We start from the raw sequence: 576,716 nt of genomic DNA, 5'->3' as shown, positions 1-576,716 counted from the left end.
AATTCCATAGACAGAAGGTGTATCATACTCCCTGTGTAGTATTCTGAGCTAAAGGCTTATGCTCAATACTAACCCAGTTTTCCTATATACCTTGCATGAAGTTGCTTCCACTGGAGCCCGTTAGTGCTGCTGAGGTTAGCATAGCTTAGCATTTTTTCTCAGCTGGAAGCAGAATTAAAATAGAGGTTCCAAACAATAGCATGCTATATTATCTAGCAATGCCCTTCTCAGTGGCTGAGATCCTTTTATAATGTTTACTCATATGTAAGCTCCATTCAGCAAAAGTCCTTTTCTAATTCTAATTGAAAGCTTTCTATTTGAAGGTTCAACCCGTGTCATTATATCCCTAGTCAGTACAGCTGGGGAATTAGTGCTAAATTGCACCTTATTTAGCCAGCTTTTGACACCTGCAAATTTTAAACCTGCAAAAGTAAACAGTAGCAATTACTGTTCCAATGAATAATGGAATTCCAATAAAAAGTGGAATTAGCAAAGTGCTACTTGTCAAGACTCTCCAAATATTACCAGTTAATGTTCATTTTATTCATAATGTAGGCAAAGGTTCCCAACCATGGGCACCAAAATGATGTTCGACTACAACTCCAACATCCAACATGATGGAAGCAGTAGTCCAACACCATCTTGGACTTTGTTCTCTTGTTTGGATCTTTGGCTCCAAGCTGGATAAACTAATCAATGGCTTATCCAAATATCCACAGCTACTGAGGATTGGGGGGCAGCTTCACTTTTGGTCTCTGTACAGCTTTTAATGTACCTTATTAACTTGCTTGTTATATTTTGTGTACCTGTGTTTTTCCAGCTACATAGTACAACTTAGATTTGCATAGACACTGGGAAGGATACATTATGAATAAAATGAAAATTAATTGGAAACTAATAATATTAGTTATTACTGACTAATAACACTTTGCCATTTCCACTTTACTAGTGTTTACTTTTGCAGGTATCGTTATATTGCAATTTTGGTACTTCCCCATAGCTTGAACTGTGGAGTTTTTAAAAAGATGATGATCATTCCCTGCTTATTGCTGATGGGCAGTAGCTGTAAGGGGGGAAGAAGAAGAAGAGCATAGGGAAGGTAGTGGCAGAAATCAGTTTAGTATTTAACAGCAACAGACATTGCTAGACATCATTCTTGCTATCTTTGATCGCATGATGTACAATGAGGATTGTAATGGGGTAGTAAAAGGTATAGAATATTGATCTGCAGTTCCTCGGGGTACAGATGGGAAATTTGTAGAGCAACTCCTCATTTATTTTTGCGGTGGGGGGGAGGATATGGATTGCTACGTCTGATGGGGGAGTTTGGTAAGGGGGGAATTCCTAAGATGCTTAGTAGAGGATCTGCACCCGTCCCTTATACTCATCGCAAAATAAATAAATAAATAAATAAATTCAGCTATAACAGTATGTTCCAGAAGCCTTGTATGCAGAACATGTATACATTTCATGGGTGATACAGATAATATGATTAGACTTCCTATTGAAGGCCTTTTAATTACAGACCTATTCAAGAAGAAAGGTGGTCTCTGTATAGTTTGTTCCTTCATCAACAATCAACTTGACCTTAATTTTGATACAATTAAAATGCAGCACATTTTGTGCTCACTTTGAAAAATGTTGGAAAATGGCTCTTTAGCTTTAGCGTGTGTTTTTTAAAAAAGTGATGCATTATTTGGCTTTGTTTACCAGCTTGTTATGCGTCTTCTTTGTTAGTACTGATGCCATTCTTCCCTCCAAGCAAAAAGAGCCTTCTCTTCTCTTTGTCTGTTTCAAATGCAGCCTTCCCTCCCATGCACAGACCCACTGATCCATTCTCTGATGTGCTTATGTTGCTGTTTTTCCTCCCTAGTTCACCATGATTTGTTCCATTCAGAAAGCAAACTTGCTTGCCATTCCGTCTGAGTTCCTTCCGTCTCACCAATTAGTTACCAAAAAGACAGGTAGACAAATTACAGGCAGACAATGAATCTTTTAAAAATATACATTCATTTTGAAAGGGATAGGTATGATGAGGAAGCACACTTTCCAAATAATGCCTCAAACACATAATAATTGGTAACTGGCATTTCAAGGGAAAAAACTGGATAGAAAGCGACTTTAGAACAGATTCATGGCAGAGGATAACAAAGCCAATGCAGTAAATAACACTGTAAAGATCCCCCCAACAGAGTTCATGCCATCAAAAATAGAGAATTTGCCCAATTTATGTTTGCCAGTTTTTCTCTCTTCTCTTTAGGTATGCAACAGAGCAGTTTCTCTTGAAGGTGACAGTTTATGAAGACAGTGCACACTGGTTACAGTTAAAGTGAATTTTAAATACAAGCAACATGCCAAATAGGGTATCATTCTGTTCCAGAGGGAATAATTGTTTGTCTTTTTTTTTTAAGAGCAATTGGAAAATAGTAGGGCTGAAGTGTTCAGTCAATTTGTTAATCGAGTTGAAGCCATGCCCACAATTAATCAAGCCACAGATTTTTAGAAAAATGTTAATTATTTTTAATACCAGTATTTACAAATCAGAGGTGGCAGGCACAGTTTTAGAAGAGGCATTATTTCACACATAAAAGAGAAAGGCTTCTTTGGAAATTAGTAGAGTTGTTCCCAGAACCAGCCCTATCTAGTAGTATAGGGCAAGCCCAGGTAGGACTGGTCAGTTGCACCCCTAGGATTGTTCCTGATCCCACTGATCCACTACCTAGGCTTCAAGTGAGGAAGGAGGACAGGCACACCTCCTACTTCACTCAGTAATCACATGGAGCTCTTCATTGCAGCTCCTGGTCTGCCGGAGCTCTTGGTGTGGAGCTCCTGGTCTGCCGGCAGCCATCTTGGTCATAGAACTGGGGGAAGGAGCACTCAGGCAGTGCGGAGCTTTCCCAGTGCACAGTGCGAGGAGCATGGTGCATTGTGAGATACCTGTCGGCCCTGACATCCTTCCTGCCTCAATTGCTGTGGGACTTGCCACCACGCCACTTGTATGGGTGGCAGAGCTCTGATTGGGCTCTGATCATGTGGGAGTGGGAAGGTAGATTCCTGCTTTTCCTCCAGCTCCCCACAGCTTGGTCATGAGAACAACCTCAGTGTCTGCTGCAAAATGTGTGTTCATAACCTAAAATCAGAGAATGGTTTTCTTCAGAACTTTTGATATATATGCAAATTTGAATAGATGTAATAAATTATAACTAAGATTTTTTTAAAATCTGGTGACACTGACAACCCTATTTTGGCAATTATAATTATAATTTCTTAAGAGCAAGAGATCAGGCTATCAGAAAGTGCATATTAGTTCTTTATAGAAACTTCAGTCTGTATTGCTTTCTCCTAAGTAAAAATTAAACATAATCTAAAGTAAATTATTATACTGTTCAAAGCCATTGGTGGGTTTTCCATAAGAAGAGAGGTGGGTTTTCCATAAGAAGTGATTCCTATCCCCAACCAGGAGCTTTTCCAAATGGCGATTTACTCCAGCTTCCCTATGCTTAGGTTTGGGGCACATTCATACCAAGGAGCAATTTATAGCAACTTCAGTATGGCAACAGCAAGGTGTTGTTTTTTAAAAAATTATTTTTATTTTATACATTTCTATACCGCCCCAAACCAAAGTCTCGGGGCGGTTTGTTCATACAGCCAGCAGCATTGTTCAGTGGTTGTTCATACAGCCAGCAGCATTGTTCAACTTTTTTCTTGACAATTTGCCCTTGATGCGTAATTAGTGCATCCTTTAAAAATTACACTTTTAAAACCGCTTTCTTGGATACTTGGTCATAAGAACAGAAGAAAGGCCCTTCTGGATCAGGCCTGAGGCCTATCTAGTCCAGCGTCCTATTTCACACAGTGGCCCACCAGATGCCTCTGGGGAGCCTACAGGCAAGAGGTATGTGTATGCCTTCTCTCCTGCTGTTGCTCCCTTGCATCTGGTATTGACAGGCATTGTGCCTCTGAGGCTGGAGGTGGCCCACAGCCACAATACTAGTGGTCATTGATAGACCTATCCTCCATGAATTTGTCTAAGCCCCCTTTAAAGCCATCCAAGATGGTGGCCATCACCACATCCCATGGCAAAGAATTAAAGAATTCCATAGATTATACACTGTGCGAAAAAGTACTTCCTCTTGTCGGTCCATTTTCCAACCTTGTAAAGCCATCCAAGATGGTGGCCATCACCACATCCCATGGCAAAGAATTAAAGAATTCAATAGATAATACACTGTGCAAAAAAGTACTTCCTCTTGTCGGTCCATTTTCCAACCTTCCGTTTCAGGGGGTGATTCCTGGTTCTAGTGTTGTGAGAGAGGGAGAAAAATGTCTCGGTCTACCCTCTCCACTCAATGCATAATTTTATATACCTTGATCATTTTTTCAATCCCCTTCCTAATGATTCCTAGCATGGAATTAGCCTTTTTCACAGCTGTTGCTCACTGAGACGACACTTTCAATGAGTTGTCCACAATGACTCAAAGATCTTTTTCCTGGTCAGTATATGCTGAATTGGATCACACTATGGTCACTGCTGCCCAATGGTTCTGCAACTCTTAACACCTTACACCAGGTCCTGGGCACCACTCAGGATTAAGTCCAAGGTAACCATCTCTCTGGTTGGTTCCACAACTAACTGTTCTAAGGCACAATCTTTTAGCATGTCTAGAAATTTGGCCTCTCTTTCATTACCTGAATGTGAATTTACCCAGTCTATGTGTTGGTAGTTGAAGTCACCCATTATTACTGCCTTGTCTCTCTTTGATGCCTCTCTGATATGCTTCTCCAACTTCAGGTCACTTTCAGCACTTTAATCCAGAGGGCGATAGCACGTCCCTAGTAAAACATTTCCTTTCAGTCCTCGTAATGTTACCCATAATTATTCTGTGGGAGACTCCGGTCCACCTAGGTTTTCTAGCATATTGGAATCTATCCCTTTTTTGATATACAGTACTACTCCTTCCCCAATCTTTCCTTCCCTGTTCCTTCTGTAGAGTTTATATCAAGGAATAATCATGTCCCACTGCTTCTCATCGTTCCACCAGGTTTCCATTACACCCACTATATCTATATTTTCATTAGTAACCAAGTACTCCAGCTCACCCATCTTGGCTCGGAGGCTTCTGGAATTGGTACCTATATGCCAGGTCCCTCACCTGGTGCTGGCGTGCTCTATCCCCCTTACCATCATTTGAGCTCTTTGGTAAGCTGTCTTGTGTTTCCTTCTGCTCAACTCCTGGCTGTACTGTGTCCCCTTCTGGTTTATTCGAAACGTGTTCACCCTCACACCTTAGGGGGTTTTGCTGGCTGAAGCAGATACCACCCATTTCCAGCCAGCAATCCCCCAGACGTCATTTTAAAGGCTGCTCTACGACCTTCTTGATTTTAAGCGCCAGCAGTCTGGTTCCATCTTGGTTCTAGTGGAGGCTGTCCATTTTGTACAGGCTTCACTTCCCCCAAAATGTATCCAATGTCTAACATATCTAAAGCCCTCCTTCCGGCACCACTGTCTCACCCATGCATTGAGACCCCTCAGCTCCACCTGTCTCGCTGTCCTTACGTGTGGAACAGGTAGCACTTCAGAGAACGATACCATGGAGGTCCTGGACTTCAATATGCTACTTAGCAGTCTAAATTTGGCTTCCAGGACTTCCTGACTGCATTTCCCAATATTGTTGCTGCCAACATGCACCACAACAGCTGACTACTCCCCAGCACTGCCTAACAGCCTACCTAGATGTAGTGTGATGTCTGCAACCTTCACACCAGGCAGGCAAGTCACCATGCAGTCTACACAAGGGATAAAGACCCACTTCTCTATGCCCCTAATGATTGAATCACCCACTACTTGGAGGTCCCCACCCCCTGGAGGAGCGAGATGATATGGGTGCATCACCCAAGGAAAGGGTCCCTGCTAAGGGAGTATTTCCCTTTTCCTCAGACCGAAGTCCTCCTTCCCCGAGACCTTCACTTTCCATGACAGCAGAAGCGCTGTCAGCCTGGGAGTGGGATGCTTCTATCACATCCCTGAGGGTCTCATCCACACCTCTTTGCCTCCCTAAGGTTCTCCAGGTCAGCCAGGTTGGCTCTGAGGGAACGAACCTGTACCCTGAGAGCCAGGAGCTCTTTGCACTGAGTGCACACCCAGGACCTCTGCCTCTCATGCAGATCGTCATACATGTGACAATCTGTGCAATACACTATGAAACACAGAACCTAGAAATGAGCTCCAGAGAGCTCCCGGTGGCAGTGGCCCCCACCAGCCCAAAATTGTTTTTTGGGGTGTGTGTGTGATTTTTTTTTAGTGATGCCTCATGGACCAGTACCCAATGCCTCGCAGACTGGTGTTGGGAAATAATGATTTAGAGTATATAGGACTTGTTCACTTGAAGCTCTGTACTGAGTGCAGTTGTCAGCTAATTAAAGGTTATTAACTATGTCCTCCAAGAAGATTACAAATGTCGGCTAGTACTCACCTTATTCTTGTGCTCAGTGTCTCCTCTGTAATGCAGGGAGACCACTCATTTGCCTCCCCACAGAGTTCCCTGCCAATCTCCCCCTAAACCCGTGCAAAACACCTTTGATATCTGTTTGCGAACTCCTCCTTGCCAATCTTCTGGGAGCAAACCTCCTATGGTCTGAGCCTTGTATTCAAGACCAGCAGGTAAGCTGATTCTCCTCTTGAATGTGATCCCTCCCACAACCTGAGGCACTCACCTGGAATGAATCCCCCACTCAGGCTACTCCTGCCAAACCCACAAACACTTCCAGCCAGCCAGAAAGCAAACCCTAGAAAATTACCAGCCCTAACAAACTTAGCTTTCTCTCTCCCTTTGGTTTTCTTGGTTTGTTTGTTTGTTTATTATCCTTGCTGTGTCCCCTTGCTTGATATCTTCTTTAGGAGAGAAATATAAGCTTGTTGCTTTTTCTTTCTTCAAGACTTTCTGTGGAGCTCTATGGAGAGACCCACAGATAGTGATGAACGCTGAGATGAAGATGTGGCTTTGGGGAATGTTTGCTGACACTACTCTGGGCAGACTAGTTTCCTGTGTCCTGAAGTCAACTTCAGTTCATTCATTTTTATTTTTCGTGTTTTTCTTTATTAAATTCTTTCTTCCCCCCATTTATCTTTTTTAAAAGTTAATTTGCCATGAATCTTGTGCAAGTCTGCCAATTGCTACTGGGTTTTTTCTTTCATAGAAGTCAATGGAAAATTAGAAAAAAAAATTGTAAGTTGGGAACGGCTGCCCATCAAACTCTGAAATTGGACACAAGTATAGCAAAAGATGGCAGGTGTTTTGAATTTGAAGTGAATAGATCAATGCATTGATTTTTGATGAATTTCTTAGATGGGGAGTGTTACTTTTTTTAAAAAAAATCCCCATTGATCTTGCACAAGGCTGCCATCTGAAGGTTTTTTAAAGGTTTTTTTAAATGCAGGCCATCCATCACACTTGTGCACACATGTGCTCCTTTTCTACCTGTGCAAATGAATAGGCCTCCTCTACAATCCTATTGTCCAGAAATGGCAAGAAAGAAGGGTAGAGCATGCAGTATAAAGAAACCTAGGTTTGAAAAACCATAAGGATCTTTAACCAGTCATAATAAAATGTAGCAATGTGAACAGCCCCAGCTTTAGACCAATTTATGCTTGTTTATGCTTAAACATGCTTTGTGTGTCGTCCCCCCCCCCCAACTTAAGACACTTCCTCTCACAGTAAAGCTCACAGTCTGGAAAAAATTCAGGTGAATGTCAACTTGTGCAGTTCAGGGTGCAGTTCAGGGAGCACAGAGGGAGAGAGAGGCAGCCTGGGCAGTGTGGAAAAACTGAATGAGCAATGCACCCGAGACTTGTTTTCTGCCCCGCCCCCAGCTCATCTGCAGCAGTTGCCCCTGCCCTGGTTATAGATTTGGGGATGGGGCTTACTCATAATGTGCAGGTGTTGCATGCAGATTGTCCCAAGCTCAATTCTTGGCATCACCAGGAAGAGCTAGGAAAGACCCTTGTCTGAAATCCTGCAGAGACCTGCCAGTTAGTGTAGTCCAGGCCTGCTCATCTTAGACCCCACCCCAGCTGTTTTTGGATTAGTGTATCTTTGAGTTGGTGTTGACTCTTGGCAACCACAGAGCCCTGTGGTTGTCTTTGGTAGAATACAGGAGGGGTTTACTATTGCCATCTCCTATGCAGTATGAGATGATGCCTTTCAGTATCTTCCTATATTGTTGCTGCCTGATATAGGTGTTTCACATAGTCTGGGAAACATACCAGTGGAGATTTGAACTAGCAGCCTCTGGCCTGCTACTCAAGACTACAACTTCCATAGTGCCCAGCCACAGTGACTGATAGCCAGGTATTATGGGAGTTGTAAGCTAGCATCTGCTGGAGGGCCAAAGTTGAGCAGCCCTGGTGTAGACAGTCCAGTTTTAGATGGGCCAGTGGTCTGGCTTGGTATAAGACAGCTTCATATATTCATAAGCTGCCCCATTCTGCTTCAATAATATATATAAAGAGTTAAATTGATTTCAGTAGTTAAGGAAGTGAATCGTATTGTGTAAGGTAGTCCTTTTCAACCAGTGGTATGAGTACCACTGGTACTATATAGTATGGCAGATAATACTTGTCCCTGCTGCCAGTGGGAATCACATGACTGTTCCACCTGGCCCAATCCTGCCAAAAGGTGGGGATTCCACCTGGCCCAATCCTGCCAATCAGCTGGGGCTGCAATGTACCAGCAGCAAGGTGTGGCTGTGCAGTGGCCTGGCCCTTCAAAAGAAACATGGGTCAGGGAAGGATGATCTAGACCAGGCATCCCCAAACTGCGGCCCTCCAGATGTTGCTGAACTACAACTTCCAGCATACCCAGCCACAAAAAATTATGTCTAGGGATGCTGGTAGTTGTAGTTCAGCAGCATCTGGAGGGCCGCAGTTTGGGGATGTCTGATCTAGACAGAGCATAGGGGAAATCACTTCTCCTATCCTGTTCCTTGCTACAAGGAACTCGGCCGCAAAGGTGGTACTTGGGGTGTGTGTGTGTGTAAAAACCCCTAAAAGGTGAGCAAAGTGATAAGATGACTTTTTGTACTGACAAAAAAAATTAAATATGCACAGCCTGGATTTACATAATAAATATAATACCACCTAAATATTTGGGACTTTAAGGAATAAGTTCAGATTATAGCCATGAGGCCTTCTCTGTTTTTGTTTTTGTTTTTGTTTTCTTTTGTTGAAATGTACAACTTTCATATAGTCCTATTTTCCTGAAAATTTTAATCATAATACAGAAGAATTGCATTACTTTTGATAATATATTGAGAATTCTAGGCTACTATGAACCATATAGTGCTTGTTATAAGCACGTTCTAGCCCTTTTAAAGCTGAAATGCTGACTGTTTCCTCCTCTGTAGACTTGTTTTGTTACAGATCTTGAAATGGCAATAATAAATAAAATATAGAACTCTAACAAACTATATTTTTGAAAATGGAAACATATATCCATAACCAACAAGCTATGGTCCATTGTTTAGGTTTTATACTCAAATAGCTTAATAACATTTAAGGATGGTATCCCACCCCCTACCCCCACACACATAATTGAGTTAAGAGGGCTACTCTACAATGAACATGAGAAATAAGTAAAATATTTTGAATAGAATGTATCTATTGATAAAGTGGGCAAGAAGGGATTGAGGGTTAGTTTGCAATCATCATAATGAAACATATGCTCCTGTCAACTGTAGAATAATTGTAGAATCTGGGCAGAGAATGCAGATACATTCTTGTCAATGGCACAGTTAGAGATTTAATGTAACTGTAGGAAACATTTATTCACACAGTTGGAACCAGATGGCATTCTTTTGCAATCTGTTCCAAACCTAGGAAGTCTTGCAAAAAGGGGTGTCTTGTTGTGAACTGATTATAATTGCAATCCTAGATCTAAAAGAAGATGGATCTGAAGGTGTTTTGTAAACTACAGGAAGGCAGGCTTGGCATTTCAGATTTTGTAGGAAAGCCATGCACTTTCTGATTGCTAGAGATACACCATCTCAGAAGATTCTTTGTATTTGATGCTGAGTGGCAAATCCAAAACACATGTGATATTGATCTCCAAACCATTTTTTCATAACACAGTAACCACAGCAGATAGGGGTGTGTGTGTGTGTGTGTGTGTGTGTGTGTGTGTGTGTGTGTGTAAGAGTAGCTTGATCAGTGGGTACTGTTTATTTTATTAGATACTGCAATTTTTAAAAGTGGGGGGGGGAGCATTGATTAGTTAATTTCTGTATTAGAAGAATCATCAAAATGATCAGAGATGAAACCAAATATGATAACAATCCTAATCCCTAGGTTGTTCTGAATCCCTATACAGCAGCATATAAAAAAGGGTATTCACATGCACATCCTAACCCACTAGAGCAGCCCAGCCTGGGTTAGGCTGCCAGTGTGAAGTGCCAGGAGCAAGGTCGCTCCTGGCGGTGCTCCTGCACTAAGCCCCAGTTTTTAACCCAGTGTTAAAATCTGGGTGATCGCCACTGGGTTAAACAGCTTCCCCCCGATCCACCGCCATTTCCAGTAGTGAGCCAGGAGAAGGAGCAGCTATGCTGAGTGTGGCGGCTGCTCTAACAAGAACAGCAGCTGCTTGTCTACTTTCTTCAACCAAAGTTTCCAAAGCAGTTTACATTTTGTTTGTTTTAATTGTAAACCGCCCTGAGCCATTTTTGGAAGGGCGGTATATAAATCAAATAAATAAATAAATAAATAATACATTAAAAACAAAAAATATATAAGATGGTCCCCTATCCCCAGAGGGCTCACAATCTAAAAAGAAACATAAGGCCCATACCAGAAACACCCACTGGAGGGATGCTGTACTGAGGTTGGATAGGGTCAGTTGCTCTCCCTCTGCTAAATATAAGAGAATCACCACTTTAAAAGGTGTCTCTTGACTCAGTTAGCAGTGGCCCCTGTCCCCCACAAGCGAGGTTGTGTGCAAGACCTCATAGGAACATAGGAAACTGCCATATACTGAGTCAGATCATTGGTCTATCTAGCTCAGTATTGTCTTCACAGACTGGCAGCGGCTTCTCCAAGGTTGCAGGCAGGAATCTCTCTCATCAGCCCTATCTTGGAGAAGCCAGGGAGGGAACTTGAAACCTTCTGCTTTTCCCAGAGTGGCTTCATCCCCTGAGGGGAATATCTTGCAGTACTCACACATCAAGTCTCCCTTTCATATGCAACCAGGGCAGACCCTGCTTAGCTATGGGAACAAGTCATGCCTGCTACCACAAGTATTTACACTAGAGATGGTGAATATGAATTAAGGGACAATTTCTTGGGAGGGGGGAAAGTAAGCTATTTCAGACTGACCCAGACCTATGTCTAGATCAGGCCTAGAAATGGGTCACAAATGCCCTCCCAAAAAACAAAACAACCCCCCACCCAAACACAAACCTCTTCTTTTGTGATAGTAGGGAAATTGGTAGAAGGAGGTCCAGCTTCTTGACTGGATGGCAGGCTGACCACCTCCAGATCATAAAATAATGGTTCCTCGAATGCTCAGAATTGTCATTACCTGCTGGAATGATAAGACTTGTTGTTTTCTCAGGGCAGAGAAGGCTACAAGCCTCTTTATTTCTGTAGGAAACTATTTTGAGCTCAGAAATGTCATTCTAGCTTCTGGGATTGGCCACAGTGTTTTGGAGAGCCAAGGCTCCCTCCCACTGTTGGTTCCCCCATCTTTTTAAATATAAAGGGAAGGCCTTTACTTTTTCTTTGCTTGCCGCCATCTGATATCCATGAGAATTCCCTACACGTATACGTAACTCCTCTGGAGGTTCTGCAGAAATTTGCAAGGAATGATCACAATATTCAAATGTTTTTGAGATAAACAGGCGGATGGTTACTCACTCCTAATTATTATAACACTCTTCTTTAGTGTTCAAAGACTGTTATATGCATGCTCCCAATAATCCTTGGGGTTAGTCTCACAATCAGCAAAAATTGGGCTAGGAGAGCCGAGCCCGATTTTTGCTGATCGTCAGAACCACTGGGCTCGGCTGCGAGCCTGGTGGTTCTAGAGTGGGTAACCCACTCAAGTACCCCTCCCCTTAGCCCGGGTTTGCGGAGTGAGTGCTCCACAAACCCTGGCTATCTGATCATGAGTAGCCCCCTGGAGGGGAGGCAAAAAGCCGCCTCCCGGCTCCGGGGGTCTCCCTGCACTTGCGCAGGGCATACTGGAGCTTCCGGAGGCTGCACGGCCCCTGAGCTCCCCAGCCCCCACCGGCTCCATCATGGAGCCCGCAATCGTGTAGGCGGCCGATCCAGGTGCCCAGGGTTCCATCCCCGATCATGAGCGGGGAGAGCAGGCTTAGCTCGCTCCGCTCTCCCTGCTCACCATACTAAACCGGGTCTCACTGATCGTGAGACCCGGCTCCTAGTGTTTATTTTCCAATAACTAGTTATAAATACGCTAGCTAGCTAGATAGATAGATAGATAGATAGATAGATAGATAGACAGATATCTCCACAAAATATCTATCCATATAAATAATCAGTTATTCTAATATAACAGAGACAATGATACATTACATCATAAAACATTAGTATAAAGATTAATAATCTTGCTCATTAGTATTTATAAAGATATTGCAGGCTTGTCATCATAAATAGGGCATGTGTGATGGAGGGGGCCCCCTAGAAAGATTTTGTCCCTGGGCCCCCGGGGTCTTGCTGCGCCCCTGGTTTATGGCACGCATCTCCTTATCCTGAAACTCCCCAGATTCTAAAAGGTGTTAGGTGCACAGTCAGACCAATCCCCTCACTTTTCCTCTGCCCCCAATGCTCAACTGCCCTAAAGGTTCTAAGATCAGTGGAGGTCACTGAGTATGATCAATCTTTATCATGCCACTTTGTGAATTAAAATGTAAATGCCAGGCAGCGCTTGTTGCATGGGCTGTTAACCTCTTCCCTGTTATGCCTCAGAGTGTAGGGGAGGAGGTATGCCACCACTTGCATTCTCCTTCTACTGCTAAACTTTACCCCTCCCCCTACTCCTCCCTGGGAGCACAGGCCTTCAGTCTCCCTCTGTCCACTCTTCCTCCTTGGCAATTCACCCCCACTAAATACCCTTGCCTGCCTGCTCAGCCCCTCTACAGCTGTTCTTCCATACTTGGCTGTTGAGTGCCGGAGATGCCAACCCTCCTGTTTTAGTCAGCTCTGATGCGACAGGCAGTCTCAGTCTCTTAGCTGACCATGGATGAGTTTAGCTGCATCACTGGCCTGGGGAATGGACAACAAACTAATATTTTTCTGCATATCTTGCCGGGCGGGGGCAAGTTTGTATATATCACTACCTTGCCTATGGGTCGTCCCATTTTGTTGCCTAGTTGATAAGCAAAGATACAAAGAGTGATGAGCACAACTGGTACAAAGTAGTGTCAAAGTCATTTTTAATGAAACACTGATGGATAATGGGACAATGGAAAACAGTCCAGCAACAGTGGGTAAAATATAAGACAAAATTTAATAAGGAATAGGTTTTGCGAGGAATCAGCGCTCTCACTCTCTTGCCTATCTGTCAGTATTTTCTTATCAACCTAAGCTTTCAAGGATGAATTGTATGAAATCACTTTACCTTTACATGAGATCCTGTAAAATGTAACTCCGCAGGATGAAGTCACCTTTTTACTGTGTCATTTCATAAGATATTTGAGAGCAGTGTCAAACAGATTTTAAATCAAAGATGCTGTACTCCTGAATCACTCTCAGAACAAAATATATTATCATTTGATCACTGGAAAATGTTAATGTGTGGCTGCAGTTCCACCTATTTCTCAGTTTAGCACTAAGAGTATTTTGACTAAAGCCTCAGATCTTGGGTCAGAAGTTAGACATCCTATCTAATTGGGTGACCTTCACTTTGTGTTAACATAGGTTACACAGGAAGCTGTCTTGTATCTAGTCAGACTATTCTTCCATCTAGCTCAGTATTGTCTACAGTGACCAGCCGTGGTTCTCCAGGGTTTCAGATGAATCTTTTTTTGACTTAGGTGAAGATACCACGGACTGAATCTGAGCACTTCTGCAGACAAAGTAGATGCTCTTCTGTTGAGCTATAATCCTTCTCTAAAGGGTTATGCCTTATACAGAATCAGACCATTGGTTTATCTAGCCCACTATTGTCTACTCTGACTTGCTGTGCCTTGGCAGGGTCTCAGTGGAAGAATTTTCACATTATCTCCTCCTAGAGATCTGAAGGATTGAACTCTGGACCATCTGCATGCAAAGCATGTGCTATACCACTGAGCTATGGTCCTTTCCCTCAGGTATTAACACTTGAATGTCATTCATCTCTTATTGATGAAAGATCTGTTCCAGCATGTGTCATGTCAGGTGAAATCCTTGGCCTAGTTCATACAGCTACTTGAATCGAGGTTTAATGTGAGTTACCTGCTTAACAAACAGGGAATAAATCTGATCCAAATGAAACTAGAGAACTATACAAGATAGGAATAGCTCTTATATTGACAATATTGTTCTTAGTATCCAATATTTATGTGTGTATGTATTTATCTCTATCTCTCTATATGAAAATGTAATTAAATATTGAGATTCTAATAAGAAATAATTCACAAAGCTTTATCCACATAAATACTTGTTTCCACAAAAAGCTTTTTAATACATAAAAGTTTTCATAAAGGCTGGTTAATACATAAAATAATAAAAATGCTAAAGGTTTTGATGGTGTAAAGGTTTTCAAATGCTAGTAAACAACGAATGCTCTCATAATTGCCCTCAGTATTAAAAGTGCTCAAATGTGACTTGACTATATAGCAACATCCTTGGTTCTTTCAATTCCTGTTACGTCAGATGCATTTCAACCAGTGATTTTCCTCAGTAACTTTTTCCATATATTGTTGATAGAGGACAATGTAGCTCCAGTTTCTGTCCAACTCTGAAAGTTTTCATAACTTCTCTATAGTATATATCTGTGGTCCATTTTCACATGTTTCTTCTATCAAGAGTTTGGAGTTTAACCTCATTACAAATGGGTTGCATTTGTCTAGCCCATGAAAGCTTTTATACCATCAAGACCTTTAGTATTTTTATTATTTTTTAATGCATCAAGACTTTATGAAAACCTTTATGTATTAAAAAGCTTTTAATTGAAATTTTTACATATTTATGTGGATAAAGCTTTGTGAATAATTTCTTATTAAAATCTCAGTGTACACATATTTCTTTACATCATCAAATGTTTATTAATGCTGGATACTGACCAAGAACTATATTGTCAATATAGGAGCTATTCCTGAACTTTTACAGTTCTTTAATGTGGGTTACTGACACTAGCATGATTGTGTGAACCCACACCAATGTGGGAATCTCAGATTCATCTTAGACTATAAACTACTTTGGCACAGGTTCACAAAATCACATTAATATTGGTAACCCACATTAAGCCTAGATTTGAACAACTGTGTGAACCAGGCCCTTGTGTGGCCAGAAGACATTACGGTGTAGAAGCTAAATCTGCCTCTGAATATAATTTCAGATTTAGTTTCCACCTAATTTTAGGCTGATGAATATAACCCCTCTTGCTATAACAGTCACAAATTCATTGGACATGTAGAAGCAAGGAGCATATTATTGCCATGTTTGTACATTTTGGTGTACCCCCAGACCAGAAGCTTGGTCATTTTAGCTTACAAGGAAGTGAAGTTTTAGCCTGTTGCATTTCCGAGATTCCAGACACTGATTAGGGGTTTCCAGGTGCCCTTAGGTCAGTAGCATGGCTGCAATGGAACTGAGATAAGCCACTCTGATTGCATCTAGGCATGCACAGAAAGTGAGGGCAAACCAGCCCAAGAATGTTAAAAGGAGATAAAGAGCAATGAAATTCATTCATTCATTCATTCATTCAATTTCTATACCACCCTTCCAAGAATGGCTCAGGGCGGTTTACACAGAGAAATAACAAAAAAATAAGATGGAACCCTGTCCCCAAATGGCTCACAATCTAAAAAGAAACATAAGATAGATACCAGCAACAGTCACTGGAGGTACTGTGCTGGGGGTGGATAGGGCCACTTACTCTTACTCTGCTAAATAAAGAGAATCACCACGTTAAAAAGTGCCCCTTTGCCAAGTTAGCAGGGGAATGCAAGCTTCCTTCCCCTTTAATGAGCCTTTGCAGATAAGGCAAGCATCCAAGGACACTTTCCCTCCCTTTTTCATGTGAGTCGTGCTGGACAGAAGTGAAGATAAGCTCATCTTTATTTTTTGTCTGCCTCTTTGGCAGGATACCTGTTGAAAAACTCTTTTGTTTAAGAGGAACACCTAAACCATCACCCACAGGACTGACCCAGAATCACAGCATATGAGGAACAAGTACTTAAAATACTTTTGTCGGTGCCCTCATATTCAGGCCCTCAGATCATGTCTTGGACTATAAGATCCTTCCCCCATGAAATTGATGGATTTGGGCTGGTGCTTTGGCTCGAGACAGACACCCATGCTATCTCCCTTGCTTGCAAGCACACCTGTGGAGAGACACTCAAGTGGATAGATGATCCCCAGCTAGACAACAAATAGATAATGGATGTGTCTTTGTTCTATCCATTTCTCTAAATGTTCACCCCCAACCTTTATCCCTCTTCCTTAGTGCTAAAACATGTTTGTGCCTTGAACACGATCAACTTTCCTGGTTGTTAACTTATGTTCATAGCTTTATTATTACCAATTTTTTATTACCAACTGAGCTAATTTTCCTCACTTTAGTCAAAATATAGTAATGAAGGGTGGTTACCTTTGTGACTATAGTTACAGTGGTTACCCTTATAGTGGCTACTCTTAAAAACAAAAATTGTAATTTTAATTGTGGTTTTAGCCTGATCTTACTTGGTTTAAGCTGTTTAATTGGTTTAGCCTGTTCAACTTAATTGGTTTAACTTTATTAGTCTTATTTTACATTGTGACTATTTTATTAATGTTGTGAGCCGCCTAGAGCATTAGTGTACTGGAGAGGCGGGGTATAAATATTTTAAATAAACAAATTACTACCACGCTTCAAAGCAAACTTGGTAAAATAGTCACACCCTCTGTCTGCCTCTGGATGGCTCTGATATCTCAGCTCCAGAAAGTCCTGGATAAATCTGTTTACTTAGATCCTTTCCAGTCTGGCTTCTGAACAGGATATCGGACGGAAACTGCCTTGGTTGCCCTGGTGGATGTCCTGGTCTGGGAGATAGACAGAGGGAGTGTGACTCTGTTGATCCTCCTGAATCTCTCAGTGGCTTTCGATACCATCGACCATGGTATCCTTCTGAATTGCCTGGGGGAAACTGGGATAGGAGGCACCCAGCTCTACCTATCTTTTAAGTCAGCAGAAACCAGGGAGGCAGTGGATGCTCTGAACTTTCTGGACTGGATGGGGGCAAACAAGCAGAAACTTAATCCAGATAAGACGGAAGTGCTCTGGGCTGGTAGAACTGATCATCTGAGTAATGAAGTGAATTTGGTCTTGGACAGAGTCACACTCCCTGAAAGACAAAGTCTGCAGTTTGGAGGTGCTTCTGGACCCAACCAGTGGTCCCTCTAATTCTTTTCATCTCTGTATGGAATGAGTTTTGTTCTGGGTGGCAGTATCAAGGCAGTGTGCATGCACGTGAATTCAGAATGGGACCTTCCTGATTCAACCTGAGAAGGATCTAAATTGAACTGAGCGGACATCCGAAAACTTGTGAGCGTGGACACGTGTGCGCACCTTAGAGGGAACAATGCTGTCCTTGGAGGCACAGGTGGGCAGCAGGGTGGCCAGAACCTCAGGGGTATACTCGTGAGTCAAATAGGCCATAACCCAAAATTTGGCTTAAAAAAAAGCCAAATCTGGCAACAGAGGTGGGCAGTGGTGTGCAGAAGTGCCTTTTATTAGCTACGGTTGATACACCAGCTGCAACCCTACTTGGAGAAGTCAGACCTGACCTCAGTCACTCATGCTTTGGTAACATCCAGATTAGACTGAAGCAACTTGCACTCATGAAGTTGTTTCATGGGTGCAACTTCTACGTGGGGCTGCTGTTGGAGACGGTTCGGAAGCTTCAGGTGGTCCAGAATGGTGCTGCAAGGATGCTCATGGGTGCAAGTTGCTTCATGAGTGTCATTCCCATCCTGTGGCAGCTTCATTGGTTACTGGTCTGCTTCCGGGTTAGATTCAAGATGCTGGTTTTGATCTTTAAAGCTCTACAAGGTTTGGGGCCGGGGTACCTGTCAGATCACATTTGCCCATATGAACCTACCAGGGCCATTCACTCATCATCTCAGGCCGTGACACTAACAGAGATTAGTTGGTGGGAACTAGAGAGATGGCCTTTTCGGTTGTGGCTCCTTGGCTTTGGGACACCCTTCCTGAAGAGCTTCACCATGCTCCCACCCTCAGTGTTTTTAAAAAAACTACTAAAAGACACACATTTTTAAAGAGGCTTTTTAATGTTCCATCTTTGGTTATATTTGATAGTTTCTTTAGTTTTTAGTTTATAACAATTCTTAATTTTTATCTTTTAAAATAACTTTTTAATTTGTTTAATTCTGATTGAGGTTTTAGCCTGACTTTTAACTTGTTTACTTAATTTGGTTAATTCTATTAGTTTTATTTTACATTGTATCTTTTTATTGTTTTCAGCCGCCCTGAGCAGTAGTGTACTGGAGGGGTGGGGTATACATATTTTAAATAAATAATAAATAAAATTTCTGTGTGTGCAGCCGAAGTCCTGAATAGGCCCCATGTGTGGACTTTGCATGTGTCATCAGGGATCCTCCCAGGTTTTGCTGAGTGTTTGTGATGCAAAAGAGCTTTAGCATATGCATCTTATATAAGCTATACCTACATCTTTGGATAAAAATATGGAGGACAGGAGTGGGGAAAGCAGTGTAATCCCATCCCCCCTCCTCATGCTCAGTGAACATGTGAAAAGTGCTACATATAGTGATCATAATTGGTCATGGTGTGACTCTCCTCTCCCCTCCACTCAGTTAACGTCATAATTGGATTTGGAAAACTGAATGATTTCCCTCCAAAGTTTGGTCTCTTTCTGAATTTGAGCACTATTAACCAAATCCAAGCCTGTCGCATCCTGATGGCATCATCGGGCATATGGTAGGGTTCAATCCATCCCCCATCTATCTGCTCACCACCAAATTGACTTCCTTTGTCCCACCTATCTTTTTACTTTGCTTGCTGCTGCTATTCTAGAAGAGGTGGAAGGAAAGGAGAGCTTTTTCCCTTCTCCTTGCTCTGGTTGCATGCTGCTCTGGCTTTGAGGCAGGCATCAGAGTGGGGAGGAGGTAAACGTTCTCTCCCTCTGAATTAGTGGTGTGCACGGAACCACCGCGGTGCGGTCCAGCACTGAGGGGGGTCTACCATTAAGGGCACGGGGGGGTAGAACTTACCCCTCCCACCGTTCTTCCCCCTCCGGCGCTGCATTTTAGATTGAAGTTTTTGGGGCGGCAGCGTTCCTCCCTGCCGCCCCTGCCCCCGTTGTTGCCCGGAAGTCACAGTAATATCAGCACGCATGCGTCCGTTGCGGCGCGCATGCGCCTGTCACCGCCGTGCGCGCGCGCCACATACGTCACACGCAGCGTGCGTGTGACGTATGCGGCGCGCGCGTGCACGGCGGCGACAGGTGCGCGCACGCCGCGACGGGCGCATGCGTGCTCGTATTACTGTGACTTCCGGGCAACAACGGGGGCAGGGGCGGCAGGGAGGAACGCTGCCGCCCCAAAAACTTCAATCTAAAATGCAGCGCCGGAGGGGGAAGAGCGGTGGGAGGGGTAAGTCCACCCCCCGCCCTTAAAGGTAGACCCCTCCCTCAGTGCCGGACTGGTCCGGTTCGGAACCGGTTCGGGGGCCTCCAACATGGCCTCCAAACCGGTTCGTGCACATCCCTACTCTGAAGCAGCCAGAAGGAAGGAAAACAAGTATGTGTTTGGCAGTGTGGGTGTGGCAGGGATGGAGGAAGTCACTGACTTCTCCAGCTCTGTTTAAAATCCAAACCAGAGAAGAATTCTCAGGGCTGTAATAGGTGCCTCATATTTTAAGCAAGCACAACAAGTTGCTAATAGCTTTTTAACTAGAATTGTGGTTTTAAATTGCTTTAAGTGCACCCTCTCCCACCCTTAAAGTCAACCCCCCTGCCTTTGAACTTCTCCTGCCCAGTTCTGTGCACATCCCTAGCTGGGGATGATGGGAGTTGTAGTCCAACAACATCTGGGGACCCAAGGTTAAGAAACCCTGCCCTAGAAGTTTTTTGCCTTCCGCTTTTTTAGCATGCTGTTTTGAATCTTTTGTGTCATCTAGAGTTATTTTCTCTGCAGGAGCTTTTCTGCAGTGCACCAGCTCTCTGCTTGTGGTGCATTCTGGTCAGAATAGTGTGATTAATCTGTGGGGTGTGTGGATAGTCCTGCCCATTGGGCAGGGCTCGGACTAGACCCCTCACTCTCCTCAAGTTCTGTAATTATTTGAAGAATGAATAAAACTTAAGTATTGTATCTCTTTCTCCTTCTCCAGATATTGTGTTAAAACTGAATGTGTCTTGAAGTCTCCTGCTGCTGCTCTCTAGCACACAACAGCTCTTCCACGCAGAATCAGTTCAGTCACACCTCGATTAACACAAGATGGATCGAGCTTATGAGATGGAAGATAGGGCTTCATTAGTGAGAGGGGCTCACGACATTGCCAAGGAGGTGAAGAAGCAGGCAGTGAAGAAGGTGAATAAAACTGCAGACAAAGCTCAAGATGGATATACGCAAAGATCTTATGACAGATTTCAAGCTGAAGAAGAAAATAATGGTGAGTATTATACCCAAGGAGGAGATTATGATGGTGAAGCAAATGAAGATGAAGGATCAAGTGAAGCAACTGAAGGACATGATGACGATGATGAGATTTATGAGGGAGAATATCAGGGAATCCCAAATGCAGCACAGAACAAGGATGGGATAGCAGCTTTAGGACACCCAACACAAGATAACTTCAAGGATCGTCATGAACTGGAGACAGAGAGAAAAGCTGATGAAGAAGAACTAGCACAGCAATATGAGCTAATCATTCAAGAATGTGGACATGGGCGTTTTCAGTGGGCCCTCTTCTTTGTCCTTGGAATGGCACTAATGGCTGATGGGGTAGAGGTTTTTGTGGTTGGATTTGTGTTGCCCAGTGCTGAGACAGACATGTGCATCCCTAACTCTGGATCAGGATGGCTTGGTAAGTGTAATCCGAAGTCTGTATTGACTTCATCGTATAGGAGACATTTTATCTAGTTAAATAAAACATAAATCTAGGTGATTGTTTGAATTTCTCTCCCCCCCACCCCCATTAGGGATTAAGATATACTATTGTTCAGATCTTTTGCATACTCTATTTAATTTGATAGTATAAAATTTTTTGATAAATGATATTTACTGTTTTAAAGCCAAATCAGTATGTGTATTTTACAATAAATATTTGCATGTTGATAATAGCAGACCAATCTTGTGAATATTTAAATAGTTAGAGGTAAAATGATAAATGTTGATACTCAGTCTTCACTGGTAGTCATCTAAGAACTGCTGAAATCTAAAAGTATTTTTGGATGCTCACTAAATTCATATAGAACTGTCAGCATTCACTAAATCTCGGATATTCACAGTGATGTATATATTGAAACAACCCTTACTCTTGCTTGAATATAAATTTATTTCTTCGTGGTCTCTGTGCATTCACACTTAGGTTATGCGCTTGTGCAGAGACCAGGTTCCAAACATTCCAAAGCTTCACCATAAAAGGAAAAAAGAGCCGGAAAACATAGGTTCTATATGATCACACCCAACCCTTCCTCAGTCTTTCATTGACCGCTGCCAGAGCAGGATCATTGGAATGCTCCTCTGTCTTCACCTAGCAAATACAGGCCATATTATTGAGACTATAAATGTTACACAATAAAAACATTAAATTGGAATACAAAAATACAAATATAATTAAAAATTTAAAAAACATACACAATATCAAATATGTAAAGCAGTCTAAGGTTGCAGTCCTGTGCACATTTACCAAGGATTAAGCTCCATTAAGCACTTACTTCCAAATAATGGATTGCTTCTGAGTAAACACGCATGAGAGTGATGTCACTTTGTTTTATTAATGCAACTTCTCTATATATTTTTCATATGTATTGACTCTTCCTCCAAATATATAACCAACTGTCTGTTAGGAAGTTGACAAACTATGTTCTTGTCTATTATAAGAAATGTTTTACTGGTTCTCTATGTGATAGCAGTGATTGTTTTAAAGCAAAATTAGTCTTCAACTTCAGTAATGTTTCCCCAATTTTAATCTATCATAAAATTAGGATGGGTCAGGGGAGAAGACTACAAATTTTTGTTATGGAATTATGGTTGCCTTGTTGGTGCAGACCTGGTATCACATATGTTCTGTAAAATTAGATGGGATGAAATAAACCCCAGACAAAAACTGTAGGACTAGCCCAAGATATTTTGTTACCCAAAGTGCCTGCCCTTGTGCACTCTAAGAGGTACACACCAGAATCCTTTGTCACAAAGGATGAGTGAGCACAGGTATTGCCTTGCTCAGAGTAGTTGCCCAGATGGGCAGGGCCTGAGACTGGATTTGGTTCACACACTGAGGGAGCCCCTGGATGGGAGCTGTCGTCTGGCTGTGTGGAATTCTAGGAGCGGGTGTTCCATTTCACCAGCATTCGGAACAGTCAGTGAGGCAGAAGAGGCTTTGAGAACCCCCTACCCTAGTTCAGTAACTGGATATGCTCTTTATTTTTTATTACATATTTACATAGTTAAAAACAAGGTCAGAGGCGGTGAGCTTGTTCATCAGTCAAGGCCCAGCTGGGTAGGGAGGGCTTTTTTGCCTACCTCATTCAGAATCTGGGGATGGCATCTGGGTAGCAGATGCTTTTCCTCTGTGTGTGTGATTTGCCAGGGATAGCAAACTCCAGTGTTTTTGTTTGTCCCTGCCTGGAGGGGATGGAGTCAGCTAGGGCTGTGGGAGGCCCCGCATTCCTTTGAGACACATCCTGTGTCTCAGTTTGAAGCCTACTTTGGGAAGAGTAGGAGCAGCTTCAGAAGGTGAGCAAGTTTTTCTAATCAACAACAACATCTAGCCTTTCCCACCTTCAAACTAACTAACAGGAGGAGGGGAGATTTTGAGTGGCTGGTTTCTCTGTAAGGAATAAGTCCTAGTCTGTGTGTGTGTTATTTGCCCAGGCTAGCATTTGCCAGGGCTAGCAAACTCCAGTGTTTTTGTTTGTCCCTGCCTGGAGTGTTTTTGTTTGTCTCAGCTCAGGCTGTGGGAAACCCCACATTCTTTCCCTGCTTCAAACTAACTTACAGGAGGAGGGGAGATTTTGAGTGGCTGGTTTCTCTGTAAGGAATAAGTCCTAGTCTCTGTGTGTGTTATTTGCCAGGGCTAGTAAACTCCAGTGTTTTTGTTTGTCTCTACCTGGAGGGGGTGGAGTCAGCTAGGGCTGTGGGAGGACCCACATTCCGTTGAGACACATCCTGTGTCTCAGTTTGAAGCCTATCCTCTACATAAGAGGTGAGGGCCCGAGAGCATAGCAAACAGGGATAGCAAACAGGACGTTGGAGTTTTGCAGGAGTTTAGCGGGAAGTGTGCAGGGGAGCCTGGAACAAGACCCAGTGATCACAAGGAGCCCGGTGGAGAAGAGAAGGTAAGTACAAATCCCTTCCTCATATTCTTGAGAAAGGCTGTTTGGACAGTTAAATAGCTGACCATTACAGCTGAGACCAATCCTTCTAATAAACTATCTCTAAATACTGTAAACAGCCAACAAAACCAGTATGAAGATAGAAAGTCAGCAGGAGAGGGGGCACTTCCCAGTGTATGGCACAAAGTGTCGCATGTATGACTATTTGCTCCATGGGCAGAAGTCATGGGTGTGTGCTCTGTGCAAAGAGCTCCTGGCTCTTAGGGAACAAGTTTGTTCCCTCAAGGCCAAGGTGGCAGATCTGGAGAGGCATGTGGATGAGACCTTCAGGGACATGGTAGAGGCATCTCACTCCAGGGCTGATAGCTCCTCTGCTGTCAGGGAGAGTGAAAGTCTTGAGGAAGGAGGACATTGATCTGAGGAAAAGGGAAATGCTCCTTTAGTTAGGATCCCTTCCATGGATGTTGAGCCCATTTCCTCTTGAGGATGGAAAGCATCCTCAAGGATAAAATTGTAAAGCACCTAGAAGAACAGGCCCTGCTGGGAGTGAACCAGCATGGGTTCCGCAAAGGTAAATCTTGCCTGACCAACCTTTTCGAGTTCTTTGAGAGTGTCAACAAGTGTGTGGATCAAGGTGATCCAGTTGACATAGTATACCTGGACTTCCAAAAAGCTTTTGACAAAGAATTCCTCATCAATGACTCATGAGGAAACATAGTGGTCATGGGATAAGGGGACAAGTACATGTGTGGATTACTAAATGGTTGAAAGACAGGAAACAAAGGGTTGGTATAAATGGAGAGTTTTCGCAATGGAGGGAAGTAAGAAGTGGGGTCTCCCAGGATTCTGTACTGGGACTGGTGCTTTTTAATTTATTCATAAATGATCTAGAAGCCGGGGTAAGCAGTGAGGTGGCCAAATTTGCAGATGATACCAAACTCTTTCGGGTAGTGAAATCCAAAATAGATTGTGAAGAGCTCCAAAAGGATCTCTCCAAACTGGGTGAGTGGGTGACAAAGTGGCAAATGCGGTTCAATGTTGGCAAGTGTAAAGTGATGCACATTGGGACAAAGAACCCCAACTTCAGGTATACGCTGATGGGATCTGAGCTGTCGGTGACTGATCGGGAGAGGGATCTTGGGTTCGTGGTGGACAGCTCGTTGAAAGTGTCAACTCAATGTGTGGCAGTTGTAAAAAAGGCCAGTTTCATGCTAGGGATCATTAGGAAGGGGATTGAAAATAAAACAGCTAATATTATAATGCCCTTATACAAAACTATGGTGCAGCCACACCTGGAGTACTGCGTACAATTCTGGTCACCGCATCTAAAAAAGGACATTGTAGAACTGGAAAAGGTGCAGAAGAGGACAACCAAGATGATCAGGGGCCTAGAGCACCTTTCTTATGAGGCAAGGCTATAACGTCTGGGGCTATTTAGTTTAGAAAATAGATGACTGTGGGGAGACATGATAGATGTCTATAAAATCATGCCTGGTGTGAAGAAAGTGGATAGAGAGAAATTCTTCTCCCTCTCCCATAACACTAGAACCAGGGTTCATCCCATGGAATTGGAATGCCAGGAAATTTAGAACCAGCAAATGGAAGTATTTTTTTTCACACAACACATAATCAACTTGTGGAATTCTCTGCAATAAGATGTGATGACAGCCAACAACCTGGATGGCTTTAAGAGGGGTTTGGATAACTTCATGGAGGAGAGGTCTATCAACAGCTACTAGTTGGACGGCTATAGGCCACCTCCAGCCTCAAAGGTAGGATGCCTCTGAGTACCAGTTGCTGGGGAGTAACAGCAGGAGAGAGGGCTTGCCCTCAACTCCTGCCTGTAGGCTTCCAGAGACATCTGGTGGGTCACTGTGTGAAACAGGATGCTGGACTAGATGGGCCTTGGGCCCGATCCAGCGGGGCTGTTCTTATGTTCTTATGTCCTACTGATGATCAAGATCCCCACCTATAACCTTGTTTTTATCTAATATGCAATCAAAAATCAGGAGTGTGCCCAGCTCCTGAATTAGGGTAGGCTTAGTTGTATATTTGGAGGAAGAGCCATGGAGTTCATTTTGCATTCATTCCTAAATCGTGTGATGTGCAATGAATGGGTACAAATGAGGTTCATATTCTCAACTGTTTGTTACCAATTTATGGATGTCAGACAGGCAGCTGGTGTCCTCTGCATGGCTGCCACAACATGATTACTCCGAGCGGCAGCTGCCATCCTCCCCCCCCCACCGCCCCTGCCAAGTCCTAGATTGATTCTGTGTCTGGGGTACTGTGGGAAAGTAAAATGGTGGCCACCAGAAAGCAGCTGCATAGAAGACCTTCATTGCCTTCTGCAGCAACTAGGCAAGAAGAAAAGGAACATAAAGGAATGTAAGAAACAAACATTCCTCTGTATGAATGGAGAAGTGCTGCTAGTCTGTTAAGACAATACTGAGCTAGATAGACCAATGGTCTGACTCATTATATGGCAGCTTCCTATGTTTGTATGTTCCTATGTAATGACTAACAAAACGAAAGAAAAAAATAACGAATGAGTTCTGAAATGAATTAAAGCTTTAATAATGAAAACGAATGGAAAGCAAATGTATTTATTATTTTTGGACACTCTTAGGATGCACACCATTGGCAGAAATCTCTCCTTAAAGCAACTTTCCACTCTCTCAAAAAACTATAATCTCTTTCTAGCCTTGCTTTTCATTTTTACAGTTCTGTTCTTATTTATCTGTTCTTATGATATCCAATTTTTTGTTCTGATATTTGGTGGTACAGGTTTTATATTATGTCATCTGTATTCTGTGTGCTGTCTTGAGATTCTTCTTGGAAGAAAAAGTGGATTATAAAGCAATTTAATATTAAAAAAAATCCCTGAAGTCTTATTTAAAAAAACCTTATTCCATAAGATTTCTCTTGCAGCTGTCCCATTCCAGTTGTATAGTTAACATACTTAAAATTGCATTTGCTTGTGTGCCAGCATCACACTCTCCCAATTAACCAGTTGTCTTGTTTCATAGAAATGCAAATGTGTTCAAAATGGGCAGAAAGTATATATTTAGTAGGAAAGGGCTATTAACCTTGTTGACTTCTCATCCTTAATTTGGTTGTTGTCTTCACTTTTTATGTGTGTGCCTCAGCAGTCTGGGTTTGTTTGGTTGAAGATGCATCACAGTTTCAATCATTAGGTGTCAAATCCACTTTTAAAACTAAGCTGAGGATGCTTAACACTATATTGAACTCTCCACAGGCTTCATATTTTGTTAATCTGGCAACATAAATAAATCATGTTTACAACTCATCTATCAAAATGTTGAACTTTATTGCTTGATCTTTTCAGCCCCTGAGAGTTCAAAATGTTAAGATGAAAAGCACAGAGGGGATGCACATCGCTTAGCGGAAAATGTGTTGCAAATGTTAAAATGTTAAAAAATGCTCATGTTGAGCAAAAGACCATTGTTAACAGTATCATTTTTGTGGACAAAATCTTGTCACTCCGCCAAGTGCTTCCACTTACCTCTGATGCAATTGAGGAATTGGAGGCTCCATGGTCGTCTACCGGGCCAATTTTGGAGAATTTTAATCAACTTTTGGAGGCCGATGTTGAAATTTTTTTGATGGCTACGAGGTCTACCACATGTTCCCTAGATCCGTGCCCCTCCTGGCTGGTGAAGGCTGCCCAGGAGGGGTTGCAGACCTCCCTTGGGAATATTATCAATCTTTCCCTGGAGACGGGGATTTTCCCAGGAGAGCTGAAGGAAGCATTGGTTAGGCCACTTTTGAAGAAGCCATCGTTGGATGCCTCAGAACCAGCTAACTACCGCCCGGTATCGAATTTGCCTTTTTTATGTAAAGTGATAGAGTGAGCTGTAGCAGTACAGCTTCAGACGTTTTTGGAGGATGCAGCGGTTCTCGATCCCTTTCAGTTTGGGTTTCAGCCTGGGCATGGGGTTGAAACTGTCCTTGTCGCCCTGGCTGATGATCTCCGTTGTCAGATTGATAAGGGAGGGTCGGTGCTGCTGTTGTTGTTAGATCTCACAGCAGTGTTTGGCACTGTGGACCATGATATTCTGATCCACAGCATAGCTGATGCTGGGATTCGAGGCATGGCCTTGTTGTGGCTGTGTTCCTTCCTACAAGGCCAGTGTTATAGAGTAGCTATGGGTGATGAGAGGTCTTCACATCATGTATTAACATGTGGTGTCCCTCAGGGGGCTATTCTCTTGCCCTTGCTGTTCAATATTTATATGCGGCCTTTAGCAAAGCTGGTGAGGAGTTTTTTGCTAGGGTGCCATCAATATGCGGATGACACCCTGCTTTTTCTGCTGATGGATGGCAGGGCTGAGGACACCATAGCTCAGCTGACCAGGTGCTTGGAGGCGGTCGTAGATTGGCTGAAGCAAAGTTGTCTATGGCTTAATCCAGATAAGACTGAAGTTCTGTGAGTGGGCCCAAAGAGGTCAGGGGAGAGTTTCCAATTACCGACCCTCGATGTTTAATACTTCAGCCTACAGTGAAGAGTCTGGGTGTGATTCTTGATGCCTCTTTGAATATGGAGGCTCAGATCATGGAGGTCGCTCGAAAGGCCTTTTTTCAGTTATGCCAAATACGGCGACTAGCCCCTTATCTGTCTCCTCCAGATTTGGCCACTGTGATCCATGCGAAGGTCACTTCTAGGTTAGATTATTGCAGCTCTCTTTATGTGAGGTTGCCATTACGCCTAACTCGGAGATTGCAACTGGTGCAGAATGCAGTGGCCAAGGTCCTTACTAAGGTGCCTTGGTGAGCACATGTGACACCTTTCCTCGTTCAACTGCACTGATTGCGGGCTGAGTCCCAGGTTAGGTTTAAGATATTAACTTTAATATTTAAAGCCCTACATGATATGGGCCCTCCATACCTCCAGGACCGCCTTGTTCGATATGTCCCTCGCCAGGTCATGAGATCGGCCACAAGTAATACCTTGGTGATCCCGGGCCCTAGGGATACTAAACTGCAATCAACGAGAGCCAGGGCCTTCTCAGTGGTGGCCCCAGCTCTATGGAACGGTCTCCCGGATAATATCAGAACTCTCCATGATTTGTTGGCTTTCCGTAAGGCATGCAAGACGGAAATGTTCCGTCGGGTGTTCGGTCACTGAGATAGCTGGTCATAGAGTGATCCGGTAATCCATAGTTATTATGTCCTGTAATGAGTACTGTATGGGGTTGTGGTTATGATGTTATGTATGTTGTATTTTATAAAACTGTGTTGCTTTGTATGTTATTGTTTGTAAGCCGCCCTGAGTCCTATGGGAGTAGGGCGACCTATAAATAAATAAAAATAAATAAATAAATAAATAAGTTATGTATATTGCTAAATTAATTCTCATTCACAAAGTAATTACATGTTTCATTAGGAACAAAATGAGGCTATGCACACAAACAGCTGTATCCAGGTTAGGGAAGCCATACCCGGGTAGGGCTGCTCGTGTGAAGTACTGGGATCAAGCCTGATACTGGCTCTGCCTCCCCCACAAGCCTGAGTTTTGTACCCGGGCTTTTACCTGGGTTAAAGGGTGCAAGCATGTCCTTTTACAGGCTTGTATGTATGCTCAGGTTGCATGCAGCCCAAGCATTCACAGAGATGGATGCCTAGAATGCCTGACTCATGGGGTCATCCCTCAATACTTGTTGTGCAGTGCATTTTGAGATCCAGAGGCCAGGATGCATTGTCCTGGCCTCTAGAAATCCACGCTGGTTGTAGCAGCGTGTATCATTTGGGATCATGAATCGCACTCCCAGCAGCATATTCACAATTGTCTGGGGGTGGGGAGGTAGGTTCTCCCTGCCTCCCCCTCCCCCTGCCTGCTTGCATGTGCGATCGTGAATATAGCTTTATTATAGTTGTAAATTCATTCAGGACAAAGATATATATTAAATGAGCCAAGTAGCTAAGAAATGATCCCTTTAAGAACAAAAACAAACAAATATATCTTTCTTGTCATCTCTTATATGGGGCTCTCAATGTAGGCCTGATTAGACCATTCAAAGGATTAATCAGGTCTATACTCAGTTTCAAAATGCTGCAGTTTTTAAGTTCTGCTCAACCATTCACTGGGGCAAGAATTCTGTCCATGTTAGTTTAATCTGAGCCAGGAATGGCAATTGATGGCCCACTAGCTAAATCTAGTAATACATTCAGCTGGCAGCAGTCCTAAACTGAAGGTGTTTGTGTTGCACTTCAAGCTTCAGTCTCAAACTGGAGTTGATTTCTGCTGTAAATTAGCTCTGACATACTTCCTGCAGTTTTTCATCTTGGGCATAGCCTGTTTTTTTGTATTCTTGTTTAGTGCAAATAATAAGGTTACCAAAAGTAAACCTGGGCTGCCTGACCCTTGCAGGTATTATGTGTTTTCCATAATCCTCCTTGACTCTTCTTCCTCCTGCTATTCTAATTTTTTCAGGAGAATTGAACTTTCACACATTGGGAAACATGCTCTGAAGTTCTGCTGCACGTGGGAGTTCTGCTAGTTGGAAGTGGCCTCCAAACAGTGGAATTTGATTGGCTACTATATTATCAAAAAGAGCTGAAACACACATTACACTTGCCATGTGGATGCTACTAAAAATGCCCTCCTCATGGTAAATGATCACCATAACATTTAATGATACTTACCCCTCTAGATTGCCACTATACTGGAATGAGAATAGCAATGTAAAAACTCATGTAATAGCTGCCATTGACTTGGGAAATTGTGAAGGATCACACACCTTGGGAAGACTAGCTGACACCCAGAAATAAAGTTACTTATGAATAGCTTCATTGAAATTAATGGGACAAATTAATTTTATTTCAGTGGGGCTACTTATGATAAACGTGGTCTTGCTGTCTAACTTCTTACAAAAATTTTTATCTCTGACAAGTGTTAATGTGTGTGCTCAGCACCCTTTAAGAATACTAATAGGGCTGAGAAATTCAATTAATAAATTGTACAGATTGATAAAAAAAAATTTAAGGAAAAAGTTGAGCAAAAAGGTCTTGCATTAATCTGGTGGCAGACTTAAAATATACAGTGGCCCCCGTATTCCACAACAGTATGACAGTGGAAGAAGGGCTGCATGCTCTCCGACAGGCTGGAGAGTAGCTGTGGCAAAGGTGTCTTCTGCAGTTGAGTGCACAGAGATCGAGAGGGAGAAGTGATTTTCACTTCTTTCCCCTCCATCAAAAACCCCTTTCTGCTTTCAGAAATATGTCCCTGAGGGTCATACATTCCTCAGGGACATACTGCTGGAAGCAAAAAGGACTTTTAGAGGGCGGGGCGAGAAGTGAAAATCGCTTCCCACTCCCCCTCTGTGTGCACTCAACTGCAGAAGAAGCCTTCGCCACAGCTACCCTTCAGCCTCTCTGAGAGTACACAGCCCTTCTTCTGTCCTCATACTGCTGTGAAACATGTGGTCCATTAATAGAAGCAATACAAGGCATTTCCCCTTTTCTCTTATATTGGAAAGAATGTCTGTTGAGAGGATGCTCCTACAACACACATGTGCCTAATCAAAAAAACAAAGTATACTTCAGAATTATTTGTTACTAGTGTTTTCAGGCCCGTTGTGATAACGGGCGCTAGTAGGGGAGAGTTTCCCCCCCGCCCCACTTCCTCTGGCCTCCCCCTCCCCCCCCACGCGCTCCCAGCTGGCCGAGACTTCCTTACCCAAAGCAGCCCGCGACAGTCGGGCGATCTAAAATCCATTTTTTGTGAAGAAGAGAGGAGCTCCCGAACAGAGCTCCTCTCTGTGCTAAGCCAATGCCCAAACTGCTGCTATGGACGCAAAGGACGCAATAGGCGTCCTTTGCGTCCATAGCAGCAGTTTCGGCATTGGCTTAGCACAGAGAGGAGCTCTGTTCGGGAGCTCCTCTCTTCTTCGCAAAAAATGGATTTTAGATCGCCCGACTGTCGCGGGCTGCTTTGGGTAAGGAAGTCTCGGCCAGCTGGGAGGGCGGTTGGCGGCCATGGCAGCGGCCGCGGAGGCATTCTTCTGGGCCGTTTTGGCCCTTAATCATTTGCGGGGGGGAGCGGGGAAGGAGTATTTGGGCAGCTGGGAGGGCGGGAGAGTGGGCGGTGGCGGCGGCTGGGCAGACTCTGGGGGCGCCGCTGCCGGTCCGGTCCGCCCCCGCCTCACATTCCTGGCCGGTCTCCCCGGCCGGGCAAGGGCCCCAAGGACTCGCAGCCGCCTGGCTGCGGCGGCGGCGCCAGGCCTCGGCGGCGGCTCTGCCACCGCCTCGGCCGGCTTACCCCGTCGCCTCCTCCCCCCGCCCGGCTTCGGCGGCGCGGCTCCACCGCCGCCTTGGCCGCGCTGCGCCGCCTCGGCCAGTCTCCTCCTTCCCCGCATTCCCGGCTTCTTCGGGGCGGCCGCTTCTGGCCGCCCAAGATGGCCACCGGGTGCCCGCCGTCATGTCTCCCTTGCCCTGTTCTGCGCCTGCGCTTCGCACAGGCGCAGAACAGGGCAGGGAGGCACGGACACACGCTTGGTGTCCGTCCACGGACGGACACCAAGCGTTTTATTAGAGAGGATATGTGGATGTGTAACCAATTTAATTAACTAAGATTTCTTCAGTTAGGTGACCCCCCCCCCACACACACACATTAAATAACAGTTACACTTAGAGGCTGAAACCCCATCATTCTCTTGGACTGGAATAATCACCGAGTACTGGCTGCTAGACTAGTAGACTTCATTGCCCCAGGGGAGACATGCAGTGCTCTACAAGTTAAGTCTTAAAATCTTATGGTGGGATTCCAGTCCCAATAGAAACACCTCACCACCACCTGCACAACTGCAATATATCCTGGGTGGAAAAGGTTACATAGGAAGCTGCCTTATACCGAGTCAGACCATTGTTCCATCTAGCTCAGTATTGTCTACACAGACTGGCAGCAGCTTCTCCAAGGTTGCAGGCAGGAGTCTCTCTTAGCCCTATCTTGGAGATGCCAGGGAGGGAACTTGGAACCTTCTGCATATAAGGACGCAGATGCTCTTCCTAGAGTGGCCCCATCTCCTAAGGTAAATATCTTACAGTACTCACACGCTTAGTCTCCCATTCAAATACAAACCAGGGTGGACCCTGCTTAGCAAATAGGGACAATTCATTCTTGCTACCACAAGACCGGCTTTCCTCCATTTGTGCCAATGGTAGCATCCCTCCAAAGCAAATAATAGGGATGTGCAAAAAATTTCGGGCACAGATCGATCTGTGCCCGAAACAAGCAATTTCGGGTGATTCGGGGCCGAACCGAATCACCCCCGATGCCCCCTGATATTTTTCGGGGCTGAGCCGAATCACCCGAATCTCGGGGCCAAAAAATTTGGGTGATTTGGCTCATGACCGGTTTTTGGGGAATTTTTGAAGTTTTAGTGACTTTGGGGCAGTTTGGGGGCATAGCATGGGATTTGGGCAAAAAGAGTGGGGTGGGGTGGTAGTGCCTAATGGGTGCAGGCTACCACCCCAATTTCAGGGGGATTGGGCAAAGGGCTGATTTTTGCAGAATTTCTGAAGTTTTTGTGTCTTTGGGGCAGAAAGTGGGGCCTGGGGCAGAAGAGTGGGGTGGGGTGGTAGTGCCCAATGGGTGGAGGCTACCACCTCAATTTCAGGGGGATTGGGCAGAGGGCTGATTTTTTGGGAATTTTTGAAGTTTTGGTGTCTTTGGGGCAGATTGGGGGCAGAAAGTGGATCTGCCCCAAAAGAGTGGGCTGGGCTGGTAGATAGTGCCTAATGGGTGGAGGCTACCACCCATCCCCAATTTCAGAGTGATTGGGCAGAGGGCTGAATTTTGGTGAGTTTCTGAGGTTTTTCTTCATAAGGTGCAGTGTGCTAGATTGATCCATTCATCATATTCTTAGTAAATGAGAGTGTGAAAAAGTGAAAGTGGGGTCATTAGAGTTGTTTAATTGAAAAAAATCTCATTTGCTGTCATAGAATGAGAATTCACAGCTCAGAAAATAAGGGAATAACATCCCTTCAGAAAAACTTCTGAGGGGATGGGTGAAACTGGGGTCGGATGGTAGCCTCCACCCATTAGGCACTATCTACCAGCCCACCCCAATCTTTTGGGGCAGATCCACTTTCTGCCCCCAATCTGCCCCAAAGACACCAAAACTTCAAAAATTCCCCAAAAATCAGCCCTCTGCCCAATCCCCCTGAAATTGGGGTGGTAGCCTCCACCCAATAGGCACTACCACCCCACCCCACTCTTTTGGGGCAGATCCACTTTCTGCCCCCAAACTGCCCCAAAGACACAAAAACTTCAAAAATTCCCAAAAAATCAGCCCTTTGTCCAATCCCCCTTAAATTGGGGTGGTAGCCTCCACCCATTAGGCACTACCACCCCACCCCACTATTCTGCCCCAGGCCCCACTTTCTGCCCCAATCTGCCCCAAAGACACGAAAACTTCAGAAATTCCCCAAAAGTCAGCCCTTTGCCTAATCCCCCTGAAATTGGGGTGGTAGCCTGCACCCATTAGGCACTACCACCCCACCCTACTCTTTTTGCCCCAGGGCCCCTCCCCCCTGAATCGATTCGGATTCGGATTCGGATTAAATCCGAATCTGAACCGAATCAAGGGTGATTCAGGTGGCCCATATTCGGGCACAAAACAGAACAGGGGTGATTCAGTTCAGGTCCCGAACCAAATCACCGAAAATCCAAATTGCACACCCCTAGCAAATAATAGCTGTGAAGTAGAGATTTTTGTCCGGCTTGTAGTGCATGGTAAATGGTTAAAAAGAGATGATATCACTAGCAACAGCCTCTCCCCTCCCCAGTGGCTGCTCTTTCAATTAAAAAAACAAGCACGTATGGAGGAATGACGTGATTAATGTTGCATCCAGTTTGGACATAAGAAAAATAAAGTACTAAACGTTCTTTCCTGTTGCAGTGTGATGAACCTCAGTGGGTGTTGTGCTGGCAGAACATTTTGGAAATGGCATCTATACTGCCTGTGTCTAGTCGGGCCAGAGATTATGACCTTTGTTCCAGAGAATATTTTTTACTTTCCCAAGAGGAATATATTTGGATAGCTAAGGAAATCCCACACTTGCTTGTGCTGGCAGAGTGTCTATCTGATTGAAATAAATACTGTCAACAGCACCAGCTTTTATGGGACCAATGTCTGTTGCAGCAGTAGAATACAAAGTGTTTTCCCATCAGTTGGTATAGAAATATAGCGTATTTTTGGTAGCACAAAGTGAGCTACCTGTGCTGAGATTTTTATTTACATAGTACAGGTAATGGCGCTTCTGTTGAGGTGCTATTGCATGAACTATAATACTTTATAATCTAAAGTATTATAGTATGTAATACAGCATGAACTTTAATACTTTATACCTGGGGGAATGTGATTCTTTCCCCAGACATCACTGAAGTCTCTATAATGATTAGATAGGTAGAGGTAGAGTACCAGTAGGTAGGTACCTATTGGATATCACTGCTGATGGAGGCACAATGGAGATACAATCCTTTCCCCCTCCTTGAGCCAGGTAAAAATTATCTGGAGGTTCTTACTTCTCTGTAGTAGAGATGTGCACAAATTGATTTTTTCAATTCAATTTGTACCCAAATTGAATCACCCCTGATTTGTTTTTGGTCCGAATCTGCCCCCTCGAATCACCCCAGATTATATTTTTACCCAAACTTTCTGAATCGATTCAGATCGCGGGGCCAAAAGAGTGGGGTGGGGGGGTGGTAGTGCCCAGTGGGTGGAAGCTACCACCTGAATTTCAAAGGAATTGGGCAAAAGGGAGATTTTAAAAGAATTTTTGAAGTTCATGTGTCTTTAAGCTTTTCCCCAAAGGGAATAATGGGGATTTCAGCAGCCTTAGTTATAACTCGGGGGGGGGGGCACCATTGTGGCCCAGAGCATGTTTTGGTGGGTGGTAGTGCCCAATGGGTGCAAGGAAGCTACCACCATATTTCAAAGAACTTGGGCAAAGGGGTGTTAAATTTTTTTTTTTAAGTTGGCATGTCTTTGTGGCAGATTTGGGGCAGAAAAGGGGTTTCCAGGGCAGAAGAGTGGGTCAGGTGGTAGTGCCTCAATGGGTACCTGCTACCACCCAGATTTCAAATAAATTGGTGAAGGGGGTGATTTTTAATTTTTTTTTTCTGAAGTAAGCACATCTTTAAGCTTTCCCCCCATAGGGAATAATGGGGATTTCATCAGCCCCATAACTCCATGTGGGGGGCACCACAGTGGTGGTGTAATGCACATAGGATGCCAACAAACCCACAAGCCTATGGGGAACTGGGTTTTGTTGTTTTCAATGTCTGAGGTGTTCTGAGAGTAGATTCTCTGGTAGATCACCTCTTTGCCCAGTTTCTTTGAAATATGAGTGGTAGCTTCCTTGCACCCATTGGGCATTACCACCCACCACAACCTGCTCTGGGCCACCCTGCCCCCCCCCCCGTGGAGCTATAAAGCTGTTGAAACCCCCTTTATTCTCTATGGGAAAAAGCTTAAAGATGCTCCAACTCCAAAAATTATTTAAAAATCACCCTCTTGCCCAATTTGAAATTTGGGTGGTACCTTCCAACTGTTGGGCACTGCCACCCAACCCACTTTGGCCACAAAATGGAGGTCCAAATCTCTGAATATTTTGGGTCTGAATCTGGGGTTATTTGTTTTCTACCCGAATCTGGGCAATTGAACACAGGGGTGATTTGTTTTGTCTACAGATCACCCAAATCAGCCAGTTCAGATACAAACCATTTTGTACCCAAATCGTTTTGCACATCCCTACTCTGCTGGCCACCAATGGACTCTTCCTAAATTACAGCAGAATTTGCCTAGCCTGGAACTGTGTTTGTATTGAATTATACTTTTAAAAACATGATGATTCACATGTTCTGATGTTCTTTTGAGGAATAAAGGGCCTTTATTTATTTTATTTCTATGCCACCTTTTAGAATTAAAAATAATCAAAATCCCATTAATTAAAAAAAAAAATCAAAATCCTATTAAGACATGACTGTTATAGCCTCCCTTAGGTGTGTGTTCAATAGTGTGTGTGTGTGTGTGTGTGTGTGTGTGTGTGTGTGTGTGTGTGTGTGTGTGTTGAGCCATATATAAATAATATTGTGCCATGAACCTGGCTCTGAAAACCTCTTTGTTGCAGAAGAACACAAACAGTTCGGGGGAGGAATCAGAGTAGAAAACTCTAGCCCATTGGATTCATCTACTCCATCATGACCAAAGGAGATACCCTTGCATTGCTTCTTGACTCAGAAGTCCCATTCCAGGACCATTCTGCTTGGATAGAGTGTCATAGGAGCCAGTGCTCGGGAACAGAGCATTGTCTCTTTAAGCTCTGGTAACTCCTGTAAGGGGAGGCAAAGCTAGAGACAGGCGCTGGAGAACAAAGCTATTTGAAGGCTCAGTTGGGACTAGATCTCTGCTGAAGCAATGTTCTCCTAACCCCTGGTGGATGCCTTGCACACTGTTTGTGGAACTCTCCAAGTCCTCAGCCGCCTCTGGGAGCTAGCCATGGTCCTGTTCCATTGTCAGTTTCCTGCCCTGAACCAGTCCCCTCCAAATGCTGATCTTGGTTCCTGGAACCCAGCAAACTGTTGCCTAGAACAGGATAAATGGTTAGTACATCATCAGCAAGGTTAGGGATTTAATTGGGCATGGCCTGAGTGAGCTCCTTGACCATTTTCAAATGTATTTCTAAGGATTAGACAGTGTGTGTTGATCTCAGGGCTGTATTAATCTTAGCTATTTAATATTTTGGGCTTCCAGGCTAGGAGGAGAGGCCATGGCTCAATAGTGGAATTGATGCTTTGCTTATGGAAGGTTCCAGGCTCAATCCATAGTATCTCCAGCTAGAACGACCTAGAAGACTTTGGTGAACAATAGTGGGCTAAATGGACTAATGGTGTTTATGTATGCCAACAAAGAAACATTTTACTTCTATCAATCAGTCTTTATTATGGTCATAATCCAGCATAAAAATATAAGAGTGATTACATGTTAAAAATGAGAGTGGATAAAAAGAGATTACATATGGAACAGTACTTAAGGTACGTAATAATACTAAAAATACTAAAAATAGTAGAAAGTACACCAGAAGCATGAGGGCATAAAAGCCTGAAAAGTAATAAAAATCATAAAAGGCATAAAAAGAGGAGCATAAAAATGGATGTTAAAAGACATGAGAAGACAGAAATACATAAAAGCCTAAGTAATAAAACTGGATCACGGCCAGACTGTAAGGCTATAAGGAGCAGTTAAAAAAAAGGGGGGGGGAGCGTAAGTCTTTCTATTGAATCAGTATTGAGTGAGCAATTGTAGAGCCCACCCTGAGTCACCAAGGGTCAGATTAAGGCTGATAGGACTCACTGCCTGCCATCTGCTGACGAATGCTGATCACAGCTGCACAGTACCTGGCAATGCTATAGAGTCAGAGAACAGCCAGGAGCTGCAGAATTGGCTTGAATGTCCCAGATAGCAATGGAAGGTAGGGGTGTGCACGGAACCGCCAACTGCGGTCCGGCACTGAGGTGGGGGGGTACCTTTAAGAGCGGCTGGAGGGTTTACTTACCCCTCCCGCGGCTTTCCCGCTCTTTCGCTGTAATTGCCAGAGTAATTGGGGCGGCAGGATACCTCCCTGCCGCCCCTTCCCCGACGTTGCTGGGGAAACTCCCAGCAGTCCTTTGCGCGGCATGCGCGCATGTCACAGAGACGTGCGTGCCTCTGTGATGAGCGCGCATGCCGCGCAAAGGACTGCTGGGAGTTTTCCCAGCAACGTCGGGGAAGCGGCGGCAGGGAGGTATCCTGCCGCCCCAATTACTCTGGCAATTACGGCGAAAGAGCGGGAAAGCCGCGGGAGGGGTAAGTAAACCCTCCCGCCGCTCTTAAAGGTACCCCCCCCACCCGAACCTGACCGGTCCGGAGGCTATTTCAATGGCCTCCGGACCGCTCCGGGCCCATCCCTAATGGAAGGATAAGGGAGGCATGAATGTCTCTATAGAACAAACAGTAGATGAGAACATGTTCAGTAATTTCGAACTGCCCTGAGCCACAAGGGCATAGTCGCTCTGCAAATGGAGTCCTTCTATAATGGCCTTCTAGCACTGCTGAAGGGAGGACATGACAGCGAGCCAGAGTGAATGCCCTTCTGTGCTTTGGAACCTCCAGTTGGGTGAGGTATGCTGCTGGAGAGGTAGAATATCTAAGCCCATCACTGATATGAAAGTTCAGGGCCATGCTGAGATCGGTTTGGGGTTCAATGTCTATAAGGTGCTGCTTGATGGTGGCTTTCACCTGGTCATAATCCATACTAAACAAACTCAAGGGGGAAAGACCCAGGGTAGCTATTTTTGTCTTGATTGTCCAAATCCAGCTAGATCGGTAATCATTGCATAGGATTAGGGGAGCAAGACCAACTGGGCAAAAGGATAGTCTGAACCAGTAGCAGAAGATGGCCATCCACACCTTAGCCTCCAGCTTGATCAAGCCTGTCTCCAGGCACAGAGTGGCACTGGAGACTCATCTTAGTACTTGGAGCACTGTCCGCAGGAATTTAGATTGTACAAGTTCCAGAGTCGCAAAGTTGGGGAAGGGGCTCAGTTGGGCACCATAGAGGAACTGAGCTTGGCTGTGAACAGTTCAAGAGCTGTGGGTACATAATGGCCTCTTCTTGTCCTCAGGGATTTGAGAATGGCAGAGGAGCTTCTCTGAGCATTTAGAGCCACATGTTCCCCATGAGCTTTCCTAGAGTCGCCAGAATGAAAAACTACTCCCAAGTATTTGAAGCATGAAACTTGCTTGATCTTACACCCCTCAATTTGCCAAGAGTGGATCTTGGGCGTCCTGGCGAAGGCCATGATTCTAGTTTTGTGATAGTTGATTTTCAGGCAGTCCACCCTGCAGTGCAGCATCAGGGCTCTCAGTGCTCTTCTGAGGCCAATGGGAGTTCTTGAGATGATAGCTGCATCATCCACATATAACAGGATGGCAATGTGTCTCCCAGCGAGCTTTGGAGGGTAGAAATCTGAATTGCTGAGCTGGCCCACCATAGAGTTAATGCAAAAGCTGAAGAGGAGTGGGGCCAAAATGCATGCTTACTTGACACCCTTCTGAGTTGTAACAGCTCTTTTGAGGTGGCCTTGGGGGCTACATCTCACCTTAAGTGATGCATCTACATTCAGGGTGCAAAGAAGATATAGCAGGCGCCGGTCAATGGAGAAGGCTTCCAACTTCTTCCATAGTTTGCACGTGAGATGAAATCAAATGCTGCCTTAAGATCAATTAAGGTGGCATAAAGAGAAGTCATACTGCAGGAGGAGTATTTCCCGATGAGGTGCTGAAGAACTAGACACTGATTGATAGCCCTTCCCTGAAGCCCTCTTGTTACTCAGCAAGAAGATGTTCCTGTTCCAGCCAGTTCCTAAGTTTCCCGTATAGGTGTCTTGCATAAAGATAACTAATAGTATTGAGCAAACTAATGGGTCTGTAATTGACGGGGTCATCCTTCCTGCCCTTTTAAAATATGGGAACAATGATCGCTGCCCCCTAGTCCTTGGGAATTTGGCCATTCATATCAATATAGATGAAGAGCAAAGCTAGAATAGGGGCCCACCAATGCAGATTATTTTTAACAACCTCATGCGGAATAAGTTTCCCCCCTGAAGCCTTCCCCGGTCTTAATTGAGCGACTAGACTGTGGATCTCCGTTGACACCGGAGCACATGTTGGAGTATCCTCAATGGCACAAGCAGGGCTTCTGCAATCAGCAGCAGGGTCTTTGTATAAGTCATGAAAATATTTATTCCATATCCCTAGATGAATGTGACAATCCAAGTGGTTCGGACTGTAGCTGAGGGACTGCTTTGTAAGATGCCAAAACATGGCAGAATCTTTGGATCTAACAGCCTGAATGAGACCCATCCAGGCATCTTTCATGGCATCTTTTTTCTTATGAGCCAGCAGGAGTTTGTACTCTCTTTTCTGCTGAAGGAGATTCTTTGTGGCCAACAGTCCAGAACTAGATTTATAGACTTGATAGGTGGAGGCAGGGGCGTAACTACCATTAGGCAAGGGGAGGCGGCTGCCTGGGGGCCCCCACACCTCGAGGGGCCCCCCAGAGGCAAGTCACATGTGAAGTGAGTGTGTGTGTATCAGCGAGGGGCCCTTTTTAAAATTTTGTCTCTGGGCCCACTCCAGCCTCGTTACGCCCCTGGGTGGAGGCAAGGGCTTTTTTTGGCATTAACACAGTCCTTGTCAAATCACTGCTTAGAGGCCTGCTGGCACTGTACATGTAGTTCACAGTTCTTATGAGAGAGGAGCTGCTGTAATTCCTGGACTAGGGCATTGTAGGACTCCAAGGGTGCACCAGCAGGGTTGCTAGTTAGTAGGGGTGATTGAATACAGTGCAGGTGATCAGAGGCAAGTAGCTCATTTAGCGCTTGATCCAGCTGTGGGGACCATTTAGCACAGCCATATGCTCCTCTCACCAAGGGGATATGGGGATGGGGATATACAACATTTTATTTAAAAATATAAACATTTCATGTGTGTGTGTGTGTGTGTGTGTGTGTGTGTGTGTGTATGTGTGTATATTTATTTATTTATTTATTTATTTATTTTCATTCATTCATTCATTCATTCATTCATTCATTCACATTGTTTCCACTCTGCCAGACACCTTTGATATTATCTAGGACTATGACCCAAGTATGATCCTAAGATAAATTAAAAGCTTTAGGATTTCTCTTTGTGAGGAGGAATTAATCCCAGACATTGCACGAGGAATTCTTTGGCTGTTCAGCTACATGTACCATTCATAATCGCTTTGAGTCAGGAGTATTGCCATAAAAGTGAATTTCAAATTGCAGAGTCACACCAATTTTCTTCCATGAGCTACTTGAATGCTGGTGCTGCATTTAGCATCAAAAGTCTGAAAGAAAATAAATATCAGAGGCACCTCAGTGGCAGAGAAAAGTGAAACCAGGCATTAGAGGTATTACAAAGACTTAACAAAGTATGCTTTATCTCAGGCTTGTCAGTTAGGATTTTCTCTTTAATGCCAGAGGGAACTAACTATTGGATAAGAGAAGTTATCTTCAAAATAATATGTTCAGTGCTAGTACTACAGGAATCCGCCAGTAGCTTCAAATCATTACCTGGGATTAACTGGTGTTTGTTTGTTTTTTAAATAACCCTGCTCTGTATATGCTGTATCTTAGTCTTACGTCTTTATAAAGATGAAAGTGGGAAGGGGTATTTGTGTTGGTGTTTGTTTTCCACAGTGTAGGAGATCATCCATAAACATAGGTTGTGGACCGAACATATTCCCTGTAGTCAGAAAGAGAAAGAGGCTAGTTCCTTCATAGGAAACTGCCATATATTGAGTCCTACCATTGGTCTATCTAGCTCAGTATTGTCTTCACAGACTGGCAGCGGCTTCTCTAAGGTTGCAGGCAGGAATCTCTCTCGGCCCTATCTTGGAGAAGCCAGAGAGGGAACTTGAAACCTTCTGCTCTTCCCAGAGCGGCTTCATCCCCTGAGGGGAATATCTTGCAGTGTTCACACATCAAGTCTCCCATTCAGATGCAACCAGGGCAGACTCTGCTTAGCTATGGGGACAAGTCATGCTTGCTACTACAAGACCAGGTCTCCTCTCTACAGGCAGGCAGGTGGTGACAAAACCCCAGATCTGGTCCTGTCTTGCTCCCAAGTAGCAGGGCTGCAAAAGAGCTCTGTGTTTCTGGCTTTCTTCAGGCTAGTTTTCTCTGATTCTTTCCCCCCCACCCCTAGATTGTACCAGGGTAGGAAGGGAGTTTTATTTCATTTCTCAAACATGTCAAAAAAAATTTCAATTCTATTTGACTAATTGTGTCCTTTACAATTTGGTTGGTTTGTTCTGTTCCCTCCTCCTCTCCCCTCCCCTCAAAAAACATGTCTATCTCCCATACGAGGACTTGCTTGGAGGTTCCTTATCTGAGGGACCCCAATTGGAAGGGAGGGGTAGGACTTTCTGAGAATTACCAGCAGCCTCACTCTGCCTCCCCACAGAAGGTCTTTCCACTCCTCCTTCCCTTTCCCTCACAACTTGGGCCACAGAAAGAGTGCACTATTCTTAGCCCGGCAGCTCCCCAACATAAGAGACAGGCTGCCCCATCATCATCATCATCATCATCATCATCATCATCATCATCATCATTGTCAGAGGAGGAGGATGTCCAAAAGTACCAATTCCACAGCCTATACCTCCTCTTCCTCCCATCGAGGCAGCTCCTGCACCACCCTCTGTACCCCCGGCTCCTCCAGCCGCAGCATTACCAATGCCCCATCCACCGGCAAACCCAGTGATTCCAGTGTCTGACTCTGAATCCAGTCATTCACCAGGCACACACTACTTCCTAGACTCAGACAAAGAGGAACAACAACTGGCTGGAACTTTGTGATCTTCATTTAGCGCTCCAACTGTTCCTCCTCTTTGTCAGCAGTGGCCATGTCCACATTCATGCAGACAATGTGACAGTGAAATCTCACATCAGTCGACAAGAAGGCTCCAAGTCTCCCTCTCTGATGGTGGAATCGTTCCTTCTGTTTCACTGGGTGGAGACCCATCTGCAGTCCACAACATCTGAACATCTCAGCGGAGTAGACAATCATTAGGCCAACTGATCAGTAGCCAATAATCAGTTGCCACATAGTTGATCCAGCGGAGTGGTACTTGTACCCCAGTGTTTTCCTGCACATGACCCGGGTACTGAGGCTATCCTGAGAGGACCTGTTTGCAACCACAAAAAACCACCATCTTCCCCGATTTTTCACCAGGTTCCATTCTCCACTGGTGGAACCCACAGACACTCTCATAGCTCTTTGGCTGCCTGGACTTCTCTATGCATTTCCACCAATAGCAGTCATAGGGAAACTCCTAAGCAAACTTCAATTGGAAAGAGCGGAAATCATCCTGATTGCTCCTCATTGGCCCCAGAGGCCCTGGTTCTATGACCTGATCACTCTCTGCTTCTCTGCAATCTCCTTATCCTTTTTAATAATCCCTTTCATGCCCACATTGTCTGTTGAACCACCTCCCTGGCAGGTTTTCTGCTTCTGATAGCAGATAGCTATGTGCTCCTCAAACTTTTTTTTTTTTTTTGCATCCCTTATTATCTTCTTGCATTTCCTTTGCCAGAGTTTACTCCTTTCTGTTCTCTTCATTTGGGCAGGATTTCTATTTTCTGAAGGAAGTCTTCTTCCCTTTTATAGCTCCCCTGACTCTACATATTAGTCATGCTGGAATCCTCCTGAACTTGGTGGTATCTTTCCGCCTTCCTGGTATACATTCCAACTGACCTTCTATTATTGTGGTTTTGAATAAGTTCCATGCTTTCTAGAGTGATTTGACCCTCTTGATTCTCCCTTTCAACTTCCTTTTTACCATTCCCTTCATTTTTTAGAAGCTTCTTCTTCAGAAGTCCAACACATCTCTGATGGACCTGTGATCGACTTCTTTGGCTGTGCTCCTCTCACCTATATTCCTCACCTGAATTGGATCACACTATGGTTGCAGTTTCCCAGTGGTTCTACAACTCTGTCATCTTGCACCATGTCCTGGGCACTACTCAAAATTAAATCCAAGGTTGCCTTCTCTCTGGTTGGTTCCGCGACCAACTGTTCTAAGGCACAGTCATTTAGCATGTCTAGAAATTTGGCCTTTCTGCCAGTACCTGAATGTGAATTTGCCCAGTCTATGTGGGTAATTGAAGTCACCCATTATTACAGCTCTGTCTCTTGACATCTCTCTGATTTGCTTCTTCAACTCCAGGTCACTTTCAGCATTTTGATCCGGAGGGCAATAGCATTTCCTTTCCTTTCAGTCCTCATATTGTCACCCCTAATGATTCTGTGGAAGACTCTGGTCCTCCTAGTTTTTCTAGCTTGTTGAATTCTATCGCTTCTTTAATACACAGTGCTACTTCACCCCCAATCTTCCCCTCCCTGTACTTTTCTGCAGAGTTTATATACAGGAATAACAGTGGCCCACTGGTTCTCACCGTTCCAATATGCCAGGTTTCCATTATGCCCAGTATATCTGTTTTCATTAGCAACCTAGCACTCCAGCTTGCCCATCTTGGCTCAGAGGCTTCTGGCATTGGTATATAAACACCTATACACCCACTCTTTTGCTTGATGTTGGCATCTGCTATCTGCCTTACTGTCACCTGACCTTTTTAACCAGCTGTCATGTGTTTCCAACTGCTCTGCTCCTGGTTCTACTCTATCCCCGTTTGTACCTTCGCACATTAGAGGATTTTGCTTGCTGAACCAGATACCACCCAGTTCCTGTCAGCAACCCCCCAAGCCTCATTTTAAAAGCTGTTCTGTGACCTTTTTTATTTTAAGCCCCAGCAGTCTGGTTCCATCTTGGTTCAAGTGGAGCCTGTCCTTTTTGTACATACTTTGCTTACCCCAAAATGTATCCTAGTGCCTAACAAATTTAATTCCTCCTCCTCCTGGCACCACATCTGATCCATGCATTGAGACCCCTCTGCTCTGCCTGCAAGTGGAACAGGTAGCACTTCAGAGAACACTACCCTGGGGGTCCTGGACTTCAATATGCTACCTAGCAGCCTAAATTTGGCTTCTGGGACCTCCTGTCTGCATTTCCCAACATTGTCGGTGCCAACTTGCACCACAATAGTTGACTCCTCCCCAGCACTGCCTAACAGCCTATCTGCATGTTACGTGATGTTCGCAACCTTCACACCACTCAGGCAAGTCACTGTGTGGTCTACACATGGGTCAGAAACCCATCTCTCTATGCTCCTTACAATCAAATCATCCGCTACTAGGAGGCCCCCGACCCTGGGAGGAGTATCTCCTACATGTGCATTACCCAAGGAGGGGTTCCTTTTTAAGGAAGCATTCCCCTCTTCCTCAGATTGATGTCCTCCTTCCCTGAGACCTTCATTCTCCATGACAGCAGAGGAGCAGTCAGCTTGGTAGTGGGATCCCTCTATTGTGTCCCTGAGGGTCTCACCCACATGGCTCTCTGCCTCCCTGAAATTCTCCACCTTGGCTTCGAGGGAAGAAAACTTGTTCCCTGACAGCTAGGAGCTCTTTGCACTGAGCGCACACCCATGACTTCTGCCCCCAGGCTGATAGTCATACATGCAACACTCCATGCAATAAACTGGGAAGCACCTCCTCCCCTATTGAGATCATCTGGACAGGTTCGTCTGCAGTTTCCACGAGCTCGTCTGGTGGCTACTCGGGGATGGGCGTTCTCCATTGCTGCCCCAAGGCTTTGGAACACACTTCTTGCTGAAATAAGAGCCTCCCCATCTCTTACAACTTTCAAAAGGGCAGTCAAGATGCATTTGTTCATCCAGGCTTTTAATTAGATACTGTTTTAATTGTGTTTTAATAATGTTAACTTTTTAATTTTAATTTTTGAAATGTTTTGATTTTTATTGTTCTGTAAACCGCCCAGAGAACTTACATTTTGGGCGGTATATAAATGTATTAAATAAATAACAAATAATATTGGTGTTCTACCTTCATAACTGGTTTTAATGGCTATTTAGAATATATAGAACCTGTCTACTTGAAAACTAGGTCTTAGCTGCAGTTGTCAGCTAAGTAAAGGTTTTAAGCTTTGTCTTCCAGAAAAAAATTACAAAAGTGTGGTGGTACTCATCTTCTCTTTGTGCTGAGTGTCCCCTTTGTGATAAATGGGGACCATTTGTGTGCCTCCCCGCAAACCTTCCCACTAAATTCCATGGAAAAATTATTTATATCTGTTTGCAAACTCCTTTTAACAAAGCTCCATGGAGTAATGCTCCTCTCGTCTCAGCCTTGTCTTCTCAAGAGCTGTTTCCAAACTGAGTCACCTCAGGAATGTGTCTCCTCCCACAAGCTATGTGACTCACCTTAAGCAAATCTCCCACCCAAAGAATCTGCCTTGTCAAAAATACGAACCTCTAGCCAGCCAGAAATCAAACCCTAGAAAAGACAAGCCCTCACAAATTTAGCTTTCCTTTCCCCCCTTGTTTTCTTGTTGATTTATTTATTTGCTTGCTTGCTGTCATCTTTAGGATTGAAATCAAAATTTTGCTGCCTCCCCTGGTCTAAGCCTTGCCTTCTCAAGTCTCAGGCCAGGGGAGCAAGTAGTATAAACACATCCTTCCCTCCACTTCTTCACCGCTTGGGTATTTTACCATGTTAATGGATGGAAAAGATTCCTAGACTGTGGAAAAAGAAACACTGGTCTTACCGTGAAGGGTTCTTTTTCACTGTGTATGGAGGTCATCTGACCCACCCATGGATGTGTTTTTGGGCAGTCTTCCTCAGGCTCGGGTCTCACTTTTAGGAAAATGGTGACTGCCAGGAAGTAGTTTTGGGGACAGCCCCCCTTTGTCCTTGGGACTTTGTTCCTGTTTTCTTGCCTTCCTATTTTTCTACCTTTCTTCTCCTGTTCTAGTCTATTTACCAGTCCCAGAACTGGGGTTTTGGCACCACCTGCCTGCAGAAACTAGCCTGTTTCTCTTTTGCATTGTATTTTAGTTCTGTCTACAGGGAGCATGTTCGGTCCACAACCCATGTTAATGTATGATCTCCATACACTGTGAAAAAGAAACCTTCATGATAGAGACCACACAACACTTGTGCTTTTTAACTGTCCATTAATTTGGCTATTCAAGCAGGAGGGCTAAAGGAGCGTGACACTGTTGGTATCTATCTATCTATCTCAACAAAAAGAACCTTCTTTAACCCTTTTCAGATGTGGTTCTATCTCTGCAGTACCTGTTTGTGCAGGATCAGGATAGTTCCCACCCATTTCATTTGAAGGCCTGCTTGACCTTTGTGCATTGAATGTAACTTGGAAATTCAAGTTTTGTAGGGGAAATTGTATATTTACCCATTTGGAGAGTTAAGTATTGTATAGAGATTAAGTATTGTATAGGTCAGTCAAGTCCACTCCTCCTTTAGTGTTCCCTGCAATAGGGATTCCCAGCTGTTGTTGACTACAACTCCCATAATTTCCAGCCAAAAGCCATTGCTGCTGAGGATGCTGGGAGCTGTATTATTTTATTTAAAAACAATGCAGTAGTCAAACACATCTGGGAATCCCTATTACAGGGAACACTCCTTCTATGTGGCAGCCCTTCAGATCTTTGGCCACATATTTCCCCGTAGTCTTTGTCTTCTCTTAGGCTAAATACAGGTGAAACTCGGAAAATTAGAATATCGTGCAAAAGTCCATTAATTTCAGTAATGCAAATTAAAAGGTGAAACTGATATATGAGACAGACGCATTACATGCAAAGCAAGATAAGTCAAGCCTTAATTTGTTATAATTGTGATGATCATGGCATACAGCTCATGAAAACCCCAAATCCACAATCCCAGAAAATTAGAATATTATATGGAACCAAGACGACAAGGATTGTAGAATAGAACAATATCGGACCTCTGAAAAGTATAAGCATGCATATGTATTCAGTACTTGGTTTGGGCCCCTTTTGCAGCAATTACTGCCTCAATGCAGCGTGGCATGGATGCTATCAGCCTGTGGCACTGATGAGGTGTTATGGAAGACCAGGATGCTTCATTAGCGGCCTTCAGCAATTCTGCATTGTTTGGTCTCATGTCTCTCATCCTTCTCTTGGCAATGCCCCATAGATTCTCTATGGGGTCAGGTCAGGCGAGTTTGCTGGCCAGTCAAGCACAGTACACTGTATACTTTTCGGAGGTCCGATATTGTTCTGTTCTACAATCCTTGTTTTCTTGGTTCCATGTAATATTCTAATTTTCTGGGATTGTGGATTTGGGGTTTTCATGAGCTGTACGCCATGATCATCACAATTATAACAAATTAAGGCTTGACTTATCTCGCTTTGCATGTAATGCGTCCGTCTCATATATCAGTTTCACCTTTTAATTTGCATTACTGAAATTAATGGACTTTTGCACGATATTCTAATTTTCCGAGTTTCACCTGTATACTTAGCTACTTTAACCAGTTTTGGTGTTTCTGGGGCTGTGACAGAATTGGGACCCCAGGGGGAGAATTCAACATCAAAGGGGCCTGGGATAGATTTTCAAGGAGCACACACAGCCAGGTTGTCCAGAAAACACCTTTTTTATTGGCATACAGACAGGTTTGCATAGTAGTCTGGTCCTGCCGCCTCACTTTCAAGCAAGGCTCTGAATACTGAGGGGCACTGTTCTCTCTAAGGTTTGTGCACATTCACACGCCGACAAGTTTTTTGATGTCCGCTCATTCCATTTTAGATCCCCCTCAGTTTGAATCGGGAAGGCACCATTCTGAATGCACATGTGCACACACTGCCTTAATACTGCTGCCCAGAAAAAAATTCATTCTGCACAGAGATGAAAAAAATTAGAGGGACCACTGCTGAGGGGCCTGGGGGACTCATTCTTTCATGGCTGCCCTTGTCTCACTCCTCTTCATACTTAGAGGGGGAATGCCTGACGGCCAGCGTTCCAGGCATAATACCTCCTAGTTATCCCTCTGAGGCAGTGGGCAATTTCCTTCTGGATCTCCTTCATGGATCCCTGTGGTGTGGTACTTTGTGAAGCTATGTTCTGTACAGGATGGCAGGACCCTGCCTTGCTTGCCCAGCTCCAGCCTGCTAGCCTTCAAGTCAACTGCCTGAGCACTTGTAGGTCCCAGACTCTTTCTGGGTTCCCTTGTCTATTCTGTGCTGGCTAGGGGTGTGCATGTTCCGGAGCCCCCCCGGACCGGCACGGGGGGGGCTGTAACTTTAAGCGGGGGGGGTTGTACTTACCCCCCCGCGCCGCTCTTCCCCCTCCGGCGCTGGTCCGTCCAAATGTCTTCTGGGGGCGGCAGGGTTCCTCCCTGCCGTCCCTGCCCCCGTCGTTGTTAGTTTAGGAGCCAGAGTCTTGGACTGAGCAGAAAACTGGAAGAGAGACGAGCGCTGCAAAGCCTTTTAAAAAGAGACTTGAGGAGGTTAAACGTTTGTAAAAGAGACGAGCGGCTTGCCGAGCGCTAGCGGCGCGCATGCGCCCTGCACGGCGCGCGCGCTTGTCTCTGACGCTGCCGCACCGCATACGTATGTGTAGTGCGCGCGGCAGCGTCAGAGACGAGCGCGCGCGCCGTGCAGGGCGCATGCGCGCCGCTAGCGCTCGGCAAGCCGCTCGTCTCTTTTACAAACGTTTAACCTCCTCAAGTCTCTTTTTAAAAGGCTTTGCAGCGCTCGTCTCTCTTCCAGTTTTCTGCTCAGTCCAAGACTCTGGCTCCTAAACTAACGACGACGGGGGCAGGGACAGCAGGGAGGAACCCTGCCGCCCCCAGAAGACATTTGAACGGACCAGCGCCGGAGGGGGAAGAGCGGCGCGGGGGGGTAAGTACAACCCCCCCCCCCGCTTAAAGTTACAGCCCCCCGACCCCCCGAACCTCCGGACCGCCGGACTTCTGAACCGGTCCGGCGGTCATACCAATGGCCCCGAACCAAAACCATGCACACTACTAGTGCTGGCACCTCCTCCAGACTTGACAGAATATTTGAGGGTTGCTGCACTCTGACCCTTAGAGGACCTACAGGGCTATCCTGGTGTGAGAGCCTCAATATGGAAGAGGGGAGGAGCTGGCTCTACTACTACGAATATTTATATTCCACTTTTCAGCAAAAGTGCTCAAAGCAATTTACATAGAAAAATAAAATAAATAAAATTATTGGTCCCTGTCCCAAAAGGGCTCACAATCTAAAAGGAAATATAAAGTGGACACCAGCAACAATCACTGGAGGGATGTTGTACTGTGGTTGGATAGGTACATTTGCTCTCCCCCTGTGAGACAGAAAAGAATTGCTCCTATAAAGGGTGCCTCTTTGCTCAGTTAGCAGAGATATAGAGGTAGTCTTCCAGTCTGACTATTCCCCCTCCTCAAGATCAGACTCTGGGCAACTGTTCAAGGTGGGGATCATGACAGAAAGCACAAAGAAAAAAAATAGAGATGCTACCTCTAGCAACTGTTCTTCAAGTTGGTTTAATCTGTACTTGTATATTCCAACTTTTGTCCTCGCAGTAGAGAATGCCCAAGCAGTCATGACCTTGGTGTACAATCTCCCACCCACCCATACTCTTTGCAACAGTCACTGGATAAACCTAAGTGAGGAGATGTGAGCTGCATCCATTCACCTCATGTAAAGCATGCTACTACCATACAGACAGGGAAAGAAGCAGCAGTCCTAGAAGGTCCTTCATCTCACCTACTCAGTTTCGTTTCCATACTTGGGACTATGCTGAAAAGCCATCTGTGGGAGAGGAGCTGTAGTAGTTTACTGGCAGAACACATGCTTTGCATGCAGAAGGCCTCAGGTTCTGTGCCCATGGTAGCTCTCCAGGTTCAGCTGGAAAAGACCCCACCTGTGAGTCCCGGGAGAACTGCTGCCAGATATGGTAGTTGGTGGGGCCAAAACGACCAATAATCTGTTTTCATATAAGGCAACTTTATATCTTAACCTGAAGAACTCTAGTTACAAACAAACAACCCTGTTGCTAACTTGCAAACCAGGAAGGAAATCAACAGAGCAGACTTTGTACTACATAACTGAGTTAGTGATCAAACAAATTTACTTGGGGAAAAACCCTGACTGAAATAAATTAGACTTCTTTTGTAAGTAAATGCGCTTAGAGTTATGTGGGGTTTTTTAAAAAAGTACTTTCCTCACATTTGGAGACTTTTCCTTCTATATATTTTTAAAAATATATTTATTTATTAAAATAATAAAAGAACAAAGCTTGATTACATCTCTTGAAACATAGAATAAGGTAAGACCTTTAAAGTGGATTGGAGATCAGGAGCAAGAAAAGGTCTGAAACATGGGGGAGAAAGGACTAAAAGAGAAGGGAAAATATAAGATTACTTCCACCTGCTGGTCTTAATGCAAACATAATTACCATAGATATACAAAATAGATTAAGATCAAACCAAGATCTCGGGAACAAATGATGACCTTGTTGAACGTTAAAGTTTATAAAAGGTTCCCAAACAAGCATAAATGACTCTGTTGAAGCACTGTTCATATAAGCAGTAATCTTGGAGGAAGAAGCATAGTCCCATAATTTTAAGAACCAATAGTTTAAAGATGGAATCACCGAAGAGCGCCAATTAGTAGCAGATAAAATCCTAGCTGCCGCAACCATGTATAAAGATAACTCAGTACACTTAATGGGAATGTGAGGTTTTGTCATATTAGAAGAAAGAATTCTGGCAAAAAAGGGAATTTGATATCCAAAATTTGCTCCATTTTAGAGTGAATTTGCTTCCAAAATGATTGGGCTTTGTTACAAGTCCACCACATATGATAAAGTGTCCCCACTTGTTGGTTACATTTCTGACATTCCTTTGGGAAGCAATTATTGATCTTATTAATGATCAGTGGAGACATATACCACCTGAGAAAATCTTATACCAGTTTTCCCTTAAATTATTACTTAAAGTAAATTTGATATTCTTCTTCCATTGATATTCCCAATTGGAGATATCTAGCGTTTTGTTGATATTCTGCATCCATTTTATCATACATTCTTTGATCTGCTCCATTTCTGTCTCACATTTCAATAACAATTTATATATCACACCCAACATGTGCTCAAAACCAGTTAATTCTCAAAGTTTCCCCCCTTTGTAACTCTTTCTGCACAATCGAGCTGATCTGAAGATATTGGAACCATGGAGGTTTTTGAGCAGACTCCTTTGTAAGCATTTGAATAGATTTCACCTTCGTCTTATCCAAAGTTAAACTCTGTAACGTATATGAGTTTTCTCTCCAAAATTTATATTTGCAAGACATTTCTTCTTCATGAAAGTCGCCATTTAGAATCGACATCAAAGGGGATAGTCTTGGGCTAATCCTTTTTTTGATATTTGTCCCAAACATGTAAAAGACTGTTTCTAATGGTATGTTGTTGTATCTCCGAATCCTTTCTCTTTCCGGTTACCCATAAAAAAATTATGTAAACCTATGGGTTCCTTCTTTTTTAATATGCTAATAGCATTTTGAAAAACATCCAGGCTCAAATATTTTTGTTTCTGTTTGCATTATTCTAGAAAACAGAATATAGCTTTGACTTCAGCCTTCTGTATTATATGGTAGAACTTCTTTGGAAGTACTGTATTTATTTGAATCCAAGATTAGGTTTCCCCCAAGTTCTTTGATGTTAGAAATCAGGGGGTCATCTTAAATTCAGAGTCTTCTTCCTTTCAAATAAATACAGTATAACTTGTATTTAATCTGTATTTTTTAAGGGGGTCATCTTAAATTCAAATTCGTCTTCTGTTCAGATATATTCTGTAACTATGAATAGAGACTAGAGTAAACCTACTTTTAGTTTTATTTATTTTAACCCAATCTCAACTTGCTGTTTCCAGGAATATGACAATCCTAATTTCAAATATAATGTAGATCAGCTACTTGTTGCTGGAAAATCCTCTGGAACCTTGCCCTCCGGTTTAATTCAGTCCCTTGCTTTCATCCTTCCATCAGATTTGATAGAGAATGGGGTGTCTTATTGAACTAAAGAGGAATTGACATGGTTGCCACAATAGAACTCGTTGCCTGACATAATTGAGTCAAATTCAACGAGCTGTGTGTGCTCAGATTAGCTTTTTAAATTCATGATCATGAAGGCACAGTACAAGTCAAAAATAGTCTGACAAGCACTGTGTGCCCAACATACACAGTTGCCAGTTTATATAAATTTTTAAAAGCAAGCAAATCAGTAAATCCTACAATACATGTCTTTGTAACTAAACAGATGTTTTCATGTGGTGCCAATTAGCCTTGGACATGAGCTACTGTTTGGCCTATCTGCCCTCCCTACTCATTTTCGGTATCTTCTGGTGCCAGCTATGTTTCTTTTTCTGCTGAGTGGGTAATTTGTCTCAGGACCTTGGCTACATACATTATCTTCTGTTAGGCTCTGGTATTTTTATCTCTTGGGCGAGGGGCCTCACATCCTTGACTCGAACAATTCATTCTGGCCCACTGGCCTTTCATTATGTTTAGAAGCCTGAACCAAACTTTTATACACTTATTTGTAGGCCTGGATTAAACATTTCATTATCATACTGACTTGTAAATACTTAAATAGAACTATGAAAAAATAATGTATCTATAGCACTGCATTTTTGAATCCTGTATTTTAAGACATATTTTATTGGAGCTAAAATATTCCCAAAGTAAAGTGATAAAGCTGCCAAGTCATCACTTTGCTATGTTCTCTGTTATGTACTGTTATCAGAGAGTGCAGCTGTGAGCAAGCAGGTTCATTTCAAAGCATACATTATGTGAGTTGATTTTGTGCAGTGCACATCTGCATCTGTGTTTCTGTATCAAAGAGCAGCATATACTGCTAACCTTTGCATGAGGCTATTTCTTGGTCAAGTCCAATATGAAGATGTTCCCTGGCTTGTTGGGAGAAGCACAGAATTCTCAGATGAGGTGATCCACATAGATGCAAGACCATCTTCATGAATTTTCACCAGCATTCAAACAGATGCAAGTTTTCCTGAAGTTTTCCTGTTTATACAAATAGTAGTAGTAGTAGTAGTAGTAATCAAACAGGGTCATGAACTGAAAACCTATTTGTTATGCTTCTTGAGTGGGGAAAGGGGGAAGTTGACATTTTGATGAATCATTCTGATGTGAGATGTATTAATTCTAGTTTACTGTAACTTGTGTGTTCAGTGTACTGCTGTGGGAATGTTCTCTTTACACATTTGCTTGCCTTTATTTTAGTTCCAGAAATTGCCTTTAATTAAATTAATAATAAAACTTCAGTGAATCAAATACTATGTATGTATGTATGTATGTATGTATGTATAAGGAGTGCATATACAAATTATCTACTGGCAGTGTTTCCTACGGTTATTTCACAAGTACACTGATTCGTGTGAAAGTGACTGGGGAATAATTGATTCAGATTTGATACTGAGAGTTGTCTAGTCCTTCCTAATGTAACATATTCTTTTGTGTCTGTTGCAGGTAGCATAGTATACCTTGGGATGATGGTGGGCGCATTCTTCTGGGGAGGCTTGGCAGACAAGGTGGGAAGAAGACAGTCTCTTCTGATATGTATGTCTGTCAATGGATTCTTTGCCTTCCTTTCATCATTTGTCCAGGGTTATGGCTTCTTTCTCTTCTGTCGGTTACTTTCTGGATTTGGGTAAGCTTTTGCTTCTCTCTCTCTCTCTCTCTCTCTCTCTCTCTCCTGTTTAAACAACTTGATATTTACTTCCTAGTTTGTGGGAGAAAATGTGATAATGGTTGCTTCCATTCCATCCTTTATTTAGCAGATAAGATTTGGGGCGGGGGGTGTTTAATATGGCTGGGCAACAGTTTCTCAGAAGAGTGTTTCAACTCAGCCTTTCCATTCTCTCATTGTGCATTATTGGCTGGGCTCTGTCCTATTGCTCTGCATGGGTGGACTCTAGCCAAGGAAAAGGGAAGCAGACCAAAGGGAAAACCATGTTTTCTTCTGGCTTCCCCCAGGGTACTTAAGAGGAAGGTAGCTGGGAAATGACACCTCCACATATGTCATTGTAACCCAAAAGAAACACCTGGTAAATGATCATTTTAGAAATCTACATACTACCCATCATAGAATCTAATGTAAGTATATTGTACAAAATGTAGTGATCTCCTTTTATAATTTTTTTCTGTTAAAGATTAAATGGCCAATGTAAATAATGGGTATAGAGATCCATTTTTTAAAATGTATTTCATTACACACATAAACAAATGCAGTATAAAAATAATGCATTACAATTCTAATAGGGAAAAAACCCAATCTTTATGAATTATATTCTCTAACAATATATTACCAATATGGTATGATTTCTCCAAATAATATCCTATTCCAAAATATTAAAATAACTTAATTTTGTCCATAAATTCCTCTTTTCTTAACTTTCCCTAAATCAAATTAGTTAGATGTACGGGTTTTATTGTATTCCAACCTCTTAACCAATATTCAGTGAAGAGTACATCTGTTTTCCATTTTATTTATTTGTTTGTTTATTTATTTAACATATTTTTATACCGCCCAAAACACTAGTTCTCTGGGCAGTGTACAAAACAATAAAACCAACAAAAAGACACATTTCAGCAATTACAATTTTAAAAGTTAAAACTATTCGAACACAATTAAAACACAATTAAAACAATATCTCATTAAAAGCATTTGAATTGTCCTTCGGTCTTGGCTGAATAAATCAATAACCAATTTTCTATGTTTTTCTATTGTTCAATCTTTAACACATCCTAAAACATATAAGTGCTGATGTAGTATAGTAGCTTAAAGACTGAGCTACAAACCTGGAGGTCCCTGGTTTGAATTTCACCTCTGCCATGAACTCACAAGCTGGCCTTAGACAAGCTTCAGGCCCCCAGCTGGAATATGGAGATAACTGTAAGATCGTGCATGGGGCCTTTGGCTGCCTCTTCAAAGGGCTGTGGGTCAGGCAGGAGCCTTCCTGCCTTCTCTGGCAGATGAGCAGCGGTCATGCTGCCCTTGACAGTGCTGCGCGCCTGCACGAATAGCAAGAGTGGGGAGTGGGAGGAATTCCCTATCCCGCATCCCAGGATGCCCCGAGCGCGGCAGCTCTTATATACTCTGGGGGAATTCTCCCTGTCAACATTATCTGTCATTTGGATTCAATAATGAAATTTTGAATTCAGAATTTTTCATCGAAGTTAAGTTGTGCCCAGGGAAGTTCTTGCATGTTTTACATGTGAGTGTGCGTACATGTGTTTGTTTGTGTCTGTTTGTATGCATGCAATTATGATTTGATCTCTGTGTTGGCTATAATTGTGACTAAAGAGCCAATGGATAGAAAGCCCATATAAATTTATCATTTTAAGAGCAAGGATATGAAGCCGCTGGGTTTTTTTGGTTTTTTTTTTTGCCAGGGGTGGCTTATTTGTGAAGCTCAGTAATGCTGAGTGGCTAATATACATGGCATTCTTCTATCAAATAATTACTGCATTTATTCATCTAAGATGATGTCTTGATTGTTCACCTGTGTTTAAGATGTCAGAGAAAAGCTAATAACATTGGCCAACATCCTGACTAACAAAGCGCTGGTGCTTCATGAGATGTACTGGTGCTGCAGGCATGATTGTCTATCGTTTTGGCTTGTGGCTGTAACAGTAAAGATTCATGATTGTCTATCTCAGGAATGGCATTCACATGGCGGTGGGGAGGGGGCAAATTTTGACAACCCCTCCTTTCCCTAAAAGTGCTCTGTGTTGCCTGAAAATATGTTCCTGAGGATGACACAGCTGTCCAAGACATATTTTGGGGGGATGGAGAGGACTTCACAGAGAAGGGGAGATCATTGAAATCTTCCCCCACCCCATAAGCACTGGTACTGCATTAGTCTGCACCTCGTCCACAGGACCAGCACATCTCAAGATGCATCGCTGCTTGGTTATTCAGGATGTCAGCCACTATATCTGAGCCCCTGGTGGCGCAGTGGTAAAACTGCCGCCCTGTAACCAGAAGGTTACAAGTTCGATCCTGACAAGGGGCTCAAGGTTGACTCAGCCTTCCATCCTTCCGAGGTCTGTAAAATGAGTACCCAGAATGTTGGGGGCAATATGTTAAATCATTGTAAACCGCTTAGAGAGCTCCGGCTATAGAGCGGTATATAAATGTAAGTGCTATGTAAGTGCTATAAGTCAGCTACAGTGAGGGAAATAAGTATTTGATCCCCTGCTGATTTTGTCCGTTTGCCCTCTGACACAGAAATGACCAGGCTATAATTGGAATGGTAGGTTTATTGTAGCTGTGAGAGACAGAATAACAACAAACAAACCCTCAAAAGCCCAGTGCCCAAAAGTCAGCGATGGATTTGCATTGTAGTGAGGGAAATAAGTATTCGATCCCCTATCAACCAGCAAGATTTCAGGCTCCCAGGTGTCTTTTCACTATATGCAGGTAACGAGCTGAGATGAGGAACACCCTCTGTAAGGAGTGCTCCTAATCCCAGCTTGTTACAGTAGACACCTGTCCATAGAAGCAAGCAATCACTCAGCTTCCAAACTCACCACCATGCCCAAGACCAAAGAGCTGTCGAAGGATGTCAGGGACAAGGTTGTAGACCTGCACAAGGCTGGACTGGGCTACAAGACTATCACCAAGCAGCTTGGTGAGAAGGTGACTACAGTTGGCACGATAACTCGCAAATGGAAGAAACACAAAATAACTGTCAATCTCCCTCGGTCTGGGGCTCCATGCAAGATCTCACCTCGTGGAGTTGCAATGATCATGAGAACGGTGACAAAGCAGCCCAGAACGACATGGGGGGAACTTGTCAATGATCTCAGGGCAGCTGGAACCATAGTCACCAAGAAAACAATTGGTAACACACTACGCCGTGAAGGACTGAAATCTTGCAGTGCCCGCAAGGTCCCCCTGCTCAAGGCAGCACATGTACAGGCCCATCTGCAGTTTGCCAATGCACATCTGAATGATCCAGAGGAGAACTGGGCGAAAGTGTTGTGGTCAGATGAGACCAAAATCGAGCTCTTTGGCATCAACTCAACTCGCCGTGTGTGGAGGAGGAAGAATGCTGCCTATGAGCCCAAGAACACCATCCCCACCGTCAAACATGGAGGTGGACACATTATGCTTTGGGGGTGTTTTTCTGCTAAGGGGACAGGACACCTTCACCGCATTGGAAGGACGATGGACGGGACCATGTACCGTCAGATCTTGGGTGAGCACCTCCTTCCTTCAGCCAGGGCATTGAGAATGGGTCGTGGATGGGTATTCCAGCATGACAATGACCCAAAACACACAGCCAAGGCAACAAAGGAGTGGCTCAAGAAGAAGCACATGAAGGTCCTGGAGTGGCCCAGCCAGTCTCCAGACCTTAATCCCATAGAAAATCTGTGGAGGGAGCTGAAGGTTCGGGTTGCCAAACATCAGCCTCGAAACCTTTCTGACTTGGAGAGGATCTGCAAAGAGGAGTGGAACAACATCCCTCCTGGGCTGTGTGCAAACCTGGTGGCCAGCTACAAGAAACGTCTGACCTCTGTAATTGCCAACAAGGTTTTTGCCACCAAGTACTAAGACATCTTTTGTGAAGGGATCGAATACTTATTTCCCTCACTACAATGGAAATCCATCGCTGACTTTTGGGCACTGGGCTTTTGAGGGTTTGTTTGTTGTTATTCTGTCTCTCACAGCTACAATAAACCTACCATTCCAATTATAGCCTGGTCATTTCTGTGTCAGAGGGCAAACGGACAAAATCAGCAGGGGATCAAATACTTATTTCCCTCACTGTATATCCCCTATTCCGCTGCCGCTTTCTCCCACCACCACTGCTTTTTTGCCTGCCCACCCCCGGCACATTCTTTCCCCCATCTTCTTCCCTGCCCGCCCCCTGCCCTCTGTCTTCTTCCTTCCCCACCCGCTGGCAGTCTGTTTCCCCACCTGCTGCCGTCCGGCACAACACCATTTTATTGCCTGCCAGTTGGCCAGCTACCACCACTGTTTTCTCCCCCCCACCGCCCCCACCTTTCCATGGCTATCCAGCAGCTTTCCGGACCATGCTCCTACATGATTGTTGCCTCTTTGGGGCACCACTGCTTGCGCACCCGCACGACCAGCGCAGCAGTGGTCACCTGACATGGGATTGGGAGGAGGAAGTCCTCCCACATCCCATAATGCACTGTGCAGGCATTGGAGAAGCAGCCTGCTGCAATGGTTTTGCTGCAGTTGGGGCTTTATGGCTGCTATTCCCCCACGGCCATTTTCAGAGCCCTGGCTCTGCACACGACCAAAAAGTGAGGTAGGACAGACTCTTTCCTCATTCTATCTCACTTTTTGCCCCGGTGGTGGGTATGGGTTGGGAGACCTTCTGGTCTCCCAGATGACACAGGCTGCTTGGGAGTAGTAGGGGTTTTACCCAAGCAGCCCATGTCATGTGAATGACCTTTTTGTCTTGTGCAGTATACAAATATTATTGGCAACTTTGTTAGCACAACACTTGGCTGGAACAGAAGCTCCAGACTTAGTATAAATAGTTAGTGCAACAGCCTTGCACTAGTGCAATGTCTTTGCAGAAGCGCAGCATTAATCAGGATGTCAGCTGGTGTTTGGAGAGAATGGAGTGGTTTCTGAATGGGGGGGGGGATATTCACCAATTGGGCCACTAAGCGTGTGTCTTTTAAAAGAAAAGCCACAGTATCTATATATGTACAGTATATCCTTTTTAACTGATGTTCTGTATAACTGATATATATATATATATATATATATATATATATATATATATATATATATATATATATATATATACTTTTGTGCTTATGAATCTGTTTGCAACGCTAAGGATCAGGCATGCTACTCAAAATTATGGACTCCTACCATTTCATGGAATGTTACTGGCTTCATAGCAACCATATGGATGGCAGAAAAATGCATGACTAGGTTCTGTAGATCAGGAACAGGCAGAAGGTAGATAATCTTGAGATTATTTGCAAGATATCAGCAAAAACTGGCTGTTTAATGATAGCAACACTAAAAAGGCATTTTATTTTCCTAAATTAAGCTGCTGAAATGAAAAAAGCTTGGGGGAGTCCAGGAGTGGGTTTTTGTGTGCAAGGACTACAAACTGGGTGGGATCTAAAAATGCCTTCTAGATTTTGGGAATACACCTCCACGATTCTTTGCAAATACTTGCAAAATGTCTTGAGCACTTAAGACTACTCTCAGAGAATGTTCTCAGAACTCCAGATGGTTGTGAGCTGAACAGGGGGTGGGGGTGGGAAAGAGGGCTTGTTTATCCATTCCCCAAATGGAGCAATTATTTGACCAAATATTTATATTTCCTACACTAAAAGACTCCTTAGTGGCAAGTTTTTTAAAATAGATCCATATGGTAATCAAAAGCTTAATTTCAGGTGTGGCAAACGGTTTATGTGGAATGGAAGCTGCTTCTCTGTTCCTATTCATTGATGACAAGAAATGGCTAACTTGCGATAGTTAATAATAGGGCTGTGCATTATGATATAGGAATATCAGACCAATATGACCACGATCGAACATTCTTGGAAGGATTTCCGATAAGACAGCAAGGAGCCCCAGCAATCAGAATTCCAACTAAAATCCCTGCTCTCCTATTGGAAATCCTTCCATTTCCAATAATAAATGGAAATCCTTCCATTTCCAATAATAATATCAGGGAAAACTGGGCCAGTGGGTGCTTTCTGAGAGGTTATACTATTGCACCCAACCCAATTTCAGGGGTACAGCCCTTAAAAACCAGGTTGGGATCTGGCTTGTAGACAAAGTCAGCTTCAGTCCTGGTTTTTAAGCACTGCACCCATGAAATTAGGCTGGGAATGGGCCAAGGTAACCCCCACAAGGTGTCTTCAAGCCCTCTCCTGACATGGTTTTTAACTGCTGCACCCCCAAAATCCAGGTATTGGGGCAAAGTAAAACCCCAGCAAGTATCCAGTGGGCCAGTGGTTTACTTGTGTGTGTGGGGGGGGGGTAACCTTGTTGAATTTGTGGGCGAAGTCCTTAAAAATCAGGTTTGGAGCTGGCTGAGAGACACTGAGGCTGTTCACCTAGTTAGGGTTGCTCGTGTAGAGTCCAGGCACTGCCCCTCTGGGTAGCCCGAGGTTTCTCCCTGGGCCATTACCATGCCCTTCTACCTTGGTACCCAATCGTGTCTCTTCTCAGGCTGCCTGCAGCCTGAACAGACACAGAGCTAGGAGCCTAGAGCACCCGGCAGCGGGAAATCCCTGAGTGCACCATGTTCCTCATGTGATCCACTGAGGGATTTCTGGAGGTCAGGCTGCGTTTCCCCAGCCTCCAGATGGCCACACAGTTCATGTGGCTGCATGAGCCATGCAGCCCAAACAACAGAGGAGATAATCTTGGTAGAAGGTAAGAGTGCTCCTTCCGTCACCACCAACCCTACCTGCCCCACCATCCTGGGTCGTGGGAATGACCTTACTATGTCCCAACCAGCTCCTGACTTGGTTTTTAAGCATTGTACCTCCGAAATTGGTGTTGACCGAGGAACACACACACCCCAGCAAGAATAGTTGTTGGGTGCTTGCTGGGGGCATTACCTTGACCCCTCTACTCTCTCTCTTTCTCTCTCTCTCTCTCTCTCTCTCTCTCACACACACACACACACAAACACACACACCAATTTTTGGGGTGCAGTGCATTAAATCTAAATCTCGAGTTGGCTTGGACAGACTTTCTCTCCAAACCGGCTTCCAGTAAGGATTATTTGGTCAATGCTGACCAGATACCGATAACAATAGTGTTGAGGAGGCTGTATCAGCTTCCCCAACATTTTTATTTCATATCATTATCAGATTGGCATTGATCTGATATTTCTGCTGGTGCACAGGCCTAGTGAATAAAGTACTCAAACGTTATCTGTATTGCATTCAATAAGATTCTGAACAGTACTGTTTAAATTAAGAGAAATGTTGAAATATGTATCATTATCTTCCAAAACTACTATACAAGAGAACTTCAGTATTTACAGGGGGTTCATTCTCTGGTCTTCTACTACTACGGATATGGAAACAACGAATACTTGGGTTATTGGGGCTATGGGATCTACGGGGGTTAGGTTCCCAGGTAAAGAAAATCAGTTGAAAATCACTGGATTTTTACCAGTTTTGGGGGTGAAAAACAGGGTAAAATGCCCTAGAAATGCAGGGGGTGGCTTACCATGCTCCAGGGGGCCCCAGCCGCCCAGAAATACTCCCCAAGAGTTGAAAATTGGCCAAAAATTGCCATTTTAGCTCCTTTTATTTGTGAGAGTGAGCCATAACATGGCTCCTGATGTAAAAATGGAGGCCAGAAATGACCATTGATGTCATTTCTGGCCACCCCTGACCCGCAGATACACGGATTTAACCCTTTTAAACCTCCCCCCCCCCGGTATATATGCGAAACTGCAGGTGGCGAGTTCAGCTACGTTCCCATCTCTCATCACAGAGGTATACAGGAAGGCATCCATATTTATGATTGTGTTGCAAATTGCAAGGTTAAGACAGAAAGGCTGGGAACCAACTGACCAAATGGTTCCTACATGAAGATAAACAAGTCACAGAATGAAGGAGAGGGGCTTGCTCTGTGTTTCACAGAGAAGAAACTAGAAATGGCATCACTGATGTCAACTATAGCTAGGATATTATGACTAATTTCTATATTTCAGATAACAATATCTTCCCACAAACATAAAAACAAACAAATATTTTCTAATTGAAATTCTAGAACAAGAGAGACCCCCATTTAGTCACAGCTTCCTCTGCCCTTCTTCCCTTGGCACAACCATTTCCCCTGCTCCTCTCTAGGTTCTTAGCAACTCAGATGATATCAGCTAGTAGCTCTTCTGCCCAACTCTTCCCTCTCTGACATTAGTCAGTCATTGGCAGAAGTTATATTATCAAAATTCCTTAGCACAGTACAATGTAGATTCTTAACCAAAGTTTAGTTAAGAGATTCTTAGGACCAAACTTCACATTGTATTAAATCAACCACTAAGAGACTGTCTTAAGAACTGAATCAGAAGCAACCCCTTACTTGTCAAAAAATAATGTGGGTTGGGGGTCGGGGTTGCAGTGCATAGAGACCGCTTAGGGTTGCAATGCATGGAGACCGCACTTACTACTACTGCTTGTGTTGGTTTCCCATCAACATTCCCTCCTGTATATTCAGCTGTTTCAAGTGGGCCAATTTTTGGCAGGAAAATGTTGCAGGGAGAAAGTATTAACCCTGCCCCCTTCCAGTATCAAGATCTTAAAGCTGGTTCACCCTCTCCCATATGACTGCTTTTTTGATGAAAATTGACACTTCCAGTCCACTTCCAGTGTTAAGCCTATCTCTTTACAAGATGTTTAAGATAATTAATATATAGTTTGGCTCCTAGATAGTATTTAAGAGCATAGCCTTATGCCACTTTACTGAAAAGTAGGTTCCAATCTGTCCAATGAGGCTGGCTTGATTGATTGATTGAGTGCCGTCAAGTCGGTGTCGACACTTGGAGACTACATAGATAGATTCTCTCCAGGATGCTCTGTCTTCAGCTTGGCCTTTAAGGTCTCTCAGTGGTGCATTCATTGCTGTTGTAATCAAGTCCATCCACCTTGCTGCTGGTCTTCCTCTTCTCCTCTTTCCTTCAACTTTTCCCAGTATTATGGACATCTCAAGGGAGCTGAGTTTTTAATTTATTTAGTTGATTTAGTTGATTTATTTGATTTATATACTGCCCTTCCAAAATGGCTCAGGGCGGTTTACAGTTAAAAAAACCCCCACTAAAACAGTAAAGAGCTAAAACAAATTAAAAACAATATAACAACTAACAATTTAAAAACATTTTAAAACAACAATTAAACCATTACAGTAATTAAAACCCCCAAAATCCGGTTTTAAATTTTAAAATAAACCAGATTTTTAAACCCCTAAAATTTAGAATGCTGAGTAAGCTTGGGTGAAGAGATGGGTTTTCAGGTGTTTTTTGAAAATTGCCAGAGATGGGGAGGATCGTATCTCAGCAGGGAGCGCATTCCACAATCTCAGGGCAGCGACCGAGAAGGCCCGTCTCAGTGTAGCCACCAATCGAGTTGGCGGTAAATGGAGACGGATCTCCTCAGATGACCTCAATGGGTGGTGGGGCTTGTAATGAAGAAGACGCTCTCTTAGATACCCAGGGCCTAAGCCGTTTAGGGCTTTGTATAACTAGCACTTTGTATTTTGTCCGGAAACCTATTGGCAGCCAGTGTAACTCCATCAGTAAAGGAGTAACATGGTCTCTCCGAGATGACCCAGAGACCAACCTGGCTGCCGCATTCTGAACCAACTGAAGTTTCCGGACTACATACAAAGGCAGCCGCATGTAGAGTGCATTACAAAAGTCCAGTCTGGAGGTTACCAACAGATGTACCACAGTTTTGAGGTCATTGATCTCGAGAAACGGGTGCAGCTGGTGTATCAGCCGAAGCTGATAGAAAGCACCCCTGGCCACCGCCTCAACCTGAGAAACCAGGGAGAGTTATGAATCCAGAAGTACTCACAGACTGCGAACCTGTTGCTTTCGGGGAAGTGTGACTCCATCTAGAACAGGTAGATTGACATAGTCTCTGGAGTTCTGACCCCGCACAATAAGTACCTCCGTCTTATCTGGATTCAGCTTCAGTTTATTCTCCCTCATCCATATTGCACAATATGTCCTAAGTATGATAGTTTGAGCCTGGTCATTTGTGCCTCGAATGAAAATTCTGGGTTGATTTGCTCTATGATCCATTTGTTTGTTTTCCTGGCTGTCCATGGTATCCTCAAAAGTCTTCTCCAGAACCAAAATTCAAAAGTGTCAATGCTTTTTCTATCTTGCTTCTTCAAAGTCCAGCTTTCGCATCCTTAGAGTGCCATGGGGAAAACCATTGTCTGAACTATTCTAATCTTTGTGGGTGAAGAACATCATGGCATCTAAATATCCTTTCCAAGGCCTTCCTTGCAACCCTACCAAGTGCTAGTCTGCGGCATATTTCTTGACTGCTGGATTCTTTAATGTTGATGGTCGATCTCAAAAGGCAGAAGCTATCCACCACTTCAATGTCTTCATTATTAATTCTGAGTCTGGTTGCTGTACCTGTTGTCATTAGTTTAATCTTCTTGACATTTAGTCATAGTCCCATTTTTTCACTGTGCTCCTTGACTTTCATTACTAGAGCTTGCAGATCATCCACATTCTCAGCTATCAGAGTGGTGTCATCAGTGTAATGCAGATTATTGATGTTTTTTCCTCCAACTTTAAAACCACACTCATCTTCTTCCAATCCAGCTTCTCTCAGTATATCTTCAGCATATAAATTGAATAAGTAAGGAAAAAGTATGCATCCTTGTCTTACTCCTTTGCCGATCTGGAACCAGTCTGTTTCACCATGTTCTGTCTGGACTGTGACTTCCTGTCCTGTGTAGAGGTTTCTCATGAGAACAATGAGATGTTCTGGGATGCCCATTTTCCTAAGGATACTTCACAACTCGTAGTCAATAAAGCACATATTGACTTTTGGTATTCTTTTGGTATTCTCTGGCTTTCTCGATTATCCAGTGTGCATCAGCAATGATGTCTCTTGTTCCTCGGCCTTTTCTGAAACCAACTTAAACATCCAGCATTTCCCTTTCCATGTAGGGCTCTAATCTGTGTTGGATGACCCTGAGCATTATTTTGCTAGTGAAATTAAGGATATTGTGCAATGGTTTGCACAATCTGTTAAGTCTCCCAATCTGTTAAATCTCCTTTCTTAAATCCATGTTCTAGAGAGTATCTTGGATGTTGACATCCCTGCTGTACTTTTCAGTATTCTCCTTCCATCTCTGTTTGATCTTCTCAGAATCGGTTACTATCTGTCCTTTATCATACCAATTCAAGGTTGGAACCTCCTTCTGAGGCTTACCTCCCAATTAATTCCAATGAGGCTTACCTCCCAATTAAATGTGTTTTAAGATTTCAGCTTAATAAAATGGGCTTTTAGAATGCTTTTGAGATGAATCTGACCAAACACAGTTGAGTACCCCGTTTTAGGGCCTACTCTATTATAGCGATGATGGCAAAGAAATCTTTCTTTCCTAACATCATTAGAACATCATTGTTTCCACTCTGAGTTGTCCAGTGGACTGTTTTGAGGGCTCCAATCTGGCAATTGGAGTGGAATGAAAGATCCTCCGGCAGCACTCCGTGATCAGTTTGCAAAACACTTTCCAGATAAAGCTGCGAGTATAAAGCCATATGAAATACTTTTGGCAACTGCCTACCCAGTTGTCAAAGATATCTGACAAAGGTCTCTGATTTGATGCCACAGTTAACCTGTAGATGTGCTATTCAGTTTATGAGGCCTGAGGATGTAGGCAGAATTCTTGATGGTGTGAGATGGACCACCTGTATTAACCCACCCTTTATCTTCCTGGCAGGTTAAAATAGCCAGAGGAAGCTTGGCCTAGTGGAATAAAATGTTATAATTGTTTTCTTCAGGTGTGTAGTACTAATACATTTAAAAGAAGTGGCTGTGAAATCTCTTTTGAAGAAGCCTTTGTGAAACCTACAATGCTGGATGAATACCAACCAGTCTTGAATCTACTATTCTTGGGCATTCTTGAGTGTATAGTGGCAACCCAACTACAGAGTTTTTTTTGAATGAAATTAATTCTTATTATGGTGATGAACCCCCTGGGTTGCTTCTAGATGCAGAGTACTAGCACGTCAGGGCATGGAATATTGAGGCAAGTTGGAGGGAGAGGATTCGAGGAGGGTGGAATGTTGAGGGAAAGGGCAGTTGAGACTGATCAGTAAAGTCAGTTGGCTTGGGACAGTGAGGGAGAAGGGTGGGCAGCAGGGTTGATTTGATTTAAATCAAATCGATTTAAATCATGATTTAAAGCGCTTCACAGAAAGAATCACTACGCTAAGCCAGCATAGTGTTGTGGTTAGAGTGTTGGACTAGGACCAGGAAGACCCGGGTTTGAATCCCCATTCAACCATGAAACTCACTGGATGACTCTGGGCCAGTCATGTATCTCTCAGCCTAACCTACTTCACAGGGTTGTTGTGAGGATAAAAATAAGCATGTACAACGCTCTGAGCTCCTCAGAGGAAAAGCGGGTTATAAATATAAAAAATAAATAATAGAAATAAATAAATAAATAAAATCAATTTAAATGACTAGTCAGGAAGATTCTATTTAATCATCATTTTCTATAAAAGTATTCTTCTTGTCTAATATAATCTTAATACATATTTAGAGAGAGATGTAGGTTTTGTTTTTAGGAAGTAGGTACACATTTCTCATAATGTTTTCATTCAGGCAACCAGGCTTTGCATTTCATTGTTGCACTGTTTGTATTTTGCACACATGCCTTTCTTACCCACAGGTACAAGAACTTCATTAAAATATTGCTAAATGGGGTCTCTTGCAGCTTGCTGCCATGATAGGCATTTCCCTTTTATAATGGAGGATACACTTGGAAAAAGTTTCCTCAGGACTGCATGAATATGTCTTGTTCACTTTTGGTTTCATTTTCTGTTCCCCTCCCCATCCCATGCATTTATATCTGGACTTTTTAAAAAAATCTATTTTTATCAACCCTGGTGAGTAGGATTATTAGGGTAGGAATAGTTTAGGATCTTAGTGGTATATTTGAAGCTGAGACTGCAAAGGAAGAATCAATCATATATACAAACACCTTTTAACAAGTATAAGTCTAGTTTACAGTGTTTATGCTAATAAACCAGAATTAAGTGTGACCTATTTTTCTTGAGACACACACTTCGAAGGTTTGAATGCCTACCCCGAAGTGAAGTAACTAGCACTATGACAGTATCCTTTCAAACTGTTTTCTGACCCAGTTTTGGGAATGAAATAGCCTTCATTTCTCTTCTAGACGAGCAACACCAGGAACTAGATGAGGGGCTGCATCCCTGCTGGACCTCTCAGTGGCTTTCAGGTCAAGATTTCCTCCTGGATTGCCTCACTGGGAGCAGCTTCTGGGGCACTGTTTTGAGATAATTCTGTTCCTTCCTGGAGAGCAGATTTCTGAAAGTGGTGCTAGGGGACTTATGTTTGATGCCATAGCCATTAGCTTATGGTGTCCCATAAGGTTCCACCTTGTCTCCTATGCTGTTTAACATCTATTTGAAACCACCTGGGGGTGATTGTCCAGAGATCTGTCATCAATGTGCTGATGACACTTGATTCTGTCTGTTCCATGCCATGCCAGGAGGGCTTTATTTGTTCTGAACTGGTGTCTGAAATAAGTGTAGAATTGAATGTGAACTAACAAATGAGCTTAATTCAGACAAGACAGAAGTGGATATTCAATAGAACTGCTGATCAGGGAGTAGAAATTCCATCTGTTTTGGACTGGGTTACTTTTGAAGAATTGGGTTTGCAGTTTTGGAGTGCCCCTTGTCCCTGCTTTGTTCCTGGATTCTCAGGTGGTAGGTATGGCCAGGAGTGCTTTTGCCCAGCTTAAGCTAGTGCTCCAACTCCACTCATTACTAAAGGTGAATCTGGTCATGGTTACACACACTTATTTGTTACCTAAATATTTGACTATTGTCACACATTCTCTGTGAGGCTGCCTTTCAAAAGTATTCAGCTGGGCCAAAATACTGAAATAAAAGTTCTGATTAAAACCATACATGTGGTTCCATTATTGTTCTAACTTCACCATCTACCAGTCCATTTCCAGGCTTAATGCAAAGCACTCATTACCTGTAAAGCCTAAATGGCTTGAGACCAGCATATTTAAAAGGACTGTCTCCTTCCATATGATCCTGTCCATCCACTGACATCAACTGGGAAGGCAGTTTGCGTGTCCCACCTCCATCTGATGTTCAATTGGGAGGAATTTGTGAAAAGGCATTATCCATCATGGTGCCCAGGCTCTCTCCCAGCATTTGAGAGAAAGCCAGAGAGATTTCCCTGCCCCTGGAGATCCATCTAGCTCACCCTCTAATGCTATTCTTCCATCTTTTGAAGAAATTTCTTTTATAGAAGCACAGATTTTGAACTTGATTGGAGGTTTGTTATCCTATCCTTGGCTATCCCATGAGGGCAAGTTTAATTTTGCCTGCCACTCTTTTCTATTTTTAAAGTTTAAACTGCTTTGGTTTTAGTTCTTTAATTTTGTTGTTTTAACTTTGGATATTATGGCATTTTTGTTGTAAAACATTTTGATAAATAAGATCATGTTATAATTGCACCAAAGGGTTCAGAGCAGAACTCCCACAACAATTCTCAGATAGGTCTAAACAGTCCTTTGGCATGAGGATACCATTAGTTGAGGGAAAATAGCTACTGTAAGAGATACAGAGCTTGTATATAATGTCATGACTGTCTTCTTTAATATATTCTTTTTGTCTTCAATTAGGATTGGAGGAGCTGTTCCAATTGTATTCTCATATTTTTCTGAAGTACTTGCTCGAGAGAAACGTGGAGAGCACTTGAGTTGGCTTTGCATGTTTTGGATGATTGGGGGCATCTATGCATCTGCCATGGCCTGGGCAATTATTCCTCACTATGGTAAGAAGCACGTCTTTGCTGCATATGAGTTTGTTACCAATGTGCTGTTTAAAGAGAAAAAGTAGTAAGCAGGAGGAGGATGCCCACTGCTTTTCTCTGCAGCTCTCCTCCCCTTCCATCTAACTGAGATTCCAAACTCAAACTTTGCTGAAGACATGGATCTTAAAAGCAGCTGGAAGGAGGAGTTTGGGGGGGGGGGGGAATGGCGGAAGGATCCCCTACCCAACTTCTCCCCTGTTTATAACCAGCACCCAGTGCTGCTTTGCAGTGGAAAATCCACAGCTAGGCTGCTGAAAACAATTTGGCCAATAATGTATTTCTCACCCCAAGAAGTAAGCATTCTTACTAAATAAGGGAACCATCAGGAATGCTTCCTCATGTGCTGCAAGTTGCTACCACTGTGTGATGACTTAGGCTGCACTCCTAAACATTATAAATAGGAACTAAGTCCCATTGAACTCAGTGGGACATTTTGGAGTAAACATGCATAGGATTGTGCTGCACATGTGCCTGTCATACATGCACCAGTCTACACATGTGGAAAGCGTTGTCACAAGTTTTTGGCACATGCCATGAACCAGCCAACCTTTTGATTCACAGGCAACCTTTTGCATTTATAGCATGCAACATATAGTGCCCCCTTGCCAATTAAAGTTAGGGGTTTTTCATCATTCTCTGTAATGTGGAGATGATATTGACCTAATTTATGGATTGTTATGAAGAATCTAAAATAATCCATATAAAGCTCTTTGATCACTTGGGGAAAACACTGTGGACAATATTATGCCACCAAAAGTCAGAAGGCGGAGGCGTGTACTCCCATAAAAGTTGGTAAAGTGATCATGTATCAGTCCCAGTGTCAGCTGGGCAAGTGCCCCACCGGACAGTCAGCCATGATTGATATTGTAAATTGGATCTTAGATTGCTGATCATGGTTGTATGTCAGGCATCCAGCCAACTTTAAAGCCAGGACATGATCACTTCACTGGCTTTTACAGGAGCATGCACATCTCCACCTCCTCACTTTTGGCAGCATAATTAACATTGTCTTATCATGGGAAATGTATGTATGTATCAATCTTTATTGTGGTCTTGGACCAGCATAAAATAGAGTATAGCATTAAAATGGCATTAAAACAGGCTATGCATGGAACTGTGCCTATAGAGGCTAAAAGCTTTACACTGTTATTCAGCTGCTGTGGTAAGCTATTTTAAAACTGAGGTTAGAATGGGTAAAATTAGTGTTAAAAAGGTAAAATGGGTGAGACTATATAAAAGCTTTAAGTGGTTATAATCTTAATATCTTGACATCTTTAAGCTTAAAATCAATCTGTAAAGCTGTAATACTATAACATGCTATATACTATAAAATGCTAAAGCTGAACTGTGAGACCATGTGCTGTGTCAGGCCTGCTTAGGTCTTACTACCTGTCAGGACCTAACAAATTTTACATGCTGCCATGCAGAGCTTGGCAACATTATGTGTGATAAGAGGATTGGAGTCAGAAAGCAGGAGAGAGACATAGAATTGTCTTGAGCGACCTGGTGACCTAGTAGTGGAAGGATGGGGGCGATATGAATGTCTCTGTCGTATGGGCAATGGAGGAGGATGCGCTCCATTGTTTCAACTTGCCCAGAATCGCAAGGGCACAAGCATTCTGAGAAGGGGTCTTCCTGTATCTGCCTTCTAGCATAGCTGAAGGGAGGATACCACAGCGGGCCAGGGTGAAGGCCCTTCTGTGTTTCGGGACTTCCAGCTGCATGAGGCATACAGCGGGAGATGCACTGTATCTTAATCTTTCATTGATGAGGAAGTTCAGGACCCTACCTAGATTGGTTTAGCACTCTATTTCTGTTTTGCATTGTTTGATGAGTGTTTTTGCCTGTTTGTAGCCCATGGAAAGTAAGAGGGGAGGCAGTGTCCCAGAGATGACATTTTAAGTGTCAGTTTCCAGGCATGCGTGTAGACTTCTCAGTTTCCTAGGAGGTGGGCCCATGGGGCCCATGGGAGGAGAGGTCTTGGGGTAGCAAGCATGAATTCTCCCCTGTGCTAAGTAGGTTCCACCGTAGTTTGCATTTGAATGGGAGACTACATGTGAGCACTGTCAGATATTCCCCTTAGGGAATGGGACCGTTCTGGGCAGAGCACCTGCATGCTTGCATGCAGAAGGTCCCAAGTTCCCTCCCTGGCATCTCCAAGATAGGGCTGAGAAGACACTTCTTCCTACAACCTTGGAGAAGCCGCTGCCAGTCTGTGTAGACAATACTGAGCTAGCTGGACCAATGGTCTGGCAATGGTCTGGCATAAGGCAGCTTCCTATGTTCCTATTTCTAAATCTGGAACAGGCACAGGTGTGTTCATTATTCATTATGTATTCATTATTTATTTTTCTAGAAATCACTCTTCATCAATAATTGATCACATGGTTTTAAAAATGGAATATATTTTTTCACTTTGTAAATTGAAGCCCACAATCTAAAATAAAAATCAAGAAACGTTTTACATTTATTATAGCCAAAGCATTGAAGAGTAGCTAACAACAGAGAGCACCAATCAAAAGCTAGTTTATTTAAGTAGATATAAAAAGCAGGACAGTTCACAGGCAAACAAAGCAAAATGATTAAAATGTACAAGTGATATACCTTCCTTCCTGTCTGGTGTTAGACAGGAGGCTTCGGTCTTACATTGTAGTTTAGAAAACAAAAACTTGCATCGTGGTGAAGTCTACACACTCCGAGGAGCCACGCAGCCTGGTCTCAGCTAACAAAGTTAAACTAACACCAAAGTAACATGTTGGAAACAGCAACTTCGAGTGACCCTCCCCTCACCTAACTTGAGGTTAACTATCCCCCCTTGGAGATAGGCAAAACAATCAGAAGCGAAATGTTTTTCCCTCAAGGTAGCAAGTTTTGAAACAATCAGAGCAAGGTTCCTGACAGAGAAGTGAGAGACAAGTGATCCACAAATGAACAGCAAGAGGCCGAGGCCAAAATTGGCTTTTGGAATTGAGGGAAGTTCTGATATGACTCTGGAATGCATTTTTAAGCCAAAGGCCCATTCTATCACATCACCCACCCACCCACCCCTGGGAAAAGTGTTCTGCTGACACTTCCGAAAATGGGACAACATCCAAAAGGTCAAGGTGGCTTAAACATGACCAGTGAGTTTGGGGGTGCATACTAGGAATAGCACAACAAAGTACAAAACGTACACAGGATCAGAACAAACATGGTCCCCAAATACTTCTCATAAAATGAATATGCAAATAGTATAGCAAAGCATTTTCAGCAATCTATCATGACAAATATAAGCATTTCCCTTATTCCTACTTTGTGTGCAGCCCGTTCCCGACACGGGATGCTGCACTGGATAGGCACTGAACCCTACACATAGGAAACATAGGACCTTTCCCCAGCCACACAAACAAAAGGATTCTCAGTTTCTCTCACCTCTTTGCAATTAGGAAGTAGATGAAAATCTTCCACTCTCTCCCCCCACCACAACCCTTCAAAAGAATACAGTGCCCAGGATGGAACAGCCCACCACCACCAAATACCTAACAAACAGGGTAGCTGCTGGCTGGGAATCAGACTTTAATTTCCAAGGCCATCAGGCCAGCCGAGAGCCCAAAGTGTTGTTGGTATTTTTAGAAGATAAAATAATTATTTAGCTCATGCTCTCTTGTACATTAGCTGCACTGGGGAAGGACAATGTGTAGACCAATCTCAATTAATCCACATGTCTGCAACCCCTTCCACCTTCCATGGGGGTGGGGGAATTTGCATCCCAATGTAGGTGTTCACTGATCATTGAAAGACATTTGCCTAGTCAAGCCAGTTACCACTAGCTTTTCTCCTTGTTATACTACTTCTAATAGGAGAATCATAGAGTGAAAGGGCCCTGAGAGGCAGCCATGCCTCCTAAGAAGTTGCTGAGTTGCTACAAAGACAACACAGGACTGACTGTGTTGTTCAACTGACTGATGAACTTGAGCATGAGAGCTTGCTGATGCTACCTGGCAGCCGGGGGCAGCATTGCCTCCCCCAGGAAATCTGGAGGGAGGTTTGAGCATCGCCGCCCCCCCACCTGGCAGCCCTGTGCGGGCATTGCCTCCTCTGGGAAATCCTGGAGCTCCACTGCCCCCAAGAAGTTTACACCCCTGTTTCCAGGTGGATTGGTAGTTGTCCTGTAGTGTTAGTGGGGGCTAGACTCTGTAGGATGAATGATAATCTTAACCAGTAGTTGAGTATGGCCATCCAAACTCTGGCTTCCACTTACACCAGACCTGCCTCTAGATGTAGGCTAGTGTTGGAGACACACCATGGTACTTGGGGAACTGTTCTTAGGAATTTGGACTGGACAAGCTCCAATGGGGTGAAGTTGGAGAAGGGGCCCAGCTGGGCACCATAGAGAAGTTGTGCCAATGGTTTGGCGTCATACTGTAGTGCCTCCTCTTGATTGGAAGAATTTTAGGATGGCAGCAGCACTCCTCTGTGCATTTTGGGCAGGGTGAGAGCTGTGAGCTTTTCTGGTGCTAGAGGCATGGAAGACCACCCCCAGGTACTTAATGCACGAGACTTGCTCAATTTTGTGCCATTTTATATGTCAGGAATGTGTCTTGGGTCTCTTAGCGAAGGCCATGATTTTGGTTTTATGACAGTTGATTTCCAGCTGGTCTTCATTACAGGATTGGACAAGGGCCCTCAGAGCTCTTCTGAGACCTGTGCGGGTGCTGGAGAGAATTCCTGCATGATTTGCACAGAGCAGAGTAGAAGTTAAACAGAAACGGGGCAAGAATGCAGCCTTGTTTGATGCCCTTGTGGGTTGGAATAGTACTTGATATATGATCTTGGGGGTTGCACTGTATGTGTGTTTATGTATGTATCATATTTGAACACCACCCAAAAGTTACATGTCTGGGTGGTTTACAATAACATAAAACAAGTTAGAAATAAAAATTGTAACAAATTTAAAATTTAAGTCTAGTTAAAAAGCTTGGGTGGAAAAAAATGTGTCTTTAAATACTTTTTAAAAGTTGTCAGAGATGGGGAGGCGCATTCCAGGGAGCGCATTCCGGAGTCTCAGGGCAACAACAGAGAAGCACCCCCCCATACACACATACAGTGTAGCCACCAGAATAGCTGGTGGCAACTGCAGACAAACCACTCCAGATGATCTCAATGGGTAATGGGGCTCCTAGTGAAGAAGGTGTTATCTTAAATACCCAGGGCCTAAGTTGCTTAGGGCTTTATAGCAGAAGCAGCTGGTATGGGCACCACGGGGCGGTGGGGAGGGTGGAATGAGAAGCACCTTTAAGGGTGAATTAATAGGTTCTTACCTCTGCTTTCACCCCACCTGAACACTGGTCCACCACTCACTTGGCCGTTGGAGGGGGGATTGGCTCTGTGGAGGCCAGGTGAGCGGCAGAGGCGATCTGCCACCGCAGTGAGTGCTGGGCAGTGCACTGCTGCTCTGAGCAGTATTCAGGTGTGGTGAGAGTGGAGGTAAACACCTATTAATTTACCCATAAAAGTGCCTCTCACCGCCCCCCAGTGGCGCCTGCACCAGCTACTATTGCTTTATAGGTTATAACCAGTACCTTGTATTGTGCCCGGAAACCTATTGGTAGCCAGTGTAGTTCTTTTAATATAGGAGTAATATGGTCTCTCTGAGATGACCCGGAGACCAACCTGACTGCCACATTCTGTACCAACTGCAGTTTCCAGACTGCGTGCAAAGGCAGCCCCACATAGAGCTTATTTCAGTAGTCAAGTCTGGAGATTACCAGCATATGTACTGTTCTGAGGTTATCTCAAGAAACAGACGCAGCTGGCATATCAGCCAAAATTGATAGAAAGCACATCTGGCCACTGCCTCAACCTGGGACACCAGGGAGATGCTTGGTTCCAGAAGCATCCACAGACTGCATACATGTTCCTTCTGGGGAAGTGTGGCCCCATCCAGAACCAGCAGATCAAAACTGTCTCCTGAGTTCCAACCCACACAATAAGTATCTCCATCCTATCTGCATTCATCACTGCCTCCAGGCAGGCATTTAAGGAGGTTATGCTTTCTCCTAATGATGCTGACGTGGAGAAGTAGAGTTTGGTGTCATCAGCATATTGATAACATCCTGCACCATCTCTCCTTATGATCTCTCCCAGAGGTTTCATGTAGATGTTAAAAAGCATTGGAGACAGTATGGAGCTCTGGGAGAGGCCATATAAAAGTTCACATTTTGAAGAACAGCCTCCAAGTGACACCATCTGGCATTTCCCCCAAGAGATAAGAATGGAACAACTGCAAAGCAGTGCCTCCCTTCCTCAGCCACCTTAGACGCTCCAGAACGATACTGTGGTCAATAGTATTGAAAGCCACCAAGATAGCCAAAAGGAGCAACAGAGTGATACTCCCTCTGTCAATTCCCCATTGGTGATTATCCATCAGGCTGACCAAGTCAGTCTCCAACTCATAGCCCACCCAAAAACCAGTTTGAAATGGGTTTAGATAATCAGTTGTCTCCAAGACTGGAGCTGGGAGCTCTCAATTATCTTGCCCAGCCATGGAAGGTTTGAGATAGCGCTATAGTTGCTTAACTCTGAGGGATCCAGTGCAAGCTTCTTCAGAAAAGGTCTAATGATTGTCTCCTTAAAACAGGAAGGCATCTTGCCCTCCCTCAGAGAAGCATTCATAATATCTACCAAGCCTTCTACAACAACCCCCCTACCAGATAGTATAAGCTGTGTTGGACAAGGTTCAATAGAACAGGTGGTAGCAGCTTGTCCTCATCTTCAGGAGTCACAAACTGAAACTGATCCAGCATAACTACATAAAAGAAGTTGTTGGACCCTTCCTCTGAACTTCCTTGGCTGAAGAGAAGAGGCACTGTGGTAATTTCCTTCTAGCTGGAAGGTCACAAGTTCCCCTAATACAAAATTACCAAAAGTATTCTTCTCAGGCCAACAACCAACACAGTCCAAAGGAAAAAGATAAGACATGTGCAGACAGATTTGCAAGCTTGGAAGTTTTTCACATGGGGTTTTTAAAGCTCTTTAACTCGCATCTTCTCCAGAATGGAGGGGGTGCGTTCACATATCGGCCAGATTTACTCCGAAGTCCCTGTGATATATCACGGAACTGTTCACATACAATTCAGGTTCAAAACAAGTTCTTTGCATCTCTCTTCACGGCAGAGGATACTGAGTATATGCCTGTTCCTGAAGCAGGCTTTTTGGGAATGGAGGCTAAAGAACTGAGTCAGATAGTAGTGACAAGAGATGATGTTCTAAACTGTCTGTAAAAACTGAAAACTAACAAATTGCCAGGGCCAGATGGCATCCATCCAAGAGTCCTCAAAGAACTCAAATGTGAAATTGCCGACCTCCTTGCAAAAATATATAACTTATCCCTGCAATCAGGCTCTGTACCGGAGGACTGGAGAGTAGCCAATGTAACACTGATTTTCAAAAAGGGAACCAGAGGCGATCTGGGAAATTACAGGACGGTTAGCTTAGTGTCCGTTCCAGGAAAATTGATGGAAAGCATCCTCAAGGATAAAATTGTAAAGCACATAGAACAACAGGCCCTGCTGGGAGAGAACAGCATGGCTTCTGCAAAGATAAATCTTGCCTCACAAACCCTTTGGAGTTCTTTGAGCGTGTCAGCAAGTGTATGGATCAAGGTGGACATAGTATACCTAGACTTCCAAAAAACTTTCAACAAAGTTCCTCATTAAAGACTCCTGAGAAAACTTAGCAGTCATGAGATAAGGGTACAAGTACATGTGTGGATTGCTAACTGGTTGAAGGAAAGGAAACAGGGTAGGGATAAATGGAGAGTTTTCACAATGGAGGGAAGTAAGAAGTGGGGTCCCCCAGGAATCTGTACTGGGACTGGCACTTTTAAATTTATTTATCAATGATCTAGAAGTTGGGGAAAGCAGTGAGGTGGCCAAATTTTCAAATGATACCAAACTCTTTTGGATAGTGAAATCCAAAATGGATTGTGAGGAGCTCCAAAAGGATCTCTCAAAATTGGGTGAGTGGGCGACAAAATGGCAAATACAGTTCAATGTTGGTAAGTGTAAAGTGATGCACATTGGGACAAAAAACCCAAACCAAGTATACATTGATGGGATCTGAGCTGTCGGTGACTGACCAGGAGAAGGATCTTGGGGTCGTTGTGGACAGCTCGTTGAAAGTGTTGACTCAATGTGCGGCAGCTGTGAAAAAGACCAATTCCATGCTAGGGATCATTAGGAAGGGGATTGAAAATAAAACTGCTAATATTATAATGCCCTTATACAAAACTATGGTGCAGCCACACCTGGAGTACTACGTACAATTCTGGTCACCACATCTAAAAAAGGACATTGTAGAACTGGAAAAGGTGCAGAAGAGGGCAACCAAGATGATCAGGGGCCTAGAGCACCTTTCTTATGAGGCAAGGCTACAACATCTGGAACTTTTCAGTTTAGAAAATAGATGACTGTGGGGAGACATGATAGATGTCTATAAAATCATGCATGGTGTGGAGAAAGTGGATAGAGAGAATTTTTTCTCCCTCTCACATAACACTAGAACCAGGGATCATCCCATGAAATTGATTGCCAGGAAATTTAGAACCAGCAAACGGAAGTATTTTTCACACAATGCATAATCAACTTGTGGCATAATCTGCCACAAGATGTGGTGACAGCCAACAACCTGGATGGCTTTAAGAGGGGTTTATATAACTTCACAGAGGAGTGGTCTATCAACGGCTACTAGTCGGAGGGCTATAGGCCACCTCCAGCCTCAAAGGCAGGATGCCTCTGTGTACCAGTTGTGGGGGAGTAACAGCAGGAGAGAAGGCATTCCCTCAACTCCTGCCTGTAGGCTCCCAGTGGCATCTGGTGGGCCACTGTGTGAAACAGGATGTTGGACTAGATAGGCCTTGGGCCTGATCCAGCAGGGCTGTTCTTATGTTCTTAAAACATGTCTTCAAAACCTGTTAGCCTGCAGACATACATAAATTAGCCATTGATGATACATCTAAAAGGGGGGGAAAGGATCCAATTCACTTTTTATTTCTAAAAGATACCTTGCCTAATTGCCTGGTGGACATTTTTACTTTCTAAGTTTGTCCACTTAGGAAAAACACTAAGTGGATATTTACAAGCCTGGTCTGTATTAGTGCCTTTTGTCATAGAATAGCACTGATAAATGTATTAAAATACATAAATAAAGTGGGAGCTAATTATTAAGAATTAATAACTATACAATATTTATATATTGTTTTTCAGCACAAATGTTCTCAAAGTGACTTACATAGAAAAAATATGGTTCCCTATCCCAAGTGGGCTCATAGTCTAAACCAGAAACACAAGACAGAACAGCAACAGCTACTGGAAAGATGCTGTGCTGGAGCATAGTTGTTCTTCCCCTGATGAATATAAAGGATCCATCAATTTAAAAAATAGCTCTTTGCCCAGTTAGCAGTCTATTTTATAGCGTAGCATTTTTTATAATGGGCATAGGAAAATATTAACGTGAGTGTGATGATTGTTTTAATATTTTTCTCTAGTAAAACTTAATATAAAAAGGAAATTAAAAATTACTTTGAATTATTGAAAATGCTTGGATGTTGGGTGACTTTTAGGAACATAATTTTTTACTTTACCTTAAGGCAAGGCATTTATATACATGATTATAAGAAATTGCTTTCAAAGGTTATTTCGCTTTACTTTAATGTAAATACTTGAATGTTTTTACGGCAGTAGTGGTGTTTTGTTATTTTAACAAAAATGTCAGTGTATCCAAAAACATTTAAAATGTTCTTATGTGCATGCATTGAACTAATTTATCTCTCTCCATGGAAGAATCTGAAGAACATCAAGCAAAGCTAAGTAAGGTTATTTCCCTTTCCAGTGTTGATATTACTATCACATCCAGAAGTCAATTAATTTTTGTTGTGTCTGGTAGCAGCTTCTTTAGCTATCCCAGATCATTCACTGAAGATTCAGCTTCCTTCTAAGCAGAGACGCTCTTACTCCTGGAACTTGGGGCTCTACCCATGGCCTCCAAGGTCTGGGGCCTCCTGCCGCCACGAACCCTCTCCCCCGCTGCGAGCCCTTGTCCCCGTCACTGCAAGGCCGAACCGCCGATCTTTCAAAGTATGCTAGCCACCATGTGTGGACGTCCTTTGCGTCCATAGCGGCAGTTTGGGCAACAGCATAGCACAGAGAGGAGCTCTGTTCCTGAGCTCCTCACTTCCACTGTGCGAATAATTTTTTCTTCTTCGCCCGACTATCGCGGGCTGGAGCGGGTAAGGTGGGCTCGGGCAGCTGGGTGGGTGGGTGGGCGATAGGCGGGGGCGACGGCCTTCTCATGGGCCCTTTTGTCCCGTAATCAATTGGGGGGAGGAGCGGGGAAGGGGATTTTGGAAAGCTGGGAGGGCAGGTGAGCGGGCGGCGGGAGGACAGTCTTCCCCTGCCACCTCTTCCCCCCTCAATCACTGGCCGGGCGGTCTCTGGAGGCGCCGCTGCCATCCTCCGCGGCCGGCCCGGGCCCTTCACGGTCGGCTCTGTCCCGCCGGCCTCCGTTGGCCTCCGTCCCGTCCCCCGTCTCCCCAGCTTGGTCGCTGTCTCTTCTGGGCGAGGCGGCGGCTCTGCCGCCGCCTCGGCCAGTTTCCCCCGCCGGCGCTTCTCCGGCTTCTTCAGGGCGGCCGCTTGTGGCCATCCAAGATGTCCGCCGGGTGCTGGCGGTCGTGGCTCCCTGGCCTGTTCTGGGCATGCGCTTCGCGCATGCCCAGAACCGCCAAGGGAGGCACGAACACACGCTTGGTGTCCGTCCACGGACGGACACCAAGCGTTTTATTAGAGAGGATAAAACATTACAACATAAATAATATAATGAAAAATAACAAAAAAGAAAATTCTTAATACACACACAAACACATACTTCTTCCAAGGAATACTTCTTCACAATACAAACAATTAGACCAAATATCTAAAAATTCCTCTTCTTTACTATTCCACTGAAAAAGAACCAGTCCAAATTAGCTGAAAATGTGTTCTTCCATTGCAGTATAATAATCCTTTTGATAAGTCCCCATACTCTAAAATCCTTACTTCTTGATGTGGAAATGGAAGATAAACTCCATTCACTGGGGGTATAGCCCAAAAGAACATAGATGTCTTTAACAGACAATGATAGCTATTAAATCATATTAAAAATCTTATGAATTTCAGACCAAATTGGAACAATAATAGGACAAAACCAAACCATATGCTTAAGTGTCCCTGCATCCAAATTATACCTCCAACAGCTAGAAGTCTGCAGCCAACCTTTATTAAACATTCTCTGAGGTTCCCAATAAATGCAAAACAAAAATATCTGCCTTTACTAATCATCCTTAACAGGAGATGTAATAGAGACTTAGACTGAAGAGTGCAATATGTCCCACTTGTCTATTTAGAAATGCTGTAATAGTGCAGTCAGTGTTGGGCTGTGTCCAGATAGGAGATTTCTGCAATGCTGCATTTGCAGTTTAGTTGTAGGTAGGAAGTAGTTTGTGCCAAAAGAAAATTGGGCAGGAGGGTTGCAGAGTCCATGCCACATTCTGTTCACATTGAATTATGTTGGACTATATCACCCATGCTGACCCTTCTAATCCTCTGGTGCACTGCCTAACAGGGATTGCCACTGGAATCAGCACAGCCCCCCTGTGGCTTATGGGCATCAGGTGTGATGAATTATTGTGCATGTCTCTTGAGGTATACTCCATCTGGAAGAGCCCATGGGAAAAATTTGTGAAGGGCCTTCATTATTTTCAACATTAGCCTTGTCAGCTAATTTAAAAATTGCTGGTTCAAGAAGTAGCTAAACCCAAGGAAAAGAAATACATCTCTCATATTCTTGGCATGAATTAAAATGCGTATTGAGGCAGGACTTGTTCATATTGGACTTGCTTTAGAATATGTTTAAAACAATAGAAGGTTTGAGTTGATACATCTCCTTGAGTTATATACTAATGATAGCATTCCAAATACAATTCATATGCTTACCTTGGCCTTATAAAACCTCAGAACCAATGCATATGTTCAGAAGAAATATCTGGTATGCTACTCTGAGACACTTTATATCTGACATCCTAAGTAAATTACTCAATATTACTACTCAGGATTAATGCTAAAGGACCAATAAATTTCAACAGGACATCCTCTAGTAAATGTAGTCAGAATCTCAGCCCCTGAAAGCTTCGCATATTAGGGGAAAGAGTTCTAACTCATTTTTTTCTTTAAAATGATAATTTCAGGAGCCCACAAACTTTGGCTGGCCTTAGTGGTCAGCCGTTATATATAAGGCTACAACACTGTCCCGGCCAGTCCTGTCCCATCCTGTGAGATCTCAGGTTGCCCTTCTTTTGGTCCCTGGTCTCAGAGATGTCCATAGTACTAGGGCCCGTGGAAGGGCTTTCTCTGTTGCTGCCCCTTCACTTTGGAATTCTCCCCCCACTCCCAGATTCAGTCTGCCTCCTCCCTTTCAGCCTTTAAAACCTTATTGAAGACATTTCTTTTCTGCCAGGTGTCTGCCCTTTAATTTTTTCTTTTCTTTTTCTTCCCCCACCCTAAATCTCAGATGATGTTCTTGTTTTGTAGACTGCCCTGAATCTGTGGATTGGGCGGTATATTGAATCTTTTAATGAAATTTAAAAAAAAAAAAACCATTGTTAGAAGCAGTGAAAGAAACTCTCACCATTTCTAAGTTCCTCCTCTTGTTATCAACTGACCACATTACTAATTACATTTGTATACCATGTTGGTATAGTGAGAGAGAGTGTGTAAGGAATCGTTGTTTGGAGCTCCATAGCAGTGACACACACACACCCCTGGAAGGAAATGTGACATATTGACACTATGACGTTTTTGAAATGAACTATTGGATTTAATCCTCCTCGTTGGATACACAAAGACCATTTCAAGGAGATCTTATTGATAATATTTTACAAATTTTATTGTGATATATGGATATATTTTATTAATTTAGATTCATTATATTCATTGTGGTCCGGATAGTTTATTCAACCATACAGTTTCATTACTCTTATTATATTAAAATATTGGCATATAATTGGATTCTTTCTTGATGTCTAGGAATCTTTAGCAGTGATGAAAAACTTCCGTAGTTGTCCTCCATGTAAAAGCCAAGAAAAAGAATGTGTTGACAATAGTTTATTATATATACTGTATCTATTTGTCAAATGGATGGATGGGTGGGTGGATCTAGGAATGAAGCAAGCTGTGAATTTGTCTGAGATGAGAGTTCTAAGGCACTCACTGTGTTAAAAACAACAAACCAACTTGTGATAGTTTCACCATTTCAGCTACAATTTCAAATGGTTATACTCTATAGTGTCTCCTCCAATAACTGTGTTAATAGGACATAGGAAGCTGCCTTATATAGTCAGACTATCCAAGTCAGTGTTGTCTACATGGACTGGCAGTGGCAGTTTCAGGTTTCAGGCAGGAGTTTCTCCCAGCACAGCTTGGACATGCTAGGGACTGAGCCTGGGACAGTCTGCATGCAAAGCAGATGCTCCGCCACTGAGCTATGGCATCTCCCAGAAGTGCTTTTTGTTATCATCACAGAATGATCTAAGACAAGCTTTTACTTAAAGAGGAACAATGGCAAAGATCCAAATAACTATGGAACTATTTTTGTTAGCTCAAGGACACTTGACACTTGTTTTTCTCAAATGTCAGCATCACATGACAAACAGCTTTTGAAACAGTGGGAATTTCAAAAGCATTTTGTGATGTGGCATAAGGGTCAACTGTTCTGGGATAAAATACCCAAAATTTCACTGCTCAAGAGCACTCCATACACCTAAACTGCATGGGGAATGTTAATGTGTTGTGGTAGATTACACCACTAACTTCACCCGTACCACTGAACAACCATCTAAGCTATTGGTTTCAGTCGTTTGCAGTGGATCTGATTTGTATCCAGACATGCACATGAGCTACACATTTCCACTGTTGTGCAGAAACAGCCTAAGGAAAGAACTTAAGAAGAGCCTTGTCAATCAAGACTGGTGATCAGCTAGATCAATCCAAACTGGTGATCAACTAGATCAATCTAACACAGAATTCTAAAGCCAAATACATGTTTATATAACTTTCTAATTAAAAAAAAACATGACTGTGCTGGCTTCCCTAGCTATGCTAGCTGCATCATTTCCTTCCAGTGGGCTAGAAATGTATTATAAATCATGGGTTCCTTTTAGGGAACTCTTAATTGGTTTTTCTCTTTTTCTATCCTTCTGCTGCAGTCCCTATGGAGAGATTAGAATCTCTCTGATGTGGTGCATCCAACCAGTCATAAGGCAGGGATGTGCTTACATGGTCCATAATAAAAGAAGAATAAATTATTTTACACCCTGCTGTTACGGCAGTGACTGTGCCCAAGAGAGAGGGAAGCAAACATTCACACCTTGTGCCAGAATTATTTACTGCAACTGTTGCTACACTGACACCAGATTGGATAACTTCAAAATGAAGAATTAAGGAAAGCTAGCTATGTTGTGGCTTCTTGTTCAATACTGAAATCTGCTGCTGCTGCTTCTCCTTCTCCTTCCGTCCTTCCTTTAAAGTGTGGTACTCCTGCCTATGCATACAATTGCAGCCCCATCGGGAAAAGTCGTTATCAAACATTCTTACAATATGCCATGGAAAAGCAATTCCATGGAGCTGTATAGGTCTGACAAATTAAAAATCAATGTATATGGGAAGCAGATATCCCTTTCTGAGAAGATGTTAAGGAAATAATAATACAATTTGTCAACATATTTTTAAAAATGAAGAACCAGCCAGTCTTTCTTTATCTCATAGTGTATGACAGAATGTTCTTATTATTTGTTTGTTATTTCTCCGTGTAAACCGCCCTGAGCCATTTTTGGAAGGGCGGTATTGAAATCGAATGAATGAATGTTCTATCACATACTAGAATGTCTAAGAAATAATCCTGATAGGATAGGAACAGCTTGTTTCTTAATGACTGGAGTCACCTGGGGCAGGGAGCAGGTTTGGCCCCCACTCCAGTGGTATCCTTGAGCGTATTCCTTTATTCTCCTGTATAGGTGAATGGCTGTTACTCATTTCAATGGGGGAAAGTAAGGCTCTCCATTTGGAGACAGTATGTGATGGGGAGGGAAACCCTCTGACACTGGATGACCTGGCCTCCATCATAGGGATATTATGGGTGGAAGGGGAGTACTGTCCTCCCTTTCCCAATTGAAGGCAGAGTTGTCATGGAGGAGACAAGATACTTCTGCTGATGAGTGATGCCTATGAATTGGTTTAGGGATGGGGGAAGGAACACAACTGCTGCTTAGAAGTGGGGGTCTTCTTGTCTGTTTCTGGGGCCAAAGCCCCCTTCCCTTTTATTTTACCTTAGCTTGGAGGGGAGTGGGTTGTCACCAGGGTGATTTACAGATAGCAAGCCTTACAACGCAAAAAGTAGTGTAAACTGCAACGTTTTGTGTGCCAAATTCAAACCTCGGTTGAAATCCATTGTAAGCTACAACGGGGAAATAGAGCTATTTTTCTGTGACGCATATGCGATGTTATAGGGCTACAACGCAGCAACAAAATCTGAAAGAAGGTATCAGAAATGTGAACAGCGTCTTGCTTATAGTGCAGGGACAGCACAGGCAGCGCGGAAGCTCACTTAAGGGATACGTTGTCACACTGTGGTAACATGCAATCTGGAAAGCGCCCTGGATCTTCCACCTTCTGGACATTATGCTACAAGTCTTACTCTCACCGGGAACCAAGGTTTACCCTTCACTATATCATTCCCCTGCTCATCATTAGCACTTTCTCCTGCCTCCCTAAACAAACCCGTGCATCCCATACAATCTTTCTGGGGACTTCCTGCTATCCTCAAATATTCAGAGCACTTCATATGTGTTTTCTTCTAATCTTTGTGACTCTCTAAGGTAAGTAGGTAATCTCTGTAGTCTCTTTTCAGAACAGACTGATGACACACTCCAGAAAGTTCAGAAGTTGAGGAGCACAGCAAGTTCTATGTTGTATGCTTCACCGACTACCAAACCGCAGAAAACTGCCAGGAGGTCGCCTTACCAGATATAGAGGGCCTCTTCCCAGCAACAGTTGCCTTTGGAATGGTCCTTTTGTGACCACAAATTCCAACCAAGATACAAGTTGGGTTGCCAGCTCAGTAAACCAGCCTTTCAGAAACCGTGCCCGAATATCTCCTAGAAGAAGCAATGACTCGGAGGGCTTCAGGACTTGCCTGGCCCCATTCTTGGTGAGCTGTGACAAAGTGACGACGAACCAGTGGGTCCTCACAATTATATGTTTGGGCTATGCCCTGGAGTTTTGTGGGACATGACCAGTGTCCAGGACTGTGGTGAATCTTTGCACCCTGGAGTTGAATCAAGAGGTCACTCCTCTCCTGAAAAAGGATATGATTGAGCCAGTTACCAACCCCGACAGCCCCGGGTTATATTCTTGGTACTTTCTTGTGCCAAAGCCAGACGGCGGTTAGCACCCTATTCTAGACCTCATGGCCCTGAACAAACATTTGATCTACGAAAGGTTCCGAATGCTGTCAGTACCAACCATTAATGACCATCCTGGAAAAGAACACGTGGATGATTTCCCTGGATCTAAAAGATGCGTACTATCATGTTTTGATACACCCTCAGCATCTACACTTCCTGCGGTTTCAGATCAGGGGGATGCCCTATCAATTCAAGGCCTTGCCGTTCGGCCTCACAACCGCACCGAGGGTCTTTACGAAATGTCTGGCCCTGGTGGTGGCGTTTCTGCAGGAGCAAGGTTTGCAGGTGCTGCTGTATCTCGACAATTGGCTCATCTTGGCAAGCACCAGGCGTGCGGTCCTGGACGCCCTCGAGACCGTGATAGATCCCCTGCAGGAGCTGGGTTTATTTGGAAGCCCAGCTCCTGCAGGGTATCTATCACGGTATCTCTCACAGTTATCAAGTTAAAAAAAATCTCGGTTGGAACCCACCCGTTGAATACAGTTCATTGGACTGATATTTGGCATGACCTTGAAAAAAGTCTTCCTTCTGATGGGCCACATAATTACTCTCCAGAGACTGGCAGCTGCTTTCCTAGCCAGTGGCCCATAGACTATGCATTCCATACAGCGCCTGCTGGGTCATATGGCAGCGAGTACATACGTGCTACCTCAAGTGTGTCTTCAAATGTGCATCATTCAGAGGCGGTTTTTCAGAGGCATCATTCAGAGGCGGTTCAATCCCCTTTGGGATCTGGGCCATCTAGAACACACACACCCTCTATGGGTACGGGAGATGGCAGAGTGGTGGACGGAGTTTTGGCACTTGAGTGTCGGTACTCCCTTTCAGGCCCCTTGAGCCCAATGGGTGGTCACAACAGACACATCGGAGCTCGGTTGGCGGTCACACCTGGAAGGGCTTCTTCTTAAGTGGACATTAGTCTCCCAAAGAGAAGACTCGACATATCAATTATCTGGAGCTGTTGGCCATTTTCAACGCTCCCAAAGGCTTCCTGCCCCTGATTGGGGGTCATTCAGTGATAATACAAACAGACAATACCACGGCAAAAGCCTATGTCAATCCACAGGGCGGCACGTCCTCGGGGAGCCTTCTGTTTCTGGCTCTGGACCTTTGGCATTGGTTCATGGCACATGCAGTATCACCTCAGGCAGTTCATATACAGGATGCGCTGAATGTCCAAGTGGACACTCTGAGCAGATTGACAGTGGTCTCCCACAAGTGGGCTTTACACCAAGGTGTTCTCAGGGACATATTTGTAAACTAGGGAGTCCCATCGTTGAACCTATTTGCTTCCCGGGACAATGTGCAATGTGCCCTCTATTGCTCCAGGGGAGGGGAGGGCGAGGGCTCTCTGGGAGATGCCTTCGTCCTATCCTGGAAGGGCTCCATTCTGTATGTATTTCCCCCTCATTTTGATGGTCCTGCACAAACTGAGGGTGGATTGGGCCAGGGCAATCCTGATAACCCTGTGGTGGCCCAGGAGGCCTTGGTCCTGAGGCGCTTGGTGGTAAATTGGAAATTCCTGACTGCCCTGCTGGACCTGCTGTCGCAGGAGAAGGTGAAACATATTCACCCATATGTTTGGTCCCTCCAGCTGACAGCATGGAAGGTCCTGCCGACTTCGCATTGAGACTTGGGGAAGTTCTGGTTGCTGTCAGAAAGCAGTCCACACAGAAATCCTATGATCACAAATGGACTCGTTTCTGTTCCTTCGCTATACTGCATAACTTTGATGCATTTAATCAATCCATTCAAAATATATGTAATTCTCTGTTGTCTCTTAAGGAATTTGATTTATAGCTTTCATCCCTTAAGGTGTATTTGGCTGCCATTGTGGCATGTTCCCCCACTGACCAGACTTCATGGTTTAAAGATCTAGTGGTAAAAGGTTTTCTGAAAGGTTTGACTCATATGTTCCCAGACAATCCTGTCATGTCACTGACCTGGGACCTGTCAGTGGTATTGGCTGGCCTACTACAGCCGCCATTTGAGCCCTTGGCTTCAATTGATCCTCGTCTTCTGACTTGGGAGGTCGCCTTTTTGGTGGCCATGACCTCTGCCAGAAGGATCAGTGAGTTGAGGACCCTGAGGGTTGCTGATGATTGCAGACTAGAATGCCAAAGTTGGAAATGGTAAGGAGGAAAACTCAGTCGGCCTATATGGCCTAGGGAACAGAAACGAAGCAGGAGAATGACTTAGTAGTTTCTGCCAAGCCAATGATCTCTTCATTGCTAACACATTATTCAACCAAAGCGGTGCATATACACATGGACATCACCAGTTGGAGTACACAGAAATCAAATTGATTACATTATTGATGCAAGGAGGTGGAAGAGCTCAGTTATAACAGCAAAGCCATGGCCGGGGGCCAATGGTGGAACAGATCACGAACTGCTCGTGTGCAAGTTCGTCATTATGAGTTTGTCATTATGCAATTGATACCAGGGCAAGGAATGATGCTGTGTTTAGCAGGAGTGTCCTGCAATCCATTTTCAGTTGATGTACTTGTTTCTGAAATAAAAATTTCTGGCAGATTATATTTGCTTCTGTTCTTCCTCCTCCTTGGGTGCTAGCTTGTTATGCGCCCATTTGTGTAGAAGACAGAGACCATGTTGAAGAACTACAGGTTACTCACATGTAACTTTGGTTATTCTAGTGGTCATCTGTACTTCTAGACGCCCTCCCCGCGGGTTTCTCTGAAGCTGGACTCTGTGACTGAGGGGATGAGGAGTGGTGCAGCCGCATATAGCAGCTGGGGGCGGGGTTCCTGTCCAAAGCAGGAGAATTGAGCTTGTTAGGTTTTGACAAGGTCTCTGCATAGCCCATTTGTGTAGAAGTACAGATGACCACTAGAAGAACCCAAGTTACAGATGAGTAACCTGTTGCTCCTTGTAGTGGACTGTGTTCTCCAATCCAAGTCCTCTTGCAAGCATTCTCCCCCAGTTGACAAGGAGGGGTGTAAGTTTGACTCAGTCGCTAGGAGGTTTTACTCTGCCTCTTGCCTGTCCCTGAAAATTGCCAATTAAATGGCATGTATATCAAAATAGCAGCAATCTCTATGGGAATCTCTGAAGGATGATACATCAGACTCGTCTGAAGCCTTTTGGGCCAAGTTCCTAGCCACGTTGTCAAAGTCAGTGGACTTGACTCGTCAACACCTCTTCACAGCCAAACATCTGACTGAAACTGAATCTAAAGTTTTGGCTGGCTGTATTGCACTGAGTTGCCATGTGTGGTTGCGCTCAACAATAGAGCTTACAGTGAAGGACAAAATTGAAAATTTGGCTTTTGACAGGGAAGGGCTCTTCTCCAAAGATACAGACGACACTATCAAGCAATTGAAAAAGTCACACTATGCAACAAAGACTTTTGCACCGCCTACCCAGCAATATTCATCTTTTGGCAGGTATCGCTTCAACTATAAGCAATTTTACCAAGCAAGACCTGCCCCAAACAAGGATAATTAATAACAACAACAACAGAGTTTGGACTAGACAAGTGTGCTGCATTAATAATGAACAGAGGAAGAATAACAAAAACAGAAGGAATAGAACTGCCCAATAGAAGCAACATCAAGAACCTGGACGAGAAAGAACATTACAAATACTTGGGCATTCTCCAGGTTGATAACATCGCACACACTGAAGTTAAAAGAAAAATTGGAAGTGAATACATCAGAAGAATTAGAAAAATCCTCAAGTCCAAACAATGGCGGGAACACCATACAAGCCATAAACACCTGGGCTATACCTGTTATCAGATACACTGCAGGAAAAATAAACTGGACCCAGGCAGAGCTAGAGAGGCTAGATCGTAAGACCAGGAAAATAATGACCATCAATCATGCTCTACACCCTCGCAGTGATATAGATAGGCTATACCTCCCTCGCAGCTCAGGTGGAAGAGGAATGCTGCAAGTCCATCAAACAGAAGAGGAGGAGAAAAGAGGCCTTGAAGAATATATCAAGGACAGTGAAGAAGATGCACTTAAAATGGTCAATAACGAGAAACTATTCAACACCAATGAAACAAAGCTGGCCTACAAGAAAGAACAAGTCAAGAACCGAGCAGAAAAATGGAAAAATAAGCCACTGCATGGTCAATATTTGCACAATATAAGTGCAAATCACCAAGTGTGACATCACCAAGACCTGGCAATGGCTTAAGAATGGCAACTTGAAGAAAGAAACAGAGGGTTTAATACTGGCTGCACAAGAACAGGCACTAAAAACAAATGCAATAAGAGCAAAAGTAGAAAAGTCAACAACAAACAGCAAGTGCCATCTTTGTAAAGAAGCAGATGAAACAGTGGACCACCTAATCAGCTGTTGTAAAAAGATTGCACAGACTGACTACAAACAAAGGCATGACAAGGTAGCAGGGATGATACACTGGAACATCTGCAAAAAATACAAGCTACCTGTAGCCAAACATTGGTGGGATCATAAAATTGAAAAAGTGGTAGAAAATGAAGATGAAAAAATATTATGGGACTTCCGACTACAAACAGACAAACAATAATCGACATAGCAATAACAGGGGATAGCAGAATAGAAGAAAAAGAAATAGAAAAAATAACAAAATACAAAGATCTACCAATTGAAATTGAAAGGCTGTGGCAGAAGAAGACCAAAATAATCCCAGTGGTAATTGGCGCCCTAGGTGCAATTCCAAAACAACTTGAAGAGCACCTCAGCACCATAGGGGCCACAGAAACAAGCCAAATACAAAAAGCAGCTTTACTGGGAACAGCCTGTATTCTGCGACGATATCTATAATAACAGCAACAACATTGATAATAAAATTCAGCCATCCCAGGTGCTTGGGAAGGACTCGATGACCAGTCAATAACAAATAATAATAATTTCAGACAGGGTAACAGGCAGTACTCATGATGCCCCTTCCAACACCACCAACAAAAACCTAAACCTCAGGACCAGCCCAAACAGGCTTTTTGATTCTGAGGTGCCCTACAAGTACCTATCTCCCCTACCTCTTGCTCTTGTCTGCCTTGCTCCCTTCCTCCCCTCCTGGTGCAGCATAACATCGGACACCTGGATGTTGAGTATAGTCACCTCTGGCTATGCTTTTGAATTTGAGACCATGTATGCTGGAATAAAATACACCCACACAACTCCTACCCTAGAAGAAGAAGTTTTAACTCTCCTTCAAAAGGGAGCCATTGAACCTATCCCCCTGATTCTATGCATTCAGGTTTCTACTCAAGGTACTTCCAGGTTCCTAAGCATGATGCAGGCCTCCATCCTATTATGAACCTGAGGAAATTAAACAAGTATGTGTGTACCAGCAAATTTTGAATGATTTCCCTACAGTCTATTCTTCCACTTTTGTCTGAAGAGGAATGGTTTGTGTCTCTGGATCTCAAAGATGCCTATTTCAACATCACTATACGTCCCTGCCATCACGTGTTTTTGCACTTCTGCCTGGGCCCTAATGCCTATCAGTATAAGGTGATTCCATTGGACCTGTGTACAACCCCACATGTCATCACCAAATGTATGGGTGCAGTAATCGCACACTTGCATACATAAGGTGTGTCAATTTTCCCATTTTTACAAGTCTGGCTTATCACTGGCAAGCATGAGTCCACTCTCTCATACCATCTCCAGCTTACTCACTCTCTCCTAGCATATCTGGGTCTCACTGTCAACTACAAAAAGTCTGTCCTGACCCCTCAGCGCACACTCCAGTACAATGGTGCTGTTCTGGATGCGGCCTTGAAGCGCGCTTTACTGCTCTTTCCATCTCCACCTTGATTGCAACCTTTCAAGCCTTCCCCAGACCAAGGGCTTGTTCAGTTCAGCGTCTGCAAGGGCTGATGGCCTCCTGCACCACCACGGTCTCCAGTGCCCACCTGAAGATGAGGTGGCTACAATTATGGTTTCTCTTCATCTTCCATGCAAACCTGGACAAACAGATGAAATGGTTAGTCATTCCATCACACATTCTCCAGTCCCTATGTTGGTGGACTGTGCCTGATTCCCTGTCTCAAGGGATGCCTTTCCACATGCATACACCCTCTGCAACCTTGACAACTGATGCCTCCCTCCAGGGTTGGGGTCCCCATTGTGGTTCCCTGCAGTCTCATGGGCTATGGAATAGTGAGCAACAGGAGCTACATATAAACTTCCTGGAGCCCCTGGCTTTAAAAGTATTTCTTCCTGTTCTCCGTGGGCAGGTAGTTCAGGTCCATCTAGATAATACTATAGCCATTGCCTACCTGAACCACCAAAGGGGCATGGGCTCATGAGTATGGATATCTCCTTTTCTATTTTCCATGAGAGGGATCTAAATGACTCGGTCCTCCAGAACCTTTTCAATCTTTGAAGTACTCCTGACGTTGACCTTTTTGCTATTGAGTCCAATTCAAAGTGTCATTTATTCTGTTCTAGAGTGGGCATTGGCGAGAATTGAATGGAAGATGCCTTCCAAATCCAATGGATAGACAGACTCTATTACCTGTTTCCCCCTTTTCTGCTACTGTGCAAGATGCTGGGAAAGATCCATCAAGAAAAGACCCGATGGCCCAGGAAGCCCTGGTTCCCGGCACTCCTCAGCCTCTCAAAAAACAACCTCTGCCATCTCCCCCAAAGGACAGACCTATTCATGAGAGAAAATGGACAGGTGCTGCACATGCACTTTGGACCCTCACACTAACAGTGTGGAGACTGAATTTCTAGATGAGATTCTGCTAAATGAAAGGAAGGCCTCCACCAGATGGGGCTATATGTACAAGTGAAGGCGCTTTGTGGCCAATGAGCCTTCAAGGGGCTTTGACCCTTCCCAAGCATCTCTAAAACAGGTCTTACTCTACTTGACCTCTCTCAAGAGGATTGGACTCTCCAATACATCCATCAAGGTCCACCTTGCAGCTATCTAGACTCACCACCCAGGGTGGGATGGCAAAACAGTCTTCGTCCATCCGGATGCCAAGCCCTTCCTAAAGGGTATTATTAACAACCTTTACCCACTGGTAAGGGAACCAGTTGAGCCATGGAGCCTGTCTCTCACACTTCCAACCCTTACAGAAGCACCATTTGAATCGCCTTTCTCCACTATATTGAAGCTGTTGTAAGTTAAAACCACCTTCCTAATTGCAATTACATCTCCTAGGTGGGTTGCTGAGCTTATCAGGGTAGACTCTCCCTATACCAAGTTTTACCCAGACAAGGTAGTACTTCGTCTTTATCTTGGCTTCCTACCTAAGATAGTTATGGATTTTCACGTCAACCAGAACATTATCCTCCCTACTTTCTTCATTGATCCATCCACACCTTTAGAGCGTTCCACTCATGCCCTGGATGTCCACAGGTGTCTCCTGTACTTCCTGGGCCACACTAAGATATTCTGACATTTCAACAAGTTGTTCATCTCCTATTCTGGTCTCTACAAAGGGCCTGCTATCTCTAGGCAAAGACTTTCGAACTGGCTGGTACAACTTACCTTCTTCTGCTAGAAGAAACAAGGTGTCCATCCCCCAGCCAGAGTCAGAGCCCACTCTACTAGAGCCGTGGCTACTTCAGCGGCCCATATGTTGGGCATCAGCATGACTGACATCTGCAGGATCTTCAGACTTACCTTTTGTAAAGCATTATGCCATGGACTTGCATTCTGCTGCTGAAGCTAACTTTGACATGCGGTACTGAAAAAGTGCTTTAACACGCTAGCACCCACCTCCAATTTCAGAGCAAGTCACTCACAGTTGTGAGGGACCATGGATCCCTAAAGAGATAAACAGGTTGCTCATCTGGAACAGATGATCTCTGTGTGGATGCATGGTCACACAACACTCGCCTGGCCATCCCCTCTGGTAGTGTGTATCCACATTGTCTTACTCACCTACGTTGTCCCGTAGTTCTCTCTGTGTCATCATTCGCTTTGCAGCAGCCGATTCAGAAACTGAAAAGGGAGGCACTAATGCTGGAGAGTGCCTGTTGGAGCTATAGATTCCTCTGCAGGACTACTGTGCAGAATCAGACGACTCAGTTGTAAGTGACTATGGATTCCCACAGATATAATCTGTTACAGGTAGTCTTTCGCACATTCTTAGAAGCCATTTGCAGCCAGACCGGCAAAGGGGAAGGGCATGGCAGGGGAGTTCTCCTGCCGCCCCTTTGCAATGGGAGGGATTTTGCATTGCAAGAAGGGGTCGTCACGGCAGGGCAGGGGTCTTCACTTCACGGATCTTGGCACGCCACGGATCTTCACTTCACGGAGCGGCACGGGTGGGTCTTCTTGGAACGGCGCGGGTCTTCTTGGGGGCTGCCGCCAGTCGAGCGGGACTTGGAAGGGGGCGGCAGGGAGCTATCCTGCCACCCGATTACTCAAAGAAATACGCCGCGGTTGTTGCGAGGGTTAACTAAAGCCCCCCTGCCCTTAATGGAAACCCCCCCTACCCTTCCGAACCAAAACCACACCGTGTCCGGACCAGTCTGGAGGCCTTTAGAATGGCCTCCGAACCAGTCCGTGCACATGCCTATTGAAGAGCAGTATATAAATATTCATAGTAGCTCTAGTTGTAAGGCCTATGAATACCAATTGCAAAGGAGTAACAGCAAGAGAGAAGGCATGCCCTCCACTCCTGCCAGTGGGCTTCCCAGCAGCATCCGGTGGGCCACTGTGTGAAATAGGAAGCTGGACTAGATGGGCCTTGGGCCTGATCCAGCAGGGCTGTTCTTATGTTCTCACTTACTGAGTTTGACAGAGGTGATATTTGGAAACTTCCTGATATAAGCTCAGACTCTCAGGCACTAAGCTACACCAACTCTCTTGTTGGTCCTTTTGCTAGTGGATTATAAAGAAGAGTTAATGCCATGTACTTCCTTGTAATGCCATGTAGTTTCCTTCTTTGACAGTATTGTTTTGACTTTAAAATTGTTGTTTATATTTTAATGTATGCTTATATTTTTGTAGTACAGAATAAATAGGATCCACGAGGCAAAACAGGGTCTGGTTTATAATAATGAAACATCTGTTCATCTGTTTTCTGTACTTCTAAAAGGCATAGTGATTCCAAAATGTTGGCTTCCTTCTTGCTGTTTTTCTTGACAATAGGTGCCTGTTCATTGATATTGTCTTGATGAGCTAATACTTTGCTTCTGAATCTGAGATAATTGAGATAGGCATAAGACAATTGTGGCAATGACTTGAATTGTCAATTGCCTGTCATAAATTGCTTTTTATTCTGGAAAATCCTATGAAATTAGATTATAATTTAATGTGTAAACTTAAGATATTGAAAGCATCAAGAATGACAGAACCCAGAAAATTTAGAACAGATGCATATGCAAATTAGGATAAGCAAACAATTAAATCCTTTTGTTTATCTAGTTGCATTGTTTTCTGTGCCCTATGGAAAGGTTTTTCCCCTCCTACGGTCATTTAAATGTTCATCTCCACTGTGGTTAGTAGCTCAAGTAGCATTTAGCACATCTGCTTAATGAGTACTGAGAACACTTCATTTGTGTGTTCAGTAATTACATTTGCTATGCATCTATAGGTTGAATACAAATTTTCAGTTCAAATGAGGGCTGAAAACCCATTAAAAATAAATACTGAGGTATGTAAGGCACTGTAAGAGCCAAACTAGATTCTATGAGACTCAACCCCTAATCCTGTGACATGTTCAGAGAACTCAGGGCAAGGGAGGGTTTTTCTTCTGCCCTGTGTGCTGGCCTTTTGCAGAAGGTGCCAGCCGTGCTTTCCACCACTGCTTCACACAAAAGCCCCACAGAAAGGAAGAGAGGGCATTGCCCAAGTTTTCTATGAAGGAGGAAGAGAAGGGTATTTCCTCTCCATACTGAACTTGCAGCTGTCATAAGTCCAGTAGAAAGGGAGAGAAACTTCCTCTTCACTCATCCAACATATCTGTGAATGGCAAAGAATGTTGGGGGAGAACGTGAGCTGTTTTCTCTGTTACGAAGGAACATAGGAAGCTGCCTTATATTGATACAGACCATTGGTCCATCTAGCTCAGTATTGACTACACCCAGACAGTTTTCAGATTAGACCCTGTAACAGGGTCATGATGTATCTGTGAAGCGTGCTTCTGCACCTCTTGTGTTGTGACACCATAGTCCCTATGCTGTTAGCAGGGTACCGTTCGCACTTCTGAAATCTTGTTTTGGATTTAATCGCTGCAATTTATTGCTATAATGTTGCATGTCCAGAATAAAAAGGTTGCTGTATTTTCCCGTTGCTAGTTTTCACGAGACTGCTCCCCCTGCTGGTAGCTTTGCTATTTAGGTTTTGAGTGCGATTTGCCTGAACTAAAGCATTTTGCCACTGTTGAATGGGTAACTGGAAAGCGCCCAGCTGGCAGCGGCTTTCCGAGGTTTTAGGCAGTATCTCCCAGCCTTAACTGGAGGTGCCAGGGAGTGAACCTGGGACCTTCTACATGCAAGCTGATGTTCTACTATTGAGCCACGGCCCCATCCCCTAAGGGGAATATTTTACAGAGGACAGCATTCACATGTAGACACTATCCAAATGCAAACCATTTTGTTGTATAATCCTATTTAGCAAAGGGCAGTAGTTGATCCCCCCTCCCCCGTTGGTGGCCAGGTGAGTGGTAGAAGTAGTCCCCCACCGCAGGGGGTGCTTGGCGGCATGCTGCTGCTCGGAGCATTATTCAGGTGCAGCAGTAGCAGAGGTAAGCACCTATTAATTTGCACCTCTCGCTGCCCCCCAGTTGCACCCGCACCGGCCACTACGGGCAAAGGGAACAATTCATGTTCATTGTGGCAAGACCAGCTCTCCAACCTATGTTGCTGTGTTTCCTTTGAGCAGAAGTAGGAAAGGAAGATAATCTTGGAATGTATAACAGGGCCCCCTATCTCTGAGAGTGGACAACTAGACTGATGAAAATAGTATGTCTGTTATATCTCTGCCACTTGCCACTAAGATGGCTAGGTGATACAGATGTGTCTAAACATGATTTGGCTGCATGCGCAGAGGCCTTGTGTGTGGCAGTGCTGCATAGGGGCAGCTGGGAAATGCCCTACCAGCACATGGGCATAACTGGGGTGGGGTGGGGGAGTGCCAGAATGGTGGCAATGGCAGTGAATAATTTTAAAGAGCCTGTGTAAGACCTCAATTTTAAAGGGAGGTCCTCGCGATTCGGCCAGACGAATCACATTTTGGCTTACTAATAGGTGAGTTAAAAACCTGTTTGCCTATTGAATTTCAAAATTTCCATTCCTAATTTAAAAATCTAGCAGGGGGATTGTTGTAGGAGGCCTGGTAGAGATCATAAATGCTTCTCTGGGGGAGGGAATGATTCCTCCTTGTCTTAAGGAGGCAATTATTAGACCACTTCTGAAGAAGTCTGCCTTGGATCCCTCAGAGTTGAGTAACTACAGACCTGTCTCCAACTTTCCGTGGCTGGGCAAGGTAATTGAGAGGGTCATGGCCTCCCAGCTCCAGACAGAGGAACTGATTATCTAGACCCATTTCAGACTGGCTTTCAGGCGGGCTATGGGGTGGAGACTGCCTTGATTGGGCTGATGGATGATCTCCAATTGGAAATTGTCAGAGGAAGTGTGACTCTGTTGGTCCTTTTGGACCTCTCGGCAGCTTTCGATACTACCGACCATAATATCCTTCTGGAGCATCTGAGGGGGTTGGGAGTGGGGGGACACTTTTTTGCAGTGCTTCCACTCCTACCTTTTGAGCAGGTTCCAGATGGTGTCCCTTGGAAACGACTGTTCTTCAAAATCTGAACTTTTGTATGGTGTCCCTCAGGGCCCCATGATGTCTCCGATGTTGTTTAACATCTACATGAAACCGCTGGGAGAGATCATCAGGAGATTTGGTGCAGAGTGTTATCAATATGCTGATGACACCCAAATCAATTTCTTCATGTCAATCTTATCAGGAGAAGGCATAACCTTATTGAATGCCTGCCTGGAGTCAGTGATGGACTGGATGAGGGATAACAAACTGAGACTGAATCCAGATAAGACAGACTTGTGTGAGGTTGAAACTTGGGAGATGAGTTTGATCTGCCTGTTCTGGATGGGGTCACACTTCCCTGGAAAGAACAGGTGCGCAGTCTGGGGGTGCTTCTGGACACAAATCTCTCCCTGGCCAGAGGTGCCTTCTATCAGCTTTGGCTGATACGCCAGCTGCGTCCATTTCTTGAGATAAACAACCTCAGAACAGTGGTACATATGCTTATAACCTCCAGACTGGATTACTGTGATGCTCTCTATGTGGGGCTGCCTTTGTATGTATTCCAGAAATTACAGCTGGTTCAGAATGAGGTAGCCAGGTTGGTCTCCGGGTCTTCTTAGAGAGACCATAATACTCCTGTGTTGAAAGATCTACACTGGTTGCTGATAAGTTTCTGGGCAAAATACAAGGTCTTAGTTATAACCTATAAAGCCCCAAACGGCTAGGACCCTGGCTATTTAAGAGAATATCATCTTCGTCATGAACCCCACCACCTATTGAGATCATCAGGAAAGGTCCGTCTGCAGTTGCCACTGGCTCGTCTGGTGGCTACTTGGGGGTGGGCCTTCTCAGTTGCTGCCCCAATGCTTTGGAACATGCTCCCTGCTGAAATAAGAGCCTCCCCATCTCTGACAATTTTTAAAAAATCTTTAAATACACATTTGTTCACCCAGGCTTTTAATTAAATACCATTTTAATAGTTTTAACATTGTTTTAAGATATTGTTTTAAGTTTTTGAATTGTTGTGTAATGTTTTAACTTTTTGTTGTCATTTATTTTAACCAGTGTTTTAATTTCTCTCTTGTCATTTATCTGTTTTAATTAATGTTTTAACTTTTCTGTTTTTTGTTGTAAACTGCCCAGAGATGTAAGTTTTGGGCGATATAAAAATATGTTAAATAAATAAATAATTTGAAAGCTAGTAATTTATGGGAATCAGATCTCAACATGCTCTAAAGGATAGATGTGTTGAAATCAAGAAAAGAGAAGTGATTAATCAAAGGTGGCAACGACTAAATGATGTGTTAAGGGCACGCAAGCTTCTCAGAGCTGCTTCTACTTGGTTTACTGTTGTCAGAAACCTAGATGCAAAGTGAAATACTTTCTGTGTCAGTTGTACTGGTCCAGATTTTTAGGCTCTTCCTTTGTCTTGCAGGACTATTAAAAGCTGGGGCTAATGCTGATAACATAGTGTAGTGGAAGAGTGGTGTGAGCCCCTCCTCTCCACCATGCAGATATCCTCCAGCATGAATTGTGTCCTCCATGTGTTTGCTGGAGGCCAGTTCATTCTGTTCTTCCCTCCTGATTAATGTTAAGGAGTATTTGCTAAGGTGATACTGCAAACATCAGTACAATCGACTGATGATGCAAGGGCCTATTTTGTAGCGGAAGTGATCTGTGTGACAGTGCTTGCACTGCTCCTCTCCCACATGATATTAGTTCTCACCTCAGGGAATAATTCAACACACCCTGAAAGCACTTTCTGAGATTTGTAGCTTGTTCCTGTTCCTTAGCTTTACTACTGCAGCACCCAGATAGTCTTGTGCCAACAACAACAGAAGGGGCATCCTGTAAACAGTGTGTCAGGAAACACCCCCAGATGAGGCATTCTCAAAAGAGGAGGAAGAGTAAATCCCTTCCCTGGAGGGTCCCCCTGTGAACCACAGCCTCAAACAACTGGATCTTGCCTCTCCCGCTGCAGCTGGCCCACTATTCTATCCCCAGAACCCCCACAGTTGCCCTAAGCAGCAGAGGCAAAGTCAAGTGAGGACCAGTGTTCCCTATAAGGCATGCACACCTGCATCCACACACACTTTTTTTTATGTCCACTAAGTTAATTTTAGATCCCCTCAGATAGAACCAGGATGGTCGCACTCTGAATATACATGCACAGACATTGCCTTGATACTGCCGCCCCAAACAAAATTCATTCTGTACAAAAAAATTAGAGAGAACACTGATGAGGACTGAGCCCCAATATCAATAGAGAAGTGCCCACCTGGCTCCTCAGAAGCCTCCTTAGGTCATGGATCTGGACAGTTCTTGGCCCCGGGAAGAGGTGGGGGTTGAAGTCCCTATATAAACATAGCATTTGCAGCCAGACCTTCAGTGGTACAATAACTTCACATTGGGAACTCCTTCTAGAACCGGCTCCCAAATTCCTGCTCCAGCCTTTGCTCCAGCCATCAGCCCAAGCCTTTAGCCTAGTTCTAAAACTTCTGAGGTGTGAATTCTCATTCTATCATAGCAAATGAGATTTTTTCAATTAAACAACTCTCATGACCCCACTTTCACTTTTTCACACTTTCCTTTACTATGAATAATATGAGGAAGTAATCAATTTAGCACACTTCACCTTATGAAGACAAACCTCATAAAAATAAATTCACCAAAATTCACCCCCTGCCCAATCACTCTTAAATTGGGGATGGGTGGTAGCCTCCACCCATTAGACACTATCTAGCAGCCCACCCCACTCCTTTGGGGCAGATCCACTTTCTGCCCCCAATCTGCCCCAAAGACACCCAAACTTCAAAAATTCTCAAAAAATCGGCCCTCTGCCCAATCCCCCTGAAATTGGTGTGGTAGCCTCCACCCATGAGGCACTACCACCCCACCCCACTATTTTGGGGCAGATCCACTTTCTGCCCCCAATCTGCCCCAAAGTCACCAAAACTTCAAAAATTCTCAAAAAATCACCCCTTTGTCCAAACCCCCTGAAATTGGGGTGGTAGCCTGCACCCATTAGGCACTACCAACCCACACCACTATTCTGCCCCAGGCCCCACTTTCTGCCCCAATATGCCCCAATCTGCCCCAAAGACATGAAATTTTCAGAAATTTACCAAAAATCAGCCCTTTGCCCAATCCGCCTGAAATTGGGGTGGTAGCCTGCACCCATTAGGCACTACCACCCCACCCCACTCCTTTTGCCCAGATCCCATGATATGCCCCCGAACTGCCCCAAAGTCACTAAAACTTTAAAAAATCGCCAAAAATCAACCATGAACTGAATCACCCGAATTTTTTGTGCCCGAAATTCGGGTGATTCGGCTCGTGTCCGAAAAAAATTCGGGGGACATCGGGGGTGATTCGGTTCGGCCCCGAATCACCCGAAATTGTTCGTTTCGGGCACAGATCGTTCTGTGCCCGAAATTTTTTGCACATCCCTAGTCCCTTCCTCTTAGGCTTCTAGGCATGACTCTGGCCCCGGCCTTGGCTCAGCATCAGTGCCTACTGCAGATCCTCCTCACCTTGCCAGGCACAGGCACAGTGATGCATAGCTATGTAACTCTTCTGTGTCTGAAACTTTTTTATTGCACTAATTTACTGGCACAAAGCTGCTTTGTTCCTAGAGGAGGAAGGGACTGCTCTAGCAGTTCTAAGGATGTGGCACAAGATTCTGTTGCCTCATCATCATTTGGAAGAGGATGCAAATAAAAATGTTGACTACTATGATAGTAGATATTGAGACTGTGCGCATGAGGCTGTGCATGCGCCCACCATGCACATGTGCATGAGCTACTTCCGCCTATTTCCGGACTGAAGAGTGGATGAGGCAGCAGAGAGGTATGCTGCTGCCCCACCAGACTAGTTTTCAAGTGAGTGCCAGCGGAGGTAAAGTGGATGGAGGGGTAAGTGCACCCTCCCCCTCGCTTAAAGTTGTCCTACCCCCACCTTCGAACCAGCCCCCGGCCAGTTCTGTGCACATCCCTAGAGTCAGGTGCCTAGAGCGCCCAACTTCCAGGAGGAATCCCCCAATGTACTGTCATGTGGTGCATTGGATTCCTGGAGGCCAGAAAAACAGGCCCTGGCCTCCAGGGACCGGGGCTGCATGGAGCAGTGTGGACTGTGTGAGCGTGCACTGGCGCACCAAAGAGGTGTTCAGAAATCGCCTGGTGGGGGAGGTAGGTTCATCCCTGCCTTCCCTCCCCACCCATCTCATGGCCATGTGCACGACTTCATAATGTGTGAACAAAGAGTCACTACACTAAATGAAAACTGTGATTTGGTAGCTGAAAATATTACTATTTGTTGCTCTTGAAATTGAATTGGTTTTCCTTTTGATTGTAGCTGGAATGCTGTTCTAACTGTTTTCTCTTAAACTATATAAATCAATTTACTGGAGCTTTTAAAAACGAACACAACATTGCTGAAGGAAAAAATAGGTACTGTATATTTTATAATTATTTAATTATAAGAGAGTTGGCTTAGAGTGAAAATCGGAATGGTGGGAAACAGCAGATTGGAAAGGTGTGTTTAATGAACATGTAAATAAAAATAAATTACATTAACAGCAACAAAAGGTTAGCCAAGCACCTTCTTTGGAAGAAAAAAGCAACCTTTTTGAAACAGAGGGAGAGTTTTTGATGGCAGTCTTAGTTTTCTTGTTACAGATTTTCCTTCTATACAACAAACAGTATCAATATCAATATTAATGTTGAGCCTTTTGGGGACAGGAAACCATCTTATTTACTTATTCACTCACTCCTTCTCTCACTCACTATGTAAACCACTCTGGAAACTTTTGTTGAAAAGCAGTATATAAATATTTGCAGTAGTGTAAGAGTAGGGTCCAGGATATTTAAGAGAGTGCATCCTTTGTCATGAACCCTCCCACCTATTAAGTTCATCTGCGGAGGTCCGGTTATGGCTACCACCACCTTGTTTGATGGCTGCTCAGGACTGGGACTTCTCTCTGTAGCTGTCTTGGGGCTCTGGAATGCACTCCCTGTTAAAATCGGTGTTTCTCTACCTCTTGCTGTTTTTAAAAATACCTTTAAGATGCACCTGTTTTCTTAATTGTAATTGGTTTCATGTCATAATTGTTTTAATTATTTTATCCTGTTTTTATATTTGTTATATTTGAACTTATGTACACCGCCTAGGGATGCACATGTCAGGCGGTATAGAATTATGATACAATAAAATAAATAAATAAAATTGCCTATGTTTTGTTTTGGGAGGTTGGGAGAGCCCTTGTGCAGGTTTGCTGCTGATTCATACACCTCTGTTTTTATGCATTTTAAAGTGTTCTAACTGAAGAACAGCACTGAACCAGACAGAGTCAAGGACTCTGCAGAGATGTTGTGGGTATATAAATCTCAGGAGCCGCTGACTCACTCAGCCATATAGTCAGCTCAATTATGTGCTGCAATCCTTGTAATGAGATTTTCAATGGCATCAGCTTAGCATTAACCCACAGTAGCCTGTTCAGCCCTTTTGTTGTATTACTAGAGCATTACGTTTCCGAGTTCATGTTGACTATGATCAGTCTTGAACTGTTGGTGGTGGAAAGGTCAATGTAAATGTTTAATAACTGGGGTCCAGTTGTCTTCTGCAGTCTTACCCTGTGTGGTGCTGTGGCTCATGTTTTGGGTCTGGATGTAGGAAACCCAAGTCCAGCTCACGAGAAAGTTCACCAGGTTAAGTGTGGTGAATCTAAAACAAATTGGCTTTCAGATGCTGTGCTCTGTGGTATTAATGTATTCTGCTGCTGTGTTGTTAAGTGTTGTGTTGTGCTCTATTGTAGTTTTGTATGGTTTTATTGTTTACCACCTTGGGAGAAGGATATGCTTAAAAGGCAGTTTATAAATACATTCATTTAATTAAATAATTAAATACCACTCTGAGCTCTATAATGGAAGGGTGGGATGGAAAAGTGACTCATCCTATCTTAGGTTTGTGTAAATATTTGGCTTTGTGTAGCCAAAGCTAAATAGTCAACACAGGCCTGCTGGTACCACATGGAGGTGAGCAGTCTCTTGTAAACTCCCCACTAGTTCCGAGGGCACCTTAAAGGGAACAGTTCCCTGCTGCATTCCAGGGCCATATTGGAAAGTGTGCAAGGTACACTAGAAAGTGGAGCACTTTGCAGAGCTTTCCCCATTTTGATGCCCCATGTCTGGTTTATCTATTAATTACTGTTATCATCTCCATGGGTTACCAAGATAACAATTTAATTCAAACTAGCTTAACCCGCGCAGAGCATCTGCGTTCCACTACTTGATAGCTACCCTCACCCCCGCCACTGCCCCCCTCACTTCAGAGATCTCTCTACCCTCACCTGAGCTACACTCCTGCTGCTCCTCCACCTCCATCCGGTTGTTTCCATTCCACTCACCCCTCTTGGTCACACCTCCATTCCTTTACTCCATCCCCCTCACCCCTCTTGTTCACGGCTGCAGCATTGCTGGTGCCTATTGGCCAAGCTGTAGCCCCCTATTCCCAAAGAACTCCCCACCCTCACCCTGCCCCACTGCTGCTCCTCCCCACAGGAGCAGCAGCAACAGTGGTTGACTGGGCCCTTCCTCGCTGCCACCATCGCCATGGCTGCTCATTCCCCTCAGGCCGCTGACAGGCCCAGGCCCGTCCCTTGCCTGCCTCCCTCCACCAATGGCCTCGGTAGCCCCAAACAGCAGCAGTGGTTGACTGGGCCCTTTCTTGCTGCCAATAGGCACCACCATGGCCTCTTGTTCCCCTCAGGCCACTGACAGGCTGAGGTCCACCCCTCGCCCTTCCTTCTTGCTCCGTTTTCCTCTCTTTCTCTCTCCTCCACTCACTCTTCCCTTCTGTCTTTCTTTCCCTCCCTCCCTTCCTGAGTTAACAGATCTTGTTCATCTTGTTTTCTCATCTAATTCACACAACGGCAGCCTCCTTCTCCTGAAGGGGCTCTTTCCTCCCTAATGACCCCTCTCTTCGCAGACCCCTGCCCACTATCCTTTTTTAAAAATATATGGATTCCTCTCTTCTACAATCAAGAACATCTTCCAACCAGTAACAGTTGCATTCCAACTGTTCTTAACCATCACAGGCTCCTCCTCCCTATCTGCATATGAAATCCCCACTGCCCAATCACCATGGTGCTTCTGCTCTCACTGGCTCCTTCCCCCTACCTGCATATGGAATCTCCACTGCCCAATCACCACGGTGCTTCTGCTCATGAACTCACGCAAGAGCTGCCACGCATGGGATTAGCCATGGGTACACCTTAGAGAATGAGAATGAGAGAGAGAGAGAGAGAGAGAGAGAGAGATGAGAATACATGATACCTTTGCTATCTGAGGTTTCATAAATCACAGTTCTCTGTATTCACAGATGGATCTAAGAGACCCAGTTGCTTTATCCGTGACGTGAAATATTAGGCAGTTTTACCTATCTGCAGTTCCTGAGTTGCTGGAAATGACATCTGATGTCCTTCTCAGCTGCTATTTTTAAGCACAGAGCCATTTTGTGGCTCTTTTTTTTAAAAAAAAAAACAATTTTAAAGTGAAAATTTGGAGGATTGTGGGGGGCATTCCTGGAGAGCAAGGGTGCTGTGCTTTACTGCTCCTATTTCTGCCCTCCCTGTTTTTTTGTGGGGGGTTTAGGCTTTTTTTCAAAGTAAGGAACCTAACTCCTAGATTCCCATATGGGTAAGGTCTTTTTGTTTGCGGTTTCCATATCCATGCTAATTGGTGGGAATGGAATCCCTACAAATAAAGAAGGCCTCCTGTATCTTTACTTCTACAAAATAACTTGGCACAGACTTACTGTCCATTTATGACCCTCCATTCATTTGTATCCAGAACTGCACAAAGGCTTTTGGCATGCCATCACAAATGCTAGTTTTGAGCATTGGCTGATGTGTTGTGCTGCAGCTTTGATGGTGCACATGGTAGCGTACACACATGACTGACTAACCATGGTATGTTGGTATGAACACTGCTGTGTTCAGGATTTTCATGCACTATGGTGGCATTTTATTTCAACTATTTATAGTGCAATCCTAAGCATGTTTGCTCATGAGTACAGTAAGTCCCACTGAGTTCAGTGGGACTTGTTCCCTGGTAAATTTGCTTGGGATTGCAGTTTCATTCCATCTTCATGTTTCTGTGTTGTGAAGTGGTAATTTGATTGCAGCCATAAGCCTTTGTTTGGATACAGCATATGAATGTGGCTGTTTTCGATATAGATTTGAGATGAATTAATACAAAACTACCATTCTACTCTGAGATTTATTTTTACAGCATATGTGATTTAGAAAATTAGACAGAAAATTAGGAAGAACATTTAGGTCTGTTAGTTGTGTTCATTTAATGGGAAGAAACCAGTTTTGTTGTTACACATTTTCCACTGAAGATGGCTGTCTCTTTGTGACTAAATGTCAAGCACTTGGTCAGTCCTTATGACAAAAATAGACATCACCATCACATAATAAACATAACCACCCCTGCAGAGAGGCACCTTTTAAATCTGTGGCTCTTTTTTGTTCCGTTCCAGGCTCAGAACGCAAAATGCACTGGTCACTGAGTCAGAACAACCGGGCGAGCCACTTGTTCCAACAGATTCAGTATTTGAATCCAAAATGGCACTTGGAACAGAGTTGGAACATTTCACCGTGGAACGGGTCATTCCATTCCAAACTCGGAACAGGCCCCTTCTTAGAAGTGTTCTGTAACGATATTGGAACACTCAAAATGGCATGTTTCGAGGTGGAATGTTCCAACCTTGTGACATTCTGCACACCGCTAATAAGTAGTAGCAATAATAATAGTTCTCATCCGTTATATTTTACCCTATGTTCAGCTGTCAGATAACAGTTTTGTTCATAACAGCAACAGCCGCTTAATTTTGAACAAAAATTTTGAACAAAAATTTCCAAAGTGGTTTATATAAAGAAATAATAAATAAGGTGGCTCCTTGTCCCCAAAGGGCTCACAAGCTAAAAAGAAACATTAGATAGACACCAGCAACAGTCACTGTAGGTACTGTGCTGGGGTTGGATAGGGCCAGTTCATAAGACTGCAGCTCACAATTCTAACTCTTAAGAATAAGAAACAGCCCATTATTCTCTAAAGAACCTCATTTACAGTGTTGTTTTATTCAGTTTTGAAAACTTGGAGGTAGAAAGGTTACTTGGAATTCTTCCTACAAATGTGTAGAATCTGAAAATACTTTATAAATAGGTGGTGATCTTATGTCCATGAGCAGATAGCTTGTATATCTTGGTTGTTAAACTCTTAGTACAGCTTAGCAGCTTATTCATGATTATCAACAGAAAAGCTATCATCTTGCCTTCTTTGTGCCTTATCATCTGGCTGAGACCAACTGGGCAAATAACATAATAGTTAGTGCCTATTATTAACATATGTCTCAGATTTCAGTTGGCTTAAGCTGCTAAATTATCTGTTGGATTGTGGCTATTGCACAGTGGAAACTTCAAATTATAATTGTCTATATGGGTGTCATTTTATTTTATTTTTAACTTTGTGGAGAAGTCATGACAGAGTATTGTGCTGCCATGTAGTGAAGAGAAAAAGAAATGAAAACGTTACATTCTGTAAGGCTGATCTCAAAGTCTTAGACTTTCCCCTTAGATATGCCCAGAACACTCCTGCATGGGTGAAGATGGTTTGTCCCTAGAGATGGTCCACCAGCAGAATTTTTCTGAGTGATTCAGGACCCTTTATAGAAGAGGTCTAACAGCTTCTCGAACATTTGTAGCCTGCTACGACCAATTTGCATTTCTACTTGCAGATAAAATCACTCACAACTACACCAGCTTGGATACCGTTGTTATGACAGAACCAGAAATGGATGGTTCATTGCTTTGTCTGGTCCATTCAGAGGCGTAGCTAGGGAAAATAGCACCTAGGGCAAGCACTGAAATTGCAAACATCCAACACCCATCTTTCAGATAACTTTACCATAATATCAGCTGAAAAATATGTCAAGCTCGTTAATCTTTTAATATTTCAAAAACTATTTAGTAGCGGACGTAGCCAGACCAAAAATGCTGGAAAGCTACAAATTTCAGTATGCTGGGGGTCATGAAATACCCAAATACTATGTAGAGGTGTACTTGGAAAACTAAACAGAAGTGCCTGTCTAATTCTCTACTGTGCATTGTAGCATCACTATTACATAAGTTTTAAAAATAAATGGAGAATTTGGCTTTTCCCAGATACTCTGAAAATAATTAAAGGATATGCAGAGTAAACTGTGTCACTGCTTGGAATATATTCTAGTATTTCAGAAAGACAGTTAAAATGAGAGAAAGAGAGCAAGAAACTCCCAGTGGCCTTAATACTAAGGATTTCACACTGATTCAAAGACAAACTCACCATTAATAGCTATATTATTAAGGCATCACATTTAACTCACACATTTAATAAGTATCACAAGAAGCAAAGTAAGAGCAAATTAATGCAATCCTAGCTCATAAGCTTCAGCTCAATATTCACAAGTCCTGATTCTCTGTACATAGTGCCAAACTGAATATGTGTACAGTGACTTATATTAATTGTTTTTTTAAAAAAATACTTGTAGCCCCTTTGGGGGGCTTCCTAAAAGCTGTGGGGGAGGGTCTGAAAAGGTTTCCCCTCCCCCTGCTGGCCTCTTAATTCACCACTGCAGCCCGTCCCAGGCTGATTTTCGGGCCTGTTTGAGCCTGCAAAGATTGGCATGGTGGCCATTTTGGAGGCTGCCACGCATGCTCAAATGGCCTCTGTGAGGCCTGGCAATGCCTAGGGCCTCGCAGGGACCATTTGAGCATGTGCGGTGGCCATTTTTAAAAATATATTTTTTTAATGGCCACTGAAAACAAAATGGCTGCCACGCATGCTCAAATGGCATGGCTTAGGGCCTCACAGAGGCCATTTTAGCATACGTGGTGACCATTTTGTTTTCGGTGGCCTTTAAAATTTTTTTTTGATTTTAAAAAATGGTGCGCGCCCCCCTTCAAGTGGCGCCCAGGGCATGTGCCCTGCCTGCCCAACCCTAGATATGCCCCTGGGTCTATTTCTTACAGATGCATTTCTGCCTGAGGAAATGACCAGGCTTATTGAAGATTTGAGACCAAGTATGTGTGTGTATTTGATCTTTGCCTTGCTGGATTTATTAAGGCAGCCAAATGTAAACCGATTACCTGGATCTTGGAGACTGTGCATTCACCTCTGAGGCAGAGTGGTATCCCCCTTTTTAAAGGAGGCAGTGGTGAAGCTGCTCCTGAAGAAATACTGTATGCTCTGGACCTGGCCACCTTGAATAACTGTCAGGCAGTTTCAAATTTGTGCTTTTGGACAAGGTCTTGGGAGTGTATACTTGCGTCTCAACTCCAGGAGGTTCTGAATCATACTGATTATTTGGATCTCCGGCTTCTGGCTTGGGTTCAGAACTGCAACTGCCTTCATTGCTGTGATGGATTGCCTTCTCCAGGAGGTACACAGTGGGAGTGTGACCCTTTTGATACTCCTGGATATTCAGCAGCTTTCAAAAACATCTGATAAGACATGGTACCCTTCTGAATTGATTCTCTAGGTTTCTAGGTTCCAGAAGTCCAAGGTTAGTAGTGCAAGGGAACAGATCAGCACGGGAGGCCAGCAGGGTAATAGGACCAATGCTAGCTACCAGGGCAGGATCAAGACTTGGAGAAATCAGAGTGTAGAAGTTGCAGGGCATCCACCAGCAGATAGGAGGATGTTGATTTTGTGAAGATCAATTTCCAACTGAGCCTTGAAATAGCCCTGCTCTTGTTTCTAGCTCCACCCCTTTTCCTGCCAAAGTTGTCAGAACTTAAAAGGAAAATATTCTGTTCAGCAGCTGGTGAGGTTGGGAAGCCTCCATCCTAGTGGACTGGATGTCAGAGTCATCCTCCAAGACAGAGGATGCTGGCAAGGGCACCTCCTCTGGTCATAGTGGAGAGGGCAGATCTGATGAGACTTCAGTTTCTCACTCCAACTCATCCCCACACTGTTCATGTCTTCCCCCATCTGAGGGGCTTCTGGATCCAGGGCCATGACACTATAGTTCTGGGGGTGGGGGATCATTTGTTGGCTTAAGTCGTGTGTTACATATGTTATGAATGAATAGATATTTACTGAGCAATGTCTGATAAGGTACATAGCAAAACAAATGTGCTAGGAGGAGGAGCTATTTCTTACAGAATAGAAGGGAGACGTGAATAAATTCAATAGTGCATTCTAGCTGAGGTCATGACTGCATTAGAACTTAGTGTTCTCATTTGACTTTGACTTTGTCAAACATTTGACTTTGTTTTTACTTTATCCATTTGTTCCTTTCATGTTCATTGAGTGTTGTCAATACACTTATCAAAGAGCAGTAGAGAAGCAATGAGAGACAGCTCGAAAGGATGCATTTGTAATTAGATCTGACAACCTACACATCTGTTATTGGTTACCAAGTTCGAGAGTCGTCTTCTTCATCTGAGTTTTAAGAGCATAGACATGGAGGATGTATCTTAAACAGTGCTGCTTTGTTGGAGATGTCCTAGACATAAATACATTATCAGTGGCAGAAAAGCAGACAGTGTGGTCATGGCCCATTTCATTATGGAGGACAATACACTCTCTCAAGCATGATGCATCCTTTTGCAGGCGTTGTAATGAATTTTTGATGTTTTCTAGGCTCAATCCACATACCCTCTGGTCTGCCATGTGGAATGGGAAATTTCTTCATTTTCTTTATTGCATTTGCAATGTGAAAAATTTTTATTATGTTGAGTTGAATTGGAGAAGGATGTAATTTAACAAAAAATTACATTACTGAGATGCTGAACTGAGCCTTTTCAGACTGAAGATATTAAAATATACCTTTGAGGGTATGAAGCGGTATGTTATAATGTATTTTGCATGTTGAAAGTCCTAAAAAAGAATATTAATAACTATATCAAAGATAAGTAATTTCACAGTGGTCAGTAAAATCTTGTGACCATGTTACATGGGAGCACTTTACTGAAACCATCATGTGGCTACACTTTTTACATGTGCCTGCATTCCCATGTGTGACTCAGGGCAGGGCACCTAAGAGAAAGTGTATTGTAGTGTTGGACTTAGATCAAGGAGCTGTGGGTTCAAATACCTGCTCATTCAAGACTCCTCAGGTCTTTTTATCACTTGGCCTCAGTTTTCACTGAATGAAGAAAGTGGAATATTAATGGCATATCTCACACTCTTACAGTAAAGAAGAATTTCAGTAAATAATCCTTTTGGGGTGATGAATAATAATGTAGCTGTGAAAATATTGTCTCATCCTTCTAAACTTTGTATTGAGACAACTTGATTTCCACCGGAGTCTTCTTGGATTTATTGAAGAGCTCTGCTCCCATAGTCCTGAATACACAGTGCTAGATGAATACTTGATTTAAGTCTTAAGTGGCTTCAGCCTCTCCTTTCTACATCACCAATAGCTTTGGTACTCAGTTTTGAATAATAGCTGAGACATCCAATTAGATTGCTGGAGAAATGTTTCAAAAAATCATAATTGCTTTTAAATGTCAGCAAATTGATGCTGAGCTAGAAATTCAGTACATTTAATAAATGATCCCAGATGAGGACATCCGCTTAAAAAGCATTACTGTCTTATTCTGTTAAATTGTCACTGAGGCTTTTCTCATGACCCCTAGAAAGTGAGCTAATCATAGGTGAATCTAAGGTAGGGCAGCCAGGGCCTAGGCACCACTTCCCGGGGGTGTGTGCGTGTGTGCCAGTGCCATGCTGCTCCCCACCCCCTCCCCAATTCACAATTTAAAAAAAAAAAAAATTTTAAACCTGTAGCCCTTTCAGGGGGGCTTCCTAAAGGCTGTGGGGGGTCTGCAAAGGTTCCCCCTCCCCCTGCCTGCCTCTTAGATCACCGCTGCAGCCTGTCCTGGTCTGATTTTCAGGCCTGTTGAGGCCTACAAAGATCAGTTCAGTGGCCATTTTGGAGGTCGCCGCACATGCTCAGAAGGCCTCTGCGAGGCATTGGAAGGCCTAGGACCTCGCAGGGACCATTTGAGCATGTGCATGGCCCCCACACATACTCAAATGGCCTCTACAAGGCCCTAGTCTAGTTTTTTCCCTGATCTAGGGAGTCAGAAGAATTCAAGTGGTAATGGACCCAAGCACTTAAAGAACAGATATAAGTGGCACAGAAGTAAGTAGATATATCATCCCTTTAAAAAACAATGTTGGTTTAATTTCTTGTAAGCTGGCAAAACTGAAGTGGGGCGGGGGAGAGGCAAGGAATAAAATGGAAATATTCACTCACATGCTGTTTAATTCTCTATACAGAGCTCTATCTTTATCTGCATATTTGTCAAGCAATCTGATTATAAGGTTTGTGGGATTACAAACTTGGAAAGTGCCTGCCTTTAATTTGTGTGGTGCTTTAAAAATAAAAACCTGTTGTAAGAACTCACACTCGGAAATGTTGCATTTGCAATGTATTGCTATCCCTTTGTTGTGCAGTCTTACCATACTGAGAAATGGCTTGTCTTTTGAAATAAGTGGTTAACGTGCTGCAAATTATTCCCTTCAATTTAGCTGAGTTGTACTCGGGTTTTTATTGCCTGTGCATCCCAAGCATATTTGCTCAAGTTTCCTTGCCTTCTAAAAAAGTTATATTTTAGAATGTCTTCTTAAAAAAATCAGTGCAACTCCCTTTTTACTTTGAACACAATTGTTTTTAAAAGACACATTGAATAGTCATACTCTGATTGACTAGTGCATTTGATAAACTAGACATAAAGTTTACTGTCCAGTCTGCCTGTTGCCTGCCTCCGTATTGAACAATTTGTCTCTTTTAAATTCATTTCATTGGCCCTTGGTGCACCTTCCCCCTTTTTTAGCCTGTAGCTACTTTGCAGGGAAGCCAGCTTGCTCTAGTTGGTAATATTTTTTCCCTCTGCATGCCAGGCAGGTCTTGAGGGGATGGGGCAGGGGCAACCTTTTACCAAACCTTTGCAGTGTGGCAGAGACAGAAAATTGGTGATGGTAGTGCAGGGTAGATTATTGTTATAAATTCTTTCTCTCACACACACATACACCATTTTTCTGATTCAGATATCACACTGTTTTGCTGTTCTGTGGCTAGCTGCAACTTCCACCTTCTTCCTGATCAGGCTGCTGGATCCAAGCCTATTGTAAGCTACTGGATAATTTCAGGTTGTTTGGGGCCCCTAGGATTTCCCATTGCAACTATCTCCCTTTAAGGCAAAAGCTGTTTGGACAGAAAAAAACCATTCCTGAACTTCTTGGAGGCAGCAACCTGTAGTGAGGTGTGCTGAGGTAGCAGAGCATTTGCTAAAGAGAGTTTTCACTTCTTAGCTCTAAGGAGGCATGCCCAGCACATGGATGTGCTGCGTTTCCTTGGGAAGGAAATTTTCCTGATTGTGAGTTGCCGTGGCTCCGCACCGCGGCGTCGGGCGTCTCTCCAGAATGCCCCACATACACATGTGGGGCACTGTGGGACTTCCAAGGACCAGGCAGACCCCCCATCCCCACCGCCTCTACCAGCTCTGTGACAGAGCCGGTAGTCATGTGAGTGGCCAATTCAGCCCCCATGGGAGGACAGAATGCTTGTGTGTAGGGAGAGCAGGCCAAACCCCAGTGTCCCCTCCAAACCCTCCTCGGCTCTCCAGACTGTTCGTGTGGAGAGCTTCACTGCCTATTATTGTTAGAAAACAATAGTGATTCCCCAAAAGCTAGATGTATTCCTAGTACTCGCAAAGCACAGATGAAAAGTTAAATGGTTCCCTGGCTCTTGCTTGACTGAATGCTTCCCCCCCACACCCCAAATATTTGCCTACATACAAAACTAGTTATCAAGGAATGAATTCTAGCCTAGTCTTCTGCCTGCAATGCTAATTTTCTGTGTTGAAGGAATTTTTTTGTATTGAGCAGCAGCCAAGCAAATGCGCTCCCACCTGCTGGCTGAAGTGGTACATTGTTTGGGTCTAGTGGGGTGAGGAAAGCCTATGTTAGGATGCAAGGTTGGATCAGGTATCAGCGTTAGAGCCCAAGCTGGGATGAAAGGCTGGAAAGCAGGTGAAATGAGGAATTAAGAGAAATGGGAAGGACTGGATAATGGCTGGTGCTGGAGCTGGTTGTAAAAAGAACTCTATATGGAGCTGTTGCACCAGCAAAGGCCATGCTCGTACTGAAGGGTTTTATATAAGAGCCAGGATCCCTGCCTCTTCCTGGAGCTCAGGTTGGTGCTTTCCCCAACCACCCTTCTATCAAGTTTCTATCAAAGAGTTTTCAAAACTGTTAATTACAAAATGCATACATTAGCACACCATAAATCTGTATTTTTAAACAGTCAGTACAGATCTAATTTGTAAGCTCTAGAAATTCTGACAAATTGGTATATATTAATATGATCCTGTAGTACCAAAACAAAAACTTGGTATTCTACCACATTGACACCACTACTGGTATTCTCCCACCTTGAACAGAGGAATCCACACATTTTGGCTGGTCTTCGTCATTGAAAAAAAAAGTGTGTTCACCCAGGACCTTGACTCTCTCCCAAGGAGTAGGGTCTTGACCCTTACTTCAGCTGCACCTCTGAAATTCAGCATGACGGCGGGGATAATCAGTCCCACGCTCCCCTTTAAGCATCAGTTTACTGCCCTTGCAAGGCTCTCTAAACACCTTGGAAGTGTAGTGCAAAAGCAACAAGCTCCAGCCCTCCTCTCCAGCTTGAATCTGGGGTTGTCCCCACAGTTGCACTGCACTTTAGAAGTGACTGAACGGCCTCGGAAGCCCATAGCAACTGCAGCGATGATCCTCATCAGGAGAGAGAATGCAATGCACAGGGAGCTGAGTACAAAGAGATAAATTTTATTCATGATGGATGATTATTAGTACCATATATTGGGATGTTTGCTTACTCAGGATTGTTTTAGCAGAGGTTCTTTGTTTATTCAGCTGATATTCCTCTTATTTTAATGTGGTACCATTGGAGAAACTAAACAAAACCTAGAATGCCAACAAGATATGTCTCAGCTCCTGTCCACTTCAAAATATTCCAGTCTCGTATTTTAAAGTTTATTTAGTATACCAAATAGGCTGAAGTAGTCAAAAGTAAATCTGTACTCTAACCTACACCATAATATACTGAAGAGTTAGACTCTATTCTGATGATTACATCTGAATGCTGTAAGGGTGCCATCCAGTGGTGCCATCCAGTGGCACCCTTACAGCTGTTCTGTTAAACATCCCAGACTATAAATAAAAACATCTTATAATACCCTTTTCTGATGTGTTTTGCTCTTTTCAGTTCCTGATCATTGTAAGAATGTATGAGATAATGTTTTTTTAAAGCCTACATTATTCGAGGACAAAATATTTAAAACAGTAAACAAAAAATACTGTAATATTGATTGGTTTGATATATAATATTTTTATCCTGTTTTTCTACTGTAATAGCCTTCAAGGTGTCTTATAAATTCTTGTTAATAAATCGTGTATACTAATAGTGAGCTCAGGAGATTAAGTGCCTATTGGTTTAGAAGTGAAATGGGGCCTCCCAAAAATAATATAGTGGTTTCTACATACTCGGAGGACTCCTCAGGGGTGCAGAAGTTTGCGCATATGTAAAGTTTTCAAGGGGAAAAAATGTTTTGAACCTCCAGAAATGGCCCTGTGACTGTCCAGGGCCTGTGTGAGTTTCTGTTATCTTATTGATACTTTGAGGGCACAGGGGTCAGAAAATACTAATCTCATTAACTGGAAAAGTCAAAACCTTGTCTCTGTTGCTGTCTTTTGTTCATGAGAAGAAGGGGGCATGCTTTGGGAGCTGTGAACATTCCCAGTTTTTGGTCATGAGTGAGTTAAAACCTAAATCATAGGAGGGGAACATGATCATGTGGCAGGCGGGCGCATGCTCTAATAGTGATGCCCTACCCAGCACTTTTGCCTAGCATATTATTGAGATAGGAGGAGACACCATCAGAGCCTGTGCCCACTTCCCACATTCCCCTTCTCCAACCTAGTTTTTAACTCGCACACAGACAGAAATCAGGAGCGTTCACAATTCCTAAAGCTGAGTAGGATGTTTGTCCTACCCAGTTAGTGATTGTGAGAACAGCCCTAGTATATTCCATGCACAGATACTCAGAAAGACCCAGCCCATTCTTAATTGAGATTGAATTGGAGAGGAGAGGTGGTCTAGGAGAGAAGAGCTGGTCTTGTGGTAGCAAGGATGACTTGTCCCCTTAGCTAAGCAGGGTCTACCCTGGTTGCATATGAATGGGAGATTAGAAGCGTGAGCACTATAAGATATTCCCTTCAGGGGATGGTGCCACTCTGGGAAGAACAAGTTGTGGCAGACCTTGAGCCAAAATGGGGTTCAGGACTATGATTCACTCCTCACTCAGCAGGATAATTTGACATTAAAAGAGCTCACTAAGGCCCTTCTAGTGAATCACCTGGAGTCTGGGAGGATGCTGCAAAAGCTTTATTCAGTAGTCAGAAGGTTCCTTCAACCCCAACCACCTTCTCTCTCAGTCCTCTGCCCTATAGTCTCTAGGAGTACATTGCCTCAAACCTTGTCATGAGTGAGCTCCTCATCCATATACCGAGTCAGACCATTGGTCCATCTAGCTCAGTATTGTCTACGCAGACTGGCTGCAGCTTCTCCAAGGCTGCAAGCAGGAATCTCTCTCAGCCCTATCTTGAAGATGCTGCCTGGGAGGGAACTTGGAACCTTTTGCTCTTCCCAGAGCAGCACCATCCCCTGAGGGGAATATTTTACAGTGCTCATACATATAGTTTCCCATTCATATACAACCAGGGTGGACCCTACTTAGCAAAGAGGACAAGTCATGCTTGCTACCACAAGACCAGCTCTCCTCCCACTCACACATTCTGTCCCCTCTTATCCTCAGAACAAGTCACCGACTGTGTGTGACCACCCCACAGGTGCTGAGCTATCTCCTGCTGTAGAAGGAACCCAGCATCCTCCCCTCTACTTGACTTTCAGTGTCATTGAGGTCATTGCAGAGAAAACATGTCAGAGGCAGAGCTTCTGGCTGCAAGTGCAGTCATTGAGCCAGCTCTCTGCAGTCTCGCCGTAGTTGACCACTGGGTTCCACTGGGTCACATTTGCAGGCATTTCCTTCCCCTTTGTAGTTTGCCTCTCTTTGTGGTAAACTTGTAGGGGACCTTTTTGTGATATATATTTTTTTTTTAGCTGGGTGGTATTGCAGAGAGAATGCATCTCTTCCAACATAGGTCGCCTACACCCATATTCCATAGTGGGCATCCAGGCAATATAGCTTTCTTGCTATCCTGGTCAGCTGTAGCTTTGGCACTGTTTTTATGTGTTTTCAGAATAGCAATGCATCCTAGTAAACATGTCATAGCCCAGTCCGATTTGACTATGTGATGATGTAACTATTACTAGTAGGAAGGACCATTTTCAATCAGAAAATGGTGCCAAAGCTGCAACTAATCATGGATAGTGAAGAGGTGCAAAAAAAGAATGGGAGGGGGAGATAAGCCTTTTGGAATGTTTCAGATTTCAAGAAATGCTTTGGGGGTACCCAGAGATCCATTCTTGTGCAGCAAATGTTCAGCTCTGATAGAAGATACATTCTGTCATAACACCTTCAGTATGTGTATCTGTAGGAATCCTTCTAATGGCCATTCCTTTGATAGCAAATATTAGTTAGAAGCTGACCTTTTTGTACAAATGTTTCCTTTATTCTATTTTTGAAGAAAAATAAATGAAAAATGAAAAATAACCCCCCCAAAAAGTCTGGTAAAAAGCAGCTTGCCTAGACTAGAATTTACTATTTAAATAAGTGATTCTGGGTAAATTAGAATCTTTGTACATTTTGCCATTGATCTGTCCTACACTAATCCCATTCTGTAATCTGTCACTGCAGGTTGGGTGATTCATTTGGTCATTTCTTGTAATCAGTAGAGTGAGAAGGTGATATTCAATGTGAAGCTGCTGCAGAGGCTGAAAAATGCAGTTAGAGTAGCTTTTCTTTTACTCCACAGCCCAAGAAAGCTGTTCCCAAGATGCATTTGGGCCTATTGTTTTAACAGCCCGTCACCCCTTGGAACTTGCTGCTGTTTTCAAGATTAATGACTTTGGAATTCAGCATTTGCGGAGAGCAAGGGTGAAGTTTAACTCTGCAAAGCTGCATTGCCTTCTGAATGAATCAGACAAAGAACACATATATCTTCCTTGTTGTGGCATTAAGAAGGGATGGCAGGTCCAAATTGGTTAGAAGCCAAGAGTATTGCCTATGTTTGGCAACAGACTTTAGCTTCAGATAATCTGTTCAAAATATATTAGAATCTTTTTTAAAAAAATGTCCATAGGATCTGAAGTCCTTAGAGACAAATCTATATGTATGTGCTTCTTCCATGCACTACAAATAACCAAAGAACCAGTGCATAAAAAACAAAAATTCATTGGCTTGCTAATCTGCCATGATATAGAAATGTGTGCTGGAGCAGTGTCAAGACTAAATAAAGCCATTGACAGAATTTTATTCCCTACTGGATTAGTTGTAATTATGCTGTTGAAAATATGAGACTCAGTGATGTAAAAGTTAAATTACCGTACAGTTGGAAAAAGGAAAGTAGCAACAAAATCATTACGGACTCTCTCACTCAAGCCCTTTACACCTCTATAGGTGTAAAATTGTTAAATTTTTACATATTTGGAACTGTGAAGACATGCAGAATGTCAAAGGGCATTATCCATGCAATCACTGTATATATCAGTATAACCTGATTGCTACAAGAGAATCTACTTATAGAGCAGAGTTGCTTTCAAGAACCAAGTTTATCCCAGGCGCCTTGTGCTGTGCATCCTCATCCACAAATCTACATATTCCCAACCATACTGTCTTCTCCTATCATACTTTCTAATGGCATATGAACCTTCCTAGAATAGCAAGTGATAATGAAGATGTGGAAAACCTAGCAAAATACATAACTGCCCACCCACCCCCGCCATGATGCAGGGGAAATATGTAGTACATTCTGTGATGACTCTCCAAAACAGTTGTGTTCGCTTTAGAAAGCACTGCAGTGTTAGCACAGGAATGCCTGACGAGCCACACTGGACTAGCAGAGCGTGCTTTTCTTAGTCATCTTTAGAATGGGAGCAGATGTTACACCTAGCAGAAGGAAGGTGCAGATGTGATGAATTCTGCTCCTGCTGCTGTAATATTTAGGTATACTTGCATGTGATGTGGTGTCATGACATTGTAAGTTTCTCTGCCAGTGGCAAGCCACAGATGTGCAGTGGGGGGTGGAAATATGATGATATTGTATCACATGGCAAGTGTACTCCACTGTTTCAGGGTGGGGTAAAAGGGGAGAACTTCCCACAGGAATGCCAATTAGAAGTAACTGAATATGATCAATGATGGCAAAATGTTACTGTAAATGGTGGTGAGTATGGCAATTACTTTAATATAATCATAATTTTGATACGTTACTGTGTCTGATTCCTGTGACAGTGCTAAAATCTGTGGATTCTGTGAAATCCTGTGAAATTTTCAATTCTTTGAAAACCGTAGATCCAAGATAGACATTTTATATAGATCTTCATTTTACTGACTATATATAGCTTCATTCTGTAATAAAGATAAGTGCATTAAATATGGCTGTTACAATTTTAGAAAATGTTCATACAAATTTGTTAATACAGATCATATGTTAGAAGAGCAAGCAAACATGTGCAGCTTGTGGAGGATTACAAACCGGGTTTATGATAGAGAAATAAAATACATTTGCTCTGTTAAATCCAAGGTATTGACTGGTTTTAAATCTGATATTTAATACAGTAATTACAGAGATTTAAGAAATGCAGAGAAAGGATATATTGCAGATTATATATGAGTTTATTCTATATGTGAATACTTTGATTTTATTGGCAATTAAAAGGCCAATTTCTTTGTATATGAACCAGCATGATCCCTCTGTTTATATGCTGTTTGACATAAAAATGATAGCTTCATAGGCTTAGATCTAAAGGGGTTGTCCTGCTGATTCAAAACCTTTTCTGCTTACAGAAGAGCCGTTCCTGACCCAGCAGAAGAGACTTGGGTGAAAAAAAATGACTCTGAATCCAAGTTGTTCTGTCTGGGTGAGCTCTTGCATAAGAGATTGCATAAGCTCTTTTCAGGACCTTTTAAGGCCCACTAAAGTTTATATACTACAGCCTGTATGGCAAAACTACATGTTATGTAAAGCTCATCATTAACAGATGGGCTTAACATAAGAAGTGTCCCCTTTTCAACAAATAGCTACAGTTTGGGGGATCTGGCTTAGGACCATGACCCATAGTTGGGAGAAGTTAACTCTTCCCCATTACTGTTTTCTAGCCAAAAATCCCCTTAATGAATGTTTGTTGCAAAATAGCCACTTCATGGGGCAATTGGTGGTGGGAAAACAATGCAGGTGGAAATAGTTAAGTCTATTGTGCACCGCAGTTGTGAGCTGCAACACTCTCTCCCCACAACTGGCTATTAGTAAAGAGAGGGTGACCCTTCTGGTCCACTTGTGAGCCACAACACCTTCTCCCTAAAACTGACTATTAATAAAGAGAGGGTGACTTTTCCAGTCCACTTGTGGTGTTAAGCTCAGCTGTTAATGTAACGTGTAGTTTGGCCCGTATTCCCTGTTTTTTGTCACTTACAACTCAAGGCCTTTCACACTGGGAGTGCTCTCATAGCACTAGAACCCAGGGGTCATCCCATGAAACTGAAGGCCGGGAAATTTAGAACCAAAAAGGAAGTCCTTTTTCACACAGAGTATAATTAATCTGTGGAATTCACTGCCACCGGATGTGGTGATGGTCACTAGCTTGGATGGCTTTAAAGGGGGCTTAGACAAATATGCGGAGGTCAGGTCTATCAATGGCTACTAGTCTGGTGGCTATAGGCCACCAGCCTCAGAGGCAAGATGCCTCTAAAAACCAGTTGCAGGGAAGCAACAGCAAGGGACAGGGCATGCCCTCACCTCTTGCCTCTGGGCTTCTCAGAGGCATCTGGTGGGTCACTGTGTGAAAAAGGATGTTGGACTGGTTGGGTCTTGAGCCTGATTCAGCAGGGCTGTTCTTATGTGTTCTTAGCTTCTTTCTGCTGCTCATGCATAAGACCTTAGTGTCTCTGAAGGCAACCCCTGAAACCTTGTGACACTGCACTGCAGTGTCTTCCACTTGCGCTTGAATAGCATTCTCCTGTTGGCCATGGTTCTTTGGATCCAAACCATAAACATTTTGTGTGTGTCTGAGTAATATCTGAATTAATTATTAGTTTTGAAAGTAGTTTATTAGATCTTTGTTTCTGTGTGGATGTGTACATGACAAATGCAAAGGAACAAAATTTATTTGCTTTTCAAACTAAATAGCAAGTCTTCATCAATGTATTCTGTGCTTCGTCTGATGTTTTTTAAAGGACAATGGTAAAATAATAGAACATGCATCTGTACTCCTCGTCTGCTTTTGATCTTAATTTGCAGCAAGTGATTTTTGAGGAGACCAAAACAATCAAATCAATCTTTTTTACAAGAACATACCATTTGCAATATGAAATGTGATGCTTTTAGTTGAGTGATGACAAATTTGATGTCAAGAACAGAACAAAATGGAAGCAGACTGGGAAATAAGATGAACAGAATACATACCACCAAATCTAGATGAATGAAATAATAAATGTTTGACATAAAGGCAGAAATACACCTCTAAAAGGAAATCCTTTGAGAGTAGCCTACCTCTGCAGATACACATACAGAAGATAAGTGGTGAAAACATGTGTGGTATAAGAAACAAAGAAAATGAGACAATCTAAAAACACATCACATTTTTCATATACACAAGCTTCTAGATTTTTACTGTCTTCTCTTTTTAGTCTTCTGTTTTTAAATTAGTTCTTGTTAGTGTCCCCTTGTTAGTTTTCAGTACCCATGCAGCCATTTCCAAGTGGCCATTTACACACACACACACACACGCTTCAGAAAATCATTAAAAGGCGCTATGGCAGCAATCATGTAACTATGTATTTGATGAAAAAATATCATACATGTTGCCAGTGACTTGGAATTATTCTAATAGTTTTGTACCAGCTGGGCCGGGCACAGAGCATCTGCGCCTCTGGCCGGCCGACCCACTGCCACTGTTCCCCACCACCACCACGCCGGTATGCCCAGCCTTCTGGCTGGCCCCTCCCCCTCCCCCACCGTCCGCTTCTCGGACCCCCCCCCCCAGTGTTTTCTGGTAGGCCGGCCTGCTTCCTCTCCCCCGCTCCACACTTTCTGGCTTGTGGGCCAGCCGGAAAACCAGCCTGCCACCTCTTCCCACCGCCTCCTCCTCCCGGCGGCCGAGCCAGGCCAGCCCGCCACTGCGTCCTACGGCCGACCAGCAGCTGGGCCAGGCTGGCACATCGCCACCTCCTCTGCCCGACTGGCGGCCAGGCCGGCATGCTGCCACCATTGTCTCCCGTCCCCGTTGCTATCCCCAGGCAGCTGCTTTCGCAAGTGCTGCCACAATGGGTACATTTAGGAGAATTAAATATATTGATTATGTGTTCTCATGACCAACACAATCTTAGTGAAAGGGTTAAGTACAATTTATGAGCCGTGACGTGAGAACCTTCACTTAAGCTCCATAGTCCCACTGCCGTCAAATACGATTAAACTAGGATTGGTCACCAATTGTAATTCAATCCTAGTTAACCATGGCAGTGGGACTACAATCTGTGTAAAAGCATGGGTTCTCACATCACTCTGTGCGGGAGTGTGCCTGCCTCACCAATCATAGCTAATCTTCTAACTAAGATTGTCCAGGTCAAGAGAACATGGCTAGAACACAATATCCAAATATTATCCACAATATTCATCCTCATGTGACTATGAGGCTATTCACACAATGGGACGAAATCGGGCTAGCCTCCCCTAGTGGGAACCACTGGGCTCGGCTGCCAGCCCGGTGGTTCCTGAGCAGGTAAACCGCTCAAGTAGCCCGCCCCTTAAATGAGTATGTGGAGCAAGCACTCCGCAAACCCGGCTTTTGAGATCATGAGTAGCCACGCCGCAGCTACTCACGAGTAGACCCCTCCCGGCTTGGGGTTCTCTCCAGTAGGCCTGCGTGCTCACGCAGGGCATACTGGAGCTTCCAGGGTCTGCGCAGCCCACAAACTCCCCAGTCCCTGCTGGCTCCGTCACCGGCAGTCGTCTGCCCAATTGTCTGCGGGGAGAGCGGGCTTAGCCCACTCTCCCCGCAAACCCAACAAAAGCGGGTCTCACTGATCATGAGACCCTCCTCTGTGTGGGGCGAGGGAGTAGCATTGTGCCTCTGTTCGTGATGATGGGCTGTATCATCTGAACCAGCTCAATTTTGTTTGATTTCAAGCTGAACCAGCTCAATTTTTGTGTGATAATATACATTATCATTTGAAGATTCCAAAATGTGGCCTTATTAGAATAATCAAATTAAGCAGATTCTTCCCCCAACTTTTCCTTTTCTCAAAATAAGCATTTGTTAGGCCAGACCATTATGAAAATATGTTTCCCAAAGCTTATGAGCAACAGACTCAGCCGTGCAAAGTATTCCACGCATTGTTATATGTGTATGTTTTCTCTTTATCCAGGATGGAGTTTCAGCATGGGATCTGCCTATCAGTTTCACAGCTGGCGAGTATTTGTTGTTATGTGTGCTCTACCTTGTGTTTCTGCTGTGGTGGCACTCACTTTCATGCCAGAAAGTCCAAGATTCTTACTTGAGGTAAAATGTCTATATCATCCCACAAATTACGGAAAATCTAAGAAGTTCAATATGTAGGGTTACTGCATTTTATCCTCTTAATGCCCTTTTGAGATAGGTTAAGTTGAGATGTGGTGACTTGCTCATGGTGCCCTGAAGCTACAAACACAACAAGTGTGTGTAAGTGAGCTATGGTGCCATTTTTGAAAACAAAAAGCTACTTTGGAAACAGGGCATTTAGAACAGAGAAATTGGGCTGAACTGTTTCCTCCCGCATAATTTTTCCACTTCAAATTGCCTGTGCCCCACCCCCCTCAAGCAGCCTTTTCCCATCAAGATTTCAGAATGATGTTTGCTGATGTGCAGCATGTAGCTTAGCCCCCAACTGCCCATGAATTTCATGGCTGAGTGAACTTGGATGTTCCTGGTCTAAGTCCAGCACTAATTCACTACAACACACTGGTGAGACTAGAATGTGGAGGAGGAACAGCTGGTGAGTTCTGAGATCATAGGAGATTTAGATAACTATTCTTCAGTGACAGAATAGTTTAGGGAAAGGGTAAATAAGTCAGAGTTATTTATATTGCAGTATTCCTAACCATTTCTGTTCCCACAAGATTTGTTACTCTGAATTGATGTTTAAATATATGTGTTGTCCCACATTTGGTCTTATCTGTAGGTTGGGAAACATGATGAAGCATGGATGATTCTCAAACAAATTCATGATACAAACATGAGAGCTCGTGGTCAGCCTGAAAAAGTGTTCACAGTGAGTATCTTTACAAAAGTATGCCTTATTAAACTAACTTCAGTCACAATTTAGTGATATAAAATTAAGAGATGTGTTGAAAACTTTCCTTTTTCTTAAGGGAAACAATGACTTGCATGTTGCACAGCATAACACGGGGGGTTTAGAACCGTCTGCACTGCTGTAGGTGTCTAAAGCACTGCCTGTGCTGCCACTGTTGCAGAACAGTACTGCACAAGCACAGTTGTGTTACGCTGCATCCATTGGAAATAATAGATGTCACATCACACAACTGTGATTGCTTTAGACACCAGCAGCGGCACAGGTGATTTTGAACCATTTGCACTCTACTGCAAAATATATCAGTCAATATTTTCAGAAAAATTGAAATCTGAAGTAGTTTCATTGTTTAAGAATGTTACACCGGCTATAATTCAGCATGCACACACTCATGCACACCCTGCCAAATTGTTTCAGCCGATTCCTTCTTAAAATATCTTCATCAATCATTGGCTGACTTAAACCAACCTGGGAGCTGGGCTAAAACTCTGTTTCTCGATCAGCTACATCTCTTTAGCATATCATACCTCTCCATAGGCCCAAAACATTGCCTCTTCCAACCTTGTCTTTGTCTTGCTCAGATCTTCCCCACTGTGGTTGGTCATTGCCCATTTTTCTACCAGTATCACTTCCACTTCCTACTAGCAGACTTTGGTCTCCTTTGGTTGCCATGTGAGAAGGCACTGACCAAGAACTGTAGCTAATATCCAGACAATTGCCGTGCCAGCAGAAGGGGTGTTTTCCATTGCATGCATGAGGGGCAGTTTTTAGCAAACATCCCTTCCCTCTGCAGGGAAGACACTGCTTTATTATATAGAGCCCCTTCACACCAGCTGCAGAGGGAAGGGATGTTTGCTAAAAATTGCCCTTCACTCATGCAATGGAAAACACTGCTTCTGCAGTGACTAGGCAGTTGTCAAGGGCACCAAGTGGCAGTTGTCAAGGGATGGGGCGCTGACAGCCTAAGTCCAGCGCCAGCCCACCCAAATGGGTGCTCACCACTGCGCTCTCTGCCAGCCCACATCATCACTTCCTCTTCTGCCTGCTAGCTGCTTCTGCTGCCAGTGAGGCCTCTTAACTGCCATTACGCATTGTAATTACATGAGTACAACGAGCTGCAGCAATTAGAGGCTTCCGCAACTGCAGCAAAAGCTACCAGCAGGCAGAAGAGGAGGCAGCTATGGGGACAGAGACGGGATGGGGGCAAGCACAGGGACGGGGATAGGTCAACAGGCACAGCAGGAACAAGGATGAGGCAGCATTCACGGTGGCAGGGACAGGGGTAGGGTGGTGGATGCAGTGGCAGCAATAGGGATGGGGTGGCAGGCGCAGCAGGGATGGGTTGGCGGCCATGGCAGCGGGCATGGGGATGGGACTATGGGTGCAGCAGGGCCAGGCTATGGGGACAGGGGGCAGCTGTGGGTAGGCTTCACCTGGGACTCCAAAACCCCTTGGGCCGGCCCTATCCCTGCACATTCCTGCTTGGCCTCCTGGCCCTGAAGGCGTTTTTCAGTCAGATCAGTGTTTTTCAGTCAGGGTTCCATGGGACCCTTGGGTTCTGCACTGGGGTTCTGCAAAATGTTACTACTCCCCTCCTCGGGCACTTCATTTTCTTCTCTTGCACCAGCCAGTCATGACCACTTCAGGAGTGGGCATATCCACAAGAAACGTTTGACCGCATCTAGTTTGGGAACATATTTTGTGACCTTCAGACACACTGACTTGGGGAAAAAATATCATTCTCCTGCGTTATTTAGAATAGGAGAGAATATTTCAGAGAATTGTTCTACCCATTCTATTAAATGTTTTAAATTAAATATTAAATGTTGGCATTTCAAGTAATATAACTTGCTCTATGGATTCCTCACCCCAAAAAAGGTGGTGTTTGGTTTTTTGTATTTATTTTTTTTTAAGAACACAGCCCTGAGTCCTCAGCCCCAATAATTCTGCTACTTGTTCCTTTAACCACACCCTCCTTAACTGCCTAGACTGGCTACAGGAACACCAGTGTAGTCTCTGTTTGGATTGATTTAGCTTTCATTTGCAGATGCATATGCCCAATCAGATGCCTATGCCCAAATCTGCAAGGATATAGATCTTCCCTCTCCTACCACAAAAGATTTTGACCTTGCAGATTTACTCATGAATGTAAATCATGAGTGATCCATACTCCAAGAGTCGGACACGACTGAACGGATAGAGAGAGAGAGTAAATCATGAGTGCTTGTCTTTATGCCAAACACTTGATGTTTTCTAGTGCCTACATTCTGGTATTTATGCTATACTACTGTTTCGGTACTATGCTGAAGTACTGCTGCTACATCTAGATTGCCACAGCCAGTTTGATTAAAGTAGAAGTCAGTGAAATTATAAACAAAGAATAAAAACTTTTAAAAGAATATTGTATTGTTTAAGCAATGTACAGTATTTTTGTCTTTTAAAGTGATTATATTTCCATTTGCCTTTTCTGTGGCTACCATGATAAGGAAAATTACATCAGAGGATTGGGATTTTTCTTTTCTAAAAAAGTTTTCTACTCAGAAAACTTGACTCCTTAGCATTAAAAGATTAAAGCATTTCCACACTAAGAGTATCCCTTGATGAGTTCCCTAATGAATGCTTCTGTTGTCCTAACACAATGCTAAAAATAATTAGGGTATTTTAGCTTATTTCAGGTTTTGTGTTAGACAATACCAGTACCATATAATTCTGGGCAAAACGTTCAGTTAAATCTGCCTCTTGAATCTAGTGATCTCTTGAGGGTGCAGTGGGCCTGGTGTACACTAGAATTCAACTGCTTTCAAATTTCCCACTAATTTCAATTGGATTTGGGCACAGAAAACCCTCTTTCTTGAAGCAAATGTTGCAGACTGCAAATGTGCAAGCCCAGGGTTTGCATCAGAACACACACAAGGTTCCAGATTTGGACAGGTGGGACAGGGCAGCTACTTAATGATTATGTAGTCAAAATTTCCTATAATTGCTGACTGGTTTGTTATTGCACTCCCTTCTGTGAACTTGCCTTTCTTTCATCTGGAAAAAGCTCTAGTGAAAAGTCTGCCTTTTCATCCAGGGAAAGTGCAGCAAGAACCTGCTTGCCCCTCTTCCAGAGAAAGTAGAAAGCTTATATGCCTTAACAGTGAAATGTTAATGGTTCTCCAATAGGAAAAATAATATAAAACCCAGTGTGTTGTGTTTTGTTTGTTTTGTGTTTTGTTCCATTATAGGTTAACAGGATCAAAACTCCCAAGCAAATAGATGAGCTTATAGAAATTGAAAGTGATACAGGGACCTGGTACAGGAGGTGCTATGTCAGAGTGCGTACAGAGCTGGATGGTGTAAGTAGCTTAAGATGGTATAAGAAGATTGTGCGACTTATACTGAGGATATAAACGTTAGTAGAAAGATGTCACTGTTTAAAATTATCCACAGCTTCAGAAAATGTAATTTGAGGAGAAAGAACTTGTTTTCAAGATAATGGTGCTTCCTCTAAACCTATACCAGAGGGGTTGCTGTTTTAGTCTATAGTAGCAAAAACAACAAAGAGTCTTGTGGGACCTTAAAAGCTCACCAATTACAGTAGTATATGCTTTCGTGGACTAGAATCGACTTCATCAGATGCATGAAGTGTAGGCAGGTATTGATGGGTAGGCAGTTATCAATGGGTAGGGTCAAATGCTAGGAAATGTAAGGGGCCTGATCCTGTGACAAGCTAAAAAGTATACTGAGTATACGCGGCAATATTGCTTATACTGACTGGCAGTGACTCTCCAAGATTTCAGAAAGAGGTCTTTCCCAGTCCTGCCTAGACATGCCAGGGATTGAACCTGGAACCTTCTGCATACAAAGCATGCACCCGCCCTGCCACCAAGTTACAGTCCCTCCCCAATTCTAGGTCTTTTTTCATGGAGACCTAAACAGGGTTTTAGAAATAATTGCTCATGTTCTTAATGTCTTACAGATTTGGTCAACATTTATGAGATGTTTCACCTATCCAGTCAAGGACAATACAACCAAACTTGCAGTAGTATGGTTTACTCTTTCTTTTGGGTAAGGTTGGCAAGACAGACATGATGTGGTTTGTTCATTTATTTTTTAAAAACAGATAATACCAATGCATCCCGTCAACCTTTGGTCCTCCAGCTGATGGCAAAGGCCAGAGTGTGGTTTTCTTCAGTTTTGCAGTCCTAGGACAACTGGCAGTTGTAGCAAGGGAAAAGGAAGGGAGTTCCATGTAGTTGCTCCTTCTCTGGCCAATGGTTAAGGTGGGCTGGTCTTCCCCTTGCCATGTGGTATTCCTGGGAAAGGAGAGTTACAGCCTCACCCACCAGCCCTTGTTGGTCTGACTGGTGATGGAGGCCAGACAGAGTGACTTCTCTTCACTTCTGCAGTCCTAGATGCTGATGTGTTTGGATTGCATCAGCCATGTTGCATACTAATCTTCACTTAAGTGTATTTTTTTTAAAATCACCTTTTAATCAATAAAATGCTGCATATTCAATAAGGCACTGGCTTCAATTGAGCCTATAGTTACATATACTCAGTTTTCATATGAATTATAAGATGATGTAATTCTGCCATATTCCTTTGCATTAAATTTGATAAATTTTGTCTATTGCTTTTCACAGCTACTATGGTTTGTCAGTATGGTTTCCAGATGTGATTAAACATCTACAAGCCGATGAATATGCATCTAGAAGAAAGATTTTTAATGATGAGGAAGTTAAAGGCATTGACTTCAACTTTACTTTGGAAAATCAGATCCACTACAATGGAACATTCATCGATGACAGGTTGAGAGCAATCATTAGAATTCAGCATGCTATCCTTTGAACCACACTGCTATGCCCCTAGTGTGTGTGTGTGTGTGTGTGTGTGTGTGTGTAGTTATTTATCACTCTTGGCCAAGAATAGAGATGTGCAAATAGATTCAAGTCGAATATATTTGAGTTTGAATCGGGGTGATTCAAGTGATTCAAACGTAAATCAGATCACCCCTAGAATAAATATCCTGATTTGGGTTTGAATCTAATCAGCCCTGATTCGAGTTTGAATCAATTTGAGTGATTCAAGTGGCGAGCACCATTTTGGAGGGCTGGTTGGTTTTTTCCCTTGCTGGTTGGTTTTCTAGCACTGGCTTCCAATTGGTTTCTCCTTTTTTTCTTGGTTAGCTTGTTATCATTCAAATCAAGTGTTGCTACAGGCAAGCTGGTCTTGTGATAGCAAGCATGACTTGTCCCCTTAGCTAAGCAGGATCCACCCTGGTTGCATATGAATGGGAGACCACATGTGTCAGCACTGTAAGATATTCCCCTCACAGGGGATGGAGCTGCTCTGGGAAGAGCAGAAGATTTCAAGTTCCCTCCCTGGCTTCTCCAAGATAGTGCTGAGAGAGATTCCTGCCTGCAACCTTGGAGAAGCTGCTGCCAGTCTGTGAAGACAATACTGAGCTAGATAGACCAATGGTCTGACTCAGTGTATGGCAGCTATGTAACTGTGCCCCCATTGGCTATGGGCAGGGAGTGGGGAGAGAGGCCAAAGGATGGGTTTTCAAAATATATATAAGGGGCTGCTTAGAGGCAGAAAGATAGAGAGCCATTTGTGCCTCAAGAGAGAAGGATCAGAGAGACTACAGCAGCAGCAGCACTGAGACCAGAGACTGGTGGTGGTGGTGGTGGTGGTGGTCTGGGCCTGCCTGCCTGGCCCACTGAGTGGAGAGAGAGATGGAGAGTGCCTTCTAGGCTTATCTGTCTCTCTATTCCCCTCCCCTTTTAATTTGCAATGCAAATAAATGTTTTTTTCCCCTTTTCTAGTTTTTTTTTTATTGTACCAGCCCCAGTGGCTTTAACTGGGTGCTGCTTGGATTTTTAAAGTCCATAACGCTGTGTGTGGCCAAATTCTGTGCAGTCGCATGTAAGATTAGGTCTGAGCTGGTTTGAGTTATTGGTATTATGAAGACCCTGACATTATATTTTGTATTACTTGTATTATCTTTACTGTGATTTGTACTGCTTTTCTCTTGTGTTGTTGGGTCAATGACCATAATAAAGTATATCTATCTATCTGCTTCCACTTCCTGGACCTTCTCAGCCCCGGACAGAGGGTCGTGGTGGTGACCCCCAGAATGAACCAGCAGTCCCAGTACCACCACCACCTAAACAGCGGACCGAGAGCTCCGCCATGGTGACCCACACCATGCTGCCTGCATTCACTGTGGGACACAGGTTAGCAGGGCTAAAGACCCCAAGCATCTTATTAAAAGGGGGATGCTGCAGTACCTGAGATGGTATCACCTGGGGGTCCATGCTCCTGCTGGCAACAATAGTCATGATGTGTCCTAGAGTAGTGGCAAAGCACCTGCTCCTGCTCCCAAGCAGGGGAAGTTGCCTGTGCAGTGGATGCAGTCAGTGGGCAAATGGTCTGGTTGCTCAGAGCTTAATCTCATCACCCAAGCTATTGGGGAGATGATCACTTTGGATGGTGGGTGCTGCAGGTGCGTGGTGCCATCCTTATACCGTCATGCAGGGAAGACATGTTGGGGCTGCTGCATGCAGCAGAACCTGACACCAGCATGCACTTCACTGCAGTGGACCAGTCCCAGTGGGATCCATGCTGCTTTCCTGTCCCTCACAGCACAGTGATGGGGGCAGAAGAGCAAGGGGACATCTACTGCTGGTGGCGTGGCTATCACCTCACTTACCGCAAAGCACAGGTGGGCTGTGCTGTATGTGGAGGTGCTGGACACTGACCACACGGCAGATTAGTTGTCAGCGGCCATGGATCTCCAGGTAAGGTAATGGCTGTCCAGGCAGCTGAACCTTCACCAAGGGTTCATGGTCACCGATATTGCCGCCAACGTAACTAAGGCAGCAGAGCAGGGTCAGTTTGTGTCCATACATTGTGTGGCTCACACTCTGCACCTGATTGTGTTGGATGCTTCCAGCTGCGGCCAGGTGAGAGCAGGCATTGGGCACCATCCTGCTGCTGCCATGGCTACTCTTGTGGAGAGGTGCTGCAAGACAGCAGTTTTCTTCCACTGGAGTGAAAAGCGTAGGCATATGTTCAAGGAGAGACAGTTTGAGCTGGGCTCAGCTGAACAGCAGATCCTTCAGGATGTTCCCACCCGTTGGAACTCCACCTTTGTCTTGCACTGGTGCCTGCAGGAGCAAGAGGTGGCCATCCACAGCCTGGCAAGGAGTGCATCAGCCAATGGACCCAAGGATGAAGGGCAAAGTGATCACCCCAGGTGAGCTGCCCAGATGGAGGGACTTCCTGGTTGCAGAGGTTAGGTAGGGAGAGGAGAGGAAACTGTGGCGCAACCGGAAAAAGTGTTCTGGACCACCTACTGCTAGTGCACAGTCCACCCCAGCAGCAGCATCACCACTGCTTCCCGGGCCAGCAGCGTGGTGTCCCTGGCAGGGCCAAGTGAGCCAGTGGTTCCACCTCTGTGTTCCACCCATTGGTTCACTGAGAGCTTCCTTGGTGCCTTGCCGGGGGTACAGGAGGAGCCCACTGAGCCCTGCAGCAGGGCTGAGCAGTGTGTGCTGCAGTACCTGCAGGAGCCAGTGGCAGGCTTGGAGATGGAACCAATCCAGTTTTGAGCAACTTGTCACCAAGTCTGGCCATACTTGGTGGCAGTTGCCAGACTGTTCTTCTCGTGGCTTCCAACCAGAGCGAGAGGGTGTTCTCCATGCCTGGGGATGTGGTGAGACCCCATTGCACATTCATGGATGCTGACTTGGTAGAGCGACTGGTCTTACTGAAAGCCAACCTCCCCATGCTGGGCTGGCCATGGAGGGTGAGTGATTCATGGTGAGTGATTCATTCACCCACTGCAACACCACTGGCAGCTCACCCCACCCTTGCCAACCCCAAACCCAGATGTGTCACAATCTGCCCATTAGTGCTGCTGATACATGCATGCATGCCACTGCCATGGCCAATGAGATATGGACTGGTGCCCTAACCCATCTGTCAGGTTGTCAGCTGGGGCCCAGCTCCAATTTGAGGCCATGGTGTTATCCTGACCTAGGCAGGCAGGGATGTATGCTGGAGAAGAAGAGAAGAAATAAGACTGCTTCTCGTGTCGTTCTCTCTTTCTCTCTCTCTCTCTCTCTCTCTCTCTCTCTCTCTCTCTGTAATATTTCTTGGTGATTGCTTTGATGAGGTCCACGTTTGGCCTTGAGACTAACTTGTGCTTCAATCACTGCTCTGGTCTGCTCTGCAAACTGCATTCTGGATTGCAAGGTGTACTCAGTCAAAATGTGGCCAAAGACGTTCTAGTTGAGCTTATGGCTACTGTGCTTGCTGGCTGCTAAGGCTGCTGCTCTGGCAGCTATTGCGATGCTGAAGTAAGGAGTCCTAATTGTGTGTGAGACAGCAACTTGTGCCAGTGATGTTACTGCAGGACAGGCACTGTGGCTGGCAGTGGATTCTGGGTCAGTGATTCTTTTTTGGCCATTTTTGGACTGTGCATTTTGCAATATGTGCGGTTCTGTGTTGGGAGGACTGATTGGAGTTGATTCGTCGAAACAGCTGGCAATGGTGGCTGTTTTGACAAATCGATTTGAGTACTTTGCTATTTGATTCAAGCGTGACTTGAATCACAAAACCAATTCGTGCACATCTCTACTACACAGAGGCCTCTGTAGGCCAAAATGGGTCAGTTGATACTTCCTGAGCCTCCCAAAGTGTCAGCTTCAAGTTCACTTGTCCTAGGAATTAGGAGACCTGTTCTTGTCTACAGAGTATCTTCACTTTCCACAGGAATGGGGGCAAAGTGAGAGGGAACCAAACATGTCCAGCCTGCATAGATTTGCCACATTGTCATTCCACTGTTCAACTGAGGCCTGGTACACACAGTCATTCAAATCTAGGTTTAAAGTTGGTAACTGACATTAATGTGATTGTGTGAACCCATGCCGAGATTACTGACGTTGGTTTATGTCTCAAGATGAATCTGAGATTTCTGTCTTGGCTTGGGTTCACATAATCACATTAATGTCAATTACTGACCTTAAACGTAGGTAAGAATAATTGTGTGAATCTGGCCTGATACAATGTACTATCTCAGTGGATCTTTTAAATATATGCCATGAATCTGAGTCCTAGCTGCATAATGGGGCTTTTGATAGGGTACATGCTTTACATGCAGAAAAAAATAAGACCTCAGGCACAGACCTGGGGGCATGGTGACACTCCATCATGTATGTATGGATGCTGACATGGAGCGGCTAGTCTTCCTGAAGGCCAGCCTTCCCCTGCTGGGCTATCCAGAGCTGGCCATGGAGGGTGAGTGGCTCATGGTTACCCCCACCCACTGCAACACTACTGGCAGCTCACCGCACCCTGGCCAACCCCAGGATGTGTCACAGTCTGCCCATTAGTGCTGGTGACACATGCAAACACACACACCATCGCCATGTGTCAGGCTATCAGCTGGGCCACAGCACCAATCAGAGGCCATGGTATTGCAGGCAGGCAGGGATGTACGCTTACACTGGAGAAGAAGAGAAGAAAGAAGAGTTCTTCTCATAGTAAGAGTCTAGAAGCTTTGTTTCTTGTCAGACCATTGGTCCAACAGGCCATGACTACTTTGACCTCCTGTCTCTCTGTGACAGGCAGGATATAAGACAGGAAGGTTTGATATTATGGTTCAGGACCTCTGTTGAGCCCCGATGTGCAGTGTTGGTTGGATAATGTCCATCAGGCCATTGACAATAAGACTGCACAGTTAGACTACTGGCTGTTCATGATGCTTTAAGCTAACTGTATGAATTCTTTGTATTGCTCAGGTTTACAATGATGAAATTCAAAGTGGTTACTTTTGAAGATACCCTTTTTAAGAACTGTGTCTTTGAAGACGTTACTACATTGAACACATATTTTAGGAACTGTACTTTTATGGAGACCACATTCTTCAACACAGGTATGCTGGATGGAAAGTCATCATTGCTATCCAACTCCAAAGAGTCCCACTTTCTTAAAAGGGATAGAGAGGGGTACAATGTTGGAAAATGAAATGGTTGAAATGTTGAAAACCAGTTTAAAAGGGACACATTTTCTCTGTGCTCCTTCTACGTAACTGCAGAGATGTTTCCTACTGAATGATAGACTAGACTCGTAATTTCCCCCGCTTTCTCTGGTGTGGCCAATTTGCCAGCTGGGAGAAGAAAAAGCACGGAGCATCCTCTGCACTCTAGGGAGAGCATTTAACCGACCATCCTTTCTTTCCCCCAGCGAGCAGCTAAATCTGTAATGGCAAAGGCTATTTGTTTATTAAAGTGCTGGGAAAGGCAAACCCAAGCCTCATGAGCCATTCTGGTCTTTAACGACAGCCAGTGAGAGGGAACCTTCAGGATTCCAAACAGGCAGAAGCCTCATGTTTGAGAAGCCTCAAACCTGTTGGGAATTCTCTCTGATAGGAGAAACTCTTTTTCATTATAGCACAGTGCACAGAGGCACAACACAGCAGAATTTAGTTAGGCATGCGTGTATGCTGAGAGCATACACTTGGAGCCAGTTCATAGTTTCAAATCAATATAAGTGGTATTTATTAGAGAACTCCATTCTAGATAGGAAAGTGAGGAGATGGGATCTCTAATCTAGCTAGCTAGCTGGATGCAGATGGATTCTGTATCTCTGCACACATGGTGCAGGGGAGAGGAGCTTGGATGTTGCAAGGTAGAAGGAACAACAGGAAGAAGGGAGAGGAAGGAAGCGTGAGAGGAAGGAAGTTCTCAGTTTGTGAGAACACAGGGGCATGCTAACAAGCCCTGTGCCAATGTGCTCTTAAACCACCCCACCCCACTCGGCATGGATGCAATGTTTGTCTAAATAAACAAATGCCATACTAGCAGATGGTTACTGAGAAGGCTGGGCATTCTCAGTCACATTAGGCAGACATCCTAATGCTGTGCTTGTGCAAGGACATTTTGCTAGCGCAAGGCTGTTGCACTACCTAGCACCACTAAGTCCAGAGCTTGCATTCCAGACAAGCCTTACACTAGTAGCACAAACAACAAGGCTCATACATTCTGCAGGAGCATTTCCAGACAGCAGGCTTTACTGCGAGTTTGAATTTGCAAAAAAAAAAGGTAGGTGTGTGTGTGTGTGTGTGTGTGTGTGTGTGTGTGTGTGTGTGTGCAAAAAGTGGATTTTTAAAAATTGATTGATTGATTGATTAAGTGCTGTCAAGTCAGTGTTGGTGGTAACAAGTTGGTATCAACCACATAGATAGATTCTCTCCAGGGTGATCTATCTTCAATTTGGCCTTTAAGGTCTCTCAGTGGTGCATTCATTGCTTCGGGCTACACTTTAATGCGCAATGCAAAACCTGAATCTTGTGTTAAGTGCTCCCCAATAGCTCGCAGGAACTTTGGGGTAAATCTTGCCGATATGTGTATGCACACACCCCATTCCAGAGGAGAAGCAAGCTAAAAGCCCCATTTGGAAATGCTCCAGGGAACTTTGCACAATAGTGCAATATCGCAAGAGTGCAACTCCAAAAATTCCCATGATGCATCATAGTTATACAGTCTTTTTGCATTTGTGCAACTTTGTTCATTGTGCAAGTGCAGCATTAGTCAGGATCAGGGGCGTAACTACTATTAGGCAAGGGGAGGCGGCTGCCTGGGGGCCCCCATGCCTCAAGGGGCCCCCCGGAGGCAAGTCACATGACTATATATTGTGAAGTGTGTGTCTGTGTATCAGTGAGGGGCCCATTTAAAATTTTTGTCTCTGGGCCCACTCCAGCCTTGTTACGCCCCTGGTCAGGATGTTGGTCAGGTTTCTCCCCCCCCCCCCGCAAACGTATCTTGGAAAGCTTGGGAGGGCAGGCTTTGGGAGCATGTCAGTGAGTGAGTTACAGACATGCTGCCGTGGGCGCTGAACCTGGGCAGAGCATCTATGGACTGAGAATGCCTGAACCAGGGCTAATGTGGGGCTGGCTTCCATGTGGTCAGTCATTGAGGTTGTTCACACGAGCAGCCCTACCCAGGCTTGTGAGGTCCTACCTGGGTAGGCTGCTTGTGTGAAGTGTTGGGATCGGGGCCAATCCCAGCGCTGCCTCCCTGGGTATCCTGAGTATTTTATTCAGGCTTTTACCTGGGTAAAAGGGCACGAGTGTACAAGGTCCTGGGTAAAAGGTTCCGGGGTCGTGTGTCTCCTCGCACTGTGCCTTAAGGAATATCTGGAGGCCGGGCTTCGTTTTCCTGGCCTTCAGAGATCTGCGCTGCTCAGAGCAGCATGGATTGGGTGGGGGCACGAGCCGCGTGCCACATATCAGATCTGTGATCATCTGCGGGGCGGGGGGGGGGAGGTAGGCTTGACCCTGCCTTCCCCTCTCCACCACATAAACGGTTGTGTGAAAAACCTCATTAAGTTTGTAATGTGTGGGCTGTGTTACACACATTGACATTGTCACTGACTTCTATGTCTTGGGTAGTGTCAATAATGGTGACACTACTTATTGTTCCCTTTCAGGACGCATGCTACAGGTAATGAGGTCTTGGGGGATTCTCTGTAACGGCACCCTGCCTCAGAACTCTACTTTAATTTTTGAGTATTTTAAAATCATTTGATCATTAGTAACGTCCCTTTTGCTCTAGAAATGAAGTAGGGATATGAGCTTTTCAAAATAAACATATCACAAATTGTTTTTCTGTCAAGCTTTGGGGTTGTAGCATCAATTCTTCCCCAATAATGCTGCAAGCTGTGATTTTTTTTATCTAGCGTTTGTTTTGTCATTTTGTTTTGATTTCATTATTTTTATTGTTTCTGTTATATATTATTGTTGTCAGCTGCCTTAAGGACCTTTTGGGTAGAAAGACAGGGTAAAATGCATTTTCAAAACCCTAATATTTTGTCACTGAGTTAATGGATTTCATTCAGATCATGTATCAAATGCAATTGTCAATACTGTGTGGAATGTAGCTGCAATAAATTTAACGTACAAAACATTATGGATAGAGTCTGTGACAGTCACAAATACACACCTTATGCCTTTACTGATATTTTTCTGATGTTTTGAATTTATTAATACAAATACAAATACGATGAACATTTATATACCACTTTTCAACAAAAAATTCCCAAAGCGGTTTACATAGATATAATAAATAAATAAATAAAATGGCTCCCTGGCCCCAAAGGGCTCACAGTCTAAAAAAACAAAAAACACTAGCAACAGCAATTGGAAGGATGCTGTGCTGGGCATGGATAGGGCCAATTGCTCTCCCCCTGCTAGTAAGGAGAATCACCACATTTAAAAGGTGCCTCGGTTGTTCAGTTTGCAGGGGACTAATAGATCATAAAATCATCACATTTTAGAGTTGAAGGAATTTAAGAAATTATAGAGCATTCACCTACTCAGATCAGGAAATTAAAATTATATAATAAATAATACGTTGTTATTGTTAAATTCTTGAGATGAGATCTCCCCACTCAATGCAGGAAGGTTCTTGTGATCAGATGAAAAAAGTGCCAAAGATAGTAAGCCTTCCTGTTTACTAAGTAATAATTACCCTTGCCCTTTTGTGAACTGTGTACTCCTTACTTTTATTTTATATTTTTTAAATTATTATTATTTTGCAAGCTGTATATCCCCTGTCCAGTGTAGGATTGCCCATTGCCCCAATTTTTTTAAAAAATAATGTGGCAAACCCAGCCCCCTGTAGGATAGCTATTTCCCTGCCCCCTCGTTAACTTTGCAGTAGGGATGAGATACAAAGCTGCCTCTTGTATGCAGACTTTTTACTCGCTGATGCGATGTGTAAAATGTGACAGACACTCACTTTTTTTGATTGCACACAGAAAACCTTGACTGACATGTTCACAATGTAACACAGGCCATTCTGAGCTGCCTATGTTGCTGCAGTCTCCTAAGGAACCCCCAACCGTCATGCGCAAGAGCACAAATCCTTAAAGTAGCATGCCCACACTTTGGGAGCACTCTCCCAAAGTGTGAGCCTGCTACTTTTAAGTATTTTCACCCTTGTGCAAGACCATCAGTGGTTCCTTAGGAACCCGAAGCAACACGGGCCGCTTAGAACTGCCCGTGTTACACTGTGGAACATGTGGGTCCTTATTTCCCCGCCCCCATCCCATTCACTCTTTTCATGTAACTCTGTCATTGTTGCTGCACCCCAAAATGTCCTGTTAAATTTCAGATGACATAAATGCATTAATTACTTCACCTATTAAAGTATGTTTGCTCTGAGCACAGCATTCATACTTGTTCAGTGGCTAATACATATAGGACTGGTTGGTTTGTTTGTTTGTTTGTTTGTTTGTTTGTTTATTATATTTGTACACTGCTCCAACTTCCACATTTGGGCAATTTACAGGAACATAAAGCAAATTAAAACCTTAAAATAATTTAAAACCACAAATCTAGTTTAAAAGCTTGGATGCATAAATGTGTCTTTTTAGAGACTTGCTAAAAGTTGTCAGAGATGGGGAGGCTCTTATTTCCGCAGAGAGTACATTCCAAAGTCTCAGGGCAGCAACAAAGAAGGCCCATCCCTGTGTAGCCACCAGAGGAGCTTGTGGCAACTGCAGATGAACCTCTCTGGATGATCTAAATGAGCAATGGGACTCATAGTGAAGAAGATGTTCTCTTAAATACCCTGGGCCTAAGGTATAGGCAAACATCTTAACCATAGTTTAGATCAGTGGCTGGGATTCTGACTAAAGTACTCCTGAGTAATTCTACTGAAATTAATTAGTCCTTTAAAGTAACTCTCGAGTAGTACCACTAAATAACTTAGTATAGATGTTGTTTTCATGAGTGAGCCTGCCTTCCCTGTGGACTCATGTGCTCCCGCTCTACTCTCCTCCTTTGATCTACAGGAGAAGAATGAAAGTTTTGCCTTTCATCTTTGAACTAACATAGCTGTCCATTATATCCAAATTCTGGGAACCCTGGTTTGTTCAAACTGTGGCTACTTAAAATAAACCAGGATCAAACCATGCATGTTTTAATATTTTGGTTTACTGTATTCACAAACCACAGTTTGAACTTAGGGAAATGTAGTTTGTTTTAAGGTAATTGGGAACTTTCATTAGATCAAAAGTGGAAACTCTTGATCTCCATTTCTTTCTGGTGTGCAAAAGAGAGAAGTGAATGGATGCATGAACAGGAGAGAGCAGGCTCGTTTATGATAATCTAAATCATAGTTTAGATTATCATAGGAACCAGCTCAGTGTCTTGCTCTTAATTATTTGGTTTGGTCTTTATCCCTTCCTCTTCAGAGAAAGTTAGAACATGTTGAAAAATCAGTTTATCGTTGAAGCTGTCAGTATTTGAAATGTTTTAACACTGAAAGCTTTCATAAGTTCATGATATTATCATAGCTGTCATTTTCTTTGTTTCATAGATCTTGAACCATATAAATATCCTGGCAGTAGATTTATGAACTGCACATTCTATCACAACAAGACAGGATGTCAGATTTCCTTTGATGATGATTATAGTGCCTATTGGATTTACTTTGTTAATTTCCTGGGTACTTTAGCAGTATTACCAGGGAATATCGTCTCGGCTCTTCTGATGGACAGAATTGGGCGTTTGACAATGCTAGGTATGAACTTTGCATGAACATGAATTTCAAAAATACTTTGAGCAGTCTTTTTTTCTTGCTCTTAGGGATTACAGGTGAAGGGGAGCGGAAAAGATATATTGCTTTACCCATAAATCTTTGTTGGCATATTGAAACACTTTTTCTTTTACAAACCTACTTGAAAGGAGACCCAGCAGGTGAAGAGAAAGTCTTGCTACTACTTTTCATACCAAGCTAAGGACCAAACTAGACATTACATGGTGCACGTGTGTAATTGTCTCCCACCTCTTTCTTTCTTTCTTTTTTAATGAAAAGCAGCCCCAGGAGGCAGTGTGCAAGGAGAGGGATTACCTAGCCTTTCCCTTCCAGCTGTGTTTCTGTTCTAGATGACACACATCCCAACTGTTTTTCCACCCCTGGAGGAAAGATTTGGGTACTCACATTTCGTGTGAGAGAGAGAATCTTAGAGGATGATTCAGAGTGGGGAAATGGTCAAAGGAAAGGGTTAAGCAGCCCTGCTGCTGTTCCTGTGCTCAAACTCAGAGCCTCCTGCTGCTGTTTTTCATTTTTTAAAAGTCTGAAGATATTTACAGGTTTCTGCAATGTAAAGTCCAGTTTGGCAGCTTGTCCCACTTTGTCTTGTGAAATAACCCACTGGAGGCAATTGACAAGTACTGGCAAGACTGACCTCATGGAGGAAAATCCAACCAGGTTTATGGCAGAAGCAATCAATAAGCAGACAGGGCTGCATCCAGCCCAGTATCAGAAACCAATATCAGAAGAAAAGAAGAGTGGTCAGAGTGAGACAAGGCCTTTAGCACCAGACAAATCCCAGGGATCAGATCATTTGTTCCTATGAGTTTCTAGGTCTAACTAAACCCTTAGCTTTCCTGAGCCTGAGTATCTCTCCTGAGGAATTAAGAAATTGGGGATAGTCCTCTGGCCTGAAGTCTTGCATTGATCACCTCTCTGGGTGCATTAGCATACAGTCATTGGGCATATGAGAGACTTGGCATCAAGGGTGCCAGTCCTTAGGAAAAATTTGACTCATGGTTTGCTGTCTTCAGGGCCTCTGGATCCAGGGTCTCTTGGCTATTGGATTTAGGCTCATTGGCAGGTGCAGGTCTGGCACATCTGCAGTTTGCACCACTGACCCTCTTACCTTTTATTCTATGTTGGTGTCCCAGTCTCTGCTCATGGCTGGGATCACGACAGCAATATGGCATTGCTTTGCAAAGGCCATGACAAAAAATAGTAAAAATTCTTACCAGTAATCAATAGTGATTCTCACAGAGAGAGACCAGGAGGCTATTCACACAATCGGCTCTGCCTCAGCCCCAAGCCCAGAAATTTATCCCAGGCTTTAATCTGAGTTTAAGGGCAGAAGCTCACCTTTAACCCCAGGTTTTAAGGGTGTGAGCACACCCTTAATCCCCTGCCTGCAGCCTGCATGCACACACAGCTGGTTGGCAAGAGCACCCAGCGGAGAGAGGATCCCTCAATGCACTGTGCTCCTGGCTTCCTTCTCCAGCTTCCTGTTCTGTCGCTCACTATGCCTCCGATCGTGTGCCACAGCAAGCGGCAGAGTCTAATGGGGAGGGTCGGTCATGTGTGGGGAGACAGGCAGGAGCCTGCCTCCCCACCAGCCCTCCTCCCACTGGCATTTTGCAGTCATGTGCACCAACCTCTATATCTCAGTGTTGGAGCACATGATGCTTTGCGTGCTGAAGGTCCCAGGTTCCATCCCTGGCATCTCAAGGTAGAACTGGGAAAGACCCCTGTCAGAAACTCTGGAGAACTGCTGCTTATTAGAGTAGAGGATACTGAGCTAGGTAGATCAATGATCTGACTTGGTATAAGGCAGTTTCATTATGTTATTATTTGCCTTACATACAGGTGGTTCTATGATACTTTCTGGCATTAGCTGTTTTTTCCTGTGGTTTGGTACAAGTGAATCCATGATGATAGGCATGTTGTGTCTATACAATGGCCTCACCATCTCAGCATGGAACTCCCTTGATGTTATCACTGTGGAACTGTATCCTACAGACAGAAGGTATATTCTTATATTCTTGCTTTGCTTTATCTATGCTTTCCAAAGCATATTTAATTATAATTAATTAAACATATTGTCATGATCTTGGTAGTCTCCTCCATCTTTTTCTGTCTGTTCGACTTTCCCTCTCCAGAATCTCCTCTTTGGAATTTCCTGGGTCAACAAGGGTTATGCTCCAAGCACCTACAGAGGGCTATATGTCATAGGCAGGGATGTGCATGAAATGGATTTTGTGTTTTGTTTTGAGCTCAAAACAAAACACAGACAGCTGAAATATTTTGTCAGACCTGTTGTCTTGACTAAACAAACCCTAAACGTTACAAGGGTTTTGGCCATAGGGAACAATGGGGAAACTCGAAACACCCCTATGTTCCCCATGGGTAGCTCCTAGGGACACCAAAATAGGACATGGTGGGCACTACCTACCACCCAACCCACAAAATAAATGCACAAGCAGGCAATTTTAAACAAATTTTTAACCTTTCTCCAAAGCCCCATAGGATCCTATGGGACTCCAAAACTAGGAAGCAGAGTGGTAGCTGAGATTCAGGACCAAATTACATATTATGTCAAATATATCATTTGCTCTGGTGAGCTAGAGCAAACCAGATCCAGATGGAACTGTGGCATGGGAGTATAGGAGTTTTAGCTCCTTGCACCCATTGCTATCCAGTTCTTATCTGACTTCTTTTTTGCAGCGGGGGCAGGGGGAGCACTCCAGGGCTAATGATATGCTTCATATTATGGATAATTTGGTCCACATTATTATTGCTATTAATATTAATAGTCTTCTAAGGCAAAGTGATGATTCTTGGGACAAAAACGTTCTAACTTCATGTATATACTGATGTGCATATTGTTGTAGTGAAAAGACACATTCACTATTAGAAACATTGGAATGGAACTGAAACTAAAATGGAAAGTATTGTAACTCAAATATGTATATCTGTGGTACAATCTCATTTAGAATAAAGCTTAGGGTGGGTTCAGATGAATCCTGATACAGCAGTAAGCAGGTGACCTCTTGGTAAAATGTCCGAATGCAAGAGTGTGCATTCCCAGCAGGCATAACATCTGAACCCGCCCAAGTCCACTTCCCGAGATTCTCCACTGACATTCTCCTGACTACTGTCCCCAAGATTCTGGAAGCTGGGCAGAGAAACTCAGGAGAATGTCGGGTGGAGAATCTTGGGAATATACTTGGATGAATTCGGACATCACAACTGCTGGGAATGTGTGTTCTCGCATCCCAACATTTTACCATTAAGTTACCTATTTATTACTGTGCCGGCAATCACCTGAACCCACCCTTTACCATTCTTATAGCATAATTTTTAAAGAAAGATGTGGTAGACCTGAAGAATATGTAGAAAAGGGCGCTTAAATTATGTTTTAAACATTTCTGAAGCTGGGAGTGGGCAAAAACTGTGCTCCATTTTCTGTCATGTATATTTCCTATAAGTCAGGCCAATCCACTGACATTGGCCACTGTTGGAGACAACATAATGAGCTAGATAGGTTATAAGGAATGACCCCAGTACAGCTATTGTTAGTCAGGAATATTACAAACACTGTATTTTTTACTCTGGCTTCCGGATTAGGAGTGTCTTCTCTTGCCATAGTTATTTATAAACCCAAAGCACTCGTTTTTATGGCACTGCTTTTATTATGCTTCATAAAAGTGTCCTCCTAGTAACAATTATTCTACTATCAATCTTTCATGAATAATTAAAATAATCCTCTTTAGAAACAGCTTTGTCTTTTTTAGAATTCATGAACATAATCATGAATCAAAGAAACGTTTAAGTGTGCATAAACAGATTTCTTCTCTACAAACTCTTTGCTGTCCTCTTTAAAGAGAGATTTGCTGGAGAATTTAGTGTATAGTTCTCCTAACTCCCTAAACACAGTGCAAAATCATTACTAGACAGTCTGGTGGCTTCTGGTCACATACCATATAATACTTTATTGACATATCAGTCAACAATTTTTAAGGACATTATTTTTTTCATATTCAAGGTTTAAAAGTCTATTTTTTGGCCCACCATTACAGATGTTAACACCTATACGTCTTGTAGTAATTTTACATCCAGAATTTACTTTCATAATAAAACTTAAATAAATCTTTCATAACTTTACTTTCATAAAACTTAAACCTCCCGTGTAATTGTAAACCACCTAGAGATGCATGTTTTGGGTGGTACAGAAATATGTTAAATAAATAAATAAATAAATAAATAAATAAATAAATAAATAGAAAAATTCTATTTGAGACACCCTACAACTGTAAGCTATCAGTCATATTTTGTATGATAAAAACAAATCACCCAGGCTGATTTGAAATCACTTTGTTGGGAACATATCTCCTTCTGGCTTGAGAACAATTTGATGGGCACTTGGAACTTATTTTTTTCATTTAACTTGTTTTTTGCTACAATTATTTAATATACAAAACAGACTTAAATGTATTTGACTATTTTGTATTTAGGTTTTTCCCATTTCATATTGTTTTTGTTTCTCACATTTTGTTCCACCCTATTATTTCTGCTTGTTCATGAATTAAAGAAAGAAATCTACATCTTGCTCAGCTGATCCTTTCTTCAATACCTGCTTCAGTACCTTCACAGAATCCCCTTCCTATGTCATAAATACGATTTGTGGGCTATTTTAAGCCCTGTGCTTAATTCTGTCATAAAAGGATAAAAGGAATCATGTCATTTTGCAAACCTGGGCACAGTGATCTTCTGCTGCCTCCCTGTGGAAAAAGTATGTCTGTGTTCATTTTGGTTTCCAGTCTTGTTTTCCTATTGTGGTAAGTAACATGATTGACTCAGAGGCAGTGCTGGTGTCTCTTGTTTTCTTCAGCTTCCTTTTATGGGTCAGGCCCTCTCCAAACCCCCTGTGGCATGAGCTCTAATAATGCATTCCAGAATCTCTGTTGGGCCATGACTTTCCGTCAGATTCATATAAAACCGTGTCAATCTTTGTCAGAGAGCTAGCAATGCTATCTTCTCCATTTACCACATCTCATCTTCCATTGTCTTGGGAGCTTTACAGAATTATAGCTTGAAACTAGACCAGATGTTCCTTCTTTCTACATATGAGGTTGGAGACTAGCGGTAGTAAGTAACCTTATCATACCTCACTGTAACTTTTTTCTTTCCTTCCGTTTTTATTATATTCTCTTTCTGCCTAGATAGGCCAGGAGTGGAATTCCACCCTGCTTATCTGGCCACTGCCCTCCCTAATCTTTCTTGGCTGTCTATATTTGTAGGCTACTGCAGTATATTTTGTTTCATCTCAGGGAAGACTCATATAGAATATAATCTTGATTATTTCAGTGTGCTGCCTCAAACCTGCACTCTGCAGTAGCTGATTTTAGATAAAATCAGCAGGTGCAGCTTTTCTAGGCTTCAGAATACAAGGAACATCAGTTTTATTGATATGTTCATTTTTCAGACTCTAGAACCAAAACTTCTGTATAACAGGCACAAAGGTCAGATACTTGTTTGCTGCAACAGAGCACCAACCCAACCCAAATTCTGGGATCTAATAAGCACTCGAGTGCTTAACAAGGCAGTTCCCCCCACTTACTATACGAGTACACCTGAGTGCAGAATAGATGATGATGATGATGATGATGATGATGATGATGATGATGATAACATCTCACAGCAGTTCATATCAAGCAACTCCAGAAAGATTAGGTGTCCCAAAATATCAAATTTCTGATTATTTGATTGTAGGCATCTCTCTTTTTATATCCATTGATACTTCAGCCTTGACTCATGCTGGCCTAAAATATCTGGAGATCTATATATGCAATAGTTTGAAAATATGTGTGATTCCAAATAACCATCGTGCATGTCTATTTTGAAAGGGAGTGTTTTTGGGGAGAGCAGCAACTGGATGTGGGTGCATGTTTATGTTCACATTGGTTTGATGCTACCGGGAGCCCCGAGCGAGCACTTGTCAATCCTTTTCAGGCAGCGTTTGCTGCCTGAAAGCGTCTGTTCCCCTTTTTCTCCCTCCTGAAATGACATGGAAGTGCTCGCTCGGGCTCTTTGGAGCTCGAGGCCACACCCCCTTTGTGCATGCATCTGGCAGGGCTGGACCCAGGCCGTCGCTCGGCTGTCTCTGCGCCTGTTGACATATTTTGCTTTATCTACATGGAGTGTTCCAGGAAGGAGATCCTGATATTTAGCAATTATAAGCAAACCCTCAGTAGCATAAGCACGACTTATTTAGCTGGGAAATCTTGAAGCACAGATTTTGTTGACAACCAGTTGACATATTTTGCTGGCCTGGACCAGAGAGAGAGAAAGAGCCAGCCTAATGTGGTACTTTCAAACAGACTAACAATCAACCAGACTGCCATGAGTGCAGGTCCTGCAGGTGCACCCTGAGGTTCTCCAGTTGTACCCTGTGGGAGAATTGAATAGCAACAGCTCTTCAGTAGTCACAACAGATTTGACAGAGTGCAAGGACACTAAAGTACACTCCCAATGCAAAAATAACGACAACTGACATCCAGAAACGCATGTGCAGCAGTACATGTTACACACCTGTAATTGCAGACTGCACAGAACTTTTCCAGGGGAAGGGGAGATCCGCAAAAATCACCCCAGTGCATAAGCATCCATGCTTCAGAAGTAGGCATGTAGCCACTGCACACATACTTCTTTGGTTTGTGCACATGCAGTATTCGCCTGTATATTGGCCAAAGTGTGTCCCAATACACTCCCAATGCAAAATCCCTAATAAAGCCAATGGAAGAGAGCTCAGTAAAATAAGGTCTAGTAAATTAATAAACATATAATCTGGATCGTGATCCGTTGAGCCCATAAGTCAATGGGTTCTGCGCCTGCGCAGGGACCTCTCGGGCCGACTAGGTAGCTCCTCGCGACGCCCAACCGCCTTTCTGCACGTGCTCCTGCATTCCATCTATATAGTGCGGTTGGGCGTCTTCCGTTAGTTTCTGTTTGACCGCCACAGCGTTCAGACCTCGTTTGGGCTCCTCGGTAGACAGAAATTGTGAACTTTACTTGAACGGCTTGGAATGCAGAAGCACGTGCAGAAAGGCGGTTGGGCGTCGCGAGGAGCTACCTAGTCGGCCCGAGAGGTGCCTGCGCAGGCGCAGAACCCATTCATTTATGGACTCAACGGATCACTACCAGATCACCTGTTACAGGTAAGCAACCTGGTTTTTTTATAAAAAATCTTGCAGCAAATGTTTAGAAACCAAATGTTTCAGATGTTTTCCTTCACTGCTTAAAATAAGCTGGCAGCCACAAGAAAAAAGCAACATTTTCTTCAGAATTATGTGTTGGTGTTGCATATTCAAGCAGGGAGAGACTTTTTTTAAAGGCATGCAAATGATTAAAGCAAACAAGTTCTACAGAAGTTTCTCATGGGTCCCTTATCTGCATATCTTTAGGGTTCTTATCCACCAGTTTTCCCCTTTAAAGCTGCATTTCTCAGACTTCTTGAATTGAGCCCTTTTCCTTTCTAAGTTTACTCTGCTTTCTTGGAGTTTCCAACTATCCATTCAGCAGGCGAGCACAGAGATCCTTTGGACCTCTTGAAAACTGTGCCTTTTAAATTGGTTTTTGCTGCCAAACACATATTTGTTTCTATTTTCTAAGAATCTGTTGGACACCCCACCCATCACCTCAGTACTGGTTTTTCAAGCCTTTGATGCAGTTCTGTCTGATCCTACAAATCTTATTTCATATATGAGTGTGATCTCATCAGTATCTCCAAAATGTACCTCTCTCAGTTAGGTCAATCACCTGAAAACACCTGAATAGTTTCTGTTCCTCACATGATTGCCATCTCCTTGTTTTGTAAACATTATCTATTTACTTTCTGATGGCCACCCAACTACCAGAGGCTGTTTTTATCTTGTTGTCTCAATACCAAAGTTTTCAGATGTAAAAAAACATTGGGCCACATCCAAAGTAAGCTAGTCATGATTAAGTCCCATTGAAGTTAAGTCCCATTGAAGTGATTAAGTCCAATTGAAGTTGCTAAGCCTAAACGGCTTAGGCCCTGAGTATCTAGGAAAGCGTCTTCTTCACTACAAGTCCCACCACCCATTGAGGTCATCTGAGGAGGTCCGTCTCCAGTTACCGCCAACTCGTTTGGTAGCTACACAGAGACGGGCCTTCTCAGTCACTGCCCCAAGATTGTGGAATGCGCTCCCTGCTGAGATATGATCCTCCCCATCTCTGACAATTTTCAAAAAACACCTTAAAACCCATCTTTTCGCCCAATTTTCTCAGCTTCCTAAAAAAAAATGTTGGGGTTTTAATCTCTGGTTTACTTTTAAATTGTTTTTAAGTTTTTTGTATATGTTTTTAACTGGTTTTATGTTATTGTTAACCGCTCAGAGATGAAAGTTTGGGGTGGTGTACAAATTTGATAAATAAAAAATAAATAAAAATAAATAAGTTCATGGGACAGTTAGATATAACTAACTCATCCCATTTATTTCAGTTCTGCTTAGCCATGTCTAACTAGTCTGGGATGCCATCCATTGCAAAGAAGTTAATAGAACTTCAGCATGCGAAAATGTTGATACAGTATATGCTGAGGTTGTTTTTTAATCCAGAATTTTAGATATCCAGAGAAGGAAATGAATCCCTCAGTTTCTCCCAAAAATAATAGAAAGAACTCTGGATTCAGTCAGATTCATTACTCTCATTTAATAGTCTCCCCTATCACATCTGCCCCAGCAACTGAGATCTTATAACTACTGTGATGAGTTTATCACTTTGGAGATAAAATTGTCTTGGTGACTGCCAGTCTGGATGCCTAGTTAGGCTCAAGTAATACATTATCAGGGTGCAGTAAAGTCCCACATCAGCTCATAATATAATCCCATGCTGCTCTTTCCAAGCCAATGCACCCCAATCAAGACACTGATTCTGGCATGAAAATGAATTCTGTTGGCCAGGGCAGCTTCATCCATTAATAAGGCAATGTAGAAAAGAACCTACATTGAGGTGGGTTTTCAGCAGCTCCCTTTGTACTGTATGAATTAGGAATTTGAGTTTGCTGTGTTGGAGTGCATGGGTGAACACCACCCAGGAAAGCTGGATTCTTCCTGACCAGGATTGATACCATATCCTTCTGGAAATCATGGTGACTGCCAGATGGCCTCAAATTTGGAGTTTTTTGGCATGTGCTCCAAAGTTCTCCAGCCATTTGCTATGTCTTCAGACTAGCTTTATGGGAAAATTGGCCTTTTGCTTCAGACCATTCATAGTGTGTGGTTAAAAAAAGTTTTGGTTGTGTGTTCAAGTAAAGAGTGTAATTTTACAAAGCTCAAATAAGACCTTCAGGAGGCTTTACTCCCCTACTTATTTTTGTACGAAGGTCTTTGACCTGTTTAGGTATTTGGCCATTTTCAGAAATGCCACTTTTGAAAATGGTATATACCATTTCTGAAAATGATATATTTTTCTCTCCTCTCTGCTGTTCCCTTCTGAGATGTTGCTTTTTTAATATGAAGTTTGTAACATTACCCTTTTCTGTCTTTCTCTGTTTCAGGGCAACTGGTTTCGGCTTTTTAAATGCACTATGCAAAGCAGCCGCTGTTCTTGGAAATTTAATATTTGGTTCCTTTGTTGTCATCGCCAAATCAATTCCTATCCTCTTGGCTTCTACAGTTCTAGTATGTGGAGGTTTGGTAGGACTTCGACTCCCCGACACCAGAAACCAAGTGCTGATGTAACTTGGGAAGGATTGTGGATAAAAAGCCATTTACCATTTATTTTCCTCTCTTATCAAATATCAGATCTCCCGACTGGATGGCCAAAGGCTTCAGATTCTCAGTGCATGGAAGGTGTATAGCGGAACTCCTACTCTCACAATGAAATAGTTGTTACACATGGATAGAAAATGTGTTCAGTTAAGCCTTTCTTAAAATGTATATATATGCCCCCTTCTATTTTAGGCTAAAAGGGCACACTAATGAATAAAAATGATGTTTAATTCATTGACTTCACCTATATTATGTTAGGGTAGGAATTCTGTGAATTGCCCCCCTAAACGTTGCTTGTTTCAGAGAAGTGATTTAAGCAAACAAATTGCTGAAACAAAGTAATGGCTGTTTCAAGTGTGACCATTTTCCTACATGGAAATCGTCTGTGTAGGTGTGACAGTATTTTCCATGCCACTTCTAACATGTGGCATAAGTGTTTATTTGATTATGAGTACAAGGGTGTAAGGAAAATATCACATTGAAAACATCTTTTACCCATACACGGACTACAGTGTGAAAACTCTTCTAGTCGTTTGACCCTGCCCAGTTTGCTCTTGAGAGGCACCTAATGATTACCACTAGTTTTAATTAAACTGAGTATACAGAGTCATCCCAGCCTTTCATAGCAGGATATGTTAATCTAACATGCCTCATGAGAGACAGCATTGAATGCAATAACCTGTATGATTATAGTTAGACATAGATTTCCTGATTTTTCATTTTTGATTTAGAAAGGCTAAACTACAATGGCATTGCTTCTTTCTTAGGAAACAATTTTTATGTGGATTAAGTCTGGGATGCAGACTGCCTGTTGTCGGCAAGAACTTCCATCTCAACCACCAACTCTGTTTGCAGTTGCTACCAGGGGTTGTCCTTAGGGCATGGCAAGCAGGGCGACTGCCCCGGGCCCTGCTCTTTTAACCCCCATTAGAATTAACCGGAAGGCAGCCCCGCACCGGCTGATTTGCCCCAGGGTGGGCCCCACACCCCACCAGGGCTTTCTAAGGACAGCCCTGGTTACTACAGTTCGTCTGTTTTGCTTTAAGATGAAAATAGCCATTGCACTCTCACAGCCAATATTTAATGGGGAGAACAAAGTACAGGCTTAATGATAAAAATGTTTTCAGGACATGCCCTGTTCCCCAGAATTCATTATATTTTCTGTAAAATTACATTAATTTGCATCAAAATTATTTTGTAACAAAATTATTTCTTTTAAAATGATTACAATATTTAGGATTTAAATTGGACCATTACCTCTCTTTTCACTATAAGGTAGGCAGGAGACTTTACACATTGCTTGGGAAGGGAAGAAGCATCATTCCCAGCTGTCCCGTCAGGTCTGGCAGTGCTTTCACTGTGGTGCAGCTTCTGCCCTGCTTGGACAATACAGGACTGCATTCTATTCTACCTGAACTAGGCAGAAGCAGTCCTTACGTGATTTATCTGACTGGGAGAGTTTCCTTCATCAGCAATCATACCCCATCCTGATAAAGGTATGGTTATTCTGGAAAATATAGATTAAACCAGTGAAGGAGAGGCAGAAATGAACAAATGTCCCACTTATTCTGAAAAGTGAACACATGTATCCAGAATAAGTGGGAACTTATTCTGTACCCACACACATACTGCAGAACACTCTTTGCCTGACTGCTTACCCTCTCTAAAGGTAAAGGTAAATTGTGCAGTCAAGTCGATTTCGACTCCTGGCGACCACAGAGCCCTGTGGGTTTTTTTGGTAGAATACAGGAGGAGTTTACCATTGCCTCCTGCCACATAGTATGAGACTATGCCTTTCAGCATCTTCTTATATCACTGCTGTAAACTCATACTGAAATGTGTCCAAGGTGCAAAGCTTGAGAAAGGTAGTCGTATCTTGCTGTGTGCTTCATTCAAACTGATTTCAATCAGAGTTAGGATGGCTAACTTTCTCTGATTTGGGTCCATAATGCTGACACCCCCAAGATATTTTTCCTGTTTAAATATTAATAATCCAATATGAATGAAAGCTCAAGATTATGATTTAAGCAGTGTTCCAGACTCAGTGTTGCAGACATTCACCTTATTCATACATTATGGTGTACAAGTTTTTGTGTTAATAACTGTACCTGTGTTCATTGTAAAAGTGAACCTGGGTGCAGACCCCTCAAATGCATGGTACGGTAAGGAAGTGTAATGCTGTACCTGTGTTCACCATAATGTGTGAATCACTGTATCTGTGTACATTGTACACTCATATTAATATTCTACATAATGTCTGAACAAGGCTATTCAATTTTGTGGATTTTGCCAGTTTGTCATGGCGCTTTATGCTGGTTTTTAAAAAGTAGTCTTTTCTAGTATTCAAATATGGCCTTTTGCAGCTTTTCTTTCATTTGGAGGGGAGGAACTTATTAACCACTGTTAGTTATAAGAAACCCTTCTTAACATTTCTAACAATGAAATCTGAAGCCTCTGTACAGACTGGGAGTGATGATCGACCACCAGCTGTAAACCATGCTTTTGACATGCATGTCCGTTTAGATTGATGTGGTGCTTTGTCTGCTTCCTTCATGAATTTAATCACTGAAAAATCCAGAGCCATATGTAAGCTTTAGAAGGAAAAGCAAGCACCAGCTCCTCAACACAGAGACACCATGATAAAATTTCATTGTTATCATAGTGTTGCTTTCTCAGAATCTAATATTTTGTATCTAGGCTGCATTCTTATTCAGGATATAGCCTTGCCTGAATGTAGGCAAGAAGACAGTTTTAATACACAAAAGGGGAAATGGATGAAAATGACCAAAGACATGCATATTTGTCTTGTCTGAACTGTGTGACACATGATACTGGCAGATCAGCCTTGTCTTCATGGCCAAGTTTCCCCACTTCCCTACATGAATGGCAAATCACAGTGACTAAACATGAAAGAGATTACAAAATGAGAGTCAAAGCTGCAATGAGAGTTGGCAGAGGAAGGGCTGGAAAATTCAAGAGAGGGGAGAGAGAATATACCACTATAACACATTTGAAGCACAACTGGAGAACACAAATCTTTTAACCGGATGACAGTCTGTGGTTTAGATGCAGATGTTTAATTGCTAATATTAGCCCTTTAACGGTCCAGATCCCTTATGTGGCAGAAGTAAAACCAAATTTTGCCTAAGCTGTGCTGTCCGCTTTCACATAGTCTCAACCCAAGATTTATGTAAAGATTGAGCAAATGGGAACTGCTTGTATCCCTATGTCAGTTAATAGCATCACTGCACCTCCATTAAAGAAGCTCAATTCCTCACATGGTCTTGAAGTTGATTCATACACTGCAAAAAAGCAGAAGGGTGTATATGCAATTAGCTTGCTCTTCTTTCTGTGCTTCCTTTGTTTATTTATTGATTTGATATTTGATGAGGAATAATGAATCTTCCCATGCAAGAGCAGTATGCATTCTTGATTACATGAAATTCATGCATCCCCACTGCAGAAGAGTTATGTAGCTTGCCATTTTGCATGTTAAGATGGGAAGTGAGAAAAGAGGAACCACATGTCACCCTTGCTTCCAGTCCCTCAGATTTTTTGTCGCAGGAAAACATACTCTCAGAAATAATGTTTCTGTAAATACCCTCTAAAAGAGCATTGTCCTTTTATGCCTTACATTCCATTTCAAAGTCACGTCCAGTTTTTCCATACACAACTTCTAAATTTCCCTTGGCAATACTGCTACCTAGTCAGTTATCCCTCTACGTATACTTATGCCTAGATATACATAGAACACTCGGCATACACCAGGTATAATCACGACTGTGTTTTCTGTTACAAATCATTGCTGTGTGTAATTCAAGGCAAAAGTACTAGGACTGATCCCACACAATTCTTTGTGTGTTTACTAGAAAGTGGGTCCCACTGTGTTCAGTTAGACTTACTTCTAGGAAAATCTGAATAGAATTGCAGTCTTGACCTATTCAAGTAGTCTTTCTGCCCCATGAAGAAATGAAGGAAGATCACAAAGAATCAATATGATTATTTCACTTGGCGCAGTGTTCCATAAGAGCATAGGAGCCACTTCACTGGGTTCAGCTAATACCTTGTTCTGGTACCAGAAGGTACAAAGCAAGTGTAATATAACACTAAAAGGCATTTACTTAGACTGAAATCAGATGTGCATTTTAAAACTCTGTAATTATCACTTGCGAACCTTCTTGTGCTTAATGTTTATTACCACTATTCACAAGTAATGCTTTTCTGACATTAAATGACATGATCTAGCCTCCTCCCCAGCTGCTAGTCCAGAAGAATGTCTCCTATCCGTCTACCCTAGATGCTGGCTTATACTGTCTTATGACTAGTCAAATGCAGTTCCACAGGAATCCTCCTTGGCTGCCTTATTGAGCCCTCACTCTTTGTGCACTAGTGGAACCGACAAGTTTGGGAGTAAGTTTCAGCAATGCTTTGTCAGTTTCTGCAGACCAGCCTCAGTGCTTATACACTCCTTTAGAAGGAAAAACATTGGTGAAATTGATAAGGAGGTCGTTCACACAACCAGTTCACAGGGCTTCCCCAGGTAGGGCTGGTCATGTGCAGCACATGTACCTCCTACCTCACACCTGGGTCATGTTGGCACTCAGGCTACCAGCAGCCATGCTTACCATAGAGTCAGGGAGAAGGAGCTGCCTGCAAGATATCCCAATGCACTGTGCTGTTTGTGCCATGCATTATGGGATATCTGGGGACGGCTTCCTTCCTCCTGCCTCTCGTTTGGTGCACCACTCACCACTCCACTGCTTGTGTGGGTCAGTGGCAGAACCCTGATTGGGCCCCAGATTGTGTGGGGGGAGGAAGGTAGAATCCTGCTTCCTCTCTAGCCCCAACCTTAAGTTGTGTCAGTTTTCCTGGATTGCAGAGAAAGAGGATAGTGAAGTAGGTCTGCATCAATAAAACTGGTAGGGTTTCCCCCTCACACAGAAGTTTGGGGGAAGTTCCAGTTCTGTGAGAAAATATTGGATAGAGGACTAAAAATGCACACACAAAATACACAGGAACATTGAAATGTGTTTGTAAGCCCATTTCTGCATGGACACAAATTGATTTGCAAGAACATAGAAGAGTGCATTTCTGTCTTTTGCACATGCATACCAATAGCAGGAGAGGGCCTCAAAAGCATTTTAATGCCATATATGAAATCCGTCATGGCCTGTCAGTCATTTAGTTTTGGTATAGCCTTATGTTTCCTTATGTTGCTGTGATTCTGAATGATCATTTGTGTGCTGTCTGGAGAGAAACCCTTATGTTGGTTTTAACTATGCTCCTTGTTATTCATGTGCCCCCACCCCCATCCACCACTACTCTCTTAGCTAAAAGCAATATTTCAAAAGGTACCTCCTATCTCCTTGCTCTGGTTCATTTATCATTAATGCCTTGCATTGCATCACTTGTGTGCAAATGAAAAACCCCATGCTTTTGCACAATTTAGTGAGCACAAGCCCAATCTTTGCACAAATAGACAACATCCCGATCTAGTGAGGATGTTTAAAGAGCTCTGCACACTGAAAATGAAGGAGTCAGACACACAGGAGGTACAAAGAAATCTGTTTTTCTGTTTCTCAAAGACTGGGAGGAAAATGCAGCATTTAAATCCAAAGCGCAAACAAGCCCCTTATACTCCTTTTCCTCTGAATTTCCTGTCTTCCTGTTCACCAACCCCAATACCAAAACCCAGGCCCCTGCTTCATATTAATAACGTCTGCTGCTATCAGTCAGGAAACACAGCAGGAAACACCGTTACAAGCAGCTCTCCTTGAACATTTCTCCCTGTTCTGTCATTTCTGTGTTGTTGAATACAGTTTATGAATATACAAATTGAGGTGATGGCTCCAAGTGCATCATTTGGACTCCAAGCAGCAACTAGGGCTATGATTCAGGGGTTCAGAAGGAAGATAGATGAAACTGATCTCTGTCTATATATCCCCACCCATTTGATAGCTTTACCTGAGTTCTGTAGCAACTAGTAGCCAGCACTCTGTTCACCATGGCTCAGATCCAAACAACCACACGATGCAGTCATTCACAAAATCAAAAAGTGTGTCCTATCCAGGCTTGGGAGCTGTGTGTGCTCCCAATTTTTGGTTGTGTGGAAGCAAGGTAACAGGAAAACCTGGGTAGAAGTCATTGAGGTGATTCACACGATTGTCCTAGGTGGATGGGAAGGCTGCGGAGGGAAGGCTGCCTTCACCCTACCTTCCCCCCAGATGACCAAGCAGATCCTTTTTGGCGTGCTTCCTACGCACCCACATGGACAGCCCTGCTCCGTGCAGCTCCATGAAGCATGGAGCATGGCATAGCAATCTGGGGCTAGAACTTGTTCTGGCCTCCAGGCATCCCTCAATGCAATGTGTGGCACGCATGTTGCATTGGGAATTCCCCCCGCAGATGGGTGCTCTGTGCACCCATCTCTGTGACTCCTCGACCTGCAAAACACACAATAGCTAGGTTAAGGCTGTGAGAGCACTCTTAAACTTGGCTAACAGCCAGGTTGATTAATGGGTTAGGTGGGCGGGGAACGGAGGGATCAGCGAGGACCCTGCCCCTTCTCACGTACAGCCTCATTGTGTGGAAGCAAGGTAGGAGGAAAAGCTATCCAGGTTTTCCTCCTGCCTTGCTTCCACACAACCAGAAATTAGGAGCACACACAGCTCACACAGTAATATGTGAATGACCTCAATGTTTTGCCTCTTAATTTGTTTCCTTCCTTCCTTCCTTCCTTCCTTGCCTTATTAGTAGTTGTTGGGACGTTTAATGTTTTGTTTAATGTTTTGGAAACTTCTGTCTCCAATAATCACCCAATCCCAAACAAGATCCATCAGCAGATTCACTTGGACATGGCTTCCTCTGTATTATACCATTCATTCATTCATTCATTCATTCATTCATTTATGCATATTTAGGAACATTTATGTTCTCTATTCTCATAAATTCTGTTCAGGATGAAACAGTTTAATCAATATTTTGAGAGAGAGAGAGAGAGAGAGAGAGAGAGAGAGAGAGAGAGAGAGAGTATAAAAACCCAATGGAGAGAGGACTAACAAATTAAGCTGAATCAAATGTTTTATCAAATGTTTTCCAAAAGAGGCTTTTACTGCTGGAGCGGCAGAAGGTTCTCAGTGAAGAGGACGTTTGTGTCAGTGCAGAGGCTAGACAGACTAGGGCTGGACAATAATGGCGCAGCAATGTTTGCAGGCTGTGTTGCTTCTTAAAATAATCTCTGAGGGAAGGAAAAAAGATTTTTCTTTCTCTCCAGCTTCAGTGCAACTGGTATGGTTCCTGCCTCTTCTTTGTGTAAAAACAACATAGCTTTCCCAGCCCACACCCACTGTGCTCATATTAGTGCCCACAACTGACATTTCTAGGAAACACAGACTTCTATAGGATGGACTTTCTGTTCTGAGGGAAAACAAATATGACCATTTGGTAACAAGAGATAGATTGCAAAGCAGACTCATGTGAAGCAAATAATCAAACAACCAAGGGTCACCAGAGTTTATTTTGTTATACATTTCCACCCCTCAGCTTCTCTCTTTTTGCTCTCTGTGAGGCTGTTCTCATGCACAGCCTAACCCAGGCTGGATTAAACTGCACATGAGAGCTGTCCGGATTGGGCCCAATCCCAGTGGGGCAGTGCTACCTAGCCCAGCTTTTAACCGGGGTTAAAACCATGAGCATGCCCTTAACCCCGGCTCTGGGATCATGTGTTCACTTGGGCTGTGTTCAGCCCAAGCAGATACAGAGATGGGCGCCTAGAGCACCTGCCTCCTGGGGGAATCCTCCAGTGCACCACACATATGATGCGGAGCATTGTGGGATATCCAGAAGCCAGGACACATGGTCCCGGCCTCCAGAGCTCCTTGCTGTGTGGTGCAACATGGATTTTATGGGAGCGCAATCTGCAGTGCGCTCCCAGCAAGATTTGGTCGCTTGGAAGGGGAGGTGATTTGGCCCAGCCTCCCCCCCCCAGCCCGCCCTGGCCTGGTCATGTGACTAGCCCCTGTATATTATAAAGGACATGTTGTATAGGTCTACATGTGTGATTATATTTATGTACATATCTGCATTCATATAAAACCTGCCTTGGAAATGTATCTTCAAAGGGTACAATCCAGCCAAATTTAAGTACTTGTAAGTCCCATTGATTTCAGTTGGAGAGTTCAACTCATGCTTAAATCTTTCCCATGAGACAAACAAGGACTTAACTTTGTCTGATTCCAGTACTGTTTGATCCATATTACCATGTAAATTTTTTGCAGCGTTGAACCAGAAAAATCTCATAGCAAAATATATTTTTGATTAATCATATATAACATTCCAGTGGTGAAAAGAACTTCGTGGTTTGCCATTACTGTTTTACCTATGCCAAAGTGATATTGTGATGGATGAGAAATATGTTCACAGCCATTATCGCCTTGTTTTCATATTTCTGCTCCGTGTATTTTGGCAAACAATGAAGCAACAGGTCATGAAAACGCATTTGTTGTGTTCCAGCAAAATATAATGTCTAGTTTTGGAATGTTATCCTCCCCACATTTGATGCTATGTATGTTTAATGTTCTATATAGGTAAAAATAGCTTCTGTATAGTCTGTGGTAAAATGTCTGATTTTTGTTTCTGTCTGTTATTTTTGTTTCTATGTTTTTGCCCAGGTATGTGACATTGTTCCAGTGATGTTCTTGCACTATAAATTGTTTATTCGTGCTTTTCTCCGTGGTCTTTTACCAGACAGGAACAGAGCCATTGCCTAGGTGCCTTTCAATTAACTGTTATCTTTCACAAAATCCAGTCCGGTCTATCAGTGTCACAGGCTACCAAACCTACTGTTCTTTAACAGCATCACACCCAGAAGGAACAGGGGTTAAAGAGAGTTTATTCCAAAGCTCTGGCATTCACTTCATATCTCCTTTCCTTTTATGCAAGTGACTTTAATCTTTCTGTGTACCCAGGAGCAAGTGGGTGGGTGTTAACCACTGAACTAAGGAGTCAGCAGAAGCTATTTTTCCTCCCACATGAACAAACAAGGCCTATGGACTAAAGGGCAACTGAAGAGCCTGAATCTGGCATGCTCCTAGTAGAAGATTATTCTGATTGGAAGTCAAAAGGGATTCCCGTGTTACCTATGTAACACAAAAGTTAGAAGGTGGATGGACAGGCACTGAGCAAGGCTGTGTCTGCTGTGGTTGCTTACAGCCAGGAGCTAGCAAAATGTGAGCCCTTTCTCACAACTAGTGAGAAAGGGCTTCCCTGTCTCTGAGAAGGAAGTCCAGAAAAGATTACCTCCCCGCAGGCTTTCCTGGACAAGCAGATCACCCACCTAGACGAGCACCAGTTGCTCCCAGGGTGCATTGCCCCAGCCCCTGGAAATACCATAATGCACTGTGCAAGTGTGCTGTGCATTAGGGGATTCCCCCCTCCCTTCCCCAGGTTCCCTGCAGTCTGGCAGCTGCAGGCCAATAAATAATTTTAAAAAACAGGGTTAGGGCAGTGTTTTAGAGGGAGGCTTCACAGGTGGGTTTACCGCCGTGGTGCCACCAGGATCGGGTTGATCTCTGTGGTTCACATGTACGTGCATACTCGTGTGAATAGCCTCTGTGTTTTTCTTGCTGCATCTTGCTATGTCCTGGGCAACTGCAGGAGTAATGCCACACCAAGACTCTTCAGATGTAACTCTTTAGAGTCTTGAGATTTTTTTAAGCACACAGTTTTATTTATAAGTTTTCAGATTCTGAGGCCTTGAAGTATTTTATTTCATTTACATGTCTTTTCTGCAATGATAGCAGCTAGAGCAGGGATTCCCAAATTATTATCCGAGTCCTTCCCACACCGGAGAGGGCTAATACACAAACCTTATTTTCATTGGGCAGGCTGCTCAGTTATGCTTTTAACAATGAAGTCGTGAGCAGAAAATCTTCAGAGAGCCTACTGCTTAACCAGCTGAGGGTTGTGCAAAAATTATTGTTATTTTTTAACTTACTGAATTTATATACCACCTAATATAGAAATCTCTAGGCAGTATACAGAATTAAAACATAATATAAAATATAAAACATTTAAAACTCATAAAAAGATTTTTTTAAAATTGGCTCAGAGACAGAAAATAGGATGTTACTTACTAGCTGAAAATGACATTCATATGGCATAAAAAGTTGTGGGAAGCTCCCTGACTTATTTAAGTTGTTTTCATTCATAAAGGTTAAGTTTCTCACATTAGAAGCACATAGTTTCTATATTATAAGAAACCTTTACCATAATAGCTGATCTATCATAACACTTCGGACCTCTGTTTTGTCTGTCATTTTGTCTGTATGGTGTTTCTTGTTTTGTTTTGATTTGAATTAGAATCCTTCTTTCAAGCCAGAGGTGCTTGAACGGATTTGCAATAAACCATAGAACCAAGTTAAAACAAACTACTGAAGCTATAAATCACAGGCATACAAGGTAACCTCCCCAAAAAGGAATTCAGAGTCAGGCCTCACCTGCAGATCTTAATAACTGGGTGGGGAGAAAAATTGTAAGCAAGTGGCAGTTCTAGTGAACGAAAGCATGTCAGCCTGCTGGCTCCATCTCAGCAGTGGGAGATATCTCAAACTCCAGTCTCGGGGGCTACCATTATAAAGAGTTTGGGGGTCATGTGGCAATTCCGTAACTCAGCACTCTGGTCTCACTTGGGCTTCTTTGCTCAGCAGGATCTCAGACAGTTTTTGAAACTGCTTTCTCAAGCAGCCAAGGAGGCCAAGATTAAGCAGACAAGCCTGGGCTTGGCTGCCCATGAGAACCTCCGGGATCCACACAGATCCTGGCAATGCACCCTTAACCTTGGCTCTAGGCTCCTGTGTCAGCACACGCTGCTCACAGCTCACGCTGATACAGAGATGGGTGCCTAGAGCCCCCATCCCCTGGGGGAATCTCCCAATGCACTGCACTCGGTGCACTGTGGGAGTCTCGGGGGCTGGGACAATGAGTCCCGGCCTCAGAGCAATCCACTCTGCTCTGTACTGCATGAAGCAAGGCTGGTTGTGTGGGAGCACAGAGTGTGCTCCCACCAAGCAACAAAGGATTGTGTGGGGCGGGGCAGGCAAGGTTTGGGAAGCCTTCCGTCCACCTACCTGGACGGTCTTGTGAATGGCCCTCTTGTATGCGAGGCTTAAATTAATTTTCTTTTGAATTGGGCACTAACTAATGCTCCTCTGTTTATTTTGCAATTGGGGTTTTCAAAATGAGCTGTTTTTCATTTTTTAAAAATCCCCACCCACCCCCCAGAAAATAGGTTGGTCTTTTCTTAGCCCAGTTCTGAATTCAAAAACTCAGTTACATGTGATGGGATCCAGATACCTCCTTTCTCTGACCCTTCTGCTTGAAATCCCCCGTGAGCCCTGCTCCTGCTTTTCTTCCACCAACCATATTTGGCAGAGTGTCAGAAGCCAGACAGTGGCAAGAAGATTTCCCTGGAGGCTTCTGTGCAAGGCCTCTTTTCCTCCCTGGTGCCTGGCATGCGGTTGCTTCAGTGCTCTTGGTACCAGAGAGAGAGGCATTCCTCCCTGGGTACTGGTAGTGGGTGTGAGCTCCAATACAAGCCAGGCCTGAATTAGGAAGGGTCTGGGCTCAGATCATTTTGAGCTGTGGCTTTTTGAACAGGAGAAGCTCATTTTCAAAACTCACCCACTTCCAAGTTCATTTCTGTAACTAACCATAATGCCAATTTAAAGCCTGCATTGGCTGAGAGATGCATTTTGATTTTTCTTCCAACTTGTCTCCCATATTCATACATAACACAAAAAGAGGAAGAGGCTCACATGTACTCCTTGGGGTCAATTAGACATTACAAAAAGTGCATGATCAGTAGGCCCTTCCTTGCTTCCTTTTTTCCTTGTAAATTGCAGTCAGACCAGGCTCCCCTGCTGGGCTTAGGACTGGGAGACAGTTTTAAGCAGACTCTTTGCTATAGTTCCAATCCAGATCGCCCCTATGGCTGCTGTGTACCATGGTGGGAAGCACTGTTCCCTCTAACAGGGATTCCCAGATGTCGTTGCCTATGGGATGGGATGGAATCTTTATTTCGGTCATTGAACAGACAAAAATGCAAAACAATAAATAAGTAGTAATCTCCAGCAATCATGATTCTGCAAGTACTTTCTTACAAAACACCATTTACAATATAACGATATATAGTACAATCAACACTCGTGGTTTTACCAGTTGCTTCCTTACACAGCTTGCGTGTAGCAAAATTTTACCACCTTGGTGGAAACATTAATATCACTATCGGACAAAAGGAGAGACACATAAAAGGCCAATGGCCTACCTGGGAATCTAGACAAAATCGGTGACAGAAGTGCTAGCCGAATATCTCTATAAACAGTGAAGCAACGTATGGTCAATTGTCTCAACCACTCCTGACTGATAGCGACTCTCTAAGAGAGCTGAGGGCAGTGCATTCAAGCATGCCAAGGCAAATGCCCTTCTCAATTTGGCAAGAACAAGCTCATGTAAATATTTAGCTGGTCTATGTGGGTGAGTTGCGTTACCTAAAAAAGGTAAATGTCTGACTTGGGCCCTGTCATGTTGACTGCAGCTCCCATAATCCCCAAGCAAAAGCCACTGACTGCAGCTGGCGATTCTGGGAGTTGTAGTCAACAACATCTGGGAATCCCTGTTAGAGGGCCCAGTGGTGGGGAGGACTCTCATTGGTGCCAATGGGAGCTTTTTCCCAGGGCAAACAGCAGTTGAAGAGAAGGCCTGATCCTGATTGCGGCTGCAGTGCAGAGTTAAAGCCACCCACACCATAGTCCACTGATCTGTTTACAAAGCTGCTGTTTGCAAAGAAAAGGGCAACCTTGGAGGCACCCATCACACGCTTCTCATATAATTTGACCCCACATATCACATGATGATGAAAACATCCTGAATTCTGGATTAGGAACACCAGAAAGACCAGCTATTGGGCACTACAATCTGGATTTGCCCACTTGTAAGTAATGCCAAGAAGAAGTTCTTGCTAACAATTATCACGGCTCCCCACAGGGCAAAGTTGTGTGAAAGGTTTTAGCCCCATTCTCTTGAGCCAGAGCAATTGAGAAGGGAGTTCTAGGGTGGAGAGCTTCCTATCTCTGGGAAGCCTTTACGCATTGTATCAGAATCAGTTTGGAAGCATCTGTGTGGACCTACGAGTCTCTCCATGACTCTTGGAGGCAGTGATTATGTCATAACAATGACTGATTATGTCATCACCATGACTCATATTGACTAATGCAAGTTTTGAGGGTATCTATTAATGCATAGGAGTCCAAGTTTTCATTCAGTTGTTACCATGTTACATGATATACCTGTGCTACATAATTATATATACTTCATTTTCACAGAGCCAGAGCTTTCCTTTATTTCCTTTAACAAAAGGCCAGTGGCACTCTTAACTGCAGTAACATAAGTAGGCATTAAATACCATGCCTATGCAGTGTCACTGGTTATGATGTGCACCAAGAAATTCATTCCCCAGAGGGAAAACAACAACAACAATAATATGCACATAGTATATATAGCTTCTTAACTGCTGAAGACTTCCTACATCAGCAAGTAAATGGCTACATATTGTATGTGTGTGCACGCATACTTATTGACCCAGCACATCCCACATCACAATATGTACCCATTTCAGGGCAATGATTATGGTAGGGCAGTCAAACACTGGCACAATGGTTTTGCTTAAGGTAGAAGATAATTGTTCAGTATCCATTTCCACATGCTTTCTTAGTAGTAAAGTCAAGGCTAATGTTCCCTACCCATGTCTTTAAATTGTGTGCAGGAAGAAGTGGAGGATATGGCTGAAGAGGTAAGTCTTGGGGATATCAGGAATAGTATGCCATACAACTAGCAAATCCCCTTGAGGCAGTCTACCAGTTTGGAAGCTCTTCAGCCTTTGATCCTCTGTGCATATCTGAAAGAAAGTAGGAACAAGACCTCCTAAAAGTACTCAATGTGTTTGCAATGAAAGCTTGGCAATGGTTCTGGCCACCTTTAGAATTTTACTGCTTTGCAAGATCATCTCCCTGTAATTCTGGTTTTAGCACTCAGTGTGTGTGTGTGTGTTTGTGCGCTTACATGTCCGCACATTAATCAATCCTCACTTTCAGATTTTTGGATTTTTCATTCCAAGTACAGCTGGTACACTTTGTGAACTCATCTTTCTGGTATTCTCCTCTGTGTCAGGTTGCCAACTGCCAAAAATGTCAGGCCAAGTGTGTTTTTATAAAAATTCCCTGGGAAAAGCTGTTTGTTTACTTGTGACAGGGCATGTTTTGTGGAGGATGATGATGTACAGTGTAAATCTATAAAATGTGGATGTGTGTATACATTTACTATCTGCCAAGTATTTATTATTCATGTAATAGAAGCAAAGATATTTAATGTACATCAGATTGAAAAAGGAGCTCCATTATATTCAAATAAAGTGGTTTTCTCTGCTATAAGGATCTACTGGACTTACTGGCAACTAATTGAATTCTTATTTTTAAAAATAAATTAAAGTCATTCACATGGCCAACCCTACTTGGGTAGAAAGAGCAACCCCAGGCAGGGCTGGCTATGTGCAGTGCCGGGATCGCTCACAATTCTGGCGTTCCACACCCGGGAGCCCTGGTTTGAAATCCAGGCTAAAAGTGAGGTCGGAGGACACACATGCACCTACTACTACCTCCCACCTGGGTCATGTGGGTGCTCGGGCTGCCAGCAGCACCTTTTGGGCTGCTGACAGTCATGCTTACCATAGAGCTGGCAGGGAGGAGCAGACCAGCAACTGGGAAATATCCTGATGCACCATGCTGCTCCTGGGGTGCGTTGTAGAATAACTGCGGCTGGGCTTCCTCCCCTCGCCTCTTGTTCAGCTTGCCACCCTGCCGCTCATGTGGGTGCACAAGTGACACAGCTCTGTTTGGGCCCCGGATCATGGGGCGGGGTGAGGTAGGCAAGATCCTGCCTCCCTCCCAGCCTGCCCAAGCCCCAAAGGTCATGTGAACAACTATATTGGTTTCCCCGCTAATGTCTCCTGTAAAACTTGCAGTGCCACTGCTGTAGTCTCAGAAGCAGCAGTGTTGCTGTAGAGTGTTGGAAGTGAAGGACTCTGCGCTGGCTCATGCCTCAGTGACAGAGGGGGACAAATTAGTGAGTCAGAGGGCTAGAGGGACCAAGACATTGGTCAACCCTTCTCTACTGCTCTGACACTATCCCTTTGATATATAGATTGCTACTCTCAGGGACTTCCTGCCTGACTGACTTCCTTTTCCCTTTTTCTTCTCCCTTGCAACACACATGCTCCTCTCTCCCTGCACCATGTGTGCAGAGATGCTCCAGCTAGATAGATAGATTAGAGATCCTGTCTCTCCATTTTACTATCTAGAATGGAGTTCACCAATAAAGACTCCTTATATTGATTTGAAACTATGAACTGTTTCTTTTACTCTCAAAGTACACGCATGCCTAGGCAGACTCCGCTGTGTTGTACCTCAGTGCACTCTGCTATAACAGAAGGGTATCTCTTACCAGAGGGAATTCCCAACATAGAGAACCAACGGTAGCAGTGTTATTACCACACTTTCCCGCATTTGCTACATATAATTGGAATAAATACATTAATGCTGGTAGCACTGCCACCAATTCTCTGTAGCAACACTGCTGCTTCTGGGTCTTCAGTAGCAGCACCGCAAAGTGTACAGGAGATATTAGAACTGCACATCCTGTTGGTGATGAAAACATATAGATGTGTGTGCATGTATGTATATATAAAAAACTTAAAATTGGAAATCCATTCCTCTTAAGTGAATTTGGTGGATCCAGCACACACAGGTCCTTTGGACACACTTCGGAGCTCTTCTCACAATCAATGGGAAGAGCTCGCAGGCGGGCTGCAGGGAAGGTATGACCTACCTCCCCCGCAGATGATCTGATCATCCCTGGGCAGGCAGGTCGCCCTCCCAGACAACCGGCTGCACTCCTGGCAGCTCCAGAGGTCGAGGTGCCTGGATGCACCACCATGTACTGCCCCGCCCCCTGGGCTCCCTTAGCCCGGTTTTGGACACTCGTGTGAATAGCCTCATTGTGTACTACACATGCACCATAGTTCTGGGGGATATAATCCTGCTCCTATTGACATGAATGGCCAACCTCTCACAAATAGGAAAAATTGCATGAAATGCAATGTTCAAGAATAATGTACAAGAATACGTGAATAATGTTCAAGAGAGAGATCCTATTTATTCAATGATCTAAACATTGTGCCATTTCCTCCATAGTGTAATCCACAGTGCTGAGTACAACTGTGCAACTATAGCAACCTCCTTCCTATGGCAACCCCTGCTAATTGGGCAAAGAGGCACCTTTTAATGTGGTCATTCTCATTATTGAGCAAGAGAAGAGTAACTGGCCCTATCCACCTCCCAGCACAGTATCTCCAGTGACTGCTGCTGGTGTCTATCTGATGTTTCTTTTCAGACTGTGAGCCCTTTGGGGACAGGGATCCATCTTATTTATTTGTTATTTCTCTGTGTAAACCACCCTGAGACATTTTTGGAAGGGCGGTATAGAAATTGAATGAATGAATGAATAAAATTGAGTAAGTCCTTCCCACTGTAGTTTCTTCTTGTTTAACCCACTAAATCGTAATCATTGTTACTGAAAAAGATGGCTCTGTGGCAAGTAAAATAACTTGATGGCTCTTAAGAGAGTCCTCTCCATTTTGTCCCTCCTCTGCCCAGATTGCCAGTTCTGAATTCGGTGTAACAGCTTTGAATGCTATCACAGCACATATGTGTTGATGGCTGTAGCTTCCTATGTTGATTTACTCTGCTGCCTCAGCACAGCTTCTTGGATCTGTTCATGCAGAGGCTCCGGCTTCATGGTTTCAGTGGCGGGGGGGGGGGTTGCTCTTGTTCTCAGAGGATGATACAACTGCTTAAGGGGATTACAGGTTTATGCATCAAGTTCCTAGTACGGGTTTGACAGGAGCTTTATATTATGATGCATGGTGTGGAGACAGTGAATAGAGAACCTTTTCTCCCTCATAATACTAGAAATTGAGGCCATCCACTAAAACATGGGTAGTACTGTATTTACCTGAATCCAAGGTTAGTCCCCCCCCCACAATCATTTGGAAAACTCTTGTTAGAATTGGTGGGGGGGGGTCATCTTAAATTCAGGGTCTTCTCTTTTTGGGTAAATAGTATAACCTATATTTAACACATATTTTTAAGAGGGTCATCTTAAACTCAGGGTCATCTTCTATTCGGGTAAATACGGTAGGTTTAAGACAGACATAAGAAAGTACTTCATGCAGAGCATAATTAATGTATGGAATTCAGTATCATGTGATGCAGCACTGGTCTCAAGTGAGCTAGATTCTAAAAGGAGATTAGATAAATTCATGGAGAATAGGTCTATATAAATGGCTATTTATCATGATGGCTGAATAGGACCTCCATGTACAGAAGTAGTAAGCTTCTTAACTTCGTTGGGAAGCAACCCTGGGAGTGGACGATTGCCCTTGCTTGTGGATTTCCTGGAGGCATCTTGCGGAAAGCAGGATCTGGACTAAATCAACCTGTAGTGAGATCCAACAAAGCTTGCCCTGTGTCAAAAGCTGATGAGCTTCCTGGAAGAATGCCAGTATTGCATATAGTAAGCGATTACCTCCGCAGCATCCCAGCTTGCATCTATTCTACATTTCTCTGTATCTCCTCAAAATATCCCACAAGGGGCAGAGATAGAAAAAGTAGAAGGTTTATAGTATGCGGCTTATTTACACCTTGAGGAATGAATGCCCAAATGTAAACAATTTCAAGCCAAGGATGGAATATATGGAGCACACACATGACTCTTCAGATGTGTCTGTTCTCTGTGTGTATTTATATATCAGCTCAATCACTTTCTGTACATTGGAGAAGGCAAAGGCCCTCTATGGATTTGTGAAATTCCTCTTAGCAAACCTTGTTTATTTTGCTTGTGGCAGCCACATCATTATTGAGCTACAAAATAATCTAATCAAAATTTCCATTTAATTAGCTGTTGGCCTCACTACAAGTGTAGCTGTGTGAGCAGCTCCATGTCTGCAAATCACCAGGCTCCTCAGCAGTCTGTTCAATAGGGCTTTGCATCACGTTTTCATTATCTTCTGAAGAGGACAGTGACAAATTTGGGAACTAAGTTATTTTGACTGTTATGAATGTACAAACAGTGAGTCCATTCACACAATCAAAAACTGGTTCTCCCTGGGTTTGGGAGCCCTCTGTGCTCCCAATTTTCGGTTGTGTGGAAGCAAGGTAGGAGGAAAACCTGGGTAGAAGTGATTGTGTGGAAGCAAGGTAGGAGGAAAAGCTAACCAGGTTTTCCGCTTATCTTGCTTCCACACGACCAAAAATTGGGAGCACACACCTGTGAACACAGTTTTTGATTGTGTGAATGACCTCATTGTGTTTTAAAATAGATTTTAAGCACTCTTAGGTATGGAATTGAGGGGGTATGCAGGAGCATATCCTTGGGAGCCAAGCCTCCCTAATATCACATCTATGCAGGTAACCACACCTCTACAGGTTAAGCTATGATGTGTCTACACCTTTTCTTCCTCATGCAAAGTTTCCCCTTCCGCGATTAAATTAGGAAAAATATAATAATAAAAATATATTGGTGTTTCACAAATGGGCATGCAGATCATGCAAGGAAATTATGTTATGTACAAGAGGTCACCTGAACTACTTTCAAAATTACCCATAAGAACCAGCAGTCATATTGTCATAAACCACATGGAAAGATCTATAGTTATTTAAAAGAAACAGCTCAAAGGTGCAATGTGCAATCTGATCACCAGGTGGAGCTGGCAAGAAAACATTCCTGAATCCTTGCGGAACCAATCCACCAACACTAAGAAGAGGAGACAAGCAATAAAAAACAAAGTTCCCTTATGACCACCAATAACCAGCATCACAGCACTATAATGGCACAGGTATCAGCTATTGCCCCAAACTGTTATTTCAGAAAACAACACGGAATTCTGAAGCTTTCTGACAACAAAACTTTTCTATACGTTAAATATTTCTATACAAATCTCAGCCGCTAAGGACATCTGCAGCCAGACAAAGCCTTCTTCAGACGTTTTTCTTCTATCGGAGTTAATGCTTACAGCTCCAAAAGTGGGTAGGAAGTCCCGCCCACTCACTGCCTCCTGCTGGGCTCTCACCGTTAAGGTTCTGTATGTCTGAAGAGGGAAGCGGGTGCTTACGAGGATGGCTGCTGCTTACGTTAGCTGCAACCTGGATGCCTGAGGTTGCAGCTCATGGAAGCTCTGGCCGTCATTGCTTACCCGGCTTTCCTCTTCAGACAAACAAGCCCTTAACTCTGAGCACCCAGCAGGAGGTGGTGAGTGACAGCTCCGGGGCGGGACTTTAGTTCCTACCCACTTTTGGAGCTGCAAGCATTAACTCTGATAGAAGAAATAACACCTGAAAAGGGCTTAAATCATTCTATATTGTAAATGATTACAATATGTACAAGGGATATATATACATGCAATCTGTACAATATATACAAGCCTGACTCTTCCTTGTACAAAGGCATCTTTATATTACACAGTTAAAACTGTAGCAGGTCACAGGGAAGGCAGTAGTTTTCAAGAGACGCAAAGGTGGCATAATAAAATCATTGTATGCTGTGGTGCACAAATGAATTCATGTTATGCTGCTATCAACTCTGGTTAACCAGAGGCTGAAGACAAACAATATTTTTCAAGAGAGTTAGTGATGGCATATTAGTGATAGTGTTGCCCTTGGTATAAACATCTGTTTTGACCCACTATACTACTAAACTCTGGAAACCTACTTGACCAAGTATCTGAACCACCTCAAAAAAACAAAACAAAAAGACACCCCTGGAAAACATGTTTAAGTAAGGACATCAGACATATGCATTAGATTCCCCAGGAATATTGTGATATCACATTTTGCTCAGAATAGAATTGACGCTGTACCTGGAAGTGAAATCTGCAAAATATTGTTCTGAATTAGTAACTACATGCTGGGCAACTGGAGCAGGCCTACAAAGCATGAGGAGGGCCACTGCGATGCTTAGGGCCGGTTCAGATGAAGTAAGTAGGAGAGATGAGATGAAATCCAAACAGCACAAAATAGCCAGAAAACCGAAGAAAGGATGTTTAAAACAAGTGCCAGGACTTTTAAATAAATAAATAAATAAATAAAAACAACAACTTAAAAAAGGAGACATTGGAGGAGCAGAAAGAATGACGTCTTGCTACCAGCAGGAATAGGACTCCTTCCCCCAGCTCTCTGAAGTAAGTAGGAAGAAAGTGGCAACTCCCCATGAGCATGTGTTCAGGGGCTGAACAACCTCTTTGCCACCCATAGGCAAACAGGCTTTTGCTGCTGCGGGGAAGGGTGTGTGAGAGGGGAGAGCCCCCTTTTGCCTCTAAATATCTCCACTGCCAGTGGCAGGATGGGGTGCGGTATCGGCAGCTGGCTGCAGGAAGGTGAGGAGGGAAGAGTGCCCCCCCTTTTAACCTTTTACAGCACCAGGAGTGGCGGTGGCCTGTCTCTGGCTCTGCCACTGGCCCCTCCAGTAACATCCCACACACGGGGGCATAGCTCACCTCTCGGACTCCTAAGCCAAGCAAGCTTTCCCCATCTTTTCAGGCACCGTTTGGTGTCTGACAGCATTTATTTCCCTTTCTCTCCTTCAAACCTACCGCCTCCCCCAGAGAGGCATGGCAAAATTTGAGGAGCAGCAAAAGTTGCCACTCTTCAGATTTTACCACTCTAGGCAGATGCCTCCTCTGCCTTAATCCGCCACTGCATGTGCCACTGTTGCTCGCCAGTACTTCCGCCCATTTCATTGTTGTCTGAAGTTGGAAATGTCAGGTGGAGAATGTCAGGATCCCTCTGCCACCTGACACTGACAAGCCAATTTCAAGCATTGTTTATGAATGTCAGGCTGATGGAGGAGTCCTAACATTCTCCACCCAACATTCCCATTTTCAGAAAACATGAAAATTGGCGGAAGTACTGGCAAATGGCAGGAGCACACACTTGCTGGGAACTGCGGCTTTCTTCCTAGTTATTTTTGGAAGATTGTCTAAACTTGCCCTTATTGGCTTTGACAGGAGAAAAAAGGCATAGGAAGATAGGAAGCTGCCTTAAAGCAAGTCAGACCATTGGTCCATCTAGCTCAGTATTGTCTACACAGACTGGCAGCGGCTTCTCCAAGGTTGCAGGCAGGAGTCTCTCTCAGCCCTCTTTTGGAGATGCCAGGGAGGGAAGTTGGGACCTTCTGCATGCAAACATGCAGGTGCTCTTCCCAGAGCAGCCCCATCCTCTACGAGGAATACCTTATAGTGCTCACATGTAGTCTCCCATTCAGATGTATCCAGGGCAGACCCTGCTTAACAAAGGGGACAAAATCAAATCATACTTACTACCACAAGACCAGCAAAAAGGTGAAATCTGCAACCTGCAAAAAGAACAATAGAATAACACTATGTATTATTATGTTCTTGGATTCTTGTGGAAAGAACATAAGATCAGCCCTGCTGGATCAGGCCCAAAGCCCATCTTGTTCAGGATCCTGTTTCACACAGTGGCCCACCAGATGCCACTGGAAGCCCACAGGCAGGAGCTGAGGGCATGCCCTCTCTCCTGCTGTTACTCCCCTGCAACTGGTATTCAGAGGCATCCTGCCTCTGAGGCTGGAGAAAGGTGCTCTAGGCCCCTGATCATCGTGGTTGCCCTCTTCTGGACCTTTTCCAGTTCTACAATGTCCTTTTTTAGGTGTGGTGACCAGAATTGTATGCAGTACTCCAAGTGTGGCTGCACCATAGTTGTATAAGGGCATTATAATATAAGCAGTTTTGTTTTCAGTCCCCTTCCTAATGAGCCCTCACATGGAATTGGCCTTTTTCACAGCTGCCACACATTGAGTCGACACTTTCAATGAGTTGTCCACCACGACACCAAGATCCCTCTCCTGGTCAGTCACCAACAGCTCAGATCCCATCAGTGTATATGTGAAGTTGAGGGTTTTTTCCTTCAATATGCATCACTTTATACTTACCAACATTGAACTGCATTTGCCATTTTGTCGCCTGCTCCCCCAGTTTGGAGAGATCCTTTTGGAGCTCCTCGCAATCTGTTTTGTATTTCACTATCTTAAATAGTTTGGTGTCATCTGCAAATTTGGCCGCCTCGCTGCTTTCCCCAACTTCTAGATCATTGATTAATAAATTAAAAAGCACCGGTCCCAGTACAGATCCCTGGGGGACCCCACCTCTTAATTCCCTCCATTGTGAAAACTCTCCATTTATCCCTACCCTCTGTTTCCTGTCCTTCAACCAGTTAGCAATCCACACATGTATTTGTCCCCTTATTCCATGACTGCCAAGCAAATGCAATACAAAAATATGAGAGACAGTTTGACTAGCTGGCCTTCCAACTCAATTATTCTGTCTCAGCTGCTGATGGGGACATAAGCCCTCTTCTTGTATTGCCCTTTCATAATAGTTAGCACTGGACTAGTTCCAGTTAAAAATGGAAAGTCTCCAAAGGGGGGGGGGAAACCCACCACTTTATTGTTTGGAGATTTGGGGGTCCCACTGCACACCTCCAATTCTCTATGCTGTTTGTTGAACTAGATTATATGATGGTTCATTCTAATCCCCACCCCCCACCCACAGCTTTTGATATAACTAAAGCTGTGACTGGTGACCTTTAAAAAACCATAGCATCTTTACTGTGTGGGGAACAGCTCAAAATGCTTCTTCCCTGAGCAGGAAAGACACCAGGAGGGAGAGACTGCCCTGTTCCAGAAAGGGATCAGCACAAGTGTCCAGTGGCTAGTGGCCAGATCAAGCCAGATCAGGCCAGGCCAGGTCCAGCAGGATCAATACAGTAAGGAGGTCAGAGGTTGGAGCATTCCCAGACTGAGCTTTGGCCATCCACTCAAGATAATTAGATGTTCAGCAAAAGTTGACTCAGTCTCAGACTGAGGCCTTGAATCATTCGGACCCAGGACTCCTGCTTCAGGCTTCTCCCCCATCCTCCAGTGACTGCAAAGGCTTAAAGGGGCAGGAACCTATTCCACAGGTGCAGGTCCCTGTGGTGGGTGGGTGTGTTTCTACTGCAGAGGGTTGAGGTTCAAGTGAGTTCTCAGACTTGGAAGACGAGGGCAATGGCATTTCCTCGAGACGCGGCTGAAGCCACAGGGTTTGGTGGCCCCTCTGCTGTCTCGTCCTCAGAACTCCCAGCATCCTCCTCCAACAAAGGTGTCTGTGGGGCTGGGATTGTGACAGGGACAGTGGCACGCTATAATGTAGCCATGAATAAGGAAGATGCTGGGAGCGTCCCCACTCTGGTGGCAGCTTGGATCAAAGGCTTCAGAGCAGGAAGGAATCCCTGCCCGAAGCCCCTCATGAAGATTGCTGATAAAAGGTAGGACTCCAAGCCATTCTGACTTGCACCATGGTGATGACAGCAAATCTTGGAAGCATGTGCAGAAGAGTTTCCTACTTTGGGACTTGTGAGGAGGAGTATGTGTTGGCCCGTTGTAATGGCATGAATACAGCTGTTCTGCAGGGGAGATTCCAAAACATTCCTTAGCATTGTCATGTTTGCCCGTGTGGATTGGGAGAAGTTGAGACGACGGCTCATGTCCTTTTGTATTGCCAATTTTATAGTGACATTAGGAAGACATATATTTCTCCTCAATTTATCCTGTTTCCAGGATTAACTGAAATGGACTATTTAAATTTAATTTTAAAGGATTGTAAAGAGGAGAATTTATTCAATGTTGCTAAATTTTGTTATATTTGTGGTGTTATTCGGAATGAAGTTATTAATTCTAAATGATTTTATTCTTGTACTTCTGGCCATTGGCTGTACTAATAAAGACTGAGTATGTGGTAGATCAGATGAGATGATGGTCTTTGGATGGGGATAAGAAAGCCTCTCTCCCTCCAATGCCAGCCCCACTTTCTGCACTGCCTGCTTAGAACAGTGGTCTGAACAAGCTCCAGGTAAGTCATAACTACAGGAAATGGTTCCCTGGAATTGTCTCTTCCAATGCGGAACCAGGAGCCATAGAAGGTGGAATGTTATTCCTTTATGCCCCACCCGGCACACCCTGGAAGTTTAAAGTGGCCAAGATAAGGAAAAAGCAAAGTGCCTTTTATATATGTTTCCTCCATCTCATTACTACCGCCGCTCCCTTTAATCTTGATTATAGCTCAACATTGAAGAAACAGGTTATCACATGTTATGACCAACAAGGTTATTTAACATAATGTGCATTCCTCATTAGTTCTCTCCACAAACTTTATAAAAACAGTGTTCTGGACAAATACTCAAAATCTCAAATGTTAAGAGGAACCAGATGGTATATTTGTGCTGAATTGCTGCATTTTGTTGCTCTTTTTGAAAACAATTCTCAGTATTTTTATCTTTTCCTTGAGCATGCACTGACTTACATGCTTAACATTGCGACAAACAGTGGAAGAATCTCTACTTAGCTCAAAGTTAAAGCATAATGACATGAAGCTAAGAATAGGTAGTTGAAAGGCCACATCCACAAAAATGCAAAAATGATTCATTCCTGTCCACAGTGGCACATTGTAATGTGAGGTAGTAAAGGCACAAGTCTCTCTAGTCAAACTGATTTCGCCTCACCAACAGGTGGATTCGTGAATTCCTTACTCTGAGCTGAATTGCCTTCCCTAACATTTGATCTCTACTATCCTGCCCTTGAGGCTTTTTGAAAAATAGCAAAAGGTTGTTACAAATTCCCCCCAAGTCATTCTGTCAGTATTTCATGCCCAGTCACCTCAGGCACATTATTGCCTATAGACACTTAAGGATGTGTAAGAAATGGCCAGTCTCTTGGATAACCCCAGCACAGAAATAATGTGGTTTTTTGATCCGGCTCACTCAGATCAAGCCTTTGGGTGAGTGTTAACTCTTAAGCAATGCAATTCATGGGGAATCCTAGCTCACAGGGCATGGTCTAAGGGTTCATGATGCACACTTTACCTTACAACCTTAAAGAGCTAGATTTCGCAATGACACTTCAGGATAACTACTATCTGTTTACTATATATTTAATTGCAAGTAGGTAAAAACATCTGGTTAACTTCATCACCAGGAATACCTGATACACACAAGGGCCCAATTTACTTAGATATTGGCCCAAATGTTGTGCAGCCTTAGGAGAGCAGAAGAAGGGCTGTACCCTCACAGAGAGGCTGCAGTGTACCTGCTTTAAGCTTCTCTTCTCTCCCTCCAGAAGTTCTTGTCACTTCCAGAAATATGTCCCTGAGCGGTTGCACAGCCTCTCTCTGAGGGTGCAGCCCTTCTTCCACTCCCCTACAATGTACAACATTTGGGCAAAATGTATATTTATCTTATTAAATAAAGGGGGCTTTCTATCCTCCATCCTTTTAAAATACCCAATTTAAATGTATTTAAAAATAAATCCGCAGACCTATATAACACAGGATAAAAGGAATATTCATATATATATATATATATATATATATATATATATATATATATATATTTGGGGGACACACATTAGGTTTGTTTACACAACCTTTTGCTGGGACGGGGAGAGCGGGGGTGAAGGCAGGATAGCACCTACCTCCCCTCCAGATGATCCAGGGATGATCTGAGCCATGTGGCTCACACACTCATATGATGGGTTCTGCCGCGGGCCGCTCAGCATTCTGGAGGCCAGGAAAATGCATCCCAGCCTCCAGATATCCCACAATGCACTGCATGATGAGTGTGGTGCATTGAGGGATTTTCCCTCCAGCTGGACACTCTAGGCACCTGGCTCTGTGTCTGTTTGGGGCTGCTTGCAGCCTGAGTTCACACACAACACCAGACCTGGGTAAAAGGGTACACTCAGGTGAAAGGCTGGGTAGAAATCCTGGGCTACCCAGGGAGGCAGCACCAGAATCAGCCTCAATCCCAGCCAATGGCGGATTACTGCATAGGCAGTATAGGCAGCTGCCTATGGTGGCAAATCTTGGGAAGTGGCATCTTGGAGGGAAACTTAATTCTTCCCCCCTGCCCCAACCTTTAAAAATGCCGCTGTGTAGAGGCAGAGGCTCCGAGTGCCTCCACTTGCTGGAGAGAACAAATGTATAAAGTCTGAGTGGGACAGACTGGATGGAACTGGGAGCTGATGCAATCTGTTGTTGACTTATAGGAGTGCATATGCTCCTGTCCACCTGATGCTCAGCCTACATATTTGTAAATGAACCAAATATTACAAAGGCAAAGTATTACAATAGACAAATATTACAAGGATTATCCAGTGATCTCTCCTCCAAGGAAGCCAGAATCTGTTACTGTATGCCCCAGAAACTACCCACTGCTCATAGAAGTAGAGAGCATATGTAACAATATCAAGCAGATTTCTGTATCTGATAATTAACACAGCAGATTTTTATGTCTGAAACCTGTACCCAAGTTAAGTGCTGTGAATTATATTTGTGTAAAATGTAAGACGAATCATAAGGGGGAGGGGACACATTACTTTTTAACAGGCATGCCCATTTTATTGTATCATTTTTAGCTTCTCTGTTGAAGGTATACAAAAGAATTCAATCATCACCCTACAGAGGGTACCATCAAACATCTGCACCTTGATCTCTTCCACTGGAAAAAGAGAGGGACCTGTTTTGAAAAGCTTTTCAGTTATAATAGATTTGCCTGTGGTGTTTAAATGAGGGGTTCAGCTCCTTCCTGAGGGTTCATTTATTTAATGAATGAGAAGAAATTCCCGTATTATAGCATAAGGCTGCCAGGGATCAGTTCCAAAGCCAAGGGCCAGAAATAACCACAGGCAGAAAAGATAAAAACACAGTAAGAAAGCAAAGTCTGGTTAATAGTCTTTGCAGGGTTTTGACAAAACATGAGGGGAGTCACCAAAGCAAACTGACAGAGGGAGGGGACTTCCTCTAACTGCCTTATTAGTGTATTGTTGTGAATTTGCTGAACAAATTTTGGAAGAAACTCCTTCATCAGGGACTCAAAATTGATTGCAGTACGAGTGCTCAGTTCCATGAATATTGCCAGCAAACATGGGCAACTTGACAGGAATACATTAATAAAAGTCTCCTGTCTTGGGTTACATGGAGGATGTCCCCCTTCCCTGCCCCAACGCCACTCCCCCACCACACCCCGGCTGACAATATTTTAACTATTCCCACAGGATAGGGAACTGTTGCTCAGGAAAAGCAAGCAGATGGAATCATGGCCCATTCTGGAGCCTCAAGGCAAGTGACAGGCAACCGGTCAGCACCAGAACGAACCACCTTAAAGGAGGTATCAGCCAGGCAAAACTAGGACTAGGAGTTCTGGAATCAGAAGCCCAGGCATAAGGACAGAGGCGCTCTTACTCCTGGACTTCCAGGCTGAGGTCCAGGGCCTCCACACCCCCTGGAGGCCCCCCAATCTTCTTTAGTCTATCCCGGGTGGTGTGGTTGCTGTTCCACACCGCTGGCCAGGTAGGCAGCCGTGACCTCTGCTTTAGAGACGGGGGGGGGGAAATATGCGGGATGGGAATATGTTAAGTTGCATGTTGAAATGTTTCTGCTAATGCATATTTACCCAAATATACCTGTTTTATATTATATTATATTCTTGTAAGTTCAGTTGCTGTTTGTGTCCTAAAGAACTCACATGTTAAAAAATACTGTGTGTATCACAGTGTGTGTGGCAGTGGGGGATGATGCTTACCATGCAGTAGGGCGGGGGGAGTGTATGTGCTCCAAAGGCCATTAGGTCCAGGCTCCAAAATTACCTAGGTGCACCTCTGCATAAGGATTAGACCCATCAGACAGAAGATGCAATCTGACTACCTGTTTCAAGGCAGCACATGGGAGGAAAGTGGAACTCAGGTGTTCTGCACTATCTCCGTCACTGTGGTCAGCTTCAACCATCTCAGCTGACAAGAGGATCCATTAATTTCAGTGTGATTAACTGACTAGATGCTCCTGCTAGGTCAGGGCTATCCCTAGCAGTTGGCACTTTCTGCTTTGACTGATGACACCCAGCTCTACTTTCCATTTCCCACGGAAGCCAAGGAAGCTGAGGGTGCCTTCTCTTCAGCCAATAACTGGGGGTGGTGATAAACTGGATGTAGGCAAACAAGCTGGAAGCAAATCTGGATAAGACAGAAGTGTTCCTGATTATGATGAGAACAGATCCAGGTCTAAATAGATGAGCTGTTCTGGGTGGGGTTGTACTCCCTCTGGAGGAGTTCTTCTGGACCTGGCTTTGCACCTGGATAATCAGGTGGTGGGTGGTGGCCAGGAGCACCTATGCTCAGCTTTGTGTTGTGTGCTGGCTGCATCATTTCCTGGAGACAGCAGATCTGGCCATGATCACCTAAACTTTAGTCGCACAGAAGCTTGATTCAATTTAATTAATGGATTCATTCATTCATTCATTCATTTCTATACTGCACCATCCAACAGCTCTGGGTGGTTTACAAAACCAAAACAAAATACAATCATTTAAAAATCAGACTTAAAACCATAAAATCTCAACAATCCAAACACAGTTTAAAACAGTTAAAACAATTTAAAAACCCTAGAAGGCCAGTACAACAACAAAAGTTTTAAGGGCTCTCTTAAAGGCCAGTAATGATTCTAAACCACAAATTTCTGCGGGGAGTGCATTCCACAACCCAGGTGCAGCTACAGAGAAATTCTGGTCCCAATTATTTTTAACGGGGCTGCCCCGGGAAAATGTTCAGAAATGGCACCTAGTCCAGAACATGGCAGCTAGATTTCTGTTGGGAGCATATGATCCCTATCCTTTTTCATCTACATTGGCTCCCAATTCATTTCTAGGCACAATTTAAGGTGATGTTTCTTACCTTTAAAGCCTTAAACAGGTTGGGGAAAGGGTACATTAGGGATAAGGGTGTGTATGGACTGTTTGTAGAGGTTTTATCCAAATTTGGACAAATCCGCCGCTCTGTGGACCAGTTCGGTCGAAATGACTGGCTTGGCTAGGCAAACTAATGAACCAGCATGAAGTGGTTCAATCCAGCCTCTCAAACCGGCCCAGTTCATGGTGGATCGGTTCACTCATGAACTGTTTCTGCATACCCTTACTTATGGATCACCTTCTCCCATATGTGCCTGCCCAGTCATTGAGATCTATTGGGGAGTCCTTGCTCTGGGTAGCACTCCTTTCTGGGGCATGACTTGGTGTGACCAGTGACAGGGCCTTCTAAGTGATGGCTACATACTCTGGAATTCCCTGCCCCGGGAGGTTTGCCAGGCCCCCATTTGTTGTTCTTTCACCAACAAGTTAAGATTCTGCTGTTCGTCTAGCCTTTTAAATTTGAAATATATCTGGTCTTGGACTTTTGGTCTACCATGTATATTTTCTGTTGTGATTGCTTACATATTGTAGGTTTTTAAAAATTTTTGTTTGGTTACTGTATTTTATTGTAAAATGTAATTTTTAATTGTACACTGCCTTGAGTTCCAACTTGAAAGGCAGTATATAAATCAAATTAAAAACAGTTCCATTTTTTTCTAGAGGCAGTCCCTTTTTTGGAAAATATGCCTGGTAAATTCTGTCCTTATTGTAAATAAGGACAGGATAGGGATTACGAAAATTTGTAAATAAGCACTCAGGGAGGCTATTCTCACGCGCACTGGAAACCGGGCTAAGGGAGCCCAGCCTGGTTTCCAGTACATGTGTGAACCATGTACAGCCGTGGGGCTCCTGGCGGCAAGCCCAGTTAATCCCTCCCTCTTAATTGAGGCACCACGCCACGGTGACTCATGAAGAGACCCCCGACGGGAAGGCTACAACAAGCCTCCTGGCCTTGGGGGGGCTCCCCAGAATGCCCCATATACTTGCATGGGGCATTCTGGGACTGCCAGGGGCCAGGAGGCCCCTGATCCCCGATGCCCCACCTGGCTCCATGCCGGAGCTGGTAACTGTGTGGGCGGCCAATTCGGCTGCCCAGGGTGAGCTGACTACTCATGTGTGGGTCAAGCCCACTCTCCCCACAAGCCCCCTGCAGGCTCTCCACATTGCTCGTATGGAGAGCCTGGCAGGGATGCTTTGTTCATTTTTTAAAATGTGAGTTGTGCAGCCCTCAGGGACCTACTTCTATATTGCAGGGAAATTGCTATATTGGCAAACATTGCTTGACACACACCCCACCCCCACAGCACAGCTCTCCATTACTAAACGCTTACTAAATGCTGCAGAGACTCTTTACATGTTATGCCTCTGCACCATTCGTGAAGGTGTCAGTCACTGAGTGCAGTAACATTGCCATCTGCACATTCAGCCATGCTCTCTTTCTCTCCGATTTTGTACTTTCTACTTGTTACATCTATCTATTTTGTTTAAAGTGCAGTCCGATTCTATGCTTTGTTTACTCAGAAGTAAGTCCTACTTCAGTGGGCTTATTCCTTACCAAGAGTACATAGGACGGTAGTTTTAAAAGACTTATGTGAGTAAAGTCTAAGCAAGATTATAAAGCCAGAGTCATATATGAACTGGTGCTGAATACTTCTAACTTGGACAAAATGAACAGGAAGCTGACAGAGAAGTCATAGCAGAATTACTTTTGCTTCCTGTGAGTAATAAGCAAATCTAGTAAAGCTCACTTGAATGCACTTGAGTAAGGATTGCAGGATCAGGCCTGGAAACCCACAGCTTCTGAGGATTTTTGCTGACCTTGCTTCTTCTTGTTTTATCATAGCCTGCAGTATGATCCTAAGCATGTATATTCAGAAGTAAGTTTTATTGAGCACACAACTTACTCTTTACTAAGTATGCCTAAGATTGCACTCTTAGTAATAAAGATTTTCTGTTTAAACACACAATAATTAGTCTGCATAAACATTTGTGTAGCAAAAACAAAGCAGACTCATCCCCTCTGACTCTCCGATTTAATTATCTGTTTGCTGAAAACAATCTGAAAGTTCTCTCTGATTTCTGAAGGCCTTCATTAACTTAATCTCTGTCTCATAGTAACACAGTGTAAAAGAGCCACACCCAAGTAGGAGTTCAGTTACAAATCACCATTTCTATCTGCTTCGCTCAGAAACGACAGCCAAAAAACTGCCTATCAGTCTGAAGCCAACAATTTAAAAAAATATATAGAAGTAGAATTTTCCCTTCCTTTGGTCAAATGCACCTAGTTAAAGCACATGATTTACCAATAAAATAAGTGTATTATTGTAACAGCAAGAGTGACATTAACACAGCCATTTCAACAACAAGCCCAGCCTTTCTACTCAACTACATGTATTTGCGTCATTCTCAGTTAAGCTACTCAAGAATTTCAAAAAGCAATAGCCTTTTACATGCAAAATCCCTTTGTATTCCAGGGAAGAAACATGAGTTGGTAAAACAGTACTTAGACTGTAGCACTATCTGTAAATTATGTTATCTTTTTTTTCCTTCTAAAGTAGCTTCTCTTTCTCTGTTTTGCAATTTCTCAAAAAATGAGAGGAAGTATGATAGTTCTAATTTTGAAACATGCATTCAGCAATAGCAGCACCAAAACACATTTTTAAGGGTTTTAATTGCTTAAAGATGGGAGAATGGGTAGCCATTGCTCAAATGCATACATGTAAATTAATTAACATGTTTATGTATTGGAAATCTGTTGGGAATCCCTCCTGTGAATGTGAACTACCTGATCAGTTCATTTGTAATGGAAAGAAAGCTAGCTGCATTTCACATGATACAGAGTCTGTATATAGTAATTGATGTCTGCATAGGAAAATGTAACATTTAAAGTAGCCTTTGTGCTTGATGGCTGAACAAAACACAATCAGTTCTAGATATTCTAAAGCTGGTTTATGTGATTTAAAAAATAACAACTAATGCCTGAGGATCAGCTTGCAGGTTGAACAATTTACTAGACTGGAACCCACCACAAGGTATTTTGAAAAACTAATCTATGGAGGAAGTAGAATCACTCTCTGTCAGCCCTTAGCTGTGTTCTATAGTTGTCCTATGTGACTTTCATCATGGGCTCAGCTAGTCATGTGAATGCCAACACCAACTGCTGAAGTCATCACAGACTGTGATCTGTTGTGATTGGATGCCACAGCTGATCAGTGCTGAGTTGAACATGTAGAATTGCCATGGACCCACCTTTCTTAGCTCTGGCAGCACAGATGGAAGTCAACCATAGCCAAGTAAACATCTAGAAGTCATTCACACCATCAAAAACTGTGTTCTACCCAGGTTTGAGAGCTGAGTGTGCTCTCAGTTTTCAGTTGTGTGGAAGCAAGAAAGGGGGAAAATCTGGGTAGTAGGGATGTACACGAACCAGTTTGGTACTCCTTTTCTGGAGCGCCAAACTGATTCGGAATGCTAGCATTTGAGCTGGTTCAGAGGCAGGGGGGTTACCTTTAAGGGGCAGGGAGGGTGCCCCTGCCTACCCCCCGACTTCCCCCCCAGCGGCACTCTTCCCAAAAGCATTGGCGCAGGGCTGCAGCATACCTCCCTGCAACTCTGGTCAGTGTCATACTGGAAATGGCCGCCGTGTGTGCACACAGCGAGGGGAAAGTGGTGGGGCAGGGACAGGCACCCTCCCTGCTCTTTAAAGGTACCCCCCCCACACACACACACATCCTGGGAGTGCATGAACAAATTCATGCACTTCCCTACTGGATAGAAATGATTGTGTGGAAAAATAATAGGAGGAAAATCGGGAAAATCTTTCCTCCTACCTTGCTTCCACACAATCACTTCTGCCCAGGTTTTCCTCGTACCTGGTTTCCACGCAACTGAAAATTGGTTTAACACAGTTTTTGATTGTGTGAATGACCTCCGACTCTGCAAAAGGCTCACAGAATAATAAGAGCTGACTTTACAAGGAACCACATTGTGCTTTAGGCTGTATTATAACAAAGGACCTAGTTTAACCAGCTACTGAAATCTGTCTTTTGTTAGGTGCTTAAAGCTGTGTAGTATAATACACCGTATTATGCTCTAAAATGTGTACTATGTTTGAAGACAATTGTGTTTGTGCTGGAAGATTTTGGAAGGATCTATTAAGAATGAGGAGCTGGTGGGGTAGCAGTGGCATCTTATCAAGAAAAATGCACCACATTGTATACTCTTAGCCACCCCACCCCCCTTTTCTGTTCTGATTTGTCTTGTTTTTCTTGTTTCCTAACTTATTGTTGCTGTCATTCTGTTCTTGGATTGATGATTCAGCCCAACTGAGCTCTTCCTGAGAATTATTTCTCAGAAGTTCGCTTTAAGGCTTGTCTTAAGGAAATGTTTCTTGTCTATGACTTGTTGAAATTAAGACAAAATATTCTATGGGTTGCCTCTTTTTATTTCTTGTTGCATCTCCTCTCCCCTACATTACTCATATCCGATCTAATCCAACTTCTGGTTCTTCACAAGATGCTTTGACATGTATAGCAGAAACTTCTCTGATGCAAACTGGAGCCTGATTAAATGTAGGGATAGGACACTTTTATATTGAGGCTGCTGCTGTTGACTCATTAATGCATGTAGCATGGTTTTGGGGAGAAAAACCCGTATCATTTCCCTCAATTGAGGACAACTTCAGACCCCTCCTTGCCAAAATATGTAATTTATCCCTACAATCAGGCATTGTAACAGAGGGCTGGAAAGTAGACAATATAACACCGATTTTCAAAAAGTGATCTAGGAAATTATAGGCCGGTTCATCTCATACTGCAGGGGAGATGGCAATGGTAAATCCCTCCTTCTATTCTACCAAAGACAACCACAGGGCTCTGTGGTCACCAGGAGTCGACACTGACTGGACGGCACACTTCACTTTATTTTAGCTTAACATCTGTGCTGGGCAAATTGATGGTAAACATTCTCGAAGATAACTTTGTTAAGCATATATAAGAAGAGGCCCTGCTGGAGGAGAACCAGCATGGCTTCTGCAAAGGTAAATCTTGCTTCATCAACCTTTTGGAGTTCTTTGAGAGTGTCAATGGGCATGTGGATAAAGGTGATTCAGTTGACATAGTCTACTTGAACTTTCAAAAAGCTTTCAACTAAGTTCCTTATCAAGTTCCTTATCAAAGACTCTTGAGAAAACTTAGCAGTCATGGGATAAAGAGACAGGGAGGCAAGTCTCACGATCGGTAGGTATCAATGGACAGTTCTATAAATGGAGGGAAGTAAGGAAGTGGGGTCCCCCAGGGATCTGTACTGCAACCAGTGCCTTTTCCTTTATTCATAAATGATCTAGAAATTGGTAAGCAGCGAGATGGCCAAATTTGCAGATGACACCAAACTATTTAGGGTAGTAAAATCCAAAACAGATTGCGAGGAGCTCCAAAGGATCTCTCCAAACTGGGGGAGTGGGCAACAAAATGGCAGATGTGGTTCAATGTTAGCAAGTGTTAAGTGATGCATCTTGGGGCAAAAACCTCCAGCTTCACATATACACTGATGGTTTCTGAGCTGTTGGTGACTGACCAGGAGAGAGATCTTGGGGTTGTGGTGGACAGCTTGTTGGAAGTGTTGACACAATGTGCAGCAGCTGTGAAAAAGGCCAGTTCCATGATTGAAATAATTAGGAAGGTAGTTGAAAAATAAAACTGTTAATATCATAGTGTCTTTATACAAACCTATCGTGTGGCCACAATTGGAGTACTGTGTACAGTTCTGGTCACCATACCTCCTAAAGGACACTATAGGTACTGGAGAAGGTACAGAAGAGGGCAACCAAGATGATCAAAGGCCTAGAGCACCTTCCGTACAAAGTAAGGCTGCAACACCTGTGGCTTTTTAGTTTATTAAAAAGATGACTGAGGGGAGACATGGTAGAGGTATATTAAAGTATGCATGGAGAGTGGACAGAGAAAAATGTTTCTTCCTTTCTCATAACACTAGAACCAGGAGTCATCCCTTTAAACTGCCAAGAAATTTAGGACCGACAAAAGGAATCCATTTTTCACACAACACATAATTAACCTATGGAATTATCTGCCACAAGATGTGGTGACAGCCACCAGTCTGGATGGCTTCAAGAAGGTCTTAGATAAATACATGGAGGTCAAGTCTATCCATGGCTACTAGTCTGAGGATTATAGGACACCTCCAGCCTAAGAGGCAAGATACCTCTAAATACCAGTTGCTGAGGAGCAACAGCAGGAGAGTGGGCATGCCCCAAAGGCATCTGGTGGGCCACTGTATGAAACAAGATGGTGAACTAGATAGACCTTGGGCCTGATCCACCAGAGCTGCTGTTATGTTCTTATATACTTAGTGTTTTGAAATCCACAGGTTTTGGTATGTGTAATACTTCCCACCACAATGGTTGCCAACCTTTTACTAGCCCCTGCTCCTATGCCTTTAACATCTGCTTGGTCTGCAGACACTAGCTGGTGATGATGCCCATCTCTGTGCCATGAAAAGTTTCACTTCCATATTTCTGCAGAGCAAGTGAATGTTAAAATGCATAAGAGGAGGCCAAGCTAGTTTTCTTCTGGCTGCCCCTAGTAAATGGAGAAAGCAAGTGTTCAAAGTACCTGCTGTTGAGAACACAGATTATATGATTCTGGGCATGTTTAATCAAAAGCAAGTCTTACCAAATTCAATGGAATTTACTGCCAAGAAGGTATGCATATGATTGTAGCCTTAAAGTAAGGTGCTATTGACAAGAAGTGACTTTTCAGTGGCATGTTATTTTAAGTACCCAGACTCGTGGAATTTTGCCATGGTTGGTGTGTTTTCTAAGTCGCTCACAAAAGCAAATGTTCATAATTAATAGATTTTTATTTTGCACAGTCCCCAGGACCTTCCACCAAACTTGGCCACAAGGTCTCTTTGATTTGTTGATGAATCTGTCCTTTGTATTCCTAAACCACAACAAAGGAGGAAAACACTGACTTCAGCCTCCCTTGTAATTAAAGCTAGTGTAAATTACTTAGGGAAAGGATTTTTGTTTGTTTGTTTTGTTTAATTAGGCTCAGTTCACTAGTCACTTAATTTGGGGCAGTCCCTCTGAAGTTAGTGGTGTTTTATATTTTTGCCTCTGGCAGAATTGAGCTTTTTATAGTTGTGTAGAAGAACCAAAATATGGCAATCAATGTAGTCTTGATTTCCCCTCCCTTTATCTTTGAAACACTGACACTGTACAATCATTCACACAATCAAAAACTGTGTTCTATCCAGGCTTGGGAGCTGTGTGTGCTCCCAATTTTCGGTTGTATGGAAGCAAGGTAGGAGGAAAATAAGGGTAGAAGTGATTGTGCAGAAGCAAGGAAGGAGGAAACGCTAACCAGGTTTTTCTCCTACCTTGCTTCCACAGAACTAAAAATTGGGAGCACACACAGCTCCCAAACCTGGGTAGAACACAGTTTTTGATTGTGTGAATGACATCAGGGAGTCATAGCATCCAGTTTCAAACAAGACACCGATAGCAGGGACACTTCTGTCTTTACAAATCCTTAGACTTGGGTTCACTAATGTTGAAAAATACAGTAACCACTGCTATTAACATCCAGGTAATTACCACAGGCAGTATACAGTTGACATATGAAGTTGTTTTATACTGAATCAGACTATTGGTCCACCTAGCTCAATACTGTATATATTGAATTGCAGAGGCTGCCTAGGGGTCTTTTCCCCGCCCTACCTGACGATACCAGGGAGAGAGTGAGCCTGGGACCTTCTGCATGCAAAGCATGTGCTCTGCCACTGACTTACGCCCCCTGCCAGAGGTAGCCTAAGGACTGTGGTGCCTGAGGTGCGATGCCAAATGCTGCCTCATAAGCTTTGAAAGTGGCAAGAGGAACAGGGAGGGAAGAAGGAAGGTTGCCAGCAGCCCCCTTTTCGCTCCTCATGCTTCTTACAAGCTTTGCCGTGAGGGTGAGAAGAGGCGCTCCTTGCCAGACTTGTACATGTCCAATTGGTCCCAAAGAGCCCCTCTGCTAGTGGCTCAATAATCAACTGCCCTGCTCTCCCTCGTGAAAAGATGACCCCAGCCACTAAAGGGCAGCTGTTCTAAATACAGGACTGTGTGTACATTCTGGTGGCTATAGGCCACCTCCAGCCTCAGAGGCAAGATGCCGGCAAATACCAGTTGCAGGGGAGCAACAGCAGGAGAAAGGGCATGCCTTCACCTCTTGCCTGTGGGCATCTCGGGGGCATCTGGTGGGCTACTGTGTGACACAGGATGCTGGACTAGATAGGCCTTGAGTTGAGCCTGATCCAGCAGGGCTGTTCTTATGTACATATTTTCTAAAAGGTCTGATCCTTTGTTATTAAGTATTTAACTCCCCCTCCTTTTCCTTTCTTTTTGTTAAAGCAGTACCAGGGAATCAAGATGCTTTGGAAACCACACCTTCTGGTTTCTGGCCTGGTGCGTGCATGGCAGACGGGTGCATGCATGCAAGCGATGGGCACACGTGTGCCTGGTACTTCTGGCCAAGAACACTGGAAGGGGCGGCAGGGAGGTACGCTGCCACCCCATGGACTTTGCAAAAAATGGAGTGCTGGTGGGGGGGAAGCGGTGGGAGGGGTACCCTCCCCCACCCTTAAAGAGGCATCCCCGCTGGCTTCGAACCACATCTCCGCAGTTCCATGCACATCCCTAAATTCTATAGGTTAATTATGCATTGTGTGAAATAGTACTTCCTTTTGTCGGTCCTAAATTTATTGGCAATCAGTTTCAAGAGATGACTCCTGGTTCTAGTGTTATGATAAGAGGGAGAAACATTGCTCTCAGTCCACTCTCTCTGTTCCATGTATACTTTCATATACCTCTGTCACATCTCTCCTCAATTGTCTTTTTTCTTAACCCCAAAAGCCCCAGGTATTGTAGCGTAGCTACAATGGAAGATGCTCTATTTATTTATTTATTGCATTTCTAGACACTCCATTCAAAAGCTCTGGGCAGCATAGGCGTAACGATAGGGGGGGCAGGGGGGGCACGTGCCCCGGGCGCCACCCTGGATGATCACGTGGGGGGCGCCAAAGTGCCCCTGCGCCGTTCCCCTGGCTTTCCTTTTTTTAATTTAAGTTTTTTTTTAAGTGTCCGCGGTGGTGTTTTTTTTTTTTTTTTTTTAAAGTGTTGGCGTGGTGGCTCCCCCCTCCCCCGGTCCCGGAGCCTCCCCCCCCACTGCTCTGCTCTGGCGCGCCGCGGGCGGGCGCTGAATCAACTAAAATCTTCGTCGTCACACACTCACAGACCACTCCAAAGTCTTTGTTTCTACTGACTGAGTCACTGTCTCCAAAATTAATCCGCAGGCCGGCCGGCCGCTGCACTCCTCCCAGTCCCCGCCCCGCACAGTCGCGCAGGCGTGCTGGTGTCTGTGTCTGACTCCTCCTCCCAGCTCGCCGTGTGCTGCACATGCGTCGGCGTCTGCGAAGAGGCAGGGAGTCGGACTTGCTGCTGCTGCCCAAGGCAAGAAGAAGCAGAAGGGAAAGGGGGAGTAATTCACCTTTGGCCGGCTGGCGGCACAACAAGACAGAGAGCAAAACTGAGCGCAAGGAGGGATAAGGTGTGTTTTTTTGTGATTTTTGTGACTTGGTTGGTCCGGGTGCCGGCGAGGCGGGGGCAGCCTTTATTTAACTTTAACAGTCACAGTCAGTAACCGCCCCGTGCCTATGAGGAGCATGTGCAGAGCGCGCCGGCAGGGCGTCTGTGCAAAGCAGCAACCGAGAGCGGGCAGGTCGGGGCCCTCCTCGCCCACCCGCAGCCCAGCTGATTCAGGCCCGACTCAATTCTGACCTTGCCCAGTGCCCACTGCCCACGGAGGTCCCCGTCCCACCATTGGTCTGGCTGCTGCTGCGACGGCCAGCCGGCCACCGCGCAGCAGCCAACGCAGCTGCTGGGCGCTGCACTCCTCTTCTCAGCAGGAGGGAGCCCGCCCGGCATCCAGAAGCGGCGGGCAGGCAGGACTGAGCACGCGCCCCTTCGGGCCGCTCCGCCCACCAGTGCGAGAGTCATGGCTGGCAGCCGCAGGTGGCTGGGCCAGCCCAGCGGGCTTGCTCTGCCCTCGCCCCACCAGCCAGCCAGCCAGCGAGCAGCAGAGGAGAGACTCAGGAGGCTTGGCAGCATTCAAAGTAAATAATTGATTAGCCGGGGAGAACAAAGCTTGAAAATGATTCAAGAGTCTCTTCCTGCTTGAAAGCAAACTGCACTTTGATGTGCTGTGTGATTTCGTACGGGCTGGGCAGGTCCAGCTCAAGGCGTGGGTTTGCCTTGCTCTGCGGCTTCCTCTCCGCTGGCTGGTGTGGGGGCGCGCTCTGTCCCCCTCCCCACTTGCAGTGTTCCTCGTCCCGTGTCCCTACAGGGGGCTGAAGTGGTCAAAATAGCCATTCCTTCAAGAACACATGAATGTGGGTATCGTGTGTGTGTGTGTGTGTGTGTGTGTGATCTATAAATCTGGATGTGTGTGTGTGTGTGTGTGTGTGTGTGTGAGAGAGAGAGAGAGAGAGAGAGATTACTTTAGATGACATGATCCTTCTAATGCCAGAAATACTATTGAGCCATTTGAAGATAAATCTGTTGGGAGCTTGTATATTTCATCTCTTTGTACTCAGACCTTTTAAACAAAAAAAACAAAAAACAAAAAATTTCTCTTGCAATACAGTGGACTTGAAGTGAACAGAAGTTAAACTCTTTATCATGATTCAGATACCTCTCTCTGTAATTATTTTTTCCAGTTGGTTCACATTTGTCATGTTTAAGAAGTTTTGCAGTCTTTTCAAACCAGAACATGTATTGTGTTGATGAAATTGCATTGACAGTTTGTGTGACTAGTGGTTTGCTAATTAAAATGGCTTATGCTGACTCTTTAAGTCTGAATTAACTGAAACAAGGGCATATTTTTTTATTAATATGGACAAAACCTCTTACAGCTTCAGAGCTCACAAAAAGCCTTAGCTACTTCTTAAGTATAATGTGCGCATTCTTCAGTGGTGATACTACCTCTAACTTGTATGTCTGTAAGTATCCCTAATCACTACGTGTTAGGGATAAATTCAAATTTACCACATAATAGAACATTTGCACTGGTTCTTTTTTGTCATCATGTATTGATATTCCAACTCAGGAATGCATCTCTTGATGAAGGAGAAACATTGGAGAAATTTGCCCATCAGTTTTAGAGAGGAGAATTTCCCCTGTTATCTCAATCCTGGTTGTTGTGGTGGTGGTGGTATTTTTATTGAAGTCTCTTTTTCATGAGAGATGCACCTTGTTTCTTCAGTGCATTTCAGACCTGATTTTGTGTAATAAAAATGGAATTAGTATTCAATTTCATGTAACAAAAGTAGACATTTTTCTGACACATTTGTTTTATAGTAACTCCTTTGCCACTCACTCTATGTCTTATCATATCATCAGATGATATGATAACTAAGTGATGTTGTTTTAATCTTTTAGTGCAGTGCAGATATTATTGTAGGGAAGTGAAGAAGTCTTGAGTGCTTGGGAGAGAGAGAGGACAAACCACAGAACGCTACCAAAAATCTTCTGAATCCTTTACGGATATAATTTTTGGTAGTGTTCTGTGGTTTGTCCTCTCTCTCTCCCAAGCACTCAAGACTTCTTCACTTCCCTACAATAATGTCTGCACAGCACTAAAATTAAAACAACATCAATTAGTTCTGAAAACTCCCCCTTCATTCTTTATACAGTTTGGCTTTCCTCCTCTACATCCCCCATGGCTATCTGAATGGGCTTATATTTTAAAATGACACTGATCATAATGGGGAAGTGAGGCCAAAAAACAACACCCAGCTTCATTAATTTGCTATCACTAACCATCACACAATATGAATGAAGAGTGAAAGCTACACAGTTCCTTATCCAGCCTTTCTGAAATACAGAATGAAATCAAGCCCACTGCATTATATCTAGAATTCTATGATTAATAGACATTTACATAGAGGCATGTTACATGCTGCTGCCTGCTCTGCGCCTGCCGAGACAGAAGGTGCTGCTGCTGCTTTCGAAAGACTCAAAATTCACAGGGTTGTTGTGAGGAAAAACCTAAGTATGTAGTGCACCACTCTGGGCTACTTGGAGGGAGAGCAGGATATAAACTGTAAAAATAAATTAATCGAAATACAAAAAACAAATACTACTTTCTCTCAAAAAACAATAATAGCACCTCTGCTGACTGCCACATACTGAGTCAGACCCTGGGTCCATCTAGCTCAGTACTGTCTACCCAGACTGGCAGCGGCTTCTCCAAGGTTGCAGGCAGGAGTCTCTCCCAGCCCTACCAGGAGACTCTGCCAGGGATCTTCCACAGCAGCTGCTTGGTAGTATATTTGTGCTAGTTGGAACATGATGTATCTTTATGATTTCAAGTGATTTGCCATCATTGTTAAAACCATGTATATTCTGTGAATGCAAGCTGAATATGGCAATGGCTACTTTTTTCTTTGTCATGGTGTTGTTTATTTTGTGGTGCTGTTTTTTGAGTTTTGATTAGATGATAGACATTTCATTTTATAGGAAGTAGACCTTAATGAAAGTTAGTAAAAATGAATTGTTTTTTTCAAATAATAGTGGGTCATCTGTCTGAAAACAGGAATTTTTTACAGCTATTTCTCCTTCTGCACTGATAGCAAACATCTGTTCCCAGAGCTCTCAGTATATCTTGAGAGAGGAGACTTTGCTCACTGTTCCTTACAAATTGAATATAATAAATATAGCCAAATTAATCTTTATAAACACTAGGTAAATGTTGATGTGTCAACATAAAAACTTATTCCTCTCCCCCTTTAAAACTATCAATATATAGAGAATGTTAGGTGTAAACATAGAACATGTGTGTCATACAACTTATCAGAAAGAGGCTGAAACCTTTTCTGTTGTTTGAGATACAGGCCAACTTCACAGGGTTGCTGCTTGTGAGGAAGAACCAAAGTATGTAGTGCAGCACTCTGGGCTACTTGGAGGGAGAGTGGGATATAGAATGTAGAAATAAATAAATTGAAATGCAAAAAATAAATACTATTTTCTCTCAAAAAACAATAATAGCACCTCTGCTGACTGGAACTGCAGGCACACAACCAACTACAAACCAGCGCTCTGAACCAGCCAACTGTAAGTGAAGCAAACCTTTCTAAGTAAAATGCTATTTGATGTTAAGCAGTGGGATTTATTGTAAATGAATTAATTTGATATTAATGAAGTCAATATTGCTTGACTTCATGTGCTGAGCTGCATTGATGGGGGGGGGGGAGGAATTCAAAATCTTGTCTCTGGGCCCACTACAAACTTGCTACGCCCAGACTTCAATACAGAGACAGTTGTGGGGTGTGCTGGCTCTCAAGAGTTCAAGAATACTGGATGATGTCCTGTTTAATATTGCATGACTTCATGTGCTGAGCTGCATTGATGGGGGGGGGGGAGGAGGAATTCAAAATCTTGTCTCTCTGGGCCCACTACAAACTTGCTACGCCCAGACTTCAATACAGAGACAGTTGTGGGGTGTGCTGGCTCTCAAGAATTCCAGTATACTGGAAAGCATTATTGTGTAACCAGGGGTGTCAAATGCAGACATAGGTGTGCATAGGGCATAGGGCTCCTTGGAGGAAGAGTGGGATGTTGACATGATGAACGAATTCCCTTAGAGATTTGAACATCATCATGCCACCGAAGAAGGCAAGTGGAGCTGCAGGACGGAAGAGGCGGAGGCTGGAGGCAGAGGAAGCCCAGAAGTCGAGCAGGATCCTTGAGTCATTCTTTGCAAGGCCCGGGACAAGTAGCCCCACACCACCTCCCACAGAGTCGACAGCACAAGTGGAGGAGGAAGTCCAGCCAGATGAAGGTGGATCAAGTGCACATCTGCCACAAGTGGAGGAGGGAGTCCAGCCAGATGAGGAGGCCGAGGCTGCCACAGAGAGTGTGGACGTGACAGGAGGGGAAGCCAGTGGTGATGTCGGGTCTACTGATGAGAGTGAGACTGAACCCAAGGAGGAGGAGGACACAATGTGCAGTGAACTGGATGCTGACCAAGAGACTCTAACTGTTAGGCCGGAAGTGATTGAGCGGCATGACATCGGACTTCTGCAGTTTGACAAGGCAACTGGAAGACCGGTTATCCCTGACATGCTTAGAGAAAAAATGATAAGGCTGGGTGCTAAGTATTTCCAGAACTCTGAGGGGCCTTTCCTACCAACTAAAAACCGTGCGATGAACAAGACTTGGTTCAGGAAGAGATTGGGAGGTGGCTGTGGTGCGGAGGTGGATCGCCCATGGATGCTCTATTCCCCTTCTAAGAGGTCGGCATTTTGCTTCTGCTGTCTTCTCTTTTCCCGATCAGAGCATCAGTCCACATTGGAGCAGGAAAGTGGATTCAAAAACTGGAAAAAACCTGAAAGGATTCCTGTTCATAAGAATGCTAAAAATCATCTGGAGTGCTTCGCACAGTGGATAGAAATGGAGAGAAATATAGCTGGAAACAGAGGACTCATTGATGCGGAACTTCGGTCACAGATTGAGAAGGAGAAGCAGAGGTGGCGCGAAATCTTGACAAGAATCCTTAACTGCATCAAATACCTTGCAACTCAGAACCTGCCTTTGCGAGGACATAGGGAGTCACTTCAGCTATATGACACCAATGTAGGAAATTTCCTTGGCTTAGTAAAACTAATGGCTACTTGTGACCCAGTCATGAAAGAGCACCTGACCCATGTGGAAAGTCATCCTGGATCCACCTCTTATCTCTCACCGGCAGTCCAGAATGAATTCATCCATCTGATGGCATCCACTGTTCGCAAGAGTATACTGGGAGGCATTCGCAAAGCAAAATACTATGGCCTCATGTTCGACTCGACTCCTGACCTGGCACACCGTGAGCAGATGTCACAAGTAGTTCGATATGTAGAAATTGATTATGAGAGTCATACAGTCCGTGTGAGAGAGTCCTTCCTTGGTTTTATCGAGCTAAGCCGGAAGGATGCTGAGAGCTTGACTAAAGACATTTTGGAAAAGTTAGAGAAGGACGGAATGGAGCTGCAAGATTGTCGGTCACAGTGCTATGACAATGCTGCTGTGATGGCTGGACACAGAAGTGGTGTTGCTCAACGGATACGTGAGAAAAACAAGCTGGCAGTGTTTGTGAATTGCGACAATCATTCACTCAACTTGGTGGGTGTACATGCAGCCAAAGAGGATGTGGAGATGGAGTCATTTTTTGGAACCATTGATTCCCTCTATGCTTTTTTTTCTCGCTCAACACAGCGCTGGCAAAGACTTAGAGACGCCGTGCCTGTGTCTCTTAAGTCGGAGTCTGAAACCAGGTGGAGTTCAAGGACGGAAGCAGTGAAGCCAGTCAACAACCACCTGGAGAGGATACTTGAAGTTCTTCTGGACATGAGAGACGATGCAGATGAGACCGTTGAAAGCAGAAGTGATGCAAAGCACCTGCGCAGCCACTTGTTGAGTTATGAATTTCTGACTCTACTGGGTTTTTGGAATAAGATCCTCGCTCGAATTGACAGTGTTCAAAAGAGGCTGCAGGATCCTAAAATGAACTTCCACAATGCTGCGCTGCATTTGAAAGCCCTCCAGGATTGTTTCCATGGTGAGAGAGAAGTGCTGGTCAGTGAGGCACTCGACGTAGGACATCGTCTCTGTGAAGAATGGGATGTCGACTTTGAAAGACGTCCGAGACGGAAAAAACGAATGCCTGGTGAGAAATCAAGAGACGCTGGGCTAACAGCTAGGGAGGAGATGGAAAGAGTCATGAAGGGAGCACTCGACCGTCTTAACACAGAACTGGGCGAGAGGTTCACTCGCCTGCATGACACTGATGCCAAGTTTGGGTTCCTTCTCGATATCGAGGGACTGTGCTACGGTGCTGACACAGAGAACCTAAAGAACAACTGTGAAAATTTCTGCACAATGTACAGCACTGATGTTGATGTGGCGCTATATGACGAGATTTTGGTCTGCAGAATGTTGCTAGCAGCACGGACTGACATGAGAGTAGCAAGACCGGAACAGCTTCTCGAATTTATAGTTCAGTATGGATATGACGCCACCTTCCCCAATTTGCGCATTGCTGTACAGATCATGCTGACCATTGCAATTTCCGTTGCCAGCTGTGAAAGATCATTCAGCAAGTTAAAGCTGATATTTTCCTGTCTCAGAACTTCCATGGGTCAAGACAGACTCTGTGATCTTGCTCTGCTGAGCATAGAGAGAGAGGAAACAGAAAAAAACTAACTTTGATGGCATCATAGACGAATTCGCAACTATGAAAGCAAGGAGGGCCAAGTTATGATTTTTGGACATTTGCTGGATTGTTGGACATTTGCTGGATTTTTGGACATTTATCGCATTTTTTGGTTATTTATCGCATTTTTTTGTTATTTATCACATTTTTTGGTTATTTATCGCATTTTTGGTTATTTATCGCATTTTGAAATTTTTGGTAATTTTTGTAATTTTTTTAATTTTTAAAATAAAAGTTTTCTTATACATGTGTGTCAGTCAGATGTATGCTGTGGGGGCGGGGGGGGGGCGGCGGGGGGGGGCGCAATTTCAGTGCTTGCCCCGGGCGCCGTTTTCCCTAGTTACGCCTCTGCTGGGCAGTGACCCTCTAGGCCCCTGGTCATCTTGGTTGTCCTCTTCTGCACCTTCTCCAGTTCTATAATGTCCTTTTGGAGGTATGGTGACCAGAACGGTACACAGTGCTCAAAATATGGCTGCAGTTTGGTAATCTCCCTACCAAATCTATTCCAGAATGAAGCCCTGACATAAATCAACCCCGAACGGTAACCATTGAGTGCAGATCGTGTGAAGTCAGTTCCCAGAATGCTTGCTGCTAATGATGATGCCTGTTTCTGGAAGGATGTGCTCATTCGTGAAGTGTCTTTGGAGGGAACGAGTCTCTCACTGTAACCGAGCAACTGTCTGGGACAAAAATAGGACGAAACAGCAGTCTCCTTCTTGTGTTTCCTTACGTGTGTGGCTTCCCCCGCTTTTCTTTCTTTGTTTAAAAAACACAACTTCTGCACTGCAAACCGCACAAGCCACACACCGGCGCTAAGGCGAGGGAGGCCACTTAGGCGAAAACTGAGAAGCCCGAGAGCTGCTAGCATCTCCTGTGGGGCCTCTTTCAGGACTCGCATATGCAGATTGCAAGCCAAGCAGAGAGAGGAGGGGGATCAGCCCACCCGCCATCCCCGCCCTCGTCGCAGGCGGCAGGGGTCGCTGTGGAGCGGACTCCGATCCCTCCACTCCCGATGAATAACGGGGCTGGGAGAGAGAGCAGAGTGAGAGGAAACGCGGTTGATGAGGGTGGAGAAAGGAGTTCACGTTGGCGGCTTCCCCCAGGGTAGAGCCAAGTAAGCGCGAGCGGAGCAACAAGCTGCTCCCGCCGTCGCAACTGCCTAGCTGGGGAAGGCGCCGCGTGAGAGGCGGCAGGTAAACAGGACGAGACCTGGTCCGGCAGAGGGAGCGAATCAGAGACGGGGAGGCGGCGGGGGGAAAGGATAAGACAGACGCGAGCCGCCCTGGTGCAGCCCCTCCAGTCTCCTCAACAACTTTTGCACCCAACAACAGCGAGGCGCGCGCGCGCGCTTGGCGTCCTCTTTTTTTTCTGCGCCTTAAGTCGGGTCTGGAGACAGCGAGCGAGCCCATCCATCCCAGGCGGGAGGTTCCTAAAGCGCCAGCCAGCGGCACCACCAAGGTTGCTTGCCCGCCTGCAGGAGGACGACTGTGGAAGAGGCGAGGGTGTGCGCGCGGCAGGAGCAGGCAACTCCCCCTCCCCCTGTGCGTGCGTCCGCGCACTGGGACGGCCAGCCAGCCAGAGCTCTCCGGTGCCGCGAGGAGCAGGGATTGCAGGCTGGCGGCGCTTTCGCAAAGTTTGTCAGCGCAGAGGCGGCTCCCGGCTCCCCCCAGCAGAATGCATCATGAGGACCCCTCCTCGCCGTCCCTGCAGAGACCCCGCTATGGCTGTAAGTGCAACGGCGTCGACTTCAGCCCCTTGCCGCCAACTTGAGGGTTGGAGGGGGGGGGTGGAGCCCAAGGGGAGCGCGGTCCTGGCCCGGACAGGGCTCTTCTACTTTCCCTCCCCGCTCTTTCTCCTCTGCCTGCAGGAGTTTCAGGGCACTCGTTTTAGAAGCTTTCAGGTGGGCGAGAGGCCGCCGAGGCCGCCCTTGCCTGCGGAGAGACACGTGTGCGGGGAAGGGAGGTGTCCTTGGGGGCGCTGTTTGTGGTGGAGGTGACGGGAAGCACCTGTCGCTTGGAGAAGGGCAGCTTGTTACCTGAGTGGCTTTCTCCTTTCTCCATGGCTGCAGCGTAGCAGGAAGGATTTCATAGGTCAGGGTGGCGCGAGCGGATTGCACAGGTGTCCAGATGGCTTCTTGGGCCTTGTAATCTCCCAGCGGGCAGGCAGGCAGGCTTTCTCTCGGACTGCCTGCCTGCCTGCCTGCCTGCTGAGGATGGAGTTTCTACACGGAAGTCAACTGGGAAGAGAAAGCCCTCTTCAGTTGAGAGTGGGGGCCTGCTTCAGATAAATGACTGCTATAAAGTATACTGTGTGTGACAGCAGGTCGGGACCCAAGTCTATGCATTTTTGCTTGGAAGGAAGCCCCATTGAGTTCCATAGGACTTGCTCCCAAGTAGTGTGCATGGGATTGCTATCTAAAGACTTTTTTGCACAAAGTGCACCCCCCCCCCCCCGCAAGTACACAGTGTGCTGAGCAGCTAATCAAGCATTCCCTCTTGCAGGTACTGATGTCCCACTTGTTGTGGAACACAAATGTGTCTTAATGTGTATACTATGGCTATGTGCTAAAAGCATAATGTACAACGCAGTTCTAATTTATTTAGGTCTTTGACTTTGATGGGTGCTTTGCTACACTTAGAACCCTTTCCCTTCAGACTTCAGGCCTTATGTGAAGGAATTCTACCCATGAGAGATGGGAACCTGTCAGTGTTCCCTCTAAGGTGTGCACAAAAGTTTTTGGATGTCCACTCAGTTCATTTTAGATCTTGCCCAGGTTGAATCAGGAAGGCCCTATTCTGAATGCAGATGCACACACACTGCCTTGATACTGCCACCTGTAATTAAACTCATTCTGCACAGTGATGAAAAAAAATTAGAGGGACCACTGGAACCCGTGCCTTGTATCAAAGGTTTTGCTGTTCCATGTGTTAAATTTGCAACCTAAACCAGAGTAAAAATTGTGCTAGAGTAATAGTTATTCTCCTGAGGAACTTTCATGCACGGTAATATCGGGAGTGTGTGCTACTGAGAATTCTGTGTTAAAGTGCCTCGACACTGCCTCACAGCTATCATTTCCAGGTCTCTTTGGCGGGGAGGAGTCATGATTGTTAACTGTTCTATGTAGTATAGACATGCCCATTATTGCAACTGTTTACCAGACCAAGAATGTGTCTGCTGCTAGACTTGTGATACTGTGACAATTGGACACTTATACTTATCTCTGACCACTCCCAGCATTGTTCCACACCCCTCATTTCCTGGCTGAGTTTGAAAGGACATTTAAATATCAAGAAGCCAGCATCAAAACTTTAGTTGCCAATTCTGTGTGTCAGCCTCATAGGGGCCCGGATGATAAAGCATGTAGAATGCAAATATCTTTGTCTCCAGGATATTCTCCACAGGATTGCCTATATATCGGGACAGTACAGTAGAGCGTCTTAGAGTGTAATCGAGACTCCCTATTTTTACAACAAATTTGCTCACTAATATTGTTTTGAATGACCCACAGTCCAAGGGTGACATCTTTCTTTAAAGCTTGAACTGGCATACTACTAATAATATTTATACAAAAGTTCTCAAAGTGGGCCAGTTGCTCTCCCCCTACAAAATACGAAAATTGTCCCTTTGAAAGGTGCCTCTTTGCTTAGTTAGCAGGGTATGCCCTACCCTTCTGCTTTGGTGAGGATTTTGTCTGGCTTTAAGGCTTTTGTGATTCTTTTTAAGGTTGACACTAACTTGCTTAGATAATATGAGGAAAAGAGCCAATCACAGGGTGATTGCTCCCTTCCTTCCTTCCTTCCTTCCCTCTAAACCTAAAACATACCATTTTGTCCTCCTGCTAATGTTTCCAAGAAGCCTAGCATTTTTTCCTGAAGTATTCACTCTTTTCTCTGGCAATAATTGTCTACAAAGTACACCATGGCAGAGGTTCAGAGTTCTCCTTTAGAGTGAGGTAGGAAGTGGTTAGGGGAAAAAAAAAAAAGATGTACCTTCCTGAGAATGATAGTAACGTAAAGCTGAAAACAGAGGAAACAGTTGTTCTTCTTTGGCAGCAGTGAGCAGTTTCAAGACCAGATTCTAGTTGAGCTTTATTAGTTTCAGGTGTATTAAAAGCTGTTCACTAATGGTATAAAAAAAGAGAGCATGAAAATGCAGAATTGCATGGTCATGAAGGTAACCAATAATCCACTTAAGGAGGAACATGGTTTTATATTAGATGTAATCATGAAAGAAAGTAAGCTCAAAGTACTATCTCAGTCTTGCCAATCCTTCTGGACTTGCACCTCATTTTCCTGGAACTTTGTCACTCTTGTGATGGTTTAGGAAATATGTGCTGACACATAAAGCAAGCCTACTAGCCCTGACAGTTTATGATGGCTGAGTGTTATAACGATGGAAAACTTTAAAGAAGCCACTGCTTTCCACATGCTTCTTGAGCCATTCCATTGTCTTGCATGGCTGTTTACACCCCAAGTATTTGTTAGAAGTTTATTAAACAAGGAGGCCTTGCAGCACCTTGAAGACTAACATGGCTATTGTAGCCTAACCTTTTTGTGGACTTGAGCTCACTTCATCTAGTCCATGAAAGCCTGTGCTACAACAAATGAATCAATCTTTAAAGTGCCGCAAGATTTCTTGTGTTCTTACTGCATCAGACAGCATGGCCCCTCTGGAAGTTGTTACTACAGAAGAGTAGTGGCCCAACTTTTTGAAGTGTGATCATCTTGATTGCAGTCAAGATTCAGGAGTCTCTTATCTTGACTTAACAATTTAATGGATTTTGTGTTTGCAATCAAGATGATCACACTTTAAAAAGTTGGGCTGCTGCTCTTCTGTAGTAACAATTTCCAGAGGGACCTGCTGTCTGATGCAGTAAAAACTCAGGATGTACATGGAACTGGTGGAGGGAGATTCGAACCGCCAAATCGCCGGTCACTCAAACTGGTCCAGAGGCCCATAAAGGGTTCCATGCACATCCCTAGTAAAAACACAAAAAGTCTTGTGGCACTTTAAAGATTAACTCATTTGTTATAGGAACTAGATGAAGTGAGCTCAAGTCCACAAAAAGGTTAGGCTGCAATAGTCATGTTAGTCTTCAAGGTGCTGCAAGACCTCCTTGTTTCTTCTAAAGTAGTTACTTAGCCATGTGAATTCAAGCAATTTACTTCTCATATACAAGGTACCTCTACAGTAATAGCTTTATCCTAAAAAAAAGAAAGAAAAAAAAGTAGATGGGTATCATCAATCAGATAAGGAAACTATGGCAGAGGGCAGCTTCTGACTTTACACAGCAGTAAACACAGGGGGGAGCAGGGTCCAATCTAGATTTCCTGGCAAACATACCTGAATGATTGTAACTTTCCCATGTAACGTGAAGCAGTCTTCTGACTGCCTTGCTCAAAGCCACCTACTAATTTCATAGATACTCTGACACTTAATCCCAAATATCTGTCCCTGGAGTAGCAATAATATCATTATTTCTGACAGTTAGCTATTTTTGCTGCATGCTTTACATTATTTACTTAATAGCAGTTTTTGCTGTCAGCTGCCAAACTCGAGTCAGTCTAATTCTATATTTTAGGAAATTGGTGATGTTAATGGGAAGAAATGAAGGAGAGCTACAGTATTCAGGAGAAGGAGAACCAGCATGGCTTCTGCAAGGGCAAGTCTTGCCTCACTAACCTTTTGGAGGTCTTTGAGCGTGTCAGCAGGCCTGTGGATGAAAGTGATCCTGTTGACATAGAGGTCATTTTCACATGCAGCTAAAATTGGGCTAGGGAAGCCCAGCCTGATTTTAGCCACGTGTGCGAACCAAAGGGGGCTGTGCAGCTTCACGGCAGTAAACCCTCCTGGGTAGCCCGCCTCTTAACCTGGGTTTGGGGTGTGAGGTTGTCTGAAAAGCAGGTTAAGTGATCATGTGTTGTGACTCGTGAGTATCCCCCAACGGGGAGGCTACAACAAGCCTCCTAGCATCGGGGGGCTCCCCAGAAGGTACTGCACACTTGTGCGGTGCTTTCAGGGACTTGCGGGGGACAGGAGGCCCCCAAACCCCACTGCTCACACTGGCTCCATGACGGAGCTGGTAATCGTTTGGGCGGCCGATCTGGCCACCCAGGGATGACTGAACGATCAGCTGCAGGGAGTGCAGGTCAAACCCCCCTCTCCCTGCAAACCCCCTTTAGCTTCTTCACACTGCTCGTGTGAAGAACCTCATAGTCTACTTGGACTTCCAAAAAGCTTTTCACAAGGTTCCCTACCAAAGCCTCTTGAGTAAACTTAGCATCCATGGGATAAGGGGACAGGTTCATGTGTGGATTGGTAGCTTGTTTGAATGACAGGAAACAGAGGGTAGGAATAAATGGACAGTTTTTACAATGGAGGGATAAAAGAGGTGGGGTCCCCCAAAGATCTATACTGGGACCAGTGCTCTTTAACTTGTTCATAAATGATCTAAAGTTTGGGATAAGCAGCAAAGTGGCCAAACTTGCAGATGACAATAAACTGTTTAGGGTAGTGAAATCCAAAGCCGATTGTAAGGAGCTCCAAAAGGATCTCTCCAAACTGGATGAGTGGGTGACAAAATGGCAACTGCAGTTCAATGTAAGGAAGTGTAAAATGATGCATACTGGGGCAACCCCCCCCCAACTTCCCATATGCACTGATAAGGTCTGAGTTGTCAGTGACTGACCAGGAAAGAGATCTTGGGGTTGTGGTGGACAGCTGTCGACTCCGTGTGTGGCATCTGTGAAATAAGCAAAATCCATGCTAGGGATCATTAGGAAGGGGATTGAAATAAAAATGCTGATATTATAATGCCCTTGTACAAATCTATGGTGCAGACACATTTGAAGTTCGCATGCAGTTCTGGTCACTGTATTTTAAGGAGGACATTGTAGAGCTGGAAAAGGTGTATAAGAGGGCAACCAAGATGATCAGGGGCCTGGGGCACCTTCCTTATGAGGCAAGGCTGCAGCATCTGGGGCTTTTTAGTTTGGAAAAGAGGCGACTAAGGGGAGACATGGTAGAGTTGTATCAAATTATGCATGGATTAGAGAGTGTGGACAGAGAAATTTTTCGCCCTCGCTCACATCACCAGAGGTCATCCCATGAAACTGAAGGCCAGGAAATTTAGGACCAATAAAAGGAAGTACTTTTTCGCATAGAGCACAGTTAATTTATGGAATTCTCTGCACGGGATGGAGTGATAACCACTAGCTTGGATGGTTTTAAAAGGGGACAAATTCATGGAGGACAGGTCTATCAATGGCTACTAGTCTGGTGGCTATAGGGCACCTCCAGTCTCAGTGGCAAGATGCTTCTAAATACCAGTTGCAGGGGAGCAACAGCAAGAGAGAGGGCATGCCCTTACTGCCTGAGGGCTTCTCAAAGGCATCTGGTGGGCCACTGTATAAATCATGATGCTGAACTAGATAGGCCTTCATCCTGACCCAGCTGGACTGTTCTTATGTTCTATTCCTAACTCTCTTTAAAATTTGTCTTTGCTTGAGCTGAATTGCAGTTGTGTGTTATAAAAATTGCAGCTGCTGTGACTATAATTTAGCGGAATTACAAATCTGCATGGACCTGTGCTTTGCAAATTACAATGTTTTGAATATAATTCTGAGAGTGCACCAGAGACGGATTTATTTTGTGTGCTTCATCAAATGTATGTTGCTTTTGATGTGGACTCTTTTCTGTGACAACTAATGTTGTAACTAAGTCTCGGAGGTGCTATGGTATTGTTAATAGTGTTAAATGGCCATTTTGTGGTACTTGATTGCTGCTTAAATAGTTGAGTGAATGAAAATTTTTTCCAAACTAAATGGCTAGTACAAAAGCAATTGATGATTCCTCAGTGGCTGTTAATGTCTGGATGTTTCTCCAACGGCCTAGCAATGTCAGTAGAAGTGCAGTTGAGACTAGGATTCTGCAAAGGAAGTGTGCAGCAGAGAGAAAATGGCTTTGAAGACGTAGTGTGATCAGAGGAACAGGTCAATTTTTGTTTAAACAATCTGCAAATAATAGTTGGGGGAGGCTCAAGCCACTGTTTTGGGAGGAGCTGATGCTGCACAAGCTAGAATGATTTGGATGCTGTTTGTTTTCCCATGCTTCATATTTATTATTTATTTATTACATTTATAAACCATCCCATCCAAAGGATCTGGGCGGTTTATAAATTTATATTTGCAAATAAACAGAGGCCCACAGATTTTTGCTGGCTTTGGTAGCCAAGCCAACATGTGTAGTTGTTGGAACTCTGTCCCTCTCCTTCAGCACAATTCTCTACGTGTTTATTCTGAAGTAAACTCCACTGTTCAATGGGGCTTACTTCCAGGTAAATATAGTCCTTGACTGATCAAGATGCTGTTTTCCTGGGATGAGCAAGAACAATCCATCCAGCTGAGCGAAATCTTCTGCAACTTCAGAAGCAATCCTTGCCATATTCCCTTTATCCAGCTCCAAATCTGGAGCAGGAGGAAGAACAAGAGTTTGTTTTGGCAGTGAGTGGCAAGGTGCTCAGGGTATCACACCCATTCAGTCCTAGGATGGCCAGCCTCCACCTTGTGTTTCAGCTTGGACCTTCCCTGTGGTTGTGCTGTACCCTCTGAAACTTAGTGTAACACAGGCATGACCCTGTGTCTCCCCAACACCAGTTTGGAGAGCAAGGCTGGGGCTCCTCTTAGCACACTGACCATATGGCTGTGAGCAGAATTTTTTTGCTGGTTCCAGCCCTCCTTCCTGAGCTTGAAGCTGAGATTGTGGTGGGGAATGGAAGGCTGCTCCCTCCCCATAGTTGTGCTGTGGGACACTCAGAGCATGGCCAAAGTCCCATGCAGGGTTGAGGATGATTCCATGTTATTTAAATAGAGGTTTTTAGATTGTGATCTTATGAGTAGGGATGTGCGGACCGGTCCGGTGGTCTGGTCCGGGGGTTCGAGGTCGAACCAAACCACCACCCCCGGTTCCGTTGGACTGGACCCGGACCACCGGGTCCAGTCTGGCCAGTCTGTGAATTTTCTTTTTCTTTTTTTAAAATTAAAGTATATTTAAAATACCTTTAGCCCCTTCGGGGGGCTTACTGAGGCCGCAGTGTGTGTGTGTGTGTCCACGCAGGTTCCCTCTCCCCCTGTCCGCCGTCCTTAACACCCTTGCGGCTGGGTAAATTGATCATTTTTGGCTCTTTCAAGCCTCCGTATGAGCGCTCAGGCACATGCCACAGCCTCACAGAGGGCATTGGTGCATGTGCGGCAGCCGCTGAAATGGCGCCTGCATGCTCATACGGAGGCCCGAAAGGGCCAAAAATGGTCAATTACCCGGCCACAGCGGTGTTAAGGATGGCTGGTAAGCCCCCTGAAGGGGCTAAAGGTATTTTAAATATACTTTATTTATTTTTTTAAAAAGAAAATTCGCTGACTGGTCCAGGATCGGACCGGGGGGGGGGGCTTCGATGGGGGGCCAGACCGAACTGGCCCGGTTTAGTTCGAGGCCGGTCCAGCCTCAAACCGAACTGGGCCAGCCGGTTCCATGCACACCCCTACTTAGGAGCAGGGACTATTTATTTTATATCGTGTGCTGTGTCTCATAATTGCCAGATACAGCTATGCAACCAAAGTGACAGGATGTATTTCGGAAGTGCAGCATGACGTAGAAGAGCCCCAATCCTATAAGCTGGAGAATCATCCCAGTCTTCATGTTGTGCTCTGTAGACTCTTATGACAATCTGCAACATGACAGACTAGGCCCTCTGCCCCTGCTGTGTACCTTACCCTGTTGAGGGACTACCAGGGTCCTGGTGACCACACATTATGGTTGACTACCAAAGCAAACCAAAATCTGCGGAGCCCTCTGAACAAGCATCTGTGAATCTAATGGAAACCAAACAGTGCAATGCAGCTCCTGAAATGGCTTCTCACTTGCAGAAGTGGAGGATGTATGTTGCATTGTGGCTTAGTTCTCACTGATGTGGTAAACCTGTCTTTAGGCTGCAGGTGGAATCTCCCATGACTGAATACTCTTCAATTAAAAACACACACCCCAAAAACCAGATCCTGGGCAGAGGGGTTCTAGGGTATCCTTCTCTCTGACATCTAGTTCTTGTGTGGAGGGAGTTTTTTGTATGTAGTTTTTTGGGAAGAACTAGACTGAGCCGGGTTTGTTTGTTTTACTACTACGGATTGAAAAGCTGGTCGATTTGCATTTGTGGAAGAACGCTGTACAAGGAGAAAATGCATAAGATGAAAATTGAAATGTGGCTAGTTGGACAAGACTTCTGAGTGTCTTTCTGAAGAGTCCAATGTGTGGTGGGGAGGGAAGAGCATATGGAGGCTCTGAATAGCTCCTAGCTTTCTGAGGGAGAAGATGCACAGTTGTCTCATGTATCTTCTCCATGTCATGTATGCTCTGCCCTACAGAATGCTTGAATGTTCCCTGTTTTTATTCTTGTATCCTTTCACCTGACTTGCTATGTCCACCACCTTTCCCTGTCTCCATTTCCACTCACTACCAAATTGAGATAATAAAGCAAGTGTGCTCTTCCTGTGTGATTCTCTCTCCTGTTTGTTTGTTTTTGTTTTTTTGTAACTGACCTGAGGTATCTGTTACTTTGACAAAGGCAGATTCTGACTTTCTGCGTTTCTGTCCTGGCTTCCACTATGACTGAGTGGTAGCTCTGATTTCATTGTGGCCTCATGGTAGTTATGCCAAGCACACAAGTTGAAAAGATACTTTGTGAGCTAGTTCCCAAGATCTCCTGGTTCTGAATCTCTCTTGCCTTGGTTTGTCCCTCTGGTTTGCTTTCCTGATGTGTAGGTGTGTGTGTGTGTGCACACACACATGTGCACATGTATACATGTCAAGGTGTAGGGATTATAGTTAAAACAACTGGCGTCTCCTATGTATGCCTACAGGAAACGACTTAATCAGTTGGTAACGCAGTCTCAGAATCAATGTGCTGGTGTCTTATTTTATGTTTATTTTTTAGATTGTGAGCCCTTTGGGGACAGAGAGCTATTTTATTTATTTGTTTGATTGATTGTTTATATCTCTGTAAACCGCTTTGGGAACTTCTGTTGAAAAGTGTTATATAAATACAGTGGACCCTCGACTTACGAACTACTCGACATCCGTAGTTTTCGACTTACGAATGACAAAAATGACCGAAAGTCGTTGCCGTTTTAGATGAGGCTTCCTCGACTTATGAATTTTTAGATGCGGTTTCCTTGACTTACGAATGTTTCCAGACCTCCATGGGTGCGCTTTTCGACTTACGAAAATTTCTACCTACGAACGTGCGTTCGGAACGGATTAACTTCGTAAGTCGAGGGTCCACTGTATTCTTCGTATTCGTAACATGCTTTCCAAGCTCTGATGCATACTTTTACTGGTGAAACCATTCAAAAACTTAACTTTGCTTGCGTACTTTTACTGTATTTAGTAAATGTGGTCTGTACATAACTGCTCTCAATCTAGAAAGATCTACCATGAATAACTACAATAATTTGAGTAGCAATACAATTGCATCAGCAGCAGCCTTTCAGTTGAAATATTACTGACGCATGAGTCCATACTGAAAACTGGATTGACTGAAGTTATTGATTCACTGAACTGTTACAACTCTAAATGGAGTAGGTATGTATTTAAAAATACTAAAGGATATATGCTCGGGATGTGTTACATTGTGAGTTCTCAAAGATTAAGGCATACCATTTAAGTGCTTAACTTGAGCTGAAATGCACCTGGTGTAAGTGTACTGCTGTTGGAATCTGGTTCTCAGACTGGATAATAGGGCAAATGTTCAACTTCCAGTGGGTTTGCCAGGTGAGAACATCTGAATGAATACATTTCTTTTAAAAAGTTAGGTCTGTGTGTACTTTTTAGGTGTACACTTGGTACTGGTGATTATTGTGGGTTTATGCAAATAGTTCTTAGGTTGCTCTATGTATTGATGGCTGTAATTTTGGCAGCCAGACATAATGTTTATCTTCACTTGCCCTTTTTGTGCATAGTTAATGAGTAACTATGTGAACTTTACTGAAGGAAAATCACTTAAAGGCACCCATGACTGACCATAGGAAGCTTGTTCTATATTGAGTTCTTCCCCATATAAATTTTACTTGCTTGCAAAGAAGTTTGAACTATGCAATGGCATTTTCTAAATGTTATGAAATGTGATTGAAACAGGAAGTGCTCAAGTTTTTGAAAAAGTGCAACAGTAGGTTTCAGTGTAGCTTAAAAAATATATGCAATGTCTTCACTTCCTTTTTGTGCCATTTATTAGGACTCAAGTTGAAAACACATTAAAATGTGCAGTATGTGACAGTGCATTATGTGTATTCTGCCAGATTATATTGGTTTTATAAGCTACTCAAGTCTTTTTAGGAATAAAAAGGCAAAAGTATATTGATGGTAGGTTAGAATTTTAAATAAGTTTATTTTAAAACTTTATATCCCATCTACTTAAAAAAAATCAAGGTGTCTCACAGTTTAAAGTTGCAATAAAAATTTCAGCAAGAGGCAAACTTTTAAACACTTTTATTGAACAAATATGGCGGGTAGCAAAAGATTCAGGGATGACAAATGCTTCATATGCTGAGTTTAGGAGTGTGTAGGTTCAGTTGTATAACGTTCAAAGTCTAGTAAGCTTAATTCAATTCTTCATTCCTTCTTAATGAAATAAAATGCAATATAACTTCTGTGTGTAGTTGCAATATTGGATGATTGATATTTAGATATGTACTGGCACTTTCTGTAGGCTGGATAGCAAATCCTCAGCATCTTGCCCCATAGCCCATGGAGCAGAATGGGTTTTTTTTATTGGCATCTAGGGTGTAATGTGATATAGATATTGCACTCCAGATATGCATACTATAAAAATTATTGTTATCCATCCAGTTTCCAGGCTACAGTATCCTTTTACCCTAAAGACTCCCAGAGTGGACTGGTGACAGGTCCCATGGCCAGAGCTGCTGTCCTAACCACTTCCATGTGCTCTCTTGCATCGGAATTGGTGACTGAGGAGCTCTGGAGTTGACTCTGAGGTGGACAGCTGCTGATCTCTATTCTAGTATGTATCCTTATGAATAAAGGAAAGCCAGACAGAAATCCCAGCCAGAACTACTTGCTTGATACAGTTTAGTGCCCCCTGCTTTAAGTGGGACTCTACCTATAATTTGCCCTTTTGCTTTGATTAGAACACACCATGATAGGCTATTGCTGTTGCTTTCTGTTATAAAGATTGATTGGCTGTAGTGAATTAGTACTTGTACATGTGGGAACCAGAAGCTAAGAACAAAGAGTACGTAATACTGATATCCATATGTGATAATGCAGTTACTGTGCTTTTAATATTTCTGCCCTGCTGATAGCTATAAAGCTAGGCACTCATATTATTTTGTGATATGTTTAGTCTCCCAGGCGATAACTTTGCCTTGCCTTTTTAAAATGTGGCTAATTGTACTTGGGAAGGAGTTACCATGGGGTTGCCACCTTTTGACTCCAGTTTCCTGGACAGCAGTCTTTTTTATTTTCCCCTTAAGGGTTGGGCATGATCCACATCCACTTCTCCTTCCTCACAGAAGAAAGCTGTGTAAGCATGAGCTCTGGAGTGAATGATTACTCAAGTGGAACAGAGTTTGGGTGGGAGAGGAAGAAAAGAATGCCATGCCCTGGACATTTTAATTTAATAAGAAAAATAGCCTTCAAGGAAAAGCATCAGAGCAATTTAAATATTGATGTGTCTTGTAGCGACTTCTGTGGTGAGACAGAAACCAGAGTTACTCACAGCAGCTACATAGAACAAAGATTTTTAGGGAACTTGGCGCTAGTTTATTTTTGTTTTAAAACTTATTAGATACACAATCCAGGATTTTCCTGTGTGGAAAGAAGGAAGCCAGAAGCAAAACAGAAGCTCAGAGCAGAGGGAGAAGACTAGAGGGGAAGGAGGAGCAGAGGGCAGCCTGGCTTGCAAATACTGGGGCTGGCTCCTAGAGCTAAATAAAACTTTTAAAGATCTGGGACAGGGGAAAGCCACTATGCTAACCAACTCTGGTTAGCATAACTGGGAGCAAGTCAAATGACTGTGATTCTGGTTACCAAACCTAGGAGTTATTCACACATGTCTTGATGCCACGAGGTATCTGAAGAGTGAATCTGCTCTGCAGATATCTGACTCAAAGCTCATCAGGCCTTAATGAACCAGGAAGAGTTCTTGAGTCACAACTTTTCCTCCTGAGGTTTCTTCTCTTCCCTAATCCCTAGGGTAGGCAGAAGGACCTAGAAAGACCTGGCAAAGGGAAGTAGAAAGCTAAGCAGGCAACTAACCAAGGAGAATGTGTGAGTGATAGGTAGTCCAGGGGAATAAGGAAAATAAAAGGCCGGTGTTGGATCAAAGAGAAAAGCATCCCATAGCTGAGCACCGCAGGAGTCAGGAATGGTGTATTTTTTTGAAACAAACTGACAAATCTTTTTAAACAGGCCTTTGGTATGGATAGTGTTATAGGGTGAGTAGCATAATGGTTGTACCAGTAACGTTTTGTCCAAGGTGATTTGGAGAGTGGAGGCAGGGTCCGGCTGCACATTGTTTCTTGGGCTGAGAGAGAATGTTCCCCGGAGACAGTGGAGGGAGTATTGCCTTCCCCTGACAGTATGGCCTAGGTTTATGAGTGCTTTCTTAAGTGTTTCTGCTCTCTGTTTATCACATGCTGTGGTCTGGATTGCAGGAGTTGGGGAGATAGCTAGTATAAACTCCCAATAGGGGAATTGTATTAGGCTTTGGTCCCCTAACTCTGTAAAAACTTGCATGATAGTGACCTTTTGTAAAGTTGTACTTCTGTGATAGTCCTTACTGCATTTGGAAGCGGCAGTTCTCAGATGTTCCTTTCAAAACACTGAGATGCCAATGAGACTGAGCATCAATTAAATAACAGATTGTGTGGTCTGTCTTCAAAATAACAGTCTGCCTACAAGAGTTTTTCTCCCTATGAACAAAGTATCTTTGAATCTCTGCCTACAATGACAATTTCATTTTAGTGGGGGAGTGGATTTCTTGCTGTGATAAGCATTAGAACTGTCTGAAGTGAACAAGACTGCTGATGTTGCTATTGATGTAGAAATCGGTCACACTTGAGTTCTAAGTGTGAAACTTTTTTGCCACTCTTTAGGAATGAGGTGGTGGTGTCTAAATAGCAATTCTCTTTTCAGGAACATGACAGCAGTACTGTGTACCATGCACCATGCTGACTATATATTCATATTTTGTCCTGCCATTTTTTATGCCCCTGGTAACATAGATTTTCATAGGGTTTCAGTTGCATATTTTCTAGCCTTCCCTTCATTGCCAGGCATTGAACCTGGGACCCTCTGAGTGCAAAGTAGATGCTCTACTACTGGCTCTGGTCCTTCCCAATGTGTATCCATGTGCTAGCCCTGTAAAAGGTAAAGTTGTGCCTTTGAGTCGGTGTTGACTCCTGGTGACTACAGAGCCCTGTGGTTTTCTTTGGTAGAATACATTAGGGGTTTACCTTTGCCTCCTCTCGCACAGTGTGAGATGATGCCTTTCACCTTCCTGTATCATTGCTGGCCGATATAGGTGCTTCCCATAGTCTGGGAAACATACCAGCGGGGAACCAGCAACCTCTGGCTCGTTAGGCAGGTCATCTCCCCGCTGCGCCATTAGGTGTGACAAGTGTAAAACAGTAACCCAAAGATTCTATTATGAGTAGACTAGAAGTTAGCTATGATTAATCTGGTCAAATTTCTATCTTTATGTCAGCAACTATTTTTTAACAGGAATCTTATCTTGTGCTGAGTAAGGGCTGGATTCTTGGTCAGTAGCATTGGCTCCCACACAAGCCAACACTAGAGATGTGCACAAATCGTGTTTTGCAATAAGACCTCAAATCAAATTGCAAAAACTCGAACAAACTCATCAAATTAGCTGGCCATTGCCGGCTGGTTCGATGAATTGAATTGGAAATTCGTGATTTGCCCCTTGGGAACAACGGGGAACACGAATCACCCCATGGGTAGGTCCTAGAGACACCAAAGTAGGCTGGGTGATGGGGCATGATGAGTGCTACCTCCAGTGAAAGTGCACATCCCTGCCTGTGTGCTTACCTGTGTCTGGATAACACCATGGCCTCATATTGGTGCTGGGCCCTAGCTAACAGCTAACAGCTTGACACATGGGTCAGGGCACCAGTCCATATCTCATCATTGGCCATAGTGGTGGTTTGCATGCATGTCTGCATGTGTCAGCAGCACTAGCAGGCAGACAGTGACACATTTAGGTTTGGGGTTGGCAAGGTTGGGGCTGGCAAGGTTGGGGCTAGCTGCCAGTGATGTTGTAGTGGGTGGGGGTGACGATGAATCGCTCACCTTCCATGGCCATCTTGGGATAGCCCAGCAGGGGAGGTTGGCCTTCAGGAAGACCAGCTGCTCTACCACTTCATCATCCAAGTTTGAGCGATGGGATATCCCCAAGCCTCCAACCATGGAGAATACCCTCTCTTTGGGCATTGGTTGGTGGGCATGAGAAGAACCATCTGGCATCGCCAAGTTCGGCCAGACTTGGGGTAACATGTTGCCCAGAACCAGATCAACTCCGTCTCCCAGCCTGCCACCAGCTACTTAAGAGAACAACTTCTTTGCCATGAGCCCCACCGCCTGCTAAGATCATCTGGAGTGGGTCTTGTTTGCAGATCCACCACTTGAGTCCTCAGATTATCTGCCAAGGTTATTGCTTTTCTAGTGGTCAGTGAGGTCTGGAACTTGCCCATTGTCCTCTTAAGGAGAAGAGTGGCTGGGAAAGCCTGGCTCAGCATTGCTGCCTTGTCACACAAGCTGTTTGTGACAACAAAGAATGGCTCGAGTGCCAATAGGACCTCAGAAAGGAGTGCCCAGTCCTGGTTGGACAGGTCGCACACTTGCAACCCCACAGCACCTTGCCAGGGAGTGGCTGGCTGGCTTTTGCTCTTGCAAGTGCCAGAGCAAGAAAAAGGTGGCGTGCCACCTGGTTGGAACGTCCTGAGGGATCAGGTGTTCATGTAGGCCAACTCAAGCTGCCTCTCTTTGAGCATTCGCCTACCTTTTTCGTTCCAGTGAAAGCAAGCTGCCATCTTGTGGCACTAGTCCACGAGAGCAGCCATGGCAGCAGCAGGATGGTACCCAGCACCTGCAGCAGGGATGTCTCACCTGGCTGCAGACCCAGAAAGGCCAAGCACATCCCACATGACCAGGTTCAGAGTGTGCAACACACAACAGATGAACACAAACTGACCCTGCTCAACTGCCTTCATGATGTTGGTGCCATTGTCGGTGACCAAGAACCCTCGGCAAAGGTTTGGCTGCCCAGACAGCCATTCACCCCACTTGGCGATCCATGGAAGCCGACAGCTCACTTGCCATGTGGTCAGTGTCCAGCACTTGCAGCTCAGCCCACCTGTGCTTTGCTGCATGGGAGGGGCTGGCCACTCCACCAGATGTCTCCTTGCTCTCTTGCCCCACCAGTGCACCATTAAGGACAGAAAAGCACCATGTCAACCACTGGGACTGGTCCACAGATCCACAGTGAAGTGCACACTGGTGTTAGGTGCTGCTGCTGCTAGCCAAGGACACACCAGGCCAATGGCTGCCTGCAGGACCATGGAGCCCCAGGTGATGCTGTTGCGGTTAATGTAGCATCCCTGTTGCCGTATGACGCTTGGTATCCTTACCCCTGCTGACCTGTGTCCCGCAGTGGATACAGGTAGCATAGTGTAGGTCACCAGGGTGGAGCTCAAAGTAGTCCCACATCATGGTCTGGGACAATTTTGGTGGTGGTTGTGGTGGTGGAACATGCTGCTGGCTCATTCTGGGGGCTCATTCACCACCACTGCCCTCCATCCATGGCATTCACGAACAACTAGAATGATTTCTTCCCGCTCTTCCTCAGTCTCTGACAGGGGGATTGCACTGCCAGTGGGGATTGTGGAAGATGGAAAGAGCTGTCTGGCTGGGCTAGCAGCCAATGGCACCACCACTTCTGCTACCATAGGTAGAAGAGCTTCTTCCCTGATAGGGCAGGACCTCCCCCCTCTTCTGCTTCAGAAGACGAGGGTGTGGGGTTGGGGTGGTCTACTTATACCCTGTTTCCCCGAAAGTAAGACCAACCCCGAAAGTAAGACCTAGCAGTAATTTCTGATGTACTGCTAATTGCCCTAGTGCATTTTTGGGGGCTAAAATTAATATAAGACACTGTCTTATTTTCAGGGAAACACGGTACGCTGTGTGCCACACACACAGCACTTTCTATATCATTTTGGTGCACACACAGAATCTAGAAAAATTAAATCCCCACCAAATAAAGAAGCAGACATTTTTTGGAGGGGACTGAGCAACAATGGGGCAAGTCAGAGGGAAGGGATTAGGGAGGGCAAAAGGTAGGGGTTTACTGTGGCCTCTCTCTAACCCATCCATCCTGTCCTACGGTCCTGCTAACTAATTGTTCCCTTCTCCAAACTAGGACTTATTTAAAGAACTGAACCTGACCAAGGCGGGGTGTGTGTCTGTGTGCATCACCTTCCAACATCTTCGGTTGGGGGCTGCCAGCAGGGTCTTTGGTTAGAGTCCACCAGGTTTTGCTCTTGGAGGCACTATTGGGCCGAACAAACACATGGACTCAACAGCTTGGGTGGAGAGGAGGTGGCACCATTCAGGCACCCACCCACCCACCCACCCAAACTATCAAAACAAAAAAGAACCTGGGAGGAAAGGGAAATTGAAAGCCTGGGCAGGCTGGCAGCAGACAGAAGTCACGGCACACCAGCCTTCTAAATAAATAAATTTCAATCTAATCCAGGCACACAGACGCAGCAGCAGCAAAGAGTTGCAGCTTGGTGCTACAAGAGAGAAGAAAACAGCACAGTTCCCCAGTTGTTAAAGCCACTGGGGGCTAGCTAGCTACCAGCAATAAGCTTGTGGGTGGGCGGAATCCAAAAGCAATCAACTGGGGGGTAGGGGTGGCACAAGGAAAAAAAAAACAAGCAGGCAGCAGCACCCAGTTAAGCCACTGGGGCTGCTGGTACAATAAAAAAAATTGGTGTGTGTGGGGAGAATCAGAACAACACCCCAGTTATTAAAGCCACTGGGCGCTGGCTGCAAGCAAGAATAATAAATCCAAATAAAATAAAATTCCAAGCAGCACCCAGTTAAAGCCTGATGCCTCTGCTACAGTTTTTAAAAAGATGGGGGGGGGGGATTGGCACTGCAAACTTAAAGGGGGGGGGAATAGAGAGACAGATAAGCCCAGAAGGCACTTCTGTGCATGCGCTTTCTCTCTCTCCCTCCATTCACTGGGGGCCAGGCAGGCTGGCCCAGACCACCACCACCTCTCTGCCCTCAGTGCAGCATGTCTCCTGAGGCATAAAAAGCAATGGCTCTCTCTGCTTCCAAGCAGCCCCTTATATACATTTTGATACTCCCTCCTTTGGCCTCCCTGCTCCCTCTCCCTAGCCAATGGGGGCACAGTGCCTGTGCCAGCACTTGATTTGAATGACGACAAGCCAACCAAGAAGCAAGGAGATCTCAAACCAATCAGAAGCTAGTGCCAGAAAGCCAAACAGCAAGGCAAAAACATGGAGACAAAATGGTGCCTGTGACGTGAATTGCATGAATTGATTTGCATCGAATCGGGGCTGATTTGATTAGACCTCAAATCAGGCCCTCTGTTTTAGGGGGGATTTAATTCGAGGTTGAGTCTGCAAATCTCCTCCAACTCAGTGTGAATCAAATTACATATCTCTAGCCAAAACACAGCCAAAGAGCTTTTTAAACCTTCTCCCCCAGTATGAACAACAGAGGCTTTGGCAAAGTCCTTCCTCCAGCCATTTGGAGTGGCGCATCTTATTGCTAGACATGTATTCTGAAACATGTCTTGCCCAGAATACAGGGGGTAAGAACATGCTGGAAAGAATGAGGGAAGGCTGCTTAGAGTCTTCCCGCATCTGCCTTTCTCCCAAACCAAGACGTATGAGAAAGTTGACAAAGAACAAAGCTACATAAGCAAGTGATATAGGGAGTGGAGCCTTTGTGATCTTGGTTCTGCTGGGAACCAGATGAAAAGTGTTTGGACTGGATTTATTCTCCAGTTTTTGTTTGTTTCCAGGATTTATACCCTGCTTTTAAATTAATTTGAAAGTGGCTATCCTCTTTGCCTGTCCCTAGGAAACTGACTGACATTTGGTATTGGAAAAGTGAAACACAGGTGGTTTTATTCTTTCAGAGACTGTCCTGCCCTTTCCTCCATTATGTCTTTAACACTTAGCAATCTACTTATCATTGCTGGATAATTGGGGCTAGTGTCATGAAGGAGGTAAAGAAGATGCTTGGGTTTCTCCAGAAAAATACTTTTTTTTGTACACTGCCTCAGCTCCTCCATTTTACCCAGTCTCAGCAGTGACTGCTTGGGACATGCAAATCTGTCTTTTTATATAAACATATAATTTATTCCTGAATTAATCACACTGTACATTTCCAATATTATAGAAGCAATTCTTGTCACTCTCTGAATGGTGTACTGCATTGATCTGGCTTAACATAAGTGATATCTGTTGGAGGACAATACTGAAATTGTTAGTGTGTGGAAGGAAGAATACAAAAAGAGACTTAAACTTCAATTTTCTCTACAATGTTTTTCTTAGACCATTCTTCTTAAGGTGGGACCTCTCTGAAGAGGCAGGAACTCCTGTTGTGTCTGTCTTCACCCATGTATAATGTATCTTGAGCTTTGTTTTGCCTGCCAACCAGACATCTCTGTTTTTCCCCCCAATATACAAGAGTAGGGCTACCAAAATATAATGTCCAGAGACCTCATTGGGCCCTGTGGTGTTCCTAACATGGTGTTTAGCACTCTACCTTTTCACAATAACACAAAATCATTTTCAAGGCTAAGGAGGAGTGTTGGTTAACTTGGTGTTGCATGTGCCTTAGCACAAGCCTCTCCCATTTAAATTAACAGTGCTGTGTGCTAGAGCAGAGTGGGGCTTCTATTATTGTGGATATAGGCCCAAGGCCTATAGAGCTCCTTAAGTTAGTGTGGAATTTAGAGTTGGCCTGTATTTCCAGTCAAGGTGGGAGAGTGTGAAATAGGTGGTGTCAGTCTGGGAGAAAGGGTGAAGGGGATGTTTAAAAGGTAATGTGTGCCGCTGAGTCAGTGTCAACTCCTGGCGACCACAGAGCCCTGTGGTTGTCTTTGGTAGAATACAGGAGGGGTTTACTATTGCCATTTCCCATGCAGTATGAGACGATGCCTTTCAGCATCTTCCTATATCTCTGCTGCCTGATATAGGAAGTCTGGGAAACATACCAGTGGTGATTTGAACCAGCAACCTCTGGCTTGCTAGTCAAGTCATTTACCCGCTGCACCATTAGGTGGCTGATGGGGATGTTTAGGCAGGCAGAATAGGGAGAACTGATCTGGTATTTGAGGGGATATTAGAGGACCAGCAGTGGCTTGTGGGGGTGGTAGAGAGGTGTGCAGGTGCAGGCGACAGGGAAAACTGGCACGTTGTGATGTTGAAGAGATTTGGGGAGCCAAAATGTGAAGGCATATTGGAAGTCAGTAAAGAACATTTTAAATAGCTAACCATTGGGTCTATCACTGCCTCTTATCAAAATTGACAAGTTTTAAGAACATAGCTGCCGTGATGGATCAGGCGCAAGGTTTATCTAGTCCAGCATCCTGTTTCACACAGTGCCCACCAGATGCCCCAGGTGGCTCGAACAGTACCGAATGATATGAACAAACTTTTCTGAAATATTAATATGCCATACATTCTTAAATCAATTATCTAAAGTCATGTTTTGACTTTTCCAATGTTCACTTTTTCTATAGATAATAAATCTGAATTTATTTCTTTAAATAATAAATCTGCATTAGCCCCAACAAGTATATTTAATAATGCCAGCTGTGGACAAAAACTAATCTTCTGGTTTGTGTTCTGACTCAGTTCTGTAAATACTTCTAACCAGAAAGATGAACCTCCAGGTCCACGATAAATGAAAATATATTCCCATTATTTCATAACCACTCCAACAGAGAGGGGAACTATCTCATTTAATGTATACTAATTTAGATGAGGTCAAATACCATCTATGAATACCATCTATGAGGAATTATCCTAATTTATTGAGAGCCAGCTTGGTGTAGTGGTTAGAGTGCTGGACTAGGACCGGGGAGACCAGAGTTCGAATCCACATTCAGCCAAATACTAGCTGGGTGACTCTGGGCCAGTCACTTCTCTCTCAGCCTAACCTACTTCACAGGGTTGTTGTGAGGAGAAACTTGAGTATGTAGTACACTGCTCTGGGCTCCTTGGAGGAAGAGTGGGATATAAAATGTACCCTGCCTGCCCCCCTGCCCCCAAATTGTACTGAAGAGGAAACTACAGGCTTCCATTTCCAAATTCTACCCCACTCTTCCTCCTTAATTTCCAGTTGGAAGTAATTTTCCCAGCATAAGAGTTAAATATCTGATTTATAACCAAATCATACAACTAGAGGCCAGACCTATAGAAGATTCTGAGACCTCCAATACCAACATTTCAAATTTTCTCAATTGTCTGACGGCTTGAGTTATTATTTCTGAATTAGAAATAAAAGACCTACAATGTAAGTAATGCAGCTAAGAGCAATGTGGAATATTTAATACTTCACTTACAGATGATAATTCAATAGGGCATGTCGTCTCTCCTGCTGTAGCTCCCCTGCAACTGTTATTTAGAGCCATCTTGCCTCTGAGGCTAGAGGTGGCCTATAGCTACCAGACTATTATTTATTATTATTTATTTAAAATATTTATACCCTGTCCCTCCAGTGCACTACTGCTCGGGGCGGCTCACAACAATAAGATAGACACAGATACAATAAAAGTAATAAAATTAACTAAATTTTAAAAGAAGTCAGATTAAAAACCACAATTATTAGGTTCAAATTAAAACTGAAAATTATAAAAAGCTAAGGAACCTACCAGATGTAACAAAATAATAGTGGAGCATTAAAAAGCCTCCTTAAAAAGGTGTGTTTTAAGATTTTAAAAAAACAAAACACTGAGGGAGGGAGCATGGCGAAGCTCTTCAGGGAGGGTGTTCCAAAGCTGAGGGGCCACAACCGAAAAGGCCCTGTCTCTAGATTAGTAGCCATTGATAGACCTGTACTCCATGAATTTGTCTAAGCTCCTTTTACAGCCATCCAAGCTAGTGGCCATCGCCACATCCTCTGGCAGAGAATTCCATAGAGGCGCAGTGGGGTGGTAACTTGCCTAGGGAGTAAGAGGTTGCTGGTTTGAATCCACAGTGGTATGTTTCTATATCAGGCAGCAGTGATATAGGAAGATGCTAAAAGGCATCTTCTCACACTGCGTGGGAGATGGCAATGGTAAACCTCTCCTGTATTCTACCAAGAAAACCACATGGTTCTGTGGTCGCCAAGAGTCAACACCGACTCGACAGTACAACTTTACCTTTACCTTAAAAAGAAAAAAAAAAGCTTCCTTTTGTTGGTCCTAAATTTCCTGGAGTTCAGTTTCATGGGATGAGTCCTAGTTCTAGTGTTGTGAGAGAGGAAGAAGAATTTCTCTGTCCTTTCTCTCTACTACATGCATAATTTGATACACCTCTTTGTCTCCCTATAATCACCTCTTTTCCAAACTAAAAAGCCCCAGATGCTGTAGCCTTGCCTCATAACTGAAACTAATCTAAAACTATTTAATGTGTGTTATCTCCTGAGATTGTTTTTATTTGTGTTCTGTTACATTTATGTTCACCGCCTAGAGATGCATATATCTTGTGGTATAGAAATAGGATACATAAGGCTCCAGACCCCTGATCATCATCTTGGTTGCCCTCTTCTGCACCTTTCCAGTTCTATAATGTCCTTTTTGAGGTATGGTGAGTAACTACATAGTACTCCATATGTTGCCATACCATAGAATTGTATAAGGGCATTATGATACTAGCAGTTTTATTTTCAATCCTTAATGGAAAACTCTGGATTTGTCCCTAGCCATCTGCTGGATGGTCATGTGGGAAGTCTGTATGCCAGTGTTCCTAGCCTTCAGGGAGGTTGGTGCTGGTGTGAATTGCCCATTTGGCTTGATTGTCCTGCATTGGGACTTGACAAATCCCAGGCGTCGGGGAACCATGGCATCTAGAAATGTAATAGTGGCATCTAGACTAGGATTTTCAGAGGTAGAGTTATTTGATCTTTATTTCTCCCAGGTAGCCTGAGGCAGTCCAATTTCTGTTCTAAGTATATTACTTGTAAAGGGGATAAAGAGAAGTACATTTACCCTTCCACCCCCAATGTCCATTGGTAAATTCAGTAACTTTGTCAAGTGTCCATTGTCTAGCTCCTAAATTTTGGAACTGGCTCCCAGTTCCAAAGAAAATTTGTCCAGGCGAGTCCTACATAGTTCCTTATTTCAAGTGTTAATGGGGTGTTATGTGATAGGAAAGTAGCAGTAGCACATAGGTACTGCTTGAATTGGTGCTCAGGCCTGGTAAATCTGATATATTTCTGTTTTTACAATGTGGACATGAATTGCATATATTCATTAGAATCTAAGAGTTAGTGGTTATATCGGAATACTGATCTTATTTGGGGGAAGGGGATTTATTTCAATGAATGCTTCATTGTGCAGGACTGAGACAACTTGCATTTGGATAGAAGCTGAAATGCAATTTAAACTGGTTTTGTTTTTAATATAAGCAATTTAAAAGATGCAGGCTTTGTGAGGCTGGAAGTATTCCCACTAAGCTAAAAGTCATAGAGAAGGCTGTTATGAATTTCCAAGGAATATTAAATACTTACATTCATTCAATTGGGAAGACTAAAACAATATTCTGAATGTGGTAGCAAGTGACCCTTGGTGCTTTGGAAGGATTTGTTCCAGGTGTACAACTTGAGAGAACTTAAAGCCTTCCCACCAACTAACTCAGCCTTAACGTTCTGCAGCTGTACCAAATTTGACATGTTGCAAAATGAGTCTCTGGAATTTCTGTAGCGAAAACCACACTGGTGAAACTTGTCCTTGAATTTTTGAGAGAGGTTCTGCTGCTTGTGCCAGTATATGTTGTTGTTGCTGACTAATTATTGTGAATAGGCCCAACACTGTTTTGTATTAAACCAATGCCTAATAGGATGCACAGCCATATCCTTCCTGGAATGAGGATTTAGGAAACAACTTAAGCTTGTTTTTTCAAAAGGTGTATGCAAGTTCCATTGTGGTACCCGTAATGCAGAACTCCCTGCCCTGAGATACTTGTTTAGATGCCACTTCACTGGCGTTTCGTTATTATCTGAACTGTTTCAACAGGTTTTGGTTCATTTGCGGGCCCTCTGTTCTTATTTTGCTGCTTTTATACGGATTGGTTTTATCATGAGAGCTGTCTTAAGTAAGGATGTGCAGTACGTTTCAACTCGAAACAGATCACTTTTTAAATAAAGGGCCTGTTTTGAGCTCTGAGCAGAACAACCCCCTGCCTGCAATCTTGGAGAAGCTGCTGCCAGTCTGTGAAGATGATACTGAGCTAGATAGACCAATGGTCTGACTCAGTATATGGCAGCTTCCTGTGTTCCTATGATCAAAATATTTAAATGTTCCCAGTTTTTGGAGGGCTGTTTTTCCCTTGCTGATTGGTTTTCTGGCACTGGCTTCCAATTGTCTTGCAATCTCCTTGTTTCTTGGTTGGCTTATAATATAAATCAAGTGTTGTCATGGGCAACTATGCCCCTATTGGTGGGGGGGGCACAAAAAGAGAATTTCAAATTCAAAATGTATTCAAAGGGACTGGGAGGGAGACAGTGAGAACACTTATACTGTTCCTCTCTTGAAGAAGATGATGCATCAGGACAGGAGGGGGAAAGGTTTGATTTTATGATTTTCTTTTCTCAGCACTGAGTATAATATGCTGTGCTTTTGCTGCTATGGTATAACTCTCTGGTTTTGCTGAATCTCAAATTTACAAAGGCAGAATTTGAGTGCCTTCCTTCCTTGCATTGTGATTTGGTTTGTATGTGAGATAGTGTTGTGGTGAAAAATGGGCATTTCTTGGTGAATGCTGTGATGAGCTCCATGTCTGCCCTTGAGACTAACTTGTGCTTCACTCACTGCTCTGGTCTGCTCCGCAATCTGCATAGCAAGGTGTTGTACTCAGTCAAAATGTGGCTGAAGTTGCTCTAGCTGAGTTTATGACTATGCTTGCTGCTAAGTAAGGGTGCTGCTGTGGCAGCTGTTGCAATGCTAGGAAGTAATGTAAGGAATCATAATTGTGTGTGAGAGAGCAACTTGTGCCAATGATGTTACTGCAGCGCATGCACTGTGGCTGGCAGTGGGTTCTGGGGCAGTGATTCTTTTTGGCCATTTTTTGACGGTTTTAAATTTGTGTTCTGTGTTGGGAGGGACAGATTCCTTTTTATTGTGTGGTTCTGCAGTGAAGGCAGGGTTGCAAAATGCATTGCAAATTGCAATGCAAAACTTGAGTGCAGTGCACTATGTGAATGCAGCTTGTTCCAGCCATAGGAAACAATGGGCAAACTCGAAACACCCTTTTTCTCTCCATGAGTAGCTCAACTGAGGGCAAGAAGGGTGCTTCTTACCACCCAATTCACAAAAAAATGGGCAAGTTGGTAATTTTAATGTTTCCTCAAAAGCCCCATAGGATCCTATGTGGGTTTTGGGGAAAGGTCTTTTAAAAAAATGTTTAATTGCCCACTTGCCCATTTCTTTTGTGGGTTAAGTGGCAGGAAGCACTCTTAATGCCCTCAGTTGAGCTACCCATGGGGAAAGATACCTCTGCTAACTGGGCAAAGAGGCATTTTTCCACTTTATCGGGGGAGAGCAACTTGTCCTGTCCACCCGCAGCATGGCACCCCTCCAGTGACAGTTGCTGGTGTCTATCTTACGTTTCTTTTTAGATTGTGAGCCCTTTAGGGACAGGAGTCCATCTTTCTTTTTCTTTTCTTTTTCTTTTCTTTTTCTTTTCTTTTTCTTTTCTTTTTCTTTTCTTTTTCTTTTCTTTTTCTTTTCTTTTTCTTTACTTACTTACTTATTTTATTTTATTTTATTTTATTTTATTTTATTTTATTTATTTATTTCTCTATGTAAACCACTTTGGAAACTTTTGATGAAAAGTGGTATATAAATATTTGTTGTTGGAAAGATGTGGTGTTTCGGCCATTGTTCCCTATGGCCGAAACACTTGAAATGTTTTGAGTTCGTTCTGTAAAAACAGCTGGGTTTTACTGCTGTTTCGACTGAGTATTTCGTCCATTTTGCATTTTGTTTTGAGCTTGAAACAGAACACACAGGATACAAAATGCCTTTTGTTTGAGCCACCTAGTTTTGTGCCAGTTGTAATACACCTGGAATAATGAGCTGTCTTTGTGAAATACTCTCTGTTGGGAACTAATCTTGCTGAGCATGGTTTAGGATAGGATAATCCCAGGCTCTAGCAATGCTATTCATGTTATGCTTGCACAGAGAGATAGCTGCCAAACACTGTGTTGTGAAAATGAGATGGATGCTGCCCACTGTCATTAGATTGACATAAATTTACAAAATGTCTTTGTTACACAAACATGTGTTACGGTTATTCTGGGCCAAAATGTCAGGTGGCTACATTGGCTCATTAAATAAATAATAAAATAAAATAAAATCCAGAAGTAATATTTTTAGTAGGATAACTAAAAGGCCATAAAATAATGAACAAGTTTTTGAATGTATCAAAACTCTTCCTAGATGCAAAGCCCACCCCCCTACACACAAAGAGTGGGGTTGAGAAAAGGGGACTAGAAAAGGGTGCTGCTGGGCAGATGGAACAAGCCCCAATCCACAGTTTATAATATATCTTTAAACTGAATGGGAAGTGGGGGAGGTATTAATGCAGACCTGATTAACTTGAGTTGTACTTAATGCAAAAATCTCAGATTGCATGAAAGGCTACAGTGAAAGAGAAATATGGCTGCTCTTTCTTTGAAAATTTAAGACAACAGTTATTTGATTTTGTCTCTGCTAATTGGAACACAGAGGTCTCTTTTGAGGCAGAGAGCAGATACCACAAACAGGTAGTCCTGTGTAAGCCAAACTGGGAAGTGTTGCCTAGGTGCTCTAATTAGAAGTGATCTATAACTATTCTATCTTGCAGGACAAAGTGCTTTGGGTGTTAATATTGTATTTGTAAGAGTTTGCAAAGAGAGATTAAGTGCTTCTCCCTTCCATGGTTCCCTTACTACATTATCCTGGGAGTGCCTTTAGGAATGTGCAAGAGTTTGCACATCGGCAGTGGCTCTTTCAGCAATAATTATATAAAGCCTAAAACCCACTAAACACTACACAAAATGCAGTTGTCTTCAATCTTTTTTTTTTTTTTTTAAAGAGAAACCATGAATCTTTAGTTGTTGCTTAAGGATCATAATAGAGGATAATGTGTATTGGGAGACAGAACATTCTGGGGAAAGGAGTGGAAAAGGGGTGACAGTATTGGAAGAAGTAACCTTGGATTTATGAAGCAACCTTGCTGGCACAGGGCTACCATACACCCTCATTTCTGCTAGACATGTCCTCATTTCCTTGAAAAAGAGGCATATCCTTGAGGAAAGGCCACTTGTCTAGTGTGTGTGTTTTTTTACATGTTTTTTATATCCCGCTCTTCCTCCAAGGAGCCCAAAGCGGTGTACTACATACTTAAGTTTCTCCTCACAACAACCCTGTGAAGTAGGTTAGGCTGAGAGAGAAGTGACTGGCCCAGAGTCACCCAGCAAGTATCATGGCTGAATGGGGATTTGAACTTGGGTCTCCTCAGTCCTAGTCCAGCACTCTAACCACTACACCATGCTGGCTCTCTTGGTTTGTCTTGGTGTGTGAGCTGCCTGGAAGACCTAATACTCTTTGAGCCAGCAGCGAGGTCTACCAGTTTAAGACAGCTGGCAGGTTGACCAGGCCACCTTTTTGCCAACAGCCAGGGCTACCCTGGCTTGGGGGCCAAGTCTACCTCTTGTGTGCAGGAGGCCCTGGATAGACCCGGCTGCTAGAGCAGACAAATATAGTTAAGTGGGCAGGTACTTCCCTGTCCCAGACACTGGGTGGACCTGACTGCCCATTGCTGCAGGGGCCAGGGCTACTTCCAGACTGGCTCACTCAATTGACTAGTAGACCTGGCCTCTGTCACTCCAGTGGCAGGGGCCACTGCCACTACCATGGCTGTCTTATTCAAGTTGATTGGTAGACCTGGCCTCTCTACTTTCAAAGACAGTGGGAAGAGTGTTCTGCTTTTTCAGGTTGAAAATATGGTAGCCCTATACTGGCAGAGAAAAGGAAAAACAAAGGTTTTTTTTTAATAAACAAAGGAAATTAATTTAAGATGACTGAGAATAAGAAAGGGAAGTCAGTGGCAAGTAGTGTTGAAGGAATGTAGGGCAAAGCAGGTGAGTGAGTGGCAGAACACAAATATAAGAAATTGGTAAACCAAAAGGTACAGAATTGTCATGTTTGAGACAAGCTGGAATAAGGTTGCTAACCAGGATCCTCATGGCATTGGTGTAGAGAAATGTAAAAAGTTTAGTGTTCTCAGAATTGATAAGAGGAGCAAAATGTCAAGAACAATAAACACACACACAGATTGCAAACCCAGGAGGAAGCATAGTAATAGGAGGAGGAAGGGTGGGACTTCTTCCCAGTACACCTGTGTGTAAACCAATCCTGAACTCTTCGGAGTCTGGACAAGATACTTATGAAACTATCATAAAGAGCTGTTGGATATTTCAGAAAGTCCTGCTGTACATACTCTGATCTAGGTGCAAAACTCTCTAGACCAAAGAATCTATTTGCTTCTCTTCAGTATCCTAAACAAGGAACTGAAAATGACTTGTCTTCCTTTTAAACAATGTTAGAGAGGTAGTTGTTTGTTATTTTCACGTGCTTGACCAAATCATGTGCTTGACCAAATCATTTTCCTGATGATAACTCTCCTCACAGTGGGGACACTGAAATGGCTTCTCCCCTGTATGGACTCTCTGGTGTGTCATGAGCTCCCACTTGGTCTGCAACCTCTTCCAATACTTGCTGCTCTCTGGCCTTCATTCTGTATGGATAGAGCATGTTCTATGCAGGATAACTTTATGCAGGATAACTTTTGTTATGTTGTGTTTCTACTAGTGAGGGCATTCTTGACTGGGAAAGATTTGTAATATACCACTGAAAAGCTAAGATGCAATTTAACCTACCTACTTAACCTTGCTTTTGCACTTCTCATCTTAAGCCAACTGTTTTACAAAACTGCTATTTGGCTTTTAATAGCTGGCTGGCCTCAGTCCAGTAGCAAATTACCTTGGAACTACAGAGGCTTTTAATTCATGTGATTATGAACTCAATACAAATTGACTTCAGACAAGAGGTGGGAAGTTCAATGGTGTATTTTACCAGTTAATTTTTACCAGTAAGCTTTATCTGTTATACCAGTTAAATATATATTTTATATACAAAAGTCACACTATCTTTAATAATAGGGAATGTAATAGAACAAAGCAAATATGTTTCAGAATACATAGTAATCTTTAGAACAGTTACAAAATGAAAAGTCTTGTGGTGTTCAAAGCCAGCCAGCCTCTTTTGAGTGTCTTGGTCCCCTCCCCAAATCTGTGAGACAATTGTACAGTGCTTAGTGTAGGTACATATTTCCCCCCTCTATAATGCAATGCTCCCACTCCCATTGTTGTATCCAAAGATGCATGCAGTGATGGGGAGTGGGGGCATTGCATTATAGGTAAAGAAAAATGATGACCACCAGCATAATTGTGCAGGAACACTCTGAGCTATCACTGCTGAGGTCTGCAACCAGGCTTGGAGTTGAGGACATTTACCTTGGCAGTGGCATGGAAAGTTTCTAGGTGACTGTATTGGTACCCACTCACCATCTTGTTTTTCTCACCAGGACTTCAAGGACTGGTCATGGGCCATTGGCCTGCCCCTGACACTGGCCCTGATTGGATGAAATGCTGATAAGCGTTCATGTGACAAATGTTTTCTGGGTTTAGGTAGCTATGTGTAGATTACTTTAAGAGTTCAGTGCTGCTGGCATTGTTCTTCCCCTGTCTGGAGATCATCAGTATGGGATCAAGTACTGAGCATGCTCAAGACAGGCCGGAAATTCAAATTTATAGATCCTCCCACCACCTGGTGCTTTCCCCAGTTCCAGTCTTGTCTGCTCAAGGCTCGGCACATTTAGTGTTTGCTCTGCATGGATTGAATCCTTTTTTGCCTTCTCTACCCTCTTTTGCCTCTTTTTTCCTAGTGTGCAAGAGTGGGAAGGAGCTGCCTATAACTTTTTCTTTTATTTTGAGTTCTAAATTGGCTAAATTGCTTTTTTTATTTATTGAATTTGGCTGATTGAAATTTACTTTCAGTTTTGCTATTTTGTTTGTTTGCGGCTGGTTTTCTCCCCTGAGCTTGATGGAAGTTGCACACGCTGAGGAGCTGCTAAGAGGCTCGCTTTCGGAGGGCTCGGTAGCCCCAGAGCTGGAGAAAGTGCCGGTATTGCCCGTCCCAGGCACCTCAGCCTCCTCGTGGATGGCCTTACCCACCTCAGCGGTGGCCCTACCCCCTCTACCCTTCCCTTCACCGCTCAAAACTCCAAAACGGGGGAAAGCTCACAAGGAGGGCAATGGCAAGCAGCCTAAATGAAAAAACCTGTGCGAATCTGTTCATTTAAGTGAGTGGCTGTTCATCCAGTCAGTGTGCAAGCACTTCTGCCATGTTAAAGAGACAAAAACAAAAAACCTGAAAGGCGACTCAGCGTCTGTTAGTACGTCGCCGGTACCAACAACGGGTGGCAAACCGGCTGGTCCATGTTCCCCCCTGGTGATAGCAGGGCCAGTTACTGGGCGTCTGGAGTGGCAAGGGAGTCCATACTGGGGGCAACCATGCTGGATATGCCATCTGAAAGGCCCCCAGGTACCACACTGCTTGCTCTCCCTGGTGTTCCAACCCCTCCCTTGCCAGTAGATGTGGCGGAATGACTTAAAACCAATTTTTTTTATGAGAATGCCTCCTTTTGGTCCAACAGAGTCAGGGTGATTTGCCGCCTGCACCCATGTGCCCCGGATGTCCCCCGCCAAACCTGTCTGGCAGGCCTCCATGCCCTCGTCAGCACCTTTCCTTGTCTTCTCCAGCCCTCGAAGGGATGCCATTCAGAAAGAGGCCGTTTCACGCCCAAACCCCAGGTCTATAGGCGCAAGAGGCGTAGACCTCCTTCCTCCTCTTCCGAGGCGGATTTGGGAGCCAGGCATCCTAAATATCCAAGGAGGCCAAGGGATGTTCCACCACTGCCCCCTGCCCCCAGGCCCTTGTCAGCCCTTAGGCCCCCCTACTATTCCTGCATTTCTTTGCCTGTGAATGTATTACCTGCCGGACCCATCCAGCATGCCTCTGCATCTGAACCAGAATTACTGGATACTCATGATAAAGGGTCAGACAAAGAGGATGGAGAGTTGTCTGAAGAAGAAGCTGCTTCCCTCCTCCGTTATCAGTTCGCCTCTTTTCTTCCTCTGATTTTGACGTTATTTTAGCAAAGGTAAAAAGAGCCATCAAAGATGTGTCCTCAGCAGAGGTTGTCTCCCGCCTCTGAATTGGACCAGGAGGTTTTTCCATCTTCCTTGGGTGGTATACCCTATGTCGCCTTCCCTACGCTGGTCAAACAAGTAATGCTAGCGGAGTGGCAAAATCCCGCTTCTTGTAAGGCAGTTGGGTCTCTTCCCAAGAAGCATTATACCTTGTCACCTGAGGTCTCTACACTCTTGGCCACCCCTCAGGTGGACCCACCTATTGTCCAAATGGTCTCGGGATCACTGTTGAATATTGAAGGTCAGGAGTAACTTAAGTCTACTGAGGACAAAAAGAGTGATACCCTGTTTAAAAAGGCACACGAGGCCTCTTCCACTGTGATTAGGGCGGCTACAGCAAATTCTATCCTAGCCAGGGCTTCTATCCTTTGGGCTAAACAGCTAGCTGCTCTCATGCCTCCTGGGCACTCCAAACTGTGTCAAGGCATCCATAAGATAGCTAAGGCAGCCACCTTTATGGCAGATTCCAGCCTTGACTGTGTGCAGCACACCTCTAGATCTCTGGCCACAAGGGTGGCGTTATATAGGGGGCTTTGGCTGAAAAGGTGGCGGATTGATTCTAAGTCTAAATTAGCCCTTCAAGTGCCCCCCTATTCTGGTTCTAACCTATTTGGTCCCTCTCTGGATGCTGTATTGGTGGAGACCAAGGACAATAAGAAGGCAGTGCCTTCCACCAGGAAAGACTACCTTAGGGGCTTCCAGAGTCAGGGTTCTTCCTTTCACAACCAAAGGCAGCCTTAATACCAGACCGCCTTTCGTTTTGGAGACAATAGATAAGCTTCCCCCACGGGAACAAACAAGTTCCAGTGGAGACCTAGGAACTGGGGTGCCTTTAGACAACAAGGCAGAAAACCTTCCAACACCCCTACCCAGTACGGTAAGAGACAATGACTACATAGCCATAGGAGGCAGGCTACAACACTTGGCTCTCATTTGGCTCTCCACTACTCAAGATCAGTGGGTGCTGGCTACGGTCACCACAGGCTATTCGTTGGACCTCACTGTGACACCCTACGACTCCTTCTTCGTGACCCCCCAGATCTCCTCACCCGGAAGAACATTGTCTGATGGACAAGGCGATTCAACACTGTTTCCAGACGCAGGTGATCAAACCGGTTCCCTCTCCCGAAAGATGTTTCGGCGTTTACTCTCTTCTCTTCCTGGTACCAAAGGAGGACGGACGGTTTCTGGAGAACGGTCCTGAATCTCAGGCACCTCAACAGATTCCTCAGGAAGTGGAAGTTCCAGATGGAATCGCTCATATCCATCAAACAAGCCGTCCTTAGGGGACTTCCTAGCTTTGCTGGACCTGTCCTAGGCCTACCTGCATGTTCTGATCTTCCAGGAGCACAGAAGGTTCCTTCGGTTCTTTTACAATAGCCACCATTACCAATATTGTGCTCTCCCTTTCGGTCTTTCTTTGGCCCCAAGGGTTTTCACGAAGATAATGGCGGTCCTCACGGCTTACTTTTGCCTCCAGGGGGTGTGTATCCACCCCAATCTAGACTATCTGTTGATCAGGGCGTCATCCCTCGAAGTTGCTGCTCGTCACGTGCATGTCGCACTCAACTGCCTGAGGGACCACGGATTCGTCGTGAATCGGGACAAGAGCCATCTTCTTCCTTCGCAGTCGCTCCATCATTTGGGAGCAGTCTTTCACACGATCCTGGCCATAGTCTAGCTTCCAGAGGACAGAAAAACCAAGTTCGTGACTGCCTTGTCACCCCTTCTCCAAGCGGAGATGGCAGATCTGATGCTGCTAGCACAGGTATTGGGCATGATGGCAGCCATAGACTGCATCCCTTGGGCCAGGTGGCATTCCCGGCCTCTCCAATGGCTTTTGCTTCCTCACCAGGAGGGCATCATGTTGAATTCTCACATCCAGGTCCCCCTGTCTTCCGAGGTCAAACGATCATTCCGCTGGTGGCTCTCTCCAGCTCTGGGACGGAGTCTGACGATCATGGAGCCAAGCAGAACACTGATCACCACAGCTGCCAGCCGCTGGGGCGCAATCTGCAAGGGCCATCCGGCTCAGGGCCATCCGGCGGGAGATGGCACAGACTTGGAACATCAATTGACTGGAGCTTCGGGCTGCCAGACTACCCCTTTTGGCCTTCCAAGAGTTCATCTTTGGAAAACATGTCCTTATCAGGACAGACAATACAACACCCAAGGCGCACATCAACTGCCAAGCGGGGACACAGTCCAAAGGGCTAATGAAGGCAGCGGGTCATCTTTTCAGTTGGGCAGAGGGGAACATGCCCTCTATAAGGGCGGAACATCTGAGTGGAGTGGGCGGAATGGTTAAGCTGCCAGTCAGTCGATCCATCGGAGTGGATGCTCCACCCTCAGGTCTTTCTTCAGATTACCCAACACATGGGCAGACCTCTGATTGATCTGTTTGCATCGCACCTCAATGCTCAGGTTCCGAGGTTCTACTAATACAGCGTTCTACTCAAGGTACCTCTCACCCCTAGTGGTAGACATGGACGCCCTCTCTGCAACCTGGCCACGAGGTCTTCTCTATGCCTTCCTGCCAACTCCGATCCTTCCCCAGATCATCAGGAAAATTCGCGTGAAATGAGCGGAAGTCATCCTAATTGCTCCCCACTGGCCTCGGAGGGTGTGGTTTGTGGATCTTGTAAATTTAGTGACAGCTCCTCCTTGGTGTCTGCTCCCTCGACCAGATCTGCTGGCCTAGGGGCCCATTCATCATCTAGACCCCGGCTGGCTTCAACTCTGCATGTGGAAGTTGAGACTCAGTGCTGAGGGATACTCATCTCAGGTCCTGAACACCATCCTGGCCTCCCGTCGGCCATCAACGCAGGGCCCATTCATCATCTAGACCCCGGCTGGCTTCAACTCTGCATGTGGAAGTTGAGCGCAATAGACTCAGTGCTGAGGGATACTCATCTCAGGTCCTGAACACCATCCTGGCCTCCCGCCGGCCATCAACGCAGTGCATATACCAGGCATCATTGGCAGCTTTTTCCAGGTGGGCCCGACAGAGACAAGTAAACCATCTATCAGCAGGCATACCTTAAGTCCTAGATTTCCTCCAGTCGGGTCTGGCACTTAAACTGAAACCATCTACTCTAAGGAGACAAGTCTCTGCCCTGGCATCGGTTCTGAATATATCTGATCCAGGTCCTCAATCCCTAGAGCCACACTTTTTGCGCTTCCTCAAAGGGGCATCCAATCTGGCTCCTCCCCCAGTTCCCCGCTTTCTCTCTTGGAATTTGAACAAGGTACTGAATGCTTTGACAGCACCTCCCTTCAAACCGCTCAGTTCTGTGACGTGGTCTCTGTGCTTTACATGAATGGGCTTTGTGCCTGCGCAGAGACCACATCGGAGCTTCCAAGCTAGAGTTCTAACTTTTGGCAGTAACCCCGCCCCCATGGTATATAGGCAGCTGCGCGGGCTTCCCTCTTCAGTCTTTCTTCGTCCGCGATAGAAGACACATCGTTGAGCACTCCTTGCTAGATCGCACTGTTAAGTATCTACCCTTGTTTACCCTATTTTTTGTTCAGTATTCCCCTTCATTAGTGTTCTTATTTTGTCCTCGATACCCTGCCCCTCAAAGTTTCCTTGGATTCGCCGTTCTGTCGTAGCCCTCGGGCCCTGCGTGCTACGGTTTCCTCGGTCCTTCACCGGCCTATGGCCAAGACTACAAACTTTAAGCAGTGTGGTTGCTGCAGATCTAAGATCCCCTTGACTGACGGCCACAAACTTTGCCTTTTTGGGGTGGCAAGGCCAATAAAGTTTGTTCTTGCCCGCACTGTGTGGCCTTTATCAAACAGGCAATCAAGAATCGAGCATCGCATCTTCGTTCTTGGCTTTGGGAACAAGCCTTCAAGTGTTCAGGCTCAGACAAACTGCCTACTATGCAGGCCTCTTCTAGCGCTTCTCCTTTGACCCGGGGCTTACAGCCCGTTTCCTCCCCACCGGGGATCTCGGTGAACACACCAGAGACCAATGTACTGGTCGATCCTATGGCTCAGGCTTCAACCTCAGTACCAAAGACTTCTATGGCAGTGTCGATCTCAACAGCGGCACTCATTGAACCGCGCAGGAAGAAGGCCCGTCATGCTCCGGCGGAGCCCCCTAATAAAAAGCATAGATCAGTGTACGATACCGATCACCGATCCTGTACGCTCCAGACGAAGACTATTCTAGATGCTGAGGTGGCTTATGCATCTAGTCCTCATTATCCCATATACGAATCTGAGCGGGATTCTGAACCCGAGACTCTTCCACCAGAACAGCCCTGTCGGTGGTCTAATCGAGAGCTTGAGGCAGCCTTCAATGAGCGCTACGCCCGTCAGGTTGAGGACGAGGCGGACTATTTTTAGGCCCACCAGGAGCTTCGCCAACACTGCCGAGCCCAGGCAGCTACTGAACTGCCCCTTCAGCGTTCTACCTCACCCCGGCTGTCTACCTCAGTACCAGCATCGATACCGAACCCTCACTCGGAGGCTACATCGCTTCCCCGTCCACCTCCACCCCAAACCACGTCTCTGCTACTGCCGTGGGTTCCACCGAGGAGTTATCTCGTGCAAGCAGCCATGGCTACGATCACCCTGGATTCTAGACCACCTCCTACTTGGCTTCGAATCCGACCCCTCCCTCCACTGATCTCGAGCGACTCTTCAGATTCGTCTTCAGATGAAGAGGGACCAGAGTCCTCGATTTCAGACAATATATCGTTGGGCTCTTCGCCCCCTACACTCATAATGGAATCCAGGCCTAGCTATCTTTTGGAGGATTTCCTAATATACACTGACTTTCTCTCTCGTATGGCTACCTCTCTGGGAGTTCAGCTTTCCCAAGGGGATAAGTCAGAGCCAGATCCTCTCTTCCAATTGATTGAAGAAGATGCCCGTCCTTCGGTCTCGCTTCCTTTGAATCCGTCCATCCTCAAGGTCACCAAGGCCTTTTGGTCAAAACCCTCCTCTCTTCCCTAGACATCGAAGAAACTTGATTCCTTCTATAGGGTGCACGCTTCCCCTGACCAGGATGACTCCTTTCTGAAACAGCACCCTTCTGCTGACTCCATCGTAGTAGAGTCCTCACTCTCTAAGTTTTCTTCACTACTGTTTAGGGATAGTAGTCCTTGGAGTCCAGAGCATCATAGGTTCTCGTCACTCTTCACATCAATCCCAGAACTGGGGAGGGCACCCGGTGGTGAGAGAATCTACAAATTTGAATTCCCGACCTGTCTTGAGCATGCTCAGTACTTGATCACATACTGATGATCTCCAGATCAGGGGAAAAGGACCCTTCACAAGGTAAGACCCAATGTTCCTTTCTCTCCCCTGCACCCCAGGAATTTGATTACAAATCTACTTTCATCTGAGTTGATTGAACAGTTGCCAGTTAATTAATACTTTTAGGCTTCTATACTTAACATATAGATGTAAACAATATCTTCTCAGGCTATTTTGTAAAGTTCTGCACTCTTCTGCTTCTCTGCTCTTAGAAGCAGGTTTAATGTGTGTCTTCCATTCTTTACCCCTTCCCCATAAGGTGACTAGATTCTGGGGGTGGACAAATTATAGTTTTGCCACATTAGTATTTTAATATTCTCTGAGGCGCAGGCTTAAAAAAGATCTTGTCGCTCAAAAAGTCCAATTTGATGTTCAGTCTATAAACCTACCATGCACTCTAGTTGCCATAGCAATGTTGGAAACCTTGTGTTTCCGTGTAATCTGCTTCTTCAAAGAGACAGAGCTTTTCCTAAATTCTGAAGTAGTTTCAAAAATGGCACTGAATTGGTAAAACAGGACATGCAAATATGTTCCAGCTGTTGTGGAAACAAGCTGAAATGGCTTTGTTAGTGAGTGGTGGTGGGTTGTTAACAAATTTGGTAGGAAACTGTTTTACTGGATAATTTGTACTTATTATTTTATATAGCCCTCTTCCTAATTGAGAGTGCCATGCATAAATCAATAGTTCTGTAATTGCACTCTAAATGGAAATTTCTCCAACTCCTAAAGTGGATCACAAAAGTCTAGACTAATGTTGTCTCAAAATACTTTCAAGGCAAATGAGTTGAATGCAGGCAATGCTAATGAAAACTGAATGTTAACAGCACACTTTGTCCACGTGACACAGATGTATACCTGAAATGATGTTTGCACTCTTGATTTTTTGTGTGCTGGAAAGATGGCTAATTTTGTACACCAGTGGTTCTGAAACCACAAACTGGCTTAGGGATTGGAAGAGTCCCTGTGCTCTGATGGCAGAATACCAGCTTGGGACCAGGGAGATGCATATTTAGGTTTCTGCCACCCTGGCCATGAACTCTCTGGGTTGCCTTGAGCTAATCACAAGTGTTCAGCCTGAATTTGACAAATTATAAACTTAGAGTATAGTCTTTCAGGGTTGTGAGGATAAATATATTGTCTGTTTGTGTCTGTTCTCTCCCCCCTCGCCTGCTGCTTTCTTTCTTTCTTTCTTTCTTTCTTTCTTTCTTTCTTTCTTTCTTTCTTTCTTTCTTTCTTTCTTTCTGGAAAGCAAATGTAGTGGATGTTGTCAGATTTGGGCAGAGAGCAGTTCACCACTATGTGTCAGACTAATTGTGGACTTTGAAAATGTTGTTTAGTCCTATGTGTGTGTTTAGTAAACAGTTGTTATGGGAGGGGAATGAATCCAGACTTGGACCATGATGGGATCCCAATTTAGATCAGGCCCGCTGCTGCTATTCTTATTTATTTATTTATTTATTTATTTATTTATTAATGATTAATTAATTAATTACTCGGTCATAAGAATGTAGGAAGCTGCCATATACTGAGTCAGAACGTTGGTCCATCTAGCTCAATATTGTCTTCAAAACTGGCAGCGGCTTTTCCAAGGTTGCAGGCAGGAATCTCTCTCAGCCCTATCTTGGAGAAGCCAGGGAGGAAACTTGAAACCTTCTGTTCTTCCCAGAGTGTCTCCATCCCCTAAGGGGAATATCTTATAGTGCTCACACTTCTAGTCTCCCATTCATATGCAACCAGGGCGGACCCTGATTACCTAAGGGGACAAGTCATGCTTGCTACCACAAAACCAGCTCTCCTTTCCTCAAATGACATGCTTAAAGTCCATGTTTAGTTTGGTCCTAAGCCTAAAACACCTTACAGGGTGTTTTTGTGGTGTTGCTTTATTTGAAGTAACTGCATATAAAATATTAAATCCAGGGATTCCCAGAGCAGTTAAAAATAAAAATGTAATGATAAGCAGTAACAAAGAACTAAAACGCTACAGCACAATTGTGGAAGCAGTGTGTTAAAACAATTTAAAGGCCTAGGAAAAATCAGATTTTCACTTAGTGCTGAACAAAAATAGTTTGTCTGGCTTGGTGCCAGACAAACTTTCCTTGGGAAGAGTTCTGGAGCTGGGCTGCCACCTTAGAGAAGGCCCTGTCTCTGGTTATCACCTGCTTTGCCTCTGACCAAAAGTATACAATTTTTTGATCGGTTGTGGTCACCAAGCTAAAAATGGATTTGGTCACTGCTCTCCTACTGAGGCACTTGAGGAACCTCAGCCGAGAAAGCATCCCTTCCATCTCCTGTAAGAAAAGGAGGTGTGGAATTTGTCTATTACACATTGAGGTACCCCAAGCAGCCAATGATCCTGATGGTTGCTGGCTTGGCCCTTTGCTGCTCAGCAGCAAAGGAAGCTCCCACTTTCTAATCTTGTAGATGGGGGTGGGGCAAGCCCTCTCCTTATTCTATAGCTCCAGTGTTGGGAGGAAAGTTGGGCTGGTTTGGGTGCTGCAGTGTTGAGATTAGAGTTCAATCGCCAGAGCAGCTCTCTTTGCAGGGAGTTAGTAGAAAATGTGGCATCCTGCCTTCCGTGGTGGGAGGAATTGCCATAGTTTTCCTCAAGACAAATTTTAATATTCAAGCAGGCAAGCTCATGTTGGAGAAGGCAGTATTTGGTATATCTGGGAGAGCCATTCAGAAATTTAAAGGTTAGAGTTGTGAAGTGTGTGTGTAGTAATGCAATACACTTTTATCCTGTCCTTTCCCCAAACTGCTTGGGGACAGGGTGACATACATGGTAGGAGGTGGTGGCAACAGTATTCTTTATCCTTGAAGCAACTCTGAGGTGAGAGAGAGAATGGCAGGTCCAAGTGAACTTCTTGTCTGATCAGAGATTTGAACGTTTTGAACTGAGGGTTCCATTGGTGCTGGAGCCACTGTAAAACTGCAAGACATACAAATTCTTTTCTTACATAGTTCCTCATAAGTAACTGCAACTTGAAAGCAAAGCGTCAGTGTAGCATTTTTTTTCACAGTGATTGTCAGAAACAGTTGAGATGCTTTACAGTAATGAAAAATCCATAAGAATTTTAAGGGGAAACTTTGAGGAATCTGAGATGGTGGATTTTTCATTGTGATATGCTTTCATATAGCTGGGGGGGAATGATCCCTGAATCAACCAGGTCTGCAGATTAAATCTGCAAATAAACATTAAGGACACTTTCACAAGAGAGCTGTAAATGGATCTTGTAAATTTTGTTTGCTACTTATGAAGTATGTTAATGTGGGATAAGGCACAGAAAAGATTGGATGTATGTTGTAATCAGTGCAGGCTCTGCATGTACAACATAGGATATTTGACATGATCAGATGCCATAGTTAATATTCACTTTCATAACTTTGCTGTACTGAACAGTATTTTCTTCTGATTCTTGTCTCATTCTTATAATGGAGGGGGAAAACATTCAAAGGGGCAATTGCTGTTAAGCTTTTGGCTAGTAGAAAGAGCTGAAATGAGTTTGTCCTAGCTGATTGACGTGTTCATTGTTAATGCCCTCAGTTACATTTTCCACTAGGAGTGTGCACTCTTTTCTGGTCCACTTTTTGTTTATGTCGACTTTCCATTCACTTTTCAATGCAAAACAAATGGAGCATGTTTATTTTCATTCTGATTTGTTTTGAAAATAAATTCACATGCTTGTTTCCCAGTCTGTTGAGTTCATTTTGTCCAGTGGTAGAGTACATGGTTCACATAAAGGGGGTCCCAGGTTCAGTGCAATCTCCTGTTAAAAGGACTTCAGGGAGCTGGATTAGGAAAGGCCTATGGCTGAAACCTTGGAACAACTGGGGTAGGCAGTACTAGGCTAGATTGGCCAATGGTCTAAACTCAGTTTAAGGCAGCTGTGTATGCTCGTCGAGGAACCACTGTAGGTGTGCCCAAGGGCTTGGGCATGTCCATCAATGAGTTTGTTTCTGCCATTGAATGACAAGACCTCAAAGCCATATTGCAAATGGCTTTTAAAATTCCCCGAAGTTTCAGAAATGGTTTGCTGTAGGGCAAGAGATGGAAGGCTGCTGTTTGAGAAAAACAAGTCCTGGGCACACAGAACTAGTTGCATGGTTCCTTGGATCCAGGTCTCTGCATGTTTGAACTCTGGTGTGAATTGTGCTTTGTGGATTACACTTTTCTTCAGTCTGTAATGTTTGCTGTTCGTCCTATCACTTATGACTTCTTAGTTTCCTTGTCTATACCCGCACAACAATCTCCTCTGCTCATCTTATCTTGCCCAACAGCCCTTCTACTTTTGTCATTCTGATTTCATATGTTGTACACAGCCTTCACAACTGTATAAGCAAGAGGACATGTAAGACTTGAATTTATTTTATTGTTGCATTTATATACCGCATTTCGTTAAAAGACAACCCCAAGGCGGTTTACAAAAGTTAAAACATACAATAAAAGACAATAAAAATATTAAGCTAAAAAAAATAAAAACAGACCAAATTTAAAATCTATAAAATACTAGCATAAAAACAATACAACAGGTAAAAACACACGGAAGCAGCAGTAAAAACAATTATGTAAAAGTCTGGATAAAAAGCCAAGTTTTAACAAGCTTTTCTAATGTAATCTTGTCCAGTCCACACAGAATCTGTGCAATCCAGCAGAGAAATGGATTGGCTCAAGAATCTTTCCTACAAAAGAACTTTCCAAACTGGATGAGCTGTTGCTAATCTGACTGTACCACTAGCAAAGAGCATCAATAAGCACTAACTTCACCAAACAAAATCCAGACGGCTAAAGTAAATGATCTGTCAACTATTAAATTACTATTGGATACAATCCAGACGTATTATCATGTATAGCCTCCCACTGACTTAAATAATAAATTGATTTTAGCCAAAGTGTTCTGCTTTTTTCCAGTATTTAGGAGCTATTTGATCAGAATGAACTAAGAACCTGGATCCTTCATGTGATACTAAGTAGTAAGCCTGTTCAAAGGTTTGGAAGTTGTATAATTTGCACTTGGCCCTGCATGGAGACAGCTACTCTCCCCAAGCTTACGTTGTCAGAAAAAAGATACAGGGGAATAAGAGTAAAACTTAAAACAAAGAATGGTATGTCTAGATGCACCCTACTTGGTAGGCTGTTACAAAAGCTTTATGGGAAAAGAACTGGGAAGGACTACATTTTCCCAGTATTCTGTGTGCGCCTTCCAAGATGTCACCAGGGCTTCTCCCAACTTTGCCCCCTTTTAATGGCCCTTTCCTGGTGCTGTACACAGACTGCTCTGCATGGCCATAGGTGGGGGAATGGCTGCCTCAATGCAGGCCCTGGGGTAAGGTGCAAATGATTTGGCTTCAGTCTTCCGAAGCAAAATCTTTGTATAGGCCAATGAAGTAGGGTTCATCTAGAGGTGCAAGCACCTTTTTAAGGGTAAGTTTCACGCTTATTGTCTTGTAACATTTTTGACACATTTCCATCCACATGAGATTGCTTGGGCCATTATTGTCATCTCAAGGTTTTTCTTTATTTTTCTTATATTGCTGTATTTGTGCAGTTCACCTGTACCCACCCCAACACGGTCAACACAGTGTTTAAGAGGGGGGGAAACCCTGTGTGTGTGTGTAATCTTGAGCCGAGATCCTGGAATTAGCCAGGTTTTAGGATTGTGAAGCTGTCGTGTTTTTAGCTTGTGGTTACCAGCAAAAAGTGGAAAACAAATTCTTATTGATAGAAGGAATGGCAGGACAGAGGGACAGAACTAATCTTTCTAAGAGCTTTCTTGGAAAGTTGTATACCTCTTCATTGGATACAAGCTTTCTGTTGTATAACCTTGAAGATGAATATTGAATGGTGATGGATAACACAATGCAATGAGAACCTTATTGGTCTTCTGTAGGAATTTGACATACCCATAGAATACCTGTCTCACTCTTCAGTGGACTCCTTTATAGCAGCCCATGGTGGTTGATCACTGCTGCTGCAGCAATAAATGAGAAGTAACTTAGGCTGATAAAAGAGGCTTTTGTTGAAACTCAGAACATGGATTGAACTTCTGTTTTGATATGCAAGAACCAATACTCTTCACAATGCAGGCAGCCCCCTCAGGACTCTATTCTGTCACCAATGCTTTTAACATCCACATGAAACTGCTGGGTGAGGTCATTGCGGGATTTAGTGCTGGGTGTTATCAATATGCTGATGATACCCAAATCTATTTCTCCTTGTCATCAATATCAGCCCCTTAAACGCCTGCCTACAGGAAGTAATGGGCTGGATGAGGGATAATAAACTGAAGCTGAATCCAAGCAAAATTGAGGTGCTCATTGTTGGGGTTTGTAATCTGCAAGACGAGATAGAATATATTTTCTGGATGAGATTATACTCTCCCAGAAAGAACAGATTCGTACCTTGGGAGTGCCTTGGGAGTGCTCTTGGGCCTGGGTACCTTGGGCCTGAGTACCTTGGGAGTGCTCTTGGGCCTGGGTCTCACTCTGGTGTCTAAGGTTGAGGCTGTGGCTAGGAGTGCTTTTTGCCAAGTGTGACTGATTCAACAACTCCACCTGTTCCTTGAGGAGAATGACCTGAAAATGGTGGTACAACAGCTGGTAACTTTCAGGTTGGGCTACTGCAATGCACTTTGTATAGGGCTGTCTTTGTACATTGTTTGGAAACTTCATTTAGTCAAAAATGTGGCAGCCAGATTGGTCTCTGGGGTATCCTGGAGGGGACCACATTATGCCTGTTCTTAAACAGTTGCACTGGCTGCTGATATTTATTTTTATTGATTGATTGATTATCACATTTTTATACTGCCTGATATATACATCTCTAGGTGGTGTACAAAATTTAAAACAATATTAAAAAAGTAAAAACGGATTAAAATTCCACAAAACACAATAAAAACTATCTCATAAAACAAGTTCTTTAAACAAATTATTGAAATTCAAGTTAAAAGCCTGAGAGAGCAGGTGCATCTTGAGCTCTTCCTGAAAACAGAGAAGCAAATGCTTTTATTCCAACAGGGAACATATTCCAGAGCCCAATCCCAAGTTTCCACCAAATGAGCTGGCAGCCACTGTAACCGAACCTTTCCAGAAGATCGTAATAGTGGCAGCGTTCATTACAAAGAACACGCTCTCTTAAATACCTTGGGACCAAGCTGTTAAGGGCTTAATAGATAATAATCAGCACTTTGTATTTTGCCCGGAAACTTATCGACAGCCAGTGCAGTTCTTTTAAAATCAGTGTGTTATGATCCTTTTGGATTGTCCCAGAAACATAGGAAGCTCCCATATACTGAGTCAGACCATAGATCCATCTAGCTCAGTACTGTCTACACAGACTGGCAGTGGCTTCTCCAAGGTTGCAGGCAGGAATCTCTCTCAGCCCTATCCTGGAGATGCCAGAGAGGGAACTTGGAACCTAGATGCTCTTCCCAGAGTGGCTCCATCCTTTAAGGGGAATATCTTACAGTGCTCACACATCTAGGCTTCCATTTATATGCTACCAGGGCAGACTCTGCTTGGCTAAGGGGACAAAAAAAAAAAAAAATAGTAAAATAAGTCATGCTTGCTACCACAAGACCAGCTCTCCAGACTAATCTGGCTGCCGCATTCTGTACCAATTGTAGTTTCTGTACTATGTACAAAGGCAGCTCTACCTAGAGTGCATTACAGTAGCCAAGCCTGGAGGTTACAAGCATATGTACCACTGTTTTAAGGTCATTTACCTCCAGAAATTGATGTAGCTGACGTAGCAGCTGAAGCTGATAAAAAGCGCTCCTTGTCACTGCCTCCCCCGGACAAACCAGGGAGAATTTGGGATCCAGGAGCACTCCCAAGCTACATACCAGATCTTTTAGCGGGAGTCTAACCCCATCCAGAACAGGCAGATCTAAACCATCTCTCAGGTCCTGACCACTGTTCCCTCTAAGGCATATGCTCGCGCTCACAAGTTTTTGGATGTCCGCTCAGTTCATTCTAGATCCCACTCAGGTTGAATCAGGAAGGCCCCATTCTGAATGCAGGTGCGTGCACACTGCCTTGATACTGCTGCTCAGAACAAAGCTCATTCTGCACAGAGATTGGGGGGGGGGGGATTAGCGGGACCACTGGTCCCGACCCCCCCCCCCAGTCAGTACCTTCGTTCTATTTGGATTCAGTATGTTTCTGGGCAAAGTACAGTTATCACCACTTAAAGCCCTGAATAGCTTAGGTTCAGGTTACTTTGAGAGTGTCTTTCTCAACAAGATCCCCACCACTCATTAAGATAATCAGGAGGGGTCCGTCTTCATGTGCCACTAGTTCATCTGGTGACCTGGGGTCAGGCTTTCTCAGTTGTTGCCCCTAGGTTGCACAACACATTCACCATGGATATGAGGATTATCTTTCTTGGAGGCCTTCAGGAGAACCTTAAAAGACCCACCTTTTTAGCCTGGCTTTTAATGATTAGGGGTGTGTACAGAACCGGCTAGACCAGTTCGAGTGCAAGCTGCACTTGAACCTGACCGGGCCAGTTCGGTCCGGCCCCCATCAAACACCCCCCCCCGGGTTCGGTTCAGTCCGGGGGTGGGGGGTTTCACGGATTTTTTCTTAAAAATTTAAATAATTTTTTGGGTACCTGTAGCCCCTTTGGGTGGCTTCCTAAAGGCCACGTGGGGGGAGGGTGTCCACAAAGGTTTCCCCTCCCCCAGCCTCGTTTATTACCGCAGCGGCCTGTAAAACCTTCCTTTTTGGCCCGTTCGCGCCTCTGTAAATCGGCGTGGTGGCAATTTTGCCTGCCGCCACACATGCTCAAATGGTCTCTGGGAGGCCTGGCATGGCCCAGGGCCTTGCAGAGGTCATTAGAGCATGTGCAGCAGTCACTTAAAAAAAAAAAAACTGAACCGTCGAACCACACACTCCCGAACCAGTTTGTACATCCCTATTAATGATATCTAGTTTTAATTTTAATGAGTTTTAATCTGGTTTGAATGTTTTTTTAAATAGTTTTATTATGTGTGTTTGATTTAGATGTAAACCACCTTGAGCCACTTTAGGAAGGGTGGTATATGAATTGAATAAAAATAGAATATGAAACTATCAATATTTCTTGTGCCCCACCAAAAATTCGGAGGCATACTTTGGGTGGAGTGGTGGTGGTAATAGTGATTACCCCATTTAGCTTGTTACAACCCTTGCAAGACTGGTTAATTTATCAGATATTGAGTGAGCCTGGGCCAGGCATTGCTTTTATGGTGGAGCAGAAACTGAAACCCAGTTCTCATTGGTCCTTGTCAGACATTCTGTACATTACATGATGTTGACTCTTGCTGTATTGCAATATCATGGTACTACATATATGTGTAAGACTTTCAGCTAGGCGTTTGGGCGTGGAAAGGGAGTGGTTGAGTGTTTCTGTGGTGCATATTGTGCTGAATTTGTGAAGAATTGGCATGAAGCTCTTCATTTAAGGAAAGTTTTAAATCTTCCTGGTGGTTGTCATGGACTGTTTCCGTGGCTTACGTTATCATACTCTTTCTTTTGCATCATGTGTAACTTCCCATCTGCTTTTCTCTTTATCGCAGTGAGTTTACAGAAGGATAAACAGACACAATCCATATGGTGGAGGTTTATATATTCAGTGTTAAATAAAACTATTTGCTGTCAAAGAGAAACTGTGCCAAAAGCTCTGGGTGTACCATATACAGCCTAAAATAAATGAAAAATTTAAATTTTACATAGGCTCACTTTGCTGTCTTGCAAGTGTCACAGTGCTAGAGAGAACTGAGTCCTGTGGCACCCAAAAGGCTAATCTGCTAGTATTTGGTATTTTTCAAACGGGGGTTACTTTGGCAAAAAAAACTTCAATGTGAATTGTAGTGTGAGAAACCTTTCCACAGGCTGGTGTGGCCCTTAAAGATAACTGGAACCCTTTCAAGCCCATCTTGGAAGCTGCACATGGAGCATTGGAAACTGTAGTCCTTCTTGGAAAGTATCAGGAAGGTCTATACTTCCCAGTGCTCTGTGCTACCTCTCAATGCACCATGTGTGCCTTTCAAGATTGTGCCAATTTCTCTTATAGGGCCTCACTAGTGCTGGGCAAAGCACCACAATGGCAACTATGAGTAGTGCTGGGTTCTGTGTGGAACATTTGAATTTGGTTGAAGCTTCATGCAGCCTAATAAACAATTAGGGAGCTGTACTTGGTCAGTGGGAGCCACCACTTGTTCCTGGGCCTTGCGAAGAAGAACGCCATACTGTAGAGTGAATGCTAATGGCATTCAGTGAGATTAAACAAATAAAATCTCTAGCTGATAGCCAAGTTGAAGGCAAGGACTTAACTGCAATACTAACCCAGCAGAAAAAAGAACAAAACTTCTATGCTTACCCAGTTCCCAGCTTTGCCATGTTTATAGAAATAAAGTCCATCATGAAAAAGGATTAGCTCTCTTTGGGCCTTGCTATCACAATCTGCAGCCTTTACTTACTCACCTAGCTGAATTAGCTGCCATTCATTCTTCTGGACTTGGGCATATCATGTAAACCACCCTGAGCCACTTTAGGAAGGGTAGTATAAAAATTGAATGAATGAATGAGGCAAGGTTGGGGCAAGGTTGCCATTTTTTATTTTACATTTTGTATCCCGCTCTTCCTCCAAGGAGCCCAGGGCAATGTGCTACGTACTTAAGTTTCTCCTCACAACAACCCTGTGAAGTAGGTTAGGCGGAGAGAGAAGCAACTGGCCCAGAGTCACCCAGCAAGTATCATGGCTGAATGGAGATTTGAACTCGGGTCTCCCCGGTCCTAGTCCAGCACTCTAACCACTATACCACACGGGCTCCTCACTGGTGACTCCAATGCCTAGAATAAAAAGTAAAAACCAAAAGTCCTTCGTACCTTTCTGCAGATCTCAATGAGTACTTTGAGAATTGAATATTTAACAGAGTGGATGGAATGCTGAGAACTGGAGCTTGTTTTTCACATAAGTGTGGAGCACCAGTCAGTCCATCAAATACGTTCCAGATAAAATGTTGTTCTGCTTGCTATCCACGAGGAACCCATGGATGTGGAGCTATGTCCCTTGCCCTCTCAGAAGCTCAGCAGAGTTGAAGGGGAGGGGCAGTATATTGCAGATATATTCACATTCTCTCTCCTCGCATGTCAGCAGTGAAATGCATCTTCTGGCCTTTGTGAGGTGGGGATCATTCCTTGCTTGGAGAATGTGTTTGCATTTGGGGCAGAGGAAGCAGGGCCAGGCTTGGAGCATATCATCTTACTGCTTATTCTTGCTCATGACGATTGGAAATGTAGTAAAATTATTTTAAATTCGGAACTGATCTGATTGGGCTGATTTTTTGACTGATAACATGTCTGGAATACTTGAGACTGGAAACTGCATGCTCTCTGAATCTGGGAACTAAACAGGAAGTAGGCCAGTACAATGTGCCACACCATGGTCAAAATCCACAGGAGCCCTGATCTTGCTCTCATTTACTGCATAGAAAGCAAGCATGCTCGCCACAGTTATATGCTTCGAGAAATGTCTAATTTCACTTTGTGATGGATAGGGGGAGAGGGGAAGCAGCAGAATGGGGTTGGGTCTGAAACTCTCATTCTCTTTCCTGCCTATCAGACTTAATGGGTGTGTTGTCTGTATCTTGTAATAGCATTGTTTACTCGGGTTCAATCTAGTTCTCATACTGAAGCAATCCTACAGTGAGTAGTATAAAAAGTGCATTTAAATTATAGAGGCAAAGCTTGTGAAGCCTCTATGTCTATGCATAATCTATAATCTGACAGTTTGGAGTCACAAGGATGTTATTTCAGGCGGAGATAAATGGTTGATGGCTAAAAACACTCATATAGCTTTCCTCCCCCTGAAGTTGTAAATTAGAAAGTTATTGTTGTGAAGGCTTATCAACTTACTCTCCTCCTGTTGCTTTATGGGAAACAAATTGATTAAAATAGTTTTGGATATTGTAAATCTTGATTAGACAAATTTATGGAATATAGGTCTGTCAGTGGGCTGGTTGAGATGTAACACAGAATCTTGGTTCGGTGTAAAGTCCCCATTGCTCTGGAATGTGCACTTTCCCTTCCCATAGAAATAGGTGCCTGCAGTTTAGGATTTTGCGAACCAAGTTTGATCCTGATGTCCAAACCAACCAATCCTGATTTATTCTAACCTACTTACTTGAAGTAAACTGCAATCTATAACTCGCTTCAAACCAAGGGTACAGATCACAGTATTTCAGATACGATGGTTAGAACAAACTAAGGTTGGTTGTGACATCTGAAGTGACCAGTCTTGGTTTATTGTAAATTAAATTGGAAATTGATTCTCACTTGGGAGTGGGGAGTACATGCTCCTGAGGGTGTTGCATCTCAACCAGCCCAAAGGCTATTGTCCATTATAACAAAATGAAACATCTGTGCCTAGAGGCAGTATGCCTTTGAATACCAGTTGCTGGGGAACCAAAGAAGTTAAAATGGCAGGAGGGGCTCTTGGTTTCATACCTTGCTTGGGTCTTGCAGAAGCATCCAACTAGATACTGTTGAAAGTGGGACATTAGACTAGGTGGATCCATGGAAGGATTCAACATGGTTCTTCATGGAATACTATCTTATTCTGTTCTTTTGCTTTTTCTTCTGCTCTTTCACACTTGAGTTTTCATGATGGAGTTGGCTATGTAGTTATGTATTTTTGTTAGAAGCTGACATGTTGTTGGAGTCTACTTAATCAGTACATAGGCTTTTTAAGATAACTGCATAGATAAAATGTATATAGGAGCATGTGCTGGTCATGCTTGATCGTGATTAACAAAATAGACTCTCAAGGGCACATCTGTAAGAGATCCTGTGTTTAATCTTTTGGCTCTTGAGTCTTGTCACTTGCTGTTTTAGTTGCTTGCTGTCTTAATTATGCCAATTTCACTTAATTAAGGCAAGGAAATTGTTCAGACACGAGTTAATATGCTTACATTATATATTCCCTCTTTCTCAAAGGTTCTCTCCAGTGAAGGAGACATCACGGCAGCTGTGCATTTGTTTGAAAGTGTATCTTAGCAAATCATAGCCATGCGATATTGCTGTGATTCTTAAAGCATAAGTTGGTCTTAGCCAGCAAAATGAGTATTAGGTGTTGCCAAGTAGGAGTGTGATTCCACTGCCTTTGTGTACCCTTTGGAAAGAAAAATCTGCCACAGGCATAGCTTTTTATAATGATCAGGCAGTGTGCTTTGAGCAGCAAAAGCCTGAAGGAACATTTGCTCCAGAATGCATGGAGTTTACTCAAAACCACAATACTAGAAGCCCAGTTAGATTGAACACTCAAAAGGAGGAAAGGTACCACTAAGTCTAGGAGGATGACAGCATGGATAATAGGTAACATCAAGGAAGCCATAAAAGGGAAGAAGACTTCCTTCTGAAATTGGAAGGCCTTCCCAAATGAGGAGAACAGAAAGGAACACAAACTCTGGCAAAAGAAATGCAAGGTAACAATAAGGGAGTTGAAAGGAGAGTTTGAGGAACATTTAGTTAAAAGCATCAAGGGGAATAACAAAAACTTCTTTAAATACATCAGATGCAGGAAACCTGCCAGGGAGGCAGTTGAACCATTAGATAATGAGGGAGTGAAAGGGATTATTAAGGAGGATATGGAGGTTGAGGCTAAAGAACTGAGTCAGATAGAAGTGACAAGAGATGATGATCTAATCTGTCTGGAAAAACAAAACTAGCAAATCTCCAGGGCCAGAGGGCATCCATCCAAGAATCCTCAAAGAACTCAAATGTGAAATTGCCGACCTCCTTGCTAAAATATGTAAGTTATCCCTGCAATCAGGCTCTGTTGGAGGACTGGAGTGTAGCAAATGTAACACCGATTTTCAAAAAGGGATCCAGGGGCGATATGGGAAATTACAGGCTGGTTAGCTTAATGTCCATTCCAGGCAGATTGTTGGAAAGCGTTTTTTCATACAACACATAATCAACTTGTGGAATTCTCTGCCACAAGATGTGGTGACAGCCAACAACCTGGATGGCCTTAAGAAGGGTTTGGATAACTTCATGGAGGAGAGGTCTATCAATGGCTACTTGTCAGAGGGCTATAGGCTACCTCCAGCCTCAAAGGCAGGATGCAGGGGAGTAACAGCAGGAGGGTGGGCATGTCCTCAACTCCTGCCTGTAGGCTTCCAGTGGCATCTGGTGGGCCATTGTGTGAAACAGGAAGCTGGACTAGATGGGCCTTGGGCCTGATCCAGCAGGGTTGTTCTTAACATTACTTTCCTACAGTCAAGCTCTATCTGCTTTTGAAAATGGTCAGGTTCAAAGTGCATATGAATGAAATTTTAAATGCTGTTAACTTATTTTGAATAGCAAAATTCTGTTGCAAGTTGCCCTTAAGAAGGTCATTATGACAGTATGTGAGTTCTGCTGTTTCAAAACTTTAGTTCATCAGTTATTGGTACAGAACTTTTCTTTCTGCTATTTTGAAGGTGTTAAAATGTTTTGAAAAAATATACCTTACAGCTGATCAGAATCAAGATCATAGATGCTTAAAAAGTGGATATTCTGTTAAACACTAAAGCTGTAAGCTTTTTAATAGGTTGTGTTCTTTTAAGTATAATAAACTAAATAGGAGGTTGATTTATTAAATCTTGTCAGTTCATAAGCCTGGTTTGCAGTAACTGTAAATAGAAAGTATTGTCATTTTAAGAAATGTCTCTTCTTCCTTTTGTCTCCCACAACTTCTAAAAACAAAATTATGTTTAAAGTATACATTTGTTTGATATGTGGTAACTAAGTGCATGAGCTAAGCTAATATGTTTAAATTATAATGAGCAGTTCATCCTTTGCAACTTGCTTTGGATTTTTCCTAAAGTATATGTAATGATTATCCATTATGTGTAATTTGACATTATTTTGTACTTGTAGCTATTGTGGATGATGAACGGCTTTCAGCAGAAGAGATGGATGAAAGGCGGCGTCAGAATATTGCTTATGAGTATTTATGCCACCTAGAAGAAGCAAAAAGGTAATCTTAACAATCTTTTAAATATCTGAAAAGCAACCTAAGACCACTTCTAACGCCAAGAAATGGAACACAATTGACTGTTCGGTAGTCTTGTTTCCTTGGAAGTAGCCTACCATGTCCTTCAGTCCCTTTAGAATGGAATATTTTAAAAATAAAACTTTCAGTTTAGGAGTTAAATTGCTTATTTCCACTTGTTTCAAAAAGTGTGGAAATTTTCAAGTTAAGGCAGTATCCTTAATTTCTGTGCCAGGTATGTAGCTAAGACTTTGTATAGTCTTCTATATTATGCTGGCTTTCCAAATTAGGCTTCATGCACCCACGCTTTGCTTTAGCTTGATATTGGGCTGTGGGAGGTTGTGTCCAGGCAGAAGTTCACCAGATGCAGTTCCTAATCATTTTCTGTAGATATGCATTAGGCAGAAATTCAACAAGGCTTTTCCCAAAATGCCATCTACCTCAGTAAATATCCAAGCAGAAACTCTACAAGTTACGTTTAATGGTTGTATTATTATTTTTTGACTTATTATTGTGTGTTTCATTGACTCCCAGCAGCTTACAAGTAAAACAGAAAAACATTCATAAAGCAGGAGTGTATTGTACCCCTTAACCCAACCTTTGCAAGAGATTGTCAATATTAAATAACTAAAATAAGTGGGCTAATAAGACCTATCCATTTATATAATGGACTAATACTTTCTCAAAATTTACTGAACATTCTTTACAGAAATTCTGTGAACATAAATTTTGCAACAGTTTAGCCCTCCAAAACCTTTAAAATGAGACTATGTAGCAGTTTAGTATAATGTGCACATTTGTTTTTCCTTCCCAAATGTTTGAATTGCTGCTGAAGTAATACATAACTAGCCAGCCTTTTCTGTATTTTCAGAGAAGATAGTTTCTCAAAACTAACTATCCAGTTCTTAAAACTGGCTTGCCTTTCCTTTTCCCAAGTGAAATATATTGTCTTTGTCTCAGCCTCAGTGCTGAACTGTTGCCTAATCCAGTGATCAGGATTTGTACTGATGAAAAATCATGCAGAGTCTGATATAAGTTCTAATTTATCTTATTAGTATAAAGCTCTTTAACATAAAAATAACCTTGTCGGATTAGGCCAAAGGGCCATCTAGTCAAGCACCGACTCCCAGAGTAGTTGGGTAGACTATTTGGGAAGTTCAGAGATGCCCAACCCTCAGATCCATTCCCTGACTGTCCTTTGTCTCTGAACATTCGTGGTAGTTTCATATATATAGCTGTTGCTGCTGCTCTTTGTCTTTATTTTTTTTTAAGCTGTTGTAGCTACTGTACAAGATATGATGATGGCCAATTAATTTTTATGCTGCATAAAGTGGCTCTTTCTTTTCTGTCTTGAACCTACTGCCAGTACAGTGTCTCCATAACTTCAGAGGTTTGTCTGCAGTTGCCACCAGTTTGTCTGGTGGCTGCACAGGAACGGGCCTTTTCTGTTGCCGCCCCAAGACTCTGGAATGTGCCCCCTGCTGAAATAAGAGCCTCTCCATCTCTGGCAACTATTAGAAAGTCTCTAAAGACACATTTATTCACCCAAGTTTTTAACTAGATTTGTGGTTTTAAATTGTTTTAAGATTTTAAGATTTGTTTTAATTTGTTTTATGTTGAAAACTACACAGAGATGGAAGCTTGGGGCTGTGCACAAATATAATTTGAATAAATAAAAATTAGATGACCCAAAGTTATGGCATTTTGAGTGAGCTATGTAGTACTGTGAAGTTGTGCTTATAGTTATTCTTGTGTTCATGTTTCCTAAAACCACTCTTTGAAATATATATAGCTTTCCAATGATCTTGCATTGGCAGCAAGAACTGGATTGGAGGACACTACGTTTGTATGAAACTTCCTTTAACCCTTTGACTACTTCTATTTAATAATACTTATAAATGTCTCATGTAGTAAAATTAATTGCAGTTTTTCAGAAAGAATTCCCTTCAGTTTTGAGATAATCCTGTTACCTGAAATGTCATATTCTATTGTCCACATGTCAGAAAGCGTGGCCAACAAAGGTTGACTCTTGCGTCTGCAGTACCTATCCAGCTGCCAAAAATAATTGCCCTAGACTTTGTCATAAAAGCTTGTTTCATATTCAAGGCTCCTGTTGTTTCTTGTTTTGCTTCCTATTCTTAACACTGTCCCTATAAGGGCCAAACAACATGTTATGTTAAGTACGTTTTAATGTAGCATGCTTGGGACTATTTGTTTCTGAACAAAATGTATGTGTGGGAGGCCCTGATCTGGGTCAAGACCACTGTAAATGGGAGGGAGATATTAACCCTGCTTGTGCAGCATTCCCACTACGAGTCTTCTCCCTCTGACACTATTTGCTGCAGCTTCAGTGGGGGAAGGGGAGATTCTCTCTGGACAAGGGCATGAGGGGAAAGGGTTAACTTCTGTGCAGTCTTCTTGACCCAGATCAGGGGCTCCTGTGGCTGCATTTTGTTTAGAAAGAGAGCTGGCCTGTCCTAAGCACACTATGGGAGAAAAATAACACATTCAAGATAACATAGTTTTGGTTCAGTTCTTTCCAGACTGAGGATTGATTGATATTAGAATCTCACCAGAAGTGCTACTGTAGGTACTAGACATGTGCACAAAACGGATTTAGTATTCTGTTCCAAGCTCGGAACGGAGTGCTAATTCTGCAGAACGTTGTGTCAGAACAACTGGTCGAGCCAGTTGTTCCGATAGAACGGCCCATTCTGTTCTGAGTTCGGAATACTCAAAATGGCCTCCTTCTAGCGCAGAACGTTCCAGCCACAGAACGTTCCACACATCCTTAGTAGGTACCATCCAGGAAATCCCCTTTGACACTTGTGCAGTTAGGTTTGAAATTGCATAAATAACTGAATTTTTCAGCAACAACATATCTGTAGTTTGTTACAAGATTCTCAGTTCTAAATTTTTAGCTTTTAAAATAACTTTTAATTTGAAACTTTAAACAATAATAATTTGAATTGTGGTTTTAGCCTTTTTTTTAAACTGTGTAACTTAATTTGTTTAACTCTATTAATCTTATTTTACATTGTATCTATGTATCATTGTATCTAAGATGACCCTGTTCACATTAAACTAATATATTGCTTCCATGGGGTGTGTGTGTGTGTGTGTGTGTGTGTGTATGTGTATATATGTGTGTGTGTGTATGTATGTGTGTGTGTGTGTGTGTGTGTGTGTGTGTGTGTGTGTATGTAGAGAGAGAGAGTGTGTCTTGTTCTCCTGTGTTTTCGTCAGCAGTCAGATAATACTGCTATTGCATTGTGTAGCTCAGAATTTTAGACTGTGTAACTTCCAAGAAAACATGGGAAGCTTCCAAACCACCTCATGGCCAGTAAAGCATTTCTTCAATTCACTATGTTTTTCAATGAGGGAAGCATTCCTAGAGTGATTATTGCATGCAGTGTTGCTTGTCCACCTGCAGATAACAGTAAATGAACAAATCTCATTGCTCTAAGAGGTATGAGGGCATTGTTGATATTTTCTATGCTTTAGCAGAGGATTCTTTAGCATAATTATTGCGAACAGGGCAGTGCTTGATCTCTTGATACTTGATCTCATCCACCCATCTTTATTAGCGTCCTTAAAATGTTGAAGATACACACTTGGAACAGAACTGCTGTGAATTTTTGCCATTGTCCTCTGTCCTTCCTCCAAGGAGGTCAGGGTGACATATGTGCAGGGCTGGCTGAAGACATTCTGGCACCTGAATCAGGTCCCAAGTGTCTGGCTGTATTGTGCTGCCTCTGCCTTTTGCTGCTAGGCTGGTGGCACATAGAGCACTGTTGCACCTGGCAGTGACAGCAGCCATGGAGCAGAGAAGAAGAAATGGAGGAGGCGGCATTTTCACCTTTGAGTTGGGTAGTATGCATGATAGGCCCACTCTCCATATGCGCGGTTGTCTTATTCTATCTTTGCCATTAGCTTTTGAGGTTGATTTAAAAGAGGGTTGCTTATCCAAGGGCACTCTGGTGTGTTGAGTGGGAATTTGAATGCAGGCCATTATTTTCATTTTTTTGCATTTGTATCCCGCTCTTCCTCTGAAGAGCTCAGAGCAGTGTACATGGTTACTTTTATCCTCACAACTACCCTGTGAAGTAGGTTAGGCTGAGACATACATAACTGGCCCAGAATCACCCAGTGAGTTTCATGGTTGAGTGGGAATTTTAGCTCAGGTGTCTTCCTGGTCCTAGTCCAACACTCTAACCACTATGCTATGCTGGCTCTTATATAACATATTTGCTACTATAGAATCTGAATTGGTAGTGGTTGTTGAACCCTTTGCTTGTAGAGGCACCCTTTACCTAAAAAGCTCCCTCGTGAGTACTGCTTCAATTTTTTTCTCCATTTAAAATAACCAAGGAAGACTATTTCACAACTTCCCTAGGTGACTTGGCAATAAAACAAGCTGCTCTTAAACTTCAAATGTTTTACCAAATTTCACTTAAATTTACCTTCTTACTATTCTTATAGTTTTCCATGAATCCTTCCCTGTTTTTGTGAAGTTAGCTGCATAACTAAATGCAATGTTTAAGTTAACTTTTTGGAGAAGTATTGTTAATTCCAGTTCATGGACTCCCATGTTTGTATTCAAAAAGTTGACATAGCTATGTGGCATTTCAAAATGCCACAGTTAATTAATAAGCTGGGGTGTGTGTGTGTGTACTTTCAACTGCTTTGTAAAATTACTGTTTGCTTGCATCCTGTGTCGCAGGTTTAACAAGAAATCGTCTGAGCTGTACTTGAAAGGGGAATTGTAGTAGTTGTGCTTATGTAAACAGTGCCTTCTGCACAAGGTTAGATGTAATAAAGAATAGGAAATTGCTTTTTTAAATATAGCAAGCAGATTGTCACTGTTCAAATAGATTGCCATATTTTGTCTTAATACATTGATTCAATTTCAGACTGACTTGATCAAAACATGTGCTGAAGGCATAATTTGAAACAGTGCTTTTTCCTTTAATTTACTATTTGCATGTCAGTTCTAGGAAAGATCATTTGAATAATCTAAAGAAACATTAAAATAATTGTGGGAAAATGAGTAATATTTCCAGGTGTTTACCAAGAAGCTGTCTTGTAATTTTAAGTTGACAATATGTGTTGCCTGATTTCCTCTAACTCCTTCATTATTTAAAAAATTCATATAATAGAAAGTACAGCTCAGAGTTAGAGGAAGTGTTTTCACAGATTACTTGTGACCCTGCAGTGAGGAGCTATAATTATGCCATATTTATTCTATATACAGGTTTCCCTCTCTGTCAAACCTCTCCCCTTTAAAATGTATAATGGGGTAAAGTTACTTTATGCTGTATTAATCCAACAAACAGTATATTTTAACAGAAATGTCTGTTTGGAGTTCAATATGACTTCTGTTCTTTCATTTGTGTGTGAGCTATGCCCCATCAACATAAAAACACAGGGCAGGCTTAGACATTGTGCTACATCATGACTAAACAATGGTTTTGCGTTACTATACTAAACCTCATACTAAACCTCAGTTACCTTGTTAATTGAGTAAACGGGCATCTTTTAAAGTGGTGATACTCTTATATTTAGCAGGGAGAGAGCAACTGTCCCTATCCAACCCTAGCAGAGCATTCCCCCAGTGGCTGTTGCTGGCGTCCACCTTCTATTTCCTTTTAGATTAGAGCCCTTTTGGAACAGAGGGCCATCTTTATTTATATCCCTTGCACTTTTGTTGAAAAGAGGTTTATAAATATTCTTAGTAGTAATACTATTGCGATCCTCTGACTCGAGTACTCCTCCATCCCCTTCGAGTGGGAGTGGAGAAAATCTGCAACTTCTGCTCCTGGTTTAACACAAACCAGGATTTGCTGCTGCATCTAAACCTGGCAAATCTTGGCATGTTCTAATATGAACAATTAGTCTATGAACAAGTCAATATAATCATACTGGGAGGCAAATCAGATTTGCATAGGAAAATAGATTTGTGGTGAAGGGCCTACCAATCATACCTTCTCAAAGAATATTTGCTGCATGTGCGGGACAGATCCTGCTACTGATGATAGTGTTTTCACAGGCATTATGGACACCCATCTCTGCCAGACCTGGTAAAATTGTAAAAAGCTGTTCTTTCAGACATGTTTGCCAAGGAAGCTGCTTCTCTTAGTTTGTACTTCTCTTAGCTGTGTTAGACTCTTCTGGAGAACTGTCCGTAGAGCCACAGTTGCATATCAAGTAGCCTGACGGTGTGTGAAGGGGAAAAGGAAGGGGCAGATCCCAGACCAGCAGCAAAGAAGAGAGGCAAGCTCCAAACAAGGGGGCAGAGAGAAAAAAGAACGTTAAAATATAATATTAAATTCTATATATCTATTGTTGGAAATTCTCTGTGGTGAGAGAATCCCTTTCTCATTATAGCAGAGTGCACAGAGGCACAACACAGCGGATTTAGTTAGGCATGCGTGTATGCTGAGAGTAAAGTAACTTGGAGCCAATTCATAGTTTCAAATCAATATATAAGGCATTTATTAAGGAACTCCATTCTAGATAGGAAAGTGAGGAGTTAGGATCTCTAATCTAGCTAGCTAGCTGAATGCAGACAGATTCTGCATCTTCTCTGCACGCATGGTGCAGGGAGAGGAGCTTGCCATGTTGCAAGGTAGAAGGGCAGGTAGGGAAGAGAGAGGAGGAAGGAAGTTAGTCTCTGAGATTAGCAATCTACATATCAAAGGGATAGTATCAGAGCAGTGGAGAAGGGATGACCAATGTCTTGACCCTATAGCCCTCTGACTCACTAGTCTGTCCGCCACTGTCTGAGACAAGAGACAGCGCAAAGTCCTTTAACTTCCAACATCTATTGCCCCGCCCTTTTTTTGGAGTTTTCTGCCTTTTTTCTTTTTAACTGCTTTTGTGTGTGAATCGGGCCTAAGACAGTTTTGTTAACAGATCTGAGAGTATGACAAGGGATGTGTTAAGGAAACAAAGGATTGGAGTGATAACATAAAATGAGGCATGCAAAATACTGTTTCTGATTAATGTCAAGTGGTGTCATTTTTAAGCCTTTGTAATTCAGACATATTGAGACATTAAAAATGTGTGATTTTAAAGTGTTGTCTTTCCAAAGTGTTAAAGTATCAGCTTTACTGGGCTGCCTTTTTGAGTAGTAAAAATGTTGACAGCATCTGGTTTCCTCCTTCACATCGTTATAACACGAGCAACATTCTTAAGTACACTGTTACCAAGCACAAGGACTGACTTGATGTCAACTTAGACCAGTTGAAACTAGGAAGGCTGATAAGGCAATTGTAATATAGCTGTGAAGTTCCACATCTTGAGTTTTATTACAAGCTTAGCTTTGCAAAGCAAGCAATTAAGAACATAAGAGCAGCCCTGCTGAATCGGACTAAGGCTCCATCTGGCCCAGCGCCCTGCTTCTCACAGTGGCCATTCAGATGCCATCATGTAGACGATAAGCAGGACATTAAGTCAGTAGCCACTCCTGCTGTTGCTCTCTAGCAACCACCGAACTTGAAAATTCTGTATAGATACCTGTATACTATTTTTGTAGGAGTTGGATATGTTTTGACCCTTATGAATGGATAACTGAGGTGCTTGCAGACAAGAGGGAAGTACTGGAAGGCTCAGGGTGACTTGCAGATGGGCTGACGTTGGAAAAATGTGAAGGGGGAACCCAAATTGCCCCATAAACAGAATGTTTATGGGTCTGAGTGCAGTTAACTGACAATCAGGCTGCTTTTGCTAATGGAACTCAGTGGTGAGGGATAGGAAAGGAGGGCTTGAACAGAAAGAGTGGAAGATTTTTCAACTTGAAGAATACTCTCTCAGTACAGTCTCAATTGCTTCTGCTTCTGAGGGGGAAAGGTATCCTAATACTCTTTAGTTTTCTCATCAGCGTTTCAGAGAGGGAAGTGCTCTAACCCTCCCACCACAAGTAAGCTAACTGCATTTGTGTAAACTCTCCTAAGAAATGAAGGGGGAAGTTGTGTACAGAATATGTTAATCTATTGTATGTGCTCACCAGTATTCACTCTAAGGCGTGTGTGTGTGTGCACGCTATAGTGATCAAACTCCTCTCCCTCTAAAGAGTTCACCGGATGTGAACCCTGTCTTAACAGACAGGCTGATGAATTCCCAGGCTCAGCCAATCAATACACCAGGTGGGTGGGACCTAGAGAGCTGTTGCCAGGGAGAAGGGAGGTCTTTGTTAGAAGAGCTAGGCTGGAGGTACTCAGGAGGACATGCAGCCATGGAGTTTGGCTGCAGAAGAATAACTGCAGATCCTTGACAGACAGGAAGGCAGGAAGCTTGAATTCTCCTGGAGTTTGGTGTGTTCAAGGAAAGGACGCAAGGGCTTAGGGAAGATTAATTTAGGGGAATGTTTGTTTAGTCAGACTTTGCATCAGGGAAAGTCTGGTGTGTGTGCTTTTACATATTTCTGATACTGTTCTATTATTGTTTACCTATAACGTAATTAAAATAACACTAGCCTACACCCATACTACTTAGGGCGTTGCAAAAGACTTTATACACATTTAAGTGTACATTAAGACAGCCTATTTTTGTAACCTACTAAATGTTTTTAAGTGTATTTAAGACAGCTAAGAGAGCCTCAGATGGAAGCGGTCTGTAGTAATTGAATAAAACTGGTTTTTTTAGTTCTTTTCGTTTTACAAGCCTCTCTGAGTTGGTTTTTAACTTAGAAAGGGGGCAGCGGCAAATGGGGTTTCTCTGGTGCAAATATGACCTCAAACGGTCAGCAGCCATCAGTTTTCTCACCACGTGTAGGCTTGCACATGGGAGGTTTATGTACTTATCTGATATCAAAATAAAGAGAGTGTACCCTGGGATTACACCCCAAACCCAGGGAGGTTCAAGTTCTGTTGATAAAAAGAGTGGTGGCAGCATTTCCAACCTACCAATAATACAGAAGAGTTTCAGGCAGGCAGCTTAGCAGGGATGATTCAGCATTTCTTTCCTTCACATGAGCTTGCTCTGAGATAAAGGCTTTAATCTACTTCATGGTGGCAGCGGCGGGATTGAACAGCCACCAGAGGGCCCCAGAGACCAGTTTTTTCCTCTCTGCTTGCCTTTTACTCTGAGTGAGAGAGCAGAGAGATTTTTGGTTGGTTTTGATCCCAAACAGGAATAGAGACTAGGAAGCCTAATTTTCTTTGGCTGTGATCAAAAAGGTATTGCAAGCACACAAGCACACACACACACACACACACACACACACACACACACACACACACAGAGTTATTTTAGTTTTAAGCTGCCAGGTTCTATGGATAGCTAGGCTAGAATAGAGAGCGGAGAGGGGCCACTGCATGTTTTTGCGGTTTGGCAGGGAAACTCTACGTGCTAACCTGCAAAGGCGGCCACAACAGCAAAAATGGCCCAAGCAGGGGGGAAAGGGGAAGCTGCTCAGGCAGACACACCAGTGGTAGGTGCAGAGGCAACCACCCAGAACTCTGGAAGAACGAGCTAGACAGACAGCAAGCTCTGGAAATTAAAAAGATGGAGTTGGAAGTCCAAAGGGCTGAGAGAGAGCTGGAAGTCCAAAAGTTGGAGATGGCTGAGAGAAGGGGCAGGGGAGAGGTGGAGATCAGAAAGACGGAACTCACCCATGAGGCTGAAATGGCCTAGATAAATAAAGGGCAAACAGAACCAGTGGCCTCAGCCAACTCTGCTACCTCAGCCACTCCAGGGGGAAAACTCAAATTCCCAGAGTTCAAGGAAGGTGAGGATCCAGACCGTATTCTCGCCAATTTTGAAAGGACCCGCCAGAGCTATAGCATTAAAGAAGGCTTGTACATGAGGTACTTGAGAACTTGCTTGACTGGTTCCCTTCTGGCAGTGTCAACAGAAATGTCAGTCAGTGGCATGGAGGACTATGTGCTGTTCAAAGACATGGTTAAATCCAGGCTAGGACTTACCCCAGAAAATGCCAGGCGTAACTTCTGGGGTCTGAGGAAGAAAGTTGCAGAGTCCTATCAGACTTATGCCCCCAAGTTAAAGAGGGCACTGCACTCATAGTTGGAACGGGTGGGGGTGGAGACATTTGAGGAAGTCACGGAACTGGTCCAGATTGATCAATTCCTGATCCAACTGCCAGATCATCTCTTTGAGCCGGTCTTTGTTCAGGGGCCCAAGACCATTGAGGAACCTGGAGAGTGGGCACAGAGGATGGATGACTCCAGAGTTAGAGGGACAGCAGAGGCATCTCAACGGGACCAACCCAAGTTTGTCCCAAGGTGGGAGGAGTCTGTGTCCACCCAAGTAGGAGCCCAGTAGTCCTACCAAGGTGAGTCCAGGGGATACAAGTCACACCCCACATGCTACACCACAAGGGGACAGAGAGACTGAGCAGGCCAGCCCCAGATGTTTTAAGTGTGGGGAGTGGGACACTTCAAGAGGGACTGCCCCAAGGCTAAAGTCCTAATGAGCATAGTTCACGTTAGGAGCCCAGAGGTAGCAGCTAACCATAAGGGGCCACCTCCTTGTTTGGATGTGGAGGCTATTCCACCCAAGAGGGCATGAGAGTGTTTGGGTCAATGGCCAGCAAGTCACGGCGTGGAGGGACACTGGTGCTATGATATCAGCCATATATTCCTCGCTTGTCAAGGCCCAACAGCTTTCCCAGGCATCCCAGATGCGGACTACCTTCACCAAAGGCCAGCTGGAACTGCCCCTGGTGAAGCTACCTGTCTGGTGGGCCAGCTGAAAAGGAGAATGTGAGTTTGCAGTGATGGGAGAGCATCCCTGTGTCATGTTGATCGGAGAAGGTTTAGCTGACCACGTTTAGCAGACTTTCCACCCAGAAGAGAAGGAGCCAGTGACAGTGGAGCAGCAGAGGCTGACCCAAAGTACACAACCCCAGCCAGCCCCACCTATTCAGTCTGGAGGCACACCTGCAGGCAGCAGGGTTGGCGGGGAGAGGCCAGAACCCAGCCTGAGCACTGAGAAGCCCAGTGAGGGACAAGTCCAGCTACACCCAGGAGCAGAGGTTGATGCCCCCATCCCAGAGCGTCTGTGGCAGGCAAGTGAGCAAGAGGGTGCCTCTGCGGAGAAGACGTTGGAGTCAGCAGAGATGCCAAGCACAGCCATCAGCAGCAAGGCCAAGGAGTTCCAGAGAGAGCAGGAGGCAGACCCAAGTTTGGTGCAGTTACAGGAGGAGCTGAACCCCAACTCACCACCTCTCAGCAAAAAGCTGAGCTTCTGGATCATCATCCAGAATGGGTTGCTGTACCATGAGTATATCCCTAGAACTCACAGGAAGGGTGCAAACCCCAGAGGTAACTTATAGTGCCCAAGAGACACCGCTCGTGCCTCTTAGAGGTGGCACATACCCACCCAAATGGACACATGGGAGTGGGGAAAGCCAAGAAAAATGTAAGGAATTTTTTTTCTGGACTGGATTTGGCTAGGATGTGACTGAGTATGTTAAGTCATGTGAAGTTTCCCAGCAGATGGGGAAGAGCCAGGACAAGTGGCAGACACCTGTACAATCCTCCTCTGGCCTTGGCACACCATTTCGCAGAGTGGCAGTAGATATCCTTGGGCCTATCCTACCCAAGACTCCTAGGGGAAAACTGTATATACTGACTCTAGTGGACTGTGCCACGCGGTGGCCAGAGGCGATGATTCAGCACAGCAGGGATGATTCAGCATTCTTTCCCTCATGTCAGCTTGCTCTGAGATAAAGGCTTTAATCCGCTACACATGTTTTTACACATTTTTAAATGTCTGCTCAGTTAACTTTAGATTCTGCTCAGGTTGAATCAGGAAGGCCCCACTCTGAATGCACATGTGCACACACTGCCTTGATACTGCCGCCCAGAATAAAACTCATTCCACACACAGATGAGAAAAATTAGAACACTGGTGCTCACACAGAGTCCCTCTAGTACTTCCCTTCTCTTCCCACTCTACACACCACACACCTCCTTCTACAAACACAGTCCCTCTAGGTACACTCCTTTCTGATCCACCAAGGTATAAGACCTGCAACTGCAAGAAAGTGCTTTGAAAGTAAGTTAAGGACTGGAGCTTCCGGCAAAAGTCCCTCCCCAGGCTTTTCCATTGGACAAGGAAGCCTTCGCCTGTAGCAGGCGGGGAAGGGGGCAGAATGGAAGGGTTAGCTGCTCACGAGTCTTCTCCGAATTATTAAACTACAGTACATGCTAGCAGCCGAAGGTGGTGGGGGCTGGGGAGAGAGTGCATGTGTGTGCAAGCCTGTACCTTTTATCCGAGTGGCTTGCAGCCCTCCCTGGGCTCCAGGAGCCTCCAGCTGCAAGAAAAGCACTTGGGCATGGCCGCAGACTCTCTGGAACAATCTCTGCTGCTTGGGCCTTTGAAGGGGCGTAGCACTGATTTTGCAAACTTCTCCAGTTCAGCTGGCTCTTGCTAGGGCCACAGTGGAAAGACTGCCAGCACTTTCAGCAGCCATTGGAGCGCAGCAAGGCTGTGTGACTGATGGAATCCTCTGAGCGGGGGACTGGATTCTAATGCACACATGCACGCTCTCACCTTAGAGGGAACAGTGGACTGAGCACTGGTGTCCCTCCAACAACAACAACAAAACAACCACCAGAGAAACAGAATACATAAAACTTGCATATGAAGTAAGTTAGGGTAGGGGCTCCTGTATTGGTTGCTAACTTCTTTTTCACCATGCTCAGCCTTAGGCTCCAGTACCATCTGCACACCAGGGATATACTTCAACATTTTGTTGTGGGTTCATACATGTCCTAATAGTCATTCAGCTCCTAGGTCCCAGTCTGACCCTTGCAGGTTTTAAAGGGGTGTGGGGCAAGAGAAGGAGTTGCCAGCAGCTGCTTCCTCCTTGACCCCCATCCACTCCCTTTGAAATCTGCAAGGGTTGAATTGGAAGTTGGCGGGCTGCATGGGGCCCTAACACCACCCCAAAGGCCCAGAGTCATTCACCACTGGCCAACCTCTGAGGTCAAGTATGAAGCAGGCCTTCAAAAAAACCAACAAACCCAGTTGACCCCAATTCAGAATCATGAATCTCTGTTAAGATTCAGTAGGGACTGGATTCAGATGCTGCAGGGATAAAAATTGAGGTTGGTAGGATTCCTCCCACAGGAAATTGAACCACCCACAGGTCTTTCATGATCGGGGAGTTGACTTTTCCCCACATTCTTGGCTTTTGCCCCAGCAGCAACTGAATTCATCCCCCAATGAAAGAGAACCACAGGGACCCATTGCGTTAAATAAGGAACACTGACCATTCTTATCCACTTGGATTTTAATTAGAAAAAAATGGGAGTGGGGGTGGGGCTTGAAACGTTCACCTCTTCTTAGAGGTTGGCATTATATTAGCAAGCTTGTTTACAAGCCTGAGTTTGGAGAACTTTCCTGGCATCCCTATTAGATGCCTTTCTGTTCTCTAGTAAGGGACAGGATTTTCACTTCAGGGTCTATGTTTTTAATAGTTTTTTGAGCACTTCCTGGTTTAGAACTGAGACTAGAAGATGAAAAGGTGGACACATGGTGCAGCTACCTCTTGATTCTTTATATGGGAAACATGTTATCTTCTTGCTTGCTCCTGCATTGGGCTAGCTTGAATGTTGTGCTAAGTAGAAAAAAAATCATTTTCTTTAAATGATCTGGAAAGAGCCTTTTGTATCTAGAGTCAGCAGCTTCTTTCTTAGCCATTTCTCATATCCCCTCCCCAGTCATTCTGCTTTGAGGTCTTATGCAGCAGACTTTAATCTGTTGCTGCTAAATAAATATGCTTCTGTGTGTAATCTTTCCATGACAGAGTCCTAATTTCAACATTTATTCCTGGTTCCTCAAGGTCAAAGTGGCATCACATGATTTAGTAATTAGAAAAATCAATCTGTGGTTAAGAAGCAAGGCTTGTGGCTGCTATTATAAACCTATATCTATAAACCTGAGGACATATTTAGAATGCAGATGAATAGATGGACGACAGTTTTAAAACATTTGTCAGCATTGTTGCTGTATTGGATGGCTTGCCATATTGTTCAGTGACATTTGTGAATTTGTATTAAAAATGTGGATTTATCCATATTGATCAGTAGAGCACAACGTACAGCATTGCAACCAACATGTTCCATATTCACTGTGATCCTGTACACTTGAGCTCCTCACAACCTGTCTTGTGTTGTATATTTCACAGCACCCAACATATTGTTGATGTATGATGAATCAATAATTTCTACATCTTAAAGATGGGGTCCTAGGTTTTAGTGTGTGTGGAACTCACTTCAATTTGTAAGACTTTGGGGAGAAAATTCTGCTGCTGTAAGTATAGCTATAACTATGGCCAGCTGTTTACATATGAACAGAATCTGGAGTCTTGAGCAGTTGCTGTGACTAGGACTAGCTGCTGGTATTAGTGCTCTCCTGCTGCAATGCCCAGTTTTTTTCCTTTTGCTACAAAGTTGTTCCCTCCTTTCCCCCCAAACTAAGCATTTTGCACTTCCATACTCTCTGCCCATTCTCCTGTCCCCTACTCAACTTGTCATATGGTCAGTATGAAGACGCATGCCTAAAATGAGAGCTCAATTCTGAGAGCTCAATCTCAGCATTGTTAAAATATGTGTGCCCTTCCTATTTGTAGAGATTTGAAATGTAATGGCAAAAATATTCAGTAGTGGAGTTGGTAGATCAGAACAAGGAAGTTGAAAATTCATTATTTTAAATAGTCTCAAAGTCCACACAAGTTTCAACAGGGGCTGATTCAAAGTTGTGTTTTAATGTGAGGTTAACTATTTAAGAATAAGTATATTGTGAAATAATTGCAGCATATTCCCCAGCTCTCTAGTCTGGCATCAACAGTGTTCTTGAAATGATATGCAAAGCCTGTTGATCTATGCAGTTTATAATTATCCAAAGTATGTTAATTGATGGCAACTAACATAGGGAAACTAGGTCATGAAATTACCAGTGTGAGCTTTGGTTCTCATCCGGCTGGCTGCCCCTACTCTAATACTTTCAGAAGACTGTGCCAGAAAGTTAAACTCATTGCTTAATGTAATAGAATACCGACAACATTTTACATTATCTCTATAAGTTGTCCACCAGACAGCTTTTGCTTACAGATGCTAATTTTTTGTTAGAGCCCCATTCTAGAGATGATAAAGGAAACAATGGAACAGAATAAGCAGAATTCTTAAGTAGGAGTTGGTATTAAAGCAAACTATTCTAAGTGTGGTGACAGTAGGCCAGCTGGCAAGCATCCCCTTGTTCTCAAAATGTGAGATTTCCAAACTTGCCTACTAATGCATATTGATTCATTAATATGATGCATATTGGGGGAAAACACCCCACCCCAGCTTCACATATACATTGATGGGGTCTGAGCTGTCAGTGAATGACAAGGAGAGAGATCTTGGGGTCACGGTACACAGCTAGTTGAAAGTGTGGACAGTGCACAGCAGCTGGGGAAAGGCCATTTTCATGCTAGGGATCATTAGGAAGGGGGTTGAAAACAAGAATGCTAATATTAATGCTCTTATACAAATCTACATGTGGCCACATTTGGAGTACTGCGTAGAGTTCTGGTCACCGTATCTTAAGGAAGATGTAGAACTGGGGAAGGTGCAGTAGAGGGCAACAAAGATGATCAGGGGCCTGGAGCACAACAACAACAAATATTTATATACCTCTTTTCAACAAAAGTTTCCAAAGCAGTTTACATAGAGAAATAATAAGTAAGTAAGTAAGGATCCCTGTTCCCAAAGGGCTCACAATCTAAAAAGAAGCATAAGATAGACACCAGCAACAGCCACTGGAGAGATGCTGTGCTAGGGGTAGATAGAGCCAGTTGCTCTCCCCCTACTAAATAAAGAGAATTACCACGTTAAAAAGGTGCCTCTTTGCCGATTTAGCAGAGGTTTCCCTGGAGCACCTTCCTTATGAGGCAAGGCTACAGCATCTGGGGCTTTTTGGTTTGGAAAAGAGGCGACTATGGGGAGACATGATAGAGGTGTATAAAATTATGCATAGAGTAGAGAAAATGGACAGAGAAATTACACACACACACCCACTAGAACCAGGGGTCATCCCATGAAACTGAAGGCCGGGAAATTTAGGATCGACAAGAGGATGTACTTTTTCACACAGAGCATAATTAATCTATGGAATTTTCTGCCATGGAATGTAGTGATGGCCACTAGCTTGTATGGCCTTAAAAGGGGCTTAGACAAAGTCATGGAGAACAGGTCTTTCAATGGCTACTAGTCTGGTGGCTATAGCCCATCTCCAGCCTCAGTGGGGAGCAAGAGAGAGCATGTCCTCATCTCTTGTTGTGGGCTTCCCAGAGGCATCTGGTGGGCCACTGTGTGAAACAGGATGCTGGACTACATAGTCCTTGGACCTAATCCAGTAGGGCTGTTCTTACGTTCTAATGCAAATTAATTTGCAGTTCTGATCTTGGATCTGAAAGTAAAGCTCTTGAAGTTCTATGTGCTACATTGTCCTGAACATCTATCACCAGCAATCCAGCAACCACCTCAAAGGTTTCTCGAACTTGATGCTTAGAAATCCATGTCATAGATGCTTCTAATACTGTTGTTCATATCATGTCATTGGCACACATAGCACTTTAGAAGTAATGAGAAAATGGGTTCCTCTCCCAGTGGACTCACAATTTAAAATGATCCATGGAATACAGTAGTGGAAGGGGAGGGAAGTGGAAGCAAGGTAAACTGTGGACGTATATGTAGTTATTTTCAAGTTCACATACTTAAGCTAGCGTGATGACTGTCTGGGTAGCCACTCCTTCCATGAGGGGACTTGATGGAGTTGTCCAACTCTCTCACTGGTGGAGAGCCAGCGTTGTGTAGTGGTTAGAGTGCTGGACTAGGACTGGGGAGACCCAAGTTTAAATCTCCATTCAGCCATGATATTAGCTGGGTGACTCTGGGCCAGTCACTTCTCTCTCAGCCTAACCTACTTCACAGGGTTGTTGTGAGGAGAAACTTAAGTATGTAGTACACTGCTCTGGGCTCCTTGGAGGAATAGTGGGATATAAAATGTAAAATAATAATAATAATATTGGTAGCAACTATGGCTGCTCTTGCCACATGGTTCTTATGTCTTTGTTCTGGCTGACTAAAATGGGTATCTACAAAATAATATTCATTCAGATTCAGATTGTTTATTATGATCCAAGACCACAAAACAAACAAAAAGAAGAGGGGAAATGCAAAGTTAAGAAAAACCAGTACAGCTTATAGCTTACATCACATCCATTTACAACATTACAGATACACTAAAACAATACTCGGAGACCAACACTTCCGCAGGGAATCAAATTACAGATGTGACCATCTGACTCCTAATGCAGCAGGCCCTGGAGCAAAATTTTGCAACACTAAGAGTAATGTTTGTGTTTGAGTCTGAAAGAAGAAGAGGTATACAATTTATCTGACCTGCCTGGAAATTTCTTTAAAACTGTGGTTATAAAAAGGGAAATGAATGTCTCCATGAAATTGGCAATATAATATCGCATGGTCCACAGTTTCAATTTCTTCTATCTGGCAGGGACAAATCCAATCTGCATAAGGAATTCGGAGGTATCTCCCCTCCAGTACAGCTGATGGCAGCGCATTAAGCTGGGCTAAGGTACTTTGATGTTACAAGACTATAAAGATATTTTGCTGGAGAGAAATCTTTACTTAGGTTTCCAACCTCCAAACAATGGGAGGATAGATTCCTGCCCAGAATAGCCTAGAGGCAGCAGGACTGGGGGGGAGAGTCTGCAACTCTGGAGTTTCTTCTCTAAAACTCTCATCCAATCTGAATGGAAGCTGTCAGCCAGGGTGACTGACTCGATGGCACAACTTTACTTTACATGCCTCTTAGACTGACACCAACTCTATATGGAGAGCAGCATTGGAGACGCAGCATGATACTCCAAAGATAGCTTTCAAAAAACTTTGACTAGATCATCTCCAGGGGGCAAAAATCCTTATATTAAAAACAGGACTGGACTCCATCTCACGTGTCAAATTATGGGAGAAGCTGGAGGCCTCCTCTGTTGACCGGCGTCTGCTATTTCTCCTTCGAACCACTTCACTCAAGGTGAGATGTAGCCCACTTGGTTACCTCTCTAGTACTGTTATAACACAGAAGGGCGTCAAACAAGGATGCATTCTGGCCCCTCTTTTATTCAATTTCTACATCAATTCAGTGGTGGACCAGCTTAGCAACACAGATTTCCACCCTCCAAAGCTCGCAGGGAGACATATTGCCATCCTACTATATGCAGATGAAACAGCCTTCCCCTCAAGTACTCCCATTGGCCTTAGAAGAGCACTGAGGGCCTTGACACTGCACTGCATGGAACACTGCCTGGAAATTAATTATCACAAAACTAAAATCATGGTTTTTGCTAGGAGACCTAAGATACACTCCTGAAGGATTGAGGGACATAAGCTCAAACAAGTGGCTCATTTCAAGTACCTGGGAGTAGTTTTTCAATCTGGAGGCTCTAGAAAAGCCCATGGAGAACACATGGCCTTAAATGCTCAGAGAAGCTCCTCTGCCATCCTTCAATTCATGCGTACTAGAGGAGGCCACTATCTACCCGCAGCTCTTGAACTGTTTAAAGCCAAGTCATTAGCTCAACTCCTCTGTGGTGCTCAATTGGGTCCTTTCCCCAACATTCTGACTCTGGAACACGTACAGTCTAAGTCCCTGAGGGCAGTGCTCTGTGTACCGACATGTGTCTCCAATGCCACTCTATGTCTGGAGACAGGTCAGATCAAGATTGAGGCCTAGGGTGTGGATGGCCGCTCTTTGCTACTGGCTCAGACTTTGCTTTTGTCCAATTGATGTTGTCCCCCTAACCCTTCACAATGATGACCAATCTAGTTGGGCTCGGTCATCTGAGACAAAATTAGCGACCCTGGGCCTCTCCCCACTGACCCTCCTCAATATGGGCTATGATCAGGCAAAAGCAACCATCAAGCAGCGCATTAAGGACATTGAGCGCCAAACTGATCTCAGTAGTGTCTCAATATTCTACATCAGTGAGGGGCGTAGATATACTGCCTCTTCTGCAGCATATCTTACCCAATTGGAGATCCCAAATCACAGAAGGGCATTTACCTTGGCTCACTGCCATTGCCTCCCTTCAGCGTTGCTAGAGGGCCAGTATAGAAGGATCCCATTTGCTGAGCGACTATGCCCCTGTGGCTCAGGACAGATTGAAACTACTGAGCATGTTCTCCTATGCTGCTCATTTTATAGAGACATTTGTGCTTCTCTCATTCTCCCATGGTTAAACAAGTTCCCGGGATGTACGAGTCAATTCTACAGCTTCTGGCTACTCTCTGACACGAAGCCTTCCATCACATATAGCGTTGCCAGATACTGTGCAGCTGCGATCAGCATTCGTCAGAGGATGATAGGCTGTGAGCCCTTTTAGCCTTCATCCGACTCCTGATGACATTGGCCTGCCCATGCCTCCTCTCATTGTTTTTACTGCTTTTATTGTTTTTATTGCTTTTTAATTTTTAAACTGGATTTTACCATTTTATATTCTCTGTGCATTTTCTATAATATATATAGTATTCTATTTTTAGCAGGTTTTAATTTTTTTAAGTATTAATATATGTAATTTTTATCTATTGTTACTTGTCTCTTTTCAATTGCAATTATGTTTAATTTCAGCCTATTCATGCTATTTTGCATTGTACTTGCGTCACCTTTATTTTTAATTAGTACCTTTTATTAGCCCCGTTAGTATCACTTTCTTTTAACTTGTAATTTTATGCTGGTCTACGACCGTAATAAAGGTTGATTGATTTGATTGATTGAACACAGGACTGTGATCCATACAACAGTTGAGCAACTACCTTGGTATACTCCAACCATGGAAGGAATAAATGATTCTCCATTTGAGAAATAGAATCTGAGGATTGCTGCTATACTTCTTTGGGCAATCTCCATGACATGGGCAGTCTGGGTCCTCCAGGAGCCAGAGGCTTGGAAGACAACTCCCAGATATTTATAGAGCCTAAACCAGGCTCAACTTAAGCCCAGCCAGCATTATGTAGTGGTTAGAGTGTTGGACTAGGATCGGGAAGACCCGAGTTCAAATCTCCATTCAGCCATGAATCTCACTGTGTGACTCTCTGGGTCAGTCATATATCTCTCAGCCTAACCTACCTCACAGGGTTGTTGTGAGGATAATCATAGCCATATATACCTCTCTGGACTCCTTGTAGGAAGAGCAGGATATAAATGTAAACAAACAAAAAAACCCTTCCATAATCCCCAGCCACAGTGGCCAATAGCCAGGGATTATGGGAGTTGTAGGCCAACATCTGCAGGAGGGCCAAAGTTGAGCAGCCCTGTCCTAACATTCTATCCCATGGCTATTTATGTTTAGTTAAGATCATTACTTTTTGTTTTTTAGAATAATTGATGGTCAACATTTCCTTTGAGCAGTAGGTGGCAAAAGCCCGGAGGGCATTAATATCCTGTTGAATTGTTGGCACAGTTTTAACCACACACTGAAGCTATGGTTTTCAACCAGAATGAATGTGAAGCAAATACTTGCAACACTTGTGCAGAAGCAATAGTACATGTCTTGGACTTGGCCATTGCTTCTGTGTACTATCATGTCCAGTCTTTCTAAAGATCAAAGCTGTACATCAAATGGTACAACTGAAAGGATCATGTGTCAGCATCAAAGCACTCTATGCTTTCAAGGGCCACTCCCTGCTGAAAAACCTGGCCTTGCTGAACACCTTATCTGTGCAAGCAATTGTGTTTAACTGCAATAATTCCTAGTTAATGCCTACACCTGGACGGACAAGGCTAGTGAATCAAAAGCACACCCACAAAGCATCTCTTGGCTTGAACTTGGGTCTAATTTTCACCCAAGTGATAAACTTCTGTTTGGACTGTACTGACAGGTGGAGGCTGACAAAACAGAATGCTCTTTGATACAATGCGGTCCCTACATGTAGAAAGGAAGTATGTCAGTGTGGCTTCTCCTACCTGTCTTCCTGCTGATTGTCTTCAGGAAATTTCTTTTATGGAGGCGCATTCAGCTATGTTAGCCTTCCACTTGTAGTCTGAGATCACAGGGCCCAGGCAGGCTTTCCTCCGGTGAAAGCAGGGGTCAAGTGTGCTCCTCTGGTGCAGTGGCAGTGTATGTAAGCTGGTGAATTGCCTGGTTCAGATTTCCTCTCTGCCATGGACTTGATTTGTGGCCTCAGACAAGCTATCTCATCCTGCCCACTTCACTGCAGTGTTGTGTAATAATGCTGGTTACCTTACAGGAATGTTGTAAGGATAAAGACCTTTTGAACAGTACAGTTGTACTATATAAATGCTAAGTAGTCGTGTACTGTATATTAACCTTAAACTCAAGACATTTTTCTGTAGGAGCAAAGGTTACTGTATGTGTAAATTATCTTGGGAGGAAATCTTAGAAATAGGCACAGTTTGTAGCCTTTCACATGTGTCAATCAGCTGAAGGGGGAAAATGTGGGATAAAGAGGTGTGAGTGACTCTTGTGCCCCCCTGCCAAATACTTCAGTCATGTCCGAAGAGGGAAGATATGTGTTCTCCTGGTTTTGGAACAGGATGTGTATCTCCTTGCAAGGAATGTATGCTACCCCTGGGTAGGATAAGGAGGAGTGAGGGAGAAAGTACAAGTTGTTTATGTTTGCTGGCATGCGCTGCAGTGGAAGTAGTTTACGCTTCCAGGTGTGTACTGTAAATAGTCTCCTAATATTACCACATTCCAGAACCCTGGGTAGTTGATATTGAGATATATTCTAATATATCCCTACATTATCATAGAGGCCTAGGAGAAAGACCATTGGCTGGTGGAGAGGGTAGGGCAAAGAAGTGCTGCTGTGCATGTTGCATATAGTCACCGTGTGTCCTGTGTCTGCGTAGTACATTTTCTGTGGTAAGGGCTTACCTTTCTGTGTATGACTTGTGTCGCAGCTACTTGACTGCAAAGGGGCTGGCCAGATCTTGGTCCAGTTGTGGTCCTGGCTCTGCATATACAAGAGAGATTTAAACTATTTGCTTGAAGTAGGACTACAACTGGCACTACTCTGCAGGGTTTTATTGCTTACCTGTAAAAGGAAAAACTTCATATTCCTATCAAGGCTTCTAAAAGCGGCATAAACCATTTGGAACCAATTTGATGTATAAATTGTGCAGAAGTTGAAGGTGTATTTAGTTTTGTCCAGTCCTCAGCATTTTGAAATGCTGGTGCAGCAAGTCTGATGTTTGAAGTATGAGGAGATAGTACTTCTAGAAATTGAAAAAGTCTTTACACAGCAGTCCTACTGCAGCAGCAGTCACTTCTAAGAATCTCTTGCAACTCCAGCTCCTTTTGTGCATGAAACTATGCATAAAAATATTTGCCAGTTTTAGTTATTAGTGAATGAAGGTTAACAGTTGGTCATTTTATTTTGTTCGAGATAAGTGTGTGCCTGTTCAAGCCAGAGTCACCCTGGACTAACCTTTTTGTAGTCCAACAGTATACCAAGGCTGATATTGATGTAAATAGATTTAAAGGATCTTCTGTCAAAAAATAGATCTATGTAAATCCAAAGTTCTAGAGTCAAAGTACTGTGTATACCTGTTGGGTTTTTATAAGAATTGTAGAGAGAAAATGTGCTCGCTGTCTCATGAAGGCAGAAATGAGCTTGCAGGCTGACTTTCACAATTCTAGTTATGTTCCCAGTGATATTAATGTTTAACTCTTCAATACTTTTGCCGCATTCAGTACTCTTGCCGCATTCCAGTATTAAAAAGATATGCAGGTTCAATGTGAAACAGGCTTTACTGAAGGTGGAACATGTGTTAACACCCACTGATTGCCCTATATATTTGCTTTATGTAAGAGACAGTTCCTATAGCCAAGGAATGTTAAAAACTTTACAAGGGTGTTGCATTGCAGTTGCTTTTGTAATCTGATCCCCAAGTAGCTGTTTAATAATTAATGGTTGGTAAGCTATTGCTGTGGTGCCATTCATGTATTTCTGAAGGCTGTGAACAGGTAGCTGATAACTTATAATGTGTTGGATAGATCTAAGTGGTTTTCTGTATTCAAAGCCTTCAGTTAAAATGGGGCAAGGAAAAAATTAGTGTATAAACCAGTCCCCAAAAGTCAGCAATCAGCAGAGTCCAGTGGTACTTTTGTTTTTAACTGTACCACGTTGGACTCTGCTTTTGCATTTTTTATGCTCCCCCATAAGGGCAGAAAAAGGCCTTGGAGGCTATAATCAATTCATCATTAAGGGAGGGCAGGATACCATCATGCCTCAAGGAGGTGGTGAGACTTCTGTCTTAAAAAGCCCTCCCTTGATCCCTCCAACCTGAACAATTACAGACACATTTCTAATCTTCCCTTTTTGGGCAAGGTGATAGAGTGTGTACTGGTGATGACTCAGCTGCAGAGGATCTTGGATGATATGGATTATCTAGATCTCTTTTCAGTCTAGCTTCCATCTTGGATATGAGACTGAAACTGCCTTGGTAGCCCTAGTGGATGACCTGTGTCGGGATCTTGATGGGGGACTGTGTCCCTGTTAGTTCTGCTGGACCTCTCAGCAGTGTTCGATACCATTGACCATGGTATCCTTCTGGACCAGCTCTCGAGGATAGGAATTGGAGCCACTGCTTTGGAGTTGTTCTCAGCCCTTTCTTGGGAGAAGGGTCCAGAAGGTGGTGCTGGGGGACTACTACTCTGCTCTGCCATTGGCTTGTGGGGTCCTGCAGGGTTCAGTTTTCTCCCCCATGCTGTTTAACATCTACATGAAACCGCTTGGAGAGGTCATCCAGGGACTTGGACTGAGTTGTCAGCAATATGCAGATGACACTGAGCTCTATCTCTCCTTATCATCTGATCCTAGGGAGGCGGTGGATGACCTGAATTGGGGGCTGGAGGTTGTGATGGGGTGGATGTGTGCTGGAAAACTGAGATGAATCCAGACAAGTTGGAGGTGGTATTGGGTAGGAGAGCCAATCAGGATGAAGGGGTTCGACTGGTTCTGGCTGGGGTTGCACTCCCCTTGAAAGAGCAAGTGTGCAGCTTGGGAGTACTGCTGGACCTGGCTCTGCTTTTGGATGCTCAGGTGGAAGCAGTGCTCAGAAGTGCTTTTGCACAGCTTTGGCTAGTGCATCAGCTGCGTCCCGCAGATCTGGCCACAGTTACCCATGTCTTATTCACACCATGGCTGGATTACTGTAACACACTCTATGTGGGGCTGCCCTTGAAGAATATTTGGAAATTGAAGCCAGTGCAAAATGTGGCAGCTAAGATTTTATCCGGAGCTGCCTGTTGGAATCATATTCCACCCTTTCTGAAAGAGCTGCACTGGCTACCAATTTAGTTCCAGGTCCAATTCAAGGTGCTGGTTTTGACTTTTACAGCCCTTAACGGTTTGGACCCTGGATATCAGGAGGACTGCCTGCTCCCAAAGGCTTCTGCCCACTTGATAAGATCATTGAAGAGGGCTCTGCTCCATGTGCCGACTGTGAGAGAGACTCGGCTGTCGAGCATGCGGGACAGGGCCTTCTCAGTCATTGCCCCCAGGCTTTGGATTGCTCTCCAGCGGGCATCCACTTCTCAGCCTCCATCACGGTTTTAGAAAACAAGTTAAAATGCGCCTCTTCTCCCAGACTTTTCTATGAGAGTACAGTTTTTACTGCTGCTGCTTTTTGTGTTGTGACTGTTTTATATAGGTTTTTAAACTTTTAAATAGTTATATTATTTTTATATTATTATTTTTTTGGTATTGCACATTGCTAATTATACTGTGAACAGCTTTGGGATTATTTTAATGAAAAGCAATATAGAATTGAACAATCAATCAAAATAAGATGCCTTTGCAAGTGAAAAATACACTGGGGACAAGTCCTTGTGCACGGAGTCCCCTGCCACCCATGGGGAGTTTTTAAACATACAGATGTGTTTAAGAGCTGACCCAGTAGTATTTAATGTGGCAGGCCCTATTAAGACTGGAGCAGCAGCTGGAACACCATAGAGCTTGCATGAAATGTTAACATCCAATTTGCATTTCTCTTTCTTCAACCACCATCAACTGATATTAACTGTATTGAATTGTTATCTGTGTGAGATGTCCGGGAAAGCACTAGAATAAAAGGTGGGGTATATATGTTTTAAATATATGTTTTAAACATTTCAACAAAGGCTTTATCTTGTCCCATTGTAGTCTGTGGAGTGGGCTGGTCTTCTGATATTATAATTGTAGGCAGCCACCAAGCTCTGCTACCTACTCTGATTACCATAGAGTTGCCATGCCCCCAAAAATTCTGGGTTTCACCCAGATTTTAAGCATCTCACCCAGATTGCTTAGCTCACCCAGATTTGCCCGGATTTCAGCTTTCTTAAACAAAAAACACCCCCAAATAATAACCCTAATCGGCTTTAGCCCTTGTAGAAGCGGAGTTGTGGAGCAAAACGTGCAGTCACTATTCTGCTCAAAAATCATTTTCAAGCCAGTTTACATAAAATGCAAATTAGGAACCGGGATTTGAAAAGCCGAAATATGGCAACCCTAGGTGACCAACAAATTGTAATACTTGTAAGTATGAATGTCCTACTGGGGTGGGAAGTACAGAGTGGCTTCTGAATTGTTATGCCTTCTACAGATTCAGAACTGGAGCTTCTGCTAAAATTGCAGAGAAGGAAATGAGATTTTCTCAACTTGGTTGCTTAAAATGTGAAGTCTAGCTGCCAATGCAGCATTTGAATTTGAGTGAAACAAATTAAGATTTATTTGCATGCAGATCTCATTTGAATGAAACTAAGGTATAAAGGCTTTAAACTTTAAAACAGAGGCATAGAAGCTTTTCTAATAACTGTTGATAAAAACAAATATGTAAGCTGAATAGATCTCTCTGCATAAACACTTTCTTCACCCTGCATTAGTCATGATGTCTAAATATTTAGCAAAGTAGTTCTGAGTTAGTTGCACAGTATTTTTGAATGAACATATATTGCTTATGACTCTTAAGGAATAAAACATCAAATCATGACTGGGTTTTATCCATTATGTATGCTACAATGTCTGAATTCTGTAATAAAAAAGTAATACCACATATTAGTAAAATACTTATACATCTGGTTGCCTTCCTCTTTCACTATCTATTCTGTAACATTTGTAGGGTGGTTAGTTGTAATTTTTACTTTTTGTTCTTAGCAAGCTCGAGATGTATCACATAACTTCATATTTAACTATAGTTTTTAAATGTTTAAATTATATAGTTATTTAACTATAATTATAGTTATAATTATTTGAGTTAAATAACACAAACTCCTTTGCTTATGAATAACTAGTAGGTGAGGTCTTTCGATGACCGGGAAACATTATTTTGCATAGATTACACTGATAGAGAAATTAAATATATATATAATAATGTGCTTGCAAAATGGAAGTAAAAGAACAGTTTGATAGGATTTGTAGGATTTCAACTTCAAACATTTATTTATTTAATTACCATGTAAGGTAAATCTGGATCATAGTACATTTGAATCTGAGAAATATTTTCTTTTCTTGGGCATCGTGTTTTTGAATTACTGATCTGATTATCTAAGTGTTAAAATATGATTCAGAATTTCTTCTGAAAAAAAAAAAAATTAAACCTCCCCCCGCCCCAGATTATTCTAGTGTAAAAAGTAATGCATTCCGCTAATTTATGCAGCAGGATTGTGTATGCAAAACTTGTTATCTGGACGTCATCGAATTATAACTTGGTTTGCACATATAACCCTCCCCTTCCCACTCAGCAGCTCCCTGGTTGTGAGTGGGGCATGAGCTCAATTAGGTGAGGGAAGGGTGAGGGGGAAGAAGGTGAAACCCCAGACTTGTGTAGTGAAATCTTACCCTTCTCTGTTTCTATAAAGGATAAGGGCGGGGGGGGGGGGATCCAGTGTGGTGCCTATTAAATATGTTTAATCAGAACTAAGCTTTATTCAACAAAGGGGAAGGGGAAGCAACAATAGGTATATAGGTAGGTAATAATAGGTATTTTGGAAGGGGAAGCAAACAGGTATATGATTCCAAAACATATCCCTGACCCACACAGTACAAGACCATTAGTGTTCAGTGTCTCAGCTGGGTCTCCCAGACCTGACCCTTTCTCTCCTTGGTCTCTCCCTGTGTCCAAGGTGAGCCTCTGGCTTGGCAGAGAAGAAAAGTAGCTGATATGTGCACTGCCCGCCCCCCGCCCCCTGCTCCACTCTTCGCTTGAACAAACCCTTCCTGCTTGTCTCTAAAACTTGTGTGTCCTTATGCAAGAAGTGACTTTGAATTATCCAGAATGGGGTCCCCAGATATTGTTAAGCTGCTGTTCCCAGCATCCATCATGATGGGAGTTATAGTCCAACAGCATTTGTGGATCCAGTGTTGGGACCGCCTCTGATCTAGGGGAAGGTAAAGTTGCATGGTGTGGAGAAAGTGGAGAGAGAGAAATTCTTTTCCCTCTCACACAACACTAGAACCAGGGGTCACTCCATGACATTGATTGCCAGGAGGTCTAGGACCAACAAACGGAAGTACTGTTTCACACAATGCGTGATCCACTTGTGGAACTCTCTGCCACAGGATGTGGTGACAGCCAACAGCCTGGATGGCTTTAATTGGGGTTTGGATAACTTCATGGAGGAGAGGTCTATCAATGAGTACCAGTCGGAGGGCTGTGGGCCACCTCCATCCTCAAAGGCAGGATGCCTCTGAGTACCAGTTGCAGGGGAGTAACAGCAGAAGAGAGGGCACGCCCTCAACTCCTGCCTGTGGCTTCCAGCGGCATCTGGTGGGCCACTGTGCGAAACAGGATGCTGGACTAAATGGGCCTTGGGCCTGATCCAGCAGGGCTGTTCTTATGTTCTTATGTACCTACCCTACTCTTTTGTGGAATGCATAAAGCCATGAGATATATCTGAACCATAAAAATGTGTTCACTGTTTAATCCTGAATAACATATCCATATAGTGGAGCTTTCTTAATCTTTACTGCAGTACAATCTAGTTTTGTTTAGGAGTTTATTAGCACATTTTGAATCAGGATTTCTTGGACAACTACTTAATGTTATCATGGTGGAGCTGTACTTGCTCTGGAGTGCATTTTCTCTCTCTGCAGAACCTATTCACCTATATCACCAAGTTACGGTGACATTTGCCTATAAAACACAGACTGAAGCTTGTGTGGACTCTCATATTCTCCCCAGGTTGTAATTTGATCTGTAGAACCTCCCATTACTCTTTGAAATGGTGAAAAAAAAACATCTATTTTGACTCTGAACACAGTTTGCATTTTTACCTAGCAACTAGAATAAAAATATCTAATTATATGTTTTGAAATCACATGTGCAACTATAGGGTTCCTAATGGCCTGTTTGCTTTAATTTCACAGTAGGACGGCAGTTGAAACACTTACTTAACGCAGTGCTTGAAGAATGTGTGTCCTAACACCTACTGATGTAAACATTCAGTCATTTACAGTGCTCCTGTACTTGCAGAAAGTGATAGGGAGTGGATAAATTTCACTTCACCATTGGTTATTGCAGAAAGCTATTTAAAGAAGAGGTTTCAGAGTTGGTGAGTGAAGTGCGTTCTCTCTTCAGTTAATTAGATATTGTGAAAGGTCTGATTTTACAGCCAAGACCTTCATATACATGTTTGGCTTAAGAAGGCCACAATTCACTATACATTTCCCTTTAAAAAAAAACAAAAGAAAAGAAGATTTGATTCCTGCCCCCTCTTAATTAAAATATTAAGCCGTAATCCCAATAATATTGGAGAATCACAGCAAAAAACAACTTAGCGTCCGAGAATCACTGTGATTCTCACAGTAGTCTTAAGAGCTAATCGAATTAAAAGCGGCATGAGTTGCAGGGCAAACTTCACTTAGAACATAACATAAGAGCAGCCCTGCTGGATCAGGCACAAGGCCCATCTAGTCCAGCATCCTGTTTCACACAGTGACCCACTAGATGCCTCTGGGAGCCCACAGGCAAGAGGTATGTGCATGCCCTCTCTCCTGCTGTTGCTCCCCTGCAACTGGTATTGAGAGGCATTGGGCCTCTGAGGCTGGAGATGGCCCACAGCCCTCAGACTAGTAGCCATTGATAGGCCTGTCCTCCATGAATCTGGCTAAACCCCTTTTAAAGCCATCCAAGCTGGTGGCCATCACCACATTCCATGGCAAGGAATTCCATAGAATAATAATGCACTGTGTGAAAAAGTACTTCCTCTTGTTGGTCCCAAATTCCCCAACTTTCAGTTTCATGGGGTGACCCCTGGTTCTAGTGTTGTGAGAGAGGGAGAATTTCTCTCTGTCTACTCTCTACACTCCATGCATAATTTCATATACTTTGATCATGTGTCCCCTTACTTGCCTCTTTTCCAAGGTAAAGAGCCCCAGATGCTGTAGTCCAGCTTCATAAGGAAAGTGTTCCAGGCCCCTGATCATTTTGTTTGCCCCCTTCTGCACCTTTTCCAGTTCTACAGTATCCTTCCTAAGATATGGTGACCGAAGCTGTACGCAGTACTCCAGATGTGGCCGCACCATAGATTTGTATAAGGGCATTATAATATTAGCATTTTTATTTTCAATCCCCCTCCTAATGATTCCTAGCATGGAATTAGCTTTTTTCACAGCTGCTGTACACTGAGACGAAACTTTCAATGAGCTGTCCACCATGACCCCAAGATCTCTCTTCTGGTCAGTCACTGATAGCTCAGATCCTATCAGCGTATATGTGAAGTTGGTATTTTTTTGCCCCAATGTGCATTACTTTATACTTGCTTACATTGAACTGCATTTGCATTTTGTCGCCCACTCCCCCAATTCGGAGAGATCTTTTTGGAGTGCCTCACCATCTGTTGTGGATTTCACTACCCTAAATAGTTTAGTGTCTTCTGCAAATTTGACCACTTGGCTGCTTACCGCAACTTCTAGATCATTTATGAACAAGCTAAAGAGAACTGGTGCCAGTACCGATCCCTGGGGGACCCCACTTCCTACCTTACTCCATTGTGAAAACTGTCCATTTATTCCTACTCTCTGTTTCTTGTCCTTCAACCGGTTACCGATCCACACATGAACCCCCTTATCCCATGATTGCTAAGTTTACTCAAGAGCTTTATCAAAAGCTTTTTGGAAGTCCAAGTATACTATGTCATCCGGATCACCTTTATCCATAAGCCTGTTGACACTCTCAAAGAACTCCAAAAGGTTAGTGAGGCAAGTCTTCCTTTTTGAAGCTATGCTGGTTCTCCTTCAACAAGGCCTTTCCTTCTATATGTTTAACAATTTTGTCCTTAAGTATGCTTTCCATCAATTTACCCGGCACCAAAGTTAAGCTGGCCGGCCTGTAATTTCCCGGATCCCCCCTGGATCCCTTTTTGAAAATAGGAGTCACATTGGCTACTTCCCAGTCCTCTAGTACAGAGCCTGATTGTAGGGACAGGTTATATATTTTTTGCTAGGAGATTGGCATTTTTACATTTGAGTTCCTTCAGAGCTCTTGGGTGGATGCAATCTGGCCCTCGTGATTTGTTAATTTTTAGCTTTTCAAGACAGTTTAGACCTTCTTCCCTTGTCACCTCAAATTCAACCAGTTCCTCAGCCGCTAAACCTGAAAAACTCAATTCTGGAGAGGGTATATGGTCAGTATCCTCTGCCGTGAAGACAGATGCAAATAACTCATTCAGCTTCTCTGCAATCTCCTTATCCTCCTTAATAATCCCTTTCACACTCTTATCATCTAAGGGTCCAACTGCCTCCCTGGCAGGTTTTATACTTCTGATATATTTAAAGAAGTTTTTTGTTACTCCCCTTGACACTTCTAGCTATATGCTTCTCAAACTCCCTCTTTGCATCCTTGCATTTCTTTTGCTAGAGTTTATGCTCCTTCCTGTTCTCTTCATTTAGGCAGGACTTCCATTTTCTGAAGGAAGTCTTCTTCCCTTTTATAGCTTCTCTGACTCTACTTGTTAGCCACGTTGGCATCCTCTTGAACTTGGTGGTACCTTTCCTCCTTGGTATACATTCCAACTGTGCTTCTAGTACTGTGGTTTTAAATAAGTCCCATGCTTTCTGGAGTGATTTGACCTTCCTTCCTTTCTCTTTCAACTTCTTTCTTACCAGTCCCCTCATTTTTGAGAAGTTTCCTCTTCTGAAGTCAAGCGCATCTGTGGTGGACTTCCTTGACAATTCTCCACTCGCATATATGCTGAATTGGATCACACTATGGTAACTGCTACCCAATGGTCCTGCAACTCTGATATCTCGCACCAGTTCCTGGTCACCACACAGGATTAAATCCAAAGTCTCCATCTCTCTAACTGTTCTAAGGCACAGTCATTTAGCACATCTAGAAATTTGGACTTTCTGTCATTACCTGAATGTGAATTTACCCAGTCTATGTGTTTGTAGTTGAAGTCACCAATTATTACTGCCCTGTCTCTCTTTGACGCCTCTCTTATTTGTTTCTCCAACTCCAGGTCACTCTCAGCGCTTTGATCTGGAGGGCCATAGCACGTCCCTAGTAACATATTTCCTTTCAGTCCTCGCAATGCTCTCCTAATGATTCTGTGGAGGACTCTGGTCCACCTAGGTTTTCTAGCTTATTGGAATCTATCCCATCTTTTATATACAGTGCCACTCCTCCCACAACCCTCCCCTCCCTGTCCCTTCTATAGAGTTTATATCCAGGAATAACAGTGTCCCACTGGTTCTCACCATTCCATCAGGTTTCTGTTACACCCACTATATCTGTGTTCTCATTAGTAACCAAGTACTCCAGCTCACTCATCTTGGCTCGGAGGCTTCTGGCATTGGTATATGCCAGAATAGGACTTGAGTCCATTCTATAGGCCTTCACTTGAGGCTATTCTATAGCCTAGGCCCCCCCTCCCCCCCCCCGCTTTTTTTTGTCCCTACCAACACATTTCTCTTGGCAAGAAAAGTGGTGATAACTGCTGTTGGATACATGGCCTGTGGATTTCCTTAATGTTGTTCCTGAGTACACTCAGTAATTGCACCTGCTAGCAAACCTGTGATTCACTTCTGTCCCTAATGATCCTTATCTCCAAATCCCTGTAACATCTCCAAATCCCTGTATTACAGGGAGTTGTTTGCTCAGGGCCACATAATAACTTCATAGCAGAAGCAAGGATAGAACCAGATAAGTACTGATCTATAGAGTCAGATCCATTTATGTAAATGGAACATCATCATTCCCACTTAAGTGGGAGAGCGTGATTTCCTCTGACTCTCCTCTCCATCCACAGCCCCATGCTTTTTGAGTCCTCCTGACCCTCAGATTTGGCTTTTATGGGGGAATTAGGAATCTGAGTAGAGGAGTGGGGAAACTCCTGTTCTGCAAGCAGCATGGTATTCCTATTGCGTAAGCAACATACGACATGTAGTTCTCTAGATCCAAGCCATAGTTGTTAACTGGCCAGTGTAGTCGTAATCCCAACAGAGCCTGAAAATCTGTCCTCTGTAGATCACTTGTCTTCTAAGTTGTTTGATCTCTAGTTATAATCTACCTCCTAAATTCACTCGTATGCTTCATAGAAATTGATAAATAATAGATAAAATGGTTTTATTAAATAACTGTCAGGCTGTACTTTGGGTGGGGGGCACAGTAACTATAGCTGTAAACACTTTCTGCCACTTTTCTAAAGTATGGCTTGCTATGCTGGTAAGCAAGAGAAATTCCCCTCCACCTCCTGCTTACTGAAATTTTGAATCTCCAAATACTAACAAAATTAAATGGTTGCTATGGTACTCTGAAGCGATGTGATATTGTATTTGCTACTATAGTTGAAGCAGATTGCTTAGCTCTGGAAATGAAGGGGATAATTTTGGCTTTTGTACAGATGTTGCTGATGTTTTGTAGAGCATGTTGCTATGGTATTGATCACTACAAGCAAGCAAAATATTAAGATAAAGGGTCATAGTTCCTGCACGTGTTCCATTCTAGAAGATTCAGATTAATTGGTATCCCAGTCTTAAATGCGTACCAACACATTTTACTCTAGCACATACATGAAACACTGTGGAAGTGGTCTACTTGGTGGTGGTTGCACTGGCATAGCAGTAGGTATGTCCCATCATAATTTATCTTTTGCTGTCACCAAGCTTTACTATAGGGGAATACATTAAGCATCTTGGTATGAATTACACAGCCTTTATGTTTTGGGTACCCATGGAATGCTGTGGTGGTCTACCCTTTTGGAGGCTACACTTGGCTTTGTAAGGAATTGGGAGGCATAGCAGAATCTAGAATTTACACCTTTTTGTCCCTTCTTATGCTTAGAAGCTTTTACAGTGTGGGAGCTCAGGAACCTATTGCATACATCAACACGAAGGAGAACACCTTTTCTGGGGCTCCCAGGTAGGCTGGGACAATTGATCATTAACCCACCTGTGCTTGGTTCTTTTAGATGGTGGAGTGGTCACCTGCTGGCTCTGTTAGTATCACTCTGCTGATGCTCCAGTCCCTTCCCCTAACCAAGAACAGGGGGCGCATTATAAGCCGCTCATGTGGAACACCTGAGGAGGCAGACACTTAAAAATCTGCAGCAGAGCTGCCAGGATAGCTTTTTTCTTAACGTATTGTATCCATGTGCACCTGGATCTTCTGGAATGTGTGGAAACTGATCTGAGAGGTTATTCCTTCACGGCATAACTAATCTGTTTCCAGGAAGGGACCCTGGAATTTAGTAGTAGGCATTCATTCCACCCACCTTTTGTACCCAAATGACCAAATTAAGGATACTGATCTTTCCTGGCAGTCTTTGGCTATGATACAGAACACTCTGCCCTTTGCTCCTTGCAGGAACACTTATTCCAATAGTCTGACTTTCTTCTTTACAATTGTTAGTGGAAAAAATGTAAAGCAAAATTTACTCCTTAGTGGGTTAGTTCAGCACCAAGAGCCTGGTGATTGTTTCACTTAAGGAATTGAGAGGCAAACTTCTGACTATTGGAAAAATGAGGCTTGGGCATACTGAGATCAATGCTTGTTTAAATACTGAACTGTGATTCTTATGTGGTGACTTGGTAGCAGCCGAATGTGGGATGTGCTTTAATAAATGAACAACACTTTCCAAGTCTTGAAACAATGGATGTCTTTTTATTCATGGATTTAGATGCTGTTGCAATCTACTTGGTATTTCTGCTTTGCATTTGAAGGAAGAGTGTTGAGTAATGTGTCTAGATTCACTGCATTAATGTGTTGTGTATTGATGTTTTAAATAAATTAAACGCTAATGTAAAATGGTATTGCATTAGTGTCCTCCCAATATGATAGTTTTCCATGACCCCATATGCTTCCATATTACTGGTGATAAAGAAATATTATTCCACCTACTTGCATGCCCACTGGTGGTAAGCATAGCTCAGTGGTAGAGCATCTGCTTAGCATGCAGAGAAGTTTCAATCCCTGCCATCTCTAGACAGGGTTGAGAAAAATTCCTCCTTGAAGCCCTGAATTCCTACCAGCCAAAAGTAGACAACATAAGCTTGACTGACTAAGAGTTTGACTCAGATGGCAGTTTCCTATGTTTTCAAGCAGAAGCATTCTATGTTGTTCAATACCTCTATACAAAAGGAGAGTGACTATCTAATGCTTGCGCCAGAAAGGGAGTAAAATAGAGAGCTCCTGTTTATCTGATGGCTTATCCCTCTAATCCCACCCACCCCCAAGGAATATCCCATTTTCAGTCAAATGGTTTTCTAAGTCATAATCATCAATGGGTTTTTTTGAGTAGGCAAAGTGGATGGTAGCATCTTGGAAATGGCAGCTGTACTGACTCAAGAAGCACAATAAATGCTGCAGGAACAACTGGTGATTGTAGGAACCATCAGTAAACGCCTTCCAGTGGGAGATATGAAATGCTCTTGCAGTGTGTTCATGAGATCTGCATGCAAACTCATAGGAGAAAACTTTCCAGTACTTGTATAATTGCCTGACCTCTTATGCCAAAGTATTTTCCTTGTTCAAGTCTCGGAACCTATTCGCATATACCCTCTAGTCCTAGAAAAGTACCAAAGAGTAAAGGTAAAATTGTGCCGTCAAGTCAGTGTCGACTCTGGCGACCACAGAGCCATGTGGTTTTCTTTGGTAGAATACAGGAGAGGTTTACCATTGCCATCTCCCGTGCAGTATGAGATGATGCCTTTTAGCATCTTCCTATATCACTGCTGCCCGATATAGGTGTCTGGGAAACATACCAGTGGGGATTCAAACCAGCAACCTCTTGCTCCCTAGGCAAGTTACTTCCCCGCTGCACCATTAGGTGGCACCGAAGAGTACCTTGGATCAAAACACACCTCTGCTTTACACTTGGAATAACATAGAGATAAAATCCCACTGATAAACTAATTTTAAAAGAGAACTTCCTTTTGCGCCTCAGTATGTGTAATATTTAGTTATGGGCACTTTTGGTCCTTAAGACAAGGGTTTTTCCTGTTGCCAAATTCCTGGAATGCACATCTTGTAGATACGGACCTGTAGTTTTTACAGTTTTATAGCATGCAGTCTGTTGTGAAGTAGTATTCAAACCTAAGTTTGTGTTCTTATTGGGTTGGGAGGTGTATGAAATCCTTCTACAGGTTTCATTCTGTTTATAGATACATAGGGGGTGAAGAGGCTTTGATGGAGGGACTTTGTCAAAAGATTTTTGAAAGTCCAAGTATGCATCACCTGGTTCACCTCTATCCACATGCCTGTTGATATTCTCCCGGAGGCATCTGGTGGGCTCTGAGGGGAATGGAATACTGGACTAGCTAGGCCTTGGGCCTGATCCAGCCAGACTCTTATGTTCTCATGCTCAAGAGGTTAGCTTCATGGCTGTGTGAGGATTTGACCTCGTGTCTTTCTAGTTGGAAACCTCCAGTCTAACTACACAATTTGCGGAAGATGCTTGAACAGTTCCCCTCCCTTACCCTTGCTCTAGCAGTAACTTGGATTTAAAGATCACTCATTTGTCAGTACAAAGTGAAATTTCTAGAATGACTGACATTATAAAAATATTCAGGAAAACGTTTGTCAGAATCTGGTTGAGTAGCAATAACTAAAAGTGTTTATCCTGGCAGTAACTCCATTAAGGAAGATAGTTCTTTGCGGGGGGGGGGGGGCGGAATGTGCTGAAGAAGGTGAGATATTAAACCTGCTTGGAGTAGATTGTGCTGCTTTTATGCTTAGATCATTGCACCATAACGTTCTTTCCCCCCCTGTGCTGGAGCTCCTCATTGACAGGTTGTATAGTGAGCATGCTTGAGAGGGGACTGTATTTTTTGCCAGGCTAGCTTCCTGCTCGAGCTTGCAGGACACTGAAAAGAGCTCTTCAGCCGTTTTGCAAGTTTATTCTATTCAGGCTATTTAGTCTAATTTCCCCCACCCCCACCTGATTGTGTGAGGGCGGGAAGGGAGCTGCCTTAGGCTTCATTGTGTTTGGGGTTTTTTTAAAAAAACCTGAAAATTATCTTTTCAATTCGGTCACCTCCCTTTTAATTGTGTTATTTAAAAAGATTGCAATGGAGCGAGCCCACACGAGGAATTGCTGAAGGGCTTCCTTTCTGAGGGGCCACACTCAACCCATAGAATTGGCTCAGCTGAGCTCAGTTAGTTCGGGCGCAATCAGCTTCTCCGAAGCGTTCGGTTCCCATCATTTTGCCTGCCTGTTTGGTGGAGACTGCACTGATTGCAAAAAAAAAAAAAAAGGTAGCAAAAAAGTCTGAGCACCTAAAGGTGCTTGATGAAGCTCCAAAAGGAAAAAAAGACGAGGTCACAGCATACCGTGCACCACAGTGAGCATTTTTTTGATAAAAGATCTGTGCCAAAAAACAAAGTCGCGGCACAAGGGGGAGGAGCGCTTGAGGGAGCGGGACGACTTGTGCCAGGTGAGAGATTCTCGGGCGTCCGGGTCACTTGACTTAGTGGCAGAGGGTGTAGAGAGGGAATTGGCTGGTCCATGCAATCTCCCCACACCTCTCCCAAGTCCTCCGGTGCCGCAAGGGCCGCTGGCGCTGGGACAGCCCACGCTGATGGAGAGGGTTCCAATTCCTCCTGACTTGCCAGATCTTCCAGCACAGCCATCGGGCTGCATAGCCCTTGTAAGTAGTGTGGTGGTGCTGCTTCTTCCAGGGCCAGCACAGATGGTTCCCTCTGATGTACTGGGGTGGCTAAGGGGTTTTTTCAGAAGTGAATGTTTGCCCCTCAGCTCTTCTTCGGCTTCCGCATTAGCGCCTGTTGCTCCTCCATTGACGCCTGCCGAATTGATACCACCTCTGCCTGCGGTGCCTGCATTACCCCCTCAGAGGCCCCAGTGCCCCAGGGCTCTTTTATCTTCCTCTTCCCCAGACTAGGGTGTGTGCACGGAACCACCAACTGCGGTCCAGCACTGGGGGGGGTACCTTTAAGAGCGGCGGGAGGGTTTACTTACCCCTCCTGCCGTTGTCCCGCACTTCCACCATAATTCCAAGAGTAATTGGGGCGGCAGGATACCTCCCTGCCGCCCCTTCCCCGACGTTGCTGGGAAAACTCCCAGCAGTTCTTTGCGCAGCGCGCATGCACGTCAGGTCCGGACCGGTCCGGAGGCTATTTCAATGGCCTCCGGACCGGTCCGGGCCCATCCCTACCCCAGACACAAGCCATAGGAAGCAGGCAATTCCTTTTTCAGAACGGGGCAGGTTTGTCCCCAGAAAAGTGGGATTTAAGTGCTCAAGGAGGTGTCTGTCCTCAGAATCTCCATTGCCTAAGCATCCTCTTAGGCAGTTTCCTAGGCCTGTCTTGCCTCCCACTTACCTCCTGTTGATCCACATGAAGAGGATATAGGCAGTCCCAGTGGAGACAGCGATATAGAGGCCCAGTAAGGGCACAAGGGTCACAGGGATCTTAATCCTTCAACACTGGTGGTCATTTCCCCAAAAAGCAATGGCGTGGTTCAGGTTGGGGGCAGGCTCCTAAACTTTGCCCCCACCTGGATGTCCACTACCTAGGACCACTGGGTGCTGGCCATAATTATCAATGGATAATCCCTGGATTTCACCGCTTGCTGTCCAGAACGTTTTCGGACTTCCCTAAAATCAAACAGTCCAGAGAAGTATCTAAGGATGTTGCAATAGATTCATTATCTCAAACAGATAGGAGCAATAGAACAAGTACCATTGATAAGCTCATTCACTGTTATTCCTTGTTCCCAAGAAGGATAGTTCTTGGAGAATGGTGTTCTCAAGTTCTTGAACAAGTACATAAGGAAGTGAAAATTCAGAATGGAATCACTGAGAACCATCAAAGAGGCATACTGGACAGAGGCCTACTTACATATTCTGGTCAACCCACTCTACCAGAAGTTCCTTCAATTTTCATTCAACAGGCTCCGCTATCAGTACACAGCCCTTTGGTTTGCCCTGTGCTCAGCACCTTGGACCTTTACAAAGATCATGGTCACAGTCATTGCGCACCTGCGTCTCTAGGGGGTACACATATACCCTCTTTTTGGACGACTTTATCAGGGCCTCATCTCAGGTTCAGGCCTGGACAACAGTGACCCTTATACTCCAATGCCTGGAGGATCGCAGGTTTGTGATCAATCCAGACAAGAGTCATGTGGAACTGTCACAGGTTCTGCAGCACCTAAGAGCAGTATTCAGTACGGCTCGGGGCCTTGTTTCTCTGCCAGAGGAGAGGAAGCTGAAGATTGCTATCCTCATTCGCCCATTCCTGCACATACTTTCGGCAGATCTGATGTTATTGGCTCAGATACTGGGGTCCATGGTGGCCTGCCTTGGGCAAGGCGGCATTTGCGGCCTTTGCAGTGGCTCCTGCTCCCATACCAGGATGGAATTATGGTGGGGAAAGATCTGCAGATCCACCTGACTCTAAAGGTCAGGGCATCCTTTTGGTGGTGGCTCTCCCTGGCATAAGTCTTCGGCTGACCAATCTGCAGAAGATTTTTGTCACAAAAGATGCTAGCCAATCGGGATGGGAAAGACACTGCCAAACCATATAACTCAAGGTGTATGGTCCAGGAAGAAAAGGAAAAGGAGCATCAATTGGTTCGAACTGCAGGCCGCCAACTTGGCTCTCAGGAAGTTTCATTGTCTTCTGAGGGGCTGCCATGTATTGCTATGCACCAACAATATCATGGTCAAAGCCTATATCAACCGCCAGGGTGGCATGAAGTCAAGACCGATGGCAGAGATGAACAATCTGCTCTCATGGGTGGAAAGTTGTCTGTCTATCATCGCAGAACACCTCAGCGGGGTGAGCAATATGCAGGTGGACTGGCTCAGTCGCCAAACAGTGGATCCTGCGGAATGGTCCCTCCATCTGCAGATATTCTAACAGATTGTCCAATAATACTATCATTGCGTCCCGGCATCAGGCGAATCAACGTATATATCAAACCATGTGGGCTGCTTCTTCCAGGTGGTCTGCCGCAAGTGTCTGGACCCACTGGAGTCCCTGAAGTGTTGGCCTTTCTTCAGTCGGGGATGGCCCTGAATCTCAGACCCAACATGTTACGCAGATAAGCTTCTGCTCTGGCATCAGTTTCAGATATTTCAGATTCAAAAAAAGTGTCACTTCATCTGCATATATCACGATTTCTAAGAGGAGTTTCGAATTTGGCGCTGCCGCCTATTCAGTGTTTCCCATCTTGGAATCTGAACAGAGTGCTTATCGTGCTGACCCAACCATCCTTTGAGCCTCTGTATTCTATCAGCATGAGACTTGTGTCCTACAAGGTCCTGTTTCCGGTCACCATCATGTTGGCCAGAAGAGTATCAGAGTTGGGGGCTTTGTCAGTCCATAAGGAGCTGTGCATTTCCCAGCATGATTCAGTCATCCTCAAGCTAGATCAAGCTTCATACTGAAAGTGAACACAACCTTTCATCGCTCCAAGGATAGAGTATTACAGTCCTTTTGTCCAGCTGCTGTTCACCACAAAGAGAAACTCTGGCATAAGCGTGATAAAACGCACGAAGGATATACATAATATTGATTCTCTTTTTGTTTCATTTCATCCGTCTTCTCAGGGTCTCAAAGTTTCCAAGGCTATTCTATCAGGATGTATAAGATCATAAATCACATTGGTATACCATATCCTCAAACTGCCTATCCCAGGAGGGATGTTGGCACACTGCACTTGCAGTGTGGCAGCCTCTGCTGCTTTTTCAGCTCATGGACCTCTTCTAGACATTTGTAGGGCGGCTATGTGGGCTTTTATTATACCGTTTATATGTCACTATAAGATTTCTTCATTTGCTGTTGTCCAAGCAGCCTTTGGCCACAAAGTGTTGCAACAGGTGGTATAGGTACATCCATCCCCACCCCTACATTTTATAGATAGTTACTCTGCTTGGGCATATCCTGCCAGGAGTCAAATCCAACTTGATGGCACACTTTACCTTTTACCTTAACTTTGGTGCCAGGTAAACTGATGGAAAGCATATTAAGGCCAAAATCATTAAACTTATAGAAGAAAAGGCCTTTCTGAAGGAGAACCAGCATGGCTTCTGCAAGGGCAAGTCTTGCCTCACCAACCTTTTGGAGTTCTTTGAGAATGTCAACAGGCATGTAGATAAAGGTGATCCAGTTGACATATTATACTTGGACTTCCAAAAAGCTTTTGATAAAATTCCCCACCAAAGGCTCTTGAGTAAACTTAGCAATCATGGGATAAGGGGACAGGTTCATGTGTGGATTGGTAACTGGTTGAAGGACAGGAAACAAAGAGTAGGAATAAATGTTTTCATAATGGAGGGAAGTAGGAAGTAGGGTTCCCCAGGGATGAGTACTGGGACCAGTGTTCTTTGTTTCTAAATGATCTAGAAGTTGGGGTAAGTAGCCAAGTGGTAGTGAAACTTGGTAGTGAAAGTGGTAGTAAAACTACCCATAAATATTTAGGGTAGTGAAATCCAAACCAGATTGTAAAGAGTTGCAAAATGTTCTCACCAAACTGCGGGAGTGGGTGACAAAATGGCAAATGCAGTTCAGTGTAAGCAAGTGTAAGATGATGCATATTGGAGCAAGGAACCCCAGCTTCACATATATGCTGATGGGATCTGAGATGTCAGTGACTGACCAGAAGAGAGATCTTGGGGTCGTGGTGGACAGCTCATTGAAAGTGTCAACTCAGTGTGCTGCAGCTGTGCTAATTCCATGCTAGGAGCCATTAGGAGGAGGATTGAAAATAAAAATGCTAATATTATAATTCCCTTATACAAATCTATGGTTGTGGCCACATCTGGAGAACTGCGTACAGCTATGGTCACCGTATCTTAAGAAGGTGCAGAAGAGAGCAACCAAGATGATCAGGGGTCTGGAGCATCTTCCTTATGAGGCTGAGGCTCTTTACCTTGGAAAAGAGGCACCTTAGGGGGAGACATGATCGAGGTGCATAAAATTATGCATGGAGTGGAGAGGGCGGACAGAGAGAAATCTTTCTCTTTCACACACAACTCTAGAACCAGGGGTCATCCCATAAAACTGATGGGGAATTTAGGACCGACAGGAGGAAGTACTTTTTCTCACAGTGCACAACTAAGCGTGGTGTAGTTGTTAGCGTGCTGGACTAGGACCGGGGAGACCTGCGTTCAAATCCCCATTCAGTCATGTAACTAGCTGGGTGACTCTGGGCCAGTCACTTCTCTCTCAGCCTATCCTACTTCACAGGGTTGTTGTGAAAGAGAAACTCAAGTATGTAGTTCACCGCTCTGGGCTCCTTGGAGGAAGAGCAGGATATAAATATAATCATCATCATCATCATCATCATCATCATCATCATCATCGGAATTCTTTGTCATGGGATGTGTTGAGGGCTACCAGCTTGGATGGCTTTAAAGGGGGCTTAGACAAATTCATGGAGGACAGGTCTATTAATGGCTTACTAGTCTAGTGGCTGTGGACTTCCTCCAGCCTTAGAGGCATGAAGCCACACAATACCAATTGTAGGAGAGAGGGCATGCATGTTCCTCTTGCCTGTGGGCTCCCCAGAAGCGTCTGGTGGGCCACTGTGTGAAACAGGATGCTGGACTAGATAGGCCTTGGGCCTGATCCAGCAGGGGTGTTCTTATGAGACCTTGAAAGCAGGAGCAGTTGCTGTGCTCTTATGTAATTATTTCCCAGCAATGGTTAGCCCTCCAGATTTCAAGTGCCCTTTTGGCTGTTTTGAATCAAGTCTGAGATGGACTGGACAGTTGTCAAGATGGAAAGAAGCTTTAAAGCCAATTTTGACCCTTTTCAGACCTTTCAGTGAAATTCAATTGGGCTGTGGAATCTGGCCCCTGCATTTTAGGACAGATTAATTCTAACCTGATACCATGTGTTCCTGGGAGACTTTCTGCTTGGAAGAAGTCCAGATCCTGTATGGCAGGAGGCCAAAACACTTTAACATGCTGTGCTGTGTCCTGGAATTGAAAGGCTGGAGAGCGAGCAGCTTCTGTTTTTGCCAAATGTAAGAAAATAGAACAGTATGTAAATACAGTAAGAACATTATTTTAAACTTCCAATATTTGAAGGCTCTTTAAATGAGCTGGCTTTGTTTTAAAACTTATTCATAATAAAATTTGCCAAAGCTTAATTTTATGAATTGCTCAGTAAATGAGCTGGCATGGGATATATTGAGTGAGAGCTGGTTCTGCTGCCTTGATCATTTGGAGGGGTGTGGGGAGTCTATTGTTGCTGGCCGTGACATGGTTTCAGTGCAAAGCTGTGTAGCAGGTCCTTGATATGAAAATCTGGTTTGGCTAGTGAATTAAAAACTGCCAATAGCAGACCTTGTCCAATTTTCTTTAGATCTTGGAGCCAGCTCCAAAATTTAGGATCCATACAATAGCAAAATTACCAGACTAGGTGCTGGACATGATCCGGGTAGATGAGCTTCTTTATCCCTTTTTAAAGTAACGTACTTGGAACAAATACTTTGTCTTAATTTTTGCTTAAGACAGATATTTTATTGAACAACTCTGCTGCTAATTTCCTAATCTAGGCACCAACGGTTAAATTTCTAGGTGCCATGGTTCCCTGGAGCCTGGGATTTGTCAAGCCCTGACATATAGTTTTCACAAAAGATGGGTGGTTCCCCCCCCCTCCCGCCCCGCAAAAAAACCCAAAAAACTTCTGGAATAGTTGGTGTGTGTGTGTATGGTGTGTGTACAGGTGAAACTCGAAAAATTAGAATATCATGCAAAAGTTCATTAATTTCAGTAATGCAAATTAAAAGGTGAAACTGATATATGAGATAGACGCATTACATGCAAAGCGAGATAAGTCAAGCCTTAATTTGTTATAATTGTGACGATCATGGCGTACAGCTCATGAGAACCCCAAATCCACAATCCCAGAAAATTAGAATATTGTGAAAAGGTTCAACAGTCTAGGCTCTAGGTGTCCCACTCCAATCAGCTAATCAATCCATAACACCTGCAAAGGGTTCCTGAGCCTTTAAATGGTCTCTCAGTCTGGTTCATTAGGAATCACAATCATGGGAAAGACTGCTGACTTGACAGTTGTGCAGAAAACCATCATTGACACCCTCCATAAGGAGGGAAAGCCTCAAAAGGTAATTGCAAAAGAAGTTGGATGTTCCCAAAGTGCTGTATCAAAGCACATTAATAGAAAGTTATGTGGAATGGAAAAGTGTGGAAGAAAAAGGTACACAAGCAGCAGGGATGACCGCAGCCTGGAGAGGATTGTCAGGAAAAAGCCATTCAAAAGTGTTGGGGACTTTCACAAGGAGTGGACTGAGGCTGGAGTCAGTGCATCAAGAGCCACCACACACAGACGGATCCTGAACATGGGCTTCAAATGTCGTATTCCTCTTGTCAAGCCGCTCCTGAACAACAAACAACGTCAGAAGTATCTTACCTGGGCTCAAGAAAAAAAGAACTGGTCTGTTGCTCAGTGGTCCAAAGTCCTCTTTTCTGATGAGAGCAACTTTTGCATCTCATTTGGAAACCAAGGACCCAGAGTCTGGAGGAAGAATGGAGAGGCACACAATGCAAGATGCTTGAAGTCCAGTGTGAAGTTTCCACAGTCTGTGTTGATTTGGGGAGCCATGTCATCTGCTGGTGTTGGTCCACTGTGCTTCATTAAGTCCAGGGTCAACGCAGCCATCTATCAGGAGATTTTGGAGCACTTCATGCTTCCTTCTGCAGACGAGCTGTATGGGGATGCTGACTTCATTTTCCAGTAGGACTTGGCACCTGCCCACACTGCCAAAAGTACCAAAAACTGGTTCAATGACCATGGGATTACTGTGCTTGATTGGCCAGCAAACTCGCCTGACCTGAACCCCATAGAGAATCTATGGGGCATTGCCAAGAGAAGGATGAGAGACATGAGACCAAACAATGCAGAAGAGCTGAAGGCCGCTATTGAAGCATCCTGGTCTTCCATAACACCTCAGCAGTGCCATAGGCTGACAGCATCCATGCCACGCCGCATTGAGGCAGTAATTGCTGCAAAAGGGGCCCAAACCAAGTACTGAATACATATGCATGCTTATACTTTTCAGAGGTCCGATATTGTTCTATTTACAATCCTTGTTTTATTGGTTTCATGTAATATTCTAATTTTCTGGGATTGTGGATTTGGGGTTCTCATGAGCTGTACGCCATGATCATCACAATTATAACAAATTAAGGCTTGACTTATCTCGCTTTGAATGTAATGCGTCTGTCTCATATATCAGTTTCACCTTTTAATTTGCATTACTGAAATTAATGAACTTTTGCACGATATTCTAATTTTTCGAGTTTCACCTGTATATGTGTTCCTTTAGCCAGTTTCTTAATAGTAGTTGGAGGCACATTATGTGGATTTTGCTCCCATGTATAAACATGCAGTGCTGTTAAATCCATAGACATATTCACTATTTGTGAAGTTTGCCGATGCTTCTACAGACCTTAAACATTCTTACAGATGTTTACCCAAAGCAGTAGTAATAAAATGGCTAGAAATTGTAGCAGAAAGACTGTTTAGATTAGAACAATAAGTCTGTCATAATGATGGCACTGACCTTTTGAAGCAAGGTAGGTTTGAAAGGCAAGTTTGTCACATCTCTCCCAAGCTTGGGCCTGCCTTGGTATAGGTTGACACCCTTTTAGCCTTCTTGCTTTACCTTCTCCCATTTACCTAGTGACTTGTCGATTAGAAGTGTGGCGTGTGCTGTCACAATGGTACCATGCGCTTAGAATGCATGTAAAGTAGAAAAGCCATGATATTATTGTCTTAAACTTCCTGCTATTCTTCGTAAGCTCTTGGGTGCATGAATCACGATTCGTGCACTTATTTGAAGGACCACTTCGGACACCTTTAAGAGTGAGGAAAGCAAGTCTGGGGTCATGCTTCCCAGCATCCCTCACGTGGGAGCGGCAGGCACATAGTCTCCATACATGAGCAATGGCCATTTGCGTGCGCAGCATGGTTGCTGACCAAGTAAATGGCCACCATGCATGTGTGGAGGCCATGTGTGTGCTGCCACCATGCAAGGGGTGCTGGAGCATCAGGTACCATACAACGGTGCTCTTTACGCCCATAGTCCCTCATTGCCCTAGATGCTGCAGCAAAATGCTGAAGGCAGCTTAGGGTCTAGAGAGGCCCTGCCATGAACCTGCCCTCTTATTCACTCTGTCTGCAGTATTTACACATCTTTATAGTAGATCACATCCAACTGCAGCAGCATTTCAGCAACTTTGTTCTTTGTACAGAAATTGTAAATTTTAAGCTAAGATGACACAGTTTCTCTTGGAGCTATAGAAATCTTTGACTCGTGAATTTCGTGTAACTTTCTCACTGGCTTTGGAAAATGACTGCCATTGCTGTTTGCCCGAAAACTCTAACTTTCACCACTGTGCTATTTAAAAACCATGTACAAAATTGAGAGTATTCTGGTATCCTGTTCTACAAGCAGAGGATTTGTATGTCAAAATAATATTTAAATATCCCTAATCTTGCAAGTTCAGCTACTGGTATTAAAAAAAATAGTGTCTTGTGTTCTACAGTCATGTTCAGTTGAGCACCCTGCTGCCGGAAAGCCCAATACTGAATCTTAACATGTCCAGAATTCCCCCTTGCTTTTTCTTCTCTCCCTGCCAGAGGGCAATGGTAAACTCCTCCTATATTCTACCAAAGACAACCACAGAGCTCTGTGGTTGCCAGGAGTCGACACCAACTCAACGGCACACTTTACCATTCTTGTTGAACTTAAAAGATGAATATTTAAAAGGGGATATTGTTGCATTTTGTCTATCTATCTATCTATCTATCTATCTATCTATCTATCTATCTATCTATCTATTTTTATCAAATTTGTACACCGCCCCAAACTTTTGTCTCTGGGCAGTTTACAGTAACATAAAACCATTTAAAAACATATACAAAAACTTAAAAACAATTTAACAATTTAAAAATAAACCAGAGATTAAAACTCAAAAATATTAGGAGCTGAGAAAGATGGGCGAAAAGATGGGTTTTCAGGTGTTTTTTGAAAATTGCCAGAGATGGGGAGGATCGTATCACATCAGGGAGCGCATTCCACAATCTCGGGGCAATGACCGAGAAGGCCCATCTATGTGTAGCCATCAAACGGGTTGGCGGTAACTGGAGACGGAGACAGACCTCCTCAGATGACCTCAGTGGGCGGTGGGGCTTGTAATGAAGAAGACACTCTCTTAAATACCCAGGGCCTAAGCCGTTTAGGGCTTTGTAAGTTATAACTAGCACTTTGTATTTTGTCCGGAAACCTATTGGCAGCCAGTGTAACTCCATCAGTAAAGGAGTAACATGGTCTCTTGTGAAACACAAGGGATAATATAGCTGAGGGGCTCATATCTTATGTAAATTAGACTCTAGATAATTGCTGTATATTGACCATTAATACATTTAGGTTTAGAAACACATGTTTCCTGTTTGGGGTTTTGGACTGAAACTGCCTTGGTTGTCCTAGTTAAGAATGCTGATGACACCTACAGTCTATGTCACTCTCACTTTGATTGGATCCTAGGGAGGCAGTGGAAATTCTGAACCATCTACAAGGACTGGGTGTTGGTGAACAAATTGAAACTTACTCCAGATAAGACAGAAGTATTATTGGCTGAGTATTCAGATTGTTTTAGGTAGGCTTGTTGCACTCCACTTGGCTTGGGTTCACAGTCTGAGGGTACTCCTTGATCCACCACTATCTTTGGATGCCTGGTGGTGGTGATGAGGAGAACTTTTTACCTCCTTTGACTGGTTGCTGTTGGTCATGCTTTAGTAATCTCCAAACTGGATTTATTGTAATGCGCTCTATGTGGGATTGTCTTAATGTCTGGAAACCTGTGGTAGTACATAACAATGCTGGGGTCAAAATATATCACCTAAGTGCTATTGAGTCATTTACTGGCCATTTACTCATTTCTGTACCCAGTTCAAGGTAATAGTCCTTGCCTTTTTGAAAGCCCTAAACAGCTTGGGATTGACAGTAGTTTGACAGCCTTTCCCCTACTTGTGTCCTATATGATCCTCCCCAAGGACTATCTTCAGCATTTGAGTCTCTGCTCTGGATTTCCCAGTTGGCTGAGTTGAGCAGCCGTGAGGAACAGGGCCTTCTCAGTTGTGGTGCCACCTTGAGGAATGCCCTAGGCAGACCTTTCTAGCCCCAACACTGAATGTTTTTAGGCAGCAAGTAAGAACATGCTTTTTAGAGAGGCATTTCGCATGGGCTGTGCTGTGTATTTAGCCTCTTCTGCAGTATTGGGAGCTATGCTCCCTTCTTCAAATGAGTACTGTTTTATGGTTTAAGGCTATGTTTAGCATTTTGTTATAGATTTTATCGCTGTAAACTGCTCTGGCTTTTCTTGTGAAGAAGAGCAGGCTTGGCATTTTGCACAATTTTGATGTGCAGCTTGGCTCACTTATAGAATCAGTCTGTTTTACAAACTTTGCTGAGGTACATATTTGGGCTTCTGCTGTTGTGCTAGCCTAAATTATATAGTGTTAAGCTTCAGGATGAATTTCAATGCTAATTTCTTCCTATATATTGGAATTTCTTGCCTAAGGATGAGTTGAGTATATGCTTTCCATCCTACTGCTTCCATACCCCTTTTAGCCTGCCAACCCAGAATGAATCACCGCAAGCAGAAACTGATTTGGAATTCATGCAAAATAAGAAGGTAGAAGAAAAACTGGTGTATCTGAAGAAACGCAATTATACCAAGCCTTGACAACTTTTTATCTGGATTTAGGAGCCAGACTCCTTTTTCAGCTTTCAAGTTTTTCAGATGTCTAGTTTAAACACATAACTGTTGCCTGGCTGTTTGTCTGGGTCTCCCTCCCTCTATCACTTTGTGTCCATTAGCCAGGGGCGTAGCAACGTTGGAGTGGGCCCAGAGACAAGATTTTAAAATGGGGCCCCCCTCACTGAAGCTCAGCTCATGAAGTAAAGAAATCTTAAATGAGGCTAAATAGTGGTAACAAAAAGCATATATCTATATCTATATCTATATCTATATCTATATCTATCCTATGTGCCACAATAGAACATCATCCTAAATTATTTATTTAAAGGTTTTGTAAATTGTAGATGCTGCAAATCATTTAATGGTACTAGAGAAAGACATGCTGTTCTGGTAGCTCCAGGTCTTAACACTCACATCAGTTTCGGAGGATAAAAACAACGGAAGGAAGCCCAGGTGGGTGCACGGCTGGGGGAGCCAGTCATGTGACTTGCCCCTGGGGGCCCCTCAAGGCAGTGGGCCCCCAGACAACTGTCTCCCCTTGCCCTATTGTAGTTACGCCCCAGCCATTAGCTTATAGTATCCATTCATGTACAATTTTTCTGTGTCACCATTCTGTGTCACCATTTTTGTGTGCATGCCAGTATGATGTCTGACCAGCCATTGATGCCCTCAGTTCCATGGGGTGGGGGTTTGGACTTGTTCCATGGGGTGGCAGACTCCTTCCCCCTTTGCTTGTTTGTTTGTTCCTTCCCTCCTGGTTGTATCTGTCCATCGCCTGCCTGAGCGAATAAGAAGGGGGAGAGAGCAATCTGCCCCCACATTGCTTGTATAAATATTTGTTGTTGTTGTCATCACCTCTTGCTCGTATCTGTCCATTGCCTGCCTCGGGTCTCCGTGCCACATCTAAACTCCCGGGTGCTGTGGCAAGGTAGGATTTGTTGAGCCCTGCTATGCAGTCCTTACTTAGCCAGCGTGGTGTAGTGGTTAGAGTGCTGGACTAGGACCGAGGAGACCCAAGTTCAAATCCCCATTCAGCCATGATCCTGGGTGACTCTGGGCGACTCTGGGCCAGTCACTTCTCTTTCAGTCTAACCTACTTCACAGGGTTGTTGTGAGGAGAAACTTATGTAGTACACTGCTCTAGGGTCCTTGGAGGAAGAGTGGGATATAAAATGTAAATAATAATAATACTGACACATAACACAGCCTTTTTGTGGAAAAACCTAGAGAGGGATCCTTATGGCCCCTTTGTGCCTATTTGTGGATAGGCATCTGTTGGTACGGTGGTGAATTATAAGTTTGTGTGAATAGGATTGGGGCTTTTTGTTTGTTTTGTTGGTAGTACTGTACTGAAAGAAATAGACTGAGGCTTGTTGGTGTGTGAATAGAAAAGAAAAGCTTTGATTTTCATTATATTGCAATAATTATGTCACTACAAATAGACAAGATCAAATATACCAAAATTGTTATACAGATTTAGAAGTTTGGATGATAAAGCACTTGTGAATATGTAATGGGAGCTTCGAGTACATATTTGCTGGCTCATGGGGAGCTCAAGGGAAAGCTAGCTCAGACTAACTTGTCCAAGGGTGGGCGGGTGTGTGTCGTTGGGGAATAGGCATGGCTTCGATCTGTCTCCTACAGCTTGGATTGATTGTAGCTTGGTTAGTGCGATATTCATGTTCCACATCAAACTTGAGGCAAAGCTCCAGTTAACTTTAGGCTGATGGAACTAAAGAGTAAACAGCTTTGAAATAAGGATACTGAAGTTAGATGTCACAGCTCTGTATTTTGAGTTTGAGTTGTCTTATTGTGGTGGATGGGTCTTTTACTAGTGTTGCTTGGTGCTGCCCGTTGTGGGTCAGGAATCTGATCTGACAGAAGAACTTTGTTCCTTAATGATAGGGCATGTAATCTCATGATCTGGTTTCAGAGAGAGAGGCAGAAGGCCATACCATAGTTTAGTGTTGTAAGATCAAGTAGGCACAAGCCTTATACTCATGTGCACACTCAATCTTCCCCTTCTGTGTGGAGATGCAACTTTAGATCCTGGCTTGTGGCAAACCATAGTTTATAATCTTGGTGTGGGAGGAAGAGAGCATCTGAGCCCGAGACTTGTGTTTGATAGTTCTCATAATGTCAAATTTCAATTTGGCATTAGGCTGATTCAGGCATTGCATGGAGCCTAGGTTAAACCTTTGCCATCTCTCAGTCTTGGGAATGTTGAACTTGCCTTCTCCTGCCCTCATGCAAGGTGGAAGAGTTCTACTTCCAGTTGTGATTAGAAACGAGCCAGGCTAGTTTGCGTTGTCCAGACCAACCAATCCTGGAAATATACAAATATTTCAAAGACACCATTGGGTGCACACTCTTTCCCAAAAGAACCTACACACGGTAGCACTAACCCTGCAGTTTCTCATGGTTTCAAGGCGCATGTAACAATACACTTTCATAAATACTGTTTGGTATACTGTACTAGGACATGGATTTGCATATAGTACTTCTGTGACTAATAAGTATGTTCAAACACAGAGAGTGTCTGTCTTGAGAGCCACTGAAATGCCATGATCAATAGACAAGTATCCCTTGTGCTCATGGCAGAATGTGTCATCAGCAGTTTGTGTGATGCTCCTTGGCTCTTGAAGTAGAGTTTCCATTCCAAAATGAACCTTCTCTTCAGAATATGTCTGGTGTCACAATAGTACAGGTGTGTGTGTGTGTGTGTGTGAGAGAGAGAGAGAGAGAGAGAGAGAGAGAGAGAGAGAGAGAGAGAGAGAGAGAGAGAGAGAGAGCCCAATTGAACTAAAGCTGATATTTTAAAGAATGCAATGAATTGTTGAAGCTAGTAGTCTTTTTGATTGAGGGTTAGGAGCAAGAAAACTGTCAAGCTGCTCTCTGCATGGAGTATAATAGCAAAAAGATACAGAACTGCACACTACACTTAGGGAATTTATTTCTCCATGTCTTTAATACTTAATTGTGGTTTAAAGTACATGTAAAATACTGTAGTGATACTTGAGATCTTGGTCTGTAATCCAAGAAGAAAATGCTTAACTCTCAACAAGAGAACTTGGAAAGAATGACCCAGACAGAGTGTTAAAAAGTAAGAAAACAGCCCATTTTGATTCTCTTATATCCTGTCTGTGAAGTTTCTCTTAAGAAGAGATGGTTTATTTGGCAGCATGATAAAGAAATAAAAGACAAATGGTTACTTCATAGGTACTTCTAACTCTTCTAAATCAAGAAAATATTGCAACAACTCTAGTGACTTGCTTAAAATCTAAAATTACATGTTTTGGCTTGAATAAATTGTGTTACATTAGTTATGTGTGTTCAGTAGACAGAGGGGGTTACATATGCCAGGTTAAAAAAACACACCATTTGAATAGGGTTGGCATCCCCTCAGGAGGAGGGTGATATGGGATATGCACATGAATATCTGATTTTGGCTGCTCCATGGGCTGCAGGGTAACAAAAAGGGGATGAAAATGTGCCACACAGACACGTGGCAGTCCTTCCTGCAATATACCCTGTTGGAGTGCAGGTGGGAGATTATGTGACTGAATTCTCCACATAAAAACTCTGTGTTTGCGGAAGTGAAGAGCTAGTTTTGAATTTGGACTTGGAGGCAGGAAAGGATAAGATCAAATTCGCACAAGCCTTGGTCTCTTCCTGCTCAGTCTTACCTGATGTGCTAACTTTTTCATATTTGGGGGGCCCCAGCTGTGTTCACAGTGAAAACAGTTGCTGAATCAGCTGTGTTCAGTTTCAGCCTGCCTGAGGGACAAAGACCTGCTCTTCCACCCTGCAAGGCCCTCTGTCCTTGTAGCTGGATTCTCAGCCTTCCATCTCTAAAATTGCAACTGTCTGCTCCTATTGTTTCAGTAAGGTTCATAATCTTGGGACTCTGGCAGTGGCAATTAGTCCAGCATTTCTCTGTGTGCCTCCTTATTGAGTTAAGCATCCTGTTCTGGAAGCCCTGCTTTGAAGCTGCAGTTGATCCAATGTGTCAGTCTCTTTGCCCTTTCAGTGGGTCTTGAGTGAAGATTCCCTTGGAATGTCTGTGAATTTGTGATTGCAGAGTATATTATGTCAATATGGAAAGGGGAGTGGGCTAAAATATACTCACAAGCCGTGTTCCTCCTCTCTAAGATGTGCACACACAAGTTTTTTTATGTCCGCTCAGTTAATTTCAGATCCCGCTCAGATTGAATCAAAAAGGTCCCACTCTAAATATACTTGTGCTCACACTGCCTTGATCCTGCCACCCAGAACAAAATTAATTCTGAAGACAGATGAAAAAAAACTAGAGAACACGGCTCACAAGGATCTTTTGATTACAGTCCCATCTTGAAAACAGATGACAGTCAAACACATTATAAGCATCTTCCCTTTAAAATTGTTAGAGGAAAAAATGTGGACAAACAAGTATTGAACTGCACTAAGATAGTTTATTGTATAAAAATGGTTAGATCATTTTTATACAATAAAAATGAACTTTTAGTATTTCATACCAAGTATCTAAGTGGGGCTGAAATGCAGTTAGGCTATTAAGACTGAACTAAGAGGAGGGGTATTATTGTGCACAGTTTCATCAATACTAACTGCTTTGCCTGGGATTTATGCAAATGGGTATGAAAGTGTACACATTGAAGCATTCCCTCATTTTGAATGATCCCCCCCCTTCCAGTAATGACAGTATGTAGTCAAATCCAGTTGTATGTCAAATTTATTAATGATCTCGGATTAGTTGGGGTCATTCTAAGAAAGGTGCTGGGTGGGGTTACACTCCCCCAGAAGGAACAAGTACGCAGCTTGGAAGTACTCTTGGATCCAGGCCTCACCCTGGTGTCTCAGGTGGAGGCTATGGCCAGGAGTGCTTTCCATCAACTTTGGCTGATTTGACAGCTGATTCGACAGCATTCCTTGAAGAGAAAGATCTTAGACCAGTAGTGCATCAGCTGGTAACCTCCAGGCTTGACTGTTGCAATGCACTCTTCCTGGGGCTGCCTTTGTACATAGTTCGGAAACTTCAGTTAGTTCAAAACGTGGCAGCCAGACTGGTCTCAGGGGTAACCCAGAAAGGCCATATTATGTCTGTTTTAAAATAGTTGCACTGGCTGCCAATATGTTTCCAAACAAAATACAAAGTGTTGGTTCTTACCTTTTAAAGCCCTGAATGGCTTGGGTCTGGGATACCTTATAGAGCACCTTCTTCTGTATGATCCCCATCACATGTTGAGGTCATCTGGAGAGTTCTGTCTCCAGTTACCATCGGTACGTCTGGTGGCGACTCAGAGCCGGGCCTTCTCTGTAGCTGCTTCTGGCCTATGTATATCTGTAATTTAGGCTTGTTGTTGGCCTTTAAGAGAGGCCTAAAAGCCTACTTGTTTGGCCTGGCCTTCCAAGGTTTTTAAATAGTAATTGGTTTTAAATGGCTCTGAATTGTATTAAAATGGTTTTTATGTTGTTTTAAGCAATGTGTTTTTTAATGGTGTTTTGCTCTGTTTAAAAATTTGTTGTGCCTGTGTTGTGCACCCCAGAGCCGTTGGATGGGGCAGTCTAGAAATGCAATAAATAGATAATAAGCTCTAACCACTGTAAAATTGTGCTGCTGTAAGGAACAGAGGAAACAGTGACAGCATGCAAGTTCCAATAAATGTGAACACTTGCGCATTTAAGGATTTATTCAGGAAATATTTCTGGCCCCATCTCCGTAATCATTGAGCCCTTTCTCATGATCCATGCAAAGGGTTTGAAGGGGCGAGGGGAGGGAGCCTCAAAAAGCCTCCTTCCCCACAGAGGATTCTCCTGTTGCTGGGTGGGCGGATTGCCTGCGTAGATGATTGCTGGTTTCTGCTGGCAGTGGGGAGGTTTTGAAGAAGCCCCCAGAACTCCCTTAATATACCTTGTGAATGCGTGATGCATTATGGGGAGTACTTTGATGCCAGCTGGGAGGCTGTTGGGGTGTGGGTGCTGCATGGAGTCGTGCGGCACCAACACATAATCATTTAGCCCAGGCTTGCGCCCTTAACCAGGGCTAACAGCCGGGGCTTCCTTGCAGGGTTGTTGCTGTGCCACTGCCAGGAGATGCACCACTCCTGGCGGTTCTCCCGCACAGGCAAAACTGGGCTGGGCTTCCCTAGCCCGGTTTTGCCTGCATGTGAGAACAGCCTCATCTCCTATCAGAAAACAACACTGGAACCAGGCGTCACTCCTCATCTCCTATCACACAACACTAGAAGCAGGGGTCACTCCATGAAATTGATTGCCAGGAGGTCTAGGACCAACAAACGGAAGTACGTTTTCACACAATGCGTGATCCACTTGTGGAACTCTCTGCCACAGGATGTGGTGACAGCCAACAACCTGGATGGCTTTAAGAGGGGTTTGGATGACTTCTATCAATGGCTGCTAGTCGGAGGGCTGTGGGCCACCTCCAGCCTCAAAGGCAGGATGCCTCTGAGTACCAGTTGCGGGGGAGTAATGGCAGGAGAGAGGGCACGCCCTCAACTCCTGTCTGTGGCTTCCAGCGGCATCTGGTGGGCCACTGTGCGAAACTGGATGCTGGACTAGATGGGCCTTGGGCCTGATCTAGCAGGGCTGTTCTTATGTTCTTACTAGTATTTTTTAGCCCGTTAAGATAACGGGCGCTAGTAGGGTTGTGCAGACACGGGCTGGTCCCACCGCCGCCATTTCTCCTGTTCCCTCGCCCAGGCTGGCCCCTTCCCCCTCCCTCTTGCCCTTCCCCCTCCCCCCTCCCCTTCCCCCCTGCATTTTTCCCCCCTTACGGCCCGCCGCTCCTCCTCCTGTTGGCAAGCAGTTCAGTTTGGAAGTGGCGGCGAAGCAGCAGCAGGAGGCGGCGGCGACTGGGTCCGATGCCGGCCGCGGTGGGCGCCACGCCATGCGGCCTGCCGTGGCTGTTGCCGTCGGCTCCCCGCCGCCGCCATGGGCCCCACTCGCCGCCGTCATCGCTTCCCCGTCGCAGCCGCTGCCGCCGCCATCGGGCCCTGTCGCCCCACTGCGGCCGGCATCGGCCCCAGTCGCCGCCGCCTCTTGCTGCTGCATCGCCGCCGCTTCCAGGTATAGAGGTCCGGACCGGGACCCAACATGGCCGCCCGTGCCTGGGCGGCCGTATCTTTTTCGGCCGTTCTGCGCATGCGCTCCGTGCATGCCCAGAACGGCCAAAAAAGACACGGGTGGCACGGCCGCACACACAGGGGTTTTATTATAGAGGATGTAAAAGCTAAATTGGCTAACGTATGGCATTGTCCTAATTTTTATTTCATAACTTTTCTTCTCTCCCACACTCTCCTGTAAATTGGGTAGTGACTGACAGTTTATACTGCAATTTATGTAGATTGTAATAGCTCTTGGAGAATAATATTTGCTTCCTGGTGCCTGAGCTCTGACATCCTCTATGAGGCTCTAGACAGCTCCAGCAATAATTGGCTCATCTTGGGTTCTTGTGCAGCTAGCTGCTAAACCTTTTGCAGAACCAAAATTTGATTTTTCGCCTTTGTTCATATTCTGGTGGCTTCAGATTTCTTGCTTCATGAAACTCATGTTGAATTTCCTTTTGACAAAATCACCGTCATAGTCTAAATTGGATACTTCTGTGTTTGGTGGTGGCATTATTTTATAGGGCCTCTGCTACTTTTCCTGTAGGGATTTGAGTTATGTATTCCACATGCAGAGTCTACCACATCTCAAGTCACTTTGTATGCTTGCCAGCTTTAGTGAAATGCTTAAATATCTTGTCTTTTTAAAAAAGTGTTTAATCTTTGTGGGTACAATGATTAGTTTGGAAATGTGACTCTGACCAATCGAAGGATGTGAAATTGAGTCTTGTGCCTCTCATCTAGTGATCATAGCAGAAGTATTGACTCCTGTCATACATCTGAAGCTAACTTCTAAAGAATATTGGTGCAACTACAGCATGTCAGTGGTGCAGCAGGGAAATGCTTGACTAACAAGTAGAAGGTTGCCAGTTCGATTCCCCGCTGGTACTACATCGAGTTGCAGTGACATAGGAAGATGCTGAAAGGCATCATCTCACACTGTGTGGGAGATGGCCATGGTAAACCCCTCCTGTATTCTAGCAAAGAAAACCACAGGGCTCTGTGGGCACCAGGAGTCGAAATCGACTTGATGGCACACTTTATCTTACAGCATGTCAGAAGCTGCTGTTGGCTGCATCTGCCAAGTTGGTGTCTTGCATGTTATCTGTAGAGTTGCATTTCCTGAGATTTTTAGCTGTGATCTTTAGTCCTGAACAAGTTGTCTACCCTTGATGTACACAAGCATATGCAAGCCTCTTAAATTGTTTAGCTGTTTAGTTTGTCGTCTTTTTAAAGAGACAGCATCTTTGTCTCCCCATCACAAGAATGGTCTGGAGGGAGAGAGTGGCATCTTTGGTGCAGCATGGCTTCATACAGGCTTGCAATTAAATCTGCCAGCCTGTTAGTCATTTGTTTGTTTGTTTGTTTGTTTTATTTGACTTGTATACCGCCCTTCCAAAATGGCTCAGGGCGGTTTACAATTAAAGCACACCACTAAAACAGTAAAGAGCTAAAACAAATTAAAAAACAATATAACAGTTAACAATTTTAAAACATTTTAAAACAACAATTACAGTAATTAAAAACCCCGAAATCAGGTTTTGAATTTTAAAATAAACCAGAAATTAAAACCTCCACAATTTAGGAAGCTGAGAAAGCTTAGGTGAAAAGAAGGGTTTTCAGGTGTCTTTTGAAAATTGCCAGAGATGGGGAGGATCGTATCTCAGCAGGGAGCGCATTCCACAATCTCGGGGCAGTGACCGAGAAGGCCCATCTCTGTGTAGTCACCAAATGAGTTGGCAATAACTGGAGACGGACCTCCTCAGATGACCTCAGTGGGCGGTGGGGCTCATAACGAAGAAGACGCTCTCTTAGGTACTCAGGGCCTAAGCCGTTTAGGGCTTTGTATTTTGCACTTTGTATTTTGTCCGGAAACCTATTGGCAGCCAGTGTAGCTCCATCAGTAAAGGAGTAACATGGTCTCTCCGAGATGACCCAGAGACCAACCTGGCTGCCGTATTCTGAACCAACTGAAGTTTCCGGACTACGTACAAAGGCAGCCCCACGTAAAGCGCATTACAGAAGTCAAGTCTGGAGGTTACCAACAAATGTACCACTGTTTTGAGGTCATTGATCTCAAGAAATGGGCGCAGCTGGCATATCAGCTGGAGCTGATAGAAAGCACCCCTGGCCACTGCCTCAACATGAGAAACCAGGGAGAGGTGTGAATCTGGAAGTACTCCCAGACTGCCAACCTGTTCCTTTTGGGGAAGTGTGACCCCATCTAGAACAGGTAGCTCAAAATTGTCTCTAGAGTTCTGACCCCACACAATAAGTACCTCCATCTTATCTGGATTCAGCTTCAGTTTATTCTTCCTCATCCAGCCCATTACTGCTTCCAGGCAGGCATTTAGGGAGGATATGCCAGCTCCTGAAGAAGTTGACATGGAGAAGTAGATCTAGGTGTCATCAGCATACTGGTAACACCCAGCTCCAAATCCCCTGATGATCTCTCCCAGCAATTTCATGTAGATGTTAAAAAGATTTGGAGAAAGTGTGGAGCCTTGAGGGACGACATACTTAAGCTCAGATTTTGAAGAGCAACAGTCTCCAATCAACATCATCTGGAATCTATCTGAGAGGTAGGAGCGGAGCTACTGTAAAACAGTGCCTCCCACCCTCAACACCCTCAGATGTTCCAGAAGGATACTATGGTTGATAGTATCGAAAGCTGCCGAGAGATCCAAAAGGACCAACAGAGTCACACTTCCTCTGTCAATTGCCAATTGGAGATCATCCGTCAAGCCAACCAAGGCAGTCTCTACCCCATAGCCCGCCCCAAAACCAATTTGAAATGGGTCTAGATAATCAGTTTCCTCCAAGACCGCCTGGAGCTGAGAGGCCCCCACTCTCTCAATTAGCTTGCCCAGCCATTGGCAGTTGGAAACAGGCCTATAATTGCTCAACTCTGAGGGATCTAATGCAGGCTTCTTTAGAAGAGGTCTAATGATTGCCTCCTTAAGACAAGGAGGCATCCTGCCCTCTCTCAGAGAAGCATTTATGATATCCACCAGGCTGTTTACAACAACCTCCCTGCTAGATCGAACAAGCCATGTTGGACAAGGGTCAAGAGAACAAGTGGTAGGCCTCATTGATTCAAGCAGCTTTTCCACATCCTCAGGAGTCACAAACTGAAACTGATCCAGTCAAATAAGAGGAGTCGTTGGGCACCTCCAGCTCAGACATCAAATTAATTGTGGAGTCTCTAGGTCGGCCCGAATCCAAGAGATTTTATCTGCGAAAAACTCTTTAAACACATCAAAGCGGGTAACTGATGACTCCAAATTCTGGTTCAAGGGAGGGGAGGCAGATACTAATCCCCTCACAACCCTGAACAACTCCGCTGGACGTGAATTCACAGAGGCAATACAGACAGAAAAGAACCTCCTCTTTGCTGCACGTATTGCCTGAGCATAGATCTTTAGATGTGCTCTATGTCGCAATCTGTCAGATTAGAGTCGAGTCTTCCTCCATTTGCGCTCCAGTCGCCTACCTTGCCGCTTCAGCCCCCATAGATCTTCTGTATACCAAGGGGCCAGTTTTGAAGCGGGTCGGAGGGGACGCTTGGGAGCAATCGTGTCTATTGCCCTGGTGAGCAAGTTACTCCAATTCTCAACTAGGGCATCAACAGGATCACCAGCAAAGCCAACATTAAATCCCTCCAAGGCTTCTTGGAATCTTAATGGATCCAATAACCTTTTTTGGCAGACCATTCTAATGGGCCCCTCGCCCCTGAGGAGGTGGGAAGTGGTTGTAAGTCCAACCTTAACCAGATGGTGGTCCATCCATGACATTGGGAAAATCATAGGAGTCCCCACCCACGGAACACCACCCTGATCAGAGTAAAATACCAAATCAAGCGTGTGACCTGCAATATGCGTCAGTCCTGAGACCACTTGGGATAGGCCCATAGTTGTCATGGCTGCTATGAACTCCTGAGCTGCCCCAGACAAATTGGTCCTGAAATGAACATTGAAGTCCCCCAGCACCAAGAGTCTGGGAGACTCCAACGCGAGTTCCGCGACTAAGTCCGTGAGCTCAGTAAGGGATTCAGCGGGGCGATCGGTACACCAACAGAAGCCCCAATCTATCCCTGGTCCTCAAACTCAAGTACACACATTCAATATGGTCCAATACCCTGAAAGGGACCCTAGCAAGGGAGATGTTATCCTATAGACCACAGCCACCCCACCTCCCCGCCCATGTCCCCTCACCTGCTCCTTTACAGAATATCCTGGAGGGAGAAGCTGGGACCAAACTGGACCACTAGCCTCCCCCAACCAAGTCTCGGTAATACATACCAGGTCGGCCCGTTCATCCTTGATCAAATCATGGATGAGTTCAGATTTATTTTGGACTGACCTGGCATTACAGAGGAGCAGGTAAAAGCTATGTGGGTTGTTGGCAGTGCTCCCCGAGGTCAGAGAGCTGGAAGGACAGCTGGAAGGGGAGACTGCTATTAAATTTTTTCTACCCTTTCCCTGGAATGGCCCGTTGACCTGCCAACATTACTTCTTCTATTCCCCACCACCACCGGGATGGCTGCCCCATAGTCAACGAAGGCACCCCCTGTCCCCCCATGTTCAGATGAACCCAAACACATTACAGCAATTTCAACCCAAGTCTAAAACAGCTTAAAACTAATTAAACAGAAGCCCTCTAGCCCTCGCCCTCCCCCGAAGTGGCTCCTCCAAAGGGGCAACCCCGCCGGTGGTGGGCCCACTGCTACAGGGAGCCTTCCTATAAAGCCCAAAACTGAGCAGGTGACCCAAAGAACAGCTGAGTCGCTCAGGGGCTGGTCCCAGTCCTGCCCACACTTCCGACAGATGTTAACCTGAGGCTGCAGCCCCACAGGGGAAGCAAAAGCAGGCAGGCAACAGCAGAAAGAACCCCAGCACCCACCTGGTCTCTCACTCAAGGCAGCATTGGGCGGTAGATGGATGGACTCTCCCTTTCTCCCTCTGCTGGGCTTCTATTTGTCCACAGACAACTTGAGCATTCTTTCTTCCAGTTCATAAAATCTTTGTTCCATGGTTGCCTGGAGAAAATCTACTTGTCAGAGATGAGCAGGCAAGTGGCTAGTTTAGAAGGCTGATTTTCTGTTCTATGCTTTAGCAGATGTCAATTCCACATTCTTTAGAGCACAAGGAAAACACTTTATATGAAAATAGCTTTATAAGCCCCAAAGGCTCAGCAGTGCTGTGCAGTCCTTATGACTCTTATGCTATTTTCCAATTGAGTCTAGAACTCTGAGCTGGAAAGGAACAAAAGGCCATCTAAGTCCACCCCCTGACCAAGCTATGCAATAATTACAAGGTGTTACTAGCCAGCCTGACTGGGCGGGGGTGGGGGAATTGATTCTTGTTCTTCCTAACTGGGCAGTGAGGCATTATATTTTTGGCTGGTGAACTGAGCCAATATTTCTTGACTCCCGCTGATATGCCAGAGTTTCCTAGCTTTTTGTGGGCATTTTTTCACTACTTTTCCTCACCTTTGGACTCGACCCCCTGACCCCAGCGCTCTGGTGTCTGTGTGGCTTTTATTGAGTAGTGAGGACACACATTTGAAAATAGCCAAAGGATGAGAAGGGGTACTCCACCACTGCAGCATTAAAAAATCTGGCCCTATGAGGGGAAATGATTGACAGCCTCTTCAGGAGAGAATAGTTTTGCACATCTGCTTAATTATTTTGAAGTCATTCCAACATGATGTGTTGTGAGCTGCCCAGAGAATAATTTGTTATGGGGTGGCTAACACTTCTGTTTTCTCTGAGCATCAACTGACATTTTGACCCTATATCCTACCTTTTCTTACTCTAATATTTAATTGTATTTGATATAAAATATAATGGTTCAAAATAGCCTTTATTTATAAAGCTAGGTACAAAATGGAAGCACGCTATTGAGATGCATGCTATCAAGAACTTTTGCAATACTGAATACTCGCATGTTATCCTAAGACTTAAGAGTATCCTAAAGGTAAGGTAAAGTGAGCCATCAAGTCTTTGTCAACTCCTGGCGCCCACAGAGCCCTGTGGTTGTCTTTGGTAGAATGCAGGAGGGGTTTACCATTGCCATCTCCTGTGCAGTATGAGATGATGCCTTTCAGCATTTTCCTGTATCGTTAATTGCTCGAGAACTCATTTTCACCAGTTGACTATTATTTGACTATACCTGGTCCAGTTTTGAAAGACACTATCAATATAGTCTGTACCTTCTACTCTCTGAAGCACCCAAGTGCATTCGTTTTAAACACTTCAGCAAGGACCAACACTTGATCTCCCATGATGGTATAGTTGGGAGTTTCTGGTTAATTTATCTATTGTGCCTATCAAGGATTAGCTGCCATGACAAGTAAAATTGAAGCATCCATCTTCAGAAGTAGCACTTCTAATTATCAGATGATTAGGATGAAAAGGGGTGGACTAATGTATATTTGTTTAGATTAATGGCAAATAGTTGTATAACTGACTCTGTTCACACAGATACAACCACCATGGGCAGGCTTTTGTGGATAGCAATCTTTGGCTGGTAGCAACTACTATGACTTCTGGAGGCTGAAAAATGTCACTCATTGCCCACACAGCATCAGGGAAGTTGCTGCCAACCAATAATATGATCACCTGGCTTACACTTCTTGTTTATATGCACAATGCATATTGGCATAGCAAAGATGACTCATTTGAGTACAGAACTTCGTGTCTGAGTTGGCTGTAATGAATAGATTAATAGGAAGTCTATATTTAGTTCTTGGTTAAAATATGATTAAAATATATCTATCTGAGGAAGGTTTCGCCTGCAGCAATTGCTGGCAAGTTGCAAGTCATGCTAAGTAACCAACACTAAGAATTGGAGACGAGAACAGTTACCTTGACTACAGACATAACGATGTCTTAATTTGCATGAGGACTAAACTAAGTGTCCATCAGTTTACTGATGTCTAAGAATGAGGCACACTTGGGAGATTATCCAATATTTTAAAAATAAATTTGAAGGACCAGAGAGGTAAATGCATACAAGTGCCTTGTCCTCTGTTAAACCTAACATGCATATGTTGCTCAACATACTTGATTGTCTGCACTAAATTCAATCACACACACACACACCCCTGGCCAAGTCATAGCCAAATGTTCTTGAATGCATAGTCAAGTACAGAATTGTGAATGCATGCAGTGCTTTTAGAGGTGGCATAAATGGGAAAACTTTTACTAATAAAAAGTGATAGCTAACAAAATGTCCTGCTGTTCTGATGCTGAGGCAGAATGAGAGAGAGTGAGTGCTAGCATACAGTTAAGAATTCTGTTACAATTTACTGCCCATTGTTAATAATTCTAAGCTTTTGATCTTGCTGCAACTCATGTAAATGGCAGTCTCCAAAAATAAACTTTGCTGGAATATTTGTGTATCTGTTTGCAGGTGAAAACTAGGCTTCTCCCAAAGGAGTTTGTTCACGTTGAATATTCAAGGATAGGTAGAGGTCTGTGTGTCTATGTATAAAGGTAAAGCTAATTAGGAATTCCAGGACTACAGGCAGATCAAGCAATCACTTGAAAGAGGTCATGCGAAGTACGGGAATACAACACTTGTCATCTGAACCTACTTCTGTAATGGGATTAGTTTTAAGACTGTTATACACAAATGGAATTGTTTAGAATGCTGCAGATTACATCAGTGTGTGCATATTGCAGAGATGTTGTGGTATTTGTAAAAATATTGGCCCTTCTGGCCTTGATTTGGTATTAAAGACAAAATATAGAAGCAAATATATGGCATTTTGGCTATAATATATTTCCAGCCCCTGGTAGGTAGATGTGTTGTGTATTCATTTAGCCATGAGCAATATTGCAAGCTGCACAGTTTCTGAAAATGCTAATGGGCAGCTTCACATGTCATGCTGAACCTGAAGTTTGGTGGAGCCACCAGACCCCCAGGAATGTGTCTGTGCACCCTCCTTCCAGTGTCAGTATGAACATGCTGAGATTAGTTGATTCATACAACATGCCTGATCTCGGCATGTTCCACCCTACTTGCAATTTGGAACCCAACATCTATCTCTCACTTCAGATCTTAGTTATAGGTGTTAGGTTGTGGACTGCAGGTAGGGTGGAAGATGCCAAGATTGGAAATCACAAAACTCAGCATGTCTGTTGCCGTGCTGGAAGGGAGAGCACAGTGTCTGTGTTCCCAGGGCTCTGGAGGCTCAGACAAAGTTCAGGTTCAGTGTGACATGTGAAGCTGCACAATGCATTATAGTCCTCAATTTACTCATGATGAAGGCTTTCTGAATATTACTGCCTCTGCTGTAAACTCCCGTAGCAGCACCCTTGGCTAGAGCTTATTGCAAATACTTTGACAAAGCCAGTGAGGAATTCTGTGCAGCCACTCGAGGACACATTCTAAACAAAGACTGTGTGAGGAGCACCCATCTTTCAAGAAAACCTGTTCTTACCTGTACTTTATCAGTTTTACTAATTTTGTCTAGCACTTTCAATTCTGCATAGATTTCATTTTTTTATTGCTGCTAAAAAGCATGATGACTAAAACTACTTTTTCAGTCTACTGGTGGAGTGAAGGCACTAGCTGGTTTTACTAGAACTGAAAAAAGTATTCACTTTGCACTTCTAGTTTGTGCACAAAAAACAATGAAGAGTTGCACCTCAGTTTCATCAGGGCACATCATCATCATCATCATCATCATCATCATCATCATCATCATCATCATCACATTTATATCCTGCTTTTCCTCCAAGGAGCCCAGAGCGGTGTACTACATACTTGAGTTTCTCTTTCACAACAACCCTGTGAAGTAGGTTAGGCTGAGAGAGAAGTGACTGGCCCAGAGTCACCCAGCTGTAGATTTGTGATAGGGCTTCGAAGCGCCAAATACTTTTAAAGCCATGCACTGTGTATAAGATAAACCTTCTGATCCATTCTGCAATTCTGACAGCACACATCACAGAAGTGGAAGAAATTGGGGTACAGAACACTGATGTTCCTGAGGAAGCAATTTATCCTCTTCATTTATCCTAATAAGAAACCCTATCCTCTCTCATTCTGCATGCTCTAAGAAAAATACTGAAAAATATTTGGCTTAGAGCCAAAATACTTGTTTTAAGTGTGTAGTTTGGCCTGTGTGTGTGTATGCGCTTCCTCAGTAACAGTTGTGGGGCAGAGGAGGCCATTTCCAAACTGGAACTATGGCATGGTAACGGGGAGCTTTCATCCTTTTCCTCCACCATGGTCCCAGTCCAGATTGGGAGCATTGCAGCAGCTTCCTCCCATGGGCATCCTGGGGGAGCGGCAAGAGGGGGCACTTGCCCACTGGATTGAGCCAGTCTCCATTGAATTAAATGGGGCATACTCCCAGGGAGGGGGGGTATAGGATTGCTGGCTTTGAACCCCCCTGGAAAAAATTCTGTGGACACCCATGCTTCCTTCCCCAAAAGGGAAACCCCTGTTGGTGCTAAACAGAGCTGCCCATATGGGGAAAAATAACTGTGGGGGTGGGACTAATCTGGACTGGGACTGTGGTGGAGGATATGGACCCTCACCCCCCACAGCTGTTGTCTCCATTAGAAAAGTGAGCACCTTAGGGTCCATTTACTCATTTACACACGACTAGTTCCCAATGCTTCAGATGGCAACTCTAGTTCTGGCAAACATTTTCAGGCCAAATTAAGAGATTTTAAAGTACTAGTATTATGAAACAAAGAGGCCTTTTGATATTTGGTGGTTATGGTAATGGCAGTTAAGTAGTTAGCCTCTGCGATCAGTTCTACTGCTTTATGGTAATCGTGTCAATATATTGTTAGCATGGGTATTGGGGGTGCATGGGTGCAGTTCCCATCATCTCGATTGAGCTGGTCCCGTTGAATTCAATGGCGCTTACTTCCAGGTATGTGAGTATAGGACTGCAGCCTTTGCAACTCCCCCTGCCCCCCGCAGAAAGGTCCTGCAGATGCCCATGGTTGCTGGTGTATCTATAATAGATTCAGTTTTGAAAACTGGCTGCAGTTGTATTTTTTAATTACTATGATCGGTTCTTAAGTGCATGGAAGCCCTTACTCTGTCTGCTTTCTGCACAGCTGTGTTTAAAATAGCAAAACTGCTCTGTAGAATGAGTTTGGATTTTTACAGGTGTCGAGACACACTTAATTCCTTCCTGTTTTGTCTTCTCCAAAATAAGCAGAAGATGGACTGTCAGAGCTATTGTATGTGTATTTTTCTATATTAATCAAATGTCATAACTTAAATACACTCTGGAATATATCTCTTCATAAAGCATAAACATTGTGGGCTGAATTGGCAGAAAGTTGCTTTAGAACAATAGCTTTTGCTAGGATAAGACTCTTATATTTGTAGGTGTTGATACATCCTAACATGTCATGTAGTGCAGCTTCTGGTGGAAATTGTCCAAGATTAAGATTTATTACTTCGTAGTTTCCGGAGTAGCTTTCTAGATAGCATATATCATGGTGAAACAATTGTCATGTCCTGTGTAATGAATCCAGCAGTATCATTTCTTGTACATTTATTTCTTGAGGTGCTAACATGATAAACGGGTCCCCCCTTTCAGTAAGGAATTAACTGATATTGTCACTTCTAGGCTCTACGTAAATCCTTCAACAACCAGAATTTTTGCATGGAATAGTGGAGCTGTATCATTTTCTTTATTTATCATATTTTTATACTGCTTGATATGTATCAACAGTGTCTTCAGCTTTACCTCTTCTTCCACCCCATTGGTCTATTAATGCCCCTTAGTATTATTTTCTCTGCAGCACATTTTTCTCTTTCTTAATTCTTCTTCTTCTTCTTCTTCTGCTTGTTCCTGCCACGCACAGCCACGATGATCACTGAGTTTGGAAGCAAACGATGTTGACTCCAGCAGTTCACACCAGTGATTTTCAGATGCAGGACTGTGCAGTATAGCTCATTGGCCAGAAGATACTAGGGGAAAGTGGCACTAACTCCACCATGTACCCCTGATTACAGAAAGAGGATGAGCAATGCATATGTAATGATGCAGGCCTTTTTGTGTGGTTCTTGGATATTTCCACAAACAATAGATATTTGGAATTCCTCTGCAAGGTTGGAAATGTAGTAAGGGGGCATCATTAGCCCAAGGGCCTTACATTGAGCAAACTTGAATTAGTGGGTGTTTTCCAAGATGCACTTGTACAGATCAATAGCCTGAAGAATCCTCTAAGTTTTGGAGAGGACTGCTGGTCTTGTGGTAGCAAGCATGACTTGTCCCCATAGCTAAGCAGGGTCTGCCCTGGTTGCATCTGAATGGGAGACTTGATGTGTGAGCACTGCAAGATATTCCCCTCAGGGGATGAAGCCGCTCTGGGAAGAGCAGAAGGTTTCAAGTTCCCTCCCTGGCTTCTCCAAGATAGGGCTGAGAGAGATTCCTGCCTGCAACCTTGGAGAAGCCACTGCCAGTCTGTGAAGACAATACTGAGCTAGATAGACCAATGATCTGACTCAGTATATGGCAGTTTCCTATGTTCCTGTGTTTTAAATCTGACACGAGTGGATTTGTAATATGTTGGCAAAGCCTTGTACCATATTAAAGTTGCTGTAATTAAGTGGAACATGCGTATTATATATTTGCAGATGGATGGAAGTCTGCCTAGATGAAGAACTGCCACCAACTACTGAACTGGAAGAAGGATTAAGGAATGGTGTTTACCTTGCCAAATTAGCAAAGTTCTTCGCACCAAAATTGGTGTCTGAGAAGAAGATCTACGATGTTGAACAGACACGCTATAAGGTAACATAATGCTTTTTAAAAAATGGTTTGCATGATACAAACTTGGCTTACAACCAAGAGAGTCCAGTCAGTAGGAGTTGCATTTGTTTTTTCTTCATTTTACTGCAACATCACAACCCTGCTGAAAGTTGATTAAAGTTTTGCTCTTGATATATTCTGTTATATGCTGCCTCCACAGAAATGGATGCTTTTTAATATTTTTGGAATTTTTTCTGTCAGTGAGAGAGGACATTATTCAGGTTCTCTAGCATCTGGCAGTTAGGAGAACTTTCAGCGCTTTGCTCCTCTTTCTGGAAATGGCACTCTTTGGTCTAGAAAGCCTTCCTCTAATCCCTGATGCATGGGAGCCCTCTGCTTACTCAGTGATGAGGGAAATGCACTCTGCACCAATTGAGAGAGTATTGAACTTTTTTTTCGTGTGTGTATGTTCGTTCCAGGATTGGACCCTGGCATTTGAAAACAGATGCTGGAGCTGAACCTTTGTGAGTCCTGGAACAAAAGTCTGAGAAATTACTCCTGCTGCTTGCTCTCCTCTACCACTGATATAATAATTTATCTACAGTTTTGTGTCATGAACTGTGATGGGCTAGTGTGCTAGAGTTTGATGGGACAGCCCAGAAGGGCATATGTCGAAATTAAGGTCCATGGGGAAATCATACTTGTTATAGAATCCTTCACACAAACAGTTGCTTTTTTTTTTTTTTGCTTTAAATTTTTATTGATTTTAACAATATCTTGAAAATCTCATTACATCAAACATTAAACAAAAATTGACTTCCAGCTCACCAATCAGCGCGAATCACTAACTATACAATTAACCCTTGCTATAGTAATTCAAAACATATATCCTATACCTTACCAAACTCGGTTTTAGTCTGCTCAACCTGCTAATATTACAAAATTTCAAACCCTATTGAAAAATCAATATTAGGAAAATAGTTCTTTAGGTACAGTAAGAACGGTTTCCAATCTTCTTTAAAACCTTCCAAATTTTGATCTCTTATCAGTGCTGTAAGTTTTGCCATCTCTGCATATTCCAAAATTTTTATCAGCCAATCTTCTTTTGAGGGCAGTTCATTGTCCTTCCATTTCTGTGCATATAGTATTCTGGCCGCTGTGGTTGCATACATGAAGAATGTAAAATTTCTTGTGGAAAACTCTCCTTGCGTTATTCCCAGCAGGAAGGATTCTGGGCTCTTAGGAAATGTCATTTAAAAATTTCTTTTTAACTCATTATATATCATGTCCCAAAAGGCCTTAGCCTTCCTACAAGACCACCACAAGACCACAAAAGGCCTTAGCCTTCCTACAAGACCAAGAAAAAAAAAGTTCCTTTACAATGTCCACATTTCCAACATTTGTTTGAAACATTTTTATACATTATCGCCAGTTTTTTAGGTGTCAAATACCACCTGTACATCATCTTATAATAATTTTCTTTTAAAGTGTAATAACATGCAGTGAACTTTAAATCAGTTTTCCATAATTTTTCCCAAGCTGCCATATCTATATTATGACCCACGTCTTGAGCCCATTTTATCATAGTCGTTTTAACTGCTTCATCTCTTGTCTCCTCCAAAAGCAACAGCCTATACATCTTGGACACTAATTTTTCATCATTTTCACATAGCTCCTTCTCAAATCTCAACATTTGAACCTCAAATCCAAGTTTGAAATCCTTCTTAAAAACTTCATTTAACTGATGGTACTGAAACCAATTACTGACCAAATTTTGTACTTCAATTAGATTTTTTAACTTCAAGCCCTTTTCTTGAAAACACAACAGATCCCTATAGGTACCCCATTGCCACACAAACAGTTGCTTTTAGGTTGACAGCCAACTCTCTCTTTGGAAAGATGCAAAAGGCAGCCAAACCCAAATCTACATGTGCATGCCCTTCATGCTGGGGGTCTGCAAGTGTAGTTTTGTACGCTTATCTGTTTCAGAGAGCGATTTATTTTTTAAACAAATCTACTTACAGAATTGCTTCCTTTTTTTTAGAGGTCTGTTTATAATTTGTGATATGAAACAAGCAAACTGCAGTTACCATCCAAAAAACTTGCTTGTGTATTTGTCATGGGTTTTGGCAGCTTCCTCCCATTCCGTACCCCCCCCCCCCAACCTCCTATCTGAGCCATTTCATGCAGCGTGAATCTACTGCTTCTCAGAATCTTTGCCCTGGTAACCTTTTGATATGATTCTTTGCCTTTCCTTTTAATGATTTCGGTTAGCAGTTACTTGAGCTCCTTGGTGTTCCAAGATACTTGAAAAGGGAAGAACTTTTGTAGCATCAGCTATCATGAGGTGACAATCTTCTAATGCTCTTGAGATTTGTTGATATGATTAGTCTGAGAGATAAAGTGAGTTAAAAGCAAAGCAAAGAGTTTCTGAACAAATAGGATTTTGAGTACTCTGTTTCATTTTTGGAAAGTAACATAACTTGTTGAAAGCAAACATTCATGTGAAATAATGTGCAAAGACGATTGTCTGAAATACCCTGGGATTCTCTGTTCACATAAACAAGTACTTATTTCATGTGCGATAACTCTAAAGTAACATGACTTGGGAAGGGGGTGAGATAACGTGATATCAAGTTCATAATCTCCCTCTTAAAATCAAAAGACCCAACCAATTTTCTACGCTATCTTTGTAGAATGTGTTTTCGGGTTTGTTTCTCATTTGTGTGCATAATAGCGTTCAAACAGAATAAGAGCACACTACTTAATGGTAAGCTTCATAGGAAAAACCCTTCCCTATTTACTGAGCAACTTGTCTCCTTCAGAAATAAATAAATAGAAATTCTGTTTTCATTAAGACTGTGACCCTTAAACCTGTGACTTTGTGTAAATAAACTCAACAGAACTACTCTGGAATGAGAAGATTCAGGATTTGTAGCTCAAACTTTACTAGTTGAGTAGTCTGTCATAAAACAGCTTTTATAATAGCTGAGATTCACCAGGTAGGTAATGTTCGAAACTCTATGTATGGGGAAAACTTAGTTAGGAATTTAGATACCATTTGTGGTATTGTGTGAAATAACTGAGTGGGTCTCTCTCTTCCTCCTTTTCCAATTAGCGATCAGGTCTTCATTTCCGACACACAGATAATACAGTACAATGGTTACGGGCAATGGAGTCAATCGGCTTACCCAAAGTAAGTATTTGAATCCTGAACAGCAGAAACTTGCACTTGTATTTTTACTAACTTTTGGGAAATCTAAGGGAAAGCATCAGAGTGAAAAAGATGAAATTCCTGTACTCCTCCTGGCTTGCCAAGGCAGCTGGTACCATGCAGAATGTGAGCAAACTCCTGTGCATTCCAGCTGGCTGCAGAAGGTTCTGTTGGGTCAAGCCCATGTGAGCTCTTGGGAGATCTGGCACTGGAGCTGGGAACAATGGGAGAAGCCAAAGTCTCCGAAGAGGGAATTTGGCGGTACTTGTTTGTAAACAAAAGTTTAGCAAACAAGGTCATGGGTCTGCTGCTATAGAAGAAGCATGAATTACGAAATCGCATCTGTAAAGCCGGGTTTCTGTATTTGCCTGTTGGTTGCTTGGCTTGGCTTCTGCATTTGATTTCTACTAACTGCCTCTTTTTCTCAGCTACCTTTGGACTATTAAGTAGGGGACAGCAACCTTGACTCTCCAGCTGTTGTTGAACAAAAACTCCCATCATCCCCTGCCACAATTTATAGTGGCTCGGAATGATGGGAGTTGTAGTTCAGCATCTGGAGAGCCAAGGTTGCCTCCTGCACTATGAAGCATGCCTTGGGCTTGTGAGGTTTCTGTTAAGTGACTTGAGTTTAATTTGAACAGTTCACAGACGTGCTTTACCTTTTCCCCAGAGACTTCTGCCTTTATATACCTTTTTCTTAAATGCTGCCCCTAAACTGTTTTGGTACTTAATGCCATGAGGTGATATTTTCTTCTGAACCTGCTGCAAGGTTCTGGGATAGCAGCAGTGTTCATTTACTTTAGTCTGCTCAAGCAAATTTTGAAACTAGGGAGGTAATGTTGTAAAGCCTTATAACTGTAGAATGTTATAACTGGGGAAGACACTATAAGTCATAAAACCAACACCCTAGTGCAAGGCATAAGAAAATAATTGCCAACTGGTCTTTGTCCAGTTTTTCCCCCTTGAGAATTTTAAAGGAAACTCTAGTTGCTAGCCAGTTGTCCTTGTGGGTTTCTGTATCTATGTCTATATGTATAAAAACACAATCAGTTTTAGGGTTCTCTCATACTGTAGCATGACCAAGGCTGAATTAATGAAACTGACCAGAGGGGCTCAGTTATCAATGCCTCTGAGTTCCATGGGTCTGGAATCTGTAAAGCTAGGGGGAAAACTTGCCCAGCCACTGGGGTTTAATTAATTAATTTGACTAAATTTTATATCCTGCTCTTCCTCCAAGGAGTCCAGAGCAGTGTCCATGGTTAGGCTTTTTCCCCACAGCAACCCTTTGAGGTAGATCAGGCTGAGAGATGACTGGCTCAGTCACCAGGTGAGATTAATTGCTGAATGAGGATTTGGACTTGGGTCTCCCCGGTCTTAGACCAACTTTCTAACCACTATACCATGCAGGAGTGTGTTTAGCCCCAACCCTAGTGGCATCCCTGGTGCCCCTCAGGCTTGCACACTCTTTGCTTGCCATGCTTGCTGCAGCAGCCCCATCTGGCCAGCATAACAAGTCCAAGACTCCCTCCCACCTGTGGATCCAGAGAATTGGGCAAGGATTGTCCCAAAAGTTGTTTGATGATCCTCATCCCTCCTTCAGCTGTTGGGAGGAAGGTTGGAGGTGATCTGGCTGCTGCGTTGCCAAGGCATCCTGAGTGCCTTGACCGCACTGTGCTAAATCACCAAACCCCACACCTGTCATTTTGTGCTTGAGCCAGGTGGGGAGGATGTGCTTGGCTGCTGCTCTCTCATGGTGCTTGGAGAGCCTCAGTCAGGCAGCGGCCGAACTAGCAATCCATGTGCTTCCCTTCTTGTGCTCTCTAGTACAAAAGGGGAGCAAGTGCGGTGATCTTCCTTGGCGGCAGCTGCTGCTGGGCACCTGGCTGGCAAGGGGTGGGGCAGGCAGCCGCTACTTGTTTGTTACATTTATATCCCGCTCTTCCTGAAAGGATCAGAGCAGCTTACAGCATTCTTTAGAAGTAATAATTCTATCCCACAAGGGCCTCACACTCTTTATTTTAAAAAATCAAACAAAAGTTAAAAGTTTCAGAGGGGAGGGGCAGATGATGGTCGGTCCTCTCCAGGCCTCTGGAGGGGGCCTTGCCTCTTGCCTCACCCTTTGCTGCAGCCTGATGGCAATGGCTGTAGAGGCAGACTTCTTATGTTCCCACTATGTTACACAGAAATGTGCAGTCAGTTGAAGAGACCTCATTCCATTCATTCACTTTATCTAGCAGAAGCAACAAGCTCTTTCACACATGCCCACTGCACACTCATTCAGTAAGGCTCCCCCACTACAACATGTGCACGCAAGCGCACGCGCGCACACACACACACACGGTATTTGAGGCAAGTGAATGGCCCATAACACAGCCCACAAACAAGCTCTTCGGGTGCCACTTTTGAGCAGCATTTACACAAAGCACCATTTGTAAGAACCAGTGCCTCCATGTGGGGGCTGCATTTTGTCAACTTTAGCTTGTTGACAGAAGCTAAGCAAAAACTGTGGACACCGACCCTCTCTACTTCCTTCCTTATGAGAGGCTTCAGATGAAGCTGCTTTATGCCAAATAAGACCATTTTCTCCAATGTTACCTATGGTGACTCGCAGCATTTCTACAAGGTCTGAGGCAGAGGTCTTTCCTAGCTGTTGCCTGGAACTGGGGAACATAATCTGGCACCATATATGTGTAAAGTATGTGCTTTACTGTTGAACCATGGCTAGTGCCTTAAAGAGCACAGCAAAAAGCAAAACAAAAATAGCTCCATCTTTGTTTGAGTGGCTGCTATTCACCGAGAGTTGTTCTGAGTAGATGACAATTTTCAAAACCACTAGCACAACACAAATGTGTTGTATCCTTCCCTTTCTTCAAGGAGCTGAGTGTAGCTTTAGTCTCTGAAGAATCCTGTGAAATTGTCTATTGTCACCAGCAACAGTAGTGTGCAGTTAAACATCTTCCAATACAATACTGTGTTTTTCAGTGGAAATTTTTCAGTTTCTAGCAATGCATTGTTTCATATAAAATTAGGTAGTAAGAAGGTGAATAAAATACCAGTCAAATTGAGCAGTTTCAGGTGACTACCTCTAGGAGATGAAGATTGATTTATAAAGTTGGCAGGGTGGGTAAATTAATACTGTATACACATTCAGACAGATGAGATACAAATAGCTCTGGGCCACTGCAAAAATACTTGGATTCAGAATGTCCTAGAAAACTCAAATCATTGGACATCCAGTGCATATTCAACTATGGTCAAGGATATTTTGAACCATTTCTCCATGTTCAAGTGCAACACGTATCCAGCACACTGTGCTATTCTTAATGAACCAAGCTTGACTAATATTTCATTACTGGCATAACTCTTGACAGTATACCTTCTTGTGTTTTTGTTTTTTAGATCTTCTACCCAGAGACCACAGATGTCTACGATAGGAAGAACATACCTCGAATGATATATTGCATCCATGCACTTAGGTAAATTAGAGCTGGGTTTATCGATTAGGCTAACTTTACCTAGCCTTGAAGTTTGTTTGTTTGTTTAATACCTGCTTTCTTTCCAAAAGATGGTAGTGAAATTCTATTTGGTTTATTATGTCCAAAACTCACAATTCTGAAGAAAACGTAAGTGAGGGGGGCAGACAATATGGAGTGTGTGTTTTATTTTCACCAGAAATGGAACTTTAAGAACAGCCCACATCCTTTTGTCAAGAAACTCTTGTGTTAACAAACAATTTTCCAATCGCGAATTAAAAGAATAAAAATGGCATTAGAGAATGAAAAAAATGACTATCTCAAAATTGGGACTGAATGTTTATTCAAAAGAACCTGGGAACTGGATTTTGCCACCTTGACTTTCCATTCACTGATGTTTTGTTTATGTTAGCACATTGCATGCATCAACTGTAATTCAAATGAGGTTCTCGAGTCAAGAATCACTAGGCAATTAATTTACAAAATTCAGCCTTCAGAAGTGGAAAAATTCTCATTTCCTCTATTTGGCCTCGATATAAATATTCCTACACTCAAAAGGCATTGATCAAGTACTGTGCAGAGATACCTTTACACCTACAATAAAGCTGAAGATACAGGTTCACTGCAACATTGATATGTGAGAAACCAGCCTAGGATGATAGATTGGCTGTCCGATACAGGACATTGTAGGTTTCTGAATAAATAACATTTTACACATGTGGTAATGGGTTGGCAGATCTGCTCTGTCAGTGCATATGGGATTCCTTTTGTTACCTGTGTACAGTGATGTTTGTGTAGGTTCCCAGGCATGCAGATCAGTGGGTCCTATAAGGGGTTGTATGGATAGAGCAGGTGGTCTGCATATGTAAAACATCTCTGCTATGTGAAAGGGGATTGCTCTTTGCTGATCTTATATAACAGGGGTAGGCAATGTTGGCTCTCCAGCTGTTGTTGAACTACAGCTCCCATCATCCCAGCCACAGTATTGTTACTGGGGTTGATGAGAGTTGTAGTTCAACAGTTGCCTACCCAAATTATACATGGTAGGAGTAACGGTGTGTCAGTTTTGGTTTTTAGGCCCCAAATAATTAAATTAAGTATTAGCTAACCTTCAGAAACTTAAAGTGTAATTGTAATTATCTAATTTTCCTCAATGATGCCTCTAGTGTCCTCTCCCAAGCAGTAGTCATGGCATAACTAAAACATTACTCTTCTTTTTGGCATCCTTACCTTATTGCTAAGGAAGCCTCCCTCCCCCCTCCAGTTTTGACGTTTCAGGCTTGTAAATAAAGTTTGGAGACATGATTTTCTGAGCTGACTAAAGTAGGTTATAGTTAACCTATTCTTGCATGTGAAATTCATTTTGAGAAACCCCTGAATAATTTCATTTCCCCCCCATATAACTGAGTATAATCCTTGACATGTTAATTGTCTTGCTGCCTTAGTGATAAACAAAGCAAAGATGGGTTAAATGTTTTTGAAATGATGGGTTTCTTTATAAACAAATGAGTATATAAACTAGGAAGGTGATTATTTTCAAACCATGTAGCTGGATTTTTATTAGTGTGTCTAGTTGCAAGTTTGAAGCTGTTTCCTGAAGTGGACGCATGGGACTCTTAATGTTAAGCAGCTTATAAAGAAATTGTGTGCTAAGTTCCATTCCAGTGATGTCATAATCTTTGTTCAGATGTTCTGCTGAATGTTGAACAGAGTAAGGATTTCAAATGTTTATATCTGCTGAAGTACTGAAGATGGCTTAATCAATTGTTTGACTACTATAATAAACAAAGACGAGAAGCCTTTCACACCACATTCAGCTGTACGTAACTGAAACTAGTACTTTCACCATATTTTAGCTTTGCTGTGCAATATTATTTCCTCTTGGGATTTAGCTTCCTCTAACTAGCTGGACCTTGTTTAGGATACAATCTGAGCTATCGTGCGCAGAAGAATAGTGATTTAGCATCATACAGCAGCCCAAATATTTCTACTGGGAAGTAAGAACTTTTAATTTCAAAGAAATCTCATCCCAGATACACAGGTTTAGGTTTACAGATTGACTTAATTTTGTAAACTGTCTTCATATGCATGTATATAATTGATGGCTCTCTGCGGACATGCAGACTGTCTCCATTGGAAAAGGACTGTGTTTGAGGTGATTCTTAAAACTCTCTGGTGTCTCTTCTGTGATAGCTTTTCATACATGGAAGCTATTTCTTGCATGTTGTTTATATGATTGCAACACAGTGGCAGCACTAGATGAAGATATTTAGGGCACAAAATGCCTTGCTAAGGGGATGAACTTTGTATACTACTCCATCCATTTGGTTACTTACTCTGAGGGTGGGGTTGCGGCACAGCATGCAGAAGATCCCAGGTTCAATCCCCAGTAGATCCATTTAGGGCTGGTAAAGACCCCTGCCTGAAACCTTGGAGGGCTGCTGCTCTCCAGTCAGTGTAGATGGACCAATGGTTTGTTTCTGTATAAGACTGCTTGCTATGTTTCTGTCCCCTTCATTTGAATGCCCCCTATTCCCTGCCCTGAATCCCCCCCCCAGGGGCGTAGCTAGGGAAGAGGGGGCCCGTGTTCATCCCTCTCTCTGGCGGCCCCTCAGATTGAGGGAGACAATGGAGAAAATAGGGAGGGATGGAGCTGGAGGGCCCTCAGGAGCTGGCGGCCCGTGTTCTTTGAACCCTTTCGCTCAATTATAGCTACGCCCCTGCCCCCCCTCCCATGAATGCTGTTTCATAGGCTGGGTAGGTACAGTAGTTGCTGAAATAAAGGTGTGTAGACTGTAGTGGAGCTCCCAGTTTGCCATTCAAATGACCCCTACCCTGCAACCAGCAAAGGGAGTGAGAACAGGTAAATGTGCCAAAGACATGTGGTAGGGAGAGAATGCAACAGTCCCCCCCCGCCCCCCCCCCAAAGTGGAGGAAGCTCTGAATGTCTCTTTCTGGGAAAGAATATTATTGGCTACCTTTTTAAAGCTCTGTTTCTCCTCTCCCCCCATCCACTTCAGTTGTCACTAAGGTTGCCTTCGCACGAAGTGGCAAACCGCAAGTCCAACGGACCCACAGTTTGCCCCCATTCCCACCCCCCCCCGCCCCGACGTGCTTCCAGGCGACGCCAATCTGCAGTCTGGGAGACTGCAAGTGGGGAGGAACTGGCTGCGCAGGCTTCCTCCTTCACACGAAGGAAAGCTGTGGCAGCCAATCAGAGGAGGAGAGAGGGAGGAGCTTCCTACCCTCAACTCCAGTTTACACAGCAGCAGCCTTCGGATGACATGGTGCTGCTTTCCCGACCTGAGGTTTCAGCAGCGAAACTCAAGTTGGAACCAAATGTTCCAATTTAGGTTTGGAATTGAAAACCTCAAGTGGCTTTTCTGATGGAACTGTGGGTACCTCCATCTGGACGACCACAGAGCTGAACCTCAGGCATGGTTGCCTCCAGTTTGGTGTGATGTCTGAAGGTGGCCAATGTGTTTTACCCCCATCCCAGCTGTCACCTGGGGTAAAAAGTACGTTTGAGAGCAGAACACCTGCAGGAGAGCTGTACAGTGAGTAAGATCTCTCTTGGAACTTGCATGAAATCTTTGCAGATCCCACTCTTTATTGATATTTGGAAACACTGGTATACAGAGTCAGGCCATTTGTCCCTCTAGCTTAATATTGGCTATACTGACTGGCAGTGACTGTCCAGGGTTGCAGATGAGTCTTTCCCAGCTCTATCTGGAGACTGCTGGGGTTGAACCTGGAATCTTCTGTGTGCAAGGCAGATGCCCTACTGGTGAGTTACAGCATAGTAAAAGTGATTTTCTCCAGTGAGGATGGGCATTAAAAGCAGTGGTACTGTATTGTGGATTCATCTCTAGTACGGAATGCCATAGACAAATAAAAACAAAAATCCCACTGCCCCCTGGTGGCGAATGATATGTCCTTCTCAAACAAGGTGGTGTGTTCTCCAGGCAAAGGAGACTTTGCTACACCATAGCCTGCAAGGTTGACCACCTCTATGTCGCAGTATCAAAGACAAAGGCTTTGTGACTAGCTGAATCAGCAGTGTCAGCTTGAAATATAATTCGTAGAAGTGCCGGAAATCTTAAACATCCAGCAGTTTTGAACGTATAATAAAGGAAAATAGTTATTGGGGGTCAAAAATATCCTTGGAACATTATTATATTGTGCTCCGTAAGTAGGAGAAGCAGAATGGGAAGCCAGGTGTCAGAAGGCTATGGTGAGATCTAAGGATGCTCCTACCCTCACTGACTAGAGCAGTTTGAGGTCCATTCTTCCTGGTTACACACACACACACCAAAGCCCTCCAAAAAAAACACCTAAACCCCTATATTAAGGGAACTCTCTTTTGTATCCTTCTTAAAACTTCCTTTCAGCTTTTCCACCTGCTGCCATTACTTGCTAAATGTTAAGGAGTACATCAAATACAAATTGTCTGGATTTTCCCACTGTTTCAGTATATTTCTCAATTTCTTGTCTTCTCTTTCTCTGGCGTTTGTCTGCCATTCTCCTTGGTTCAATCTTAAGCTTCTTTAAGTAAGGACCTGCCTTCCTTTTTAGATTGATAAAGTGTCCTGACCATTGACTATGCCTTCTAAATAAATTTGAACTTCTTTGACTCTTTTAATAATTGTGTAATATTAATACGTTGCCCCAGTCCTTAACAGCTTGTTAATGTTAAGACATGGCAGGAAGACATCAATAAAGATGTGAATTTGTTCAGCTGTTAACCAGATGTTTTCACTACACAGGTTTTGGTATGGCATTAATATAAGTCTTTCATGCAACACTGAAATGAAAATAGAAGTACTTGGAGAGCTCTTTGTATTTTTTAGTTTATTTCAGATTCCCAAAAGCATTTGAATATTTAATGAATAGATTAATCTTGGGAAAGCTGGAACATATAATCTCCTGCCTACTCACATAAAAAATAAACATTTTGTATGTGTATTCTTGGAGGGGGGGTGCTGGATCATAATAATGAGAACAATTACCTGGATTACCGGTATGTTCTGTATATATTGACGTGAAGATGAAACATCCTAAAATAGGCAGAAATATAACTTGAAATATTGTTTCCAGGAAAAAACGGGCTGTACTTTGTTATGGAAGAAAACTCATGTCAATCTAACAAAAATAGTTATGTGGAGCTTTAAAAGGCATCCGTATTTCTCTGATGTGGTATATTGTGACCTAACATTTTAATTTCCCTTTTCCTTTGCAGTCTATATTTATTTAAACTCGGAATAGCTCCACAGATCCAGGATTTGCTGGGGAAGGTAGACTTCACAGGTACACTTAATATTGTTTTTCTTGTATCAAAGAGCTGTACATTATTACAGTTGCTAATAACACAATATTTATGTGGCCATTTTTCTCTACTCCCCCAACATTCCCCTGTGTCCATGCTGAAGTGGGTGTTAGGTAGCTATGTAAAGAATGTGCTCTGCTTCACTAAATGATGTTAGGTAATAACAAATCTGTATAGCTTTCCAGACTACATCTTTCTTCTTAAACAGGAGGACTGGAAAGAACTGAGAATTCGAAGCGTAATGATATTTGAACCTCAGGGTCTTCCTCATTCCTCATCTCACCCCCCCCCCCCCCACACACACACATTGTTGCATGTTATGCAAGCTTTTGTTGCACAAATTCTTGTAATTTTGCTCACCTAATTTCTCCTCCCTTCTCTTCTCCTGTTTTTAATTAGAGGAAGAAATCAGTAACATGCGGAAGGAACTGGAAAAGTATGGCATACAGATGCCGTCATTTAATAAAATTGGAGGCATCCTGGCTAGTGAACTTTCGGTGGATGAAGCTGCATGTGAGTTGGTCTAATTAAAGTGTTCAAGAGAACTATGCCATATTTTAGATAACATTCCAGTGAGCTGCTTAACTTGAAATATTGCCTGAAAACTATATTTTGACCAAGTAATACACTTTTAAAAAATTGTAATCTAAAATAACCAGAAATCTCTCCCTGTGCCTGTACAAAAATATAGCCGTAAATGTTTGCTATAAGATGGCGAAGGTCAAAGGACCCAAGTAAAACCCTGTATATAAATCTATATTTTAAATTTATCAATTTACTGAAGGGTTGGCTATGAGTCAGAGTTAGCTATTGGTTTGCTAGATGTGAACTAGTTTCTGCTGGCCAACTTGGCTGTTTAATACTTACTAGGTTGAATCCCAGCTAGTGTTTGTGCAATGGAACAGCACTTCTCCTGCTGCTCCCTCTGCTCCTTGCACCCCCCCCCCAAAAAAAAACTTTAATAAGCTTTGCCACCTGTCAGGCAAGCACATTATTGGAATTTGGCATATGAAGACAATAAATTGAACTTGACTATTTCTTCAGAATGTTTTTAAAACCCAGCATTCTCTTTAGGGAGAAAAAGATTGTTAATCCTATAGAAAAAGTAAGTATATTAAAGTTGCTAGGGATTTGCTGGTATAAACAAGGAAATGAATGCACTGCTCTGATTTTGAGATCGGTGCATACGTTTTAAAATTTCCTTTAACTACTTTAAACTGGTTTTGTTCATTCTCTTACTCCAAGATTGCAATCTCAATCGCACTTAGTCAAAACTTCCATTGCAATCAAGGAAATAGGTTTCCAGTAAGATGTTTGGAGTCCTTTAGAAAGCCTATCCCTTACTATCCCTTTTTAACAGAGCAGTATAGTTTTGACTGTTAATCCATCAGTGGTCATTCAGCTTTTAAAAAATTGCTGCTTAGGAAATAAACATTTGAGAAAATTAATTCTAACAAGCATCTCCTATTAAGTATTGGACTCTTATTCTTTTCAGTGCATGCTGCAGTAATTGCAATTAATGAAGCTATTGAGAAGGGAGTTGCAGATCAAACTATCAAAACGTTGAAAAATCCCAATGCCATGGTAGTCAATGTGGATGATGATCTTGCCCATGCATATCAGAAAGAACTTTCAGAAGCTAAAAAGAGAAAAGAAGAGAATGCAAGACTGAAGGTATTCATATGAAGTCATTCCTTGGAAATGAACTGGACAGAAATTAAAATTGAAATTACTATTGCAATTATAGAAGAACAGCCCTGCTGAATCAGGCCCAAGGCCTTTCTAGTCCAGCATCTTGTTTCCCACAGTGGCCCACTATATGCCTCTAGGAAGCCCACAGGCAAGAAAGGAAGGTGTGCCCCCTCTCCTGCTGTTGCTCCCCTGCAACTGGTATTCAGACAGTTTCAGTTCCACATATTATTTACTTCAATATCACAGAGATGCAATTCATCTTACTTTTATTCATAAAATATCTGCTGTTTTATTTTAGCTGTCTTTATACATTAGTGGCACTTTTTCTTAGGTTAATAATAAAGGTAAGGCAAATCACATCTACTGTATACATCAAGGCAACTGATATATGATAACAGATTTGATCTGTGTGCTGATCTTTGATCGTAATAAACTGAATTGAATTGATAACAGATACCTTGAATTTTATTCAAGAGCATATAAGATGTGTGTGCTTTCCATGGCAGACTTAGAAATCCAATATTTCAATTTGCTTGAAAGTGCCCCTCTTCTGCCCTATTGAAACAAATCCATTTAAAAATGTATCTCCACCTCACCTGGCTCCAAAACAAGTGCATAAGCAATTTAGAAGGCAAAACATTGTAATGTGTGTGTCCATATTGAATGTGAGTTACTGCAGAGCAACCGAAATGGCTCTGAATCTCCTGGCTTTTAGACCTTTTTGTCACACCAAGGCAATTGTCACTAGCAAAGTATTTGGTCATACAAAGCATGTTAGATTCATGTTAATCATGTTATAATTACAGTGCCAGGTGTGTTTCCAGACAGGTATATGTTTAACAAACAATCCACACCTTCAGTATGTAAGACAGTTCTGAGAGAGGAAAGACATTTTTGAGGTCATGTCCAACCTTATATGTACCACAGGGCCCATCACTGGAGCTGAGTCCATTGTAATCTGATGCAGATAATTTTGGGTATGAGTCTTGATGCTGGCAAGGCAGCTGGGCTTTGACTTAGTTTTTTCCCCTTCCAGTTCAGATTCTATCAGCATTTAGGATCTGGGATTTTAGAAAGAAAAGGGGTACCATGTAAGAGGCAGTGCATGCTGTCCCATTACCCCAGTGTAACCCCCCCCATTTATTTATTTTTATTTATTGTTAAATTTGTATACTGCCTTTCATTAAAACAATCCCAAGGTGGTTCACATAGAAAAATTAAAACAAGACCATTAAAATTACACAATTAAAATATTAAGCTAAAAAATAAAAACAGATCTAACTAAAAAGATTTTAAAATACATGCATAACATAACCATACAAAATACAAAGAAGCAGCCGAGGAGACAATCACATAAAAGCCTGGGTAAAAATCCAAGTTTTCACACGTATTCTAAAAGCCGTGATGGAGACCAAGGAGCAAATAGCCACCGCGAGAGCATTCCAGAGTCTGGGGGCAGCAACAGAGAAGGCCCTGTCCTGCATGCACAGCCTAGCTTCCCTCATTGTCGGCACCCAGAGCAGAGCCCGTTCAGGTGATCTTGTCAGGCGGGCAGCAACCTTTGGGAGCAGGCGGTCCCTCAGGTATCCAGGTCCCAAACCATTAAGGGCCTTAAAGGTCAAAACCAGCATCTTGAATTGGATCCGGAAACAAACTGGCAGCCAGTGCAGCTCTTTCAAAATGTGTGCAATGTGATCCCAGTGGGCAGCTCCAGATAAAATCCTAGCTGCCACATTTTTGCACTAGCTGCAGTTTCCGAATATTCTTCAAGAGCAGCCCCACGTAGAGCGCATTTCAGTAATCCAACCATGATGTGACTAAGGTGTGGGTAACTGTGGCCAGATCTGTCTTCTTGAGAAAGGGATGCAGCTGATGCACTAGCCAAAGCTGTGCAAAGGCACCCCTGGCCACCGCTAATCAGCAGTGAAAGGAATTTATCTTGTCAACATTTCTCAGTTTGGTAACACTGTTGTTGCTTTTAGAATGGCTCCATTTTGGAGGAGGAAAGAGATGTATACGAAGAGTTGTTGACACAAGCAGAGATCCAGGGAAACATCAATAAGGTCAACAGTGAGTAATCTTCATTTCTTGAGAGAACTGAGGTTCCTGATGACTGAGTTGTAAACTTGGTTCTAGTGTGTGTGTGTGGGTCGTGTGTGTGTGTTACTATATTGAATTATACTTTTACAGAAGTTCTCTCCTCAGAGTGCCACATGCTAGTGCTGTAGCTGGAATTATCAGGGAGATGCCTTGCTGTTGTAGTATTAACATGGATGATGATGATTTTCTTCTTTGGCCTTTGCATTCTCGATAACAGCAGACTTACTGAGATGCCAGTCTACTTTGCCTGCTTTCCCCCCTTTTCTGCTGGCTGCAAAATACTGTAAATTTTGACCCCTCTTACATGTTGCATGTTAGTCTCAGGAGGCCCTTAGTTCTAAGGAAATGTTGGTTCTGATGTGTTCTTGCACGCTGCTGTGCCCAGGATTTGCTGCAAGTTGCCTTGTGAAGCCAGGGTTAAAAGGGTGTGTTGTTGTTTTTTGTGAGGACTACAATTTTTCTTAAATTTAATAAAGCCTTTGAGAGAATTAAGACCGTCTTGGTGATTCACATATGAAAACATGTTGATGCTGACCATGACAAAAGAAACTCATTCAAAATATTTTGCTGTTTGTAAGTATTGTTTTCCTTTCAGTTCACATAGCTTTAGCCAAAGTGAACGAGGCTATTGACAGGCAAGATGAAGTGGCACTGATGGCAGGCTTGCACAACCCTGCTCTGAGCCTACTTGAAGTTCTGCCGCCAAATTCCTCATGGTACCTAGCACGCTTATTTGACTCTAAAGAGCAGAAATTGCAGGTAACTAAATGTAACGTGCTAGTGTGATGCCTTAGTTTGGCTTGACCTCTTTTTAATTTTAAGATAGCCTTCAACAGCATCTGTGCCCCTCTTATTTAAATGTGGAGAGGCATTCAAAATGCTTTATTTGTATTCTACAGCAATGCGCACTGTACTTTTAAAAATAAAACTGTAGAAATTACTGTTACTATCACAATTATGAGCAATTGTGAAAACTGAAAAATGGAATAGGTTAAAAAAAAAATCCCTAGCTTAAAACACTAAATCTTTGGAAGCCCTAATATCTGCCTCTGGGATTAAAGAAATTTGTGAATTTATGGTTAATGAAAGCACGTATAGTAGTTAAAAGGAAGGTAAACGTTCCATAGAGAGCAGCACACGTTGGTGCCTCTGGAGCCAACAGTTCCAACTATGTTGTAGTACCAACCACTGATTTCCTCATAACTTTTTTTAAAAATGTAATGAAACATCTCTCTTTCTTAATCTGTTAGATAGCAGAGGTGCCAATTGTGCTCGACAAAAGTGAGATACAGAAGGAAGTTAGTGTTGCCAATGGCGAAGCAGAGACTCACAAATGTAGTGAGTAAACTGTGTCCAGATTTCATTCGTGTCTTCACCACTTGGTTTACCTTAAGGCTGAGCACCTAGAATCCATTTGTAAAATCATGGTCTTCTCAGGTCACATTCACACTGTGTGTTGCCTTTTCTTTCTGTGTCACCATGGCCAAGTCACCAATTCAGTATTCTTTGTTTCCCTTAAGAAAAAGCTAAAATTATTGATAGTATTCAGATAGGATTTTGCCTTTGTTTTGCACTTAAGTATAGTAACAAACAGAATTTTAAAACATCTCACACAACCATTATTGAAATAAAAACATTGTGCATATCAGATATCTGGTTAAAATGGTAAACATTACTTGATATTTTAAAAGGCTGTGCTTAAGGGGGTTCTAAATTTGCTGCACATTTCTGTCACTTGCTTTTCTGGGATTCCTGGAATGTTATATTTGGAAGATTCAGTTTCACTTTATGTTTTCTGTGGCTTAGCTTAACAGTTTTTCCTCTCTATCATTTTACATGGTCTAACAGCTCTCTGCTTGCTATGTATGCAGAATATATATATATATATATATATATATATATATATATATATATATATATATATATATATATTAAAACAACTCAGTGTCTGTTTTTTCCAACATATGCCATTTAAGAAAGTATACAGTATCTGCTTTGCTTTGCTATTTGGAGTGCTTGTATTCTTGAAAATATTGACTATTAGAGAGAGCCACTCAATTTGATCAGCAGCAATACGTATCCAGTCCAAACATACAGCAATACCTTACTCTCTTTATCTACAGCGGTCAAGAATTAGACTTTACAGATATTAGCCCTGTTCTAGGAGCACCAGTGCAGAAATGAAGTTGCCATGCAAGAAAAGGCTTTGTATTTTGCTTCAGCATCTGGGACAGTCCATAACAGTTTTGTAATATCACTAATTCCCAGTTTCGGTCTAATATCTTGCACAGAATGATGAGAATTTGTTTTTTTTACTTGGAAGAGGGAATAAAAGCAAATTGCTAACACTTTGGGCCGTGAATGTGTCTTTGAAAGCTTTTGAAAGGAGTCAGTGCTCAGACGAAGAGAGTCTCCAGTCATATATCTATGTCCATATAGTCGTCCTACTCCGTACCAATCACTACTCTGACACTTGTAAAGGAAACTTCATTTTAAATAATATAATTCAGGACACAGCCCATAAAATGGTTATGCATATGTTCACACCATTCTAAGCATATTTCCTCGGTCTGTAACTTGGACTGCTTTACAGACTTCTTCTTCAGTGTGTTATAGTTTTTACTATAACTGATTTTAAAGTTTGTCTGAGGCGTGTTGCATTTGAGTTAGGGGGGAAATGGATTTAATGCTTGCTGTGATAATGATTTCACTGGGAATATCAGGTACACAGTATTAAATGGAGCAAATGTAATAGCGACTTCTGATATTTCTCTTCTTGCCTCTAGAACTCATGGCAGTTGACATTATCAACACTGCAATTCGTAATTGTGACCCGAATAAGACAATTGCTGCTCTAATGAGACCTGAGGCTCAGTTGCCTGATGTTTACCCATCTGCTGCTACTGTCTACCAGACTGAGCTCTTCAATCTTCAGCAACAAAATGCTGCGGTAAGATGAGAACTATTTTTGAATGTGTCCCTTTTGAGTTGCATACAGGTGGACCTTGTTATCCACGGGGGTTCTGTTCTCGACTACAACTGCAGATGAGATATGAAGTCAATGGGAATTGGGGAGTTAGTTTCCTGGAGGGAAAAGAGAGTGAAGAAATGCTTTAAAGGGCAGAAATAAGAGAAAGGAAGTAACGTATCATGCTCTCCAGGTCTTCAGCGGTCCAGCATTGCCTCCCCAACCCCCAGTTCGGCCAATTTCCAATACAAAATCATGCGCACTCTGTTGTTGTTTTTACAAAAGAGCCACAAAATGGCTCCTTTATGCAAAATGGTGACCTCTGAGGTGATTTCCAGCTCCTTAGAAACCATGGACACACAGATTTTAACCCTTTGGAAAAACTGCATAAACTGAGGTAGGGTCTCTATTGCCTGACCACGGATACATGAAACCACAGGTGTTGAGACTGCTGGTGATGAGGTTCACCTGTAATTGAGTGGTGGAATATCCTAAGTACTCAGGCTTAGCCATTCCAAGCTACTAGAGAGCCCAGTTATCCTATATTGCTACTTCTGTTCTGTATAGCTACTGCCTTGTGACTTAAGGTAAGTTTTACACTGCAGACATTAGAAGTGGTTAATTCTTTAGGAGTTTAACATCACGCAGTGGGGCAATGACTTGATTATCAAGCCAGAGGTTGCCAGTTCGAATCCCCACTGGTATGTTTTCCAGACTGTGGGAAACACCTATATCGGGCAGTGGCAATATAGGAAGACGCTGAAAGGCATCATCTCATACTGCATGGGAGGAGGCAATGGTAAACCCCTCCTGTATTCTACCAATGACAGCCACAGGGCTCTGTGGTTGCTAGGAGTCAAAACCAACTCAACAGCACACTTTACCTCTACCTTCAACATTATCTTGTTTGTCTGTCTGTCTATCATATTTCTGTACTGCCTGATATGTGCATCTCTAAGCAGTGTACACAATTTAAGACACTACAAATATAAAACAATAAAAACAGAGCAATTTCACAGAATTAAAAGGTAAAACAACCTCATGAGAGAAAAAGAAATTAAGAAGTTTAAAATTAATTTTAAAGTTTTAAAGCCTGGGGAAATTGGTATTTTCTTTTATTCCTTTAACATTATGGAGTAAATAGGAGCGGAGGAAACGCCAAGATAACTAGGCTGAAATACACAGTTATAGCTCTCCCAGCCTGGAGGATAGAGCACGCACTTTATGCAAGTGATGGCATTGTGTGCAGTCTCCCATCAATGCTAAGGACCCGCCAGGACTGCTGTGCAGCTTCAAAGGCAGCCCTACAGTGTAGTGATGGGGCTGCCGCCGTATGACTTAAAAGCACTTCCAGGCAGTAGAGCTCCTCTGAAGTTATGTAGCAGCCCAGCAAGTCCTTTGTGTTTATGGGAAACTCTGCAGCATGTTAAGAACATAAGAACAGCCCTGCTGGATCAGGCCCAAGGCCCATCTCGTCCAGCATCCTGTTTTACACAGTGGTCCACCAGAAGCCTCTGGGGAGCCCACAGGCAAGAGGTATGTGCATGCCTTTTCTCCTGTTGTTGCTCCCCTGCAATTGGTATTGAGAGGCATCATGCTTCCCTGAACTTCTCCGTGTCAGCCAACTTGGCTTCAAGAAACAAACATGTTCCCTAAGAGCCAAGAGCTCTTTGATCCAAGCGCGCACGCAGGACTTCTGCCCCTTGGGCAGATAGTCATACATGTGACACTATGCGCAATACACTGGGAAGCAGCCCTCCCCTGCTGGCATTCTAACTTCATAATTAGTTTTATTGGCTATTTAGAGTATTTGGGGCTTGAAACTATGTACTGGGCACAGTTGTCAGCTAATTAACGGTTTTTAGTTTTGTCCTCCAAGAAAATTACAAAGGTTGGGTAGTACTCACCTTATTCTTGCACTGGGTCTCTCCCCTGTGATAGAGGGGCACTACTTGTGTGCCTCTTCACAGGGTTCCCTTCCAGTCTCCCGCTAAACTCCTGCAAAACTCCTTCGTTGTCTGTTAGCAAAGTTCCTCTGGTCTGAACCTTGTATTCAAGACCAGCAGTCAAACTGACTCTCCTCAGGAATGTGACCCCCTCCCACAAGCTGAGGTAGTCACCTGGAATGAATCCCCCACTCAGGCTTCTTCTCTTTGCCAGCCAGCCAGCAATCAAACCCTAGAAAATTACCAGCCCTAACAGACTTAGCTTCTCCTTCCCCTCTTGTTGTCTTGGTGATTTATTTATTCCCTATCTCTATCCCTCTTCCTTTTCCTTTCCTTGCTATGTTCCCTTGCTTGAGATCTTCTTTAGGAGAGAAATACAAGCTTGTTGCTTCCTCTCTCTTCAAGCAACTGACTCTCCTCAGGAATGTTGTTTCCTCTTTCCTCAAGACCAGCAGTCAAACTGGTTAAATAAATGTTGCCCATTTATTAAAGCATACATAATCTTACCTTCAGAGTTCTGTTTTGCGGGGTTACTTAACAGTTTTTGCCCCAATTCATATTCATTTATGGTGAAATTGTCTTGTGGTAGTACTTTCAAAGGAGGGAAAAGAATGGATGATTGGATATGGCAAAAATGACCCATTGCCCAAACCACTTATCTGAAGCATCTGAAAGATGCATAATAATTAGTGGTCCTGGATTTCATGATTACTAGGCTCAGTATAAAATAGTCCAGCCCATAATGGTCAGATATTTTTTAATTGAGCATAACTTTGCTGAGTGTTTTTCCTCTGGCTTGAAATAGAAAACAAGATTCTGCACACACACCTGCACGGATACTTATTTTGGTTGCAAATGTTTTCTTGCGCTTAGTGAGACATGTTTGTGGGGTTGCATAGCTCCCAAAGCTCAAAAGCTTTCCCAAACGGCCATGCATAGTAGCTACGAGATGGCATATTCCCTGGAACTGTAAATAGAAGAGAAAAGAAAAAGAACACCTTTAAAAGTCAGGTTGTGCCGTCAAGTCATTGTTGACTCCTGGCAACCGCAGAGCCCTGTGGTTTTCTTTGGTAGAATACAGGAGGGGTTTACCATTGCCATCTCCCATGCAGTATGAGATGATGCCTTTCAGCATCTTCCTATATCGCTGCTGCCCAATATAGGTGTTTCCCATAGTCTGGGAAGCATTGTCTGGGAAACATACCAGGGGGGTTCGAACCAGCAACCTCTTGCTCGCTAGGCAAGGAATTGTGATTAGTGTCAAGGACTTGGACAAAAAAAGATGAAATCCTGAGATGTGGTTCAAAATATGGCATATGCAACATTATTATGGGCTGGGAGACAACTCTTGGAGGGAAAAGCAAGTGTGTTTTTCCAGAGTTCTTTGAGAGAACTCTTAAGTATTACACTATAGAAATTTACTTAGGTAAACTCCCCTCAGTTTTGATTCAGAATCAACTTGGTATTTGTGAGTGCTCTCAAAGATCCTAATTACTGTAAATTACTTAGTTATTGTAATAATTAAGTTAGATTTGCTTAGATATTTAATGGGAAGGAAAGATAGAAGGATAATATGTAGGGAGAAACAAAGGGGTGGGGGGAGGCATAAATGAGGGCCATATAGTGTAGCCATATAGACAAGAGTATGCCTGCCAAAGTGGATATTCTGTTGGAGAAATAAATCAGAAAATTCTGCCATATAGAATGAAAGTGTCTGAGGTGTCTTGGAGAAATGTTCACAGTACACTAATCATAATCGGTTATATAACATTCAACAATTCTAAAATTTGGAGATCTTAAAAAGCGAATCCATGGGTGTTCTCTCACACATTGGTGGAAGCTTGATTTCCTTGCTGATCCAAATATATTCCTACAGAACTACCTGGCTCATGATGAACTATCCATTGCTGTTGAAATGCTATCAGCAGTTGTGCTGCTAAACCAGGCTTTGGAAAATAAGAACATACTGGCAACAAAGACTCATCTCAGCAACCCATCCATTGGCTTTAATAACCTGGAAGAAGAGAATTTACAACGGTAAAAGCCTTCCTTCTAGACTCATTTCTGGGAGGCAAGGGAGAACTACTTTACATAATTCTTACTGAATAGGAAGTTGAAGGAATCTTAGTTGTAAACTGCTGCATGCAAACAAGGTGGGAAAATATGGGTATGCATGTCCATGTTTTACCACCTATTTTTATATGGCTGGATGTATAACAAAGTTAGGATAGTCTCCTTTAACCATTGTGGATAAAAATCTAATATGGTTCCATATGTATGCAATGTATAGTGATCTTAGTTATCTCCCTACAGTTATGCTGATACCCTGATGACTATCAAGTTGGAAGCTTCATCTCAAGGGCAAGAATATTTAAGCTGGAATGATATCCAGAACTGTATAGACATGGTTAATACGCAGATTCAAGAGGAAAATGACAGTAAGTGTTATGCTCTGTTTTGCCTAAGGCTTTGCTTCCAAACCAACCAGTAGACCACTGGTAAATCTGTTAAATAACATTCATTCATTTAGAATGGGCATTTCATTCATTCTAAAACATTCCAGGCTGCTGAGATTGTAAACTTTAAGCGCAGTTGATAAACAAAGAGCTGTATGTTGTGTATCTGCAAGACTACAGCCTTGTTCAGGCTGTACATTATGTTGTACATAATGCACACTATGTTGTACCTTATGTTGTACATTCATTTGGTGTCCGTTCACATGTAAATGTGTTTGTGTGCATGAATTAATTTTAAAAGTGAACCTGGGTACAAACTCTCTCAAATAACAGTACAGACAGGAAGTGTACTACTGTATGTTTGTACTGCTATAATGTGTTATGAACCATAGGTGCATACAGATCTGTATGTGCCTTCACTGTACACAGATTGTAGGTGCATTGAACTTAATGTGTGAATAGGGCTTATCTTGTCTTCCACTGGAAGTCTGCATATAACCCCTTGGTGATAGCCTTGGCAAAAGATGAATCATACTGAGCCTGCCTGGAAGCTTTAGTACCAGTAGATGATGACATTGGCAGACACTTGAGACTTTGATAAAAGCATAAAGTTTTGCTTGGCTGCCACTAACTGAGAGACCTACTGGAACCCATTGGAAGAAATTTTGTGCAAGTTGTTTCGGCAAAATTGAATGAAAACTGTGTATGGAAGATATGAGCTTCCTCTATTCCTGTGTTGCTCCCCCACCTCCATCTAGGCAACTGCTATCCAAAGTTGGCTATTCAAGAATAGTTGAGCAGAGGGAGAGCAGATAGCAGATTTTCCCTGTTTCAATGCAATGACAATAATTTGCATTGCTCATTGAAATATCTCTAGCCTACATCGTCCACTGAAATAGAGAGTGTCTGCTCTCTGCCCTCCCCTGCTCAAGTAGTTCTAGATAGCCAGCTTTGATTGAATTTGGATAGCAGCCTGGGTGGAAGGGAGAAGCTTCACAGGATTAGGGGACATGCATACTTTCCATACCTTGTCAATGAATTTTGCCCAGAAAAGAACTTATACAGAATTCTTCCAATGGGGTTCAGCATATCTCTCTCTGTTAACGATAGCCAGACAAAACTGTGTGTCTTTAAAAAGGTCTCAAATGTCTGTATTATTCAGTGATGTCATACACTGATGATAAAGTTTCTGTGCAGGCTCAGCATGGTTCATTGGTTGTGAAGACCATTACAACAGGGCTAGTTGCTGAACTCTGATGGGTGACAGGATATTTTTGCTGTCACAGAGCTCTGGGATACTCAGTCCCAGAGCAGGGGGATCTAATCGGCATTTCTCAGCATGTTTTTCCTGTCTCTCCTGTGCTTTTCCTTGGGGCACATTGGTGGTGTTATTTACTGTAAATAATTCCTTCAGTGTGTTTCATGCCTTAATACTCCTTTGTTGCCATGAGATAAATTCAGCAGCAGAAGATAATCTCCTTTGAAGTTACAGTATGATGTAACTGCTACTTGTGTTTCCCATTTCCTTAACCCCAGAATAGGCTGGGGGATGTAGCTCAATAGACAGATTAAGCAGTCACTGTCAAGGAATCACCTGACCTACCTTTGTCCAACTCACAGCAATGGGGCATTCTGTAGTTCTCAGTCACTAAACTTTTGAGCCTCCATTTGAGAATATTAATTTTAATCTATCCCACAAGGTTTTTCTGAGAATGAAAGAGAAAGTTACTGAAGTACTCTGCACTGCAAGAATGTTACATAAATTATTAGCATTACAGTATTTTCACTGTTTTCACTGTTCCCTACTGAGGGTATATGCCAGAGGTCTGGTTCACAGAACACACAAACACAAGCAAAATCGCAAACTGTCGTTGAGCATATGTGTTGTTGATAGAAATGTGCAATTTGATTCTACTCATATCAGGGTGATTTGAGTTATTCGAGTTTGAAGCAAATCACCCCTAAAATGAAGGGCCTGATTTGAGGTCAAATAGAATCACCCCGTATTCAAACTCTAATCTATTCAGGTGATTCAAGTTGCGGGCACAATCTTGTCTCCATGTTTTTCCTTTGCTGGTTGGTTTTCTGGCACTAGCTTCCGATTGGCGTGAGGTCTCTTTGCATCTCGATTGGTTTGTTGTCAGTCAAATCAACTGTTATGGGCAACTGTGCCCCTCTTGTCTGGGGGGAGGGAGTGGGGGGCCAAATGAGGGATTTTCAAAATGTATTTAAGGGGCTGCTTGGAGGCAGAGACACAGAGAACCACAGAGATCAAAGAGAGACTGCAGCAGCACTGAGAGGAGAGCAGAGACTGGTGGTGGTGGTGGTGACTGGGCCTGCCTGCCTGGCCCAGTGAGTGGTGAGAGAGAGACAGAGAGAGTGCCTGCTGGGCTTATCTGACTCTTGCTATTTTTTTTTTTTTAACCATTTTCATTTGCAGTGCCAACTGCTTTTATTTTCTTCTAATTCTTTTTAAACAGCAGCCCCAGTGGCTTGAACTGGATGTTAGATACTTGGAATTTCCCCCCTCTTTTCAGTTTTTTTCTTCTCATTGCTTATAGCCAGCCCCCAGTGGCTTTAATAACTGGGGTACTGTGCTTTTTAAATTTTTTGCAGCCCTACCACATATGCTGCTGCTGCCTGTCTGTCTGTTTGTGTGTTGCTTAGTAGATTAACTTCTTTGTCTTTGCAGGCTGGTGAGTGCTTCCCAGCCTGTCAGGCTCCCCCCCCCCCCGCCCGCTGTCCCTGGGGTTTTGTTTTGATTTGTTTTGATTGGGTGGGTTGAGTGCCCACCTGTTGGCACCCACCTCCCCTCTCCCAGCTGATGAGTCCTGGTGTCTGCTTGACCCAGAATGCCTCAGAGAACAGCACCTGGCAGACGCCAGCTGAAGTCATCAGAAGGTGAGAACCTCCTCCCCTATGCCTTCCCCATGCCTTGGTCAGGTTAGAACTTGGAGTTGTTTAAATAAGGCCTAGTTTGGGGAAGTGGGATTAGGTGGGTAGTGGCAAGACTGTAGGGCAGGAGGAGTGGGTTTGGGTTAGAGAGGCCACAGTAATACCCGGCCCTTCACCTTCCTTTCCTTTTAGATTAATTTGCCCCATGGTTGCTCGGTCCCCTAAAAAAAAACAAAATGCCCCACCCCCAAATAAAGCCAGCTTCTTTAGGTGAGGAGATTTTAATTTTTCTAGCTTGTTCGTGTGCACTACAGTGCTATACATAGTGTTGTGTGTGGCACAGAGAGCATAAATAGACCACCCCTGGCCCCATACTCTCTTAAAGGTGCTTTCTTCCGGCCTGCCCCCCATCAGAATTAGGACTTACATTCTTTACAAACCCAAGATGTCCAGAAGGCTGCGAGGCAGATCCAGGTGCAGATTCCCAGGCAGAGGGAGGGGTGATGTTGCTTGTCATCGTAGGTGACCTTGAGAGGGGCCTACTCCTCAAGTTGTCCCCACTGCTATGGTGCTGTGCAGGCTCACCTATCCAGAGAAGCCTGGTCCCCCAGTGGCGGTGGTGTTGTTGTCTGCTAGCCCAGCCAGATCACTCTCTCCATCCTACCAAATCCTCATTGGCAATGTAACCCCCCCCCCGCAGACTGAGGAGGAGCAGGCAGAGGTCATTCCTGTTATTCCTGGACCTTCTCAGCTCCGGATGGAGAGTGATGGTGGTAGCCCCTAGAATGAGCCAGTAGCTGCAGTACCACCACCACCACCAAAACGGTCCCAGACCAATAGCAGCATGGTGTGGGACCACTCTGAGCTCTGCCATGGTGACCCACACCATGCTGTCTGCATCCACTGCAGGACACAGGTCAGCAGGGGTACGGAACCTAAGTGTCTTGGAACAACAGGGATGCTGCAGCATCTGCCGCAGCAACACATCAGGTCCCCTACCCCTGCTGGCAGCAATAGGCCTGGTGTGTCCTCTTTTGGCAGCAAGGCTCCTGCTCCTATGCAGGGGAAGTTGCCTGCGCAGTCACTCAGCAAGCGGTCTGGTTGCGCAGAGGCTCATCTCATCACCCAGGCTATTGGGGAGGTGATTGCTTTGGACGACCAGCCATTCCAAATGGTGGAGAACACTGGCTTTTGCTGACTGTTCCAACTGCTTAACCCTGACTACAGCATCCTCTCACATACAACCTTTAACAGGCAGTTGATGCCCTTCTTGTATGGATTATGCAGGGAGGCCATATTTGGGCTGCTGCGCACAGCATGCACTTCACTGCATATCTGTGGACCGGTCCTGGTGGGAGGCACGCTGCTTTCCTGTCTGTCACGGCACACTGTTGGGGGCAGGAGAGTGAGGGGACATCTGTTGCTGGTTGCACGGCCAGCCCCTCCCATGCAGTGGAGCCCAGGTGGGCTGTGCTGCATGTGGAAATGCTGGATACTAACCACTCAGCAGGTGAGCTGTCGGTAGCCATGGATCATCAGGTAGGGGAATGACTGTCCAGGCAGTCAAACCTTTGCCGAGGGTTCATGGTCACTGATAATGCCGACAATATAACTAGGGCATCCAAGCAGGGTCAGTTTGTGTCCGTCCATTGTGTGGCGCACACTCTGAACCTGGTCAAGTGGGTTGCAGCCAGTTGAGACATCCCTGCTGAAGTTACTGGGTGCCATCCTGCTGCTTCCTGATTTCAAGGCTGTTCTTGTGGAGAGGTGCTGCAAGATAGCAGCTTTCTTCCACCAGAGTGAAAAAGATAGGCAGATGCTCAAGGAGAGTCTGCTTGAGCTCCACCTACCTGAACACGTGATCCATCAGAATGTTCCAACCCGGTGGAACTCAACCTTTCTTTTACTCTGACACCTGCAAGAGCAAGAGCCAGCGATCCATGCCCTGGCAAGGAAAGGTGGCTGCGAAGTGTGTGACCTTTCCAACCAGGAATGGGAGCTCTTTTACAAAGTTCTCTCGGCATGTGAGCCATTCTTTGTTGCCATTAACAGCTTGTGTGCCAAGACAGCAACACTGAGCCAGGCTCTTCTCCTCTAAGACGCTGGGTGAACTCCAGACCATGCTGACCACTGAGGAAGCAATTGCTTTGGTGGATCAACTGAGGAGTGGAGTGGCTCAGGACACCCTTGGGAAAATCAAGAGCATGTTTTGCCCTTCCTATGTGACTCAAAGAAAAAGGGCAAAGCTGTCATCCCTGATGAGCTGCCCAGGTGGAGGGACCACCTGGTTAGGCAAACTGAGGAGTGGAGGCTGAGGTGCAACCAGGAAGAGGCTGATGGAGCGCCTACTGCTAGTGCTCATTCCACCCCTAGCAGCAGCATCTCCACTGCTTCCCAGTCCAGCAGCGTGGTGTCCCTAGCAGGCCCAAGTGAGCCGATGGTTCCATCTCTGTGTTTGACCCGGTTGTTCCTTGGTGCCTTGCCTGGGATATGGGAAGAACCCACTGAGCCCTGCAACACCCCATCACTCATGCTTGGATGCTGAAATGATGGAGCAGCTAGTCTTCCCGAAGGCCAACCTCTCCCTGCTTGGCTATCCCGAGCTGGCCATGGAGGGTGAGTGATTCATGGTCACCACTGGCAGTTCACACCATCCTGGACAATTCCAAACCTAGATGTGTCACAGTCTGCCTGTTAGTGCTGCTGACACATGCAGACAAGCATGAACACCGCTGCCATGGCTGATGATGAGATATGAACTGGTGCCCTGACCCCTCTGTTAGACTGTCAGCTAGGGCCCAGCACCAGTCTGAGGCTATGGGGTTATCCAGACACAGGCAAGCAAGCAGGCAGGGATGTAAGCTTACACTGAAGAAGAAAAGAAAGGAGTTCTTATCATGGCAAGAGTCTTAAAGCTTATTTTCCTGACTGCTGCCTTGTCCTCCAGTCTCTCTGTGGCAGGTAGGCAGGATGGAAGGAAGGAAGGTACGATTGATTTTGTGGTTTTCTCAGCAGTAAGTAAGTCTAATATGCTTGCTGTGCTATTGCTTGCTGAACTATCTGGTTTTGCTGGATCTCAGATTGAAAAAGGCAGCACTTGGGTGGGTACCTGCCTGCCTTGAGTTGTGGTTTGATCTGTTTGTGAGATGGTATTGTTGTGAGAAGCAGCTCTCTGAGTAATATTTCTTGGTGATTGCTGTATTGAGTTCTATGTCTGGCCTTGAGACTTTGTGCTTCGCTCACTGCTCCAATCTGCTCTGCATTCTGCAAGGTGTGCTTGGTCAAAATGTGGCTGAAGAAGTTTTAGTTGAGCTTATGGCGTGCTGCCTGCTAAGGATGCTGCTGTGGCAACTGTTGCAATGCTGAAGGAAGGAGTCATAGTTGTGTGTGAGAGAACAACTTGCGCCAGTGATGTTACTGCAGTGCAGGCACTGTGGCTGGCAGTGGATTCTGGTTCAGGCTGGTTTTTGTGTGGGGGGGTTACCATCTCTGTGCTGTGTGTTTGGCAAAATGTGGTGGTCTATGTTGGGAGCAGGGTGGATTTGATTTAAATCAAACTGATTTAAATCACAATTTAAATCACTAGCAGGGTGGATAAAAATAAAAAAAATCCGATTTAAATCAAAAAAATCCAATTTAAGTCAAAAAAATCCGATTTTTTTGATTTTAATCGGATTTTTTTTATTTTTATCCACCCTGCTAGTGATTTAAATCGTGATTTAAATCGTGATTTAAATCAGTTTGATTTAAATCAAATCCACCCTGGTTGGGAGGAACCATGTGCTAGGGATGGGGGAAGTTCCGGGCAGGGAACGTTCGAAGGGGGGGGGTCTGACTTTAAGGGTGGGGGAGGGTGCACTCACCCCTCGCTCTGCTTTCCCCCTGCTAGTGCTCCTTTAGCAAAGGCTCCTTTGGGGCGGTGCACCCTGGGTATTTCCCGGTACTTCCGGGAAAAGAGGAGATAGGGCAGCAGGGAAGCATGCTGCCACTCTGAAGGAGCCTTTTGCTAAAGGAACACCAGTGGAAGGGGGGGTGAGTACACCCTCCCCCGCCTTTAAAGTCAGACCCACCTCCTTCAAACCAGCCTAACAGCCAGTTGTTCAAACCCGTTCGGAAGCACTTAAAAGGGCCTCCGAATGGGTTCGTGCACATCCCTACTGTGTGCTTCTGTTCTGCAGTGTTGTTTTTCAAGGCAGGGTTGCAAAATTTGTGCACTCTGCTTGTTTTGGTGATAGAGAACAATGGGGAACTCAAATTACCCCATTCTTCCCTAAGAGTAGGTCCTAGGGACACCAGAGTGTGTAGGGTGGTATGGAAAGATGGGTACTACCTACCACCCAATCCGCAAAAGAAATGGGCAATCAGGCAACTGTCCCCCTCCCCCAACAAACCTCCGCATAGGATCCTTTGGGTTTTTTTTGGAAAGGGTTTTATTTATTTATTTATTTATTTAGATTTATATGTCGCCCCCTACTCCCATAGAAATCAGGGCGGCTTACAAGCAATAACATACACAGCAACACAATTCCATAAAATACATCTTACATAACGTCATAACCACAACCCCATACAGTACTCATTACAAGACATAACTATGGATTACCAGATCACTCTATGACCAGCTATCTCAGCGACCGAACACCCAACGGAACATTTCAGTCTTACATGCCTTAGGGAAAGCCAACAAATCATGGAGAGCTCTGATATTATCCGGGAGACCATTCCATAGATCCGGGGCCACCACTAAGAAGGCCCTGGCTCTCGTTGATTGCAGTTTAGTATCCCTAGGGCCCAGGATCACCAAGGTATTACTTGTGGCCGATCTCAGGACCCGGTGAGGGACATATCGAAGAAGGTGGTCCTGGAGGTATGGAGGGCCCATACCATGTAGGGCTTTAAATGTCAAAGTTAATACCTTAAACCTAACCCGGGACTCAACCAGCAACCAGTGCAGCTGAACGAGCAAAGGTGTCACATGTGCTCGCCAAGGGACCTTAGTAAGGACCTTGGCCACTGCATTCTGCACCAGTTGCAGTCTCCAAGTTAGGCGCAGTAGCAACCCCACATAAAGCGAGTTGCAATAATCTAATCTAGAAGTGACCGTCGCATGGATCACAGTGGCCAAATCCAGAGGGGACAGATAAGGGGCTAGCCGCTGTATATGGCATAATGGGGAAAAGGCCTTTTGAGCGACCTCCGTGATCTGAGCCTCCATATTCAAAGAGGCATCAAGATCACACCCAGACTCTTCACTGTGGGTTAAGGTATCAAACAAGCACTATCAAGGGTCGGTAATTGAAAACTCCCCTCTGACCTCTTCAGGCCCAGCCACAGAACTTCAGTTCTTAATCACCCACTTGCCCATTTCTTTTGTGGGTTGGTGGTTGGTAGCACCCATCATGCCCTACCTCCCAACCCACTTGGGTGTCCCTCGGACCTACTCATGCGGAACAGTTGGGTGATTAGAGTTTCCCCTTGCTCCCTATGGTCGAACTACTTTTGAATTGATTTGTTGAAATGGTTGCCAATGGCCAGCCATTTCGATGAATCAATTTGAGTATTTGCAGTTTGATTCAAGCTCAAATTGAATCGCAAAAACTGATTTGGGCACATGTCCAGTTGATAAGGACATTATTATTGATAATAATTCCAGTTGATCAGGACATTATTATTATTGTTGTTGTTGTTGTTGTTGTGTGAATTGGGCAGTCACATACTATATTTGGCTTGCCTTAATTTCCATGGTTACAGTGACTGAAAAGTAGAAATCACCATTGTGATTTCATAACACCAGCTGACAATTGGATGTCCTAGAAATAAAATTTTAAGTTTGCTTGCTTTACCATTATATACAAAATGAGCATGTTCTGAAGTTGTGATTTTTGTCATGAGCAGATAATTCAAAAAGTTCAATTATGCAAATCTGTAGACAAATCAGCCAATTAAGAACAAATTTATTCCATTTTTAAATGGAGTAAGAATTATTAGAGAAACTGAGGATTGCATACTGTTGTGAAATATGTGTATAACAGAATGAAATACTGTTTATGAAACACTTTAATAACTCTCACCATGTGTGGATATTGCTCATTGACTGTGATCACTTGAGCCATTTTAGATCAAATCCACAGTTGGGAGTATCATATAATCTCAAACAATACTTTTAAATTAAGGATGTTCACACAGCTGTGAGTCATCAAGTGATGTATGTGCATGTATGAATCAGTCCTGTGAGTTATCTCTGAAGTATTTCCACTGGTCATGCTGTGACAAAAATACTTTTATGAAGGAAAATTCTATTTCTTCAAAATCCAAATGGAAAAAATAGAATTCTCATTTAGACATCCATTGATTACAAATTCTTGTTTCTGTATGTGCACATCTGATAGCATATTGTATATTAACTTCATTCTTGTTTAGGGATTGTAGCCGTTGGTCACATTAATGAAGCCATTGACCGGGGAGATCCTAGAAAAACAGTAGAGGCACTGCTGCTTCCTACAGCAAAACTCCACGATGTGAAAGAAGAAAATGCACATCATTACCAAGATGTTCTCAAGAATGCAAAAATACTTAAATGCCAGGTAGAGTTTTCTTTCCTCCCCAAGGTCTGTCTTCCTGCTCCTCAAAATATAAAATGTCAACTATTTTTTAATCTCTTTCCTCCATTCCTGTGGTATCTGTATGCAGTTTCCCTGAACTGTGAGTTGTGATGACATCTAAATCATTGCACTTTCCATTGTGGTTTTACATTGAAAATGGAAGCTGAACCTGAGGTGACTTGAAAAGAATTTTGCATACTTGTTATGGCTCGCTAGACTCCTCCTCCTCCGCTAGACTCCTCCTGCTGTAGTTTGTTTTGGTTTTTGGAAGTTTCTTGGAAACTGGAACTGAGGGAGATGGATTTTTATCAAATGGAAACACACTTTTGTCAAGAAATGCTTAGATGAGCAACTACCACAGAAGCAAAATAATAGGGCTGCATGGCAGTTGTTGTGACTACAGTTGTTGGACCTTCATTGGACTACAACTCGCATCATCCCCTGATACAGTGGCCAGTTGTTGGGAGTTGTAGTCCAACAGCTGGAGGGTGAATTTGTGCAGCCCTGCTGCAGTTTGACGAGACTGCTGCAGAAAGATTTAAAACCACTTCTGTGCAGTCATGTGGTGCTCCTTTCATTGGAAACAGTGGAGGATCACTTCATGACATATGTAGCAAGGATCATTGCCCCATATGTCCCAACCTGGGCCTTAAGATCTTCGGAGGCCCTCCTCTGGGTGCCCCTGCCAGATGGGGTGAGGTGGGTGGCTACTAGGAAGAGGGCCTTTTCAGTGGTTGCACCCTATTTATGGAATAGCCTCCCCGGTGAAGTTCACCTGGCTTCATCACTTTGTTCTTTTAGATGCCAGGTAAAGACCTTTTTGTTCACACAGACCTTTTAACATTTGATCTGATTTTAAAAGAAATGTCTTATAAATTTTGTATTGTATTTTGTATTTTCTCCCCCCTCCCTTCCTTTTTTGTTTATGATTCTATGTGTTGTGTGTTTATCTCGTATTTTAATGTTGTGTTGCAGGCCACCCAGTGAACAATTTGTTACGCGGTGGCTAACAAATAACATGGTGGTGGTGGTAATGACTGCCCAGAAATGGTTTTAGGATATTCTGGAGCAGCCCCATCATGCTATATCATAGAGATTGCCTTTCCAAGTTGTACAGCAGCTCCAGTGGGTCCCTGACATTGAAGTATCATGCCCATCATGCTGGCGATTGAGCCTACAGTTCTTAGAAACTATAGGCCTCTCCACTTATCAACATTTTCCCTGCATGCTTTTTTTAAAAGCATGTGTTGCTTCCAGGGGCATTGCTAGGGGAGAGGAGGCCTGTGTTCACCTCTCTCCCTGGCGGCTCCTCAGCGTGAGGGAGATAATGAAGAAAATAGGGAGGGGTGTAGTTGGGGGGGGTCCTCAGGAGCTGGGGGGCCCAGGTTCTTTGAACCCATCCGTTCAATTATAGCTACACCCCTGGAGCCTTATAATCTTTTTTTTGGAGGTCCTTCCTAAAGCTTCAGACACAGCCTGGAGTGTTTCCTTAAGACTTCTCTAGTTATCAGGATATTTGTCTTGCATGCCTGTTTGCTTGGTAACAATACTATAAGCTACCGTTTCTCATTTTGTGTGTAAATATCCTCATTGCCTCTCCACGTCATGCATTTGATAAAGTGAGCTGTAGGAAATGGAATCCCATTCCAGAATAAATACATCAAAATTTTCATAGCACAAGTCCCACTGAACCCAGTAAGACTTATTTCTAAATAAATATTTATAATTAAGTTGAACTTACCAGCACTATTTTTTTGGAGTCACATTTGCAATAGAAGTGAATATACACATAGATACAATTGCAAGTAATTTTCTTTAGAAATTTCAAGTGTTAAAAAAGCCCTTGAACTTGCAAAAGCATTTAAGCACTGTAACTACTAATATAACTGCCCCTTTTTCCTATGTTGGAATGTAGCTTTAAAACTTAAAATGCCTTTCTGTTGCATTAGTGATCTCCCCACCTAACTGCCCCCCACCCCCCGGCCACATAGAAATTGACAACTTTTGGTTGTAGGAGAACTTGTATGGGGTAGGGGAAACCTCCCTTCAGCTTAGCAAGTGAGCAACCAAGGACACAATGTGAAGGCCAAATCACTAATGACGTATTTTGTTGTTCACTATTATGCTAGGATAATCAGTTGCCCATGCAGTCTGTTACTATAACATGTAATTCATGTCATGTACATGTAATCGGTTTAATGTGAGAAATGGCCACAGGGGAATTTATTTTATTTATTATTTATTTATCAAATTTGTACACCGCCACAAATTTCGTGTCTGTGCGGTTAATAATAGCATAAAACAAGTTTAAAACATATACAAAAAAGTTAAAACAATTTAAAAAAATTTTAAAAACCCAGAGATTAAAACCTAAAAAATGTAGGAAGCTGAGAAAGTTTGGGCGAAAAGGTGGGTTTTCAGGTGTTTTTTTTTTAATTGCCAGAGATGGGGAGGATCGTATCTCAGCAGGGAGCGCATTCCATAATCTCGGGGCAGCGACCGAGAAGGCCCGTCTTTGTGTAGCCAACAAATGAGTTGGCGGTAACTGGACACAGACCTCCTCAAGTGACCTCAATGGGCAATGGGGCTCGTAGTGAAGAGGACACTCTTAAATACCCAGGGCCTAAGCCATTTAGGGCTTTATAAGTTATAACTAGCACTTTGTATTTTGTCCGGAAACCTATTGGCAGCCAGTGTAGTTCCATCAGTAAAGGAGTAACGTGGTCTCTCCAAGAAGACCCAGAGACCAACCTGGCTGCCGCATTCTGAACCAACTGAAGTTTCCGGACTACGTACAAAGCTAGCCCCACATAGAGCGTATTACAGAAGTCAAGTCTGGAGGTTACCAACAGATGTACCACTGTTTTGAGGTCATTGAGCTCGATAAACTGGTGTAGCTGGTGTATCAGCCAAAGCTGATAGAAAGCACTTCTGGCCACCACCTCAACATGAGACACCAGGGAGAGGTGTGAATCTAGAAGTACTCCCAGACTGCGAGCCTGTTCCTTTTGGGGAAGTGTGACCCCATCTAGAACAGGTAGCTCAAAATTGTCTCTAGAGTTCTGACCCCGCACAATAAGTACCTCCATCTTATCTGGATTCAGCTTCAGTTTATTCTCCCTCATCCAGCCCATTACTGCTTCCAGGCAGGCATTTAGGGAGGATATGCCAGCTCCTGAAGAAGTTGACATGGAGAAGTAGATCTGGGTGTCATCAGCATACTGGTAACACCCAGCTCCAAATCCCCTGATGATCTCTCCCAGCGGTTTCATGTAGATGTTAAAAAGCATTGGAGAAAGTACAGAGCCTTGAGGGATGCCATACTTAAGCTCAGATTTCGAAGAGCAACAATCTCCAATCGACACTATCTGGAATCTATCCGAGAGGTAGGAGCGGAACCACTGTAAAACAGTGCCTCCCACCTCCAACACCCTCAGATGTTCCAGAAGGATACTATGGTCGATAGTATCGAAAGCTGCCGAGAGAGCCAAAAGGACCAACAGAGTCACACTTCATCGGTCATTCCCAATTGGAGATCATCCATCAGGCCGAGGAAGGCAGTCTTCACCCCATAGCCCGCCCGAAAACCAGTTTGAAATGGGTCTAGATAATCAGTTTCCTCCAAGACCACCTTGGCAACTACATCTCAAAGAGAGCACATAAATTAGGTCACAATTTGAGATAACTGTTCTTTAATGTATTTTGCTCCATTGTTTTCATTTCTTAAAAATAAGGGGACTATCAACTGATTAATCTGCCTACTAATAGATTAATGATTGAACTCAAGTATGCATAATACTGAAACCTCCATTTTGGTGGCTTTTTTGAGATATTAAAAGAAGTGTAAAATAACTTAGCATTTTTTTAAAAAAGGTACCATTCATTGTTAGAAGGAAAATTCATATTTATTTTGTTCCCTGTTACAGAAGTACCAAAATACACACACACACACAGCCTTTAACCTTCAGCCCCATCAATTAAAATTTGCTCTAAAAAATATTTGATTAAATCTTACAGCCTTAAAGTACATATGTAATGATTTTAATATTGGAGTGCTACCATTATAAATATAGAACTCTTAAATAGTGTTTTTAAAATGACCATGCTCCTTCCTTCCTTCCTTCCTTCCTTGTCAAATTCCAAAAGATAAGTATATCACGTTTGTTCTTCCTTGTCTTTTTTTACAACTGTGAGAAAAGCACTGGTGTGTGCTTTGATTTTGGACATCAGAAAGTAAAGGAATGGGTCCAGACAGCTGTTTAGACTGCTTAGGCATAAAGCAATAAGGTGGTAAAAATATAAATTGTCTTTATAATTATAGTAGAAATTCACGTGATGAGCAATCAGTATAATATTGCTGGGTGTATAGCAAACTGCAAAGATGCTAAGGACAAGGAAACTGACTTTGATGTACCAAAACCATTTTTGATCACAAGCTTTCAGTGTCCGAATAATTAAAACGTAACAAAAAATAACGATACAGAGAGGAATCACAAATCCAAAGATTGCCAAAGAGATGAAGTAATAAAATTGGAAGGGTGACAAAGTTTCACAGGTGTTGTGTACATCATGGCAGGTATAGATATTTAGTTGACCAAGATAATAGCTTTGCTTCGTTATGATCAGAGGTAACATGTATAAGAAGACAACTGTCCATATCACTCCACAAGCTAACATTGCCAAGGATCGCTTAGGCAAAGTCCTGTAAGTAAACGGATGAACAATGGCCACATAGCGGCTTATGCTGATGCAGGTGAGGAGTAGGGTAGAGCAGTACATGTTGCCATAGAAGACGGCGGTCATGATTCGACACATTGCTTCCCCAAATATCCAGTTGTTACCACGGAGATGGTATGAGATTTTGAATGGCAGCATAATGCAGAAGAGGAAATCTGAAACGGCTAGGTTTGTATAGAATATGGCAGTACGGACAGATCTGATTTTGAAAAACAGCATCCATAGTGTGATTGCATTTGATGGCACTCCTATTAAAAACACAGTTATATATATAGCTGGTATCAGCTTCACGCTCATGGAGCTGGTAAGATACTTTATTGTAGTATTGCTTACTTTCAAGTCTGAAACATTGGATTTCTCTATGGGACATTTGTCTCTGTGGTGACTGGCCTTTGAGCCTTCTATGGCAGCAGGAGGGATGTCATCATATGTGCCTTGTGGGATGCCACGGAAAGTCCTGGGGGGTGATTTTTCACCTTCACAGTCAAGGGTCCTGTTACATTTGCTTCCTAAAAGTTAAAAAAAAATTAATTGCTGAAATTCATAGTCTGACAACAATGCATACGTGTGGGGTGGTTTTTCTTTACATTTATATCCTCCTCTTCCTTCAAGAAGCCCAGAATGGTGTACATGGTTAGGTTTTTCCTCATAACAATCCTGTGAGATAGGTTAGGTTGAGAGACAAGTGACTGGTCCAGAGTCATTCAATGAGTGCTTCATGGCTGAATGAAGATTTGGTCTCCCTGGTCCTAGTTCAGCACTCTAACCACTACACCACAGTGGCTCTGAATGTGATAATTGAGGGTTCCCCCTTTCAGTTTGCGAGTTCTGACATGCACAAGGAAGAGGCCTGTGTGTGTGCATGTGTGTGTGTGCGCTTGCGCACGTTCTGTTGGACTAGGGAGACCTGCTTTAAATCTCTGCTTGGGTCAAGAAATACACTGGGGGATTTTTAGTTGGTCATATTATTTCAGCCTAACATACTTTAGGGATAGAGGAGGTGGCCCCATTGATGTGTACCACCCTGAATTCCTCAGAGGAAGAGTGACATATAAATATTTTTTTAAAAAATAAACTTGTCCTACTTGGGAAGCCAAGATATTTTCTGCCTGGTAGTACAGAGAAAAGCAACTTCATTGGTTGTCATGGTCTGCACACACTTTTTACTCCTGCAACTTAATCCTTAGCATGTTACACAGAAGCAAGTCCTGTTGAGTTAAGCTGCTTAGTCCCATGTACATGGGATTGCAACCTTAAACTGCCCAGGTGCTGTTTTTACAGAGGTAAGACAAGGCCAGCCAGGTTTTCATTACTTTCTTCTAGTAGTTGTGAACATCATATAACATTTTATATACCAAGAAGACAATGATTTCTTATCACTCAAGAACTGACTGGGAAGCTGTCTGTTTTAATCAGTAGTAATACAAGTAATATTTTTTTCTTCTGCATTAGGTGAACCCGTTGCTTGGCTCTAGCTCTGAAGCGAGGTTTTTATGGGTAGCAAGAACATTTAACAGCTAGTGGAATAATAGCAAAGAAATTAATAAGGGAAATGTAGGACATCAAAACTCTCTAAAGAAACACACAATCCTGCCTTCTGTTTACCTCCATTTCTTCTAGACAGCAAATGGGAATTAGGTTTCTGTCTAAAGGGTGACAGATCTAGTTCGCTAAAATCCAACTGAACAAAAAGCGGTTCTACCTAGTTTGGAGATTTGCTGACTGTGTGTACTCCTTTCTAAATTAGGGCCCTTTAGTGCTGCTAAATTTATGGGAGAGCAATCCACTTGAAGTGAAATTAAAATCATGGTTCCACATGGCACTTAACGTAACACTACATTCCCCATAACAATCCCACAGCAAACGGAAGCACTGCATTACTGGAGTAGGGTTGCAGCCTTTACGGCAATGTGATAAATGCCATTCCGTTCTAAAAGGTGTGTTTAGAATTTGAGCTTTCAGTTTGTCAAGTATCTCTTCCATTTGCTGTGATTGGTTTTGCTTTAACAGAGTTATATCCCATTCTTCAATACATAAGCACTCTCTGGGCTGTTCATAAATATAAAGTCAAAATGATACAACAAAACAGCATAAAAACGAAACAGTGAAACACAACAGGAGAGGATAGCAGTATAAAATGCAACAGATTAAAACAAAGTATTTTTTACAGTATTGAAACACTTTCAAATCACAATGCAGCTGTAGCTGACGTACTGCCCATGCATTTTTTTAAAAGACAATTCTCTCCAGAACATGTTGGTTTGTATTTTCAGTTTTCTCATCTTTAATACATCGTGTTACTTCTTTCAGTATAGCAATGTCCCATAATAGTAGTAGTCACTATTTCATTTTGGTGAATACAGGTTACCAAACATTTTCACTGCAACTAACTGATTATGAACAAAAGTCTGAACTTATTCTACTAATAAAATATCTGGGGCCTGTTGAAAATCATAGCCTGTAATCAAGGTGTGCTCTAGGATTCAGGTGCCCCTCTGCAAACTGCTCTCCATGGCTTCCTCCAACCTGGGCGGGCCCCAAGAGTAGCTCCATTACTACTACTACCGCCACCACCAATTCTGCAGGCACAGAGATGGTCCGCTGGGGCGGGTGGGATCAACAATATGCCCGCCTGAGAGCACTGAACTCTTGGTACCGGCACAGCAGTGGTATGTTTTTCTTCAGTCTCCATGGAGTCAAATAGCATATTGAGGTCACTTTATAGTGCTATAATATACTTCTCTGAATGATACAAATAGAGAATATTGGCTGGCATTCTGCACAGCGAAATGATAAGACCCTCCCGCACTGCTGCACACATCTAAAATAATGCCTGTGACGTTGCAGGACAGGACTGATGCAAGGCTACTTAAAATGGTGCAATTGTAGTTGTGTGATGCTACATTCGTTATATCCAGTGGATGTAGCATCACATAATTTTGAGTATTGGTGCACTAACAGTGTCCCACAACAGAATGGGAATTGATTTAGATGTGTGCAACAACATGGGGGGGTCTGTATTGCCTGCATTTGACTGTTAACCATTCTTATACTTGGTCACCTAAAGCTTATCTTATCTCTTACTGCCACTGCTCAATATGATATGCTATTAGAATCAATATTAAGCAGAATTTTTAATGCTCTTGAAGAAGTTCTCTTCTTTAAAATCAGAATTCAGTTGCATTTGGTGTTCAAAAGGTGGTGTTCGAGAAGCTTCATTAACTTTCCTGAAAATGTCTCATTTGACATACGCACCCAAAAAAAATCCCCACCCTTAAATTAAGTTCTTAAGTTTTCCTGAGAACAATCAGTGGCAGTTCAAAAGATCACTAATACAGACAGATTTCCGTTGAGCATATCAATTAAGAAGAGTAGTAGTAATCAGAGTTTTACTCTCTTTAGTTCCTTATGTTTTGCAATAAGTTTTCTTTCATGGTTTATCCAGAGGTTCTGGTTTGCATGATTTGTATTAATTCCCAAATGGTGTGGAGATATTCTTAGCAAAGCATTACCTGGACGTCATTTAGGCTGCAATCCTATTCATGTACATTTGGGAGAAAATTCAATTAAAGCATAGTGGGGCTTATTTCTGAGTAAACCTATCTAGGTTTGTGCTATAGATTAGTATTCTGCAAGATACTTAAAGGAGAGTTGTATATAAAAGCAGAATGCTTTTTGGAAAAGCATTAAGTGTTCACTTAAAACATCCAAAGCAGTTGTTGCTAAAAGTTAAATTTCTGTAATTTATTTGAACTCTGCCACTGTTGTAAAGCTAGCAATTAACAATTCTTCACCATTCATGTTATTTGTAAAGCAATATTAGGCAATATTGCTTAAATGCTATGCCAGTGATACTTCATTGAAACTTCTCAAGTACTGCTAATGAAAATTAAGCATGTTATACTTTTTCCTTCCTTTCAGGATACTGTTATTGAAACAGAACTCTGCTCTAAAGTATTTGCTTAATAGTCCATGCAATATCTATGACTTTAACTTGAATATTAAAATAATATTCAGCATAAATGCAGGAAAATATTGAGACACAAAACATGGAATTGTGACCATTTTACCTTTCTCGCATAAACTGGAAGACAGGAAAAACAGTCCGCTGGTTAACAAGAGCAAAGCTTTCATTGTTGCAATTGCGAAAATTCAGATTTTAAAACTAAATTTTCTTTGCTGATGTAATGGGTTCTTAATCCACATTTTAGCAAAGTGGTGTTTGGAGTTTTGGATCTGTCCACCAAAATAATCCCGAATGTAAAAATCTTTAGAAAGCCAGCTATTTGTTCTCTGTCTTGTACAGAGAAGGCTGTGACTCATCTGAATGTAGAAACAGGCAGGATTGCTTAAGAGCCCAACTAAGACAGGAGAGCTTAATTTCCTTCCTACAAGAATAAATTAACTCCTGAACTACCATTAAGTAGAGGAGGTGGTGCCTTTGATCTCTAAGGCTTCAAGAAAAAATATTTAAGAAATGACAGAAATCACACAATTGGTTTAGGTATTACTATTCTTATCCCTAATTTATTTCTTAAAAATAAGGGGACTATCAACTGATTAATCTGCCTACTAACAGATTAATGATTGAACTCAAGTATGCATAATACTGAAACCTCCATTTTGGTGGCTTTTTTGAGATATTAAAGGAAGTGTAAAATAACTTAGCATTTTAAAATGGTACCATTCATTGTTAGAAGGAAAATTCATATTTATTTTGTTCCCTGTTACAGATGTACCAAAATACACACACACACACACACAGAGCCTTTAACCTTCAGCCCCATCAATTAAAATTTGCTCTCAACAATATTTGATTAAATCTTGCAGCCTTAAAGTACATATGTAATGATTTTAATATTGGAGTGCTGCCATTATAAATATAGAACTCTTAAATAGTGTTTTTTAAATGACCATGCACATTTCTCTTTCTTTCTTTCTTTCTTTCCTTCCTTCCTTCCTTCCTTCCTTCCTTCCTTCCTTCCTTGTCAAATTCCAAAAGATAAGTATATCATGTTTGTTCTTCCTTGTCTTTTTTTACAACTGTGAGAAAAGCACTGGTTTGTGCTTTGATTTTGGACATCAGAAAGTAAAGGAATGGGTCCAGACAGCTGTTTAGACTGCTTAGGCATAAAGCAATAAGGTGGTAAAAATATAAATTGTCTTTATAATTATAGTAGAAATTCACGTGATGAGCAATCAGTATAATATTGCTGGGTGTATAGCAAACTGCAAAGATGCTAAGGACAAGGGAACTGACTTTGATGTACCAAAACCATTTCTGATCATAAGCTTTCAGTGTCCAAATAATTAAAACGTAGCAAACGTAACGTCCCTTTGATCTCTAAGGCTTCAAGAAAAAATATTTAAGAAATGACAGAAATTACACAATTGGTTTAGGTATTACTATTCTTATCCCTAATCTACCTATATATATATATTTCTCCTGGGTGTGCCCAGGAGAAATGCGTCTCGGCAGCCAGGCTGATTGGCTGGGCTGCAGGGGCGCCTGATTGGTCCTGGCGGCACAACCCAGGAGAACCAGCGGGCCAGGAGTGTGGGCGGCCATGGTGGCCGCGGAGCCGAGGTGGCGGGCCCGGGAGCGGGGAGGCCAGAGGCGGCGGCGGGCCGGGCGCGGGGATGCCAGAGGCGGTGGCGGCAGTGGGCCCAGCCTGGCCTGGCCGTGGGGAGGCCAGAGGCGGCAGCGGCGGGCCCGCTTGAGGCACAGATGCTCTGTGCCCGGGCCCACTAGTTTAAAATAAAAACCCATACAGTGATCTATAGGCATGTGAAAAGATGAGCCTTTGCTACAGTTGCTTAATGTTATTTTTTAAATTAGTTTAATTGCTGAGAAAGTACAAGGTCATGAGACATTTGAAAGATGGTCCTATAGCACCTTTAACTAGCTTAATTATAAACGATCAGTTCTAGAAAGGCTACCACTGCTGCTTGCTATAAAGGCCTTAAGGGAAAGGCCATTAAAAATAGGGTGTGGGCAGGCTGGTAAAAATTTGATGTCTCTCTGCTGTAGTAGACTGCAAACTGGTGCAGATGTCATACTGCCCATTGCTTAATCGGGAGACTCGTGCAGCATTGTTCACTTCCTCTGTTCACTTGTTCCTTTCTGGAGCTCTCCTGCTGGCAGTCTTGTTAAACTTTAAAATTTTAAAACATTTTATTTTTAACCATTTTATAAGACTTGCAATCTTTTTACAAGAAGATTAAGAATGAGGTAATGCTGAACAAAAAAATATAGAGGTAGAAGACAAAAGAGAAGCAACACCTAACAAGAAACAAACTCCTCCCCCCTTTAATCAGTTAAAACAAAGGCAATGTAATTGTCTTTGTCTTATCAGGAGCAGACTGCAGCACTTCTTCCTTCCCATCCCATTTTAAAAAGGTTCTGTGTCAAAACTGTTCATTAACTAACAGATATCCTTACCAAAAAGTAAGAAGGTACTTTTATTGATATACTGAGAGCTCTACCCTCGAAAGCCTTTTCATACTATTTCCCAGCACCATGCTTTATCAGCAAGTGCTACACCAGTGGAAACATTAACATGGCTAAGGCTCACTGTGGTACCTGCTTAACCCTGGATTTTTAATCAAGCTTTAAATCCTGATTTCAAATATTGGGATAGACTGGCAGAAACAAAACTTTTATATGCTTTTGACATGGAAATCAGCACTGGTCACCTTCTGACATCACACTGAGCCGAAGGCAACCGTGCCAGAGGTTTGGTTTTGTGGTCATCCGAAGGCAGGAACCCTCAGTTCCGTGCCAAAAGCCACCCAAGGTTTCTGGCCACAAACCTGAATCGGAACCCTTGGTTCCTCTTCAGTTTCACCGCTGAAATCTCTAGTTGGACAGTAGCGGCATGTCCTCTGGATTCTGCCGTTGTTGGTAACTGGAGTTGAGGGTAGGAAGCTCTTCCCCCTCTCTGTCTCCGGTTGGCTGCCATGGTTGTTTGTCATTAGAAGGAAGAAGCCCGCACAGTTAGTTCCTCCCCACTTTCAGGCTCCTAGACTCCAGATCTGGATAATCTGTGAGTGTGGCAGGGTGGAATAGGGGCAAGCCGCGGGTCCATTGGACCCGCGGTTCGCTATTAAGTGCAAAGGCTGCCACTGTACTTGAATTAGAATACCTTGTCAGTCATGTCTTCAATTTGTCCATTTTCCTCTCTCTTTATTTCAGTCCTGCGTTTTGCATATTGGATTGCATCTGTATTCTGGGGCCAAGTATCCAGACTTGTAAATAACTTCAAAATTGTGCTTGTCAGTTGATGTGCCAAATTCTGGTGTTGGATGGAACTAAAAGCAAAGTGATCTGACTCTGCAATATGTGTTGCTTCATCTTTCAAACACAATAGGCATCCAACTTTATTTTTCAGCTTGGGCTGGATATGAGTGCGTGCTAAAGTTCACAGTGGTGTATTCTGGTGATGTGTCTTTTTACTTGTCCGCACGCATGTTTCCTTCCTTTCTGGAGGGATCATGAAATCACCAAGCTAGCTTTCTTTCATAGGTGCTGACTCATCTTCCTGTGTGTGTATCCAATACATTCTGCATAAATTTCCCTGGGAATGAAATATAAACTTGTGTTTCTGCAGTCAGTAAAAATTAACAGCACACAATATGGGGTTTAAAGGATTGCATGTAAATACAGTAATAGAACTGAAAGGGATTAAAAAATTAAATCAAATTCCTAATTTCAAGAATGTGCAATTAACTCTTCAATCTCCCATGAAACTAATGTTAGGCTGACCACTGTTTATCACAAGCAAAGGATGTACATACTGTGATAAGGTGCTTATAAAGCAGAGGGCTTGATGTTACTCAAAATAGTTCAAAATAAGCTGAATTGAGAATGCTCTGGGGGAAATTGATTGTTTGTTTTTAGGATTTTTCAATAGCATTTTAAAACCAAAATAATAATAATCACAACAGTTTTCATTGCAAAGGAAATTGGAGGTGGGATTCTGTGTCCCAAAGAAGCTCACATTAAAAAAAAAAAAAAAGATACCAGTAAACAGCCTTAGAGAAAGAGATGATATGCTGCCCTGTTCCCTTGGGGGAAATAAGAGAGCCACTACTTTGAAAGGCATCTCTTTGCTCTGTGAGTAGTGTTGGGGTTTTCCTAACTTTCTTTCTTTCTTTTGAACTAGGTTCATACTTTTTCAGGGGTCTCAATTGCATACATAATCACAACCTTTCTGAAAGATTTGGTACCTAGGATTTGAATTGACTGAATTAAAATTTTCATAAACACTTTATTTTAAATTTCAATTATTTCTTTACCTTGTCTAGGAATGTAATGATGATTCATCACTCCTTTGGCTGGATGAGATACAGAAAGGAATTTATGATGCTAATGGAAACTTGGAAAATGCATCAAAATGTAAGGACAGATCTGAACCCTTACTTTGAACTGTTAATACTGATTGCAATGTAAAGATTAGGAAGCTCAAACTTCAGTCAAATAAATCAAGTGTTGATTCCATGGCCATGTCTGTCATGCTAGGACAATTATCTTGATAGCTTAGATTTGTGAAATGGATTTCAAGAACAGAACATGTTTTATGTAAATGGGGTACTTAGCTATAGTGGCAAGCTTCACACATTGTTTCACAACTTCCTCTTGAATGATCATGTGAATTTGCCCTCAGTGACTACCAAATGTTGACTCACTACACATCTTAGTACAGGTAGTCCTCGTTATCCGCGGGATTGCGGTTCTGTGTATGCACGGTTGGGACTTATTTCTTAATCCATTGTCTAAAAAATAGGCAAAATTTGCCTATCCACAGTTCCTGGGTGGCTGGAAATGACTTCTGATGTCATTTATGACCATCATTTTGCAGCACAGAGCCATTTTGTGGGTCTTTTTAGAAACAATTGTGACTTTTTACAAAAATTTGGAGGATTTGCCAGTTTGGGGGAGCCTTGCTGGACAGCTGGAGGCCTGAAGAGCAAGGTACTGTGTTTTATTCCCTTTATTTTTGCCTTTTTGGCCCTTTGGAATTCCATAGGGGTAAGGTCCATTGTTCAGTTTCCGTATCCGCAACTATAGGCGAGAACGGAACATACTCACATAACGAGGGCCACCCGTACTGTCAGCAGCCCCTGATGATGATATAGATATAAAAGACTAACTAGAAGGTCCAGATAAGTGATTTACAGTCCAGATAACTGACCAGTAGCAACAAAAGCAATCTTGTCGGTGCATCCCAATTATATAAAAGGTTCAGGAATTACTGAGTTATTTCAGTGAGGCTGACCTGCTGAAGAACCTTGGATATTGTTTTTGAAAGCAAATGGTTTGTTTCAGCTGTGAAATTGCTTGAACTATTTATTGCACTTGGTGTTGTGGCCTCAGATTGCGTTGCCTTTTTATTTGTAACTTCCATACAATGAAAGATTTGTACTGGCAGTTTAGAGAGGATAGATATAGGACACTTGGAATACTTTGTCCAGGTGTGGGCACCACATTGTAAGGAGAACAGTGATAAACTGGAACAGGTTCAAATGAGGGCAGTAAAAATGATGAGCGGTCTGGGGGGAAAATGTCTTATGAGGAATGTTTGAATGTGTTTTTCGCCTAGAAAAGAGAGGACAAAGGGAAGATATATCAGTTTTCAAATATCTGCAAGACTGTCTCATAGAGACAGGGAGGAGCTGTTGCTCTTGAGAGCAGGACTAGAACCAGTGGGTTAAAATTGCAAGGAAGCAGACTTAGACTGGGCATGAAGACGAATTTCCTAACTGTGAGAGCTGTGTGACAGTGAAATAATCCTACTTCATGTAGTCAGTGGGCTCTCCTCCTTCTCTAGAGACTTTCAAACAGAGGCTGGACAGTTAAAGATGTTGTAGCCATTTCCTGCATTGAACATATGGCCTCCAAGGTTATTTCGAACTAGCAGATTCTATGACGCTTTTGTATTTTGGGCATAATAGCTAAAAATGCCTATCAGTTTTCATTTGAGTATTCCATTTGAAATATTACTCAGTCCAGTAAAATTCCTATTGAATTTTATAATAGGAACATAGGAAACTGCCATATACTGAGTCAGACTATTGGTCTATCTAGCTCAGTATTGTCTTCACAGACTGGCAGCGGCTTCTCCAAGGCTGCAGGCAGGAATCTCTCTCAGCCCTATCTTGAAGAAGCCAGGGGGTGAACTTGGAACCTAGATGATCTTCCCAGAGTGGCTCCATCCCCTAAGGGGAATCTCTTACAGTGCTCACACATCAAGTCTCCCATTCATATGCAGCCAGGGCAGACCCTGCTTAGCTAAGGGGACAAGTCATGCTTGCTACCACAAGACCAGCGACATGGACATGGACTGAATATGTTCAGATTGCTGTGATTCGTTAACAACCAACTGAATAATTAGGCATTTTAGAAAAGTAAAGCTTCTCTTTTGGATTAAGTTTGTAGTGTTGCATATTTTAAAAAATAATTTGGACTCTTCTTTTCCCTTATATGAAAAAAATTGCACAACAACAAATAATATTTATATACAGCTTTTCAACAAATGTTTCCAAAGCTATTTACATAGAAAAATAACAAATAAATAAATAAGATGGAGTAGGCAGAGAGCTTGCCTTAGAATTGGGGACGTTTGAGGTCCATGGCCTTATCTCTGCTATGGAATTATAGTGTGGCTTGGGTCAAATTTTTCCTAGGTCCCCCGGTTAGCTAGTCTGTAAAATGGGGAAGAATATTGACCTATCTCACAGGGCAGGTGTGTGGAGGAATACAATAAATATTGTAAACCACTACTGTGCAGTTTAGCATTCTTGAATGAAGCAAAACAAAGGAAAATAGAATCAGACTGTGTTGATATGAAATAACCAACTAAAATTGATAGATAAAGCTATATGTGTTGCCAATGTATGTTTGAAGTGATGTAAGTGATGTTTCCAGTGTTACCTTGGAAACTATGCACTTTGATTTTCAAAGACCACACCTTGACCTGCTATTTCCTCCATGAAAGAAACAACATGAACTTTGAAACCAAGTATTTATCCCTATTTGCTTGGAACTTTGCCCTTTTCTCCAGGCCAAATACATGCCTAGTAAATTGCATTCTGAAATGTACAATCTCTAAGGGGCAAATAATCTGTTTACTTTTCCAACTATATTGTGCACAGCCATGTACAAGTGACACTGTTTAACTAAGTTTCCATAAGCTTGGTTTGTTTACTAATAGTACAGAAATAAAACAATATTCTTTTTTAAAGCAGATATGCATTTTGAATATTTAAGCTAGTTGAAACTTGAAATGTCAAGTTTCTAAATGTTTTGGCACTGTTTGTTTCATCAAAAGACAGAATGAATCTCCCTAGACAGTAAGTCTTTGTTGATAGCAAAATTTATTTTACTTTTTTTACATTTATATCCTGCTCTTCCTTGAAAGAGCAATGTACATGGTTTTGTGTTTATCCTCACAACAACCTTGTAAGGTAGGTTATGCTGGCCCAGAGTCACCCAGTGAGTTTCATAGCTAAACAGAGACAAACCTCGGTCTCTCTGTCCTAGTCCAACACTCTAACCACTACACCATACTGGCTCTCTGTCTAACTGTATCAGTCTGGCTTTGATTAGTCTGTATCAGATGCCTGAGGGCAACCCTCAACAAAAGGATAATATAAAACTCATTAATTGTAGAAATGCCATTAGTTTGGCTACCTGCTGAGGTCTGAAGTTGCAGTTGCTTGCAAACATTTGCAGGGGCAGTTGGGGTCAAAATGACCTCAAAAGCAGAATTGGGAAGGGTTGCTCAGCATGAACTCTGCAAATAGCTATGATTTTTAAAAAAAGATTTTTTTTAATGTGTCATAAGGAAGGCTTTAATGGGGGTGGGGGTGGAACCAGACTGTTGGCATTGTCCAATGACATGTTGAAATGAAGGTGTGCAATGAATCCTCATAGGGATTCATTATGAGGAAACATACACCAAAGAACCCAGACACCTGAAAAATAGTGACCACACATTTTGCTCCGTAACTCCACTTCTACAAGGGCTAGAGCTTAGCTCTTTTTAAAGCATACTTTCCAGTAGGCTTATGAGATCACCCGGCATTGTGTGTGTGTGTGTGTGTCCGTGGCTTATGAGATCACCCGGCATTGTGTGTGTGTGTGTGTGTGTGTGTGTGTGTGTGTGTGTGCGCGCCCCCCCTTATCTGCTTTGCAACACCTGGACCAATATGAACCAAATCGGGTACAGTTGTAGGGACACATAGGGACACCTCAATGGCATAGTTTATGATTATGTCATCTACCCCAATCCATCATGGTGGATGTGTAAACTTTTGAGGCGCAAGTGGGCTAACTTGTGAACCACTTAACTGATTTGAACCAAATTGGCAACAGCTGTAGGGACACATAGAGATGGCCTAATGGAATGGTGTGTGATGTCATCCACCAGTTCAAAATGATGACCTTGTGAACATCTGAAATGCAAGCGGGCTAATTTATGGACTGTCTAACCAATTTAAACCAAATTAGGTACAGTTGCAGTGAGTGACACACAGGGACACCTTAGTGGCATAATTTGTGGTGATTTCATCCACACCAATTCAATATGGCAGTTGTGTAAACTTCTGAGGTGCAAGTGGGCTAACTTGTGAACTGCTTAACTGATTTGAACCAAAATTGCTGCAGCTGCTGCCCAGGACACATAGGGATGCCCTAATGGCATAGTTTGTGATGGTGTCATCTAACCCAATACAAGACGGTGGTCACGTGAACTTTTGAGGCTCAAGTTCACTAGTTTGTGGACTGCCTAACCAATTTGAACCAAATTGGGTATAGCTGTAGTGAGTGACACACAGGGACACCTCAATGGTATAGTTTGTGATGATGTCATCCTCACTGATTCAAGATGGTGGATGCATGAACATTTGAGGTTCAAGAAATCTAACTTGTGGACCTCAATTTGAACCATTTAGTCCAATTGTAGAGACAGTAAAAGGAAAGTATTATTATTAATTCGATTTCTATACCGCCCTTCCAAAAATGGCTCAGGGTGGTTTACATAGAGAAATAATATATAAGTAAGATGGATCCCTGTCCCCAAAGGGCTCACAATCTAAAAAGAAACATAAGATAGACACCAGCAACAGTCACTGGAAGTACTGTGCTGGGGTGGATAGGGCCAGTTACTCTCCCCCTGCTAAATAAAGAAAATCACCACATTAAAAGATGCCTCTTTGCCAAGTTAGCAGGGGTGGTAGGCTGCTTAGTTCTTTCTAGAACAACTTGGGTTTTTTCTTCTTCAATTAAAACTGGGGATCCATGTTAGAGTTAGGATAGGGCAACTTCGAATCCCAAATATGTCCTATTTCCTTTTGTTCCAGTCTTTCTTCAAGTAGCTTAGGGTGGCATGTAATTCCCTCCCCTCATTCATCTTATAACTCAGGGGAGTAGGTTAGGGCAAGAGATAGTTACTGAGCTAATATCATCCAGTGAGCTTCATGACTGAGTAGGAATCTGTACTCAATTCTCCCTAGTCCCAGTCTGACCAGTATACCATCTTGTTATGTGCGTGTTGGACCCCCTGTGCCAACTACCATTAAGTGGATTGGGGAACAATGTTTATACAGGGCTATACTACAGTGTGATAGACCATAACTTTTTATATTGCATGAAAGATTTGCTAGAAGTGAAAGTGGGATGTGAGTGCATACTATGAGCAGCAATTCCTCTTTCCTTCAACTGTGTGTGGGGGGGGGGGGGTGGGATTGCTCCTTTCTTTGCATCCCAAGGCAGTCCCAATAGCTATGATTTTTTTAAAAAAGATGTGTGTTTGTGTCATAAGGAAGGCTTTAATGGGGCTGGGGGTGGAACCATTTCTCTTACCACTTAAATGGTGCTGCCATCTTGAGAAAGGTAGCAATATGGGCTGGCGTCAAGCTGGAGGTAAGAAACAAGGAATATGTATCTCAGCCATATTAAGTTTTTTGTATGTGTTTTAATCCTATTATCTCTCTGATATAGGTGATTGCTTGCTTTGTTGTAAAAGAGTACTGTATCTGTAACCCATTGTTTGAAATGCATAATTGCTAATGTTCAGCTTAATTCTATCCTCTAGTGGCCATTGGGATAACAATGATAAACCAGTGTTTGGAAAAAGGCGATTCTTCACAGACTGTAGCCATTTTACAACCTCCAAACTTCAATTTGAGAGCTGTCCCGGAGTGTGCTGAAACCTACTACGATAGCCTATTGGAAGCCAAGAGTTTAAAAACCAAAGGTGATATCTTAGTCTGATCAATATAGCAGAATGGACATATTTATAACCATTTTGTGTCTTTTACAAGTGGTTTGTCTTCTCTCTTGATAGCCTATGCTTATGTGAATTACATAAATATTGGGTGCATATATTCTGAAATGTGAACGAGTCTAATAGCAGCACTTGAACTATTTCTAAGAGGTCTTCCTGGATAATTTAGGGGGCAATGTTTATCTGTTGCTAATAAAACCCAAGAGGCACAGAGAGTGGAAGATTTGTTTGGTTTACTGATGTCAGCTGCAAACAAGAGCAATTTCTGCATGAACTACTGCTGTCTTGGGAGTTACTCTCCTTTGAGTTTGTTTTGAAAAACTGCATCCCAAAGATGCTTAGTATTCCAAAATGCCTTCATTCCAGAGTCCCACAGCTGTTTCTGTTTTGGCCTAAAGTACTTTATGAGGAGGAGGTGTGTGTTCATGGTATACAAAGAATATAACAATGATTTCCATGATGGAATAATGGAACTGATCATTTAAATAACATAGAAATTATATTATTGAGTCAAACCAATGATTCATCAAGCCTAGCATCCTGTTTCTACATAGTGATTAGTTTTGCTTCCTATGAAACTTCTTGAGTAATTGGTGAAGGGCAATAATACTACATTTCATTGCCACTCATCTTGTGTTCACAAACACTTAGTAGGGATGTGTATGGAACGGCATTTATGTTCTGAGCTCAGAATGGAATGCACATGCCTGGAACATTCCATCAGAACAACCAGTCAAGTCGGCTGTTCTGACAAAATGAGGTATAAAGTTATACTGGAGATTTTGTATTGAATGTAGTAGAGGCAGCAAAAGCACCATAATGATTGGGCTGAGGGGATTCCATATGTAGACTGAGTGAGAGAGAGGGTCTGTGACAGAGCTGTTGACTGGAATCTACTTTAATTTAATTATATCATTTTAAAGTTGTATTTTATACTTATACTTGCCTACACCCACAGTGGTACCAGCATGAGACTTGCCATTGATCCTGACTCAGCTAATGAGTAAACCACTTGAACAGATGGCTACTAGTGACTTGCGTTTACGTTTCTTTAAAGCAACATGTCTAGCTGCTGTTACTTTGATGCATTGTGTAAGCATTCTGATCCAGCACTTCATTCCTTATCTTTCACAAAACAGAGTAGTTCTTTGACTGAATTTCAAGTTCTTGCCTAAGCGAGGCTGTCCTGAATTTTAATCTTACCCAGGATATTTGCTTGCCAGTTTTCCCCATTGCCTTGGTCACAGAATGAGTATAACATTCCTTCAATGTTAAAACATACTCTTATTCTATATGCAAAGAACATCTTCCCTTCAGAAGATTACTTTCCTGTTTGTGTGTAATGTGGACTCATGAAAGGAACTTCCACTTTGAACACAGTGCTTGTTCAAATTGATCTCTTCAAAGATCAAACTGTGCTATGAACTGGCTAAAGAACCACTAAAGTAAAGTGTGCCATTGAGTCAGTTTCAACTCCTGGCACCCACAGAGCCCTGTGGTTTTCTTTGGTAGAATACAGGAGGGGTTTACCATTGCCTTCTCCCATGCAGTATGAGATGATGCCTTTCAGCATCTTCCTGTATTGCTGCTGGCCAATATAGGTCTTTCCCATAGTCTGGGAAACATACCAGCAGGGATTCGAACCGGCTTGTTAGTCAAGTATTTCCCTGCTGTGCCACTTAAGGTGGCAGAAAAAATCCAGTACCAAAGGACATATCTGGTCATTCAGTTCAAGCAGTAGTTATGTCCACAGCATTTATGGGGGTTAAATGTTTGTGGAGATACCACCTGATCATAGCCATCAAACTATATTAGACATTATACTCTTGATAATCAGTCCTAAATGGGCACAGTTTTGAGTGACTGGTTTTTGAACTTGGTTATCTTGAAAGGTGGCTGTATCCTCCATCCTGGTAAGTCAGCTTGCTACTCTTTCATCAGTATGAGTCCATAGAGAGCGCAAAGAAGAAAAGCCAGGTTTCTTACCTGTAACTGGTAGTATTTTGAATGGTCATCAGTGCAGTCATACAGCCCTACCTCCTCCTCCACTGCAACCCTTTATAATCAACTTGTATGGATTTGGTGCTCACCCAGATCCAAGGGAAGGGAAGCACTAACCACTTCTACATTGGCAGAATAGCTGTCAATACATGGTATGGTTCATGCCAAAAATACGAAGTGATGCTCTAGAATGTTCTGAATCAAGGTACTACACAGACACAGAACCCATAAGTGTAGTTGCACAGATGCCCACTCAGGCATAAATTACATGTTAAAAGATCTGCCTTATCAGGTCCTGGTCCAAACTGTGTGAGAGGTATGACCCCAAGAGAAGTGTAAGCTGCAGCTATGATGCAAAAGCTTCATTCTGCTCTTGCTTTGTACCAAGAAAAAATATAGACCTGCATCCTTGTCTTACCTCACTATCCAAATTGGTCATAATATAGGCAAGTGTGTGATTACTAATTGTGTGTAGGTAAGTGTGTGACTACTGTGGCGTATAATATTTATTTATTTGATTTGATTTATATACCGCCCTTCCAAAAGTAGCTCAGGGGGAAAATCTCAATGTCTTGATGTTATCCTTCTTCCAAAGATCATATCTACTTTGCACCACATCTAGGGTGAGAGCGAGTTTGGCACCCAGTTCTTTATTTTGTTTTAGTTGTATGTGGGAAGTCTAAAGCTGTTTTAGTAAGACTTCCATAAGCAAACCTCTACTCTTCTCAGACAGTGAAAATTAGCACTGAGACTCCAAAGTTAGTTTAGTTTGTTTGTTTTTTCAAATTTGTATACCACCTCAAACTTCCCCCTCTGGGTCGTGTGTAAGTAGGGAGGCTATCTTGTGGCTGGATTGTTTGTTCTGTGGAGGCTGCAGGTCAGTTTAGCCTTAATGTAATGACTGTTCATATGCAACAGCCCTAACACTCTTGTAAAGCATTCAGATCAAATAGGACTAAAGGTTAAAGTAGATGCTCTGCTTCAGAAAGATCCTAGGTGCAATCTTTGTGTGGGATAGACCACTATCTGAAAACCTACTCTTGACAGTCAGTGATGGACCAATTGTCTGACTATAAGGCAGCTTCATTTTTTTAACCCTGTTATCCAACCTTTCTTAACAGATCCAAAGCAGTTCACAACATATCAATAAAACATTATTAAATTACACAAAATTAACAATATACTATAGCAGCCTCCCATAACTTGCAGCATTTAAAGCTAGCAAAAGAACAAGTAAAATAATTTCACTAGCAGTAGGAAATAGATTTTTCAAGTCAGTAAGGTTCTCTGAAGTGCCCTGAAGATGAACAATGTGTTGGCACACTTAATCTCCACAGGGAAAGTCAGCACCACCACTGAAAGGGCCCTGTGCCTAGTAGATGTCCACTGTACCTCTAGCAAAAGGTACTTGGAGCAAGTCCTCTGATGATGCAGTGCACAGGAACATAAGGAGAAGATGGTCTTTTTTAGGCAGTCATATGTTCAGAAAAGGGGAGTAGGATGGGAACCTAGGAAATAATGTGCTGGGAAAGGAACTTAAGAAACAACTTTATTAAAAATGCCATTGGCCTTTATTCCTACTAATAATAAGTACAGGAGATGGGTTATAAAGCTACCAACATTGCTGCATACTTAGTCTCCTAATTCAGTCAAGACATTATAGGAGAGGTCATTTAGGAAGGACTGGCTCCCACTCTCAAGATTCTTGTTGTGGCAAAAGCTAATGACTCCTGATACTGCACTCCCTGAAGTTTTCCTGTAGTCCATTCTTTGGACCTGCTTTTGGACTACTGGTTATTAATTATTAACAAATCTAAGTGAAATTGCTGCTTGGCATGTTTATCTATGGATCAACCAACACTATGTGTTTTTCTTCACACCATCCCAAATGGATTGTTGTCATGGTGTTTGAAGAATTGTAAAGGGGAAGGTAGAAACATGATTATGCCACTTGGCCAATATGGAAACAATAACAATTATATCTGTTAAATACTTTTTAGATCCTGCTGAAGGTCCATGGATTGAACTTTTAATGCAAGGCAAATATAACTATTACTTTAATGTGGAGACTGAAGAACACACTTGTGTACCACCTGAAGGAATCATACCCAAATCATCATGGCTCACTGGTGAAGAGATCCAGGTAGGGATTGTTGAAACAGTGGCTGGGGGTGGGGGGTGGGTTTAAATGTTGCCATTAAGTATCAAGAATATGGTTAAATTGGGGTGAAAAGCTGAAACTTAGCAGCAAATAAAGTCTTTTTTTCTCCTTTTTAAATAAAAACTTCAGCTTGACGATCACCCATAAGTAGGAGTGATCTGGAAGTTCCTAGGAAGCATACACTCACATATCATCTGAAGCTGCCATTGCTGCACGAAGTTATCCACCTTGGCCTGAGATGCCACAGAGGATCTTCACCCAAATTGTCACCTAGATTTGAAGTTGGGTGGAGATTTTCAGTAGAATCTTGGGTGGAGGTGGTGATCTCACTCCCCTTCCAAAAGGGGAGCTTGGGCCTCAGAAAAGAACTGTTGTGGTTTTTTAAATATTTAAATATATAATACTTTAAATATTCTTTTTGTCATTAGTATTTTAGATCTGGACAATAATTTCTAATAGCTGAGACAGCTGTCTCATATTATATTTCTCTTTAATTTGCAAATGGCAACATGGAATACATTCTTAAGTGAACATCCACGGGGAAATTAGAATGCAATCTAGCAAAAACATTACTGTTGAGCATCCTCTGCTTATTCCAGTATAGCATGCATGGAGGGAATCTTGCACAAACATCTGTTGCAATGAGCAGTATGTTAGCAGTAAGAATGTTTTTGGATTATTACCACTGTGTAAAGAAGTGTTCCACGTATTGCTATCTTCAGTTCCTCCTTTTTTCTTTTTTTTGTTGAGTCACTTTACCCTGGGATCAGAATATACATTTGACGCTTGCAAAACATTGTTTGTCTGTATAGGGCAAATTTAAAAATACTTTTGGGCAATGAAGATTTTATTTGCTGGAGATGAGCTGGTCATTTTAGACTACAGGAGAACTCTGTTATCAATGGGGGTTCCGTTCCATGGGGTGGGGGGTAGCGAAACCATGGATAACGGGGCATTAGGGCACTGGTTAGGCTCCTGAGGTTAAGAAAAATGGGACAAAAAGGACTGAAAGTGGGGGAGAAGGGAGGAGTGCCCTACCATGCTCTGTGTATCTCCAGCTGTCCAGCAATACCCCCTCAAAGCCCAAAATTGTGGTCCCCCCCAATTGTGGATTTTAAAACCTCCCCCCCCCCAAAAAGAGCCACAAAATGGCTGCTGCCCTCAAAATGGTGGGCAGAAATTACCTCGGAAGTCATTTCCACCCATCCTTGTCCCATGAAAATGTGAGTCTTAACCCTTTAAGACTTTATTTTATTGTTTATACCAAGGTCGGGTGGCAATTATCTGACTGTGGATATGCGAAACCGCAGATGCCGGGTCCGCAATAAGCGAGGTTTGGTGGGACTAATACACTACAGTTGACTAGAGAACTTTCTTCTTTTTTGTAAACTTATTTGTAAGGCAAGGAAGTTTTTTACAAGAAAGTAACCATGCTAAATTATAGGAAAATTAATTATGCCCTGAAGTAATTGATCTCTTCCAAAACAGAGACAGTTTATTACACGAACCAGCTTGTTAGTCTGGCTTTTCATGGCTTGCTTTTTAAAAAAAAGAAAAAAGAAAAACTACTTTTCTCAGATGCCAAAAGTGAAAAAGGCATTTTATACTCTGGAGAAGAATGGAATTGTAGGGTGTACTGTTGAAGTGACCTGGGAGCATTTTAAAAATAAGAGCCTGATCTTATTAAAAAAAACCACCCTTATGGAATCCACCTATTTGTTGCAGTTTTGATGGTCAAGAGTGAAACATCATTTTTTGTTTCTACAGAAATGTTAAAATTAATTGAAAACATTTTAGGGAGGGCTTTAGGCTTGGCTGGAAGTCAGATTGCAATTTAGGTGGTGAAATCATTTTGACTTTGGCTTGGCAACATATTATGTCTGACCCTTAATATGATCTTTCTTTCTTAGAATATTGTTGGCCAAATTACATCAGATTACAACAGAGAACAGCTGTGGTTTGCAAATGAGGGCCTGATAATTCAACTGCAAGCTCAAGCAAGGGGATTCCTAGTGAGAAAAAAATACAAGGAAAGAAAAGCATACATCCAAAGTCATGAGCCATCAGTCATAAAAATACAGGTACTGTTGTCCACTGAAGAGCCATCATTGCCTCTGGCTGTTGGAGCAAAATAACCTAATTATACTTAATAAGTTTAGAAGCATGTAGTACATAAAAGTATGGTTTTATTGAATTGGTTGTGAGGAGGAAAAAGCTACCCTAATGGCCTCACTTTGCACAAACAGAAATTGTTTTATAACGACGCATACATTTGGAATTAATTACTGTGCAATTGACATGATCTTCATAATGAATTTAGTCGGGATAATGGTGGGTGGAGATAGCATTGCCAGTAGCTAGTTTAGTGGGCTTCCTGGAATCACTGTTGTTGCCTCTGCCCATATAGTCCTGGCAGCCCAACATGCTTTCTGTACTGTGCCTTGTGTGACAGCTTATAAATGGTCAAGATTGCATTTCCAATGCATGAAAAATGCATTGTGCTGCCCTGCTTACAGGTATTTTTACGGGTGGGCCACTTTTGAATGGTAGGGTTGAGAACAGTAAATAAGAAAATTGTGCAAGGCAGAACTTGCATAAACTTAGCTTTGTACTACATCCAAAAGATTGAGGATGTGCCCAGAGGTGCACCTAGGTAATTTTGGAGCCTGGACCTAAAGGCCTTTGGAGAGCCCCCCCTCCCCACAAATTAAGCACCATTGTGCTCAGCCGGGTGACCACACAACCCAGGATAGACTATAGAGGATTGGGGCAGGGGCTGTGGAGGCCCTGGACTTTGGCCCTGAAGTCCTGAGGTAAGAGCACCTCTGGACATGCCTCTTCCAAAAGCTCATTCCAAACTCTTGGGAAACTACTGAAGAAAAGCTTCTGTCAGTTTTGAATCCGATGATACAATAGCTTGAATGAAGACTAAGATGTGTGTTGTTGGGAAATTGATTCTTCAGACAGAAGGTTTTTGCCAAGAACATCAAGAAACTACCTTAGATTGGTCCATCTAGTTCAATTTTGTCTACACTGACAAAATTTCAGACAGGGATTTTCCCAACCTTATTTAGACTGATTGGACCTGGGTCCTTCTGCATGCAAAACAAGTATTCTACTGCTGAGCTATGGCCCATCAGAAGTCTGTGATGATGTGGAAAAGAGCCTTGTGCTTGTTACAGAACATTCAGAATCATAATCTTAATACTAGTCTTCTCTCTTAAAAAATGAAACAGGCAACCTGGAAGGGATACAAGCAACGGAAAATTTACTCTGAGAGATGTGAGATGTTTCAAAGAAATATTTCTTCTGTTATCAAGGTACATACTTTATTCTGGTTTTTATTTTATTTTATAGATGTATAGATCTATATCCACCCTTCAAGGGTGACTTGAAGCATTTGAAGCGTTGCATTACTGTTTTTGAAATGATATGTTTTTCCTGCTCACTGGTGCCTTGTACAATATGGAAACTCCAAAATGTGGTACAGGTGGAAGAACTATAATCAGAGAGATGTAGCTTTATGACCCAGGGAGGGGTATATGGTGGTGGTCAAATCAGACAGACCATGAATATTGCCCTGAGCAATTGCATGTCAGTGCATAGTTATTTTTAAAGGGATTTGGATCTGCAAGACCTTGATTCATCTTGGCCATAGACTCTGTGGGTATCCTTGACTAAATAACTCTGAATGTTGCACTTTGGGGTCAACTAGCAACATATTGTTCAGTGCATTGGATTAATGTGTATCTGTGCATGTATGTGCTCTATATGTGTTCTTAAGAGAACACGATGAGCCCTACTGCTTATTAAGATCATTTGGGCTCTTTCCAGACTGGGGTGAAGTGGTGTAAAATCCCACAGCTTTTATCCTGACGTTTTGAAGCCGTGGGATTTAACACCACTTCCTCCCAGAGAAAGCCAGAGAAGGGGGTAGTTGACTGATGGCTTTCCTTCTCTTCCCCCCCCCCCCGCACCAACAGTCCTCTGGGGCACCTCCCCAACCCCCACATGAGGGGCAAATCAGGGAGGAAGATTGTAAAGCTGGGGAGTGGCGGGGGTGGGGAGAAGAGAATTTCCTTTGGGGCTTGCTGGAGGAGTTGTGGTGGGGTGATGAGGGGAGAAGAGAACTAGAAAGAGGTGGGGGTGAAAGAGGGAATGAGAGAGAGGTGAGGGGCAAAACAATTCCCAAACAAAGCTAGCAAATTCGGGAGGTAGATTTCTGGCAAAGCTGGGGAGTTGCTGTGGGGTGGTGAGGGAGAAGAGAATGAGAGAGGAAGGAGGGAGAGGCTTTCCCTCCTTTCCTTTTTTGAAACGGTGGAGCAGCTTTCCTAAAATGGGAAGATGCAGCTATTTTTTGCAACGCACATGCAACATTATAGCACTGAAATGCAAAGATAAAACTCAAAGGAAGGCAATGGATATGTGAATGGCACCTTGCTGACAACATAGGGACTGCACCGTCAAAACACAGGCAGTATGGAAGCACACTTAGCAGATAATGTGGTGAAACTGTTGTAGCGTGTAATCGGGAAAGCGCCTTGGAGAAGTCCACCTAGAGTTGCCACCCGTACCTCTGGTGGTGACTCAGGGTTGAGCCTTCTCTAAGGCCACTCTAAGACTTTGGGACATTTGCTCTGTTAAAATAAGAGCTTCAACATATCTGGCAGCCTTTAGAAAAATGCTCAAAATGCACCTGTTTAACCAGGCTTTTTTGGTTAACTTTTAAGAAGTTTAAAAAAATGTTTATATTGTTTCAGGGTTTTTTTGTATTTTCAATCAGTTTTTTTAATTATTGCATTTTAATTTTTGTAAACCACCTTGAGACATGTTTAGGTGGCCTGAAAATATCAAATAGATAATAAATAGAACCCTATATTATGGTTGGATCTGTAAATTGATTGATTGATTGATTGATTATTTGTTTATTTATTTATTTAACTTTTTTTTTTATGCCGCCCCAAACACAAGTTGCTCTGTGTTCTAGCTGAACACTAAGCTCTCCTTCTGAATTTCTGGTTGTAGCTTCCAGTTTCTATCCCCTTCCTAGTTCAGTGCAGATCAATTTCTTTGAAAAGCTGGTTCTGCTGACCAGTCAGAAGGTAGTTTGCAGCCCTCTGTTTGTATTTGGCTACTGATCATCATGTATTTTATTTTTACATTTATATCCTGCTCTTCCTCAAAGGAGTGCAGAGCAGTGGTTGTTTATCCTCTCATCAACCCTATGAGTTACATGGCTGAATGGGGATTTGAACTCTGGTCTCCCTGGTCCAAGTCCACCACTCTGACCACTACACCACACTGGCTGTTGTACTATGCATGCACACACATACAGTATAGCTGCAGTCCTTGTTCAAGTAAAGGTAAAGTGTGTCATCAAGTAAATTTCAACTCCCGGCCCTGTGGTTTTCTTTTGGTAGAATACAGGAGGGGTTTGCCATTGTTTCCTCCTGTACAGTAAGAGATGATGCCTTTTAGCATCTTCCTGTATCGTCTGGAAAACATACCAGTTGGGATTTGAACCAGCAACCTTCTGCCTGTTAGTCAAGCATTTCTGTGCTGTGCCACTTAAGGCGGTTAGAAAACCTAAAATATGGAGGGAATGAGGGCTCTGGACAGTATTACAGCCTCAGGCAGTCCTGCACTTGCAACAGATACTGTGTATGAGGCTTGCACAGCCTTTGTGGTGTCCTAATCAAACACGTGAGCAGAGGTCAGTGATGACACGGCAAAAGCTAGACAGCGCTAATTAGAGCATGCTTCATTGCAACTGCAATGAAATAGTGCTCTTTTGCTTCTTACTATGGACATTATTGGAAGGCTCAAGAACTACCCTGAAAACCTCATTACCCCCCCCCCCCCCGCAACCTGGGGGGAAAGTGTGGTAATTGCACTTGTTGAAGATTTCTGCCCAAGCATCTTTTTGCAGCCTGGTGAGTTGAAGCAGGATAATTTGCCCTGCAACTATTAGAGATGTTACTCAATCCCTCTCGCTAAAATTTGCAATGGAATGTGTGGTTCTGGACCCTTTCCCTCCCCTAGCAGGTCAGATTTTATAAAACACAGACATGTCTACAGATTCCATGTATTCTATATATTTGAGCGGGAAAGAATATTGTAATGTGTAATTTGCAATGTATTATTTGTACCAGCTGTTTGAATAGGAAATACATGGAAAATATGCATTAAAATGGAAATTTGTTTTGGTGTTTGGGGGGGGGGATATCCAGGAATTTTTAGTGTAAGGCAGCAGAATGGAAATCAAAGGAAACTGCACAAAGTTCTGATTAAATGGAAACAGCTCTATCCCTATGGCACAGGTTTCAGTGCAGTAATGTTTCATTTAGCTTAACCTTAGATGTGTGTTAACAATCCTACATAAAATGCACCAAAAACCTGATGTGGCAGTGTGTGATTTGTGACCACCTAATATCTAAACACACAAGTTTTTAAAAGCAGAATAAAAATTAAATCTGTTCATAGTTTACTTTAAATATCTCTCTCTTTTTGTTTTGACTTTCAGATTCAATCATGGATCAAAATGTGGTTAGCTAGAAGAGTGTACAAGAAGCGGCTACAGTACTTTAAAGATCATGTAAGGGTTTTCCTGCTTTTGTTCCCTAATTGGTAAATCCATAGGCGTAGCATCCATTGGAAAAGTGGGGGCAAAGGTCCCTGGGCCCGGAGGGTCAGGGGGCCCACAAGGTGCCCACAAGTAGAAGCCTCCTGCCTCCTGGGGGGCCTCCCAGTAGTCTGGGGGGCAGCACTGCCTGCCACCCTGCGAATATTTCTCAACTTCACCACTGGGGGGAGGTGAGGGGTGAGCCGAGCGGAGCAGGCCACCCCCACATGGCGTCAGCGGCGGGCGCTGCTGCTGGTCGGCCTCTCCTACACACCTGCGCAGCTTGAGTATGTGATGGGCATGCAACGTCCAAACTCAAACTGTGAAGGCTGGAGAGGCCCACCAGCCACAGTGTCTGCCACTGCCGCCATGGTGTGTGTGTGTGTGTGTGTGGCCTGCTTCGCTTGGCTCATCCCCTACCCCCTGCAGTGAAGATGATAAATAGTGGCGGGGTGGCCCCCCACACAACTTGGAGGCCCCCAAGGAGGCAGGAGCAGCGGCACAGCAAGCTATCTTAAAAAAAAAAAACTAAGAGGGGGCCCTGTGGTGGCAGGGGGGCTTCTGTGTGAGTGGTGCCGCTTATGATGGAGAGATGTGGGGCAATGTGGAGCTTGTGGGGGGTTAGGTAGGTTTCCCTGCCCCCTTGCATCTGACATCAGATGCAGAGTGTGTGGCTTGGGGCATTGATGGGGGGCCCCCTTCCTGCATTTTGTCCTCCAGCCCCGGGAAGCTCGCTACACCCCTGGGATCCTGCTATTTTGAGTCTGGCTAGAGAAAAATAGTGCTACTAGAAGATAGCAAATTGTATGATTAGATGTTCCTCTTTATCTTTGTAGGAGGGGGTGTTTGAATTATAGTCAGGTAGATGATAATTAATAACTATGAGACTAATTGTTTTCTGAATGATGATGTCTAAAAATGCATAATTTGGGTCTCTTTCAGAATGAAGAAATTGTAAAAATTCAAGCCTTTCTTAAAGCAAACAAGGCTAGAGAGGATTACAGAACATTGAGTAAGTGCTGAATAGTATCTTCTGAACCATAAATAGTGAATAAAGTAACTTTTAAAAATGATGATTTTACAAACACCAGCACTGGTGGTGTAATTGTTCTTAGGAGTTTTACTTTATTAAACTGCCTTTAATTTACAAGTTCTTCTTTTCTGTAGCTGGTTCCGAAAATCCACCTTTGAATGTCTTGCGCAAATTTGTTTACCTCATGGATCAGAGTGATTTAGACTTCCAAGAAGAGCTAGAAGTAACAAGATTAAGAGAAGAGGTGGTCACAAATATCCGATCTAGTCAACAGCTCGAGAAAGATCTGAACCTGATGGATATCAAGATAGGATTGCTGGTTAAAAACAGAATAACTTTGCAGGTGAGTTAACTTGGTAAAGTTGGAAACTGCCTTATATTGAGTCGGACCATTGGCCCATCTTGCTAAGTAGTGAATACAGTGGTGCACCTAGGTAATTTTGGAGCCTGGACCTAAAGGCCTTTTGAGCTGCCCACCCCCAGAAGTTAAGCATCATTCCCCTACACACACACACACACACACACACACACACCCCATAGCACACGTGGGTTCTTGAGGGCACAAACAACAACTGAACTCACAAGAATGTAATAACATAAATGTATATTCATGCAAATATGCATTAGCAAAAACATTTCAACACCCAACTTAACATATTCCCATCCTGCATAATTCTTTATCCACTCCCCACTCTGTCTCTAAAGGATCCAATTTTAAACAACTGAATTTGCAAGAATATAAAGATGTAAAAAAAACCCAAGGTAATGGGGTTTTTTTTGAGGCGGGGGGAGACCTTGAAATTTTTGTTTTTTAATGTATGTATTTATTTTGGCCCAAGGCCAGCATAGGTTTTTTTAATGCAACTTGCAGGCTGGGTGGGAAAGAGGACACTGCCACAACATACAGGGCAATAATGCTCTTATGTAGTATGTATGTAGTATGGAGCCAGTGTGGTGTAGGGGTTAGAGTGCTAGACTAGGACCGGGGAGACCCGAGTTCAAATCCCCATTCAGCCATGATACTTGCTGGTTGACTCTGGGCCAGTCACTTTTCTCTCAGCCTAACCTACTTCACAGGATTGTTGTGAGGAGAAGTATGTAGTAGACCGCTCTGGGCTCCTTGGAGGAAGAGTGGGATAGAAATGTAAAAATAGAATAAAATAAATAGATTTATTTGTTTATTACATTTATATACCATCCCATCCAAACGGCTCTGGGCAGTGCACAGCAGCAAAAACAAAACCCGCATCAATCATTTTAAAAACAATCAATACAAAACAATTTTTAAAACATTTTAAAACCATTAACAATTTAAACATTAAAAACAGTTTTAAAACCCTGGAAGGCCAAGCCAAACAGTGAACTCAAGCTACAGATTTCTGACCGGAGTGTATTCCTCAGCCCAGGGGCAGCTATAGAGAAGGCCTGCCTCTCACTACCAGACATACTGGTGGTAACCGGAGGCAGACCTCCTCAGACGACCCTAACAAAGCGCTCTCTAAGGTAACCTGGTCCTAAGCCGTTCAGGGCTTTAAAGGTAATAACCAGCACTTTGTATTTTGCCCAGAAACATATGCACTGGCTGCATATCTGCACTTAACGTTATCTGAAGTGGTCCGTCTCGAGTTACCACCGGTATTTCTAGTAGCGACTCAGAGGCGGGCCTTCTCTGTAGATGCTCCTGGGCTGTGGAATCCACTCCTTGCAGAAATCCATAATTTGAATTTTTTATTGGCCTTCAGGAGAGCCCTCAAAACCTATCTGTTTGGCCTGGCCTTCCAGGTTTTTTAAATGGTTGTAAATGGTTTTAATGTTGTAACCTGGTTTTTCAGGCTTTTTCAACTGTTCTGATTGTTTAATTGTTGTTTTATGGTGTTTTATAATCTCTGTTTTAACTGTTAATTGATTTTAATTGTTTTGTTTTAATTGTAAACTGCCCTGAGCCATTTTAGAAGGGCGATATAGAAACTGAACAAATAGAATAATAAATAAATAATAAAATATCGGCAGCCAGTGCAACTGTTCCAAAACAGGCATACTATGGTCTCTCAGAGACCAGTATGGCTGCCATATTTTGAACTAACTAAAAGTTCCCGAACTATGTACAAAGGCAGCCCCACATAGATCACATTACATTAGTCAAGCCTGGAGGTTGCCAGCTGATGCCCCACTGTTTGAGGTCATTCTCTTCAAGGAATTGACACAGCTGTTGAATCAGCCGAAGCTGATGGAAATTATGGTATCCTTCTGGATTGCCTGGGGGAGCTGGAGATAGGGGGCACTGCTTTGCAGTGGTTCTGCTCCTATCTCTTGGGTAGTTTCCAGATAGTGGAGCTTGGTGACAATTACTCCTCAAAACAAGAGCTGTTATATGGAGTCCCTCAGGGCTCCATTCTGTCACCAATGCTTTTTAATATCTACATGAAACCACTGGGTGAGTTCATCAGGAGATTTGGTGCAGGGTGTTATCAGTATACTGACGACACCCAAATCTAATTCGCCTTGTCACCACCACCACCACCACCAGGAAGTGGCATTCATTTCCTAAATGCCTGCCTATAGCAGTAATGGGCTGGATGAGGGATAACAAACTGAAACTGAATCCAAGCAAGATGGAGGTGCTCATTGTGAGGGTTCAGAATTTGAGGGATCAGTTAGGTCTTCCTGTGTGGGATGGGGTTACAATCCTCCATAAGGAACATGCACGCAGCTTGGGAGTTGAAGTCCAAAAACATCTGACCCAACGTTGAGAATCCCTGCTATAGACTATCCATAGCAAAAGGTAGTCAGAAATAAAGTCCCCCTACTACCAGTGCTCCCTCTAATTTTTATCACCAGTGAGTGGAAAGAGTTTTCGTTCTGGGCAGCGGTATCATGGCAGTGTGTGCACATAACACATACTCTCTCTCTCTCTCTCTCTCTCTCTCTCTCTCTCTCTCTCTCACACACACACACACACACACACACACACACACACACACCCATGAAATAATGAATGCACAAAAACATTACCTCTGCAGGCCCCCACCTCCAGTCTCTTAGTGATGCTTGCTCAGCTATCCATGATGGATGCTCTTCAAAATCAGTCGACCGTTGTGTAAAGGCCACATATATAATAGTACAATGACCCAGTGGTCCTCCCTGTCAGAGGCGCTCTTACCCCTGGACTTCAGGGCCGAAATCCAGGGCCTCCAGAGCCCCTGGGGGACCCAAATCCTATTTAGTCTGTCCCGGGTGGTGTGGTCGCCCAGCCCAGCATGATAATGCTTAATTTGCAAGGGGGCGAGCCTCCAAAGGCCTTTAGGTTAGGTCCAGGATCCAAAATTACCTAGGTGCACCTCTGCTCCCTGTTGCAATACCCTGGCCTTCACAGGGATGCCTTGTAGTTCCAAATAACTGTATTGATTTCCAATTATATTTTATTTAAACTTTCCTGAGTAACAGAGATTGGAAAAATAAGATAAATAGCAGACTCAGCACAACCTTCATTTTGATGACCACAATTCCTCCTGGCAATAATATATATAGATTAAACCAGCAATTTGTATCCATCTCCAACTTTCTGATTACTGGAATAAAGTTATCTTCCATCAAGTTGGAGATATTCTCTGAGAGAAAACTACCAAGATACAATATGTTCTTTTAATTTCTTCCAAGAACTGTCCATTGTCTTAACACCCACTTTTAAATATTCATCTATATTAATGGTTTTTCAGTAAAATCTGTAAAGCAATGTAAATATACATTTTCAATTAAGATATTAAACAAGTTACAAAATTAAAACTTAAAACATGAATGCTAGAAGTGCCAGCAGCAAAATCAATAAAAAGTAAGCCAGTCACTGAAAATCCATCCTAAAAGCCTGGCAGAAGAGAAGGTCTTTTACAGACCTCACAAACCAGGCAAAGAAGAGGACTGGCTGACTTTCCAAGCAAAAGGAATCCCCTATTCCAGGGCAGCAAGAAATAAAAGTTCTGCTTCAGACAGAAGGAAGCATAGACTCACTGTAAGATGACACACACAGCCAAACCAAAGGGGAACATAAGACTCTACAGCACTCTATGCAAAAAAAAAGGTTTACCTCCGCCTGCGCCCAGGCTCCACAACCTCTGGTTTCTTGGGCTACCGGGGCAGGGGCACTGCCTCCTCCTCCCTCCATCCTTCTCTGGCTCCATCTGCAGATCTCAACAGAAGTCTCACAAGATCTGCAGCCATAACTGGAGGAGAAGGGGGCCCAGCTGGGGAGGGAGGGAGGAGGCGGCGGTGGCAGCGACCCAGCCAGGGAGAGGGTGAAATGGGGTGCTGGGCAGTTGGGCGGCCGTGGCGGTGCAGAGACCGCATGCCCACCAGAAACTGCTGCACAGCGGCCTGAGGGTTGGTGTGTACACATACGCACCTTAGAGAGAACAGTGCTTACTACTACTGTGAATATTTATATACTGCTTTTCAACAAAAGTCCTCAAAGAGGTTTGCAAAGAAAAAAATTAAGATAATGCCCTGTCCCCAAAGCCCCCAAACCCTAAAAAGAAACATAAGACACCAGCAGCAACCCCTAGAAAACTGCTGTGCTGGGGTTGGATGGGGCAGAAGATGACACATAAAATCTAAGGAGCATACGTTCTGCTAACTGTTAGACAGACAGAAGACCCCCAACAAAAGGCTTTGATAAATATTTTTAGGAAACTTGGCTGTTTGTAAAATTGACATGCTTAGAAAATTACACAGGGCGTATCTTGGGCTTGTTTGAGCCAATAAACATTTAGTATCTGGGGTGGAACAAAGATCAGCACATGGTTGCATACAACATTGCTCCCTGGACATGAAAAAAATCTGTCCCATTAACAGAGAAATTTACAGTATGCACATTCTGTAACTTTGTATGTTATATTCCTAACTTGTACCAGCTAGGAGGGAGCTTGGCCTATAACAGGGGCATGATCAGGGTGAATTTGAGGTGCCCGGGAACATGATGGACTGGAACTGTGAGACAATCGGGATCCTCAGTAGGAGGACTCCTAACAGGATCACTAAGATGTGTATGTTCTGTCTCTGTATGCCTTACCAGGGGATAGGACTTTTTCCAGATTTGTAACCAGACACAAAATGTGCAATTGCAAAAACCAAAAACCAATTCCAAAATAGCATTTGTGCAGCTCAAGAATTCAAGCCATGCAGAATGTGCATTAAGGTTACATGATATAAAATATAACTGATAAAGAAGTAAAGTGAGCAGCCAGACTCCTCCAGAACCCAGTCCTTGAACAACTGTTGCTGATTTATCCTCCCCTTGATAAAGATGCTTCCCACTACTTCTCCCAGAATCCTCACCTATAAATACAGGAGGACCTCGATATTCGTGGGGGTTCCGTTCCACAGTTGTACTACGGATATGGAAACCATAAATATCAAGGCATTAAAGTAAATGTATCTGCTGGTAACCCCCAGACTGGATTATTGCAATGTGCTCTATGTGGGGTTGCCGTTGTGTGTAGTCCAGAAACTATAGCTGGTTCAGAATGCGGAAGCCAGTTTGGTCTCTGGGTCATTTTGGAGAGACCATATTACTCCTGTATTGAAAGATCTACACTGGCTGCCGATAGGTTTCCAGGCAAAATACAAGGTGCTGGTTATAACCTATAAATCCCTAAATGGCTTGGGCCCTGGGTATTTAAGACAGCGGTCTTCTTCATTATGAACCCCACTGCCCATTGAGATAATCAGGAGAGTTCCATCTGCAGTTGCCACTGGCTCGTTTGGTGGCTACTCGGGGGCGGGCCTTCTCCGCTGCTGCCCCAGAGCGTTGGAACACGCTCCCTGCCTCCCCATCTCTGACAACTTTTTAAAAGTCTTTAAAGACTCACCTATTCACCCAGGCTTTTAATTACATATTGTTTTAACACTTTTAACATCATTTTAAAATGTTTTTAAATTTAAATTGTTGTAATGTTTTAACTTTTACTATGTCATTTATTTTGTTTTAACTATTGTTTTAAGTTTGTTTTTTGTCATTTATTTTAACTAATGTTTTAACTTTTTGTTTGCTTGTTGTAAACTGCCCAGAGATGTGAGTTTTGGGTGGTATAGAAGTGTGTTAAATAAATAAATACCATGTGCAGTTCTGAATTTTCTTTGGAAAAAGCCCTGATTTGGGTGGGTGGGTGGGGTATTTGAAATAAGTGAAATTACATTCTAATGCTTCGCTCACGGTCAAAACTTATAAAGATTTATACTTAATGGGTAGCCTAAATTAATTTTGAAGTGTTTTGAGCAAGTTTCACCTAAGTTAATGAAACTAGCTTTAATATATTTTGGTATTTTCCTAAGTTTTACTAAGTGAGTATCTGAAGTTTTCTTCAAAGTGTGTTTATATTTAAATTACGTTGGACCACTGTGGGGAGTAAATGTTTGAAATGAAAGCACTTATCTTTGTTCTACCATCTTAAAGAGAAGATTTCATAAAATTGAAATATCCTGAATTGTGTTTATCAGTGCCTTTTCCTCTCCCTCCTTGCTCCCAGTCAAATTGTGCCTCTTCTCTCATATGGAACCAGTAAACTTGTTTTCTCCACCATCAACAGCCTCTGAGAATCTCTGTAACAGGAAACCCTGGTCTTCACTTGGGCTCCATGCTTTGACCCATTTCCTGATACTTAACTTTTCATAATTTTTCTTAAATGGAATAACAAGATGCTAAGAACCATGGTATACCATTTTATAATACCAAGTTAAACTGATTTAAGATGTCTAAACGTCTGGCTGCGGCAAAAAGCTATAATTGCTCCAAACGTATGATTTCTAGCAGCATTTTTTAGGATGCTCATGGAACGTAACTTGCCTTAACACCAGTATCCATTTTGCTTACAGGATGTAGTGTTGCACAGCAAGAAGCTGAATAAAAAAAGCAAAAATCAGGTGGAAGAGATGGTCACTGGGGACAAGCAGGGCATCAAGGGTTTGAGCAAAGAGAGGAGAAAAAAGTTGGAGGCCTATCAACATTTGTTTTATCTTCTCCAAGTGAGTTGAGTCTAATTGAGATTTTGTATTAAACAATTTCACAGTACGTTTCCTACCTGGACAGCATGAATTCTTATTACCTTAACATGTGATGGGCAGGGAGAGCATTGACTTTTCTGACCTCAAATATAAATTAAACCAGTGCGGGTTAATGTCTTCAATTCCAGTTGACTTGCAACTGATATGGTTACAATGATATGGAAGCCATCTAGGTTTTTTTTAGTCCAAAGTTGGGCTGTAAATGCAGTGACTGTGAATGAATTGATTTACTGCACAGACAAAAATCCTTGTTTTGCTTGTAAAATGACTAACTTTTTATTTTTATTTGCGCCGGGCTACTCAATATGAGTTTGGAACTTTATCAGGCTCTATTCAGTCTCCAGTGTGGCCACACTGCACACTAATGATTGAATCCTCTTCAGAGTTGAGAAATGATGGCTTTAGCAAAGGGGCTGATCTGTCAGTGGCTGTTATTGTATGCCACAGCATCAACCTATTCCATAACTTCAGTTTAAATTAGGAGTGTTGGTGTCAAGGAATGTGGAATCTGCAATTAGTCGGCATTTGCAGCCAAGGGGAAAGAGAGCTTTTTGTTGAAAAGAAAAGTTGTTTTCTATGACAAGGATGTTGAGTCTGGCAGGACTGGGGAGGGCAACTGTTTTGGCATGTGAGAGGATTTTGGAGCTCAAGCAGTAGCACATAAGAAAATAACTTGGCTTGTGGGGAGATGAGAGTGGTAGTTTGTGCTCAGGCCCAAGGTTTGTGAATGGATTGGCATGAAGTGGAAGGGTACCAAGGGTTAGTTTTAGAAGTTCCATCAATATTAACAGACTTCTTGGTGCAAAATTATGAGAGGTCCCTACATATTTGTATGGTGAGGGGAGTTTGGGACTCCCATCCATTTGAGTTTGATGCCTTTGAAAAAGTCAGCATTCATGCATAAGTGAACTTTTGATATTGCTATAATTATTTACAATGTGAATTTAGTGTGATATTAAACTTAATTCACATTGTGTATTAACTGCAACTGAACTTGTAAACATTTTTGCTATTGCATTGTCTGCAAAGGGTTTTTGTATGCATGAGTATATACAGTCATCCCTCGCCAACCACTAGGGTTCCATTCTGGAGTAAAACCTGACCATTGGCAAATTTGTGGCTGGCGAAGCATTAAAGTCTACTAGCCAACCCCGCACAGAGCATCTGTGCACTCTTTGGGGCTGGCGGTTACCTCTTCCTCCCCACCTTCTGCTCCAATCTCCAATTCCAGGCCTAGCCACCTCTCCTCCCCACCACCACTTCTGCCCCCCCTTTCTCCCACCGCCTCCTGGGCCTGCCGCTGCCGTGGCGACCAATCCTCCTGGGTGCGCCTCAGCCAATCAGGCCCATCCGCCGCCCAGCCAATCAGCTGGGCGCTGGGATGCACATTCTAAGACACACCCAGGAGAATTATATATATAGATGGGAAATGGGGTATGAGGAACCATGACCGCAAAAAGACCTAAAAGCGGCGGGGGGGGGGGGGATAGCAATTTTTTTTTGCTAAAAATCACCAAAAATCCTGTAATATCACCAAGAGTCGCCAAGAAGAATGAGCAGATCAAAGTTCTGGACATTATTTAACACCCTCCCACCCAATCACTCAAAGGCATCTTAAATTGGCAAGGGACAGCAAATTCAGCAAGGGTTAGCAAGGGTCACCAAGAGGAATGAGCAGATTGAACTGCTGAAACCCCTCCAAAATCAATTTTAAAAACCCTTGCCAAACATGGATACACAGGTCATGGTTGGCAAGACCTGTCACAATTTCCTATTCGCATATATTCAAAACTAAAACCATGGTTGGCAAGGGGTGACTGTATTTGTATGCATGCATACACACAGAATATAGATATTTATGATAAACTGGAGGGATTTTGCATTATCTTGGACACAATATATGACAGGAATTTTGACACTGGATTCCTTTGGTATGTGTTCTTTACTGTAGTACTCATGAATTTCTGTAAGAGAGTTTTCAGTCATTGAATTAGTGCTGATTTATAAATCAGAAGTGCATTAAGGGCCTTTTAAGTTCTTGCTAATAAAGTGAACAGTAGGAAACCTTGCCAGTTTTATTAATGTGGTCTTTCAATCATTATTCTTTTCATAGACTAATCCAACTTACCTGGCAAAGCTGATCTTCCAGATGCCCCAGAATAAATCCACCAAGTTTATGGATACAGTTATCTTCACACTGTACAACTATGCTTCTAATCAGCGAGAAGAATACTTGCTTCTGAAGCTGTTTAAAACTGCCTTAGAAGAAGAAATAAAGTGTGTATATTAAATGAACCAAAGGCTCCATGTTTAGTACAACTGTATTAGAACAGTGTTTCATCTGCTCAAATAAAATAGCTGATCTTAAAAAAATTACTTTAGTTTCTCTCTTATGGATATGGTTGGTTTTTCATGGGAGGCATCGCTGGATAGTTGCACCCCATTCTCAAACATAGGATGCTTGTATTATATTAACTAACGAAACTTGCAAGATCAAGCTATAAATCCTAACTGGAATGGCTTATACGCAAACCATATTTCTATTTCAGAAACATTCTTATTTTCATTTCATTTCATTTTGTTAAATGTTTTTGCATTTAACAAAATAGTACTGCAAATAACTTTTAAGTTATTTAAGAAAATTTATGACATTTTTAAAGTGGGTGGGGGGAGATTCCTTGTGGGAAGATCTGTTTAAAAATCAGTATGCTCACTGTATGTTCAAAAATTCATGAAAATAGGCTTGAAGTTTTCGATTAGAATGCAAGTACTGATTATTTTTATTGCAGTTCCAAAGTAGACCAGATTCAAGATATTGTCACTGGAAATCCTACTGTCATCAAGATGGTGGTTAGCTTTAATCGAGGTGCTCGAGGGCAGAACACTCTGCGTCAGCTGTTGGCCCCAGTGGTGAAGGAAATAATAGATGACAAATCCCTAGTCATCAACACAAGTCCTATGGAAGTGTACAAAGCATGGGTAAACCAATTAGAAATGCAAACTGGAGAGGCCAGGTAAGGGTGCAGCATAGAAAAACTGTACTTAATTTTTCAGCCTCTGCAGGCTTCCTTTGGAGAGAGCCATCTCTCTTTTTTCTTTTGGATTAATATTGTCATTGTCATATGGAATTATTCCATGGAACACACTGGAATTTATAGGTATAGGGCTCAATAAATCTATTGACTAGCTTGAGGCTGTTGTTGTTGTTGTTGTTGTTGTTACATTTATATCCCGCTCTTCCTCCCAGGAGCCCAGAGCAGTGTACTACATACTTGAGTTTCTCTTTCACAACAACCCTGTAAAGTAGGTTAGGTTGAGAGAGAAGTGACTGGCCCAGAGTCACCCAGCTAGTTTCATGGCTGAATGGGGATTTGAACTCGGGGCTCCAGTCCAGCACTCGGGGCTCCAGTCCAGCACTCTAACCACTACACCACGCTGGCTCTCACATTGGTGTATGTGAGCACAGGAAGTAGTTGTATCTGGTAGAAACTATGGAAATATTGCTCTAAAAGTAGATTGGTTTATGGGGAAAGTACCATGTATCGTCGTTGTAAGCAAAACTCTGCTGGCAAATGACTTGAAATATTTGGTTCTTCCTTGGAAGAAATTAATTATAAATATTTAGGCTAGGATCCAAACACCCTCACATGTACATCCAAGTGCTTACAACTTTTTTCTTCTGAACTGCAGTTATGTGTGCTGTAGCAGATGTTGCTCTGGGAAATCATGTAACTTGCAAGCCTATTTCATGTTTTATCTTGATGACATGGGAGATGCTTCTCTGCTGTGGAAATGTGTGCATCTTAAAATCACATGGACAGGGCTAATGACTGTTAATTGAGAAGACCATGATTGAGAACTGTTCAAGTGGGAAAACCATGTCATGAGCCAGTGTGGTGTAGTGATTAGAGTGTTGGACTAGGACTGGGGAGACCTGAGTTCAAATCTCCTTTCAGCCATGAAACTCACTGGGTGATTCTGTGCCAGTCACATATCTCTCAGCCCAACTTACCTCTTAAGGCTGTTGTGAGGATAAACATATCCATGTACTGGGCTCCTTGGAGGAAGAATGGAATAGAAATGTGAAATAAATAAATCCCTGTGGTTCTGAAATGAACGCATTACTGGAGTAGTGTGCGGAAAAGGTATAGGGTAGTACTCCCATACTATTGAGCTAAGGTGTGATTTGGATCTTGGAGTTGGGCCCTTCAACATAAGGGGGAAACCTTGGAAATCCCAATAAATGCATGAAAGCCCCATGTACTGCTTTGCGGGGGGGGGGTTAATATAACAGACATTGACCAAGTAATTAATTTTAGTTGTTGACTGTTACTTAAACTGAGGCATTGTAACTTTTTAAAAAGTTGCTATTAAAAAGTTAAAACAATATTGTTTTCTCTTCTTTTGTAGCAAATTGCCTTATGATGTAACAACAGAACAAGCCCTGACACACCCTGAAGTAGTGAACCGACTTGAGTCCTCAATTCAGAGCCTGAGAACAGTAACTGATAAAGTCCTTGCTTCCATAGTGTCATCTCTGAATTTAATGCCGTAAGTTCAGGGACCCAAGAAGACAGTGGTGGAACCTTTTCATAAAACGAAAAGTCGTTTTTTAAAAACTATGAACTCAGATCGCTGAAATCTATTTTGTACTCGGAGCTGAAACATGATACTTCACCAGCAGAGGGGTGTATTCCCCTGACATCACCAAACCCAGATTTTTGTGTCTATGAAGTGCTCATAATGCAATTTTCTTATGTTTTTCATGCCATCTTATTCTGTTCAGTTGATTCTAAGGTTTCTAAATCAAAATGCAATGCTCTTTTTGTTGATTGAATTAGTTGTATTTCATCCTAAGTCCTTTTCCATTATTTTCCTTTTTTCATCTGTTTTTGCATGTAGTTATGGAATGAGGTATATAGCCAAAGTTCTGAAGAACTCGCTCCACGAGAAATTCCCAGATGCAACAGAAGATGAGCTTTTGAAGGTAGATTTGTGAGGGTGATTGTCAGTATCTTGTTATTTAAGACTATGCTAAGAGGGAAATTTCTTTGCAGTGCAGAGCAGGGTAACTCAGAGAAGTAGGGAGAAACTGCCCAACTGCTTCTCATTAGTGCTCTTGAAGACATGACAGCTTGTACAGAGTCCTTTGTCAGAGCACGTTCTGTGCAAGTGGTCACATTTCCAATAATTTTGTCTCTTTGAAAAAGAATAAGCTGGGAAAGAAACTACAACTTAACACTTGTCGGCTTTTCTGCATTCATCCCTCTTAAGTGCTAGGGACCCTTATCTATATCCTGATCTCGCTCTGTTACAAGCAGAATTACTGCATTGGCCAGGATAGGAGATGGAACACGAATGGCTGTCCCTGTGTATGGATGGTAGGACTAGAGATGAGTTGCTGAAGTGAGGGACATAGCTATCCCATTCTAAAAGACTAAGACCAGATTCCAAAAATTGCTACCTCCGTGTAGCAACTTATAGATTGAGACATGTTCTGCTTTCACTCTGATTCAGTTAGAGTACTGAACACAATTTTAAGCAATTTGAGACTCTAATAACACTAAAACAAACAAAAGTGTTCTCCCATTGGGCTTGTTTTGAACTTATAAAAACTGTGGGAATGTAATGTTTATCCAAACTGAAGAGTGGTGCAGTCTCCAATAATGCATGGTCAGAGGGTGCACAAAACTGAACTCAGAAATATTTACATCAAGGTAAAGATGCTGTTTTATCTACTTAGATTTTTATCCAGCTGATGGGAGTTTTTGCTGTGATGCCATTTCTCTAAAACTTTCAAGACAACACTGACATCAATCCATACACATTCCTGCTATTTACAGTAGGAACTGCCATGCTTCTCAGTAAGATGGTCAGCACTATCAACTTGAAGTGGGGGTGGAAGGAAATGAAGAAGAAAGGGGGGCACCTGGATTCAATCATCTTCCTTCCTTCCCTGCATAGTTGATGAGCTCTGCCAGAACTGATCCAGTGCATGTGGGACATAAGAGTGTAATGCTCACATTTGTGGATTCAATATTCCTCTGTTCAAAAGGGACTTCTTGTACCTAATAGAGATAATCTACATATGGACATATTTTTGGTGTGCATAGATTAAAGTAAAATGTGCCGTCAAGTCGATTTCGACTCCTGGTGTCCACAGAGCCCTGTGGTTTTCTTTGGTAGAATACAGGAGGGTTTAGAGTACCATTGGCTCCTCCTGCACAGTATGAGATGATGCCTTTCAGCATCTTCCTATATTGCTGCTGCCCGATATAGTAGCAGCAGGGATTTGAACCGGCAACCTTCTGCTTGCTAGTCAAGCATTTCCCCGCTGCACCACTTAAAGTGATATGCATAGATTACCATTGCTGAATTTGGGGGAAGGCATTTTTTTCTTCTAGTAATTTTAGAGTAACAAGCTTTAGGCTAGGTGAATTTTTTTTAATAAAATATATAAGCATTGTATCTACTATCGTAAGGTATACTTACTAGAAACATTTTTCAACTGCTGTAGTACAAAATTGTGCTGCAAATATGTTGGCATTTTAAATCTCCCCATAATCAGGTAGTAATTAGGCATTCTTAGTTTTTGCATTGTCTGAGGAAACTCTGATATCAAAGTGTCAACTTTACCTGGAGAAGTATTACTGGGGGTGGGGGGACCCTTGGAGGTCAGAATGTTAACTATTAACTCCCCACCACCAATCACCAGTGAAAGTTGAATGCTGTTTTCCCAAAAGATGTATTCTAGTACCAGGAGGATGTTTGACAACAGTGTGTATTAGGTCTTTTTTAGGTTAAAGCTTTAAAGGCTGTAATCCTGGAGTAAGTCCTGTTGAACTCAGTAGGACCTACTTTCTGATAAGCATGCATAGAATAAAACTGCAAGGATGTTGGCAAACCTTTGAACCTGGGAGTTAATTGAGCTGATTTCTAGTAAGCTTTTTTCTTGTTTCTATCTTAGTATATCTGCCTTCAGTAAATAAACCATAACTCGAGTCTGAACTAAAGGAGTATAGATAATCTGGCATCAGTAAACCTTCATAGAGTATTTTCTTCTTCTCTCCACCCCAAATATTTTCATGTTTCAAGGATGGAACTACAGGACTGGTTAGCTTTTGTTTGTGTATATTTGTATATCTCCCCAAACTCACTTCTCTGAGAAGTTTACAACAAATATAACATAAAAGGTCAAAACAACAATTAAAATGTTAAAAGAGTTCAGAAAACAAGTTCAACAGTTTTTAAAATAGTTTGCATATTTAGAAAGTTGCAAGATTGCTGTGTAACAAGAGTGAATACCAGCCTTATTATGGAAAGAAACTGTTCAGTCTATCCTCCTCCTTGGCCATTCTCAAAACTGGGGACATGTGTAGTCTTTGAAATCAGTCTCAACATTGCTTACCAGTTTTGTATGTATATAACTGAATTTATATTCCTTTAGGAACATCCTATGATTGTTGTGTGCCATGTGACTTAAATACTGCTCTAAAGCAAAGGCTGCTGTCTTATAGTCTGTTAACATGTCTGAACCATAGGCTTGACTCCATAAGGCTGTTATGGTCTCTTATTACTTCCCCCACCCCACCCCCATGTTTACATTCTGTGCCCAATAATTTTTTTCAAGAAATGTTACCAGCTTGGAATCAAATCTTTGATGAACCTAGTAAAACCATTTTAAAAAATGTTTGTCCCATAGATTGTTGGAAATCTCCTGTACTACCGATTCATGAACCCAGCTATTGTTGCACCTGATGGTTTTGACATCATTGACATGACAGCAGGAGGGCAGATCCATCCCGATCAGAGGAGAAATTTGGGCTCTGTGGCCAAAGTCCTTCAGCATGCTGCCTCAAACAATCTCTTTGAAGGGGAAAGCGCACATCTCTCATCAATGAACAGTTACCTCTCTCAAACATATGAAAAATTCAGGTCCGTACTAGAGCAAATAGATGTATGAACCACAAACTGCTTTGCAGAAACTTTTATACATGGGTAGTTTGTTACTTTAGATTTCTTGGTTTCCTTTAGATTAGTGGAACTGGCTTTCCTATGGAAAGAGATACTTTTTATAAAAGATAAGCAAAATATATTCTGTGTCTTGTCAACTTACTTCTTTCAATTCCAATGAAGTCATGCTTTCTTTGGCTAATATTTTGATGCAGCCCCCCTGCCCTGCTTCATGCCCTATACTTTGGTGATTGTCGCTGTATTACACAAGTGATACTTTGCTTAAGGATAATGACATAGCAATAGCAATAGCACTTACATTTATATACCGCTCTATAGCTGGAAGCTCTCTAAGCGGTTTACAATGATTTAGCATATTGCCCCCCAACATTCTGGGTACTCATTTTACCGACCTCAGAAGGATGGAAGGCTGAGTCAACCTTGAGCCCCTGGTCAGGATCGAACTTGTAACCTTCTGGTTACAGGGCGGCAGTTTTACCACTGCGCCACCAGGGGCTCATTATAGGACTTTTTAAGGGGAAACATTTCCTAACCAGGAAGAGTTGTATATTTGACTTCGGGCAATAGGAAATGTTACCAGGACATTGTGGTAAAATGTTTGGAGAGAGCTGTGCTCTTTAGCCTTAGCCTGTGTGGGTGGTTTCATCACTAAACAGAAATGCTCTGGAATTCCAACAAACTATAATTTAATAAACAGTTGTATCAAAAAATGTTATTGAAACATATTTGCAAAGCTGTCCACAAGCTGGATATCATATCATTTGGCAGCTATTCACTTTTGTTGTTTACATGTTACAAGTGCATATGATGCATCTTGGCATTATGTTAAGCATTTTAGCCTGTATGACGCTCTTGTTTGGAATCTCAAGTGTTGAGGTCTGTGTTTATATTAAAATATATGTCTGCCCTGCCTTTTGACCAGACAGTCCCCACAGTGTCTGTAATGTAAGTTAAACACTATGAATTGATCTTCACTACTTTGGTGAAAAATCTAGGGGTATGCAATTCGGGTTTTCAGTGATTCGGTTCGGGACCCGAACCGAATCACCCCTGATTCGATTCGGATTAAATCTGAATCCAAATCGGTTCGGGAAGGAAAAATGGGTCCCAGGGGCAAAATAGTGGGGTGGGGTGGTAGTGCCCAATGGTTGGAGGCTACCACCCAAATTTCAGGGGAATTGGGCAAAGGGCTTATTTTTGGGGAATTTTTGGTGTCTTTGGGGCAGTTTGGGGGCATAGAGTGGGATCTGGGCAAAAAGAGTGGGGTGAGGTGGTAGTGCCTAATGGGCGGAGGCTACCACCCCAATTTCAGAGTGATGGGGCAGAGGGCTGATTTGGGGGGAATTGTTGAAGTTTACGCGTCTGTAAGGTTTTCCCACATAGAGAAGCATTGAGGTGTCAGCAAATGGATAGCTTCACTCGGGGGGCAAAAGGGTGGCTTAGAGCAGTGTGGGGTTGGTGGTAGTGCCAGGTAGGGTCAAGGAAGCTACCTGAATTCTTTCAAAGGATTTGGGCAGAGGGCTGATTTTGGGGGAATTGTTAAAGTTTACGCGTCTTTAAGGTTTTTCCCCATAGAGAAGCATTGAGGTGTCAGCAGCCCCATAAGTGCACTTGGGGGGTGCTGGGGTGGCCCAGAGCAAGTGGTAGTGTAGTGCACATAGGGTGCCAACCACCCCCATGGGTTTCTAACCCATGGGGTACAGGGTTCTGTTGTTTCAGAGGTATTCTGTGTGTGGATTCTATGATAGCTATCCAGCACCCCCCAAGTGCACTTATGGGGCTGCTGGCACATCCCTAGAAAAATCTGCAGCATGAGAGCCATTTCCCACTGTGCTGACCTCTGCACTGTACGGGAGCTGTTATTAGTGCGAGGAGGGCTGTTTAACAGAGATGGTTACCTTGCAAGAGCTCTATGGGGACAGCTCTGAGAATAGCTATATTTCCCAGCACTTCATGTGTGCCTTCCAAAATGGTGCAGGGGCCCAAGAGGGCTCCGTTTCTCTTAAAGGACACCCCCCCCGGTCGCTATGGAAAAGCACAGAATTGTGCTGTGAGAATGGTCATCTCCACATGTTGCCAGGGGGACTGTGCAGAGTATTCAGCTTTGATGGAAGTTTCACAGACCCAATAAGCAGTGAGTCAGGAAGCCACACTCAGGGTTGATGGGGGCCACCACAGTCCTCCGAGCATACAATGAAGACTATTGCATTATAGCAGGCATCCCCAAACTGCAGCCCTCCAGATGTTGCTAAACTACAACTTCCAGCATACCTAGCCCCAAAAAATTGTGTCTAGGGATGCTGGGAGTTGTAGTTCAGCAACATCTGGAGGGCCGCAGTTTGGGGATGCCTGCACTATAGTCTCAGATCTACATACAAAATTGTGAGAAACAGTTTCCAAGCTTAGTTAATGTCATTATAATACTTGGGCTTTGGTTAGCATCAGTGTAACTGTTTAAATTCTGTGTTATGCAAGTATTGTGTTTTTTCTCTCTTAGGAATTTTTTTCAAGCAGCATGTGGAGTTCCTGAACCTGAAGAAAAATTCAATATTGATGAATACTCTGATATGGTGACTCTTAGCAAACCAGTTATATATATATCCATTGAGGAAATCATTAACACTCATTCAGTAAGTATGGAAAAGGGAAGCAAAAAGCCTTGAAACCATAATTACTAAATTTGGATTGGGTTTTTTTGGAAGCTGGCTAGTTAAAATGTGTGCCTCTATGAGCACTTGATCCTAAACATTTAATTTGGAAGTCTGGAGCAGGCTTTGAAGGAAAACATATTCAGTGCTGGTGAGTTTGTAGCTTATATTCTGCCTCATCAAGCTAGTAGCTTGCAAAAATGCTTACAGCCTAGATAAACTTGATTTTTTGGGGGGTGGGGGCGGTTTCCAGTAGTAGGAAAGACTTTTTTTTTTTACTGTCTCAGACAGTAGTAACAGATTATCTCACTTTCCTTCCACCAGTGTTAGAACCTTTGAAAAGGTTTCCCTCCATTCACGTTATTTCTATATGAGTTTGAATATATAATGTCTCCTATTGCTTTTCTGTAAAAGGTGACATTTTCTTTGTGGGGGGAAATGGAGTGACAAATCTTACTGTGTTTTGGAACTGCTGTTGCATGATGGAAATGGATAATTTAGGATAATACTGGTGTCCTGTGAGTTGTTTGTGTTGGATAAGGAAGAGATGAATTACAGGAACAGCTTTTTTTTTTTTTTAAACACAACATGACTCATGCTGTCTTAACCTCGATTTGTACCATATGGCCTTTTCAAAGAACCTACATAATAGAACTTCTAGAATCAATGTCCCACTAAAATGTTAGCACTTCCAGCACTTACTTGGTACTGAATGTGCATATTCTGTTCTGTTCTTCCATCTGTTGTTTATCATATTTTTATACCACTCTATATAAAATCTTAGGACAGTTTACAATTTAACCAAACAACAACTAACACCTAAAATCATGTTAAAACAAATCAAAATTACCATCAGTAAACTTTAAAGCATAAACCAAAAGCCTGATAAAACAGGTGTGTTTTCAAAAGGTTTAAAAAAATAACAACCCAGAAAGCCAAGGTTTTTTTAAAAAAAATGACTTTAAAAGTCATTTTAAAACAATCGGTATTATTGGGAAGAGATGCAGGCTAATCTGCAACTTCAACATGAATGTATATGATTATATTAAACTTTTTCTCCTTGGCTTTCTAAAGGCTATACAGTTCATATTGACATATGGTTAAATGTTTTTAGTTTGTCAAATAAAAGTCTTTGAAAACTAAGCAGTACCGGATTTATGGTAACCTACACAGCTGCTTCTCATGAATTTCCTTATAATCCTGTATTATAATTTTCCACAGGACTGTTGCACAGTCCAAATGTATTAAAGCTGCATGGCAGTAAGATAAATCTGTGTTGCAGTTTATAAATCCTTCACAACATGTGTGTGTATAGTGTGTGGGAAAGCCTTTTTAGTAGAATGGATAAATTAATCTGATACAAATTTTAAAAAATTGGTTCCTTATTGAAATCGGAACTTAGGAAGCTGCCTTATACAGAGTCAGACCATTGTCTCATCTAGCTTGTTACTGCCTGGCAGCAGTTTTTCAAGGTTTAAGAGGCAGGAGTCTTTCCCAGTCCCTACCTGGCCAGGGATCAAACCTGAGGCCTTCTACATGCAGACCAAACTCTACCACTGAGCTATGGCCCCATCCCCAATAGTGCTGTTGGAGAGGGCTTACCACCCTTTTAAAAGGATTTGTTGGACTCTTACAGCAAAGAAGCCTTTGCTACCTCCTTGTGTAGTATCTACATCAATTTGTAGTATCTTATAGCCCTGTTAGGCTATAGTAGCAAAAACACATGAAGTAGAAAATGAAAAGTCATAGAAATTGACTTTCTGGCCTGATTGACATTGCACAACATAATGATATAGCATGATAATTGAGCGGTTCAGGTCCATGCAGCCCCCCCTCCCCTTCACACAGTAGAAAGGGACATTTTGCAGGTTCCCATCTTGGCTTAAAACAAACTGGGTGGGACTCGACCAAGCAAGTCATGTGGCAGCACCAGGCACTGGGCAGGCAGACTTCCAGTGTAGGGGTGTGCACGGAACCGCTACACTGCGGTCCGGCACTGGGCTGGGGGGTCGCTTTAAGAGCGGCGGGAGGGTTTACTTACCCCTCCCGCCGCTTTCCGATGTGGCCCCCGTAATTCATAGTGTAATTGGGGTGCAGGATATCTCCCTGCCGCCCCTTCCCCGCTGCTCCTCTGGAAAGCGCTGCAAAGCTCACAGTAATGCTTTGCGCGCTCACTGAATACCTTCATGAATCGCTGCCCCACTTTTTAAATGTAATTAAAAGAAAATTGGGTTTCCAACCCAAGAAGGCAGACAAGCCAGAGAGCGCGCGAAGGGGGCGGGAAGGGCAACACGAAGGGGAGACGAGGTGGCGTGGCTGGCGGAAGAGAGGCAGGGAAAGGACACGAGGGAGAAAGGACACACGGCGGTCCTCCCGAGAGAAGCACATACAGACCGCTCACCCTCTGCAGACTGCTCACCCTCTGCTTTTAGGATTAAAAAAAAGTCCTCTTTTGAAAGCCCGGCTCCCCTCCTCGTCGTCACTTAGCAATAGCCAGCAATAGCCAGCCATTCCGCCTTCCCCCGCTCTCCAGCCCCGCCTCAGGCGCAGCTACTATAGCAGCAGGGACGGGAGTGGAAATTTCCACTGGGTCCCCCTGCTGCTATAGTAGCTGCGCCTGAGGCGGGGCTGGAGAGCGGGGGAAGGCGGAATGGCTGGCTATTGTTGGCTATTGCTAAGTGACGACGAGGAGGGGAGCCGGGCTTTCAAAAGAGGACTTTTTTTTAATCCTAAAAGCAGAGGGTGAGCAGTCTGCAGAGGGTGAGCGGTCTGTATGTGCTTCTCTCGGGAGGACCGCCATGTGTCCTTTCTCCCTCGTGTCCTTTCCCTGCCTCTCTTCCGCCAGCCACACCACCTCGTCTCCCCTTCGTGTTGCCCTTCCCGCCCCCTTCGCGCGCTCTCTGGCTTGTCTGCCTTCTTGGGTTGGAAACCCAATTTTCTTTTAATTACATTTAAAAAGTGGGGCAGCGATTCATGAAGGTATTCAGTGAGCGCGCAAAGCATTACTGTGAGCTTTGCAGCGCTTTCCAGAGGAGCAGCGGGGAAGGGGCGGCAGGGAGATATCCTGCACCCCAATTACACTATGAATTACGGGGGCCACATCAGAAAGCGGCGGGAGGGGTAAGTAAACCATCCCGCCGCTCTTAAAGCGACCCCCCAGCCCCGGACCGAACCACCCAGCTCCAGACCAGTCCGGACTGGTCCGGAGACCTTTTCAATGGCCTCCAGACCGGTCCGGGCCCACCCCTATTCCAGTGTTGGCTGTGGGTCTCCTGATGAGCATGAACCCCTGACAAGCTTTTGAGTTGGCTGATCTAACTCAACCTGGCTCATCTTGGCTTGTTCTAACTACAGTTTGTGCACAAGCCAGGGTACAAAACTGGGATTCAGTCCTAGTTCCATATTCTGGCTTAAGTGCAAACTGTAGTTAGAACAAGCCAGGATTTTCTACATTCAAATGATCTGGCAAACCTAATTTGTTGCAAGGCTTTGAATGGAAATTGTGTATTCCGCTTAACGTGAAAAGAGGAGGAATGAGTAAATGGGCCCTGGCACACAACTCTCATGCTAAACCATGATTTCACATGATGATTGCATCGAACCACTAAGGGCCAGTGTTGGGGATCAGCCAGCACAAACACTGGCCATCCCAGGGATGCATGCCCAGCAGAAGACCCGCAGATAACCCTGGAAGCCTGCCCGCCCAGTGACTACTGTTGCAGCTGCAGCAGCAGCACAACTTGCCCAGCTGGGTTCCACTCTCCACACCCACAAATGAACTTCCTTCAAAGTCACCTATGATATGCAGGAGTGTCTGGAGCAAACCTGTTTGCAGATACAGAGGGCAAAAGGAGAGGAGAGTGATTTGCTCAGCCAAGTGAGTTGCTCTGTCATCACATCTCTGGTGCTGTTGCTCAGTTAGTCATCTCATTGCCCCTGGAAAGCTCACTGGGTGACTGGGCAGCAGTTAATGAGCACCATTTTAAAATTCCCGGTTGCCCTGCCCCACTGACACATGCCAGGAGGAGCCTGGGATGTCAAGGAATTACAAATGCTGCTTCTGTCCTTGCTGGCACAGAAGAAAGAGCTACCTCCACTAGGCCTAGTCAAATGACATCAAGTTGCTGGGCAAAAAGCCTTGAAGAGGGCAGACTGGGAGCCTGGGGTAGGTTGGATACTATGGAGAACCAACATGGAAGGCTTTGCCAGTGGGGCAGCCAAATCCTGGCACTAGGGCTGTTGGGACCAACCAGTCTGCTTGATTAGATGAAAGAATTAAATTGCAAAGATGATAAATATACCTATGGGTGAGGCTGTGCTATTGATACACACTGTTAAAAAAATTCTACAGACTTGTACTGGTTTAACTCTGGTCAGCGACCAAAATAAAGAGATTGATACCTGGTTGGTTGATTGATACCCTCTCCCCAGGGAGTGCCAGTGACAGTAGTCCTGGGATTAGGGTAAGGATGTTGAAAGGACTTCTCAGCATCCTTACCAAACTACAATTCACAGAATTATTTGGGAAAGCCATAACTAGTGTCTGTTCTGTCTCATTGTCCTTTTAAGCAGAGTATTGCTGGTAGGTAATGGCATACATTTATACGTAGATCTCTAACATAAGAGTGGAAGGAGTAGCATGTTCTCGCTTTTAAAATGACTGTTCCAAAGGTCTTAGGTCCATGTTTAGAAGATGCAAACCTTGAATTTGCAAATAATTGTAGTGTGATTTCTATTACTATATTATAGGTATTATTATTTGCTTTGTGCAAAAAGTGGAAGGTATAGAAACAAGCAGAGTAATTTACAGGAAACTCATAGTTTACAGGAAACTCATAGTCCCTTATCTGTGAAGCAGCATATATTTAAAATATGTTTTTATGACCTTGTAAAGTCACTCCTTAGTTGAAGAAACAAAGCTGTAGCATAAAATGTTATTTATAGGTTCAGATGTATTTCCTCTTATAATACCAGTAGCTTGTACATGGGAAAAACATGATGATGTTCTTAAGAAAAGAATCTTAAGGAACTGGATTTGAGTGTGTGTGTTTACTCTTTCCACAATGGAACAATCAGTTATAATTGTCTTGTCCGACCCTCTCTGAGTATTATTTGGAGTTTGTAAGGTTTATCAGTTGGTCTGAAGTATTTCTGCAGTTGTTCTCTGGAGGCCTGCAGATACTTAAGAGGCTGGTTCCCTTTGGCCCCTTTTTTGTGGACAATTGTCTAGATTCCAGGATGAAAAGCATACAGTTGCCTGCCAATGTGAATTCTTACAGACAAGATGTCATATTGTGAGGTAAGAGGTAGGGGGCAACCATAAAGAAATCCATAAACCCAACCTCAGAGTCACCCCGTTTTGGAGTGGGTTCTACGAGAAAAATTGCCAAGGCTGGTGTAACAATGCCGGTCTCTTAACTATAGCTGAGAGATAGGGGCAGGCTGTAGGATCATGCGCACCCTATCCTTTCTTGTATGAATTCTTCCTGTCCCATTTTTTCTAAATACAAAGGTAGACCTTGATGATAGTCTTAATTGCATATTCTGTTCAGTGCATGTACAATCAGTGCACATGCATACAGATCTGTATGCATGTACAGTTGTTCACACATTACATTGAGCACACACATAGCAGTCCAGTTCCTATTTTACACTGCGTCTGAGGGGACCTGTACCAAGCTTCACTTTTAAAATGAACATATGTAGTCATTCACACAAAAATAGCTGTGCACACCATAACGTCTGAATAGGATTTATATTGCTTTTCAAGTCAGTGTGGTAAAGAATATATGGCATATATTTTGCTATACAGCATATATTTTGCACTTGTGAAAATAGTATCAGTTCTCCTCCCACCACTGCTGTAGCCAGTGAATGTTGTGGTGGATGTTAGGTGTACTCCTATTATATTGGCTTTTCCATGTCGTCTCTGGAAGTCTTTATTCACACATTTCTGTTTTTGCATTTTACATTTGCATGTCATGATGCATTATGAATACATATTACCATGTGGAAACGTGTCAGATTTTTTCAGTAGTTTTAATAATGGTTGTCGTCTTTGCAGCTACTGATTGAACATCAGGATGCCATTGCTCCTGACCCAAATGACATCTTGAACGAACTCTTGCAGGGGCTTGGAGAAGTTCCAGATGTGGAGACTTTTCTTGGTAAGCAAAAAAAAAAAAATGTAATTGAAAGGTTGGTCCTAACATTTTGAAGAGTTTAAAAGAGAATAAGATACTGAACTAGTGTGTAGCTTATGTTGATGCACTTTTCTCCCCCCCCCCTTCTTTTTTTTAAACAAAATTTCTTGGAATGAAAGCTTTCTTAGAATGAAAGCATTGGGATTATCCATGTTACTCCTTTGGGTTTTGTGAAGATCTGTGCTATGGCATTCTGGTCTTAATACAGCATCATGCTTCATACCGTTATCGCATCTAAGTAGTCTGCATGTACTTACCTCCTGGTTTCCTGGCCATTGTTACTGATTTTCACTATTTCAAGAGAGTATAATGTACTTGCAGAAGTATAAAGGTGTTTAGAGTTGGGAACAATGGTTCTCCAGTCATGAAATGCAGTATGCCCTACCCTATGGGCTGTGCTCTGGCCAGGGATGGGAAGGTTTCTCTTCAATTTAAATATATTATCCTAAAAGTGATCTGCACCCTTGGTCTGGAAGCATCATGTTATAATCAGGGTGGTGTATATTTCACATTTCCACGCAGTTGCTCCAGAAGCTCAGACTTTGGCATTTGGCACAGCATTCAACAATCAGAATATATATATTTTGGGGGGGAAATTCTAGCCCTATCACTGCAAAATATGCATGTGAGTATGCAACTGATGCGTGGCACAATCTCAGAAGATATAAAAGTGACTGGACATTTCTTACAATCCAGACAGGCTGTAGAACTTCAGTGTCCTACACCACCTCTCCCTTCTCCATCCCCCTAATTGTAGAAGCAAAATAAATTATAGTTGCTGAATTTGGGTTAGTAACTGGCAATACTACTTTCCCCCCCTTTCTTCAGGAGAAGGAGCTGTTGATCCCAATGACCCTAACAAGGAAAACACTCTAAGTCAGCTTGTCAAGACAGAAATTTCTCTTTCACTGGCCAGGAAATACGATTTACGGGAAGGTGAAGAACAAGACATCAAGGGCCTGATGATGAAGTATGTAGTATTGACAAGACTTTCATCAAATTTGAAGCACTTACTTAACACTTTCTCACTTTGATTCGCAGAAAACCATTTTATTATACATGAACGTTAGGTATTTCTAGATATTAGGTATTTCTAGTGTATTCTTGTGCGGGTTTAAAGTTTCAAATTCTACAATATTTATGTATTAGGGGCAAGTTCAAAAATTAAGTTCACAGCCCTAAGGGTACACAGAGAGGGGTGTGTGTGTGTGTTTGTGTGTTGATGTAGAACCTCCATGGAAGTGTCCTTAGCACAGTGGATTTAGTTGCTCAGTATGAGACAGAAATAGGCTCATATTTTAATCAGGCAATGAATGCCTTTCCTAGAATCCCAGTGACGACATTTTTGGGCTCATGCCGCAAAATGCAGTGTTCTCTTTGTGTGATAGTTTCTGTATGCATCTTTGGAACAGGATGTAGCTTGGAACAACTATAGAAAGACCACACAGTCACTATTCTATGATAAGGTTTTACAAAAAAGAAACTGCATAGCAGGATATAGATTAGGCTACAGGAAGCAGAAGGGCACATCTGTCTTGGATTTTATGTTGCTGTAAGGAAATGTCAAGCTAACTGGATTCTCTCTCTCTCATATAGGCATGTATAATCTGAATAAGTGTGGCAAAAATTAAGATACTCTTATCCTGTGCTAACATTCTTATTTTATTTATTTATTTATTTATTTATTTGATTTCTATACCGCCCTTCCAAAAATGGCTCAGAGCATTTTACACAGAGAAATGATAAATAAATAGGATGGATCCCTGTCCCCAAAGGGCTCACAGTCGAAAAAGAAACATAAGATAGACACCAGCAACAGTCACTGGAGGTCCTGTGCTGGGGGTGGATAGGGCCAGTTACTCTCCCCCTGCTAAATAAAGAGAATCAGCACGATAAAAGGTGCCTCTTTGTCCAGTTAGCAGGGGTAACTTGTACAAGTGAAGACAGGGCTCATGCTACCATTAGGCCAACTAGGCAGCCACCTAGGGCACAGACCTCAGAGGGGCACAGAGTGTATTAAATCAATCAAAATGATTTGTGTGCCAAAATATTTTCTTTTTGTATTTAAGAAAGATAATCAAAAATTGATGTATTACCTATTCTTGCAATTTGAAATAAATTTAGCAGTTTCAAGTTTTATGCTTTTCATTTTTTCTACAAATCATCTGTTTTTGAAAATCGAAGTTGAAAATTTTTTTGGGGGGGTGCAAGTACTTAGCCCTGCCTAGGGCGCAAAATAGTCTAGCACTGGCCCTGAGTGAAGACAGCAGAGCTGTCTAACTATGCCTAGCTTGCTTTTTTTAAAAGTTCTAACACCCCTCCTCTCCATAGTTTTATTTTTTAAGGTTAAGGGAATGTTCTGACAGCCCTGACTGACCATCTGACTCCCTTTTCTTCACCTCCTTCCAAGCTCTTTGCCAGTGGTGACTGCTGCAGGGGAGCAATATTATTATTATTATTTTAAAAATGTGCTTTTAAAAACATGTTCAAGGCAGCTGAAGTTCAATTAAAATCACAATAACCAGACTGTTTTTTTTTTAACTTTACAGTACAATTCACAGAATTGGGGGGGGGGGGGGGACAGCAGTAAAACAATCAGAATTACACAACCTTAATAAGACAGCATAAATGCAGAATATCCTGCATACTGACAATGGGTTTTCTAAATAGATTTTTAGGTGCAATGCCATGCCAGGCAACATCACCCAGGTGTCTGATATAACCTGATTGTAACACAGCAAATTTCCTGGAGAAATAGTTGGGTTACTTTATTATAGTTCTGACACTTCCATTCATAAAATAGATCTGTGTGTAGAGTGATTATCAGTAAGAATTGCTTTTGGATTTGTTTGTGTTAGACTCTAAAATATCTTTTACTGTTGAATCAGAAATATTTCTAACCTCTTCCTCAATTCAGGACAAAAAGACTTATTATTGATGTGATACGAGCTCAGCCAGGAGAGACACTTTCAAAAATCTTGGAGACAACAGCAACTGAGCTTCAGGTAACCTTTTTGTATCTGGGGTAAAATAATTGTAACATTGACCACCAGCCCTTAAAACAAGAAATAATTTATCCAGTATTACCATCACATTTTTAATCTGAAGACTTAATCTAGAGGGAGCATTGTAGAGAACAAACATATGCTTAGAGAACTATCTGTCTCCCTTGCAATGAATAAACATTACATTTTGTCCCACCTTTCCTCTTCTCTGTGAGCTGGGTTAAACCAAGAGATAGCGACTGGCCCAATGAGCTTCATGACTGGATGGTGCTCTGAAAAAGGTCTCATAATTTGAAGTCTAGACACTACATCACACTGCTTCTTGATAAAATTCTTTCTGAACAAGTCTTGGCAAATTATTATTTGTACAAATGGTTTTTAAAGATATTTTTGGGCCCGCAGGCTTTTATCCTTGCAGTGTGTCAGCAGTTATTATTTTAATGATTGCTATGGGACTCCTTTCCAAATGCATGTATTCAGGATTGAGATGTAAAGTTAATAGGTGAAAAAACTAGAAGGGATCCAGAGCACTACTTGATTTCAGGTGCTTCCTACGTATAACCTTCTGTTCCTTTTTTTAATGTCTGGAAAATCCCTGTGTTGATACTCCACTAAGTGTTTCGGGCTAATTATTTCTATGTGTATTTTGCATGAAACGAAATATGAAATGACTTGGAACATCTGTTTATTTGATTTATGTAGCATAAACAAATAATCTGGGGATATGCAGTAAGAGTCGTGTGGGAATATTTAAAAATATTAATATTGTACCATGAGTTTTCAAAATGTTTGAGAACCACTGTAAGAAAGTAAATAGACCAGTTCTGTTGTATATTGATATATTTAGTTTTGATATATTTAGTGGCGTATTTTGGAATGCGGTGCAATATGGAAAGGATTTGAGGGGAAGAGAAGGGCAAGGGTGACTCTCCCTTCAGGCAATGTGAAGAGACAGCCTTGAGTGGCAAGTGCACTGTAGGGCGGCAAGTACAGCCCCCCCAGCCATAGGTATCCCCCCACCTGTCTGCTGCCACTGCCCCGCCTCATCTCTGCTGCCTTTCACTCTGGGCTCCTCCCACCTCAGCCCTGAGGTCGCCCCTCTTTCCTCTCACCAGCCTCACTTTCAAGGATGTGTTTCTGCTTTGTGCTTCAGGCTGACCAGACAGTATGTGTTCAGCAAAATCAACAAAAGCTTTGCCCACCAACCTCTCATCACACTGCTGTAGCACCAGCTTGCACTCACGGGGCCCGCTCCTCCCACTGTCTCCACAGTACTAATCTTGTTGCTCTGCCACCTTGTGAAATGGAGGTGACAAAATGGGCAAGCTTGGTGCTGGAGAGGCAGCAAGAGAGAGGACAAAAGAGAGCTGCTGCTGCTGCTGCTGCTTCAGCAGCAGTGAGGAGAGACTGGTGAGCTAAGCTGCTGCTGGATATGCACTGCTTGGCTAGCCTGTAAAGCTAAGCAGCAGTACATCCCAGATGGTGAGGCTGGTGAGGAGGAAGAGAAGAAGGGCGAAGTCAGGGCCAGTGAGGAGGAGGGCATGGTGGCAACAGCTGCAGCCCAAAGGGCAGGGCAGCCCATTGCATTTGCCTCTGCTTCTAGTGGCAAAAGGCAATCGACAATGGACTAGAAGACTTATTACTGGAAATATTGAAGAAAACTGGGTCCCCAGTTTCAGCTGAACATGCCCATCTAAACATGCCTATCTAAAACATGGGCAAGCTTATCTTAAAGCCAAGTGAAACTTAAGGAAAGACATGTTAACAGGTTTCTATATTTAACCCTCATCCAGATTTTGGGTTAGATTTCTATCCCCAGCTATGTAAACAAGCAAACCACTGCACTCCCAGTTATGTTCTTGTTGTCAAATGTTTACCTGGATTCTGGCACATGATATATCCACAAGTATGGGCCCTCACCAGTTATGATATTTATTATTGTCATTGAACCTTAAAGTTGGCCTGCAAGTTGTGCAGCAATGTGTACAGCCATGGAACAACATTTGAGGCAACTTGCTGAAGTGCATGTAGAGGTGTGATTCAGATAAGCATCCCTCTCACACAATTAAAGGATGTGCCAAGAGTGCATCCACCAGTGCATTCTTACCACAGACCTGATGTTTTAGTATGTGCAGGGCAATGTTCATCTAAACCTGCCCTCATAGAACTGTGGGAAGGTATAACTGAGTGTATAGTTAGCAGAGGCTGTCCTCAGCAAGGGGTTGACCTGTGTGGGCACTATGAGACTCAACAAGCTATACATACCCCAGAGATGCAACCACATTCACAAAGGGAAACATTGTCATATGTGTTTGGTTTGAATGGACAGAAGACATTGCTATTGTGTATACCCAGGAAGCTTGTGCCAAGAACAGCTGACAAGAAACCAAGCAAAAAATGTTATCGTTGTGGATGACTGATCCATAGAATGTATTTGATTAACTCCCAGATTGTCTTTAGGTCAGTCACCACATGTCCCTTTCAGCTGAAATGCTGAGAACAGATCTGTTGAAGTATGGGCCCTGAAATGTTCGTTTAGTAGTGTAGACACACAGGGCACTATGCTTGGGATGTGGGGTTGCCACTGCACTCCCATGGAGTTAAATGTTAAATTATTGTGGGTTCTATGTCCTGAAAAAGTTGGGCTGCAACCAATGGGACTAATTGAGAATAGGAAGGCATTTTCTACTTGTGTAAAAAAATCCTTTGTGACCATGTTTCTTGTATCATCCAGGCTATGATTATGATGAGTCAAACTTTACACCTAATCCTTCTCATATTGGTGCACTAAATAAATGCACTGAATAAAATAAATAAACGTTGATAGAGCTTGAAAAAGCTCCAAGGGAAGGAATTACATAGCCTCCATTGCTAAATTATTTCAGTGCTAAAATGTTCTTGCAATTAGAATTTTTCCCTAATAGATCTCCCTCTAATTTCAGTCCATTGCTTCTTGTTTTATTCTGAGATGATCAGATGAACAATTTTCTTCCCATCTGGAGTCGTGTGTGGCACACTTGGGCAGAAGGGAGTCTAGGAGGACCCATAAGGTGGCAGTATAGTCACCTCAGTCCGATCTGTTCATACTGCACTGTTGCTTGCTCCAACTCGCATAGAGTTGAAGTCCATCAACATTTGGGGACCCAAGGTTGAGAACCCCAGCACTAGACTGAAGCAAAACTTAGCAAGGCAGCCAGGGAGAGGGACACTTGTACTGTAGTATGCTTAAGTGACCCTGCTTCATACTTCTGGCAAGTGGTGTAAAAGTCAAACCAAAAGGTTGACCACTGTTGGGCTAGATAATCCTTTGTCCCTTCCTACCATTGCATGTGCATGCAGCAGAAAAAACATATCTGCACTTATAAGAGGTGATCTTCAAATACAAGCTCAGTAGTAACATTGTAATAAGTGATTCTATGAACAGTGGGTTAGTTGATAAAATTGGTAATTTGTATTACTGCTGATTTTCTTAGGAAGCTGAGCATTTAAAAGTGATAGAAAAGCGTGCAATCTTGGATTCTAAAACTCCAGAGAAAATGAAACACAGTCGATCTATTCTTGAAGAAGGGCAGCTACCATTAGAACAAAAGAAAAGGAAAATCCAGAGGAACCTCAGGACACTGGAACAAGCTGGATTGGTTTCATCTGAAAATAAGTACCAAGAAATCATCAATGAAATAGCTAAGGTTATTGGAATTTTGCATTTCTCCAGCTGTTTCTACTCTTGTAAAAAAGTTCATGCTAGAGGGAAAAATGTCCAAAATCAATACAGTGGCTCATATACAAACTAACGTCATGCTTGTGGAAGTACATTCTGCTCACGCAAGGGGCAGGGTGACTTGCACACCTTCCCTCTGCTGCCCCTGATGCCCTCCTGAAAATATGTCCCTGGGGGGCTGGGAGACACATACATTTTGGGAGGGGGCACCCAAATTAGCAGAGGAAAGGGGAAATCAGCAAAAATAGTCTGTCTCCCCTTGTGTGAGCAGTACATATTTCCATTAATGCAACACTAGTTTTGTATATAAGCAATTGTATATTATAGAAAGAATTATATGAGTAGAATTCAATTGAATGAATGGTAGCCTGGGTTCATGAGCAGAGCATTTGTTAGCCAGTTTTCAAATATATGTTAGACATTGCATATATTTCTGTTGTAACCCTGTGAACTTTGACAGCAAGTCAAAGCCTACTTTACATGAGGCAGGGCTGTTGATGAGGGATTATCAGAACTGTGGCCAGTATAGTATCGCTTCAGTGAATTACTTCTAGAGAAGGGGATGCTAGGATTCAAGTCTGTCTGGAAACATCACCCTCTGATTTAGAAGCCCTTTTCCTAATCCTTGATGTTTGATGACTCATGTAGTTAGTGGTGAGGAAAATTCTCTCTGTACCAAAACAGGGGAACTTTCTTGGCTTCTTGCCTCAGTGTGTGCCAGTATTGAATATTGATATTGAAAATGGATTCTGACTTAACTCTGGCACAAATTAAGCCCAGTGTGTAGCCTAAAAGACAAACTATCAAGCATCATATTTGAGCAGGGGAAGTGCCACTAGTGATTGGGTGGCTTATGCCACTTACAAGTGGCAGCAGCAAAAAGAAATCAAGTTGTTTTGCAATAATTGAGCAAATATATTGACTTGCTTGCTTGATGATATTCCTCAAGTGCTCCAGGATAGTTTAGTTTGTTTTATTTATTTATTTAGCTAGCTAGCTAGCATATTTCTATACTGCTCAAAACTTGTGTCTCAGGGTGGTTTACAATTAAAATCATTTAAACCTTAAAATCATTTAAAACCCAATATTAAAAGTATTAAAACTATAAATCTATTTAAAAGCCTGGGTGAACAAATATGTCTTCAGTGCCTGTCTAAAAGTTGCCAGAGATGGGGAGGCTCTTATCTCAACAGGGAGCACATTCCAAAGCCCAGAGGCAGCAATGGAAAAGGCCCGTCCCCGCATAGCCACCGGACAAGCCGGTGACAACCGTAGATGTACCTCTCCAGAAGATCTCAACAGGCGACGGGGCTCATGGTGAAGAAGACGTTCTCTTAAAAACCCAGGGCCTAAGCTGTTTAGGGCTTTATAGGTAATAACCAGCACCTTGTATTTTGCCCGGAAACTTATTGGCAGCCAGTGTAGTTCTTTCAACACAGGAGTAATATGGTCTTTCCAATATTAGCAACCTGGCCATCGCATTCTGTACCAACTGCAGTTTCCAGACTACATACAAAGGCAGCCCCACATAGAGTGCATTGCTGAAGTCCAGTTGAGTTGGATTCATTATTCAGTGGGACTGCTTAAGAACACTTGGTTTGTCAATAAAAACATATGTTTAAGCAGCATTTATGCAGTTTCTTCAACTTAATGAGAATCTTTGACTTGCAAGATTAAAGACAAATCAAACTTTTTTCAAACATTTTCTTTAGGATATTCGAAATCAAAGAAGATACAGACAACATCGAAAAGCAGAATTGGTGAAACTCCAGCAAACATTGAATGCACTCAATTCCAAGAAAGCTTTCTATGAAGAGCAAATAGATTTTTACAACACTTACATTAAAACCTGTTTAGATAATTTAACCAGAAAGTGAGTAAAACAATATTTTTTGAAGAAAATTCAGAATTCTTTCAATATAGGTGTTCTCAAACTATGGAATTTACTAAAACCAAAACTGCCCTATACCGATTGTATGAGTGTGGGCATCACATGTTATAAGATGCGTGAAAAATGTTGAATTATCTGACAGTCCAATTAAGTTAGTACAAGACTAAGTGTGTTGTATATATTTTTCATCTTTATGTTTTCATGTGTGAAACGAGTGATGTGTTGATATATGTATTTTTAAATTGGTACTGGATGCCTGGAACCCCTCTCCTCCTCACTATCACCAAACAAGTGATAAAAGCTGATAGTGTTAATCATCTGTCTGGTACATCTTGGTGGCTGGATACCTGTGGGCCTAGAGCATCTTCTCACCTGGGCAGCAGGATAGTCTGCAGCTCCTGGGTCTTATCCACTTCCCAGTCCTTTACTCTTACTGCTTTGACTTATGAGTAAAATATTCCAAAAGTTGTTCCCCCAAAAAACTTATGTAGCACTATGTGGCTGCCTTTGGGTTTTGTTGTGTTTTTTAAGTAGGAGGGTTGGTTGTGTTTTATGAACAGTTTTGAACCTAAGAACATCTGCCTTTTGCAGGGGGAGACATGCTGTTCAGACTAACAATTGCTTACATCTTACATTTTACAGAAATTCAAGGAGGTCAATCAAATTAAGTGGAAAAGAGGAAGAGAAAGGCAACAAACTTAAGAATATTTCACTGAAATACACAGCAGCAAGGCTACATGAAAAGGGGGTTATTCTAGGAATTGATGAACTTCAACCTAACCAGTAGGTTTTGCACTGGATATGTCCAGAGCATTTGCTCTTTCATTACCTGTTAAATACATTACAATTTGATATTTAATCCAAACATTTCTGATAAATCACTTTAAATGTTTATCTGCTTAATTTATCATTTTTGTTTGTTTCTAGTTTAAGACAACCTTTTTAGCATAAAGTATACTCACTCACGCTAAAGGTTTTTCTTTTTTTCTTTTGCAAGGTTTAAGAATGTTATGTTTGAAATTACTCCTGGTGAAGAAGTGGGTGACTTTGATATCAAAGCAAAATTCTTGGGTGTGGAGATGGAGAAGGTGCAGCTCCATTTTCAGGTAAATCTCAGTTCTTTGGGAGGTAAAGCATCTTGCAACAAACTGAACTCTGTGCTTCATTAAGGGTTTAACTGGACTCTATTATGGAGGAAGAGGAGAATAATGGTTAGGATCCAAAGAACTGTGTCCCACATACCCAAGAGAGCTTTGGGTTTTTCTTTCTCAAAAAGCAGCCCCCTATGATACATGGAAAACCATGTAGCCCTTTCTAAAACAAAGGGAACTTTCAAAAGAAGTTTGCTATATAGCATAAGAGTTGTCTTTTCAAACAGGCAAAAAGTTAAACTTTCATTGGCCTTACGCAAAGTAGCTCTTTGGAATTCTGCTCATGGTTACTACTCACATGTTATAAGACATTCAAACTTCTTTCCTGCACGTTAGGGACATAAGAAGCTGCCTTATACAGAGTCACTCCATTGGTCCATCTATCTCAGTATTGTCTATGCTGACTGGCAGCAGCTTCCCAAGGTTTCAAGCAGGAGTCTTTCCCAGCCCTACCTGAAGATGCCAGGGTTTGAATGTAGGACTTCTGTGTGCAAAATAGATGCTCTCCCACTGACCCTACAGCCTCATTTCATTCATTTTAGAGTATCAGTTACAAAAATGTATAATAAGGTTGCTCAAATGTTACAGGCACCTATTAGATAATCCCTGTGGCGTCATTAGTACTAAACAAATGCACTCCTTTGCTACTGCTATTTTTGAACTTCTGCAATATTTATGTATGGCTTTTTAAAGAGGTAGACTGCTCTCCCCATTATCAAGCATAGAAGTTTGTTCTTCCATCTTAACAACACTAATAATGCAATACCCCACTGTGCCTCACTATTTTGTGAACACTTTTATTGAGATTGTTTGCAATTCTCATCCCTTTCTGATCTTCCTAAGCTTAAAAAGGGAACACAACTACCATCTTGCAAAGCATGGCTGCTCAGGGCCATCTCTGACGACTGCCCTCCATCCCTAAAACCTCCCTGAGCCATTTTTGGAAAGGCGCTATATAACTCAAATAAAGAAATAACAATAACAATAATAAAACAGCATCATCAATGCTCTTGTAAGCATACTAGCTGGTAACACTTCAAGCCTTAAATACAGTAGCCAAACTGAAATTAGAAACATGGGGGTGGGGGGGTGGGTTGAAGAAACCTTTGTCCATTTTCTCTCTTTCCCTCCCCTCATTTATTTCTACTTTAGGTTTGGCTATTGTATTTAAGCCTTGAAGTGTTACCAGCTGTTATGCCGAAAAGGGCACTGATGGTGTCGTGTTCTACACCAAAATGTTTGCTTTGCTTACATGTCTGTAAGTGTGTACATTTGTGTTTGTGCATTAAAGTGGTCATTTTGTAACTTTTATCATTATCAAGGTGATAAGTTCACCAACACTTTAATTATCCCTATATTGTTGAAAGGGAAGAGGGGCCTGCAGCTGAGAAAATAGTGGCTTTCCTAAGGCTGTTTAGTGAATCCACGGTCCATTTGAACTTCAGCTCACTCTTACCATTACACTGCACTTGTTCTTGTGCAATTCCCATTTAATTGAAATTGTCATTTGTGTGTGTTTCAGTGTGTTCAGAGGTTTTTTCTATTGAGACTAGCCGGCCCTGCACAGAGCATCTGTGCGCTCTTTGGGGCCGGCGGTTACCTCTCCCCGCACCCTTCTGCCCCAGTCTCCACTTCCAGGCCCAGCCGCCTCTCCTCCCCACCGCCACTTCTGCCCCCCCCACTCCCCCCCCCCCCCCCGCCTGGGCCTTCCAAGGCACATCCAGGAGAATTATATAGATAGACAGAAACCTGAAACAACCAACTAGTGTTCTTGGATTACTCCTGAGGCATTTAAAATACTTGTGGGGAAATTGACGTTTGCATCTCCCCTATTATACACAACCTGGCTGAGTGAGCTGTACTACTATCAGACCAGGAAGGGATTTAACAATGTCTAGTCTCCTATAAAAAGTTGAATGCAGTTGAATATGCTCTTCAGTAGTTTGTTCCTTTTAGAATAAAACATTGTTTCAGGCATTAGTTTTCTTTAGATTGCAAATGCATATTTGAAGTTTGATACATGCAATACTTGGGAAGAAGGTTATTTGAGCCTTGCTGTGTATTGTAGATGTTATACTTGTGTTCTGTGTGGTGAACAAAAAATTAAATGCAACCTAATATTAAAAATCTGTGCAAAGTGTCTGAGGTCTGAAATAGGTGTGTTTTCCCCATCATTCTAGGATTTGCTTCAGATGCAGTATGAAGGAGTTTCTGTGATGAAAATGTTTGATAAAGCTAAAGTGAATGTAAACCTCCTCATATTCCTGCTGAACAAGAAATTCTATGGAAAATGAAGATGGATAATACCTTGGACCCTGCTTAAAATAAAGTCCCACTTTTGGGACTTTGCTTTTTAACTATTTGAAGCTATTTTATGGCAGACATTTTTTTTCAAGGAAGTCCCTAAGAATGTACTTATGTGCCTTTTTCATCCTTTGGTAATACAGTAGAAAAATAAGAAAATACAAATCAGCTTAAACACTTCCAGATTTCTGTGGTGTTGGTACTTGATTAAAAAGGATATGATCAGTGGCATCCAAACATTGTCTGATTTATTTTAAATATATATATATATATATATATGTGTGTGTGTGTGTGTGTGTGTGTGTATGTATATGTGTGTGCAGGGCATTTATTTGAACAGCACATATAGAAAGCATTTCCCACTAAAATATATATACCCCATTTACCAAATATAGTTCCCCTTAAGCAATTACTCATAGGACTGAATAATTTGTGTCTCTAAAGAACAGCTTTGGCAAATAATTCTTAAATGCTAAGGCTTTCTTTTCCAGAGACCTGTCAATTGTAAAGTGAATTATTGTGCAATTCAAAGTTTTATAGGTAATTATAAATTTAACAATTACTGTATAAAATATATATTTTGCAATTCATTCCTAATAAAAATGCACTACTGTCTCTTTGAAATCTTCTATACACGACCTTTTAATTTATGTGTAAAGGGGCAATTTGAATAGTGATCAATTTTTTTGCAATGTTCTTGAGGTATTTTGAAGAAATAAATTGTGCCTGTCTTTTGTAAGAAAAGAAATAAAATGAGTAAGAGAAAAAATAAATAAAAATTAAAAATAAAAATAAGCATCTGCTTGTTTTTTTTCAGTGGCTTTGTCATATGTATAGTTTGGTAATTTTTGTATGCTGACTGTTGAGAGTGGGAACCTTGCACAAGTAGGCACAGGAGTTGTCTAAGAGATTCCCCTTCCACTTTCAAATATGAAATACACGTTCTATGTTCTGATGAGGTTTGGAGGGGGGTGGGAATAGCAACATGAGAAAATGCCTTTTATGGAATCAGACCATTGGTCCATCTAGCTCAGTATTATCTTCACTGAGTAGGGATTCTCCAAGGTTTCAGGTGGAGACTTGCCCATTCTTGCCTGGAGATGCCAGGGATTGAACCTTCTGCATGCAAAGCAGATGCTGAGCTATGGCTGCATCCCAAATAGAAAGCAAAAGTCTCCCCGCTACCCCGTTCTTCTTCCCTCTTTTAAATCCTAATTCATCTAGGGTATTTTATTTGTCAGTCACTATGGGTATTTTATTTGTCAGTCACAATGGATACCCCCAAATGAACTATTGTGTTTTTTCCCCCAGACCAGTTTTGCAGAATTTTTTGGAAAAGAAAAACAGTGCTAAATTTTCAGCTTCCCCATAGCAAGGACAATATTCCACACAACTGCCTTTGTAACTGCCCTAGGAGGAAAGGGGGAAAATGTTCAGAGCAGCTCTTGCATGTGGGCTCAGAGGAATGAGGGAATACTTTTCATCTGGCATTGTCCAAGTTCATTCCTTCCAAAAGGAAGACTGACCAGGTTTGAGGGAGCCCTCCCCAAGATGACTTTGGGGGGGCCCTTCCTCTTGCCACGGAGGTAGGCACAGCTGTCTTTCATTCTTGACTGGCAGACAGCATCAACAAAAGTTCTCTAGCAGGTGATTGCTGCCTGACATGTTTTCTTTTCCTCCTCCACAAATGTGTAGCACTGTAACATTCTATGAGACACTTGCGGGTGGATATGGTGGCAGCAGCCTCTGGCTAAAACCCGGTCTTGGTGCCAGCTTGCAGAGAACGAGAGCTTTATCTACTGCCATTATAAAGGGAGAGCTGTCCATTTAGCAAGGTAGACCCGATTGTATCCATTTGGCTAGTGTGGGCATTGTCAGTGGACTCCCCTAGGGTGCTGGGTTCTTGCCAGCTGCCCCCAAATGTTAGATTTTAATTGTAAACCGCACGGAGATGCGGGTTTTGGAAGGTATAGAAATATTGAAAATAAAATAAATAGTCCTGGTGAAAAACTTAGGTCTTGCCAGCCACTGTTACCTGGGAGGCCCAGTTACCACAAACCAAACAAGGATAATTGAAGGAAGCAATAATCACCGTTTATTTTAACCCAGCGCTGGTGGCTTTTCCCAGTACCTCACGGTAAACCTGAGAATCGCGCGCAGCTGCCTGGGTCACAAGTTTTTATACTTTGGCATAACTACATAGCTGGGCATCAACATTCAGCCCCAAAGAACCAATTAGTTCATTGGTTAACATCATTGTCCATCATATTACAAATATTATAATCATTGCTACTTAGACAAGCATTCCCTAGTACAAAGAAACATTTCTACTGCCTATTGATAAGCGAAACTGTCTTCCTCAGATGGCCTTGAAGCGTTTTACAGGCCTTTGCTTTTTCAAGAGATACAAGGAAAGGGGGCTCTTCCCCCTCTAGCTTGTCAGCAAATTTATGGCTTTACAGCTCGCAATTTGGCAAGGCAACTTGCAGACTCTATTAACCATTTCTTGACCAGTGCAAACCTGAGTTCTCACACTTTTTGCAAAGACACTTTCCCATTCCATGAGAACAAAGTGATTACAAAGCAGCTTTCAGAAAAGGCATTTTCCCCTCATTCCACACCACGACCCCAAAACTTCAAGGTGGTGATTGCCCAGCCTCTTTGATCAGTGGATAGGTGAATATTCCTCCATTCCGCCAGTCAATACCAGATTGAACGGAGCAGCGCAGAGCTGCTTTTTCCAACCTGTTCTCCATTGCAAAGATGAGAGTTGATTGGCTGGGGAATTTGGGATAAAAGATGGCTTTTGATTTCTCCAGGCGGACAGAACCAAGAAGGAAGGGCAGATTTCCAAACCCCTTAAACAGCAACTGAGTAATAGAGATGCTGACTCAAGGTCTTCGGAATGGGTCGTCGTTGGTTACTACACAGTCTAGTTCTCCTAAGTTATTGCTTGCAGTAAAAGTGGCGGGAGGGGGAGAAAAAGTCTGTGTTTGCTCCCGATCAATGCTCAGTGTAATACCAGTGGATGTGATGCAGTCAAGAAGTGGGGCAGCTTCTCCTCCAAGGGTGCCTCCAGAGGGGAGGGGGCACGCGGCGCCCGCCCCAAAGGAGTTGCTCTCCCTCTTGCCCCCATTTGTGTTCCAGAAATCCAATAGGTGTAGGGACACACAGCTCGCCCACCCAGAAATGCATTTTGCCCCTTCTCTGCGCCTCCCCCCCCCCGCCATTTCAAGCTGCTGAGGCGTGTCCACTTTGGAGGAGCAAACGCGTTATTAAGACAAAAGCGCAAGAAGCGGCTTCTCCACACAGCCTCCGAGCCCTCCTCGCTCTCGCACTGCCTTCGGGGCGCCTGTTCGGCCAGGAACCGCCCCGCTCGTCTTTCGCGGCAGGTGGCGCGCTTACTCCTGCTGGGGCTCCTCGCAGTCCTTCCCACGGTCGCGGAGGAGAGTTGTGCTGCTGGCGGCCGGAGCGGGAGCTCTCTGGCCGTCCGCTTCGTCCCTGCCGCCCGGTGAGGCTACCACCATGAGGCCGCCGCTAGTCCTGTTGTTCTTGCTGGGCTCCAGCGCGGCGCTCGCCCCTGCTTCGCTCTCCGTCGCCTCCGCGCAAAATGGTAGGTAGGAGGACCTTGCTCCCGGGCGCCGCGGGAAACCGAGTTTTGGGTGGTCGCTCGCTGGAGGGAGGCATTTTTCAGCCATCTTTCTGGGCGAGACTCCATGGCTGCTGTCGGGGGGCGCGCGTAGGGCTCCGCTAGCCCCATCTCACTCCAACACCAGAGAGTTTCTCCCCCTGCCCGTGTGCTGAGAACAGAAGGTCCGCTTCGCAGTCGCTGGAGGCTTAACTAAGCCCAAGCTGTGGTTGCAACAAGTGTGTGTGAATGAGTGCTAGGACTTGCATCCATGTACAGTTCATTTCCATGGATGCAACTACAAGCCCGCGTTCCCATCGGCATTTCCTTGGGAACAGGATTAGGTCACCGCCGCTTCCCACTCAGCTGCTTGCCCTGGATTTTATGAAAAGGGTGCAAGGCTGGCAGCTCTGCTCACGGCGTGAAATGCTACGTAGGAAAGGTAAACAGACGGAGCTGGCTGCAAGAACGCATTTTGATTTCTCTTGATTTCCCCATTACGATGTTACTTCTGTGTGGATCCTGGTGGGCACTAGCGCCGATTGAGGGAGGTGGGGGCTAGCCATTTGGAAGCGTGTTTTTGTGGAGGAGGAGTGCTTTTTCGACGGCACAATTTTACTTTTTAAAGTGGGGGGCAGGACCTTTTAATCAGGCCCATAGTCAACCTAAATGTTTAGGTGGTAGGCAGCAAGGGAGAGAATGTAGGGGAGGCAACTTATCTGGCCTTTTAAAGACAACATTCAGTTATTTAAAATCATTTTGTTTGTTTAAAAAGTGGGGAGAGGCAGAGAAAACTAGTGCGGCTGGGCCCATCCTAGTCCTCTTCCTCTCTCCCGCTACAGGTCTGCTCCCTGACAAATCCCCAGACTTTGACATCTATGTCTAGATGCTGTAATGAATTGCAACTAAACCTATGCAGTATTCTCACAGAGAACACGAGCATTTGGGTAATCAGAAGATCTCTTCCAGGATTTATTAGTTACCAATACCAGACAAAATAGTCCTGTACAGTTTGGGTGCCACTTCGATACTACTAAAATCAATGGGACATAAGCAGACGGGTCTCAGGATTACAGCCTCACACAGCGCCACCCTGAAAGGGAGGGATAGGACCTGAATAAATGTGAGAGTTGCATAATACACAGGCCATTGTTTGCTGTGCTTTCTTCATCAGAACAGGCTAGTAATATTACTCAGCATCAAGAACTTTTTTCTCATATTTGTCCACATATGTATATGATTAAAGGGGGCATATGATGTCCCTTTGTGCTGTCCTTTGAAGGCTTAAAAACTGTAGATTCATCTACTAAAGGAAAAAGAGTTGTCACTGTCTGAATTTACTGAAGAGGAACTTATATTTAAATACTTTTGTGACAAAGTGTAAAGATGTAAGAAAGCGGGAATCTTGCTGGTATCTTACCTTTCTCTGTTGCTGTTGTACTCTTACACTGCTGACAGATGGACTAAATATTGGCACTGTTATTAGTGAGTCATTACTTATGAATACCAATGAATCTTTAATTGTTCCAGGTCAAACTGAACTTTGTGGACTCAAATGTTTTATTTTGTGTCTGGGCTTTGTTACTCTAAGGTTAGGCTTTGTTATACTGAAGAGAAGCTTCTTGTTTTACATTTACAACACAGAGCTGCAGTAAACTCTTCAGTTAGGGGCTGTTCTTTAGGATACTGGTTATTATGATTGATATAACATACAGAACACAACTTTACACTGCTCCTGTTTCCTACCCTGGGTGATAATGATTGCTATGGCAAAATGCATGTTGTTATTATTATTATTATTATTTATTTGATTTCTATACCGCCCTTCCAAAAATGGCTCAGGGCTGTTTACACAGAGAAATAATAAATAAATAGGTGTGAATACTTTAAATCTATAACTACCAATTGCTGTGATTCCTGTTAAGAGAACATCTGTGGGGTGGGATGTATATAAGGAAGAAGGAAGCAAATTCTAAATAAGCCTTTCTAGATACTGAGAGTTATGTAATTTGAAGGACTACAGGAAAACATAATTTTTATCTAGATAACTTTATTTTTTACATTTATATCCTGTTCTTCCTCCAAGAAGCCCAGAGTGCTCTATATGGTTATGCTTATCCTCACAACAGCCCTGTGAGGTAGATTAGGCTGAGAGATAAGTGACTGGTCCAGAGTCACCCAGTGTTGCATGGCTGAACAGGGATTTGAACACAGGTCTCCCCACTGGGGAGTCCCCAGTCCCAGTTCAGCATTCGAAGATCACAAGAAGGCCTTTTAAGAGTGCAATTTTACTAGTCTCCCTAAACATTTAAATGAACATAGATGTTCTGGGCTAAAGGACTATTGACAGTAGGAAAAATCCTGGAGTATCAAGTACCTATAGAGACCCCTTCCCTGCAGTTTATTACTGTTCAGCTGTATAGGAAAAATGCATTGGTTCAGCTACCTGTTAGGGATGCTGTGCAGATTCTTGCACTGAGCAGGGGGACTGGACTAGAAGTAACAGCAGGAGAGAGGGCATGCCCTCAACTGCTGTCTGTGCGCTTCCAGTGGCATCTGGTGGGCCACTGTGTGAAACAGGATGCTGGACTAGATGGACCTTGGGCTTGATCCAGCAGGGCTATTCTTACGTTCTTATATTCTTACTCCCTACGTTCCTTCCAACTCCAGAATTCTATTATTGTAAGCTTTTAGTTAATATATATAATATGGTTTCAAACTGAACCAGAAGGATATCTATATCAAGTTCCCATTTTTCTTGTGAAGAAAAGTAAAGCCTTGCCCATGCCCAGCCCATAAGAGCTCAGTCTCTTCTCTTACATTGAATTGGCGTCCTATTCAGTGTTCAACCCCAGGCATTATTTTCTATAGTAAACTACCTATATTTAATGAGCATTTTGTTTTAAAAGAGTATGTAAAATTGTATGGAACAGTCTACTTAGAATTTAGTGGAAAACATTTTATTGATAGCCAATGTACCACTCTACGCTGAGCAACTTGGAGGAAGGGTGAGATATAAATGTAATGAATGAGTTCTTTTGCTCTTGGGGAGGAACCATTACTCAGCAGTATAGGGCATGCTTTACATGCAAAAGGTCCCAGATTCAATCCCTGACATCCCCAGGTAGCTCTGGTGAAGAGTCCTGTCTGAAACCCTGGAATATTGTAGAAAATACTGAGCTAGATGGACCAAATGATCTGACATTACAAGGCAGGCAGCTTTCTGTGTAACTGTATGACACTTTATGGCCAACATCCTGACTAATTCTACACTTGTGCTACAAATTGTGTTGTGCTAGCACACTAAGATCGCGTAGCTGTGCAAAATCATGGTGATGCTCAAAACTGCACACTTACATTATTGCACAAAAGTTCCCTGCAAAAGACATGAGGTGTGCTACTGGTTGTGCACCTTGTTGCGCATGCACAAGCATGTTTATGCTAACACAACACATGTGCACATGCACAGCATTTATCAGGATGTTGGCCTATGTCTAGATGACTGCGGCAGGCAAGTGATTCTCCCACCTTGAAGCAGTTCTTTTTCATGGTTTAAGTTTGTTTTGGAGTGCATGGTGGTGGCAGTCAGTGTTCCCTCTAACAGGGATTCCCAGATGTTGTTGACTACAACTCCCAGCATCCCCAACTGCAATGGCCTTTGGTTGGGGATTATGGGAGTTGTAGTCAACAACATCTGGGAATCCCTGTTAGAGAGAACACTATTATGAAATACTACTCCTTGTAAGGAAGTAAAATGCAGTGCAGGATCAGACTGAGTGCTTTACTCCCATACAAATGCAATATTGGGTTTACAAGCAATACAAGAGAGTGAGGGAAACCTTACAGATTATATATGGTTTTAGCCCTATTCACAAACTGTTAAAAGTGCATACAATTCACATACAATGTACACATGTACAGATCTGAACACACATTATGTCCAAGCAGTACAGCAGTAGGGGTGTGCAGAACTGGTTTGAATCAAACCCAGTTTGATTAAAACTAGTCTGGTTCGAACAGTTTGAGCTCCAACCAGACCGGCCCCCAAAAGAGGGGGGCGGGTCTGAGTTCGAACCGAACCAGGCCCAGTTCAGATCAAACCAGTTCAGCCCAGGTTGATGGGTTTGGCCATGCCTGTAAATGGGAATTCGGTAAGGATTGCCCTTTACTAGCAAAGGGGGATTCTCCACCTAAAAAGGTGTTCAAGGGGGCGGGCAAGAAGGGACCTTATTGTCTGTGGCAGCGACTCCCCAGCAGCAGTGGCGCCTCCACAGGCAGCCTGATTCCAGCCTCCACACATGTGGGGGAGCAGTGGGACTGAGAGGGGCTGCCACTGCCGGAGAGCCGCCACAGCCAGTAAAGTGCCCCCTTGCCTGCCCTCCCACATGTCCCTCGAACCCCTTACTGGATTTCCCTTTACCAGCACTCGGCCCATTTTACTCGGCCCATTTTGACAGCATAACCAAACTGTTGACCGGTTCTAATGAATTGGTTCGTGGACTGGTGGTTCAAATTTGAACCTATCCGATGCTGATGGTTCTGTGCACACCCCTATACAGCAGTACACATCCTATCTGTACCCTGTATTTGAGAGAGCCTATTCTCAGGTTCGCTTCCCAGTAGGCTTATGAGATTGTCCAGCATTCCGTGTGTGTGTTTGTGACCCTATCAACTTTGCAATGCCTGGACCAGTATGAACCAAATCCAGTACAGTTGCAGTGACACATGGGGACATATTATTGTCATGATGATGGTGTCATCCACCCCAGTTCAAGATGGGGGACATGTAAATGTTTGAGGTACAAGTGGTCTGACTTACAGTCTAACCAATTTGAACCAAATTTGTTATAGTTGTAGTGAGTGACACACAGAGACTAGGAGTGTGCATGAATTGATTTTTTCATTTTTATTTGTACCCGAATCAAATCACCTCCAATTTGTTTTGAGTTCGAATCTCCTGCCAAATCACCCCAGATTTGATTTGTACCTGAATTTTCCAAATTGATTCAAGGCAAAAAGGGGTCCTGGGGCAAAAGAGTGGGGTGGGTGGTAGTGCCCAATGGGTGGAAGCTACCACCCAGATTTCAAAGAAATTGTTCAAAGGGATGATTTTTGAAGTTGGCTTTAAGCCTTTTCCCATAGGGAATAATGGGGATTTCAGCAGCCTTAGTTATAACTGGGCACCAGAGTGTCCCAGAGCAGGTGGTAGTGCCCAAAGGGTTCAAGGAAGCTACTATCCAGATTTCAAAGGAATTAGGCAAAGGGGTGATTTTTAAAGAATTTTAGAAGTAGGCATGTCTTTGGGGCAGATTTGGGGAAGAAAAGGGGTTGGGGGGCAGAAGAGTGGGTCAGGTGGTAGTTCCCAATGGGTGGAAGCTACCACCCAAATTTCAAAGAAATTGGGCAACGGGGTGATTTTTAAAGCATTTCTGGTGTGTCTTTAAGGTTTTTCCCATAGGGAATAATGGGGATTTCAACAGCCCCATAACTCCACTTGGGGGGCACCAAGCGAGTGGTGGTATAGTGCACATAGGGTGCCAACCACCCACAAGCCCATGAGGCACTGGGTTTTGTTGTTTCTGAGATGTTCTGAGAGTAGATTCTCTGGTAGCAAATGAGAGTGATCAATCCAGAGGGCTGGGTGGGAACGACACACTCAGCCACCTACTGGAGAAGAGAAAGCTTTCATCTGTTAGTTCTCTCCCAGGAGGGCCCTGAGGAAGCAGCAGGCTGAGAGCTTCTGCGGAGATGGGAAGGCCTCTAAGTAATAAGTTAGGACCAAGTCAATTAGACACGTATTTTTTTCGTTCCTGCTTTCTTGGAATCTGTGTTGCCAGGTTAATGAAAACTCTCTTTTACAATCTGTTTTATGAAAAGACAATTGTTCTTATTTCCTACCTTTTTCTTTTAATCAAATAATAATAATTCCTTTTTGCTGAAGTGTGCTACTCTTCATTTTGGGTCTGCCTTAGTCACGCGCCTTTGGAGGCCTAAGGCGGCTCATCCTTTTTTTTTTGGAGTGGAGTGTTTTGCCACTTTAACCGCCCCCAGGAATCTTCTGTGGGAAAAGTGGTGTGTCCCACGTGAAAATAAAGTGGATGGTGGCAGCCTACTGTGAATCCCTTACAGATAAGGATTCACCCCAGTGAACTCCCCCCACTTTCTGGCTCTGGTAGGAGTCATGGCATGGTGGCAGCAGTGTTCCCTCTAAGGCGTGCGCACATGTGCCTGAGCTCACAAGTTTTTTGATGTCTGCTCAGTTAATTTTAGATCCCACTCAGGTTGAATCAGGAAGGCCCACATTCCGAATCCATGTGTGCGCACACTGCCTTGATACTTCCGCCCGGAACAAAACTCATTCCGTACACAGATGAAAAAAAAATTGATAGAACACTGGGTGGCAGCCCGGTGGAATTAGCGTTTGGAAGAAAACTAAGGCAACCCTGAGTAAATGGGATTGATAATGTTTTTTTCTTATGAGCTTTTTGAAATCTGAAACTTATTTTTTCTCATACATAAAAGGGAAAGAGAGAGACAGAAGCAGATTTTTTTTTATTTTTAATTTTGGCAACCAGATCAAAGCAAGTATATGTTTGTTTTATTTCTAGCTCTTAGGAAATGATGGACCATCAGGGTAGTGCTTGGAATGAGAGTCAGCGTGTTTGCTTCCTCCTTAGAGGAGGCAAACCTGTACTAAACGCCAACCCTGCAGTGGAGGACTGCAAGCAAAATGCTAGCTGCAGGAGGAAATGGGGAAGAAGCCCAGCTTCAGACACATAGTGGCCTGGGAACTGTTAAAGGCAGTTGTTTAATGCTGAGCACAAAATTAGATGGTTTCGGAGTCATCCAGTCAGATCTGAAGAACACATGTCAACTGGTCATAAAATGATGTGGTGTGTCAAAGTATGTTAGTTAACATTCTGCTTTATTTGAAACTAGTAGGTGAGGCCTATGTTGTTGACTGGGCAAAGCCATTTTTCATAGATTACACTACTAGGAAAATTCAGTAAATTAAATCTAGGGTCCCTCCAATATCCTGGGACAGTCTGCGGAAACTGCAATACTGGAATGCTTGACCTAACCCCAGAAATGGAGTTAGATTCCTTAGCTAAACAACCCACTCTTGCTGCAAGAGTGCATGAAGCAGCTAGGGCGGGGAAAGTGGCAGAAAGTTTAAAATGTCTTAATACTGCAGATTACTATGCGGTTATACACAATAGCATTCATTAGTTAAAAGCTGATGTTCTGTTTCAGATAATTGGATATCATAGGAACACAGGAAGCTGCCTTATACCGAGTCAGACCATTGGTCTATCTAGCTCAGTATTGTCTACACAGACTGGCAACGTCTTCTCCAAGGTTGCAGGCAGGAATCTCTCTCAGCCTTGTGTGTAAATCTTTGTAGATATATCATGTACAAACAACCACTTTGTATATAATTGTGCTTTGGCAATGTACTGTATGCTTTGGTATTTTGTTGGTTCAATAAAAAAAAATCTTGTCCTATGAAATGCTATATATGCTTCTCCAAGGTTGCAGGCAGGAATCTCTCTCAGCCCTATCTGGAGATGCCAGGGAGGGAACTTGGAACCTTCTGCTCTTCCCAGAGCAGCTCCATCCCTTAAGGGGAATACCTTACAGTGCTCACACATGTAGTCTCCCATTCAAATGCAAACTAGGACAGACCTTGCTTAGAAAAGGACAATTAATGCTTGCAACCACAAGACCAGCTCTTCTTCTCATATCAGCCTGCAAAAAGAAATATTTAATATACTAATAGTTAAATTACTAATCTAGGCCTGCAGTTGTGAAAATAATCCATTATGTGAATCTTAAGACAATGTACATTTTCATTTTGTCTTGAAAGCTTAAGAGTGTTCTTATGTCTACAATTCTGTTTATTCTTAAATGTGTAAGCATACAGGTGAAACTCGGAAAATTAGAATATCGTGCAAAAGTCCATTAATTTCAGTAATGCAAATTAAAAGATGAAACTGATATATGAGACAGACGCATTACATGCAAAGCGAGATAAGTCAAGCCTTAATTTGTTATAATTGTGATGATCATGGCGTACAGCTCATGAAAACCCCAAATCCACAATCTCAGAAAATTAGAATATTACATGGAACCAAGAAGACAAGGATTGTAGAATGTAAAAGTTGTTTCCTGTTGTTCAGACAGCACAATTGTTATGATTGTAGGAATTTTGTTTGGATGACTCATTCTGGTGGGCAGCTGACCTTGCATTGGGTCTGGCCTTGCTGCCTGGAGATCTGTCATACAAACATAGTTCTTGTTAAGTTAAAATGCTGATGAAACTAAACACTACCCCCCCACAGTATAACTTGTTTCTCTGTATAATTTGTCATTATTATACTGTTGTTGATTATTGTATGCATTAACTGAGCACCAGAGGATAGTTCTTTATTCTGTCTTATAGACAGCAGCAGATACAACCAGTAGATAGCACTCAAACTAAGTTCAGTTTCATGACTATAATGCTGTTTTCACAAGAAGCCTAACCCAGGCTAGGGCAGCCCAGGGTTAGGCTGTTGTGTGGAGTGCCAGGATCGTTCCCAGTGCTTCCGCTCAGCCTAACCCAATTTTAAACCCCAGCCTTTAGCCACAGTTGTGGGCACATCCTTAACCCTGGTGCTGGAGTTGTGTGTATGTTCAAGCTCCATGCAACCCCAGCAAACACAGAGTTGGATGCCTAGAGTAACCTTACTTGCGGGGGAATCCCTAAATGAACCGTGCTGCTTGCATGGTGCATTTAGGGATTCCTGGAGGCCGGGATTTGTTTCCCCAGCCTCCAGAAATCCGTGCCACAGGGAGCAGCGTGGATCCTGTGGGCACGTGAGGAGCATGCCGCACACAACACAGAAGATCGTCGGGCAGCGGCGGGGGGGGGGTAAGTTCGGTGTTGCCTTCTCTCCGCACCCTCCCTGCCTGGCTATAGTGGTCATGTGTACAACCTTTATGTCTCATTTGACATGGAGCTTTGTGCTTAAATGCAGGTGTTTGGAGTTTGGGATATTTTATATCCCAAGTTAGTCCCCCACTAACTAGGCAAAGAGGCACCTTTTAATGTGGTGATTCTCTTTATTTAGCAGGGGGAGAGTAACTGGCCATATCCACCCGCAGCACAGTACCTCCAGTGTTTCTTTTTTCTATGTTTCTTTTAGATAGTGAGCCCTTTGGGGACAGGGATCCATCTTATTTATTTATTATCTCTCTGTGTAAACCGCCCTGAGCCATTTTTGGAAGGGCGGTATAGAAATCGAATTAATAACAACAACAACTTGTCTCATTGATTTCAGTGTTGTTCAGTCTTAACTAACTAGCCTGAATGCTGCCAAGTGTTGTGAAGGCTTCTGTTAAATATTTAGTGAATAACTGAACTCCTGACAATGCTGTGAAAGCTGGTGAATTACAGTGGTGGGTTCTCCTTCTCTAGAGGTTTTCAGGTAGGGATTGGATGGCTGTCGGTCAGGGAAGCTGTAGTAGTTTCCTGCACTAGGCAATGTGCAGGAAACGACTTGGGGCCGGGCTTTCTCTGTGGCTACTCCAGGGCTTTGGAATATGCTCCCCGCTGAACTAAGAGCATCTCCTTCTCTGTTTGTTTTCAGGAAGACGCTCAAGACTTTCCTGTTCTCGCAAGCTTTTAATTAGAATTTAAATAATCTAAATAATTTGTTTTATATTGTTTTTATCATGTTTTATATATTTTAACCTGTGATTTTAATGTGGGATTTGTACACCGCCTAGAGATTTACATATCAGGCGGTATAGAAATACGATCGATCGATCGATCGATCGATAAATAAATAAATAAATAAATAAATAAATAAATAGGAGTAGAAGACCTCCACGGTTCCTTCCAGCTCTGAAATTCTATGAATGGGAATTCATTGTTTTGGATTATAATGGCATCTAACAGACTCAGGCAAAATCAAGCACACATCTGCCCATTATGAATATCAGTGTAATGTTAAATGCCTCCATCACTAACACAAAATAAAAAATTTTGTTGAAAGGAAATAGCATGCTGATCTTAAAGGAGATCTGAAGAACAAGAATAGTAATGTCAGTATTACTGAAGTGAATCTGCCTTTACAGAGCTCTACTCTGAAGCGCAAAAGTACTGTAGGTCAGAAAAAATATTTTCTAATGTGTGCCTGCTATGTAAGTGCCATGCCTAACAATAACGATCTTCATTTCTTAGAATCTCTTTCCAAGACTGCGGAGCTGAACCCAAGAACCTTTATCTCTAGAACAGAAGACAGTTTTGAAAAAATTCCATGGGTCGACATTGACACTGAAAATGATTCAGAATCTGGATCAGGGTCCATGAATCCAAGGCAAATCAATGAAACACAACAGACATACACTGTTGAGCGTATATCCAAAGATGCTGAGCTATACCTGACTAGTCCATGGCTAACCATATTTGTTCCTTCATTCTACACTCTAGTTGTCACATTGAGTCTACCTCTGAACTTTATGGCAATTCTTGTGTTCGTTATAAAAATGAAGATGAAAAAGCCTGCTGTGGTGTACATGATCAACCTAGCTTCTGCTGACATACTCTTTGTGAGTGTGCTGCCTTTTAAGATTGCCTACCATTTTTCTGGAAACAACTGGGTATTTGGACCAGAAATGTGCCGTTTGATCACAGCTGCTTTCTATGGCAACATGTACTGTTCCATATTGCTAATGATGGCAATAAGCATTGATCGTTTCCTGGCAGTGGTGTACCCTATGCAGTCTTTGTCATGGCGCACTGTATGGCGTGCCTATATGGTGTGCTTTGCCATCTGGATTGTATCTGTGGCTGGCGTGACACCTCTGCTTGTTACTGAGCAAACAAAGCGAATACATCAGTTAAACATTACAACCTGTCATGATGTGTTGAGTGAAGAGATTCTCAGAGGATATTACCTGAAGTTTTTCACCATTTTCTCTTGTGCTTTCTTTTTTGTGCCCTTGATTGTTTGTTCAGTGTGCTATGTGCGTATAATCCAATGCCTTAGCTCTTCTGACATTGTTGCAAAACAGAGTAAGAAGAAGACACGAGCTTTACTCTTGTCCATAACTGTTTTCTCTGTTTTTGTTATGTGTTTTGGTCCAACGAATGTTCTCTTGCTAATTCATTACATAAATTTTTCTTACAAAAACCCCTTGGAGAATATCTATTTTGCCTATCTCCTCTGTGTCTGTATTAGTAGTGTGAGTTGCTGCATCGATCCATTAATCTATTACTATTCTTCTTCTGAATGTCAGCAACGGCTTAACAGTCTTTTATGCTGTAAAGAAAACTCTGAACTTTGCAGTAGCAGCACCAGTGGCCAGCTTATGACTAGGACCAGTCGAAGGGACACTTCTACCAGTACACTCAGTAACAGTGTCTACAGGAAGTTGTTGACATAATATTTTGTGTATTTTGTGCACTTATGGTTTACAGAGCTCTGTGTTTAAGGTAACGTTTAAGATAACATTATACTGATATTCGCTTACATACACATTTTTTTCACATGATCATAGTGATAATTACGCTTAGTAGCATAATGCCTGCCAGGAGGTTTTACAGATAGAGCTTTCCCTGCAGATCCACTCCTGATTGGAGTGTGCCAGTCCACATATTTAACCCGACCTCCCTGCGGGGCAGTCAAGGACCAGGACAGACAGGGCTTTGTTTTTCCTGAAGGGAGGTTGCAAATTCTGGCTTAACCCGAGGTATGTCTGACTTAAAATAATCCTCTGTTTCCAGCGGCTTTTGAAAAGGTGTTTCTGCTAAGCTCCAACGCTTGTCTTTGATGTGTGTAGGGGAGCTATGTGAATGCTCCACCTAATCCCCCGGATTAAACTGTCTCAAATCTGCTGCGAAGTAGATTCGCTCCTTGGATAACCCACAGCATAAAGCCCTGTCTGTAAAACCTCCAGTGTGACTTATTTGTTATGATGCAGGGAGGACTTATATATTGCAGGGATCCACAGGGGTGGTTTCTGCTGTGGTTCTGTGCCCAGATCTCTCTATCAGTGAAAGGGATCAGCAAGAAGGTGTTCACCAGTGTCAGAGGTGAAGGTCAGATTTTGCTCTCACAGCAACAGTATCCCCTGGTTTCAGTGCTTTATTTTTCTGTATGCAAAATAGCAAGCATTCATATATATGGGGGGTAGTAAAGGGGCACAGGTTTAGCTAGGGCCAAACCTGCATTTAGAATTAAACTTTCTACTGTCTTCATAAACTTGCTTCTTCATTAGAATAGTACTATCCTGGTTTCAGTTTGGTTTTTTTGTTTTGTTTTGGTCATTCTAGCTAGAGCATGGAATGTTGAAAACTGGCTTTGATAGATCACCGTACTGTGCAGTTCAGTGTAGCCTGTACATGTGCTTATTTCCTTAAGATTTTTGTATGCAAAAGCAAGGAAGGCAAAGAGAGAAATAAGTTGTATGAAAACTTGTCAGTTCTTAAAGCAGAATTCAGACTCCCTTTAACCTTAATACTCAAAATTTTTATTAATTTCTGATTTGATTTCCTGTTTCCTTCCTTTCTTTTTTTAAGCATTGGAACACATGTATATGCACTACAGTTCAAAATAGAAATCCATAATGGATCAGCCCTAGCAGTCTTTTGTTTTGTTTTTGTTTTTGCAGAATTGTGAGTTGCAAATGTCGTTTGTTGCATTTGGACACTTCACCAGAATCACTTCACATGTGATGCCATATTAATCTTCCTCAGATTCTTAGGGCTATACTGGATACTTCTTTCTAGCTGCATGTAATGCTAGCCTGATAGCCAGTTTTCCTTCTCTAAAGCAGCCATAATGGGGTCAATTTGCTGAGGAAAAGTGGCAGGTGGGAAGTGATTCCCAGCTGTGTTCCAGTTCTGTGTAATGTAAAATAAGAATAAGTCTGAGGCCCAAAGTGGGTGAAAGCAGCTTGGAGAAGTAGGAGTTTCAGGGGGGAAGGTTAAGGTCACCTCTCTCCATTGCTTATCTCCTATCACCCCTTGTCAAGGATGCTCTGGAGCCAAGAAGCCGCTTTGGGTTAATATTAGTGGAGAGAGTGCATTGTGTAATTTAGCCTTTGTGTTTGGGTGAGGCTTTATCTCTTGTCTCTGGTCTGGCATCTTTTGCTACTTATCTACAAAGGATAATATTTTACGTGCAGTTTCCTGATCATACTTCTGAATTATGTCTAGCTCAGACCTTCAGATTTTTAAAAAATGGCTTATTTTGCAGAGAGATTGTTGTTTCCATTGTCTGACTGCACAATGCCAAAACATGCTATCTGCCAGTTACATTATCTATCCAGATGGATGTCCCTGAGAGGCCATCTAGAGCTTGATTAGGCTATAGAGATTTTATAGGCTGAAAAAGGAACAGGAAATTGTGCCCTCTAAAAGATATATGAGATTGCAATTATAAATACATCTACGATTGGGAGTACAGACTGCTCAACTCTCTAGGATTGACTTCAGAATATCTCTTAAGAGTAAATACTATTCAACTCTCTTGGACTGACTTCAAGACTGCACTGTAAGACTATTACTTGGAGCTAATTAACCTAATAGGCACAAAAACCAAATATCCACCTGATAATTATCTCTAATTTACATGGATTTGTTTGCAAACTGCTGTACAGCCTTGATATTGTTTTGTTATGTATTCTGCCAATCTTCTGAGTGAGATCGTTGCTGTTTCCATCTGATGCACAAACACTAAAAGATTCTGATTCACCCATGCTGCCAATTAATTAATGACTGATTTGAAGCCAGGTTTCCAATTTTTCCATTTGTACTCTGTTTGAAATATTATTTTGTGTTGACTCCCTCGGGTATCTCTGAAATTAAATGAAAAGGTGGGAGTTTTTATATACTGCTTTTATTTCTTTGATGTGAGTGAGATTTCAAAATCCCATTCTCTGTATTTAATGTTTCAGTTCTACTCTTTTTTTTTTTTGCTCCTTTTCAGGTTTACAAGATTTTTTCCCCCGCAGTCATATGACATATTTGTGTAACACCAAAGTTCAAAGTTCAAGTTGTAGTCATTCTGACTAACAAAGTACTAGTTCAATGGAAGAAGCTCCAGTACTTCTGAAGAGTTCGACTAACTCAGGTCCACTGCTGATTCAGCAGTGGGGGCAAATTTTGATGATCTCCCCTTCCCCAGGAAGTATTCTTTGGTGCCTGGAAAATATGTCCCTGAGGGTTGCACAGTCATTTTGGGGTGACACAGATTGCTTCCTTGGAAAGGGGAAATCATGAAATTTTCACACGCGCACCAGCATTGGTGCAGTGTTAGTCTGGAACTACTACTACATTTATAACACTTTTCAATAAAAGTTCTCAAAGTGGTTTACATAGAAAAAAGTAAATAAAATAATGTGGTCCCCTGTCCCCCAAGGGCTCACAGTCTAAAAATAAATATAAGGTAGACACCAGCAACAGCCACTGGAGGGATGCTGTGCTGGGGTTGGATAAGGCCAGTTGCTCTCCCCCTACAAAATATAAGAGAATTGCCACTTTAAAAGGTGCCTCTTTGCCCAGTTAGCAGCGGAACTCTTCAGAAGCATTGGCTGACACAATGAGATACTTGAAGTACAGTTGTCCCTCGCCAACTGCAAGGGTTCCATTCCTGGAAAACCTCACAGTTGGCAAATTCACAGTAGACAGAGCATTGAAAGCATTGGGAAACATGGGGTTAGGGGAATTGTGGTCACAAAAAGACCAAATAAAATAGTTTAAAATAGAAAAAAATGCCCCCCCCCCCCACGGACTTCTGGAAATGACCTCCTGACCTCCAAAATTCCCCAACAACCCCCAACCAAATTTCCAAAAATCTTGCCAAACTGCTTATAATTGTTGGTGAGACCCACAATTTCCCAGTTGCGGATACTCAAATCTGCAATTGAGAAACCTGTGGTTGGTGAGGGACAACTGTACTTCCATTGAAATTAAAAGGACAAATTCTTGAAAATTAAAAGAACAACAGGACTACTTTGAGTAATTTTCCTCATTGTCAGCCACCATTGCTTCATTTGTCATGATGTCTGCTGGTATCTTTATTGCTTTGTTGAATATACATAGTGAACTTTTAACTAAGGATTCTGACTGATATTGACTGATTAAAACCAGTGCCAAATGCACTCCGAATAACCTAGTTATATGCATATTAATCTGATCTAGTCTGTGTTCAGCATTATTTAGATCACAATCTTACCCATATGGTTTGAAGATGGTAATATTTGGAGAATCAGAGAGATGGGGAAATATTCTCTTTCCATAAAGGTGTGTTCACATGAAGCCTTGTGGAAGACAATGGATTCTGCTAAGCAGGGGATTCATCGGTTACACTAATACTTGCATTACTTTAAGATAGAGCAGCATATGAACACAAATCTGTTCCCACTCTTAAAACAGAGTGAAATTTTCAGAACATTTTGATTTAATATTTCCTAAAACCCCTTGCTTTTGATGTCAGTTCTTCATTATTATTGTTACTATTATTCATAGTATCACTTTAAAAACAAAAACAAACAAATCTCAAAGCAGTTTACACAGGAAAAAGAGTAATAAGGAGAAGATGGTTTCCTGTCCTCAAGAGCTCACAGTCTAAAAAGAAAACCTAAAGTAGACACCAGCAACAGCCACTGGAAGCCACTGTGCTGGGGTTGAATATGGCCAGTTGCTCTTTCCCTGCTTAATAAAAAGAGAATCATCTCTTTGGAAGGTATGTCTTTGCCCAGTTAGCAAGGATGTACTGGGGCATCTCCATACATTACTTAGTTATTCTGTTTAGCTTTGTTTTATCCTAAAATGTGCAGTGATTATCACTTGGTCGTGTGTGAACAGCAGAAAAAAGAATTCAACAGGAGTGAAGACTGCACTGCAAAATAGGGCAATAATCTGTTCTTTGCAACAATAACTTTGTTGTAAACTACCCAGAGACGTAAATTTTGGGCAGTATAAAAATATGCTAAATAAATAATAACAGAGAGCCTTAGAACATCAAAATAAATTAAAAATGACTTGCCTCAAACTGTTTTATATGAATTCTTCTTTGCTTTCATTTATTTGAGTATAGAAGAGGCCATATGTTTTACTCAAATGCAAAATTGTGTTGCATATGTATTTTCATTCTCACAGCTATTTATTTCTAAATACATATTTTGCCACTTTATATGTAGATAGTATGATGTATGCTTCACCTAATGGCAGAAGAAAAAAACACCTTGGAATATCAAGCATCATTCTGAAATCTGAAAAGAATTGCCCACTTGTCCTGTAGCCAAGTGCTCTGCACCAAAACCTTTTTAAAAATGTATTGCATTATTTCCTCTTTGACAGTGCATCCATTGTTTTTACTATTAACATTCCAGAACTACTTCAAATTAGTTTTGTTATGGGAAGAAATACATATTGTTATGGCAGGAATCTTAAATGGACCTGTTGTTTTTCTTTCCTGCTTTAGGTGAAATACACATCAAAATGCATTTCACATAAAATAATTTAACTGTACTTTATAAAGGTATATATTTTCAGTTCCACAAATGTATAAGCACATAAAATGTGCAAATGCTTTGTAGTTTTGTAAGTAATATCTTGTATTTGAGTTAACCAAATAAATTACTCTATAGTATTTTCTTTCTTAAAGGTCTAGTGTTGATGGGAAACCATGTTTTATATTTTTCTGCTTCTGGAAATTGTGTTGAACTGAACTAAAAATAAAATTATAAAGTGTTTTCAGCTTGATTGTATATTAATCCATAATTAAAATTTACCATATATGACACAAATCTGATACTCATTCACCTAAAACTGCTATTTTGAAATGCATTTAAATCTTGGATGTGCTAAGAGAGTTTTACTTTTTGTGTATTTGCTAAAAGTCTTACATTATCCATATGCTACCATCAGTGCTCTTGTGTTTTGTGCCTCAATGGGGTAACTTGTTTGTTACCCTCTCAGATCAAGCTTTCATGTAATCTTTCATAAAAGTTGCTCAGTTGCATACTTTGAGACTCTGTTACTTGCTCACACATATGTACACTCTGCATGCATGTATCTATGCTTTGGGGTCAACTTGGGGGAATTCAGCTCAGATCTGAATTTTCAAGTGTGAATAGCAAGCAGACCACAGGCCGGATACAGACAAATGTCAGCTTGAGGCTACCTCAGAGGATCAACAGACTCTGAGATGAGGCTTTTGAAACAAATACATTAAGTTTATTGATAAAGCAGAGGCACAAAGTAAACAGTGGTATTAGGCAACCTTGATACTGTCACAGTTACGTGGGGAGTAAAGATAGCTTAAGGGGACTAGATAAGAAAGGGAGGGAGGGAGGGAGAGGGTTACAGCTGTAATAGCCTAGCAGCTGGTAGAGATTGGAAAGTGGACAGAAGGGGGAGAACGAGAAAGGGGGAGAGAACAAGTCTAGTTTAATATCTGTCCATATGTGCTGTTCTGTGTGCAGTGCCAAAGCGATGACTTCCCGCCAGAGGAAGATTTTAGGTCTCCCACTAAACTGTTGTCAAAGCAAGGAGAAGCAGCAAGATGCTGGCATTGCACCAGTTCAAGGTCTGTGGCACACCACATGGCCACAGCTAGCAAAGGCGAGCAGTAGGGTTCCCAGACAGTCCGGTGCAAGAATTAGCCCTCAGCAAACCTATGTAGGGAATAGCCCAGTCTCAAAGGTTCTACTGTTTTGTTCAGGAGTCTAGAGGCTCTCAGGCAGTCTGGCATGGGGAGGGTCCTGTGGCAGGCCTGCTCAGAGAGCGACTCAAAGGTCCTGGGTTCCAAGAGTGTCCAGGGGAGTCCAGTGTTGTCTCCCCACCACAGTGCCATGCAAGGAACTCTCGAGAATTATGATTTCAGCTCAGCAATTCTGGATCCCATGGTTCCAACTTGGGGCTCAGCAGCCCAGTGATTTAGCTCAGGGTAAAGGCTTTGAGTTCACAGTTGGTATTCGGTCGAACAGGCTCTGGAGCAGTAGAAGGCAGCATTGTCGGCCAAGCTTCCATGACAGGTCGAAGTTCTGAACCAGAGAGCAAGCAACTAACATTTTGACAGCCGAGCCATTGATTTATTTGATTTAAATACTGCCCCTCCAAAAATGGCTCAGGGCAGTTTACAACAAATAAAGACAATTAAAATCTATTAAAATCAAAACTAAATCAATATATAGACTTTTGCTCTCCACAAAGTTCCAAAGGTGGGGAAACTTTAGGTTTCATGGTGGACAAAGGGACCAGATTTGGTATGGGTGTGGTGGTGGTTATTCAGAGAAAACACAGAACAATATTGTGCAGAATCTGTATAAATGATATATTTATTTATTTATTTATTAGTGCATTTTTATACCACCCTAACCCAAGGTCTCAGGGTGGTTCACAACAAATAAAAATAAAACATTAAAATCAATTAAATATTAAAAACAGCTTAAAACAAATCAATAAATAATCCAAAATTTACAAAGTTAAAAAGCTAAAAGGCCCGGGTAAAAAGAGAAGTCTTTAGACACTTTTTTAAAGCTGCTAGAGATGGGGAGACTCTTATTCCCACGGGAAGCGCATTCCAAAGTCTCGGGGCAACAACGGAGAAGACCCGTCCCTGGGTGGCCACCAGACGACATGAAGGTAGCCACAGACAAGCCTCCTCTGATATACACAGTAGATGATGGGGATCATGCAGAAGAAGACGCTCTCTTAAGTACCGTGGGCCTAAGCTGTTTAGGCCTTTATAGGTTATAACCAGCACTTTGTATTTTGCCCAGAAACTTATTGGCAGCCAGTGCAACTCCTGTAATATATAGAACTTGCTTGTATTCTGGTGTGCTTTGAGACTCTTTAGTCTCAAAGATTCATCCTTTTGCTACGCCATGAACTCTGGCTTCATTAAGAATGCACAGGATTCAGTAAAAGTGTGTCTTGCACTGCTTCAGTCTTTGCAGGGCACTGCTGCTTGATCCAAGCAGAGAAGCCAATTTCCTCCTACCACTGAGTGCCTGTTCATCCACCGCTTGCATTGTTCTCTGTAGAAATCTCAAGAAGGTGGGGGGGGGGAGACGGTTTGGAATAACTGATACCAGTTCTGCTATTAGTTGACTGCTTTATTGCACAACAATCAAGGCATGGATCTAGTTGAAAATGGACTCAAATGGGTGCTTGCAATATTTTTTGCATCTGAAATAAGGCAGAAATGAGGAGCAAATTATAATGTGCATTTTACGAGAAAAGAGATTTGTCTGATTTTCTTCTTACACAATCCAAGTGAAGAAGAGGAAACCTAGGTTTCTACAGATGCACAGGAGTCAAACCTAGGTCAAGAACCTTACACCTCTACCAACCCCAACAATACCATGCATTGATCATGATGATGATGATGATGATGATTACATTTATATCCTGCTCTTCCTCCAAGGAGCCCAAAGCGGTGTACTAGATACTTGAGTTTCTCTTTAACAACCCTGTGAAGTAGGCTAGGCTGAGAGAGAAATGACTGGCCCAGAGTCACCCAGCTAGTTTCATGGCTGAATGGGGATTTGAACTCGGGTCTCCCCGGTCCTAGTCCAGCACTCTAACCACTACACCACGCTGGCTCATTTCATAATCATTTGATTATAGGATCATCAGAGGAGGCTCAAAAATGTGCACAAATAGCTCATCTACAGTGCTATCCCATCTCATATCCCATACAAAACTCCTCTGCATCTCATCTATTATATATGCCTGCACCGCACAATAGGCTGTGATACACAAATTAGTTGGACTGTGCCCACTGCAGCAATCACAATCCCACCAATCCAGCTGCAAACTCTACTCAACATGCATCATGCAAGCATATCACAAAGTATTGCCAGGGCTCTACTGAATGTGGTGTTGCTCAAGGCAGTCTGCACACAACTTCTACCAGAGCTCCACAATCAAATGCCCTAGACCCAACAGGAACTCCACTGGGGTACCTGCCCCCCCATTCTCTTCAAAAATACCCCGTTTCTACCTACAAGCAGTAATGTGTATGTTTTTCATCCTAGTCCTAGAATCCTGTCCTAGTTTTTTCTTCTTCTCTACAATGAAATCAAGAAATTGCTGAAGACGTCAAACTTCACAATGTTGGAACAGCCAAGCTGGAATCTGACATAAAGGTCAGGCTAGTCTTTTTTGTGCTAAAGGTAAAGTGTGCTGTCAATTTTGACTCCTGGCACCCACAGAGCCCTGTGGTTTTCTTTTTGCAGAATACAGGAGGGGTTTATCATTGCCTCCTCCTGCACAGTATGAGATGATGCCTTTCAGCATCTTCCTATAACGCTGCTGCCCAATATAGTACCAGTGGGGATTTGAACTGGCAACCTTCTGATTGTTAGTCAAGTATTTCCATACACCTAAAGAAAAGCAATATTAGGGAAGATCATCGCTGAACTTATGGATTCTGCTTATGTGAGGCAACTGCATTTGGCTACAGTTATGCTTTATAGCCACAAGAGGTCACCATAGCTTCATTTCAGCTGCTTAGCAAATTATTCCAAGGTGAGAGTACAGTGAAGGAATATAAGGGAGACAACAGCAGCAATAGAGGGATACCGCTGTGGAACCCATGTATTTGCCAGTTTACTGGCAAGGATGTATCTGGAAAGTCCTGAGGAACATACCACCCAGAGATTTTATAGAGGGCAGTAGATAAAGGCAATAAATAAATAAGTCTGGATATGGTGGCAAGGGATATACAGTCCAGTGGATAAAGTCATTGTGATATTTGGCAAGTAACTATCACAGCTCTTTAAGCTATCTCACCAGTCGGATAGATAATTTTTATTTTATAATTGAATTTATATTCCATTTTTCATTTGAAAAATCCCAAAACAGTTAGATAAGATTTTAAAACAAAAATCTACATAAGCTGAAAAGTACATAGATAATAGGTAGCATCTAGGCTAGTCAGCATAACTGCACCATTGAAATAAATGAGACAAGTTAGTCATGACTAGCTTAAGAGCCACTAAATTTCTTTTTAAAAACAAGTTTTTGTGCTTTACAGAAATTCCCTTGCCGGCCTCATAAAGCTGTTATTGTCAAAATAATAGCTTTATGAGGTGTCTGCACATCCCGGATCTGGCTGAGGTGGTTTGTGTTTGCGGCCCAGACCCCTGAAGAAGAGAAGCCTGTTTGCAGGCTGATTGCTCTCCTGTGCCTTCTTCCTGAGTGCTTGACTGATTCCATCTGCCCCCGAGGACCAGGGATCTCTCGTGAGAGGGCGGATTTCTGGAGCCCTTGGGAGCATAAATTGGAATTTGGTGCCAGGCCTTCAGTGTGGGGCTGAGTTGGGGGGGGGAATTCTATTAAGGTGGGGTTGGAGGTCTGGGTTAAAGTTTGTTAGTCCTCCTTTTATTGGGTTGTGCCAGGCCTTTGGTTATAATGTGTTTGGGTTCTCTTAGGCAGGGTGATGGGAGTGAGGGTACGGCAGCTGTGGGGCAGCTATTACTGTAGTGGTGGGGAATAGAAGAATTGGCATTGGCAGAACAGCTGGCCGTTACAGGGGAAAGGAAACCAGTAATTTATTAACTCTTCCCACTTCCGGCTGCCCTGTCAGGCCTCTGGTCTTGGGGAGCAGTTCCAACTACTCACAGAACCTGGCCTTGCTCCTCTACAATGCCAGGTCGGTTCAGAATAAGACCCAAATCATCCATGATTTGACCTGGATGGGGGAGGCTAGTGGCCCAGTTTGGGCCCAGCTTCTCCCACCAGGCTACTCTGTGGTGTAGCAGGCTAGGGGAAGTGAGGGGGGGGGTGTGTGGAGTGGCTGTGGTTGATAAGAATACTGTTTACCAGGGTCCCTGTGCAACAGTTGACTTATATCGAGTGTGTATTCCTGAGGCTGGCAACTAGGGATAGATTGGGGATTCTGTTGGTATACTGTCCACCCCTCTACCCAACTGACTCCCTAACTGAGCTGACAGAGCTGGTCTCGGAGTTGGCATTGGAGTCACCCAGACTTTTAGTGCTGGGGGACATCAATATCCATTGTGAGGCTGACTTGTCTGGTGCAGCTCAGGAGTTCATAGCAGCCATGACAACTATGGGCCTATCCCAACTAGTCTCAGGACCAACTCATGTTGCCGGCCACACACTTGATTTGGTCTTTTGTTCGGATCAGGGGGGTATTCCATGGGAGGGGGATCCTGTGGTTTCCCCATTGTTATGGACGGACCACTACCTGGTTAAGGTTGGTTTCACAGCCACAACCCAGCCCTGCAGGGGTGGAATACCTATTAAGATGGTCCGCCCAAGACGGCTGCTGGACCCAGTAGGACTCCAAAAAGCCTTGGAGGGTTTTGATGTTGGTCCTGCCAACGATTCTGTCAATGTCTGGAATAGAGAACTCGCCAGGGCAGTAGACATGATCGCTCCTAAGCAATCAAAGTGGCCCCTTGGTATACAGAGCAGTTGCAGGGTCTGAAGCCGCAAGGAAGGTGACTGGAGCACAAGTGGAAGAGAACTCAGCTTGAAATTGACAGGACACAGCATAGAGCCCATTTGAAGGTTTATGTGAAATAAGAGCCTCCCCATCTCTGACAATTTTTTAAAAGTCTTTAAAGACACATCTGTTCACCTAGGCTTTTAACTGATATTGTTTATTGTTTTAATGTTGTTTTTAGAATATTGGTTTTGTTTGTTTTTTAAATTAAATTGTTGTGTTTTAAATTTCTTGTTTTTGTTTTTAACTGTTTTACCTTTGTTTTTATCTTGCTGTAAACTGCCCAGAGACGTAAGTTTTGGGCGGTATAAAAATATGTTAAATAAATAAATAAACCAGAGACCTTATTATGCCTGTTTTAAAACAGTTGCACCAGCTGCAACTGTTTCTGGGCAAAATACAAAGTGCTGGTGATTACCTTTAAAGCCCTGAACAGCTTGGGTCCAGGCTACCTTAGAGAGTGCCTTCTTCTGTATGATCTCCATTGCACGTCGAGGTCATCCGGAGTGGTCCTTCTCCAGTTACCACCAGTACATCTGGTGGCGACTCGGAACCGGGCCTTTTCTGTAGCTGCTCCTTTCCTATAGAATGCCCTCCTGGCAGATATCTGCAGTTTAGCCTCTCTGTTGGTCTTTAAGAGAGCCCTAAAGACTTACTTGTTTTGCTTGGCCTTCCAAGGTTTTTAAATTGTTTTAAAGTATTTTTAATTTTTTTTCAATTGTGTTAAAATTGTTTTATATTGTTTTAAGTAGTGTGTTTTAAGTGATGTTTGTTTTTATGTTGTTTAAACTAGTTGTGCACTGCCCAGAGCCTCTGGGTGGGGCGGTTTATAAATATAATAAAGAAAGAAAGAAAGAGAAAAAGAAAGGAGCTATGATGGTTGAACTGACTAAAGGTTGTCAAATAGATATGCCCTCGTTAAAGAAAACACATTTTTGCCTCCCCCTGTTCTACCCTGCTAGAGTGAATTATGCCTCCAAAGTTAAAATTTGTGGTTTTTTAGCTATGCAAAATTTCACAAAGCCTCAGTCTCTGGCTTTTGGTTCATTCTTACAATGGATTTGGTCTTAGCAATGTTTTAATAGTATTACTGTTGAGCCACAGAGTGAGGCAGGGGCTTGTATTTGGGAGATTCAGTTTCAGAGACTAGCTCAGCCCTGAAATGATGAGTCACTTCCCCTCAGGGTTATTGGCTTAAGGAATGAGGTTAGTAGTCAAGCACTCTGTGCACTGGGGGGAAAAACATTTTATGTTCATTATCAAGGCTTAATTGTTTTTTATGGATTCTGATATGTTCAAAACCACAACCGATGTTTTTGTATCCATGGTTTTTCAGAAGTATTTGTTTTTGGAGAGTGCCCTTTTCAGGAGAAACATCAGAAAAGCCAACAAAGCGCATAGACATTGTCATATATTATGAGGATGCTACTCATTGTCCTTGTAAAGGAAAATTAAATTAGCAGATCTGTCTGAGAGTGTTCATATGATGCTCCTGGGAGGGAGCAGCCAGAAGGCGATATTAGAAACTCATCTCTACCTCTGCCTTTACTATTGTCTGTCGTTTGGAGTGATTCTTGATAGTGTGGTTATCTTTGGATCTCCAGTTGCTTTAAGCTAACATTCATGGCCTACTAGAATGAGGAGATGAAGGGTGGAATTAGACCTCAGTGAATCCTTGTTCAGTGGGACAGAGGGAGTTTCCCCCCCAAGCAAATCTCTGCAGCCTGTCTTCCAGACGTGGAACCAGAAGTTGGGGTGCTTCTCTGGAGGATAAATGGACCCCTCTCTGAAGATATTGTTTTCTCTGCTCTATATACCTTGCACCTTATTCAGCACAACAGGAGGAAACAGTGAGTACATGCCACTGTAGTTCATCAGTATTTTAACATGAGTCACTTTAATACAAGGGGTAATTTATTATGGTCTTCTTTTTGGTTAAATTTCACTTTCTACTACTCTCTCCTAGACTGTAGAAAAAGAACCAAACTAAAAGATCAAGGAGATATGAGAAAATATCTCATGTACAAAGAAGGTTTGCATCTCAGTTGGTTTTGAGTATGTGTATGTAAATAGATTACATCCGAAGAAAGTTAGTCCTGAATAAGCACCATTGAACTCAATAAGTCTGTCATGACTAACTTATTCCCATTGATTTCATCTTAGACATGACTAACTTTGGATACAACCCTGTGTCTTTAGGAGTTAGCCCTAAAAGGTATCATTCCAGGCCTGAAATAACATAGAGAGCACTTAGATGGACTTGAAAGGCACAAATTGCCTCTGATGTTTGCCCAAGGACTCTTAAGAAAATTAATTGTATCCAGTTTTGTAACAATTATGTATAGAGGTATTCATTTGTTTGATTGATATATTGCTTCGTCTTTCAGATTCATCCCTAGATAACTACAGAATGGGTATTACCTTTGTAATCACTTCTATGGAAGCAAAGATTGAAAATCAATCAGGTATCTCCAATCAACTCATAAACCACCTTGCCCCCCAAGACAATGAAAAACACTTGACAAGCCTATTGCTGACACGTGTTATTCCCTCACTCGAGACCTTTGTGATTGCATTGAGTGTCCCTCTAAACGTTATGGCAATCCTTATTTTTGTGATCAAAATACACCCTAAGAAGCCAGCTCTGGTATACATGCTCAACCTGGCTTCTGCTGATTTATTCTTTGCGATCACACTGCCTTTTAAGGTTGCCTACCATTTTTCTGGACACAACTGGGTATTTGGACCTGGACTGTGCCGTTTTGTCACAACCACCTTCTTTGGCAACATGTACTGCTCCATACTGCTGATGATGGCGATAAGCATTGATCGTTTCCTGGGAGTGGCATACCCAATGCAGTCTTTGTCCTGGCGCACTGTAAGGCGTGCCAATATGGTGTGCTTGGCCATCTGGATTGCAGCCATAGCTGGTATGATACCTCTTCTAATGACTGAGCAAACAAAGAGAATACCTCATCTAAACATTACAACATGTCTTGATATGCTGGATGTCACTGTTACTATGAAGCATCTTCGCTATTATTTTTCTGCATTATCTGTTATCTTCTTTTTTATCCCATTTATAATCTCTACTACCTGTTATGTGGGCATTATAAGGACACTTTCTTCACCCAATGTAGCTGCAAAACCAGGTAACAGAAGACGTGCCATACTCTTGTCTGCAGCTGTCCTGTGCACTTTTATTCTTTGTTTTGGTCCAAACAATGTCATCATGCTGGTGCTTTCATGTAATCATCGTCTTGAGTGGCTCTATCTTGTCTACATGGTGACACACAGTACTGGTGTCATGAACAGTTGCATTGACCCGTTAATCTATTATTATGCCTCCTCAAAGTATAAAAGACAGATCCTGAATCTCCTGCACTGTAAAAAGCATTCTGATCCTGAAATTTGCAGGTCAGCCTACAAGCCATAGCATGGCAACCATTTTAGTGGTTTGAGTACTGCCTCTTCAGCCTAGGACGTTATATATTCACTGACATATATGGGTTTTGCATTTTACATTAGTTCACAGCAGCTATCTTCAATGTCCATTTATTTCTACTTCTAGAATACCATCTAATGTTTCCCACTTATTCACAGCACTATGTAGAAGGGCAGCGAAAGTGATTGGCCCAGGTCACCCAGTGAGTCTCATGACTGTGGGGATTTGAACCTGGGTCTTCCAAGTCCAAGCGTGACTCTAACCCTGACATCAGGCCGGCTCGCAAAGACTATTAACCATGGAGGCCACTGTTTGTGTGTACAGAGCATCTGCTTTGCATGCAGAAGGTCCCAGGAGAGCCGCTGCAAGTCAGCGTAGACACGGCTGAGCTAGATGGTCCAAGGGGCTGATCCAGTACGAGGCAGCTTCCTATGTTAAGCAATGCCTTGGGGCTCAAATGCCTGTGCACCTGAATTGGGTCTAGTCTGGGTAAACATTTCTATCTATCTATCTATCTATCTATCTATCTATCTATCTATCTATCTATCTATTTAGCCAACATGATCCACCTCTCTCCGGCAATGGATCGTGGGCTGTGGGACTGCAGACCTTCAGTGCCCCTGTGCTAAAGTCTTATTTATGCAGTAGGCCAGGTGTGAAGGGGCAGGGGGAGTGATGTTCACATCTCTCCCCTCCCTCCAAAAGCCCTGTCTGCTGTTGCTGAGTGTCACACAGCCATCAGGAACATACGGTGTGCTGCGTAAAGAAGCCTTCAGCACAGGAACACTGAAGGCGTCTTGCAGATCCACAGCCCTCCATTCGTCACCAGAGGGCTGTGGATCATGCCAGCCATCATCATCATCATCGTTTTATTTTACTAATGTATTTATTATTTTAATTATACTGCTTTCCAACATTCTTGATCCCGATGTGCTCAAATTACATTCCAAATCCTGCATGTAAGTGCTGAATTTTGTGAGAGCTCATTTTCAAGTCTCTTGCTCTAAAATGTGGATAGTGATGATTAGGGAAGTGCATGAAACAGATTTAGTATTCAATTCTGAGCTCAGAACAGAATGCTAGATCCCTGGCATGTTTACTCAGAACTACTACTACTACTACTTATTATTATTATTATTATTATTATTATTATTATTATTATTATTATTTTATTAACGTTTATATCCAGCTCTTCCTCCAAGGAGCCCAGAGTGGTGTACTACATACTTGAGTTTCTCTTTCACAACAACCCTGTGTAGTAGGTTAGGCTGAGAGAGAAGTGACTTACCCAGAGTCACCCAGCTAGGATCAAGGCTGAATGGGGATTTGAACTCGGGTCTCCCCGGTCCTAGTCCAGCACTCTAACCACTACACCACGCTGGCTCTCCTGAAAGTTTAGCTGGTTGTTCCAACAGGACAACCCCATTCCAACTTGGAGCGTTCCGAGTGCCATTTTGGAGTCCAAAGTGGTACTCTTGGCCACTGCACATGCACGGCAGCCATTTGCATGGTGGTGCTGACCACACAGATGGCTGCTGCATCTGTGGAGAGGCCAGAAGAGTGCCATTTTGAAGTCCAAAATGGCACATGGAACATTTTGAGTGTTCCAAGTCAGAAGAGGATTGTTCCATTCCAGGCTCGGAACAGGCCCTTCATTTGAGCTTGGAACACTCAAAATGGCCTGGTTTGTAGTTGGAATGTTCCGACAGTGAACCATTTTGCACATCTCTGGTGATGACATACAAGATTTGTTATGGGGATGAGTGAGACAACAATCAGAGCACATAATGAATATGGTACTAGACATAATTGATTAATAATCCTCAAATGACTTTGCCACTGCAGTTGACATCCACTCCAATGGCTCTTGTCCCAGGCAAGGACTTGGAATTAGATTGCCTAGTTCCAAGAACAGCAGCACTGAACAGAGCCCTCTCTCCAAATGTAGGCAGAGCAGATCCTGTATTATGTTCTCTATTATGAACCTGTGAGTGACATGATCAATTTTATGCACTGAAATTTTGTTATTAAGTAATCTGGTCTAATTGGGTTTCAATCAACTTTTCTCCGGTAATTGTGGCAACCAACAGTCCCCAAAAATGTTGTAATGTAAGAACTTCATTCCTTTGTGTGTCTGACACACAAATGAGTGCATTGACAATGTAAAAAGAGAGCGAATTAAACAGATTTGGCAATGACATCGGGAATGTTCTGGTATATTCATAAATATGTATAGAAACATCTGTGCAAAGTTTTACCTGAAAAAGTGCAAGATTTTCTAGTCTGCTACATGAAGTCTTCCAGTTTACAAGAGTTGACTCTTGAAGACTTCAGCAAGTTGAGTGAAAACATCTGAAATGGAGCATTGTTCAGTTGACGGCCTTCATCTTGAATGTATGATCTCCAAGAGCAAAATAGTAGACACTACACAGTGGTGTGGCTTGATGTCAGTCCTGCTTTTCAAGCCCCTCTTCCATGCCAGTCTGGAGGGAACTTGCCCATAGCTAGGAGAGGAGGAAGAGGACATGTGGTCTTTTCTAACTTTCCTCACTGCTCTGTAGTGTTAAGAGTAACAGGGTGTAAGAGCATAGTGTTTCATTGAACTTGTATTTTAACTTTAGCAGGGCTAAAAGCAGCTTGGAGGGGGCTGGAATGAGGGACATGGATGTGTAATTTATGATTGGAATATAATGCAGGGGAAAGATTTAATCCTCTCTACCTCAATGCTGCTTCCCCAAACAAATTAGCTGCCATTGAAGTTGAGAAAAAAATGTTGAGTGATCCAATCATGGGTCCCCTATGTTATGTCTTATCTGACCTGTTGTTGGTTTCTGTTTGTTTGTTTTGAAAGTAAGAAACTCCAAATACTTTTCTTCTCCTTTCCTTGTGGGGAAATGCTCCAAGATTTTAATCATTTTGGTTGTCCTCTCCTTCCCTGCACCTTTCCTAGATCTATGGTATCCTTTTTGATAAGGATCAACTAGACTTGTACACAGTATTCCAAATGCAGCCACACTATAGATCTACATAATGGAGCCATGATACTGGTTGGCCATTTTTATTTTGCAGTGACCACTATAATGTGTCTGAAAACATGGAGTTAACAAGTTTCAGGACTTTGTGATTGGCAGATGTTTCATCAGCACAGCTGACTTTCCTAGTCTAAATAAATAAATATCTCCCCTCTAGGGATGTGCATGAACCTGTTCGGAGGCCCTTTAACAGCCTTGCATAATGGAGCACTGGTGGGAGGGAAGCGGAGGGAGGAGTAAGTGCACCCCCCACCCTTAAAGTCTGACACAAACCCACACCTTCGAACCACCGATCCTGGTTCTGTGCACATCCCTACACCCCTCTACAATGGTTACTCGCAACATGCAGTGAGCATGTCAGAAATTGACTTTATGACATGAAAGATGAGGTCATCCTGCTGACATCTTTTTCTGACAATTCATTAATATGAAGGGGATCTTAGGAAATACAGTAGTTTTAGACTAGGAAAGCCAGCTATTGAGATGGAAGCCATTACTGTGGAGGGGAAAGTGGAAGGAAAGAGAAGAAGAGGACGACTGACAGCAAGGTGGATGGACTTCATTATGACAGCAATGAAAGCATCACTGAGAGACCTTAAAGGCCAAGTTGAAGACAGATCATCCTGGAGAGAATCTATCTATGTAGTTACTAAGAGTCGACACTGACTTGATGGCACTTAATCAATCATGCAAGCAAGCAAGCAGGAGATCTCAGGTAGATACTTAATGGCGCATCTGCACAGAGCAAATTTTGGGGATCATACACATGGTTCCAGCACTGCAGATGAGAGAAATGGCAGTGCAAACAGGAGGTATGTTGTCATTATACCCAGTATAAACCATGTATGTGCAGGTTTGTGAAGCACCATATGGCATATGTTTGGCAGGAAGATGGGATCATGGGAGATTTCGCAACTGAGAACGAAACACATCCTATAAGATGTGTGGTACATGAAATCATGAGACAAAGAGTCTGTTGGAGGACGTCAGCAGGAGATATTTTAGTGTTTGTCCTGAATCCCATTAACTAAGAAACCTCGTGATAGTAGAGAGCTGCTGGCAGACTATGACATCATGGAGTTGGCTGATATCAGTCAATGGCTGATATACAGACTAAATTACTCCTGAGTAAATTAAGTAGTCCCCTAGAATAAATACTGGGTAGCACGATTGAGCTACTCTGAGTACCAGCTGCAGGGGAGTAACAGCAGGAGAGAGGGCATACCCTCAACCCCTGCTGTAGGCTTCCAGGGGCATCTGGTGGGTCACTGTGTGAAACAGGATGCTGGACTAGATGGGCCTTGGGCCCGATCCAGCAGGGCTGTTCTTATGTTCTTAGTCTGGATGTCAGCCACGGGCTTTGCATCTTTCAAGCTAAAAATTAGAAGCTAATTGACAAAAGGAACCACTCTTATTTTGTAGCAGCTTTTTGGCAAATAGCTTTTTGCATGAAGAATGTATTAGAATAGAAGTGTCCAGCAGAATGAAGTTTTCAAATGAAAAGGGGAAATATTTTTAGAAGAAATTCTGATGAAATTCAGAATAAAGGTTGAAAGGCACTCATGCATTGGACTAGGGAAGCAAGATATAAATCGATAGAGGTGTAATTTATGTTTATCCAAAAACTAGCGGGTGTGTGAGTTACCACACCTTAATAACGGAAGCACATCTTCTTTCCTGGGTGTGCAATGATTTCTCTTCCCTTCCAATTACCATAGAAGTCTTGTTCTCAACTACTTGGAAGGCAGGGCCTAGGATCAATTGCTCAGTTACAGTGGCACTTTTAAGAACGGACCCTTGGGTCCATATCTGACCCCGCTCCCTCCGCCCACAGGCTCTTGCTTGGTGTGCAGGGGACCCAGCAACACAGCCAGGAATCTCCTCTCCCTTCCCCCGCAGTGTTGCGGTGGCTTGGAGAAGCTGGTGCAGTGGCCCTTTAAGCAAGCGCTAAGGCAGAGCATATGCAGCTCTTTCAGGATGAGCTCAACACGCAGCCAGCCTATTCTGAGAGTGGAAGTGGCGGGGAAGGAACCGGGAGAGGAGGCTCAATGGAAGGAGCCGAGGATGGCTGGGCATGCTCCTGCCCAGTGCACCAGCTCCTCCGGTCCCACTGGGGTGGGGTAGGGTGTATCATCTACACTTTATTGGCCAAGTATGCTTAAATGAAAGAATTGGTAGTAGGTCATGGTCCAGATGACAGACCTTCAGAAAGAACCCCAACCTCACCACCACCATCAAAAGCTAGTTACTTTTGTGTGCAAACTGGGAAATGTGGCTGAGCATCATATGGCCCCTTGATCTTCCTTTAATTCTGACTGGGGATGCAAATGAGAAAAAGTAGAAATCCGCAGGGCAGTAAAAGTCTTGCGTCCCTGACGGATGTCAGCTGAGAACACAGATGCAGGTTTTGGACATAGGAACATAGGAAACTGCCATATACTGAGTCAGACCATTGGTCCATCAAGCTCAGTATTGTCTTCACAGACTGGCAGCGGCTTCTCCAAGGTTGCAGGCAGGAATCTCTCTCAGCCCTGTCTTGGAGATGCTGCCAGGGAGGGAACTTGGAACCTTCTGCTCTTCCCAGAGCGGCTTCATCCCCTGAGGGGAATATCTTGCAGTGTTCACACATCAAGTCTCCCATTCAGATGCAACCAGGGCAGACCCTGCTTAGCTATGGGGACAAGTCATGCTTGCTACCACAAGACCAGCTCTCCTCTCCTCACTACCTCAAGAGACTGCGTGATGAGAAAACCCGTTAGAAACCTTGAGTAATATTTTCTTTTAAAACGAGAGGTGATGGGTCTAGGAGGAACCAAAGTGTTGTGTGAGTGGGTTCATGGAGGGAAGCAGTTCTGGGAACACCAGTAGAAAATGGGAAGGGCCGGAAGGCAGGTTCTGAAAGGTCAAGAGTTAAATCTCTTGTGGCACCAACTCACAAAGGCTGCAGCAGCAAAGATTACACTGCCATGCAGCCTGTCAGAGTAAACGTTTCTCCTTCCCTGGCAAAGCAGTTCCAGGCGGAGCACAGCCTTCTGTCCCGATTCGTACTTGGTCCGGAGTACTGTTTAGTGCTAAGCATGGCTGCGGAGGAAAGTGTGATGTGCCTGGCCAGGTTGCTAAGGCAGTGGGCTTGTCCTCACGCTGGTCTTAAGAACATAAGCACAGCCCTGCTGGATCAGGCTCGGGTCCCATCTAGTCTAGCATTCTGTTCCACACATTAGCCCACCAGACGCCTTAAAGAAGTTCACAGGCAGGGGGTGAGGCCTTGTCCCCTCTCCTGCCATTGTCCCCCCTGCAACTGGTACTTAGCTGCATCTTGCCTCTGAGGCTGGAGGTGACCTATAGCCACCAGAGTAGAAGCCACTGATAGACCTGTCCTCCATGGCTTTGTCTAACCCCCCTTTTAAAGCCATCCAAGCTGGTGGCCATCACATCCTGTGGCAGAGAGTTCCATAAGTTAATTATGTGCTGTGTGAAGTACTTCCTTCCATCAGTCCTAAATTTCCCGACTTTCAGTTTCATGGTTCAAGTGTTGTGAGAGAGGGAGGAAAATTTCTTTCTGTCCACTCTCTCTATTTCATGCATAATTTTATACATCGATCATGTCTCCCTGTAGTCACCTCTTTTCCAAACTAAAAAACCCATTTGCTGTCGCCTTGCTTTATAAGGAAGGTGCTCCAGGCCCCTGATCAGTTTGGTTGCTCTCTTCTGCACCTTCTCCAGTTCTACAATGTCCTTCTTAAGATGTGGTGACCAGAACCGAACACAGTATTCCAAAGTGTGGCTGCACCATAAATTTCATTTATCATTTCCTTGCTCAGCCATGAAGTTTTCTGGGTGAGTGTGTACAAGTTACTTTTTCATGCAAGGTTATTATGATGCAAAATAAATTAATAGTAAAACACACTTTATGCTCAGAACAAATGAAAAATACTAAGTTCCATTCATTAATGAGGCTTAATTGCTTTTTTCTGGAAACTGAAAGCCACAGCAAATGCTTCTCTATCCATTACATGCATTATTCAGAAATATTTTGTTTTTAGAAGGTGCCTTCTGAGGACAAACATTAAGAAAGATCCATGAACTGACAAACCGCATATAGTTTTTCACTCAAAATGATGAGGTTCGTTACTCGAGTGAGGTGATATAAATTAGCAGAACTGTCTGAGAGTATTAATATGTTGCTTTTGGAAGCAGCTAGAAAGGAGAAATTTATAGATCCACCTCTGCCTCATTCTAAAGCTACACTTTCTCTTAGTAGGTTAGGTGGTTCTTTGGTAATGTATCTTCTCTTGCCGAGGCCCAAATCCAAACTGGATGAGGAGATGGAGAGTGCAAGCCGATCTCAGTGAATTTCTGTTCAGTGGGGCACAAGGGATTTCTTTGGAGGCAAACCCCTGCAGCCTGCATTCAGACCTGGAACCAGAACTCGAGGTGCTTCTTTGCAGGAGAAATGGATCCCTCTCTGAAGATATTGCTTTCTCTGCTCAGTGTACCTCACACTTTATTCAGCACAGCAAGAGCAGACAAGCAAAGTGAGTACAAACCTACATGTTTTGGCCATGCTTTAACACCAGCAGTAGTTTGAACACAAGGTGGGAAGGAAGGTGTTCCACTGTGGGACCTATTTATCACACACCCTTTTTTTGGTTGAGGTTCACTTTCTCCATCCTTTTCTAAATGTTAAATTTAAAAGAACAACTAAGTTCAGAGAGAGAGAGAGAGAGACCCATGGATGAGGAAAATCTATGTCTCAGTGCATATGGGATGTTTTTGGTTTTTGCATGGGGGTGCAGATGTAAAAGCTTTTCATAACTAACTTTTCATAACTCCACTCAACCGTTGGACCTGGATTAAGAGAGGAAGAGGACAGGATGTTAGCTGGAAGGGTTTCACTTTTACAAGTACAGTAATGCCCTGAGGAATGTTGCCTTGTTTGTTATCAGCAGGGGACCTCTTTTGAGCAGTTGAGAGGATAGCTTGTTTTGATGTGAATCACTACCTGCCTACCAGGCTGTGTATTGTAATGTTTAAGGACTTTCTTGGCTTTATGTTCAATGCATGCCTACTTAGAAGTAAGCGCCATTGGTTTCAACCAGATCTTCTTTCAAATAAATGTGTACAGAATTACAGCCTTAATTAAAAAGCTGTGCTTATTTTTTTGTTCTATAGCTGCTGTTAATATGTCAAGGAAAAATAGACAGGCAAAGATATCTTCCCCAACTACTTTTGGTAGATATCCAGAGCAAATACAAATCAGCTGGAGAGTGCAGCTGTTAATTTGCATATGCAAAATTATTTCCAAGACAATTTGCATAATATCCACATTAGGCACCCAGATTTGGAAAGCCAGAATATGGCAACCCTATTCATAGGGTTAGGGTTAGGCTAGGCAGAACAAGTCACTCATTCTCTGTTTCTGGCTAATTCCTGCAACAGTCATGACCTTGAAGCCTGGCTACTTCCTGATCTTGGTCTTAGGACCTTTCCCCTCCTCCTATCACTGCATACAGCAAAATGCCGAATCCCTGCTGGTACTATATCAGGCAGCAGCAATATAGGAGGAAGATGCTGAAAGGCATCATCTCATATTGCACGGGAGGAGGCAATGGTAAACCCCTCCTGTATTCTACCAAGGAGACAACCACAGGGCTCTGTGGGCGCCAAGAGTCGAAATTGACTTGATGGCACACTTTACCTTACATGGGCTATGGATGCAACTGTGCTAATGCTGCATTTATTAAGAAAAAGAACCTGCGATTTTAGGTGGAGGCAACATATAAATATATGGAAAACAACACACAGTTATGAGAAGAACAAAATGTGGAAATAATATTCTGGACATAGCCTTGATTGCCATGATATCTGCCTGCAGAATGATCTGCAGCAGCATAGCTGCACCTGATTTATGGTACTGACAGCATCATCCCATGTATGTCTATTTGAGGAAAACCTTTGTTCCCTTACTCTAGTGTACGTATGTATAGGATTGCACAGGTTAGGACTACTTCTTGATGTCTCAATAAACTTCCAATTCATTGACATTTGTTGCTCAAATGGAAGGAACCATTCACATGAAATGGATTACTAAACTCAACACAAAGTTATATTATTATTTCTGAAATGACTAATGTCAGTAAATAAACTTTTACATACAGGATTTGGAACATAAGACAGAGCATTAGAAGCACAATGTGTTATGCTGGGAGGCAGAACAACAATACTAACTTTCAATTACACTGCATATCTCTTATGCCTGCATCTAAATGTTGCTACATTTTGAGCAAATAGAACTGACTTAGTACTATAGAAGTGCAAAGTGAGAAGAAAAACGGTGTTAATTTTCTCAGCACTGGAAATTTTAAAATCCAAATAAATATATGAAAATCTATAATTCAGAAATCGCAATTTTTATGCATAAGAAAAGAGTGATATTAAGTTTTGTAACGTTACCATTTATGCAAGTGATATGTTATATGTTTGATTTGTATATTGCTTTTCCTTTCAGATTCATCGTTAGAGTTTCAGTTTTCATCATTTTTTTATATAGACGAAATGATTGAAAATGAATCGGGCAATTCCAGTTTAAACATAACCCAACTTAACCACTCTGAAGACATTGAAAGATACTTGACTAGTTTATGGCTGACCTGTTTTGTTCCTTCCGTCCACACCTTTGTGGTTGTACTGAGTCTCCCTCTAAACATTATAGCAATTCTCATCTTCGTGACCAAAATACAGCTTAAGAAGCCAGCTGTGGTGTACATGCTCAACCTGGCTTCTGCTGACGTACTCTTTGTGAGCGTATTGCCTTTTCAGATTGTCTACCGTTTTTCTGGACACAACTGGATATTTGGACCAGAAATGTGCCGTTTTGTCACAGCTGCTTTCTACAGCAACATGTACTGCTCCATACTGCTGATGATGGTGATAAGCGTTGATCGTCTCCTGGCAGTGGTGTACCCGATGCAGTCTTTGTCCTGGCGCACTGTAAGGCGAGCCTATACGGTGTGCTTGGCCATCTGGATTGCAGCCATAGCTGGTGTGATACCTCTGCTAATGACTGATCAAACAAAGAGATTATATCGGTTAAACATTACTACCTGCCATGATGTGTTAGATCTCTCTGTTACTGAGAAGTTTCGCTCTTACTGGTGTACATTATCTGTTCTCTTCTTTTTTATCCCATTCATAATATCTACCACCTGTTATGTGGGCATTATAAGGAAACTTTCTTCATCCAATGTTGCTGCAAAGGCAGGTAAGAGGAGACGTGCCGTACTATTGTCTGCAGCTGTCTTGTGCTCGTTTATTCTTTGTTTTGGGCCAACCAATGTCACAATAATGGTGCATAACCTTTCAGATCGGGAACAATGGCAGAATCTCTATTTTGCCTACTTGCTGGCAGTCTGTACAGGTGCAATAAACTGTTGCATTGATCCCTTGATCTATTTTTATGCCTCCTTGCAGTGTCAAAGGCATGTCTACAATCTCTTGGGCTGTAAAAAGCATTCTGATGTTGAAAAAGACAGCCAGACAACAAGCAGTAATATGGCAACCTTTTCCAGTGGTTTGAATTCTTTGTCTCAAGCATAATATTTTAGTGTTGAATCTGATATTATATTTTCATTCATAGATATGGGCCTTGCATGTTACATTAGTTCACTGCCACTGTCTTTAATGTCCATGTATTTTTTGCTTTTAGGAGATCAGTAAAGCATTTCTCACAGGGCCAGACTGGATATAATAGGGTAGTAGTCATGTGTCTTTATCCATCGGGCTGCATTGTTCACATGTAAGGCATATTTGGGTAAAATTTCACTTTAAACCAAAAGGGGCACTTGGGAGAGGAGTAACAGCTAGAATGTGCACAAAACTGGTTTTGCCGGTTCGGCTCAAATCCAGACCAGATTCGACCCAGCCCGTTTTGGTTTTGCCCCTCGTGGAACCGGAACCAGTTCAACTGGCTTGGAGCTTTACTGGTAGAGGAGAATCGGGTAAGGATTCCCCTTTACCAGTGACCTCCGCACATGCACAGAGGCCATTTCTGTGGAGGCCATTTGTGTGACTCCACACCTCTCTGCATGCACGGAGGTCAGTAAAATGGACTCCACACATGCTCAGAGGCCCAAACCCCGAACTGGGCTGCCACCAGCCTTGCCTACTTTGAGGGAGGCCACCCCCATGTTGCCTCAAAGTCATTTTGCATTCTGTGTATGCTCAAGAGCTATGCCAGAGTGAAAAGGAACTTGGCTGCCCTGCCACCTGATTCTAATATGGGAATCACAGATCAAATTTGGTGTAGTGGTGACAAAATTCCAATTCTACAGCTTTTATGCAATTCCAAAGCTTCATCGAACTAAAAATAACAGCATATGGCAAGTCAATGTCTAACCAATCCTAGTATATGCATGATGGCAATCTTATATGTTGCATGTATATGATATCAGTATTAGCTAGCAACCGGTAACATTATAAACACTCTAAGGGAGGGGAGGGAAGAGGCAGAGACACAAAGAAAGCTTAGGGTAGACGGAGAAGGCAAGGGAATTACTGTACCCCCCAGTACAGTACTTCCAGAGAGTGTTGCTGGTATCTATCTTATGTTTCTTTTTGGATTGTGAGCCCTTTGGGGACAGGGATCCATTTTATTTATCTTATTTATTTCTCTGTGTAAACAGCCCTGAACCATTTTTGGAGGAGCAGTATAGAAATCAAATAAATAAATAAATAAAATAAGGAAATTGCTGTTCAGGCAGGCTGGGCTGTCAGGAGAAAGAAGCGGGGAGAGGGCAGTTGGATGATGATCAAGGAGTTTGGAGAGGCTGCAGAGATACTCTGCAATTCTAGATGATGTCAGCAAGTAGGCGTTGCTAGGGTTTGCAGCTTGTGAATGGTGTGGCAGCAGCTAGGCAGGAGATGGCATGTCTTGGAGATCCTCTTCCAGAGCTGAATGCAGATCTCAACTTACTCTAATTCCCTACTATGCAGAGGGGATTGCAAACAAGTTATGTCTGGTAAGACTTCTGTTTGGCTGGATAGCCTCACAGAGTCAGCAAGTTTGCCGAATGATTGCTGAATTCATGCCTGCTGCTCCCGTTTCTATACTCCTTTGATCCTTTGATCTGAACACAAAGTCTTTGGTGCAGTGCAACATCCATCATGAGTCTCCATACATGTTAATAGCTAGGCCACAAACACTCAGTTCCCATGACAAAGCACATCTTCATTTCTAAGGAAAAACTGTTAATACAAGAACAGGATGTCTTCCTTAGGGGAAGCTAAATATTTACCATTTACCATTCTAATAATGCTAAACATTAACCAGCTAACAATTTACCATTCTAACAATGCACTCTTTAGATAGATAATTCCCTGAGTCAACAGCTCACTAAGAGTTCAGCATGCCTACCAGTGAATCCCCCCATTCCTAGGCCATAAGAAGAGACTTGCTGCATCAGGCCCAAGGCCCATCTAGTCCAGCATTCTGTTTCCCTCAGTGGCCAACCAGTTGCTTCTGGGAACTGCTGCCATTTAAAACTACAAGCGCAGTTCCGCAACATGGTGTCTCTTATTTCTGATGGGTGTTGCGCTCTGCAATAGGTTTGCAGAATGTTAAGTCACAATAGAGCAGCCGCCCTGTTCTGCAACTAGGCAGTGACACAGCCATGCAGGTGGTACTGAATCATCTGGGTTTTACTGTGCAGAATGTGAGCCACCATTTATAATAATCTTGGTTATAATCTGTGGTTTTATACAAATCTTCTCTCACTATTTGGGGTTTTATCATCACCACACTCTTCTGAAATGGGTTAGAAAACTTGTACAGTATCACTCTCTTTTTAGTTCAAGAGCCAACTGAGGTGGTTGGAGCAAGCTGGGGAGGATGAATGCTCATTGTGATTTTTGACATCTCTATGACCCCTGCTAACTTGGCAAAGAGGCACCTTTTAATGTAGTGATTCTCTTTATTTAGCAGGGGGAGAGTAACTGGCCCTATCCACCCCCAGCACAGGGACTGTTGCTGATGTCTATCTTGTGTTTCTTTTTAGATTGTGAGCCCTTTGGGGACAGGGGTCCATCTTATTTACTTGTTATTTCTCTGTGTAAACTGCCCTGAGCCATTTTTGGAAGGGCAGTATAGAAACTGAATAAATAAATCAAAATCGAAATTGAAAAAAAAAAATAGGGGATGGCATTGCATTTAGCATTCAGTGTGTTATCATGCTTTTTTGTCCTAATCATTGGCCCTTAAGCAGCCAAATGTGCAATGGTGGTTTATAAGCTTTAAAAAGTTTTAAAAACACAAAACTACTATAAAATGTTTTAAATGTGTTGTCAGGGGCATGGAAATGAAAATTGGCAGGAATATTCTCCAAAGGTTACTCCATGAAGAGAATGCAATTGTTCGTTCACTGTTACCCTAATCCGTACCCTAAACCTTTTCTGTGCAAAAACGGCTGCAGTTTTAACCTAAATCATTGGGGGGGGGGGGTTAGGGATAAAGAAGGGGTGATAACACAGAGAAACTTGCAAGTGCAACAGTACTATCACCTATGTTCCATCGCTAGTCGGTTAGGCAATGCCAAAAATCCCTGAGCATTCGCCTCCTGTGATGGTACCAATGGCCAACATTTGTGGGCCTGCCTCATGGACTATTGGAAAGGGGCGTAAATAAGGACATCCAAAAAGCCAGATGAGCAGATAGAGATCCATGTCCACACCAGTTCCATTGGGCAAGATAGAAGGCAAGCTTGACTATGCTGCATTTATTTTATTTTATTTTATTTTATTTTATTTTATTTTATTTTATTTTATTTTATCTTATTTTATTATTTCTATACCACCCATCCAAAAATGGCCCAGGGTTACATTAAAATAAAAACAATTCAAATCGATTAACAGTTAAAATAAAAAACTATAAAAAATAATATAAAACCAATTAACCAACATTTTAAAAGTTTTAAAACCCTGGAAAACCAGGCTAAGCACTTACAGTTTTAAAACAATTTTAAAACCCTGAAGGCCAGGCCAAGCAGATAGGTCTTAAGGGTCTTTTTGCCACTCTCCATGATTAACGGAAGCAGAAGGAATATTGTATGCAAAATAAGCACATGTATTCAGTGTTGCAGACTGTAGCTTTACTTGGCTCACAATCTGAATTGCCTAGCTGCAAGATTTAGATGTTTTGTTAAGCACACCAATCAGGGGTGTAACTACTATTGGGCAAGGGGAGACATTTGTCTCTGGGCCCGCTGCCTCGAGGATCATCGTCCCAGCTCCCCAGCACCCACGCTTCCTTTGGTGTTCCGGCCAGGGGTATTCCTTCACTCTCTGTCTCTCTCTAGTTCCCTCCCTCCTTTCCCCATCTCCTTTTTGCTCCTCCTTCCCGACCCCAGCCTGGCCCCGTCCAGCCTGCCTTTTCTGGCGTCGGTCAGGGCTTTCATTGGCTGGCAGGTGGATGCGTGACATGTCGGAGCACTCCACACATGGAAGCAGAAAGGTGCAGCCGCATCAACTGGCTGGTGGGTGAGCAAACAAGAGATTGCTGTGTGTGAGGGATGCCCATGCCCCGTTTATCAAGGCCACTGTTCCTGGCTTCACGCCTTGCAGCTGGTTTAAGTGTCTGGCTGGTCACTGCTTTGTTCATAGGCAGGGAGGACGGCCGCTGTGTGTTTGTGTGCTGAGAAGGAGGAGAGACATGGAGCCTAACTCCTCAGGTGAGCACTGGCTCTGACGGACTCCTTCCTCCTTTTTCTCGGTGCAGTGGGAGAGTTGAAGGTGCTTGTGCTACTGCCATAGCTGAAAGGGACACCTGGAACTGTTCTTTAACAAAAGCCATTACTGCATGCAAGAGAGCCTCCAGTTTATTTACATTTTGTCCTAATAAGCAAGCGGATAACTTATAGGGGTGGGCGGGCGGGCAAGGAGAGGCAACAACATGGTCTGTGTATGGCTGTTTTCAGCATTTTTCCAGAGGCAGTGGTGCGTGGACTTTAAAAAGTAATAGAGGACCTACGGTAATCTTTTGTCTTCTGACAGAACTTCTGGGTTGTTTTTGATGCTATATCCCCCCCCCCCCCAAGAGATTGGTAAAATGTAATGGCTTTTCACGTGAAACAGTTAGGAAAACCACGATATTATAGCTGTTACTGAGGCATTAGCAACTTCCTCCCTGCCCTCGCCAAGGTAGAAGCAAAGACTTCATTACATTTCTAACTCAGGTCAATGGTTTAGTTGCCATTTATTGTATCTTCCTGTTCCCTTCTCTCACACCTTAATGAGTTTGTATTTAATTTCCAATAATATTTATAATTCTAAAAGGGACAGGCTTTATCTGAAATATTACAGAGGGCTAACATGTTTCTTTTTCTGTGGGAATCTCTGCTTTCTATATATTCATGGAATACATATACTGACTATAGAAACCATTCTTTTAAAGAATACTTCATTTACACAAAATGCCAGTTCAAATCTAACAGGGATAGATACTTCCTCTTAATGTCAAAAAGCAGGACTCTCTTGCTCAAATATCAGTTCAGAAGGAATGATACAAAATATTTTTTTAATACCAGAAGAGCATGTCTTTTTCTAGTAGTTTCTCTAGTTGGGATGTGTGCAGTGATTACTGTTCTGCATTGATACTGTTGTATTAGTTGGGCCTGCTGTTCTGTTGTTGTTTACACCTTGTAACTGTAGTTGGGATATGTGCAATGATTAAAGTTCTTCATAGATTCTGTTGTATTAGTTGGTTCTGCTATTATTTACACCTTGTAACTAGTTGGGATAGTTAGCAGAGACATCAGGCCAGGAGAAGGAGAGGAAAGAAGGGGAGGGGGGGCATATTTTAAAATCTTGTCTCTGGGCTCACTCCCACCTTGCTACGCTCCTGGCACAGAGTATACACAGCCATGATCCTAGACAGCAGAGCAGTGCCAATAGTGTGCTTGATGTTTGTAACTTTCCTAATTAAATACACAGGGCTACTAATAAGTAACTCGTTACTTAGAAGAGACACTATATTCTTGTGCTTCAGAAACTGCTGTGTGTAAATGAAGCCTAATTACTGCATGCTTAGTCCTCCCGCAATCATGTCACTTATCAGAAAACTGCACTGCAGAATCCCAGCCATACTGCTCTTCAGAACGAAGGTTCTTGCCAGGGCATACACAATATGCACAATACCCACTGGTTTGATCCAACATGAATTGGATTGGGATATTATATGCCAGACCCTGCCATGCACAATTTCCACCTCCTTCCTTGGGTGGTAGTGAGGCTGCAAAGGCCTCTGGGTGGGCCTACAGACCCCATGCTTCTTCACCTTCATTGAGTCTGAGACCAGGTGGGCGAGGCCTTTCTTCCTCTTCCGTCCCACTCTTCCGGATCCTGACTTACTTATTACTATTACAAGCTAAACCTTGAATGTAAGGGCTGGATCATGACCTATACCATTTCCGAATTATACATAGCTAGATAGAGACAGAGATCTTTCCTATTGCCGCTTGTCACATGACCCCAGGATATGTGTACAGCAATTTTAAATATTTGTACAGCAATTTTAAAAACAAAACAAAACGGCACAGTCGAAACACACATCAAAATCATACCATTAATAATGACAGAAACAATTTGCCGAGAGGCAAATATAAAGATAATGATAGTCTCAAAGGTTCTACTATTTTGTTCAGGAGTCAGACCCAGTTTGGCATGGGGAGGGTCCTGTGGCAGGCCTGCTCAGAGAGTGACTCAAAGATCCTGGGTTCCAAGAGTGTCCAGGGGAGTCCAGTGTTGTCTCCCCACCACAGTCTCATGCATGGAACTCTCGAGAATTAGCTCAGCAATTCTGGATCCCATGGTACAGTGTTCCGACTTGGAGCTCAGCAGCTCAGTGATTTAGCTCAGGGTAAAGGCTTTGAGTTCACAGTTGGTATTTGATCAAACAGGCTCTGGAGCAGTAGAAGGCAGCATTGTCTGCCAAGTTTCCATGACAGGTCGAAGTTCTGAACCAGAGAGCAAGCAACTAACATTTTGACAGCCAAGCCATTTATTTGTTTTATTTACATACTGCCCCTCCAAAAATGGCTCAGGGCGGTTTACAACAAATAAAAACAATTACAATCAATTAACAGTTAAAATCAAAACTAAATCAATATATAGGCTTTTGCTCTCCACATAGTTCCAAAGGTGGAGAAACTTTAGGTTTCATGGTGGACAAAGAGAACAGATTTGGTATGGGTGTGGTGGTGGTTATTCAGAGAAAACACAGAACAAAAGGGTGCTATTGTGCAAAATCTGCATAAATGATATGGAACTTGCTTGGATTTCTGGGGTGCTTGAATGGTTCAGAGACTCTTTAGTCTCAAAGGTTCATCCTTTTGCTGTGCCATGAACTCTGGCTTCATTAAGAATGCACATGATTCATAAAAGTGCGTCTTGCCAGGGCACTGTCTTTGTCTTTGCAGGGCACTGCTGCTTGATCCAAGCAGAGAAGCCAATTTCCCCCTAGCACTGAGTGCCTGTTCATGCTCCGCTGGCATTGTTCTCTGTAGAAATCTCAAGAAGGTGGGGGAGAGAGACGGTTTGGAATAACTGGTACCAGTTTTGCTATTAGTTGACTGCTTTATTGCACAACAATCAAGGCATGGATCTAGTTGAAAATGGACTCAAATGGTTGCTTGCAATATTTTTTGCATCTGAAATAGAAAAGATTCTGTGTGTGTGTGTATATAAGTGTGTGAGAGAGCCAATATAATTCCATCACTTTTCATTCAGACAATTGTTCCTTTTGAGCAGAAACAGAATTACACTGGTTTGTTCCTGTGCATTGTGCAGACACCACTGGCACATTCTGTTCAACTCAATGTGTTGTGAGTCTGAAGTACAGAAAATTGCTTTGCTGTGTCTGTAAAAATCATTACATTCAAAGTGGTCTTGCATCGCACCCCCCACACCCGGAGCAGCATTCCTAGATTACATTTACATCATTGTATGTAACAAACCCTTTCCAACAATGCAAGCAAAACAAGCAAGAAGTCATGCTTCCAAGTGCCAAGATAGTGAGAGTGCTAGTGCTTCCATACCATTGTAAGTCAGCAATGAAGTGCAAATTATATTGTACATTTCACGAGAAAAGAGATTTGTCTGATTTTCGTCTTATACAATCCAAGTGACGAAGAGGAAACCTAGGTTTCAACAGATGCACAGGAGTCAAACCTAGGTCAAGAACCTTACACCTCTCCCAACCCCAACAATACCATGCATTTGATTATAGGATCATCAGAGGAGGCTCAAAAACGTGCACAGATAGCTCATCTACAGTGCTATCCCATCTCATATCCCATACAAAACTCCTCTGCATCTCATCTATTATATATGCCTGCACCGCACAATAGGCTGTAATACACAAATTAGTTGGACTGTGCCCACTGCAGCAATCACAATCCCACCAATCCAGTTGCAAACTCTACCCAACATGCATAATGCAAGCGTATCACAAAGTATTGCCAGGGCTCTACTGAATGTGGGTGTTGCTCAAGGCATTCTGCACACAACTTCTACCAGAGCTCCACAATCAAATGCCCTAGACCCAACAGGAACTCCACTGGGATACCTGCCCCCCCATTCTCTTCAAAAATACCCCATTTCTACCTACAAGCAGTAATGTGTATGTTTTTCATCCTAGTCCTAGAATCCTGTCCTAGTTTTTTCTTCTCTACAATGAAATCAAGAAATTGCTGAAGACGTAAATCTTCACAATGTTGGAATAGCCAAGCTGGAATCTGAGATAAAGGTCAGGCTAGTCTTTTTTGTGTTAAAGGTAAAGTATGTCATCAAGTCGATTTTGACTCCTGGCGCCCACAGAGCCCTGTGGTTTTCTTTTTGCAGAATACAGGAGGGGTTTACCATCGCCTCCTCCCACGCAGTATGAGATGATGCCTTTCAACATCTTCCTATATCGCTGCTGCCTGATATAGTACCAGCAGGGATTTGAACCGGCAACCCTCTGATTGTTAGTCAAGCATTTCCCCGCTGCGCCACTCAAGGTGGTTTTGTGTGTTTAGATGGCTTGAAAAAGAGATAAATTAATGGAGGTCAAGTCTATCAATAGCTACTATCATGATGGCTATATGCTATCTCTAGGTTCAGAGGCAGGATGCTTCTGAAAACCAGTTGCCGGGAAAGGAGAAGGGCATGCCTTCACTCCTGCTTGGGGCATCTGGTGGGCCACTGTGGGGAAAAGGAAGTTGTGTGAGATGGACTTCTGGTCTGATCAAACAGGGCTCTTAAGTGCTTATGTGTGCCACAATCACATCCAACCATGCTGACTTCGTGAAATATACCTTTGATCATTTTCTCAAAACAGCTTCAAACATTATTGAAGCCGTTCCACCAGCTACATCCACTCTTCAGGTTTGTATGCAGAGGGTAACACTCATGTGGTATTCAAAGAGTGGCTTGTGCATCTCATTCTGCAGTTGGGTGTACATGCTTTCACCACATGTTTTTGAACATAAAAAAGGTAAAGTGTGCCATCATGTCGATTTTGACTCCTAGCACCGACAGAGCCCTGTGGTTTTCTTTGGTAGAATGATGATGATGATGATGATGTATTCGATTTCTATACCGCCTTTCCAAAAATGGCTCAGGGCGGTTTCAGAATACAGGAGTGGTTTACCATTGCTTCCTCCAGTGCAGTGAGATGATGCCTTTCAGCATCTTCTTATATCGCTGCTGCCCAATATAGCACCAGTAGGGATTCGAACAAGCAACCTTCTGCTTGTTAGTCAAGCATTTCCATATACCTAAAGAAAAGCAACATTAGAGAAGATCATCACTGAACTTATGGATTCTGCTTATGTGAGGCAACTGCATTTGGCTACAGTTATGCTTTAAAGCCACAAGAGGTCACCATATCTTCATTTCAGGTGCTTAGCAAATTATTCCAAGGTGGGAGCACAGTGAAGGAAAACAAGGGAGACAACAACAGCAATAGAGGGATACCGCTGTGGAACCCATGTAATTGCCAATTAAACTGGCAAGGATGTATCTGGAAAGTCCTGAGGAACATACCACCCGGAGATTTTATAGAGGGCAGTAGATAAAGGCAATAAATAAATAAATCTGGATATGGCGGGAAGGAATAAACAGTAGGGAAGTCCACGGAACCGGCTGGCCTGGTTCGGTTTGAGGCTGGACTGGCCTCAAACCCAACCGGGCCAGTTCGGTCCAGCAACCCCCTCAAACTCCACCCCCCCCCGGTTTAGTTCGGTCCAAGGGGGTTTGTGAGCTTAAAATTGTTTTTTTTTAAAAAATTTACTCTCCTAGAGGGAGTTTCTGGAGGAGTTCCATGTGGGCAGCCGCATGGCCTCCATAATGGCCGCCAGGTGAAGGCCGAAAACCATGAGGAATGCCAGCGGGAGGAGGGGGAACCTCCATGGACACCTGACCCCCCTAACCTCCAGGAACTCCCCCGAGGGAGTAAAAGTAATTTTTAAAAAACACACACAATTTCAAGCTCGCAAACCCCCTGAACATCAGGGGGTGTTCGGTCTGGGGTCGAGTTGTTCGGTTCGATGTCGAACACATTCGACATCAAACCTATTTGTACACCCCTAATATACAGTCCAGTGAATAAAGTCCTTGTGATATTTGGCAAGTAACTATCACAGCCTTAAGCTATCTCACCAGTTGGATAGATAATTTTTATTTTATTATTGAATGTATATACCATTTTCCATTAAAACAGTCCAAAAGCAGATAGATAAATTTTAAAACAAAAATATGCATAAGCTGAAAAGTAATAGTAATAAAACTGTAATAAAAAGTAATAGTAATAAAACTAAATAAAAGTAATAGTAATAAAAAGTAATAGTAATAAAACTGATAATAGGTAACATCTAGGCTAGTCAGTCATTACTATGAATCAGACAAGTTAGTCATGACTAACTTAAGGGCCATTAATTTTGATGGGACTTAGCCATGACTAATTCAGTTGGGATATTGTCCAATTTCTTTTTAAAAACAAGTTTTTGTGCTTTACAAAAATTCCCTTGCCGCCTCATAAAGCTGTTATTGTCAAAATAATAGCTTTATGAGGTGCCTGCACATTCCTAATCCGGCTGAGGAGGTTTGTGCTCACAGCCCAGACCTCTGAAGAAGAGAAGCCTGTTTGCAGGCTGATTGCTCTCCTGTGCCTTCTTCCTGAGTGCTTGACTGATTCCATCTGCCCCCGAGGACCAGGGATCTCTCGTGAGAGGGCGGATTTCTGGAGCCCTTGGGAGCATTAATTGGAATTTGGTGCCGGGCCTTCAGTGTGGGACTGGGGTTGGGGCGTGGCGTGGGGAAGTTATATTAAGGTGGGGTTGGAGGTCTGGGTTAAAGTTTGTTAGTCCTCCTTTTATTGGGTTGTGCCAGGTCTTTTGTTATAATGTGTTTGGGTTCTCTTAGGCAGGGTGATGTGAGGTGTGTGTACAGCAGCTCTGGGGCAGCTATTACTGTAGTGTTGGAGAATAGGAGAATTGCCATTGGCAGTGTTGGAAGTTAAGGACTTTGCGTTGTCTCTTGTCTCAAAGACAGTGGAGGATAGACTAGTGAGTCAGAGGGCTAGAGGGTCAAGATATTGGTTATCCCTTCTCTACTGCTCTGACACTATCCCTTTGGAATGTAGATTGCTAATCTTAGGGACACTTCCTCCTTCCTCTCTCTCTTCTCTTCCTGTTCCTTCTATCTTGCAACATGCAAGCAAGCTCCTCTCCCTGCACCACGTGTGCAGAGATGCTGAATCTATCTGCATCCAGCTAGCTAGCTAGATTAGAGATCCTAACCCCTCACTTTCCTATCCAGAATGGAGTTCTCTAATAAATGCCATATATCAGAAACTTAATAGCTGTTTCCCGTTTTGGCTGCCCTGCCAGCAGGAGCAGGTAAGGGAATGTGGGCGGGGAGGTGGAGTAGCTGTGGTCTTTAAGGGTAATATCTCCCTTACCAAGATCCCTATCAGAGTGTCTGATCATATTGAATGTGTGTACGTACGTTTGGGGACCAGGGATAGATTGGGACTTCTGTTGGTGTACCGATCACCCCGCTGCCCAACAGAGTCCCTAACTGAGCTCGCGGACTTGGTCTCGGGTTTGGTGTTGGAGTCCCCCAGGCTTATGGTGCTGGGGGACTTCAATATCCACTTTGGGACTGGGTTGTCTGGAGCAGCTCAGGAGTTCATAGCGGCCATGACAACTGTGGGCCTATCCCAAGTGGTCTCTGGACCGACACATGTTGCTGGTCATACTCTTGATTTGATCTTTCATTCTGATCAGGGTGGTGTTCCGTGGGTGGGGACTCCTGTGATCTCCCCATTGTCATGGACGGACCACCATTTGGTTAAGGTCGGACTCACAGTTGCGTCCCACCTCTGCAGGGGTGAGGGACCTATTAGAATGGTCTGTCCAAAAAGGTTATTGGATCCAATAGGATTCCAAGAAGCCTTGGAAGGATTTAATGTTGGCCCTGCCTGCAATCCGGTTGATGCCCTGGTGGAGAATTGGAATAATCAGGTCACCAGGGCAGTAAACATGATCGCTCCTAAGCGTCCTCTCCGACCCGCTTCAAAAATGGCTCCTTGGTATACGGAAGATCTACGGGAGCTGAAGCGGAAAGGTAGATGACTGGAGCGTAAGTGGAGGAAGACTCGACTCGAATCCGACAGATTACGACATAGAGCACATTTAAAGATCTATGCTCTGGCTATGCGTTCAGCAAAGAAGTGTTTCTTTTCTGCCCATATTGCTTCCGCAGGCTCTCGTCTAGCGGAGCTATTCAGGGTTTTGAGGGGTCTAGTAGGGCCCCCTACTCCCCTGAATCCGAATTTGGAACCATCAGTTGCCCGCTGTGATGCTCTTAATGAGTTTTTTGTGGACAAAGTATCTCGTATTCGGGTCGATCTAGATCTAGATCTAGATTTAGACTCCACAGTTATCGCAGTGTCAGATGCAGAGGTATCCAACAACTCCTCTTGTGTGGTTAGACTGGATCAATTTCAGTTTGTGACTTCTGAGGATGTGGACAAGCTGCTCGGAACGGTGCGTCCTACCACCTGACTGCTTGATCCTTGCCCGACGTGGCTTATACTATCTGGCAAGGGGGTTGTTGTGGAGAGCCTGGTGACAATTATAAATACCTCTCTGAGGGAGGGCAGGATGCCTCCTTGTTTAAAGGAGGCAATTATTAGACCTATTCTTAAGAAGCCTGCCTTGGACCCCTCAGAGTTTAATAGCTACAGGCCTATCTCCAACCTCCCATGGTTGGGCAAGGTGATTGAGAGGGTGCTGGCCTCCCAGCTCCAGGTGGTCTTGGAGGAAACTGATTATCTAGACCCATTTCAAACTGGTTTTCGGGCAGGCTATGGGGTGGAGACTGCCTTGGTCGGCCTGATGGGTGATCTCCAATTGGGAATGGACAGAGGAAGTGTGACTCTGTTGGTCCTTTTGGATCTCTCGGCGGCTTTTGATACTATCGACCATAGTATCCTTCTGGAACGTCTGAGAGTGTTGGGGGTGGGAGGCACTGCTTTGCAGTGGTTCCGCTCCTACCTTTCTGGCAGATCCCAGATGGTGTCGCTTGGAGACTGCTGCTCTTCAAAATCTGAGCTTTTATATGGGGTCCCTCAGGGCTCCATACTGTCTCCAATGCTTTTTAATATCTACATGAAACCATTGGGAGAGATCATCCGGAGATTTGGTGCTGGGTGTTATCAGTATGCTGATGACACCCTAATCTATTTCTCCATGTCAACATCATCAGGAGAAGGCATATCCTCCCTGAATGCCTGCTTGGAAGCAGTAATGGGATGGATGAGGGATAACAAACTGAGATTGAATCCAGACAAGACAGAGGTACTTATTGTGCGTGGTCGTCACTCGGGAAGCGATATTGATCTGCCTGTTCTAGATGGGGTCACACTTCCTCAGAAGGAACAGGTACGCAGTCTGGGAGTGCTTCTGGATCCACACCTCTCCCTGGTTCCCCAGGTTGCGGCAGTGGCCAGAAGCGCTTTCTATCAGCTTCGGTTGATATGCCAGCTGCGTCCGTTTCTTGAAGTTCATGATCTCAAAACAGTAGTACACTTGCTGGTAACCTCCAGACTTGATTACTGCAATGCGCTCTATGTGGGGCTGCCTTTGTACGTAGTCCGGAAACTACAATTAGTACAAAATGCGGCAGCCAGGTTGGTCTCCGGGTCATCTCGAAGAGACCATATTACTCATATATTACAGGAGTTGCACTGGCTGCCGATAGGTTTCCGGGCAAAATACAAAGTGCTGGTTATAACCTATAAAGCCCTAAACAGCTTAGGCCCACGGTACTTAAGAGAGCGTCTTCTTCTGCATGATCCCCATCGTCCACTATGTTCATCAGGGGAGGCTCGTCTGTGGCTCATGTCGTTTGGTGGCCACCCAGGGTCGGGCCTTCTCTGTTGTCACCCCGAGACTTTGGAACGCACTTCACATGGGAATAAGAGTCTCCCCATCTCTAGTGGCTTTTAAAAGGGGTCTAAAGACTTATCTTTTTACCCAAGCTTTTTAGCTTTTTAATTTTTAGCTTTTTAGCTTTTTAACTTTTTAATTCTTTAAACTTTTGATTGTTTATTATTTGTTTTAAATTGTTTTTAGTATTTGTTTGTTGTGAACCGCCCTGAGACCTTGGGTTAGGGCAGTATAAAAATGTGCTAAATAAATAATAATAAATAAATATATATTGATTTGAAACTATGAACTGGCTCCAAGTTACTTTACTCTCAGCATACATGCATGCCTAACCAAATTCCACTGTGTTGTGCCTCTGTGCACTCTGCTATAATGAAAAAGAGTTTCTCTACCAGAGAGAATTCCCAACAGGCAGAATAGCTGGCCGTTACAGGGGAAGGGAAACCAGTAATTTAGTAACTTTTCCCACTTCCGGCTGCCCTGTCAGGTCTCTGGTCTTGGGGAGCAGTTCCAACTACTCACAGAACCTGGCCTTGCTCCTCTACAATGCCAGGTCGGTTCAGAATAAGACCCAAATCATCCATGACTTGACCTGGATGGGGGAGACTAGTGGCCCAGTTTGGGCCCAGCTTCTCCCACCAGGCTACTCTGTGGTGTAGCAGGCTAGGGGAAGTGAGTGGGGGTGTGTGTGGAGTGGCTGTGGTTGATAAGAATACTGTTTCCCTTACCAGGGTCCCTGTGCAACAGTTGACTTATATCGAGTGTGTGTTCCTGAGGCTGGCAACTAGGGATAGATTGGGGGTTCTATTGGTATACCGTCCACCCCACTACCCAACTGACTCCCTAACTGAGCTGGAGAGCTGGTCTCGGAGTTGGCTTTGGAGTCACCCACACTTTTAGTGCTGGGGGACTTCGATATCCATTGTGAGGCTGACTTGTCTGGTGCAGTTCATCAGTTCATAGCAGCCATGACAGCTATGGGCCTATCTCAACTAGTTTCAGGGCTAACTCATGTTGTCGGCACACACTTGATTTGGTCTTTTGTTCAGATCAGGGAGGTATTCTGTGGGTGGGGGATCCTGTGGTTTCCCCATTGTTATGGATGGACCACTACCTGGTTAAGGTTGGTTTCACAGCCACAACCCATTGCAGGGGTGAAGGACCTATTAAGATGGTCCAACCGAGATGGCTGCTGGACCCAGTAGAATTCCAAAAAGCCTTGGGGGGTTTTGATGTTGGTCCTGCCAGCGATTCTGTCATGATCGCTCCTTCTGACCTGCTTTAAAAGTGGCCCCTTGGTATACATAGGAGTTGCAGAGTCTGGAGCAGCAAGGAAGGTGACTGGAGCGCAAGTGGAGATAGTTTTGGAGGAAACTGATTATGTAGATCCATTTCAAACTGGCTTTAGAGCAGGGTATGGAGTTGAGTCTGCTTTGGTCAACCTGATGGATGAACTTTACCAGGGAATCGGCAGAGAAAGTGTGACTCTGCTGGTTCTTTTGGATCACTCGGCAGCGTTCGATACCATCAACTATGGTATCCTTCTGGATCGCCTGGGAGAGTTGGGGATAGGAGGCATTGCTTTGCAATGGTTCCACTCCTATCTCTCAAGCAGATTCCAGATGGTGGAACTTGGTGAAGGTTACTATTTGAAGCAGGAGCTATAATATGGAGTCCCTCTGGGCTCCATCCTGTCACAAATGCTTCTTAACATCTACATGAAACTGTTGGGTGAAGTCAGACATCAGGAGATTTGATGCAGGGTGTTATCAGTATGTCATAAGGAAATGACATTCACTCCCTAAATGCCTGCCTACAGGCAGTAATGGGCTGGATTAGAGATAACAAATTGAAGCTGAATCCAAGCAGGACGGAGGTGCTCATTGTGGGCAATCATAATTTGAGGGATTAGTTAGGTCTTCCTGTGCTGGATGGGGTTATACTCCCCCAGAAGGAACATTTACGCAGCTTGGGAGTGCTCTTGGATCCAGGCCTCACGCGGTGGAGGCTATGGCCAGGAACACTTACCATCAACTTCGGATGATTTGACAGTTACATCCATTCCTTGAACAGAACGATCTCAAAACAGTGGTGCATCAGCTGATAACCTCCAGTACTTGACAATTGCAATGCACTCTACATGAGGCTGCCTTTGTACATAATTCAGAAACTTCTGTTGGTTCAAAATGCGGCAGCTAGATTGGTCTCCGGGGCAACCAGAGACCATATTATGCATGTTTTAAAACAGTTGCACTGGCTGCTGATATGTTTCTGGACAAAATACAAAGTGCTGGTGATTACCTTTAAAGCCCTGAACGGCTACTTTAGAGAGCGCCTTCTTCTGTATGTTCTCCATTGCATGTTGAAGTCAATCTGGAGTGGTCCATCTCTAGTTACCACCAGTATGTCTGGTGATGACGCGGAACTGGGCCTTTTCTGTAGCTGCTCCCAGGCTATGGAATGCACTCCCGGCAGATATTGGCAGTTTAGGCTTGCTGTTGGCCTTCAAGAGAGCTCTAAAGACTTACTTGTTTGGCCTGGCCTTCCAAGGTTTTAAAATTGTTTTTAAGTATTTTTAATTGGTTTTAAATTGTGTTATAATTGTTTTTTATTTTTTTAAGTAGTGTGTTTTAAATGATGTTTGTTTTTATGTGTTTTTATGTTGTTTTATGTTATGTTGTTCTGTTGTTTTTATGTGTTTTTATGTTTGTTTTTATGTGTGTTTTAAATGATGTTTGTTTTTATGCCAGTGTGGTGTAGTGGTTAGAATGCTGGACTAGGACTGGGGAGACCCGAGTTCAAATCCCCATTCAGCCATGATACTTGCTGGGTGACTCTGGGCCAGTCACTTCTCTCACAGCCTAACCTACTTCACAGGGTTGTTGTGAGGAGAAACGTAAATATGTAGTACACTGCTCTGGGCTCCTTGGAGGAAGAGCGGGATATAAATGTTAATAGATAGATAGATAGATAGATAGATAAAAACATGTTATTTAAACTTGTTGTGCACCGCCCAGACCCCTCTGGATGGGGTGGTTTGTAAATGTAATAAATAAATAAATAAATAAATAAATTATTGTGTGTGTGTTGGGGGAGCTATGTTGGTTGGAACTGACTAAAGGTTGTCCAAAGGTTGCCCCAGTTAAAGCAAACACATTTTTGCCTCCCCCGTCCTACCCTGCTGGAGTGAATTATGCCTCCAAAGTTAAAATTTGAGGTTTTTTAGCTATGTGAAATTTCACAAAGCCTCAGTCTCTGGCTTTTGGTTCATTCTTACAATGGATTTGGTCTTAGCAATGTTTTAATAGTATTACTGTTGAGCCACAGAGTGAGGCAGGGGCTTGTATTTGGGAGATTCAGTTTCAAAGACTAGCTCAGCCCTGAAATGATGAGTCACTTCCCCTCAGGGATATTGGCTTAAGGAATGAGGTTAGTATTCAAGCACTCTGTGCACTGGGGGGAAAACATTTTATGTTCATTATCAAGGCTTAATTGTTTTTTATGGATTCTGATATGTTCAAAACCACAACCGATGTTTTTGTATCAATGGTTTTTCAGAAGTATTTGTTTTTGGAGAGTGCCCTTTTCAGGAGAAACATCAGGAAAGCCAACAAAGCACATGGACATTGTCATATATTATGAGGATGCCACTCATCACCCTTGTAAAGGAAAATTAAATTAGCAGATCTGTCTGAGAGTGTTCGTATGATGCTCCTGGGAGGGAGCAGCCAGAGGGCGATATTAGAAATTCATCCCTACCTCTGGGGATCCCTACCAAGGGGTAATTTATTATGGTCGTCTTTTTGGTGAAATTTCACTTTCTACTCATCCCTCCTAGACTGTAGAAAAAGAACCAAATTAAATGTGCCACACGCTAGTCTGCAGCTGTCCTGTGCACTTTTATTCTTTGTTTTGGTCCAAAGCATGTAATCATGCTGGTGCTTTCATGTAATCATTGTCTTGAGTGGCTCTATCTTGTCTACATGGTGACACACAGTACTGGTGTCATGAACAGTTGCATTGACCCCTTAATCTATTATTATGCCTCCTCAAAGTATAAAAGACAGATCCTGAATCTCCTGCACTGTAAAAAGCATTCTGATCCTGAAATTTGCAGGTCAGCCTACAAGCCCTAGCATGGCAACCTTTTTAGTGCTTTGTAGTGGTTTGAATACTGCATCTTCAGCATAGGACGTTATATATTCACTGACATATATGGGTTTTGCATGTTACATTAGTTCACAGCAGCTATCTTCAATGTCCATTTATTTGTACTTCTAGAATACCATCTAATGTTTCCCACTTATTCACAGCACTATATAGAAGAGCAGCCGATACGATTGAATAAGCAATATTTATCTAACATATTTTAGATTGGTATATTATATGTTCAGATCCTGCTGCTCACTGTTTCCTCTATTGATATCTCTGTTATTTATTTATTACACTTCCATCCTGCCCTTCTTCCAAGGAACTCTGGGCAGTGTACATGGATACCATCCCCACACAACAACCCTGTAAGATAGACTAGGCTGAGTGAGTGATTGGCCCAGGTCACCCAGTGAGTCTCATGACTGTGGGGATTTGAACCTGGGTCTCCCAAGTCCAAGCCTGACTCTAACCCTGACATCATGCTGGCATCCATGGAGGCCACTGTTTGTTCATATAGAGCATCTGCTTTGCACACAGAAGGTCCCAGGAGAGCCACTGCCAGTTAGCGTAGACACGGCTGAGCTAGATGGTCCAAGGGTCTGATGAAGTATGAGGCAGCTTCCTATGTTAAGCAATGCCTTGGGACTCAGATGCCTGTGCACCTGAATTGGGTCTATTGTGGGTAAACATTTCTACTTCCATTTATTTATTTATTTATTTATTTATTTATTAGCCAACATGATCCACCTCTCTCCAGGAAGACTTCAGCACAAGAACACTGAAGACTTCTTGCAGATCCACCGCCCTCCTTTAATCGCCACGTGGCTGTGGATCATGTCAGCCATCATCATTCATTCATTCATTCATTCAATTTTGATTTCAATTTCTATACCGCCCATCCAAAAATGGCTCAGGGCGGTTTACACAGAGAAATAAATAAATAAGATGGATCCCTGTCCCCAAAGGGCTCACAATCTAAAAATAAATTTAAGATAGACACCAGCAACAGTCACTGGAGGTCCTGTGCTGGGGATGGATAGGGCCAGTTACTCTCCCCCTGCTAAAAAAAGAGAATCACCACGGTAAAAGGTGCCTCTTTGCCAAGTTAGCAGGGGTCCATCATCATCATCATCATCATCATCATCATCATCATCATCATCATCATCATCATTTTATTTTACTAATGTATTTATTATTTTTATTATACTGCTTTCCAACAATCTTGATCCTGATATGCTCAAATCACGTTCCAAATCCTGCATGTAAGTGCTGGATTTTGTGAGAGCTCATTTTCAAGTCTCTTGCTATAAAATGTGGATAGTGATTATTTGGGAAGTGCATGAAACGGATTTAGAGTTCCATTCTGAGCTCAGAACAGAATGCTAGATCCCTGGCACATTTAGTCAGAACCACCAGTTTAGCTGGTGGTTCTGACAGGACAACCCCATTCCAATTTGGAGCGTTCCGAGTGCCATTTTGGAGTCCAATGTGGTGCTCTTTTGGCTACTGCACATGCACGGCTGCCATTTGCGTGGTGGTGCTGACCACACAGATGGCTGCTGCATCTGCGGAGAGGCCAGAAGAGTGCCATTTTGAAGTCCAAAATGGCACATGGGACGTTTTGAATGTTCTGAGTCAGAACAGGGTTGTTCCATTCCAGGCTCGGAACAGGTCCTTCATTTGAGCTTGGAACACACAAAATGGCCTGGTTTGTAGTTGGAACGTTCCGACAGTGAACCATTTTGCACATCTTTGGTGATGATATACAAGTTTTGTTAAGGGGATGAGTGAGATAACAATCAGAGCACATAATGAATATGGTACTAGACATAATTATTAATCCTCAAATGACTGCCACTGCAGTTCACATCCACTCCAATAGCTCTTGTCCCAGGCAAGGACTTGGAATTAGATTGCCTAGTTCCAAGAACAGCAGCACTGAACAGAGCCCTCTCTCCAATTGTAGGCAGAGCAGATCCTGTATTATGTTTTCTATTCTGAACCTGTGAGTGACATGAACAATTTAATGCACTTAAATTTTGATATTAAGTTATCTGGTGTAATTGGGTTTCAATCAACTTTTCTTCAGTACTTGTGTCAACCAACAGTCCCCAAAAATGTTGTAATGTAAGATCTTCATTCTTTTGTGTGTCTGCATAATGAGTGCATTGACAATAAAGAGAGTAAAAAGAGAGTGAATTAAACAGATTTGGCAATGACATCAGGAATGTTCTGGTATATTCATAAATATGTATAGAAACATCTGTGCAAAGTTTTACCTGAAAAAGTGCAAGATTTTCTAGTCTGCTACATGAAGTCTTCCAGTTTACAAGAGTTGACGCTTGAAGACTTCATTAAGTTGAGTGAAAACATCTGAAATGGAGCATTGTTCAGTTGACGGCCTTCCAGGGGTGTAGCAAGGTTGGAGTGGGCCCAGAGACAAGATTTTAAAATGCCCCCTCTCACTGAAGCTCAGCTCATGAAGTAAAGAAATCGTAAATGAGGCTGAATAGTGGTGAAAAAGAGCGTGTGTGTGTGTGTGTGTTTTTGTGTGTTTGTGTGTGTGTATAAAACCACTTATGTGCCACAATAGAACATCATCCTAAATTATTTTTTTAAAGGTTTTGTAAATTGTAGGACAATGCAAGTCATTTAATGGTACTAGAGAAAGACTTGCTGTTCTGGTAGGTCCACATCTTAACACTCACATCAGTTTCGGAGGATGAATACAACTGAAGGAAGCCCGGGAGGGTGCACGGCTGGGGGAGTCAAGGCAGTGGGCCCCCAGACAACTGTCTCCCCTTGGCCTATTAAAGTTACGCCCCTGCGGCCTTCATCTTGCATGTATGATCTCCAAGAGCAAAATAGTACACAATGGTGTGGCTTGATGTCAGTCCTGCTTTTCAAGCCCCTCTTCCATGCCAGTCTGGAGGGAGTTTGCCCATAGCTAGGAGAGGAGGAAGAGGACATGTGGTCTTTTCTAACTTTCCTCACTGCTCTGTAGTGTTAAGAGTAACAGGGTGTAAGAGCATAGTGTTTCATTGAACTTGTATTTTAACTTTAGCAGGGCTAAAAGCAGCTTGGAGGGGGCTGGAATGAGGGACATGGATGTGTAATTTATGATTGGAATATAATGCAGGGGAAAGATTTAATCCTCTCTACCTCAATGCTGCTTCCCCAAACAAATTAGCCGCCTATGATGTTGAGAGAGAGAAAATGTTGAGTGATCCAATCATGGGTCCCCTATGTTATGTCTTAATCTGACCTGTCGTTGATTTTGTTTGTTTTGAAAGTAAGAAGCTCCAATTACTTTTCTTCTCCTTTCCTTGTGGGGAAATGCTCCAAGATTTTAATCATTTTGGTTGTCCTCTCCATCCCTGAACCTTTCCTAGATCTATGGTATCCTTTTTGATAAGGATCAACCAGACTTGTACACAGTATTCCAAATACAGCCACACTATAGATTTCCATAATGGAGCCATGATACTGGTTGGCCATTTTTATTTTGCAGTCAGGGCCGGCTTTTGTGAGGAAGCAAGAGACGCGTTGCATCGGGTAAGAGCTTGCTGTGGGCGCAGAGCGCCACCCACTGGAGTCTGGGAAGGTGCCGAAGGAACTTGAAGAAAAGCAACAGGCTTTTCTGTCTCTTTCTTCTCTGCAGCCAAGTGGATTCCGAAGTGGATTGCAATGCAAAGACAGACAGACTCGCAGAGGTGGGGGTTGGACTCCTCCCAGCTGCCAGTGCCCTCTACTCAGTCTGAGTCAACAATTAATCAAGTCAAAACAAAGGGACTCTCAAACAAACTTGACCAGACACACGTAGAAAGAGGCTCTCCTCCTCCCCTTGCTTGCTCTCTGGGCTAGACTCTCTGTACATGCACATAGTCACTCCTCACCTCATGTGTGAGGCTCTTCAGATCAGAGTGAGGAGAAAGGAGACATGGGGAGCAAGACCACAGGCACAGTCTCGTTTCAAAGAGGAAGCATCCTTTATCATTCCTATTTCAAAAACAGTAAGCAGAAATGGAGGGGTGCTTATGGGGGATTGTTTTGTGAAATGGGGAGATACCAGGCATGGAATCACTTTGTGTCTGTGATTCTGGGGGTGGCAGAGTATTGAATGCAAAACATGCAGTGCCTATAGAATCTAGGGCAAAAATGCAAAAATGCAGTATGTTTTAGTTGCTTAATACAGTATAATGTTCAATTTAATTTTCAGTATGATTATTTTGAGTTAATTGAGTAGAATTTACAGGCATAGGTAGGGACTATTTTTTAAAGGGTGAAAATAAGGAGCAAGGACTACTTGAGTGTTTTGCCTGCTTAATCATGAATGTATACACAAAATTGAGATTAATTGGCACAAAGAAAAAAGCCTGTGTGTGATCTTGTGTAAGTTTCAATGATGAGATAGAGGGGAGTAAGAAGGATTTTGTGAGTGGTTGTTCATGCTGGCCAGTGAATTGCTGTGAAATGAATACCTTACTTATATGTTACACCTTAGTTTAAAGAATATATATATGGATCTCTCTCTCTCTCTCTCTCTCTCTCTCACACACACACACACACACACTCCTCATTCAGTTCTGGACATGTAAAGGTAAAGTGTGCTATTGAGTTGGTGTCTACTCCTGGTGACCACAGAGCCATGTGGTTGTCTTAGGTAGAATACAGGAGGGGTTTACCATTGCCATCTCCTGCGCAGTATGAGATGATGCCTTTCAGCATCTTCCATGTAGCATGTGTATAAATGTGGTGTAGTGGTTAGAGTGCTAGACTAGGACTAGGGAGACCTGAGTTCAAATCCCCATTCAGCCATGAAACTAGCTGGGTGACTCTGGGCCAGTCACTTCTCTCTCAGCCTAACCTACTTCACAGGGTTGTTGTGAAAGAGAAACTTAAGTATGTAGTACACCGCTTTTGGCTCCTTGGAGGAAGAGCGGGATATAAATGAAATAATAATCTGTAAGAGACAGAGAACCATGATATTTCATAACCCCATGAGAAATGAACCTGTTCTTCTATATGCCATAAATAATATAGCTTGAGAGGCAGATACTTATCTCTTCTCAGCTATCCTGGAGACCTTACTTCTTGTAAAGTCAGAGCCAGAGGTGAGGGGCTGGAGGTGAGATATAATGTTTTTGTGTGCCACACTGTGCATGGCGCATTATTTGCGTGTAGGAAGATAGGAAGCTGCCATATACTGAGTCAGACCATTGGTCTATCTAGCTCAGAATTGTCTTCACAGACTGGCAGCAGCTTCTCCAAGGTTGCAGGCAGGAATCTCTCTCAGCCCTATCTTTGGAGAAGCCAGGGAGGGAACTTGAAACCTTCTGCTTTTCCCAGAGCAGCTTCATCCCCTGAGGGGAATCTCTTCCAGTGCTCACACATCAAGTGTCCCATTCATATGCAACCAGGGGGGAGCTCGCTTAGCTAAGGGGACAAGTCATGCTTGCCAGCACAAAACCAGCTCTCCTCCTATTGTATCAGTTTGAATCTGTAGCTGACATTTCCATCAGTTCCCCCTAATTGTCCTTTCAAGTGGCAATCACAGAAGCTGATGACAAAGGTGTGCTATCCCTTTAAATGCCACAGGCCTTGGACGGTTCTAAGCCAGGCCTGCCTTCTGACAGCTGGGATGGATTCTTCAGCCTTGAATTTGTCAAACAGGCTTGGCTGCTTGTTCCCTGATGGCTTGCTTGAATTCTTGCAGTCCTCAGTCTGGTCTCTCTTCATTTTATTTTATTTATTTATTTATTAGATTTATATACTGCCCTTCCAAAATGGCTCAGGGCGGTTCACAACATTGTTATGAAGGGTCTATAACATATCAGAACCAGAGGTACCAACTCAGAAGTATGGTGAAATATAGGCCTGTGTCTGATTTCATTTCTTTATATTAAGAGTTCAATTAGACCTGCCTGGGGAATGCTTGGTAATTGATTTGTAGAGGCAGGGGTAATCTAGCATTGTTTATCAGGGTTTGCGGAAATTCACTGAGACAATGGGTCAGGCTTAATTACCAGTCTCACCCTGCTGAAATTAACCTGTTGTCCAGTAATCCCCTTTCCAGGATGCTTCTGGCTTAAGTCAAATGTGTTAATTAACTTGCTTCACACAGGTATACCTTTTGATGTTACTTTGAATACAAATACACACTAGATAGAAGTACACAAGAAATAATGTAATTGCTGTCTCACACACTAACTCCTGACTTTTTAACACCTTTTGGGGGAAGATGCAATTTGCAGCTCTGAGAGCAGCTAACAGGAGATGAGAGTGAGATCTCTCTGAACTGACCAAATATCCTGAGCTAATTTTGGTAATTAAAAGACAATATTCAGAGGATAGCAGGAATAAATGCCTTTTGTGATCCAGAAGACTGAAATGGACATCAAGGGATGGAAGCACTATAAGAAGGAGTCTCTGGACATGGCAGTTTAGCAGTTCTGTGCCTACCGGCATTCTGCTCACACGCTAGCTATCTTGTGCCTACAGCAAGATTTGCTCAGGAACTCTGCCCATGAACAGGAACTGTCTGTGACTTCTACCGCGCAGTGAGAAGTCAAGACTTTTCCCCAGCCATGGCACCTTCACTCTCTGCCTCGCTCTGAGCAAACTGTCTGCTTGACCACCAGAAGCCAGACCATCGCTCTGTTGCTGTTCCCAGCTACAGTCTCTCCTCTTCAGCTGAAAGATCCACCATTCTCAAGCCTGGTAAATATGCTGCTCATACAAACCTGGAATCCCCTCATCCCTTCTTCTTTCCCTGCTCCCCTCTCCTCCCCCTCTTTCCTCCACTAATCACCCCAAACCATGCCAGCCCTCAGCCTTCCTCCCCCCACCCCCCGTCTTTTCTGCCTGTATCTGAAATGTATTAGAATCTAGGAAGATTTAATGCACACACATATGTTAGTTAGGCACACGGGTTGAATATTGGTACTGGCTAGGAAGTTCTGTTTAAATACTGTTAGCAATATTGATAGAGTGTTCTGCTTTCTGCTTTGCTAGATTATGTTGTTAGTCTTTATACTCAATAAAGCCCATTGAACTCTTTCAGGAGTGGTTTGATCTCCTTTCTTCCTTGCGCCCAGATCATACACGGTCACCATATAAAAGAACTTGAAGCCAGACCTAATTTTGTATACTAGCTAATGAGCATATTTAGTATATAGAACCAGCCTGGTCTGTAACAACATGATAAACAATTAAAACAAATTAACTATTAAAACTGGGTAGCCATTCCCCAGGTCATCAGTATCTAGCCAGCAATGACTCTCTTCCCTGGTAAACTGACTTCCTGAAAGGGAACAGGCACCTTAGCTCTTTGCCTGCCCTTCCTCCTTCAGCTCTGACTCCATCTTCAGCCTTCTTCCTAAGACTTCCATCCCATGCAGTATCTTCCACCCAATCTGCCTGAAACCCACTAGGACCAGGGCGATCCGAATTCAAATCCCCATTCAGCCATGATACTTGCTGGGTGACCCTGGGCCAGTCACTTCTCTCTCAGCCTAACCTACTTCACAGGGATGTTGTGAGGAGAAGCATAAGTATGTAGTACACCACTCCGGGCTCCTTGGAGGAAGAGCGGGATATAAATGCAAAATAATAATATTATAAAAATACATAATTATATTATATACAACGTTATGTACATAATTACATAAAATCTTTGTGTATTAAATTTTGAATACACACTAATTGTATTTTGAATTTTTATTTTTCACAATAACTAAGGGCGCTCAACAGAGTGTTGCATCTGGGCACCAGAGCCCCTAGAGCCGGCCCTGTTTGCAGTGACCACTATAATGTGTCTAAAAACATGCAGTTAACAAGTTTCAGGATGTTGTGATTGGTAGATGTTTCGTCAGCAATGCTGGCTTTCCTAGTCAAAGACCATAAATAAATATCTCCCCTCTAGGGATGTGCACAAACCTGTTTGGAGGCCCTTTTACAGGCCTCCGAACAGGTTCGATCACTGGGAGGTTCGAAGTCTCAAAGGCAGGGGGGTTGGACTTTAAGGGCTGGGGAGGCTGCACTTACCCCTCCCTCCGCTCCCCCCCCAGCTCTCCTTTATGCAAGGCTCCTTTGGGGCAGCAACATACCTCAATGCCTCCCCATCGCCTCTTTGGCTGGAAGTACCTGGTGCGCAGGCATGCACACACACGGGAGAAAGTGGAGGGAGAGGTAAGTGCACCCTCCCCCATCCTTAAATTCTGACCCCCTCCACCTTCGAGCCACCCTGCCTGGTTCCGTGCACATCCCTACACCCCTCTACAATGGTCACTCGAGACTTTCAGTGAGCATGTCAGAAACTGACTTTCTGACATGAAAGATGATGTCATCTTGCCGACATCTTTTTCTGACAATTCATTACTATTAATGGAAATCTTAGGAAATTCAATAGTTTTAGACTAGGAAAGCCAGCTATTGAGATGGAAGCCATTACTGTGGAGGGGAGAGTGGAAGGAAAAAGAAGAAGAGGAGGACCAGCAGCAAGGTGGATGGACTTGATTACGACAGCAATGAATGGACCACTGAGAAACCTTAAAGGCCAAGTTGAAGACAGATCATCCTGGAGGAATCTATCTACAGTATGTGGTTGCTAAGAGTTGAAACTGACTTGACAGCACTTAATCAATCAATTGGGAGATCTCAGGTAGATACTGAATGGCGCATCTGCATAGAGCAACATTTGGGGACCATACAGATGTTTCCAACACTGCAGATGGGAGAAATGGCCGTGCAAACAGAAGGTATGTTGTCATTATACCCAGTATAAGCCATGTATGTGCAGGTTTGCCAAGCACCTTATGGCATATGCTTGGCAGAATGATGGGATCATGGGAGGTTTAGCAACTGAAAACAAAACACATCCTATAAGATGTGTGGTACGTGAAATCACGAGACAAAAAGTCTGTTGGAGCAGGGGTCCCCAACCTTGAGTCTCCAGATGTTTTTTGACTACAACTCCCATCATTCCCAGCTACAAAGGCCTTTGGTCTTTGTAGTTGGGGATGATGGGAGTTGTAGTCCAACAGCATCTGGAGACTCAAGGTTGGGGACCCCTGTGTTGAAGGACATTAGCAGGAGATATTTAGTGTTTGTCCTGAATCCCATTCACTAACCTTGTGATAGTAGAGAGCTGCTGGCAGACTATGATATCATGAAGTTGGAAGGGAAAAGTCAATGGCTGGTATACAGACTAACTTACTCCTGAGTAAATTAATCCTCTAGAATAACTAATGGGTAGCACGACTGAGCTATGCTGAGTACCAGGGGCAGGGGAGTAACAGCAGGAGAGAGGGCATGTCCTAAACTCCTGCTATGGGCTTTAGGGATGTGCACAAAACCAGTTCGCCCAGTTCGGTTCGAATTCGAACCGGGTTTGAACCAGGAGGGGGTGGTTCGGTTTTGGTTTTGCTCGAACCACCCTCTGGTTCGGTTTGAATTCAAACTGTTTTTGAACCGGTTCAAACCGTTTTCGAACTGGTTTGAACTGGTTTAAACCTCAAAAAGTAGGTAGGATGCAAGGCACCCTTGGGTGCCACTTACCACCCAAACCTCAAATCGATTGGCCCTCCCGATGATTTTATACAATTTTAAAAAATATTTTCAAGTTTTGCCCATAACTCCCTATGTGGAGCACTTAGGGGCAAAAAGCTGGGGTGGGTGGTAGGCACCCATTGGTGTCCCCCACCCCCAAAATCCCAAGGCAATTGGTTGCTCCTAGTATTATTGGTGAATTTTTTTGGGGGGGGAATTCCCATTGGATATAATGGGGGTTTTGAGCAGCCCCAAACCTGCCTCTGTGGGGTGGCAGCACCCCCAAAGTGGGTCTGGGGCCATGGCAAAAATGGCCTCAGTCCCTCCCAAGCATCCCCGAATTGATAGGAGTGATGGGTTTTTTTAACTAGGATTTTCTAAGGCATTAAATAATATCTAATTGGAAAGAATGGAATGTGTGTCAGTGGGTGAAAGGTAAAGCCAGCAAGCTCTAAGAGAGATATTTATTTAATGCTTAGAAAATCCTAATTAAAAAACCCATCACTCCTATCAATCCGGGGATACTTGGGAGGGACTGAGGCCATTTTTGCCATGGCCCCAGACCCACTTTGGGGGTGCTGCCACCCCACAGAGGGAGGTTCGGGGCTGCCCAAAATCCCCATTATATCCAATAGGAATTTTTTTTCTTTCCAAAAATTCACCAACAATTCTAGTGGCACCCATCAATTGCCACCCCAGCTTTTTTGCCCCTATCTGGGTGCCCTAACACCCAGATAGTGTTACATCACCCAGTCAGTCCACCTTGCCTTACCTACCCAAGCAACTAAGATGACACACAGACACCAACTAGTGTAGACATTGACTCTGATCTAACAAAAGGCCACTGCTGCTGCTGCTCTTGCCTGCCAGCAGCACAGCACACACAGAGAGAAGAAGCAGGAGGCAGGGCAGAGCAGCAGACCTACTGCTCTGCATGATGGATGATGTGATGCCCAAAGAAACTACCACCTCAGTGCCTGCCACTGAGGCCACCACAGACAGACAGAAGCTGACCTACTCTGCTCTGCTGCTCCCCTCCTTCATCATGGATGATGCGCACACCCTACATCTGAGTTCTGATCTGAGACTGAAAAGGCCAAGAAGGCGTCCAGGCAGGCCAGGGGACCAATCCAAACCAGACCAAGTGCAGAGTCAGCACAGGCCAGCAGCCAACAACAACCACTACTACTACTACCACTACTAGTGCTACACCAACATTGTCAGTCACATGCACCGCAACCTGAGCATAGCACACAGCCAACAGCTGCTGCCAGCCAGTGCCTACACAAGCAAGCCAACAAGAGCTAACTAGATGGCGCATGCCAACCCGTGACAACGCAACTGCAAGGGGAGAGCACAATTACAGGCAGGAGGAGGCGAGGCAATTCTAGCAAAGATTTGAAAGTTAAAATTAAGAACTACCAGTGTGTCTGTCTACATAGTGCAGTGAGTGCAGCTGAGCTGAGCGGTGTGTGAGGATGATAGTTAGTTAGAGCAGACTCAGAGCACTGAGCATTGGCAATGGCATTGGCAAGCAACTCAACACTCACCTGCTGGTTCAGGACTACAGTTCTCTCTCAGCTAGTAGTTCTCTTGTCCACACTAGTGTCTTCATCTCTTCGTGTGTGCAGTGAGTGCATGCCTTTTGCCTTACTTGGGGAAAGAAATGGTTCTCTGGTCCACCACATATTTGCTCTAGGACACAGAGAGGCCCAAGACAGGTGGTGGCACCAGTGTGAGTGCATGTGTGTTTGTGTTTGCAAGGTGTTGTGTGTGTGCGTGTGCTGCTAGCTAGGAGGGGGGAGGGAGGGAAGGGGGGAGGAAAGGGGAGGGTGAAGGGAGGGGAGGGGAGGGAGAGAGGGATGTACCAGAGGGGATTGAAGGTCAGCCACATATATGCACACACGTGGTGTGTGTGCTTCGCTGGGAGACCAGATTCTCATCAGCTTGCCAGACCAGGGGCAGGTGAGGTGGGTGTGGAAGGGAGGATGGAGGATGATGAAGAGAAAGGAGGGAGGATGAGGGGAGGGATGGATGGATGGAGGGAGGGAGGGATGGAGGGATGGGGGGGAAGGGAGGGTTGGAGGGGGGGAGGGGAAAATGTAGACACACAGCACAGTCAGACAGCACACTACAGCAAGCATCCACACACAGAGAAGTGCTAACATCCATCCACACAGACAGACACAACAGAAAGAAACAGCCTGCACCACAGTCCACACACACACACACACACACACCTTTCTTTACAGACAAGCAGCACACAGCACAAGCGCACAGACAGACACAGACCCAATTCCCTCCCCTCCCCCCAAATAACCCAGACAATCAAAGCAATAATAATCAATCAATATCTTGTGTTGACAGCCAGTTCAATTCTATTATGATAGTTTGGGGTTTTTTGCCATCAGAGTCAACATCAACAGTGACCATAATCAACAACATAAGATAAGAATTCATTCCGGAAGGAACCATTAAAAAGACATTAAACTCATTTTGCATGTAAACCAACCCCCCACACATGATTTCTTAGGTAACATTTTTTAGAAAATCAATCCTTTCTGCAGTCATATATTATTTCTTTTGTTACCAGTATGATTTGTAATATTTTTTTGAGGGTTGATTTTAACATGACATTTAAAAAAAAATTATTTACATATTTATTTACATATTTATTTATGTATTTACAGAACGTATACCTGCCGCTGAAAGTCTAGTATTATTAGGGCTGTGCTACTTTAGGTGTGTGTGCCGTGCCCACGCCAGGTCCCCAAATGCTGACAGGTGGAGATAAGGGCCTTGTGGTCAGCATTGGGTTTCTTTTTACATGGGCATGGTATAAACGTTAGGCCAGTCGCAGCACTGCTAGTTGAACTTGCGGTGTGTGTGGGCACTGCACACTGCGACTTGGCTGGCACAGCTCAGCATCCGTCATGTCAGCTCAGCTAGAGGTGGAAGGGGGGAGGGTAGGGATGAGCGCAGAGGATGAGCCAGGTAGGTGACCAACCATGGGGTAACCACGGTAATCACTCACCCAGCTCAACTTCCAGCTTGGGATAGCCAAGCAGGGGGAGGTTGATCTTGAGAAAGACAAACTGCTCCACCAGACCAGCATCCAAGCGGGAGCGAGAGGGTGTCCCCACGTCCCCGGCACGTGAGAACACCCGCTTGTTCTGGACACTGGTTGGGGGGCAGGAGAGGAGGTGCACAGCAACCACCGTCAGGTCCGGCCAGACTTGGTGGTGGGTCGCCCAGAACTGTGCGCAGTCCAAGCTGTCTTCCTCCACAGGCGGCTCCTCCAAGTACTGCGCAACGCATTGCTCAGCACTGGAGGGGGTCCTGGCAGGTTGAGCCTCCTGCACACCAGGCAAGGCACCAAGGCATACCCGCTGAAACCACTGGGCGGGTTTCACGGCGGGAGCAAGTGGCTGCTGCGTTGGCGCTGCCTGGGATGCCATGCTGCTGGACTGGGAAGAGGAAGGGGAAGGGGAAGCTGATGCCGGCTGGCCGCCCACACTGCTGCTGGGTGCAGGTCAGGTGGGCATGTGTGCACCCGCACCACTACCAACCTCCTGGTCTCTCAAGGACCTAGTGGCCTCCTCCTCCCTCACCTTCTGTACCAGGAGGTCCCTCCACCCGGGCAAGTCACCGGCACTAACGACATTGCCCTTGATGGCTGGGTTGCAGACACAAGCAAGGACATACTCCTCCCTGCTTCCCAACTCACCAACGAGCCGCTTGGCCACCCCAGACTTCAGCCTCCCAGCCAGAGCACGACCCTCTGGCTTGGTCAGAGAAGTCTGGAGTTCACCCATCAGCTTCTCCAGACCAAGAGCTGTGGGCAGCGCCTGGCTCAAGGGAGTGGTGTTGCCACACAAGCCCTTCGTGGCAATCTGGAAGGGCTTGAGTGCCAACAACACCTCGGACATCTGCTTCCACTCAGCATGTGAGAGGTCGCAGACGGCCAAGGACTTATCCCTCGCCAGGGTGCCAAGGGCTCTCTCCTGCTCCAACAGGCGCTGGAACACGAGGAAGGTGGAGTTCTACCGTGTCTCCACATCTGTAGGGATGAGATGGCGAGGAAGCCCAAGGTCATCCTGCTTCTCGCGAAGCAGTCTCCTGGTCTTCTCACTGCGGTGGAAGTGGGCAGCCAGCTTGCGAGCCTTCTCGACAAGCGTGGCCGTGGCAGCAACGGCACCTGGGGGGGGGGCAGGCCTGGGCCTGGGCCGCCTTCAGCTCCTTAAGGCCAAGGGTGTCCCTCACAGTAAGATGGAGCATGTGTGCCATGCACCGTATGTTCACACAGCCCATGACAGTCTCAACAGCGGTGGTAACACTGGATCCATTGTCAGTGACAATGAATCCCCTGGAGAGGTGTGGACACCTGCCAATCCACTCCTCTATCTGGCAGTCGAGTACGGCCACCACCTCCTCCATGGTGTGCCTTGTGTCCATCGTCTCCATGTGCAGAACGGCCCACCTGTGCCGTAGTGCAGCAGGAGCCACGCCAGACCCAGAAGCATTGCCCAAGGAGGTCCCCTCACTCTCCGGGCCCCACCAGTGGGCAGTGAGGGCCAGGAAAGCAGCATGCATCCCACTGACACTAGTCCAGAGGTCAGTCGTGAAATGCATGCTGGTGTCAGCCAGAGCCGCACGCAGCCCAGCCGACATGAGCTCCCTGCACCGGCAGTACAGGGAGTGGATCACGTTCCAGCTGAACGTGGTCCTTGAGGGGATGATGTATTCGGGCACAAGGTACTGGAGTATCCGGCGGAAGCCAGAGTTCTCGACCACCTGAAACGGCTGGTTATCGGTGGAAATCATCTCCCCTATGAGGCGGGTGAGGTGATGATGATCTACACGAACAGTCCGCTTGCTGCTCGACACCTGTGTCCACTGCTGGACTGGCAGTGTAGCCTGCTTTTTGGCTGGTGCAGGCACACTGCCCTTGTCCGCCCTAGTGGCAGGTGCACAAGGCACACTAGCGCTGCCAGCCTGGCCAAGGAGACCTGGGTGGTTACGCTCCATGTGTCTCCACATGGGTGTCGTACCCAGGTGCCTTGGATCCTTGCCACGACTGACCTACACCCTGAAGTGGACACAGCGGACATGGTTTGGGGCATTTTCAGGGATCTCAAAATGCTTCCAGACACCGCTGCCCTTGGCCTCCCGTGCCCTGGGCGCTGTCTTAGGCCTCTTTTTGCTGGGTGGCTGCAGTCCTGGGGGGGGGGCACCACTGCCAGCCCACTGCTGCCACCCAACTCGCCCCTTCTGCCCTCTGTGTGAGAGGAAGGGCCTGGCTCCACTGGCAGAGGAGAGGCAGGCCTCTCCCCCACCACCTTGGCAGACCCTTCCTTGGACTCTGAGCTAGAGTGGTGGGCTTCATGAGGGGGGCCCCCACTGAGTGGTGAAACTATAGGTGGAGGGGCCCCAAGAGGGAGGGAGAACCTGGCTGCATGGCTGCCAGCCGTAAGATCCTCACCGCCCTCTGCCTGCTCTCCTGCACCAGCAGTCTCCTCCACCACCACTGGCGGTGCCCCGGAAGCACCTGGTGCCACCGAGGGACCCTCCACAGCCCAAGTGCCTCTGCCTCTGCGATTGCCAGCAGCAGGCTGGGGGAAATCTAGCCTGCAGACAAACCGCTCAGCTGGGGCAAAGAATTGTGCAATGGGGAGGACCGGGGTATCCTCAGGCTCCCCGCATCCTCTCCCTCCTCTCTGTGCCACAGCCACCGCAGGCACAGCCCACCACCCGGCCTCTCCCACCTCTGCCTGCCAGCCTTCTGCGAGGCCTGGCCACAACATGCTGCTCGCGTTGGTCAGACATGGTAAAGTTTTTCTAAAGGTAGGAGACTGTATGAAGAAGGCTGGAAAGGGGCAAAAAATATATTTGGAAGGGGGTAAGGGGCAAAAAAAGCCAATTAATTGGGAGGAGGGAGGGAAATTTGATGGGGAAAAGCCAAATGGGGGGAAGGGAAGAATTTTTGCTGTGGGGGGGAAAGCCAATTGAGGTGAGGGGGAGGGGAACCTTTGGAACTTGGGGTCAGGTGAAGCCAATTGGGGATGGGGATGGGTGTTTAAATTTGGAAAAAGGGTGGACCCCTGGGTGGGTGGGTGGCACGGGCAGTTACTAGGTGGAGTAGTTGGGGGGGGAGTCTTTTTAGAATGGGGAAAATGAAAGATGGGGGGAGGGCACAGCACCTACTGGGGAGGGATGCAGTCAAAGCTTGGAGTGGACCCTGAAAATCAAATGAAACCCTTCTTTAGTGAACAGTGTGTGGATTGGGTGGGGGGTGGGGGTTAAGTAATTACTGCGGTACCATACCAAGCAACCTTGCCTATTTTAAAATAGCACTTTAACAAAACCCACCCACTCCACCCAAAGCAAGCAAGCAAAACACATAAACCAAACATCATATATCATAACAACAATGACCTGGGGGGTGGGGTGGGGAACCTGTGAAAACAAGAAACAACCTGCAAGAAAAGCAACGACAACAATTTCTTCAGCAACACAACAGTACATCTCAGTGTCCCTCCCCACACCCAAATGCATTTCAAAATACAGGTGTCCCTATTTAAAACCGCCAACTAGGGGAAGGGGACAACAAAAGGTGCACACACATGTGCACGCACACTCACCCCTCTTTTTCCGGTCCTTCTCCTGCCGCACACTGCTGGTCACAGACGCGCCAACCATCCACCCCTGGGCTGGGACACAGACAGGGCGGCCGTGGGGCACAGGCAGCTGGGGTGGGTCAAGGACTGTTGGAGGGGCAGAAATGAGGAGCCAACACTATTTGTGTGACTCAACTCACCCACCCAAGCAGAGACAAATAAAATAAAATACTTTTTAAAAAACCAAAAACTGATGGCAGGGACTAGGTGAGGTCGGTGGTACGGTGTGGCTGCAGCTGTGGGAAGAAGGGATGAATGAAAGAAGGAGAGAGAGAGAGAAGCAGAGAAAGAGAGAGAGCAAAGTCAGAGAGAGTGAAGAAGTGGAGACAGACGAGAGAGAGAATCAAAGAAACAGAGAGAGAGAGAGAGAGAGAGAGAGAGCAGCACGGAGGGGGGTGGGTGGCGGTGTGATGTAGCAGGGAGGGGGGATTCAGGGGGACAGCAGCAGCAGGCCCAAGAGCCGAGAGCAGGGGGGGTTGGAGGTATTACTGTAAAGGGGAGGGGAGTGTGTTGGGAGGCAGGGGGCAGCAGGCCCAAGAGGGCAGAGGGGGGTGAGTGGGGGATAGTGATGCAGCGGGGGGTGTTGGTAGGAAGGGGAGGGGTCAGCAGGAGCAGGAGTGGGGTGGGGTGGGGTGGGGATCAGGCCCCAAGGGGCACAAGCAAGCAGGCAAGCAACAACAACCAGAAAAAAATGAAGAAAACTGATGAGCACTGCAAAGCAAAAGAAAAACAAGCAAGGTTCAAAAATCAATGGGAGGGACCACACAAACAACAACAGAACACACCAAGAACTCTTCAAAAAGCTGAGGGATCAATCAAAAGCAAACCAAAGATTAAAAAAAAAGTTAAAAGCAGCAACCCAAAATCCTAAAGAAAACCAAGCTCGGGCAGGCAGCAGCAGCAGAGGGTGGGTAGTTGAGTGGGGGTGAGGAATGTGGAGGGGAGGGGGAGGGCGGGAGGAAGAGGGCAGCAGGAGCAGGCCCAGTCCAGAAGGGGCACACAAATCAATAATTAAATCACAGAAATAAATATATAAATTAACAGCAGCAGCAACAAGAAGAAGCAATAATCAGGAATCAATCCAAACAATATATAATCAAATCAATGAAATAAAACCCAGGCACAGGCAGCAGAAGAAAAACAGAGAGGGAGGGGGTTGCATACGGCAGATTGTGGCACACAGGAGGAGGAGGGTGAGGGTCACAGGGCAGGGAGACCAGGCCGGGCTGCAGGGCCTAGGCCCTGAGCCTTGCCTGGGAGGGATGGGATGGATCAAGGAGATGGGATGGCAGCAGGGACAGGGAGAGACTTGAGTCAAGAACAACAACAATTTTTTAAAAAGCTGAACAAGGAACAAAAACAAAGCACAAATAAAACAGCACTAAATGAAACCAATGCAGATGGATGAGGTGGGGGTGGGGGAAGGGCCAAGGCCTAGGGCCCTGAGTGGCCAAATGATAAAGGAGGAATGAAGGAATAAATGGATGAGGAGGACAACAGAACAAGAATAAGGGAAAAGAACAAAGTAAGTAACAGAGAGACAGACACAGGGCAGAGAGAATGGACAAAAGAAAGAGCAGGAGGACAGACACAGTCAAGGGACTCACACAGACACCAGCGCACAGCAAGGTCCAGAGATGATAATCCCACAATTGCAGCCAAAGAGAATTTTCCAGGCAAGAGGCTTGGCTTAAATAGGTTTGAAAATCCCTCCTTTGGGAGCCCCCACCTTTGCACTCCCCCCCCCTCCCCGGCCAACAGGGTGCGAGCTCTCAAACAGTGGCACAGCCAACAGCCTACCAGAGCGCAAGACTCATTCTGGCCAATCAAAGGATCAATATCCCAGCCAATGCAATGCCTGAAAAATAGCCTCACAAAATGGAATCCAGGAGCACAAGTTGAAAAAAAGGAGCCACAAAATGGAGGACACACAATTCAATGAATACAGACCCTATAGAGCCCTATGGCACATCCGAACCGGTTCGAAGTGGTTCGAATCGGTTCGGATCAAACCGGTCCAGATTCGGTTCGAATTAGGAACAGGAGGGCTTGAAAAGAGCCCGGTCTGATTTGAATTCGAACCATCGAACCGGGCTGGTTCGAAATCGAACCGGTTTGCACATCCCTATTGGGCCGCCAGTGGCATCTGGTGGGCCACAGTGTGAAAAAGGATGCTGGACTAAATGGGCCTTGGGCCCGATCCAGCAGGGCTGTTCTTATGTTTTTACTTAGTCTGGATGTCTGCCACAGGCTTTGCATCTTTCAAGCAAATATTAGAAGCTATTTGACAAAAGGAACCACTCTTATTTTGCAGCAGCTTTTTGGCAAATAGCTATTGCATGAAGAATGTATTAGAGAAGAAGTGTCCAGCAGAATGAAGTTTTCAAATGAAAAGGGGAAATATTTTTAAAAGAAATTCTGATGAAATTCAGAATAAAGGTTGAAAGGCACTCATGCATTGGACTAGGGAAGCAAGATATAAATCGATAGAGGTGTAATTTATGTTTATCCAAAAACTAGCGGGTGTGTGAGTTACCACACCTTAATAACGGAAGCACATCTTCTTTCCTGGGTGTGCAATGATTTCTCTTCCCTTCCAATTACCATAGAAGTCTTGTTCTCAACTACTTGGAAGGCAGGGCCTAGGATCAATTGCTCAGTTACAGTGGCACTTTTAAGAACGGACCCTTGGGTCCATATCTGACCCCGCTCCCTCCGCCCACAGGCTCTTGCTTGGTGTGCAGGGGACCCAGCAACACAGCCAGGAATCTCCTCTCCCTTCCCCCGCAGTGTTGCGGTGGCTTGGAGAAGCTGGTGCAGTGGCCCTTTAAGCAAGCGCTAAGGCAGAGCATATGCAGCTCTTTCAGGATGAGCTCAACACGCAGCCAGCCTATTCTGAGAGTGGAAGTGGCGGGGAAGGAACCGGGAGAGGAGGCTCAATGGAAGGAGCCGAGGATGGCTGGGCATGCTCCTGCCCAGTGCACCAGCTCCTCCGGTCCCACTGGGGTGGGGTAGGGTGTATCATCTACACTTTATTGGCCAAGTATGCTTAAATGAAAGAATTGGTAGTAGGTCATGGTCCAGATGACAGACCTTCAGAAAGAACCCCAACCTCACCACCACCATCAAAAGCTAGTTACCTTTGTGTGCAAACTGGGAAATGTGGCTGAGCATCATATGGCCCCTTGATCTTCCTTTAATTCTGACTGGGGATGCAAATGAGAAAAAGTAGAAATCCGCAGGGCAGTAAAAGTCTTGCGTCCCTGACGGATGTCAGCTGAGAACACAGATGCAGGTTTTGGACATAGGAACATAGGAAACTGCCATATACTGAGTCAGACCATTGGTCCATCAAGCTCAGTATTGTCTTCACAGACTGGCAGCGGCTTCTCCAAGGTTGCAGGCAGGAATCTCTCTCAGCCCTCTCTTGGAGATGCTGCCAGGGAGGGAACTTGGAACCTTCTGCTCTTCCCAGAGCGGCTTCATCCCCTGAGGGGAATATCTTGCAGTGCTCACACATCAAGTCTCCCATTCAGATGCAACCAGGGCAGACCCTGCTTAGCTATGGGGACAAGTCATGCTTGCTACCACAAGACCAGCTCTCCTCTCCTCACTACCTCAAGAGACTGCGTGATAAGAAAACCCGTTAGAAACCTTGAGTAATATTTTCTTTTAAAACGAGAGGTGATGGGTCTAGGAGGAACCAAAGTGTTGTGTGAGTGGGTTCATGGAGGGAAGCAGTTCTGGGAACACCAGTAGAAAATGGGAAGGGCCGGAAGGCAGGTTCTGAAAGGTCAAGAGTTAAATCTCTTGTGGCACCATCTCACAAAGGCTGCAGCAGCAAAGATTACACTGCCATGCAGCCTGTCAGAGTAAACGTTTCTCCTTCCCTGGCAAAGCAGTTCCAGGCGGAGCACAGCCTTCTGTCCCGATTCGTACTTGGTCCGGAGTACTGTTTAGTGCTAAGCATGGCTGCGGAGGAAAGTGTGATGTGCCTGGCCAGGTTGCTAAGGCAGTGGGCTTGTCCTCACGCTGGTCTTAAGAACATAAGCACAGCCCTGCTGGATCAGGCTTGGGTCCCATCTAGTCTAGCATTCTGTTCCACACATTAGCCCACCAGACGCCTTAAAGAAGTTCACAGGCAGGGGGTGAGGCCTTGTCCCCTCTCCTGCCATTGTCCCCCCTGCAACTGGTACTTAGCTGCATCTTGCCTCTGAGGCTGGAGGTGACCTATAGCCACCAGAGTAGAAGCCACTGATAGACCTGTCCTCCATGGCTTTGTCTAACCCCCCTTTTAAAGCCATCCAAGCTGGTGGCCATCACATCCTGTGGCAGAGAGTTCCATAAGTTAATTATGTGCTGTGTGAAGTACTTCCTTCCATCAGTCCTAAATTTCCCGACTTTCAGTTTCATGGTTCAAGTGTTGTGAGAGAGGGAGGAAAATTTCTTTCTGTCCACTCTCTCTATTTCATGCATAATTTTATACATCGATCATGTCTCCCTGTAGTCACCTCTTTTCCAAACTAAAAAACCCATTTGCTGTCGCCTTGCTTTATAAGGAAGGTGCTCCAGGCCCCTGATCAGTTTGGTTGCTCTCTTCTGCACCTTCTCCAGTTCTACAATGTCCTTCTTAAGATGTGGTGACCAGAACCGAACACAGTATTCCAAAGTGTGGCTGCACCATAAATTTCATTTATCATTTCCTTGCTCAGCCATGAAGTTTTCTGGGTGAGTGTGTACAAGTTACTTTTTCATGCAAGGTTATTATGATGCAAAATAAATTAATAGTAAAACACACTTTATGCTCAGAACAAATGAAAAATACTAAGTTCCATTCATTAATGAGGCTTAATTGCTTTTTTCTGGAAACTGAAAGCCACAGCAAATGCTTCTCTATCCATTACATGCATTATTCAGAAATATTTTGTTTTTAGAAGGTGCCTTCTGAGGACAAACATTAAGAAAGATCCATGAACTGACAAACCGCATATAGTTTTTCACTCAAAATGATGAGGTTCGTTACTCGAGTGAGGTGATATAAATTAGCAGAACTGTCTGAGAGTATTAATATGTTGCTTTTGGAAGCAGCTAGAAAGGAGAAATTTATAGATCCACCTCTGCCTCATTCTAAAGCTACACTTTCTCTTAGTAGGTTAGGTGGTTCTTTGGTAATGTATCTTCTCTTGCCGAGGCCCAAATCCAAACTGGATGAGGAGATGGAGAGTGCAAGCCGATCTCAGTGAATTTCTGTTCAGTGGGGCACAAGGGATTTCTTTGGAGGCAAACCCCTGCAGCCTGCATTCAGACCTGGAACCAGAACTCGAGGTGCTTCTTTGCAGGAGAAATGGATCCCTCTCTGAAGATATTGCTTTCTCTGCTCAGTGTACCTCACACTTTATTCAGCACAGCAAGAGCAGACAAGCAAAGTGAGTACAAACCTACATGTTTTGGCCATGCTTTAACACCAGCAGTAGTTTGAACACAAGGTGGGAAGGAAGGTGTTCCACTGTGGGACCTATTTATCACACACCCTTTTTTTGGTTGAGGTTCACTTTCTCCATCCTTTTCTAAATGTTAAATTTAAAAGAACAACTAAGTTCAGAGAGAGAGAGAGAGAGACCCATGGATGAGGAAAATCTATGTCTCAGTGCATATGGGATGTTTTTGGTTTTTGCATGGGGGTGCAGATGTAAAAGCTTTTCATAACTAACTTTTCATAACTCCACTCAACCGTTGGACCTGGATTAAGAGAGGAAGAGGACAGGATGTTAGCTGGAAGGGTTTCACTTTTACAAGTACAGTAATGCCCTGAGGAATGTTGCCTTGTTTGTTATCAGCAGGGGACCTCTTTTGAGCAGTTGAGAGGATAGCTTGTTTTGATGTGAATCACTACCTGCCTACCAGGCTGTGTATTGTAATGTTTAAGGACTTTCTTGGCTTTATGTTCAATGCATGCCTACTTAGAAGTAAGCGCCATTGGTTTCAACCAGATCTTCTTTCAAATAAATGTGTACAGAATTACAGCCTTAATTAAAAAGCTGTGCTTATTTTTTTGTTCTATAGCTGCTGTTAATATGTCAAGGAAAAATAGACAGGCAAAGATATCTTCCCCAACTACTTTTGGTAGATATCCAGAGCAAATACAAATCAGCTGGAGAGTGCAGCTGTTAATTTGCATATGCAAAATTATTTCCAAGACAATTTGCATAATATCCACATTAGGCACCCAGATTTGGAAAGCCAGAATATGGCAACCCTATTCATAGGGTTAGGGTTAGGCTAGGCAGAACAAGTCACTCATTCTCTGTTTCTGGCTAATTCCTGCAACAGTCATGACCTTGAAGCCTGGCTACTTCCTGATCTTGGTCTTAGGACCTTTCCCCTCCTCCTATCACTGCATACAGCAAAATGCCGAATCCCTGCTGGTACTATATCAGGCAGCAGCAATATAGGAGGAAGATGCTGAAAGGCATCATCTCATATTGCACGGGAGGAGGCAATGGTAAACCCCTCCTGTATTCTACCAAGGAGACAACCACAGGGCTCTGTGGGCGCCAAGAGTCGAAATTGACTTGATGGCACACTTTACCTTACATGGGCTATGGATGCAACTGTGCTAATGCTGCATTTATTAAGAAAAAGAACCTGCGATTTTAGGTGGAGGCAACATATAAATATATGGAAAACAACACACAGTTATGAGAAGAACAAAATGTGGAAATAATATTCTGGACATAGCCTTGATTGCCATGATATCTGCCTGCAGAATGATCTGCAGCAGCATAGCTGCACCTGATTTATGGTACTGACAGCATCATCCCATGTATGTCTATTTGAGGAAAACCTTTGTTCCCTTACTCTAGTGTACGTATGTATAGGATTGCACAGGTTAGGACTACTTCTTGATGTCTCAATAAACTTCCAATTCATTGACATTTGTTGCTCAAATGGAAGGAACCATTCACATGAAATGGATTACTAAACTCAACACAAAGTTATATTATTATTTCTGAAATGACTAATGTCAGTAAATAAACTTTTACATACAGGATTTGGAACATAAGACAGAGCATTAGAAGCACAATGTGTTATGCTGGGAGGCAGAACAACAATACTAACTTTCAATTACACTGCATATCTCTTATGCCTGCATCTAAATGTTGCTACATTTTGAGCAAATAGAACTGACTTAGTACTATAGAAGTGCAAAGTGAGAAGAAAAACGGTGTTAATTTTCTCAGCACTGGAAATTTTAAAATCCAAATAAATATATGAAAATCTATAATTCAGAAATCGCAATTTTTATGCATAAGAAAAGAGTGATATTAAGTTTTGTAACGTTACCATTTATGCAAGTGATATGTTATATGTTTGATTTGTATATTGCTTTTCCTTTCAGATTCATCGTTAGAGTTTCAGTTTTCATCATTTTTTTATATAGACGAAATGATTGAAAATGAATCGGGCAATTCCAGTTTAAACATAACACAACTTAACCACTCTGAAGACATTGAAAGATACTTGACTAGTTTATGGCTGGCCTGTTTTGTTCCTTCCGTCCACACCTTTGTGGTTGTACTGAGTCTCCCTCTAAACATTATAGCAATTCTCATCTTTGTGACCAAAATACAGCTTAAGAAGCCAGCTGTGGTGTACATGCTCAACCTGGCTTCTGCTGACGTACTCTTTGTGAGCGTATTGCCTTTTCAGATTGTCTACCGTTTTTCTGGACACAACTGGATATTTGGACCAGAAATGTGCCGTTTTGTCACAGCTGCTTTCTACAGCAACATGTACTGCTCCATACTGCTGATGATGGTGATAAGCGTTGATCGTTTCCTGGCAGTGGTGTACCCGATGCAGTCTTTGTCCTGGCGCACTGTAAGGCGAGCCTATACGGTGTGCTTGGCCATATGGATTGCAGCCATAGCTGGTGTGATACCTCTGCTAATGACTGATCAAACAAAGAGATTATATCGGTTAAACATTACTACCTGCCATGATGTGTTAGATCTCTCTGTTACTGAGAAGTTTCGCTCTTACTGGTGTACATTATCTGTTCTCTTCTTTTTTATCCCATTCATAATATCTGCCACCTGTTATGTGGGCATTATAAGGAAACTTTCTTCATCCAATGTTGCTGCAAAGGCAGGTAAGAGGAGACGTGCCGTACTATTGTCTGCAGCTGTCTTGTGCTCGTTTATTCTTTGTTTTGGGCCAACCAATGTCACAATAATGGTGCATAACCTTTCAGATCGGGAACAATGGCAGAATCTCTATTTTGCCTACTTGCTGGCAGTCTGTACAGGTGCAATAAACTGTTGCATTGATCCCTTGATCTATTTTTATGCCTCCTTGCAGTGTCAAAGGCATGTCTACAATCTCTTGGGCTGTAAAAAGCATTCTGATGTTGAAAAAGACAGCCAGACAACAAGCAGTAATATGGCAACCTTTTCCAGTGGTTTGAATTCTTTGTCTCAAGCATAATATTTTAGTGTTGAATCTGATATTATATTTTCATTCATAGATATGGGCCTTGCATGTTACATTAGTTCACTGCCACTGTCTTTAATGTCCATGTATTTTTTGCTTTTAGGAGATCAGTAAAGCATTTCTCACAGGGCCAGACTGGATATAATAGGGTAGTAGTCATGTGTCTTTATCCATCGGGCTGCATTGTTCACATGTAAGGCATATTTGGGTAAAATTTCACTTTAAACCAAAAGGGGCACTTGGGAGAGGAGTAACAGCTAGAATGTGCACAAAACTGGTTTTGCCGGTTCGGCTCAAATCCAGACCAGATTCGACCCAGCCCGTTTTGGTTTTGCCCCTCGTGGAACCGGAACCAGTTCAACTGGCTTGGAGCTTTACTGGTAGAGGAGAATCGGGTAAGTATTCCCCTTTACCAGTGACCTCCGCACATGCTCAGAGGCCCAAACCCCGAACTGGGCTGCCACCAGCCTTGCCTACTTTGAGGGAGGCCACCCCCATGTTGCCTCAAAGTCATTTTGCATTCTGTGTATGCTCAAGAGCTATGCCAGAGTGAAAAGGAACTTGGCTGCCCTGCCACCTGATTCTAATATGGGAATCACAGATCAAATTTGGTGTAGTGGTGACAAAATTCCAATTCTACAGCTTTTATGCAATTCCAAAGCTTTATCGAACTAAAAATAACAGCATATGGCAAGTCAATGTCTAACCAATCCTAGTATATGCATGATGGCAATCTTATATGTTGCATGTATATGATATCAGTATTAGCTTGCAACCAGTAACATTATAAACACTCTAAGGAAGGGGAGGGAAGAGGCAGAGACACAAAGAAAGCTTAGGGTGGACGGAGAAGGCAAGGGAATTACTGTACTGTACAGTACTTCCAGAGAGTGTTGCTGGTATCTATCATGTTTCTTTTTGGATTGTGAGCCCTTTGGGGACAGGGATCCATTTTATTTATCTTATTTATTTCTCTGTGTAAACAACCCTGAACCATTTTTGGAGGGGCGGTATAGAAATCAAATAAATAAATAAATAAATAAAATAAGGAAATTGGTGTTCAGGCAGGCTGGGCTGTCAGGAGAAAGAAGCGGGGAGAGGGCAGTTGGATGATGATCAAGGAGTCTGGAGAGGCTGCAGAGATACTCTGCAATTCTAGATGATGTCAGCAAGTAGGCATTGCTAGGGTTTGCAGCTTGTGAATGGTGTGGCAGCAGCTAGGCAGGAGATGGCATGTCTTGGAGATCCTCTTCCAGAGCTGAATGCAGATCTCAACTTACTCTAATTCCCTACTATGCAGAGGGGATTGCAAACAAGTTATGTCTGGTAAGACTTCTGTTTGGCTGGATAGCCTCACAGAGTCAGCAAGTTTGCCGAATGATTGCTGAATTCATGCCTGCTGCTCCCGTTTCTATACTCCTTTGATCCTTTGATCTGAACACAAAGTCTTTGGTGCAGTGCAACATCCATCATGAGTCTCCATACATGTTAATAGCTAGGCCACAAACACTCAGTTCCCATGACAAAGCACATCTTCATTTCTAAGGAAAAACTGTTAATACAACAACAGGATGTCTTCCTTAGGGGAAGCTAAATATTTACCATTTACCATTCTAATAATGCTAAACATTAACCAGCTAACAATTTACCATTCTAACAATGCACTCTTTAGACAGATAATTCCCTGAGTCAACAGCTCACTAAGAGTTCAGCATGCCTACCAGTGAATCCCCCCATTCCTAGGCCATAAGAAGAGACTTGCTGCATCAGGCCCAAGGCCCATCTAGTCCAGCATTCTGTTTCCCTCAGTGGCCAACCAGTTGCTTCTGGGAACTGCTGCAATTTAAAACTACAAGCGCAGTTGCGCAACATGGTGTCTCTTATTTCTGATGGGTGTTGCGCCCTGCAATAGGTTTGCAGAATGTTAAGTCACAATAGAGCAGCTGCCCTGTTCTGCAACTAGGCAGTCACACAGCCATGCAGGTGGTACTGAATCATCTGGGTTTTACTGTGCAGAATGTGAGCCACCATCTATAATAATCTTGGTTACAAACTGTGGTTTTATACAAATCTTCTCTCACTATTTGGGGTTTTATCATCACCACACTCTTCTGAAATGGGTTAGAAAACTTGTACAGTATCACTCTCTTTTTAGTTCAAGAGCCAACTGAGGTGGTTGGAGCGAGCTGGGGAGGATGAATGCTCATTGTGATTTTTGACATCTCTATGACCCCCGCTAACTTGGCAAAGAGGCACCTTTTAATGTAGTGATTCTCTTTATTTAGCAGGGGAGAGTAACTGGCCCTATCCACCCTCATCACAGGACCTCCAGGGACTGTTGCTGATGTCTATCTTGTGTTTCTTTTTAGATAGTGAGCCCTTTGGGGGCAGGGGTCCATCTTATTTACTTGTTATTTCTCTTTGTAAACTGCCCTGAGCCATTTTTGGAAGGGCAATATAGAAACTGAATAAATAAATCAAAATCGAAATTGAAAAAAAAAATAGGGGATGGCATTGCATTTAGCGTTCAGTGTGTTATCATGCTTTTTTGTCCTAATCATTGGCCCTTAAGCAGCCAAATGTGCAATGGTGGTTTATAAGCTTTAAAAAGTTTTAAAAACACAAAACTACTATAAAATGTTTTAAATGTGTTGTCAGAGGCATGGAAATGAAAATTGGCAGGAATATTCTCCAAAGATCACTCCATGGAGAGAATGCAATAGTTTGTTCACTGTTACCCTGATCCGTACCCTAAACCTTTTCTGTGCAAAAAAGGGCTGCGATTTTAACCTAAATCATTAGTGGGGGTAGGGATAAAGAAGGGGTGATAACACAGAGAAACTTGCAAGTGCAACAGTGCTATCACCTATGTTCCATCGCTCGTTGGGTAGGCAATGCCAAAAATCCCTGAGCATTCTCCTCCTGAGATGGTACCAATGGCCAACATTTGTGGGCCTGCCTCATGGACTATTGGAAAGGGGCGTAAATAAGGACATCCAAAAAGCCAGATGAGCAGATAGAGATCCATGTCCACACCAGTTCCACTGGGCAAGATAGAAGGCAAGCTTGACTACGCTGCATCTATTTTATTTTATTTTATTTTATTTTATTTTATTTTATTTTATTTTATTTTATTATTTCTATACCACCCATCCAAAAATGGCCCAGGGTTACATTAAAATAAAAACAATTCAAATCAATTAACAGTTAAAATAAAAAACTATTAAAAAAATATAAAACCAATTAACCAACATTTTAAAAGTTTTAAAACCCTGGAAAACCAGGCTAAGCACTTACAGTTTTAAAACAATTTTAAAACCCTGAAGGCCAGGCCAAGCAGATAGGTCTTAAGGGTCTTTTTGCCACTCTCCATGATTAACGGAAGCAGAAGGAATATTGTATGCAAAATAAGCACATGTATTCAGTGTTGCAGACTGTAGCTTTACTTGGCTCACAATTTGAATTGCCTAGCTGCAAGATTTAGATGTTTTGTTAAGCACACCAAGCAGGGGTGTAACTACTATTGGGCAAGGGGAGACATTTGTCTCTGGGCCCGCTGCCTCGAGGATCATCGTCCCAGCTCCCCAGCACCCACGCTTCCTTTGGTGTTCCGGCCAGGGGTATTCCTTCACTCTCTGTCTCTCTCTAGTTCCCTCCCTCCTTTCCCCATCTCCTTTTTGCTCCTCCTTCCTGACCCCAGCCTGGCCCCGTCCAGCCTGCCTTTTCTGGCATCGGTCAGGGCTTTCATTGGCTGGCGGGTGGATGCGTGACATGTCGGAGCACTCCACACATGGAAGCAGAAAGGTGCAGCCGCATCAACTGGCTGGTGGGTGAGCAAACAAGAGATTGCTGTGTGTGAGGGATGCCCATGTCCCGTTTATCAAGGCCGCTGTTCCCGGCTTCACGCCTTGCAGCTGGTTTAAGTGTCTGGCTGGTCACTGCTTCGTTCATAGGCAGGGAGGATGGCCGCTGTGTGTTTGTGTGCTGAGAAGGAGGAGAGACATGGAGCCTGACTCCTCAGGTGAGCACTGGCTCTGACGGACTCCTTCCTCCTTTTTCTCGGTGCAGTGGGAGAGTTGAAGGTGCTTGTGCTACTGCCATAGCCGAAAGGGACACCTGGAACTGTTCTTTAACAAAAGCCATTACTGCATGCAAGAGAGCCTCCAGTTTATTTACATTTTGTCCTAATAAGCAAGCGGATAATTTATAGGGGTGGGCGGGCAGGCAGGGAGAGGCAACAACATGGTCTGTGTATGGCTGTTTTCAGCATTTTTCCAGAGGCAGTGGTGCGTGGACTTTAAAAAGTAATAGAGGACCTAATCTTTTGTCTTCTGACAAAATTTCTGGGTTGTTTTTGATGCTATATCCCCCCCCCCCCCAAGAGATTGGTAAAATGTAATGGCTTTTCATGTGACACAGTTAGGAAAACCACGATATTATAGCTGTTACTGAGGCATTAGCAACTTCCTCCCTGCCCTCGCCAAGGTAGAAGCAAAGACTTCATTACATTTCTAACTCAGGTCAATGGTTTAGTTGCCATTTATTGTATCTTCCTGTTCCCTTCTCTCTCACCTTAATGAGTTTGTATTTAATTTCCAATAATATTTATAATTCTAAAAGGGACAGGCTTTATCTGAAATATTACAGAGGGCTAACATGTTTCTTTTTCTGTGGGAATCTCTTCTTTCTATATATTCATGGAATACGTATACTGACTATAGAAACCATTCTTTTAAAGAATACTTCATTTACACAAAATGCCAATTCAAATCTAACAGGGATAGATACTTTCTCTTAATGTCATAAAGCCATACTCTCTTGCTCAAATATCAGTTCAGAAGGAATGATACAAAATATGTTTTAATATCAGAAGAGCATGTCTTTCTCTAGTAGTTTCTCTAGTTGGGATGTGTGCAGTGATTACTGTTCTGCATTGATACTGTTGTATTAGTTGGGCCTGCTGTTCTGTTGTTTTTTACACCTTGTAACTGTAGTTGGGATATGTGCAATGATTAAAGTTCTTCATAGATTCTGTTGTATTAGTTGGTTCTGCTATTATTTACACCTTGTAACTAGTTGGGATAGTTAGCAGAGACATCAGGCCAGGAGAAGGAGAGGAAAGAAGAGGGGGGGCATATTTTAAAATCTTGTCTCTGGGCTCACTCCAACCTTGCTACACTCCTGGCACAGAGTATACACAGCCATGATCCTAGACAGCAGAGCAGTGCCAATAGTGTGCTTGATGTTTGTAACTTTCCTAATTAAATACACAGGGCTACTAATAAGTAACTTGTTACTTAGAAGAGACACTATATTCTTGTGCTTCAGAAACTGCTGTGTGTAAATGAAGCCTAATTACTGCGTGCTTAGTCCTCCCGCAATCATGTCACTTATCAGAAAACTGCACTGCAGAATCCCAGCCATACTGCTCTTCAGAACGAAGGTTCTTGCCAGGGCATACACAATATGCACAATACCCACTGGTTTGATCCAACATGAATTGGATTGGGATATTATATGCCAGACCCTGCCATGCACAATTTCCACCTCCTTCCTTGGGTGGTAGTGAGGCTGCAAAGGCCTCTGGGTGGGCCTACAGACCCCATGCTTCTTCACCTTCATTGAGTCTGAGACCAGCTGGGCAAGGCCTTTCTTCCTCTTCCGTCCCACTCTTCTGGATCCTGACTTACTTATTACTATTACAAGCCAAACCTTGAATGTAAGGGCTGGGTCATGTCCTATACCATTTCCGAATTATACATAGCTAGATAGAGACAGAGATCTTTCCTATTGCCCCTTGTCACATGACCCCAGGATATGTGTACAGCAATTTTAAATATTTGTACAGTAATTTTAAAAACAAAACAAAACGGCACAGTCGAAACACACATCAAAATCATACCATTAATAATGACAGAAACAATTTGCCGAGAGGCAAATATAAAGATAATGATAGTCTCAAAGGTTCTACTATTTTGTTCAGGAGTCAGACGCAGTCTGGCATGGGGAGGGTCCTGTGGCAGGCCTGCTCAGAGAGTGACTCAAAGGTCCTGGGTTCCAAGAGTGTCCAGGGGAGTCCAGTGTTGTCTCCCCACCACAGTCTCATGCATGGAACTCTCGAGAATTAGCTCAGCAATTCTGGATCCCATGGTACAGTGTTCCGACTTGGAGCTCAGCAGCTCAGTGATTTAGCTCAGGGTAAAGGCTTTGAGTTCACAGTTGGTATTTGATCAAACAGGCTCTGGAGCAGTAGAAGGCAGCATTGTCTGCCAAGTTTCCATGACAGGTCGAAGTTCTGAACCAGAGAGCAAGCAACTAACATTTTGACAGCCAAGCCATTTATTTGTTTTATTTACATACTGCCCCTCCAAAAATGGCTCAGGGCGGTTTACAACAAATAAAAACAATTACAATCAATTAACAGTTAAAATCAAAACTAAATCAATATATAGGCTTTTGCTCTCCACATAGTTCCAAAGGTGGAGAAACTTTAGGTTTCATGGTGGACAAAGAGAACAGATTTGGTATGGGTGTGGTGGTGGTTATTCAGAGAAAACACAGAACAAAAGGGTGCTATTGTGCAAAATCTGCATAAATGATATGGAACTTGCTTGGATTTCTGGGGTGCTTGAATGGTTCAGAGACTCTTTAGTCTCAAAGGTTCATCCTTTTGCTGTGCCATGAACTCTGGCTTCATTAAGAATGCACATGATTCATAAAAGTGCGTCTTGCCAGGGCACTGTCTTTGTCTTTGCAGGGCACTGCTGCTTGATCCAAGCAGAGAAGCCAATTTCCCCCTAGCACTGAGTGCCTGTTCATGCTCCGCTGGCATTGTTCTCTGTAGAAATCTCAAGAAGGTGGGGGAGAGAGACGGTTTGGAATAACTGGTACCAGTTTTGCTATTAGTTGACTGCTTTATTGCACAACAATCAAGGCATGGATCTAGTTGAAAATGGACTCAAATGGTTGCTTGCAATATTTTTTGCATCTGAAATAGAAAAGATTCTGTGTGTGTGTGTATATAAGTGTGTGAGAGAGCCAATATAATTCCATCACTTTTCATTCAGACAATTGTTCCTTTTGAGCAGAAACAGAATTACACTGGTTTGTTCCTGTGCATTGTGCAGACACCACTGGCACATTCTGTTCAACTCAATGTGTTGTGAGTCTGAAGTACAGAAAATTGCTTTGCTGTGTCTGTAAAAATCATTACATTCAAAGTGGTCTTGCATCGCACCCCCCACACCCGGAGCAGCATTCCTAGATTACATTTACATCATTGTATGTAACAAACCCTTTCCAACAATGCAAGCAAAACAAGCAAGAAGTCATGCTTCCAAGTGCCAAGATAGTGAGAGTGCTAGTGCTTCCATACCATTGTAAGTCAGCAATGAAGTGCAAATTATATTGTACATTTCACGAGAAAAGAGATTTGTCTGATTTTCGTCTTATACAATCCAAGTGATGAAGAGGAAACCTAGGTTTCAACAGATGCACAGGAGTCAAACCTAGGTCAAGAACCTTACACCTCTCCCAACCCCAACAATACCATGCATTTGATTATAGGATCATCAGAGGAGGCTCAAAAACGTGCACAGATAGCTCATCTACAGTGCTATCCCATCTCATATCCCATACAAAACTCCTCTGCATCTCATCTATTATATATGCCTGCACCGCACAATAGGCTGTAATACACAAATTAGTTGGACTGTGCCCACTGCAGCAATCACAATCCCACCAATCCAGTTGCAAACTCTACCCAACATGCATAATGCAAGCGTATCACAAAGTATTGCCAGGGCTCTACTGAATGTGGGTGTTGCTCAAGGCATTCTGCACACAACTTCTACCAGAGCTCCACAATCAAATGCCCTAGACCCAACAGGAACTCCACTGGGATACCTGCCCCCCCATTCTCTTCAAAAATACCCCATTTCTACCTACAAGCAGTAATGTGTATGTTTTTCATCCTAGTCCTAGAATCCTGTCCTAGTTTTTTCTTCTCTACAATGAAATCAAGAAATTGCTGAAGACGTAAATCTTCACAATGTTGGAATAGCCAAGCTGGAATCTGAGATAAAGGTCAGGCTAGTCTTTTTTGTGTTAAAGGTAAAGTATGTCATCAAGTCGATTTTGACTCCTGGCGCCCACAGAGCCCTGTGGTTTTCTTTTTGCAGAATACAGGAGGGGTTTACCATCGCCTCCTCCCACGCAGTATGAGATGATGCCTTTCAACATCTTCCTATATCGCTGCTGCCTGATATAGTACCAGCAGGGATTTGAACCGGCAACCCTCTGATTGTTAGTCAAGCATTTCCCCGCTGCGCCACTCAAGGTGGTTTTGTGTGTTTAGATGGCTTGAAAAAGAGATAAATTAATGGAGGTCAAGTCTATCAATAGCTACTATCATGATGGCTATATGCTATCTCTAGGTTCAGAGGCAGGATGCTTCTGAAAACCAGTTGCCGGGAAAGGAGAAGGGCATGCCTTCACTCCTGCTTGGGGCATCTGGTGGGCCACTGTGGGGAAAAGGAAGTTGTGTGAGATGGACTTCTGGTCTGATCAAACAGGGCTCTTAAGTGCTTATGTGTGCCAAAATCACATCCAACCATGCTGACTTCGTGAAATATACCTTTGATCATTTTCTCAAAACAGCTTCAAACATTATTGAAGCCGTTCCACCAGCTACATCCACTCTTCAGGTTTGTATGCAGAGGGCAACACTCATGTGGTATTCAAAGAGTGGCTTGTGCATCTCATTCTGCAGTTGGGTGTACATGCTTTCACCACATGTTTTTGAACATAAAAAAGGTAAAGTGTGCCATCATGTCGATTTTGACTCCTAGCACCGACAGAGCCCTGTGGTTTTCTTTGGTAGAATGATGATGATGATGATGATGTATTCGATTTCTATACCGCCTTTCCAAAAATGGCTCAGGGCGGTTTCAGAATACAGGAGTGGTTTACCATTGCTTCCTCCAGTGCAGTGAGATGATGCCTTTCAGCATCTTCTTATATCGCTGCTGCCCAATATAGCACCAGTAGGGATTCGAACAAGCAACCTTCTGCTTGTTAGTCAAGCATTTCCATATACCTAAAGAAAAGCAACATTAGAGAAGATCATCACTGAACTTATGGATTCTGCTTATGTGAGGCAACTGCATTTGGCTACAGTTATGCTTTAAAGCCACAAGAGGTCACCATATCTTCATTTCAGGTGCTTAGCAAATTATTCCAAGGTGGGAGCACAGTGAAGGAAAACAAGGGAGACAACAACAGCAATAGAGGGATACCGCTGTGGAACCCATGTAATTGCCAATTAAACTGGCAAGGATGTATCTGGAAAGTCCTGAGGAACATACCACCCGGAGATTTTATAGAGGGCAGTAGATAAAGGCAATAAATAAATAAATCTGGATATGGCGGGAAGGAATAAACAGTAGGGAAGTCCACGGAACCGGCTGGCCTGGTTCGGTTTGAGGCTGGACTGGCCTCAAACCCAACCGGGCCAGTTCGGTCCAGCAACCCCCTCAAACTCCACCCCCCCGGTTTAGTTCGGTCCAAGGGGGTTTGTGAGCTTAAAATTGTTTTTTTTTAAAAAATTTACTCTCCTAGAGGGAGTTTCTGGAGGAGTTCCATGTGGGCAGCCGCATGGCCTCCATAATGGCCGCCAGGTGAAGGCCGAAAACCATGAGGAATGCCAGCGGGAGGAGGGGGAACCTCCATGGACACCTGACCCCCCTAACCTCCAGGAACTCCCCCGAGGGAGTAAAAGTAATTTTTAAAAAACACACACAATTTCAAGCTCGCAAACCCCCTGAACATCAGGGGGTGTTCGGTCTGGGGTCGAGTTGTTCGGTTCGATGTCGAACACATTCGACATCAAACCTATTTGTACACCCCTAATATACAGTCCAGTGAATAAAGTCCTTGTGATATTTGGCAAGTAACTATCACAGCCTTAAGCTATCTCACCAGTTGGATAGATAATTTTTATTTTATTATTGAATGTATATACCATTTTCCATTAAAACAGTCCAAAAGCAGATAGATAAATTTTAAAACAAAAATATGCATAAGCTGAAAAGTAATAGTAATAAAACTGTAATAAAAAGTAATAGTAATAAAACTAAATAAAAGTAATAGTAATAAAAAGTAATAGTAATAAAACTGATAATAGGTAACATCTAGGCTAGTCAGTCATTACTATGAATCAGACAAGTTAGTCATGACTAACTTAAGGGCCATTAATTTTGATGGGACTTAGCCATGACTAATTCAGTTGGGATATTGTCCAATTTCTTTTTAAAAACAAGTTTTTGTGCTTTACAAAAATTCCCTTGCCGCCTCATAAAGCTGTTATTGTCAAAATAATAGCTTTATGAGGTGCCTGCACATTCCTAATCCGGCTGAGGAGGTTTGTGCTCACAGCCCAGACCTCTGAAGAAGAGAAGCCTGTTTGCAGGCTGATTGCTCTCCTGTGCCTTCTTCCTGAGTGCTTGACTGATTCCATCTGCCCCCGAGGACCAGGGATCTCTCGTGAGAGGGCGGATTTCTGGAGCCCTTGGGAGCATTAATTGGAATTTGGTGCCGGGCCTTCAGTGTGGGACTGGGGTTGGGGCGTGGCGTGGGGAAGTTATATTAAGGTGGGGTTGGAGGTCTGGGTTAAAGTTTGTTAGTCCTCCTTTTATTGGGTTGTGCCAGGTCTTTTGTTATAATGTGTTTGGGTTCTCTTAGGCAGGGTGATGTGAGGTGTGTGTACAGCAGCTCTGGGGCAGCTATTACTGTAGTGTTGGAGAATAGGAGAATTGCCATTGGCAGTGTTGGAAGTTAAGGACTTTGCGTTGTCTCTTGTCTCAAAGACAGTGGAGGATAGACTAGTGAGTCAGAGGGCTAGAGGGTCAAGATATTGGTTATCCCTTCTCTACTGCTCTGACACTATCCCTTTGGAATGTAGATTGCTAATCTTAGGGACACTTCCTCCTTCCTCTCTCTCTTCTCTTCCTGTTCCTTCTATCTTGCAACATGCAAGCAAGCTCCTCTCCCTGCACCATGTGTGCAGAGATGCTGAATCTATCTGCATCCAGCTAGCTAGCTAGATTAGAGATCCTAACCCCTCACTTTCCTATCCAGAATGGAGTTCTCTAATAAATGCCATATATCAGAAACTTAATAGCTGTTTCCCGTTTTGGCTGCCCTGCCAGCAGGAGCAGGTAAGGGAATGTGGGCGGGGAGGTGGAGTAGCTGTGGTCTTTAAGGGTAATATCTCCCTTACCAAGATCCCTATCAGAGTGTCTGATCATATTGAATGTGTGTACGTACGTTTGGGGACCAGGGATAGATTGGGACTTCTGTTGGTGTACCGATCACCCCGCTGCCCAACAGAGTCCCTAACTGAGCTCGCGGACTTGGTCTCGGGTTTGGTGTTGGAGTCCCCCAGGCTTATGGTGCTGGGGGACTTCAATATCCACTTTGGGACTGGGTTGTCTGGAGCAGCTCAGGAGTTCATAGCGGCCATGACAACTGTGGGCCTATCCCAAGTGGTCTCTGGACCGACACATGTTGCTGGTCATACTCTTGATTTGATCTTTCATTCTGATCAGGGTGGTGTTCCGTGGGTGGGGACTCCTGTGATCTCCCCATTGTCATGGACGGACCACCATTTGGTTAAGGTCGGACTCACAGTTGCGTCCCACCTCTGCAGGGGTGAGGGACCTATTAGAATGGTCTGTCCAAAAAGGTTATTGGATCCAATAGGATTCCAAGAAGCCTTGGAAGGATTTAATGTTGGCCCTGCCTGCAATCCGGTTGATGCCCTGGTGGAGAATTGGAATAATCAGCTCACCAGGGCAGTAAACATGATCGCTCCTAAGCGTCCTCTCCGACCCGCTTCAAAAATGGCTCCTTGGTATACGGAAGATCTACGGGAGCTGAAGCGGAAAGGTAGATGACTGGAGCGTAAGTGGAGGAAGACTCGACTCGAATCTGACAGATTACGACATAGAGCACATTTAAAGATCTATGCTCTGGCTATGCGTTCAGCAAAGAAGTGTTTCTTTTCTGCCCATATTGCTTCCGCAGGCTCTCGTCTAGCGGAGCTATTCAGGGTTTTGAGGGGTCTAGTAGGGCCCCCTACTCCCCTGAATCCGAATTTGGAACCATCAGTTGCCCGCTGTGATGCTCTTAATGAGTTTTTTGTGGACAAAGTATCTCGTATTCGGGTCGATCTAGATCTAGATCTAGATTTAGACTCCACAGTTATCGCAGTGTCAGATGCAGAGGTATCCAACAACTCCTCTTGTGTGGTTAGACTGGATCAATTTCAGTTTGTGACTTCTGAGGATGTGGACAAGCTGCTCGGAACGGTGCGTCCTACCACCTGACTGCTTGATCCTTGCCCGACGTGGCTTATACTATCTGGCAAGGGGGTTGTTGTGGAGAGCCTGGTGACAATTATAAATACCTCTCTGAGGGAGGGCAGGATGCCTCCTTGTTTAAAGGAGGCAATTATTAGACCTATTCTTAAGAAGCCTGCCTTGGACCCCTCAGAGTTTAATAGCTACAGGCCTATCTCCAACCTCCCATGGTTGGGCAAGGTGATTGAGAGGGTGCTGGCCTCCCAGCTCCAGGTGGTCTTGGAGGAAACTGATTATCTAGACCCATTTCAAACTGGTTTTCGGGCAGGCTATGGGGTGGAGACTGCCTTGGTCGGCCTGATGGGTGATCTCCAATTGGGAATGGACAGAGGAAGTGTGACTCTGTTGGTCCTTTTGGATCTCTCGGCGGCTTTTGATACTATCGACCATAGTATCCTTCTGGAACGTCTGAGAGTGTTGGGGGTGGGAGGCACTGCTTTGCAGTGGTTCCGCTCCTACCTTTCTGGCAGATCCCAGATGGTGTCGCTTGGAGACTGCTGCTCTTCAAAATCTGAGCTTTTATATGGGGTCCCTCAGGGCTCCATACTGTCTCCAATGCTTTTTAATATCTACATGAAACCATTGGGAGAGATCATCCGGAGATTTGGTGCTGGGTGTTATCAGTATGCTGATGACACCCAAATCTATTTCTCCATGTCAACATCATCAGGAGAAGGCATATCCTCCCTGAATGCCTGCTTGGAAGCAGTAATGGGATGGATGAGGGATAACAAACTGAGATTGAATCCAGACAAGACAGAGGTACTTATTGTGCGTGGTCGTCACTCGGGAAGCGATATTGATCTGCCTGTTCTAGATGGGGTCACACTTCCTCAGAAGGAACAGGTACGCAGTCTGGGAGTGCTTCTGGATCCACACCTCTCCCTGGTTCCCCAGGTTGCGGCAGTGGCCAGAAGCGCTTTCTATCAGCTTCGGTTGATATGCCAGCTGCGTCCGTTTCTTGAAGTTCATGATCTCAAAACAGTAGTACACTTGCTGGTAACCTCCAGACTTGATTACTGCAATGCGCTCTATGTGGGGCTGCCTTTGTACGTAGTCCGGAAACTACAATTAGTACAAAATGCGGCAGCCAGGTTGGTCTCCGGGTCATCTCGAAGAGACCATATTACTCATATATTACAGGAGTTGCACTGGCTGCCGATAGGTTTCCGGGCAAAATACAAAGTGCTGGTTATAACCTATAAAGCCCTAAACAGCTTAGGCCCACGGTACTTAAGAGAGCGTCTTCTTCTGCATGATCCCCATCGTCCACTATGTTCATCAGGGGAGGCTCGTCTGTGGCTCATGTCGTTTGGTGGCCACCCAGGGTCGGGCCTTCTCTGTTGTCACCCCGAGACTTTGGAACGCACTTCACATGGGAATAAGAGTCTCCCCATCTCTAGTGGCTTTTAAAAGGGGTCTAAAGACTTATCTTTTTACCCAAGCTTTTTAGCTTTTTAATTTTTAGCTTTTTAGCTTTTTAACTTTTTAATTCTTTAAACTTTTGATTGTTTATTATTTGTTTTAAATTGTTTTTAGTATTTGTTTGTTGTGAACCGCCCTGAGACCTTGGGTTAGGGCAGTATAAAAATGTGCTAAATAAATAATAATAAATAAATATATATTGATTTGAAACTATGAACTGGCTCCAAGTTACTTTACTCTCAGCATACATGCATGCCTAACCAAATTCCACTGTGTTGTGCCTCTGTGCACTCTGCTATAATGAAAAAGAGTTTCTCTACCAGAGAGAATTCCCAACAGGCAGAATAGCTGGCCGTTACAGGGGAAGGGAAACCAGTAATTTAGTAACTTTTCCCACTTCCGGCTGCCCTGTCAGGTCTCTGGTCTTGGGGAGCAGTTCCAACTACTCACAGAACCTGGCCTTGCTCCTCTACAATGCCAGGTCGGTTCAGAATAAGACCCAAATCATCCATGACTTGACCTGGATGGGGGAGACTAGTGGCCCAGTTTGGGCCCAGCTTCTCCCACCAGGCTACTCTGTGGTGTAGCAGGCTAGGGGAAGTGAGTGGGGGTGTGTGTGGAGTGGCTGTGGTTGATAAGAATACTGTTTCCCTTACCAGGGTCCCTGTGCAACAGTTGACTTATATCGAGTGTGTGTTCCTGAGGCTGGCAACTAGGGATAGATTGGGGGTTCTATTGGTATACCGTCCACCCCACTACCCAACTGACTCCCTAACTGAGCTGGAGAGCTGGTCTCGGAGTTGGCTTTGGAGTCACCCACACTTTTAGTGCTGGGGGACTTCGATATCCATTGTGAGGCTGACTTGTCTGGTGCAGTTCATCAGTTCATAGCAGCCATGACAGCTATGGGCCTATCTCAACTAGTTTCAGGGCTAACTCATGTTGTCGGCACACACTTGATTTGGTCTTTTGTTCAGATCAGGGAGGTATTCTGTGGGTGGGGGATCCTGTGGTTTCCCCATTGTTATGGATGGACCACTACCTGGTTAAGGTTGGTTTCACAGCCACAACCCATTGCAGGGGTGAAGGACCTATTAAGATGGTCCAACCGAGATGGCTGCTGGACCCAGTAGAATTCCAAAAAGCCTTGGGGGGTTTTGATGTTGGTCCTGCCAGCGATTCTGTCATGATCGCTCCTTCTGACCTGCTTTAAAAGTGGCCCCTTGGTATACATAGGAGTTGCAGAGTCTGGAGCAGCAAGGAAGGTGACTGGAGCGCAAGTGGAGATAGTTTTGGAGGAAACTGATTATGTAGATCCATTTCAAACTGGCTTTAGAGCAGGGTATGGAGTTGAGTCTGCTTTGGTCAACCTGATGGATGAACTTTACCAGGGAATCGGCAGAGAAAGTGTGACTCTGCTGGTTCTTTTGGATCACTCGGCAGCGTTCGATACCATCAACTATGGTATCCTTCTGGATCGCCTGGGAGAGTTGGGGATAGGAGGCATTGCTTTGCAATGGTTCCACTCCTATCTCTCAAGCAGATTCCAGATGGTGGAACTTGGTGAAGGTTACTATTTGAAGCAGGAGCTATAATATGGAGTCCCTCTGGGCTCCATCCTGTCACAAATGCTTCTTAACATCTACATGAAACTGTTGGGTGAAGTCAGACATCAGGAGATTTGATGCAGGGTGTTATCAGTATGTCATAAGGAAATGACATTCACTCCCTAAATGCCTGCCTACAGGCAGTAATGGGCTGGATTAGAGATAACAAATTGAAGCTGAATCCAAGCAGGACGGAGGTGCTCATTGTGGGCAATCATAATTTGAGGGATTAGTTAGGTCTTCCTGTGCTGGATGGGGTTATACTCCCCCAGAAGGAACATTTACGCAGCTTGGGAGTGCTCTTGGATCCAGGCCTCACGCGGTGGAGGCTATGGCCAGGAACACTTACCATCAACTTCGGATGATTTGACAGTTACATCCATTCCTTGAACAGAACGATCTCAAAACAGTGGTGCATCAGCTGATAACCTCCAGTACTTGACAATTGCAATGCACTCTACATGAGGCTGCCTTTGTACATAATTCAGAAACTTCTGTTGGTTCAAAATGCGGCAGCTAGATTGGTCTCCGGGGCAACCAGAGACCATATTATGCATGTTTTAAAACAGTTGCACTGGCTGCTGATATGTTTCTGGACAAAATACAAAGTGCTGGTGATTACCTTTAAAGCCCTGAACGGCTACTTTAGAGAGCGCCTTCTTCTGTATGTTCTCCATTGCATGTTGAAGTCAATCTGGAGTGGTCCATCTCTAGTTACCACCAGTATGTCTGGTGATGACGCGGAACTGGGCCTTTTCTGTAGCTGCTCCCAGGCTATGGAATGCACTCCCGGCAGATATTGGCAGTTTAGGCTTGCTGTTGGCCTTCAAGAGAGCTCTAAAGACTTACTTGTTTGGCCTGGCCTTCCAAGGTTTTAAAATTGTTTTTAAGTATTTTTAATTGGTTTTAAATTGTGTTATAATTGTTTTTTATTTTTTTAAGTAGTGTGTTTTAAATGATGTTTGTTTTTATGTGTTTTTATGTTGTTTTATGTTATGTTGTTCTGTTGTTTTTATGTGTTTTTATGTTTGTTTTTATGTGTGTTTTAAATGATGTTTGTTTTTATGCCAGTGTGTTGTAGTGGTTAGAATGCTGGACTAGGACTGGGGAGACCCGAGTTCAAATCCCCATTCAGCCATGATACTTGCTGGGTGACTCTGGGCCAGTCACTTCTCTCACAGCCTAACCTACTTCACAGGGTTGTTGTGAGGAGAAACGTAAATATGTAGTACACTGCTCTGGGCTCCTTGGAGGAAGAGCGGGATATAAATGTTAATAGATAGATAGATAGATAGATAGATAAAAACATGTTATTTAAACTTGTTGTGCACCGCCCAGACCCCTCTGGATGGGGTGGTTTGTAAATGTAATAAATAAATAAATAAATAAATAAATTATTGTGTGTGTGTTGGGGGAGCTATGTTGGTTGGAACTGACTAAAGGTTGTCCAAAGGTTGCCCCAGTTAAAGCAAACACATTTTTGCCTCCCCCGTCCTACCCTGCTGGAGTGAATTATGCCTCCAAAGTTAAAATTTGAGGTTTTTTAGCTATGTGAAATTTCACAAAGCCTCAGTCTCTGGCTTTTGGTTCATTCTTACAATGGATTTGGTCTTAGCAATGTTTTAATAGTATTACTGTTGAGCCACAGAGTGAGGCAGGGGCTTGTATTTGGGAGATTCAGTTTCAAAGACTAGCTCAGCCCTGAAATGATGAGTCACTTCCCCTCAGGGATATTGGCTTAAGGAATGAGGTTAGTATTCAAGCACTCTGTGCACTGGGGGGAAAACATTTTATGTTCATTATCAAGGCTTAATTGTTTTTTATGGATTCTGATATGTTCAAAACCACAACCGATGTTTTTGTATCAATGGTTTTTCAGAAGTATTTGTTTTTGGAGAGTGCCCTTTTCAGGAGAAACATCAGGAAAGCCAACAAAGCACATGGACATTGTCATATATTATGAGGATGCCACTCATCACCCTTGTAAAGGAAAATTAAATTAGCAGATCTGTCTGAGAGTGTTCGTATGATGCTCCTGGGAGGGAGCAGCCAGAGGGCGATATTAGAAATTCATCCCTACCTCTGGGGATCCCTACCAAGGGGTAATTTATTATGGTCGTCTTTTTGGTGAAATTTCACTTTCTACTCATCCCTCCTAGACTGTAGAAAAAGAACCAAATTAAATGTGCCACACGCTAGTCTGCAGCTGTCCTGTGCACTTTTATTCTTTGTTTTGGTCCAAAGCATGTAATCATGCTGGTGCTTTCATGTAATCATTGTCTTGAGTGGCTCTATCTTGTCTACATGGTGACACACAGTACTGGTGTCATGAACAGTTGCATTGACCCCTTAATCTATTATTATGCCTCCTCAAAGTATAAAAGACAGATCCTGAATCTCCTGCACTGTAAAAAGCATTCTGATCCTGAAATTTGCAGGTCAGCCTACAAGCCCTAGCATGGCAACCTTTTTAGTGCTTTGTAGTGGTTTGAATACTGCATCTTCAGCATAGGACGTTATATATTCACTGACATATATGGGTTTTGCATGTTACATTAGTTCACAGCAGCTATCTTCAATGTCCATTTATTTGTACTTCTAGAATACCATCTAATGTTTCCCACTTATTCACAGCACTATATAGAAGAGCAGCCGATACGATTGAATAAGCAATATTTATCTAACATATTTTAGATTGGTATATTATATGTTCAGATCCTGCTGCTCACTGTTTCCTCTATTGATATCTCTGTTATTTATTTATTACACTTCCATCCTGCCCTTCTTCCAAGGAACTCTGGGCAGTGTACATGGATACCATCCCCACACAACAACCCTGTAAGATAGACTAGGCTGAGTGAGTGATTGGCCCAGGTCACCCAGTGAGTCTCATGACTGTGGGGATTTGAACCTGGGTCTCCCAAGTCCAAGCCTGACTCTAACCCTGACATCATGCTGGCATCCATGGAGGCCACTGTTTGTTCATATAGAGCATCTGCTTTGCACACAGAAGGTCCCAGGAGAGCCACTGCCAGTTAGCGTAGACACGGCTGAGCTAGATGGTCCAAGGGTCTGATGAAGTATGAGGCAGCTTCCTATGTTAAGCAATGCCTTGGGACTCAGATGCCTGTGCACCTGAATTGGGTCTATTGTGGGTAAACATTTCTACTTCCATTTATTTATTTATTTATTTATTTATTAGCCAACATGATCCACCTCTCTCCAGGAAGACTTCAGCACAAGAACACTGAAGACTTCTTGCAGATCCACCGCCCTCCTTTAATCGCCACGTGGCTGTGGATCATGTCAGCCATCATCATTCATTCATTCATTCATTCAATTTTGATTTCGATTTCTATACCGCCCATCCAAAAATGGCTCAGGGCGGTTTACACAGAGAAATAAATAAATAAGATGGATCCCTGTCCCCAAAGGGCTCACAATCTAAAAATAAATTTAAGATAGACACCAGCAACAGTCACTGGAGGTCCTGTGCTGGGGATGGATAGGGCCAGTTACTCTCCCCCTGCTAAAAAAAGAGAATCACCACGGTAAAAGGTGCCTCTTTGCCAAGTTAGCAGGGGTCCATCATCATCATCATCATCATCATCATCATCATCATCATCATCATCATTTTATTTTACTAATGTATTTATTATTTGTATTATACTGCTTTCCAACAATCTTGATCCTGATATGCTCAAATCACGTTCCAAATCCTGCATGTAAGTGCTGGATTTTGTGAGAGCTCATTTTCAAGTCTCTTGCTATAAAATGTGGATAGTGATTATTTGGGAAGTGCATGAAACGGATTTAGAGTTCCATTCTGAGCTCAGAACAGAATGCTAGATCCCTGGCACATTTAGTCAGAACCACCAGTTTAGCTGGTGGTTCTGACAGGACAACCCCATTCCAATTTGGAGCGTTCCGAGTGCCATTTTGGAGTCCAATGTGGTGCTCTTTTGGCTACTGCACATGCACGGCTGCCATTTGCGTGGTGGTGCTGACCACACAGATGGCTGCTGCATCTGCGGAGAGGCCAGAAGAGTGCCATTTTGAAGTCCAAAATGGCACATGGGACGTTTTGAATGTTCTGAGTCAGAACAGGGTTGTTCCATTCCAGGCTCGGAACAGGTCCTTCATTTGAGCTTGGAACACACAAAATGGCCTGGTTTGTAGTTGGAACGTTCCGACAGTGAACCATTTTGCACATCTTTGGTGATGATATACAAGTTTTGTTAAGGGGATGAGTGAGATAACAATCAGAGCACATAATGAATATGGTACTAGACATAATTATTAATCCTCAAATGACTGCCACTGCAGTTCACATCCACTCCAATAGCTCTTGTCCCAGGCAAGGACTTGGAATTAGATTGCCTAGTTCCAAGAACAGCAGCACTGAACAGAGCCCTCTCTCCAATTGTAGGCAGAGCAGATCCTGTATTATGTTTTCTATTCTGAACCTGTGAGTGACATGAACAATTTAATGCACTTAAATTTTGATATTAAGTTATCTGGTGTAATTGGGTTTCAATCAACTTTTCTTCGGTACTTGTGTCAACCAACAGTCCCCAAAAATGTTGTAATGTAAGATCTTCATTCTTTTGTGTGTCTGCATAATGAGTGCATTGACAATAAAGAGAGTAAAAAGAGAGTGAATTAAACAGATTTGGCAATGACATCAGGAATGTTCTGGTATATTCATAAATATGTATAGAAACATCTGTGCAAAGTTTTACCTGAAAAAGTGCAAGATTTTCTAGTCTGCTACATGAAGTCTTCCAGTTTACAAGAGTTGACGCTTGAAGACTTCATTAAGTTGAGTGAAAACATCTGAAATGGAGCATTGTTCAGTTGACGGCCTTCCAGGGGTGTAGCAAGGTTGGAGTGGGCCCAGAGACAAGATTTTAAAATGCCCCCTCTCACTGAAGCTCAGCTCATGAAGTAAAGAAATCGTAAATGAGGCTGAATAGTGGTGAAAAAGAGCGTGTGTGTGTGTGTGTGTTTTTGTGTGTTTGTGTGTGTGTATAAAACCACTTATGTGCCACAATAGAACATCATCCTAAATTATTTTTTTAAAGGTTTTGTAAATTGTAGGACAATGCAAGTCATTTAATGGTACTAGAGAAAGACTTGCTGTTCTGGTAGGTCCACATCTTAACACTCACATCAGTTTCGGAGGATGAATACAACTGAAGGAAGCCCGGGAGGGTGCACGGCTGGGGGAGTCAAGGCAGTGGGCCCCCAGACAACTGTCTCCCCTTGGCCTATTAAAGTTACGCCCCTGCGGCCTTCATCTTGCATGTATGATCTCCAAGAGCAAAATAGTACACAATGGTGTGGCTTGATGTCAGTCCTGCTTTTCAAGCCCCTCTTCCATGCCAGTCTGGAGGGAGTTTGCCCATAGCTAGGAGAGGAGGAAGAGGACATGTGGTCTTTTCTAACTTTCCTCACTGCTCTGTAGTGTTAAGAGTAACAGGGTGTAAGAGCATAGTGTTTCATTGAACTTGTATTTTAACTTTAGCAGGGCTAAAAGCAGCTTGGAGGGGGCTGGAATGAGGGACATGGATGTGTAATTTATGATTGGAATATAATGCAGGGGAAAGATTTAATCCTCTCTACCTCAATGCTGCTTCCCCAAACAAATTAGCCGCCTATGATGTTGAGAGAGAGAAAATGTTGAGTGATCCAATCATGGGTCCCCTATGTTATGTCTTAATCTGACCTGTCGTTGATTTTGTTTGTTTTGAAAGTAAGAAGCTCCAATTACTTTTCTTCTCCTTTCCTTGTGGGGAAATGCTCCAAGATTTTAATCATTTTGGTTGTCCTCTCCATCCCTGAACCTTTCCTAGATCTATGGTATCCTTTTTGATAAGGATCAACCAGACTTGTACACAGTATTCCAAATACAGCCACACTATAGATTTCCATAATGGAGCCATGATACTGGTTGGCCATTTTTATTTTGCAGTCAGGGCCGGCTTTTGTGAGGAAGCAAGAGACGCGTTGCATCGGGTAAGAGCTTGCTGTGGGCGCAGAGCGCCACCCACTGGAGTCTGGGAAGGTGCCGAAGGAACTTGAAGAAAAGCAACAGGCTTTTCTGTCTCTTTCTTCTCTGCAGCCAAGTGGATTCCGAAGTGGATTGCAATGCAAAGACAGACAGACTCGCAGAGGTGGGGGTTGGACTCCTCCCAGCTGCCAGTGCCCTCTACTCAGTCTGAGTCAACAATTAATCAAGTCAAAACAAAGGGACTCTCAAACAAACTTGACCAGACACACGTAGAAAGAGGCTCTCCTCCTCCCCTTGCTTGCTCTCTGGGCTAGACTCTCTGTACATGCACATAGTCACTCCTCACCTCATGTGTGAGGCTCTTCAGATCAGAGTGAGGAGAAAGGAGACATGGGGAGCAAGACCACAGGCACAGTCTCGTTTCAAAGAGGAAGCATCCTTTATCATTCCTATTTCAAAAACAGTAAGCAGAAATGGAGGGGTGCTTATGGGGGATTGTTTTGTGAAATGGGGAGATACCAGGCATGGAATCACTTTGTGTCTGTGATTCTGGGGGTGGCAGAGTATTGAATGCAAAACATGCAGTGCCTATAGAATCTAGGGCAAAAATGCAAAAATGCAGTATGTTTTAGTTGCTTAATACAGTATAATGTTCAATTTAATTTTCAGTATGATTATTTTGAGTTAATTGAGTAGAATTTACAGGCATAGGTAGGGACTATTTTTTAAAGGGTGAAAATAAGGAGCAAGGACTACTTGAGTGTTTTGCCTGCTTAATCATGAATGTATACACAAAATTGAGATTAATTGGCACAAAGAAAAAAGCCTGTGTGTGATCTTGTGTAAGTTTCAATGATGAGATAGAGGGGAGTAAGAAGGATTTTGTGAGTGGTTGTTCATGCTGGCCAGTGAATTGCTGTGAAATGAATACCTTACTTATATGTTACACCTTAGTTTAAAGAATATATATATGGATCTCTCTCTCTCTCTCTCTCTCTCTCTCTCTCTCTCTCTCTCACACACACACACACACACACACACACACACACTCTCCTCATTCAGTTCTGGACATGTAAAGGTAAAGTGTGCTATTGAGTTGGTGTCTACTCCTGGTGACCACAGAGCCATGTGGTTGTCTTAGGTAGAATACAGGAGGGGTTTACCATTGCCATCTCCTGCGCAGTATGAGATGATGCCTTTCAGCATCTTCCATGTAGCATGTGTATAAATGTGGTGTAGTGGTTAGAGTGCTAGACTAGGACTAGGGAGACCTGAGTTCAAATCCCCATTCAGCCATGAAACTAGCTGGGTGACTCTGGGCCAGTCACTTCTCTCTCAGCCTAACCTACTTCACAGGGTTGTTGTGAAAGAGAAACTTAAGTATGTAGTACACCGCTTTTGGCTCCTTGGAGGAAGAGCGGGATATAAATGAAATAATAATCTGTAAGAGACAGAGAACCATGATATTTCATAACCCCATGAGAAATGAACCTGTTCTTCTATATGCCATAAATAATATAGCTTGAGAGGCAGATACTTATCTCTTCTCAGCTATCCTGGAGACCTTACTTCTTGTAAAGTCAGAGCCAGAGGTGAGGGGCTGGAGGTGAGATATAATGTTTTTGTGTGCCACACTGTGCATGGCGCATTATTTGCGTGTAGGAAGATAGGAAGCTGCCATATACTGAGTCAGACCATTGGTCTATCTAGCTCAGAATTGTCTTCACAGACTGGCAGCAGCTTCTCCAAGGTTGCAGGCAGGAATCTCTCTCAGCCCTATCTTTGGAGAAGCCAGGGAGGGAACTTGAAACCTTCTGCTTTTCCCAGAGCAGCTTCATCCCCTGAGGGGAATCTCTTCCAGTGCTCACACATCAAGTGTCCCATTCATATGCAACCAGGGGGGAGCTCGCTTAGCTAAGGGGACAAGTCATGCTTGCCAGCACAAAACCAGCTCTCCTCCTATTGTATCAGTTTGAATCTGTAGCTGACATTTCCATCAGTTCCCCCTAATTGTCCTTTCAAGTGGCAATCACAGAAGCTAATGACAAAGGTGTGCTATCCCTTTAAATGCCACAGGCCTTGGACGGTTCTAAGCCAGGCCTGCCTTCTGACAGCTGGGATGGATTCTTCAGCCTTGAATTTGTCAAACAGGCTTGGCTGCTTGTTCCCTGATGGCTTGCTTGAATTCTTGCAGTCCTCAGTCTGGTCTCTCTTCATTTTATTTTATTTATTTATTTATTAGATTTATATACTGCCCTTCCAAAATGGCTCAGGGCGGTTCACAACATTGTTATGAAGGGTCTATAACATATCAGAACCAGAGGTACCAACTCAGAAGTATGGTGAAATATAGGCCTGTGTCTGATTTCATTTCTTTATATTAAGAGTTCAATTAGACCTGCCTGGGGAATGCTTGGTAATTGATTTGTAGAGGCAGGGGTAATCTAGCATTGTTTATCAGGGTTTGCGGAAATTCACTGAGACAATGGGTCAGGCTTAATTACCAGTCTCACCCTGCTGAAATTAACCTGTTGTCCAGTAATCCCCTTTCCAGGATGCTTCTGGCTTAAGTCAAATGTGTTAATTAACTTGCTTCACACAGGTATACCTTTTGATGTTACTTTGAATACAAATACACACTAGATAGAAGTACACAAGAAATAATGTAATTGCTGTCTCACACACTAACTCCTGACTTTTTAACACCTTTTGGGGGAAGATGCAATTTGCAGCTCTGAGAGCAGCTAACAGGAGATGAGAGTGAGATCTCTCTGAACTGACCAAATATCCTGAGCTAATTTTGGTAATTAAAAGACAATATTCAGAGGATAGCAGGAATAAATGCCTTTTGTGATCCAGAAGACTGAAATGGACATCAAGGGATGGAAGCACTATAAGAAGGAGTCTCTGGACATGGCAGTTTAGCAGTTCTGTGCCTACCGGCATTCTGCTCACACGCTAGCTATCTTGTGCCTACAGCAAGATTTGCTCAGGAACTCTGCCCATGAACAGGAACTGTCTGTGACTTCTACCGCGCAGTGAGAAGTCAAGACTTTTCCCCAGCCATGGCACCTTCACTCTCTGCCTCGCTCTGAGCAAACTGTCTGCTTGACCACCAGAAGCCAGACCATCGCTCTGTTGCTGTTCCCAGCTACAGTCTCTCCTCTTCAGCTGAAAGATCCACCATTCTCAAGCCTGGTAAATATGCTGCTCATACAAACCTGGAATCCCCTCATCCCTTCTTCTTTCCCTGCTCCCCTCTCCTCCCCCTCTTTCCTCCACTAATCACCCCAAACCATGCCAGCCCTCAGCCTTCCTCCCCCCACCCCCCGTCTTTTCTGCCTGTATCTGAAATGTATTAGAATCTAGGAAGATTTAATGCACACACATATGTTAGTTAGGCACACGGGTTGAATATTGGTACTGGCTAGGAAGTTCTGTTTAAATACTGTTAGCAATATTGATAGAGTGTTCTGCTTTCTGCTTTGCTAGATTATGTTGTTAGTCTTTATACTCAATAAAGCCCATTGAACTCTTTCAGGAGTGGTTTGATCTCCTTTCTTCCTTGCGCCCAGATCATACACGGTCACCATATAAAAGAACTTGAAGCCAGACCTAATTTTGTATACTAGCTAATGAGCATATTTAGTATATAGAACCAGCCTGGTCTGTAACAACATGATAAACAATTAAAACAAATTAACTATTAAAACTGGGTAGCCATTCCCCAGGTCATCAGTATCTAGCCAGCAATGACTCTCTTCCCTGGTAAACTGACTTCCTGAAAGGGAACAGGCACCTTAGCTCTTTGCCTGCCCTTCCTCCTTCAGCTCTGACTCCATCTTCAGCCTTCTTCCTAAGACTTCCATCCCATGCAGTATCTTCCACCCAATCTGCCTGAAACCCACTAGGACCAGGGCGATCCGAATTCAAATCCCCATTCAGCCATGATACTTGCTGGGTGACCCTGGGCCAGTCACTTCTCTCTCAGCCTAACCTACTTCACAGGGATGTTGTGAGGAGAAGCATAAGTATGTAGTACACCACTCCGGGCTCCTTGGAGGAAGAGCGGGATATAAATGCAAAATAATAATATTATAAAAATACATAATTATATTATATACAACGTTATGTACATAATTACATAAAATCTTTGTGTATTAAATTTTGAATACACACTAATTGTATTTTGAATTTTTATTTTTCACAATAACTAAGGGCGCTCAACAGAGTGTTGCATCTGGGCACCAGAGCCCCTAGAGCCGGCCCTGTTTGCAGTGACCACTATAATGTGTCTAAAAACATGCAGTTAACAAGTTTCAGGATGTTGTGATTGGTAGATGTTTCGTCAGCAATGCTGGCTTTCCTAGTCAAAGACCATAAATAAATATCTCCCCTCTAGGGATGTGCACAAACCTGTTTGGAGGCCCTTTTACAGGCCTCCGAACAGGTTCGATCACTGGGAGGTTCGAAGTCTCAAAGGCAGGGGGGTTGGACTTTAAGGGCTGGGGAGGCTGCACTTACCCCTCCCTCCGCTCCCCCCCCAGCTCTCCTTTATGCAAGGCTCCTTTGGGGCAGCAACATACCTCAATGCCTCCCCATCGCCTCTTTGGCTGGAAGTACCTGGTGCGCAGGCATGCACACACACGGGAGAAAGTGGAGGGAGAGGTAAGTGCACCCTCCCCCATCCTTAAATTCTGACCCCCTCCACCTTCGAGCCACCCTGCCTGGTTCCGTGCACATCCCTACACCCCTCTACAATGGTCACTCGAGACTTTCAGTGAGCATGTCAGAAACTGACTTTCTGACATGAAAGATGATGTCATCTTGCCGACATCTTTTTCTGACAATTCATTACTATTAATGGAAATCTTAGGAAATTCAATAGTTTTAGACTAGGAAAGCCAGCTATTGAGATGGAAGCCATTACTGTGGAGGGGAGAGTGGAAGGAAAAAGAAGAAGAGGAGGACCAGCAGCAAGGTGGATGGACTTGATTACGACAGCAATGAATGGACCACTGAGAAACCTTAAAGGCCAAGTTGAAGACAGATCATCCTGGAGGAATCTATCTACAGTATGTGGTTGCTAAGAGTTGAAACTGACTTGACAGCACTTAATCAATCAATTGGGAGATCTCAGGTAGATACTGAATGGCGCATCTGCATAGAGCAACATTTGGGGACCATACAGATGTTTCCAACACTGCAGATGGGAGAAATGGCCGTGCAAACAGAAGGTATGTTGTCATTATACCCAGTATAAGCCATGTATGTGCAGGTTTGCCAAGCACCTTATGGCATATGCTTGGCAGAATGATGGGATCATGGGAGGTTTAGCAACTGAAAACAAAACACATCCTATAAGATGTGTGGTACGTGAAATCACGAGACAAAAAGTCTGTTGGAGCAGGGGTCCCCAACCTTGAGTCTCCAGATGTTTTTTGACTACAACTCCCATCATTCCCAGCTACAAAGGCCTTTGGTCTTTGTAGTTGGGGATGATGGGAGTTGTAGTCCAACAGCATCTGGAGACTCAAGGTTGGGGACCCCTGTGTTGAAGGACATTAGCAGGAGATATTTAGTGTTTGTCCTGAATCCCATTCACTAACCTTGTGATAGTAGAGAGCTGCTGGCAGACTATGATATCATGAAGTTGGAAGGGAAAAGTCAATGGCTGGTATACAGACTAACTTACTTCTGAGTAAATTAATCCTCTAGAATAACTAATGGGTAGCACGACTGAGCTATGCTGAGTACCAGGGGCAGGGGAGTAACAGCAGGAGAGAGGGCATGTCCTAAACTCCTGCTATGGGCTTTAGGGATGTGCACAAAACCAGTTCGCCCAGTTCGGTTCGAATTCGAACCGGGTTTGAACCAGGAGGGGGTGGTTCGGTTTTGGTTTTGCTCGAACCACCCTCTGGTTCGGTTTGAATTCAAACTGTTTTTGAACCGGTTCAAACCGTTTTCGAACTGGTTTGAACTGGTTTAAACCTCAAAAAGTAGGTAGGATGCAAGGCACCCTTGGGTGCCACTTACCACCCAAACCTCAAATCGATTGGCCCTCCCGATGATTTTATACAATTTTAAAAAATATTTTCAAGTTTTGCCCATAACTCCCTATGTGGAGCACTTAGGGGCAAAAAGCTGGGGTGGGTGGTAGGCACCCATTGGTGTCCCCCACCCCCAAAATCCCAAGGCAATTGGTTGCTCCTAGTATTATTGGTGAATTTTTTTGGGGGGGGAATTCCCATTGGATATAATGGGGGTTTTGAGCAGCCCCAAACCTGCCTCTGTGGGGTGGCAGCACCCCCAAAGTGGGTCTGGGGCCATGGCAAAAATGGCCTCAGTCCCTCCCAAGCATCCCCGAATTGATAGGAGTGATGGGTTTTTTTAACTAGGATTTTCTAAGGCATTAAATAATATCTAATTGGAAAGAATGGAATGTGTGTCAGTGGGTGAAAGGTAAAGCCAGCAAGCTCTAAGAGAGATATTTATTTAATGCTTAGAAAATCCTAATTAAAAAACCCATCACTCCTATCAATCCGGGGATACTTGGGAGGGACTGAGGCCATTTTTGCCATGGCCCCAGACCCACTTTGGGGGTGCTGCCACCCCACAGAGGGAGGTTCGGGGCTGCCCAAAATCCCCATTATATCCAATAGGAATTTTTTTTCTTTCCAAAAATTCACCAACAATTCTAGTGGCACCCATCAATTGCCACCCCAGCTTTTTTGCCCCTATCTGGGTGCCCTAACACCCAGATAGTGTTACATCACCCAGTCAGTCCACCTTGCCTTACCTACCCAAGCAACTAAGATGACACACAGACACCAACTAGTGTAGACATTGACTCTGATCTAACAAAAGGCCACTGCTGCTGCTGCTCTTGCCTGCCAGCAGCACAGCACACACAGAGAGAAGAAGCAGGAGGCAGGGCAGAGCAGCAGACCTGCTGCTCTGCATGATGGATGATGTGATGCCCAAAGAAACTACCACCTCAGTGCCTGCCACTGAGGCCACCACAGACAGACAGAAGCTGACCTACTCTGCTCTGCTGCTCCCCTCCTTCATCATGGATGATGCGCACACCCTACATCTGAGTTCTGATCTGAGACTGAAAAGGCCAAGAAGGCGTCCAGGCAGGCCAGGGGACCAATCCAAACCAGACCAAGTGCAGAGTCAGCACAGGCCAGCAGCCAACAACAACCACTACTACTACTACCACTACTAGTGCTACACCAACATTGTCAGTCACATGCACCGCAACCTGAGCATAGCACACAGCCAACAGCTGCTGCCAGCCAGTGCCTACACAAGCAAGCCAACAAGAGCTAACTAGATGGCGCATGCCAACCCGTGACAACGCAACTGCAAGGGGAGAGCACAATTACAGGCAGGAGGAGGCGAGGCAATTCTAGCAAAGATTTGAAAGTTAAAATTAAGAACTACCAGTGTGTCTGTCTACATAGTGCAGTGAGTGCAGCTGAGCTGAGCGGTGTGTGAGGATGATAGTTAGTTAGAGCAGACTCAGAGCACTGAGCATTGGCAATGGCATTGGCAAGCAACTCAACACTCACCTGCTGGTTCAGGACTACAGTTCTCTCTCAGCTAGTAGTTCTCTTGTCCACACTAGTGTCTTCATCTCTTCGTGTGTGCAGTGAGTGCATGCCTTTTGCCTTACTTGGGGAAAGAAATGGTTCTCTGGTCCACCACATATTTGCTCTAGGACACAGAGAGGCCCAAGACAGGTGGTGGCACCAGTGTGAGTGCATGTGTGTTTGTGTTTGCAAGGTGTTGTGTGTGTGCGTGTGCTGCTAGCTAGGAGGGGGGAGGGAGGGAAGGGGGGAGGAAAGGGGATGGTGAAGGGAGGGGAGGGGAGGGAGAGAGGGATGTACCAGAGGGGATTGAAGGTCAGCCACATATATGCACACACGTGGTGTGTGTGCTTCGCTGGGAGACCAGATTCTCATCAGCTTGCCAGACCAGGGGCAGGTGAGGTGGGTGTGGAAGGGAGGATGGAGGATGATGAAGAGAAAGGAGGGAGGATGAGGGGAGGGATGGATGGATGGAGGGAGGGAGGGATGGAGGGATGGGGGGGAAGGGAGGGTTGGAGGGGGGGAGGGGAAAATGTAGACACACAGCACAGTCAGACAGCACACTACAGCAAGCATCCACACACAGAGAAGTGCTAACATCCATCCACACAGACAGACACAACAGAAAGAAACAGCCTGCACCACAGTCCACACACACACACACACACACACCTTTCTTTACAGACAAGCAGCACACAGCACAAGCGCACAGACAGACACAGACCCAATTCCCTCCCCTCCCCCCAAATAACCCAGACAATCAAAGCAATAATAATCAATCAATATCTTGTGTTGACAGCCAGTTCAATTCTATTATGATAGTTTGGGGTTTTTTGCCATCAGAGTCAACATCAACAGTGACCATAATCAACAACATAAGATAAGAATTCATTCCGGAAGGAACCATTAAAAAGACATTAAACTCATTTTGCATGTAAACCAACCCCCCACACATGATTTCTTAGGTAACATTTTTTAGAAAATCAATCCTTTCTGCAGTCATATATTATTTCTTTTGTTACCAGTATGATTTGTAATATTTTTTTGAGGGTTGATTTTAACATGACATTTAAAAAAAAATTATTTACATATTTATTTACATATTTATTTATGTATTTACAGAACGTATACCTGCCGCTGAAAGTCTAGTATTATTAGGGCTGTGCTACTTTAGGTGTGTGTGCCGTGCCCACGCCAGGTCCCCAAATGCTGACAGGTGGAGATAAGGGCCTTGTGGTCAGCATTGGGTTTCTTTTTACATGGGCATGGTATAAACGTTAGGCCAGTCGCAGCACTGCTAGTTGAACTTGCGGTGTGTGTGGGCACTGCACACTGCGACTTGGCTGGCACAGCTCAGCATCCGTCATGTCAGCTCAGCTAGAGGTGGAAGGGGGGAGGGTAGGGATGAGCGCAGAGGATGAGCCAGGTAGGTGACCAACCATGGGGTAACCACGGTAATCACTCACCCAGCTCAACTTCCAGCTTGGGATAGCCAAGCAGGGGGAGGTTGATCTTGAGAAAGACAAACTGCTCCACCAGACCAGCATCCAAGCGGGAGCGAGAGGGTGTCCCCACGTCCCCGGCACGTGAGAACACCCGCTTGTTCTGGACACTGGTTGGGGGGCAGGAGAGGAGGTGCACAGCAACCACCGTCAGGTCCGGCCAGACTTGGTGGTGGGTCGCCCAGAACTGTGCGCAGTCCAAGCTGTCTTCCTCCACAGGCGGCTCCTCCAAGTACTGCGCAACGCATTGCTCAGCACTGGAGGGGGTCCTGGCAGGTTGAGCCTCCTGCACACCAGGCAAGGCACCAAGGCATACCCGCTGAAACCACTGGGCGGGTTTCACGGCGGGAGCAAGTGGCTGCTGCGTTGGCGCTGCCTGGGATGCCATGCTGCTGGACTGGGAAGAGGAAGGGGAAGGGGAAGCTGATGCTGGCTGGCCGCCCACACTGCTGCTGGGTGCAGGTCAGGTGGGCATGTGTGCACCCGCACCACTACCAACCTCCTGGTCTCTCAAGGACCTAGTGGCCTCCTCCTCCCTCACCTTCTGTACCAGGAGGTCCCTCCACCCGGGCAAGTCACCGGCACTAACGACATTGCCCTTGATGGCTGGGTTGCAGACACAAGCAAGGACATACTCCTCCCTGCTTCCCAACTCACCAACGAGCCGCTTGGCCACCCCAGACTTCAGCCTCCCAGCCAGAGCACGACCCTCTGGCTTGGTCAGAGAAGTCTGGAGTTCACCCATCAGCTTCTCCAGACCAAGAGCTGTGGGCAGCGCCTGGCTCAAGGGAGTGGTGTTGCCACACAAGCCCTTCGTGGCAATCTGGAAGGGCTTGAGTGCCAACAACACCTCGGACATCTGCTTCCACTCAGCATGTGAGAGGTCGCAGACGGCCAAGGACTTATCCCTCGCCAGGGTGCCAAGGGCTCTCTCCTGCTCCAACAGGCGCTGGAACACGAGGAAGGTGGAGTTCTACCGTGTCTCCACATCTGTAGGGATGAGATGGCGAGGAAGCCCAAGGTCATCCTGCTTCTCGCGAAGCAGTCTCCTGGTCTTCTCACTGCGGTGGAAGTGGGCAGCCAGCTTGCGAGCCTTCTCGACAAGCGTGGCCGTGGCAGCAACGGCACCTGGGGGGGGGGGCAGGCCTGGGCCTGGGCCGCCTTCAGCTCCTTAAGGCCAAGGGTGTCCCTCACAGTAAGATGGAGCATGTGTGCCATGCACCGTATGTTCACACAGCCCATGACAGTCTCAACAGCGGTGGTAACATTGGATCCATTGTCAGTGACAATGAATCCCCTGGAGAGGTGTGGACACCTGCCAATCCACTCCTCTATCTGGCAGTCGAGTACGGCCACCACCTCCTCCATGGTGTGCCTTGTGTCCATCGTCTCCATGTGCAGAACGGCCCACCTGTGCCGTAGTGCAGCAGGAGCCACGCCAGACCCAGAAGCATTGCCCAAGGAGGTCCCCTCACTCTCCGGGCCCCACCAGTGGGCAGTGAGGGCCAGGAAAGCAGCATGCATCCCACTGACACTAGTCCAGAGGTCAGTCGTGAAATGCATGCTGGTGTCAGCCAGAGCCGCACGCAGCCCAGCCGACATGAGCTCCCTGCACCGGCAGTACAGGGAGTGGATCACGTTCCAGCTGAACGTGGTCCTTGAGGGGATGATGTATTCGGGCACAAGGTACTGGAGTATCCGGCGGAAGCCAGAGTTCTCGACCACCTGAAACGGCTGGTTATCGGTGGAAATCATCTCCCCTATGAGGCGGGTGAGGTGATGATGATCTACACGAACAGTCCGCTTGCTGCTCGACACCTGTGTCCACTGCTGGACTGGCAGTGTAGCCTGCTTTTTGGCTGGTGCAGGCACACTGCCCTTGTCCGCCCTAGTGGCAGGTGCACAAGGCACACTAGCGCTGCCAGCCTGGCCAAGGAGACCTGGGTGGTTACGCTCCATGTGTCTCCACATGGGTGTCGTACCCAGGTGCCTTGGATCCTTGCCACGACTGACCTACACCCTGAAGTGGACACAGCGGACATGGTTTGGGGCATTTTCAGGGATCTCAAAATGCTTCCAGACACCGCTGCCCTTGGCCTCCCGTGCCCTGGGCGCTGTCTTAGGCCTCTTTTTGCTGGGTGGCTGCAGTCCTGGGGGGGGGGCACCACTGCCAGCCCACTGCTGCCACCCAACTCGCCCCTTCTGCCCTCTGTGTGAGAGGAAGGGCCTGGCTCCACTGGCAGAGGAGAGGCAGGCCTCTCCCCCACCACCTTGGCAGACCCTTCCTTGGACTCTGAGCTAGAGTGGTGGGCTTCATGAGGGGGGCCCCCACTGAGTGGTGAAACTATAGGTGGAGGGGCCCCAAGAGGGAGGGAGAACCTGGCTGCATGGCTGCCAGCCGTAAGATCCTCACCGCCCTCTGCCTGCTCTCCTGCACCAGCAGTCTCCTCCACCACCACTGGCGGTGCCCCGGAAGCACCTGGTGCCACCGAGGGACCCTCCACAGCCCAAGTGCCTCTGCCTCTGCGATTGCCAGCAGCAGGCTGGGGGAAATCTAGCCTGCAGACAAACCGCTCAGCTGGGGCAAAGAATTGTGCAATGGGGAGGACCGGGGTATCCTCAGGCTCCCCGCATCCTCTCCCTCCTCTCTGTGCCACAGCCACCGCAGGCACAGCCCACCACCCGGCCTCTCCCACCTCTGCCTGCCAGCCTTCTGCGAGGCCTGGCCACAACATGCTGCTCGCGTTGGTCAGACATGGTAAAGTTTTTCTAAAGGTAGGAGACTGTATGAAGAAGGCTGGAAAGGGGCAAAAAATATATTTGGAAGGGGGTAAGGGGCAAAAAAAGCCAATTAATTGGGAGGAGGGAGGGAAATTTGATGGGGAAAAGCCAAATGGGGGGAAGGGAAGAATTTTTGCTGTGGGGGGGAAAGCCAATTGAGGTGAGGGGGAGGGGAACCTTTGGAACTTGGGGTCAGGTGAAGCCAATTGGGGATGGGGATGGGTGTTTAAATTTGGAAAAAGGGTGGACCCCTGGGTGGGTGGGTGGCACGGGCAGTTACTAGGTGGAGTAGTTGGGGGAGGAGTCTTTTTAGAATGGGGAAAATGAAAGATGGGGGGAGGGCACAGCACCTACTGGGGAGGGATGCAGTCAAAGCTTGGAGTGGACCCTGAAAATCAAATGAAACCCTTCTTTAGTGAACAGTGTGTGGATTGGGTGGGGGGTGGGGGTTAAGTAATTACTGCGGTACCATACCAAGCAACCTTGCCTATTTTAAAATAGCACTTTAACAAAACCCACCCACTCCACCCAAAGCAAGCAAGCAAAACACATAAACCAAACATCATATATCATAACAACAATGACCTGGGGGGTGGGGTGGGGAACCTGTGAAAACAAGAAACAACCTGCAAGAAAAGCAACGACAACAATTTCTTCAGCAACACAACAGTACATCTCAGTGTCCCTCCCCACACCCAAATGCATTTCAAAATACAGGTGTCCCTATTTAAAACCGCCAACTAGGGGAAGGGGACAACAAAAGGTGCACACACATGTGCACGCACACTCACCCCTCTTTTTCCGGTCCTTCTCCTGCCGCACACTGCTGGTCACAGACGCGCCAACCATCCACCCCTGGGCTGGGACACAGACAGGGCGGCCGTGGGGCACAGGCAGCTGGGGTGGGTCAAGGACTGTTGGAGGGGCAGAAATGAGGAGCCAACACTATTTGTGTGACTCAACTCACCCACCCAAGCAGAGACAAATAAAATAAAATACTTTTTAAAAAACCAAAAACTGATGGCAGGGACTAGGTGAGGTCGGTGGTACGGTGTGGCTGCAGCTGTGGGAAGAAGGGATGAATGAAAGAAGGAGAGAGAGAGAGAAGCAGAGAAAGAGAGAGAGCAAAGTCAGAGAGAGTGAAGAAGTGGAGACAGACGAGAGAGAGAATCAAAGAAACAGAGAGAGAGAGAGAGAGAGAGAGAGAGAGAGAGAGAGAGAGAGAGAGCAGCACGGAGGGGGGTGGGTGGCGGTGTGATGTAGCAGGGAGGGGGGATTCAGGGGGACAGCAGCAGCAGGCCCAAGAGCCGAGAGCAGGGGGGGTTGGAGGTATTACTGTAAAGGGGAGGGGAGTGTGTTGGGAGGCAGGGGGCAGCAGGCCCAAGAGGGCAGAGGGGGGTGAGTGGGGGATAGTGATGCAGCGGGGGGTGTTGGTAGGAAGGGGAGGGGTCAGCAGGAGCAGGAGTGGGGTGGGGTGGGGTGGGGATCAGGCCCCAAGGGGCACAAGCAAGCAGGCAAGCAACAACAACCAGAAAAAAATGAAGAAAACTGATGAGCACTGCAAAGCAAAAGAAAAACAAGCAAGGTTCAAAAATCAATGGGAGGGACCACACAAACAACAACAGAACACACCAAGAACTCTTCAAAAAGCTGAGGGATCAATCAAAAGCAAACCAAAGATTAAAAAAAAAGTTAAAAGCAGCAACCCAAAATCCTAAAGAAAACCAAGCTCGGGCAGGCAGCAGCAGCAGAGGGTGGGTAGTTGAGTGGGGGTGAGGAATGTGGAGGGGAGGGGGAGGGCGGGAGGAAGAGGGCAGCAGGAGCAGGCCCAGTCCAGAAGGGGCACACAAATCAATAATTAAATCACAGAAATAAATATATAAATTAACAGCAGCAGCAACAAGAAGAAGCAATAATCAGGAATCAATCCAAACAATATATAATCAAATCAATGAAATAAAACCCAGGCACAGGCAGCAGAAGAAAAACAGAGAGGGAGGGGGTTGCATACGGCAGATTGTGGCACACAGGAGGAGGAGGGTGAGGGTCACAGGGCAGGGAGACCAGGCCAGGCTGCAGGGCCTAGGCCCTGAGCCTTGCCTGGGAGGGATGGGATGGATCAAGGAGATGGGATGGCAGCAGGGACAGGGAGAGACTTGAGTCAAGAACAACAACAATTTTTTAAAAAGCTGAACAAGGAACAAAAACAAAGCACAAATAAAACAGCACTAAATGAAACCAATGCAGATGGATGAGGTGGGGGTGGGGGAAGGGCCAAGGCCTAGGGCCCTGAGTGGCCAAATGATAAAGGAGGAATGAAGGAATAAATGGATGAGGAGGACAACAGAACAAGAATAAGGGAAAAGAACAAAGTAAGTAACAGAGAGACAGACACAGGGCAGAGAGAATGGACAAAAGAAAGAGCAGGAGGACAGACACAGTCAAGGGACTCACACAGACACCAGCGCACAGCAAGGTCCAGAGATGATAATCCCACAATTGCAGCCAAAGAGAATTTTCCAGGCAAGAGGCTTGGCTTAAATAGGTTTGAAAATCCCTCCTTTGGGAGCCCCCACCTTTGCACTCCCCCCCCCTCCCCGGCCAACAGGGTGCGAGCTCTCAAACAGTGGCACAGCCAACAGCCTACCAGAGCGCAAGACTCATTCTGGCCAATCAAAGGATCAATATCCCAGCCAATGCAATGCCTGAAAAATAGCCTCACAAAATGGAATCCAGGAGCACAAGTTGAAAAAAAGGAGCCACAAAATGGAGGACACACAATTCAATGAATACAGACCCTATAGAGCCCTATGGCACATCCGAACCGGTTCGAAGTGGTTCGAATCGGTTCGGATCAAACCGGTCCAGATTCGGTTCGAATTAGGAACAGGAGGGCTTGAAAAGAGCCCGGTCTGATTTGAATTCGAACCATCGAACCGGGCTGGTTCGAAATCGAACCGGTTTGCACATCCCTATTGGGCCGCCAGTGGCATCTGGTGGGCCACAGTGTGAAAAAGGATGCTGGACTAAATGGGCCTTGGGCCCAATCCAGCAGGGCTGTTCTTATGTTTTTACTTAGTCTGGATGTCTGCCACAGGCTTTGCATCTTTCAAGCAAATATTAGAAGCTATTTGACAAAAGGAACCACTCTTATTTTGCAGCAGCTTTTTGGCAAATAGCTATTGCATGAAGAATGTATTAGAGAAGAAGTGTCCAGCAGAATGAAGTTTTCAAATGAAAAGGGGAAATATTTTTAAAAGAAATTCTGATGAAATTCAGAATAAAGGTTGAAAGGCACTCATGCATTGGACTAGGGAAGCAAGATATAAATTGATAGAGGTGTAATTTATGTTTATCCAAAAACTAGCGGGTGTGTGAGTTACCACACCTTAATAACGGAAGCACATCTTCTTTCCTGGGTGTGCAATGATTTCTCTTCCCTTCCAATTACCATAGAAGTCTTGTTCTCAACTACTTGGAAGGCAGGGCCTAGGATCAATTGCTCAGTTACAGTGGCACTTTTAAGAACGGACCCTTGGGTCCATATCTGACCCCGCTCCCTCCGCCCACAGGCTCTTGCTTGGTGTGCAGGGGACCCAGCAACACAGCCAGGAATCTCCTCTCCCTTCCCCCGCAGTGTTCCGGTGGCTTGGAGAAGCTGGTGCTGTGGCCCTTTAAGCAAGCGCTAAGGCAGAGCATGTGCAGCTCTTTCAGGATGAGCTCAACACGCAGCCAGCCTATTCTGAGAGTGGAAGTGGCGGGGAAGGAACCGGGAGAGGAGGCTCAATGGAAGGAGCCGAGGATGTCCGGGCATGCTCCTGCCCAGTGCACCAGCTCCTCCGGTCCCACTGGGGTGGGGTAGGGTGTGTCATCTACACTTTATTGGCCAAGTATGCTTAAATGAAAGAATTGGTAGTAGGTCATGGTCCAGATGACAGACCTTCAGAAAGAACCCCAACCTCACCACCACCATCAAAAGCTAGTTACCTTCGTGTGCAAACTGGGAAATGTGGCTGAGCATCATATGGCCCCTTGATCTTCCTTTAATTCTGACTGGGGATGCAAATGAGAAAAAGTAGAAATCCGCAGGGCAGTAAAAGTCTTGCGTCACTGACGGATGTCAGCTGAGAACACAGATGCAGGTTTTGGACATAGGGACATAGGAAACTGCCTTATACTGAGTCAGACCATTGGTCCATCAAGCTCAGTATTGTCTTCACAGACTGGCAGCGGCTTCTCCAAGGTTGCAGGCAGGAATCTCTCTCAGCCCTCTCTTGGAGATGCTGCCAGGGAGGGAACTTGGAACCTTCTGCTCTTCCCAGAGCGGCTTCATCCCCTGAGGGGAATATCTTGCAGTGCTCACACATCAAGTCTCCCATTCAGATGCAACCAGGGCAGACCCTGCTTAGCTATGGGGACAAGTCATGCTTGCTACCACAAGACCGGCTCTCCTCTCCTCACTACCTCAAGAGACTGCGTGATAAGAAAACCCGTTAGAAACCTTGAGTAATATTTTCTTTTAAAACGAGAGGTGATGGGTCTAGGAGGAACCAAAGTGTTGTGTGAGTGGGTTTATGGAGGGAAGCAGTTCTGGGAACACCAGTAGAAAATGGGAAGGGAAGGCAGGTTCTGAAAGGTCAAGAGTTAAATCTCTTGTGGCACCATCTCACAAAGGCTGCAGCAGCAATGATTACACTGCCATGCAGCCTGTCAGAGTAAACGTTTCTCCTTCCCTGGCAAAGCAGTTCCAGGCGGAGCACAGCCTTCTGTCCCGATTCGTACTTGGTCCGGAGTACTGTTTAGTGCTAAGCATGGCTGCGGAGGAAAGTGTGATGTGCCTGGCCAGGTTGCTAAGGAAGTGGGCTTGTCCTCACGCTGGTCTTAAGAACATAAGCACAGCCCTGCTGGATCAGGCTCGGGTCCCATCTAGTCTAGCATTCTGTTCCACACATTAGCCCACCAGACGCTTTAAAGAAGTTCACAGGCAGGGGGTGAGGGCTTGCCCCCTCTCCTGCCATTGTCCCCCCTGCAACTGGTATTTAGCTGCATCTTGCCTCTGAGGGGCTGGAGGTGACCTATAGCCACCAGAGTAGAAGCCACTGATAGACCTGTCCTCCATGGCTTTGTCTACCCCCCCTTTTAAAGCCACCCAAGCTGGTGGCCATCACATCCTGTGGCAGAGAGTTCCATAAGTTAATTATGTGCTGTGTGAAGTACTTCCTTCCATCAGTCCTAAATTTCCCGACTTTCAGTTTCATGGTTCAAGTGTTGGAGAGAGGGAGGAAAATTTCTTTCTGTCCACTCTCTCTATTTCATGCATAATTTTATACATCGATCATGTCTCCCTGTAGTCACCTCTTTTCCAAACTAAAAAACCCAGTTGTTGTCGCCTTGCTTTATAAGGAAGGTGCTCCAGGCCCCTGATCAGTTTGGTTGCTCTCTTCTGCACCTTCTCCAGTTTTACAATGTCCTTCTTAAGATGTGGTGACCAGAACCGAACACAGTATTCCAAAGTGTGGCTGCACCATAAATTTCATTTATCATTTCCTTGCTCAGTCATGAAGTTTTCTGGGTGAGTGTGTACAAGTTACTTTTTCATGCAAGGTTATTATGATGCAAAATAAATTAATAGTAAAACACACTTTATGCTCAGAACAAATGAAAAATACTAAGTTCATTAATGAGGCTTAATTGCTTTTTTCTGGAAACTGAAAGCCACAGAAAATGCTTCTCTATCCATTACATGCATTATTCAGAAATATTTTGTTTTTTGAAGGTGCCTTCTGAGGACAAACATTAAGAAAGATCCATGAACTGACAAACCGCATATAGTTTTTCACTCAAAATGATGAGGTTCGTTACTTGAGTGAGGTGATATAAATTAGCAGAACTGTCTGAGAGTATTAATATGTTGCTTTTGGAAGCAGCTAGAAAGGAGAAATTTATAGATCCACCTCTGCCTCATTCTAAAGCTACACATTCTCTTAGTAGGTTAGGTGGTTCTTTGGTAATGTATCTTCTCTTGCCGAGGCCCAAATCCAAACTGGATGAGGAGATGGAGAGTGCAAGCCGATCTCAGTGAATTTCTGTTCAGTGGGGCACAAGGGATTTCTTTGGAGGCAAACCCCTGCAGCCTGCATCCAGACCTGGAACCAGAACTCGAGGTGCTTCTTTGCAGGAGAAATGGATCCCTCTCTGAAGATATTGCTTTCTCTGCTCAGTGTACCTCACACTTTATTCAGCACAGCAAGAGCAGACAAGCAAAGTGAGTACAAACCTACATGTTTTGTCCATACTTTAACACCAGTAGTCGTTTGAACACAAGGTGGGAAGGAAGGTGTTCCACTGTGGGACCTATTTATCACACCACCACCCCCCACTTTTTTTGGTTGAGGTTCACTTTCTCCATCCTTTTCTGAATGTTATGTTTAAAAGAACAACTAAGTTGAGAGAGAGAGAGAGAGAGAGAGAGAGAGAGAGAGAGAGAGAGAGAGAGAGAGAGAGACCCATGGATTAGGAAAATCTATGTCTCAGTGCATATGGGATGTTTTTGGTTTTTGCATGGGGGTGCAGAGGTAAAAGCTTTTCATAACTAACTTTTCATAACTCCACTCAACCACTGGACCTGGATTAAGAGAGGAAGAGCACAGGATGTTAGCTGGAAGGGTATTGTAATGTTTAAGGACTTTCTTGGCTTTACGTTCAATGCATGCCTACTTAGAAGCAAACGCCATTGGTTTCAACCAGATCTTCTTTCAAATAAATGTGTACAGAATTACAGCCTTAATTAAAAAGCTGTGCATTTTTTATTTTATTTTTTTGTTCTATAGCTGCTGTTAATATGTCAAGGAAAAATAGTCAGGCAAAGATATCTTCCCCAGCTATTGTTGGTAGATATCCAAAGCAAATACAAATCAACTGGAGAGTGCAGCTGCTAATTTGCATATGCAAAATTATTTTCAAGACAATTTGCATAATATCCACATTAGGCACCCAGATTTGGAAAGCCAGAATATGGCAACCCTATTCATAACTGAGCTAGGCAGAACAAGTCACTCATTCTCTGTTTCTGGCCAGTTCCTGGAACAGTCATCATCGTGATGCCTGTCTACTTCCTGATCTTGGTCTCAGGACCTTTCACCTTCTCCTATCACCACAAACAGAGAAATGTCAAATCCCTGCTGGTACTATATTGGGCAGCAGCGATATAGGATGAAGATGCTGAAAGGCATCATCTCAAACTGCATGGGAGGAGACAATGGTAAACCCCTCCCGTACTCTACCAAAGAGAGCCACAGGGCTCTGTGAGTGCCAGGTGTCGAAATCGACTTAATGGCACACTTTACTTTACATGGGCTATGGATGCAACTGTGCTAATGCTGCATTTTTTAAGAAAAAGAACCTGCAATTTTAGGTGGAGGCAACATACAAATATATGGAAAACATCACACAATCAGTTATGAGAACAACAAAATATGGAAATAGTACTCTGGACATGGCCTTGATTGCCATGAAATCAAGAGAGTAAAGTATACGACTGCCTGCAGAATGATCTGCAGGAACACAGTTGCACCTGATTTATGGAACTGACAGCATAATCCCATGTATGTCTATTTGAGTAAAACCTTTGTTCCCTTACTCTAGTGTACGTATGTATAGGATTGCACAGGTTAGGAGTACTTCTTGATGTCTCAATGAACTTCCAATTCATTGGCATTTGTTGCTCAAATGGAAGGAACCATTCACATGACATGGATTACACAAACTCAACTCAAAGATGTATTATTATTTCTGAAATGGCTAATGTCAGTAAATAAACTTTTACATACAGGATTTGGAACATAAGACAGAGCATTAGAAGCACAATCTGTTATGTTGGGAGGCAGGACAACAATACAAACTTTCGGTTATTACATTGCATATCTCTTATGCCTGCATCTAAGTGTTGCTACATTTTGAGCAAATAGAACTGACGTAGTGGTACTAGAGAAGTCCAAAGTGAGAAGGAAAACAGTGTTAATTTTCTCAACTGGAAATTTTAAAATCCAAATAAATATATGAATAAATCAGAAATCTCAACTTTTATGCATAAGAAAAGAGTGATATTAAGTTTTGTAACATTATTATTTATACAAGTGATATGTTCTATGTTTGATTTGTATATTGCTTTTCCTTTCAGATTCATCGTTGGAGGTTCGGTATTTATCATTTTTTTATATAAACGAAATGATTGAAATTGAATCAGGCAATTCCAGTTCAAACATAACACAACTTAACCACTCTGAAGACATTGAAAGATACTTGACTAGTTTATGGCTGACCTGTTTCGTTCCTTTCGTTCACACCTTTGTGGTTGTACTGAGTCTCCCTCTAAACATTATAGCAATTCTCATCTTCGTGACCAAAATACAGCTTAAGAAGCCAGCTGTGGTGTACATGCTCAACTTGGCTTCTGCTGACGTACTCTTTGTGAGCGTATTGCCTTTTCAGATTGTCTACCGTTTTTCTGGACACAACTGGATATTTGGACCAGAAATGTGCCGTTTTGTCACAGTTGCTTTCTACAGCAACATGTACTGCTCCATACTGCTGATGATGGTGATAAGCGTTGATCGTTTCCTGGCAGTGGTGTACCCGATGCAGTCTTTGTCCTGGCGCACTGTAAGGCGAGCCTATATGGTTTGCTTGGCCATATGGATTGCAGCCATAGCTGGTGCGATACCTCTGCTAATGACTGAGCAAACAAAGAGATTATATCGGTTAAACGTTACTACCTGCCATGATGTGTTAGATCTCTCTGTTATTGAGCAGTTTCGCTATTACTGGTGTACATTATCTGTTTTCTTCTTTTTTATCCCATTCATAATATCTACCACCTGTTATGTGGGCATTATAAGGAAACTTTCTTCATCCAATGTTGCTGCAAAGGCAGGTAAGAGGAGACGTGCCGTATTTTTATCTGCAGCGGTCTTGTGTTCTTTTATTCTTTGTTTTGGGCCAACCAATGTCACAATAATGGTGCATAACCTTTCAGATTGGGAACAATGGCAGAATCTCTATTTTGCCTACTTGCTGACAGTCTGCACAGGTGCGATAAACTGTTGTATTGATCCCTTGATCTATTTTTATGCCTCCTTGCAGTGTCAAAGGCATGTCTACAATCTCTTGGGCTGTAAAAAGCATTCTGATGTTGAAAAAGACAGCCAGACAACAAGCAGTAATATGGCAACTTTTTCCAGTGGTTTGAATTCTTTGTCTCAAGCATAATATTTTAGAGTTGAATCTGATATTATATTCTCATTCATAGATATGGGCCTTGCATGTTACATTAGTTCACTGCATTTAGGACATCAGTAAAGCATTTCTCACAGGGCCAGACTGGATATAATAGGGTAGTAGTCATGTGTCTTTATCCATCGGGTTGCATTGTTCACATGTAAGGCATATTTGGGTAAAATTTCACTTTAAACCAAAAGGGGCACTTGGGAGAGGAGTAACAGCTGGAATGTGCACAAAACTGGTTTTGCCGGTTCGGCTCAAATCCAGACCAGATTCGACCCAGCCCGTTTTGGTTTTGCCCCTCGTGGAACTGGAACCAGTTCACCTGGCTTGGAGCTTTACTGGTAGAGGAGAATCGGGTAAGGATTCCCCTTTACCAGTGACCTCTGCACATGCACAGAGGCCATTTCTGTGGAGGCCATTTGTGTGACTCCACACCTCTCTGCATGAACGGAGGTCAGTAAAATGGACTCCACACATGCTCAGAGGCCCAAACCCCGAACTGGGCTGCCACCAGCCTTGCCTACTTTGATGGAGGCCACCCCCACGTTGCCTCAAAGTCATTTTGCATTCTGTGTATGCTCAAGAGCTATGCCAGAGTGAAAAGGAACTTGGCTGCCCTGCCACCTGATTCTAATATGGGAATCACAGATCAAAATTGGTGGAGTGGTGACAAAATTCCAATTCTACAGCTTTTATGCAATTCCAAAGCTTCATCGAACTAAAAATAACAGCATATGGCAAGTCAATGTCTAACCAATCCTAGTATATGCATGATGGCTGTCTTATAAGAACATAAGAACATAGGAACAGCCCTGCTGGATCAGGCCCAAGGTCCATTTAGTCCAGCATCCTGTTTCGCACAGTGGCCCACCAGATGCTGCTGGAAGCCACAGAAAGGAGTTGAGGGCGTGCCCTCTCTCCTGCCATTGCTCCCCCGCAACTGGTACTCAGAGGCACCCCGTCCCTGAGGCTGGAGGTGGCCCACAGCCCTCCAACTAGTAGCCATTGATAGACCTCTCCTCCATGAAGTCATCCAAACCCCTCTTAAAGCGATCCAGGTTGTCAGCTGTCACCACATCCTGTGGCAGAAAGTTCCACAAGTGGATCACGCGTTGTGTGAAAAAGTACTTCCGTTTGTTGGTCCTAGACCTCCTGGCAATCAATTTCATGGACTGACCCCTGGTTCTAGTGTTGTGTGAGAGGGAAAAGAATCTCTCTCTCTCCACTTTCTCCACGCCATGCATGATTTTATAGACCTCTGTCATGTCTCCCCGCAGTCATCTTTTTTCTAAACTAAAAAGCCCCAGGTGTTGTAGTCTTGCCTCATAAGAAAGGTGCTCTAGGCCCCTGATCATCTTGGTTGCCCTCTTCTGTACCTTCTCCAGTTCAACAATGTCCTTTTTAAGATGTGGTGACCAGAATTGTATGCAGTACATTCAATTGTGTTGAATGTATATGATATCAGTATTAGCTAGCAACCAGTAACATTATAAACACTCTAAGGAAGGGGAGGGAGAGGAAGAGACACAAAAAAAGCTTAGGGTGGATGGAGAAGGCAAGGGAATTACTGTACCACCCCAGTACTGTACTTCCAGTGACTGTTGCTGGTGTCTATCTTAAGTTTCTTTTTAGATTGTGAGCCCTTTGGGGACAGGGATCCAATTTATTTATCTTATTTATTTGCTATTTCTCTGTGTAAACAGTCCTGAACCATTTTTGGAGGGGTGGTATAGAAATTAAATAAATATATATATAAATAAATAAGGATATGGCAGTTCAGGCAGGCTGGGCTGTCAAGAGAAAGAAGCGGGAGAGAGCAGTTAGATGAAGATCAAGGAGCTTGGAGAGGCTGCACAGATACTCTTTACCAATTCTAGATGATGTCAGCAAGTAGGCGTTGCTAGGGTTTGCAGCTTGTGAATGGTGTGGCAGCAGCTAGGCAGGAGATGGCATGTCTTGGAGATCCTCTTCCAGAGCTGAATGCAGATCTCAACTTACTCTAATTCCCTACTATGCAGAGGGGATTGCAAACAAGTAATGGTAAGACTTCTGTTTGGCTGGATAGCCACACAGAGTCAGCGAGTTTGCGGAATGATTGCTGAATTCATGCCTGCTGCTCCTGTTTCTATATTCCTTTGATCCTTTGATCTGAACACAAAGTCTTTGGTGCAGTGCAACATCCATCATGAGTCTCCATACATGTTAATAGCTAGGCCACAAACACTCAGTTCCCATGACAAAGCACATCTTCATTTCTAAGGGAAAACTGTTAATACAACAACAGGATGTCTTCCTTAGGGGAAGCTAAATATTTACCATTTACCATTCTAATAATGCTAAACATTAACCAGCTAACAATTTACCATTCTAACAATGCACTCTTTAGATAGATAATTCCCTGAGTCAACAGCTCACTAAGAGTTCAGCATGCCTACCAGTGAATCCCCCCATTCCTAGGCCATAAGAAGAGCCTTGCTGCATCAGGCCCAAGGCCCATCTAGTCCAGCACTCTGTTTCCCACAGTGGCCAACCAGTTGCCCCTGGGACCTGCTGCCATTTAAAACTGCGAGCGCAGTTCCGCAACATGATATCTCTTATTTCTGAAGGGTGTTGCGCTCTGCAACTAGGTCTGCAGAATGTTAAGTCACAATAGAGCAGCTGCCCTGTTCCACAACTAGGCAGTCACACAGCCATGCAGGTGGTACTGAATCATCTGGGTTTTACTGTGCAGAATGTGAGCCACCATCTATAATAATCTTGGTTACAAACTGTGGTTTTATACAAATCTTCTCTCACTATTTGGGGTTTTATCATCACCACACTCTTCTGAAATGGGTTAGAAAACTTGTACAGTATCACTCTCTTTTTAGTTCAAGAGCCAACTGAGGTGGTTGGAGCAAGCTGGGGAGGATGAATGCTCATTGTGATTTTTGACATCTCTATGACCCCTGCTAACTTGGCAAAGAGGCACCTTTTAACGTACTGATTCTCTTTATTTAGCAGGGGGAGAGTTTTTATTTTATTTCTATACCACCCTTCCAAAAATGGCTCAGGGTTACATTAAAATAAAAACAATTCAAATCAATTAACAGTTAAAATCTGTTGTGTGTTTGTGTGCTGAGAAGGAGGAGAGACATGGAGCCTGACTCCTCAGGTGAGCACTGGCTCTGACAGACTCCTTCCTCCTTTTTCTCGGCACAGTGGGATAGTTGAGGGGGCTTGTGCTACTGCCGTAGCCAAAAGGGACACCTGGAACTGTTCTTTAACAAAAGCCATTACTGCATGCAAGAGAGCCTCCAGTTTATTTGCATTTCGCCCTAATAAGCAAGCGGATAATTTGTAGGGGCGGGCGGGCAGGGATAGGCAACAACATGGTCTGTGTATGGCTGTTCTCAGCATTTTTCCAGAGGCAGTGGCGCATGGACTTTAAAAAGTAATAGAGGACCTAATCTTTTGTCTCCTGACAGAACGTCTAGGTTGTTTTTGATGCTATATCCCCCCCCCCCAAGAGATTGGTAAAATGTAATGGCTTTTCACGTGAAACAGTTAGGAAAACCACGATATTATAGCTGTTACTGAGGCATTAGCAACTTCCTCCCTGCCCTTGCCAAGGTAGAAGCAAAGACTTCATTACATTTCTCTTAATGTCATAAAGCCATACTCTCTTGCTCAAATATCAGTTCAGAAGGAATGATACAAAATATGTTTTAATATCAGAAGAGCATGTCTTTCTCTAGTAGTTTCTCTAGTTGGGATGTGTGCAGTGATTACTGTTCTGCATTGATACTGTTGTATTAGTTGGGCCTGATGTTCTGTTGTTGTTTACACCTTGTAACTGTAGTTGGGATATGTGCAATGATTAAAGTTCTTCATAGATTCTGTTGTATTAGTTGGTTCTGCTGTTATTTACACCTTGTAACTGGTTGGGATAGTTAGCAGAGACATCAGGCCAGGAGAAGGAGAGGAAAGAAGGGGAGGGGGGGCATATTTTAAAATCTTGTCTCTGGGCTCACTCCAACCTTGCTACACTCCTGGCACAGAGTATACACAGCCATGATCCTAGACAGCAGAGCAGTGCCAATAGTGTGCTTGATGTTTGTAACTTTCCTAATTAAATACACAGGGCTACTAATAAGTAACTCGTTACTTAGAAGAGACACTATATCCTTGTGCTTCAGAAACTGCTGTGTGTAAATGAAGCCTAATTACTGCATGCTTAGTCCTGTAACCTTGTCACTTATCAGGAAACTGCACTGCAGAATCCCAGCCATACTGCTCTTCAGAATGAAGGTTCTTGCCAGGGCAATAGCTACTGTTATGATGGCTATATGCTATCTCTAGGTTCAGAGGCAGGATGCTTCTGAAAACCAGTTGCCGGGAAAGAACAGAAGGAGAAGGGCATGCCTTCACTCCTGCTTGGGGCATCTGGTGGGCCACTGTGGGGAAAAGGAAGTTGTGTGAGATGGACTTCTGGTCTGATCAAACAGGGCTCTTAAGTGCTTATGTGTGCCACAATCACATCCAACCATGCTGACTTCATGACATATACCTTTGATCATTTTCTCAAAACAGCTTCAAACATTATTGAAGCCGTTCCACCAGCTACATCCACTCTTCAGGTTTGTATGCAGAGGGCAACACTCATGTGGTATTCAAAGAGTGGCTTGTGCATCTCATTCTTCAGTTGGGTGTACATGCTTTCACCACATGTTTTTGAACATAAAAAAGGTAAAGTGTGCCATCAAGTCGATTTTGACTCCTAGCACCGACAGAGCCCTGTGGTTTTCTTTGGTAGAATGATGATGATGATGATTTATTCGATTTCTATACTGCCCTTCCAAAAATGGCTCAGGGCGGTTTCAGAATACAGTGGGGTTTACCATTGCCTCCTCCAGTGCAGTGAGATGATGCCTTTCAGCATCTTCTTATATCGCTGCTGCCCAATATAGCACCAGTGGGGATTCGAACAAGCAACCTTCTGCTTGTTAGTCAAGCATTTCCATATACCTAAAGAAAAGCAACATTAGAGAAGATCATCACTGAACTGATGGATTCTGCTTATGTGTGAGGCAACTGCATTTGGCTACAGTTATGCTTTATAGCCACAAGAGGTCACCATAGCTTCATTTCAGCTGCTTAGCAAATTATTCCAAGGTGAGAGTACAGTGAAGGAAAATAAGTGAGACAATAGCAGCAATAGAGGGATACCGCTGTGGAACCCATGTAATTGCCAGTTTCTGGCAAGGATGTATCTGGAAAGTCCTGAGGAACATACCACCCAGAGATTTTATAGAGGGCAGTAGATAAAGGCAATAAATAAATAAGTCTGGATATGGTGGCAAGGAATATACAGTAGGGAAGTGCACAGTTCCGGCTGGCCCGGTTCGGTTTGAGGCTGGACTGGCCTTGAACCCAACCGGGCCAGTTCGGTCCAGCAACCCCCTCAAACTCCACCCCCCCCCCCAGTTTAGTTCGGTCCAAGGGGGTTCGTGAGCTTAAAATTGTTTAAAAAAAAAAATTTACTCTCCTAGAGGGAGTTCCTGGAGGAGTTCCATGTGGGCAGCTGCGCAGCCTCCATAATGGCCACCAGGTGAAGGCCAAAAACCACGAGGAAGGCCAGCGGGAGGAGGGGGAACTTCCATGGACACCCCTCCCGGGCCTCCATGAACTCCCCTGAGGGAAGTAAAAGTAATTTTTTTTAAAAAATCAAGCTCGCGAACTCCCCAAACATCAGGGGGTGTTCGGGCCGGAGTTGAGTTGGGTCGAGTTGTTCGGTTTCGATGTTGAACACGTTCGACATCGAACCTGTTTGCACACCCCTAATATACAGTCCAGTGCATAAAGTCTTTGTGATATTTGGCAAGTAACTATCACAACTTTTAAGCTATCTCACCAGTTGGATAGATAATATTTATTTTATTATTGAATTTATTTACCATTTTTCATTTAAAAAATCCCAAAGCAGTTAGATAAGGTTTTAAAACAAAAATCTGCATAAGCTGAAAATAAATAATAATAGTAATAAAACTGTTAATAGCTAACATCTAGGCTAGTCAGTCATGACTATACACCATTGAAATAAATGAGACAAGTTAGTCATAACTAACTTAAGAGCCATGAAATTTCTTTTTGAAAAAAAGTTTTTGTGCTTTACAAAAATTCCCTTGCCGCCTCATAAAGCTGTTATTGTCAAAATAATAGCTTTATGAGGTGCCTGCACATCCCTGATCTGGCTGAGGTGGTTTGTGCTTGCAGCCCAGACCCCTGAAGAAGAGAAGCCCGCCTGCAGGCTGATTGCTCTCCTGTGCCTTCTTCCTGAGTGCTTGACTGATTCCATCTGCCCCCGAGGACCAGGGATCTCTCGTGAGAGGGGGATTTCTGGAGCCCTTGGGAGTATTAAGTGGAATTTGGTGCCGGGCCTTCAGTGTGGGGCTGAGGTGGGGGGGGGGAATTCTATTAAGGTGGGGTTGGAGGTCTGGGTTAAAGTTTGTTAGTCCTCCTTTTATTGGGTTGTGCCAGGCCTTTGGTTATAATGTGTTTGGGTTCTCTTAGGCAGGGTGATGGGAGTGGGGGTACGGCAGCTGTGGGGCAGCTATTACTGTAGTGGTGGGGAATAGAAGAATTGGCGTTGGCAGAACAGCTGGCCATTACAGGGGAAAGGAAACCAGTAATTTATTAACTCTTCCCACTTCCGGCTGCCCTGTCAGGCCTCTGGTCTTGGGGAGCAGTTCCAACTACTCACAGAACCTGGCCTTGCTGCTCTGCAATGCCAGGTCGGTTCAGAATAAGACCCAAATCATCCATGATTTGACCTGGATGGGGGAGGCTAGTGGCCCAGTTTGGGCCCAGCTTCTCCCACCAGGCTACTCTGTGGTGGAGCAGGCTAGGGGAAGTGAGTGGGGGTGTGTGTGGAGTGGCCGTGGTTGATAAGAATACTGTTTACCAGGGTCCCTGTGCAACAGTTGACTTATATCGAGTGTGTATTCCTGAGGCTGGCAACTAGGGATAGATTGGGGGTTCTGTTGGTATACTGTCCACCCCTCTACCCAACTGACTCCCTAACTGAGCTGACAGAGCTGGTCTCGGAGTTGGCATTGGAGTCACCCAGACTTTTAGTGCTGGGGGACATCAATATCCATTGTGAGGCTGACTTGTCTGGTGCAGCTCAGGAGTTCATAGCAGCCATGACCAGCTAATTTCAGGACCAACTCATGTTGCCGGCCACACACTTGGTTTGGTCTTTTGTTCGGATCAGGGGGGTATTCTGTGGGCAGGGGGATCCTGTGGTTTCCACATTTTCATGGACGTACCACTACCTGGTTAAGGTTGGTTTCACAGCCACAACCCAGCCCTGCAGGGGTGGAGGACCTATTAAAATGGTCCAACCGAGACAGTTGCTGGACCCAGTAGAATTCCAAAAAGCCTTGGAGGGTTTTGACGTTGATCCTGCCAGCGATTCTATCATGATCACTCCTTCCGACCGGCTTTAAAAGTGGCCCCTTGGTACACATAGGAGTTGCAAGGTCTGGAGAAGCAAGGAAGGTGACTGGAGTGCAAGTGGAGGCAGTTTGGCAGGCAACCGATTATCTAGACCCAGGGGCGTAACAAGGCTGGAATGGGCCCAGAGACAAAATTTTAAAATGGGCCCCTCGCTGATACACACACTTCACAATATATAGTCATGTGACTTGCCTCTGGGGAGCTCCTCGAGGTGTGGGGGGTCCCAGGCAGCCGCCTCCCCTTGCCTAATAGTAGTTACGCCCCTGTCTAGACCCATTTCAAACTGGCTTTAGAGCAGCGTATGGAGTTGAGTCTGCCTTGGTCAGCCTGATGGATGTATTTTACCAGGGAATCGTCAGAGAAAGTGTGACTCTGCTGGTTCTTTTGGATCTCTCAACGGCGTTTGATACCATTGACTATGGTATCCTTCTGGATTGCCTGGGGGAGTTGGGGTTAGGAGGTATTGCTTTGCAGTGGTTCAGCTCCTATTTCTCAGGCAGATTCCAGATGGTGGAACTTGGTGAAGGTTGCTCTTTGAAATGGGAGCTATTATATGGAGTCCCTCAGGGTTCCATCCTGTCACAAATGCTTTTTAACATCTACATGAAACTGCTGGGTGAGGTCATCAGGAGATCTGGTGCAGGGTGTTTTCAGTATGTCATCAGGAAATGGCATTCACTTCCTAAATGTCTGCCTACAGGCAGTAATGGGCTGGATTAGAGATAACAAATTGAAGCTGAATCCAAGCAGGACGGAGGTGCTCATTGTGGGCGATCATAATTTGAAGGATGAGTTAGGTCTTCCTGTGCTGGATGGGGTTATACTCCCCTAGAAGGAACATTTACGCAGCTTGGGAGTGCTCTTGGATCTAGGCCTCACCCTGGTATCTCAGGTGGAGGCTTTGGCCAGGAGCACTTTCCATCAACTTCGGATGATTTGACAGCTACATCCATTCCTTGAAGAGAACGATCTCAAAACAGTGGTGCATCAGCTGGTAACTTCCAGTATTTGACTATTGCAATGCACTCTACATGAGGCTGCCTTTGTACATAATTCAGAAACTTTAGTTAGTTCAAAATGCGGCAGCTAGATTGGTCTCCGGGGCAACCAGAGTTAGGGGTGTGCATTTTGGAATTTTCTTGTTTCGATTTGTATACAAATTGAAACACCCCCGTTTTGTTTTGTACCAAAATTTTCTGAATCCGAATCAGCCCTGTTTTATTTTGTAGCTGAATTTTCCAAATCCGAATTGATTTGGATTTTTTAAAGGGTCCCAGGGCAAAAAGAGTGGGGGGTGGTGGTAGTGTCCAATGGGTGGAAGCTAGCAGCCAAATTTCAAAGGAATTAGGCAAAGGGCTGATTTTTTGTGAATTTTTTAAGTTTACACATCTTTAAGAATTTTCCCATAGGGAATAATGGAGATTCCAGAAAATGTATCGCTTCAAATCAAGGGAAAAGGGATGACCCAGAGTGGAGTGTGGTGGGTGGTAGTGCCCAATGGGGGCAAGGAAACTTCCAGAATTATTTCAAAGAAATTGGGCAAAGGGCTGATCTTTTGTGATTTGATGAAGTTTACATGTCTAAGATTTCTCCCATAGGGGATAATGGAGGTTTTGGTTTCATCAGCCCCATAATTCCACTTGGGGGGCACTGGGGTTGCCCTGAGTGAGGGTTTGTGTAGTGCACATAGGGTGCCAACCACCCCCATACCCACAAGCCCGTGGGGTACTGGGTTTTGTTGTTTCTGAGGTGTTCATTATAAATTCTCTGGTAGCATATGAGATTTTCAGTGAAAAACAAGAATCCACTCTCATATGCTACCAGAAAATCTACACTCAGAACACCACAGAATCAACAGAACCCAGCACCCCATGGGTTAGCAATCCTTCCCCTGGCCAATGTGGGGTCAGTAAAGAGTGGCAAGAAGCAAAAGAGCCAATGAGGAACAAGGAGGGAATTGTCAGCAGGTCAGCCCATGATTTAGGTCACCGATCAGAAGGCTGGAAGGGTGGGAAATTCAAAGAGATGTCAAACACAAAATGGAGACTGACTCAGAGATCACCACAAAATGGAGGTCCGAAATAACAAAAAGTTTTGTAGCCGAAACAGGGACGTTTTGTTTTGTATCCAAACTTTTGGATCTGGAAAATGGGTGTTTTGTTTTGTCTACAAAACACCCGAAACAGGCTGTTTGGGGTACAAAACGTTTTGTATCCGAAACGTTTCGCACATCCCTTATGCCTGTTTTAAAACAGTTGCACTGGCTGCTGATATGTTTCTGGGCAAAATACAAAGTGCTGGTTATTACCTTTAAAGCCCTGAACGGCTTGGGTCTGGGCTACCTTAGAGAGCGCCTTCTTCTGTATGATCTCCATTGCATGTTGAGGTCGATCTGGAGTGGTCCATCTCTAGTTACCACCAGTATGTCTGGTGATGATGCGGAACTGGGCCTTTTCTGTAGCTGCTCCCGGGCTATGGAATGCACTCCCGGCAGATATTGGCAGTTTAGACTCGCTGTTGGCCTTTAAGAGAGCCCTAAAGACTTACTTGTTTGGCCTGGCCTTCCAAGGTTTTAAAATTGTTTTTAAGTATTTTTAATTGGTTTTAAATTGTGTTAAAATTGTTTTTATATTGGTTTTAGTGTGTTTTAAATGATGGGGTTTTTTTTAATGTTATTTAAACTAGTTATGCACTGCCCAGAGCCTCTGGATGGGGCGGTTTGTAAATGTAATAAATAAATAAATAAATAAATAAATAAATAAATAAATAAATGTGTGTGTTGGGGGAGCTATGATGGTTGTGATGTACTAGGGTAGACTTGACCCAGTAGGTGAGGTTCGTTCCTGGGCGGATGGAGCCCAATAATTATCAGCCCAGGCGAGAGGACTTAAAGATCAAAGTTTTATTCTGCCTTAAGTAACAGAGGTGCTGCTTTGGCTAATGCTTGAAGCAGGACAAAGAATCATTTCAAACAGCCATAGCTTTATACAAGAAAAATGCAAAAGTCATCCACACAAGAAAACAGCATGTTGATGCCAGGGCGCCTAACCAAGGCCATACAACAATCTATAAACATATACGCAGGCAGACAGCCAATTTCTTCCTAGACATATCAGCTTTTCAACATACCAGCTTTTCTACATTCCATGGTCGGTCGCTTTAACCTTTGGGGAGATGGAAAATTACTAGAGGGACAAAGCTTTTACAGTGCTTTGTACTGACAGGCAAAGCTACTTCCCTTGCAGAGAACTATTATTCAAACTATCTCAAGCTGTGCAATTCTGTTATTATTTCACTATACATCAGTTGGAACTGACTAAAGGTTGTCCAAAGGTTGTCCAAAGGTTGCCCCAGTTAAAGCAAACACATTGTTGCCTCCCCCTGTCCTACTCTGCTGGAGTGAATTATGCCTCCAAAGTTAAAAATTTGAGGTTTTTTAGCAAAAAATTCAAAATTCAAATTAAAAATTAAAAAAAATGCAAAATTTCACAAAGCCTCAGTCTCTGGCTTTTGGTTCATTCTTACAATGGATTTGGTCTTAGCAATGTTTTAATAGTATTACTGTTGAGCCACAGAGTGAGGCAGGGGCTTGTATTTGGGAGATTCAGTTTCAAAGACTAGCTCAGCCCTGAAGTGATGAGTCACTTCCCCTCAGGGATATTGGCTTAAGGAATGAGGTTAGTAGTCAAGCACTCTGTGCACTGGGGAAAAAACCATTTTATGTTCATTATCAAGGCTTAATTGTTTTTTATGGATTCTGATGTGTTCAAAACCATGAACGGTGTTTTTGTATCCATTATATGCATCATTATGTGTTTTTTGGAAGTATTTTGTTTATACATCTATCATGTCTCCCTGTAGTCAACTCTTTTCCAAACTAAAAACCCCAGTTGCTGTTGCCTTGCTTTATAAGGAAGGTGCTCCAGGCCCCTGATCATTTTGCTTGCCCTCTTCTGCACCTTCTCCAGTTCTACAAGGTCCTTCTTAACATGTGGCAAGCAGAACTGAACACAGTACTCCAAAGGGTGGCTGCACCATAAATTTGTATAAGGGCATTATAACGCTAGCATTTTTATTTTCAATTCCCTTCCTAATGATCCCTAGCATGGAATTGGCCATTTTCACAGCTGCCACACACTGAGTCAACACTTTCAATGAGCTGACCACCAGAACCCCAAGAGCTCTCTCTTGGTCAGTCACTCACAGCTCAGATCCCATCAGCATATATGTGAAGTTAGGGGTTTTTTTTGTCCCAATATGCACCACTTTACACTTGCTTACATTGAACTGCATTTGCCATTTTGTCTCCCACTCCCCCAGTTTGAAGAGATCTTTTTGAAGCACCTCACAATCTGCTTTGGATTTCACTACCCTGAATAGTTTAGTGTCATCTGCAAATTTGGCCCCATATCACCCCAACTTGTAGATCATTTGTGAACAAGTTAAAGAGCACTGGTTCGAGTACTAATCTTACTTTGCTCCATTGTGAAAACTGCCCATTTATTCCTTCCCTCTATTTCCTGTCCTTCAACCAGTTACCAATCCACATATGAACCTGTCGCCTTATCCCATGACTGCTAAGTTTACACAAGAGCCTTGGGTGTGGAACTTGGTCAAAAGCTTTTTGGAAGTCTAAGTATACTATGTCAACTGGATCACCTTTGTTCACACACCTGTAGACACTCTCAAAGAACTAAAAAAAAAAAGGTTTGTGAGACAAAACTTTCCCTTACAGAAGCCATGCTGGTCCTCCTTCAGCAAGGCCTGTTCTCCTATATGTTTAACTATTTTTTCTTTAAATACGCTTTCCATCAATTTACAGGGCACAGAAGTTATGCTGACCAGCCTGTAATTTCCTGGATCTCCCCTAGATCCCTACTTGGAAATTGGAGTTATATTAGCTACTTTCCAGTCCTCAAGAGTTGCATTAGCTACATTCAATTCCCCCAGGAAAGAATGTCATTTATTTCATGACAAAATGAAAGAAAATGATGGGATCTGGCAATTATGTAATGCAGAGGCTCTGAAACTGGGGTCCCCAGAGGCTGTGGCTGGGGATGATGGGAACTGTAGTTCAACTAAATCTGGGGACCCAAGTTTGAGAACTCCTAATACAATGGAATAAGATATGGTAGTACTGTCTTTCATTTTGAACAGAGCATATCAAGCAAAACAATATCCATACAATTAGGACAGGCTTTGATGTCCTGATGTGACTCATCCCTGTCCCTAGTACATTTACATACTCTCGGGCCTTACTTTTGGTTATTTCCTCTATATGATCAACAGGAATGATCTTGGATTCATTGCAATGGTATAACAGTAGTAGCAAAAGTGAATTGAACCATGGTGTGCTTGGATGGCTTGTGTTACCTTTGAGGCGAGAAGAAATATAATTTCCTTGCTCAGCCACAAAGTTTTCTCGGTGAGTGTATACAAGTTACTTTTTCATGCAAGGTTATTGTGATGCAAATAAATTAATAGTAAAACACACTTTATGCTCAGAACAAATGAAAAATACTAAGTTCCATTCATTAATGAGGCTTAATTGCTTTTTTCTGGAAACTGAAAGCCACAGCAAATGCTTCTCTATCCATTACATGCATTATTCAGAAATATTTTGTTTTTTGAAGGTGCCTTCTGAGGACAAATATTAAGAAAGATCCATGAACTGACAAACCGCATATAGTTTTTCACGTAAGATGATGAGGTTAATTACTCGAGTGAGGTGATATAAATTAGCAGAAATGTCTGAGAGTATTAAATATGTTGCTTTTGGAAGCAGCTAGAAAGGAGAAATTTATAGATCCACCTCTGCCTCATTTTTAAGCCCTACTTTCTCTTAGTAGGTTAGGTGGTTCTTTGGTAATGTATCTTCTCTTGCCGAGGCCCAAATCCAAACTGGATGAGCAGGTGGAGAGTGCAAGCCGATCTCAGTGAATTTCTGTTCAGTGGGGCACAAGGGATTTCTTTGGAGGCAAACCCCTGCAGCCTGCATCCAGACCTGGAACCAGAACTCGAGGTGCTTCTTTGCAGGAGAAATGGATCCCTCTCTGAAGATATTGCTTTCTCTGCTTAGTGTATCTCACACTTTATTCAGCACAGCAAGAGCAGACAAGCAAAGTGAGTACAAACCTACATGTTTTGTCCATGCTTTAACACCAGCAGTAGTTTGAACACAAGGTGGGAAGGAAGGTGTTCCACTGTGGGACCTATTTATTATCCCTCCCCCTTTTTTTGGTGGAGGTTCACTTTCTCCAACCCTTTCTAAATATTATGTTCAAAAGAATAACTAAGTTAAAAGAGAGAGAGAGAGAGAGAGAGAGAGAGAGAGAGAGAGAGAGAGAGAGAGAGAGAGAGACCCGTGAGTGAGGAAAATCTATGCCTCAGTGCTTATGGGATGTTTTTGCATGGGGGTGCAGAGGTAAAAGCTTTTCATAACTAGAGTAGTTATGCCCCCTGGAATTCCAGGTATCACCCGGATTTTAAGCAACTCACCCGGCTTGCTTAGCCCACCCGGATTAGCGCAGATATCAGATTTAGCATTTTTTAAAAAAATTTTTAAAGCTAAGCTGGAGAAGCGGAATTATGGAGCAAAACGTGCAGTCACTATTCTGCTCAACCGCTGGACTTGGCTTAAGAGAGGGAGAGCACAGGATGTTAGCTGGAAGGGTTTCACTTTTACAAGTACAGTAATCCCCTGAGGAATGTTGCCTTGTTTGTTATCAGCAGGGGACCTTTATCGAGAGGATAGCTTGTTTTGATGTGAATCACTGACTGCCTACTAGGCTGTGTATTGTAATGTTTAAGGACTTTCTTGGCTTTACGTTCAATGCATGCCTACTTAGAAGTAAGCGCCATTGGTTTAAACCAGATCTTCTCTCAAATAAATGTGTACAGAATTGCCGCCTTAATTAAAAAGCTGTGCTTTTTGTTGTTGTTGTTCAATAGCTGCTGTTAAAATGTCAAGAACAAATAGTCAGGGAAAGATATCTTCCCCAACTATAGTTGGTAGAAATCCGGAGCAAATACAAATCAACTGGAGAGTGCAGCTGCTAATTTGCATATGCAAAATTATTTTCAAAATTATTTTCCTATCACCACACACAGAGAAATGTCGAATCCCTGCTGGTACTATATCAGGCAGCAGCAATATAAGAAGATGCTGAAAGGCATTATCTCATACTGCACGGGAGGAGGCAATGGTAAACCCCTCCCGTACTCTACCAAGGAGACAACCACAGGGCTCTGTGGGTGCCAGGTGTCGAAATCGACTTAATGGCACACTTTACTTTACATGGGCTATGGATGCAACTGTGCTAATGCTGCATTTATTAAGAAAAAGAACCTGCAATTTTAGGTGGAGGCAACATATAAATATATGGAAAACAACACACAATCAATTATGAGAACAACAAAATGTGGAAATAATACTCTGGACATGGCCTTGATTGCCATGAAATCAAGAGAGTAAAGTATACGACTGCCTGCAGAATGATCTGCAGGAACACAGTTGCACCTGATTTATGGAACTGACAGCATAATCCCATGTATGTCTATTTGAGTAAAACCTTTGTTCCCTTACTCTAGTGTACGTATGTATAGGATTGCACAGGTTAGGAGTACTTCTTGATGTCTCAATGAACTTCCAATTCATTGACATTTGTTGCTCAAATGGAAGGAACCATTCACATGACATGGATTACACAAACTCAACTCAAAGATGTATTATTATTTCTGAAATGGCTAATGTCAGTAAATAAACTTTTACATACAGGATTTGGAACATAAGACAGAGCATTAGAAGCACAATCTGTTATGTTGGGAGGCAGGACAACAATACAAACTTTCGGTTATTACATTGCATATCTCTTATGCCTGCATCTAAATGTTGCTACATTTTGAGCAAATAGAACTGACTTAGTGGTACAAGAGAAGTCCAAAGTGAGAAGGAAAACGGTGTTAATTTTCTCAACACTGGAAATTTTAAAATCCAAATAAATATATGAATAAATCAGAAATCTCAACTTTTATGCATAAGAAAAGAGTGATATTAAGTTTTGTAACATTATTATTTATACAAGTGATATGTTCTATGTTTGATTTGTATATTGCTTTTCCTTTCAGATTCATCGTTCGAGGTTTGGTATTCATCATTTTTTAATATTAACCAAACGATTGAAATTGAATCGGGCAATTCCAGTTCAAACATAACCCAACTTAACCACTCTGAAGACATTGAAAGATACTTGACTAGTTTATGGCTGACCTGTTTCGTTCCTTCCGTTCACACCTTTGTGGTTGTACTGAGTCTCCCTCTAAACATTATAGCAATTCTCATCTTCGTGACCAAAATACAGCTTAAGAAGCCAGCTGTGGTGTACATGCTCAACCTGGCTTCTGCTGACGTACTCTTTGTGAGCGTATTGCCTTTTCAGATTGTCTACCGTTTTTCTGGACACAACTGGATATTTGGACCAGAAATGTGCCGTTTTGTCACAGCTGCTTTCTACAGCAACATGTACTGCTCCATACTGCTGATGATGGTGATAAGCGTTGATCGTTTCCTGGCAGTGGTGTACCCGATGCAGTCTTTGTCCTGGCGCACTGTAAGGCGAGCCTATACGGTGTGCTTGGCCATATGGATTGCAGCCATAGCTGGTGCGATACCTCTGCTAATGACTGAGCACACAAAGAGATTATATCAGTTAAATGTTACTACCTGCCATGATGAGTTAGATCTCTCTGTTATTGAAAAGTTTCGCTATTACTGGTGTACATTATCTGTTTTCTTCTTTTTTATCCCATTCATAATATCTACCACCTGTTATGTGGGCATTATAAGGAAGCTTTCTTCATCCAATGTTGCTGCAAAGGCAGGTAAGAGGAGACGTGCCGTATTTTTATCTGCAGCTGTTTTGTGCTCTTTTATTCTTTGTTTTGGGCCAACCAATGTCACAATATTGATGCATAACCTTTCAGATGGGCAACAATTGGAGCGTCTCTATTTTGCCTACTTGCTGGCAACCTGTACTGGTGCAATAAACTGTTGCATTGATCCCTTGATCTATTTTTATGCCTCCTTGCAGTGTCAAAGGCATGTCTACAATCTCTTGGGCTGTAAAAAGCATTCTGATGTTGAAAAAGACAGCCAGACAACAAGCAGTAATATGGCAACTTTTTCCAGTGGTTTGAATTCTTTGTCTCAAGCATAATATTTTAGAGTTGAATCTGATATTATATTCTCATTCATAGATTTGGGCCTTGCATGTTACATTAGTTCACTGCCACTGTCTTTAATGTCCATGTATTTTTTGCTTTTAGGAGATCAGTAAAGCATTTCTCACAGGGCCAGACTGGATATAATAGGGTAGTAGTCATGTGTCTTTTTATCCATCGGGCTGCATTGTTCACATGTAAGGCATATTTGGGTAAAATTTTACATTAAACAAAAATGAGCACTTGGGAGAGGAGTAACAGCTAGAATGTTCACAAAACTGGTTTTGCCGGTTCGGCTCAAATCCAGACCAGATTCGACCCAGCCCGTTTTGGTTTTGCCCCTCGTGGAACCGGAACCAGTTCACCTGGCTTGGAGCTTTACTGGTAGAGGAGAATCGGGTAAGGATTCCCCTTTACCAGTGACCTCCGCACATGCACAGAGGCCATTTGTGTAGAGGCCATTTGTGTGACTCCATGCCTCTGTGCATGCATGGAGGTCATTAAAATGGACACCACACATGCGCGGAAGCCCAAACCCCATACTGGCCTGCCACCAGCCTTGCCTACTTTGAGGGATGCACCCCCCCATGCCTCAAAGTCACTTAGCTCTTGAGCATACACAGAATGCAATGCCGGAGTGAAAAGGAACTTGGCCACCCTGCCACCTGATTCTAATCAGGTGATCACAGATCAAAATTGGTATAGTGGTGACAAAATGCTAATTCTACAACTTGTATGCAATTCCAAAGCTTTATTGAACTAATAATAACAGCATATGGCAAGTCAATTTCTAAACAATTCTAGTATATGCATGATGGCTGCCTTATGTGTTGCATGTATATGATATCAGTATTAGCTAGCAACCAGTAACATTATAAACACTCTAAGGGAGGGGAGGGAAGAGGAAGAGACACAAAGAAAGCTTAGGGTGGAAGGAGGAGGCAAGGGAATGGCAGGTCAGGCAGGCTGGACTGTCAGGAGAAAGAAGGGGGAGAGGGCAGTTAGATGAAGATCAAGGAGCTTGGAGAGTCTGCAGAGATAACCTTTACCAATTCTAGATGATGTCAGCAAGTAAGCGTTGCTAGGGTTTGCAGCTTGTGAACGGTGAGGCAGCAGCTAGGCAGGAGATGGCATATCTTGGAGATCCTCTTCCAGAGTTGAAAGCAGATCTCAACTCACTCCAATTCCCTGCTGCGCAGAGGGGATTGCAAACAAGTTATGTCTGGTAAGACTTCTGTTTGACTGGATGGCCTCACAGAGTCAGCGAGTTTGCGGAATGATTGCTGAATTCAAATCATGCCTGCTGCTCCCCTGTCTTTATACTCCTTTGATCCTTTGATCTGAACACAAAGTCTTTGGTGCAATGCAACATCCATCATGAGTCTCCATACATGTTAATAGCTAAGCCACAAACACCCTGTTCCCATGACAAAGCACATCTTTATTTCAAAGGAAAACCACCTGATAAATCTTATCAGGAAGGAACTGTCGCTGTTTGTCCTTTGCTGCAAACATCTCAGGAAGTAAACAGCTAATTCTTGAGCTCCTTTCCTGATTAGGGTCTAGAAGAGGGAGTAAGGAGCAAGGGGTGTTTCAGGAGATAACTGTCTAAAACAGTTGGTTGCCAGCTTTACCTATCATGTTGCAAACAAAGCACAATGACGAAAAGCAATAACGTATGTAACAGACAGAATTCAAACTAGGAATGTACCCTATGGTAAGCCAGCCAGAAAGGATAAATATACGGGATACATTAATACAACAACAGGATGTCTTCTTAGGGGAAGCTAAACATTTACCATTTACCATTCTAACAATGCTAAAGATTAACCAGCTAACAATTTACCCTTCTAACAATGCACCCTTTAGATAGATTATTTCCTGACTCAACAGCTCACTAAGAGTTCAGCATGCCTACTAGACAGTTTCTGGTAGTGAGGCTTGAACTGGACACAAAGCCAATTTTGATTCTTGTATACTTGGTTCTGATATAGAGGCTATGTTATGGGTCATAACTGCAGTGGCATTTTAAAGTAGCTATTCAGTTCCCTCCCGCCCCCTCTACTCTTAGGACAGCCCTTTTTACTAGTAGAGTACTGAGCTGGCTCAGTTCAAACCAAGCCCAGTTCAGTTCGGACTCAGACCGGCCAAGGCCAATCCAGTTCCACTCCGAACCTGTGGAGCTACACCAGCTCGGCATCAAGCCCGGCTCAAACCAAGCTGGCTCACACACCCCTAGTAATAGCTGCCCCCTCTCCTGCCTTTATTTGCTGTACTCTGTTGCTTTAAGGCGCTCTGGTACCTTTTTATGTGACGAGTGAATCCCTCCATTCCTAGGATATAAGAAGAGCCTTGCTGCATCAGGCCCAAGGCCCATCTAGTCCAGCACTCTGTTTCCCACAGTGGCCAATCAATTGCCTCTGGGACCTGCTGCAATTTAAAACTGCGAGCGCAGATGCGCAACATGGTGTCTCTTATTTCTGATGGGTATTGCGCTCTGCAACTAGGTCTGCAGAATTTTAAGTCACAATAGAGCAGCCACCCTGTTCTGCAACTAGGCAGTCACACAGCAGTGTAGGTGGTACTGAATCATCTGGGTTTTGCTATGCAGAATGTGAGCCACCATTTATAATAATCTTGGTTATAACCTGTGGTTTTATACAAATCTTCTTTCACAATTTGGGGTTTTATCATCACCACACTCTTCTGAAATGGGTTAGAACAGGGTTTCTTAACCTTGGGCCCCCAGATGATGTTGGACTACAACTCCCAGAATCCCCAGACATGGCCTTTGTGGCTGAGGATGATGGGAGGCCCAAGGTTAAGAAACCCTGGGTTAGCAAACTTATACAGTATCACTCTCTTTTTAGTTCAAGAGCCAACTGAGGTAGTTGGAGCCAGCTGGGGAAGATGAATACTCATTGTGATTTCTGACATCTCTATGTACTTAGAGATGGTAAATAGGGGGATGGCATTGCATTCAGCTTTCAGTGTGTTATCATGCTTTTTTGTCCTAATCATTGGCCCTTCAGCAGCCAAATGTGCAATGATGGTTTATAAACTTTAAAAAGTGTTTAAAACACAAAAACTACTATAAAACATTGTAGATGTTGACAGAGGAATGGAAATGAAAATTGGCAGGAATATCCTCCAAAGATCACTCCATGGAGAGAATGCAATAGTTTGTTCACTGTTACCCTGATCCGTACCCTAAACCTTTTCTGTGCAAAAAAGGGCTGCGATTTTAACCTAAATCATTAGTGGGGGTAGGGATAAAGAAGGGGTGATAACACAGAGAAACTTGCAAGTGCAACAGTGCTATCACCTATGTTCCATCGCTCGTTGGGTAGGCAATGCCAAAAATCCCTGAGCATTCGCCTCCTGTGATGGTACCAATGGCCAACATTTGTAGGCCTGCCTCATGGACTATTGGAAAGGGGCGTAAATAAGGACATCCAAAAAGCCAGATGAGCAGATAGAGATCCATGTCCACACCAGTTTCATTGGGCAAGATAGAAGTCAAGCTTGACTACTCTGCATTTATTTTATTTTATTTTATTTTATTTTATTTTATTTTATTTTATTTTATTTCCATACTACCCTTCCAAAAATGGCTCAGGGTTACATTAAAATAAAAACAATTCAAATCGATTAACAGTTAAAATCAAAAACTATAAAAAATAATATAAAACCAATTAACAATTACAACATTTAAAACAGTTTTAAAACCCCGGAAAACCAGGCCAAGCAGATAGGTCTTAAGGGTCTTTTTGCCACTCTCCATGATTAACAGAAGGAATATCGTATGCAAAATAAGCACATGTATTCAGTATTGCAGACCGTAGCTTTACTTGGCTCACAATCTGAATTGCCTAGCTGCAGGATTTTGATGTTTTGTTAAGCACAGAGTATACACAGCCATGATCCTAGACAGCAGAGCAGTGCCAATAGTGTGCTTGATGTTTGTAACTTTCCTAATTAAATACACAGGGCTACTAATAAGTAACTCGTTACTTAGAAGAGACACTATATTCTTGTGCTTCAGAAACTGCTGTGTGTAAATGAAGCCTAATTACTGCGTGCTTAGTCCTCCCGCAATCATGTCACTTATCAGAAAACTGCACTGCAGAATCCCAGCCATACTGCTCTTCAGAACGAAGGTTCTTGCCAGGGCAGACACAATATGCACAATACCCACTGGTTTGATCCAATATGAATTGGATTGGGATATTATATGCCAGACCCTGCCATGCACAATTTCCACCTCCTTCCTTGGGTGGTAGTGAGGCTGCAAAGGCCTCTGGGTGGGACCACAGACCCCATGCCTCTTCACCTTCATTGAGTCTGAGACCAGCTGGGCAAGGCCTTTCTTCTTCTTCTGTCCCACTCTTCCGGATCCTGACTTACTTATTACTATTACAAGCTAAACCTTGAATGTAAGGGCTGGATCATGACCTATACCATTTCCGAATTATACATAGCTAGATAGAGACAGAGATCTTTCCTATTGCCCCTTGTCACATGACCCCAGGATATGTGTACAGCGATTTTAGATATTTGTACAGCAATTTTAAAAACAAAACAAAACGGCACAGTCAAACAACACATCAAAATCATACCATTAATAATGGCAGAAACAATTTGCTGAGAGGCTAAGATAATGATTGCAATGCATTGTGACTACTATAAATACTTGAATAATCCTTTAATTACTCTACCACCACAGTCCCCATCCACTTCTTTTATTTATTTATAATATTTTTATACGCCTGATATGTACATCTCTAGGCCCACGCCAGAACCAAACCAATAGTGAACAGACCAAGTTGGTCTCTATACCCCGACATCAAGCAAGAGATTTTCTCATACAGGGAATATTGAACTCTGTGTGAACTCCTGAAACTCTGGATTTGTTTGTGACAGCATTTTATTGCCTATATCCTCCTCTTTGGGAGAGGTTTGTTCTGTTTGCGATGCCCGGCTGGAGTGCCTTAATTATCTATACTCCGTGAAGAAATGCATCCTTTTATTATGCCTGTCTTGTAACCTGGTATTGTGAGCTGGCAGATAGATGTTTTCGATGCTATTACCCGAGGAACCCCAATCTCCTTCTCTTCTCCCGCCCCCGTCTTTCACATCCGACTTTCCTGCGAGGCGCCTGCCCTCAGCAGCAATTAGCAAGAGACAGCCGGCTTGTTTAGCATCTGAAAGAACTCTCATGGGAACAGGCTCTTCTGATAAGAAACTTGTAACAAAAACAACGCGGCTGCCTCATCCTCGAATCTGAGAACTTTCAATGTGTAATTTACGCCTTTGTGCCCAGGAAGCATCGACACACACGTGCTACGACATCCAGGACAAAGCAGAGCAGTCAGTGACGGATCACCAGTTTTGCATCAAAGAACTTTATGTTCCGATCAAACGGTTTTCACGGTATAAAAGAACCACGCCGGCGTGAGACACTCTTCAGCTCAGCTTGCTCTGGGGATCCGAATCCTCCTCAGACCTGCACACTGAGTTAGTTTTGTCAGCTGCCAAGTCGGCAACCCTCCAACAAAGAGAGAGCATTTGTCAACAATTGTCTCTGCGGAGGGGCAACTGGGGCAAGATGGGCTCTTGTCTGCAGCCTGCATTCTGGACCCGTGTCCCGAGACTCCTCTACACCCAGAGCCCAGGCTTTTCATCGATCTCTAGCGGTGCACTCTAAGCCTCAGGCTACAGCCTGTCCCACCAAGCTGTGGTAGCAAGCACGACTTGTCCCCGTAGCTAAGTAGGGTCTGCCCTGGTTGCATATGAATGGGAGACTAGAAGTGTGACCACTATAAGATATTCCCCTCAGGGGATGGAGCCGCTCTGGGAAGAGCAGAAAGGTTTCAAGTTCCCTCCCTGGCTTCTCTAAAATAGGACAAGATTTTTTTTTTTATAGGACAAGATTTTTTTATTGAACCAACAAACTACCAAAGCATACAGTACGTTGCCAAAGCACAATTATATACAAAGTGGTTGTTTGTACATGATATATCTACAAAGATTTACACACAAGGATTTGGAAACCCACAAGGTTATGAAGTATATGCAGGTAGTACTGTAACTCGGGGGTGGGGAATTACAAGGCACATCAGGTAATGGGGGGGGAGGGGTTACGTCCGATGTCCATTTCCACAATTTGTCCCATTGCTGTTTAGAAGAGATACTCTTGTCTTTTTGCACATAACCATACAAACCTTTCCAGAAGAGATTTACTGTCTCATCTGCGTGAACCTCTTGGTCGCGTCTTCCCTCCCTATTCCTATGCAGGAGCATTGCATAAATGACATACAGGTTTATTAACCTGATTACGAGAAGGGGAACATTCCAATTCCCTAGTATGAGGGCACCCGTTCCGTCCCGTTTCCTTGAAGGTTTCTTTCTGGGACCTCGAAAGGAGGTTCTATCGCTCAAACCCAAGGTTAGTTCTTCCCAAGTCTGTTTTTCCAAATCAGGCCACCACTCTAACAACCTGCTTACTCCCTGCCACACTCTTTTGGCTACCACACACTCTTTTAAGAAATGTGAATGGGTTTCCCTGAATGTTTTGCCTAGCTCACTAGCTTTCTGTTTGCAGGTGATTTTAGGACACTCTTGCTGGTCCTCTGGGAGCCATGGCTTAGACACATTAAGTGGCAGTACTTGATGATATAAGCGCCACCTTGTTTCCCATAAATGGAAAGGGACTTTTTTCTCCTCAAAGAGAGCGATAGGGTGATTGGGTTGCAACAAGTACTGTGAAGTGCGGTGTTTGTAGCGTTTATGTTCTAAATCAGGTTTTAAAAAACCCACTTCTAGAATCTCTTCATAAATTGTTTTCCTTACCTGCTTAACTGAGGAGGATTCTTTAAATAGATCTGGTTCAACCTTCCATTTTTAAACTGTGAATAACAAATTTCTCAAGTAGTCTGGGTGTTCTCTTTTTAATACTTGTGTGATATTACCATTGAAAGATCGTTTCCTCCACCATGCTATGCCCCATGCTGACTTGCACCAATGCAGAGCGAAAAGCGAGACCCAGTTTTTTTGCAGGAGGTTGGACATATTATGGACATTCACGAAAATCCAGTTTCCAAAATTGTAGGACATGAATTCAGTTACAAAATAGGGTTGCAGGGCATGTAGGGCTAGGCCTCCCCACTCGACCTCCTTAAATGCTACCGCATGGGCCAAAGGGAAGGACGCTGTGTGCCATACTAGACGGAAGATCTGGCTTTCAACTCTCTGAAGGAGATCGAGCGGGGGAGGATAGACTACCGCCAGGTTATGCACCGGGGGTATCAGGTAAGTCTGGATGTAAACCGCTTTCTGGTACATGGCAGGGCTCCATTTTTTCCACATGGTGATTTTAAGCATTACTTTTTTCTTCCCAATCTGTCCAATTTCCCCCCCAGACTTTTTCCTTAATCCCATATTCAATCCCCAAAATGTTTACTGTATCTACCCACTTCAGTTTGGACTCTGGGGCCCCTTTGCTTTTACATTCAGAGATGGGTAGGCGCGAAAGTTCCTGGCGTCCGGGGTCCATTTTAACAAATACACTTTTGTCAGCATTTAATTCTGAGCCCGAGATCTTGCCATATTCCCAGAAGAGGTCTAGTATTACAAAGATTTCATTTTCATTCGATAACAGTAATTTAACATCATCGGCATGAACTAAAAATTTTACCCTAAACTCAGAATGTGGTTCTGAGTGGACAGGTGGTTCGGCTATCCCATCACTCTCCCTCCTCCTCCCTTCCGGGAAGATTTTGCCGGGCGGAGGGATAGAGACCGAGAGTCCTTGCAGATGGGGTTCTCTCTGAATCCTGATCAGGATAGGATCCACGGCAAAAACATAAAGTAATGGGCTCAGTGGGCATCCTTGGCGGACACCCGAATGCAAAATGATCGGGTCGCCCCGCCATCCATTAATCTGTGTTGTCACCTTTGCATTCGTATAGAGCAGCTGTATCCAAGTAACGAATAGGGGTAGTATACCTTTAGCTTTCAACAATGTCCACAGGTACTTGTGGTTCACTTTGTCAAAGGCCTTAACTTGATCCAATAAGAGGAGGTGACCTTTCCAACTTTCATTCTGTATAGAGTAAAAAAGTTCTCTCAGCAGACACAACGAGTCTGTCATCTTTCTCCCCGAGATAGCACTTGTCTGCAAGCTGTGGACCAATTTAGGGGCCACTTTCGCCAATCTATTATTTAGGATTTTGGCAAAGATTCTGTAATCGATATTTGTGAGGGTTATCGGTCTCCAGTTTTGTGGCAAAGTGGTGTCACCTTTCTTGGGGGGGGGGATTAAGAGGCCGTCCCCAAAGGACCTATTTAAACACCCATTGTCTAGGACAAAATTAAATAATTTTACTAAAACTGGTAGTAGCTGGTCTGCGTAAATCTTATAGAAAGGCCATGTCAGACCATCAGGCCCCGGGGCCGATGTGTTCTTTCCTGCTGAGATAACTGCTCTGACCTCTTCTATCGTTACAAGATGGGTCAAAGAGCTTTTTCCCCCCTCAGTGAGGGAATAGCCGAGACCATATTCATTCAGACTGCAGAACCTATCTAGTTAGGATTGAATGTCCTTTACAGAAATATCCTTCAGTGCATACAAGTTTGTATAGAACTGGGCCAAAATAGGGCTGAAAGAGATTCCTGCCTGCAACCTCGGAGAAGCCACTGCCAGTCTGTGAAGACAATCCTGAGCTAGATAGACCAATGGTCTGACTCAGTAGATGGCAGCTTCCTATGTTCCTCTGTAAGCTCCTGGACTGTATAATCGGCATTCGGTTCCTCCCCTCTGAGGGAGCTTTGCCTCCATTCTTCCGCTGCTGGCCCTGAGGTGTTTATGGTTGGTTAATCCATTCCTTGATCCAAGCCAGCTTTTGAATGGGGTTTTAGTTACTTGCATTCTAGTCCTGGAGTAGAGGCGGGGCTAACAGACAGCCAACAGCAAGAGCACTGAGGCCGAGGTGCATCGAAGTAGTTGTAGAGCCTGGACCAAAGTCCTTGAGAGGCCCCTCCCCACAAGTTAAGCATCACCCCCCCCCTGCACGCTCACACCACCATGACACACGCTGTATTCTAGCACGTGGGGTTTTTTAGGGCACAAACAGCAACTGAACTCAAAAGAATCTAAGGATGTGAAACAGGTATATTTATGCATAATCTCTACCTCCTAAAACGGTCTCATTCCTAATTCAACTCCACTGTCTTGTCTTTGCATGCCCCACAGCTCTTCCCTCTGGTTTCTACAACCCCCCTCTTCTCCTCCTTTATCCTTTTTCCTCCCTCTCTCCCTTCCCCTGTCCCCACTCTCTACAATGCTAGAAATTGTTAGAAATGGTCAGCCTTGTTCACAGCCATCCCATGCTATTTCTCTGCAATGCTTTTATTAGATTAGAACAAACATTTCAAAATAAAGTTGTTGCCTGTACTCTTTTGCCTCCCCTTCCAAGAACTGCTGTGGCTCGCATAGGGACTTGAGAGTGTTGCCTAGATCCCCTTGTCTCCGGTGTAGCTCTTGAGCATATGCAGAGTGCAAGAGTGACTGGTGCACAATACTTCAATGACTCTTGCTCTAGGCAAGGGCTTTCTGAGAATGTGAGAACTACTGTGCTGAATGAAATGTTCTCTGAATGAAGGCAAGTTAGAGCCTGTATATTATGTTCTCTGAATCTGAAAAAAAAATTCAATTCACTGAAATTTTCTCATCGTATCATCTGGTGTAACTGAGTTTTCATTAACCACCTTCTTCTGATTCCTTCAGTGTCCTTCAATTTTCCTTCATTTAAATTTTACTAAAACTGGTAGTAGCTGGTCTGCGTAAATCTTATAGAAAGGCCATGTCAGACCATCAGGCCCTGGGGCCGATGTGTTCTTTCCTGCTGAGATAACTGCTCTGACCTCTTCTATCGTTACAAGATGGGTCAAAGAGCTTTTTCCCCCCTCAGTGAGGGAACAGCCGAGACCATATTCATTCAGACTGCAGAACCTATCTAGTTAGGATTGAATGTCCTTTACAGAAATATCCTTCAGTGCATACAAGTTTGTATAGAACTGGGCCAAAATAGGGCTGAAAGAGATTCCTGCCTGCAACCTCGGAGAAGCCACTGCCAGTCTGTGAAGACAATCCTGAGCTAGATAGACCAATGGTCTGACTCAGTAGATGGCAGCTTCCTATGTTCCTCTGTAAGCTCCTGGACTGTATAATCGGCATTCGGTTCCTCCCCTCTGAGGGAGCTTTGCCTCCATTCTTCCGCTGCTGGCCCTGAGGTGTTTATGGTTGGTTAATCCATTCCTTGATCCAAGCCAGCTTTTGAATGGGGTTTTAGTTACTTGCATTCTAGTCCTGGAGTAGAGGCGGGGCTAACAGACAGCCAACAGCAAGAGCACTGAGGCCGAGGTGCATCGAAGTAGTTGTAGAGCCTGGACCAAAGTCCTTGAGAGGCCCCTCCCCACAAGTTAAGCATCACCCCCCCCCTGCACGCTCACACCACCATGACACACGCTGTATTCTAGCACGTGGGGTTTTTTAGGGCACAAACAGCAACTGAACTCAAAAGAATCTAAGGATGTGAAACAGGTATATTTATGCATAATCTCTACCTCCTAAAACGGTCTCATTCCTAATTCAACTCCACTGTCTTGTCTTTGCATGCCCCACAGCTCTTCCCTCTGGTTTCTACAACCCCCCTCTTCTCCTCCTTTATCCTTTTTCCTCCCTCTCTCCCTTCCCCTGTCCCCACTCTCTACAATGCTAGAAATTGTTAGAAATGGTCAGCCTTGTTCACAGCCATCCCATGCTATTTCTCTGCAATGCTTTTATTAGATTAGAACAAACATTTCAAAATAAAGTTGTTGCCTGTACTCTTTCGCCTCCCCTTCCAAGAACTGCTGTGGCTCGCATAGGGACTTGAGAGTGTTGCCTAGATCCCCTTGTCTCCGGTGTAGCTCTTGAGCATATGCAGAGTGCAAGAGTGACTGGTGCACAATACTTCAATGACTCTTGCTCTAGGCAAGGGCTTTCTGAGAATGTGAGAACTACTGTGCTGAATGAAATGTTCTCTGAATGAAGGCAAATTAGAGCCTGTATATTATGTTCTCTGAATCTGAAAAAAAAAATTCAATTCACTGAAATTTTCTCATCGTATCATCTGGTGTAACTGAGTTTTCATTAACCACCTTCTTCTGATTCCTTCAGTGTCCTTCAATTTTCCTTCATTTAAATTTTACAAAGCTGTTTTCTGTATCTGCATGGTAACAGTGCATTGCAAATGTACAAATCAGAGTGAAATAAACAGAACTAGTAATGATGTAAGAATTCTTTTGTGTGGTCATAAATGTCAAAAGAAACCTTCATGAAGAATTTTGCTTGAAGATGTGGAATATCTATTCAGCTACACAAAGGTTTCCCATATGCAGAGCTGGCTCCAAGTTGGGTGCAGCCATATGGAACTGACTGCCTTGTTCTGATATTATTTTCTTTAGCATATTTTTAAAAAGGTAAAGTGTGCCGTCAAGTCAGTGTCGACTCCTGGAGACCACAGAACTCTGTGATTGTCTTTTACAGACTACCTAATATATGTATCCCTAGGCAGTGTACATGGTTAATATTACCATGTAATGGGGTGATCTTCATCTTGAGCAAATCATGTCCAAGAATAAAATAACAGAGTGGAACTTAATCTCAGTCCTGTCTTTCGGGTCTCTTTTCTAACCAGGGAGACATTTGTCTGCAGATGTGAGGAGGCACACAAAAACTCTTTGTTTTGTCTAACCTTCTCCATGCTTCTGCCATCTGCTTGGCCTCAAAATGTAGACATGGATATAACAGCAAGAAATCATTTCAGCATTTCCCCATTAGAAATAGCCCCTTAAAACAGTGTTTCTCCTGTAGTGTTGAGGAGGACCAAAAGGCCTGGCAGCATAGTGTTTCCTAAAATGCTAGACTGTGGTTCAGAGCTTCTTTCCATGTTCTTGGTACACAGAACAAGTTATGCAGTCCACTAGGTGGCACCTGAACACCAAAGTGACAGTCCTATGCACATTTTCATATATTGGTAGTGAGCCCCATTCAGCTCAGTGTCCTTCCATAAACAGGGGCAAGCTGCACATTCCTGTAAACATCCACCACAGTAATTCACTGAACCACTTGTGGTTGATTCCATGTGCTAGCAGAATTTTGGCCCTGTGAATTGAGACCATGGCATCATTGGTGGGGGGGCATGAAACTCACCCCCCGCCCCCATGCCCAGATGAAAATCACACTCCCAAAGCTGATAATAGTCTTGGAGGTGCCAATTGTTACGTGCACCGAGGACAGCTTTGCTCCCAAGGTAAGTAGCAGCTTCAGAGAGGCATTTTCTTTGAGGCCACAGAGCAAGCAGAAAGATGAATTACAGGACCAAACCCAGTTCCCAGGAGCTGCTATTTAAGTTTTAAAATCCAAATATACAGGGTCAAATAATGTATGTATTAATGTTTAGCAATGGCTACTAGTCTATAGGCCACCTCCAGCCTAAGAGGCAAAATGCCCCTAAAAACCATTTGCACGGGAGCAGCAGCAAGAGAGAGGGCATGTCCTCACCTCTTGCCTGTGGGCTTCCCAGAGGCATCTGGTCGGCTACTGTGTGAAACAGGATGCTGGACTAGATGGGCCTTGGGCCTGATCCAGCAGGGCTGTTCTTATGTTCTTAACTTATTTTGCTTAGGATATTTTAAGGCCGCTTCTCTGTTTCTTTCTTAAAATAAATAATTAAATGCTATGCGGTGTGTAGTAATAAATATGGACCCGCAACAAAACGTTGCATTAGATCCCTGGTGTGCAAGTGTTACTTAAGCCTCTGACTGACCATGGTGAGAAAACAAAAGCTAGTAACAAATCCAGGAGCCCCTCCTCAACAGTGGGTCTTAAAGTTTCAAAGTTTTCCTCCTACCTTGCTTCCACACGATTACTCCTGCCCAGGTTTTCGTCATACCTTGCTTCCACACAACCAAAATTTGGGACCACACACAGCTCCCAAACCCAGGTAGAACACAATTTTTGATTGCGTGAATGACCTCAATGGCTGACATGCAGACCAGTGTACCACTTGTATAAGGACTTTTTGCTAGCACAAAACTGATGTGCTACGTCTGGAGCTTGTGTTCCAGACTAGTGTTGTGCTACCGCAAGCATGCTTGTGGTTGCATAACAGTCAAACAACTGTAGCATGCCTCACTCACTTTAATAAGAACTGTTGTACTAGAACACTCATGGGCAATCATCATTATTAACGCAACTAAGTCATTGTCTTGTGTTAGCACAACAGTGCTCGTTCCTCATGCGGTTCCTTGCTCTGCATATCCGCCCAAATGATTTTTGTGTGTGTGTGTGTGCAGAGAAAAGTAAATTTTACTTAAGTAAACAGAACAAGCTCTGCTTCCAGCCTATTCACTGCCTGGGCAGTTCTTGTGCTAAGTTTCTCCTAGCCTAGCTAGATTAGTCTCTTGTTTACAGCATTGGAAACAGGAAGCAAGCACCCATCTTGTTTCTGGCTCTTAAGCCTGTAGTTACATTCCATCCTTTCTATAAACAAGCTTCACAGACTTTGACACATTCACGTTCTATTTGGGGAGTGTTCTGTACAGTTGGCGAGACAATGTTTAGATATTATAGGTTTTTTAAAATGAACTGTTGGTAATACATTTCCTTTCCACAATATGTGAAGTGGCTCTAAGACAGAGAAAAGTCACAACAAGTTTGTAGGCACCCAAGGAGTTTAGCTCTGATGTGCTGAGTTTCTTTTGCACCCTTCTCAGGCTTGCTGCTCCCAGTTCAGCCTGGGACTCTGCTGTCATCCTCTTTATACTAGTCCCATCATCAATTTATTGTGGCTGGGGATGATGGGAGTTGTAGTTCAGCCACATCTGGAGTACCACAGGTTGGGAACCCCTGGACTAGCCAGCCTTCCCTCATACATTTAAAGAGATATCACCACAATGTTCCCTTCTCATGTCGGGTACTGAACATGTTGTGGCTTTTCCATGTCTTAGGGCTACTTCATATATTGTAAAAGACAGTAATCTGTCATCTGCAAACTTGGCTACATCACTGCTCATCCTTAACTCCAGACCATTTATGAACAGCCTAAATAGTACCAGCCCCACCACTACAGATCCTTAGGGGATTCCATTTCTTACTCCGTTCCATCATGAAAACTGACTATGTATTCCTACCCTCTGCTTCCTACTCTTTAGCCAGATACCAGCCGTTGGGGTTATTCACAACCGCTGTGTGGCGGAGGGGAGGCAGGACACTACTTATCTTTCCCCGCATGACCCTCGTCACTCCTGGGCTCCACTGCACACCCACACAACTGGTGCATGAGCGATCCTGGAACAGCAAGGGGGAAGAGGCAAGCAGGCAGGCTACATCCGCCACTATCCCACAATGCACTCTGCGAAGAGCTACACATCTCCTACCCAGGTAGGGCTGTTCATGAGAATGGCCTCTATAAAAGGACGTGTCTTCTTGCTCTGACTGCTAAACTTACTCAAGAGCCTTTGGTGAGGGATTTTGTCAAAAGCTTTTTGAATGCTCTCGTATTCAGCACCTACTGAGTCACTTCTGTCTCCACCCCCCCGTATAATCATCCACACTCACAGCAACCTATAGAAGTTTATTGAGGCAAGACTTACCTTTGCAAAACATACTGATTCTCCATAAGCAAAGCTTGTTCTTGACAGTTTTATCTTTGATACTATTTCCCACCAATTTATCTAGAGAAGACATTAAGCTAACTAGCCTGTAATAGCCTAAACCTTAAAACAACAAACCAACCAACAGTGTTACATGGGCTGCTGTCCAGTCCTCTGGGCTGGAGGCCAATTACAAGGACAAGTTGCATATTTTTGTTCAAGGCCAGCAATTTCACATTTCAGCACCCATTGGGGCAGGTGCTGTCTGAAACCAATGATGTGCTAAAGTTGTATTTGTGAAGAAACCCTAGAGCATCATTTCTTGTCCGCTCTGTTTGACTCAGTTCCTCAGACTCCTTCCCTGACAAGGTCAATTCAGGCCCTGATATATCTACCCCACACCATGGCATCTCTGGTAACATAAGAAGATTAGGTGGTTGCAATGTGTTCCATCTGCTTTGAAGATGGTTTGGAAGATTATTATTATCACTAGTATTTTTAAGCCCGTTTAAATAACGGGCGCTAGTAGGGTTGCCCCACTCTCTCTTGCCCCTCCCCCTCCCCCTGCCCCACTCCTCTTTGGCTTTTCCCGACGCCGCCTCCTCCTCAACCGCCTTCTCCAGACCGGCGCTGGGAGAGTTAGTTGTGTGGGCCGCTAGTGGGCCCGGGGCCAGCCATCCCCCGCCTCCGCCGCCTCCGCCATGCTGCCGGCTGGGCCGCCCCCACCAGCGGCCTTAGTTTTCCCGCCGCAGCCGCTGCCGCCAGCGGGGCCAGTCCCCGTGCCGCGGCTGCCGCCGCCAGCAGGGCCAGTCCTCCTGCTCGCTAGTGGGCCCGGGCCCAGCCTTCCCCTCGCCTCCGCCGCCATGGGCAAGCTGCCGGGCCAGGCCGCCCCCACCTCACATCTGCGGCCGGGCCGCCTTGGTTGGCTGGGCCCAGCCGCCGCCGCCTCACGGCCTAGCACGCCCCCGCCTCGCCCCCGCCTCACATCTGCGGCCGTCGCCACTGCCTCTGCTCTCCCCAGGCTTTCCCTTCCCTGCGGTCGGGCCGGACCCGCCGCCGCTGCCGCCTCTGCCCCCCCAGCAGTTCTCGGCCCGCCGCTCTCCTCAACATGGCCGCCTGGTGCCTGCGGCCATATCTTTCTCGGACATTCTGGGCATGCGCTCCGCGCATGCCCAGAACAACCAAGAAAGACACGGGCGCAGAGACACGGGATCACACCTAAGCCTTTTATTACAGAGGATTATCATCATCATTATTATTTTTACATTTATATCCCGCTGTTCCTCCAAGGAGCCCAGAACAGTGTACTACATACTTGAGTTTCTCCTCACAACAACCTTGTGAAGTAGGTTAGGCTGAGAGAGAAGTGACTGGCCCAGAGTCACCCAGCTAATATCATGGCTGAATGGGGATTTGAACCCGGGTCTCCCCGGTCCTAGTCCAGCATTCTAACCTTGTGCAGAATGTAGCAGCCTGACTTTTAACAGGTGCAGACAAATAACCAGATATATTGCTTGTTTTGAAGTATCTGATCTGGCTGCTGCAGTTCAATTTGTTGAAGGGTGTGAGGAAAAACATTAAAATCTTCACACAGCAGAGTGTGCTCCGGTGGGAAAGAAGTTTAATCTAAGAGATTATCTGGAGACAGTAGGCTGAGTTCAAAAAACAAATAGAGATTTAGTAAGAAACTGAAACACCATATACCTAGAGAGAGCCACTGAACAACATACACAAACAGGCACTAGCCTTCAACAACTGACCAATTCTAACATAACATAACATCTCATCATGCCTCTAGTGGCCAGAAGAGTGCTAAGAGTCAATGCTGTAGAATTCTCACTTCTAAGACAATTCTCTTGCATTTTTGTTGGTTTGTTTAGATGTTTATTATTTTATGGACTTTTTATTGATGCCCTTTTAGTTTGTGAACTGCTTTTGAAATTAATAGGAAACAGCCGTATATAAATGTTTAAAAATAATTCAACAGGAAGATAAGAACAGCTCTCTGCTGGATCAGACATAAGGCCTGTCCAGTCCAGCACCTTGTTGCCAATACTGGCCAGCCAGATGCTTTAGAAAAGCTCACACAGGCAGGTCATGAAAGCATGCTCATGGCTTGTCGCCATCACTTGTTTGCAGAAGTCGACTGCCTCTGGACATTGGGGTTCCATGCTGTGACTAATAGCACTCAAAGACCCATCTCCTATGAATTTCTCCAGTCCCTTTTGAAGCCATCTGAGCCACTGGCTATTTGCGAACACGTTTTCTGGCAGCAAAGTCCAGGTTAATTATGTATTGTGTAAAAAAAGTGCTACTTTTTCCATCCAAAACCTACTCTCAGTCCATTTCATTGGGTGATCCTGAGTTTATAGTGTTATGAGTGAGAAAAATATCTTGTTATCCACTTTATCCATAACATTAACAATCCTTTATCATGTTCTCCCTCTTCATTATATTTTCTCTAAACTAAAAAGCCCCAAGCACTTTAGCATCTCCTTATAGGGAATTTGCTCAAATACCTTCATCATTTTGGCTGCCCTTTTCTCTGCCTTTTCCATCTCTACAATGTCCTTTTGCAACCAGAACTGTTCATAGTATTCCCAATACAGCAATACAAGAGATGCATATAAAGGCATTAAGATTATGGTCATTTTATCTAGCATTGACCTGCACAACATGTGGTAAACATGTGCCAGAGAACTGTGACTGGCTGGATTTTTTTCCCAGAGCAGTTGGCCTTGCTAGTCTAAAACCCTTAAAGAAAAATTCCCTCCACATCTATCATTGGAAAGAGTAAAGCAGGCACTAGGGAAATTGCCTTCCTTGTAATCTGAAGTGGATCACAGGCAATGTCGGGGGTTTTAACTAGGAAAGCTAGCTGCTTGGATAAATGATAAACGATAAATGTACTCATTGATGTGGAGGCAGTAGTTCCCAGCTTAGGCAGATGTTTGAGGGTGTATCTACATGGGATGGTATTTTAACCTCTAAGGTGCCAAACCACATGGACGCGTGGCCTGCACTCTCCGTTATTAACTGCACTGACTGACATTATTCAGTGGTACAGGGGGCGTGGGAAGGGTTAGAAGGAATAGCAGTGTGATTGTTACCAACACTGATAACACTTTTAAAATCCAAATATATCCAAATCTATGATTTTTCATATCCAAATAAATATATGAAAATCTATGATTTAGTAATCTAAATTTGTATTCATAAGAATAGTGTAAAGATAGATTCCGCCCCCCGCCCCCCGCCCCCCAGGGTAAAGGCAGTTTGCAAAGGTAAATTCTTTCGCCAGATCACACAAACACTCATCCCTGCATTGTGGTTGCATTAAGTATAGTGAGAGGGGATCATTTAAAAAAAAGGTTGTTCATGGGCAATCTTTTAAAACAAGGACAGCATTAATCTGGATGCTGCAGTGCTCACTGTAATGTGTGTGTGTGTGTGTGTGTGTGTGTAGATAGGTAACTTTTACTTAGGTGAGTGCAGAAAGTTCCACAAAAGCACCAATCCTTGACTACTTAATATGCAAAGCCCTGAGCAGTACCTGCACTTTCTAGCCTAGCACATTACTGTACTAGATTATCCTGTTGTCCTTGTAAGGCATTATAAAACAGGAAATAAGCATCACTAACTCAGAACTATGAGCCCTCCTCTAAGTGAAATAGCTATGTCCTTCTCAGTACAGTAGCTTCATTGTTTTCTCCAGTGAGCCTAACATGTTGACATTCTTTCTTGGGACAAATATATTACTTGGTGACTAGATCATGGCTTGATAGTATTGGATTAAAAAAAAAGTCTGAAAGTCTTTCAGTATAAAGAAAAATGTAATGGCATTGTGACCTTGGATTATTTAAATCCACTTTACACATTGTGGGGAACAAACTCCTGTTCATTTTATTTATAGTTATTTATTTTATATGTATATCTCACTCTTCCTCCAAGGAGTCCAAAGTGGTGTGCATGGTTATGTGTATTCTCACAATAACATAGGAAGCTGCCATATACTGAGTCAGACCATTGGTCTATCGAGCTCAGTATTGTCTTCACAGACCAGCAGAGGCTTCTCCAAGGTTGCAGGCAGGAATCTCTCTCAGTCCTATCTTGGAGAAGCCAGGGAGGGAACTTGGAACCTAGATGCTCTTTCCAGAGCGGCTCCATCCTGAGGGGAATATCTTACAGTGCTCACACTTCTAGTCTCCCATTCATATGCAACCAGGGCAGACCCTGCTTAGCTAAGGGGACAAGTCATGCTTGCTACCACAATACCAGCTCTCCTCTCCCAACCTGTGAAGTAGGTTAGACTGAGAGATAAAAGGCTGGTCCAAAGTCACCCAGTGAATCTCATGGCTGAATCAGGATTTCAGCTTGGGTCTCACCAGTCCTAATCTAGCTAATCTAACTCTAGCTAACACCATGTTGACTCCATCTCCAGTAAATATACATGGTGTAGTGACCAGCCTCCCCTCCCTCTAAAGAGTTAACCAGAAGTGAACCCTGTCTTAACTGACAGGCTGGTGAACTCCAGGACTCAGCCAATCAGCATACCAGGTGGATGGGACCTAGAGAGCTGTTGCCAGGAAGAGAGGCTTCTTTGTTGGGGAAGCAGTGAGGCTGGAGGTGCACAGGAGGACATGTTGCCATGGAGTTTGGCTGCAGGACAATGACTCTGCAGATCCTTGAAAGTCAGGAGGGCAGGAAACTTGAATTCTCATCTGGAGTTTGGTGAGTTCAAGGTAAGGAGCCAGGACTTGGCTTCGGGAAGATTAATTTAGGGAAAGGTTTGTTTAGTCAGACTTTGCATTAGAATTACTGTTTCTTTGGAGTGTGTTTTGCATATACTGATACTCCTGATACTGTTCTATTATTGTTTACCTGTAACGTAATTAAAATAAGAAACACTAGCCTACGC

At 43.6% G+C, this 576,716-nt stretch overlaps 8 protein-coding genes across 28 annotated transcripts in view; 7 read left to right on the top strand and 1 right to left on the bottom strand.

The window, feature by feature from the left end:
• Positions 1-164,553, top strand: part of SV2C (synaptic vesicle glycoprotein 2C) — a 247,434-nt gene extending 82,881 nt beyond the window's left edge. For all 4 annotated transcript variants that reach the window (XM_053293614.1, XM_053293612.1, XM_053293611.1 and 1 more), the window contains 13 exons: positions 20,559-21,254; positions 54,758-54,938; positions 69,690-69,841; positions 123,766-123,899; positions 124,558-124,647; positions 127,914-128,024; positions 128,648-128,736; positions 129,315-129,479; positions 134,481-134,614; positions 140,064-140,267; positions 142,143-142,302; positions 149,857-149,980; positions 150,104-164,553. In XM_053293614.1, coding sequence (XP_053149589.1) covers positions 20,666-21,254; positions 54,758-54,938; positions 69,690-69,841; positions 123,766-123,899; positions 124,558-124,647; positions 127,914-128,024; positions 128,648-128,736; positions 129,315-129,479; positions 134,481-134,614; positions 140,064-140,267; positions 142,143-142,302; positions 149,857-149,980; positions 150,104-150,187 — 2,217 coding nt within the window. In that variant the 5' untranslated portion in view covers positions 20,559-20,665 and the 3' untranslated portion in view covers positions 150,188-164,553. The remainder of the gene's footprint in view (positions 1-20,558; positions 21,255-54,757; positions 54,939-69,689; positions 69,842-123,765; positions 123,900-124,557; positions 124,648-127,913; positions 128,025-128,647; positions 128,737-129,314; positions 129,480-134,480; positions 134,615-140,063; positions 140,268-142,142; positions 142,303-149,856; positions 149,981-150,103) is intronic.
• Positions 164,554-196,371: 31,818 nt separating this feature from the next.
• IQGAP2 (IQ motif containing GTPase activating protein 2) lies at positions 196,372-415,619 on the top strand. Of its 4 annotated transcripts, none has more exons than XM_053299875.1 (38): positions 196,372-197,058; positions 248,154-248,253; positions 315,244-315,400; positions 318,477-318,554; positions 321,972-322,048; positions 327,285-327,352; positions 327,771-327,884; positions 328,867-329,045; positions 331,046-331,133; positions 331,759-331,922; positions 332,414-332,501; positions 333,950-334,113; positions 337,954-338,114; positions 338,391-338,515; positions 347,849-348,012; positions 361,075-361,165; positions 366,864-367,025; positions 371,057-371,199; positions 373,128-373,298; positions 374,454-374,537; positions 377,741-377,812; positions 378,782-378,851; positions 379,007-379,215; positions 385,737-385,886; positions 388,039-388,202; positions 388,715-388,939; positions 390,336-390,476; positions 390,828-390,912; positions 393,628-393,860; positions 396,397-396,529; positions 402,612-402,714; positions 403,579-403,720; positions 405,668-405,755; positions 409,229-409,441; positions 411,186-411,346; positions 412,007-412,147; positions 412,362-412,470; positions 414,696-415,619. In XM_053299875.1, the coding sequence occupies exons 1-38, from the start codon at positions 197,007-197,009 to the stop codon at positions 414,807-414,809; spliced, it is 4,983 nt and encodes a 1,660-aa protein (XP_053155850.1). In that variant the 5' UTR covers positions 196,372-197,006; the 3' UTR covers positions 414,810-415,619. The 4 variants fall into 4 exon arrangements, with proteins under 4 accessions (XP_053155850.1, XP_053155852.1, XP_053155851.1 ...); XM_053299876.1 differs by lacking the exon at positions 196,372-197,058 and adding an exon at positions 246,903-247,041; XM_053299877.1 differs by lacking the exons at positions 331,759-331,922; positions 332,414-332,501 and having other exon boundaries at positions 196,373-197,058.
• On the bottom strand, positions 351,914-357,080 carry F2RL2 (coagulation factor II thrombin receptor like 2). The gene is made up of 2 exons (XM_053299879.1): positions 356,838-357,080; positions 351,914-353,276 (listed from the first exon to the last, which is right to left on the bottom strand). Exons 1-2 carry the CDS (start codon positions 356,899-356,901, stop codon positions 352,186-352,188), a joined length of 1,155 nt encoding a protein of 384 aa, XP_053155854.1. The 5' UTR covers positions 356,902-357,080; the 3' UTR covers positions 351,914-352,185.
• A 2,198-nt stretch (positions 415,620-417,817) lies between the features above and the next one.
• Positions 417,818-446,570, top strand: LOC128345899 (proteinase-activated receptor 1-like). Of its 4 annotated transcripts, none has more exons than XM_053298533.1 (2): positions 417,818-418,432; positions 443,313-446,570. In XM_053298533.1, the coding sequence occupies exons 1-2, from the start codon at positions 418,345-418,347 to the stop codon at positions 444,359-444,361; spliced, it is 1,137 nt and encodes a 378-aa protein (XP_053154508.1). In that variant the 5' UTR covers positions 417,818-418,344; the 3' UTR covers positions 444,362-446,570. The 4 variants fall into 4 exon arrangements, with proteins under 4 accessions (XP_053154508.1, XP_053154507.1, XP_053154506.1 ...); XM_053298532.1 differs by lacking the exon at positions 443,313-446,570 and adding an exon at positions 428,676-435,196 and having other exon boundaries at positions 417,828-418,432; XM_053298531.1 differs by lacking the exons at positions 417,818-418,432; positions 443,313-446,570 and adding exons at positions 418,484-418,889; positions 428,676-435,196.
• A 260-nt stretch (positions 446,571-446,830) lies between these two features.
• Positions 446,831-457,883, top strand: LOC128341866 (proteinase-activated receptor 1-like). 7 transcript variants are annotated; one of them, XM_053288482.1, is made up of 4 exons: positions 448,132-448,214; positions 451,126-451,239; positions 451,661-451,937; positions 453,911-457,883. In XM_053288482.1, exons 3-4 carry the CDS (start codon positions 451,856-451,858, stop codon positions 454,996-454,998), a joined length of 1,170 nt encoding a protein of 389 aa, XP_053144457.1. In that variant the 5' UTR covers positions 448,132-448,214; positions 451,126-451,239; positions 451,661-451,855; the 3' UTR covers positions 454,999-457,883. The 7 variants fall into 7 exon arrangements, with proteins under 7 accessions (XP_053144458.1, XP_053144457.1, XP_053144454.1 ...); XM_053288483.1 differs by lacking the exons at positions 448,132-448,214; positions 451,126-451,239 and adding an exon at positions 446,831-448,117; XM_053288479.1 differs by having other exon boundaries at positions 451,126-451,937.
• Positions 457,884-492,898: 35,015 nt separating this feature from the next.
• LOC128341796 (proteinase-activated receptor 1-like) lies at positions 492,899-502,787 on the top strand. Of its 4 annotated transcripts, none has more exons than XM_053288342.1 (3): positions 492,899-492,977; positions 493,877-494,688; positions 496,662-502,787. In XM_053288342.1, exons 2-3 carry the CDS (start codon positions 494,607-494,609, stop codon positions 497,747-497,749), a joined length of 1,170 nt encoding a protein of 389 aa, XP_053144317.1. In that variant the 5' UTR covers positions 492,899-492,977; positions 493,877-494,606; the 3' UTR covers positions 497,750-502,787. The 4 variants fall into 4 exon arrangements, with proteins under 4 accessions (XP_053144317.1, XP_053144316.1, XP_053144319.1 ...); XM_053288341.1 differs by having other exon boundaries at positions 492,955-492,977; positions 493,822-494,688; XM_053288344.1 differs by lacking the exon at positions 492,899-492,977 and having other exon boundaries at positions 492,988-493,990; positions 494,415-494,688.
• Positions 502,788-536,983: 34,196 nt separating this feature from the next.
• LOC128342076 (proteinase-activated receptor 1-like) lies at positions 536,984-540,364 on the top strand. The gene is made up of 2 exons (XM_053288903.1): positions 536,984-537,362; positions 539,277-540,364. The coding sequence occupies exons 1-2, from the start codon at positions 537,281-537,283 to the stop codon at positions 540,362-540,364; spliced, it is 1,170 nt and encodes a 389-aa protein (XP_053144878.1). The 5' UTR covers positions 536,984-537,280.
• Positions 540,365-546,149: 5,785 nt separating this feature from the next.
• Positions 546,150-557,172, top strand: LOC128346011 (proteinase-activated receptor 1-like). Of its 3 annotated transcripts, none has more exons than XM_053298798.1 (3): positions 546,150-546,242; positions 553,169-554,002; positions 556,007-557,172. In XM_053298798.1, the coding sequence occupies exons 2-3, from the start codon at positions 553,921-553,923 to the stop codon at positions 557,092-557,094; spliced, it is 1,170 nt and encodes a 389-aa protein (XP_053154773.1). In that variant the 5' UTR covers positions 546,150-546,242; positions 553,169-553,920; the 3' UTR covers positions 557,095-557,172. The 3 variants fall into 3 exon arrangements, with proteins under 3 accessions (XP_053154773.1, XP_053154772.1, XP_053154771.1); XM_053298797.1 differs by lacking the exon at positions 546,150-546,242 and adding an exon at positions 546,652-546,742; XM_053298796.1 differs by lacking the exon at positions 546,150-546,242 and adding an exon at positions 552,189-552,586.
• Positions 557,173-576,716: the final 19,544 nt, after the last annotated feature.

This window comes from Hemicordylus capensis, chromosome 2 (genome assembly GCF_027244095.1).
Source record: "Hemicordylus capensis ecotype Gifberg chromosome 2, rHemCap1.1.pri, whole genome shotgun sequence".
Taxonomy (NCBI): Eukaryota; Metazoa; Chordata; class Lepidosauria; order Squamata; family Cordylidae; genus Hemicordylus; species Hemicordylus capensis.
Note: the sequence above shows the minus strand (reverse complement) of the source record. Positions and strands in the feature narration are given on the sequence as shown.

What these genes read in the sequence shown, in the direction of transcription:
- LOC128342076 (XM_053288903.1), top strand. Translation starts at nt 537,281, where the DNA reads ATGGATCCCTCTCTGAAGATATTGCTTTCTCTGCTCAGTGTACCTCAC. An exon ending in AGCAAGAGCAGACAAGCAAA is followed by an intron (nt 537,363 to 539,276) that starts GTGAGTACAAAC and finishes TTTTCCTTTCAG; the next exon opens with ATTCATCGTTGGAGGTTCGG.
- LOC128341866 (XM_053288483.1), top strand. Translation starts at nt 451,856, where the DNA reads ATGGATCCCTCTCTGAAGATATTGCTTTCTCTGCTCAGTGTACCTCAC. An exon ending in AGCAAGAGCAGACAAGCAAA is followed by an intron (nt 451,938 to 453,910) that starts GTGAGTACAAAC and finishes TTTTCCTTTCAG; the next exon opens with ATTCATCGTTAGAGTTTCAG.
- LOC128341796 (XM_053288342.1), top strand. Translation starts at nt 494,607, where the DNA reads ATGGATCCCTCTCTGAAGATATTGCTTTCTCTGCTCAGTGTACCTCAC. An exon ending in AGCAAGAGCAGACAAGCAAA is followed by an intron (nt 494,689 to 496,661) that starts GTGAGTACAAAC and finishes TTTTCCTTTCAG; the next exon opens with ATTCATCGTTAGAGTTTCAG.
- LOC128345899 (XM_053298531.1), top strand. Translation starts at nt 418,697, where the DNA reads ATGAGTGCTAGGACTTGCATCCATGTACAGTTCATTTCCATGGATGCA. An exon ending in TGAAATGCTACGTAGGAAAG is followed by an intron (nt 418,890 to 428,675) that starts GTAAACAGACGG and finishes TTCATTTCTTAG; the next exon opens with AATCTCTTTCCAAGACTGCG.
- IQGAP2 (XM_053299875.1), top strand. Translation starts at nt 197,007, where the DNA reads ATGCATCATGAGGACCCCTCCTCGCCGTCCCTGCAGAGACCCCGCTAT. An exon ending in CACCTAGAAGAAGCAAAAAG is followed by an intron (nt 248,254 to 315,243) that starts GTAATCTTAACA and finishes ATATATTTGCAG; the next exon opens with ATGGATGGAAGTCTGCCTAG. An exon ending in AAACATCAATAAGGTCAACA is followed by an intron (nt 331,134 to 331,758) that starts GTGAGTAATCTT and finishes TTTTCCTTTCAG; the next exon opens with TTCACATAGCTTTAGCCAAA.
- LOC128346011 (XM_053298798.1), top strand. Translation starts at nt 553,921, where the DNA reads ATGGATCCCTCTCTGAAGATATTGCTTTCTCTGCTTAGTGTATCTCAC. An exon ending in AGCAAGAGCAGACAAGCAAA is followed by an intron (nt 554,003 to 556,006) that starts GTGAGTACAAAC and finishes TTTTCCTTTCAG; the next exon opens with ATTCATCGTTCGAGGTTTGG.
- F2RL2 (XM_053299879.1), bottom strand. Translation starts at nt 356,901, where the DNA reads ATGAAAGCTTTGCTCTTGTTAACCAGCGGACTGTTTTTCCTGTCTTCC. An exon ending in TTCCAGTTTATGCGAGAAAG is followed by an intron (nt 353,277 to 356,837) that starts GTAAAATGGTCA and finishes TTTAACTTTTAG; the next exon opens with GAAGCAAATGTAACAGGACC.